Below are 553,930 nucleotides of genomic sequence, written 5' to 3' on the forward strand. Positions count from 1 at the left end.
CTACCAAGCACAGGACTCAGCCATAGGGATGCACGGAAAAACAGGAAACGCTTTTCCTGCCTCAGAGGAACTCCTGGCCCATGGTCTCCTCTGACGCATGAAGGCTTCTGGACTTGGATTTTCGTTTTGAGTTTTTGAACTTGTAGTACCCATGCATCCTTTTCAAGGAAGAACTTGACTTCCTTGCTAACGCAGAGCATAGATGTCTGCCAAATCCCTGTACTCAACCAGACTTCCAGTCCTGATTTCTCCTAGTCCTTCCTGTTCCGTTCCTGAAGCCCAGCACAACAGCCTGAAGTGTCCACTTGAGTTTGGAAGCTCTGTCTGCATGGTAAGGGTCATACACTAGAGCCTTTGGGCCTGAGGAGCCTCTAACACATGGCTTCCTTGGAGTCTCTGTCTTGTTTGTTTCCTCTTAGATCCACCCTAAGCATGACCACCACTGGACTACGATAGAATTCGAAGAGCCCAGTATACGCGGGAGCTCATCGGCAACAAATGAAAATGGGGGCCAAAAGGCAAGGTTTACTTGTCAGAGTGGTGTCTGGTGGCAGCAACCCTGCCAGGTCCCCTGGGAGCCCAGGTCTGCCCAGCACAAGTTCCTCAGCCACCCTTGCTGCTTTGCCTTCTGCCAGGCTGGGGAGAGGAAGGGGACGGTTACTGTGCTGTACAGAGAAAGGCAAGCGGGCATTGGCCATAGCCTGTCCTTAAGAGGCAGTCACACCTATCAAGTATTCCTGTCCAAAATGTTTAACCTGAATCAAATTGTGACAAGATAAAAAGATGTCCAAAAAAACCCCAATTGGCCTGAACTCTTCAAAAATGTTGATGTCAAGAAAGATTTTTCTTTCTTTTTAAGAAAAATCTTTTTTTTTTTTTTTTTTTTTTTTTGAGACGGAGTCTTGCTGTGTCGCCCAGGCTGGAGTGCAGTGGCCGGATCTCAGCTCATTGCAAGCTCCGCCTCCCGGGTTTTTACGCCATTCTCCTGCCTCAGCCTCCCGAGTAGCTGGGACTACAGGCGCCCACCACCTCGCCCAGCTAGTTTTTTGTATTTTTTAGTAGAGACGGGGTTTCACCGTGTTAGCCAGGATGGTCTTGAACTCCTGACGTCGTGATCCGCCCGTCTCGGCCTCCCAAAGTGCTGGGATTACAGGCTTGAGCCACCGCGCCCGGCCAAGAAAAATCTTTTTTTTTAAGACGGAGTCTCGCTCTGTCATCCAGGCTGGAGTACAGTGGCGCAGTCTCAGCTCACTGCAACCTCTGCCTCCCAGACTCAAGCAATTCTGTCTCAGCCTCCCGAGTAGGTGGAATTATAGGCAAGTGCCACTATGCCCAGCTAATTTTTGTGTTTTTAGTAGAGACGGGGTTTTGCCATGTTGGCCAGTCTGGTCTCGAACTCCAGAGCTCAGGTGATCTGCCCACTTCGGCTTCCCAAAGTTCTGGGATTACAGGCATGAGCCACCATGTCTGGCCAGGATTTTTTTTTTTTTTTTTTTTTTTTTTACAGGCAAGGGAACTGGGCCGGGTGCAGTGGCTCACACCTGTAATCCCAACACTTTAAGAGTCCAAGGCAGGTGGATCACTTGAGGCCAGCAGTTTGAGACCAGCCTGGCCAACATGGTGAAACCCTGTTTCTACTAAAAATACAGAAAAGTAGCCAGGTATGGTGGCACACGCCTGTAAGCCCAGCTACTCGGGAGGCTGAGGCAGGAGAATCACTTGAACCCAGGACGCGGGGGTTGCGGTGAGTGGAGATCATGCCATTGCACTCCAGCCTGGGCAACAGAGGGAGACTGTCTCAAAAACGAAACAAAAATAGCAAGAGGACTGCTCTACATTAAAGAAAACTAAAGAGACATGACTAAATGTCATGCATGATGCCTATTTAGATCAGGGATTGGAAAAAATATAGCCATAACAGACATTATGGGGACAGTTATGAGTGTGTGTGTGTGAAGAAGGAGAAAGAAAAATGTGGCAAAATGCTAAAAATTAGTAAATCTAAATGAAAGTATGTGACTATTCATTGTACTGTTTTCTCAACTTTGCTGCAGGCTTGGAATTTTTCAAAATAATAAGTTTAGAACTCAAGCATCCTCCAGTGGCAGGTAAAGGGGTAGTGAGATGGAAAAAATGGAGTGAGCAGATAGCAGGAGCCAGGTGGCAGCATGCTAGCCCCAGACAACTTCTGGGCTGGGGTCTAGTCCCAGTAAAAAGTCAGGAACCAGGCTAACACGCAGGCAGGCAGACAGGCACGAACACAGGGAAGCTGCAGCTTACTGTGCACCTGGAAGCCTCGGGCCAGCCCCACCATCTGGGGACCAGGTGTGAGGAGAGCAGGTAAATTCCAGATCCACAAACAAGCAAAGAACTCCCAATAATGCCACCTGTAGCCTTTGGAGGCTCAAGGCTTGGGAAAGTCCTGAGTGCTGAGTGATCAGGAGGCCAGACAGGACTGAAGCCAGCAGGAACTAACGCGTCTGCCTGTTGCCCAAGGATCCCAAAAGCTCAAGGCAGAGATGGGGACTCCTCAGGAGGTAGGAACCTTACTAGGCTCTGTTTGCTCTTAACTGGCTACATTCTGCATTGCCAGATTAAGTTACTGATTAAACCCACAGATGTCACTCTCATTTCCATCTTTTTCCATCATTTCTGCCTCCTACTCTCTATTTGCAATTCTTCCTAGCTGTCCTTGTTCATCTCCTAGTTTTATGCCATTATGATGTGTGGAAAATATTAGACAACCTCTCTACAGTGTCTTAAAACGCCTGAGGACAAAGATGCCAAAACAAAAGTTATCAAAGCTGGCTTTGGACTCAGTAGTGTGACATGTAGTTTCCAAAGGTCATAAAACTGAGTGCTAAAGTGACCAAGCTCCCAAGCTCCCTGGCTTTGTTATCCCTTAGCATTTTCCCAAGTTTTCTGGCCCTTAAAGGAATTACTGATTTCGCCTTCCTGACTCTCTTTTTAATCTCAGCTGTGCTGAGCAGAGCTTCTCAAATTCTGGCCAGGCCAGCAGCTTAGCCCTCTCCTCTCCAGGGCTCCTGAGCATTCCTCCTGTACATAGGGATGGACAGTGCAGGAGGTCAGCCAGGGGTTGGTGGGATGGATCCAGTCAAACTCAGCTCTGCTCGGTTTCCACCATGTGGCTCAGCAACAGAGCAGCCATGACATGTGTTGCCAAGAACATGTGTTGGGAGCCAGGAGTAGATGAATTCCCGGTGTGCATAGGGAAAACAGCAACTGAGTTTGCTACAACTGTGATTAACATGCAGGATTCATCCTGGAGATAGCTCCTCCTGAGAAAACATAAGATTTGCAGAAGGGGATTTAAAGAAAGCCCCAGTGGCTTTTCATCTCAGTCTTTCTCTCTCAATTTTTTAAAGCACCAAATCCCTATGTTCAAATATCAATTTTAGGCAAGAACCAATATACAGGCCAGGCATGGTGGCTCACAACTGTAATCCCAGCACTTTGGGAGACTGAGGCGGGCGGATCACCTGCGGTCAGAAGTTCGAGATCAGCCTGGCCAACATGGTAAAACCCCATCTCTACTAGAAATACAAAAAATTAGCTGGGTGTGGTGGCATGCACCTGTAATCCCATCTACTCGGGAGGCTGAGGCACAAGAATTGCTTGAGCCGGGGAGGCAGAGGTTGCAGTGAGCTGAGATGATGCCATTGCACTCCAGCCTGGGCAACACAGTGAGACTTCATCTCAAAAAAAAAAAAAAAAAAAAAAAAAGAAAAAAAAGAAAAGAAAAAAGAACCAATATACAAAAGAGATAACCTGGCTTGTCTGATTTTTGTGTCGGGGGGAGGGGGACCGCAGACCTATGTGGTCCTTCCCAGTAGCCCAGGATACTTTCAAAGTATTATTAGGGCTCTCACGGAATCCAGGGTTTGAGAACCATTACTCCCATCTTTCCTCCCCACATACAGAGGAGCTATGGCATCTTCACTGATGCCTTCTCTGATGTTTGTTGCTCGAGCTTTTTTTTTTTTTTTTTTTTTTTTTGAGATGGAGTTTCCCTCTGTTGCCCAAGTGGCAGTACAGTGGCACGATCTCAGCTCACTGCAACCTCCACCTCTGGGTTCAAGTGATTCTCCTGCCTCAGCCTCCCAAGTAGCTGGGATTATAGGCATGTACCACCATGCCTGGCTAATTTTTGTATTTTTAGTAGAGACAGGGTTTTACCATTTTGGCCAGGCTGGTCTTGAACTCCTGACCTCAGGTGATCTGCCCGCCTCAGTCTCCCAAAGTGCTGGGATTACAGGTGTGAGCCACCATGCCTGGCTTTTTTTTTCTTTTTCTTTTTCTTTTTCTTTTGACGGAGTCTCGCTCTGTCACCCAGGCTGGAGTGCTGTAGTATGATCTCAGCTCACTGCAGCCTCTGCCTCCCAAGTTTAAGTGATTCTTCTGCCTCAGCCTCCTGAGTAGCTGGGACTACGGGCATGTAGCACCATGCCTGGCTAATTTTTGTATTTTTAGTAGAGACAAGGTTTCATCATGTTGGCCAGGCTGGTCTTGAACTCCTGACCTCAGGTGATCCACCCACCTCATCCTCCCAAAGTACTGGGATTAGAGGCATGAGCCACCATGCCCACTTGAGCTATTTTTATGCTTCAGTGCATACCAGGACCTCTATCATATGAGATATTTTCTTTCTTTCCTACATGTCTAGAAAGTTCCTTTGATGGAAAATGAATAACTCATGATCTCTTCAAAAACCAACATTGTCCTGAAGTTAATATATTTCATTCTAATAAAAAATTAAGGCCGAGTGCAGTGGCTCATGCCTGTAATCCCAGCACTTTGAGAGGCCAAGGCAGGCAGATCACGAGGTCAGAAGTTCAAGACCAGCCTGACCAGCATGGTGAAACCCTATCTCTACTAAAAATACAAAAATTCGCCAGGCATGGTGGCATGCACCTGTAATTCCAACTACTCAGGAGGCTGAGGCAGGAGAATCTCTTGAACCCAGGAGGCAGAGGTTGCAGTGAGCTGATATCGCGCCACTGCACTCCAGCCTGCATGACAGAGCGAGACTCCATCTCAATAAAATAAAATAAAATAAAATAAAATAAAATAAAATAAAATAAAATAAAAGTGTGATCACAAAGTCTCATTTTCATGATGCTGAAAAGGCAAAGCTCATGAATCCTTCCCTCTCCTCCCTTATGTGATAGAAGAACCCCAGGGTGTGGCTCTTCTCACAGGTTCTGTTGCACTGACTTTCTGTGAACTCAACATCTTGGATTCAGTTGAACTTGCTTCATTTTTTTATTGTTACACACTACGTCATTCATTACTTTTCCTGCCATTGACTGCTAGTTACATTTTCATCTATAACCGCAAACATCATGGGATAGAAAACTGTGGGAATGTTAATCTCTAAAGCAATGGAAAGTTCCCAAATGTGAGAATAACAGGGCAACCCACGGTGGGAAAGGCTACTCAACAGCTTTATTTCATCACAATAACAATGACTCTTGAGATGGAAAAAATTTTTATTTTATGAGGCTACCATTCATCCCAAAATGAACAATGTGTATTTAATCATTCAATTCAAATTGGTGTGGCTCATTCCTCAGCTACTTAGTTATTTTTCATTAGATTTCATTAACGGTTAGACTGTATTTCCCTAGTCCACACCAGCCAGAGTGCTGTATACTATTAACGTACAAATGGGGATGTCTCCTGCTTTTATCATCACTTGGAGTCCCCATCAGTGTTCCACCTGGGAATCCCTAGGGAACCTCTCACCTGAACTCACCAAAAACTTTAGGACCACCATGGGCTTCTACCACTGTCTTCTGCTCAGTCCCTCTTCAGTGATATCAGCTTCCCAGGCCTCACCACCCACACAGCTAATGAAGGTGTTTCAAGGCTACCTCTAGCATCTTCAAATGACCCCCTTTACAGGCAGGCCCATTGTTACTGCCACCACCCCCTGATACATGGGTACATGTGGTGTACCAATATGGAGATGAATACTCTGAAGGTCATGGTGTTTGTTGCCCAAGGAGAAAAAGCATCTGTCTGTTTCATGTAATGTACACTTTGTATAATGTACATGAGGAATTACTGAGGCAGTCTTCCCTTGCATCCAAGGTCTTAGAGTTTTTAATGAAAATAGGGGCTGGACACAGTGGCTCATGCCTGTAATCCCAGCACTTTGGGAGGCCGAGGCAGGCAGATCACGATGTCAGGAGATTGAGACCAGCCTGGCCAACATGGTGAAACCCTGTCTCTACTAAAAATACAAAAATTAGCTTGGCATGGTGGCTTGTGCCTGTAATCCCAGCTACTCAGGAGGCTGAGGCTGGAGAATTGCTTGAACCAGGGAGTCAAAGGTTGCAGTGAGCCAAGGTCACGCCACTGCACTCCAGCCTGGCAAGAGAGCGAGACTCTGCCAAAAAATAAAAAAGAAGAAGATGAAGAAGAAAGAAACAGAAAGAAAGAAAACAGGGCCAGGGGCCAGGTGCGGTGGCTCACGCCTGTAATCCCAGCGCTTTGGGAGGCCAAGGCGGGTGGATCACCTAAGGTCAGGAGTTTGAGACCAGCCTGGCCAATATGGTGAAAACGGCTCTACTAAAAAAAATACAAAAATTAGCTGGGCATGGTGGCGCACGCCTATAGTCCCAGCTACTCAGGAGGCTGAGGTAGGAGAATCACTTGAACCCAGGAAGCAGAGGTTGCAGTGAGCCAAGATCAAGCCACTGAGTGAGCAACAAAGTAAAACTCTCTCTCAAAAAAAATTTAAAAAATGAAAAAAGAAAAGAAAAGAAAAAGAATTTTTAATGAAAATAAGGTTTTCAGATTTTAACATAGGCCTTTCTCTTCTGGGATTCAGTCCTGAGTTCATGGAGGCAGGACTAGGGTTGGGGAAGGGGGGCACAGTCGAGTATATTCAGAACTGGCCCCCCCCACCTTAACAAGCTTTTCTGGTTCAGTCTCTCTTCCCTTAAATGAGTTCTCTCTCCCCAGCCATCAGTTCCTCTTAAACATCGGCGTCTGGCAGCTCAGTCCACCAAACAGGTCTAGACACGTCTGAATTCCAGTGGGGGATGGCTTTGGCTTAAACTAAGGCTGTTGTCACATGACTTTCCTCTTAAAATTTACTCAGGCTCTTTTACCCATCAATATGCTTTAAAAAAGAGAGAACTTTGCTTACATCAAGCATTCATTCTGAAGTTACTAATTTTCTTTTGCCTTGTCCTTACGAGCTCTTGGATTTCAAATGGTAGATTGGTGAGGTTATTACTGACCATTTGACTCATACACGTTAACCACATGAATATTAAGTATATAATTTCTATTTCTCCATGTCAGCATTCTGTTTACCTAAAATAAATGTACTCAAATGAATCTTCAATAGGATGAGAAGAAATTGGAACCATCGTACAATGCTGGTGGGAATGTAAAATGGTACAGCCATTTTGGAAATCAGTTTGGCAGTTCCTCAAAATGTTAAACATAGAGTTACCATGTGACCCAGCATCCCCATTCCTAGGTATACCCAGAAAATTGAAAACATAATTAGGCCGGGCGCGATGGCTCAAGCCTGTAATCCCAGCACTTTGGGAGGCCGAGACGGGCGGATCACGAGGTCAGGAGATCGAGACCATCCTGGCTAACATGGTGAAACCCCGTCTCTACTAAAAAATACAAAAAAAAAAAAAAAAAAAAAAAAACTAGCCGGGCGAGGTGGCGGGCGCCTGTAGTCCCAGCTACTCGGGAGGCGGAGGCAGGAAAATGGCATAAACCCGGGAGGCGGAGCTTGCAGTGAGCCGAGATGGCGCCGCTGCACTCCAGCCCGGGCGACAGAGCGAGACTCCATCTCAAAAAAAAAAAAAAAAAAGAAAACATAATCATACAACAACTTGTACACAAATGTTCAGCATGATTCCCTTTAGATGAAGTGTTCAGAATAGATAAATCTGTAGAGACAGAAAACAGATTAGTGATTGCCAGGGACTGGGAGAAGAAGGGAATGGAGAGTGACTGCTAATGGACATGGGGTTTCTTTTCAGGATGATGAAGTTCTGAAATCAGATAAGTGATGATGGTTGAACAACCTTGTGACTACTCTAAAAGTAACTGAATTATATATTTAAAGAAGGTGAATTTTATGTGAATTATGTGTCAATTTTTTAAATGGATCTTTACTGTATATTAAACAATCAGCACCAAAAAGAGCCTGCTTATTTTTCCTTAATTTTTCTTAATTTTGTAAGAAAAATTACAGCCTTCTTGTAAAAGGCAAGATCCTTTGAAAGCCCAAGTAGAAAGAATAAATGCTTTGGCTGGGTGCAGTGGTTCATGCCTGTAATCCCAGCACTTCGCAAGGCCAAGGCAGGCAGATTACCTGAGGTCAGGATTTCCAGACCAGCCTGGCCAACGTGGCAAAACCCCATCTCTATTAAAAATACAAAAAATTCTCCGGGTATGGTGGTGCACGCCTGTAATCTCAGCTACTTGGAAGGCTGAGGCAGGAGAATCGCTCGAACCTGGGAGGCAGAAGTAGCAGTGAGACGAGATCACGCCACTGCACTCCAGCCTGGGCAACACAGCAAGAATCCATCTCAAAAAACAAACAAACAAACAAACAAACAAACACTTTTAAAATTCATTCATTCAGCAACTATTGAGCGTGTAGTATGGCAGTGTGCCAGCATTGCAGAGATAACGGTGACCAAAATAGATGCAGAGATACGGGCAGTCTCAAGACAGTCTGCAAAATAGCTATGCCCGGAAAAGCACAAGGCTTGGTGGGAGCATGTGAAAGGAACATTCAACTCACACGCGAGAGCTCAGGAAGATATTTCCATAGCCCCTGACTCCTATCAGAGCCCTGGAGTTGAGCCTGAGTCAAGGATGCAAAGAGAAGAGGGAGGAGTGTTGCAGGAGGAAGGAATGGGGTGTGCAAAGACCCTCAGGTGAAGAGAACGCGGACTATCCTGGGAACCCCAAACCGTTCGGAATGACTCTTGAGAAAAGATCCAATCTAAGTATTTGGTCTGAACTGAGTCTTGTTCAGACTTTATTCTGTGTGTCAATTAGAATGTTTTCAGCTGCAAGTAACAGAAAGTCTGACTTCCACAGAATTAAAGATTAAGGACATTTATTTTATTATTCCACCTAACAGGAAGACTAGAGGTTGACAGACTTCAGAGTTGGTAGATTCAGGGGCTTAACCATGAGGAACTGTCTTTAGGGACCCAGCTTCTTTCTTTTCTTTCTTTTTTTTTTTTTTCCCCTCTCTCCCTGTCTCCCTCTCCCTCTCCCCACCCCGATACACACACACACACACACACACACACACACACACACACACGCTGCCACCACCTTCTCACTGTCTCTCTGCTATCCTCCCGTTCAGCTTCTTTCTAAGACAAGTTCCCCTTGAGGCCACTTGACTTGGGACAACATGCTTTCCTATTCTCTTTCAGCAAGAAAGACACTTCTCTTTTCTGAAAGTCCCTAGCAACCCTCCCCTGACATCTCATTGGCACAAATTTCTGACCTGGCGAGAAAGGAGGAGTTATCGTAAGTGGCTTGGATTCATTATCTAGCAGTGGAATGAGTGCTGGGAGGTCAGCTTCAATGTGGCCACATTGGGCCCTAAACATAGTCCGCTGCCTTGGGCTGGCACTGCCTTCACCAGCCCCTGCCTTGGGGCCTGTCTCCCACTTTTTCATCAAAGAATGACCAAGTGGAACTTCAAAGCATGACATATAATGTGGTTTTCACTGCAAGTTTTTGAGAACCCACTATCATACTGATAAACTTCCCAAAAACTACCTTTAAACCTCTTTCTTTCCTCAAATTTCCACTCCTTACCACAGCCACCACATCTCTTTCCACCCCATCTGCCTCCCTAGGCCTGTTACAGCCACACTGGCTGTTACCTATTTTCCACTCCTTTTCTTTAAAACACTCAGCTTGCATTTTGCACCCAGCAGAAACCAGTCCTCTCAGCCCCCATGCCGAGGAACGGAGTTTCAGATCACCTTCTACATGCTCCCCACGGTCTCAGTTCTCACCATGCCTGGAATGCAACAGGAGATCTGCAAGCTGACTTCAGTGTTTCTACCAAAAAACCCCTGTATTCTGATTGCTTCGAACCTTTCAACCCAATAGTTTCATTAACCATCAATCATTATTAAAAGCTATGAAGACGTCACACAGAAATTGTTCTGTGTGGAAAAAAATGAACTTTAATATGGCTTAAAAATACCGCAAACCAAATCCAAAGACAAAAATTGAGGAGCAGTTGTAAAATACACAATAGTTTCTTTATATAAATCACTCAGAAATAAAAGGTCAGGGCAAAGGATATGAGCTATCTGTCAGTTTATGAGAGAGAGAGAACATTTATTTCAATGTTTTGCCTATCAGATTGATAAAGACTTAAAATCTTACTAATACCCAATGTTGGAGGGAATAAGGAGCAAAGGCATTTTTTTTTTTTTTTTTTTTTTTTTTTTTTGTGTGTCACCCAGGCTGAAGGGCAGTGGCATGATCTCAGCTCATTGCAACCTCTGCCTCCCAGTTCAAGCGATCTTCCTAACTTAGCCTCCCAAGTAACTAGGACTACAGGTGCACGCCACCACACCCAGCTAATTTTTGTATTTTTTAAAGTAGAGATGGGGTTTCACTATGTTGGCCAGGCTGGCCTCAAACTCCTGACCTCAAGTCATCTGCCCACCTCAGCCTCCCAAAGTGCTGGGATTACAGGCGTGAGCCACCATGCCTGAACAATAGACACTTTTAATGGGAACATCATATTGGAACAACTTTTCTGAAAGACAATGTGCATTTATATCAACATTTAAAATATATATTTACTTTTGATCAAATAATACTTCTAGGAATGTATTCAAAGGCTATATTCAGTCAAGAACACAACAATATAAGTACACATATTCGTCATAGATCTTTTCATAGTAGTCAAAACTACAGAGAGTTAATTAGTGAAGTATGGTAAATTTGTGTTTGCAAAGATTTGCTTACCTATGAGTACCTCCCCAGAATCTAGCTCAGTGGTTGGTCTATATATGAATATTTACTGAGTAAATGAACAAATAAATATAGTAGGAAATTCTACAGCTATTAAGAATGATGATGTATAGGCCAGGCACGGTAGCTTACACCTGTAATCCCAGCACTTAGGGAGGCCAAGGCAGGCGGATCACGAGGTCAGGAGTTCGAGACCAGCCTGGCCAACATGGCAAAACCCCGTCTCTACTAAAAACACAAAAGGAAAAAAATTAGCCAGGTGTGATGGCACACATCCATAATCCCAGCTACTTGGAAGGCTGAGGCAGGAGAATCACTTGAACCTGGGAGGCAGAGGTTGCAGTGAGCCAAGATGGAGCCATTGCACTCCAGCTTGGGCAACAAGAGCGAAACTCTGTCTCAAAAAAAAAAAAAGAATGATGATGTATAGATGTATTTCTATATGATGTATATGTATTTGTATATGATGATGTATAGATGTATTTCTATATATCATATATTTCCATAAATTTTCCATGTATTACAATGGAAAACTATCCATTGTATCTTACTAAAAGGAAAAGCAGATGACAAAACTGCATAGATAGAATCATCTCATTTTTGTATAAAAAGAAAGTGTGTGTGTGTGTGTGTGTGTGTATGTGTTTGTGTGTATCTATGGAAAAAAGTTTAGAAGGATATACACCAAAATATAAATTGTGGTTCTTTCTAAATGGTGAGATTATAGATGTTGTTTGCATTCTTATTTATACCTTTAAGTAATATCTGGATTTTTTACAATGAGCATATATTAACAGATGTGACTTCGATAATCACAAAAATTTCATTTTGAATAACAAAAATACTGCTCTCTATGAATATATGTGCTACAGAAACATACATATATGAAAGTAAGTATAAACTACTTTGTAGTTTTGTACATCTTTCCAGGATCGCCTGAAGATGACAATGTCCTTGTAGCAAGTTGCCACCAGGAAAAATCAACAAGTTGTCCACAACTCGTTCAAAAGAGGCCAGGCATAGTGGCTCATGCCTGTAATCCCAGTACTTTGGGAGGATCAGGAAGGAGGATCACTTGAGGCCAGGAGTTCAAGACCAGCCTGGGCAACACAGCAAGACCCTAGGAGGCTGAGACAGGAGGATCACTTGAACCCAGGATTTCAAGGTTAGAGTGAGCTATGATTGTGCCACTGTACTCCAGCCTAGACTACAGAGAGAGACACTGTCTCTTAAAAGTATTCAAAGAAAATGCAAACGAAAAGTCTCAGGAAGTTCTTCAGCAGCACACTGCATACTAATGCACTAGGTGGACAGGAAGTGGACTGGATCAAGACAGACCTTACCCAGGCCAGACACTATAAAGGGCTCAGCTGTGATCATCCTCCAGCTGTGGTCTTCCCCCCGAGGGCCAGGAATCCAAGGAGCCAAGCTCACTCCCTTCTAGATTGTGCTCCAAGTATCCTGGCACTAAAACAGCCCCCTGCCCCTGCTTCTTGCCCAGACCTTTTGCTGAAGTCTGACTTCCAGTGGGTCAACTGTGCCTCTGGTATACACTTTCCAAGCCGAAGAGTTGACCAAGGGGGGATTTATTTATGGGGGTATGAATGATTAGGGTATCCACACATGTGTGCAAGAGTCCCTGGAAGTGAGACGCAGGGTGTTCAGGGGAGGGAGGAGAATGGAGAGCAGGCCAGAAGCTGCTTTTTCCCCATGTTGCCACATTCCAGAGTGAAACTCTGATAATGCCAAATTTGAAGCCAGACTTCCTGCTCATTGTGAAGGTATGTTTGTAAATGTAGGAAGATTAAATATGCCATTTACAGCTATATTGGCTTGATTTATAACTTTTAAATATTTAGACACATGGTATGTAGGCCTTCATTTGTATTCTTGCCCTGCCTTCCACAAATGTTAGGGATAGAGCCTGGAGACCGAGAGCAAAACCAGTAGAGCAGTTTGCCCTGTAAGGAGTTCCAAATGTCAACTGAGAAGGTCTGCAGAAGAGTGTAGATGTGGCTTTCTAACCTCATGGACAACTTAGACCTAAACCAATCTTGGATGACATCTATGGCTTCCCAGTAGGTTCACTGGTATCATCTGGACTCTAGTGAATATGTAAAGCAGAAAACCAATGATGAAAGAGGCCTGGGATGCATCCAGTCCATCAGTGGAAGCAACGCTTATTAAAGGTTAACTCTGATAGGCTAAGCATTTGCTAAGAATGGACAATAGGATTCCCAAGCACTCAAGAGCCTGAAGCTGTACAGATAGCTTGGATTTATTTGGTAAAGAAAAACTGCTTCCCATACAGTTTTCTGGAAAAGTACTGCTTCCTGGGAGCCCTGACGTGGGACTCTGCCTGAGTTTGAAGCATAGTCAACTCAATAGAAAGGACAACTCAATAGAAAAGGAAAGGCAAATACATTTTGAATATATAAAAATATTTTCAACCTCACAATGTGAAGAAACAAATTTAAAGTATGCTTTTCACATGCACATTATCAAAGATTGAATGATTTGATTATATGAAGCATTAGTTTAGATGTAAGACAATAGGCAATCCTGTGCATTTTAGGTGGAAGTATAAAATGGTACATCCTCTCTGAAGTTACGTTTTGGCAGAATCCATCAAAATGCAAAATATTCAGGCAAGCAGGACACTTGGGGCCAAGAGCTCGAGACCAGCCTGGCCAACATGGCAAAATCCCATTTCTACTAAAAATAGAAAAGTTAGCTGGGCATGGTGGCACACACCTGTATCCCAGCTACTCAGGAGGCTGAGGCAGGAGAATCGCTTGAACCCAGGAGGGCAGAGGTTGCAGCGAGCTGAGATCACGCCACTGCTACTCCAGCCTGGGAGACAGAGGGAGACTCTGTCTCAAAAAAAAAAAAAGAAAGAAAAAAGCAATACATTTATACTCTGATACAACCACCTCACTGCAGGAAATGTATCAGACAGGTATATACCTCTTTGCATATGTACACAAAGAAATTTGCGTATTGCGTATTGTATGTAGTAGGGAAAGATTGGGAACAATTTGAAAGTTCATCGTGGCCGGGTGCAGTCACTCATGCCTGTAATCCCAGCACTTTGGGAGGTCAAGGCGGGTGGATCACAAGGTCGGAAGTTCGAGACTAGCCTGGCCAATATGGTGAAACCCCGCCACCACTAAAAATACAAAAAAATTAGCTGGGCTTGGTGGCATATGCCTGTAATCCCAGCTACTCGGGAGGCTGAGGCAGGAGAATTGCTTGAATCCAGGAGGCGGAGGTTGCAGTGAGCCGAGCACTGCACTCCAGCCTGGGTGACAGAGCGAAACTCCATCTCAAAAAAAAAAAAAAGTAAGTTCATCAATATGATACTGGTTAGGTAAATTATGCCTCATCCATTTAGTGGAATGCTATGTGGCTGTTGAAAAACAAATAGGATGATTTATGAACTGCTTGAAATGCTCTTCAAGATAGATTATTGAATAAAAGATTAGGGTACATGAAAAACAACTGGCCTGTAATCTTTGACAAACATCATGAAAGACAAAGGCGAAGTAAACGATATCACAGTGAAATTGACTAAAGTCTCATGACAGTCAAATGCAGTGGGTGATACTGGATTGGAGCTTGGTGTGAAGAAAAAAACAATTGCCACAAAGGGTAGTAATGGGACAACTGAAAAAATTTGTATTTCAAACTGTATATTAGGTAACAGTATTGTATCAATGCCAAATTTCCTGAATCTGATCATTGTATCATGGTTATGTAGGAGAATGTTCTTGTTGTTAGTATATTGATACTAACAAGTACTTACGGATAAAGATGTCTGTAACTCGCTCTGGAATGGTTCGGTAATAATAGTAATAATAATCAAAATCTATGTATGAATATAAAAAATACAATTGTGGCAAAATGTTAAAAGTTGATGAATCTAAGTAAAGGCATATGAGAGTTCATTTTACTATTTTTGTAACTTTTCTGAAGGTTTAAACTTTTTTTAATAAAAAGTTTTTTAAAAAGAAAAAGAGGTGGAGAAGAACCTCTATGTATTACTTTTTAGGAGAAATGCATAGTCTGGAAGGGAACAGAAGAAACTGGTATCAGTGGTTGCTTATGGGATATTAGAAATTGGCCTGAGGGAGCAGGTAGAAGGGAGATTTACTATATTGTGTACCTAACTGCAATGTTGGGACTAAAAAATTTTTTTAATCTTATTTATGCTTTTCCTATTCAAAATGAGAGAGGAAGCAGCAGGAGTGGGTGGGGGAGGGAACCAAGGCATTATTGTAAAAGTAACCACAGCTACTAACCAATAAACACAACTTGACTTTCATTGTGTGCATTTAGAGTAGCAATTACTTTTCCTAATTCGTTTTAGTCATCCCCGTGTACACTGATCAAAAGTAATCAGTATAGTTTTTTAAAATGAAAGGCAGAACCAAAAATGCCACTGCTCAGAGACAAGCACTCTTCAGATTTTCCTATGGCTCCTTGTAGTCTTTTCCCACATACTTTTTTGTTTGTTAACATAGTTGAGATCATAGTTAATATATAATGTTATGATGTACCTCCTTTTTGACTTAATATATCAAATCTATATCAATAGATATCTATATCTATTGGTAGATAGATTGATAGATACATAGATTTTTTTTTAAGACAGCGTCTTTCTCTGTTGCCCAGGCTGGAGTGCAGTAAGTGCAATCTAGGCTTACTGCAGCCTCTGCCTCCTGGGATCAAGCGATCCTCCTGCCTCACCCTCCCAAGTAGCTGAGACCACAGGCCTGCGCCAGCATGCCCAGCTAATTTTTGTATTTTTTGTAGAAGTGAGGTCTTGCCATGTTGCCCAGACTGGTCCTGGGCTCCTGAGATTAAGTGATCTGCCCGCCTCAGCCTTCCAAAGTGCAGGAATTACAGGCGTGAGCCACCTTGCCGGGCCTTCAAGTATTTTCTCAAGTCCTTAACAATTTGTTTTAAACAAAAACCTTAATAGCTGCATAATGTACTATCCTATGGATGTCTTACAATTTATTCAACCATTCCCTGTTGTTGGACATTCAGGTTGTTTGCAGTTTTCTAAGTAAATCTGCAGTGAACATAATAACTTATAATTCTCCATCTGCATTTCCGTTTCTTTTCTTTCTTTTTTTTGAGACGGAGTCTTACTCTGTTGCCCAGGCTAGAGTGCGGTGGCGTGACCTTGGCTTACTACAACCTCTGCCTTCTGGGTTCAAGCAATTCTCCTGCCTCAGCCTCTCAAGTAACTGGAACTACAGGCATGCACCACCATGCCCGGCTCATTTTTGTATTTTTAGTAGAGATGGGACTTCACCATGTTGGCCAATCTGGTCTTGAACTCCTGACCTCAGATGATCCCCCAACCTCAGCTTCCCAAAGTGCTGGGATTACAGGTATGAGCCACTGTGCTGGCCTATTTTCTTCAGGTAGATTCCTAGGGCTGTTCGTGGTAGCTCACGCCTGTAATCCCAACACTTTGGGAGGCTGAGGCAGGAGGATCACAAGGTCAGGAGTTCAAGACCATCCTGGCCAACATGGTAAAACCCTGTCTCTACTAAGAATATAAAAAATTAGCCGGGCGTGGTGGTGCATGCCTGTAGTTCCAGCTACTCAGGAGGCTGAGGCAGGAGAATCACTTGAACCCAAGAGGCGGCGGTTGCAGTGAGCAAAGATCGTGCCATGGCACTCCTGGGCAACAGAGCAAGACTCCGTCTCAGGTTAAAAAAAATAAAATAAGAAGATAGATTCCTAGCAGGGAAATTACTAGGTCATAGGATATTAACACATTTAAAGACTCTTGGGACATATTGTCAAATTCCTTTATCAAAAGATCATTCCAGCTACTTCTTGCAGTGCCAAGGGCCTTCTGAGTCTGCAGTGATGGCAGTCTCACTTGTTGTGGACTGGAGTAGAAGGCAGAGAGCTGTGTGGCAGTCCCTGCTCTGCCACAAATCAGCTACCTGGCCCTGAGAAAAGCAATTTTTACAAAACACCAATAATAATGATTTTCAAATATATGTAAACCTGAAATAACTTTTAAATCATTTTCTTTTTTTTTTTTTTTTTTTTGAGATGGAGTTTCTCTCTGTTGCCCAGGCTGGAGTGCAGTGGCGCGATCTTGGCTCACTGACATAGCCAAGTGATTCTCTTGCCTGGGTTCAAGTGATTCTCTTGCCTGAGCCTCCCAAGTAACTGGGATTACAGGCACGCGCCACCAAAAAATCAGCACACTCAGCTGATTTTGTTGTATTTTTAGTAGAGACAGGGTTTCACTGTGTTGGTCAGGCTGGTCTTGAACTCCTGACCTCAGGTTATCTGCCCACCTCAGCCTCTCAAAATGCTGGGATTACAGGCATAACCAATGTGCCTGGCCTTTAAGTCATTTTCATATGTTTGTTTGTTTGCTTGCTTATTTGTTTTGAACCTTGCAACTACCCCATGAAACAACAGGGAGGTATCATTCCTATTTGAAAGATCAGAAATACCCCTGGCAGCACAGCAAAACCCCGCCTCTACAAAAAAATTAAAAATTAGCCAGACATGGTGGCACACACCTGTAGTCCCTGCTACTCAGGAGGCTGAGGTGGGGAGGATCGCTTGAGCCCAGGAAGTCGAGCTGTGGTCATGCCACTGCACTCCGGCCTGGGTGACAGAGCAAGATCCTGTCTCAAAATAATAATAATTATTATTGTAATAATAATGATAATGATAAAGCTGGGTGTGGTGGCTCACACCTGTAATCCCAGCACTTTGGGAAGCTGGGGCGGGCAGATTTCTTGAGTTCATGAGTTTGAGACCAGCCTGGGCAACATGGCAAAACCCTGTCTCTACAAAAAATACACAAAATTAGCTGGGCATGGTGGCCTGCACCTGTAATCCCAGCTACTCGAGAGGCTGAGGTGGGAAACGGCTTCAGCCTGGGAGGCAGGAGATCATGCCACTGCACTGCAGCCTGGGCGACAGAGTAAGACCCTGTCTCAAAAAAGAAGAAAGAAAACAAGGTCCAGAATGGTTACGTGATTTTTTTTTCCAGAATTGCCAGCTGGTAAATAACATGAAACACACTACTTCTGGTGCATACTTCAGAATAATTTCCATTTAAGTCACACCGCCTCCTTTCCACCATGTCATGCAATCCCTTTAGATCTTGGTGGGGATTGTCTCAGTGCTTCTCACACTTTCCCGCACACACAAATCATCCAGGTGTCTTCTTATGATACAGAGTCTGATCAGCAGGTCAGGGATGGGCCCAAGATGTGACATTTCTAACAAACTCCCAGGTGATACAACACTGCCAGTCTGTGAACCCAACTTTGAATTGCCAGGTGGGAGAGAGTCACTTAAATTCCTTTCAGCAATACTACTCGATATTTCAGTATTTTCACCTAGGGCAAATCATTTAGTGTGTAGAAGCCATTTATCACATAGAACCCACCAGGTTCCAGAATGCATAGACAAGTGGATGACAATCAGTAACTCACCATAGCCTGGATTCCATAATTTTATACCAAAAATTCAAATAATACAGCTTAAAAAAAAAACACATATATATCTAAGAAGTTATTTGAAGCTAAAAACACAGATTGCAGAACCAGCCCAGTACAGAGTAGGATATTTGGCTGGGGAGGCAAGAGCTATATACAGAGAAGTGACCTAAGAACACCAGAGTGCATGACTAAGTAAGGGCAAAGGAGGGCATCTCAGCCAGGGACCAGAGCCCTGGAAAGGCAAAGGAGAGGAGGCATTAGTCAAATTTTTTAGGGTCAGTACTAATTTGGGAAGATAGAGATCTTCCCTATCTTCCCAGGGAGATAAGATGGGAAGTGCAACTCCAGGCCAGATTTTCATAGCCTGTGGATGCTTGGCTGAATTTAGACCTTTATCTGATGGCATACAGGAACATGCCACCAAAAGCTTTTGTTTTTGTTTTTGTTTTTGTTTTGAGACAGAGTCTTACTCTGTCACCCAGGCTGGAGTGCAGTGGCATGATCTCTGCTCACTGCAACCTCTGCCTCCTGGGTTCAAGCAATTTTCCTGCCTCAGCCTACCAAATAGCTGGGATTACAGGCATGTGCCGTTACACCTGGCTAATTTTTGTATATTTAGCAGAGATGGGGTTTCACCATTTTGGCCAGGCTGGTCTTGGACTCCTAATCTCAAGTGATCCACCCACCTCAGCCTCCCAAAGTGCTGGGATTACAGACGTGAGCCACCATGCCCAGCCCTACTGAAAGCTTTTGAGCAAAGGAATGACATGATGAATGGAGTTAGGCAGATGAATTTTCAGAGGGAAATAAGTGGAGTGCTAAAAGGCTAATGCTGTATTAGCCATGAGAGAAGTGCAATGGAAATGAAAATGGACAGGTACAGGTACAAGAGATATTGTGAGGGAAAAAAGTAGTAGGTTGACTGTACTGGCTAATTGTATGTGGTGGATGATAGAAGAGTTTAGGGTGAGTCTCTGAGGTTTCAAGGCTGGACAATAGGAAAGTGGTGGTACCATTAGCAAATACAGGAACATAGGAAACATGCTGATTTATAAAACAATTTCCTCCTGATAAGCAACCGCAACAATAGTCCCAACCAACTTTATATCCTGACATGGCCCAGGATACTACGATCACAATGGCAGAAGAAAGACAATTTGAGACAAAATTGCCTTAATTTTCTGATCACTAGTTAATATTCTGCCTTTTATCTATAAAAAAATCTGCCAGGCTTATGACTGGTTTTCCAGGAGTGATGGGTATACACAGATTTGTGCCTCCTTTCTACCCATCCTAACAACTGTCGCTGGTTACACAGCTGACTAGAAGTGCAGAGAGAAATGTGCATGCTGGGATCAGGGCCAAACTTACCTGCCTCTGTGGGGTTCAGACCAGAGACTGGCATCGTGAATTCGGGCTTTCTGTGCACTCTCAGTACATGCACCTTTAGAAAAGCATTGATCTAATTCTGATTTCATTCTGACTTAGCATGATCCACTGGAAACCTCTTTGCAGGAATCTGAAATTCTAAGTTCAACTCACAGATACACTGGCTTCATTGCCTTACAGTGGCCTTGATGTCCTTAGAATAGCATAGTTATTTGCAGCCAAGGGCAGACCTTTGTACACCATTGGCAGCCTCTTCTCGGCGGAGCTCGTGGGAGCCTGAAAGGAAGAAGTCCAGACATGCAGGCAATTTTCTCCTCTGTTCATCAATCCACTCCATTGTCTTTTTCAGTGGTTTGACCTCATGCCATAATTGTAAGGTATTTTGGAAAGTCCTGAGATATATTCATAGCTGTGGCTGTATAAACAAAAGATTTTAATTAAAATAAAAGCAATAATAGAAACATTTTCAAAAAGAAGTTTGGGTTTTTAAAAAGCCAAATGTCTTCATCAAATTCCACCTGGGATAGTTCCATGTGTGGATTCTTTTCTTTTCCTGTGACTTCTTATCACAGATAATTAACAAGAATTTGTGGAACACCCACTCTGTTCAGAGCACAATAGTAGTACTGCCATTGTTTAGGGTTTAAAACAAGTTGCTAATTCAATAAACCCAGTAAAGTTTTTTTTTTTTTTTTTTTTTTTTTTTTTTTTTTTTTTTTTACCCCTTTGTAACAACCATCTTTTATCTCTGAGATTGAATATATTTCAATGGTAGAATCATGTGGTAACATATATCATGATTTATCATAAATTTGCAGTTGACTATCAAGTGAGATTGAACTATGGTATGAAGCTACCATAGAAAAACTTTTTCTCTATTCCTTCCTCTCTTCAGGCTTCTAATGGAAGTATTGTTAGTTTGAGTGGTGAGAGAAATGTTCCAAGAACAGGCAGATGCAACATCAGCATCTGCCACAATAGAAATGAGTAATGAAGTCTCAGGATAACTTTCTGTTTTTGTTTTGGCAATAAAAAGCTGACCTGTGTTTTCTTCTCAATCATTTCTTGAGCCAGTAAACATGATATAGGCAAATAAATTAGTTCAGAAATGTCTTCAATAATGGGATACTCTTAGAGAATGGGCAAGTGACTTTGGGAGGCCCAGGTGGGAGGATCACTTGAGCTCAGGAGTTCAAGACCAGCCTGGGCAACATAGTGAGACCCCTCTCTATTTAAAAAAAAGGAGAGAGAAAACAGGCAAGTGATTCAAGCAACTCGTTATTTCAACTACAGTCACACAGCAGGAAGATATTCAAAACCAAATAAATGCCCCAGAATTTGCATAAAAACAAACCCACAGAAAGAAAAGATAAGACTGAAAACCAGCTAGATTTCATCTGTTACTTCAGCCTTTGGGCAAGATCTGTTTGATATATACTTTTGTAAAAGTTTCTTATCTATGGAACCAGCTAAATTCTTTGAAATGTCACTTCATCTTGATGTTCCTAATGATGATGAAAGATTTGTTTGCTGGGCTGTGTCCAAACACAAGCTGAAGTAGAGATTCTAGGTACATATCAAGATGATTTGGACCAAAAGGAGCTCTTTCAGTAATTTGGAGCCCATTTCACTATGTCTCACTTTTGTTGAGGTTTCCATAATGGAGTGATTATAAGGTTTACTGTACACTTATGTTTCATTTTCAGTAAATGGGATTAAATGGACAGAGACTAAACAGTTTGTGTTGTGTCTGGGCATGGTGGCTCACGCCTGTAACCCCAGCACTTTGGGAGGTTGAGGCCAGCCTGGGTAACATAGTGAGACCCTATCTCTACAAAAAATACAAAAATTAGTCAGACATGGTGGCATGTGCCTGTAGTACCATCTACTTGGAAAGCTGAGGTGGACTGATCACTTGAACCCAGCAGGTAAACGCTGCAGTGAGCTGTGAGCCATGACCACATGGCTGCCATCCAGTCTGGGTGACAGAGTGAGACCCCATTAAAAAAAAAAATTATGTTGCTTCAAGCTTTGCTTTTATGTTTCAGGATAGTTTTCCAAATCTTTCAAAATATTGGATTCATTAAGTTTTTTGTTGTTCGGGAAGTTTTTTTTTTGTTTGTAGAAACGTTACCATTTTCTATAACTATGGTATAATATCACAATCAGGCTGTTGATACAATCAGCAATCTCATTCAGATTTCCCCAGTTTGACTTGTACTGGGGTGTGTGTGTGTATTTACACAATATTATCACTTGTGTAGTTTTTGTCTATCCACCCTACAGTCAAAATGCAGACAGTTCCACCATCACCACAAGGATTCCTTGTGTTGCCTTTCTGGAACAACACACACACCCCACCCACCCCACAAACTGTGTGTGTGTGTGTGCTGGTTTTTTTTTTTTTTTTTTTTTTTTTTCTTGAAACAGAGTCTGACTCTGTCGCCCAGGCTGTAGTGCAGTGGCGTAATCTCAGCTCACTGCAACCTCTGCCTCCCGGGTTCAAGCAATTCTCTTGTCTCAGGCTCCCAAGTAGCTGGGACTGTAGGTTCGTGCCACCACACCAGGCTAATTCTTTGTATTTTTAAGTAGAAATGGGTTTTCAGCATGTTGGCCAGGCTGGTCTCAAACTCCTGACCTCAAGCAATCCACGCACCTTGGCCTCCCAAAGTGCTGGGATTATAGGCATGAGCCACTATGCCCAGTCCCTGTATTATATTTTGACCTATCAGTTAGTTCTCCATGTAGGTTAGAAAGTCAGATTATAGCGATGAAAAGCATGGGCTCTGAAGCATCACCGCCTGGGTTTGGATCCAGGATCTACCACCATGCTAAGTAATTTATATACCTTATCTTATTTAATGCTCACAAAAGCCCTGTGAAATAGGTATTCTTATCCTTCTTTTCTTTTCTTTTTTTTTCAAGACAGAGTCTTGCTCTGTTGCCCAAGCTGGAGTGAAGTGGTGCGATCTCTGCTCACTGCAACCTCCACCTCTAAGATTCAAGTGATTCTCCTGCCTCAGCATCTCGAGCAGCTGGGATTACAGTTCTGCACCACCACGCCTGGCTGATTTTTGTATTTGTAGTAGAGACAAGGTTACATCATGTTGACCAGGCTGGTTTCAAACTCCTGGCCTCAAGGATCCTCAAATGCCTCAGCCTCCCAAAGTGCTGGGATTACAGGCGTGAGCCACCACACCTAGCCTATCCCTATATTCATATGAGGAAACTGACCCTTAGAGAAATGAAATACAATGCAGTATTTGCTCAGAGTAACACACTAATGGACATTCCAACTAAGATAGAAAACCAGGATTGTCTGACCCCAGAGCCTATGTTTTTCCCCAATAGCAAACATTAACTTTATAAGAATAAATAAATGCACCTTTGTGCATTTATTTATTTTGGTACATTTATCTATTATTTAATAAAGGTGCACCAAAGATGCACTTTTGTACATGAAAATGATTTTTTTAGAGTAGAGTTGTAAATAATATCTGTTGGATAGAAAAGGGAATTCCAGGTCAGGCACAGTGGCTCACGCCTGTAGTCCTAGCACTTTAGGAAGCGGAAGTGGGTGGATCATTTGAGCCCAGGAGTTCGAGACCAGCCTGGGCAACATGGTGAAATCCTATCTCTACAAAAAAAAAAGCAAAAAAAAAAAAAAAAAAAAAAAAAAACTAGCCAGGCCTAGTGGTGTGTGCCTGTAGTTCCAGCTACTCAGTAGGCCAAGGTGGGAGGATCACTGGAGCCCGGGAGATTGAGGCTACAGTGATCCACTGTGATCTTGCCACTGCATTCTGTCCTATAACAGAGTGAGACCCTGTATTAAAAAAAAAAAAAAGAAAGAAAGAAAGAAAAGAAAAGAGAATTCCAAAGTGTATAGTTTTATTACCCTACAGGACATTAAACAAGTTTTTAAAAAAATTAATAGACCTTTCCTTTTTACCAGTTTTTAATTTGCTGATAAAATAAGCAGATTGTACAGACAGTTCCCATATAACCTCTCTTCCTCCACTCTTACCCCAACAGTTTCTCCTATTACTGTATTAACATCTTGCATTAGTGTGGTACATTTGTTATAATTGATGAACCAGTACTGACAAATTATTATTAACTAAATTTCACAGATTACATTTGGGTTCATTCTATGCGTTGTATAGTTTTACAGATCTTAACAAATACATAGTGTCATGCATCCACCATTACAATGCCATACAGAATATTTCACTACCCTAAAAATCTAATGTGCTTCACCTATTCATTCCTTCCCTAAACTCCTGGCAATCCCTGACCTTTTTATTGTGACTACAGTTTTGCCTTTTTCAGGATGTCATATAGTTAAATTAATAATATGTAGCCTTTGTGGATTGGCTTCTTTTACTTAGCAATATGCATTCAAGATTCCTTCATGTCTCTCTGTGGCTTGATAGTTCATTTCTTTTTAATGCTATATAATACTTCCTTAAATGGCCAATATTGCAGTTTGTTCACCTATTCAACTATTGAGGGCTGTTTTTGTTGCTGCCAGCTTTTGACACCTATAAATAAAGCTGCTATAAACTTTGGCATGCAGATTTTCGTGTAAACAGAAGTTCTGAACTCATTTGGGTAAATACCTAGGAGCATGACTGCTGGATTGTATGGTAGGAGTATGTTTGACTCTATAAGAAACTGTTGGCCGGGTGTGGTGGCTCACACCTGTAATCCCAGCACTTTGGGAGGCTGAGGCAGGCGGATCACCTGAGGTCAGGAGTTTGAGATCAGTCTAGCCAACATGGTGAAACCCCATCTCTACTAAAAATACAAAAATTAGCCCGGTGTGGTGGCACACACCTGTGGCACCAGCTACTCAGGAGGCTGAGGCAGGAGAATACCTTGAACTCAGGAGGTGAAGGTTACACTGAACTGAGATCGCACTGCTATGTTATATCCTGAGTGACAGAGCAAGACTCTGTCTCAAAAAAAAAAAAAAAGAAAGAAAGAAACTGCCAAGCTGTCTTCTAAAGTGACTGTACCATTTTGCATATCTATCAAGTTTTTAAAAAATCTAATTTAGGTGCAGTGGCTCCTAAAGTGACTGTACCATTGTGCATATATATTGAGTTTTTAAAGAATCTAATTTAGGCACAGGTGCAGTGGCTCACGCCCGTAATCCTAGCACTTTGGGGCGCCAAGGTGGGCAGATTGCCTGACCTCAGGAGTTCAAGACCAGCCTGGGCAATGTGGTGAAACCCCATCTCTACTAAAATACAAAAAAAATTAGCCAGGTGTGGTGGCAGGCACCTGTAGTCCCAGCTACTCGGGAGGCTGAGGCAGGAGAATTGCTTAAACTCAAGAGGCAGAGGTTGTAGTGAGCCAAGGTTGTGCCACTGTACTCCAGCCTGGGTGACAGAGCGAAAAAAAAAATTCTGATGTAGTAATCTTATTTCTAGATTATTTCTTTCATAAATTGCAGCTATTCCATCTCTTGAATTCTCCTGTGAACCAGTTTCACCATCTTGATGGCTCCCCAATTAACAAGGTAAATAAATATTTGACATGTGCTCACTTAAATATTTGTGTTAAGGGCCATGCTTTTTACTTTCTAAAAATTATACTTTGAAATGATAACCTACCATATTTCCCACATGAAACATATGACATACACTACAGAAAGAAAATCTTTTGTCATTTTTCTAGCCATAGTAATGACCTTCACAGTCACACTGAGATTTCCTAAGGGTAGACTCACATGTAAACTGGCTCAACAACCCTTTTCAAAGCTAATATTTTACAAGTGCAAAAGAGTACCCAGTGAACATTCCAGGGAACTGATCCATAAATTTATTTCCAAAATGTTTTAACTTGGGAACCAATTACTGGATAAATGCTAAGTTACCCTGGTATAAATCTGATAAAAATGAACTTTTCAAGTCACACAGTCTCCTCTGTTCAGTATATTTTTAATTTAGTGGTCTCTCTTAAGGGAGGAATTGAAATCAACCCTCTGCAACTGGGTCTTAGGCTTATCTCCAAGAAATAAAATCTCACAGAGTTTTGAAGCCTACAGTCTAAATTCCGACACTGCACAGAACTTGCACAGACAGGGTAGAGAGAGTAGAATTACAGGTCTGGTAGTCAGGGAGGCTAGGGTGCGTGGTTTGAATGTCAAGGGCATTCTTGGGCTTGCTGCAAACCTCATTCTGATTCTTCCATTTTTTGACTGTTGAACTGAAGCCTATTTCTCTGCAGGGTTAAGTTATTCCAGACCATGGAGAGAATGATTCGCTCTTGCCACCCTCCTCAGATGTGGAGCCACCGGGCAGATGGTTGGCACTGTGCACATGGAGCTCGTGTACACACACACACACGCGCGCACACACTCACACCCCTCAATTAAGGTAAAGGTCCCAACATAAACATTAGTTCTCACAAGTGCTCCAAGGATTTTAAAGCCTTCGGTGCTGCAAAAAAATATTTAGTCAGCTTGTGACAGCTACAATCCTGCTCCTGTTTCAGGTTTAAGAAAAAAAGAAAGAAAGAAAAAAAAGGAAACCATACTCATTTCTTCCTTCCACAGCTCAGTGAAATTCCAAAAAATTAGTAAGAATCCCTTAGCTTGCCTCATTGGTAGAAATGTCTGGTTGGGACATTCCTTTGGCCACTTTCGCTGAAAACTGCATACCTCTGGGACTAAAGCATCCCCACTCCAGTCTCCTGTCTCAAAACTGACTGAGAATTGTCTACAAAGATAGGAGGACTCTGTGCAAAAAAACCCCAGAGAAAACAACACAAAACCACACCTGACCCTGCATAGAGGCTGTATTTCCAGAGAGAAAACACAGTCTCTGAGATAGTATTAGGTTGGTGCAAAAGTAATTGCGTTTTTTATAATTACTTTTAATGGCAAATTAATATTTTTTAGCATCCCTCAGGGTCTCTTTTTATTTTCCCTGCGGAGCAGGTAACCACCTAAGGAGTGTTTGTCCCTGTTTCCATCATAGTCAAGGAAATGTGAGACATTCTTTTGCCTGTGAAATGGGAAAGTTGTCACTGCGATATAATGTGTTAACTTTCTCCGAGAGCCCATCTTTGCAAGTGAAGAGGCCTTCCTTGTAGGAAATAGAAATGCTGACCAGGCCTTTTCTATCTAGGACGCTTGTACTCCTGGTCATTTTACTACAGCAGTTTGTGTTTAATTAGTTGTTTTATTTGGCAATGAGCAAGCAAGGAAAACAAGGGTATTAATAATGATAATCATCATTTGAACTTCCTGGGTACAACATGTACTTGTACCCAAGTGCTGAATAAAACTTTTAAAAAAGGATTATTTATATGTGTGCACAAATGAGACTAAAAATTGCCATGAACTTAAATCATTCATTTTCCTTTGTCCCAGAAAAACACATTTTTGTCTCTGTGGCATTTGAATCAACTTTTCTTTCCTTTCCTAATTTTGGCATTTGGAAAGATTTTATGTCATGAAATGACTTTATTTATGTATTCTGCAACCCTTGCCACAAAGCCTTAGGGCATACCAATAAAAAACATGAGTTTTACCCAGCAAAGAACTGAAGACATTTGATGATTTTTCATCGATGAAACAGTTTCCATTAGCAAGCTCCTTGCAAAATGATAGTGCTATTTGGTAACTCAAATGGCATATATCTGGTTGTCTTTCTGGTTTTGCGGCAAATCCCGCCTGCCATGGCCTCTGTTGTTGATTTAGGATTTTGGCTTGGCGGCCCTTTGTTCTTTCCTCTCATCCCTCCTTTGTTAGAAAGGTGGAAAATCAGCAAAGGGTTGTGGGTGCCAAGAAAACAAGCCTCCTAGCAGGAGTCTCTTGAGTGTAGTTACCATTTATGGATTATGATCTAATAATTCAAATTCCAGGGCAACAGAAGACCATTGCAGAAGTTTTCTTGGCGTATTAAAATCTGCCCGCAAGAGAGTTTACCGGAAAAGGAATCTCTGAGGTGAGGACCTGATGTCCACATCTTTGCATTGGATGGCCAACATTTCTGAGAAACACTAAGCTGTGAGGTCTTCTGAGAAATAAGCTGATGTCACAGGGTTGGATGGACCTATTGCCACAAGATGCTAATGCTCTGGAAACCTGCCAAATGTATCGCCTGTTTAAAATGGACTCCATAGAACTACCATTTGATCCAGCATTCCCACTACTGGGTATCTACCCAGAGGAAAAGAAGTCATTATATGAAAAAGATACTTGCAGCCGGGTGTGGTGATTCATACCTGTAATTCATACCTCCCAGAAATTTGGGAGGCTGAGGTGGGCAGATCACCTGAGGTCAGGAGTTCGAGACCAGCCTGGCCAATATGGTGAAACCCTGTCTCTACTAAAAATACAAAAATTAGCTGGGTGTGGTGGCGGGCACCTGTAATCCCAGTTACTCGAGAGGCTGAGGCAGGAGAATCCCTTGAATCCAGGAAGCAGAGGTTGCAATGAGCTGAGATTGTGCCACTGTACTCCAGCTCTGGGCAACAGAGCAAGACTCTGTCTTGGAAAAAAAGAAAAAGGAAAAGATACTTACACATGCATATTTATAGCAGCAGTTTGCAATTGCAAAATTGTGGAATCAACCCAAATGCCCATCAATCAATGAGTGGATTATATATATATAATATATGTGTGTGTGTGTGTGTGTATATATATATATATATATATATAATCACAGTTTCTTTGTGATAGAGGCGGGTTTCATCATGTTAGCCAGGATGGTCTCGATCTCCTGACCTTGTGATCTGCCAGCCTCAGCTTCCCAAAGTGCTGGGATTACAGGCGTGAGCCACCACACCCGGCCAAGTCATTAGAACTTTACTAATCCTGCAAACAGTATACATGAGACACTTTTCCCTCACTGTTTTTAGCTGGTAAAACTAGTGGCTGTGTTAAGGCTACTAAACACTAGTGGCTTTAAACACATCCCGAATGAGACTCAATTTGGCTTAAAAATGTGTCTTGCTGGAGACAAATATCTAAGTGATTTTTAAATATTGCAAAATATTTGTAAAGATAGAAAAAAGATTAAAAAAGGTAAAAGTAGATGAGTCACATTCCATAATTTTACCAAGAAAATAAACCAATATTTCAAAGATGAAAAATTGTTTCTTGATAGCAAATTCAAATCACTGAAGCTGTATATTTCAGTGAAAAATATTTTTTAAAAAACGGCCATATCAGACCATCAGGAGGTTTCTGACTAAAATAGTTCATTAGCAGATCGGGAAACCACAGTGTTTTCTGATCACAATGTTTGCTAACATCGTTTCTCATTCCTTTGTTTATGCATACATTGTTCCTGGAGACATGTCTGATGACAGCTGTAAGACCATCATCATCAAAAAAACCTATAGTTAAAATGCAGACTAATGAGCCTGTTTCAACATGTCTCCAAGCTGCCTTAAATCACACCTTGATCCACTTCTGGCCTGGGCATGGTGGCTCAGCCTGTAATCCCAGCACTTTGGGAGGCCCAGGCGGGCGGATCACTTGAGACTGGAAGTTCGAAACCAGCCTGGTCAACAAGGAGAAACCCAGTCTCAAATAAAAAATACAAAAATTAGGCCAGGCACAGTGGCCTAAACCTGTAATCCCAGCATTTTGAGAGACCGAGGTGGGCGGATCACTTGAGGTCAGGAGTTCCAGACCAGCCTGGCCAATATGGTGAAACCCCGTCTCTACTAAAAATACAAAAAATAGGCTGGGCATGGTGGCTAATGCTTGTAATCCCAGCTACTCAGAGGCTGAGGTAGGAGAATCACTTGAACCCAGGAGGCGGAGGTTGCAGTGAGCCAAGATCATGCCATTGCACTCCAGCCTGGGCAACAAGAGCGAAATTCCATCTCAAAAAAATAAAAAATAAAAATTAGCTGGGTGTGGTGGCATGCATCTGTAATCCCAGCTACTCAGGAGGCTGAGGCTTGAGAATCACTTCAGCATGAGAGGCAGAGGTTGCAGTGAGTTGAGATCGTGCCACTGCACCTCAGCCTGGGCAACAGAGTAAGACTACATCTCACAGAAAAGAAAAGGAAAGGAAAGAAAAGAAAAAGAAAATAAAAGAAAAGAGAAGAAAAGAAAAGGAAAGAAAAGAAGAATCTGCTTCTGTCTAGGTGCAATGGCTCAGCCTGTAATCCTAGCACTTTAGGAGGCTGAGACGGGAGGATCACTTGAGTCCAGGAGTTCAAAACAAGCCTGGGTAACATAGCAAAATCCTGTGTTAATAAAAATAATTTTTTAAACATTAGCCTGGTGTGATGGCACGTGCCTGTAGTCCCAGCTATTTGGGAAGCTGACGCAGGAGGATTGCTTAAGCCCAGGAGGTTGAGGCTGCAGTGTGCCATGATTATGCCATTGCATTCCAGCCTGGATGACAGAGTGAAACCCTGTCTCAAAAACAACAACAACAACAACAACAACAACAAAATCTGCTTCCTAGAAACATCAAACATATTAGACCTTACAATTTTGGGAGGTTGTTTTTTGTTTGTTTTGTTTTTGTTTTTGTTTTTGAGATGGAGTTTTGCTTTGTGGCCCAGGTTGGAGTGCAATGGCACAATCTTGGCTCACTGCAACCTCTGCCTCTCAGGTTCAAGTGATTCTCCTGCCTCAGCCTCCCAAGTAGCTGGGATTACAGGCGTGTGTCACCATGCCCAGCTAATTTTGTATTTTTGGTAGAGATGGGGTTTCGCCATGTTGGTCAGGCTGGTCTCGAACTCCTGACCTCAGGTGATGCGCCCACCTCGGTCCCCCAAAGTGCTAGGATTACAGGTGTGAGCCACTGCGCCCAGCCCATGGAAGTTTTTATAAATTTGCTCTATGTAAGGCATTGCCCAGAATTCGGGATTGTAAAAATGAAAAAGTGGAACCCTTTATTCAAATAAAGTTGTATATAGAAACCTAATATGTAAAACACTAAGGAAAAATCTGCTTTGCTTCAAGCCAGATCAGGGCTCAGAGCCCCATTTCTTCAGCCCTATCTTTTCCTCAGTACAGATGCTCCTTGATTTATGATGGGTTTATGTTGCAATAAATCATAAATTGAAAATATCATACGTGGAAAATGTATTTAATACATTTAACCCACTGAACATCATAGCTTAGCCTGGGCTACCTTAAACGTGCTCAGAACACTTACATGAGCCTGTAGGCAAACTCATCTAACACAAAGCCTACTTTTTAATAAAGTGTTAAATATCTCATGTAATTTATTGAATACTGAGCTCAAAAAACAGAATGGTTATACATGGGCACTCACCATTAACATACATGCTGAAAGCATATGGAGCCTGAAGAATGTTTAAAGCATTGAACTAAAATGAATTGCTGCATAATGAAGATGCTGCAGTGGCAGGGTCATCAATTTATCTCTCTTCTGCTGAGGCTGGAAAATAGGCACTTGGGCATCCACACAGTACACTGTAGAGTTTGGGTTGTTTATCCTCCTGGTCTCATGGCTGACTGGGAGCTGCATCTCGCTGCAGCTGCCCACCCGTCTTGGGAGTATCATATCCCATGTTGCAGGGGGAGACTCCGTCACAAAAAAAAAAAAAAGAAAAAAAAGAAAAAAAAATAGATCATAGAGTAAGTCTCTTTTTGTTGTTTTTGTTTTATTTTATTTTTATTTATTTATTTATTTTGAGATGGAGTTTCGCTCTTGTTGTCCAGGCTGGAGCGCAATGGCGCGTTCTCAGCCACAGCAACCTCCGCCTCCCCAGTTCAAGCGATTATCTCACCTCAGCCTCCTGAGTAACTGGGATTACAGGTGCCTGCCACCACGCCCACCTAATTTTTGTATTTTTAGTAGAGATGGGGTTTCACCATATTGGTTTTCTGTTCCTGCATTAATTCACTTAGAATAATGGCTTCCAGCTTCATCCACGTTCCTGCAAAGGACATGATTTCATTCTTTTTACGGTTGCATAGTATTCCATGGTGTATATGTGCCACATTTTCTTTATCCAACCCACTGCTGAAGGGCAACTAGGTTGATTCCTGTCTTTGCTATCATGAATAGTGCTGTGATGAGCATATGAGAGTATACGTCTTTTTTGTTTGTTTTTTGTTTTTTGGTTTTTTGGTTTTTTGGTTTTTTTAGATGGAGTTTTGCTCTCGTTGCCCAGGCTGGAGTGCAATGGTGCAATCTTGGTTCACTGCAACCTCCACCTCCCAGCTTCAAGTGATTCCCCTACCTCAGCCTCCCGAGTAACTGGGATTACAGGCGCCCACCACCACGCCCAGCTAATTTTGTACTTTTAGTAGAGGTGGGGCTTCACCATATTGGCTAGGCTGGTCTCAAACTCCTAATCTTAGGTGATTCACCCGCCTCAGCCTCCCAAAGTGCTGAGATTACAGGTGTGAGCCAATGTGCCTGGCCGAGTGTATATGTCTTTTTGGTAGAATGATTTGTTTTCTTTTGGATACATACCCAGTAATGAGATTGCTGGATTGAATGGTAGTTCATTTAAAGTTCTTTAAGAAATCTCTGGTCAGGCGTGGTGGCTCATGCTTGTAATCTCAGCACTTTGGGAGGCCGAGGCGGGTGGATCACCTGAGGTTAGGAGTTCAAGACCAGCCTGACCAACATGGTGAAACCCTGTCTCTACTAAAAATGCAAAAATTAGCCAGGCGTGGTAGCGGGTGCCTGTAATCCCAGCTACTCGGGAGGCTGAGACAGGAGAATCACTTGAACCCAGGAGGCGGAGGTTGCAGTGAGCCGAGATCGCACCACTGTACTCCAGCCTGGGCAACAAAGAGTGAAACTCCGTCTCAAAAAAAAAAAAAAAAAGAAATCTCCAAACTGCTTTCCACAGTGGCTAAACTAATTTACACTTCCATCAACGGTATATAAGAGTTCCCTTTTCTCTGCAGCCTCACCGGCATCTGTTGTTTTCTGATTTTTTAATAATAGCCATTCTGACTGGTGTGAGATGGTATCTTACTGTGGTTTTGATTTTCTTTTCTCTGATAATTACTGATGTTGAGCATTCTTTTCATATGTTCATTGACCACTTGTATGTCTTCTTTTGGGAAATGTCTTTTGCCCACTTTTTAATGTGATTGTTTTTTCTTTCCACTTCTATAAATTTTATAATTAGAAAACTTAGAAAGGCCAGAAAAATGAAAATTTAATATATATTAAATAGAGAAAATCAGTAGCATACCTGTATGCTAGCAACAACTCGTTGGAAAATAGAAGTTTTTAAAAAAATATATAGTTCCAAATCCTATATATAAATAGGATATAAATAAGATTTGGAATTTCTCTGAGTATTCTTTTTTTGGTTTTTTGTTTTTGTTTTATTTTGTTTTGTTCTTTGAGACAGAGTCTAGCTCTGTCACCAGGCTGCAGTGCAGTGGCGCAATCTCGGCTCACTGCAACCTCCACCTCCCGGGTTCAAGTGATTCTCCTGCCTCAGCCTTCCGAGTAGCTGGGATTACAGGCATGTGCAGCCACGCCCAGCTAATTTTTTTATTTTTAGTAGAGATGGGGTTTCACCCTCTTGGCCAGAATGGTCAGCCTCCTGACCTTGTGATCTGCCCACCTCAGCCTCCCAAGGTGCTGGGATCACAGGTGTGAGCCACTGCACCTGCCCTTCTTTTTTTTTTTTTTTAAATTGTACTTTAAGTTGTGGGATGCATGTGCAGAATGTTTGGGTTTGCTACATAGGTATACACGTGCTGTGGTAGTTTGCTGCACCCATCAACCCATCATCTACATTAGATATTTCTTCTAATGCTATCCCTCCTTTAGCCCCCCGCCTCCTGACAGGTCCTGGTGTGTGACGTTCCCCTCCCTGTGTCCATGTGTTCTCATTGTTCAACTCCCACTTATGAGTGAGAACATGCAATGTTTGGTTTTCTGTTCCTGTGTTAGTTGCTGAGAATGATGGTTTCCAGCTTCATCCACGTCCCTGCAAAGGACATGAACTCATCCTTCTTTGTGGCTGCATAGTATTCCATGGTGTATATGTGCCACATTTTCTTTATCCAGTCTATCATTGATGGGCATTTGGGGTAGTTCCAAGTCTTTGCTGTTGTGAATACTGCTGCAATAAACATACATGTGCATGTGTCTTTCTAGTAGAAGGATTTATAATCCTTTGGGTATATACTCAGTAATGGGATTGCTGGGTCAAATGGTATTTCTGCTTCTAGATCTTTTTTGCTACACTGTCTTCCACAATGGTTGAAATAATTTACACTCCCACCAACAGTGTAAAAGTGTTCCTATTTCTCCACATCCTCTCCAGCATCTGTTGTTCCCTGACTTTTTAATGATCACCATTCTAACTGGGGTGAGATGGTATCTCACTGTGGTTTTGATTTACATTTCTCTAATGACAAATGATGAGCTTTTTTTTTTCATATGTTTGTTGGCTGCATAAATGTCTTCTTTTGAAAAGTGTCTGTTCATATCCTTTGGCCACTTTTTGATAGAGTTGTTTATTTTTTTGTTGTAAATTTGTTTAAGTTCCTTGTAGATTCTGGAAATTAGCCCTTTGTCAGATGGATAGATTGCAAAAATTTTCTCCCATTCTGTAGGTTGCCTGTTCACTCTGATGATAGTTTATTTTGCTGTGCAGAAGCTCTTTTGTTTAATTAGATGCTATTTGTAAATTTTGGCTTTTGTTGCCATTGCTTTTCATATTTTAGTCATAAAGTCTATGCACATACCTATGTCCTGAATGGTATTGCCTAGGTTTTCTTTTAGGGTTTTTATGGTTTAGGTCTTATGTTTAAGTCTTTAATCCATCTTGAGTTAATTTTTGTATAAGGTGTAAGGAAGGGGCCCAGTTTCAGTTTTCTGCATATGGCTAGCCAGTTTTCCCAACACCATTTACTAAATAGGGAATCCTTTCCCCATTGCTTGTTTTTGTCAACTTTATCAAAGATCAGATGGTTGTAGATGTGTGGCGTTACTTTTGAGGCCTCCATTCTGTTCCATTGGTGTATATATCTGTTTTGGTACCAGTACCATGCTGTTTTGGTTACTGTAGCCTTGTAGTATAGTTTGAAGTCAGGTAGGGTGATGCCTTCAGCTTTGTTCTTTTTGCTTAGGATTATCTTGGTTATATGAGCTCTTATTTGGTTCCATATAAAATTTAAAGTAGCTTTTTAAAATTCTGTAGAGAAAGTCAATGTTAGCTTGATAGGGATAGCATTGAATCCATAAATTACTTTTGGCAGTATGGCCATTTTCACGATATTGATTCTTCCTATTCATGAGCATGGAATGTTTTTTCTTTTGTTTGTGTCCTCTCTTATTTCCTTGAGCAGTGGTTTGTAGTTCTCCTTGAAGAGGTCCTTCACATCCCTTGTAAGTTGTATTCCTAGGTATTTTATTCTAAAAAAGAAAAATCCTCTAAGAAAAAGACAAACAACTAAATAGAAAAATGCACAAAACAGTTGAACAGATATTGCATAAAAGAGGCTATCTTAGTGGCTAATATAGTAAAAGATGCTCAGCTTCATTAGTTATTAGGGAAATGCAAACCAGAGCCATAATTAAATCCCTCTAAATATCCACCAGAATATCTATAGAGAAAAAGTACTAGTGACGATGTAGAGTAACTGCAATCCTCATACATTGCTGGTAGGAGTGGTACAAACACTTTAGAAAATTGTTTGGTAATATCCAGTAAAGCTGAACATATCCACACTTTATGACCCAGAAATACCACTTCCAAATGTAATGCAATAGAAATGTGTTCATATGTTCATCAAAAGACATGGACAACAATGTGTATAACAGTACAATGCATAATTGCCCCAAACTTGGAGACTATCCAAGTGTCCATAAAAAACAGAATGGGGCTGGGCACAGTGGCTCACACCTGTAATCCTAGCACTTTGGGAGGCCATGGTGGGAGGATTGCTTGAGTCCAGGAGTTTGAGACCAGCCTGGGAAACATGGAGAAATCTCATCTCTACAAAAAATACAAAAATTAGCTAATTGCATTAATGTGCACCTGTAGTCACGGCTGCTTGGGAGGCTGAGGTGGGAGGATCATGAGGCAGAGGTTGTAGTGAGCTGACATAGTCCCACTGTACTGCAGCCTGGGTGACAGAGCAAGACCCTGTCTCAAAAAACAAAACAAACCAAAAAAACGAAAATAGATGAATAAATTGTGGCATATTCATAATGAATATGAATTTACTCATTCATAATGAATAAATTGTGGCATATTTATTTTACTCATTCATAATGAATAAATTGTGGCATATTCATATAGAAAACTCTACAACAACGAGAATAAATAATTTACAGCCACATGCAACAAATCAATGGATCTCACAAAAGTGATGTTGAGCGAAAGAAGTACATACTATATAATTCTATTGATATTTAGACATTTCAGCTGAGCCTAGTGGCTCACACCTTAATCTCAGCACTTTGGGAGGCTGAGGCAGGAGGATCACTTGAGCCCAGGAGTTCGAGGTTATGGTGAGCTATGATTGTACCATTGCATCTCCAGCCTGGGCGACAGAGCAAGACCCTGTGTCTTAAAGAAAAAAAAATTAAAGACATTCCATCGATATTGAGTACGTAGTGTATAATTCCATTAGTAATTAGAGTTGTATATAAAATTGATTTATATGTTGTGCTTTACAGTGTTCTAATGGGCTTTCTAAACATTATGTTTAAATTTATATGGCTTATACGTCTATAACACCAGCAGTTAAGTAAGCATCAAATTTGTCATTGCATTTCCCTCTTCAAACAAACCTGTGGTAAGCAGAATAATGGTCCCCCAAAGACATCCATGTCCTAATGTCCTAATTACTAGAACCTGTGAATATGTTACTTTGTAAGGAAAGGGACTTTGCAGATGTGATTAAATTAAGGGCCCTGAGAAGGGGAAATTATGCTGGGATACCTGGGTGAGTCCTATTCAAAATCACATGCGTCCTTAAAATTGGAGAACCTCTCCCAATGTGGTAGGAGGGAGATGTGACTATGGAAGAATAGTTAGAGAAATGCCACATTGCTGGCTTTGAAGATGGAAGAGAGAATAATGAGCCATGGAATGAGGGCAGTCTTTGAAGTCAGAGAAGGCAAAGAAACAGATTCTCCCCTAGATCCTCCTAAAAGGAACGCAATCCTGCCAAGGCCTTGATTTAAGCCCAGTGAAAAACATATGGGATGTCTGATTTACAGCACTGTAAGATAATGAATTTGTATTTTTTTAGGCAGCAGGGAGGGCAGGATCTCACTCTGTCACCCAGGCTGAAGTACAGTGGCAAGATCATGGCAGCCTCAACCTTCTGCGCTCAGACAATTCTCCTGCCTCAGTATCCCAAGTAGCTGGAACCACAGGTACGTGCCACAGTGCTTGGCTATTTTTGTTTTATTATTGTTTGTACAGATGGGGTTTCCCTGTGTTGTCCAGGCTAGTCTTGAACTCCTAGGCTCAAGTGATACTCCCACCTTGGCCTCCTAGAGTGTTGGGATTTCGGGTATGAGCCAGCACACCCAGACACTTTGTATTGTTTTTGAAAAACCAAGTTGGTGGGGTAATTCGTTGTAGCAGCAATAGAACACTGATATACCTTTCTTCTCCTGATTTTTAGTTGGAAAGGCAACATTTTAAAAACTCTCATGCTTTCATCTCTTATGAGTTCCCACTGTCAGTAGCAGCAGCAATGATCCTGTAGTGCAGGAAGTGTGGCAAGATTGAGAGTTGTGAACTGTATTGAATAAATCAGATATGCAAGGAGAGAAGGACACAAAGGGCTTGTCTTCCGTTCAACCCCAGTTCACCTGTCGTTGGGGGTTCTGTCATGAAAACAAGTGCTGTTTCTGCAAGGTGCAGAGGCCAGGGCAGTACTCCTATCTGCTCTTGATTTAATAACAAAAATACCTTCGTAAATAAGGAAATCGTTCTAGTAAGTATTTGGCATGCCAATGATACTAAAAATCCATTAATGCATCTGAGAAGTGATTATTCCTCCCTGAATTAAGGTCAATAAGATGACTCTTTGAGGTCTCCAACAAGAGAATAATATAACCAAGCAGAGAACCTGGCTGTTTAATTAGCAAGCCTGAAAAGTAATGACTTGTGAGTGTGCCAACCAATGCTGACCTACTTTCTCCACCCACATTCTCTGATAGAGACCTTTGATGTTTTTCCCCCAAGAGTTCTTTAAAGTGTTATGAAAACACAGCTTCAATACAATTTTCCTAACCTATACCTACACCCTATACAGGAATTCTGGAACCATCACTCAAACTATCATTTCATATAGAGCATTGACGTGTCATTAATTTCTCTCCAGAAATCCAAAGTCAGTTTCACTGGGTTGAAATTAATGTGCTGGCAGGGCACTTTTTTCTGCTCTTCTGTTTGGAGTCAAATCTCCCTCTGCCTCCCACTTGTAAGGACACTTGTGATTGCAATTAGGGACTGCCCAGATAATCCAGGATAATCTTCCTATCCCAGGACCCTTCACTTGATCACATCTTCAACGACTCTTTTCCCATATAACAGTCACAGGTCTGAGAATTGGAATGTGGACATATCTGGGGGGCCTATTATCAGTCTACCATAATACATCAGCTATTCCACTCCTATTAAGTGCTCTGGAGATACCTCTGCCTAAGTGTACCAGGAAACATGTACAAGAATTTACATAGGTACATAGGTACATTTCTCAAAATGCAAAATAGCCTGGAAACCACCCAGATGCCTATTGATAGGTGAATGGATAAGTAAAGGGTGGTATATTCACATAACCAGAAATTTATCCACCAATGAAAATGATTTATCTATAGCAACAGACAACATGAATAAGCATTAGAAACAATGATGAGTGAAAAAGCAAATCCTCACTTACTGTGTATATGGTATGATACTGTTTTTATAAAGCTCAAAACATGTCAAATATTGACTAGGGATGAAAATGGAGCAAAACCACAATTTTCTTTTAAATGAAAGGCAATGAAAAAGACAAATTTCAGAATAGTGGTCACCCCTGGGTTGGTGGAAAATGGGGCAGGCTGGAGGTGTGGGATTAGAGAGGAGCACCCAGGTAACTTCAACAGAGTTGGAGATGCTTCAGATTTTATGTTGAGTGGTGGCTCCTTCTGTGTTTATTTTGTTATGCTTTACAAAGTACATATGTTACAAATGTTTCTTCATATGTATCAGATGTCGCATTTAAAAATTACCTAGGTGTTTAGCAGCATTATGTTAGGTCTCTTTCATAGCTAGGTATACAGACTCATTCACAATTGCTTGAAAATACAAAGGGATTGGCCAGGCGTGGTGGCTCAGGCCTGTAATCCCAGCACTGCGGGAGGAGGAGGCAGGCGGATCACTTGAAGACAAGCCTGGCCAACAGGGTGAAACCCCGTCTCTACTAAAAAATGCAAAATTTAGCCAGGCACGGTGGTAGGCACCTGTAATCCCAGCTACTTGGGAGGCTGAAGTAGGGAGAATTGCTTGAACCTGAGAGGCAGAGGTTGCAGTGAACTGAGATTGTGCCACTGCACTCCAGCCTGGGCGACAGAGTGAGACTCCATCTCAAAAAAAAAAAAAAAACGGGGGGGGGATTTATTGCAGGAATTCATATGGATTGGAAATGGAAAGCATTTGGGTTTTGAGGCAGCCTAGGTACTAACTACTTTCTCCTCTCCTCTTCCATAGTCTATGTAGTCTTTATTTCTGTTTTTTAACTCTTCACTTCAAATTCTCTGAGCAGGGAGGATCTTTTTGATTGGTCAGTTACCATCGGCTGTGGAGAGTCGCCAGTGGGTATACTGGTCCAATCATCTGTGGCCATGAGGGTAGCCAAATTCATTTCCTCTCCAAGCTTATGGGTGCTTCCCACCCCCTCCCCCAAATAAGCAGTAACGGAACAGTGGAACTAGCAAGTACTGTGAAAGGCTTTATGATTGTGCAGAACAGTCTATCGTTTCCTGGTCATGAAAGAAAACTCTCGGTCCCCTTCTAACATAAGCCAACTATTACATGCATAACAAACATACTCTGGTTTACCCTAACAGGGTTACAACCAAAGGCAAGCCCTGCTATGGCATCCCAAGGTTAAAAGCTGCATCTCAGGTTCAAAATAAACTGCTGATCATTTTTCCTCTGGCTCGGCTGTTACTTCTCATCATTCTGCCACTACGACTCGTAAAATGTAACCACTTGTGTTTAACCACTTGTGTATATTGGATGTGTAAAACACACCCTATATACAATATCTGGGAAAGGGGAAGAAAAACATGACATTTATGCACTAACAATAATAACTTTAACAACAACTAAGTACAGATGAAGGCAGTGGCTCTTATTTCCGTAGCTCGACACAGCTGGCATTTATTATTTCCTTCCTGTAAGCTCATTTTGTGTTTCCATTGCCTTTATAGCTACCAAGGGCTGTCAACTGCGACATCTTCCTATGTTTGTTGCTTTGATGGCAGAACGAGCAGTTTTAGGTTTCAATTCAACGGAAGAAGTTTCTAGGTGGAAGCATCCCTCTATTGGATACTAAGACTTCCAGACCAGCAGAGTCTTAAAGTCTGGGAGTAAACCTTTTGCAAGTGATTCCCACTTTGTTTGCTAAATGAATGAGAACACCTCTTCTTAGGAGGGGCCACTGGACTCCATCTTACCTCTCTTAGTCCCTTTGGGCTGCTAAAACTAAAGGTTATTAACTGGGTGGCTTGTAAATAACAGATATTTATTTCTCACTGTTCTGGAGACTGGGAAGTCCAAGATCAAGGTGCCAGTGGATTTGGTGTCTGGTGAGAGCCCATTTTCTGGGTCATAGATAACCATCTTCTTGCTAAGTCCTCTCATGGCAGAAGGAGCAAGGGGACTCTGGGATGTCTTTCACAAGCACACTAACCCCATTCATGAAGGCTCTATCCTTATGATCGAATCACCTCCCAAAGAAAAGTCTTACCTCCTAACACCATCACAATTCAGATTAGGGTTTCAACAGCTGAATTTTGGAGGAACACAAATATGGCCTCTATAGCATAACTTCACTAGCCAAATGGAAGAGAAAGCAGTAAAGAGAAAAAGAAAACCACTGAGAGATGGCTGGGAATTCTCCGGGCACTGCCCTGTCTTTACCTTACCCACTGTTTGGAAACACAAGGCAGAAAGGAGCCAATTAGTGAAGCAGAGATCAGCAGATGATGGGGCTCCCCACCAGGAAAAGCAGCCTGTGGTCCTGTTTCACCTCAATAGCCTGTTGGAGTAAAACATTTATCTACTCAAGAAAGCCTGACTCACTGCATGCTCTTGTATTTGACCCATCTATACCAGCAAACCTCATTTTGGAGGGTGAAGGTTGTTGAGGCAAATAAGGGAGGATGTGTACATTTCTCTTAGCCAAGAGATAGGTCTTTTGAGGTCCCTAAAACCACACTCATATATATATATATATTTTGCATATTAGATTTCCTTCCATGAAATTGTCCTAGATTGTAGCTTTCTGGTCTAAACTCTTCTGCCTCCAGCTCTTGGTTACCTGACATATGGCATGCTTTTATTTGTTTGTTCTTAAAAAAAAAAATGCTTGATATCTGCTTCGCTTGCTTCCACAATTCATTCTCTGCCCAGTAGTTTCTGCCACCCATTTCTTGTACCCTGGTATGATATGGCCACATAGATCAGGTTTTGAATCCTGGCTCCACTAACTACTTTGCTAGGTCATCTTTTTTTTTTTTTTTTTTTTTTTTGAGACGGAGTCTCGCTCTGTCACCCAGGCTGAAGTGCAGTGGCCGGATCTCAGCTTACTGCAAGCTCCGCCTCCCAGGTTTACGCCATTCTCCTGCCTCAGCCTCCCAAGTAGCTGGGACTACAGGCGCCCGCCACCTCGCCCTGCTAGTTTTTTTTGCGTGTGTTTTTTAGTAGAGACGGGGTTTCACCGTGTTCGCCAGGATGGTCTCGATTTCCTGACCTCGTGATCCGCCCGTCTCGGCCTCCCAAAGTGCTGGGATTACAGGCGAGAGGCACCGCGTCCGGCCTGCTAGGTCATCTTGAGCAAGCAAGTTAATTAACATCTCCAATCTATTATTCATCGAAGAGAATGGATGTAAGAAGCTTAACAGGGTTTCTGGCACAGAGTTCATAATTTATTTCTTGTTCTTCCTTCTTTAAATAAGTCATAATCTTTCCAGGCTTCATATTTCCCAACTGTCTGGACTACTAAATAACAACACATCCTTTTAATCATCCTGCCTCAGCCTCTCAAGTAGCTGGGACTACAGGCGCATGCCACCACGCCCAGCTAATTTTTAATCAATATCATCAATTGAATCAAAGAATTGTTTGAGTCCCTACTAAGGGTAAGACCTGTTTTACATTCTTTTGGGCACACAAATAACTGAAAAATAATTCTTGATTTTTCTGAGTTTTTTATCCTACATGGAGAATACTGGGGTCTGCTATATCATGACTGTAATATAGATCAGGTATGACAAGCACTGTAAGAAAAATACAAATTTGTATGCAAAGGAGGAAGAGGCTGCCACAGGAAGACTCTGTCAGCTATAGACTGATTATTTTTGAGAGTAGCGTTCCCTAAATACAAAGTCCTCACTTAACGTCATCAGTAGGTTCTTGGAAACTGACTTTAGGCAAAACGGCTTATAACAACACCAATTTCACATAGGTTAATTGATACAAACAAGAGTCAAGTTCTGATCATTTCTGGTCATAAAAACACCTTGAAACTTTTTTTTTTTTTTTTGAGATGGAGTTTCACTCCTGTTGCCCATGCTGGGGTGCAATGACACAATCTCGGCTCACCGCAACCTCCGCCTCCTGGGTTCGAGCAATTCTCTTGCCTCAGCCTCCAGAGCGTCTGGGATTACTAGCATATGCCACCATGCCCAGCTGTTTAATTAGCAAGCCTGAAAAGTAATGACTTGTGTGCCAACCAATGCTGACCTACTCTCTCCACCCACATTCTCTGATAAAGAACTTTGATGCTTTTCCCCCCAAGAGTTTTTTAAAGTGTTATGAAAACACAACTTCAATACAAGTTTCCTAACCTACACCTACACCCTATAGGAATTCTGGAACCATCACTTGAACTATCATTTCATATAGAGCATTAACATGTCATTAATTGTGAATACTTGCCAATTTTGGTTGTAAATTGTTTGGCATTATTTTGTAAAGCAGAACATATGCATATCCATATTCCTAAGGTTTCTGTAACAAAACACTACAGATTTGAAACGAGACATTTATTCTCTCACAGTTCTGGAGTCCAGAAATCCTAAGTCAGTTTCACTGGGCTGAAATTAATGTGCTGGCAGGGCACTCTGTTTTCTGCTCTTCTGTTTGGAGTCAAATCTCCCTCTGCCTCCCACTTATAATGACACTTGTGATTGCAGTTAGGGACTGCCCAGATAATCCAGGATAATCTTCCTATCCCAGGACCCTTCACTTGATCACATCTTCAAAGACTGTTTTCCCATACAACAGTCACAGGTTTGAGAATTGGAATGTGGACAAGACTAATATGCATGTGCTTCTTTTTTTTTTTTTTTATTTGGAGTCTCACTTTGTCCCCAGGCTGGAGTGCAGTGGCACAATCTTGGCTCACTGCAACATCCGCCTCCCAGGTTCCAGCGATTCTCTTGCCTCAGCCTCCTGAGTAGCTAGGATTACAGGCACCCGCCACCACACTTGGCTAATTTTTTTTGTATTTTTAGTAGAGATGGGGGTTTCACCGTATTGGCCAGGCTGGTCTCGAACTCCTGACCTCAGGTGATCCACCCGCCTCGGCCTCCCAAAGTGTGGGATTACAGGAATGAGCCACTGCACTTGGCCATACCTTTAAACTTCTAAATAAAGACCAAAATACTTCTAATATTAAACAATGAAATAAATGTGAGTTATGCATACATTTAAGAAAGATTCATAAAAACAAGACAATGATTTACCCAATTTTTGTTGTTTTTCAGACGGGGTCTCACTCTGTCCCCCAGGCTGAAGTGCAATGGTGCAATCACGGCTCACTACAGCCTTGACCTCTCTGGGCTCAGGTGATCCTCTCACCTCAGACTCCCCAGTAGCTGGGACTACAGGTGCACACCACCACACCTAGCTAATTTTTTGTATTGTTTTGTAGAGACCATGTTTTGCCATGTTGCCCAGGCTGGTCTAAAACTCCTGGGCTGAAGCGATCTGCCTGCCTTGGCCTCCCAAAGTGTCAGGATTACACTTTGAGCCACTAGGCCCAGCCTACCCAATTTTTGGTGAATCAGTGAGTGAAGGTGGTTGTAGTAGTGCTGGGTTAAATTAAGGAAGAAATGTTTGCAAAATGAAAAATGTAAGCAACGGCTCTTACCACATGCAGTTAAAACACACACACACACACACACACACAAATACAGTGGGTCTGCTGAGCGTTTTCAGATCATCTACTGTTGTATATTTGTATGATTATCATACACTCATCAGTTTTTATTTTATAATAATTTGTATTTATTTATTTTGATTTTCCAGCCCATTTATTCCAGTTCAGGGTTAATGCCTGTCTTGTCAGTTCAGGGTGTAAGGCAGGAACCAGCCCTGGACAGGATGGCATCCCATCACAGGGCACATTCATACACAAACTCACTCAGACCGGGACCATGTAGAGACATGCCCCTTCACCTCATGTGGACATTTTTGGGATATGGGAGGAAACTGGACCGCCGAGAGAAAACCCAGGCATATATGGGGAGAACGTGCAAACTCCACACAGGCAGTGGCCCCAGCTGGGTGTCAATTTTTTTTTCTCATCAACATTATAATGGAATGAGGTTCTTCAAGAATCTGCTGTATGAGACTAACCCAGAGTAATTTTTCAAATTGCTAGATTTAATGAATCAGAATTGCTAAGAAATATGCTGGATAATCTACATACTTAACAAGCCTCCCAGGTGATTCTTCTCATTAGGGAGATTTGGGAAATTTCTAGATGAGTGCTTCTCTAGAGTTAATGTGCATAGGAATCACTTGGGATCTTGTTTAAAATGCACTGTTAGGGCCGGGCGCGGTGGCTTACACCTGTAATCCTAGTATTTTGGGAGACAGAGGCGGGCGGATCACCTGAAGTCAGGATTTCCAGACCAGCCTGGTCAACATGGTGAAACCCAGTCTCTACTAACAATACAAAAATTAGCTGGGCGTGGTGGCGCATGCCTATAATCCCAGCTACTCGGGAGGCTGAAGCAGGAGAATCGCTTGAACCCGGGAGGCGCAGGTTGCAGTGAGCCGAGATCGCGCTACTGCACTCCGGCCTGGGCCACAAAAGCAAAACTCCGTCTCAAACAAACAAACAAACAAAAAAACAGCACAAGCGGAGGGTACTAGAGGTAGGGGACCTAGAAACAAAATTCCAGGGCTCCCTCCCGGGCCGCGGTCTGGGCTGCACGTTTGGCCGCCAAGCTCCTCGCGAAGGCTGTGGCTTCCAAACTCTTGCGCGCGGTCATCCTCGCGCCCCCGCACCCCCCACCGGCTCGGGCACGGGCACTGTGTGCCAGAGGATCGCCCAGAACTTTGGCTTCCAGGATCTCTCCAGCGGGCACTTCTTGCGGGAGAACATCAAGGCCAACACCGAAGTTGGTGAGATGGCAAAACAGTATATAGAAAAAAGTCTTTTGGTTCCAGACCATGTGATCACACGCCTAATGATGTCCGAGTTAGAGAATAGGCGTGGCCAGCACTGGCTCCTCCATGGGTTTCCTAGGACATTACGACAAGCCGAAGCGCTGGACAAGAATCTGTGACGTGGATCTAGTAATCAGTTTGAAGATTCCATTTGAAACACTTAAACATCGTCTCAGCTGCTGTTGGATTCACCCTCCTGGCGGAAGGGTATATAACATGGACTTCAATCCACCTCATATACATGGGATTGATGACGTCGCTGGTGAACCATTAGTCCAGTAGGAGGATGATAAACCTGAAGCAGTTGCTGCCAGGCTAAGACAGCAAGGATGTGGCAAAGCCAGTCATTGAATTATACAAGAGCCGAGGAGTTCTCCACCAATTTTCTGGGACAGAGACTAACAAAATCCGGCCTTAAGTTTACACACTTTTCTCAAACATGATCACACCTATTCAGTCCAAAGAAGCATATTAACCCTGCCCAATGGAAGAACCAGGAAGATGTGGTCATTCACTCAATTATGTGTGTAGTATTTGTGTTGTGTCCAAATTAGAAGTTAGCTAAGGAAGCTTGCAGCCTCTTTTCTAGTTGAAATGGTGAACTGATAGGAAAACAAATGAGTAGAAAGAGTTACCGAAGAGGCCCTCCTCTGCCTTTCAAAAGGAAGGTCACCTACACATGTTTAACGTGTCTCTGCAAGTCTCAAGCCCTTCACGGGAAAACAAGTACAGTGTGGATTTCAAACGGGGTGTAACTTCAGCTCCAGCTGATTTTTGACAGCTGTGTTGTTGCTGTGGCATCCTTTTTCCCACTTGATGGTGATGGCTTCTGGTTCTCCCCATTCCCACAAAGGCTGTTGAACCACAGCTCCCGGAAGCCTGAGTCCGCTAAGGGCTCTAGCCCAGATTTGTCCCATGCTTTCTGCTGTGTGCCTTCCTGGTGACAATGAAATTGAGGCTACTTACTCTCAGTGGTTGTTTCTCTGGTCTTGAGTGGCTGTGTCAACAGTTCATTTCTTTTTTTTCCAGTAGGAATAACTCCTTTTCTGCATTCATGCTCCATAGAGTGTCTCCTTTTCAGACATCCTGGGATGAAAGAATTTGACTTCTATTTCTTTTTAGACTGCATTTTTTTGACATTTGTTTTCACTTTTAGGCTATTAAACAAAACAGGTAGTTATTGTTCTTATCCCTCTCAAATTCTTCTAAGAACTGAGAGTGAGGGGACTGTATTGAATCTCCGTATGCACTGGGAACTGAGCTATGAAGAGGATCTTACTAAACTGCTGGTCTGACACTCATGGATTGACACTGTTCCTTTCTTTGTGAAAAAAATTAAACCCCTAAAAGTCGTTCAAGAACCCCCTAAAGTCTTTTGGGAATCCTCAAAAACCATGGGAACTGTAAGTATTTAGCTACATAAATGTTGTAAGATCACATCTTATGTATAAAAGTAGTAAGATCATTTGGAATTACTGGACTAATTGAATAGTTAAGGTTTCTATTCAGGAGAATACAATGTATTTTGAAAGTGCTGCTAACTATTAATGCTGACAGTGTTTCACTCCTATGAGTGACTCAAATATATTATAAATGGGTGGTAAAGGCCGGGCATGGTGACTGACGCCTGTAATCCCAGCACTTTGGGAGGCCAAGGCAGGCAGATCACGAGGTCAGGAGATTGAGACCATCCTGGCTAACATGGTGAAACCCCGTCTCTACTTAAAAAAAAAAAAAAATTAGCCAGGCGTGGTGGGGGGCGCTTGTAGTCCCAGCTACTCGGGAGGCTGAGGCAGGAGAATGGCGTGAACCCGGGAGGCGGAGCTTGTAGTAAGCCCAGACTGTGCTACTGCACTCCAGCCTGGTTGACAGAGTGAGACTCCGTCTCAAAGAAAAAAAATAAAATAAATAGGTGGTAAAGGGAACAGAGCCTGTGGGGTTAAGCAGAATGTTGTACTAGCTGTGCCTGGACTGAGTGTAACAGCTTTACCATTACGGGAAAACAAAATCTTTATTATTTTTTTTCTGTTCCAAAGATTCATCCTATGGGGTGGCCTTAAATTCTAGAATTAGATAGGAATATTTTGTCATTCATTATAACATAATATCAATAAACCATTTGTTAAAAGATTTGCCTGATTTCCAGACTTGGTGGCCACCTTGAATAATTCTTGCTGTTCTCTGGGAAGGACACTCCTCCATCTATCCTTCCCTCCCTCTTTCTTTCCAGCTAAGTAGACAATTCTAGCCAACACTGAGTCACTCAGTAAGTCTCCAGTGTGTGTGTGTTTGCTGAGATTGTCTAGCAGTTGAAGGTCCGTGCTGGTTTAGGTGAGACCTAAAAGAGATAAACACCTTTCCCATGGTCTTTGAAATGTAGTGCTTATTTCGTGGTCAATGGCCTTTAATAAAAAGAATCTATTTCTGGTTTTCTTCAACAAACTCACTAGTTTTCCCTTAAACAACTTTGTAAAAATTAAAGTTATCTTGAAAACGTTTTGACAAAAGTAAAATTAAAGGGACATCTTTTCTTGGTTTTCCTTCTGCTGCCACACATGACGGTTCTTTCACCTTTAAGCAAAGAGGGTAGTTTAGATGGTTTCTAAGATTCCAACCTGACCTCGCATTCTGTTATTCTACCCAGCTCTTAATTCAGTTTGCTTCCATTATCCTCACAGGCTTCTTACTTAGACCTTGGAAATGCTGCTGTGTTTAATACCCTCCAATACTAACGCAGACTTAAGATAGCTACTGTTTATTGAAAGCCTACTGAGTGAAACGTGCAGTTTTAGGACCTTTATAAACATCTCAATTAATCTTTCTTTTTTTTTTTTTTTTTTTTTTTTTTGAGACGGAGTCTCGCTCTGTCGCCCAGGCTGGAGTGCAGTGGCCGGATCTCAGCTCACTGCAAGCTCCGCCCCCCGGGTTTACGCCATTCTCCTGCCTCAGCCTCCCGAGTAGCTGGGACTACAGGCGCCCGCCACCGCGCCCGGCTAGTTTTTTGTATTTTTAGTAGAGACGGGGTTTCACCGTGTTAGCCAGGATGTTCTCGATCTCCTGACCTCGTGATCCGCCCGACTCGGCCTCCCAAAGTGCTGGGATTACAGGCTTGAGCCACCGCGCCCGGCCCTCAATTAATCTTTCTAGCATCCTATGAAATAGGCATGATTTCATGTTGATAAACAGCGAAGACAGGGGTCCCAGGGATATGCGGCATCTTGCCCAGGCTTCGGCTGCTGGTGACCAGTGTAGCCCAGGTTTTCCTAACTCAGAAGACTGAGCTTGTTCCTGGATGTTATTAATAGCAACTTGTGTCCAGGCAACCAAGGGTCTTGAGTTTGCTTGGTTCAGTTTGTGGCCTCACATCAGGAGTAACAGAGCTAGTCTAGGTATGGTGGAGCTAGTCCATGCCTGTCGTCCCATTGCTCTGGGAGGCCATGATGGGAGATTGCCAGAGGCCAGAAGTTGAAGACCAGCCTGGGCAACATCACAAGACTCCATCTCTACAGAAAAATAAAAAATTAGCCAAGCAACTAGGACTTGTGGTCCTAGTTACTCAGGAGACTGAGGCAGGAAGATTGCTTGATCCTAGGAGTTCGAGGCTGTAGTGAGCTATGATTGTACCTCTGTACCCCACCCTGGGCGACACAGCAAGACCCTGTCTCTTAAAAAAGAAAAAGAAAGAAAGAAAGAAAAAAGAAAAGAAAATAGCAGAGCTCACCAAAGTGATGTTTACCTTTTTATGATGTTCCTTTCTTTTTCCTTTTCCTTTGCTGAAGCAAAGGAGGCTGCTAGAGGAGAGCCTTAGTCTTCCGCCTAAGACCTCCTTTATGAATGGAATAAAAGACTGTCAAAGTAGGCTGGGCTTGGGTCCAGGCTAGTCTGTGAAGGAGGCTAGCTCATGTTCCTTACCTACCCTTTGGGTGTCCACTGGGTCATGCCCCTGAAGTGGCCTTTACCCTTGAGCCATCCCTAGCAATGGTGCTCACACATAGGCTTTTGAGCTACTCAGAGCTATCCAGACCCTGCTCACTTTTCTTTCCTGAGATCAGAACAAATCACTCCCCCACTCCTACTCCAAACAAGGTCTTATTGATAAACTAATCCTTCTCAAAGTGCTGGTAGGTAAACAGGCGATGATGGAGCATCAAACACAAGTTAACTCCTGACTTTTGTACCATTGTCTCTCTATTCCATTACATATTAACATGACTCTGAATACCTTTGCCCACCATCTGCTTCTCGTGCAACAGTTGAGGCAGTAACCAGGGGAGATTCACTTCCTGTCTTGTCCTTCTCCAGGCATCACTCCCCGGCTGCCCTCTAGCAGCCAAGCTCAGATGAGCTCCATCTTTACTCAAGGTGTGCCCCTCTCTTTGGTAGGGAAGGAGAAAGGTAAGAATAGCCATGAATGAGTAAGGATTCTTAAAGGGAGGTGCTACTGTGGCTTTCTCTGCTATTTAAGATGTTGAGACAGGATAACTTTAGAAAGATGCATGCACAGACCCATAAATAGTGCTTTTATAAAATTTAGTTCACTGGAACCTGAGTTCAGTATTTGAATTAGCTTTTCGTCCAAAGTGTTTAAGCCTGCTGGAGGTCTTTGCTCAAATAATAAATACCGCATATTTCCACATGTGTTAAGGTATAGGCAGTAGTTATTGTTTGTTTACTCCATATTAGGCACATTGCATGCATTGGCTAATCAAATCTTCATCAATTACCTATGTAATAACCTCAATTAACTTGCTTCCTTGTATTATAAATGGAAATAATTCTGTTTATTTAAATATGTTTTCATGTACCTATAGGGATTAATCAGGAAATTCAAAGGGTCTTTTTTGTACCTTTCCCTAATTTGAGCTCCCTGTTCTCATTAACAGATAAAACAACATATTTACTTCAGCCTGGAATCTTTGCTTTTGGTGCTTAGAGGCAGAGACAGGAAACAGGCACTCAGGGAGTCACACTGGTAGTTGCACACTGTATCTACAGAGGGCATGTCTCATCTGTACTCTGCTGGGTTACAGAATGTCAAGAGGTATTTGTGTCCACTTGAGAATTCCATTTATTACCTTCCATTTAACAGACAGTGTCTTTCCTTTCTGCAGTTGATTTTGCTAGAGAGGCAATTTATAAGGTGAAGTCCTGTTCATAGTATGACTTGTTTTCTCACTATCCCCTTCCATTTTTAGTAACTCCTTGGTCTATTTGGTGTCTTTAAAAAAAAGAACCTGGCAATGAAGACTTCTTTAAATATGGAAATGTGGTGCTCTTGTATGGCATAGATATGAAATCCCTTCCTGTGGTAATAATTAGGTTATTCCCAGAAGCACAGGGTCATTCTTTAAAAGCTTTTCCTGTTTAAAGCTTTTCAAAGGAGGAGACTGCCTTGAAGATTCCCCCTAGGGTTGATATGTGTCTAATTCATTTTATAAAATTATTACTGTCTTCATTTCAAAACTTTGGCTATAAAGTCAGAAATGTCCTAAATAACAAAATATTTTGTATTTAATTTAGAGAAGAGTAAACAGAAGAAAAATGAAAACTCAATCTTTATTTAAGCTCCAAGGATAATCAGGGCTTAGAGGACTTTTTTAGTTTTATGAGACTTTGTATTGCTGATTTTTATATTACATATTCTTGGGTTTTTGTTGTTGTTGTTGTTGTTGTTTTGTTTTTTGAGACAGAGTCTTACTCTGTTGCCCAGGCTGGAGTGCAGTGGTGCAATTTCGGCTCACTACAACCTCTGCCTCCTGGGTTCAAGCGATTCTCCTGCCTCAACCTCCCAAGTCACTGGGACTACAGATGCGCGCCACCATGCCTAGCTAACTTTTGTATTTTTAGTAGAGACAGGATTTCACTATGTTGGCCAGGATGGTCTCGATCTGCTAACGTCATGATCCGCCCACCTTGGCCTCCCAAAGTGGTGGGATTACAGGTGTGAGTCACCACGCCCGGCCCTGTATTCTTGTTTTTGAGATGAACAGATCTCTAGGGAAATTGTCAAGTTATAATGGCATTTTACTGTGATCGCTCTCAAGCTCAGATCATTTCTGTAACCCAGTGATGACCTGTCTCTTTGGTGTACTGTCCTGTGAAATGTCAGCTCAAGTTTCCCAGAAGTCATGTGTTTGCCATGAGTCAGAGTACTTTTCCTCAGTGGGACAGTTGATGGCCCTCTTAATTTTGGTGTATGTGCTTCAAAGTATCTAAACCTCTAGTCTGATCTGTATATGATATCCTGTTAATTGTATTATTATTTTGATTATCTTGCTTGAAGGTTCATACTTTTCAATTTGATAGAAAAAAAGTTTTTTTCTGCTTATAAAAAATAAAATGCACCATCCTGGCTAACACGGTGAAACCCTGTCTCTACTAAAAAATACAAAAAAAAAAAAAATAGCCGGGTGAGGTGGCGGGCGCCTGTAGTCCCAGCTACTCGGGAGGCTGAGGCAGGAGAATGGCGTAAACCTGGGAGGCGGAGCTTGCAGTGAGCGGAGATCGGGCCACTGCACTCCAGCCTGGGTGATAGAGCGAGACTCCGTCTCAAAAAAAAATAAAAAATAAAAAATAAAATAAAGTAAAATAAAATAAAATAAAATAAAATGCAGTTTTAGATTTAGTAGATTTGGAGTGGAATCTGAGAGTCTGCATTTCTCTTAATATTAGCCTCTGTTAATGCAGATGCTGCTAGTGCAGGGCACATTTTCAGGAGCAAACCTCTAGAGCTCAGTATGGTGTCAGAGACCCTGTTTGAGAATGTGGGAAGGGCTAGAGCCAGTTCATAGCAAAATACATAAACATGTAATTTATATGCAATTGCAAAGAATTTGCAGGGTCTCTGAACGCTATCTTTAGGCTCAAGGTTAATAGGACACAGTCATCAACCTGGTTTTCATGAGGAAGTGACAGGAATCTTTGAATAATAATGTGCAACATCTATTGAGCGCCTACTATATGCCTTGGCATTGTGCTGAGTGATCCTGACATATTATTAGCTCATTTAATCTTCACAACAAACCTATGAGGTAGGCACTATTATTATCATTCTCATTTTACCAATAACGGGCGGATCACTTGAGGCCAGGAGTTTGAGACCAACCTGGCCAACATAGTGAAACCCTATCTCTACCAAAAATACAAAAATTAGCTGGATGTGATGGCACACACCTGTAGTCCTAGCTACTGGGGAGATTGAGGCAGGAGAATCGCTTGAACCCAGGAAGTGGAGATTGCAGTGAGCCGAAATCTAGCCATTGCACTCTAGCCTGGGCAACAGAGTGAAACTCTGTCTCAAAAAGAAAATAAATACATAAATAAGGAAACTGGTGTACAGAAAGTTCTAAGCAATTTGTCCAACAGTATTCAGTGGAGTATTCAAGAGCTGGATTCCTGATCCCAGGTGTTTAATTACTATGTTTTGCTGCACCTATGTGTAGTAATTACTTTGAAGAAAGTGATTACTTTCTTCAAAGAGAATGAAAATGTGGGCTGACTATACTTCAAATTCTGATGGACATCAGAATCTCCTGAGGGAATTTGTTAAACATAATTACCAAACAATGCTTGGATTCCAGCCTAGCTTCTGAATCAGAATCTCTGGGGTGGGGCTGGGGGATTGTGTTTAACTAATGCCCAAAATGATTCTGATGTGCAAAATTTGAGCTTCATGGTCACAGACTTTTCAAAGGCAGAGTTTTAAGAGTCCAAAGGAAAGTTAAATGAAGTTTGTTATGTGAGAAACTCTGAAAGGGAAAGTGTGACTCTGAGGGTTAGGAGGCTCCCAGAAATGTATTTCTGACTCTGATCTTGATAAAGAAGAAAAGCGTGGTGGCCCTAGAAAATTCCTTTGTTGTCCCATCAGGACTATTCCTTAATACAGTCACTTAAAAGGAGAAAGGCCCACTTTTTTTTTTTTTTTTTTTTTTTTTTTTTTGAGACGGAGTCTCGCTCTGTCGCCCAGGCTGGAGTGCAGTGGCGCGATCTCGGCTCACTGCAAGCTCCGCCTCCCGGGTTCACGCCATTCTCCTGCCTCAGCCTCCCGAGTAGCTGGGACTACAGGCGCCCACAACCGCGCCCGGCTAATTTTTTGTATTTTTAGTAGAGACGGGGTTTCACCATGGTCTCGATCTCCTGACCTTGTGATCCGCCCGCCTCGGCCTCCCAAAGTGCTGGGATTACAGGCGTGAGCCACCGCGCCCGGCGAAAGGCCCACTTTTAAAAGAAGTTCACCTTATTGAGGACACAAAAAAGTACTTATAAAGAGGCGTCGTTGATCTGTAAGAATAATGCAGGAGAATTAACCCCACTCCCCACTTATTTTCTTTCTTTTTTTCTTTTTTGAGATTAGTTTTGCTCTTGTCACTCAGGCTGGAGTGCAGTGGCGTCATCTCAGCTCACTGCAACCTCCGCCTCCTGGTTCAAGCGATTCTCTTGCCTCAGCCTCCTGAGTAGCTGGGCTTACAGATGCCCACCACCAGGCCAGGCTAATTTTTTGTATTTTTAGTAGAGATGGGGTTTTACCGTATTGGGCAGGCTGGTCTCGAACTCCTGACCTCAGGTGATCCGCCTGCCTCGGCCTCCCAAAGTGCTGGGATTATAGGCATGAGCCACCATGCCTGGCCACCTCATTCCCCACTTCTAACTCCAGACAAACTTAAGTGCATGTGAGGGGAAAAGAGCTAATAACAACAAAAAGGAAGTAGGAGGGGGCACAGCTTGCCTCTTTCCTGATCTCTTGCTTTACTTTCCTTTTTCTCATTCATTCATTTATTCCAGCATTTTTTTTTTTTTTTTTTTTTTTTTTTTTTTTTTTTTTGAGACGGAGTCTGGCTCTGTCGCCCAGGCTGGAGTGCAGTGGCCGGATCTCAGCTCACTGCAAGCTCCACCTCCCGGGTTTACGCCATTCTCCTGCCTCAGCCTCCCGAGTAGCTGGGACCACAGGCGCCCGCCACTTCGCCCGGCTAGTTTTTTTTGTATTTTTTAGTAGAGATGGGGTTTCACCGTGTTAGCCAGGATGGTCTCGATCTCCTGACCTCGTGATCCGCCCGTCTCGGCCTCCCAAAGTGCTGGGATTACAGGCTTGAGCCACCGCGCCCGGCCCCGCATTTTTTTTTTTTTTAAACTGCATGTGCCTTCATTTTGCCAAGTACACTCTTGGAACTAGAAAGGCCTGCTCCCTTCACTTAAGAAGATCCATTAACCACAAAGATCAACCCAAGAATGAATGCTAGGAAAGGGGCAAGTGCAATGTCAGAAGAGCACAAAGGGGGTTGTAAGCAGAAGAGGAATCGCAGGATGAAAGAAGGGCAAATTTTATTATGATTTCTAAAACAGGTGGAGCAGGTGTATTCTGACTGGAGGCCAGTAACTACATGGCAATCCTACCTAAGATTTGTAATTTTAATTTTTAATTTTTATTTGAGACAGAGTCTCGCTCTGTCTCCCCGGCTGGAGGGCAGAGGTGCTATCATGGCTTACTGCAGCCTTATTTCCTGGGCTCAAGTGATTCTCCTACCTCAGTCTCCTGAGTAGCTGGGACTACAGTATGTGTCACTGTGCCCAGCGAATTTTTTTGAAAATTTTTTAGAGAAGGGGTCTTGCAGTGTTGCCAGGGCTGGTGTTGAACACCTGGGCTCAAGCAATCCACCCACCTTGACATCCAAAAATGCTGGGATTACAGGCGTGAGCCACTATGCCGAGCCTATTTTTATTTTTTAAGAGACAGAGTCTCACTATTTGCATAGGCTGGTCTTGAACTCCTGGGCTCAAGTGATCCTCCCACCTCAGCCTCCTGAGTAGCTGGGGCTACAAGTATATGCCACTGTACCCAGCCTGTCTAAGATTTAAAAAAAAAACAAAAAAAAAACCATGTGGTGTCTTTAAGATTATAGGCACTTTATAGGTAATTAATTTACATATTTCTGGTGATATATTTTTAAAGAGCTTGTTAAAGAGATATTTATGGGCCAGGCGCGGTGGCTCATGCCTGTAATCCCAGAACTTTGGGAGGCCAAGGTGGCGGATCACTAGGTCAGGAGTTCGAGACTAGCCTGGCTAATCTGGTGAAACCCCATCTCTACTAAAAATACAAAAATTAGCCAGGCTTGGCGGCAGGCAACTGTAGTTCCAGCTACTCGGGAGGCTGAGGCAAGAGAATCGCTTGAACCCGGGAGGCAGAGGTTGCAGTGAGCAGAGATCACACCACTGTACTCCAGCCTGGGCAACATAGTGAGACTCCGTCTCAAAAATAATAATAATAAAAAAAAAAGATAAAGAAAAAGAAAAAAAGAAGTATTTGTATATTTGTGAGCACCCTACAGAAAGGAAGTGGTGATCACCAGGGCCAGGTGTGCGTGGATTTATTAAGAACAAGTCATGACAAATCAACAGTTTCTTCGGTAGATTAGGGAACCATGGTAGGTAGTGGGTTGAGTGGGTGGTAGGGAAGCAGAAACAATGGGTATGGATCCACAGAAATCTTTGTTGTTGAAAAAAACATGCATTGTGTGTCAGTGTTATGCCCAGACCGTTTGTTCCCCAAAGAAGACCACCAGAGTCCAGAGTCAAAGCCAAGCGGCAATGATCTTTACTACAAGTTCGAACTTGGTCCCTCCATTCCACAGCATACAGGAGGGCCTCGAACAATGCGAGTGCTTGCTTTTTATAGCCCGATGTAAACAGGATATGTAAAGTTACAGGGAACAAGGTAATTCTCTCGGTTACAGCATTACAATTGGTTAACATTATACATTTAGCATTCCTTATCGGAGATCTCCCAGGTGATGTTTTTCTGAAGTTTGAAAGAAATATGGAGGAATGTGTTTGTGCTGGACTCAGGAAGTTGGGAGATATATGGGGGATGTGCCTCATTCCTTTCATCAGCAGATGTCAGATATTTGCTAGGCAATTGCACCTATGTCTTTTATTTGCTCATTACTGGAACCTTTTTTAGAAAACACTATCTTCCTAAAAAAAAACAACATAGAATCCAGGCCCTCCAACCTTGACACGGAAGGAGAGATTGGTGGAAGGAGAGTATCTTTCTGGAGCTGGGTTGCCCATCCAAAGGGCCCCAAATCAGATCCTAGACACACATTCACCTCCTTTTTATGGGTTTTCACTAAAGATTGTAACTAAACTCCTCACACTTGGGAATTGGCTCAAGTGTTAACAGAAGACTTTCCCCTTAATACTCTGTAGCAAAGCTGAAAAAGGACTGGAAGCCATAAACACCTTTAGGAAAGATAGGAAATAAAATGGAAAATACATAAAAAAAGGACCAGAATCTAGATAATCTGATTTGCAAGATAAAGTTTACTCACCTTTATTCAGAGTCCTTTCCAGAGACTATGACTTCTTTTCACTACCGGAGTACTTATTTTAAATGACTGTTGTTAGTATGTCTCTACCTATTTTGAGTGATTTTTCTTTACCCCAGTTGTACTTTTTAGTTACAAATTTTTATAACCTACCTTCTGGAACCAATCTTATCTTCCACTAACTCCCAATGTGTTCCTCCTTTCATAGCCTTTCCTACTCAAAGACTTGAGAAAAGCCGTTTGTTTTGCCTCCTCTACACTTTAACCATTGCTCAATCTTCAAAGTTTTTTCTTCCTCAGCACCCTTTTCTATTGACTCAAATTGTTTTATTTAGGGCTTTGAAGTTTCAAGGACCAGAAATTCAATTAAGTTAGTTCAAGTAAAAGGTTTTCTTAGAATAATGACATGAAATTTCTCAGAAATACCAATCAAAGTTCTCTTGAGCCTTGTATTTGTTCTGAATATTTTAGGCTTAAACATATTATTGTTATTATTTTCACACATAAGAAGAAATCTGGAGGCAACCAGTTGCTGGTTATTTTTAGTAGAGCTAAACATTATAAAGACCAGTGACGCTGCTTTTCTTGGTCTTTCCCTCATAATCAAAAGATGGCTGCTGTAGCTCTAGATATCAGGTCCATGTTCAACAAAGGTAGAAAGGAAGGGAAGGGAATTCAGCCTTTTGCTTTGGCCTGGAAAGCAAAAACGTTACAGAAACCTGCCAGTAAATATCTGCTTACATTACATTTACAAGAACTCTATCACACAGCTGCTAATAAAGGAAGTGAAATGACAAGTCACATACTCGGAGACAAAATTTACCACGCAAAGAATTATTATGAAGAATATATGAATAACTTCCACAATTAAATAAGAATAAGACACACAATAGAAAACAGAAAAATGAAAAAAATAAAAATGAAAACACAATAGAAAAATGGCAAAAGACACGAAGAGGCAGTTAATAGAAGAGGAAACATTTTTGGTGAATACATTTAGGGAAAGACATCCAAGCACATTAGTGACCAGGGAAATGAAAATTAAGACTACATTTAGATACATATTATACCTACTAAATTAGCAAAAATTAAGAAGTCTCAGAATATTGCATTAATGAGAATGTAGAGTTTCATCCACCACTAGTGGGGGTGTGGATGAAATGGTATAAACATTTAGTAATACAATCTGAGATTATCTCATAAAGTTGAATGTGGAAATACTACATAATGCAGCTGGTAATTCCACACTAGAGACTTGTACATAAATGCCTGCAGCAGCAGCATTTGCATAAATGAAAACCCAGATGACTATTGTCAGAAGAATGAATAAAGTGATGTATTCATATGACAGACCTACTATTGTAGCAGCATAAATGAATGTAAGAAATATGATTGAGTGAAAAAATATCAAGGGCAGAAGATTAAATCTATGGCATAGCCGGGCGCGGTGGCTCACGCCTGTAATCCCAGCGCTTTGGGAGGCCGAGGCGGGCGGATCACAAGGTCAGGAGATCGAGACCACGGTGAAACCCCGTCTCTACTAAAAATACAAAAAATTAGCCGGGCGCGGTTGTGGGCGCCTGTAGTCCCAGCTACTCGGGAGGCTGAGGCAGGAGAATGGCGTGAACCCGGGAGGCGGAGCTTGCAGTGAGCCGAGATCGCGCCACTGCACTCCAGCCTGGGCGACAGAGCGAGACTCCGTCTCAAAAAAAAAAAAAAAAAAAAAAAAAAATCTATGGCATAATATTTTTAAAAGGTAAAAAACAAGCAAGCGAAACAATGTATATTTTTAGAGATACATACACATGTGGTTAAACGATATGGAAAAAACAAAGCTAGGAAAAGGTAAATATAAACATAAAATTCAGGTGCATTCAAAGATTTGGCAATGATCAGGTGTTTATTGTAGATTCATAGTGGTCCATTTTATTATGCCTCATAACTTATTTTTATTTATTTATTTATTTTAGATGGAGTCTCGCTCTGTCACCCAGGCTGGAGTGCAGTGGCATGATCTTGGCTCATTGCTACCTCTGCCTCCTGGGTTCAAGCAATTCTCCTGCCTCAGCCTCCCCAGTAGCTGGGACTACAGGTATGTGCCACCATGCTGAGGTAATTTTTTTGTATTAGTAGAGACAGGGTTTCACCAGGTTGCTCAGGCTGCTCTTGAACTTCTGACCTCAAATGATCTGCCTGCCTCGGCCTCCCAAAGTGCTGGGATTACAGGCGTGAGCCACCATGCCTGGCCTTTCATAACTTATTTATATGTTATATATTTATGTATCAAATATTACATAATTAAAAGCTTTATTTTAATTTTATGTAATTATTTTTATTTTATGCATTTATTCTTTTGAGTTGGAGTCTCATTGTCGCCCAGGCTGGAGTGCAGTGGCACCATCTCGGGTCACTGCAACCTCCGCCTCCTGGGTTCAAGAGATTCTCCTCTGGAGTAGCTGGGATTACAGGCATGTGCCACCACACCACATCCACTAATTTTTGTATTTTTGGTAGAGACAGGGTTTCATCATCTTGGTCTGCCTCGGCCTCCCAAAGTGCTGGGATTACAGCCGTAAGCCACTGCACCCGCCGATTAAAAACTTTAATAAGGTATGAAGCAAATGGCTTTGACAAAAAGTGTAAAAATGATTAAAATACCCCATCCTGTGAAATTTTCTTTTTGGAGCACATGTACTGGGGAACCAGACATTGACATTTTTAGTTATTTTAGTTTTACAATGCTATTTGAGTATAATAGAAACTGTATTTGCTTTAGTCCATTTGGGGAGAAAGAACATAAACACATGGAAACACAAACATCCTAAAGGAATTGAGTCTTATTACTTTGCAGACAATTTTTGAAATAAGTTGCTGAGACAGTTCAGTGTTGTTAGAATGGAGAGAGGGAGACTTACTGATAATATTATGTTAAAGAGCAGTGCAAGTAGAGGAGTGGGGACAGAATTGAGCATGCAGAGGTATGGAAAGAGAAAGTGGAAATGCAGCATGTAAATTGCAGATTCCTTTTCAAGAAGTTTAGTAATCACAAAAGAGAGGAAATTAGCTTCTTTGTTCTTCAGGGAGCTTCAGGACTGTTCTTCGGAAGCCTACTTTGGCCCAAGGACAAACTTTGTTAAGCATTTATGCAAGCCTCTGAGGTTTCTTTCTTTCTTTCTTTTTTTAAAGTATTTTTTTCTGGGATGCACAGACTCCAGAGAAATGGAGTCAGTGCTCTCGCCTCTGAGGTTTCATGTTCAGTCCAGGGACACACTCATAGCTGCCCCCCTCCCCCGGGGGTATTAATGGTGTTACTATTTGATTCGTGTTTCCTTTTTAAATTATTTTCATCACCATTTCAAAGTTACTTAACTCATTCTCAATTCCAGTGATCACACCATAATCCAATTATGACAACAAACCAAAACAATCAAACAAAAAAATCCCCCCAAAAAGGAATGAACGCTCCCCATTCCAAAACAAGATGATGTGTCATAGTCACTCTTTCCACAAATGAGGGCTTATTAATTGCTTTTTTTTTTTTTTTTTTTTTTTTTTTTGAGACAGAGTCTCGCTGTGTCACCCAGGCTGGCATGACAGAGTCTCGCTCTGTCACCCAGTGGCGTGATCTTGGCTCACTGCAACCTCTGCCTCCCAGGTTCAAGCGATTCTCCTGCCTCAGTCTCCCGAGTAGCTGGGATTACAGGTGCCTGCCACCACGCCTGGCTAATCTTTTTGTATTTTTCTTTTCTTTTTTTTTTTTTGAGACTGAGTTTCACTCTTGTTGCCCAGGCTGGAGTGCAATGGCGCAATCTTGGCTCACCACAACTTCTGCCTCCCGGGTTCAACTGATTTTCCTGCCTCAGCCTCTCAAGTAGCTGGGATTACAGGCATGTGCCACCATGCCTGGCTAATTTTTATATTTTTATTAGAGACAGGGTTTCTCCATGTTGGTCAGGCTGGTCTCGAACTGCCACCTCAGGTGATCTGCCCACCTCGGCCTCCCAAAGTGCTGGGATTGCAGGCGTGAGCCACCGCGCCCAGCCTACTTTTTGGTATTTTTTGTAGAGACAGGGTTTCATCATGTTGGCCAGGCTGGTTTCAAACTCCGAACCTCAAGTGATCCAACCGCCTCAGCCTCCCAAATATTGCTAGGATTACAGGAGTGAGCCACATGCCTGGCCTTATTAATTGCTTATAATTAATTAATTATTTATTTATTTGAGACAGAGTCTAGCTCTGTTGCCAGGCTGGCTAGAGTGCTGATCCTGGCTCACTGCAACCTCTGCTTCCTGGGTTCAAGTGATTCTCTTGTCTCAGCTTCCATGTAGCTGGGACTACAGGCACATGCCACCATGCTCAGCTAATTTTTGTATTTTTAGTAGAGAAGGAGTTTCACCACGTTGGCCAGGATGGTCTTGATCTCTTGACCTCGTAATCCACCCACCTCAGCCTCCCAAAGTGCTGGAATTACAGGCGTGAGCCACCATGCCCAGCCTACTTTTTTTTCTTTTTTTTTTCTGCGTTGGAGTCTCATTCTTATTGCCCAGGGGCTGGAGGACAGTGGCTCAGGTTTTTTCACTGCAACCTCCACCTCCCGGGTTCAAGCTATTCTATTGCCTCAGCCTCCCCAGTAGCTGGGACTACAGGCACCCGCCACCACATCTGGTTAATTTTCTAATTTTTTTTGTATTTTTAGTAAAGATGGTGTTTCACCGTGGTAGCCAGGATGGTCTTGATCTCCTGACCTCATGATCCGCCCGCCTTGGCCTCCAAAAGTGCTGGGATTACAGGCTTGAGCCACCACACCTGGCCTTAATCACATGCTTTCTAAGTAGGCCTCAGGCTTCCGCTTGTGGGCAGAGAACTTCTCTTGTTTATTTTAGCTTCTTCACAGATGTGTACCAGGTATCCACTAGGGGCTCAATAAATGTCGAATTAATGAATGTGTGAATAAACAAAAAATCACTAATCAGTAATTTTTTTTGAATGCTTATTTTTGAAAATGCACTTTAAGAGTAAATGTTTATTTTTTTTAAATAGAAAGAATAAGATCTAGTACTTGATAGTACAACAGGGTCACTGTAGTCAATAATTAAATTGTACACTTTAAAATAACTAAAAGTATAGCCGGGCGCGGTGGCTCAAGCCTGTAATCCCAGCACTTTGGGAGGCCGAGACGGGCGGATCACGAGGTCAGGAGATCAAGACCATCCTGGCTAACACGGTGAAACCCCGTCTCTACTAAAAAATACAAAAAACTAGCCGGGTGAGGTGGCGGGCGCCTGTAGTCCCAGCTACTCGGGAGGCTGAGGCAGGAGAATGGTGTAAACCCAGGAGGCGGAGCTTGCAGTGAGCTGAGATCCGGCCACTGCACTCCAGCCTGGGCGACAGAGCTAGACTCCGTCTCAAAAAAAAAAAAATATTAATAATAATAATAATAACTAAAAGTATAATTGAATTGTTTGTAATACAAAGGATAAATGCTTGAGAGGATGGATATCTCATTTTCCATGATGTAATTATTACACATTGCATGCCTGTATCAAAACATCTCATGTACCCCAAAATATATACACCTATTATGTACCCACAAAAAGTAAAAATAAAAAATTTTTAAAAAATAAATGTTTTTAAAAATTACTTTTAAAAAGTAAACGTTTATTTCAAAAGCTCTTTAAGACACTGAGCCTAGACTGTAACAGAATAGGTGCTCAATAAATGTTTTTTGAATAAATACCTAATACTCAGACATGCAAGTACTTTCAATTTATTGTGACCTTGCAATCTGAGGCCCTTGTAACTCTAGAAGTAAAGAAAGCCACATGAATAATGCCGCAATAAACATACGTGTGCATGTGTCTTTATAGCAGCATGATTTATAATCCTTTGGGTATATACCCAGTAATGGGATGGCTGGGTCATATGGTACATCTAGTTCTAGATCCTTGAGGAATCGCCATACTGTTTTCCATAATGGTTGAACTAGTTTACAATCCCACCAACAGTGTAAAAGTGTTCCTATTTCTCCACATCCTCTCCAGCACCTGTTGTTTCCTGACTTTTTAATGATTGCCATTCTAACTGGTGTGAGATGGTATCTCATTGTGGTTTTGATTTGCATTTCTCTGATGGCCAGTGATGATGAGCATTTTTTCATGTGTCTGTTGGCTGTATGCATGTCTTCTTTTGAGAAATGTCTGTTCATATGCCTTGCCCACTTTTTGATGGGGTTGTTTGTTTTTTTCTTGTAAATTTGTTTGAGTTCTTTGTAGGTTCTGGATATTAGCCCTTTGTCAGATGAGTAGATTGCAAAAATTTTCTCCCATTCAGTAGATTGCCTGTTCACTCTGATGGTAGTTTCTTTTGCTGTGCAGAAGCTCTTTAGTTTAATTAGACCCCATTTGTCAATTTTGGCTTTTGCTGCCGTTGCTTTTGGTGTTTTAGACATGACTTGGAATCAACCCAAATGTCCATCAGTGACAGACTGGATTAAGAAAATGTGGCACATATACACCATGGAGTACTATGCAGCCATAAAAAAGGATGAGTTTGTGTCCTTTGTAGGGACATGGATGCAGCTGGAAACCATCATTCTTAGCAAACTATCACAAGAACAGAAAACCAAACACCACATGTTCTCACTCATAGGTGGGAACTGAACAATGAGATCACTTGGACTCGGGAAGGGGAACATCACACACCGGGGCCTATCATGGGGAGGGGGGAGGGGGGAGGGATTGCATTGGGAGTTATACCTGATGTAAATGACGAGTTGAGGGGTGCTGACGAGTTGATGGGTGCAGCACACCAACATGGCACAAGTATACATATGTAACAAACCTGCACGTTATGCACATGTACCCTAGAACTTAAAGTATAATAATAATAATAAATAAATAAATTAAAAAAAAAAAGAAAGCCACATGATAAACAAAGGCACATCTTTTTCAGGTGTAAATTGCTTAAAGTTTTTACAGCTATTTAAACGAGAGGCAAAATAAAACATTCATATTCGTTTTAAAGAAAAACATCTTTCTTCAAATGTATTTTTTGTTTTTAAGAGCTTACTTGGGGCTATATCTTCAGACTCTGTGTTTAATGTTATCTTTCCATTGGCTTTATGAGTGCTTTGCAGGAAAAGTCCAAGAAGTAGTAGGTACATTTGGTGATTTGTGTTTTACGTATTTAAGGGGAAAATATACCAATCATTAACATCTGTAGAGGGTTCGACTCTAGATAAAGCCACTTTCATATAATCTTTTCTGGGCTTCACTTCTTCCTCAAGACTGGACCACTGGGTAGCTTAAAGTTGTAAAAGCTTCAAGAAATTTACACCTGAGAAAGATGTGCCATTGTTTATCATGTGGCTTTCTTTACTTCCAGAGTTACAAGGGCCTCAGACTGTAACATCACAATAAATTGAAAGTACTTGTGATGTCTGAGTATTAGGTATTTATTCAAAGAACATCCCCATTTTACAGATTAGGAAACAGATTACCAAATGTGGGCTAGGGTCCTCCTGGGAATGGGCCAGGGGAATGCTTGCTGTTGTTAAAGAAAATTATCCCAGACACTTGTTAAACACAATGAATAATTTATTCAAGATTACTGCAATAAGGGTCATGACTATTGGAACAGGAGAGAGAAATTGAGCTCAACTCAGAATACAGCAAAGACAGCAAGGGATTTATAGCCAAGGAACAAGTACCGTGTCTGTGAGGGAGGTGACGGTGGATGGAAAATTACTAACAGGAGAGATCAAGGGTAGGGGGATTCTGGCTAAAGGCAGGTCAAGGGCTTCTACAACAAAGGTGTAATATAAAGAATCTAATCCATTATTAAATATCAAGAATTCAAGGGTGATCAGGTATCGAGGATGGATGATTTAGCACGCTTCTTGCTAACATTTGGGCCCAGCCAGGACACGGAGGTCAACGTTGAGGCCTAAGTGAGAAAGGGCTCAGAAGTACCAAGCTAAAGAAGAGCATCTCTGTTCCTGCCTACTCTGACCTCGTTTCCCCCCTTAAACTCAGTGGTAACAATCTGACCTCTTTATTACCAGATTCCCATGGAAGGGGTGGGGAGTGGCAGGCAGCCGGTGCTCCAGGATCGTTGGGTAGGGAGCCTAGCTCTCTGAAAGCAGCAATGCCTAGTGGGGGTACGGAGGCCGAGTTCGGAGACCACCTGAGTAATTGCGGTCCAGAGCAAAGCCCCCTGGATCGGAACGGGAGCTAGCCTCACGCCCCGCCCGGCTGCCGGCAGCCGCACTTCTGGGCGGATGCCGCAGGTCGGGAGGGACGAGGCTGACGGCGCTGATTGGCTGACCGCCGCGGCCTGGGGTTCCCCGGCCCCGCCCCTGCTGCGCTCCCCTTGCCCGCGAGGCCGCGCGCTGTCCGGTCCTGCGCTGCCCGGCGGGAGAGGCTGGACCCTGCGTTCCTCCTCCCTACCGGTCCGCATCCTTAAAGCGCGAGTCTGGACGCCCCGCCTGTGGGAGAGGGCGCCGGGATCCGGACGGGGAGTAACCGGGGCAGGCCGGGGCCGGCCGAGGAGGTCCTGAGGCTACCGAGCTGCAGCGGCTGGCACACGAGCGCCTCGGCACTAACCGAGTGTTCGCGGGGGCTGTGAGGGGAGGGCCCCGGGCGCCATTGCTGGCGGTGGGAGCGCCGCCCGGTCTCATCCCGCCCTCGGCTGCACTCCTCCTCCGGCTGGGAGGGGCCGTAGCTCGGGGCCGTCGCCAGCCCCGGGCCTGGGCTCGATAATCGAGGGCCTCGGCCGCTGTCCCGCAGCTCAGTCCATCGCCCTTGCTGGGCAGCCCGGGCAGAGACCATGTTTGACAAGACGCGGCTGCCGTACGTGGCCCTCGATGTGCTCTGCGTGTTGCTGGGTACGTACGCGCCGCCGGCCCGAGGGGCGTGTGCGCCCGGGCGGGGACGGCTGTCCCGGGAGGGCTTTAGCGCAGAGCTGCCACGGGCAGCTGGGGTGTGTTGCCTGACGCGTGCGCCGCTGCGGGGCGACACACGGGGGGCGGCTTCTGCAGCCGAGGGACCCCGCTTTGCAGCCTGCACCCCGGCTCCCGCGTGCCCGCTGCTGTCTGTAGCCCGCCGGTGCGCTGAGCCCACCCCTGCTTGGACGCTGTTCACGCCTTTGCGCTCCATGCCTTGCTCCTGTTCTCTGTTTTCAGTTCCACTCTAGCAGAGCAGGGTGGGCTCCTCCCCTCTGTACTGTAGAGAAGCCTGGTCACTGGCCCGTCTCAGTAACGAAACTGGAGATTTGATGCACAGGGGATTCTCAGTAGCAGGCGCCAGTGCCTGATATATCGTGAGAAGTTTAATATTTCGGCTATAACCTTCCTAATTAGAAGGTGTTGCTAGGTTGTAAATTGTCAGGTTGCAAGTAGGGATGAGCACACCAAGTTTTTGCGTATAGGTCTGAAGAGGCTTTGGGGGTGGGGGAGGGCGCGGTACCCCAGACCTACTGTTTCCTTGTCTGCACATACCTTGCCATGGTGTAGCTTTCCATCTCTTGTGACAGTCCCGCAAGGAGCAGTAGACATTCTTTGGCTGCAGCAGATTTCGCATTGTCTTACTGATTGGAAGAGTTCAGTTCTGAGGCTTCTGGTTGCCAGTTACTCCTTTGTTTTGAAGAGAAAGAATTGGAATTATTTGGATAAGGGATGGGCGTTGGAAGGAGTAGCTTTCACCTTTTGTGTATTGTATAAGGCACTTATGCTGTGAACTATTTATATGTGATGGAAAAAACAAAAACAAAGCAAGAGCTGCTGGAGGTTTAGATAGTCCTACTTATGTTGAAGTAATCAGAATAGTAGTAGTATTGGCAAGTTCTCAGGGTGGGAGATCTGTGGCTTTAGCCTCCTAGATGAAAGTCTGCATAATGGTTTCTCAGTGACAGGAGATTCCCTCGGTTTTAATCCAGTAGTCCCTGGTTATTACACTCTCCAGTTTCCAACCGGATTATTTAGGCCCTTGCAATCTTGTGGAATTCTTATAAATTCTGTTACCTGGTTTTGTTGTTGTAAGGAAAAATTCCATTTTGTGTGTGTGTGTGTGGGTTTTTTTTTTTTTTTTTTTTTTTTGAGACAATCTTGCTTTGTCATCCAGGCTGGAGTGCAGTGGCGCGATCTCGGCTCACTTGCAACCTCTGCCTCCTGGGTTCAAGTGATTATCCTGCCTTGGCCTCTCTAGTAGCTGGGATTGCAGGCACCCGCCACCACGCCCGGCTAATTTTTCTGTTTTTAGTAGAGACAGGGTTTTCTCCATGTTGGTCAGGCTGATCTCGAACTCCTGACCTCAGGTGATCCGCCTGCCTCAGCCTCCCAAAGTGTTGGGATTACAGGTGTGAGCCACCGCACTGGGCCCTAAAACTCTATTTTGTTACCTATTAATATGAAGCATCGTTGTTTACCAAGACGCTTCCTGTTTAGGTCCACAGTGAGTTTTAGGAATTAAGTTTAGGAAAGGGGAACAAAAGTTTGGAACACTGCCTTTTTTTTTTTTTTTTTTCCAACTCTGTTTGTCCCCCAGGCTGGAGTGCGGTGGCGGGATCTTGGCTCACTGCAACCTCCGCCTTCTGGGTTCAAGCAGTTCTCTGCCTCCTCCTGAGCAGCTGGGATTACAGACACCCACCACCATGCCTGGCTAACTTTTGTATTTTTAGTAGAGACGGGGTTTCACCATCTTGGCCAGGCTGGCCTTGAACTCCTGACCTCGTGATCCACGCGCCTCGGCCTCCCAAAGTGCTGGGGTTACAGGCGTGAACCACCGCCCTCAGCTGAACACTGTCTTTATAAAAACACAGTCCTTTCAGATGTCGGGACTTAATAATTAAATATATTCAAATTTATTTGCAACAGAAAATTACCTTTCATAGAAATGTTAAATTTAAAAATATATTTTAACTTATACTTGATGTCATTGGAACTTTGTTAAACTTTGTTTATATTTTAGTGAAAGGAGAGGAAAATGTTCGATCAGAAAAAATCAGTGTATTTCTAATGTATTGAATATTAGCCTATTATTGCCACATGTTGTGCAGTATCAGAATTACATATCATCTTCCTCTTTTCGATCAATTTGTAAAACAACATAATGTTTTGTTTCTATGGGTATCATTGCCACATATTGTGCACTATCAGAATTACATATCATCTTCCTCTTTTCCTACTGTGGGAGTTCGATCAATTTGTAAAATAACATAATGTTTTTTTCTATGGGTCAAACACTGATTAGGATGGGTGAAACATAATACTGCTCTGAGGTAGGTTAAGCTAATGGTATTAAACACAAAGCCATATAGTAGATCTGCAATTAAAAAAAAAATCACATATAACGGAGGAACTGACATGAAGTACAATTTTATAAATTATGGGTTGTTGTAGCCTGTAGTTTTAACATGATACAAACATCACATAATTATCCTATAAAGGTTAATTTCGTTGCTAAGTTGACCTGACAGTTGCAGGAGTAGGATGACTCTCAGTAAGATAAAATTGTGTTTTTGGTGGTTTTGGAAAGCTTGCTTTGAGGACTTATTTGTTTTAGGAAAAGGCATTTGATCTATTTACAACATTATGTTTTTGTATTACTGGCATTTCTTTTAAAGTAATTCAGTATATTACCAATATAAGCTCAGAATTCCCTTTTCCTAAATAGAAAGTGGCCTATTTTACTGACTTTTAAAAATGTAAGATTGCATTTAACAACATTAGCTGTCCATTACAAACAGCAGTGAAGGAGAACAGTGGTGCAGGAGATACAAAACTTTTTCACACTTACTTTTGGAAGACACATGTTATATAGCAAGTGCACCTTTCTGGTGGAGTCTGTTATATTAAATTTGATTTGGATTCATTTTACTGACAGCAGGAGATTGGTAGCCTAAAATCATGGTAGCTTGAAGAGGGGTTTCAACCTGGCATAAATTTCCTTTTTCTGTGGAGAATCTACAGGTAAGAATTGACTGTTAGAACAGAAAGATGATTAAGCACTTCGTAAGTACAGGGTTATGTGAAAGTGGTTCATAATTATAATGTGAATACATTCCAGATTCTGTTAATGACCACCTCAACATCATACAGTATAGCCATTTTAATATGATGATGTTACGTGAACCTGTTATACAACTACTTTATAATTTTACTAAGAGTGATGTGTTGAAGTGATCATTGAACATGCCTTGTGTGTGCGTGTGTGTGTGTATATATATGTTTCTGTCCCTATATCATCTTTATCATCAGTGTGAAACACGATTTCCTCTATATACATGTTCAAATTATTAGTTCCTTAAGTGGATCTGATAAATTCTTGGAAAAAGAATGAGAATTTTGAGAAGTAATGTGTGTTAGTTCCTCAAGTGGATCCGGTAAATTCTTGGAAAAAAGAATGAGAATTTTGAGAGATAATGTGTATGTGATTCCTTTCTGAAATGGAACATAGTCTTGCCATCTGTCTTTGTTTCTTTTTATGATGTGTTCTGTGACTGTAGAACAGGCCGTATACATTATCTGAGTGCATGAGAAAAGCTCTACAGAGAATGGTGGTAGGCTGGTATGAAAGGGGCGATGTTTTAGCCCAGTGTATTAAACCATATCATGAATACAACTTATTAGTGTTTAATTGCTAAGGGTCATTTCAGATTTTAGCCACTATGGCATTAGGCTGCCAGTTAGTGGACACTGAGTCCATTAATTTGTTCAGTGCATATTGATTGAAGGCTAGCTTTGTGGCCAGTACGATGTTAGGGTTCTAGGGATACAAAGATGAATAAGATAATCCCTGCCCTAAAGAGCTCAGAGTCCAATGAGGAAGAAATAAAAAAGAGGTTATAATACATCATGATAAGTATGATAATGGACGTTTGGAATATGTTCCCTTTGAGCAAAGAGAAGGGCCTTGTCTAACATCTGCTTCACTGTAAATAAATGACTTGTCTGTTTACTCTTAGAGATGCAGAAAGGTCAGAAGTTACCTGGAATTACTTGTAGCTTCTTTTTTTTTCCCTTTTCCAACTTGATACAGGGCGGTAGGAACCCAAGTAAGTACCAGTGTTTATGACTTATTTGCAGGCAGCCCCACAGTATCTAAATTTAGATGGAACTGACAAAACTTTGATTCCATGTACCTGTGTTTTGCTGTTTGACAATCATTTAGAGTATCTTTCTGTGCTGCGTGTGTTCCATTTGCCCTTCCAAATCTTTTCTCCACTCTGCTCTGTGGCTCTGGGAAATGAATTCCATGGACTACATCAACTGATCGCTTCCTTTTTGGTTTCAGATTAGCTTTGCCCAGTGTGCGGGACATCAGAAAGGATCTCCCTAAGAGCTAGTTCCCTCTTGCTGCATTTGGTGTTGCCAAAGCTGTTCACAACTCGTATTCAATAATGGCCCTCTGCCAGACACCTATAGTTACACATCTTTCTGGGTTCTGATAACCCTTCCCTAGCCCATTTAGACCTGGAGATGATAATGGCTTCCTGATGTGGCTAACCTGAAGATATACCACCATCTTTTGCTGTTTTCCCTAAACCCTACCTGTACCTTTTGAAATGGTTCCTTCATTAAGTTTTCTTGAATACTTCATTTGAGTATGCTGTTTTTCTTGCCAGGACCGTACTGATAATACCCATCTATGTCTAAAATGGATTTGAGGTAGCTTTCCTTTCTGCATTAAACACCAATTACAGTGTCCTTAATGGCAAATGCAAACAGGAGCCCATGGGCTGCTATGTTGGCTTTCTTGAGAGGGAAGGGGTTATGGTTCCCTCAGCATGCTCCAAATGTGGTATCATCATTATGCCAAATCAGAGTCAATGGGTGTAGAGTAAAATCTGGTGGCAAAAACATTTGCAACCAATGCTAGGTGGTTACAGGGTCCCTATTGCTTGTTTTACCCCAGTAATTATCTCAAATACTGATGTCATTTGTTATTACCATAAATGCTGACATCATTTTACCCCTTAAGGATACTCCTAAGGAGAGGTCCCTTTGTTAAGGCTCAATCTGGGTCCCTTCCTCAAAGGGGGAAAAACAAGTATTTTGGGAAGAGTCTCACTTGCTAAATAGTCTCCAGCATTTTGTGCCTTCCCTTTTCTTGTAACATTTATTTGTTCATTCACTCATATTCAGTACACATTTGTTAACTGTATCATAGGTGCTGGGCAGTGTGTTAGACACTGAAGATAAAAATAAGTAAACAAATAGGACATGGTGCCTGTCCTGACCACTTGCTGTTTTCTTCTGTTTAACTTCTATTAGGAAACTTATTTTGCTTCTGAGGAAAGTTTACTGGTTTTTCTGTTTTTTTTTTTTTTTCCTCCCTCTATTCTTCTAGTCACAGAGAGAGGGAAGGAATCTCAAATAATGAACAAATATTTGTCAAAATGGCATATTCTTGGGTCAGTCTAGAATCCTGTTGCAAAGCTTTTTCTTTCTTTAAATGGGTAGTTTGGAACAAAAGCAGAGGCCTGGAGGAAATTGCCGCTATTTGGCTGTCATTGGTTTTATTCAGCTGAGTTTTAACTTAAATTTACCTTACTTGGAATAAAGTATAGAAATGTTCAGAAAACTTTCCCTTTATAGATTTTATGAAATGTAAATTCTTCCTTTATATTCTCTTTGAGGTACATCCTTTGGAAACTCAAGAATGTACTATGGATCTTTGTCACTCTCTTTCTCATTTAGTCATTTTGGGCTGAGCTCTACCAAACTTTCCGATGTGTTACTCAGTTTGTGGAATTATTCTGATTCTTTTGGTTAAGAAATTTAAGGTTAAAATTGTCAATGTTTGCCATATTTAAAAAAAATAAAAAAAGAGAAGTTGGCTGCAAAAGTCACTAAACTCCCAGATTTTGAGTGAACTGATTAACATGTAATTTCAGTTTTTATGGAAAAAATTTGGAATGTTGTCTACTTCCTCCTAATTTAGGTGCCTTAATTCAACATTTGAAATGGAAATGTACAGTCTGTACAATCAGCTAATTAGGGATTATAGAGATACTGTCTTGTCTCTTTTCTTCTTTTCAAAAAAAAGCATTTGCCATCCAGAGATTATGAATGGTGGTTACAAGTAGCATTCTTATCTTTCTATCCTTCTTTTTTCTTTTACCTTCTTTTTCATTGTCACTCCTTCCCCGCGCACTGTACTTCCCTTCCTTCTGCTCATCTTCCCTTCAGTCTTCTTGCTGTTTAGGTTTAATGTGCAAATGGTTTAGGTAGGTTGCCTTTTTACTCAACTGAAACTAGTCTTAAAATTGGGGCCAGGCATAGTGGCTTATGCCTGTAATCCCAGCACTTTGTGGGACTGAGGTGGGAGGATATCTTGAGCCCCAGAGTTCGAGACCAGCCTGGGCAACATTGTGAGACCCCATCTCTATTTTTTTAAACAAAAATTATAAAATTGGGAATGTCTTGTTCCTTATAAACTATGAAAAACTAGTCTGTATTTTTCTTTAAAATGTTAGGTAGCATAGTCTAGTGATGGACTGTGGATTCAAATTTTTTTTTTTTTTTTGAGACGGAGTCTTGCTCTGTCGCCCAGGCTGGAGTGCAGTGTCCAGATCTCAGCTCACTGCAAGCTCCACCTCCCGGGTTTACGCCATTCTCCTGCCTCAGCCTCCTGAGTAGCTGGGACTACAGGCGCTCACCACCTCGCCCAGCTAGTTTTTTATATTTTTTAGTAGAGACGGGGTTTCACCGGGTTAGCCAGCATGGTCTCGATCTCCTGACCTCGTGATCCGCCCGTCTCGGCCTCCCACATGCTGGGATTACAGGCTTGAGCCACCGCGCCCGGCTCAAATTGTAGCTCCTCCATTGAACTGTTTGACCTTGGGAGAGTATTCTCTTTGTGCTGTGTTCTTTAGTTATATAATGAAAGTACCTATGGTTATCTTAAATGAGACTTAAATGAATCAATATGTAAAGTGCCTTGCACTTAATATGCATGATGTATGTTTGTCAGGTAAAATAATTCTCTATAATCCTACTACCTGTAACATAATAATTACATTAGTAGAAATAACATCAACTAGCTTCGTATTAGAGACAAAAACACAAACTTTAAAATGTTTCTCATGAGTGCTCATGGAATGCTTTTGAAACTTAGTGTTTTATTAGTCATATGTGAAAGCCACGTACATGATTTATAAGTAGTGGTAATTCCAGCCATGGTGAAAATTGATCTGTATAGGTCTGCGGTGGAGTGTAATTAAACAAATGGAAAAACTGTTATTTTATACAGTGATAAGTCCTGAATTTCAGCGTACTCCAGAAAGTGGAGTCAGCTACACTCTAGTCACCTTTTTATTGCCGAGGTCTTGGGAATGATTACTCCACTTTAAAAAAGTAGGGTTAATATTCCTAAAACTTTTTTTTTTTTTTGGGACGTAGTTTCACTCTTGTCACCCAGACTGGAGTGCAATGGCATGATCTCGGCTCACTGCAACCTCTGCCTCCTGGGTTCAAGTGATTCTCCTGCCTCGGCCTCCTGAGTAGCTGGGATTACAGGTGCCCACCACCACGTCGAGCTAATTCTACTAAAAAGAAATGGGGTTTCACCATGTTGGCCAGGCTAGTCTGAAACTCAGGTGATCCACCTGTCCTGGCTCTTAAAGTGCTGGGATTACAGGTGTGAGCCACCGCACCTGGCCCGATATTCTCAGAACTTTTGAATGACCTTAATTATACATTCTCATTTGTATAAATTCTATTATTTGAATTGCTCTTTGCAATTAAACAGGCAGCAAGGAAAAACTGTTGTGTAATACTTCTCTATATCCTCTCTCCCTCTAAACCAAGCTTGTCCGACCCATGGCCGGGCTGCATGCAGCCCAGGATGGCTTTGAATATGGTCCAACACAAACTCGTAAACTTTCTTAAAGCATTATGAGATTTTTTTGCAATTTTTTTAAAGCTCATTGGCTGTTGTTAGTGTTAGTGTGTTTTACGTGTGGCCCAGGACAATTCTTCTTCCAGTGTACTCCAGGGAAGCCAAAAGATTGGACACTGCTGCGTCTAAACTCTATTTTTCAAACATTGTGACATATGTTAAACTCAAATCATTTTTAAAGTTGTGTGAGCACAATGTAGTTTTAAAGTATTTGACATTGCATCTTTTATTTATTTATTAAGCACACATTATTTGCTGTAATACAATGCCAGGAGCTGGAAATACCACTGTAAAAAAGATAAGATCTCCATACCAGTGTATATAAGACAATTACAGATGTTTGTAAAGGCTATGACAGAATTAAAGCAAGATTATAAGAAAGTTAGACTTTTGGGTACAGCAGTCTCAATGAAGGCTCTCTGAAGAGGGAATATTTGAATTGAGAGGTATTGAACTTGAGATTTAAAGAAGAAAATGAGTCAGCCCTGGAGGAGCTGGGGGAAAATTCCAAGCATAGGGAGGAGCAGGTGTTGAGGGCAAAAGGAGAAAAGGGCATTTTGTCACAGAAAAGAGGACAGTGTGTCTGGAATATGGTATGTATCAATGGTATTTTTAATAGTGAATTTTGTAACTTTTATTTCTAAATGCCAGAATGGATAAAAATAACAACTGACATTTATTTAGTGCTCTCTAGGCTTGGTGCAGCCAGTGCAGTCTCTCAACTCTGTCAGGAGCTTGGTCATCTGCATTCTGTAGATGACGGAAGTGAGGGCTGGGGAAGTTGGGAAACTCACCCAGGGCAACCCAGCTAACAATGGTATAGTCAGGAATTGGGAAGTGCATTTTTGAGGATTATAACTTCTGAATGCAGAGTAACTAGTGCGTATTTGGGAAAGGTTGTAATAAATGGAGAGGGTGAAGTGGGGATGGTTGATGAGTACAAAAAAATAGGTAGAATGAATAAGATCTAGTATTTGATAGTACAGCAGAGTGATTACAGTCAATAATTAATTGTACATTTAAAAATAAACAGTATAATTGGATTGTTTGTAGCACAAAGAATAAATGATTCAGGTGATAGATACCGCATTTACCCTGATGTAATGATTATGAATTATATGCCTTTATCAAAATATCCCATGTACCCCATTTATACGTATATTTACTATGTACCCACAAAAATTAAAAGTAAAAAAAAAATTGAGAGGGTGAGAAAGGCAAGATTGTGAGAATTCGTTGTCTATAAAAACAATGATTATTGGGCCGGACGTGGTGGCTCACGCCTGTAATCCCAGCACTTTGGGAGGCCAAGGTGGGCGGATTATGAGGTCAGGAGATCGAGACCATCCTGGCTACTATGGTGAAACCCCGTCTCTCCTAAAAATACAAAAAATTAGCCGGGCATGGTGGCGGGTGCCTGTAGTGCCAGCTACTTGGGAGGCTGAGGCAGGAGAATGGCGAGAACCCGGTAGGCGGAGCTCGCAGTGAGCTGAGATTGCACCACTGCACTCCAGCCCTGGCGACAGAGTGAGACTCCGTCTCAAAAACAAAACAAAACAACATGATTATATTAGGTGGCTTAAATATTTTGTAACTATCTTAGTTTTATGTTTAGTTATGATATAGTTTCGAGTCAGTTTCTGCTTACCATCTTGAGTATATCTGCTGTGTAAAAGAGGCACTTTAAAGTTGGGACCAGTGGCTTCTACCTGTAATCCCAGCACATTGGGAGGCCGAGGCAGGAGTATTGCTTGAGGTCAGAAGTTGCGGGTTGCAGTGAGCTGTGATTGTGCCACTGAACTTCAGCCTGGGTGACAGAGCGAGATTCTGTATCTTTAAAAACAAAAAGAAGAGGCACTTCAATATTTCATATCTCAGTCTCCCAATAACTATTAAGCACTAGCAATGAGGTTATATCATACTGGAGGATGTAACTAATTTCCCCTATTCAGTAACATGCTCACAGAATTTTTCTTCAAATAGCATTGTTGTTGCAGGCATTCCTTTCAGGTTTTCACAGGAAAGGAAGATCTTTGTCTTTGCCTGTGTTTCAAATGAATCATGTATGGAGTTCAGAGTGACCTTTGGTAATGCATTCTAGCAGATATAGTTAGAACCTCGTGATTTAGTCCTCAGTTGTCACTGCTTGGAAATGTTTCCTGAGTCTTTTTCAGGGTGAGGTGTCCAGGAAAATGACATATAGGAAATGTGTAGCGGATGAGCCCTTCAGTTAATTGGCAGCTTATTACGCCAGGTTCTGCCTTGCCTTTTGGTTCATTTGCGTCAGTAGTAGGAGAGATGGGTTTGCTTCTGGGTGCTAGAGAGGTAAATGAATAGAGAAGAAAGCTGTTATCTATTGAATCCTTAGTATATGCCTTTGGTAAATGTTTCACATTAACTCATGTAATCATCACAGAACTCTGAGGTACATGGTATTAGCCTCATTTTATGCCCTACCTACCACTGGAGATACCAAAAATAAGTATGCATTTTTTGATCAAGGGAAAAATATAACCCATGGGTTTTTAATAGCTTATTACTTATGGTGGAAGACAGACTCAGGAAAAATGATAAAACTGTATAATGTTATTGAGTGCCTGTTAGCACTGAGATTACTACGAATGAGTGAGACAGGGTCTCTATCCTCAAAAGGTACATAGAGCTTTGGAAAGTGAGTTAGGCAGGTATTTTAATCAAGTCTTTTTTTTTTTTTTTTTGTGAGACAGAGTCTTACTCTGTTGCCCAGGCTGAGCACAGCGGCATGATCACAGCTCACTGCAGCCTTGACCTCCCAGACTCAAGTGATTTTCCCACCTCAGCCTCTGTGAGTTGCGAGGACTGCAGGTGTGCACCACTATGCCTGGCTAATTTTTTTTTCTTTTTCTTTTTTTTTTTGAGAGAGAGACTCGCTCTGTCACCCAGGCTGGAGTGCAGTGACTCAGTCTCAGCTCACTGCAACTTTGCCACCCGGGTTCAAGCGATCTTCCTGCCTCAGCCTCCTGAGTAGCTGGGATTACAGGTGTGCGCCACCATGGCTGGCTAATTTTTGTATTTTTAGTAGAGACAGAGTGTTCACCATGTTGGCCAGACTGGTCTTGAACTCCTGACCTCAAGTGATTTGCCCACCTCAGCCTCCCAGAGTGCTGGGATTACAGGTGTGAGCCACCGCCCCCGGCTCTGGCTAATTTTTGATTTTTCTGTAGAGACAAGGTCTCACTCTGTTACCCAAGTTGGTCTGGAACTCCTGGACTCAAGTGATCCTCCTGCATCAGCCTCCCAGAGTGCTGGGATTACAGTTGTGAGCCATTGTACTGGGCCGGGAGTCTATCTTTATTTCAAAACAATTTCCCCTGAAACCATTGCTGCTGTTGCTATACAGCAGAGATAATGTAAACCTTTGGGCACATTACTTTTGACTACTGCTAAATTCTGAAATAATTCCTGTAGATAGTTCAGAAGAATATGAATCTATCCACATTAATAGGTGAAAACACTCTAATATGGTTGCTTAGGAAGTGTGTCACCATTCAGATACTTGTTATATGAATGACCGGGCAATAGACCTGAGTCAGCCATTCTTCCAGGGTTTAAAGTCTAGCTCCATCTATTACTAATTGTGTGACATTGGGTAGGTCACCTCAACTCTTTGAGTTTCCTCATCTAATGAGGAAAGAGATGATGCTAATAGTGTCTTTCTCATAGTGCTGTGAAATTAGATGAGATAATGCATGAGACGATGTATGTGAAGTGTTTAACATAGTCCTGGCCTGCATAATGTTTTTGCTGCTGCTGTTATGATCATTATTAAGCTAATAAGCCAATTTGGTACCACTGACACAGTCTGCTATTTAAATGTGATTTCATGTGTTGGTGACTTTTTTTTTGTTTGTTTAGTTTGTCCTAGCTTCAGTTTAAACAGCATTGAAGTCAGAACCCGGTTTGTATTTCAGTTCGTAGTGCCCAGATCATGATGGGAAATGTTTTGATTACTTCTAACCTATTTCTTTCTGGAATCAGATACCTCAGATCTTCTAATTGTACTTCTAGGTGTACTTCTAGGTGAACAGTATTCCCTCAGCTCATAGGCAAGGTACCTAAATGAAGTTCTTGGTTGGAGAGAGAACAGCAAACTAGAAATACAAATAAATAAAGATGTGTGTGAGGTGGGAATGGCATGGTTTGGATAGTAATAACTTCTCTTAGTCCTCAGCTCCTAAAACGTGAAGATTTTATTTCTTGAATATAAACTTGTCAAGAACTAACTTAAAGTACAGGTTGAATGAGCTAAACATTGCCGCTTGTCATCATAACTTCTTTTGATGAATAATTTATTCCTTGTTTTTTCTGTAGAGTTTAAGAAATAGGTGTATGTAATGATTACAGTCATTTATGGTGTTCTGGGATTGTCCTAATTTTAGGTAACTGTCTTCAGAAAGGTAGCTTGTTAAATAGATGATTAAATGTAATTAAAATTCATACCTTTATACTTTTTTTTTTTTGAGACAGAGTTTTGCTCTTGTCCAGGCTGGAGTGCAATGGTGTGATCTTGGGTCACGGCGACTGCCGGCTCACTGGTTCCAGTGATTCTCCTGCCTCGGCCTCCTGGTAGCTGGTATTACAGGCACCCACCATCATGCCCAGCTAAATTTTTGGATTTTTAGTAGAGATGGGGTTTCACCATGTGGGCCAGGGTGGTCTCGAACTCCTGACCTCAGGTGATCTACCCACCTTGGCCTCCCAAAGTGCTGGGATTACAGGTGTGAGCCACCATGCCTGGCCACTTTTTTCTTAAAATTTTTAAAAAACACACTTTTAAGAGAGTATCTCTGTTTGATCTGGAAAGTATCACTAGCATAGTTATGCAGTGTAGCAGAGGCAAGTGACATTTGTTGTATTTTACTATTTGTCAAAGGGCATGGATAAGAGACAGGAGTTTTAAATGTGCTCCTTTCCAACTATTGTCTCTGCCTAACCCAGTAGCCACTTGGAGAAAAGGTTTCTTAAATTGTGATATTATCAAAACTTGTCAGGCAGGTTATGGATAACGCTCAACTTTATGGCTAGTGTGGATATCTATATTAAAATTTACTTTATGTCCCACAGTATGAATGAAATTCTCAGTGTTGCTGTTGAATATAGTCTAATTATTAACCAAATCTGAAAACCAGTAATTACCCTCTGTGAAGTTTTTTTTAATGGATTTCCCCCCTTTCCTCAGGATTTGACATTGTAAATGTTTTTTTAGTGAGTGGAATTTAGTTTGAACCCTTTATGTAAGAGTTCAAAGTGTGATCTACTAGTAAAAACAGTTGGTTTGGAAGTCAGAGTCCAGTCTTGCCTCTGCTATTCTCTGTGATCTCATGGACAAGATCCTATGGTTGCTTCATTTACTGATTGTAAATTATAATGAGAATGATGTATTCCTTGTTTATCTCTCAGGATCATAGTGGTAAATGAACCTCAGTTATTAAGGAGAGTCATCTTGCAGCAGTTGACACCAGTGGACTCAGGTAGTAAGACAAAGAGCACATGGTGTTTAAGGGGCTATTTTGAGCAACTGCAGTGGACTTGTGGGAGATCAATTATAAACTTAGCTTGGCTAAGAATGGGGTGAGTGTTACTGTCAGCAGAAAATAGGAAAAAGTTGAAGACTGAAGTGTTTAGAAAGTGGTAATATAGGAAAATGATCCCTGACACAAAGTAGTGTAGGCCTCCTGCCTGGCTTTGGTTACATATGTTTCTTCTGATAAAAAAGGAGGCAAAGATGAGAGTAGGAAAACGAAAATTAAAAAATGAAAAAAGGCCGGGTGCGGTGGCTCATGCCTGTAATCCCAGCACTTTGGGAGCCTGAGGCCCCAGCTGGGTGTCAATTTTTTTTTTCTCATCAACATTATAATGAAATGAGGTTTTTCAAGGACCTGCTGTATGAGACTAACCCAGGATAATTTTTCAAATTACCAGATTTAATGAATCAGAATTTCTAAGAAATATGCTGGCTAATCTAAATACTTAACAAGCTTCTCAGGTGATTCTTCTCATTAGGGAGATTTGGGAAATTTCTAGATGAGTGCTTCTCTAGAGTTAATGTGCATAGGAATCACCTGGGGTGTTGTTTAAAATGCAGTTTTAGGGCTGGTGTGGTGGCCCACGCCTGTAATCCCAGCACTCTGGGAGGCAGAGGCAGGTGCATCATGAGGTCAGGATTCTGACCAACATGGTGAAACCCCGTCTCTACTAAAACTACAGAATTAGCTGGGTGTGGTGGCTCATGCCTGTAATCCCAGCCTCCCAGCTGCTCGGGAGGTTGACGCAGGAGAATCGCTTGAATCGGGAGGCAGAGGTTGCAGTGAGCTGAGATTGTGCCACAGCACTCCAGCCTGGGCAACTAGAGCGAAACAACGTCTCAACAACAAAAAAGAAAAAAGTAAATACTGTCGGTAGCTCTGTTTTTGCCTTTCAGGAGCATTTCTGAAGAGGAGGAGGCTTTTTTGAGAGGAAAGAGGATTAATCATGAGGACATGCTTTGGAAGGCAGAGTTTGCTGTCCAGTTAAGAGATTGTGGTAGAGATTTTATTTTCAGTTGGAGTAAGTCTAGAATCACACTGATAGCAGTTTACGTTGCCTGAAGTAGGGAATTTGTTCTTTAGCTTGGTCAATTAATTAGGTCCATATTGTAGATTTGCTAGAAAAAGGAGCAACTCACTTGAAGAACTTTGTGGTGGTTGCTCTTGTTTCATATCCTCACATGTTTCATGATTAAGGATGAAAATTGGGCCTGGTGTTGTAGCTCACACCTGTATTCCCAGCACTTTGGGAGGCAGAGGTGGGCAGGTCGCTTGAGCCAGGAGTTCAAGACCAGCCTGGGCAAAATGGCAAAACCTCGTTTCTACCTAAACAAAACAAAACAAAACAAAATTAACTGGGCTTGGTGGTGCAGGCCTATAGTCCCCAGCTAACTTGGGGGTTGAGGTGGATCACCTGAGCCTGGGAAGGTCAAGGCTGCAATGAGCTGTGATTGTACCACTACACTCTGTCTAGCCTGGGTGACACAGTGAGATAAGGTCTTGAAAAAAGTAAAAAAAAAAAATTTGATTTGGAAGATAGTATAATTTGGTTGAATATTTTGTAAATTAAAGTTGTAGTAAAAGCAGAGGAGTTTGAAATTTTGAACTGTCAAATCAAATAGAATTGTAGCAGAAGTGTTGCTATGAGGCTAGCCATAGACATATTTTAGTGAATTATCTGACTTATAGTGAATTATAGGAGACTTCAGTGAACTATATGAGATAAAGACATATTAATACTTTCTGCAATGAAGAATGTAAATGGGTACTATTTGAGTGGGCTAGCATTATATTTATGTGAGCTATAATTACCCAAAATAACAGGGAAACAGTGTTGTACCTTTTTAAAGAGCTTAGAATGCTAGGGTGATTCTTACCTTGCAGTTTCAACAGAAGATTTTATATTTTATTAAGACATGAAACAAATTTCCATTCATTTTTACTAACATATAGATATTTTGCAGAATTCTTTTGTGTTCATGGGATGCATAAAGGTTGAGTATAGACGTTGGAAGCATACAGGTCTGAGTTTGAATCTCAGTTCTGTCACCTATTGCTTGAGTAACTCACCTGAGTTCACAGCTTAAGTTTCTTTATCTGAAAAGGACTGTGTCTTAATCTGTATGTTCTCCTTGGCATGTGGCCCACTTGGCATAGTGGGCTTTTGTTTATTCCACAAATATCTGTTGCTCATATACTGTGTGCCAAGCACTGTCTTAGGTAATAAGGATACAGGTAATCATACAAATAAATATGAAAGATGAACTGATAAGTGTTGTGAAGGAGAAATATGAGTGCTATGATAGTTTATAATGAGGGGTCTGAGGAAAAGGAGAATGAGGTAGCTTTTAAAAATGATTACTTTGGCTGCAGGGTAGAATCATAGATTAGAGCTAAGAAATAATGGATTTAGGGAGATCAGTTAGGAAGCTGCTGTAACAGTCCAAGTGAGGCAGGTAGTGAGACTAAAGAGGTGGTGGTGATGGTGGTGGAAATGGAGAATACATTTCAGAGGTGTTTGGGAAGTAAAGGATACCTGTCTTGGTGACATGTTGAAGGTGGAGGGTAGGAGAGAGAAATGTCAAGAATAGTTCTGAAGCTTCTGGCTTGTATAATTGAATAGATGTTGGTTCCTGCCAGTTACTGAGGTGGAGTGTGCCAGATGAGAACCTGGTTTGATAGGAAGGGGGATGGGGAGGAGATAGTTTGGTTTAGGGCATGTAAGTTGAAGATGCTTTTGAAATATTTAAGTGGAAGTGTCAAGTTCTTGTTTGCATAATGGTTCTAGAGCTCAGAGGAATGGTCAGACTTTTGAGAATCATTGGCATATTCATGGTAATTGAAGCCATGAGAATTGATGAAATTTCAGGAAGAAGTTATAAAATGAAAACGGAAGACGACTTTGTACTGAGCTTTGAGAAACTGACATTTCAGATTGGTTGGAGGGAATTAAGACCACCAGGACTGAGAAGCAATACCTTAAAAGCCAGGAGAGTGTTTCTGGAAAGCCAAGTGGAGAGAGTGGCAATGATCTACATTCTTCTGAAGGGTCAAACAAGATGAAGACTGGAGAGTGTCCATTGGGTTTAGTTACACAAGATCAGTTATAACCTTATGTAAAGCCATTTCAGTGGTGAGTTGGAAGCTGAAAGAGATGGATATTGCTGGGTATAGATTATTCTTTGAAAAAGTTGGATTGAGAAAGAAGGGAGAATGTGGTGGCTTAAGGGAGAAGACACTCAAATATTGGCTGAGTGAATACATGTGCAACATGAACCTCCTTTAGAAAATAACAAGCACAGGCTAGCAGGATCATCTCTGAGGAGGATGGGAGGAAGATCTGTTAGGGATATCAAATGAAACACGAATAGTCTGGAATCATAGTTTTTCGTGGCTTCCTATGATGTGCCAGATGAGGGAAGAATAATCTTGCCAGAAGGAGAAATGTCATTTTCAGAACAATGGTATAGGAATTGTTGACCGCCCTTACAGAACCCTCATTGCTGAGAATTTGATACATTGTTTTCCAACGATTACCAAGTATAGTGGAAAGAGTCGAGGATTTGGAGCCTGGTATTCAAAATTTCATAATCTGCTTTGCTATTTTCTTGTTTAGGTTGCACAGTTGATTATTTAGTCCTAAAAAGCTTCAATTTCTTCATTTTTATAATGGAGCAAATACTGTCTAGTTCATGGATTTGTTAGGATTAAATGAGAATCTGTGTATATAAAGCAGCAGGTATTTAGTAGACAGTCAATAAGCTGATGTCTACTTGTTTTCTTGCTTCTCATGGTAACAGTTGTTTATTGTGTATTTTCAGCATTATAAGTTTGCTCTTAGCCTCAAAGGAATAATTTGTGGGAATCCTTCCTTCAGCTTATCTTCTGTGTAAAATAACTTGAGTGATACAAGCATACATTTTTGGGGAAATGGAAATATGATTTGCCACTGTAATAATAACCAATAAATAAGTGTTTTGCCAGACATTTTTGGCAGGTATGTCTTATATTTGTGTGCCTTTAAAAAAAAGTGTGTGTGTTTTAAACAAAGTTTACTAATTTAGATATGCCAATTTGGTAACTTCCTGCCAGAGTAAGAGTTTTTATGTTTTCCTTCTGAGACACACCTTAGTGTAACTTTATTTTAGTTTCTGGACCGTTGCCATTTGGCATAACTTCAAACTAGATGTAATGGACCCACATAAATACTTTTAAGATTTAATTTTTTTTTTTTTATGGTGGGGGGGATATGAACTTTCAAAACCAGTTGAGGTGTCAGGTCTGGATTTTATTTGGTTGTTCAATTTTTTTTTTTTTTTTTGAGGCAAGGTCTTCCTCATTGTTCAGGATGGAGTGCAGTGGTGTAATCACAGCTAACTTGCAGCCTTGACCTCCGGGGCTCAATTTGATCCTCCCACCTCAGCCTCCTGAGTAGCTGGGATTACAGGTGCATGCCACCACACCTGACTAATTTTTGTACTTGTTTCTTTTGTAGAGATGGGGTTTTGTTATGTGCCTAGGCAAGTCTTGCACTCCTGGGCTCAAGCGATCTGCCTGTCTTGGCCTACCAAAGTGCTGGGATTATAGGCATGAGCCATTGTGCCTGGCCATTTAAAATTTTTTGTTTGTATTTTTGATTCTTGAATTTTTTTTCTACACGTATTTTGAACACTGAGATAACTAATTATATACCAAAATGACTTTGAAATGAAGTCAGTCTGATTTCTGTAAGTTTGATTGCTAAAGCAGTATCCTTGAAGGTGTTAAAATGTGCTCTCAATCCCACCCTATACAACTTCTGTCTCCCAGGCTGAAGTGCAGTGGCACAAACATGGCTCACTGTAGCCTTGACCTTGTATGCTTAAGCAATCCTCACATTTCAGCCTCCTGAGTAGCTGGAACCACAGATGTGCACTGCCATGTGTGGCTAATTTTTAAAATTTCTGTAGAGTCCTGGTCTCACTGTGTTGTCCAGGCTGGGCTCAGGAGATCCTCTCACCTCTGCCTCCCAAAGTGCTAGGATTACAGGCATTAGCCACCACTCCTAGCCTATGTATGAACCTTTACAGAAGTAGATTACCCTAGAATTTTTATAAGAACATTAGAATTTGCCAGCTTTATTCAAGAGTTAATACAAGCTGGGCGCAGTGGCTCATGCCTGTAATCCCAGCACTTTGGGAGGCCAAGGCGGGCGGACCACCTGGGGTCAAGAGTTCAAGACCAGCCTGGCCAACACGGTGAAACCCTGTCTCTACTAAAAAAAAAAAAAAAAAAATACAAAAATGAGCCAGGTGTGGTGGCACCTGCCTATAGTCCCAGATACTCTGGAGGCTGAGGCAGGAGAATCGCTTGAACCCTGGAGGTAGAGGTTGCAGTTAGCCAAGTTCACGCCACTGTACTCCAGCATGGGCGACAGAGCAAAACTGTCTCAAAAAAAAAAAAAAAAGTCAATATAGTAGTAATACTATAGTAAACACATACTTGTTATTCTATGGAATATGGGCCTTACTGTGGAATAGGAGAAATTATTTCTTTCCCAGTTACTAATAAGGAAGACTTCATTGGTTAAGGGAATTTTGTGGGTGGAATTGCTAAGACTAGAAATCTCATTGTTGGTTCAAAGAGAGAAATAAGTTAACCATGTGTTCTCACCTGAATATAGGATGCTTTGTTTTACAAGCTTAAATAATACCTGGACAAAACTCTACGGGTCACAAGTTCTTTGAAGACTTAATAAACTCTGTAGAAACTATACTTCAAAGAGGAACCTTCTTCTTGATTCACTATCCTGCCTTGTCTTCTGAAATTTATTGGTTTTTGACAAGCCTTTGAAGACAGACCACTAAAATACAGTGTTGTTAATATTTGATGAAATGTTCTTATACATCTGTTACAGATTTTCCAAGTTAAAAATTACTTTTCCATTAGAGGAGCTCCTCATACCTTGTTTTTTTCCCCAGAGGTGTGTGTGTGTGTGTGTGTGTGTGTGTGTGTGTGTGTAGTTTATAATGTATTTTACTCTTGACTTTGGAAATATATAGTATTTCATTGTATGGATTTGGCATAATCCACTTTTTAACTCTAATTTTTAGACATTTGAACCTTGGATGATATGGAATACTGTCTTTAGTAAGTTCTATGTTAGCTTTCTTTCTTTTTTTTTTTTTTGAGACAGAGTCTTGCTCTGTCGCCCAGACTAGAGTGCAATAGTGCGATCTCAGCTCACTACAATACAACCTCCACTTCCTGGGTTCAAGTGATTCCCCTGCCTCACCCTCCCAAATAGCTGAGATTACAGGCACCTGCCACAATGCCTGGCTAATTTTTGTATTTTTAGTAGAGACGGGATTTCGCCATGTTGGTCAGGCTGGTCTTGAACTCCTGACCACAGGTGATCCACCCACCTCAGCCTGCCAAATTGCTGGGATTACAGGCTTGAGCTGCCTCGTCCGGCCAGCTTGCTTTCTTCAAAAATATTCTAATTCCTGAAGTTTCTTTCTTTCTTTTTTCTTTTTTTGAGAAGGAGTTTCGCTCTTGTTGCCCAGGCTGGAGTGCAATGGCGCAATCTCAGCTCACTGCAACCTTCGCCTCCCAGATTCAAACACTTCTCCTGCCTCAGCCTCCTGAGTAGCTGGGATTACAGGCTGCCACCTGCCACAATGCCTAGCTACTTTTTGTATTTTTAGTAGAGTAGAGGTTTCACCATGTTGGTCAGGCTGGTCTCGAACTCCTGACCTCAGTTGATCCACCCGCCTTGGCCTACCAAAGTGCTAGGATTACAGGCGTGAGCCACTGCGCCTGGCCTCCTGATTTTCTAAAATTAACGTGTTAAATTGTTAAAGTCTAAAAAGCCCAGAAAAGAAAATAAGTATCATTAGTAATCTTCTCACCATCATCCAAAGATTACCCCTTTTAAGATTTTGGTTGCTTATCTTTCCAGTCCTTTTTAATGTCCATATACCCACATTTTTAAAAAAACACATGCTTTAAAAGAAAAAAAAAGTTATGATATTACTGCAAATATACATATATTTTGTAATTTTCAATGTAATTGTCTCTGAAATTTTAATGGTTATATGGTATTTCATTGTATGTATTTGGTATAAGTCACTTTGCCCCCATTTTTGGATATTTAGGTTATTTGCAATTGTTGTGCTATTATGCTGTGTACAACATCCTTGTGGAAACTTTGGCATTGTCCATCTTAGACTCTCTCAGTGTTCTCTGTCCTTTTCAGCCTGCTTTTCTCTCTTTTCCAGTAACTCCTTTAACAACATCAGATCAGGTAGACAGATTATTCTTCAAACAATTTACTGACTCTTAGGCATGAATATGCTGGTTTCTGTGAATTCTGGGATTAAAGAGACACATTTTATTTGCAGAAATAAAGAATTACAATAATAAATTAAGTGTTGTAATAGGTTTATATATGTATAAGGTCCTTGGAGGCTCAGAAAGAGAGCAGGGGTTGTGAGGGCAGTAGGCAGGGGAGAAAGATCAGGGAGTAAGCATTTATTAATCCTCTTAATGTGCCAGGCACTAAGTTAGGCACATGACTAGGTTCTTAGTTTGCAACAGTTCTGGGAGGTATTTATTCTTACCAGATGAGGAAACTGAGCTCAAGACAGGTAAGTAGTTTGCCCAAGCTCCCACAAGTAGTAACTGGGAGAAAGCCAGAAGTAAACCCAGCCAGATATACTTGACTACCCAACTCTGTCCAGTACTCCACCCTGGCACACCAAAGGATTGGTTCTACCAGTAGCTAAATAGAAGCTAGAATGGCAAGTAGGCATTAGCTAGGTTGAGGGGGTGGGGTCATTGCATAGAGCATGTCAAGAGGTTTGAAATAGGTATGAGGAGTAGGTGAGATGAGGCTTAAGCTAATATTTAATTGTTGTATTTTAAAAATTTATGTATAGTAATATTTACTCATTTAGTGTACAGTTCTGTGAATTCAGACAATATGGAATTTAGTCCTGTAACCAGATACAATCAAGATACAGAATTGGTCTGTTACCTCCCCACGTGCCCTCATTCTTCTCCTTTGTAGTCAACTCCTCCCACCAGCCTTGACTTCTGGCAAACAGCGATGTGTTCTCTATCCTATGTGTCATGTAAATGGAATGTCATATAAATGAAATCATGAAGGCTATATGGTATGTAGCCATTTGGGTCTAGTCTGTTTCACATAGCACAATGCATTTTTGATTATGCCAACTACTGTGATGTAAATGTTACTGTATAGTTTTGCTGTAGGTTTTTGTCCCTTTCTAAATGTGCTTATATCACTTCTAACCCTAGTTCCATGTAAACAGAATGTTTTTTGGCAGAGAAGTTACTAAGTTATAGCTTCAAATACCATGGAAGCCCTAAATAGTTTCCTGATAAGTGGCCAGGAGAAAGTACAATTGAAAAAAATCAGCTGTCTCTCCCATTACCCTTTACCTCAGTTATCTCCTTGCTTTTGGCATATAAAAAACCACGTGGACAGTTTACTATTGATTGTGACCTTTGCCATCTTAAAAGGAAAGAGAAAGAAAGGGAACAGCTGTATCATGAGGGAGTGGAAGGAATTAATGTTGTTCTTGGCCAGTTGGCACTGTTTTCTTGTGCCTTTCTGGGAAGGGAACAACAGGTGAGGTTTGCTTTTTGTTTTTGTTAGTGTATAAATAAATAGGTTAACTTGTTTTTTATTTGTGCAGAAATCTGAGAGTCCTTAGTGAAGTAACCTGCCCTAATAGCTCGTGATTTTTTTAAAGCTCATTAAATATACACAAATTTATTTTAAGTGTCTTAATGAACTAAGCTACTCCAAGGTTGAGGATATTGTAGGTAATTACTGATTTAAAACTACAAATGTAAAAACCATCTTGGGTAAGTGTTACTTATATCCTATATCCCAACTGCTTTTTCTCCCTTTTACCCTAATTTTAAGATAAAAAAGATAATGAAATACTTTTTATAATAAAACCATGTCAGCCACAGAGAGATGGTGACTGTAAGCTAAGTGACCAGAATGTTGGTGCCTCTAAAAGTTGAGGGTGCACTGTTCTTTGCATTCTTGCCTGTTAACACTTTTCATAACATCTCTGTGAATCACACTCAAATTTGAATCACACTGTGAATCACAGTATATTTGAGCTATCACTGATCCCTCTCACCTGCCACCAGGCTCTGCCCCTTCCCTACCAATACCTTGCACAGATTCATTGTCCTGAAGCACAGCTTTCTTGCTCAAGAACCAGTGTTGATTTTTCATTTATTGTTGAAACATACACAAATTGTTTACCTGAAATTGAAAACCTTCATGTAGTTTTGCTTTGCCCATTCATATTTATTTCTCTTTGTTACTCATTCCCCTCTACCTTACTTTAGTGAAATCATCCTGTTTTTAGTTGTCTAACAGCAGATTGAGTTCAGTTACCAATTTTTAAATTCAATTCTAATTCCATTTCCCATTGTAATTGTTTTGACTAGTTTTTTTCTACTCTATTAAAAGCTCTAGTTGTTCTCTGGTCTCCTCATTTATCTGACTCTAAAATCTTCTAAATAGTACCCACTTTATTTAGAACATTTTAGGTCAAATAAGTACAGATTGGAATCCTGAGTGCACCACTTAACTATTGAGGCTGACAGCCAGTGTATACCCGGATCTTCCCTTCCCCTACCCATGACTCTTCATTGTCTTGTCCCTCCTATGGACCTTCCCATGATTCCTCAACTAAAAGTTTGAAGCACAACCCAGCTCCTTTAGCACCAGCTAGTGTCTGTTCGGAGTGGCCAATGCTGGTACAAGTGTGAGTTATTAAGTATTTTTAATTTCACCCTGCTTATTATATGTATGATTTTAATTAAGTTACTTGTCCTCTCTGAGCCACTCCCTGATCTTTAAAACGGGGATAATAATACCTGTTTTGCAGGATGGCTATTCATTCATCAAATATTTGTTGAAGGCCTGCCTTGTTCTAGGCAATGACTTAAGTACTTGGGATATATTGTTGAACAAAACAGAAATGTCTGTGCCTTCTTGGAGCACGTGTTTTAGAATTATGAGGATTAAATGAAAATAAATATTCAGTATGGTGCCAGGCACATAGAGGTGCCCACAGTGTCTTATCTCACTTTCTTCCTGTTTGCCATACTATTTCCATCAGGGCCAAAGAGAACGGGTAGGAGGAAGAAATAAACTTCGTATTTGATTTGTATAGCTGTGTAGGGTAGCAGGCCCTGGGTCCTCTTTGGGGAGGTCATGAGAACTGGACATGGCCTTCTGTCAAGAATTATTAGACCAGGCATGGGGGCTCATGCCTGTAATCCTAGCACTTTGGGAGGCTGAGGCAGGAGGATTGCTTGAGGCCGAGAGTTTGAGACCAGCCGAGCCAACATGGCAAAACCCCGTCTCTACTAAAAATATAAAAATTAGCCAGGTATGGTGGCTCATGCCTGTAATCCCAGCTCTTCAGGAGGCTGAGGCATGAGAATTATTGAACCTGGGAGGTGGAGGTTGCAGTGAGTTGAAATTGTGCCATTGCACTGCATTCCAGCCTGGGCAACAGAGTAAGACTGTCTCAAAAAAAAAAAAAAAAAAAAAAAAAAGAGTTATCAGTGATCAGTGTGCAGATAGGTGGATTAAAAAAATCATAAGTGACCTTTTATCTGTACTTTGTTCTTTTACTCCTCAATGAGACTGAGGGCCTGCTGGGCTCACTAAGACCAGGTTAACCCAGAGGGCTCTCGGTCTCATTGACTTAATTGGGTTTGAATCTCAATTCTGCAACCTACGTGGCTTTGGGCAGGTTTCCTCATTTTCAAAATGATACAATAATAATATTTACCTTTTAAAGTTATTGAAGGATTAGAAAGCTGTAACACGTAGCATGCTGTCATGGCATAAGATGGGGGTTAAGTAAAAAGTAGCTACTATTAACATTTTTGAAAAGTGCTCCTTCATTTTCCCTGCTCCCTTTCATACTCTTCATCCTACTTTCCTGGTAGTTCATTTCTTCTTAGTTGGCTGTTGACTTTCTATTTTCTTTCCAAGATTATGGATCATGCCACTTTTTCCAAGTAATCTTAAAGTCTCATGGCTTCAGCTATTTCCTTTATAACTGATAATTCCAGATATTCATCTTCAGTCTGTATTCTTTTCTGGGTGCCAGATATGAATGTCTAGGTGTGTGCTAGACATGAAACATGTGCCAAACGATCAGGAATGATAATCAGTGTGGAGTCTGTGTGCTTGACCTACAGAGGAAACAAACTGTCTTATCTGGCAAACTTTTTAGTTTTGCTTATTGGTAAAATTTTGAATGACTTTCTTTACTCTTGGACATCTAATGATCTTTTGTAAAGAAGGGGAAGAGAACCGTTTCTGTTCAGAAATAACACACAACTTGATTAGTAGGAGAATTTTTCATGTGATTCTGGAAAGAATTTGCAACACCTGTTTCCAAAGAAAGCAAGAAATATATTGCATATTTTTCTTCCCAAAATGTATTTTGTCCAAACTGAATTGGACACAAAGAATATTCCTTAAATTTGGAATAAATAAACTTTCTGAAAACTGCTCAGGTAACAAAGTAGTAAAGAGTCAAAAAATTTTTTATTTACTTCTAACCTTTGACTACTAAAAGGAGAAAATGAAAGGGTTCATGGAAGCAAAATTCACAAAAGTAACTGTAGACTTTCTTGTCAGATCCATATATACATGTAGAAAAATGTACAAACGTGGTTAAATTTACATATGCCGGAATCTTGGGGGGAATGGAATGTGTTTCTTACATATTAGTTTTATTTATTACCTTTTTGGTAAAAAATCAACTCCTAGAAGCAACTCCCTCATTGTTTATTTTTCTTATAAATTTTGCTAAGGTTTCAACATTTCTCTTCCCTAGTTTGAAGCAGGATGGCTACTTAACCAAATTCTAGTAGCGTAAGATTTATTGTGTGTATCACATAGAGACCCTGGAAGTTAGATTCCTTTCCTAAGAGAGAGGCTGTATAATGTGGTGAAAAGAACAGAAACTTTTTGTTAAAGTTTTGGTTTCCCTGCTTACCAACTGTGTAATACTGATTATCTGCCTTAGTAGTGCTGTGCACTTGAGTGAGTTACTTAGTGTCTCTGAGTTTGATGAAATTTAGCCCAGAGATACAATTAGTGCCTTATTTTTTATTTTTATTTTTTTAGTAATTTGCTGTATTTGTGTCTTCTTTTATATTCTTAAGCTAAAGTAGGACTGACCATTTCATCATCCTGTTTAAAAAAAGGCATTTGGTTTTGTTGATAGTCTTTTCCTTTATTTTTCATTTCTTTGATTTCTGTTCTATATTGCCCTTAGTTTCTTGAACCTTTAAAAATAAGATTTTTGTTTTGTTTTGTTTTCCTTTTTTTTTTTTGAGGTCTTGCTCTGTTGCCTATACTGGAGTGCAGTGGCATGATCTCAGTTCACTGCAAGCTCTGCCTCCCGAGTTCAAGCGATTCTCCTGCCTCAGTCTCCCAAGTAGCTGTGGTTACAGGCGTGTACCACCACGCCTGGCTAATTTAAGTAGAGGTGGGGTTTCACCATGTTGACCAGGCTGGTCTCAAACTCCTGACCTCAAGTGATCTGCCCGCCGTAGTCTCCCAAAGTGCTGGGATTACAGCCACTGTGCCTGACTCCGCCTCCTGGGTTCAAGTGATTCTCCTGCCTCAGCTTCCAGAGTAGCTGGGAGTACAGGCACACGCCATCATGCCTGGCTAATTTTTGTAATTTTAGTAGAGATGGGGCTGTGTTGGCCAGGCTGGTCTTGAACTCCTAACCTCAAGTGATCCGGCCACCTCAGCCTCCCAAAGTGCTGGGATTACAGGCATGAGCCACTGCACCCAGCCAGTTTTATTAATTTCTAATGTAGGAATTTAAGGGTTTACAATTTTCATGTGTGGTATTTTAGCTGCCTCCTTTAAGTTTTGACTTGTAGTATTTTCCTTGTTCACTTTTAACTATTTTGTCATTTACCTTTTAACTTTTCTTGACCTGTGACTCATTGGCTTTTAAGTTTTCAAACATAGATATTTTGGGGAGACCTTCCATTACAGAATTGTTAAGATTAGAGATAATATGTATGCAAATATCAGGCAAATAATAGATACTCAATAAATGTTTTCATTTTTCCTTAAAGAAATAAACTTCTGGCCGGGTGCGGTGGCTCAAGCCTGTAATCCCAGCACTTTGGGAGGCCAAGGCGGGCGGATCACGAGGTCAGGAGATCGAGACCATCCTGGCTAACACGGTGAAACCCTGTCTCTACTAAAAATACAAGAAAATTAGCCGGGCGTGGTGGCAGGCATCTGTAGTCCCAGCTACTCGGGAAGCTGAGGCAGGAGAATGGCGTGAACCCAGGGGGCGAAGCTTGCAGTGAGCCGAGATCGCGCCAGTGCACTCCAGCCTGGGGCACAGAGCAAGACTCCGTCTCAAAAAAAAAAAAAGAAATAAACTTCTGCTATTTGTTTATTTTTTTGTGTGTAGTGTAGAGATGGGAGTCTCCCTATGTTGTTCAGGCTGGTCTCGAACTCCGGGCCTCAAGTGATCCTCCTGCCTTGACCTTCCAAAGTGTTGGGATTACAGGGCTTGAGCCACTGCTACTGGCCTAACGTCTGCTTTTCAAATGAGAATGGGAAATATACAATTGCCAGTAAGTGTAAATAATACTAAAAATGACTTTAGTTCTGCATTATAGCCAATTGAGTAGATGAAGTATAGAGAATATAGGGGGATGATAAGAAGAGGGTAAAATTGGGAGGAGGGAAGGGAGAGAAGGAAATTTAGCCCTCTAAATTCTTTCTCTAGAATTTAGAGAGGATGGCTCATGCCTGTAATTCTAGCACTTTGGGAGGCTAAGATGGATGCATCACTTGAGACCAGGAGTTTGAGACCAGCCTGGGCAACATGGCAAAATCCTGTCTCTACATAAAGTACAAAAATTAGCCGGCCATGGTGATGTGCACCTATAGTTCAAGCTATTCAGAAGGCTGTGGTGGGAGGACTGGATTACCTGAGCTTCAGAGGTTGAGGCTGTGGTGAGCTGTGTTGGTATCACTGCACTCAAGCCTGGGTGACAGAGTGAGACACTCTCAAAAAAAAAAAAAAAAAAAGGGAAAATGTGGAAATATCAAGTTAATTCTAGTCTTCTTTGAAGTCATATTCTGCTGAACAGTTTAGTCTGTGGCCTTCAACATACTAGTTATTTTAAATTATATTTCTTACACTTTAGTAAAAGAAGTGTGCTTAGATGACCTTTAGGGGGTGTGTGTGTGTGTTTGTGTGTATGTGTATGCAGGTGCATGTTGCCCTGCATGGCAAAAAAAATTTTGTTTTTGGGGAAAGGGTCCATAGTTTCATTAAAATCTTTCTTTTTTTTTTCTTTTTGAGACAGAGTCTTGCTATGTCTCCCAGGCTGGAGTGGAGTGGCACAGTCTTGGCTCACTGCAGCCTCCATCTCCTGTGTTCAAGCGATTCTCCTCCTGCCTCAGCATCCTGAGTAGCTGGGACAACAGGCGTGCACCACCATGCCCGGCTAATTTTTTTTTTTTTTTTTTAATACACAGTCACTCTGTCACCCAGGCTGGAGTGCAGCAGGGCAATGTTGGCTCACTGCAACCTCTGCCTCCTGGGTTCAAACAATTCTCTGCCTCAGCCTACCGAGTCGCTGAGATTACAGGCATCCGCCACCAGCTCGGCTAATTCTCGTATTTTTAGTAGAGATGGGGTTTCATCATCTTGGCCAGGCTGGTCTTAAACCCCTGACCTTGTGATCTACCCACCTTGGCCTCCCAAAGTGCTGGGATTATAGGTGTGAACCACCATGCCTGGCCTAATTTTTGTATTTTTAATACAAAATTGCCTGACCTCAGGCAATCCGCCCGCCTCTCAAAGTGCTGAGATTAAAGGTGTGAAACACCGCACCCGTTCCACTCTGCCTCGTGGGTTCAAGCGATTCTCCTGCCTCAGCCTCCTGAGTAGCTGGGACTACAGGTGCGCGCCACCATGCCTGGCTAATTTTTGTGTTTTTAGTAGAGACGGGGTTTCACCATGTTGGCCAGGATAATCTCGATCTCTTGACCTCGTGATCTTCCCACCTCGGCCTCCCTAAGTGCTGAGATTACAGGTGTGAACCACTACACCCAGCCTGGACATTTCTTTTATCACAGAAAATTTTATTGGCTAGCACTGCCCTAAATAAAATTATATATTTTCTTTCCTTTTTCTCCCATCAGACTAAAGCTACTTTATATTAATATGTAATTAACTTTGGTATTTCAAAGTAAAAAACTTGAAAGGCTTACTAGAGTAATATTCTTTTGTTTTTTACATAATTAAAAAGACATTGTCACTCTTTTATAATGATCTGCCTGAGTGCCGTTATTTTATAAGCTTTTTCAAGAAGTGGTGACTAAATCAAAGCACTGTTATGGCTTGTATTCATCCCCGTCTACTGAACTCTCGAGTCTCAAGGTTATTTCTCCTCTCTCTGTAAGCATGTCTGGAAGGGCCCAAAATGTTATAACAAAATTTCCAATTTAAAAAGTTAGCGACGGGGCACGGTGGCTCACGCCTGTAATCCCAGCACTTTGGGAGGCTGAGGTGGGTGGACCACCTGAGGTCAGGAGTTCCAGACCAGCCTGGCCAATATGGAGAAACTCTGTCTCTACTAAAAATACAAAATTAGCCAGGTGTGGTATAGTGCATGCTTGTAATCCCAGCTCCTCAGGAGGCTGAGGCAGGAGAATTGCTTGAACTCAGGAGGTGGAGGTTGCAGTGAGCCAAGATCATGCCATTGCACTCCAGCCTAAGCAACAAAAGCGAAACTCTGTCCCCCCCCCGCCCCCCCCAAAAAGAAAAAGTTATCTTTGTTTCATACATTTTTAAGGACATCGTCATAGATCTCTAAAGTTGCAAGAGATGGAAAATCCCCAAAAGTAATTATTTTGCTGTAGGGCTGCTGCTTTGAGAACCTATCAATTAGGCATAAAGGCTAAAGGTTAGTTTTTACTGCTTTGTGTTTTTTCGTTCGTTTGTTTGGTTTTTTTGAGATGAAGTCTTGCTCTTGTTGTCCAGGCTGGAGTGCAGTGGCGTGATCTCAGCTCACTGCAACCTCCGCCTCCTGGGTTCAAGCGATGCTCCTGTCTCAGCCTCCTGAGTAGCTGGGATTATAGGCGCCTGCCTCTGTGCCCAGCTAATTTTTGTATTTTTAGTAGAGACGGGGTTTTGCCATGTTGGCCAGGCTGGTCTCAAACTCCTGACCTTGTGATCTGCCCGCCTTGGCCTCCCAACGTGCTGGGATTACAGGGGTGAGCCACCATGCCCGGCTGGCCTGCTTTGTGTTTTAACAGAGTAAGAAAGTAGACTTTTCCTTTGCTCTAGTTTCAATCTTACTATAGGTAGGACTTTTTCAGATAAATTGTGTGATTAATTTCAGGAAAAGGATAGTATGGATGATTTCACGTAAGTTATAGGCATAATTTCAGGAAACAAAAAATGTTTTTATTGTGATAAACATCCCAAACACTTCCTAAACATCTTTAGAATCTACCTCTTTTTCCTGTTCACCTTGTTATTTCTTTGTTTCAGGCCCTTAACATCTCTCATATACACTAGTATTTCTTGCCTCTGGCCTTGCCCTCTCTTCTGTCTTCACAGTGTTTTTTTCTTTACACAGCTCTTTTTACAGCCCCCTCAATTAGAATACAGATTGGATTGTGTGTCTCCCTGTTACCCATAGAATAAAAATTCAAATGTAATGATTTTGGCCTTTTGTTTTGTTATAAAGTATTCAAACATGGAAGTATATACAGTAGAAAATATGTTTTCTGCCTGATTTGATTTGTATTAGTACCATCTCTGGTATGTAACCCCCCTGTTAAATTTGACTGAAAAAAAAATACCATCTCTGAAGGTAACTACTTATAAGTTAGTTATATGTTTTTCCAGACTTCACAATGTTTATATATAAACATAAATAATTTTAGGCCGGGGGTGGTGGCTCACACCTGTAATCCCAGCACTTTGGGAGGCCGACGTGGGTGGATCACGAGGTCAGGAGATCAAGGCCATCCTGGCTAACACAGTGAAACCCTGTCTGTACTAAAAATACAAAGAATTAGCCGGGCTTAGTGGCGGGCACCTGTAGTCCCAGCTACTCAGGAGGCTGAGGCAGGAGAAAGGCATGAACCTGGGAGGCGGAGCTTGCAGTGAGCCGAGATTGCACTACTGCACTCCAGCCTGGGTGACAGAGCGAGACTCCATCTCAAAAAAAAAAAAGAAATAAAAAATAAAAAAATAATTTTAGAGAAATCAAATTATACCATATATAATGTTTTTACTTATTTTGCCTGGTTTTATGATCTATACTCATTGATTTTTTTTGTTTTTAATTTTTTAATTTTTCCATATTTTATGGTAGGATAGCTGAAATATAAATATATTCTTACATCTCTTATATCTGAGATATAAATATATATGTGATATATAAATATATTCTACCAGATTTTATGGTAGGATATCTGAAATATAAATACTCTTATGATAGGATATCTGATATATAAATGTATTCCCAGATTTTATGTTAGGATATCTGAAATATAAATATAAATATATTCCTATAAGAATATATTTGTATTTCAGGTATATATGAAAGTACCTTAGCATGGTGGTGACTTATAATAGGTGCTCAGTCAATGTTTGTTTCCATTCTTCTTGGACATATATGAGAAAGGCCATGTAAGATTATTAACTTATTTATTTATTTATTTGTTATTTATTTATTTATTTTGAGTAGTGAAACTCTACTCATAGTCTGAGGACTCATGGAGTTGTTCACATCCATGAACAACCATGTTATGAATCTTTTAGTTATAAAGCAAACCTTTCTCTTGAGCATGTTTGTGTTTTCTCATTTAGGTTTATAAATTGCTCTGAGACTAGCAGGATTACTGTTTAAGTAAGAGTCTTGTGAGGTAGGCTGCCCGATTATTTTAGGTGCTTCCAGTAAGAGCAAATATTTTTTACTGGTGAATAAGAGACCACATTATAATTTGTCTTTTTTACTGAGGGTGCATAGTATATTGTATACTGTAAACTTGTATAGTATGTGAAAACTTTTTAAATAGGAATTCGAACAAAGTCACAGATGTCTAACTCGTTTACTAACTCTGAGGATGTGGAGGATGGATATGGACATAGGAAGTTCGACATGTGTATCATGGAGTGGGATATGTAGGTATGTAATCTGTGATACAATTTCAGATCTGAGAGTTTCTAGTGGTTCTAGAGAAGAGAATAGGATGGATCTGGAGCTGTTGTTAATTATTTGTAAAGTCCTACTTTGAAGTCTGATTGCTTTTTACTCTTCAGTGTCTCCTTTGGAAATCTTATTCTTCTACTTTCCTGCAGGGAATTTGTGGACCCCTGTTTTGGGTGGATCAGTAAAGAGGATGCCACTGGGGCCTCAACTTCTTTTCTCTTTGAGGAAAGAGTGAGGGGTGCTGCTGAGAGAAGTGCTTCTACAGTAGCCATATTTGAAGCTTTGCTTGGAGGTAGTGCTGGAGTGTACACAAATTGCCTTCAAGATTCCAGTAGTTTGTGATTTACAGATTTGTTTGAGCAGTTAACATGGGTATATTCAGTTTGTCTGTCTTTGTTAGCAGTTTGTGTTCCCAATGGAAAACAGCTTAAGAAAGAGTTGCTAGAGTATAGAATTGTAAGTGCTTCCCTAGCGTGTTCTTGGACTTCAGATTGTTCACCTTTTTTCTGAAGTCCAAGTTTTTGGACTTCAGATTGTCTCTTCTTGGTTTGTTTGAATTTGAGCCCTTCGGTGTGACAAATCACATACAGCTTTTCAGGATCTGACTTTATGGTTACATAAGATTATTGTTTATATGTTTCAGAAGCTTTACTCACTTATTTATTCATTCATTCCATAAATATTCCTTGAAATGCTTACTCTAAGCAAGATTATGCAGGGCATGTTATTGGGTGGTAATTAGGGAAAGGGAAAAATGGAAATTATATTTTGCAGATTCAACAAAGGCTGAAGAGGTGTGTGTGTGTGTGTGTGTTTTAGATACACACACATCAATATGTACACAGAGACACGATCCACAATTCTGTAGGAATAACTTCCTAAACATCTTTAGAATCTACCTCTTTTTCCTGTTCCCCTTGTTATTTCTTTGTGTCAGGCCCTTAACATCTCTCATATACACTAGTATTTCTTGCCTCTGGCCTTGCCCTCTCTTCTGTCTTGACACTGTTTTTTTCCTTTACACAACTCTTTTCACAGCCCCTCCATTAGGGCACATATTGGAATTGTGTCTCCTTGTTACCCACAGAATAAAACCCAATATTCTTAATATGTAGTCTTAATATAGACTCTGTAAATAACCGCTTTATTAATCTCTCTTGAGTTACTCACTTTTAGGTTTCAGCTCCCTACTGAGGCCCCAACTGGTTTTACCTTCTCTTCCCTCCTGGTTCTGCTTATCTTCCATTGCCCTTGTGGACCTGCTTTCTGTCATTGCCTTCCCTGCCCTCAGTCTCAAGAGCCTGAGACTGGCTTCTAGATGGGTTTGGACAATGGATAGCACTGGCAGGAGGAGAGTAGAGTTGCTGTGTTTATTTGCCTGGCTTCCTCCTACAATATTGTGTCATGTTGGCTCTCCCAGAGGCCATGGCTCATATCATAGGGCCCTCTTTGTCCTTTCAAGTCTGTAGATGATAGCAGCTTCAGGAGACTGCACTGTCTTTTGACTGTGCCCACATTTTTCACACCTTGTACATAGTGCCTTTCTTAAACTCTCCTTAAATTACCCAGTTTGAGGGTGCTATCTGTTTCCTGCTGGGATCCTGATGGCTGTGTTGCCCAAACCTAAATGTCAGTCATGCTTGCAGTTACAGCTATGCTGTTTTCCGGGTAGTACTGATTTCCGTCTTTCATTAAAAGTTCTGTGGTGGGTGGGTATGCTGGTTCATATGTGTAATCCCAGCACTTTGGGAGGCCGAGGCAGGAGGATTGCTTGAGTCCAGGAGTTTGAGCCAGCCTGGGAAACATAGTGAGACTCTGTCCCTACCAAAAAAAAAAAAAAAAAAATTAGCCAGGAATGGTGGCACATGACTGTAGTCACAGCTGCTTGGGAGGCTGAGGTGAGAGGATTGCCTGAGCCCAAGAGTTCAAGGTTACAGTGAACTATGATCATGCCAGTGGACCCCACCCTAGGTGACAGAGTAAGACCCAGTCTCTTAAAAAAAAATTATTTGAGGTCTTTTTCATTTTTCCCCTCTTTTAGTCTTTTTTCCTTTCTTCTTTCCTGGCATTGCAGCTGCCGTATTATGGCAATGGAAATGTTCGAATGAATAACTAGGGGATGGACATCTGAGTTTCCCTGTTGTGTGGCATAATATTCATTTAAATGTCTGAAATGAGATCTTTAGAGAAACTTGGGGAAGGGAGTGGGTACAGGAGTCAGTATAGTCACTTTAATAACTTGATTTTTATTTCATTCTTTTCAAAATAAATTTAGTACTTCTTTACCTTCTATATATTAGGGATTAACATTGATGTACTTTAGTCTTTCTCTTTGTAAAATACATTTTAGATTTATTCCATTGGAATATTTTGCAACAGCACATATTTGAGGAAGTATATATGATATATATTTAATAAAATGGAAGAGATTTCAACTATCACTGAACTAAGGAGAATATGGGAACATCTGTTTGCATCTATCCAGGTATTCATGTGTCTGTTTTCCTTGACATATCATAGAAGTAGTGCACTAAGAGCAGACATACATGCCTAACAGTTGTGTTTAGCAAGATCAAAATATGTATGTGGTACTGTCACCCATGGCCCTGATAAGAAACAGATGGCATACTCAAGCTGGATAATTTGAAGAGGATTAAATGAAGCAAGTATTCACAAATAGGTGGGCAGAGTTTAGAAAATCAACAAGAGATATTGTAGTATCCTGGGCTAGCAACAGAGAGGATGGGAATATTGCCCCTTAGACCTGAAGCACAAAGAGAAGAAGTGCTACCCCAAAAAGAGAGCTGTGTGGAGAAGGCTGCCTGATAGCAGCTGTGGTCCCAGGTAGAGGATGAGCCACCATGCCCGGCGGTTATTATAGAATTTAAAAGTGACTCCTCTTAAGGAAATTTTAATTAAGAGAAAAATATCCTAGACCTATGATTAGGGTCAAAACAGTATCTATGTTCTTTAGATATTAAGGAGAAAGTGTATCTGTCCTAAGAAAGTGTTTATAAGGAGAAGAATCTTCCTAGAACACTAACTTTAACACAGAACTCTCAGCACTACTCTAAAAAATTAACATTGGCCGGGCGCGGTGGCTCAAGCCTGTAATCCCAGCACTTTGGGAGGCCGAGACGGGCAGATCACAAGGTCAGGAGATCGAGACCATCCTGGCTAACACGGTGAAACCCCGTCTCTACTAAAAAAAATACAAAAAACTAGCCGGGCAAGGTGGCGGGCGCCTGTGGTCCCAGCTACTCGGGAGGCTGAGCCAGGAGAATGGCGTGAACCCAGGAGGCGGAGCTTGCAGTGAGCTGAGATCCGGCCACTGCACTCCAGCCTGGGCGACAGAGCGAAACTCCGTCTCAAAAAAAACCAAAAAAACAAAAAAATAAAAAATTAACATTAAAAATAATCTCGGTCGGGTATGGTGGCTCATGTCTGTAATCCCAGCAGTTTGGGAGGCCGAGACAGGTAGATCACTTGAGGGCAGGAGTTCAAGATGAGCCTGGTCAACATGGTGAAAACCCATCTTTACTGAAACTACAAAAATTAGCCGGGCTTGGTTGCATGTGCCTGTGGTCCCAGCTAATCAGGAGGCTGAAGTTGGAGAATCAGTTGAAACTGGGAGGCGGAGGTTGCAGTGAGCCAAGGTCGCACCTCTGCACTATCCAGCCTGGGCCACAGAGCAAGACTGTCTCAAAACAAAAACAAAAACAAAACAAAACAAAACAAAAAAACCATCTCAGTAGCAGATAAAGACTATTCCATTGTTTTTTGGAATAGAGGTATCTGTTTACTCTCGAGGGATGGACATGCCTCTCTGTGTGTGTGTGTAATACATATGAAGAGTAGGGGACATAATTTTGACATATTTAACTTGAAGAAAGGGATGCTTAGACAATAACAACCCAATATTGAACAACGCTCCACACTAAGTTTCTTTATGAAGATACCATTGTTGTATTAGTGGAGACGATATAATATAGTCTCAGTAAAGACCTCAGTCTTTACTCAGTTCTCATGCTCCTTGATGTCTTAGCATTTGACATATTAGATATACCATGTACTAGATACTCTGAGCTTTGGTTTTTGTATCACAACATTGTCCTACTTCTCTATTGTTCATTCATTCTTTTGTTTACAGAATGGCCAGATATGCTGCTGAACAAGACAGACACAGCCCTTGCCCCTTGGAGCCTGTTAGCATCCTTTCTTTCTCTCCACCTATAGCCTCTTTTCATGTTTTCTCTGTGGATATTCGTCCTTAGCTGATTGCTTTGTCTCTTTCAGTCTTGATTTGCCTTCTGTAAGAACTGTTTTATTCTCCTAGTTTAAGTTGCAACTTCTAATGCCAACAACTTATACATCTTTCTCTACTTCTGATCTTTACCCTGAATTTTATTCACTTAGCCATTTAATACAATTTTTTTTGTTTTTGAGACAGAGTTTTGCTCTTGTTGCCCAGGCTGGAGTGCAATGATGCCGTCTTGGCTCACCACAACCTCTGCCTCCCGGGTTCAAGCGATTCTCCTGCCTCAGCCTCCCGAGTAGCTGGGATTTTGGGCGCCTGCCACCACTCCTGGCTAATTTTTTATTTTGTATGTTTTTTAGTAGAGACGGGGTTTTGCCATATTGGCCAAGCTAGTCTTGAACTCCTGACCTTGTGATCCACCCACCTTTGCCTCCCAAAGTGCTGGGATTACAGGTGTGAGCCACCGCGCCTGGCCAATAAATATTTGTTCAGATCTGTGTGCCTGGTACAAAGGATACGAAAATGATAAAGATAGCCTTTGACCTCTGAGTTGCTGACACACACATAAAAAGTTAAAGTACAGTGTGTTAGACATATGTACATGGTGCCATGGGACAGATAAGAAGGGAGTACCTGGCTTGGACTTCAAGGAGAAATGAGAGAGCAACTATCCCCAGTAGAAGGCTGAGCATTTCAAATCCCTATGAAACCTAGGGTTTTGAAAACAGTTCGGCAACAGCAAGTGGTTCTTTGTGATTGGAGCCTTAAGGGGACAGTGGAGGATGAGGCTGAGCATTTAGGGAGGCATCAGATGGCCCCAAAGGCAGTATTCTCAATACTAAACTAACATTCTTCCACCATAAATGAGCTTCCCCTGGCAACTTCTCATTTCTATCAATGGAAGTTTCATTTTTCATATGTCCAAACCCTGAAGTGCCATCTCCAGGTCTGTCTCAGCATTTGTGATCAGTCCACAAGTTTTGTATCATTTCTGTGTTCAAAACATTCTTCTGTGCATCCTATTGTGTTTCCACTATCTACTCACTACTTATCACCTAATTAGTAGATTATTTCAAAACTGTAAATACTTGTGTTTCTTCTTGCTCTCTCTCTCTCTCTTTTTTTTTCCTGGAAGTTAATTTCTAAACTTCCTCATTTTACCATGTTGCTGACCCTGAGCAAAAGAGGACAGTGATATTTTATTTCCTACAAACTTATGTCATTTCAAGTGTTTTAAACCCATAATCCTTTTTCTTTCTTTGGAGTTGGGAGTCTTGCTGTCACCCATGTTGGAATACAGTGGCATAATCATGGCTCAATGTAGCCTCAAATTGTTGGGCTCAAGTGATTCTTCCACCTCAGCTTCCCAAATATCTGGGACTATTGGTGTGTACCACTATGCTCAGCTAGTTTTTTTTTTTTTTTTTTGAGATGGAGTCTCACTCTGTCGCCCAGGCTGGAGTACAGTGGCGCGATCTCAGCTCACTGCAACCTCCGCCTCTCAGGTTCAAGTGATTCTCCTGCCTCAGCCTTCCAAGTAACTGGGACTACAGGTGCATTCTACCACGCCCAGCTAAGTTTTTGTATTTTTAGTATAGACAGGGTTTCATCGTATTAGCCAAGATGGTCTTGATTGCCTGACCTTGTGATCCACCTGCCTCGGCTTCCCAAAGTGCTGGGATTACAAGCATGAGCCACCTCACCCGGCCTCCCAGCTAATTTTTAAAAATACTTTTTAGAGACAAAGTCTTGCTGTATTGCCCAGAATGGTCTTGAACTTCTGGCCTCAAGTGATCCTCTCGCCTCAGCCTCCTGAATCACTGGGATTACAGGTGTTAGTCACCGTGCCTGACTCCTATAATCTTTTTTTTTTTTTTTTTTTTTTTTGAGATGGAGTCTCGCTGTGTTGCCCGGGCTGGAGTGCAGTAGCCGGATCTCAGCTCACTGCAAGCTCCGCCTCCTGGGTTTTTACGCCATTCTCCTGCCTCAGCCTCCCGAGTAGCTGGGACTACAGGCGCCCGCCACCTCGCCCAGCTAGTTTTTTGTATTTTTAGTAGAGACGGGGTTTCACAGTGTTAGCCAGGGTGGTCTCGATCTCCTGACCTCGTGATCCGCCCGTCTTGGCCTCCCAAAGTGCTGGGATTACAGGCTTGAGCCACCGCGCCCGGCCTAATCTTTTAATAAACACAGAAATCTCAAGCACTGTTATTCCCATGAAAAACCGTAGAATTGCAGAATTCAGAGATAATCTGTAGCAAATAATACATTGTTCCATTAACTTTCAGTTTTTTTTTCCTCCTCCTCCATTTTTTTTTTGAGACAGGGTATTGTCCTGTTACCCAGGCTGGGGTGCAGTGGTGTGAACGTGGCTTACTGAAGCCTTTACCTCTCGGGCTCAAGATATCCTCCTCCCTCACCCTCCTGAGTAACTGGGACTACAGGCACATGCCACCATGCCCAGCCAATTAAAAAATTTCTTTTTTAGAGATGAGGTCTCAATATGTTGCCCAGACTAGTCTTGAACTCCTGAACTCAAGGGGTCCTTCTGCCTCAGCCTTTCAACATGTTGGGTTTATAGGTGTGACCCACTGTACTCAGCCTACTTTGAGTTCTTATCGTGAACATGGCATGTATTATACTAAGTGAGGTTTTTAAAGGACAGGTTCTCCTTCTCCCAATCATATCTTCCTTGCTGCAATTCTAACCTGTTAACCTAGCCAGATCACTTGTCTCCATGGGAGGCCATATATTCCCTAACTCTAGAAAGAGATAGCTTGTGTTGGAACCTTGGTTCCACCACTTTCTAGTTTCAGCAATGTTTCTCATTTCTCTAAGCTTCAACAATGTTATATGAAAAAAGCAAGTAGTGATAATACCTACTTCACAGAGGTGAGGTAAGGATTGAGTTAATCTATGTGGCCTAATTCCCAGCATGTGCAAGCGTGCAATACATGTTGGCTACAAAATGTATGTACCTTGAAAACTTCTTGCTCATTCCCTTTGTGCTCTTGTTGCAATTCTCATGCTTCCCTGCCTTCCTCTACCACTAAATGGTCTCCCCGTGCTCCTCCCTATTGCCTGTGTTTTACCTGTCATTTCAAGTTCAACTCAGTTGCCTCTTCTTTAATAGTGTTTTCTAACTCCTCCAGTTTATGTTGAGCTCTGAATTCCTATAGGTCCTTCTATGCCATTTTAGTAATTATATTCGTATTTTTATGGCATATTTCTGCCTTTTATGGTATTTCTTCTTAACTTTACATGTAATAAAAGAGTTGTGGAATTACTATCTCAATCAAGATACAGAACAGTTTCATCATTTTCCCCAAAAAATCTGCCTTGGGATTTCCTTTTAAACAATTTACTGGGTATACATTCTTTTTCTGCATATACAATTTAGGTTCTTGAATTTAGTATTTGTTTTATACAAATTTGTCTTCCCTAAGTATGGCTTAGTATTGCGCATACAGTGAGTGAGTAGATGCTTGAATGTTTGAATTGTATAAAACAAAGCCTAAAAGCATGGTAAATTTGAACATCTTTTTTTTTGTTTGTTTTTTTGAGACGGAGTCTAGCTCTGTCGCCCAGGCTGGAGTGCAGTGGCCGGATCTCGGCTCACTGCAAACTCCGCCTCCCAGATTTACACCATTCTCCTGCCTCAGCCTCCCGAGTAGCTGGGACTACAGGTGCCCGCCACCTCGCCCGGCTAGTTTTTTGTATTTTTTAGTAGAGACGGGGTTTCACCGTGTTAGCCAGGATGGTCTCCGATCTCCTGACCTCGTGATCCGCCCATCTCGGCCTCCCAAGTGCTGGGATTACAGGCTTGAGCCACCACGCACGGCCTTGAACATCTTAAGAAGCCACTAATTTAAGTTATTTAACTTTGATCTTTCAGGGTCATTTTATTTAGGTGCAAAATTTCAACTGAAAATTATTTCGGTATAACTTGTTAAAAGTGGTTTTGGAGCCTTGCCAGGGCTAATAAAACCAGGTGTTTGTTTGTCTTTGGAAAACAAAAGGCTTTTTCTTTCTATTTTTATTACTGAATATATACTTATGGTTCCTATCATTTTCTTTCTCTCTCTCTTTCTTTTTTTTTTTTTTTTCCTGAGATGGAGTCTTGCTCTGTCGACCAGGCTGCAGTGCAGTGGTGCAATCTCGACTCACTGCGACCTCTGCTCCCTGGGTTCAAGTGATTCTCCTGCTTCAGTCTGCCCAGTAGCTGGGACTACAGGCGTGCACCACCACGCCTGGCTAATTTTTGTGTTTTTAGTAGAAACGGGGCTTCACCATATTGGCCAGGCTCGTCTTGAACTCTTCATGTCAAGTGATCTGCCAGCCTTGGCCTCCCAAAGTGCTGGGATTACAGGCATGAGCCACCGTACTTGGCTTGGTTTCTATTGTTTTCTAACCCTATTAGTTTAAATTCTAATGTAGAAAAAAATTTAAAAATTCTAATATGAAGCAAAGTTCTACGTGTTTCTTCTCCTGGATGATATTTGGCTGTTATGATATTAATTACTGAATTTATTTATGGAATTTTGCCTTTTTTTTAAAACACAGTTCAATATAAAGCAATTCAATTAAAAACGAATTAACTACAGAATGCAAAATGGAAAACCTTCCTGTTTTCTCAGCTTTATTTTTCCATGGGCCAATTTTGCTCTCCTTGTATAAGTCTTTTTTATTGGTTATTTCTAAAATTGGAGGTCAATGCAAGTAATAGTATTTATACTTGGAAAAAGGTGGGGCTGATATGGACAAGCAAATGATGCTGCATGATTTTCTTAATCTTTGCCCTTGGGTATAATGGAGATCCATCTCCAGAGAGGGTAAAATATGGCTAGAATTTGCATCCCATTCAGTAGACTTTACTTCCTAATGAAGTGAATTGAATTTAATCATGTGTGTCTTTTTTTCCCTTCCCCAACAGCTTCCATGCCTATGGCTGTTCTAAAATTGGGCCAAATATATCCATTTCAGAGAGGCTTTTTCTGTAAAGACAACAGCATCAACTATCCGTACCATGACAGTACCGTCACATCCACTGTCCTCATCCTAGTAGGGGTTGGCTTGCCCATTTCCTCTGTAAGTAAATTAATAAGTAGGTAGTGATGGGTTTGTTGTGCTGGAGGTTGGATGAAGTATGGAGTTGGGGCGGGGGTAAATCCACAGTACAGTCTTCACCAGTGTTAATATGGTGAATGATTGCTTGAGGAATATACCTACTGTTTTAGTCCAGAGGCAGTGTTTTTCCAGTTAAAAGTGGATGTTACCCAGAACAACTTGATGTCATTCTGTAAGAATGATACAGTGATTATTTTTGAATAGGAGAGTCTTTTTGAGTCATTTGGACCAACTCCTCTCAGTAAACAAATGAAGAAACTTAGGTCCAGACACTTGTTAAAGCCAAGTAAGCTATTGGATGGCAGAGAAACTAAGATTATGCTTGCTTTATCATACTGTTAAGTGGAAATTGAGGCCATGAAAAATGAAAATGTTTGCATATTAAATTTGAGAAAACAAACTCAGCAGAAAGATCACAAATATATGCAGAATAAAATTATTAGAATACATTAAGATATGTCACTACTGGCTGGGTGTGGTGGCTCACGCCTGTAATCCCAGCACTTTGGGAGGCCGAGGCGGACGGATCACCTGAGGTCAGCAGTTCAAGACCAGCCTGACCAATATGGAGAAACCCCTTCTCTACTAAAAATACAGAATTAGCTGGGCGTGGTGGCGCATGCCTGTAACCCTAGCTACTCAGGAGGCTGAGGCAGGAGAATTGCTTGAACCCGGGAGGTGGAAATTGCAGTGAGCAGAGATCACGCCATTGAACTCTAGCCTGGGCAATAAGAGCGAAACTCTGTCTCAAAAAAAAAAAAAAAAAGAAGTCACCATTTCTTACTTTGTACTGTCCTTCAGATAGTTCATCAGTTTGTAGGATAATACTGGGTTTCACTGTTTTAAGTAATTAAAAACTGTCATTCTAAGTTAAGATTCACAAACTAGGTTAAGATTGCCACTTGGGATATTATGCCTACTTTCTTTACCCTTGGCTCTCATTCCTAAGTCTTGCCATTGTGATTTTATGTGACTTGGAAATAGAAGGGAAGGAGCAAGGTGAAGATTTACCTCCTTGAGTATCTTGGCAGTGAAGCATATCACACCATATTTCTCCTCTGGCCACCTGTCTTGTTACTTGGCTGTCCTAGACATATGACTTACAAAAATTTAGTGTCTCAGTAAACTCAGCAACCTTGTTCTGCTGTAGGACTGGCTGGCTTTTCTCTCTCTATTTTGCTCCCAAATTGGGTAAGAATAATAACCTAGTTGTTTGTTTTTCCAGTTTATGTATCTGAGTTCATTTTGTCTTTTTGTCTAGTAGATATTTTTCTAATGGCCATTAGCTCAGTATTTTGAAGGTGAAGGGGTCCAGTATTTTATTACGTTCTAAGAGATACAAGTATTAATATATTCTTATAATTCTAATTTGATTATAGCTACTTTTATGGGAGTAAAATGATAGAAAAATCTAGCATAAAATCTAGGATTTAGTTTAAGGAGATACTTCTTTTTCTAAAAAATAAATCCCACCATAACTGGTTACTTACATTTTAGCCATTCAGCTTAGGAGAAACTGTGTGCAGGGAAGTACTGCCACTTGGATGACAATAGACGGTGTTACTGTACTATATGAAGTACTAAGTAGTTGTGGTAGCCATGATTTTGAGCAACTATTGCCAGATAAAGTTTCTTTTTTTTAAAAAAAACTTGCCCCTGTATTTGAGGAGATAATTGCTTGAGAGTGAATAAATTAATTGTAATAATAATATATATATTTTTTTGAGATGGAGTTTTGCTCTTGTCGCCCAGGCTGGAGTGCAGTGGTGTCATATTGGCTCACTGCAATCTCTGCCTCCCAGGTTCAGGTGATTCTCCTGCCTAACTCTCCTGAGAAGCTGGGACTATAGGCATGTGCCACCATGCCCAGCTAATTTTTGTATTTTTTAGTAGAGATGGGGTTTCACCATATTGGCCAGGCTGGTCTTGAACTCCTGACCTCAAGCAATCTACCCTGCTTCAGCTCGGGTTCAAGCAATTCTCCTGCCTTAGCCTCTCAAGTAGCTGGAATTACAGGTGCTTGTCACCACGCCCAGCTAATTTTTGTATTTTTAGTAGAGATGGGGTTTCACTGTGTTGGCCACCTGGCAACATGCACCTGGCCCATAATCTTTTATTAATTAAAAAAAATGATTATAAAGTAGAAAGAGAAAATAAATAGCCCTTAGTTCTACTACCTGAAGACAACTACTGGTGGCATTTTGATGTTTCCTTTAGTTTGACAGTTTTTTTTTTGTTGTTGCTGCTGCTGTTTGTTTTTTATTTTTATTTTTTTTGAGATGGAGTCTTGCTCTGTTGTCCGGGCTGGAGTGCAGTGGCACAATCTCGACTCAGTGCAACCTCCACCTCCCAGGTTCAAGCAATTCTCCTACCTCGACCTCCCAAGTAGCTGGGACTACAGGCATGCACCACCACACCTGGCTAATTTTTGTAGTTTTAGTAGAGACGGTGTTTTACCATGTTGGCCAGGCTGGTCTCAAACTCCTGACCTCAGGTGATCCACCTGCTTTGTAATCCCAAAGTGCTGGGATTACAGGCGTGGGCCACCACACCCAACCTAGTTTGACAGTTTTTATGTCATTGTGAGCACACCACAGATTTAGTTTTGTGCTTTGTTTTTTTACTTATCTTTATAACAAATTTTTTTTTTTTTTTTTTTTTTTTTTTTAGTTATAGTATAATATCAAACAGCTTAAATAGCAATAAGGCTAAATTTTTTTATTTAAGGAGTGGAAAAAGAGTATCAATCTTTGAGTTCTTGGGTATTAATTCCTGTGAGTTTGCTGTTAGAATTGACCTGGAAAAATATTTTAATGCCAATGATTTATTTATTTGTTTGTTTTGAGATGGAGTCTTGTCCTGTTGCCCAGGCTGGAGTGCAGTGGCATGATCTTGGCTCACTGCAACTGCAACCTTCCCCTCCTTGGTTCAAGTAATTCTCCTGCCTCAGGTTCCTGAGTAGCTGGAACTACAGGCATGTACCACCATGCTCAGATAATTTTTTGTATTTTTTTTTTTTTTTTTTTTTGAGACGGAATCTCGCTCAGTTGCCCAGGCTGGAGTGCAGTGGCACGATCTTGGTTCACTGCAAGCTCCCCCTCCCGGGTTCACACCATTCTCCTGCCTCAGCCTCCCAAGTAGCTGGGACTACAGGCGCCCGCCGCCACGCCCAGCTAATTTTTTGCATTTTTAGTAGAGACGGGGTTTCACCATGTTAGCCAGGATGGTCTTGATCTCCTGCCCTCGTGATCCGCCCACCTCGGCCTCCCAAAGTGCTGGAATTACAGGTGTGAGCCAGCGCACCTGGCCAATGTTTTGTATGTTTAATAGAGGCAGGGTTTCACCATATTGGTCAGGCTGGTCTTGAACTTCTGACCTCAGGTGATCTGCCAGCCTTGACCTCCCAAAGTACTGGGATTACAGGCATAAGCCACCACTCCTGGCCTAATGCCAATTTTTTTTTTTTTTTTTTTTTTTTTGAGACGGAGTCTCGCGCTGTGTCACCCAGGCTGGAGTGCAGTGGCGCGATCTCGGCTCACTGCAAGCTCCGCCTCCCAGGTTCACGCCATTCTCCTGCCTCAGCCTCCGAGTAGCTGGGACTACAGGCGCCCGCCACCACGCCCGGCTAGTTTTTTGTGTTTTTAGTAGAGACGGGGTTTCACCATGTTAGCCAGGATGGTCTCGATCTCCTGACCTCGTGATCCACCCGCCTCGGCCTCCCAAAGTGCTGGGATTACAGGCTTGAGCCACCGCGCCCGGCCTGCCAATTTATTTTTAATTAAAGAAGTAGTATTTGGCCAGTTTCTGGGCCTTAAATGTGCTTGAATGTGCAGGAAGGGATTCTTGCAAATTCTTGGGGTAGATTTGTTTGTTTTAAGAGTTTGTGTATAACATCTGTTGTTATATATAGAAAATAACTTATTTTCTATAAAATGAATTATTTATGCTTAATGTAACTTTAATATAATATGCCTTATAATTTGATCAGAAATAAGATTTCGGGTGATAGAAAATCTGTATTTTAAAGCAGTGATTTATTTTTACAATGCGGGGTTCATAATCTTTTTAAAAAATATATTCTCTACTGTTTCTTCTTTAGCTATCCAAAAAGGTGCTACATTCAGAAAACTATAGATTTCTGCATTATTTGGCTTTTACATTTTTTTTTGTTGTTGTTTTTGGATTTTAATGATCCATATTAGATTCGACACCAGACTTTTTTTTTTTTTCCCCATCATTTTTGGCCTTGTGTAGTTCTACCTTCTCCCTTGGTAATTTGTTATATATTTTTATAAATTCTTATGTTTCTAGAAAAAGGTAAGACTTTTTGTTTGCAAACTTTCAGAGTAATGTTAGTAACAATAAAGTTAGTATTAAATCCATATGTTGCAATGAATAATATAGTTTGTCTAAATTTAAAAATTTATAGTTTCAGGATACAAAACTTGCCTATGTTTAATAGGCTATTTTAAATTGACTTGAGTACCGACTGTAAGTAGTTGCTTTTCTTAAGTCATGATTACTGTATGACATAACCTTTTAGCAAAAATATTTAGCCTAAAATAACAGTATAGCCAATGCTTGTGACCAACTTATAAAACTCTTTCTAAAGAGTGATTGTATTATTCATGGTAACCTAAAACTGGAAATGTACATGGATGTTTGTGAAAAGGGCTTAATCACTTTTTTTTTCAGGCGGAGTCTCGCTCTGTTGCCCAAGCTGGAGTGCAATGGTGCGATTTCGGCACGCTGCAACCTCCACCTCCCGAGTTCAAGCGATTCTCCTGCCTCAGCCTCCTGAGTAGCTGGGATTACAGGCGCATGCCACCAACGCCCGGCTAATGTTTGTATTTTTAATAGAGATGGGGTTTCACCATGTTAGTCAGGCTGGTCTTGAACTCCTGACCTCATGATCTGCCCACCTCAGCCTCCCAAAGTGTTGGGATTACAGGTGTGAGCCACCGCACCCGACCAAGGCTTAATCACTTTATATATTTTATTTTATTGTATTATATTTTTTGAGATGGAGTCTCACTCTTGCCCAGACTGGAGTGTAGTGGTGTGATCTCAGCTCACTGCAACCTCCGCCTCCCGGGTTCAAGTGCTTCTCCTACCTCAGCCCTCCGAGTAGCTGGGACTACAGGCCCATGCCACTATAACTGGCTGATTTTTTGTATTTTTAGTAGAGATGGGGTTTCACCATGTTGGCCAGGCTGGTCTTGAACTCCTGACCTCAAGCAATCCACCCACCTCGGCCTCCCAAAGTGCTGAGATTACAGGTGTGAGCCACCGCATCCAGCCACTTTATATATTTTATAACTTAGTGAAAAACAGATGACTACCTCAAAGAAAAATGGGGGAAGGGCATGACTAGAAAGCTGTCAGTAGAAGAAAATTGTCAAGAAATAGAAATAAATGCTTTAACATTTAACTTTTCTTAAGACTTAGTCTTAAGTTCATATTAAAGCAGCACTGAGAACACAGTTTGGCCTGTCACAGTAGCAAAGGTAAGAACTTTCCCAGCTTATCAAGCATAGAAAACAAGTGTTCTCATACACAAATCTGGCAGGGGTATAAATTGGCATTAGAAAGAGTGTATTGTTGGACCTATAAATTATACCGGAAGGAAGTTATCCTGGAAGTAAGTTTCATGTAGAGAATGAGTTACAAGACAGTTGATTACAGTACTTTTTATAGAAGAAAATTGGAAATAAATAATTTAGCTATAGGGGACTATTTTATGATTTATTCTAGTGATGAAATACTATATTCATTTCATAATTTTTGATAATATTGACATGGAAAGATTTTTGTAATAATTGAGAGTAAAGGGAGAAGAATAGTAATGGTTCCCTCTGAATAGTGGGATTATTAGTATATGATATATTTTCTTTTTTTTTTCATGTCATAAGTTTATTGACAAACATATGTAGTATGCCATGAGTTAGAGTTTGATCCATTTCCAGAGGCTGTATCTCTTAAAATGCTCTTCGTATCTGTTAAATGGATGAACTGAAACATCCTTATGATTTAAGCAGTTGGTGTCTTACTATAAGGAAGGGTGCAGCAAATGCAGATCCAAAGTACAAACACATCTTAACTAGTAACGCCCACTTGTTTTCCACTGAAAATGGCAAATTCTTCCCAGGGCCCTCCTCATAGTGGCTCCTACGGACCACAGAGGTTGTGAACCTCCGGATGCTGTGGCCCAACATAGCGCTGCTGGAAGCTCCGTGAAAGGCGCAGAGACTGAGGACGGATGAAATGGCGGCACCTCACCAAGACCGAGATATTTTCATTTTATCTCTTATATTTTCTGTTTTTTCCCCTCCCTTGAACATTGTTTTTTCAAATAAGGAAGCCTATTTTTATTTTTTAAAAACCCATTAGAAATTTTTCTGTTTTCATTTTCATATACCTGAAGTTTAAGTGCCTTAACTATATACCCATTTTTACATAGTATTGTGGAAGCTTATCTGTTATGTGTGTGGATTTTGTCTGTTTCTAAGAAAGTGCCAAAAGAAAAAAAAAAGATAAAAATAACTGTATTTTGAGAATTTGCAGTAAATCAAACTTCACTCCTTGTCCTGTGTCTCAGCAGCTTATGTAGCTGACTAGTCTTTTTGGAAGTGATTGGTTGTCTATGAACCTGAGTGTACCTACACAAACAAATGTAACTCCTTGAATGTGGAAAGTTTGTCTTGCGTGTTGCAGCATGCTATAATTCAATTCTGACATTAACTGCCTGGAGTTAACATGAGACTCCACGGATTTAAGGTCATTGTCCCCAGTAAGACTGCTCTCACTGTAGTTTTCAGGTGCAAATTTGAAGTTCCCCAGGTTGTAACTCTGGGGATTCCTGTGACCCTGTCAGGTTCGGTAATTGGCTAAAACAACTCATAGAACTCAGGAAATCATTTTACTTATGATTATAGTTTTATTATAAGGAATCAGAGTGAGCCAAATTAAGATACACAGTCAAGGTCTCAGGGTGGGGGACAGCCTGAATGTAGAGCTTTTCTGTCCTCTCCCAGTGGCATCAAGATGTGTCACTTTCCTGGCACATTGATGTGTTCACCAACCAGGCAGCTCCTGCAACCTTCAGTGTCCATTGTTTTTATTAGAGTTTTATTATGTAGTCATGATTGATTGAATCATTGGCCAACCAGTTGAACTTGATCTCTAGTTCCCCTCACCTCCTTGGAGGTTGAGTTGGTTTAAAGCCCTGTCCCTCTAATCACATGGTTAGTGTGACCAGCTCCCATCCTGAGTCATTCATTAGCCTAAACCCAACTGTGAACCAAGGGGCTTAAGAATAACAAAGACACCCCTATTACTCAGGAAATTCTAAGGTTTTAGAGTCTCTCTCCCAGGGACAAAGGCCAGATTCTTTGTTATAGACTCCAGTCTCTGTACTTTTTACTCTGTAGCCTTGGTACCTTGAAAGTGTTTAAAGCACTCAGGTGTTGGTTTGATACAATTTAAGATTTTTAAAAAAGTTTTCATTTTTTCCTTTCAATCTGCCAACCCAAGTTTACTTAGGAGTTGGAGACTTTCCATCTAATATGGGTTTCTATTATTGAATAAATTTATTCTGATACTTGTTAAAATGGTTAAGGAAAACTTTACTCAAGACTATTGCACCTGGGGTGGAGAACTCAACTCTGACTACAACAAGGAGAAGGGGGGATTTATGGGTGAGGGGAATCAGTGGATGGAAAATCATGAAGAGGAGACATCAAGGGTAGGAGATTCTTGTTGAGGCAGGCCAAAGATTTATATATCAAAGGTGGGGGATGAGGAATTTAATCATGTATCAAGGGTGTTCAGATATCAAGGATAAGGGGCTTCTTGCTAAGCTGACTTAGCAGGACTTTTGCTAAGACTGTGCCTGTCCTGTCCTTGCATACCACACAAGGACAGGCTGACATGAAAGGCCAAGGTTGAGGCCTAGTTGAGAAGAGGGTTCACAGCTGGTGTTTGGTCAACTGAAGAGCCTTTGTCACTATTAAAGATGAACTTTATCTTAAGTGTGCATTGCATAGTGAGTTAGTAGCTCATGGTAGAAAGACATCTATGTAAACATATCTTAATATGCAAAAAACCTTTGTCCTAGGTTAATTCAGAAATATGCATTATTTAAATCCTATTATGTCTCCATTTAATAGACCAAGTATTGGTCTATTAAAATTCCTTTAGGATGTGGATTGTTACAGTTTTTGGTTTGGGATTTTTGCAAAGTCATTCTAAGTGTAAAAAGTACAGAAATGGAAATAGCCTGTCAACCCAAAATTTCTAATAATGTTTTTTTTTTTTTTTTTTTGAGACAGAGTCTCCCTTTGTCACCCAGGCTGGAGTGCAGTGGTACATTCTTGGCTCACTGCAACCTCTGCCTCCTGGGTTTAAGCAATTCCTGTGCCTTAGCTGGGATTACAGGCACGTGCCACCATGCCTGGCTAATTTTTGTATTTTTGGTAGAGATGGGGTTTCACTGTGTTGGCCAGGCTGGTCTTGATCTCCTGGCCTCATGTGATCCGCCCACTTCGGCCTCCCCAAAGCGCTGGGAATACAGGCATGAGCCGCTGCACCTAGCCTCTAATAATGTACTTTGAATTATCCTTTTCAACTGATGTTGTTTGTGTGTTAGCATAACAAAAAATGTCTAGCTTTTGTATACCATTAAGCATGTGTATTTTTCTGGCGTTGATTACTCAGATTTTTACTATAAATATTGCTAGTGTAATAATATATGGACAATATCCACAATTTTAAAGGATAAAATATGACTTTTTAAGAAATATTAAGAAATATTTTTTATTATTTTTGGTAGTCTAATTGCTCCTAAGTTAATTTTAAAAAATCACTTTTACTCCCTTTATTAACACCTGAGGGGAAATAACACAGGATATATTTTTTGGGTTGAATTGTTGTGGAATACCACATTTGTAAAGTTTGGAATTTGATAATGTTTTGGAAGATGAGGGAGATTATTTACTATAGATATGTGGATTTTCTGAAGTTCTTTGTTTTTGGTACATTATTTGAAAAAATAATGTTTTTTTAGAGAGCCTGCCCACAAAGCAGGTAACCGAGGTATAATTTTTATTATTTTGAATAGCTTACTTAAATGGTAATAAGAAATTGATAGTCTTGAGGAAGAAAGAATGAATGGGTTAATATGTTTATTTTTATAAGGTATAAAGTAATATATAAGTAAAGTGTTCTTATGGCAAAGTGGCTTTAGAATTTTACCCTGCATGGCAGAGGAGATTGGAGTTGGTTAAGTTTTATGGCATGGCACATCTTTCTTGCTGTCCTTTTCCTGTACTGGTGCAGGAAGCTGGTATCCAAACAGTCTGTTGCTCACATTTGTTTGTCATTTCTCCCTTGTTTTCATGGAAACATAGGTGCTGTGCTGCCATTTCTTATTTTCACCTCTATAGGCAGTAAGATAATAATCTTCACTAGAGTAGGGATGGTCTGTATTGCTCACGATTGTAACCTTAGTGGCACATAATAGGTGTTTAATAAATTGAGGTAGAAAATTTTATGAAAAACTGCAAAATGTGAAATAGAATAAGATTGTTGTTTATGTTTCATAATGACTACTGCCATGAAAATTCAGCTTAACTCTGTGGAAACTGACCATATTTCCAAGTCATCTCTTACCTCATTAAAACAGTTTTTTGGGGAGTGAGGGGGGAAGGAGACTTATATTGAATGCGTATCCCGACTGGAGATATGTGTGTGTGTATGTGCGTATACTATACATATATATATGTGATATATATAAGATAGCACCCAAGGGGAAAATATAAATATATTTTTATAATATATATTTATATAGATATAAAATATATGTCCATATAAATATAAAATATTTATATAAATATATATTTAATATTTAAAAAATATATCTTAATATTTATATGTTTATATATTTATATAAATATAAATATATATTTATTTATATAAAAATATTTTTTATTTATATTTCCCCCTTTGGAGATATCTTATAATATAGGGGAAATGCCTATTAGAACTATAGAAATATAATACTGTGGAGATTGGTTTCCTAGGTTGGAAACAAGTTTTATTTTCTTGTTTACTTATTCTCATGTGTAGCTGCATTTCCTATCCACGCATTGTGGAAAGTACTGATTCTCAGTTCTTATGAGAAATTTTATTAACAAAATAGTAATAACTCCATTATTTGACAGTCTGGCCTATATGTCTGGGTTATTCAAGCGTCTAGCCTCCATCCACATTCTTCTCTCCTTGTTCAGGCATTAAGAGAAAAATGTATTTCCTGAAATATTTCACAAGTGGACACAATTCTTTCTATTACGTGGGTCTTTTGGTCTGCCTATGGGGTCTTTTCTTCTTCCAAACTATTGAGGTGGTACCTTATCTCACAGTAAATCCCAAGGTGCCTGTCATCTGTGTGTCAGGATTTCTCAGACTGTTGCCGCTGCTGTTATCCCTGAGGCAGTATGTCCCTTAGTGATTTGCTACTGTGGTCTGTAAAGTTGCATGCCACTCTCTCCTGGGCATCTGGTATGTTTTAGATTTGTAAAATGGAATACTGTTCAGCAACAAAAAGGAACAATATATCCATGGAACCAGTTTCCCAGTTTTGCTGGGTACTCCACCACCAATATTTCTTACTAAAACTGTTAGGATTGGTATTTTGGTTCCAAGATCCTGAGCATTTGTGCAAGAGGAAGTTAAAGAAGATGTGGTGTGACTATGTTCATATGTTGTCCTTTCCTGTCTCTAGTAAAGGATGGTGAAGTGTTCTTGTGATATTTGGTTTGTGGAAGCCATAAGTTCCCATATCACATACTCTCTCTTGAACCATTATAAATATTCGCTGTTAAAATATACAAAGTTGTGTTTATTTATAACTGAGTATGAGTTTACTATGCAGAGAACCTGAGTCATGAGCTGAGTAGTGAATGTATCAAAAAGCGGAATGTGGGAATGTAAAAGGGTGCAACCACTTTGGAAAACAGTTTAGCAATTTCTTAAAAAGTTAAGCATCAATTTACCATATGACCTGGCAATCCCACCCACTTTCATTAGAAATGAAAACATATCTACAAAAATACCTGTATGTGAATGTTCATAGGATTAGTCGTAATACCACAAAACTGGAAGCAATCTAAATGTCCATTAACTGGTGAGTGGATAAACCAAATGTGGTATATACATATAACTGAATATTCATTAATAAAAAGGAACAAAATGCATGCTGTAACACAGATGAACCTCAAAAACATTATGCTGAGTGATAAAAGCCACATATAAAATACTACATATTTTGTAATTCCATTTATATGAAATGTCTAGAAAAGGCAAATTTATGTAGAGACAGATAGCAGATGAGTGGTTGCCTGGGTTTGTTAGTGGGAGCAGGGATTGAATGCAAATAGGCTCAAGGGAATTTGGGGGGTAATGAAAATGTTCTAAAACTAGATTGTGGTGATGTTGCATCACAATATAAATTTACCAAAACCATTGAATTATATATATACTTAGACTGGATTAATTTTATGGTATGTAAATTATACCTCAATTTAAAAAAAGGGAGAGTGAAAATGAATTTTGCCAGCTCAAGTAATAAGAGAAACAGTGTTTGACGAGGGTAGTCATTTGAGAAGTGATGAAAGGGATTTAGAGATATAATCTTTCAGGTAAAAGGAAAAGGGTTTTTGACTGAATTGATAAACGAAGTTTTGCCTTGAAATCTTTAGTAAATATCAAAGTTAACATCAAGTATCTATTTAAATGTTTGCATTTCTGCTCACTTTTCTACACTGTCTGGTGAAGTAAGTTGGTGGTGTGCAGTAACCCTTTTGGAATAGTTTATCAAGGATTTAATGTTTGTATCTTTCAATTCCACTTACATATATATCTTAAGGAGATTAGAAATGCAAACAAGAATTTGTATTCGGAAATGTTAACTATGGCATCATATAGGGTAATCAAAAAATTAAAAATAACCTACATGCTCTCAAAGTAGGAGGAATGGTTAAATTATAATTGTTTTTACTTTGTCTCTCTTAGTTTCAAAGAGTAGAAATTCTTTCTAACTAGATTAAGTAAAATTGGGCTTTGTTGAAAAGGATACAAGGTGCTGTAATAACCCCAAGCAGCAAGATCACTGAGGCCTTTTGGCATTGGGGAACCACAGCTACCTTCCCATTTCACCCATTCAGGGACCAGGCTAGTCACTACTTCCTCCTCTGTAGACCTGCTTTGTTCTCAGCTTCTTCTTCAGCCAGTCTTCCTTGTACATGGCCTAGTGGTGTTTGCCACCTTGGACTTAATCAGTTTTTGTTACAATTCCCGTATTTCCAGAACAGGAATCTGAAAGAGCTGTTCTTTTTGAGCCTTAAGTGGGTGAGTGAACAACCCGTGGTTTGGTCTTTTTCTTCATCCCCTTTCAGGGGTCTGTGTTTAGATTTAGATAGTTAGTGAAAATGAAATGGCATTGGGTAATGGCGTTGATTCAGTACATCTTGACTGGGCATAGTGGCTCACGCCTATAATTCCAGCACTTTGGGAGACTGAGGCAGGTGGATCACCTGAGGTCAGGAGTTTGAGACTAGCCTGGCCAACATGGTGAAACCCCATCTCTACTAGTAATACAAAAAAATTAGCTGGGCATGGTGGTGCTCACCTGTAATCTCAGCTACTCTGGAGGCCAAGGCAGGAGAATCGCTTGAACCTGGAATGTGGAGGTTGCAGTGAACCGAGATCACACGATTTTACTCCAGCCTGGGCGACAAGAGCAAAACTCTGTCTCAAAAAAAAAAAAAAAATCTCATGGGCGTATTTGAGGAATAGCAAATATTGGCTATTATTTATTATCAATTTAAAAATATTTCTAAGGTCTTTGGTGTTGGCAACCTCTTTTCTTGATTCTCTCAACAGAATAGTGTGGGTAGATTCATGCTTATTTTCTCATATTTTCTTACCAAAACTTGCAGTCTGTATGTTACCCTTTCTTATTAAAACCTCTTTAACTAAGACTGGCAATTGAAATCCCATTGGACGCCATATTGGGCACTGTGGACCAATCTCCACCTCCTGAATGCCTCTCTTTCTAATGTGGCCACGATGAGGTCGCTGTCTCCTGACCTGCCCTTACCCCACTCAAGTCTGCCTTAGTGAATCTTCTTCCTCTCCTCTTCTTCCTCTGCTGTTGCTCTGTGCCTCACCCTCCACTTCTTTTCTCTTTATATACATCCTGTACAGTGTTTTGTACCTCTGTGACTTTAGAGACCCTTTATATCCCCAAATCTTTGTCTCTGTCCTAGACCCCTTCTGCTGAGATGGAGACTGTCACAACCACTGGCTTATCGAATATCATACTCAGAGGCATCACCAACTCTCCTTTTCTTTTGAACACTCAGAGTTCTTTGAACCTCAGTTTATTCTCTGCTATAATTACGTACTGTGCCTTATTCAATTTGTATTCCTGGTAGCACCTAGCGGAATTCCTTGCACAGTGGGTTTACTTAGTATTTGCCCACATGAATGTTTTTATTTTTTTAAATGGGCTATTATCCTTTGTATATGGTTTTATTTTGTTCCCCTAGTATCCTGAAAAATACCCACAAACTTTTTTTCTAAATCTAAGAATAATTTCTAACATGGTTTTTGTGGTTGGGGGGAAAAAACCCTTAATATTAATGGACATACATGGTAATAGCATTTCTAAATACATTTGGGCCTGTGTATTTGGGCCTATATGTTTTCTCTGAGAATAAGGACACACAGCCTAGTGAGTTTTGGACTCTAATCCTATTATATGTGAATTTAGTTTCTGTCTTTTTTTTTTTTTTTTTTTTTAGACAGAGTCTCGCTGTGTCACCCAGGTTGGAGTGCAGTAGCACAGTCTCGGCTCACTGCAACCTCCACCTCCTGGGTTCAAGTGATTCTCCTGCCTCAGCCTCCCAAGTAGCCAGGACTACAGGCGCATGCCACCATGTCCATGAATTTAATTTCTATACTAAATATACTATTCCAAAAGAAAGAAATGTTTATTGGAAAATGCAACCAATTCAGAAATATGCTTTGTAGACAGTAAAAGTTTCCATTATTTTGTGTAGACTGAATTGGATTATAGAGATAGTGGTTCTTTGGCTGGACACTATGGCTCATGCCTATAATCTCAACACTTTGGGAGGCTGAGCTGGGTGGATCACTTGAGGTCAAGAGTTTGAGACCAGCCCGGCCAACATGGCAGAACCCTTCTCTATTAAAAATACAAAAATTAGCCTGGCGTGGTGGCGGGTGCCTGTAGTCCTGGCTACTTGGGAGGCTAAGGCAGGATAATTGCTTGAGTCCTAGAAGTGGAGGGTGCAGTGAGCCGAGATTCTGTCACTGCACCCCAGCCTGAGCAACAAAGCAAGACACCATCTCAAAAAAAAGAAAAGAAAAAAGAAGTAGCGGTTATTTTTATGTACAAAATAAACTTGCTCATTGAGTTAGAGTATGGTTATTGATTAGGGGGCTAAGCATTTAGTTACTGTATGGGGCAACCAATAATAAAATCACAGTCCTGTGTATTTACCTCCACAGTGCTGATAAGTGCAAAAGGTTTGTGCAAATTCTTTTGAAGTTATATTGTAACCATGGTATATGTATTGAAAACTTGGCCATTTTATCCCATTCCTATGAATGAAAACTATTTGGTGAATCAGAGGATAGTCTGAATTGGGATATGAGGGCCAGTATAAGTGTCAGCAAGGTCAGCTCTAGTTTAGTTTTTTTTTTTTTTTTTTTCTCTTTTAAGGCATAGCATTACTAGGAGTATAGCTTTGGGAACCTTGTAGCATCGTAAAGACTTTTTAAAGGGGTGACAACTATTGGCAAATTGACTAATACAGAGAACTAAGCTTTGGTTCATGTATTCAGTGTCTGAATGAAAAATGGGAAGATCAATAAAAGAGCTAAGAGTGAAAGAAATGTGATTTCGTGTGCTTCTCCTTTTTAGCTCTTATAATAGATTGAACAGATTTGATATTTGTGGTAAATACACTCAGGCAGAGTGGCAGAGGCTTGGTTGTCATTTAGCCTTTAGGGCCTTAGTGGAGTTAATGAGAACTGCAAACGGTCATCAAGTCTTGGTGCTTCACAGAGAAGCAACACTTCTGCAGTGAGTGTGTTAGCTTAGCGGTTATGGTATTACTGCAGGGACATGGATCACTTAGGGAGAGAGCGGTTCAGGCCTGGGTCAGTCTTAAAGCAGATCTCACGTGGAGGGTTTCTGCTAACCTGCATCTCTTACAACACAATACTAATTAGTATGCTGTAGTATTAATCAGTAGGTCAAGTTCAGTGAAGTAAAGGATAATTGAATTCTTGAAGTTCACATTTAGGCAAAAAATTGGCATTTTAGGAGGTGAGTATAAGACATGATCTTTACAGAAAACACTGATGATAAAAACAGCGCTCTCTGTTAGGTGCCTTTGTGCTTGACTCCATCATCATCTTAAGAAACTAAGCTCAGGGCTGGGTGCAATGGCTCACATTTGTAATCCCAGCACTTTGGGAGGCTGAGGCCATAGGATCAGTTGAGCTCAGGAGTTCAAGACCAGCCTGGGCAACATAGCTGGACCTCATCTCTACTAAAAAATTAAAGCAAAACAAAACAAAAAACTAGCTTGGCATGGTGGTGCGTGCCTGTGGTCCCAGCTGCTCGAGAAGCTGAAGCAGGAGGATAGCTTGAGCCCAGAAGATTGAGGCTGCACTTAGCTATGATCGTGCCATGGCACTGTAGCCTGGGTAACAGAATGAGACCCTGTCTCAAAAAAAAAAAAAGAAAAAAAACTTTACGTTCAGATTCTTCTTTTTATAGCAGCTTTCAGGCTGCTATAGACAATACAGAAATGAGTGGATAAAGTTTTATTTAGATACTCTGATAGCTTAGCCAGTGACAATGACCTATCCAAATGTGGAATGCTAAAATGTTTTCTTTTTGGAAGTGAAGCCCATGAAAAATTGGTTTTGAAGTAGTGTTAGAAACCTGGCGATTAAATGACAACAAGGACATGAGAAGAGATTTTCCCAAAATCCGTTTAGTGTGTTTGGACAGAAACAAAGGAAAGATAATTCTTTATTAAATTGGTTAATAGAGGATTTGAATGCTTTGTTTGCTGTAGACAAAACATCTTTATCTTAAAACTGTAATCTTTCCAACTTCTGTTGCATGCATTGCTGCATTTCCTTTTTTACATGTGCTCTCACTTATTTTCATGGCAAATGCATTTTTAAACAGAGTCTCTGGGATAATTATTGACATTAATTAGTTTTGGTATTTCTTTTTTAATGATATTTTCATTTATTCCCTTTTGCTAGCTGGATTGCCTTTTGCAATTCTTACTTCAAGGCATACCCCCTTCCAACGAGGAGTATTCTGTAATGATGAGTCCATCAAGTACCCTTACAAAGAAGACACCATACCTTATGCGTTATTAGGTGGAATAATCATTCCATTCAGTATTATCGTTGTAAGTTAAATCCACTTTTCCAAGTTTGTAACTATTGGGCCTTGGCTTAATTTTCTGTTATTCTTTTAATGCTTAAATGTATAACCCTCCAAAAACAATGTGTGCTTTTTTAACCTTTAATTGATGGTTTATTTGATCAAGATAATCTCAGCTATTTTAAGTGGAGTCAAAAAATAACAGTGTGTAATTATAAGAGCCAGGCACGGTGACATGCTTGTAGTCCCAGCTACTCAAGAGGCTGAGGCTGGAGGATTGCTTGAGTCTCCCAGTTGAAGACTATAGTATGTGGTGATCACATCTGTGAATAGCCATTATACTCCAGCCCAGACAACACTTCAACATCCCATCTTAAAAAAAAACAGAAAAAAAACAATGAAAAGAACCTTGCTGGATATGTATAGATTTTATGCTAATCTTTTCCATGTCACTGTGATTGTTAGAACTCTAATTTGTTATTGTTTTAATAATCTTGTGATCAATAGTTGAATGTTATAGCAATATGATTCTAGCATACTTTATACATAGGATATCATTTTATAATTTATTGTATCTGTGTGTATGTACCTACTGTTTTTGACTCTCCCTCTGTACTGAGTTCTAGAAAAGAAAAATTGCTAAGTGATGTTAAAACTTTATATAATGCATGCTTACTTTAAATAATTTTTAGATAATATACACAGGAGAGAAAAGCTGTAGTTCTATATATGATTAGTAGTGAATATGAAAGAATTTTTACTGGTACTGAATGCAAGACTGAGTCTTAAACTAAAATAGTAACTGTTGTTTTCCAGTATTTCAGGTAGAAATGCTTAAAGAATGTGTCTAGGGATAAGACTATTGACTGGACTACATGATTTTTATAATCTCTTATAAATCTTCTGCTTTATAAGCAGAAGGCTGGGTGCAGTGACTCACGCCTGTAATGCTAGCACTTTGGGAGGCGAGGCGGGCAGATCACCTGAGGTCAGGAGTGTGAGACCAGCCTGGTCAACCTGGCAAAACCCCACCTCTACTAAAAATACAAAAATTAGCTGGGTGTGGTGACACACACCTGTAATCCCAGCTACTCAGGAGGCTGAGGCAGGAGAATCACTTGAACCTAGGAGGCGGAGGTTGCAGTGAGCCGAGATTGCACCATTGTACTCCAGCCTGGGTGACACGATGAGACTCCGTCTGGAAAAAAAAAACAACAAAAAACCAGAAAATATGCTGGATGTGGTGGCTTATGCTTTTAATCCCAGCATTTGGGAGGCCAAGTCAGGAGGCTCACTTGAGCCCCAAAGTATGAGACCAACCTGGGTAGCATAGCAAGACCGCTGCCTATATCCACCCCCCCACTCACCCCCGCTTCAAAAAAAAAGGCCAGGCACGGTGGGCAGGAGCCTGTAGTCCCAGCTACTCAAAAGGCTGAAGCAGGAGGATCCCTTGAGCTCAGGAAGTTGAGGCTGCAGTGAACCATGATTGCACCACGGCATTCCAGCTTGGTCAACAGAGTGAGACCCTCTCTCAAACACACACACACACACACAGATTTTTTTTTTTTAAATTAAAAAATATATATAGTTGTATCCAGGAGATAGGCCAAAGATGACAGCATGTATATCATGTCTGTTTTTGGAGTTTATTTTAAAAAAAGAAAAACTTCTTAATTTAGAAATGTCTTAAGAATGATCATAATACTTTATTAGCACTGAAAGTTAACTTGTAATTTGTGGTGCATAATTAATAAAAGAAAACCTTTGCTATACAGATACTTGTTTTATAAGACTGTGAGCTCCTTGAAAGCAGAGATGATATCTTGTTCATCTTCGTGTCCTCACCGCCTGGCATGGAGCCCAGCATGTCCTAGGTGCCTGAATGAAACTGTATGAAGGAACTATAGAGTAATTACACAGTAATGTTGGTGACTCTCCCGAAATACGGGGAAGTTTTAAGAAATCAGGTATTCTTTTAATCTAGACAATTTTTTACACTGAATTTTTACTGCTAAAAGAAAGCCAAGTCTATAATTCTTCCATTAAGGAGGAAGTAGGGTCTTTTTAAAAAAAGTATATATGTTTCTGAGTGATTGCTAAGCAATTAAATATGACATTTTTAGTAGGACTTTAGTTGCAAATAGCCAATTTCAGACAGGATTCAAATATTCAAATAAACAGTGCTAGAAATAGACTTGTCTTTCAATTCTGCCCTTTTTTTTGGTCTCAGTAAAAAGGATGCCATGCAAACAGAACTACAGGAATTTGCTCTAGCCTGGAGGGCTGCAGCAGAGCAGGCCACTGATTGCTGGGCGCTGTGTTGATGTGCACGGCCTATACAGGGCTTGACAAAATGCTTAGTTAGCAAAAACTCATGAATTATATTTCATTAACTTGGAATTCTTTGCTATTTCTTTTCTTTTCTTTCTTTATTTTGAGACAGAGTCTCGCTGTGTTGCCTGGGCTGGAGTGCAGTGGCGCAATCTTGGCTCACTGTAAACTCTGACTCCTGGGTTCAAGCGATTCTCTTGCTTCAGCCTCCCAAGTGGCTGGGATTACAGGCGCCCGCCACCACATCCAGCTGATTTTTGTATTTTTAGTAAAGATGGGGTTTCACTATGTTGGCCAGGATGGTCTTGAGCTCCTGACCTCATGATCCACCCGCCTCAGCCTCCCAAAGTGCTGGGATTACAGGTGTGAGCCACTGTGCCCGGCCTATTCTTTACTCTCTCAACATAACCTGTGAGAAAGTTATCTTTACATTTAATAAAATGGCAAGTAAATTAATAGATGAGTACAGACTGCTTTAAAAAGAACTGATTGTTTAAACGCACTGTTATTCATCTCTACAGTATCACTGAAAACAAACACTGCTTAGGGCAGTGGTTTTATATATGTATGTTTTGATTAATTGATTGACAGAGTCTTTCTCTGTCACCCAGGCTTGGAGTGCAGTGGTGTGATCAGAGCTCACTGCAGCCTCGACCTCCTGGGCTTAAGTGATCCTCCTGCTTCAGCCACCTGAGGAGCTGGGACCACAGGTGTGCACCACCACAACTGGCTAATTACATTTTTTTTTTTTAAGAGATACGATCTCTCTGAGTTGCGCAGGCTTGTGTCTCAAACTCCTGGGTTCAAGCAACCCTCCTGCCTCAACATCCCGAAGTGCTGGGATTATAGGTGTAAGCCATCATGCCCAGCCTTATGTGCTAAATTAACATAATTCTATTTTATTCATTAACTCAGCCTCTTTCAGGCAATGCTCAGTTAGACTTGTATACATTTAACTTTGTTTACTAGAAAGTAAATCATTTATTTAAAAAAATCGCCATGATTAAGATTGCACACCAGGGCCTTGACATGAGTTGCAAATGATTCATTAATAAATGAGTGATTGAGGGAACCTGGCCGGTAGAGAACCAGGATTATTATAGTTTCTCAGAAGACATGGGATAATTTCAATAAGGAGGAAGTGGTCAGTGAAGTCAAATGTACCGAGAAGTTAAAGTAAGTGAGAGTTGATAAAAATCTGTTTGATCTGGCTGGGTGCGGTGGCTCACTCCTGTAATCCCAGCACTTTGGGAGGCCGAGGTGGGTGGATCACAAAGTCAGGAGTTCAAGACCAGCCTGGTCAAGATGGTGAAACCTCTTTTCTACTAAAAAGACAAAAATTAGCTGGGCGCAGTGGTGGACATCTGTAATCCCAGCTACACAGGAGGCTGAAGCAGGAGAATCGCTTGAACCTGGGAGGCAGAGGTTGCAGTGAGCCAAGATTGTGCCACTGCACTCTAGCCTGGGCAACAGAGCAAGACTGTGTCTCAAAAAAAAAAAAAAAAAAAAAAAAAGAAAATCTGTTTGATCGGATGAGACAATTTTGACTTTTGTGAAAAAATCAGTAGAATAAAGGAAATGGAAGTGGTTAGAGATATTTAGGAGGGAGAAGAAGATGTGGAGATGTGCCATTGATTTTAGACTGTTCTTTTGGGAAGATGGGCCCTGAATGAAAGACACAAAATCATAGGGACAGTGTAGAAACATAAAACTATCTTGGTTGATGGAGATTTAAAGGGGATGGTAAGAGAATACTATGGGAGACAGGTTTAAAAAGGTTGAATCACTCTGATTTAGATAATTATTAGCTTTGAACTTCATAAGTATTGTTTTACTCCTCCAAACATCATTTTTATTTCTTTGATAATTTATCATATCCTAGAATCTGAGTAAATAATACATTATAAATAATCTCAGTTTTAGGATTAGGCCACACTTGGCTTAGCTGTTGACTTCATGAAAGGTTAAGAATTGGCATAAATGGCTCAAAGGTCAGGATAAGGAATTGAAATGAAACAAAACAATATGGCTATCTTGTGTGGATCAAATGGGCAGACACATCTCTGCATTTAATTCAGAAGAATTAATTTAGAACTCCTCTATTGTCTGCTTCTCTCAGTGATGTAAGTTAACCTAGCATTTGCTGGCGTTAGAGACTTCCCTGCATTCCCAGTATTAATGGCTAAGTTTCAGCTTACACTGCTTCTGAAGATCAGCTTTTAATCTGTGCCCAGTATTCTGAATATTCCTAGCAAACTCATTTTCTGTCATCACTGGCAAGAGCCAGGATTTGGGTGGCCATAAACTATGATGATTATGACTAGGAAGACTCACAAAACATACTACCTGCTTTTGGAAAATAGTCGAGTGCCAGCTGATAGCTGAGATGTGGAAGAACAGCTGATACCTGAGATGTGGAAGTTTCAACTGCTAAAACTGTGGTTGATTAATATACTTGATATGTTTTCAAGAATCAAAGATTAATTCCAAAATGAAATGTTAGATAAGTTCTTTCTGGCTACTAATCTGTGAGGAAATACTGGGACCCCTTCCTGGCGTAAGGAGGCAATGTATACTGAAATGGAAAGGGCTCTTCTGTTGGCAGTCAGGGATAACCCTAAGCAAAATTGTAAAGGAATGGCATTCCTGGAACCTCTCCTGTGACCTGTTCTCAGAAAAGAATCTGATTAATTCATTCACATTAAGGACTATAATTAGAACTGTATTTTTATGGGGCTTAACGTGTAAACTAAGGGCATTTGCTGTTTACCCAAGGCAGCACCTTCCACTAAAATTTATTGACCACTTACTTTGTTTAGGTCACTCTGGTGATAGGAGGTTTCTGTTCAGCAATTAAGAAATCCTCCTTACCTTGTAGAGTTCAGAGTCTCATTGTCAAAGTTATAACATTCTAATTATGGAACTCTAGGAGTCATTGAGCCAGAATAAGGAAAGGATTTTAGGTATCAGATTCTTGAAATCCCTTTCAGGAAGCAACCGTTTATTTTACTTATGGTAAGACTTACCCTGAAGACAGTTGATCCTCATTAAATGGAAATGTTTGAATGCTTTATAAAATTGTTTATACAAATTTAAGGTGAAGTAGAGAAACTAGTAATGTATTTCAAGTCAAGCTTTGCTACTTATATTCTCTCCACACAGATTAGCAAACCCACTGTTCAGACTATTCTGTGTTTAAGTGGTTTTTGTTGTTGTTGTTGTTGTTTTTAATTATTATTTTTTTGAGATGGAGTCTTGCTGTGTCGCGCCGAGGCTGGAGTGCAGTGGCGCCATCTTGGCTCACTGCAGCCTCCACCTCCCAGGTTCAAGCGATTCTTCCGCCTCAGTCTGCCAAGTAGCTGGGGATTATAGGCGCCTGCCACCACTCCTGGCTAATTTTTGGTATTTTTAGTAGATACGGGGTTTCACCATATTGGCCAGGCTGGTCTCGAACTCCTGACCTCAAATGATTCACCTGCCTCTGCCTCCCAAAGTGCTGGGATTACAGGAGTTGAGCCACAGTGCCTGGCCTTAGCTGTTTATTTTGGTCTCAGGTATCTAGAGTCTTACTGTCTTTTTTAATAGCAAATGTTACTATTTATAATGTTGCCATTCAGTATTCTTTGAATTCTCAGGATACTGGTTTGTTAACTTGTAAAGCATCAGAAACCTTTTTATACTTTTAAATTAGTGACTAAGAGTCCCATCCCACCCCTTGGGCCTCCAGCAGAGGTCACCTGGAAGGCAGGACTGGTATATCCTGTTAGCTAAATCCCTGCCCTCTGTATCCTCTAGCAATCCTCCCTGAAATGATTTTACCCTTTTTAATATGATGGATGTCTTTGATTCAAAGGAATATTTGAGAAAAATGAAGACTCTGTCAGGTAAAAGTACTTATACACAGGAGTTTCTGATTGGGGAAGTATGTATGTATGTATTTATCGAGATGGAGTCTTGCTCTTGTTGCCCAAGCTGGAGTGCAATGGCACAATCTCGGCTCGCTGCAACCTCCGCCTCCCAGGTTCAAGCGATTCTCTTGCCTTAGCCTCCCAAGTAGCTGGGATTACAGGCACCTTCTTCGATGCCTGGTTGTTTTTTTGTAATTTTTGTAGAGACAGGGTTTACCATGTTGGCCAGGCTGGTCTCGAACTCCTGACTTCGGGTGATCCACCCGCCTTGGGCTCCCAAAGTGCTGGGATTACAGGCATGAGCCACCACGCCCAGCCGGAAGTTTGTTTTTTGGACAAGCCATAGTTTTTGTCCTCCAGGATATATCTCTTTGTACTTTTTAAAACTCTGTTTATTTGAATACAAGAAAAAAAATACGATCTTGTTATTTTAGGTAAGCAATGATATGTTTTTGGCCCAGCCATGGCTTTGTGAGTAATGTTCACCATTGATAAGACACCTTTTTTGTGGTTTAGAATTGGATATCTGAAGTTGACTCCATTGTAAAGAAAAAAGGGGCTGGGACAGTTTTTAAAACAAAGATCTTTTTGTGATTTACCATTTCCTTCTTCCCCACTATGTTTTGTTTTGTTTAAAGTGCCTGCTTGCTACTTTAACATGTTATTTTTCTGTTTCTTTTTCAGATGATTCTTGGAGAAACCCTGTCTGTTTACTGTAACCTTTTGCACTCAAATTCCTTTATCAGGAATAACTACATAGCCACTATTTACAAAGCCATTGGAACCTTTTTATTTGGTGCAGCTGCTAGTCAGTCCCTGACTGACATTGCCAAGTATTCAATAGGCAGACTGCGGCCTCACTTCTTGGATGTTTGTGATCCAGATTGGTCAAAAATCAACTGCAGCGATGGTTACATTGAAAACTACATATGTCGAGGGAATGCAGAAAAAGTTAAGGAAGGCAGGTGAGTGTTAAATCGCTAATGCTTGTTTAATCTTGTATATTCTTGGAATAGAAGGTTTCAGTGACTGGAAGATAAGCCATGCACTGGCTTAAAAAGAGAAGTTAGTGTTATCACTGGGAGGTGAATTTTGATCTTGTTTGAATTGTTCTCTCTCCTCATGCCTTATTCCTTTTTTATTGCTGTCTTCCATTTAAGAGTGTTTTACTGCAGTTCTTTTTTTCATCGCCAGCATATAAGAATGTTAAATGAACCTTATAGATCGTTTAGGGTCAGCAAACTTTTTCTTAAGATGCCAGATAGCAAATATATATATATATATATAATTTTTTTTTAAAACATTTTTATATTATTATTTTGTAGAGACTAGGTCTCACTATGTTGCCCAGGCTAGTGTCAAACTCCTGGGCTCAAGTGGTCCTTCCACCTTGGCCTCCCAAAGTGCTGGGGTTGCAGGCATGAGCCACCACACCCAGCCAATAGTAAATATTTTAGGCTCTGTGGGCCATGTAGTCTCTTTCACAACTATGGAACTCTGCTGTTAATAGCAAGAAAGCAGCCATAGATAATACTTAAATGAATAATGTGGCTATCTTCCAATAAACTTTACAAAAACATACTGCCCCAGGGTTCATAGTTTGCTGAACCCTGATCTAGTCCCACCATTATTTATGAAGCTCTGCTAGATCTTAGTATTCTTAGATTATTATTATTTTTTAGATTTTTTTTTTTTAATAAGGTAACTTGGTTCAGATTGTGACAGGTCTGGCTCATCAGGTTGCCATCTTATAACATCCTTATTGGGCTCCTTTTGCATGCTGGGGCACCATTCGACATGAATGAAATAGAATGTTTAGAACTCAGAAGATCCAACTTTTTAAATTTATAGATGAGGTAAAAATAGAGGACTGAGAACACTAAGTAAAGCCACTAATTAGTAGCAGAGCCAATTCCTCATCTCAAGTTTCAAAATTGTCAGCCTTTTTATATATTAAGTTTAATTTCCTTTAATTGTTCAAAGTACTAATACTTTCTTGGGTAAAACATCCTTTGTTTGTTTGATTTTTTTTAGATACGATTTCCAGATAGTTCATTGTCTTTGTTGTTTTTCTTGTAAGCAACGTGGGCCTGCTAGTAGCTTCAATTTTTTTTTTTTTTTTTTTTTTTTTTTTTTTTTTGAGACGGAGTCTTGCTCTGTCACCCAAGATGGAGTGTAGTGGCACCATCTCGGCTCACTGCAGCCTCCGCCTCCCGGGTTCAAGTGATTGTCCTGCCTCAGCCTCCTGAGTGGCTGGGACTACAGGCACGCGCCACCATGCCCTGCTAATTTTTGTATTTTTAGTAGAGATGGGGTTTTACCATGTTTTCCAGGCTGGTCTCAAACTCCTGACCTTAGGTGATCTGCCTGCCTTGGGCTTCCAAAGTACAGAAATTACAGGCATGAGCCATGGTGCCCAGCCAGTAGCTTCAATTTTTTGTATTTAGTGGGGATGAAAAAAAAATCTTTTTTAACTAGAGTATATACTATGCTATTTGCTTGGGGGTTAGCAGTGAACCAGACATCTATGGTCCCCATCTTCATGGACCTTAGTCTGACAGGGAAGATTTACATTAAACAAATGATGAGAATGGAAGAGAACTTGCTTGATGATAATGAGGTCAAAGAAGAGAAAGATCAAGCTGTTAAATGGCAAGCTTTGAGGTGTTGAGGAGGACTGATAGGGGTGTAAAGTCTTAATGAAGGAGGGAAAAGTGACTGAAGAGATAGACAGTTGAGAAATAGTTGGTAGAAGGTGATATTGTTGATTTGAGCTCAGGTGAACAAGCATTTTTGTAAGAGGGGTAGAGGAAGCATGGTCCAGAAATGACTTTGATGAATGAAGAAAACACCAACATCAATACTGGACTTGTAAGGTATATGGGCTATGGAGATCTCATTCCCTGCAGGGGCGAGCAGTATCCTAGGGAAAGCTTCTTTGATTGAATGACTAGAAGGTACAGAGAGCCTTCAGGGAACAGTTTGGAGACACAGAGAAAGATAGAAGAATTTAAAAGTAGAGCCAGAATTCTAGAGTGTTCAGTGGAGGAGTAGGAACAAAGGGGATGAACAAATGCCTTGGGTGGAGGAGAGGAAGCCTATTGAAAATGAGACTGAAATTTAGAACAAATTATAAAGAAGAACAAATGGCTGGGTAAAAACATACCATGTAAAACAAAATCTGATACAAGCTTATCTGACCTGTGGCCCACATGTGACCCAGGATGGCTTTGAGATGGAGACACAAATTCATAAACTTTCTTAAAACATTATGATTTTTGTTTGTTTGTTTATCATCAGCTATTGTTAGTGCATTTTATGCTTGGCCGAAGACGGTTCTTCTTCCAGTATGCTGCAGGGAAGCCAAAAGATTGGACACCCTGATTTAATAGAATAAAATTATCATGATTTCTTCTTCCATCTATAGCTTAACCATATAGCCTTTAAAAAATGCCATACCTATTTATGAATGCAATGATAAAACCGGCTATAGGATTACGGCTGGCATGGTGGCTCATGCCTGCAATCCCAGCACTTTGGGAGGCAGAGGTGGGCAGATCACTTGACATCAAGAGTTCAAGACCAGTCTGGCCAACATGGTGAAACCCCGTCTCTACTAAAAATACAAAAAGTAGACAGGCATGGTGGCTGCATGCCTGTAATCCCAGCTACTCGGGAGGCTGAGGCAGGAGAATCGCTTGAACCCGGGAGAGGAAGTTGCAGTGAGCCAAGATAGTGCCACTGCACTCCATCCTGGGCAACAGAGCAAGAATCCGTCTCAAGAAAAAAAAAAAAATCTGTGCCTTCACAGATCTAGCTTTAGGGCTGAGGCAGGAGAATCGCTTGAAGCCGGGAGGCAGAGGTTGCAGTGAGCAGAGATTGCGCCACTACACTCCAGCCTGTGTGACAGGGTGAGACTCCATCTCAAAAAACAACAACAACAACAACAACAATAAAAAACCACCCCCCACACACAAAAAAACACTTATAGGATTTAAATCACAAAAGAAAAAATAGAATAGATACTAGTTGAACTACTCTTTTAAATAGCTTTTTTGAGGTATAATTCACATAACATAAAATTTGGCCATTTTAAGTGTACAATTGAATAAACCGAATAAATTGTATTTGTAAAGTTATTTACCGGTACAGTCAAGTTTTCAGATATTTGAAAAGCTTGTCCCTGAGTGTTTACAGTCAATTCACACTCCCATCTGCAAACCCAGGGTCAAGTTTCTGCCCCTATAGTTTTGTGTTTTCTAGAATATTATATAAAAGGAATCATACAGTGAGTACTTTGTTGTGTCTGCCTTCTTTCACTTAACATGTTAGTTTTGCAATTCATCCACTTTGTTCCTTTTTCTCCCCCTGAGGTATATTCGATTGTATGGATATAACACAGTTTACTTATCCATTCATACAAATATTGATGGACATTTGGGTTGCCTCCAAGTTTTGGCTTTTAAAAATAAAGCTGTTTTGGCCAGGTGTGGTGGCTCACGCCTGTAATGCCAGCACTTTGGGAGGCCAAGGCCGGGTGGATCACTTGAGGTCAGGATTTCAAGACCAGCCTGGCCAACATGGTGAAACCCTGTCTCTACTAAAAATACAGAAATTAGCCAGGTGTAATCCCAGCTACTCGGGAGGCTGAGAGGCTGAGGCACAAGAATCACTTGAACCTGTGAGGTGGACGTTGCAGTTAGCCTAGATTGTGCCAGCCTGGGCGACAGAACAAGAAGACTCTTTCTCAAAAAACAAAAAAAAGCAAAAAACAAAAAAGATGTTCTGAACATTGTGTACCAGTACAGTAATATATACTTTTATTTTTCTTGAACAAATATCTAGGAGTAGAAGTGCTGGACTATACAGCATGTGTGTAGTTACCGTTCTAAGAAACTGCCAGTCTTTTACACAGTGGTTGTACCATTTTGCATTCTCTCCAGCAATGCATGAGAATCCCAGTTAACTTCACATCCTTGCCATTATTTGTTAATGGCCAGTTTTGTTAATTTAGCCATTCTAGAGGTTTTTGTTACGGTATCTCAGTGTGGTTTTAATTTGTATTTCCTTAATGACCAGTGTTGCTGAACATCTTTTTGTGTGTTTGTCCATTCAGCTATTGTCATTTTTGAAATGTTAACTCTTTTACCCATTAAAAAAAAAAAAAATGAGTTGCTTGCCTGAGTTGTAAGAGTTCTTTATATATTCTGAAAAGAAGTCCTTTGTTAGATATATGTTTTGAAAATATTTTCTCTCAATCTGTGGCTTGCTATTTATTTTCTTATTTATTTATTTATTTGTTTGTTCGTTTGTTTGAGGGACAGGGTCTTGCTTTGTTTGTTGTCCAGGCTGTTTTTGAACTCCTGTGCTCAAGCGACCCTCTTGCCTCGGCCTTCCAAAGACAAAGTGCTGGGATTATAAGCATGAGCCACCATGCCTAATCAACTTTTTCTTTTCTTTCTTTCTTTTTTTTTTTTTTTTTTGAGATGGAGTCTCACTCTGTTACCTAGGCTGGAGTACAATGGCACAATCTTGACTCACTGCAACCTCATGCCTCAGCCTCTTGAGTAGCTGAGATTACAGGTGTGTGCCACCACGCCCAGCTACTTTTTGTATTTTTAGTAGAGATGAGTTTCACCATGTTGGCCAGGCTGGTCTTGAACTCCTGACCTCAAGTGATCTCACCTCACCCTCCCAAAGTGCTAGGATTACACGCGTCAGCCACTGCTCCTGGCCCAACTTTTTCTTTTTCTTTTTTATCTTACTTTAAGTTCTAGGATACAGGTGCAGAACGTGCAAGTTTGTTACATAGGTATATATGTGCCATGGTGGTTTGCTGCACCTATCAACCCGTTCATCTAGTTTTTAAGCCACACATGCATTAGGTGTTTGTCCTAATGCTCTCCCCCGACCTAACCCCGCACCCCCTGACAGGCCCCGGCATGTAATGTTCCCCTCCCTCTGTCCATGTGTTCTCATTGTACAACTCCCGCTTATGAATGAGAACATGTGGCGTTTGGTTTTCTATTCCCGTGTTAGTTTGCTGAGAATGATGGTTTCCAGCTTCATGCTTGTCCCTGGAAAAGACATGAACTCATTCTTTTTTATGGCTTTCTTTTCTTTTTTTTTTTTTTTTTTGAGACGGAGTCTCGCTCTGTCACCCAGGCTGGAGTGCAGTGGCGCGATCTCGGCTCACTGCAAGCTCCGCCTCCTGGGTTCACGCCATTCTCCTGCCTCAGCCTCCTGAGTAGCTGGGACTACAGGCGCCCGCCACCGCGCCCGGCTAATTTTTTGTATTTTTAGTAGAGACGGGGTTTCACCGTGGTCTCGATCTCCTGACCTTGTGATCCGCCCGCCTCGGCCTCCCAAAGTGCTGGGATTACAGGCGTGAGCCACCGCGCCCGGCAGGCTTTCTTTTCTTTATTTTTGTTTTTGTTTTTGTTTTGTTTTGTTTTTTGAGATAGAGTCTTGCTGTGTCCCCCAGGCTGGAGTGTAGTGGCGTGATCTCGGCTCACTGCAAGCTCCGCCTCCCAGGTTCATGCCATTCTCCTGCTTCAGCCTCCCGAGTAGCTGGTACTGCAGGTGCCCGTCGCCACGCCTGGCTAATTTTTTTGTATTTTTTTTTTAATAGAGACGGGGTTTCACCGTGTTAGCCAGGATGGTCTCGATCTCCTGACCTCGTGATCTGCCCGCCTGGCCTCCAAAAGTGCTGGGATTACAGGCATGAGCCACCGCGCCCGGCCAGCTGCTTTATTTTCTTAATGGTGGTTTTTGAAGCTTAGAAGTCTTAAATTTGATGGAATCTAATTTATCATTTTTTTTCTTTTATGGTTTGTGCTTTCTGTGTCCTAAGAAATCTTTACTTGCCTCAATGTTCCAGTAAGTTTTTTGTTTATTATTGTGATCCATTTGAATTATTTTTTTGTGTATAATGTGACAAAAAGGGTCAATATCTACTTTTTCTCCATTGAATATCTGGTTGTTCCAACATTATTGACCAAAAAAACCCATTTTCACATTGAATTACGTTGGCACTTTTGTTGAAAATGAATCGACCATATACATGTGCATCTATTTCTGGACACTTAATCTACTTCATTGCTCTGTATGCCTCTCATGTGAATACCATACTGCAACTTTGTAATAGGTTTTAAAATGAGGTGTATTGGGAAGGTTTTAACTTTGTCCTTCTTTTTAAAGCTTGCTTTGTCTATTGTAAGTTCTCTGTGTTTTCTTTGAAAGGGCAGAATTTTTATTGAGATTGCTTCAAATATATAGATCAATTTTTGAAGAATTGCCATCTTAATATTGGGGCTTCCAATCCATGAATATGTATCTCTCCATTAACTTAGGTTTTCTTTAGTTTCTCATGCCAGTATTTTTTAGTTTTTAGGGTCTGGGACTTGCATACGTTTTGTTAAGTATATTACTAATTTAATGCCATTGGGAGTTTTTTTTAAAATCAATTTCCAATTGTTTTGAGCATGTAGAAGTACAGTTGGTTTTTATATTAATCGTGTATCCTGCAATCTTGCTAATTTAATTTATTACTTGGAGTAATTTTATAGATTCCTGAAGGTTTTTTGCTTTCCCATTCATGTTGTGTGTGAATAAAGAGAGCTGTACTTCTTTTCTCTTCTATATTGCCTTTGATTTCTTTTCCTTCCCTTATTACACTGGCTAAGACCTCCAATACAAGGTTGAAAGAAGGGGTGAGAGCAGATTGCTTGTCTTCTTCCTGACCTTAGGAAAGAAGCACTTGGCCTTTCACAAATATGTTACTTGTGTGTTTTATTATTTTTTTTTGTAGATGCTTTTTGTTAGATTTTTATCATGAATGGGTATTGGATTTTGTGACATGCTTTTTCTGTTTGTTAAGATGGCTATATTGTTTTACCTCTTTATTCTCTAATGTAATATATTGTGTTAGTTTTTGAATATCAAAGCAACTTTTTATCCCTGGGGTATAACTTGGTCATGGAGTATTATACTTTTTATATTAATTGGTTTTGATTTGCTAATATTTTGTTAAGGATTTTTATATCTATGTTCATGAGTTATTGGTCTGTAGTTTTCTTGTAAAGTTTTTGTCTAGCTTTGGTGTCAAAAGTTTGGTATTAAATGTTAGTCAAATTCATCAGTGAAGCCATTTGGGCCTAGAAGTTTATTTGTGGGAAGGTTTTAAGTTTAATTTTATTTTTTTAAACTGAGACAGGGTCTCACTTTGTCACCTAGGCTGGAGTGCAGTGGTGTGATCTTGGCTCACTGAAACCTTGACCTCCTGGCTCAAGTGATCTTCCTATCTTAGCTTCCCGAGTAGCTGAGACTACAGGTGTGCGCCACCACGCCTAGCTAATTTTTGTTGTTGTTGTAGTATTTTTTGTAGAGACAGGGTTTCACCATGTTGCCCAGGCTGGTCTCGAACTCCTGGTCTCAACTGATCTACCCACCTTGGCCTCCCAAAGTGCTGGGACTACAGGCATGAACCACCACTCCCAGCCTATTTTTAAAATTTTAAAAAAAAATTTATATTCATTCATTCATTTATTTAATTAATTAGAGATGGGGTCTTGTTCTGTTGTCCAGGCTGGAGTGCAGTGGCCCAGTCATAGCTTATGGTAGCCTTGAACTCCTGAGCTCAAGTGATCCTCCAGCCTGAGGCTCCTTCTTAGCTGGGACTAAGGTACATGCCTTCAGGCTCGAATAATCTTTGTGGGAAGGTTTTAAATATGATTTCAAGTTTTTAAATAGATATAGAACTATTCAGGTTATCTGTGTTTTCTCTATGAGCTTTGGTTGTTTGTCTTTTAAGGGATTTGTCCATTTCATGTAAGTTGTCAAATTTATTGGCATCAAGTTGTTTGTCGTGTCATTATACTATCTTTGTATTGTTTGTAGGAACTGCAGAGATAGCCCCTCTTACATTCTTACTATTGATAATTTGTGTCTTATGTCTTTTTTTCTTGACTGATCTGGCTAGAAACTTACCAATTTTATTAACCTTTTGATTAGTTTCAAGGGTTTCTTTTGATGTTATTGATTTTTATCTATTTTTTTGTGTTCAGTTTCATTTATTTTTGCTTTGATTTTTATTTACTTTCTCCTTCCTGCTTTTAGTTTTCTTTTCTTTTTTCTAGTTTCATAAAGTAGATGCTTAGGTTATTAGCTGTGTCACAAATTTTTATATATTGGATCTTTATTTAACTGAAAATATAGTTGATCCTTAAACAATGCAGGGACTGGGGCGCTGACCCCCTGTGCAGTCAAAAATTCACATATAACTTTTGACTCCCCCATAACTTAACTACAAATAGCCTACTGTCGACTGGAAGCCTTAATAATGTAAACAGTCCATTAATGCATATTTTGTATGTCATATTTATTATATACTGTCTTCTTACAATGAAGTGTGGTAGAGAAAAGAAAATGAGAGAACCATAATGAAGACAAAATATTTATCTGCCAGTATGTGGAAATGGATCATCCTAAAGGTCTTCATCCTCATTTTCTTCACTGAGTAGGCTGAGGAGGAGGAGGAAGAGGAGAGGTTGGTCTTGCTGTCTCAGGTGTGACAGAGGTAGAAGGGAGGCAGGAAAGGCAGGCATGCTCAGCGTAGCTGTTATTGAAGAAAATCTGTATGTAAGTGGACCTGCACAGTTCAAACCTGTGTTGTGCAAGGACTAACAATACTTTCTAATTTCCCTTGCATCTTCCTCTTTGATCTATGGGTTGTGTAGGGGATTTTTCATTTATCTTTCTGTCATCGATTTCTAATTTAATTTCATTGTGTTTAGAGAACATACTTTATATGATTAGAATTCTTTCAAATTAGTTGATTCCCATCCCTCTGGGCCCCCACATTTTTCACATACAGTCTGTTCTGAAGAATGTTCCCTGTGCATTTGAAGATCTTGTGTATTTTGCTGTTTTCTGGGTGAAGTGTTCTATAGAAATCAATTTGGTCAAGTTGATTGATAGTTTACTCAAATCTTATATATCTTTACGGATTTTTTTTTAACCAACATGTTTTATGAGTTATTTTTTGGGGAGCTTGAAATCTCTAACTATAATTGTTGAATTGTCTTTTTGTCCTTTCATTTGTGTAAACTTTTGTTTTTTTATCTTGTGGCTGTGCTGTTCAATATGTAACACTTACAAGTGTTGGGGTTTTTTTTTTTTTTTTTTCCCTGCTGTATTGCTCCTTTTTCTGTATCAGTGTATTTCTTTGTGTTTAGAAACATTCTTTGTTTTAAAGTCTATTTTGCCTGATATTAATATATAGTCACTCTAGTTCTCTTATGCTTATTGTTTGGGTTATAAATTTTTCTGTAAGTAAAACTTTCAGCTTATTTGAATCTTTGAATTTAAAGTGTAACTTTTAGTAGTCATATCTTGCTTATTCTTTTGAATCCAGACTGAAAAATCTTTGCCCTTTGATCAAAAGTTTAATGTAATTACCAATATGGCTAGATTTTTCTGCCATTTTGCTATGTGGTTTTTTTTTTTTTTTTTTTTTTTGAGACAGGGTCTCCTCTGTTGCCCAGACTGGATTGCAGTAGAATGATCTTGGCTCACTGCAGCCTCTGCCTCCTGGGTTCAAGCAACTCTCCCACCTCAGCCTCCCGAGTAGCTGGGATTACAGGCATGCACCACCACGCCCAATTAATTTTTGCATTTTTAGTAGAGACGGGGTTTCACCATGTTGACCAGTCTGGTCCCGGACTCCTGACCTCAGGTGATCTACCCGCCTTGGCCTCCCTAAGTGCTGGGACTAAGGCATGAGCCACCACGCCCAGCCTTGCTATGTATTTTCTATGTTTCGTCTCTTTGTTACTGTTCTTCCTATACTGCTTTCCTTTGTATTAAACAATTTTTTTTTTAGTGTAGCAATTTAAGTATCCTACTGACACATAATCTGTTTTTTGGTGGTTTCTCTAGGGGTTACAATATACATCTTCATTTATTGTTTTTTTTTTTTAAAGGTTAATACATGACCAAGCTACAGGAAAAAAAGCATATATGTATTAGTTTATTATTTACTTATAACCAAATGAAGAAAGGTGTTTAATTTCAGTGATCATAGATTAACCTGGGAGTTAACGATCTCCTTATTTTCTGGCATAAATATCCAAGCTTTTGCATGCTGACCATTTGTTACTCATTTTCATCCTTTTAGCACTCTTGTAACATAGGCATGGACAATAATATTGTCCCACTTTTATGAATAAAGATCTTGAAGCACAATAAGGATTAGCATTTTGTTTTTGATTCTAGAAACTTAATAAAATGGAGGTGGGACTTCGGTCTCAGGGTGTTGGTTCTCTGTTTTGTACTATTCCACCAAATGCCATGCCTACGTCTCTAATATCTCTTGGATCAACCAACATGTTAATAAATTAGGCAGGAAAACTCTAATCTTTTCTCTCAACCAACGAATTTAAGAAAGTCATTGTGGTGGTAAGAGTGTACCTAAAGTCTAGACAGTGTAATGTAAATGAATTTTTTTTTTTTTTTTTTTTTTTTTTGAGATGGAGTCTCGCTCTGTCACCCAGGTTGGAGTGCAGTGGTACAATCTCGGCTCACTGCAACCTCCACCTCCTGGGTTCAACCGATTCTCCTGCCTTAGCATCCCAAGTAGCTGGGACTACAGGCACTTGCCACCACGTCCAGCTAATTTTTGCATTTTTAGTAGAGATGGGGTTTTACCATATTGACCAGGCTGGTCAGAACTCCTGACCTTGTGATCCACCTGCCTTGGCCTCCCAGAGTGCTGGGATTACAGGCATGAGCCCCCTTGCAAATTATTCACACATATATCATTTCTCTGGTTCAGGTACATAAATCTTATTTTGTTTTAGCTCAGAGTTTTCTTGTGATATTTCTTATTGATGATATTTTTCTTGTACAAGCCATTTTGACAAAATATGAAATACATTATTGATTTAAAATGGTATAAAAATATTTTGTGATATATACATGTCATACTCGTTCACTCTCTCTTCCTGATGTATATAAATTGGCTGCCATGTACTGTTACTTTGCACTTTTGACCTAAGTATACTTAGGCTTTTTACCTATTTAAAATTTCTACAACCATCCACATTGCAAATGTCCACTTACAGTCCTGTGTAAGGGTTGGGAAAGCACCCTCTTTAAAAGCAGAATTAATATTTGGATAACTGAAATTGTAGAGCTGTATATATTAAAAGTAATTATTTAGCTTTTTGTTGTTGTTGTTGTCGGAGATGGAGTCTCGCTTTGTCGCCCAGCCTGGAGTGCAGTGGCGTGATCTCTGCTCACCGCAAGCTCTGCTTCCTGAGTTCAAGCAGTACTCCTGCCTCAGCCTACAGAGTAGCTAGGATTACAGGCCTGCACCACCACGGCCAGCTAATTTTTGTATTTGTAGTAGACTGGGTTTCACCATGTTGGCCAGGCTGGTCTTGAACTCCTGACCTCATGATCTGCCCGCCTTAGCCTCCCAAAGTGCTGGGGTTACAGGCATGAGCCACTGCACCAGGCCTGTTTATAGCTTTTAATGATAAGCTCCCTTAGTAAGCTTTGGGGTTCTGAAGCAAGGAGCAAGGAAAATCAAATATAGAAATGAAGTTTTAGAAAGACTTTGTATCTTCCTAGAAAAATGTAATTTCCATCAGTCTTTCCAGAATGAGTCAGTTGTTGCCAGTTTCAGAGCTGTATAATATTGGCACATAACTGTGGGTATGCATTGCTGTTTTATTGTGGAGTATAGTTTGGCTGGATACATACTTTCCTATTATTTTTCTCTTGAATTTTAAAAGTCAGAAAGCTTAAAAATGCAAAAATATCCAGTCTAAATATTGTCTCTAGTTTTTTAGGATTATAGTGTAATCTGCTCTTTTAACTTATTTATCTCTACAGCCTGCCACCATATAAGCTTTTAATTATAAAATTATAATGCTTGACGTTGGGGAGAAAGGAACATAAGCACCCAAAATGAGTCATTTTTGTTGACTGTATAAATGAGTCAGAGTTACATGTAAGGATGAGAATATCCTCCTACAATTTTGGTTTTTGGTCTTGATTTTTTCCCATTGACTCTCTTTTCTGCCTGTCATCTTCTCTTCACTTTTGCACTCTGTCTGCTGTTACTGATATTATGAACCTTTTACTGGACTTCAGTTGTAGTGACCCTTAGGTCCTAAACATAGAACTAAGAGCATAAGTGGACTTTAATAGAATACTTATTAATTTTATTAACTAGAGTTCATAATTTAAAATTAATATACAAGAATTTACTATAAATTAAAAGATGCTGTATACTTGCAATATTAGAACATCCAGTTATTTAGGACTGCCATTACTAATGCCAGTCAGAATATCATTCCTTTAAGATTTTTTTGGGGAAAAAAAAAAAGCTAATGAGCCCAGGTAGTTCCCATCTGTAGCTCCCTTCCCAGGCCAAGATTCTCTTTAGGTCCATGGCTCTTAAATTTTAATGGTTCATTAGAGTTATCTGGAGGGTTTATTAAAACAGATTGCTGGGCCACAACCTCAAGTGCCTGATTGAGAAGATTCAGCATGGGGCCTGAGAATCTGTGTTTCTTCTAACAAGTTTCAGATGCTGTGGTTGATCTTGGCACCACAGCTTGAGAACTACTACTTTAGATTACCTGGATTATGAAAACATGACCTTGGATGACATCTACTTCAGGATACAAGGGTTTATATTTACCCTGTTAGGATAAATTTAAAGTCATACACAGCTAGCTAGTCTATTTGTTATTTTTAAAAAATTAAGACAGGGTCTTGCTCTGTAGCCTGGAGAGCAGTGGTACGATCACAGCGCACTACAGCCTTGACCTCCCGGGCGCAATCAATCTCCCATTTCAGCCTCCCGAGCAGCTGGGACTATAGGTGCTTGTTGGCATCTATAGGTGCTGTTGGTATAGCCACTATGCCTGGTTAATTTCTGTATTTTTTTTTTTTGTAGAGACAGGGTTTCACCATGTTTCCCAGGCTGGTCTCAAACACCTGGGCTCAAGCGATCTGCCTGCCTCGGTGTCCTAAAGTGCCGGGATTACAGGTGTGAGCCACCGTGCCCTGCCTAGCTGGTCTATTTGTGATAGTACAGTATAGAAACTATTGGCTGCTTGAAGAGATTTGCTTTTTTTTTTCTTTTCTTCTGGCTTTTATTTAAATTGTGTGTGTTTTAGCACAGGCCCAGTGTTTCTGATCCATTCTGAGTAACTGATCTCTGGCTGTATGAATCAGATTTAAATACAAGATTATTTTTGTTTGGATTATGGAAACCTTATATTGTTCAGATGCTTACTTGCAGTATGTATGATTGAATGTGAGAAATAAATTTCCTTTTTTAAATGCAACCCACATGCAGATAAATAAAGCTGAAGTTTGAGGAAATGCCTTTTGTCATAGGAAAACTCTATAACTAGACTGCCTGGCTGGCTCTGGTACTTATGTACCTAGTACAACCGGCTTTACATTTTGAGAGAATGGCTGAAGAAGAATATGATCTAATTGTAGACATTACTGGGTAAGCTTTTGTGACTCCAAAAGATTCATTTGTTAAGGCATATATTTCTCATGCATATGAATGTCAGTAACTAGACAGCCTTTTAAATCAGATACCTGTATAGTAATAGCAACATAATGGAATTAAGAAGGGGATCATTTAAAAAGATCCTTCGCTTTGTGAGAGGATATTAATTATTATTGTATTTAACCAGAATGTGACTTAAAGGTCAGTACCTCTTTCCAGCTCCCCTGTTCTGAATGTCAGTACCTGACAATTTAGGCTTGTAGGCAAAAAGCGTGCTACTTAGTCTCCAGGGAATATGTGAGTAAGAAAACCAATAGCAGCCCCTGAGGAGTACAGAAATTTGCTGTACCAGAATGGCACCAACTTTGCCTGGACCAGCTAATTTACTGACCAGTAACCTACTGACCTGTCTGGGTCTTGATTTCCTGTGATGTCATTTTCTATTGAACAGACAGACAGAAAAAGCTTTTGTTGATACAGAATTTCTAATGCCACTCTTTTGGGAGAATGAGGTTTGCAGAGACATTAGATAATATTATCTAATAACAGTACTGTTCATTTATATAATAAACTTGGAAGATACTACAGGAGGGAGATATAGGATTGGCTAACTTTTATGTTTGTATTATGTTAATTATTTTTTCTTACATAATATATTGCAACTCAGAAGCAATATTTTGCTTCTGGGCTAATGTTTATGAACTTTTGCATGCGAAGATGGGCAATTTGTAAGACTTTTGGTTTATGGAAGAACAGAAATATTCCTGTAAAAATTGAGAAAATCTTCACATAGGCATTGGGAAATAGAATTCAGACAGCCCCTAAACCCTTTCCTCTTATGGTTTGTGGTTTGTTATTGTGCTACTTACGTTTGTTTTGAGCACGTTTTTAAAAAAAGACTTGATTTTTTTTTTTTTTTTTTTTGAGACAGAGTCTTGCTTTGTTGGCCAGGGTAGAGTGCAGTGGCATGATGTCAGCTCACTGCAACTTCCACCTCCTGGGTTCAAGCGATTCTCCTGCCTCAGCCTCCCGAGAAGCTGGGATTACAGGTGCATGCCACTGCACCAGGCTAATTTTTGCATTTTTAGTAGAAGTGGGGTTTTACCATGTTGGACAGGTTGGTCTTGAACTCCTGAACTCAGGTGATCCTCCAGCCTCAGCCTCCCAAACTGCTAGGATTTCAGGTGGGAGCCATGGTGTCTGGCCTAAGACTTGAATTTAAAAAAATTTATAACAGGATACATCTGTACTTAATCATTATGAATATTATTTACTCAGTTAATCAATCTGACTGCCTGTGATCATAATGGAAAAAAGAATTTGAGGCATTTTGCACACACTATTCAAATACTTGCCAGATGTGTTGGGGGAAGATGCATTAAGTTCTGCTTGTTTAAGCTAATGTACTTTGACACTGCCCAAGATTTCTGACAAAAGAATGATGAGAGGGAAGTTAAACTGGACTTCCTAATGCTCCTCGGTTTTGATGAGGAAGTCCAAATTTCTAACCACTGAAAGGGGAAAATACATCAGGCAGTAAGGTGTCTAAATTAGATAACTTATGTGGCTTGATGTAATTTATTAGTATATAGCATTTAATTACATGATAAAGTATATTCCTTAGTTTTATTAATGTATTTTTATAACTGTCAAAACATAAGTTGTTAAAGTATACTTTGACTCAAGCCTGTAATCCCAGCACTTTGGGAGGCCGAGATGGGCGTATCACGAGGTCAGGAGATCGAGACCATCCTGGCTAACATGGTGAAACCCCGTCTCTACTAAAAAAATACAAAAAACTAGCCGGGCGCAGTGGCGGGTGCCTATAGTCCCAGCTACTCGGGAGGCTGAGGCAGGAGAATGGTGTAAACCTGGGAGGCGGAGCTTGCAGTGAGCTGAGATCCGGCCACTGCACTCCAGCCCGGGCGACAGAGCGAGACTCTGTCTCAAAAAAAAAAAAAAAAAAAAAAATAATAATAATGTATACTTCTTATGAAGCCATTTAAACTGATACTCTTGATGCATGTGGGTGGGGGAGAAGGTGAATTTGTTTATGACATTTAAATTTGAAAAGTATAAGGATTTTCTTGGATAATTAAATAAAACTTTATTATTCAATAGTTTAGATTCTACTTTAGCCAGAAAGGGAAAAAACCACGTTGAATACCTACTCTATGTTCGATAATGCTGCAGGGTGTTAAGAGTACAACATGAATTAAGATGTGATCTCAATCAGGGAGGATGGGAGTTTACCAGTAATTTTTCTTTTTTTTTTTTTTTGAGACGGAGTCTCGCTCTGTCACCCAGGCTGTAGTGCAGTGGCCGGATCTCAGCTCACTGCAAGCTCCGCCTCCCGGGTTCACGCCATTCTCCTGCCTCAGCCTCCCGAGTAGCTGGGACTACAGGCGCCTGCCACCTCGCCCGGCTAAGTTTTTTTTTTGTATTTTTAGTAGAGACGGGGTTTCACTGTGTTAGCCAGGATGGTCTCGATCTCCTGACCTCGTGATCCACCCGTCTCGGCCTCCCAAAGTGCTGGGATTACAGGCTTGAGCCACCGCGCCCGGCCAACCAGTAATTTTTCTTTTGTTTTGGTGTACCTTCTGATTTTTAAAAATAATTAACATATCTTATGCAACTAAAAATATACTGTCAAACCTATTTAAAACATCATATTCTACCCAGCCTGTCCAGCTTTTGATGTAATTGGGGAAGAAGGTTCAGTAACAGATGATTTTAACATAACAGGTTGGGCTATGATTGATATCTTCATTGAGTGCTCTTCAGAGAAAGGTGATCCATAAATCCAATCTAGATTTTTAGGAAAGGTTTCTTGGAGGAAACAGGGGCTGAATCGACTCTTAAGTAATAATTACCAAAGAAAGGTGTGGAGCTCATTTCAGGCAGAGGTGTTGAATAAACAGCATGAAACAGATACGTTGGGAACTGTAAGTAGTGTGTTAGGCTGTTTTGCATTGCTCTAAAGGAATATCTGAGACTGGGTAATTAATAAATGAGGTTTATTTTGGCTTGTGGTTCTGTAGGCTGTGTAGGCATGGCACCAACATCTGCTTGGCTTCTGGTGAGGGCCTCGGGAAGCTTACAGTCATGGTGGGAGGTGAAAGAGGAAGCAGGCGTATCACATGGCATGTGAGCAACAGGGAAAGAGAAGGTCCTAGATTGTTTGAAACAACCAGATCTCATGTGAACTGAGTGAGAACTAGAACTACTCATCACCAAGGGGATGGTGCTAAACCATTCATGAGGGATCCATTCCAGTGATCCAGTACCTCCCGGCTAGGCCCTACCTCCAACATTGGGGATCACATTTCAACATGAGATTTACAGGGGATACCCATCCAAACTGTATCAAGTATTTTGTTAACTAATGATGGTTCTGGAGCTGTTGGGGCTTAGGAAGAGTGTGTTTACTCTTTGCTTAACAGTTTGTTCTAGTGAAAGACTTGAAGCAGGAGAATAACAAGCTCATGTTTTTTTCCCTATACTTGTAAAAATTATTCAGCTTTTCACTCTTTAAATATACTAAAATGGGCACCTAAATGTTGTATGATATGAATTGGTTTCTTTTCTCTAACAGCAGAAGGACTTGGGATACTGAAGGAAATGTGACTTTTCTGCCTTTGTCTATTGGGTAGTGGCTCACGCCTGTAATCCCAGCACTTTGGGAGGCCAAGGCGGGCAGATCACGAGGTCAGGAGTTTGAGACCAGCCTGACCAACATGGTGAAACCCCATCTCTACTAAAAATACAGAAAATTAGCCAGGCATAGTGGTGTGCGCCTGTAATCCCAGCTACTCAGGAGGCTGAGGCAGGCGAATCACCTGAACCCAGAAGGCAGAGGTTGCAGTGAGCCGAGATCATGCCACTGCACTCCAGCCTGGGTGACGGAGCAAGACTCTTGTCTCAAAAAAAAAAAAAAAGGATTTCTCTAAGTGAATTACTGTGGCACTGTGTTAGTCCTCCTGGTAACATGAGCTGTAGTGACACTGTCTGGTTTTAATCTGAAAGGAATAGGAGGTGACCTGTCTGGCAGCCTCCTGTTGGGCTCTAATAATTTTACATCTGTGTGGGCTTTTGCCTTCTCTTGCCATTGGTGGTGTCTGCTTCAACTCAAATCTAAATTTCTGTATTGGCATAATACTAAAAACCCTTTTATTGATGTCTTGAGCCTTATCTTTCTGTTTTACTATCATGCCTGGCTAATTAAAACACGTTTTTTTTTGTAGGGACAGGGTCTCACTGTGTTGCCCAGGCTGATCTCGAACTCCTGGGCTCAAGTGGTCCTCATCCCTTGGCCTCCCTCAGCACTGGGATTACAGGCGTGAGCTACTGCACCAGCTAAGGCTTATCTTTCTTGACCCTAGTCACCAAGAGTGATGATTTCATTATCTGCAGGAGAGTCATAAGTGGAGCCTACTGCCAGGTTGTAGTAGATGTTCTTGGCCTTGGTGTTGTCTTTTGGGGTGAGGGCTTAAAGTAGAAGTCTCAGGGTGTCGTTTCTAGTTAGCAATCCTGCCTCTTAAAACAATAACAATGTGCACTTTAGAAAGTGATTTAAAACTGTCTCTTCCTTCTGTATTATTGTGAAAGAATTTACCTTTTAGCAAGGGAGTCGTCGTCTTCAGTGTTTTTACAAAGGGGGTGGGTGGTGGGCAAGGAAGGTATTATAGTTGCCTGCAAAGGAGTGACACACAGCATGTCCTTTGTTTCATCCACTGCTTGTCCCTTGTTTCCTTTTTAACTGTTGTTTTACTGTTAGGTAAAGTGGCTTTGGTGATTTGGAGTATTTTTGTATCAGGTCATGAATTTTCCTTAATAACCAAGGAAACTTACGATTTTTCCTTCCCCTGGTTAATAGTTGTGTGTGTTTTACCCGTTTTGTAAGCAGACTTTGTCACAGCCTAATGTCTCCTCATCTGTTACAGTAGTCACTAAGTTTCCCTGCTGAGAGTTTGGAAGCATTTCTTTCCCAGTCGTGTTATTTTCAACATATACCCAGTTCTGCTTTCCTTTATCTTAAGATTCTCAGCAACCTCCTATTTTCTAGATTCATTTTTTTTGCAATATTCTTCCAGAAACAGAAGACACACATTATAACAAGTTTGAAATACCCTACACACATACCTACTGTGTCCTACATTTTCCCCCTCTTTTTTCGTTGTCCATGTTCCTGCTAGTTTCTCTCCTTTAAGGTTCATGACCTAATATCTGTAGATATCAGTCACTCGGCATGTGATTCACAGATGTTAGTAGCTATGGAGTCATATATGAGGAATTAGTGACTAAAATAGAATAGTCACTTACCTCTGTCTTATTTCAGATAGGTATGTGTGTCTCTGTGTAATGTGGCTTGGTTAAAATTGACCCTATATAATAGAGTAGCTTTAAATGGAAATATATTAAAATAACTGTAAAAATAATTCAAGGAGATGTGACAGGATTTTTGCTGCAAATGAAATAATTTCTCACTTTCTAGGTGGTTCAAGGAAATAAGATGAGTCTATATAATTTGTTGTTATATTTTAGTTAATTTTGGTGGGGACCGTTTTATAGTCCTTTACCATTTATTACCTTCATCTTTGTACTCTTTGGGAGAGATGCCCTGTGTTTCTTGTAGTTCTAGACATTTCTAGAAATATGATTTCTTTAAAAAGCCTCCTTTTCCTAAACATTCAGTATTTAAGTATATTTATTAGCTCCATTAGTTATAAAAATGGCAGAGTTAATTTACTGAATTTCAAGGTGTCAGACATTTGAAGAAACAGTTGAAGAAAATGCCTCATGTTGTAATTTGACTTCCTTTTAAATTATATGTATATTGTATATTTTTATTGGAAACACAACATGTGGTATTTATGAATACATATATATGTTAAAACATTTTAACTGCAAGATGTGAGAACAGGGCCTGAGTCACTGCTGGGTTCTGGGCATGAGTTTGTAGGCAGGGAGCTTCATTTATATTCAGAGTAGTGGCACTTTTAGCCAAGAAACTCTTGGGGAAACTATTAGGAAGAGGAATGTAGACTCTGTGTGTGTATTTGGTGGGGAAGAGATTTGTAAGAAATCTGTAGCACGCATGTCAGATATTTTGACAACCATTACTTTAAAATATTTTCACATATATATTATCCTTGTTATATCAAGTTGTGTTTCCAGTATTATCACTGTGTAATGTGAAAGTTTAGTTTAACCCTGATTTGATACCTTTCCCCAGAGCTGCTAATAGTTTGTATTTCCTTTCAGTCATTTTGCTATGTATTTTTATATTGAATGTGAAATTGTATAGTTTGTGTGGATTAAATAAATAACATTTAAAATATGTCTTGGAGACACAGCTTGTATCAGTTCACATAGAGCTATTCATTTTAGTTAATACGTTGTACAGTCAGTCCTCCATACCTGTGGATTCAACTAACTGTGGATTGAAAATATTTGTGAAAAAAATTGCACCTGTACTGAACATATACAGACTTTTCTTCTTGCCATTATTCCCTAAACAATATAGTAGGACAACTATTTACATAGCATTTACATTGTATTAAGCATTAGAGGTAATCTAGAGATGATTTAAAGTATATGGGATAATGTGTGTAGGTTATATGCAAATACTGTGTCATTTTATATCAGGGAGTTGAGCATCCATGGATTTTGGTGTCCTTGGAAGGTCCAGGAACCAGTTCCCCACAGATACCATGGGACGACAGTATTCAGAATAGTGCTAGTAGAATCGGCCAGGTGTGGAGGCTCATGCCTGTAATCCCAACACTCTGGGAGGCTGAAGTGGGTGGATCACCTGAGGTCAGGAGTTTGAGACCAGCCTGGCCAACATTGTGAAACCCCATCTCTACAAAAAATACAAAAATTAGCTGGGTGTGGTGGCGCATGCCTGTAATCCTAGCTACTTGGGAGGCTGAGGCAGGAGAATCGCTTGAACCCAGGAGGCGGAGGTTGTGGTAAGCCAAGATTGTACCATGGCACTCCAGCCTGGGTGACAGAGCAAGACTCTGTCTCAAAAAAAAAAAAAAAAAAAAAAAATGGTGCTAGACTCTTCCTTGGGTCCTTGAGTTTCCGGCAGTGTTGCAGCACACGTTTGCATTTCCCTAGAAGACATACCTCAAAGTGGAATTACTGGGTCACATAATAAGTGTTTCACATGTTGATAGTTATATCCAAACCATCCTTCAGAAAGTGTGCAATATGAGAGTGCTCTTTTTCTCATTCATCACCTACTTGATTCCTCAAGTATCTTAGATGTGAGATTCTTGTAGACGATCATCTGATATCTCATTGCCAAATCATTTAGCACAGTTATCGATTGTCAAAATCTTCCTGAAATAAACTATGACTAATATACTTGGGAAAAGTTTATGTTCATTAAGAGGTCACTGCTCATGTATCCATTTGTAGCATTTGTATAGGACGTTTTAACTTTTTTATAGGATCAGTCCATGTTTAAAGATTATCACAGAGGGGAACCTATGATATACTTCAGGTTAATCTGCTGTTACATAAACTTTATAATCAGGTAATAACATTTGAGAAAATGCCTCATGGTATGGTTTGATTTCCTTTCTTTTTGCCTTTAGAGTGTACAAAAAAGACAAATTGGTATTCGCTTAAAATGATTATTTACTGCACTCTAGCCTGAGTGACAGAGCGAGACCCTGTCTCTAAAGAAGAAAAAGACAATTTTTACATTGGCAACATGTATTTCTTCATGGATTAAGTCAAATTTCTTCTTCGTATATTTACTTCACACATTTTGCCACATGTAAACTGTACTTTGTGATGGAACTCCCCTGCCTGGAGATGGCAGGATTAAAGTTCCTCCTGGGTCTGTCTACCATTGACAAGAGTGAAATCATGGCACAGAAAGGAAGAGTTGGGAAGACTCAGATTTGAACCATAAAGAAATGTGACTTTATGAGCAAGTTACTGAACCTGAGAATCATTGTCTCTGTGTAAGCATGAGAGTTTTTGTGAAAAGTAGAAACGCTGTGTATTAAGTACCTGAACATACTAAGTAACTTGTAACAATTATAAGTCTTTCAACAACCTTTCTGCCTTACAATGCTTTGGGAATCAATTTCAGGACGATTTTTAGGGGAAAAAGAAAATTCTATTCGTAGCAGAACCAACTTTGGCATACCTGGGGGAAGTGGTGGTATAGTAATAATTTGAAACATTTTTGAGCATTGGGCACTGTATAATTAAAAACAAACTGCTATTGCTGAACCATTGTGTCTCTTAGTAAAGTGATTGATTTTAGATAGCATTTCATTAGTTCTAAGTTTTCTTTTAAAAAAGCTTGCTTCTATTTCTGGCAACATGGAGGATTAGAAGTGCCTACTGATAATAGTTCAGCTAAACATGCTAGATGATACATTACACACACACTTGTGCATACTGTATCTTAAATTATATATACACATCTTGAAACACATATAAGTGTTTTTAGTAAATAGTTTAGTTGGTGGGAGAGTAAAGGGATTTTTCTAAGGCCTGCGTCAGTAGATCCAGTGTGGTCTTTGAAAGTATCTGCCGGTTCCTAGTGGCATAGACCCTGAGTTTTGATAGGCAGTGAACATGGGGCACAGATACAAAGGCTGAGGCCGGGGGAGAGGACAATAAGAGACATGTGGGTAGTGTAAGAACTCCCGAAGAGTGGCAGCATCCTCCCCGTGGGAGCTATTAAAAAGAATTCATAAACACAGGACCACACTCACACTGGTCTGGAGCTAGAATTCATACTATTTGGTTTAGGAAGGAAAAGGAAAAAAAAGCTTGAAATTTAAAGTGTATTGGTAGTGAACCCAGCGTAAGTGAACACATATCTTCTCTGGAAGAACTCTCCTTAAACCAAGGCTCAAAGATTCCCCTCAGATGGAGTGCCAGCGACATGACCTCATTCTAGTATAAATGGACTTATGTGGAAACAAGCTACCCTAAGTGACAGTCAGCAAATACAACAAATTACATAAACTCTCAGAGATTACAGATACTAGAATTACCAGGTGTAGACTAAAATAAGAGGAGATAGAAAATATGATGTGGGATGAAGAGAATCAAAGCTGGCCAAGCAGGTTTGGAACCAAAGGGATCTGTAAATGATACATATATGGTAATTTAAAATTTACAGTGTAACATATTAAGCAGATTAGATACAGCGAAGGGGATGACAAAGTGAAAGATACACCTAAAGAGACCTAGATGAAAAATAGAGAAGAAAGGGTAAGAGATGTGGAGGAATAGAATGCAAAGGTCTTACATGTTGAATCAGCATCCCATAGAAAGGTACTAGGATGGAGGTACTTTGCCCAGTATGCAAAGGTAATGGTTGAGGACTTCTACAAATTGGTGAGTCCTCAGATAGAAGAAGCCAACAGATACTAAACTAGAGCAATAAAAAGAAATCCTAGTACTAGACACAAGGCAGTAAAACTAGAATATTGATTGATGGGGGCAGAAGGAGAGGAAGCAGTTACAGAGAAGAGACAGATAACCCAGAAAGAACTGGCTGACAGGTGGCTTATATTTTAACAGCAAAAGCAGAAGCCAGAAGATAGTGCAATGATAGCCTCAAAGCGATGAGAAAAAAAGTCATCAATTTAGAATTCTGTACTCAGGAAAACCATCATTCAAGAATGAATGTAGGCCGGGCACGGTGGCTTATGTCTGTAATCCCAGCACTTTGGGAGGCTGAGGCAGGCAAGTCACTTGAGGTCAGAAGTTCGAGGCCACCCTGGGCAACATGGTGAAACCCTATCTCTACTAAAAATACAAAAATTAGCCAGGCGTGGTGGCGCATGCCTGTAATCCCTGCTACTTGGGAGGCTGCGGCAGGAGAATTGCTTGAATCCATGAGGCGGAGGTTGTAGTGAGCTGAGATTGGGCCACTGAACTCCAGCCTGGCTGACAGTGAGACTCTGTCTCAATTGAAAAAAAAAGAGTGAATGCAAAATAAAGATATTTCAAATGAAAACAGCTAAAGGTGTATCTGTTTTGTGCTTTTTAACTTTGGAGGGTAGGGAGGAGGAAAGGAAGAAAGTCAGAGATGATCAGCTGGGTTCTTTGTGATTTAACCTCCTTCTGAGCCCCAAAATACTAAATTAAGAAATGCTTTATATGAGTTGATTGCTTTTGACGCTGATGAAGGCTGGATTTGATTGTGTCTTTGTGATTTATGGTAGGCTGAACATGGATGTGGATGTTGGAGCACAGAGGTAGTAGAATGCTCAGTTGGGGAGGGAACTCACATGCATGGAGGCAGGCGGGTGCAGGCAGATGGCTATGAATGCTCTCAGTGCCATGATATTGGGGATCAGGCCAAGTTTAATCAGCTCTGAAAAAGGGGTGCCCTGGCTGACAAATGTGAGGAAAAAAACATCATAAAGTTGCCATTTGAAATAGAATCCCAGGCCAGGTGCTGTGGCTCACGCCTGTAATCCCAGCACTTTGGGAGGCCGAGGTGGGCAGATCACCTGAGGTCAGGAGTTCGAGACCAGCCTGGCCAACAGGGCAAAACCCCATCTCTACTAAAAATAGAAATATTAGCCGGGCATGGTGGCACACACCTGTAGTCCCAGCTACTCAGGAGGGTGAGACAGGAGAATCGCTTGAACCCAGAAGGCAGAGGTGGCCGTGAGCCAAATCATGCCATTGCACTCTAGCCTGGGCGACAGAGCGAGACTCCATCACACACACACACACACACACACACACATATACATGCACAAATATAATCCCATTCATAGTGAGTTATGTAGTCAAAATCAGTGTACTTAATAACTGAAGCTTGCTTATTGTTCAGCAGACTACCACTCAGAGTCAGTAAAAACAGCAGCATTTCAAAATACATTTTTCTCTCCATAAATTTTCTTCCTGAGATTTTCCTAAGATTTGGTTGGAAAGCTGGCTCACATTATTACTGTACTGTACTTGCCTTCATCAGAGAGGCTATAACGAAGTGAGATGGTAGTCTAGGATTGGTTAAAATCTAGAATTGGTTAAAATCTAAGGGCAGGGTTCTTAGGCCAGGGCCATAGTCTTAAACATTTCAGTGAAGTTACTATGATGAAAACAAACTGCATTTGGGGCCAGGCACGGTGGCTCACGCTTGTAATCCCAGCACTTTGGGAGGCTGAGGGCGACAGATCACATGAGGTTAGGAGTTCCAGACCAGCCTGGCCAATGTGGTGAAACCCCATCTCTACTAAAAGTACAAATATTAGCTGGCGTGGTGGTGTAAGCCTGTAATCCCTGCTGTTAGGGATGCTGAGGCAGGAGAATCGCTTGAACCCAGGAGGCGGAGGTTGCAGTGAGCCAAGATTGCGCCACTCCACTCCAGTCTGGGCAACACAGTGAGACTCCGTCTCAAAAAAAAAAAAAACAAACCATTTGGGCTACTCCTTGGGATTTATTAGATCACCCATACAGATATTTAGTCCATTTGTGAATTCTGGCCATAATAAGATATCTGTAAGAGTTGTATCTCCTAGAGACTCCAATAGAGTTAGATTTATATGGAATATGAATAATTTGAATTTCCATTTTTTTCATGCTTTATTCTGTTTGCTTAATAGAAATAAAAGAGCATATTATGATCTGTTTGGTAAATTACTATGGATAAAGACACAGACATTGAGATTGAATAGAATTACCCCTTTGTTTTTAATCCCTGTCGAAGTCATAGCCAGACTTCTTCACAAATTCTATACTGAATAAAATATGTTTTTGTATTCAGTGTAAAAAATGGAAACCAACGAATGAAATCACTCTATGGCTGATTCAGAGCTGTTTAAAACGATTACATTAGTTTGCCGTTTATGATTTTGTAGCACAGTGTAAAGGATTTAGTGAAACCTCACTTGCTTGGCTTTGAGAATATTTCTGTGATTATGGTTATGTTGGCTTGGTGGGCTTTGACAGTCCTTGAAATTGGCTTTTATTAACTTGCATGCTCGTCAATAAAACATTGAAACTATAAAATGTGCAGAGCTCTACTCTAATTATCTGATTTAAAATTACTATTCATATTGATCCATTTTGTGTGGTCAAATAGCAAGGTTAAAAAGTGATTTATTTTTTCCTCCTTTACATAGACTAAACCCAGAATAATTATTGGGTTTAATTATATAATCCCTGGTTGGCACAGGAAATTACAGAATTCTCTTTCTTAGGCATGTATCTGATTACAAAAAGACAATCAAAATTCTTGGTAGAATCATATATATATATGTATATGGGTGTGTATATGTGTGTGTGTATATGTGTCTATACATACACGTATGTGTGTGTGTGTATGTGTCTATATATACACGTATGTGTGTGTGTGTGTATATATATATATATATTTTTAAAGTAATCCTTTCTTTCCCACCCACCGGCAGCTGCCAGACATACACACGTGACTTTCTAGTATGTGTGTTAGGAGGTTTTTCTCCTGTCTGAATTCAGGGAACCAACATCTCCCTTAAATTCCTTTTGAACAAGGCAGAATGTAATAAGTAAATTACTTAAGAGCTTGTCCCTCTTGTTTTTGTTCTTATTCTTACGTAGGGAGAAGTGGTGGGGAGATGCATTCTAGTTATTTGCATGAGCATCTTTTCGTGGCATTACTTTCCCTGTGCCTGATATGCTTGCCTCTTCTGCATCAGTGGCTCATTCTGTATAAGCAAAACTTAGATCTTGAATGTTAGTGAGCTCTATTTTTCTTTTCTCGGAAGTGCCATAAAATTAAGTTTTGGAAGCATTCTGTCATTTTTAGGTGGGGAAGATGATGCTTAGATGTTTATAGACTCTAATATTGAAAGAAACAAAAGCACTGAATTTGGTGGGAAATGCAAGGCAAGATGTGTGCCCATTTAAAACACTAAATTTTTTTCTTCTTCTTTTTTTTTTTTTTGAGATGGCATCTCCCTCTGTCACCCAGGCTGGAGTGCAGTGGTGTGATCTCAGCTCACTGCAGCCTCCGCCTCCCGGGTTCAAGCAATTCTCCTGCTTCAGTCTCCCGAGTAGCTGGGACTATAGGCGTGCACCGCCACGCCTGGCTAATTTTTGTGTTTTTAGTAGAGATGGGGTTTCACCATGTTGGCCAGGATGGTCTTGATCTCCTGACCTTGTGATCCGCCTGCGTCGGCCTCCTGAAGTGCTGGGATTACAGGAGTGAGCCACTGCGCCAGGCCAAAATACTAAAATATTAATATGGATGGAAAAAAGCAATCAACTTCTGAGTGTTCCCAAGGAGGTATTACATTATTCAGGGACTAATCCTGCAAGTGGAAAATAAAACTTAAATCATGGTCACGTAAGTGTGTATGTAATAAAGTCAAGGCAATTTATGCCAGTTATGACTTGTCAAGTATCATTCTTCTAACATCTTAGAAACGCTTGGCAAGTTTATTCTCATGACACATTACCCATCCTGAAAGTTTCAATAAAGTGATACTGTATAGAAATCTGACCTCAGGTCCTTCTTGCACTCTTTAGTGTTCCTGTCCTAATTGTCCCCTTACCCTACCCTTCTAATTTCTCAAGCTGGAGGGAGGCAGTTGTGTACACTCTGAAGCTAAGGAGCAGATTTATGAAATCAAGAATACTTTTGGCTCCTAAGAGAGAAAAGTAACATTTGTCTTCTTTTTCTTCTAGGTTGTCCTTCTACTCAGGCCACTCTTCGTTCTCCATGTACTGCATGCTGTTTGTGGCAGTAAGTACTCTGTGTCTATTGACATTAGGTTATGTGCTGTGTGGAATTAATGTGCTTAGTATCAGTGTCCTCTCCTGTCCTAATAAATTAGCCAGTAGCAAAAAGTGAAACAGATAATCTGCAAATCTGTAAGTTTCATGCTAAGAATTAGTTGATATGTGCCCTTACTTTGGGACATTTCCTGAAGTGGTTTTCTGGAACACACAGCTTCTGTGTTAACATCACAGCGGATAACTAATCTGAAGGACTGGGCCAATGGGCTGCTGTTGCTTGTTAACCTCCTTCCTAACTGGGAGTCACTCTTCTCATCTCAGTGTGGGTGAACAGCAGCAGAGCTTCTTCCCTCCTGGGCTCTGCTGTGGTGAGGAGTTGGTTTTGATCATTGTAAGTGAAGGCAGCTGTCTTTGTTCCTATTTGAGCAGATTTTGTTTTCCTCCCATTTTCTAAAACATTCCCAGACTGCTCTGCAAGGGACCAGAAAGGTTTCAACTTCTGGGAAAGGCAGTTGCCACTTCTGGAGCCTGTCATCTATACAACTTCCAGGTCCAGTTCTGATGCCAGCCTATAAAGCAGCAGCATAGTGATTTGCACTTGCATCATACAAAGCTGGCAGTGAGGACTTAGGAAGATTTGCACCCACATTTTGCATATCAAACTAGAGATGAATATGTAGTTTTTTGAGAGTAACTAATGCAAGACCAGGCTTCAGGACACATTGAAGGGATTTTTAAAGGTCAATTTTAGTTGATTTTTTTAAATAATGTTCTCTTTACATATAAAGTATTAATAAAATACTGTATATTTGGGTGTATTAATATGTCCTGCATTATCAATATTTTGGGGGAAAGGAGAGGAGGGGGAGAAAATCTGTACCCTAACAGATCCGCTATAATTTTATCTCAATTTTCTTTATAAGTGGATTTTTATACAGTTATCTTCTGTGTAAATTTGTCATTTCCTGTGTTTTTCCCTTTGATCACATTAAGTGCTGTATGCTAATTTAATGCTTAGATTTAAAATGCACGATATGTAACGTTGAGGGTAAACTAATAGGAATTAGTGTCAGAGATAATTTAAAATGTTTTACTAGAATCTTGCTTTTATTTGAAAAACCAAATTCCAAACATTAAAAGAATATATAAATTGTAGATGTGTTATATGAAATTCAAATTCAGAACTTCAAGCCATTACAACAGCTGATTTTCAAAGCTTTCATCTTACATTAATTAAATTTTGTGAGGAAGCAGAGAGTATGATTCAGCAGAATTTAGGGCTTCCTTTTTAAGACATACACTCAAATGTTTCTGCAGATGGGGCATGGAAAATGTGACTTATCTGAAGGTAGTTAGCAGCAAATACTATTCTGATCTTTTATCTTCTGTTCATTTATGTTGCTAGAAAAAAATCAGCATTCTTCTTAAGCGAGACAACATATTTTTTTCTTTTTAATTAGAGCATGAGGACCAGGGCAGACCCGGAAGACTGGGCAATAGCTAGAGCCGCTACTATCCTGAGAGCTCTTCCCAGAACATGGGCCTGTGACTACACCGAAGGGCATATGAATGTGTGGGCATGCTTTGTATGCCCCGGTCTAGACCTCACTACGTCTAGCTTTTGTCTCACTAGCTTTTGTGGTTTTTCGTTCACCTGTGTGTGTTAGTGTCCAAGTGCTTCTTTATGAGAGACCTGGGAATCTGAGTTTTGATTGATCATGATGATTTGCATTTTACACTACTTTTATTTTTGACTAAATTTCCATGAAAAGATGAGGGATGATTGCCAGTGTTTTACAAGTGAGGGAATAGGCACCTTGGGAGGGGGCTGCTGAGTTCTGTGAGCTCTGTGGGGTCTCTTGATAGTCAGGATCCCATGCTGTATTGATTGATTGATTACTTGGTCTGAACCCTAGTCCATTTATTTTGAAGGTTAGTTGATGCAGATCTCTGGAAGTAAAATGGCATTCTGGAAGTGACTGACATACAACTTTGACCCACTGTTTGTAATTTTAAAGAAAATTCCCAGATATAACATATTCCATATTTTATCATTTTCTGCTCTTCTTCCTTCACCCTTCTCAGAACACCCGTTACGTGTGTATAATTGGTCAAATAGAAACTTGTATTGAGGGCTGTTTTGTGAAAGATTAAAATTACTATAGAGAAGATGACATTGATATATAGAGGGCCTCAGTGGTAGGCCTGCTCAGTGGACATGCAGCCACATATGAAGGATGTCAACTTGGGAAAATGACGTCAACCATAGTGTGGTAATTGGGTCAGTATGAACCAGCTGTGTTAAAAGAACAACTTTAGATAAATTTAAGGGTTTCATTGGGCAAGGAAGAAATGACTCTCAAGTTGGGCAGCCCTCAGAATCACAGCAGATTTAGAATGACTCTACTGCTTCTAAGTGGTCAGGGAGAATTTATGGACAGAAAAAGGAAAGTGAGTACAGAAAACGGAAGCGAGGTGCAGAAACTGCCAGATTGGTTACGGTTTGGCCTGGGAGCCTTATTTGAGCGTGGTTTGAATGGCTGTGAGTGGTTGAAATATGGCTGCCGGGACTGGCTGGGACTCAGCTATTGTTACAGAAGCACGTTCCTGAGTCAGGCTTGCAGGTTTACTTACCAAATTAAGCTGTTCTTTGTACAGAAGAACTCAAGTATGTGAGCAGGGGGTTTTCAGGCCAGATTTTAGTTTGATTTAACAGATGTAAAGTTATAATGTCAAAAAAGAAGCCTAGATAAATAGATTTGTTGTAGACCAAGACCTTTCTGGAGAAGCAAGCAGGTCACAGCAACCATGCACTGCATTTTACTGACTCTAGGTAGTGGAAATATTTGCTTGATGTGGATGTAGGCCCCAGCTTTTATTTCAGCCCTGAATATACAGATCCTTCTTTTCACATTTATGTACAACCTTTTTTTTTTTTTTTTTTTTAAATAAGACAGAGTCTTGCTCTGTCACCCTGGCTGGAGTGCAGAGGTGCGATCTTGGCTCACTGCAAGCTCTGGCTCCTGGGTTCACGCCATTCTCCTGCCTCAGCCTCCCGAGTAGCTGGGACTACAGGCACATGCCACCATGCCGGGCTAATTTTTTGTATTTTTAGTAGAGACGGGGTTTCACTGTGTTAGCCAGGATGGTCCCGATCTCCTGACCTCATGATCCACCCGCCTCGGGCTCCTAAAGTGCTGGCATAAGCCACCATGCCCGGCCTGTGTACAACATTTAACCTCTAAGGCCCACCCCCGAATTCCTTGGGCAATGACTCATCTTGTTTCTCTGGGCATCTTGGCATGAGTCAGTCTCAGATTTGGGTAGAGATATAGTCAATTTAAATCCTCTCCGAGGATAGTCTTTGATAGCCAAAACTTCCCTGTCAATTCCTGACACCCGGAAATTAACTTCTAGTTAAAAATGGCTCTTAAAACACCCTGACCATTGTTCTTCTCTAGCAGCCAGTGCAGCCCTGCACACTTAACTGTGCCGAGAGAGTCAGCATCAGTGAAAACCTCCCAGGCCTGCCGGAGCTTAGGGCAGGGCTGCTTTGCACATAGCCAGTTTATATGCTTAGTGACTCCCCGTGAACTTGGCTGAATGCCAGAGATTCCAAATTTATTTGATTATTCAGGAGAACAGCCATGGTATGAATCTGTATTTTCTTTCAATACAATGAGGAGTGCTAAAATACTTTTCCTGAGACCATTCTATTTAGGCTGTAACCCCAGATTGTTTATATCACTGCCTGTTAATGAAATTCCTGTATCTGTGCTTCAGCCAGACTCTCCTCCCTCCCACAAAATGCCTCTTATCTGGGCCTTGCCTCCTGCCCTGTGTTTAGACAGTGCTGCCCACCTATCTAAATCCACTCAGACTCTTTCCACTTTCCTTAAGATTCGTATAATCCCTCATTTAGCATTCACTGTATACTACCTAGCATTGTTGGTATTTTGTGATGTTTTCCAAACTTGATTATTGCTGAACACTGGGCAAATGATGAACAACTCATGGCCCATAGCCTACACAAATCTTGCCTGATTTTGAGGTGGGATTCAAGATTTAAATGTAGTGCCTCAGTGAACCCTAAAAATGGTGAAATAAAAACCCAAAGAAGACTAAACTGAGGCTTGCTTTCCAGTGTTCTTCTGGCCAGATCTGTCATCAAATGTAGGTGGAGCAATCAATCTGGCTTGCCTGGCTGGTCATAAAAGCACTATTTCAAAATAAGTAGACGAAGGTATATTTCTTTGTGTTGAGCCTGCTGTTGTTAGTCTAGTTCTGGCGTTGGCTTTTTTTTTTTTTTTTTTTAAGTAAAAGGTCAGATAATAAATATTTAGGCTTTGTAGGTCACATATTCTTTTTTGGAAAAAAAAACTCCTTAAAAGTGTTCTTAGCTTGCAAGCTGACCCCTTGACTCTAGTTTAAAATGGGGCGGGGAAAAACCCCTCTTTATTAACAATAGAATATTTAGAGGCTATGAGACAATAATAACATTTTACAGTTAAGAAGTGTTAACAAGATTAGTCAAGGAAAGGCAAAATCGAATAAAACAGCTTCAAAAAATATCTTGTTCAACGATTATTTATTTTAAAGGTGAGATATTCTAATTAGATCCTTTAATGGAAGTTAAATGTTTCAGAAATTTCAACCAAAAATGGTTATATCCTTCCTGTCTTAGTTTGGGCTGCTGTAACCAATTGCAGCAGACTGGGTGGTTTATAAAAAACAAGTTTCTCCGTCTGGAAGCTGGAAGTCTAAGATTAGGGTGCCAGCATGGTTGGGTAATGGTGGGGCCTTCTTCCAGGTTGGAGAATGTCCTCACACGTTGCAAGGGGCAAGGGAGCTCCCCTGTGTCTCTTACTAGTTCATTAATCCCTTTCATGAGGGTTAACCCCTTATGACCTAATCACCTACAGAAGTCCTATTTTCCTAATCCCATTGCCTCGTGGGGGTTAGGCGTTCAGTATACAGATTTTGGGGTAACACAAACATCTAGGCAATAGCACCACCCTTCAGTGATAGTGAAAGAATGAAAGAATGCTTTAGTAGTATCACAGATGTTGAATTTTCTATTTTTTTTTTTTTAATATTAACTTTTACACAAAAGAAAAAATGGGCCTACCCTGTAATTTGTTCCTGATGTGGCTCCGTGTAATGAAGAGTCTTCCGTTGTTTTGACCAGGTCTTCTTTGTGCACTGTATAAAACTATCCTGAGGCCCTTCACAGGCGGAGCCACACGTTTTGGAGTGTTGGTTTATTAGTCTGTTTTCATGCTGCTGATAAAGACATACCCAAGACTGGGCAATTTACACAAGAAAGAGGTTTAATTGGACTCCCGGTTCCACGTGGCTTAGGAGGCCTCACAATCACGGGCGGAAGGCAAGAAGGCGCAAGTTACATCTTACGTGGATGGCGGCAGGCAGAGAAAGCTTGTGCAGGGACACTCCACCTTATAAAGCCATCAGATCTCGTGAGATTTAATCACCGTCACAAGAACAGCATGGGAAAGACTTGCCCCCATGATTCAATTACCTCCCACTGGCTCCCTCCCACAACATGTAGGAATTCAAGATGAGATTTGGGTTGGGACACAGCCAACCCATATCATTTGGGATTAGGAGGAAGGCCTCTGCACTTCTCAGTGATATTACTGAAATCTTTCTAGATTTTTGATGTAGGCATTTATTGGTATTAATTTACCTCCTAGCATTGCTTTTGAGTTTCGGTATGTCCTGCCTCTATTTTCATTTGTTGCAAGAAATTTTTTATTTCCTTCTTAATTTCTTCCTTGACCCAGTGGTCACTCAGGAGCATGTTGTTTAATTTTCATGCATTTGAACAATTTCCGAAGTTCCTCATTATTGATTTATAGTTTTATTCCATCATGATCTGAGAATAGTCTTTGGCTGGTGGGCTTTATTTTTCTTTCAGCACATTTAGTACATCATCCCATTTTCTCCTAGCCTGTAAGGTGGCTGCTGAGAAATTCACTGTTAGTCTGATAGGTGTTCCCCTTCTAAGTGACTTGATACTTTTCTCTTGCTGTTTTATTCTCTTTTGACAGTTTGACTGTAATATGCCATGAATTTTTGAATTGCATCTGTTTGGGGTTCTCTAAGCTTCCTGTATCTGGGTGTCCAAATCTCTTGCTGGACTTGGGAAGTTTTCAGGTATTACTTATAGGTTTCCTATCCCTTTTATTTTTTCTTTGTTTTCTGAGACACCAGAAATTTGAATATTTGATCACTTTATGGTGTCACATATGTCACAAAGCTGTTGCTCATTCTTTCTTATTTTTATCTGTCTGGGTTCAAAAGACCTATTTTTAAGTTATAAAGTTCTGCTTGATACAGTCTATCATTGAAACTGTTGGATCTATTTTGCATTTCATTCAATGAATTCTTCAGTTTCAGAAAATTTTTTTTATATCTAGCTCTTTGGGAAGTTTTTCATATCCTAAATGGTTTTTCTGATTTCTTTGTATTATTTTTCTGATTTCTGTGTTTTCTTGTATCTCACTGAGCTTTTTCAATTTATTTTGAATCATTATTTTGAATTCTTTTTCTGAGATTTCACACATTTCTTCATTGGAATCTGTTGCTAGAAAATTACCATGTTCCTTTGGAAGTGTCGTATTTCCTTCTTCATGTTTCTTGAATCCATATTTCGTTATCTGTACATCTGCTTTAACAGTCACTTCTTCCAATTTTTTGAATTTGCCTTCATAGGGGAGGATATTTTCCGTAAGATATATCTATCTGTGGTGTTGGTTGGGTACATCACTTTGGCTTTGATTCCAGATGCATGCATTAGTGTAGTCTCAGTACAATTTCTTTGGCTGTAGACAGTATCAGTTGTGTGTGATTTCCTCAGCAGCTTAAGGTGCAGTTGTTAGTTGCTGCAAGGAAGCATTTGCTGGAGATGGGAACATCAGGTGGGCCCATCCTCCAGCCCCAAGAGTGGCAGCAGCAGGCTGAGCATGCCTGTCCTTGGGCCCCGGGGCAGTGTATGCTGGCAGTGATGTTAGAGGGTCCAGGTGGGCTGATTCTTGGGCCTCCAGGAAGCTTGCTTGGATGCCAGCAGTAGCATGGTGGGCAGGTCCTCGGGCTTGCTGCCCATAGACAGCAGGTGTGGTGCGGGCAGTGGCAGGACAACCCTCTGATTCCCAAGTGGTTTGCGCTGGTGTTGGTGGTGACTGTGACGGCTGGGTGGCTAGTCTCCAGGCCCATAGGTGGTACAGTGGGTGGTGGTAGCAGCAGGTTGGGTGGTCCCTTCCTGAGGTCCCTGGAAGGAGTGCTCAGGTGTTAATGATAGGTGCACCCTCCAACGCGTGATGGTTGTGCTTGGGCACAGGGGTAGGTGGAGCCAGGCTGGATAGGTCCCTCGGTGGTGTGTATAGGGCTTGGCCATGGTAGGTAGGGGTGTTTTTCTGTGGCAGCAGCCATAAACAGGTGGGTTGGGAGCATGCACTTTGGCCCCAGATGGTATCTGCGGGGCAGGGTAGCCTGTAATCAGGCTTGACAATGCACAGTAGTGGCTCTGCTGGCTCACTCCTAGTGGCTTGTATACTTTGGCCCTATGGCAGCACCCAGCTGTGGGTGGGGGACTTTAATGGGGTTTCAGAGATGTGGATATGCAGGGACTGTTGGGCCTCAGAGAAGGATGCAGTCTGCTGGGGCCTGGGCTCTCAAAATGGTGCCCTGCTGTAGCTGCTTAGGACTGGGGCAGGGGAGAGGGTGGGGATGAGCTCCCTCTCTGGAGCAGTGCCATCACGTAGTCCCCAGGCTCCCTGTTTGTGTGGGTTGAGGGTTTCTCCAATGGCTGGGATTGCAGGACTTCACAATGGGAATGTGGATGCTGTTGGAGGTCACTTACCCTTCTCCAGCATGGGAGAGCCTCCCCAACCAATCCCTGCCAAGCACCCTGCCTTGCTTCCCTCTCCTTACTTGCCTCAGATGTTTCCTGTCATTCTGTTGTTAAATTCCAGCAGTCTCTCTTAGGTGATCTATTCAAAGTGTGATTTATCTAGTACTGTTTTGGTGGTTCTTCAAGCAGAAAGCAAGTACCAGAGGCACTTTAGTCAGCCATCTTGAAACCCACTCCATTGTTTTCTACTAAATGGCTTGCTGTCCTCGACCATTTATGTACCCGTTAGGCATCTTCCTACTACTTTTGAAATTAGAGAACACCTTCATATTTCTGGTATAAATTCCAGAGACAAAATATAGCCCAGCAGATCTCTGGGTGACACCTGGTGTAAGTCATCTAGTCAGTGCAGGGAGATGTGGGTATGCAGGGAGAAGGCAGGGCTATGTGGTCCAAATAGGACTGACTGTGAATGGGCAATTCCATCTAGAAGGGGAATTTAAAAGTAATCATGTTGCTCCTGAGCCTGTCTGGTACCACACACTGTATTGGTCATAGAGCGCTGTAAGTTCTTACTCTTAAAACAGAAGTAACTGAATGCCTTACCTAGAATGGGTTTAATAGATAAGGTTGGCAAATGGCATGTATGGGGAGGAGAGAAGAGTGGAATCTGCTAAGGAAGGAACCTATACAGCCTTTTTGCTATTAGCCTTGGCACTGAAACATGAGCTATGTCCCCTCTATCTAGTTCTAATGGAACAGTACTGAGAAGCTTCAGACATTCAACTTTTCAGTGGCAGTTAGGGAAGCTAACGGAATGGACTTTCTTTTAAAGGAAGTCATGTCAAGTGTTTGCTTTGCTCACAATCAAAGTAGAGCCACCAGAAAGACACTACCTTTTACCTTTGTTGAACCTACTCATATAGGAAACTTTTGCTGGCAAGATGGGAGGGGAAAAGCCAGTCCGGATTTCTGGGCATGTCAGCTGTGGAACTCAAGTTGACCCAAGGTCTGAGAAATTCAGGGTGTCCACTTTCTTGAGCTCTGCAGAAATGGAAGTCTTCACAGAGCTACACCGAGTACCCTGACCCAGGGAAACACAGTGTGGGCACATAGGAAGCACACTCAGGCCATGACTATTTGTCACTAGAGAAGCCAAAGCCTAGAGCACAAGGTTAGGTACAGAACCACAACTGGGGAATCCCAGAACTCTCACGGTGAAATAATTTCTGGGTCTATGGTCAGAGTTTCACTGATGGGGGAAACCTCTATTCTTGGGTAGATGTTCAAGGAGAAAACCAGCTATTTATAGGGGGAAAGACTTCACTTCAAAGTGTTGGAGCATGCTGGGTGTGGAGGCTCATGCCTGTAATCCCAGCACTTTGGGAGGCTGAGGTGGGTGGATCGCCTGAGGTCAGGAGTTCGAGACCAGCCTGACCAACATAGTGAAACCCTGTCACTACTAAAAATACAGAAAATTACCTGGGCGTGGTGGCAGGTGCCTGTAATCCCAGCTACTCGGGAGGCTGAGGCAGGAGGATCACTTGAACCTGGGAGGCGGAGGTTGCAGTGAGCCAAGATTGCACCATTGCACTCCAGTCTGGGCAACAAGAGCAAAACTCTGTCCCCCCCCACCCCGCCCCCCTTCCCCACAAAAAGTGTTGGAGCTTAGTTGATTACTGATGATGTAAGTAAATGTTAATTCTTTTCACTGGCACGTTGGGGAAGCAATCTGGAGAAAATAATATTCAATATGAGTTTGCAGGCTACCTACAGTTAAAGTCAGGGTTCTTAGAATGAAAATATTGCTACAGGGATTTTAGAATCTTGAAAGAGGAAAGGCCTTGAAGTCCTGGCTCTGAGTTTCCTCCAGGTTGGAAGTAGCATGGGACTAGCTTAAGTCCATTTTATAGTTGATACTTTTGATTTTACAACTCACTTTTTTCACAGCTTGAACGACAAACAAAAATAACGATTCTGCAGAAAGCCAGTGGTACTTAAACTAGCTGATGAGTCAGACTCAGTTAAACAGCTGGTGTGTTCTTTTAGAACTAGATGGTTTATACTAAGTACTTGATAAAATTAGATAAGCCCTGGGTCTCTGCCAGCTTTTGGGAACTGAACACCCATGGCAGTGCCCAGAGAGCTGGGAGTTGATTTGTGTCATCTATTTTAAATAGGCAGTGTCCATGGGGAGAGCTATGTATATTGTTTTCTAAGGACTACATTTAATTAAGTCTACAAGTCATAAATTATTGAACAGAATTTTAAAGGGAATGTTAAAAATTATATTGTTATTGGACTCCCTAAAAAGAATCATTTCTGTATAAAATCTTTAGGGATGCACCCAAAGTCAAAGGCAGACTGACACGAGAAAGGGAAATTTCTTAGGTCTGATTAGTGTACAGAAAAGTCATAGAACTTAAAGGGAGTACAGGTACTACTGAAAGAATACACTTCTTTGCTGGATCATAACTAACCTACAACCTGTATTACTTGCAAATACAGATTATTTAGTCTCAGTTGCCTTGTTAAATAGTTTGAGGGTAGAAGAGCTCTCTTTGGTGAATTAATCAAATAGTCCCACAGGTTGCCCAGAGCAAGGGCAACCTGTGCCCAGAATGCTAGCACTTTATCCCAAGACTCAGAATTAATGACGATACTGGGTCAGGCGGTGGCGCATGTCTGTAATCCCAGCACTTTGAGAGGCCAATGCAGGCAGGTTGCTTGAGACGAGGAGTTTCAGACTAGCCTGCGCAACATAGTGAGACCCTCATCTCTACAAAAAATAAAAATGAAAACAATTAGCTGGGCTCAGTGGCATGTACCTATAGTCCCACCTACTTGGGAAGCTGAGATGGAAGGATTGCTTGAGCCCAGGAGTTTGAGGATGCCGTGAGCTATGACTACATCACTGCACTCCAGTCTGGGCAACAGAGCAAAGCCCCATTTCTTTAAGGAAAACAAACAAACAAAAAAACCAATGGCAGCACTCGTCTTGACTATCAGAATTATAACCCAAATTGCAAGGGGAGGAAGTGTCCCTGAAATCCTGTTTAGAAAACCATAAACAAGGAAACACTTGTTTGTATACAGTTTGAAGGGTGTTACAGCTAGACTGGCAATAGATTCTTCTGAACAAGTTAGTAGGGCAATAGTTTTGTTTCTTTAAAGGATTAACATTTAGGCATTAATGCGTACGTGAATGTTTGCCTAGAAGTCCTGTTCCCTATATAATAATACTTCGATAACCATTTTAAATGCCAACCCTTCCTTAATATAAAACTTTTGCGTTGTTATGTTAAATAAACTATGTTTTCTCTTTATTCTTTTCTTTTAGCTTTATCTTCAAGCCAGGATGAAGGGAGACTGGGCAAGACTCTTACGCCCCACACTGCAATTTGGTCTTGTTGCCGTATCCATTTATGTGGGCCTTTCTCGAGTTTCTGATTACAAACACCACTGGAGTGATGTGTTGACTGGACTCATTCAGGGAGCTCTGGTTGCAGTATTAGTTGTAAGTATACAGGTCAACAGCCTACATCTTGATATTGTTAAACATTTAGATAAGTAAATAGAAAAAAAAAAAATCCCCAGTGAGAAAACTGCAGTGGGCAAGAATCTTAGTGTTATTAAAAGTCACTTCAGGATACACAGCAGGTTAAAAACTAGGTTACTCTTTGTAAAACTTGGTATTTTTGTAAAATCTTAGTATTTTTATTGTAAAAAGCTCTGGCTAGAAATAGTTTTTTTAGGGGGGTATAAATTGAAAAAACTAATTCACATGTAGAAATAACTCTTTTATTAAGTATTGGCAAAATGAAGCTATTTGCTGAAGACATAACAAAGCAACTCTTACTTAATTTGGAATAATCTTTAAAAAATCCCAGTTAGTCTCTAATTTTTTATATGCTTTAATCTGTACACCCCCAAAGTATATCCTTTTGTTTACATTTATCTCAGGATGCTGTTGATCACAAGTTTTTAACTTGATCTAAATTAAATGTTTTGCACTGTAGGCTGTATATGTATCGGATTTCTTCAAAGAAAGAACTTCTTTTAAAGAAAGAAAAGAGGAGGACTCTCACACAACTCTGCATGAAACATCAACAACGGGGAATCACTATCAGAGCAATCACCAGCCTTGAAGGGCAGCGGGGTGCCCAGGTGAAGCTAGCCTGTTTTCTAAAGGAAAAGGATTGCCACATGGCAAGAGGATGCATCTTTCTTCCCAGTGTATAAGCCTTTAAAGACTGCTACTGCTGCTATGCCTCTTGGATGCCCACTTCGTGTGTACATAGTTACCTTTAACACAGTGGTTATCTAATAGCTCTAAATTCATTTAAAAAACTCCAAGCCTTCCACCAAAACAGTGCCCCACCTGTATACATTTTTATTAAAAAATGTAATGCTTATGTATAAACATGTATGTAATATGCTTTCTATGAATGATGTCTGATTTAAATACACATATTAAAATGTATGGGACAACCAAATCCACACTTGCAGGCATTTGTAGTCAACTGTAATCAAACAGGTGGTGAATAATTTAAAATCTCACATTCCTTTAGCTGACTCTACAAGTAGAGGCTGGCAGCAAACACAATATCTCTCTTGATTTTGGTGATTCCTAAGAGAAAAGAAAGTAAGGTTTAAACTTTCAAGACCACAAAACACCTAACTTGTCTCTACCGAAGTTTTAAAGCCAGTATACCAACCCCGATTCAACTGGTGAGAGAGCAGCCTGGAAAGTCAAACACCCTGCTGAACACCTAGAGGAATCTGCAGCTACCTCAGTGAGGTGGAAAACAGAAGCCAGACCCCCATTCTTTTGACTCTGAAATACTCCATGGGGGCTGGTCAGGAAGGCGGTATCTAGAACTGTTTAAAAAGATAAATTCTAGGTCGGGGGCGGTGACTCATGCCTGTAATCCCAGCACTTTGGGAGGCCGAGGCGGGAGGATCACCTGAGGTTGGGAGTTCAAGACCAGCCTGACCAACATGGAGAAACCCCGTCTCTACTAGAAATACAAAATTAGCCAGGCGTGCTCGTGCATGCCTATAGTCGCAGCTACTCGGGAGACTGAGGCAGGAGAATCACTTGAACCTGGGAGGCAGACGTTGCAGTGAGCTGAGATAGCACCACTGCACTCCAGCCTGGGCAACAAGAGCGAAATATATGTGAATACCACTCTGTCTCCACAAAAAAATAAAAATAATAAAAATTAAAAATTAAAAAAAAAATAAATTCTAGGAAGGACTAAACTGTCTAAAGAAATGTAAATCCAAAGACTTGGATTTTCAACCTGTATCAGAAGACACTTTTTTTCAGTTCCCATGTTAAAGTCTTTCTAGGCTTAGGAAGGACAAATACAAATTTTGATTACAAATTATTTTTTGACACCTACACTTCAACTCTGAGTCATTAAACAGGCCTGCATTTATCAACAATGTGGAAATATAAGCCAGCTTTTGCAAACCTCTTCTTAGGACACTAAGTTGTTAATAGAAATCACTAGCATTGACTGACTCAGCAACCATGTGGTTACTATTCTTTGATGCTTTAACTTAGTCCTTTTTCTTGGTCAAGATTCAGTAGACATGACAAAACTATTTACAGACATGCTTATGCCCCTTGTCCCCCCATACCACCCCATTACTACTACCTTGGTTTAGCCATCCTTTCTTGATCTGGTCTCCCCGCTTCTACTGTGCTACTCTACAGACTTGCCCTGAATGTAAGAGCAAGAATTACCTTGTAAAGTCCAAGTTAGGGCAGGTCACTCCCAAGCTCCACACCTCCAATCACTGCAGAGTTGAGAAGCCTGCGGCTAGGAACTATGGAATACTTTACTTTCTCACTTCAACCCCTACTACTTTACTCACCGCCCATTCTACTCCAGCCATACTGGCCTCTTGCTGGTGTTCTTGTATATTAAGCATACACCAAGGGGCTTAATTGCCACCTTCCCTGTGGAGGCCCTAGACCATTGTATCCATCTGCCAATTCTATTGTCTTTTCTGCTTACAGACTTTATCACCATCTGATAAATTTAATTGTTGACTTATTGTCTATCTCCCCACACTAGAATGTAAACTCCATGAAGGCAGGGGTGTCTTTCTGTTCACTGTATTCCCTAGTGCTTAAAACAATGCCTGGCATGTAGTGTACAATTAATATATGTAAATGGATGTATATGTAAAATCTCAACTTTTCCCCCAACACACTAAATTTTATAGAAACACTAGTAGATAGCTCTCCATGACAATGCAGTGAAGAACATCCCAAAATGTCCTCCTGGGTTGTGGTCCAGGGCTCAAGATTTGCTTCACAAAATTGGTCTAAATTAGAAACAGCTTATGCATTTGATACTGACCTTCTGCAAATTTATTTTCCAGCTCAGTGTTTCCAATGGCTTTTGCTGCTTGACACATTTGTCGAAGCAATTCTTCTAGGCGCCTCATACAACGAATTATGCTGCCTGGATAGAAAAGAAACAAAACACCGGTAAAATGGAAATAATCAGGAACAGCAGAATTTTTGTTAAGAGGCAAGGCAGGAGAACACAGGATAATACTCTGAGGGACTTCCCATGAAGTAAATCAGGTAGCAAACCTGTTAGGTACTGGGGAAGGCTACAAAGATGAAAGGCTTAACTCCCACCTTTGACTAATGGTAGAGAAATACCTGTTTACTACTAATGTGCTGACACCTGGTATTAAGCAGGAAAACAAAATGCCCTAGGAGGAGGGAGCAACTTTGGGTGAAGGCTGCAAGGACGACATAATCTGTGTAAGAACCAAGCAGTATCAACAAGGGAAGGACCACCATGACAATGCAGAAAAGCCTGGCAAACCGCAGCCATTCAAGGAGCCTGAGTGGCCCAGTGAGGCATCTGGACACCATACCATCTCATAGAATGCAACAGACTGTTTTTAGCAGGAGAGTAACAAGATAAAATTTGTCATTTTAAAGGTGCATTCATTTTTCTTGACCTTAGATTCTTTCATTAGTGCGTTCTTTACAGAGTGTTCTCAAGGAGCACAAGGAAAGAAGCCTTTTCCCATGGGTCTAGAATCTGTCTGAAAAAAGTGTATCAAAGCTGGAGCTATAAACATAGTTTCACTTTTGCTAGACTTGTGCAAAGAGGGGCAGAGATTGTGAGATCCTTTCTCTAAAATGCTTGTGACTTCATTTTTAATATATGAAATACATTAGGAATACCAGTTCTCAAAATGCAATCTGTAGGAACAATGAACTATTTACACTATTATTAAATTAATAATAATTATTTATTTGTTATTTCTATTCTCAGCTGCTAGGAATGCAGGCTCCAATACTGACTTGCAATGAAACAGGAAATCCAATTGCAGAAACTTCTGGGTGTCAAGAGAGAGGGTAGGAATTGGGATAGAGAGGGTAATGTCATATACTTATACAATCAGGTATTAAATGTTTATGCAAACAATTATATCCAAAGAGAATTAAATTAGGTAGTGGCTCAAAATATAACCAGATTTTTACCTGAGACGAGATTCTCACAGATCATTCAGGATTGAAATGAAATCCTTTACAAAGTCCTCTGCTGCATAGGACATTAAAGAGCCAGACACATTCTCAAACATTGTTTTGACTGACTTCAAATGTGTACCAAGAAACACAATGTGATACTGTATATTATTTCACAAATTTTAGTAACTCGTGTTAACCAGAATCTGCAAAAGTTATCAGAGACCAAGCCATTCAAAGTAAATTACTAAGATAAAAAGTAAGGCAAGTAAATGCACATTCAGGCCAGAGAGCACTGTCATGTCACATTTTGTAAACATTTCGATTCAATTTCTGGAAAATTTAGTTTTGACACAGTTTCAGGTAACAAGCAAATTAGGCCACTGGGCACAAGGTTGCATATACAATGGCTGTGGTTGTTGCCCACAGAGTCTCATCAACAAATCACTGGGTGTGTGCATAAACACCAACTGTCCACAGCTGCCTGAAACATAGAGGCTACCCGCCCAGGGATTAATGAAGACTAACGACTAAGTAGTGAATTGTCTAGCATCTCTCCTACCTACTATGGTTCTCTGTAATCCAAGGGCTCTCCTTACGCCCAGCTTTGGAAGTCATCCTGCCTCATCAGCCTGACTAGGTGCTAGACAAAAGTTTTAAAGCCATGACCCATCATAGGCTAAATGAAGCTGACCAAAACCGAAACAAAACCAAACTACATTAACCTACTGGTTTGTTACAATTTTTTTCTTTTGGTCCTGCCAGAGTAGAAAGAGAAATCCAATTCTTTCTAGTTATTGTCTTTAAAAAATTTTTCAAATAGTGGTAAAATATAAAACATAAAATCCACCTTTTTAACCATAAAGTATACAATTCAGTTACTGCCCTTTTTTATATTGAGGTTTACTACATTCTGGAAAAACTCACGTGGAGATAGAATTCACACACCATAAAATTATTTTAAATAAGTGTACAACTGAGTGGTTTTTAGTATATTCAGACTTGTGTAACCATCATCATTATCTAATTTTAGAGCATTTTTACCACCCCCAAAAAACCCTGTTCCCATTAAAGCAGTTACATGTCTTCTGGACAGCCCATGGCAACCACTAATATGCTCTGTCTCTATGAATCTGCCTATTCTGGACATCTCATATAAGTGAAATTATACACTATGTGGCCTTTGTGTCTGCCTTCTTTCAACTTAATGTATTCAAGGTTTGTCCATATTGTAGCATGAGTCAGTATGTCTTTTCTTTTTTATAACTGAAAGCTGTTCCATTTAATCTTTATTAAAATGGAACACCTTGCCATTTAGAATGGCAAAAACCAAATTTATTTTGCACCAACCTAATATATACCACACTTTATTCATCTATTGATGGACACTTGGAACTATATGCTTTTATTTAAGAGCAATTTTAATAAACATCACCATTACCCGGTTGATGAACAAAACAGCATCATTCTCATTAAGGACAGTAAGCAGCAGATTTTCCAGAACAGAATTTCTGCCTTCAGCTTTCTGGCATACCCTAAAGCAGTTTCCCACAGTTCATGCTCTGACCCTAATACTCCTGTCTAGCTTGGCCTGAGGTTAGAATCACACATGTATCTTGCAACTACTTACCGCTAAACCCCAGCTTAGGCTGAACCCTTTCTTGAGAGCAGAGACTGCTGCTCACACTGTAACTAGCACGGTGCCTGATTCCCACTAGGGTCTCAGCATTATTCATCAAATGAGTAAGTATCAGGTACTCAAATTGTGCCAAAATGTAAAGACAGAAACAATTACTAATAAATTGTTACTCTATTATTATTAGCAATAATACTTTTAAAAGACAAATCCACTGGAAAACCATTCATGACACTGATGATGCTAAGAAAGGGTTAAACTGCTACTTGAAAGGCATGTGAGAGAATGTGTGGTGGGGACAGAGTTGAGAAATGCACTTCACAGCATTTGCTTTCAAAACATGTGGCATACAGAGGGAGGAGAATTGAAAAAAAAAAGCGTATGGCAGGCAGAGGTACAGTAAATAGTTTCAAGAGATAATTCATCATAGAAGTTTTCCTAATGACACTTGCTCAGTGGAAAGCAAATCCTTTGTCATCCTTCACAGTTAAGAGTACAATGTTGTTTATGTAGAGTCGGAAATAAATAGTAACAGCCTCTGGATTGCTTGACTAAAACCCTAGGCATCAGCCCATACAAATATTTTCTTTAAACTATCATTCAAATTTAGTTTAATGGAAATAAAAAAACAGCTACATTCTATCATTTTTTTTCAGGGTGATAATAAATACTTAAATAGTCTTCAAAATTTCTCAACTGTATCACAGTATGAACTTTTCTTTTGCATTGGACACCCCCCAAAAACACGGTTTTAATCACTACAGCATTAACTGCCTCAGTTAATGTTTGAAGAATACTTAAAACTACTTCTGAGGCTCAGGATATGAAATGACCACTTTTATTTTCATATAAAAAGAAAATTAAGAATATTATTAGGAACAAATATGGTTTGCACACAGCACATTAGAAAGTTCCAATGCAATTATTATCTGCCTGTAAAAACAGACACACTGTACTGTGTGCTACAGCTTTGATTACCATATTTTTCCAATCATAAAACATGTATAGGCGGGGTGCAGTGGCTCATGCCTGTAATCTCAAACCTTGGGAGGCCGAAGCAGGTGGATCGTTTGATCCCAGGAGTTTGAGACCAGCCTATGCTTCATGGTAAAATCCTCTCTACAAAAATTAGCTGGGCACGGTGGTGCATGCTTGTAGTCCCAGCTACCTTGGAGGCTGAGGTGGGAGGATCGCTTAAGAGCCAAGATCATGCCACTGCACTCCAGCCTGGGTGACAGAGCCAGACCCTGTTGCAAAAAATAAACAAACCCACCACATACAATAACGAGATGAGGAGAGAATGGCTATTCTTGAAATGGAAGCACTATATAACACTATAAAAATAAAAGAGATAATCAGTATCCTAAGATGAAGGGGTGGCCTGCCCCTCCACACCTGTGGGCGTTTCTCCTTAGGTGGAATGAGAGACTTGAGAAAAGAAATGAGTTTCTTCACAGAATTGGAAAACACTACTTTAAAGTTCATATGGAACCAATAAAGAGCCCGCATCTCCAAGACAATCCTAAGTCAAAAGAACAAAGCTGGAGGCATCACGCTACCTGACTTCAAACTATACTACAAGGCTACAGTAACCAAAACAGCATGGTACTGGTACCAAAACAGAGATATAGACCAATGGAACAGAACAGAGTCCTCAGAAATAATACCACACATCTACAGCCATCTGATCTTTGACAAACCTGAGAGAAACAAGAAATGGGGAAAGGATTCCCTATTTAATAAATGGTGCTGGGAAAATTGGCTAGCCATAAGTAGAAAGCTGAAACTGGATCCTTTCCTTATTCCTTATACGAAAATTAATTCAAGATGGATTAGAGACTTAAATGTTAGACCTAATACCATAAAAATCCTAGAGGAAAACCTAGGTAGTACCATTCAGGACATAGGCATGGGCAAAGACTTCATGTCTAAAACACCAAAAGCAACGGCAGCAAAAGCCAAAATTGACAAATGGGATCTCATTAAACTAAAGAGCTTCTGCACAGCAAAAGAAACTACCATCAGAGTGAACAGGCAACCTACAGAATGGGAGAAAAATTTTGCAATCTACTCGTCTCACAAAGGGCTAATATCCAGAATCTACAAAGAACTCAAACAAATTTACAAGAAAAAAACAAACAACCCCATCAAAAAGTGGGCAAAGGATATGAACAGACATTTCTTAAAAGAAGACATTCATACAGCCAACAGACATATGAAAAAATGCTCATCATCACTGGCCATCAGAGAAATGCAAATCAAAACCACAATGAGATACCATCTCACACCAGTTAGAATGGCGATCATTAAAAAGTCAGGAAACAACAGGTGCTGGAGAGGATGTGGAGAAATAGGAACACTTTTACACTGTTGGTGGGATTGTAAACTAGTTCAACCATTATGGAAAACAGTATGGCGATTCCTCAAGGATCTAGAACTAGATGTACCATATGACTCAGCCATCCCATTACTGGGTATATACCCAAAGGATTATAAACCATGCTGCTATAAAGACACATGCACACGTATGTTTATTGCGGCACTATTCACAATAGCAAAGACTTGGAATCAACCCAAATGTCCATCAGTGACAGACTGGATTAAGAAAATGTGGCACATATACACCATGGAATACTATGCAGCCATAAAAAAGGATGAGTTTGTGTCCTTTGTAGGGACATGGATGCAGCTGGAAACCATCATTCTTAGCAAACTATCACAAGAACAGAAAACCAAACACCGCATGTTCTCACTCATAGGTGGGAACTGAACAATGAGATCACTTGGACTCAGGAAGGGGAACATCACACACCGGGGCCTATCATGGGGAGGGGGGAGGGGGGAGGGATTGCATTGGGAGTTATACCTGATGTAAATGACGAGTTGATGGGTGCAGCACACCAACATGGCACAAGTATACATATGTAACAAACCTGCACGTTATGCACATGTACCCTACAACTTAAAGTATAATAGTAATTAATAAATTGGCCGGGCGCGGTGGCTCAAGCCTGTAATCCCAGCACTTTGGGAGGCCGAGACGGGCGGATCACGAGGTCAGGAGATCGAGACCATCCTGGCTAACACAATGAAACCCCGTCTCCACTAAAAATACAAAAAAATTAGCCGGGCGTGGTGGCGGCGCCTGTAGTCCCAGCTACTCGGGAGGCTGAGGCAGGAGAATGGCGGGAACCCGGGAGGCGGAGCTTGCAGTGAGCCGAGATCGCGCCACTGCACTCCAGCCTGGGCGACAGAGCGAGACTCCGCCTCAAAAAAAAAAAAAAATAATAATAATAATAAATAAATTAAAAAAAAAAATAAGGCACAAGATACGGATTCAAGTTTATTTTCTTTTTTGGCATATGGGTATCCAATGATTCTAATATCACTTATTGAAAAAACTATCCTACCTCCATTAAACTGCATTTGACCCTTTGTCAAAAAAAAAAAAAAAAAAAAAAAAAAAAAGAAATGAGACACAGAGACAAAGCATAGAGAAAGAAAAAGTGGGCGCAGGGGACCAGCGCTCAGCATACAAAAGACCTGCCCCGGCACCGTTCTCTGAGTTCCCTCAGGATTTATTGATCATTATCTTTACCATCTTAGAAAAGGGAAGTGGCAGGATAACAGGATCATAGTAGGGAGAAGGTCAGCAGTAAGACATACGAATAAAGATCTCTGTGACATGAATAAGTTTAAGGAAAAGTGCTGTGCCTTGATATGCATATGCAAACATCTCCTTAAACCTTTTTAGTGCATGAAGAGCAGCACTGCTGCTAGCACACTCCACCTTCAGCCCTAAGGCGGTTTTCTCCTTTCTCAGTAAATAGAACATACAATTGGGTTTTATGTTCCATTGCCCAGGGACGGGCAGGAGACGATGCTTTTCTCTATCTCAACTGCCAAGAGGCCTTCTTTCCTCTTATACTAGTCCTCCTCAGCACAGACCCTTCATGGGTGTCAGACTGGGGGACGATCAGGCCTTTCCCTTCCCACGAGGTAATATTTCAGATTATCACATGGGGAGAAACCTTGGACAATACCTAGCTTTCCTAGGCAGAGAGGTCCCTGTGACCTTCCGCAGTGTATGTGTCCCTGGGTACTTGAGATTAAGAGAATGGTGATGACTTTTAACCAGCAAGCTGCCTTCAGGCACTTGTTTAACAAAGCACATCCTGCACAGCCCAAAATCCATTAAACCTTGAGTCACCACAGCACATGTCTCTTGCAAGGGCAGGGTTGGGGGCAGGGTTACAGATTAACACCATCTCAAATACAGAACAAAATGGAGTCTCTTATGTCTACTTCTTTCTATATAGACACAGTAACAGTCTGATCTCTCTTTTACCCACACTAAGAAAATGAAGGTTCTCATTTTTTGCTACTTATATCAAAAAATAGTTTTAAGGGTGAATACATAGTATATCCCAACTTTTAGAAAGGTTTAAGCTGATCTACTGGCTCACACACAAGAAAAATATAAAAATTATGCTGATGTTAGATCTAACTTCAAGTTAGAGCTAAAAAAATGAATTTCTCAAATTTTCAAACTGAGATTTCAAGCAAACTCTGATGTAGAAATAGCCCCTGAGTAACTGAAAGACTTCAGGAATGCCAGTATGTGTAAGGGTAAACTGAGGCTGGAGCCAAACCAGGAACGAAGACACAAAGCAAATGGCAGTGAGAACAGCTTTTATTAGGGCTTGCAGGTGAGGTTCCTCGGTCCAAAGGCGTGGGCCAAGGGAGTCGCGCTGAGGGAGGAGGGTACGGGCTTTTTAGAGGTAGGGAAGCTGGTTGTGCAAACAAGGCCTGGGGGGTCTTGAAGCTACTAGGGCAGGAGTTGAGTAAGGGTCATGGGGAAGGGGTCTTTGGAAACTGTTAACCGTAACTGCTGTTTACGAACTTGTGGAATGCAGGTGAGCTGCAGGTCATAGGGGAGTGTGGTTGCCCAGCCGGAATCTCTGACGTATGTTAAGTCTGAGGGTGTGTTCAAAGAGGAAGGGAAGTCTTTAACAAAAGGCCTGCTACGCCGGGTAACGCTGCCATGTTGGGTCTAGATTCCTGCCTAACATTCCAACCTCTTTCTAATAAGAAAATGGGGCGACGTGTTCATCTGGCTACTTCCAGCTGGTATGGGTCGTCGTGGGGTTCTTTGGAGGTCGGAACTCGGGTATGGGGTGGAGCAGCATCTGACTGAAAGTGACCTGGGAGACTTCTTTCATGCAGACCTGGATGAAGTGGAGGACACAGGGAGCTATGAGTAGCAAGAAGCCAGCGATTAGTAAGGGGCTTAGAAAGGGTAGGACTTAATCGGCCACAGACGACTGCCACCACCTAAGTGAGGGCCTTGATCCGAGGTTTTTCCCGAATCTTTTCTAGAGTGAGGAGATTGGTTTCTACTAGTCCTGACTCATTGATGTAGTGTTCGGCCGGGAAGGGGAAAGGAGGCGGTTAGGTTAGAGGAGTTAAAAGGTCTGGGTAAAGGTGCCGCAACCAGTGGGGGCTTATTCAAGGCTATACACAAGAAACGACGAGAGATGTTGTGTACCTCGGCCGTGTGTACCACTTGAGCCCCTTCCATGACTAAGGTTAGCCACGAAAAAGGGTTGCTGCTGTCCTGGGGCTTGCTGCCTGGGCTACAGCTGAGATGGCTTCCTCCTGTTGTCTGATGTCAGAGGCCAGGCTGACGAGGCTGCTTACGACCTTAATGTAGGCCTTAAAGATCCTGAGTTGGGCCACGGGATAAGACTCACTGTGCCCACCAGTCCTAGGAAGGACTCTTCCGCATCCTGAGGAGGCTGGAGAATTGCAATGAGGCTTATTCTATCTGCTGTGAGGCTTTTTGTAGTGGGTGTGAGGAGTATGCCTAGGTAGGTGACAGAAGGGCTGCAAAGTTGAGCCTTAGCTGGGGTAACCTGATAACCTCGGTCGCCTAGAAAATTTAAAAGTGCAGCAGTACCTGCAAGGGAGCTCTCCTAGGAAGGACTACATAGTAATAAGTCATCGACATACTGCAATAGTGTGCTGTGGGTCAGGGGACGGAGGACAACATCCTGTGCCAGTGCCTGTCCGAAAAAATGGGGGCTATCACAGAACCTTTGAGGCAAAACAGTCCAAGTCAGCTGGGAAGAAATATGAGTGTCTGGATCTTCCAATGTAAAAGCAAACAGAAAGTGGCAGTCTGGGTGTAGAGGGATGGTAAAGAAGGCATCCTTCAGGTCAAGGACAGTGAAATGGGTGGTGTCAGCGGCAACGCGCGAGAGGAGAGTATATGGATTAGGAATAACTGGAAAGGTAGGGACCACTGCCTCATTGATGAGGTGTAGGTCCTGCACGAGACGATAGGCCCCAGAGCTTTTCCGTACAGGGAGGATAGGAGTATTGCTTGGTGAGTTGGCTGGAACAGGCGTGTAATGATAGATTTTAATCCCTGTCGATGTTCAAAGGAGATAGGGAACTGGGGTCTAGAAGGGAACTTGGAAGGATCTTTTAGCCGGATGCGGACCGGAGCGTAGTGCTGGGCAATGATCGGGGTGGAGGTGTCCCACACCTTAGGGTTAATGGGGACTGGAAATGGGAGATGGGGGTCAGGCTGGCGGGGTTTGTCAGGTGAGAGAAGGGGGAAGAGGAACGCAAGGTGTGGGCAGGGGTTGGGTCGGAAGTGAACTGAGGCCCCTAGCTTGGAGAGGAGGTCTCATCCTAACAAGGGGACTGGGCACGAAGGAATGATAAGAAAGGAGTGCGAGAAGAGGGAGCCATCCAGGCGGCAAGACAGAGGAGGAGTCTGGCGGTAGGTGGAGGGAGTGCCATCAATTCCCATGACTGTGACAGTGGAGGGGTGGCTGGGGCCACTGAAGGAAGGCAAAACAGAGTAGGCAGCCTCCATGTCCATAAGGAAGGATATGGACTTACCCGCTACCTGGAGCATGACCCTGGGCTCGGCGAGAGTGAGAGGGGTCCCCGAGTCTGGGCCTCTTCAATCTTTGTCAGTGTCGAGGAGCTGGAAGGCGCCTCCAACACCTGGAGGAGGGTCGTCATGTGGAGGCGCAGCGACTGTCCTTAGGTTGGGGCAGTCTGACCTCCAGTGGCCCATCTGCCGACAGTTCGGACAGGGGCGAGCTGGCTCCTTTGGGTTAGGGCACTGCCTGGCCCAGTGGCTGTCATTGCCACTCTTGAAGCAGGCACCAGATGGCGCTCAGGTAGTACCTCCTTTCTGGGAGCTCCTGGAGCCGGCCGGCCTCAGGGCTGCTACCAAGGCCTGAGTTTGGAGTTGTACCTTCTGTTTTAGCCTGGCCTGTTGTTGGGCCTCAGCTGCTTCTTCCCTGGAGTTGTGGACCTTGAAGGCCAGTTTGACTAAATCCTGGATGGCAATTTAAGGGCCTTCCTTTGCCTTTTTAAACTTTTTTTGGATATTGGGGGCTGACTAAGAAATGAAATATGAGGCCAAGACGGTCCCCCCTGTGGGGGAGGCAGGGTCAAGGCAGGTGTACTGAATAAGAGCCTCAGTCAGCTGGTTAAGAAAAACAGCCGGATTTTCATCTGCGCCTTGGACTACCTCCTTTAGTTTGTTAAAGGTGACTGATTTGTTAGAGGCTGCCTGCATGCCGGCAAGAAGGCACTGAACCATCATGTCTCGGCGGCAGCGGCCTGCCTGCCCTACATGGTAGTCCCAGTCGGGCTCAGCTGAGGGCACTGCCTCGGTGCCGACTGGCCTGGCAGGGTCAGTTAAATGAACCTGGTTAGCATGTTGCCTGGCTGCCGCTAGGATGCGTTCCTGCTCCTCAGGAGACAGGGTTGAGGTCATAACGACATGAAGGTCATGCCAGGTGAGATCATATGCCTGGCATAGATACCTAAACTCTTTGATATAACGAGTAGGATTGGCCAAAAAGGAGCCTGCACGCTCCTCAACCTTAGACAAGTCTGCCAATGAAAACAGCACATGGACCCGGACTACTCCTTCAGGGTCCGCCACCTCTCGTAAGGGGCACAGGAGGTTGGTCCTGGACCGAGTATGGGCTGAGACAGGCGAGGAAGGGGAGGAGGTGGAGGTAGGGGAGACAGAATCTGTCCGGTTTGGCAAGGGCACAGGAGGGGGGAAAAGGTGGGGAGGCGTTGATGAGGATGGGGATAATGGTGGGTCAGGGTAAGGAGGAGGTTGGGCGGGAGACTGGAGGGGTGGTGGGGATAGTGTGTCAGGAGGCTCAGAAAAAGAGGAGGAATCATCCCTCTCCTTGCTCGCGGGAAGAGACTTTGCAAGCAGAACTTCAGCTAACGAGCATTGGGTGCAGAGATCTGGGTGAGAACGCAAGTCCTAAAAGGCCTGAACATAGGGTATCTCGGACCATTTGCCTAGTCTCTTGTAGAAGTTGGTCAGATCTGTGAGAATGTTAAAGTCTAGAGTGCCTTCTGCAGGCCACTGAGACTGATTATCCAATTTATATTGCGGCCATGCTATACAGAAGAAAATTAGCTGCTTTCGTTTTACGTCTTGGCTGAGACTTAAAGTCTGGAGATTTGCCAAGAGGCACCCCAGAGGGGATTTTCGGTTTGGTTTGAACTGGGTAGTTCCCATGGTCTCAAGGCGGGCGGTCCGGAGGCAATGGGAGTGTCCTCCCACTGCCACGCAGAGTGCGGGGTACGGTGGCTTCCGGGGAGGTTGGATGTCTCCTAGTCCACAGTGCCAAGGTCACAGCTGACCAGAGAGAGCCCCTGACGCAGCCGCGCGTTTCGGACAGGGACTCCCGGAGGGAGCCTTCAGGACGGGGGGGAAACTTACCCAGCAGTGATCGAATTGAGTCAAATTTGGTGAGACGGCTCCAGGCTTGAGGAGGGGATCCCGGCTCGGGGAGAGGACAGCCCGCCCGACGCGGCAGGGGTCCGGAGAGCGGGGTCTCCTCCCGGGTTTCGGCACCAAATGTAAGGGGAAACTGAGGCTGGAGCCGAACCAGGAACGAAGACACAAGGCAAATGGCAGTGAGAATAGCCTTTTATTAGGGCTTGTGGGCGAGGTTCCTCGGTCCAAAGGTGGGGGCCGAGGAAGTTGCGTTGAGGGAGGAGGGTACGGGCTTTTTATAGCCCGAGAGGTAGGGAAGCTGGTTGTGCAAACAGGGCCTGGGAGGTCTTGAAACTACTAGGGCAGGAGTTGAGTAAGGGTCACGGGGAAGGGGTCTTTGGAAACTGTTAACCGAAACTGCTATTTACGAACTTGTGGAATGCAGGTGAGCTGTAAGTCATGGGGGAGTGTGGTTGCTCAGTCAGAACCTCTGACTTATGTAAGTCTGAGGGTGTGTTCAAAGAGGAAGGGAAGTCTTTAACAAAAGGCCTGCTACGCTGGGTAACACCGCCATGTTAGGTCTAGATTCCTGCCTAACAGTATGCTGTGGAAAAAGTCAACTCATAGCTGGCAACTAGTACAAGCTACAAACCATCTTCAATTTGGCAGTTTAGGATTCATCTTCCATACTGTGGTAACTTCCACTTAGGCAGAAAGAACAGAAAAAATAATCCATTAAGACAATTTTATATTAATTCCTAGATTTTTAAAAAAATATACTCATCTGACAGGCCAGGTCTACTGCCCCTGCTTTTTACTTTTTTTTTTTGAGACAGTGTCTTGCTCTGTCGCCTAGGCTGGAGTGCAGTGGCGGTGATCTCGGCTCACTGCAAGCTCCACCTCCCGGGTTCACGCCATTCTCCTGCCTCAGCCTCCCGAGTAGCTGGGACTACAGGCGCCCGCCACCACGCCCAGCTAATTTTTTGTAGTTTTTAAAATAGAGACGGGGTTTCACCATGTTAGCCAGGATGGTCTCGATCTCCTGACCTCATGATATGCCCACCTCGGCCTCCCAAAGTGCTGGGATTACAGACGTGAGCCACCGGGCCTGGCCTGCTTTTTACTTTTCTAAAAAAAAAAAAAAAAAAGGCTACTCTTTGCCATGTACCACTATTGTTTTATGTCATTGTGTTTTGACTTTTCAGAGAAGCAGATATTATATAAATATGAGTATTGTATTACCAAGTCTTGGAATTATTTAGGCATTGAACAGTTACTAATTTCATTCTTATGTTCCAAAAAGATGTCAGACTGAAGATTGGTGGTGCTCTATGTGATGCCTGAGTGCTGCTGAAACATACAATTGTCATATACCAACCTGTGCTCCTGTTTTAAGCAATTTTCATCAGTAAGTACAAATCATCCCTCTTCTCACTGACTCAGCCAAACACCATTAACTATTAGAGATGTTGCTAAACATCATCCACTATTAGAGACCTACTTAGTATTGCTCCAAGCATGAATTTTCTGTGGATGGAGATGGTATAGTCTAGTGTAGGGTTTAAGAAATTTTCAGGTGATCCAAAATTTAAGGATAAGGTACTATGGTGCTTAAGTGAAGTTACATGTAGTTACAGAGACCAGAGTTTAAATCATCCTGCTGTCACATCACCTTGGCCAAACTGCTTACCATAGTCTCCTTGTGCAAAGTAGAGATAATATCTACCCTGAATTGCTATTTGGTGATTACATGTAAATTATACAGAGCTCTTAGCACAATATTCAGCATAAAATACCTACTTAATGAACAATGACTTTCCCAGTAACAGAATTCAAAGGATGCTTTGGGACTGTTTGACTAAATGATCATTTAGAGGAGACTTAGAAGTTTATAAACCCTAGAAAAAATATGTAAGATACAATAACGTAATTTTAAAAGGTGCTATAAACTTTAACATTAAAAACCTTAAAACCCATAAAGTTCAATATAGTCAATACAGTAAAGGTCCTCAGTTTTAAGTTTTTAATATTCTGTTGCAGAGCATTTTAACCTATACAGCATAAAAATAACTGATTCATAATATCAGTAATCTATTACTTCTTTAAGAATATCAGTTGAAAGTGTCAGGCCTCTGAGCCCAAGCCAAGCCATCGCATCCCCTGTGACTTGCACTTGCACTTCAGGCCCAGATGGCCTGAAGTAACTGAAGAATCACAAAAGAAGTGCAAATGCCCTGCCTCGCCTTAACCGATGACATTCCACCACAAACGAAGTGAAAATGGCCGGTCCTTGCCTTAAGCAATGATATTATCTTGTGAAATTCCTCTTCCTGGCTCATCCTGGCTCAAAAAGCTCCCCCACTGAGCACCTTGTGACCCCTACTCCAGCCCGCCAGAGAACAACCCCCCTTTGACTGTAATTTTCCTTTACCTACCCAAATCCTATAAAACAGCCCCACCCTTATCTCCCTTCGCTGACTCTCTTTTCGGACTCAGCCCGCCTGCACCCACGTGAAATAAACAGCCGTGTTGCTCACACAAAGCTTGTTTGGTGGTCTCTTCACACGGACACGCATGACAGAAAGGTCTATAATACTGGGCATGTTAAACATGTAATTTTTCTCAAACTAAATCTATAAGCAATAGTAGCCGTTCTTATTATAATCTCTATACAGAACTCATGTATTTTCATTTTTAAGAAAGTTCAATGTAAATTATCTCATTCAGTAAATACAACTGGCCATTTATAAACACATAAGCCAATCTTTTCCTACTGAATGCAGCATTTTAAAATATGGGTTTGTTTAAACAGTCTACTTATTTTTTTGCTTCTTATAATTCACTTATAATTTTTCCTTATATTTCTTTTGCCTTAGTTTTTTCATCTAAAATTTCTCTTCAGTTGAGTAACAATTATTCTTCAGTCTCTTAAAGTCCTGCTCATTAAATTTAATCTGATTCATGCTGTAATAACAGTCTGACTAAAGCCAAGTCAGTTATTACATAGGGAATGACTGATCATTTTCAGCTCTGCTATTTTTAGTGGAATTATATAGCTCACCAAGAGAACAAAAGTGAAAAGGAAAAATGCCCACATAAATATGACTTATTAGGGTCATCTGCTTGTGACTGTAGAAACTCATAGAATTATAACTGCACAGAATTATAAAGTTTAGATTCTAAAGGACTTCCTAATGAACAGACTATGCTTATTAAATAACACAAAGAATTTGTGGAGAATATTTTTTAATCTATATAATAGGGAGATTTCATTTAATTACCAAATATTAAAAATACATATTATTCTTGTTTAGTTAAAACAATACCATCCTAACTGTATTTCTTATACTGTAAATATATATATGTAAAATTTAACCATACCTTCAAAGACATCTGTCATTTTGCAGATATGGGCAAATGTAGCTCCAGTTGCCCAGGTATATACTACATCCATTAAGTGAGGTTTAAATGAGCTTAGATAAGTTTCCTCATCAATTTCCAATTTGGCTTCTGCTGAAACTTTTGCGATTCTTTTAGCACATTCCTTTAAAGATAAAAGAGTTAAAATTCCTTACTTATGATCTCCCATATCACCCTATTCTTTAGGTTTCCAAGCCAGTATTCCAGGAGGTCCCTTTTTCTTCCTAGGTATTATGTCTGCAATGTGGACATTCTGCTCCTAAGTAGGCACAGTGCCTGTTCCATTACTAAGTGATCAAACGGCCAATCTTTCCCATTATGTTGACGTAAATGTATCAAGAGCATGCTTTTCAGCCAGTGACACCTTTTCAACAAACAGAACTCTTCATTAAAAGTATTCAAGAGCAGCATTTAACTAATCTCTATTTCATTACAAAACAGATTTAGAGAAATACAAATCCTAGAGGAAAATAAATTTTCCCCCAACAATGGTTAAAAATGTACATATCTTCATATTGTTTTCCTCTAAGTTGAGAAACTTCATTCTTCTTTACTTGGCAATCTAAAAGACCAAAAACTCCTAGGCCTATGAACCTATGAAGACTTTGCTGGTTCTAGAAATTTAAATTTCTTAGTGATTTTAACGCATGTTACATGTTCCATTGAACCAGCCTTTTTATTTTAATCAGAATTTTTTGAATTATTATTTTTAAAATATTTTAACTTTTATTTTAGGCTCAGGGATATGCGTACAGGTTTCTTATCTAGGTAAACTTGTGACTCAGGGGTTTGGTGTATAGATTATTTAGTCAGCTGAGTACTAAGCATAATATGCCACAGGTTTTTTACATTTTTTCTTCCTCAACCTCTCCTTCCTCCCACTCTCCTCCCTCAACTAGGCACCAGTGTCTGTTGTTCTGAAGGGGCCTTTTTATGACACATTTTTTTGTTCTTCTCTTGTAATTCCTTAGCTCATCTTTCCTTGTCTTTGTCTAATGTTGAAAAGGCAGATAAAATCGGCTTATCCTATGACATTAATGAGATAAATTTATTACTAACTATAAACTACTGTGGCTTTGAGGACCCAGAGACAAACAATTTCTTATGATAAAACAGATTTTAAAACTTTATTATAGGCTGGGCACAGTGGCTCACATCTGTAATCCCAGCACTTTGAGAGGCCGAGGTTGGAGGATCACATGAGCTCAGGAGTTCGAGACCAGCCTGGTCAACATGGTGAAACCTCATCTCTACTAAAAATACAAAAATTAGCCGAGCGTGGTGGCAGGCCTGTAATCCCAGCTATTCAGGACATTGAGGCAGGAGAATCGCCTGAATGCAGGAGGTGGAGATTGCAGTGAGCCCAGATCACGCCACTGCACTCCAGGCCTCAGTAAGGGAGCGAGACTGTCTCAAAAACAAAACAACAAAATGAAACAACAAAACTTTGTTATAAACCAGAATGAAAAAATGTGCAAAGAATTAAAAATAAACTAAATCCTAATCCATCAAGATACCATTATTAGTACTGAGGAAGAAAATGACACATGTACTGAGCTGTCAGTACAGCCTATTTACATTATGAAGTTATTAATCTCCTTTCACAATAATGCTATACAGTTCATTACAATAATGGGAAAGAAATACTGTTTAATTATTAAAGTAAAAATCACAAGAGATGTTATCAGAGTAACATTAAGTTACATGACTGACATCAAGTGACATATTTAATCCTTATAGCTTATCTCTATGAAATGATAAACCACTATGATTAGATTATCAAAAAAGTTTATTTTACAATCTACTATTCATAAAATATGTAGTTCAAAAAAAAATTTTTTTTACCTGCATTTGACGAAGTGGTCCTGCTAATTGTTCTGTTAATTTGGGCATCTCACTAGACTATAAAAGAAAAGGAAAACAAGATATAAAAACCCACATTTAAAGTTCTTGGTTTTTCACACTACCTGTTTTAACAAATTAAACAAAGCTTGTAAGACAGTCACATATCAAATTATAAGACCTCAGTCATTAGCACTTAGAGTTTCTAATCAATTCAGTTTACACAGACAAAATCACTATTCCTCTCATCCTAAATTATAATATTCTGTTATTACATTTCAGAGGAAAACACACCGCTACATTTGCAGTGTGCTAACTAGCTGCTTTTTGTGATTATCCATGGAACTGTGGGAGGGTAAATACTGTAAACATATGCAGTAGTTCAGTTGCATCAACATTAAAGGGTTTTATCGTAGTTTATCTTTGATATAGTTTTAGTTTCTAGGCAACTTTCAATCTGTAGAAACTGAAAAGCTAGAAACTGAAAACTCAGGATAAAGTACGTTAAAAATAATGTCCCCAATTTTTATTTTACACAGATGTTCTAACTCTAATGAAGTGTAAGACAGCTAGAAGTTTAATCTGAGTTTCAGTATTCTTAGTATTGCTTTCCTACAGTTGAAAATTCTGTCAATTTCTGAATAATACAATGGAGTTTCAGGTCTATCACTAACCAGCCAAATTAAGTTGGACAAGCTGCTTAATTCTGTGTATTGGTTTTTTCCCTGTCAAAGAAAAATAAAACCAGATCCTCAAAATGAATAGGTTTATCATGAGAACAACAGACATTATTTGTGAAGAAATTTTTGACAAAGGTAGTTACTGTACAAAAATAAAATTACTATAAGAATGGTATGTATGTATGTGTGAAACAGGGTTTAAAGTAATTATAGCTAATTTTTTTTTTTTTTTTTGAGACAGAGTCTCACTCTGTTGCCCAGGCTGGAGTGCAATGGTGCAATTTCGGCTCACTGCAACCTCTACCTCCCAGGTTCAAGCGATTCCCCTGCCTCAGCATCCTTAGTAGCTGGGATTACAGGTGCGCGCCACCATGCCCAGCTAATTTTTGTATTTTTAGTAGAGACGGGGTTTCACAATGTCGGTCAGGCTGATGTTGACTCCTGACCTCATGATTTGCCTGCCTCAACCTCCCAAAGTGCTGGGATTACAGGCATGAGCCACCATGCCCGATCCCTAAAATTTTTTTTTTTTAAAGCAACTGTAGGTTAGTTGCGACATATCTGCCTTTATTTTAAGCACCTGTACTTACATAGGACTTGATTTTGATTTGCATCATGCATATATGTTTAATAAATCAAGAACCAGATTCTATATTATTGTTGCTAAAACCAGAAATTATTCATGAATGGCAAAAAAGCAAAATAGCCAGAATGACCTTAATATCTCAGTTTAATAAAGAACCCAAGACTGTGAAATGTGTTTGATATTGTGTCTATTCATGGTCAACAGTTACTCATCACATTCCTCTCTGCTGTTCACTATAGGTAGAAGGCACCAGTTCTGATATGAGGAGGTTAACTGTGATTTTAACAACGTTCTCCCACCAGGTATGTACAGTTTGTTCCCTCATCTCTCCTGTAGGCCTCAATGTAAATTTCACTTCATTAGTGAGGCCTTTTCTAATCATCTTATTTAAAATAGTAACCCCAACCCCCCAGTGATCTGACTCTTCTCACTTCTCTCCAAAAATCTTCACCCCCATTTGACAGAATGTATGTGTATTGTATTTCTTTATCTTCATCCACTAGCATGTAAGTATCAGGAAAGCAAACATTTCTGCTGCATCTCTGGTGCATAGATCTGTACACTGCCCTGATTGGGCGCTTAATAAATTTTTGTGTGCACTTGATCTTTATATTATGAAGATTTATGTAACCTTTTAAATATTACTTTTTAAATGTTGAGATAGTTTTATAAATACATTTAAAAATAGAAGTTATTATATTAAGCGAATTTCATCTTTACTTATAACAAGTATTTTACTATATTTACTAGAAGACAACATTCTTTTTGGCAGAAAACATTCTGTTAAAAGCATCAAGAAAAATCCACATGACAATTAGTACAATCTTTCATCTCAATGTTAAAAGGCGCCACCACAAGAATTGATGACACTGTATATAACAAAGTGTGGCTTCACTGAATAAATGTTAAATGCACATATTGACATCTTGCCCCAAGATTTAAGAGCTGTGGTTTGGCTTAACCAACTCCTTTGAAGAGGGAATATAATTGGCCTCTCAGAAAAAGGAACTACTGTAATAGTGCCACAGTATAAAACAACAAGAACACGCAAATAATGAAAAGTAAGACAAAATGTGACATGGGTAGAAGACCACCTATCCCCAAACTATTTACAAACCTAAATCCCTGAACCTTCCTATTCCAAGTTTGACAAATGTTCTTAATTATTTTTATCTTGGAAATTGATATAATAAAATTTTGAGCCTAAGGAAAAACACTTTTGTATGCATATTTCACAGGTGCATAGTAGGCAATCTCAGGAAAGCATAAACTGTTTTTGGATTATTGTCCTATTTGTTATCATTGCCACTAACAGCTGTGATTCTAATCAGTAATCAGGGACCTGAGAAAAGTACCTATCTACTTCAAGAAGTAATATATTTGATCTGATTAATAAATAGGGAAACAGTTAACAGGTAAACAGACCAATTGGGTGTGGTTTCAATGAATAAATCTAAACTCCTTATACTGACATCTTGCCCCAAGATTTAAGAGCTGTGGAACTTAAAAAAAAAACTCTACAATTTGTCCTACACAATTTACTTAAAAGTTAAACTAAGTATGTATAGTAAAAGGTCTTCCAAAAATTTAGAATATTAAATTATTTTTAGAAGGCAGATGTCCTTGTCTTATTCTCATTCTATCCACTTCATCTACAATAAATAAAGTCTTAAATTTTAAATGTAAAACAACACATCTTACTTTTAAAAATGAATCATACTGGTGTTTGGAATGCAGTACAAGGATAATCAGTGTTCTTATGTGTTCCATTCAGCACTCCATTTTTTGATTTCTTAAGAACTGTTGAAAGTGAACTAATTACTCATATAAAAAAAACTGCTGCCAAACCAACAAGGATCTTATAATCACTAACTCAAACCGTGCCCATGAAAACTAATGTTTCAGTTCCTAGCAGGACGGACTGCTTCATCATTATTCTTCAATACTGGGGAGTAGAGTTAATTCAACCTCACTCCCCACTTTCATTTTTATCAGACTTTCCTAGTTTTATTCTCATTCATCTTTTTATTTCTAGGACTGTCTAGGACTCGGCCAAATGTTCAATGAATTGGGTTACAGAACAAATTTAAAACTTAAAATCTAATTAATAGTGATTGTTAACAAATCTTATTTTATTCTTTCTAATAATATGTATTTAATCATTCAATTTTCTTAGTACATTTGTGTTAAAGTTGCTGTGATTTCCAATTAACATTAACCTGTAATATGTAAGTATTAGTAATATTTGATAATACAGCCATAACACTATTGGATGTGTGAATTAATAAGATGTGCTAAATCAATTAACTCACATTCTCTTGAAACACAAAGCAGCTTAATAATGCTGTTGCCTGTTCTGCAGAAAGGTCATTGAAAAGGCCATTAAACATCATCTCAGTTAGAAGGAGCTCATCAGCACTACAACGGCAAAACAAAAGAATAAATTTAAAATGTCAGAACACACATGCACACACACATATGCCTTTAACATGTAGTTTTTAATAAAACATATTATTTGACCTTAAGGAGTAATCAATGAGGAATGACAATGATTTAAGGACAAAGCAGATCTTTATAATTACTGATAGATTACATAATCAATGTAAAATGGGGATTTCACATAAAGATTTCAAATATCAAAATGCAAACATTCACTGAAATAAGAACAATTTCTTAACCTTTAGTACGCTAGGAAAAATCATCACTGTCATTTATTTTCTAGGGCCAAAGGACTCTTATAATTACTTTTCAGTTATTTTACAAATAATCTGTAGACTAAAAATAATGAAAAACAATTTTATTAGAAATCTTAATTAAAATGTACTCATAAGACGACCCACATTTTTTTATTTTTATGTTGTAATTTTTTAAAGTTTTCATATTATAGTAGAGATGGGGTCTTGCTATATTGTCCAGGTTGGTCTGGAACTCCTGAGCTCAAGCAGTCCTCCTGCCTCGGTCTCCCCAAATGCTGCGATTACAGGTGTGAGATGCCACGCCTGGCCAGAAGACTCACATTTTAATTCCTATTTTCTAAAGGCTGAAAGGTATATAACCAAGATGGGCAAGAGCCTTTGAATGCAACAAACTGCTGGTCACCAACTGTCATCCACGAATCTGAAAAATATCCATCTAGGAAATACAATTCTAGATTTCAAGTACATCTTTAATAGGTAGGTACTAGCTCATCACTACTTCTGTTTCTTCTCACACTTGCCCTGTCAAAATTACAATTCCAGATTTATATCTCTTTTAAGTCCTAGCTTACTACTTCTGAGTCCTTTTTGCATCATCAAAATACATTTTTTTAAACTGACAACTTGATTTTGTTGAGGAGAGGAAGGTCACCTTCTTTCCTCCATAACTGTAAAACATTTTCATGTACAGACTTAAAAGGACAATATATTTATTATTACAAAGATTAGAATGATCAACAGGTTTTAAAAAATTTCTTCATCATCTGTTTCTTTCCAATTTCCTTATATACACAACTGTGTATTTGACTACTTGTGGACCATATAAGGAAACTTTGGTGCACAAATCATAAAAGATGAGACTACTATTACAAGTCCTTTTAGCAAAATGAGATGGTCCAGGTTCTCATCATAGACATTACATAACTACGTCCTTTCTGTTGAATGATTAAATGAATAATCTCATAAATATATATATTTAAATATATATGTGTGTGTGTGTGTGTATATATATATTTGTCCCTAGAAATATATTGTTCAGCTGAGCACAGTGGCTCATGGCTGTAATCCCAGCGCTTTGGGAAGCTGAAACAGGTAGATCGCTTGAGCCCAGGAGTTTAAGACTAGCCTAGCAACATGGCAAAACCCTGTTTCTACAAAGCAATACAAAAATTAGCTGAGCGTGGTGGCACATGCCTGGAGTCCCAGCTACTCAGGAGGCTGATGTGGGAGGATCATTTAAGCCCAGGAGGTCAAGACTGCAGTGAGCCATGATCTTGCCACTGCATTCCAGCCTGGGTGACAGAGCTAGACCTTGTCTCAAAAAATAAAAATAAAAAAAAAAAGAAAAATATTGTTCATGCACTAGTTGTCTGAGAATTTACCTAGGGTCTGAGACTTTGCTTATATAATCAATCTCACCATTACCACTTTGACTACAGTACGTTTTGTCCTGTTGTGTTTATCTTCTGATTTGAGTAACAACTGCAAAATATCTTCACTTATTTTTCTCCTTGGGTGGAAAATGAAAAATTCTGAATTTGCAACTGTGTTCAAGCTAAAAAAGGAACACTACAAAGATGATGTTTCTAGACTTCTATAATCAGGGTTCAGTTGACCCATAAAATAATTGTACTGTATTGTTAAAAAAGTAAACTTTGCCTTTACTTTTTGGAAAGTCTTTAAAAAAAGAATAAAGTCATGAACTATTATAATCTTTACCAACAGTTAAAATATTTATAAATAAAAGTCAAAAACTAAATTTGGGTCTCTAGTGTTAAGCTAAGAGTTAAGTCAAGCAAAGAGGGCAACAATACAAATGAGGAAAGACTATTTCAAGAAGCTACAGTCTAACGTGGGGGGCAGACAAGCTGATAATCACAGAACAGTAATCTAACCGAGAGCTCTAATAGACTTATACAAGTGGCTATGAGGGGAAAAAAAGGGGAGGAGCCTAAAATCAGATTGAAGAAGTTCAGAGCAACTTTCGAAGTTCTTTGCAAAAATATGCAAGAATCGCAGGACATGGGGTAGAGGTTAAAGGTCATATGAAACAAAAGGAAAAGCAGTGTGGGATGTGGCAATAGACTGCTGGAGAGGGAGAGTAAGAATATACTAAATTATGGAATCTATTATAAAAGCAATAAGGAATCACTGAGGGACTTTTACCAAACAGAATGGCACAAAGGGGTGCTGGGTGAAGTGGCTCACACCTGTAATCCCAGCACTTTGGGTGGCTAAGGTGGGCGGACTGCTTAATCACAGGAGTTCAAGACCAGCTTGGGCAACATAACAAGACCCCGTCTCTACAGAAACCTAAAAAAAAAAAATAGCCAGCCGTGGTGGCACACACTTAACAGTCCCAGGTTCTTGGGAGACTGAGGCAGGAGGATCACTTGAGCCTGGCAAATCGAGGCTGCAGTGAGCCGAGATTGCACAAGTGCACTCCAGCCTGGGCAACAGAGCAAGATCCCATTTCAATAAGAAAAGAAGAACGACATACCAGATTTGTGCTTTGGGTTTTGAAAACTTAAGAAGGGAGGCAATGAATAATTAGAATGGCAACTGCAGTAATTGAGGCCAAAAATAATGAAGGATACACATTAGCCAGTGGCAATGTTTAAAAAGGCAAAAATGGGTGAGAGAAGGAGTCTAGGAAGATGCCCCAGTTTTTGCAAATTTTGGGGAAAGTTAACAAACTTTGATATAATATTGTTATCATTATAAATGAAAAATGTATCTTGGAATAAAATCAATTTCCATTCTTCTAACACAAAATCTAATTGTGGATATCTAAAGGAAATTTCTGTATTAATTGTAAAACAATAATTATTAGAAGGAAATAATCCCAATAACGTTAGCATATGAATCAGTAGACCAGTACTGCAGTTTAGATTTAATCCTGGATATGTTATTAATTAAAATTCAATAGCACATTATCCTGTGATAACAACTAACTAGGGCTGGGTAGTCACTGCCCCCTTTTGGTGGCTAAGAGTTGTCCTGTTCACCACAGTCTCCTGGTTCTATGCAGACATCTGAGTCTGTAACATCTGGACAGATGAACGATATAAATACATTTTTACTAAGAAAGTCTGAAATCATTTACAAGGCCTGTAGTTCTCTGGTCCTGTCCATCCTGGCCATGCTGAGTACATAAAAAAACTGTTTCAAAAGTGTCTTTTATATATTCACTGAAAATGATGATTATCACTATATAGACAAAACAAGATATATCTTCAGACTGGATATTGCCTGAACTACCAGCTTATGACTTTCCAGTTAAGGAGGACAGAGGCAAACTGGCTCCTAAGTCAGGAGACATTCCTCATGGTGGGAAATAACTAACACAGTTTTTAGAACAGTATCATAAATTGTATTTTCTAAAGATGGCCACAACAGCATCTCCTATACCACATGTTCTTCTAGATTTGCACTGATCTATAAAGACTGCCACGTGCACACGTGGAAATTTCAATTTTAATTAAAATGATATAAACTAAAAAGTCAGTTCCTCCGTCGAAGCACGTGTCAAATGCTAAATAGTGGCTACTGTACTGAACAGTGTAGATACAGAACAATTCCATTATCACAGAAAGTCATATTGAACAACAGCCACTTCCCCATTAAGAGGTGGAATCTAATTATCCCCCACTTGAATCCAGGAGGGTTAATAACTCATCTGTAATCAAGAGAATGTGGTGGAAATGATGCTTATGATAACAAAGCTAGGTTACAAAAGGTAAAGCTAGGTCAGAAAAGGCAACCTTAGCCAGCTAGAAGACTCACACTGGAGCCCTCAGCTACCATGTAAGCATCCTGAGGCTGCCATACTGTGAAGAAGCCCAAACTAGCCCACGTAGACAGACCACATGGACAAGCTCTAACAGAGAGAAAGAGGTCCTAACATTCCCCAGCTGCTCCGGACTCCTACTGTTACAGCTTAACCACCTGTCTGACAGCAATCCTGGGGGACACTGAGCCAGAATCATCCAAATGAGCTCTTCCTGAATTTCTGACCCATAAAAACAGTAAGAGCATAAAGTAACTGTTGATGTTGTAAATAATTTAGTTTTGATGTCATCTGTAATGTGACAGAAGATTACTGAAACAAAAAATAATATAAGTAGTTTTAAACTGTGGTTTATAATAAGTGCTGTTGTAAAATCCTATTATTAGTCCAAAATCTCATTGCAGTTTGCTACACATGTAACAAGATAATGGTTACTAGGTTAAGTTTCAAGGTGGGAAAATGTTAATAAATTTTAAAAAGTATACAAAATTATATATAAACTAAGATTATGTAAAAATCCCGCAAGGCATTAAAAAAAGTCAAAGGAAATACATACAAATACTAGGAGTGCTCGTGTTAATTACTGAGATCTAAGAGATTTTTCTAATTTCTCAATTTCACGGTTCAAAACTGTATTAAGTGTGGAAGGTACTGTACAAACTTTATATTTTAAGAAAGCTCTTTCTTCCTAAAGATAACAGTTATTTTAAAATCACTTAAACCTGCGAGGAAGAGTTGTAGTGAGCTGAGATTGTGCCAGTGCACTCCAGCCTGGGTAACACAGTGACACTCCATCTCAAAAAAATAAACAAAAATTAAAATTAAAAATTAAAAAAAAAAAAAATCAACTTTCTAGAACAACCAGATTTTACCTGCTTATCTCACAGGCCACTCGTCCTTTCATCTCTATTACATCAGAAGAAGTAGCAAATCCCAACCTTCTTAAAACACGTTTGCGACATTTGAGTTCATCCATTTGTAGGACTGTTCTCGCTTTCTTCAGTTCTCGCTTTGCAGATTTAATATCTATTGCAATCTATAGCACATAAAAGTATAAAGAAAGTTCAATAATAAAGTGAACAATGTACAAGGAGATTTATTCATGAAATCAAACAAAAAATATTTTTTAAGAACATCTTACAGTATACTTCTGGGTTAAAGCTTCAGTGCTGGGGAGACTGGGGAAAGTGGAGCTTAGATACGTTCCCAGAACATTACACAAGAGTAATGATTTATCTGAAAAGTTATTAAATACTACCTAAAATATTAAGTACAAAATGTCCATTGGAAAAATCTGAGGCAGAGCAGGCAGATATTAAAAAGTGTAAAAAGCATAAGAAGACAGAGAACAGAGGCCGGGCACAGTGGCTCATGCCTGTAATCCAGCACTTTGGGAGGCTGAGGTTGGTGGATCACAAGGTCAGGAGATCAAGACCATTCTGGCCAACATGGTGAAACCCCATCTCTACTAAAAATACAAAAAAAAAAAAAAAAAATTAGCTGGGTGTGGTGGCGGGCGCCTGTAGTCCCAGCTACTCAGGAAGATGAGGCAGAATTGCTTTAACCTGGGAGGGAGAGGTTGCAGTGAGCCCAGATTGTGCCACTGCACTCCATCCTGGTGACAAAGCGAGATTCTGTCTCACAAAAAAAGAAGACAGAGAACAGAGCATGGCTCTTGCTTAAATGAAGAGAGGTAAGGAGGAAGGCTAGAAGGAGGAGAGTGAGCTGGATATTGTGAGCTAGACAAGGTAGGCTGTAAGAGTAGAAAAAGTCAGTGGTGAATTTAGGATAGGCTCTCCCAAGACAGGATTCAATGTATAATTAATCACACTCCTGAAGTACCAATCCCAGCAGCTCTAGCTTTTCATCCTTAGGGCATCAGGTGATAGCTTAGAGAACAGGGAAAGAAAAATGAGGGTACAGAAATCTTTTCTCTTGACTATCTATAATTCCCCCATGATGTCCTGAAAACTATTCCTTCTTTTTGCCCTTAAGTTAAATCATGAATTTGCCTAAGCTGGAAATGGTTTTAGCAAAGAGAATAGGCCTTTATTCAAAACATAGATGAAACCTTAAAATGAAAATGTATCATCTTGATGTCATCCTTTAGAGTAGATAAGTTTTAAAATTTAGTTAATCAGTAAATATTACATATTTTCCAACGATGACAAGCATACAGTAGTACAAGAACAAAGAACAATGGTATCCTGAAGTGGTTGTTCAGAAAAACACTGACAGAAAAGTTTTGTTAAGTTGAAATTTTTTAGACTTTATTAAACTACTAAGGAGGAAAAATTATGAAGGTGGTCAGCAACTGATATTTATTCAGAGATTACCTATGTCCTCTATTTCTAGTGCTTTACATTATTTCATTCTTACAGCAATCCTAAAAGGTAGGGAAGTAATATTAAATCTGCATTTTACAGACGAGAAAACTGAGGCACAGAGTACTAAGTAAATTGGTTAAGAATACAGAGCTACTGAGTGATAAAGATGGAGTTCAAACCCAGGCTAGCAGACCCTAGAATCCAAGCTATTTTCAGTTATTTCTATTGCTGTGAACAGAGCTACTGAGTGATAAAGATGGGGTTCAAGCCCAGGCTATCAGACCCTAGATGCAAGCTCTTAGTGATTATTTATATTTCTATGAACAGATGTGTAGTCACAATGCCATGTCGTAGGAAGCAATGCTTTCCAAGCTAGATAATGAATGCTATGCTACCTAGCATGACTTATCAGGCCTATCAGAATAAAACAAACAAACCATTGTTTTTTAGGGTTTGACTGAAGTGACTGAGGATGCCTATGTGAGCAGAGCAAAGCATCGTGCTAATAACTGTGAGGCTTATAAAGCTTACAAGGTAGAAGAGAGTCCAACATTTAAGATTTTTTTTTTTCTTGAGTAATGTTTGTATTTTGAATATAAAAATGTTACAATATTTTAGATATAATGGGTTAAATAAAAATATTACTAAAGTTAATGCCACTGGTTTCTTCTTTTTTTAAATGTGGCCACTAAAAAATTTAAATGTGGCTGACACCAGACAATGCTGTACAAGATCTTTTCCAACACATTTATAAAACAACACAGACACACAGTTGGCCCTATCTGTGGGTTCCACATCCATGGATTCAACCAACCATGGATCAAAAATACTGGGAAAAAAACTGTCTGGACTGTACATGTATACTTTTTATTTTTATTTTTTTAAAGAGATGGGGTCTAACTCTATCACCCAAGCTGAAGTACAGTGGTGCAACCATGGCTCACTGTAGCCTCAACCTCCTTGGCTTAAGTGACCTTCCTACTTCAGCCTCCTGAGTACCTGGGATGACAGGTGCATGCTACCATGCCTGGCTAATTTTTAAAATTTTTTTGCAGTGATGGGGGTCTTGTCATCTTGCCCAGGCTGGTCTCAAACTTCTGGGCTTCAAGTGATCTTCCTGCCTTGGCCTCCCAAAGTGTTGGGTTTACAGGTGTAAGCCACTGTGCCCAGGCTGTATTTTTTTTCCATTAAAAAAGAAATTTTATATATATATATATATATATATGTATACACACACACACACACACACACACGATGTGCTTATATGTATATAAGCATGGGAAAAAAACTGGACTATACATGTACTTTTTTTTTTTTTTAAAGAGATGGGGTCTCACTCTGTCACCCTGGCTGGAGTACAGTGGTGCAACCATGGCTTATATGTATATAATGTGCTTATATGTATATAAGCACATTTTATATATATATATATATATAAGCACATTATAGACAACGGTGGGCAGGGGGCAGGAAAAGAAAAAAAAAGACCACTATACTCTTATTGCTGTAACACAACCACTTAAAGTTTTCCTTTCAGTCTTTTCTGGTGTATTTTATATTTCTGCTAAATAGTAATCATAGTCCACTTCAATTTCAGATCCTTTTTTCATGTAATGCTCATACATGAGCCTTCTTACATGTTATTGCAGAGTCTCCATAACAACTTTATTTAGCCAGTCCCTTCAGCCAGACAATGTCTTTTTCAGTATATTTGAGCAGCTCAGACAATGCCTTCAAACCACCTCCAAGGATGCTTTCCAGTCATCATTCAACCACGCTCAAGTCTACCTGTTCTTGTGTTATGGAAACATAATGCTGACCCTGGTGGCCATGGAGGGACTGACAGCAGGGAGAGAGCTGCTGCAATGGTCCTGGTAAGAGACGAACAGGTGAGAAGCACAACTGGATATCTGTGTAAGTAATGAAAGCTTGTTGTGTCCCAGTTTCCTCATCTTGAGAAGCACCTGGCAAGCTTCCTGCCTAGCAGCACTTCAAGGTGGGTCACAGCATGGATGTGTTCACTAAGCATGCAGCCAATATTGTCTATCTGCTACAGCACCATATGATGTAAGTTCACAAAAAGCTAGAAAGGGAGACGGCTTTAAAACTATGAACTGAATACATTATTAAAGGAGTTTCTACTCATGTATTTATCCAACAAATACTGGGCATTTACTTTATAAAAATAGACCATTATGAGAAAATGTAAATAAAATGAAACATCTGACTCTAAGGAGCTTAAAATCTAGTTTATGAGACACAAAGACAAATGTATTGATAAAATGGTATGTGATAAAAGTTGAAAAAGTACAACAGCAAGGAGTTTTAAGTTTCACGGAGGAAGGGAGATTTGTATAGTGTAATACATTCCAGTTGAAAAAAAGTAGGTAGTGGAAAGGATTGTGTTCACGTCAAAAAGCTTTTTCTAAATTCGCTATACAGAATGCTTATAATAATGCTTTTACTGGTTAGACATGAAAGCTAATTATCCTAAAAAGCTGAACTACTACCATTTGACGCTATTAAGATGGCTATAGCAAAAACAATAGACAATAACACGTGCTGACGAAGATGTAGAGAAAGCAGAAATCTCGTAAATTGCTAGTGAGAACATAAAGTGGTGTAGCCACTTTGGAAACAGTCTGGTAGTTTCTCATAAAGGTAAATATAGAGTTACCATAGGATCCAGCAATCCTACCTATTTCCACTCAAGATACTCAAAACATCCATACAAAAACTTGTATACAAATGTTCACAGCAGCATTATTCATCATAGCCAAAAAGTTAGAAAAAAACAAATGTCCTGTCCATCAACTGATGAACGGGTGAACAAAATATGGCATATCCACACAACAAAATATAATTTAGTTAGGCCAGGTATGGTGGCTCATGCCTGTAATCCCAGCACTCTGGGAGGCTGAGGTGGATGGGTAACCTGAGGTCAGGAGTTCAAGACCAGCCTGGCCAACATGGCGAAACCCTGTTTCTAATAAAAATTCAATAATTAGCGGGCATGGTGGTGTGTGTCTGTAATTCTAGCTACTAGGGAGGCTGAGGCAGGAGAATCGCTTGAACCCGGGAGGCAGAGGTTGTAGTGAGCCACAATCACGCCACTGGACTGAAGCCTGGGTGACACAGCAGGACTCTGTCACACATACATATAAAATTTGGCCATAAAAGGAATGAAGTACTGATTTATGCTACAACAGGCATAAAGCTTGCAGACACGCTAAGTGAAAGACAGCAGACATAAACATCATATATTACATGATTCTATTTTAAGAAATATCCAGAATAGGCAAAACCACACAGATAGAAAGTAGACTTGTGATTGCCAAGGGCTGGAGGATGGGATAAACAGAGAGTGGCTGCTAATGGGTATAAAGTTCCTTCAGAGGGTAAGAAGAATGTTCTGAAGTTACATAGTGGTGATGGTTGCAAGTATGTGTGAATACACTAAAAACCAGTGAGCTGGATATTTTAAATGGGTGAGTGCTATGCTGTGTAAATTATATCTCAATTTTAAAAAGGAAGAAAAAAACAGAACATCCTATGTGAAATATCAAACTACAGCAAAATAAACTTTATCTTGTCTTGCTGATGAGAGCTGACAGGTTCAGAGCTGACAGTTTATTTAAAAGATAGCTGATAGCTGGCCAGGCGCGGTGGCTCAAGCCTGTAATCCCAGCACTTTGGGAGGCCGAGATGGGCGGATCACGAGGTCAGGAGATCGAGACCATCCTGGCTAACACGGTGAAACCCCGTCTCTACTAAAAAATACAAAAAACTAGCCGGGCGAGGTGGCGGGCGTCTGTAGTCCCAGCTACTCGGGAGGCTGAGGCAGGAGAATGGTGTAAACCCGGGAGGCGGAGCTTGCAGTGAGCTGAGATCCGGCCGCTGCACTCCAGCCCGGGCGACAGAGCAAGACTCCGTCTCAACAACAACAACAAAAAAAAAAAAAAAAAAAAAAAAGATAGTTAACATTTTCCTGTTTTAGCCAATTAAACCAACAGGACAAGAAAATGACAAACACATATTTATTCAGTGAAACATATAAAATTCTACTATAAAAACCAAGTTTCTGCCATACCTGTGCTTTTTTTTCACAAAGCGTATACACAGTTTCCAAATTTGGATCATTGTGAAGTGGATGAGAATACATTCGATGCTCAAAAGCTTCTACTTTCTGAATGACTTTTTTCAGCCCTTGATCTTGAATGCCCATATCATCAATAGGGTCTAATAAGGGGATGCCGTCAGGAAAACGTTTCTGAACTTCCTGAAAAAAATATATAAAATTCATTTTCATCTTATAGTCAAAATTAGTAAGACCAAACCAAATCTGTGTTTCCTTTTTTTTCTATGCACATGGACATAAAAGGTATACTACATATATAATTTGGTCTTTTGCCAATTTAAATTGTAGGGCATTTTTCTTCTGCATTTATTTTTGAAAACTCTTTTTCAATGCTATCCTATGATTTACAGATGTATTATGATTTACTAATAAAACTACAAGTCATAATTCGATTATAGTCCTGAATGTGGCACAACTTACTGATAAATTCGTTACTGTATAACATTGTTGTAACTTCTTGCCATCACAAGTAATCTTGTATTAAACATCTATGTTTAAACTGCTTTCGGATTATTTCCTTTGTGTTGATGCCTAGGGAGGGCACTATTGACTTGGAAAGTACAGACTTTTTAAAAGCTCCTGAGACCTTTAGCTTAAAAAAAAACATGAATAATGGTTAAATGCAATAAACATATTCGTACACAGAAGAAATAGCTCACTGTAGGCTGGCATCCTATTGAGAAACTTTCAGGGTCTTGGATAAGCCTTAAAGATAAGATAGGATTTGGCTAGTTAGGAACTGGGAATTGGGGAGGAGAAACACATTAACAGTAAAAAACAAATGTAAAGGGTTCAAAGACATTTGCAGATTATTGTCCTAAATGAGCAGATAATGCTAGCTCTTTCAAAAGACTGGTATCTCCGGTAAGTGCATATGGTACAGTTTCAAGATATATGTCTGCCCTAATCAAAGGGGGCTAGCGTCAGCGCAAAAATCTTACACATGAGCCTGGCCAATTTTTATATATAAAGAAACTGAGTCACAGGTGTGAGGTTTCAGAACAGAGAAAACACTAAAACTGTAGTTCTGAAGTTTAAAAAGTATAATTAATGTAGCTAAAGGGAAATCTTTATACATTATGTGAAGGGTTCTGTTGGCAGGCTAATTTCCCCAATTTTTCCTCCTGTGGCTTCTCACCATGTGGTGACTATGTAAAGGACTATGAAGGACCAAGAAAAAAAACAGTCCAACTTTGTTTAAATCATGATGCAAAACTGAGACTCAGGTTATGGTGAAATTAATGTGAAAGCTGAAATATATCAACACGATATAGCACAGGGATGTTTAAAACAAATACAGACAAGCCTGAAATTTGCCAATAGACAAAGAAATTAATTTCAATTTTAACTTCAGCAAAATGAGAACTGACCTAACCCAGAAGTATAAAACAATTATTTTTTTCAAAATAATGGCATTACTTAATGCTAAATTAATAATGATTAATGTGTATTTCTGCTCAAAACTGTGCTATTCTGAAAATATTAGAAAAAACAATTTCAGTGGGACTTTACGCTTCAATGAACTTATAAGATATATTTATTTACTACCAGACCAACAGTGATAAAAACTTTCTAGAAGTGATTGTTTTGGAAAAGATATCCACATCTACATAAAAATTTTGTAAAACTGTCAGAGAATCATTCATTTCATGAAGCCCACCATCGGAACACAGCTTAAAAATTCCTACTCTACACTGAAAGCATCCTACTATCTTTGCTTTCTCAGATTTTAGTACAGAGCCTTCACTGCACAGTAAATGCTCTTCAAACTATTAACTAAATAACTTTGTTAAAATCACTTCCTTTTTTTTTTTTCTTAAAAGAGACAAGGTCTCCCTCTGTTGCACATGCTAGAGTGCAGTGATGTGATCACAGCTTACTGTAGCCTGGAACTCCTGGAATCAAGTGAACCTCCTGCCTTGGCCTCCTGAGTAGCTGGGATTACAGGTGCATACCACTGAGTCCTACTAATTTCTTTTTAAATTATTTTTTAAATTTTTTGTAGAGATGGGGGCCTCACTATGTTGCCCAGGTTGGTTTCAAATTCCTGGCCTCTGGTGATCCTTGTGCTGTGGCATCCCAAAGAGTTGGGATTACAGGCATGAGCCACTGCACCTTGTTTCTACTAGAAAATTAAATTTACTACAAAATCTTAATTTTCCCTATTGAAAATTAAACAATTTCATGTATTTATTAACTATATTAAAAAATGGTTAAAAGTCCTGTCAGTACATGATTTTATACATAAAACTTGTAATACAGTCTATAGTTTTCACTCAAAATGAATAAAGTAAAATGGTTTTCCTTCTGAGTCCTCCTTTACTAACTCACTTTGTTGGCAGATTCAAAGAGAGGACAAATCCACATGAAAATCTGCTGCCATTATTTTTATGAAAAATCATTGCCACTATTGGCAGTATTTATAGGTATTCTGAAAGAAAGCAATATATTTAAAAGCATTTCAGTTGCCTCTTTATAAACACTATCTGTATTTACATAAAATTTATATTTAGTTTATAAAATTAACACATACCTGTATTGATTTTAAAACACTCTGTCTATTGTCCACTGGCCGAAGGTCTTTAGGAATGTAAAGCCTAACACTGCTGATAGCAGACAGGAGATGCACCAAAACTGGGACAACCTATGACCAAAAGGTTATACAGTATTACAGTTAAGCTTGCACGTGTTCATATTCTACTATTTCCTAAACTTGCATCCTTACAGAGGAAGTTGCATTTACAGTATGTAACAGGTATAAGTACATAATAATTACTGGGAAGCATTCTCTCATCCTGAAGTTTTTATCGTAATAGAGACTGTATTTAAAAAGTAAAAACTAGTTCAAACCTCTAAATAACAGGTAAATAAATGGTACATAAAAATAAGAGCTCCCCTCAATACAGAAGCCACACTTTATTCATTTTTATGGTCTCAGATATTTGGCAGTTCAAAAATATTAATACATAAAGGTACTATAGTACTAAAAATGAAAGATTCTTGTTTAATAGGTTTAGGAGGTCAAGAAAGATTCATGTAAGTTCTGGATGGGCAGGAATGAAGAAGTATTTCAAAGAGAGAAAGCAGCATATTCCACTAGACATAATCTTGAAGAACACCTATGTGCAAACTTTCTTCCATGCTTTCTCTTGTCGAAATGGCAAATTATCAACATTAAATTTTGCTTCCTTTCAAGTGATCTTGAATCCAGAGAGCCTCCATAAACTGAGGCAAAGTTAATGTTTCCACAGGTCCAAATCTGTCTCCCACGGCTACTTTTACACTGATCACTGATGAAAACACAATTTCCACTGGCTCGCTGATAACAAATATATTCATAGTGCTTTAATGAACAAAAATGGTATAGCGGTTGAACATGTGAATGCAGTCTTCAGCTAATTGTGTGACCTTACACAAATTATCTAACCTTTCTAGATTTTCTAGTAAAGGTAGAAAGGTTCGATAATTTGCCAAACTTGCCAAAAAAGGTTTAGTTTGTCAAACCATTAACAGAAGTTTTTCTCTCTCTAGTTAAGTTTTTGGGGTGGGGTGTTTTTTCTTTCTTCCTGCCTGCCTTTTCCTCCTCTTTTTTAATCATTTGAAACTAACTTGCAGACAACAATCACTTCACTTGACCAGCAAATACATGTATATGTTAAGAACAAGCACATTCTCCTGCAAAGCTACAATATTGTAGGAATATTGTATATGATAAGGAAATATCATATACAATCCCTATGCAGATTTCCCCACGGACCCCCTAATGACCTTCATACATTACTACTACCATTATACTTTTGGATCCAGCCAAAGATCACAAACTGGATTTAGTGGTCATGTCTCCTTAGTCTTCTTTAATCTAAAAATATACCCCACCTTTCTTGCTCTTTTATGGTACTGACATTTTCACAGATTTCCAAATTTACAGAAAAGTTGTAAGAATGAAATAAATCCCACATACCCTTATTTCAATTCTCTAATTGGTTATATTTTGCCTATTTGCTTCATTGTTCGCTTTCTACACACATAAAGTACAAGTGTTAAATGAGGGAAATCTAATGTCAAGACAATGATATCATCTAATCTGTAGTCCATATTAAGATTTCACCCCTCTTTCACAATAATGTCTTTTATACCACTCTATCTTCCCCACCACCACTCCATGGAACCAAACTAGGATCACACACTGATGTCACATTTCTTTCTTCTTTAATCTAGAACAGTTCCCCAGTTTTTCTGTCTCTCTCAAGACCTTGATTTTTTTTTTTTTTTTTTTAATAAAGGTTATTTTATAGAATGACTCTCAGTTTGGGTTTCTCTAGTCATGAGGAATCATAAGATTCAGATAATGCATTTTTGGTAGAAGTCATGTTCTGTTCTACTCAGTCCACTAGTCAACATTATTAGAGATAATGTTGATCACTTTGATCATTTGATTAAGGTGCTATCTGCAGGATTCTTTATTATAGTATTATTTACTATTTTACTCTCTACAATTAAGAAATTGGTAGGGAGAGCCTTTAGAGACTTTGGAAATATCACTTCTTCATTAAACTTTCAGTTTACTAGTTTCAGCATCCATGGATGATTCTTGCCATAGTCAATTATTATTTGTGGTAGTTGCCTAATGGTGACTTTTCTAACTTTTATTTTATTTATTCTTTGAGATGAAGTCTCACTCTGTTGCCCAGGCTGGAGTGCAATGGCATGATCTCGGCTCAATGCAATCTCTACCTCCCGGGTTCAAGCAATTCTCCTGCCTCAGCCTCCTGAGTAGCTAGGATTATAGGCATGTGCACCATGCCCAACTAATTTTGTATTTTTAGTAGAGATGGCATTTCGCCATGTTGATCAGGCTGGTCTCGAAATCTAGACCTCAAGTGATCCGCCTACCTTGGCCTTTCACAGTGCTGAGATTAAAGGCGTGAGCCATCATGGCCGGCCATTTCTTTTATATTTTATATATTTCTTTCTGGATTCATGGATTATTTTATTTTCATATGGTTATAATCCTTTACTATCTTTTTTTTTTTGAGATGGAGTCTCACTCTGTCACCCAGGCTGGAGTGCAGCGGTGCGATCTCGGCTCACTGTAACCATCACCTCCGGTTCAAATGATTCAACTGCCTCAGCCTCCCAAGTAGCTGAGACTACAGACACCTGCCACCATGCCTGGCTAATTTTTGTATTTTTAGTAGAGATGGGGTTACACCATGTTAGACAGGCTGGTCTTAAACTCCTGACCTCAGGTGATCTGCCTGCCTCTGCCTCCCAAAGTGCTGGGATTACAGGTGTGAGCCACCATGCCCAGTCCTTTACTATCATTTTTATTTTTACTTCCAAACTCTCTAATTCAGGGGTCCCCAAGTCCCAGAATGGTACCAGTCTGTGGCTTGTTAGGAACCAGGCCATGCAGCAAGAGTGGTGGGGGAGCAAGCATTACCGCCTGAGCTCCCCCCTCTGTCAGATCAGCAGCAACATTAGATTCTCATAGCAGCGCAAACACAGCGCATGCAAGGGATCTAGGTTGCTTGGTCCTTATGAGAATCTAAGGTCTGATGATCGGAGGTGGGACAGTTTCATCCCCAAACCACCGCTGCTCCACATTGATCCATGGAAAAACTATCTTCCATGAAACCAGTTTCTTGTGCTAAAAAGACTGGGGACTGCTGGTCTAATTCATTTTAGAAACAACATTCTGTAAGCTGCACTGGGTTTTGGGCCACCAATTTGTGAACCAGCAGTTGATGCACTGTTTGGACAGAGAAGACTCAGGACATGAAAAATTATCAATACCACATAGCCAGCATCCAGAGTTAAAGATGCACAATTTGTATGCACTAAGGTACATCTAAAAAGGTAGAAAAATTAAAAATTGATTCACCTGGCTTTAGAAAGAGTATTTTTATATACCTGTAGTTGAATTCAATATGCACAGGTATCTGTGAATTTCCTTCAAAACAGAGTAAAACCATTTTGTGAAGACGAGATTCAGAAGGAAGACAAAAACTGTCCAATTTCAAAGGCTGCTTTCCATAATAAACTCCATCCAAGAAATGGTCAACTAACACTTTAATGACAGGAAACAGATTACAAAGGCCATTTATAAATGTCTCCTAAAGCACAGAAAAGGGAAATCCTAAGAGTTCCCTAACTAGAAACATGACATTTTATAAACAAGAAGCTAAATGTTTAAAAATTGAATGTATAGTTGTCATGAAATTATAAACATCAAATTTCAGATATTTTAAAACATCGTAATATTTGCATATGGCAGTTTATTCATTTTTCTAAACCCAATTACTTTCATGATATAACTCAGAATTCAGGTTCAACATGATGCGTCTTTATAAGTCCAAATAACCACGTGAGCAATCAGTGGAAACTTGCTAGAATACCAATAACAGGAAGTATTTTTATCCTTAGACCTTTTTGTTTTTTTTTTTTTTTTTTTTGAGACTGAGTCTGGCTCTGTTGCCCAGGCTGGAGTGCAGTGGCCGGATCTCAGCTCACTGCAAGCTCCGCCTCCCGGGTTTACGCCATTCTCCTGCCTCAGCCTCCCGAGTAGCTGGGACTACAGGCGCCGCCACCTCGCCCGGCTAGTTTTTTGTATTTTTTAGTAGAGACGGGGTTTCACCATGTTCACCAGGATGGTCTCGATCTCCTGACCTCGTGATCCACCCGTCTCGGCCTCCCAAAGTGCTGGGATTACAGGCTTGAGCCACCGCGCCCGGCCCTTAGACCTTTTAAATCTTTTAAATTTTCCCCTAAATAAGCAAATGTGGTAGATAATATAAGAAGTAAGTTTTAAGTCAATACATTTTAAATACATTTCAAGCTATATAATTTCTTCAAATCAAGACTATCAGCTGAAACATGGTTTTTGAATTTTTCATTCAAACAAGCAAGTTGTTTTTTGAACCAACTGAATTTTAATCAAGTCATGGCAGACACAGTTATTTTATCCAATGTGCTATTGATTAATTCACTATTAAAAAACTGGATGTATGTCAGTGAAAATGGTGGAGTAAGGACCTCCAAAAATCCTCTTCTCCATAAAAGCAATGCCAACACTGAGAAAACTTGTCAAAATCAACTTCTTCAGAATTCTGGAAATTAACCAAAGGCTTGTAGGAATTCAGTGATCATATATTCAAGAAAAATGCTGACTTTTGGTAAGAACAGCAAGCTTTGTGGCAAATTTAACTTATCCTACTCCATCTCCCACTCCTCAGCTTTCTAACAGCCTGAAAACCAAAGAGTAAATCCCACTGAAAACCAGTATTGTAGCCACTGGAGGGGAGAGAATAGGGTGGAACCTCTTCAAAGGCCTATTCCCAAAGAATTGTCATTATTCTTGTCTGGTGGTTCCCTGGAAGACTCCATTCACAAGGCTGTTTTTTATTTGACCTGACTGAGAGCTTACCAGTGCAAACCTTTTTCCTGGATGTGTTGTCAAAAGTAGTAAGAAGCAACTGCTTAACACCATGGCTGCCTGAGGTTGTGAATGACAGCTGGGACAAACAACAGGTTAACCAGAAAGCTTAAAAGGAAAAGCTGGGGAGTAAGACATTCATGGGGAATTAGAAAAGCTCCCACACATTTCTGGAAATCTAGAAGGCCATGACCAGGGCTGTGTGCATGCCCAAGAAAGCCCTGAAAAGACTCTAAGCTTTCACTTCTGTCTGACCATGAAATTGTACATCCAAGAAGCGGCTAAGGTAATGTTGTTAACTGTGTAGCTGAGGGTTGATGGCTTCCTGCAATATGTATACAAAGCCTCTAAATAAAGACTGGGGAACGTTTTTTATTTTTTAGACAGAGCCCTGCTCTGTCACCCAGGCTGGAGTGAAGTGGCACAATCTTGGCTCACTGCAACCTCCACCTCCTGGGTTCAAGTAAGTCTCCGGCCTCAGCCTCTTGAATAGCTGAAGCTACAGGCGCACACCATCATGTTGGCTAATTTTTGCATTTTTAGTACAGATGGGTTTTGGCCATGTTGGCCAGGCTGGTCTCGAACTCCTGACCTCAAGTCATCTACCCACCTCAGCCCCTCAAAGTGCTGGGATTACAGGCATGAGCCACCACGCCCAGCCAGACAGGAGAACTTAATGATTGCAGACATTTAAGGAAGTCTCTGCACAATTATGAGCTGACCATTAAACTAACCAAGCAGAGATCTTTGTGGCCACACGCAATTTAAAAATACAGACTTAAAACTTTTGAATTCAGAAATAACAAAACAAACCAATGACAACAAGTAACAAGAATAAACTCTGGGAGAGCAGGAAAACTCTTGCCAATTTCCTTAGCAGCATAGACTGAAATAAACATAATAAAAAACGCTACAGGAGCAGAGGAAAGGTCCTCACTTTGCCTTGGTTTCAGGACTGCCTATATAATTTTCTTGGAAGAATCTGAGCTTTCAGTGTGAGAGTGCTGTGCCTTACTATCAATGTCTGCCATGAGAAAGGGAGAATGTTGAGATGTGTGGCACACATTTGCTATTCCAACTTGCAATAACTCCTAAAGGCCCTTTGGGGACAATGAGTATATGCCGAACTGTGGGAGTTTTAGCCTCATTTATAGTTAGGCAGTCAGTCAGTAAAATAAATGTTAGAAAAAAATAAAAATCACACAAGTTTCACTTGGTGGTGGAATTCTAGAGGTGAACAAATTAGAAGACTAAGAAAAGGAGGCCAAAGTTTAGGTAATATTCAGAATTATAAATAAACATTTAAATCGTCATTTAAAAATGTTACAGTGAATTGTCTTTTTAAAAATACTGCCAACTCCAAAACCCGTAATTTATCGATCCAAAGAAGAAGTCTATGATACTACAGTGGTAGATTTTACTTTCTACAAACCAATCTCATAATAACAAATTTCATTGCAATGACTTTTTGTAAAAGACCTATCCAGTACGCCACATTTTACATTTAATAAAAGCACATGTAAATTAAATGATTTTAACTAAGGAAATTTGGGTAGAAATTTTTCATTGTTAAAATAATGCTTCAGTCATTACAGAGCCTCCTCCTTAAAACTGGGTTATGTTCTGATAAACTAGTTGTAAGTTGAAAATATTGTTAGGTCAAAAACGTATTTAATACATGAACACCTAATCTACCAAACGTAACTTGGTGCAGTTTACCTTAAATGTGCTAAGAACACTTACACTGGCTTACATTTGGGCAAAATCATCTAACACAAAGCCTATTAATCTCATTAATGTATTGATGTATTAATCATCTCATTAATGTATTAATGTTCTATAATACTTAATGATTATCGCTTTTGCACTGTTGTAAAGTCAAAAAATCCTAAATCAGGACTGCCTATATTTCCATGGGAATGGGAAATAAACAGCATGAATGGATTCAAACTGTAAAATCACTCAGTCACAAGCAAAGATAACGAAAAATCTTTACAGCCCTGGTAAAATCCAGCTTCATGTAAAATTTCAATGACTGAATACTTTTTCTTTCACTTTGTCACGATTTATCTTGTAACTTGATAAAAGAAAAATAAAACAAATCTCATTAATTATCCTACTGACACGTTAGATGGCTTTACCTTAAATATACCTTAAAATACCTTGAAAAATTCTGATTTAGAGATCATGATAGTATGTTCATTACCATCACATTGGAGAACTTTGGTGATTATAAGTAAGTTACAGAATATCTGAAATCTGAAGACAGAAAGTTATGCACAAACCTGCATCTCTCCTTTCTCATCAGGTTTAGCTGGTTTTGCAGCTTCTGTAGCTGAATTTTTCAAGCTCTCTTTGCTACAGCGAAGAAGTACTTCTACTACATACAAAGGATCCAGTTCACCAGAGTTAGGCTAAAAAACAAAACAGAAGATGTTCATTCATTCTTAAGAAACTGGCCCACAAATAGTTCCATCTGTACAGGAACTATTTTCTCAGCATTTAGCATTATGACTGACACAAACTGTGTAATACATATTTATTTTATGAAACGAAAACTGTCTCTCTGGATTCAACATGTTCCACTGGATGAGAAAACACAGAAATAACTTTGTATTTATAAATTTTCTATTTATAAATTCTAATTTAATAGTACAAGCACTGTCAAGTGTGTCACAGAATGTTTCTAATAATGTTAAGAAACTAAAATTTTCAGTGTCAGAAAATTAATTTGTATCTTCAAATCACTCTAAATAACATAAAAGATAGATTGAGAAGAGATTATTTTATTGCTTATTATGCTAGCATTTCTATAATGTGGTTCCAATTTTTATTGTCTTTTAGTCTTTAATATTCTGTAATAAAGCTATAATTCTGAAGATCTAACAACTACTAAGATCTCACCACTACTTCTGCACTGTGATAATGTATGTTTGAGTAGTATCTTTCAAGCAATAACAGAAGATATTTTTTCAGTACAGAATTCTTTTTAAAAATATTTAAATAATCTATTTTGCATAAAATACATAAAAGGAAAGTTATATGGCAATGACTTGACTATGTGGCCTCCACCCAGGACAGTTCCTACTAAAAAAATGAAAATCTGTCAATAGATGACAATGAATCCATTTCTACAATCTATTTCTGCAATAAACTACCAATAGTTTAACAAGAAAACGTATTTCCAAAGAAAAAAGAAATCACAATTATTTTAAATCAAGTTCAAATTTCCTCAAAGAAAGCATACGCTCTATTATTACAATATGAAAGAAAAACTAACTTTTTCTCAGCATACATTAGTTCAAAATGTGGTTAAAGGAAGTTGCAAAACATTCCTTAAACACAAAGCACAGATGAAGATAGTATTTTGATTAATTTTTATCTGCAAAGATTGTGTTCAGTCATTATGAAATGAGTTTTACAAACAATGAGCTAAACAAATAGCTATGATCAACTATCAAGTCTTCCTAAGGAGCCAATGATTATAAGAAGACTCAATGATTATCATATTAGCTTTACAGAGGAGGAAAAAAACCCTCTGAATAAGATGCATAACACAATTTGATAGATGAATTAGCTCCAAAGTGCTAGGAAGATGTGAGTATCTGAAAAAAAAACCCCACAGGCATATGAGCAATCTTTAATGTTTCTAGATAACTCTATTGTTGGATTTGGTCCCAATTTTGTAGATTTCATTAATAAATTTAATACTCGCTGTAAGATACAACAATCACAGAAGTGACTATTTTAACTCAAGTATATCATACATAATCATCTATTTATGCAGAGCTACTAAAACCAACTTATAGCATTATGGAAATATTCTCAAGTGTTACTATGGAAACACAATAGGAAACCATCTACACTGTAACATTAAATGAAAATTTGATGTTAAAGGTATTTCCTAAGATTATTAATTTTTTCTCAGCTAACTTGCTTTAGTTTTGCACTCTGTAAAGACGGATCAATGCCAACTTTCAGATAAAAAACTAGTTAAGTCTTCTATTATCTTAATTTAGATTTTTGTTTATAAGTCCTAATTTTTACTTCTTAACAGTATAACTGAACTTGTTTTTCCCAGCTTTTCTTTATTCCTTTTAAAGTGTGGCTAATTTCTGGCTATAAACTGAAATTACCTAATTAAAACACAATTTGGTAATCCCAAGCTTGTAGAACGCAAAGAAACAAGCAATTTAAAATAACAGTGACAAGTACAATTACATTTTTATTTATTTAAAATGCTTCTAAGTTTTCTTTGTTGGTTTGTATACACCCTCTGCCTCTGGCAAGCTCTACTGGCCACAAAAATCTTTGGATTTGTATTCTGACTTAGATCCCAAAATTAATAAAAATGTACTTCACATTTTTAGTGAACAAATTCAAGTAGTGAAATGGAAAAATTAGTTTCACCACCAATAGAAACAGAAAAAAATGAATGTGTTCCTCTCTAATCCTCATTTTATCTTTGCCTAAAAGAACTCTCATCGACTGATTCTACCTTTATAGTTAGACAGTTACATGAATGAATTTAGGATCAAAAGAGGCAAGTGATTTTTAAAAAATATGTCTTCTGTGTGTGTATGCGTACTTGTAATTATGTTAGCTATAATTTTTCTCTCCTGAACCTCAGACTACCAGAGCATGACAGTGTGATCCACAAGCCTGCTCCCCAGCAACTGGAAAAAATTATGAAAAACCAATCATTTAAAGTTTCTGGAAACATCATAAGGGAATATATCAAGTGAAGAAAGATCTAGTCCAAAAAAACCTCTAAAATTCATTCAAGTCTTCGATATCTGAACAAAGACCGCTCCCTCCCTCACTCTTCCCACTTCACTGAAACAGAAACTCCAGACTAGTGAAGCCAAAAATACAGAAGGGCTCAGTATCCCTGCAGCTCTTAGTTGAAGAGGGCTAACTTTTAGGAGGGGCAGGATGTGAACATTTCTCATCCTCCTCCCACCTACCTGTTGCTGCTGCTAAGTCCTCTGCAAGTAAGGCTGAAAGGTACAGGCTCCCCTTCATTCATGTAGCCAGAGGCTCTATCTTGGTGTGGTGCTGCTGAGAAAAAGGGCCCCAACAGCCCTTCCCCTGGTTCATAAGGCAATGGGTCCATGTTGGAAGAGGCAAGATGAAAATACCTGAGGCTTCCACCCCAACCCTCCGCCTATCCCCCAGCTTTTAAAGCGGGGATGTTACTCAGAGAAAAGTGTGCATTGTCCCTACCCCCAATTTTAGAATTTTGACTCTGAGATTTTGCCTGGGTGAAGAAATAGGCCTTAAAACAGACAACTCTTAATATCTTCCCAAAGGACCAGATTTTATTTGTAACAGAGCCTGAGGAAATTCAAGACTAAGATTAACTTTCAGAAACAGCAGAGGCTGTGGTGAAATACAATTGGTAGATCTGTATTCCTTGGAGATATAGGCTAAATTGTACAGCAGAGAGTTTGCAGAAGAGAACCTGGTTTTAAAAATGATAGTGGGAGGAGTCCTCCTGCTAATAGAGCTTAACAGTTGGGTATGCCCAGAGAAAGGTAAAGTCATAGAGACCCCTGTCCAAACCACTGTCATCTCAGGGTGACTGTGGGCATAACCAGGGCTGTGACCCCCAACTCTACCCCAGAAACAAACTAAAAGGCTAAACACTATAGGGGGTAAGACGTAGAGACTTCTATCAAATAATCCAGCCCAACACTAAATAAATAAACAAGGAAATAACAACAGTGGCCTGCAAGAGGTGGAGGCAGGGAAGGCAATACCTAGAGTTACTACAATATATTATCAAAAAAGAGACATGCAAAGAAACAGGAAAGTTATGACCCATAAAACAGGGAAAAAAGTAGGCAACAGAATCTGCTTATAATAGTGATCAGATGTTAGGGTAAACAGACTTAAAATTTGCCACTATAAATATATTCAAAGAATCAAGGGAAATCACAATCAATGAAGTAAAAGGTACAATAACAATGTTGTATCAAATAGAACATATCGATGACGAAATAGAAAATATAAAAAGAAACCAAAAGCAAATTTTAGAGTTTAAAAGTCTATTTACTGAAGTGAGGAAAATTACTAGAGGGGCCCAACAGTAGATCTGAACTGGCAGATAATATCACCAGTGAATTTGAAGATAGACTATTGATGGAGATTATGCAATCCAAAGCACAGAGAAAGAACAAACAAATAAAAATGAACCAAGCCTCAGAGGAATATAGGACACCATTAAGTGCAACATACCCATAATGGAAGTTCCAGAGGAGAGGTTTAGAGAAAGGAGCAGAAAAATATTCAAAGAAATAACGGCCTGGGCACGGTGGTTCACACCTGTAATCCCAGCACTCTGAGAGACCAAGGTGGGAGGATTGCTTGAGCCTAGGAGTTTGAAATCAGCCTGGGCAATATAATGAGACCTGGTCTCTACAAAAACTGTTTAAAGTTAGCCAGGCATGGTGCTGCACACCTGTAGTCCCAGCTACTCAGGAGGCTGAGGTGGGAGAATTGCTTGAGCCCAGGAGTTTGAGGCTGCAGGGAGCCATGACTGAACCACTGCACTCTAACCTGGGTGACAGAGTGAGACCCTGTCTCTAAAAATGACAAAACAAAACCAGAAATAGTGGCTGAAAACTTCTCAAAATCTACTGGAAAAAAAAAAAGAATTCATCTATATAGCCAGAAAATTCAATAAAGTTCAAGTAGGATAAAGGCAAAGAAGTTCAGTCACTTTCTATGCAGATACATTTATAATAAAAATGCAGAAAGCCAAACCAAAAAGAGAAAATCTTGAAAGCAGCAAGAGAAAAATAGATTAATCTCTTACAAGGTAACTTCAACAAGACTAACAGCGAAAATTTCTCAGCAGAAACAATGGAGGCCAGAAAGCAATGAGTTGACATATTCAAAGAAAAAACAACTGTTAACCAAGAATCCTATATCCAGCAAAGTTACCTTTCAAAAATGAAGGCAAAATAAAGACATTCTCAGATAGACTAAAAACTGAGAAAATCTGTTTCTAGTAGACCCACCTTATAAGAAATACAAAAAGAAGTTCTACAGGCTAACATCAAGTAATACTAGACATTTATTTGAAACTACGTAACAAAATAACACTGGTAAAGGTAATTATATAATTATAAAAGATAGAAATAAAAATATTTTTCTCTTCAATGATTTAAAAAGCAGTTGTATAAAACAATATGTCTACATTGTATTATTGAGCCTGTAACATATCAAAATGTAGTATCTTGGCAGTAACAGCATAATGGAGGTAGGTGGGAGCAAAACTGTATAAGACTAAGGCAGTAACTCCAGAGAGTAACTTGAATTCACAGGAACAAATAAAACCAAAAATGATAAATAAGAAGGTTAATATAACAAAAGCAATATATACACACGTGCTTTCCTTTCTTCTATAAGCTTTAAAAGTAATAAAAAGTGGCCGGGCATGGTGGCTCACACCTATAATCCCAGCACTTTGGGAGGCTGAGGTAGCTGGATCACCTGAGGTTAGGAGTTTGAGATCAGTCTGGCCAACACGGTGAAACACCATCTCTACTAAAAATACAAAAAATTAGCTGGGTGTGGTGGCGTGAGTCTGTAATCTCAGGTACTTGGAAGGCTGAGGTAGGAGAATCACCTGAACCTGGGAGGCGGAGGTTTCCCTGAGACACTGTGCCACTGCACACCAGCCTGCCTGGGCAACATAGTAGACTTCATTTCAAAAAATAAATAAATAAATAAATAAATAAATAAATAAATAATTTTTTAAAAGTACATAAAGTATTAACCATAATAATATATTGCTGGATTTGTAAAATTTATAGATGTAATATGTATAACCATGAAAAGAGAGAAAAAGGAATAGAGCTATACAGAAATAACACCTCTGTATCACACTGGAATTAAGTCAGTGTAAATCTAAAGCTTATTCTAATAATATGTATATGGAAAGCCCCAGCAAACACTAAGAAAATCTCTCTGTTGCTATATACATATACATATATACACATGTACACACATATACATACATGTATATGTATATGAAATCTTTAAAAAATTAAAATGCCACATTAGAAAAAATTCACGATGCAAAAGAAAGCAGTGAAAGAAGAGAAAACAAAGACACAAGACACAGAAAACAAAAATTAAAATGGCAGCTGCTAAACCAACTACATCTGTAATGAAACTCAATGTGAACAGATTAAGCAATCCATAAAAGGAATAGAATTTCAGATTGGATTAAAAAAAAAAAACAAAATCCAACTGCTGTGTATGCTGTGTACAGGACACACACTTTAAACTTACTGATATAAACAAGACTGAAAATTTAAAAATGGGAAAAAATATTATGCAAAGAAAAATCAAAAGAAAGCTCAAATAGCTATGCTGATACAAAACAAAATACATTTTAACACAGCTTGAAAACACATGAAGCAAAAACTGACAGAAATGAAGGGAAAAATAGACAATACAACAATAATAGTTACAAGACTTCAATACTCCACTTTCAAGAATAGATAATAATAGACCAACCAGACAGAACTGTCTGCAAAGAAAGAAGTTGAAGACCTGAACAACACTCTAAAAGAAGTTCTAAACCAACTACACCTAAAGGACATCTATAAAACATCTTCCACCTTAAAGCAGCAGAATATACATTCCTCTCAACTGCACATAGAACATTCTGCAGGACAGACCATGTCAGGCCATTAAACAAGCTTAGAACAATTCAAAACTACTGAAAGAATTCCAAGTACACTCTTGACAAAAACAAAATTAGAAATAATAAAGACAAAAATTTGGAAAATTAACAAATATGTGAACATTAACACTCTCCTAAATAACCAATGGGTTAAAGAAGAAATCAAAAGGGAAATTAGAAAATACTTTTGAGATTAATGAAAATGATAAAATATACTAAAATTTATGGAATACAGCTAAAGCACCTGTAGAGGGAAATTTATAATTGTAAAAGCTCTATTTAAAAAGAAGAGGTATCTCAAGTTAATAACCTAATCTTCTACCTTAACACATTGAAAAAAGAACAGCAAACTAAACCTATAGTCAGAAGAAAGGAAATTAAAAAGATGGGGCATAACCTAATGAAACAGAGACAGAAAAACAGAGGGAAAAAAATCAATAAAAACAAAAGCTCACTGAGAAGATTAACAAAATTGACAAACTTTACCCAGATGAAAGATTTAAACGACTAGGTCAGATATGAACGAGACACTACTAATGACCATACAAAAATAAAAAGGATTAAAAAACAATACTACGAATAACTGTATATCAATAAATCACAGAAAATTTGAAGAACATGCCATACCAAGTAGAGATGGACTTAGTAATCTCTAAGTAAACTACCCATAAAGAAGAGCACAAGCCAAAGTGGCCTCATTGCCAAGTTCTACCAAATATTTTAAAAGTTTTGAATGTCATGAAGATATTGGGGAAAAAAAATTTAATACCAGTTCTTCAAAAACTCTTCCAAAAAATGAAAGAAAAGGGGAACACTTCCTAACTCATCCTATGAGGCCTGCATTACCCTAATACCAAACCCAAACAAAGATGTCACCAAGAAAACAACAAACCAACATTTCCTATGAATAGTGGCATAAAAAATCCTCAAAAACATACTATCAACTGAATCCCGATACATAAAGAGAATAATATATCATGACAAACTGGGATTTATCTTGGAAATCCAGTCATATTAACATCTGAAAACCAGTTAATGTAATATATCATATCAGAATACAAAATAGAATAAAGAGCAAGAATCACATGATCATCTCAATGGGTACGTAAGAAATATTTGACAAAATATTTATCTTTCATGAGAAAACACTCAACACGCCGGGAACAGAGGAAATTTTCTCTACTTCTGGGGGATATGGAAGGATAGGTGAATGACATAGGTTTCTTTTTGAGATGATGAAAATGTTCTAGAATTGACTGTGGTGACTGATGGTTGCACATATCTGCGAATATACTAAATGTCACTGAGTCATATACCCTAACCGGGAAAATTGGACAGTGTGTGCATATCATCTTCATAGAACTGTTTAAAAAACAAAAAATGTAAAACCTAGCATGAAAGGAATCTATAGCACTTCAGTACAGGTTAAAATATTCTGCCCTAGCAAAATTCTCTTATAGACAAGTTATAGAATGAGTAAACTGGCAAAGGCATGCTAGCTGTTCCATCTTGGGTTACATAAATGTCCATGAAACCACTGTATTTAGCATTCAATGTCTCACTTCAACTCCACATAAAAAGAGAATTTAATAGCTGTCAGAGAGGCTTAAATAAAGACTACTCTGTCCAGTTAACCTCACCTCCTGCAAGGAAGATCATAGCTACATGAAAATAATGCATGTGTCTCTCTGAGTGTGTGTGTGTGTGTCAGGGGGATTTGGGGAGTGGAAGGAAAGCACTACCACCATTTAACAGTTTTCTCATGGTTGAGGCGATACACAGAAAACATAAAGGACTGGCTGGGCTCAATGGCTCACACTTGTAATCCCAGCACTTTTGGAGGCCGAGACGGGTGGATCACCTGAGGTTAGGAGTTCAAGACTAGCTTGACCAACATGGCGAAACCCCATCTCTACTAAAAATACAAAAATTAGCCGGGTGTATTCCAACAATTAATTCCTCATGGCAGAATTTATTACTGCTTCTCTTCAGGTAATATTATTTCTTCTTAGACCGATTTCATAAGCCTGAAAAAACATTTCACTAAAAACTGATATACAATTCTAGTTTAAAGACAACAGTTTACCTTAACATTTGACTTTTTTGAGAAATTCACCACTACTCCCCAGCCAAAGTCATCTCCTTCATTCTTTACCTAAAAAGAAAAGCAAGTAAGCAAGATCAAATGTATATATACAAGGCAATTTCAGTCTTTCGTACCCACATTCTAGACTAATAAAGCCTTCTGAATTTTCTGACAAAATATCTTTAGCAAAAGCATTGCTAAATTTAAGAAACAAGATATTAACCCTGCAGGAAAAAAAATCAATGACAAATTCCATTTTAGAAATTGCCCCTAGAACAGCAACAACAGGAATCTCTCAGTTGGCAAATGAATGCCAAAAATGACAGTATGTTTCAAGGATATAAATATTTTATATCTAATGAATTCATCCAGAACTTAAAATTACCTTATTTTTCATATAGTTATGTGAATAGTTACATGAATATAGTTATATGAAGTTATAGTTAGCATTTCATAACTAGAAATATTTTATATGTTAATCCCAAAACTATCTACTTCAATTTATAGTCCTCAAAATAAAAACCAGTGGTGATTAAAAGGCCTTTGCATAAGCCCCTAAGTTAGTGCCATGTGAAACAGGTAAAATAATATGATTAATATAGATCAATTATTGTAGCAGGAAGCATTTTATCAGGATAAAAAATAAATTAGAATCTTTAACAAAAATATGTTTAAATATTGAATTATTCAAGTATTTTATGAAGAAACAATGACATACCTTTACCAAACGACCTGGTTGTAGAAAAGGTAAGCAGTATTTTGGTTTGTGAATATATTCTTCAATTTCTTTACCCAATTTGGCAAGCTGCTGTCTAATCTTATAATAGATAACCACACTTTCTTCATTGGGAATTACTATTTTATTATACTGTTCTTCTGAATTCTTTACCTCTGTAAATAGAACACATGTACAAAATTAAAAAATTATATATCTTATTTAAATTATATCCAAGACATAGGATTTTTTCTATTAGGTTGGTGCCAATGTAGTTGTGGTTTTTGTTTACTTTCCACCTTCCTGTAAGTATCTATGTGTTCAGCTATCCAAAAGCTCCTCAAACCCTGTCCTCTTGTGCCCTTTATGGAGACTTTATTGGATAGACATGACTGACAACTGCGAAGAAATGTGGCTGGTCACAATCTATTACTAATAGACTGAGTGGGAAAACCCAGCCAGATCTGCCCATTACAAGTGTTTTTTTTTTTTTTTTTTTTTGTGCCTTTCTGTATAGCATTTCTTCCTCCAAGGTAGGAGGCAGGATCTCTTTTGAAATGGGTGTCTTGTGACCTAAATTCAGACAAGGTAGGTCAGAGAAATTTTTTAGGTCGGTCTCCAAACAGAAAAGCTGGAGATGATTCCTGCCTTGGGGAGAAAAAGAAGCAGGTGAAAGGAAGGCAGCAGCAGATCAGAGAGAAATTCTATCTTCTGGCACCTGCTTCTGACCCAGCATTATAACAAAAGACTATACAAAGGCTATGGGAGTTATAAATCAGGAACCATGGACAAAAACCAACCAATAAATCATAGGCCACACCCTGGTTTTTTGTTAATAGGGATCTCATATTAACAGGATATATCATTTCAAAGATATTGGTGTATTATTAGACGTGTATTTAGTCATTAATTAGATCAGTCTACCATTAAATGGTATGAATATGTCTCTTAGGCTGAGGCCATGCAGGTTTGTAGGCTTTTATTTGATCTTGTCTGGTTTTAAAAGTAGGAGACATCTTGGCAAATACATAGTTTTATATTTTTAGGCCTTTGGTATAATTGAACTAGGATATAATTTTTTTGTTTTGAGCTTCTTTAGAGGTATTAATATTGGATTTTTAAAATGTGTAATTCCATTTTTAAAATCAATAGCCTTTTTTTTCTTTTTTTTAGAGATGGAGTCTCCCTCTGTTGCCCAGATTAGAGTGCAGTGGTGCAATCTCGGCTCACGGCAAGCTCCGCCTCCTGGGTTCATGCTATTCTCCTGCCTCAGCCTCCCGAGTAGCTGGGACTACAGGCGCCCACTACCATGCCCAGCTAATTTTTGTATTTTTAGTAGAGACGGGGTTTCACCGCGTTAGCCAGGATGGTCTTGATCTCCTGACCTCATGATCTGCCCACCCTGGCCTCCCAAAGTGCTGGGATTACACATGTGAGCCACCGAGCCTGGCCTTTTGTTTGTGTTTTTTTTGAGACAGTCTTGGCTCACTGCAACCTCTGCCTCACAGGTTTAAGTGATTCTCCTGCCTCAGCCTCCTGAGTAGCTGGGATTATCGGCATGCGCCACTATGCCCAGCTAATTCCTGTATTTTTAGTAGAGACGGGGGTTTCACCATGTTGGCCAGGCTGGTCTTGAACTCCTGACCTCAAGTGATCCACCTGCCTTGGCCTCCCAAAGTGCTAGAATTACAGGTGCGAGTCACCACACCTGACCTATAAAATCTATAGTTTTTAAATACCCTTCCTTCTTTTTTTTTAAATCTATGGAAGGGACATTAGAATTGACCACAATGATGGTCTAAATTTTAGGCAGCAAGAGTAGCCTAGCACATATCTCCTCCACATTGTATCTCTGTTTAGATGTGATAAGGTTATACAGGTATAGAACTAGTGCCATTTTTATAATTAGGCAAATAGTAGTATTGATTTTCAGTCTATTTTGTCAGATGGGATGAAGGTACAATTCATCCTATATGGCTCTTAGGAATTTTGATAAAAGGGTTAAATATATAGTTGCAGTTTTCTGTTTAGGAATTATCTTTTTAGCATTTGTAGTTGTAGCCCTGGTGTTAGGACCATTCTATCAGGTAAAGAAAGAAAAAAAGTTGTTCTTTTGAGGTAATGTGTTTTAAGAAACACAAGTGTTTTTCCGGCTAGGCACAGTGGCTCACACCCATAAACCCAACACTCTTGGGAGGCCGAGGCAGGAGGAGGATAGCTTGAGCTCAGGAGGTCAAGACCAGCCTGGGAGAGACAGTGAGATTCCATCTCTACAAAAATAAAACATTAGGTTGGTGTGATGGTACACACCTGTAGTCCTAGCTACTTGGGAGGCTGACGTTGGAGGATTCCTTGAGCCCAGGAGGTTGAGGCTACAGTGAGCTATGATTGTGCCAATGCACTCCAGTCTAGGCAACAGAGACCCTGCCTCCAAAAAATAAGTGTTTTAAATATATTTTTTATATTTTTTTAAATGTTTCTTGAGACAGTCTTGCTCCATTGCCCAGGTTAGAGTTCAGTGGCACAATCTTGGCTCACTGCAACCTCTGTCTCCTGGGTTCATGCTATTCCCTACCTCAGCCTTCTGAGTAACTGGAATTACAGGTGTGCGCCACCACATACAGCTAATTTTTTGTATTTTTAGTAGAGACGGGGTTTTGCCATGTTGGCCAGGCTGGTCTTGAACTTCTGGCCTCAAGTGATCCACTCGCCTTGGTCTCCCAAAGTGCTGGGATTACAGGCATAAGCCACCATGCCCGGCATTTTTTGTATTTTTTATGTCACATAACAGTAAGTAACGCAGAAGAAGCCTTCTGTGACTCAATGTGTGAGGGTTTTTCTTCCCCACACACCAAGCAGTGGATGTCAGCTGGGTGTCCTCTAATTTAATTTTGACATTATCCACCTGGAGATAGCATCAGGTCTCACAGGTTGAGAGTTCAGTCCCCAAGACTGCCCCCACCCCTACCCCGACTAGTCACAAGTTAAGGCCTCCAAAATTTTAGACACTAGTCACAAGTTTAGACACCAGTCACCAGTTAGGCCTCCAAAAATTTTAACAAATTGAAATTTTTACAACTTCCTATTTAGGTCTGATTTGTGTGTGTGTGTGTGAGTAGCTCACGAAACTAAAAAAAAAAAAAAAAAAAAAAAAAAAAAAAAAAAACCCCACATTATCAGTTTATTACAAAAAATATTTTAAAAAATAGATAAAAAAATATAAGACAAAGCCTAAAAAGGTCCCAAACAACAAGAGCTTTTGTCCCCACAGAGATGGAGTACACCATCTTCCTCAACAAATAAATTTTTGTTTCCTTCCTATAAGTCTCTTCATATTTAGCTATCCAAAAGTTCCCCAAATCCTGTCCTCCTGGACCTTTTATAGCGACTTTTAATTAGATGGATATAATTCACAACTGTATATAATTAAACAAAAAATACATAATCTAATATTAAGAGAGTAAAAAAACCCAAGAAAGCCCATTTATTTAAAATTTTTGAATCTCTATAACATTTCTTCCTCCAAGACATAAGACAGAACCCTCTTTAAAATGGTAGTCTTATGAACTATAAGACAAAATAAGTCAAAAAAATTTATTATGAACAGATCTAAGACAAAAAGGCCAAAAAAAAAAAAAAAAAAGAAAGAAAAGAAAAAGAAACAACTCTGCCTTAAAATAAATAAGTAAATAACAAAACTAGGTTTAAAATAATCTAATTTCTAAGGCCTATTGTGCCCTAACATTTTAACAAGACTATAAATAACAAAGGGTATAAAAATTATAAGCCAAAAACCATAGACAAATACACCACACACACCCCCCACCCACAGTTTTAAATTCTGATAAAATCCAATTTATTTTTTTCTTCTGTTGTTCATGCTTTTGGTGTCACAGCTAAGAAATCACTGCCAAATCCAAAATTACGTAAATTCACACCTATGTTTTTTCCTAAAAGTTTTAAATTTTTAGCTCTTATATTGACAGCTTTATCTATTTTGAGTTACTTTCTGTATATGGCGTGAGGTAAGGGTGCAACTTTATTATGCATGTTGCAATTCTGTTGTTTCAGCACTACTTGCTGAAAAATCAACTGACAACAGATGTATGGGTTTACTTCTGGACTCACAATTCTACTCCATTGATCTGTATCAAACTCTATGTAACCTGTGTGCTTCAGTTTCTTAATCTGCAAAATGAGGATAACCATAGTGCACATAACTCCACAAAGCTTTCCCAGGGACTGACGAAAGACAAAGAATATACTTAGCTAACAGTATTGCTCATGGTAAACAGAAAGGATATTGCTCCTGTATTATTATGTTTATTATTATCATCAACCTTTTCACAGACTGTTCCTAGAGCTCTAAGTTCTAGTCTTTTGTACTGCCTTGGGCACACTGCATCATCCTGGTTCTTTTTAAATGAACTGCATCACTGCTTACAGGAGCTGTACTTCAGTCATTAAAGACTAGAATACCATCCGAAACAACATGCATTATGGCAGTAAACATTATCAGGAAAAAAAAATTAAACCCTATAAAAGAATATTTGACAGACTAAAGTCATTAAGAGTTATAAGAAAACGAAGACTGCACACTGAAATGATGATCCTGCTGCCCCACCCAGAGTTACATATAACATTATATTTGTAGGAATCAGGTGAGCACTAAAGGCAGCACAGACAGGAGGAATTTAAGAAAATGATATAAGGAAATTTCTATGGGGTTTTAACAGGGAAGCATCCAGAAGATTTTTTTTATATCACTCCAAATCACTTCAGTGCTCAGACTATTTAACTAGAGTCAAAAGTTTGAAAGATATTTTAAGAAGTCACATTTATTCTGTATCTAGGACTCTAACTACAGCCACATACCACTCCAGAAAATTATTAACTTTAGGTACAGTCTTTTTTCTCCAAATTAAACAAACAAAAATCAGTTTCTCTAATCTTTTCTCATGTTAAAAAAAAACTGGTTTTGTGTCTTTCAAAATTGATAATATACATGTAACAAATTAGAATAGAAAAACAAAGACATAAATTAATGAGACAACTTGCTTGTGAGACTGCCACTATGAAGCAAATTAACTTAAGGATAGTATCTCTTCCACCCCAGTCAGACAGTTGAGGAACTTTAGTATAAGAAGCTGGTTTAACTACAGTGCAAATGAGAAGACCCCATGGGTCATCGCCATAGGAAAGCCTCAGAATTTCAGAAGATAGCATGTAAAACATGCCCATAAACTCTTAAGACAGCTTGTAACCAATTTCTTCCTTTAGAGGAAGATGAGAGATGGTGGTTGCAAAGACATATTTATAGCATACAATATAGTGCATAATAGTGTGTACAACAGATAAGCCTGGGAGCGACTGGGAAATGAACTGCCATGCTCAGAACTAAGCAAATTTTACAAGTAAAAGCATAGATTGCTTTACTGCTCTATGGCAATACTATCAGTTTTTGCAACAAGCACTTACTGAGCATTTAACATAGATTATCTCATTTAGTTCTTATAACTTGGATGAACTGGATATTATCCCAACTTCATACACAAACTAAGGCCCAGGTAGCCTTGATTCAAACCCTCATCTAACTGCACAGCTCTTTCTATTACCACTGGCATTATTAATGAAACTAAATAAAAAGACTAAGATTAAGTATGCATTTTTCTTTTCAGTAAGGGTAGAGTACAATCCAAGGACCTCTACTCTTATGGCTCACTGAAAAATGTACTGTTGATTAGATAAATCAAAATGAAAAACATCTCACATATGTGAGCCATCTATTTGTTATAATCAATAAAACATTCTACCAATTCTACACTTCTAAAGACAACAGCCCACATTTTAATTTTGGTATATTTAAGGCGGTAAAATAATATCAGTGCCTTGAAAAGGCTCTAGCAGTATCTGCAACAAAAGAAGTATATTCCTGCAAGTAATGAGTGAAAATAGGAATGAACTGCATTCAGGACGTATTCTCTCATACTACATGCTCTGTTTGATCGCAGCACTCAGCTCTGCAAACTGTACTACAGGTGTTTCAATTCCCTTATTTCTCTTTCATCAATCAAGTTCCTACCTCTTCCATTAACAAGTATTTTAAATTTTGGACAGTATTTCTACTTACTGGTTTCAGGAGGTTAGAAAAACAGCTTGCCCCTTTAAAACCAGAGGTAGAGAAATGCAGGGCTAATTCAATTCCAAGTAGATACAAGTATCCAGAGGCAAGGCCAGAGAACAAAGATCATGTTACTCACAATCCTCTTAAAAAGTAAGTCAGAACCAAATTGAAAAAACAAAACAAAACACAAAAGCTGGGGACTGAGGAGACAGCGGACATGAGATGGAAATGTCTACCTAAATAGAAGAAACCGAGGCAAAATTAACAGTTTATGTGGGCCAAGGTTGATGACTGCAGCCAGAGATACACTTCTAAGTTCAGGAAGTGCTCTAGAGACAAAGGAGGGGCTCAAGTTTCTGAAGAAAAAGGGATGAATCAGGGACAGGTGCAGTGGCTCATGCCTGTAATCCCAGCACTTTGGGAGGCTGAAGTGGGTGGATCACCTGAGGTTGGGAGTTCGAGACCAGCCTGACCAACATGGAGAAACCCCATCTCTACTAAAAATACAAAATTAGCTGGGCGTGGTGGTGCATGCCTATAATCCCAGCTACTTGGGAGGCTGAGGCAGGAAAGCCACTTGAACCCGGGAGACGGAGATTGCGGTGAGCTGAGATCATGCCATTGTTGCCATTGCCTGGGCAACAGGAGTGAAACTCCATTTCAAAAAAATAAATAAAAAGAAAAAAGAAAAAGGGATGAATTAGAAGAGGGGCTAGATTACAGAAGGTGTCAGGAATTCATTGGTTAACAGAAATAACACCGGTTAGTGACTGGCTATACAGTGGCTTCAAAAGGTAATTATTTAGTTCCAAGGGTAGGAGACTTGAGACTTGACTTCGGCTATATTTTAAGTGACTTTCTCGGCCTAAAAACTGAAAGGGGGTCCCATTCCCCACGTAAAAGGTTTTCTTTTTAATTTCTCAGTGAAATGGTGGAATGTTTAAGTTCACTGAGTGAGTAGTAGAATCTTGTTCTAAGTCATATTGAACAATCTCTGGGTCCAGCCAGAAGTCAGAAAATAGGCTTTAAAAAAACAGGGTAATACTTGGGAGTTTCCCCTCTGTCCTCCACTGTACCAAGGATGCTTTTAAAAAGTAATTTACTGTTTATCAGAATGTAAAAAGAAAATGAAACAAAACAAAGGTAAGTGCACCAATACACACTTCTGTTTCACTTGGTTATTCAGTCTCCAAACCAGTCTAACTGCTAGCTGTGTGTGTATGTACAATTATCCTACTCATGCATGACTGTGCTAATTGCTTAGGAGGAATACTTTAATTTCCTTTTAAGTACTAAACTAGCTTGTAATCTTACACCTGTTTCAATGACAGCATCTGAAATTTCCATGATATAAGGTAAAATTAATACTGCTAATTTGATTTTAACATCTCCTTAATTCACATTCAAATCCAAAGTGTATTTAAACCTTGTTAATCTTTTTTATTATTAATTTTATTTTTAATAAAATAAAATAAAATTTATTATTAATACAATTTTTGGTGGGATAAGGGGATTTATAGCTCTTTTAAAAATACAGTTCTGAGACTAGAAACATATTTTTCTATCTCTTTGCTAAGACCATAGTTTATCGGCCAAACACGAGGGGTATTATTAATAACTTTTACAAAAAATTAATAAATGTAGTATGATTTGAAATTATACATTTGTCATGTTATAAGGTTTTAAAAAATATATTCAAAAATCTGCTTATGGAAGTTTACTAAAGGTGATTGTTGAGATCATCCAGCTCACATTTTAAGAAATTGTCTGTCATCTTTGATTTTTTTCTTAATCAATTAGAGAGGTTATTACATCTATTTTCATCACTTTATTAATGGTGAAACCCTGTATCTACAGAAAATACAAAAATTAGTCAGGCATGGCGGCACATGCCTATAGTCCAGCTGAGCGGGAAGGATCAACTGAGCCCGGGAAATTGAGGCTGCAGTGAGTTGTGATGGTACCACTGCATTCCAGTCTAGGTGACAGAGCAAGACCCCATCTAAAATAAAGTAAAATAAGAGTGGAATTGTCCTATATACTCATAAGAAAGGAATCTCAAATTTGTCTTGTTAAATAAATCATGATACAGTTATAAAATGGAAATATTATTCAGTCATTAAAAATCATACTTTCTTGAAATTAAAACTTTTTTTTTTTTTTTTGAGATGGAGTCTCACTCTGTCGCTCAGGCTGAAGTGCAGTGGTACAATCTTGGCTCACTGCAACCTCCATCTCCCGGGTTCAAGCAATTCTTCTGTCTCAGCCTCCCAAGTAGCTGGGATTACAGGTGCCCACCACTACACCCGGCTAATTTTTTTGTATTTTTAGTAGAGAGGGGGTTTCATCATGCTGGCCAGGCTGGCCTCGAACTTCTGACCTCAAGTATCTGCCCGCCCCGGCCTCGCAAAGTGCTAGGATTACAGGTGTGAACTACCACACCTGGCTGAAATTAAAACTTTAAAAGTCAGAATAAATGAGCTACTAAATACAAAGCATTTAATAAAAGGCTAGGCATAAGGTAAATATTTAACAAATGATATTAATTATAAGCATTATCATTACCAGTATAAGTATCATTATTACAAAAACCTCACATCTAATTTTGCCTTTAAAAAGCATACTTATTCGTAAAACAAAATAGAAAAACTACAAAGCGTTAACAGTGGTTGGGTAGCTATTTCTGTGTGAGATTACAAATGATTTTAACTTTCCTCTATCTTTGTCATATTTTCTTTTTCCTTTTTACAATGACTACACACAATATTTTTATAAGATTTACCCAAACCAGTGGTTTATTTTTTTTCATATTCAAGTGAAAACCAGTAGTTTAAATCATTGCCTTCATTTTAGCTTTTAATCAGCTCTTATGACCATTAGTCACGCTACCCTCTAAGGTAAGAATCAATGTACAACTCCACTTGAATATAATTACCATAGGACATTTACTTTTTGTGCTTTTGCAAGCATTACCTTAATATTAAGAACTGAAAATTCCAAAAAAGCTAAACTCTAATCCAAGTTAAAGCATTGCATTTCCCTAAACATTCACAGGCTTATGCCAGGGCACTCTTTTATAATGAGAAACAGTGAAAGAACAAGGCTAATATGCATGTGATTCTCTTTTTTTTTAATTTTCTTTTTGAGTCGGGAGTCTCGCTTTGTTGCCAGGTTGGAGTGCAGTGGCGCAAACTTGGCTCACTGCAACCTCCGCCTCCCATGTTCAAGTGATTCTCCTGCCTCAGCCTCCTGAGCAGCTGGGACTACAGGAGCCCGCCACCAAGCCTGCTAATTTTTTGTATTTTTAGTAGCGACAGGGTTTCACCATGTTGGCCAGGATGGTCTCGATCTCTTGACCTGGTGATCCACCCGCCTTGGCCTCCCAAAGTGCTGGGATTACAGTCGTGAGCCACCGCGCCCGGCTGCATGTGCTTCTTACAGGTCAAGTTTTAAAATACTAGGCTTTGTGTTATTTCATTATTCAGGACCATGAGTTATACGATACATATGCACAAGACAAGAATTATACTAAATTTGAGCCAACTATAGAAAAGTTCCCTGCCAGCGTTTTCTTTCCTTCATTTTGAAATGTTCTATTCAGTTACAATGATCAGACTACAGTTGTGCAGTCCATTACATATGAACCAAAATTTACCTTAAAAAAAAAAGCCAAAGCAGCCAATAATGTAGACATTTTGCTAGTCTCCTAGCTACATTAAGCTCTGTTACAGTATTTTATACTTACTCTCTACTACTCCTGGAATTGCTCGATAATGCTGAAACTGATAGAAGGATTTTTCCAACATGTACTCAGGATTAATTTCTTCTACACGTAGTAAGTTCAAAACCATGTTGTAGGTCAAATGGAAAGCACTATTTAGAGGATCAGCGGAGCCCTAAGAGAGAAAAAAAATGTCAATTTTGTAGTTTTCCAAATAAATTTACCCAAGTACCTTAAACCTACTATAATACATAATACATCACAGCAGAAGTGTATTAAGAAACTTTTATTTCTCAAACACATACCACACAGAAGTGTACTGGACATGTGTAAACTCTATTGTTTTCTAAAGATAAGGGTAAAAATGGAAAATACTGAGGCTCAGAACTGAATACCCAATTTAGCAATCAAGTTAATAAGCTTATGTCTCTCATCTGTTTAAGTATTCACACAAATCCTTTGTTTTAGCAAAACTAAGAACTCCAAATACATGTTAATTCTTGATTCTAAAGCCTCTCCTGTTTCCTAAAATATCATTCTTTCTTTTTAGCCATGAAAATTAAAATATAACCCCCACTCTGATTCCATTCCTTTGGAGCTTGCCCCACCTACATTCCTCCATAAAGCCTTAAACCACAACCATCTAGTCCAGAATCATCTCAAACTTCCCAGAACTAGAATTATCAGAACTTATATTCTAGCACTGGGCCATATATTGCTTCTTGCTTGCTTTGTATAAATGTAAATATATTCCTTAAGTTTAAAAATGATCACCATTTACTGAGGGCTTAGCATATGCCACTCACTGTACTAAATAAATACTAAATCTTCAATTCACAACATCCGTAACAGTATTTTGCCTCCATTTTAAACAAGAAACAGAGGCTCAGAGAAATGCAGGGACTTGCCAAGAGTAAAGCAGGAGCTAAAATCTAGGAGTATCTAGGCTTAAAGTCTTCATGGAGGGCAAGTCATATTGGAACTTATTTTATATACCTATCAATCCAACGCATACCTCACATTACTAAAAATACAGGAACCCTTTGAATGTTGATCAAGTACTCCACCTAAAATTTAACTGAAACAAGAAAGGTAACCAATGATAAAGATATTATGTAAACTTTGAAGGATTCCAGGCAAACTTTGAAGAATTCCTTTTTGCCAATTTGCTTACTAAAAAGATATTGAGAGAGCCAAACATACCACTTTTCTAGAACAGTTTTTGTAATATTTTATAAATACTAATATAATGATCTCTTACATTTTAGAATATATGGTTCATTTAGGCAAGTAGTTCTAAAAATTAACAGGCTAAATATTCTTGCATTATAAACCATAAAGGTGGAAGATGGAGAAATAAATAAATGTGAGCCTTCCCACTTCTTCAAAAAAGGCCTGTACATAGTTATCTTATGTACAGTTACAGAACCAACTTTAATAGAATAGGTATATGCTTCTTACATTTACAAATAATTTAAATAACCAGTAAGGTCAAAATTATTTTTCCTTCAATTCAGGAAAATTTGATTCATTGTTGAAAAGAACACACCACTGACTAGAAATATCATACTATTGAAATGAGCACTTTATGTACTCTAAGTAACTAGTATGTTTATTTAGTAATTTCAGAAAGTATAGAAATGGTTTTATTTTGATAAAACTAATAACATCTACTCAAAATACTGTGATATTTTTACATTCTTTGGAAAATATGGGCACCATATTGGAGCATGTATTTCTTCTAGTTATAGTGGAAAAATATAATACTTAACTGCTAACAAATAAAAGATGCATTCACCAGTCTTTCTGAAAAGCTGTTTAATAACACACTTTCTCATTTACTCAACTTTTCATTTGAACAAACATTATGAAAAATGATTTTTTTGTGACTCTTCTCAAGTAATCAAAAATGTATCAAAAGAACCGCTAACTTGGCTGGGTGTGGTGGCTCATGCATGTAATACTAGCACTTTGGGAAGCCAAGGTGGGCGGATCACCTGAGCTCAAGAGTTCAAGACCAGCCTGGCCAACATGGCGAAACCCCATCTCTACTAAAAATACAAAATTAGCCAGGCATAGTGGCACATGCCTGTAATCCCAGCTACTTGGGAGGCTGGGGCAGGAGAATCACTTGAACCCAGGAGGTGGAGGTTGCAGTGATCCAAGATCGCACCACTGTACTACAGTCTGGGTGATAGAGCGAGAAACCATCTCAAAAACAACAACAACAACAACAACAAAAAACCCCAAAAAACAAAAAAACTGCTGCCTTATGTCAAATTCTGTTTAAGCTAATAGCAGATACTTCAACAATAGCAATACTGGAAAAGTTGAACAGGTTTCTCTATTGCTCCTTTAAAAATTAGCCAAGTCAGCCAGCATGACGGTTCATGCCTGTGATCCCAGCACTTTGGGAGGCCAAGATGGGCAGATTGCTTGAGCCTGGGAGTTCAAGGCAAGCCTTAGCAACATGGCGAAACCTTGTCTCTACAAAAAATACCAAAAAAAAAAAAAAAAAATTACCCAGATTTGGTGGTGCATGCCTGTAGTCCCAGTTACTTGGGAGGCTGAGGTGGGAGGGCTGCTTGAGCCCTGCAGGTCAAAGCTGCAGTGAGCTGAGATTGCACCACTGCATTCCAGTCTGGGTAACAGAGCAAGGCCCTGTCTCCAAAAAAAAAAAAAAAAAAAAAAAAAAAAAAAAAAAAGCTGGGCATCGTGGCTCACGCCTATAATCCATAATCCTAGCACCTTGGGAGGCTGAGACAGGAGGAAGATCCCTTGAGCCTCAGGAGATCGAGATCAGCCTGGGCAACAAAGGGAGACCCTGTCTCTATTTTTAAAAAGGCTGGGTGCAGTGGCTCACGCCTGTAATCCCAGCACTTTGGGGGGCTGAGGTAGGCAGATCCCCTGAGGTCAGGAATTTGAGACCAGGCTGGTCAACATGGTAAAACCCCGTTTCTACCAAAAAAATACAAAAATTAGCTGGGCGTGGCCATAGGTGCCTATAATCCCAGCTACTTGGGAAGCTGAGGCAGGAGAATCGCTTGAACCCGGTAGGTGGAGGCTGCAGTGAGCAAGTTAAAAAATTACTCAAGCCATAAAAATGAAGGAAAAAAATTATTAAAATATTTCAAATTCACAATCATTAAATTATTTACATGCTCAAATATATAAATATGTGTGTGTATGAATGTACTGAGAGTTTGAAAGCTCTAGCAGGCAACAAACACATTTTGCCATGGTTCTAACACCAATAGGAAAAATAAATACATATGACAAATAGACTTGAATTATATACTAATGTATAAAGTAAACCTACTATTTCTACATATAAGGTAACTATGAAGAAGTTACGTATTTTAATTTTTGAGAAAATAACTTCAAGTACTCAGTATTTCTATTCAAGTTCTGAAATTACTTAAGAATGATCAATTATTTTTGCCTATAAGAAAACAAAATATACCTGACATGACTATTTTTTAGCCTATCTACTTTAAGTACATCAAAGAACAAACTGCTGTCTCATGTCAAATTGTGTTTAAACTACTAGTTGAAAAATCTATTTGCGAGAGGTACTGAGAAGCAGTACCATATGGTAGTTAGAAGCATAAACTCTGAAATCAGACTGCCAGAGTTCGAAAGCAGGATTTGCCATTTAACAACAATATAGCTCTGGACAAATTTTTAACCTCTGCATGCTGTATTTATAAAACGTAGATAATAACAGTAATTATTATAATTAGTATTTGGAACACACTGAACATTCAATAAGTATTAGTTGTTACATCCCAGCACTTTGGGAGGCCGAGACGGGTGGATCACGAGGTCAGGAGATCGAGACCATCCTGGCTAACACAGTGAAACCCCGTCTCTACTAAAAAATACAAAAAAACTAGCTGGGTGAGGTGGTGGGCGCCTGTAGTCCCAGGTACTCAGGAGGCTGAGGCAGGAGAATGGCCTGAACCCGGGAGGCGGAGCTTGCAGTGAGCTGAGATCCGGCCACTGCACTCCAGCCAGGGGGACAGAGTGAGACTCCGTCTCAAAAAAAAAAAAAGAAAAAGTATTAGTTGTTACAAATACTGAGTAAGTTAACTATAAATTCCTTAATGATAGTAAAACTACCTAGAAAAAAACCTAGAGGAAATAAGTTGTACGTCAGTCTTGATAAAAGAAATATGCCTAGAAATGCAGATACACAAACAGGTACTACATTCTTTCAATCAAACTAATATTCAAAGTGAAATGTTCTCCTTCATATCCCAAGGATGGCTATGAACCAAAAAGGCAGCTAACAAGTGCTGGCTAGAATGTAAAGAAATTAGAAGCCTCATACAATGCTGGTGGGAATGCAAAATGGTGCAACTACTTAAAACAGTCTGGCAGTTCCTCAAAAGGTTACACATAGAATTACTCTATGACCCAGCAATTCCTTTCCTAGGTGTACAGTCAGGAGAAAACAAAACACATATTCAAGTAAAAACTTGTTTAAAAAAAAAAAAAAGTTCATAGCAGCATTATTCACAGTAGCCAAAACATGGAAAAAATCCACATGTCCATTCACTGCTGAACAGATCAAGTGTAGCATACATGCTGAACAATGAAATACTATTCAGCAATGAAAAGGAATGAAGTTTTGATAGATGTTACAACATGGATAAAACTTGAAAACATTAGGCTAAGTGAAAAAAAGTCAGATACAAAAGGGTACACATTACATGAGCCTGTTTATATGAAATGTCCACAACAGACAAATCCATAAAGACAGAAAGTAAATTAGTTGTTGTCTAGGGCTTGGGGTAGGGGTGGTCTTCTGAAGAAAGAAGAGTAACTTAATAGGTATAGGGGTTTCTCTCTGGATTGATGAAAATGTTCTAAAATTGATTGTGGTGATGGTGACAAAACTCTATGAATATATTAAAAACCATGGAAATGAGTGACTTGCATGGTATGTGAATTATAGCTCAATAAGTCTATTAGAAAAGTAAATTTAAAAAATGCAATGAAAGGTGACACAATTTTACACATACAAGGTTAACAAATCCAGAAACGTCAAGTATATGGAATGAAAACTCCGCACTAAAGGAACCAGATGCTGTCATTAAAATATTACCTCCTATAATCTGGCAACCCGATTCTGTTCTTTCCACACACAGAGTACAAGGAAAGAAAAATAGCATGCGTTATATCCGGCACAATTAGAGAAAAGAATAAAAATTTTCAGTCTTGTTTAATTTTCCTTTCATGGAGCACTAAAGAGGTTTCCAAGTGTTAACCTCTAAAGTTGAAAATAAGACACCATACGATTATTATGAATATGTACAGACAAGCTTTGTCTTTACTTATGTAAAGACATATAAAGATATACACACCTTTATCTATTTTGCTTCAACATACCAAGCTTCATTATGACTATATCTCAAATTCTCCACAAAGTTCCCAAGTCTAAAAAGTTAGACACACAATCTGTTTCATAGATACTGACCTAAGTGTGTCTTAACATGTTTTGAAGTAGCTACTTTTAAGTAGCTAATGAGCTGGCAATTAATTTTGTTTTTAATTAAAGTTTCCTATCTTATTAACATTTTTCTCTATATGGATAAGAAGAAAAAAAGCAACCAGGCCAAACTTCCTTTAGAAGCTCTTCAAAACAAAAATAAAATTCTAGCCCATCTGAAGCACAAATACTAAGCAAGCAAAATAAAAGTCTAATCTGCAATAAAGCTTAAAATGTGTTCTTTATGATTGGGATATTTATAATCAATAGGGTAAACTGTAAAGGTAGATTGCTGAATTAACCTATTAAGCTATCTGGGCTTGCAAAGGCAGAGGAAGCTCACTGCCTGCCCCAAACACTTGATTATCAATCATGTGTCCCACTTCCTGTTCTGACAGGTAAAGAACAACTTGTGCAGTGGATCGGTCAAATAAAGAGATTTCTTAAATTTGGAGGAGAAAGTAAACATTTCTGCCCTCTCTGGAGATCTTCACACCCTATCCATTATATGAGTTGCTCTCCACCTATTAGGTGAAGTAGGATACAAGATGTTAGTATTTTGAGTAGTCACACCCTTCTATCTTCCCAAGCCCAGATAGTTTCAGTATATTAACTCATTTTAGTTAGGTATCTGACTGACAACCAATTCTGAAATGGTTTCTGAAGCATATTTCTGGAATTCTTGGTAAAGGTACAGAATCTTAATGTAGTTACCTTAAGTAATTGTTTTCCAATTGTTGGGCTCATCTTTTCATCTACCATAAGAATTACAATTCCTCTATCATCCATTCCTCTCCTTCCAGCACGACCAGACATCTGAATGTATTCACCAGAAGAAATCTGAATGAACACAGTTAAAATTCAGAGTTTAGGAGAAAAACTGGTAAAAAACGTATTCTTAAAATTTCTCTTATTGTAAAACTTGTAACAAGTTATAAACCCTAAGAAAGGAAACATGATTAAAAACATGAAGTTTTAGAAGAGTTAAAGTCAAAGCACAAAAATGCAAAACATGTGAGAATAATGTTTCAAACCCATATCACACCAACATAACAAAACTAAATTTTAGACTTATTGTCATTTTGGATCTAAAATTTATGCTTTTAATCTAAATTTAAAGCCTAAAATTTAGGCTTTTAAAAATTTTGGCTTTTCACAGTAAGCCAATTACTGTTAATTATGCTTTCAAATATATGACAGCTACTGGGAAATACTGGCTAATTCACTGGCATTTAAAAAATACCTTTGAGCTAGATATTCTGGAAAACGGCAAAATCTAAGAATGCAAACAATGACCCAAACTCAACCAAATATCAGTTCTGATTTGATCATAATTACCTTTCTGAATCTGCAAAATGAGATGACCATAATTCATGTTTTTTGAAAAAACAAATTCTCTCCTATTTTATTGGTATTTATGCCTGGAGTTTGGTAGAGTCCATTTGTCATCAGGAACAACCTGATAGAGGAAGGTCAGTAAGGCTCCTGTATACAGGCTTTCAGAGCACCATTGAACCACTTCAACACTGGGCAAAGTTTTTCTTTAAGTGCATGTGTACTTTTCTCCTGTGGAAAGGGTCCAGATTCTTTTTAAAAAATTGTAACTCAAAAAGAGTTAAAAACCACTACACGTCACAATGCTGATGCCTCAGGATGGTGGTGGCAGTCCCAGCTCAGACATGGTTAGCAGAGCTGCTGAGACACTGAAAGCCCACTGCCTGTATGAGGTATAGCTGGAACACTGCCTACAGAGCAGGTTCCACCAGCCTCACCGGAGAAGATGCCCTTATGTCCATGATGGGCTGAGAGAAAAGCAAGGTCCTTCTCAAGCCATCCAACAATATCCAGCTGGATCTGGTCAAGAAGGTGCAGCTGTTCAGTGGCACTCAGAACGGTATGTATAAGCACTTCATCATAGAGGCAGGCAGGTTTCCAGCAGCCAGTCAATAGGCATAGTGCTCCCAATACTGGCCACAAAGAGCCTCCCTTGTGACTACACAGCCAGGATGGCTAAATACAGGGCCAAGTTCGACCCATAAGTGACAGTTAACTTCGACATGAAGACCCCAATTGGCCAAAGGAGATTCTGCCAAGTGGTATGCATGGAGCACTGAGCCACTTGGCAGCATATGCCATCAAGATAATTGAGATCAAGTACCAGGAGGGGTAGGAGGTGTGGGAGCCAGAGCCATATGTGCTGCACCAGGTGCGTCACGCCAACATCATCCAGCCGGTGGAGGTGTTTGGGATGCGGGCGCATGTATACATTTTGATACAACTGGTCCCTGTTAGCAAGGAGCTGTTCAACCACATCATCACCAAGGGTTCCTTCACTGAGCATGACGCCATGTGAATGCTGCAGATGGTGCTAGATGGCATCCAGTATCTGCATGCACTGGGCATCACAAACCAAGACCTCAAGCCTCAGAATCTGCTATACCATCATCCAGGCACTGACTCCAAGATCATCATCACTGACTTCAATCTGGTCAGTGCCCACAAGAACAGTAACAACTACAAATGCCTCATGAAGATCACCTGTGACACACCAGCATCCCCTGCCCCAGAGGTTCTGGCCTGTATTACACAATTCAGTGCACGTGTGGGTCCCAGGCACCATTGTCTACATCCTGCTGAGTAGCATTATGCCCTTTGGGACAACAACCATACCTCAGGGGCAAGTATAGTTACTCGAATGAACGCTGGCTACCCAGTATGTCCAACCTGGCTAAGGATTTCACTGACTGCTGATAGTGGACCCTGGAGCTCCTATGACTACACTGTAGGCCCTAAGACACTCGTGGGTGATAAGCATGGCAGCGTCTTCATCCATCCACTGGTGCAGAATCTGCACCAGTTCATCTCCTAAAACCTCCTCAAATGTGCCTCCTCACACTGCCAGAGCACCAAATATGCCCGGTCCACATGTTAAAGCCACTTGACAGGCTCCAAGCTGACACACATGCAAGAGCATGAGCTGCAGAAACTCAAACCTGTGTTACTAGCAACAGTACAGTGGCTGATCCACCTGGCTGTGGTACAGACATAGCATGATCTCAGCCTGGCCATTCACTGTTGTGCCATCTAGGCCTGTTACCCTCTCTGGAAACAGGTCTATACAGCAAGCAAAAGGTGAAGAATGTCTGTGCCTTCTCTGTGCCATTTTCTTCTCTGTGCCTTCAGCAGCTCCACTCCTTGCCATGGGCCTGGGCCATGTGTGACAGAGTAGAGGTGGCACAGGGGGCTGTCCATGACTCCCTGAATGAGGTATCTGGCCTGGCAATGACACCCATTTTGGTGGGAAACTGCTCTGGTATGAGTTGGGGGAAGGACAGAACCTGGCCTTCACTGTCTCCCTAACCCTTTGACTCTTCCCCAGAACAGGGGGGCTGCAGTGCTGGCTGAAGAATGTTCTATAGCCTCAGGACTCTTTGGGACAGTTAATTCTAGCATCAACCCCCATTCCTCCACAGAGCCTTCTTCCCTGACTCTCTACATTCCAAGGCATCTTGATCCTTAAGATTATGCTCCAGTGGGAGGCCCAGGTAAACACAAAGCTTATGCTTTGACTGGACTCGTAGCCCCTGGCTAGATCCAAACAGTCCCCTACCTCCCAGTCAAGACCTTTCTTCCTTCATGGTGCCCCTGCAAAGACATCTCCTGACCCCAGGATTCGCCAAGACCTCTGGTGGTAGGGCAACAGCATGGACCTTAACCCTTCTAGATGATGTGGCCATGCTGGTGGCAGGGTTGCCCCAGGCTCCAACCTATCTCTGACTATGAGAGGGTCCCTGGCCCACCAGCCTACCACGCTCAGTGTCTTCTTTGCAGAGCCCACCTTTACCTCCCTTTCCCCTTTGGATGTCCATTCCATTCCCCAGGTACCTCCTTCCCAACAGTGGAGGGGTTAAAGGGAGTCCCACTGCTGCTACCTGGGGAATGGGGCCCTTAGGGGCCAAAGCAGAGGGCGGGGGGTTCACCATTAGGATTCCATTGTCAGCCTGGTTCAATCCTTTGATATGGCCCATAGCCCTTTCCCATCAGGCTCCACTGCTCCCTCTTCTACAGTGGCATGAAGGTGCTATCTGGCATCTGGCATAGTATAGACAGCCTGGGAGTAATCACTGCACATCCATCATACACACCCATTGTGCACACCCGCTGTGCTCCACAAGGAAGCAGGAAGGAAAGAATTGCTTTGTTAGGGAGGGTCCCAGGCTGCTTAACTCTCTCCTTCTCTTGAGCTTCTACACATCTCTCCCCCAAACTTAACCATATTGTGTGAAATGTCTCTGAACCCTGGGTGGCTGGGCACTGGCCTTCTCAGAGGTTCCCTTGCCCAATCCACCCTGTGCCTGCTTCCTCTAATGGCATTAGCCTTCCAGTCTGGACCCCGATGAGTCTCAGGCTAGAGGCAGCCCCCGTGGGATGTGGGTGGGGACAGCTGACTGCTTTCCCCTAGAAATCATCATCAAATCTGTCATGGTACCTTCCCCCACCACAAACCAGGCTGGAACCCAAATTCCCTCTCTCCACAGCTGCCTTATTGGGTAGGAAGGGGCTAGGGCCCAACCTTTGCCAGACTGCAGGGTCCCTGCTAGCATAGAGGGTTTGGCTCCCACTCAGCAGCTCCATTCAGCTTTTGCCAGGGGGCAGCCTTGGGCCAGGCCCTCCTGGTCCAAGAAGTCCTGGCCCAGAGATGTCACTGACTCACCATACTTACATTTCTCTTTTGTATAGCATCCAACATTTTAAAATACAACACATCATGAAAAACGTTTTGTCTTTATTTACAGTTTTAGTGAGGGTACTTTTCAGCATTTTGATGATTTGTAATTCCTTTCAGAAACTTCTCCAAGCAGAGAGAATCACCAATTCCAAAAATAAAAGGTTAAATAAAGGACTACTTACAATTTTCCCCAAAGCCAGGCTATGGGAATTCAAACGAGAAATCTTTGTTCCATCACTTTCTTTTCACCCCCGCCAATGTTCTACTGTCTGCTTAGCAAATTCTCATCTGCTGTTACTTATTTTAAGGATTGCCTTTCTATGAAGCATTCCCTGACCCCCAGCTGACTTTGTTTCTTATGCTATATCCCTGTACATACTTCTCACAGTGTTTACAGCATAACATTTTATTGTATATCTGTCAAAAGAAACAAGTCTGTATTGTCTTTTTGTTGTGTCTACTTCAGCATCCCAGTCATCTACCAGAGTTCTAAATTCATATTTTAAGTTTGGTAATTGCTTACTAAATGGGGTACCTGACTTTTAAATCTGAAGGGCAAAATAGATGCAACTACAGCCACTGTAGTGGTGCTTTAAAACCTTAAACCTTAAGAAATGAAAACTCTAGACATATTTAAAATGATTTAAAGCATTCATAAATCACTTGCACACTTAACCTCCTATCATCAAACTCCTTCACTTAAAGGAATCTCTTTTTTTTGGAGGAGAGGTGGGAGTGAAGGAGTCAGGATAAAAATTTAAGGGAACAGAGGTTTGTTCGATTAATTAATTTATTCAGAGTCAGGGTCTCACTGTCCTCAAGGCTGTAGAACAGTGGTGCAATCACAGCTTACTGGAGCCTTGACTTCCTGGGCTCAAGTGATTCTTCCACCTCAGCCTTTCAAGTAGCTGCGACTACAGGTGCACATCACCACTCCCAGATGATTTTTGCATTTTTTGTAGAGATGAGGTCTCGCTATGTTGCCCAGGCTGGTCTCAAACTCCTGGCCTTAAATCATCCTCCCACCTTGGCCTCCCAAAGTGCTGTGATCATAGGCATAAGCCACCACAAATGGCCAAGAACCAAGGTTTAATCTTGATGAAATTGTATTAGCTCAGATTCAAGTTCTTAAGTAGGTTGGACTTAAAATCTCAAAGACTATGTAAACCAGTTATCTGTAGTACAACAAAGATAAAAATTGTTTTGATGTATGAATTGCTTTACTTACCCACCGGAAATCCTTCCCATCAAATTTGCGGGCATTTGTAAATAAAACAGTTCTAGCTGGCATGTTAATTCCCATAGCAAAAGTCTCCGTGGCAAATAAGGCCTAAGTAAATAAGTAATTCTATAATTAAACATGTATTTTAAGCTGAAAACCTAGTTTTATAATTTTTAAGTGTTAAATAAATGTATTAATTTTTAAAATTAGTTAATGAGACCCTACAAAAATAAAAAACAATATGCTATTCTCAAACCTATTTCGTATTTTATATATAAAATTATTAATTAACATTTAATGTCTCTCATAGCCCAGAAATTTGGTAATTCAGAGAAAACAGACTTTCTGAAATTCTAACAGTGCCAACTAGAGAGAATGCACACTGGTCTTACGAACAAAGCTTTAGGTCATAGAATAGTTTCCTAAACACGAACACATTTCCTGGCCTTTGCAACTGATGACGCAGTGATTTTGAGGACCACTTCAGTATTAGAAGATCTCTCAAGGAAGACTAGAATCAGTGACTCTGTAATACACTTCTAAGACCAACAAAAATAGTGGTTTAGGTACAAAAAGATATACATATAAGTAAAGTCATTGAAGTACTACATTCTCCAGGAAAGAAGTAAAAAAATTTTAGTTCATCATCTCAATAGCATATTATTCATTCATTAAAAAGAATGAAGAATCTGACATATGATGAAATTATATAACAAGGGCAGTATTACTGACTTTTTTTTGTTGTTTACAAAATGACTAATTCATTATCTGTATGTATACTAGTAGGTATTTCTGGTAAGTGATGGGATGATCTTTCATTTTTTTACTTTACATACAACTGCTCTATTTGAATTTTACAACCAGCAAGTACTGCTTGTTTATGTTTTAAAAGATCCTTTAAAAGTGGGGCTCAGCAAAACATATAATCTAGAAGGGATATACCAGGATCTAGGTATAAATATTGGCCAATTCTTGATCTAAATGACTTCAAATATTTTCTTCAAGATAAGTAAATTTATCTTAAATATTCTACTTAGTGCTGAGGTTCTCACAATAAATCTCACATATGATTTTTTAAATGCTAACAATTTTTAAACATAAAATAATGTATGAGGCTGGGCATAGTAGCCTATAATCCCAGCACTTTGGGAGGCTGGGTGGGAGGATCACTTAAGGTCAGAAGTTCAAGACCACCCTGGCCAACATGGTGAAACCCCTTCTCTACAGAAAAAAAAAAAAAAAAAAAAAATTAGGTTGGGCGTGGTGGTATGCTACTGTAGGCCCAGCTACTTGGGAGGCTAAGGCAGAAGGATCACTTGAACCCAGAAGGCAGAGGTGCCACTGCACTCCAACCTAGGTGACAGAAAAAGATTCTGCTTCAAAATTAAAAAAAAAAAAGTATGACTCATATATAGACTTATGATTACATTATGATGTTGTTTCCCATTTTTAATATCCCATTTCTCGGAATAAATATCAGTATCATTAAAAAAAATGAAATCAGATGCTCTCTGGTTTAAATTAGAATATTCAAAAAACTCTCTTTCCTAAGTTTAACCAGCAATTTCCTTGTCTTCTCTAAACTAATCCTTTTATTCTGTATATAGAAAGAAGTTTACAACCCCAGGTTTAGTAATTAAATACACCTTCTGCAACATTCTGTGGTATCCAATAGTGTTACCACTACATTCTTTGTTTTTGTTCTTGTTTTTGAGACAGTTTTGCTCTTGCTGTCCAGGCTGGAGTACAATGGTGTGTCTCCACTCACTGCAACCTCCGCCTCCCGGGTTCAAATGATTCTCCTGCCTCAGCTTCCCTAGTAGCTGGGACTACAGGTGCCCACCACCACGCCTGGCTAATTTTGTATTTTTAGCAGAGACGGGGTTTCTCCACGTTGTCAGGCTGGTCTCAAACTCTCGACCTCAGGTAATCCGCCCACCTTGGCCTCCCAAAGTGCTGGGATTACAGGCGTGAGCCACTATACCCGGCCACCACTACATTCTTTAAGAAAGGAAACAAATGGTTTTTTTTAACCTACACTCCAAGATTTATTTAAGTATAACAGCATATATAAACATCAAGTTCACTATTTAAGTCATTTCATTAAGCCTTGTGAAACACACACACACAAAACTGCCTATAAACAATGTTCTCTAATTTTCAGACTCTTCATACAACACAATATGGGGGCATAAAAAATAAAAATAAAACCATACCTTTATCAATCCTTCAGAAAAGAGAATTTCTATAGTTTCTTTCAAAATAGGAAGTAAACCACCATGGTGAATACCAATTCCCCTCTTCAAAAGAGGAAGTACATGTTCTACCTGTGATTTTGGAATAACACTGATTTTACATGTGAGAAAATGGTTTTTAAAATGTTAAACTAACTCAATTAAGAAAAATGAGTAAATAATGCTTTCTCTTTAAAGAAACTTAGTAAAATCTTTCCAGAATAAAAGCAAAACACAAATCTATATTCTCACAGATTATTAAATTCAATATAATTCTGGCCTAGTTCATATGAAAGGCATATAGTAAATATACTTTACAAATGCTTTGCTGACTTAAACTTTCCAGCATCACTTCATCTCCTCAAAAAACATTACACGCTATGGGGGCAGTTTTTGCCTGTAGAAAATAAACTTAAAAGATACTGGCAACTCAAACCCCCCAAAAATAAATCACTGTAACACATATTTAACATGAATATGTACTTAATCTAAAAATAAATCAATTCTTGAAGAATTATTTTAACAATCTATCAAATGCCATTAAATACTTAATACTAGAAGTGCGCGATAACAAAGATGTATAAAAACATGGCTCAGCCCTCAGATACTACTAATTCACCCAGGAAGAAAAGCTACAAAAAAGTTTATACATCAAATACCCTTTTCAAACAGCAAGAAACATGTTACCACAGTCTTATGAAAAATCCCTTACAAATCAAGGCATTCATCTGTAAAGGAAAGTATGATGACTTCCCAAAGTTTCTTTTCACCCAACAGAACTTTCATACCAGTCTAACACACTATTTCTCAGCTCTGGATGCATAGTACAATCATCAGGGGAACCTTTAAAAGATTCTGATGTCCAGGTCGCACATCAGATCAATTAAATCAGAATCTCTGGAAGTGGCACAAAAGCATCAGCATATTTTGGAATTCCCAGGCAATTTCAACAGTCGAAGCAAAAATACACTGGATTAAGGCAAAGTAGGTGTGTTAAATTCCTCATTAAACACACGATTTTCAGTAAGGGTTCTCTCTTATTTTATGTGGTAGCCTTATGGATTAAAAAAGTTAATGACTTAAAACTAGCATTAAAAATTCTGTAATACTGAGAACACTAGTAATTTTCACACCATGCTAGCTCTCAAAGTTCCTTCAGGCAGCAAATCTTTCTTCCTATTGACTTTTTGAAGTTTAAAGTAAAAGTCAAAGTATCATTTAAGTGCATATCACAACATATATGCTGCAGTGTGTGAAAAGTGTAATAGAGTAATAAAACCAAGCAACATAAAGTGAATATAAGAAATCTATTAATATCTACACTTTTATCTACTGATACTGAAAACTCACCTGAGGGAGTTTTTTATCTTCATCGGATAAGCAATCAATTGCATTACTGAATACTTCTTCAACCATCTTCTTTTCTTCATCTAGGAGAAAATTCAAGGGTACAGAAAATTCAAGGGTACAGAAATATCAAAATGAGTCAGTGATACCACACTTCACACATAACAAAGAATAAGGATCTAAAGGCCAGGCGTGGTGTCTCAAGCTTGTAATCCCAGCACTTAGGGAGGCTGAGGCAGACGGCTGGCTTGAGGCCAGGAGTTTGAGAACAGCCTGGGCAACATGGCAAAGCCCCGTCTCTGCAAAAAACACAAAAAAATTAGCCAGGCATTGTGGCATGCACCTGTAGTCCCAGCTACTTGGGAGGCTGAGGCAGGAGGACCACCTGAGCCCAGGAGGCTGAGGCTGCAGTGAGCCATGATCGCACCACTACACTCCAGTCCTGGCAACAGAGTGAGACCCTGTCTCAGGAAGAAAAAAAAAAAAGAGTCTTTAAAGAGCAAAAGTAAAGAGGTGGCATTTAAAATGGTTAAGGAGAAAGTAGATAAAAATTATCCCATAATCAATATAATTCTCTGCCTTTCAAAACATATCTAGTAGACTTAATTCATGAAAAAAACACTGTCTTACAAAAATAATAACAATAACCACATCTAGTGCTTTACATATAACATGTAAGTCTAACAATTACAGGACACAGGAACTATTATTATCTACATTTTACTACTATGTAAAGTGAAGCTTACTTTTTAATAATTAGCACTACTATTAAATGTGAGAAAAACAATTCCAAAGCCCATGCTCTTTCTTAACCATTGCACTGCCTTCTTGTGCAGAGTCTACCAAACAATATGTACTGAATAAATATTTGTTAAACCAAATAAATATTTGTTAAATTAATTAGTATGCAACCCTGCCAACTTTAAGTTTATTTGGCACTTGTAGGTAAAACATTTATGGGCAGAACAATTCAGTCTTTAAAAAAACACAAACTATTATTGGCTTTAGGAGGCTATGATGGCTATCTGTCATTTGTTACTTTTACTCATGGAAAAGTAGGAATTAGCTTTAAAATGCACAGATAAAAAAAAAACCTGTCTTGATAAAGAAAACAATACAACTGAAATTAAAATTTGGACGCCTTAAGATATTATTTACTTTTCATTGTACTGGATTACATGTGTAAAAGGCAGAGTTGAAAGATAATCAGGTTGGTATTCAGTACACTGCAATTCTTGGCCAGTGGTATGGTTTGAATGTGTCCCCCTAAAGTTAATGTGCTGACCCCTTAATCCACAATACAACAGTGTTGAGAGGTAGGGCCTTTAAGAGACAGGGCCCTCATGAATGGATTAATGCCTTTATCAGAGGAGTGGCTTAGTTATCACTGGTATGGGTTCCTGATAAAAAGATGAGTTCAGCCCTCTTCTCCCACCTTTTGCTCTCTCTTGCATGCTCTCCTGCCCTACTGTCTTCAGCCATGGGATTCCACAACAAAAAAGGCCCTCACTAGATGTGCTGGGTCCCTCAAATTGGATTTCCAGCCTCTTGAACTATAAGAAATAAATTTCTACCTTTCATAAATTACCTAGTGATATGGTTTGGCTCTGTGTCCCCGCCCAAAACTCATCTTGTAGTTCCCATGGTTCCCATGTGTTGTGGGAGGGACCCAGTAGGAGATGACTGAATCATGGGGGTGTGTCTTTCCTATGCTGTTCTCATGATAGTGACTAAGTCTCATGAGATCTGATGGTTTTAAAAAATGGGAGTTTTCCTGTACAAGCTCCCTCACTTTGCCTGCTGCCACCCACGTAAGATGACTTGCTCCTCCTTGCCTTCCACCATGATTGTGAGGCATCCCCAGCCACATGGAACTGTGAGTCCACTAAACCTATTTCCTTTGAAAATTGCCCAGTCTTGAGTACGCCTTTATCAGCAGCGTAAAAACGGACTAGTCTCAGCTATTCTGTCACAGCAACACAAAATGGACTAAGATAGTCAGGTTGTGCTACTATCTTAACTGTGTGACTTTAAGTGAATTACTTTTGCAATTAATGTATAGAAACAATTTGCTGATTTGCTAAAAGTTATATCACTTTGACTGAGAATTACAAAATAGTTAAGCAAAGGGCAGGTCTTACTGGTTTACACTTCAGTGAGAATGAAGCATAGTATTTTCTATATAGAAGGTGGTCTAACCAAGCTACAAGACCTACCCTTAAGTGGTCAAATAGAGAACCATAATAACTGAGGAGTTTTATGATAACAAAGTGTAAGAAGGCATGATTCTAATATTTTTTATAGGGTTCTCCGAATTTTAAATAGAACAATGTACACATATCTTTCAATAAAAGGAGAAGAAAGGAAAGAAAGTATAAGTCAAGGCTCTTTAAAGCTTTTACAAATGTGCTGAGTACTGCTGTAAGTGTAAGGTGAATGGCATATCCTAGTAATACATAATAGATAAAAATATTACTAGAAATATATTTTACACTTGTTTTCACACAACATTAAAATGATACTGAAATGATGTAGTACCTGTGTTGAAATCTAATTTGGTCATTTGAAGTGCATAGGCTTCACAATCTTTCTTACTAAAACTGAAAATAATCACAGGTTGGAAATTTCTTTCCATAATCATCTTCACAATTTTGAAAACATTTGATGGTCCTGCAAAAAGAGTAAATAATACACCAAAATTAACTCAAAATAGATCACAGATCTAAATTTAAAAGCTAAAACTATAAAACTTTTAAAAGAAAAACATAGTAATAAATCTTCCTGATCTTGGGTTAGACAAAGCATTCTTAGATATGACAACAAAAGCATAAACAACGTGAGAAAAAAAAATGCATGAACTGGACTTCATCAAAGTGAAAAACTTCTGTGATTTCATGGACACCATCAATAAAGTAAAAAGACAACCTCAAACAGAATGGGGGGAAATATTTGCAAATCGTCTATCTGATAAGGGTCTAGTATCCAGAATATGTAAAGAACTATCATAATTCAACAACAACAATGTTCAACATCATTAGCCACCAGGGAAATGTAAACTGAAACTACATTAAGATACCACTTCACATCTAATAGGATGACTATAATCAGACATGCAATACTAAGTATCGTGGAAAAATTATATGTGAAAAAATTAGGTCCATCAGATTATACTACTATCTTCCCAAATGGGAAATCAGGGCAAAACACATAATCTGAGTTTCAATTACCCATTACCTAGCCCAGGGATGCTGTAATTACAGAAAGATGCCTCTGTTTCTATGGAGGAGGTGTACGGTGATACAAAGGATATAGAGAAAATGGAACCCTCATACATTCCTGATGAAAATGTAAAATGGTATAGCCACTTTGGAAAATACTTTGGCAGTTTCTCAAAAGGTTAAATATAGACTTTCCATATGGCGCAGCAATTCCACTCCTAGGCATATATCCAGAAGAAAACACCTAGTCACACAAAACTTGTATTAAATAGTACATTGCATCAACGTTAGCAGCATTCCTAACAGTCAAAAACTAGAAACAACCCAAAAGTCCATCCAATGATGAATGGAGAAACAAAATGTGTTATATTCATACAATGGAATGTTATTTAACCATGAAAAGGAATGAGTACTTATAGCATAAAATGAACAAACCAGCTGGGCACAGTGGCTCACACCTGTAATCCCATCACTTGGGAGGCCAACGTGGGCAAATCGCTTCAGGTCAGGAGTTCAAGACCTGCTTAGCCAACACGGTGAAACCCCGTCTCTACTAAAAATACAAAAATTATCCGGGTATGGTGGCAGGTGCCTATAATCCCCAGCTACTTGGCAGGCTGAGGCAGGAGAATCACTTGAACCCAGGAGGTTGCAGTGAGCCAAGATAGCACCAGTGTACTCCAGCCTGGGTGACAGAGCGAGACTCTGTCTCAAAAAAATAAATAAATTAAAATAAAATAAAATAAAATAAAATAAAATAAAATAAAATAAACAAACTTTGAAAACATTATGTTAAGAGAAAGAAGCCAGTTGCTCCAAACATATGAAATGTACAGACAAGGGAAAGCCACAGAGATCAAAAACAGGCTAATGATTAGCTAAGTCTGGGGGATGAGAAGGGAAAGGCTGGGGGAAAAGGGAGAATAACTGTTAATGTGTACTGGGTTTCTTTTTGGTACATGAAAATATTTTGGAACTAGACAGTGGTGATGGCTGTACAACTCTGTAAATATACTAAAGACTATTGAATTGTATACTTTAGATGAGTAAATTCTATAACATGTAAATTATACTTAATGTCATACAAAAAAGATAAATATTTATTCAATTTTATCATATCTCATCTAGATCTTTACATAGCTTCAGAAAAAAAACTAAGACAAAAAATGTCAGAGTAATTTGAATACACAATTTACATGTAAAATTCTCTCAAAGCAAAGTTCCAAATTACCTTTTGTTCCTCCTTTCCGCCCTTTCTGGTCTCCTTTGGCCAAATCACCTGCATCTCGAAGCACTTGCATTGCAGTATTAAAATTATCTTCTCTGAAGTCACCCTGGCATCACAAATTTTTTCTGTGTAACTTCACTAATATTTAATCATAATTCAAACATTTTTCATACATAAGGCTTCCTCAAATAAAATAATTTAGTATAATAATGAAAGCCACTAAAATAGTCCAAACATGATCTGTGGTAAGAGGTATTAAAAGGTGAAAAAGAAGTAATAAAAATGTAGAAAAGCAAAACATAAGATATCTGAAACATGTCCAGAACTCCTATTCTCTAGGCATTTTTAAATACTGGGAAGGAGGGAAATCTGATTCATGCATAAGAAAAATAAGTCTCAAATATAATGTTTGAAATAAACACACACACAAAAATCAAGACTGATTAAAACTAAGACACACGAATGTATCTCTGCCATTCTTCTCTAATTCCAAATTAAAAAAAAAAACCAAGATATTAACAATAAAGCATGACATTATAGATTTAAAAAGCACAATTACTCTTACATTTTCATCAACCACAAGATGCAGGCCATCTCCCCCTGCTGGAAAAATGTAGTGTTGCAATGGAGTGGGCCGATAATCTGTGTAAATTACATGACAAGGCTGTAAAAAGAAAGAAATAATTAAACATACAGAATTTTATTTCTTCAAAATAAAACCATACTTTAGTCCAATCTAAAAGCTCTTAAGAAAATCAAGTAATGAATTCAACATTTCAAAGAGAAAATACTTCAAAAAACTCACTAAAACCCAGGCAAGAGAAAAATGTAGAAAAATTAGGTCTATGAAATTATACTACCATCTTCCCAACTTACCAATTCCCTAACCAGGGCTAAATACATGACCTGAGCATCAATTACCCATTACCTAGCCCTGGGATGCTGTAATTATGGAAAGATGCTTATTTTTCTACAGAGGAGGAGTACGGTGATACAAAGGATCCGTGAGCTAAAACGGAACTTTTCTGCCCCACCCAGGCTTTTCAGAACCTTAGTATAAAGCAGCAGGTTGATCTAGCTTCTCCCTAAGATCCACTGGGTTTTTCTACCCTACAGAAGCAATATGGGAGAATGTCATAAAAACACGATCAGGGAGCTTATAAACAGGTAAGTTCATGAGAGTATCAGTATAAAGGAAAATTAAGGGCAGAAAAATAAAAGCAAGAATAAATTCAGTATACGTAAACAAATGCCTGTTACAAGCCTATACAGATGCTAAAGTCAGACTAGAAAGGCAAAACAGAAACAGTCAGTAAAAAGTCTGTGTTTACAGGACAAAAATCAAATCAAATGCTCAAGAGATGCCCAGCTTTTCCTGGCACCAAAGCATTAGGGGAAATTCTGTGTACTCATGGATACCTATCTAAGTAAATGAAGTAGTTTCTAAACCTGGCAGATCATCAGATCAACTTGGGAAATTTTGAAAATCGGAGCTCCCAAGGCACTATTCCCTGAGATTTAGACACAGTGGGTTTGCGATGGGGCTCAGAAATCAACATTTCTAAAAAGCTAGTCAGTTGATTTTGATAAGCTGCTTGATTTGAGAAGTAGTTTACCATTAAAATTTTATTATTCTGGACAACATCAGGAAAAAAGCATAGGGAGACTAGAGCAAGGCTAATCTGTAATATTTTGAAAATTGAAGACATCAAAAAAGGAAGGAAAAATACCTGTTTATGTAAATGGCAAATCCATTCAGCAAACTGCCGGGCATTTGGAATAGTAGCCGAAAGAAAGACATAGTGGACGTTATCAGGAAGCAAAATAATAGTTTCTTCCCATACTACACCACGTTCTGAAAAAAAAAATATAAACTTTGGACTATAGTTGGACTACAGTGTCACTCTGTGATAGCATCTAAAATTACATTATCTGAAGTTTTATAGTTAGAAATGCAGACTTTACCCAAGAATATTTTAAGCCATAGAACCTTACTGAAAACAATTTCTCACCATTAATCTATCCAGTAGAAAATCAGTAGACTAAACCACTATAAATACAATGTACTCTGACATAGCCTACAAAGAGCAATTCCAGGGTTAATCTTTCCAAACAACCTAACAAGAGCCTCAATGACAAGGCAGCGGAACAGTATTTCTATGGCACAGCATTGAAAAGTAATGGTTACTGACTTGTAGAAAGTTGTAGCAACAAATTTAGAAGATACTATTACTATTCCAGATGGCATCGTTCACCCAAATTATCCTTGTGATCATCTGGAGATGAAAGAAAGACTTGATGAACGATAAAACTGTAAGTCATTTTTATTAAAATGGAAAAGGTTTGACAGCTTCCCTCCTAAAATAAACAAATCAACAAAGGATTTCTGATTCTAAAACCAAAACAACTCTCTTAAGAGCTTAATTTTATAAATTTGGAAAGGGTGAAATATTCAAAGGGTAAATGATTTCTTAAATTCTATTACTTTCTCCATAAATACAGGTTGATTTAGTGAGCTAGTTTAAATAAAAACCAAATCTTAAGTGTGTACATATTAAACATTTAACTTTTCAATGTGTTTGTTAATGTTAACCCTGCCAGCACCCTAAAAATTCCAAGCATACTTACTTTTTCATTACGAGAGTGTAACAGCCTAAGTAAGGGGCATTTGTAAGTTTTTATTTTTGTTCATTTTTATTTCATAATCCTCACTTTTTTAAAAACCATAAACACGTATTTTATAGTTACTGAACTAAATAAAAATCAGGAAAGTTAACTTTGCAAGCTAGAAGTTTTAGAAATTCTACAACATTAGTTCTATTGGTGAGCTCTCTATTAGAAGCATGCCAGCTTTTAATTTATTTTGCTTTATTTGAATTTGCATTCCTCACCCAGCAAAAGTTACTATTAAGGAGCTGTACTTGAATGAAATCTTAATGGAAAAATAATATCATGTTGTCCACAATTTAAAGAAGCAAGGCCAGGTGTGGTTCATGCCTGTAATCCCAGCACTTTGGGAGGCCAAGGTGGAAGGATCACTTGAGTCCAGGAGTTCAAGACGTGCCTGCTCAACATTGTGAGACACCATCTCTACTAATAAAATAAATAAAAATTAGCCAGGCATGGTGGTACACGCCTGTTGTTTTAGCTACTTGGGGAACTGAGATGGGAGATCAAGTCTGCGGTGAACCATGACGCTAATACTGCACTTCAACCAGGGTAACATAGTGAAACTCTGTTTCAAAAATAAATACGTAAATAAATATAAAGAAGCAACAGTTTATTGAACCCGAGTCACACAAAAACTAGAAGCAAAATTTAACAATAACTTGCTCAAAATTCCTAATGTCATTCTAAAGGGAAACACATGACATATATTTCAACACTGAATATACCTGAATCTCTCATATAATGAATTTCATCAAATATAACCCAAGCAACTTCTCGCATAACTTCAGAACCTCTGTAAAGCATACTTCTCAAAATCTAAAGAAAAAAGTGAAAAATTTATTTAGTTGGATTCTGGCATAACAGCTAATAGTTAGACAAAAGTTGTTTTTTCCAAGGAGGAATTGTGGATGTTTTTTATTAAATGGAAATTTTAAAATAATTTTAAAGGGTTACAGAACTTACTATTTAACAAATATTAACAAAAGTAATATTATATTGTTGTATATTTATATATTATATATTCCTTTTCTCATAAAAAACAAAGTAAATGGCTTCTAAACAGTTACTAATCAGATACGATCCACAGAGAGAATGATCACCCCTACTCTCCATATGTCTAGAATATGACACAACTTCCTTCTATATATAGCACCATCCCAAGATTCACACTTTCTAAAATATTAGTACAACTTAAATTATCCTCTATTCAAAACACTGGATCATCCCTGAGTGTTTGCCCATTCTTTTCTGCCTCGTTTTCTTGCAACATGGATACTTCCTGGCAACTGTTATCCTAATTTTTGGAGTTGATGAAAACCTTCCACAGATGAAAGAAAGTTCTGAAAATGAAAAACAAACTTCCATGAGGCGACCAAATGAAAAGTGAGCAATGCTTTTGGCTGGTTCTCCAAACCAGAAGCTAATTTATGCTCACCGTTATACCATGTCCTTGGAAAATGCAAAGATATAACTAAAGTATGTACAAAAATACTTAGTAAAGATAGCTAATCATGTCCAAAACTTAAGATATTATAAGTATATGCAAAACTTAACTGCAATTATGGGAAGAAGGTAAACATAATACTGCACTCTTTAGAAAATCAGTTACTCGGCCAGGTGCAGTGGCTCACACCTGTAATCCCAGCACTTTGGGAGGCCGAGGCGGGTGGATCCTGAGGTCAGAAGATTGAGACCATCCTGGCTAACACGGTGAAATCCCGTCTCTACTAAAAATACAAAAAATTAGCTGGGCGTGGTGGTGAGGGCCTGTAGTCCCAGCTACTCGGGAGGCTGAGGCAGGAGAATGGCGAGAACCCAGGAGGCGGAGCTTGCAGTGAGCCAAGATCGTGCTACTGCACTCCAGCCTAGGTGACAGAGTGAGACTCCATCTCAAAAATAAATAAATAAATAAATAAATAAATAAATAAATATCAGTTACTCGTCTACCTGTATCAACACTCAGATATAGAAGGCAAAGTCACATGAAGAGTCACTATTTACATAAAACTACATATTCAAATCCTTAAAACTATGTATATAAAACCAATAAAATATTGTCATGTCACCGACAGTAATAAACTTTAAAAATACTTGAAGAAAAAATGTATCTATGAGACAAATAACAAAGTATGGTAATGTAGAAATTTAATATTATCAGAACATTTTAAGATAAATTTTATCCATTTTGCCTAAGTCTAATGAGAAAATAAAGTATTATACTTAAGTAGAGCAACCAATAAAACATCACGTTTTAACTGAATAGTCACATTAATTTAATTAAAAACGAAGTCAGATGAGGCACTATATGAATTACCTCTGTGGTCATAACAAGACAAGATGCCGTAGGATTAATAGTAACATCACCAGTCATCAAACCAACGTCTTGAAATTCTTCATACATTTCACGGTATTTTTGGTTACTCAGAGCCTTAATTGGGCTGGTAAATATTACACGCTGCTTTTCCCTTAAGGCCAATGCGATGGCATACCTACAAATGTGAAAACAAATAATCATAAAACTTTTCCTTTAAATTATGACTTTAAAAATTGTTAATATTTAAATTGTGTCCAAATTTTCCCTAATTACTTATCTTGAATGGACTTTGAAGAACAGTAACACCATATGTATTATACTAATAATTATAATAAATATGACATAGAGTGATCTAGAACCATTTTAACTCTAGTCACTTAATCACTAATACTAATAGATCACTAACATTTACCCTATTTCTTGCAAGGAAAACACCTATGGTTCTAAGATGGGTCTACAAAAGTTCAGAGCCTCTGTTCATACATACACAGATGATAAAGTGCTTATAGCCCCTGGAGAATGAAGTGTTTCCTCAAGTTTCACAAATAAGTTCATCTATATGTATTCTTTGCCCACACATAACAGTTAACAAGTCAGTCCTCTGAAAATTATGGTAGGTTCTGATTACCGAAAATTTTTTCCATAGCTATTAGCAGAACACAATAGAGCAGTTTTGTTGTTCTTTAAATATAGACAATGACATCATCATTAAATTTAACATTATAGTAGATCCTCCTTATTATTCAGCTCCTGCCCAGAATAGGCTTATTATAATGTATTTGGGGAAATAAAAATAACATTCATCCCAGTCATCCCCCAAAATAGTGAAATAAGCATTTTTTTAAAAATCGGGAAGTTGTCTAAACATCAAATATGAATTTTAAGAAATATACATGAAACAGAAATGCTACATACATTATCTAAACTTTTCAAGAAAAAAATTGCAAGGTATAAAAAGAAACAGATGATCCGCATGTAGGAAAAAAGAAGCAGTCACAAGAAATTGTCTCAAAAAGGAACCAAAACTATTAACAACATAATCAAATGGAAAGTCTATAGATTAGGCCGGGTGCAGCGGCTCACACCTATAATCTTAGTATTTAGGGAGGCTGAGGTGGGTGGATCACATGAGGCCAGGAGTTCGAGACCAGACTGGCCAACATGGGGAAACACTGTCTCTACTTAAAATACAAAAATTAGTCAGGTGTGGTGGGGTACATTTGTAATCTCAGCTACTTGGCAGGCTGAAGAAGGAGAACTGCTTGAATCCAGGAGGTGGAGGTTGCAGTGAGCCAACATCACGTCACTGTACTCCAGCCTGGGAAAAATTCACTAGATGGGCCCAAAAGCAGATCTGTGATGACTGTTATCAATGAACATGAAGATAAATTGAGATAAATTATCAAATCTGAAGAGAAAAAGAAATAGAAGAAAAAGAGACACTTAGAGATCTGCAAGACATCCTCAAGTATCCCAAAGGAAATTCCAAAATGAGACAGAGGTAGGAAAAAAAAGTAACAATAAAAAATTTCATTTGTTTAAAAGACATTACTCTAGAGATCCAAGAAGCTCAATTAACACAGGAGGAAAAAGCAAAAAAGAACCATACCTAGAAACATCATAAACTGCTAAATGACAAAGCCAAAGAGAGTCTTTGAAAAACTGCAACAGAAAAACTCGAACAACATAATTAAGGCTGACTTCTCACCAGAAACAATGGAGTAGAATGAAACAGTTATCAGTAGAATAATGTATCTGGAGTTGAAGGAGAAAAAAATCTGTTAACCAGGAACTCTATATCCAGTGACACTGTCTTTCAAAAATGAAAGCAAAATAAAACTACTCTGTAAGACATATTTGTTAAAAACCCTTCAAACTGAAAAGAAACAAAACCATAAAAACAGAACAATTAAGACTATTTATGTATATAAAAGCATATATAAAACTTTTATCATTTAATATTTTTAGAAAACACAATTTAAAGCAATGATTATATTGTATTACAGATACCGTATTACTAGATTTACAGCATATGTAGTTGAAATATGTAGGAGAGTATTAAATAGTATAAAAATGAGAAGAAAATATTAGGGCAAGTTTTCAGTATTTTCCATAAATTGTGATTGTGATTTAGTTAAACCTGAACACTGTAAGCCCCAAAATAACCACTAAAAACATAACTCAAAGAAAGCTAAAAAGTCAAAAGAGAAATTAAAATGGTACACTAAAAGATATTTGTTAAACGGAATAGAAGTAAAGGAGTAAAAATAAGGATTAAAAAAACCATGAGAAATATACCAAAAGACTCCCAAAACCAACAACAAAAGGCAAATATAAATCCAACCAAATCAATCATTAAGTTAAATTACTGAAATTTCATGAAGTATTTTCTCTAAGCACAAATTAAATTAGAAATAACAAATGGCTAAGTATATGGAAAATCATGTTTGAAAAGTAAACAACATACTAGGGAACCAAGAGAAATGAAAAAATGGAATGAAAATGAAACACAGTATTATCAGTTTACAGGATGCATTTTAAGCAGTACTAAGAGGGAAATTTTATAGTTTTATAGAAAAACTTATATTAAACATAAAGAATTATCTAAAACTTCAAGAAATTTCTACACCAGGCACAGTGGCTCACAGCTGTAATCCCAGCACTTTGGGAGGCAGGGACGGGGGAACTGCTGAGCCTAGGTGTTCAAGAGCAGCCTGGGCATCATGGCGAAATCCCATCTCTTAAAAAAAAAGTATATACTTGGCCATGTGTGGTGGCTCGCACCTGTAATCCTAGCACTTTGGGAGGCTGAGGCAGGAGGACTGCTTGAGCCCAGAAGTTCAAGACCAGTCTGGCCAACACAGACCCTGTTGTCTCTACAAAAAAAAAAAAAAAAAAAAAAATCAAAATCAAAATAAATAAATAAAATTTAAAAATTAGCTGGGTGTGGCAGCACATGTCTGTACTCCCAGCTACTAAGGAGGCTGAGGTGGGAGCATCAACTGAGCCTGGGAAGTTGAGGCTGTAGTGAGCCATAATCATGCCACTGCATTCCAACCTGGTTGAGACTCTGTCTCATAAAAGAAAAAAAGAAATTTCTGGATAGACACGGTATACCAAAATTGGCTTTAATAAACGGGAAATTAAATTAGGAACTAAAAATCTTCCCACAAAGAAATGCCTAGGCTTAAATGGCTTCACTAGTGAATTCTATCAAACATTTAAGAAGTATGCCAAATACACAAAGCCTTACAGAAAACAGACCAGGAGGGAACACTTCCAGCTTCCAGTTTACTTTAAGAGATCAATAATACTCTGACACCAATGCTAAAGACTTTATAAGAAAATGACATACCATTAATCCTCATGATGACACAAAAGTCTAGAATAAAAGAGTCAGCTCCCTACACATGCAGGTTCTGAGGACTGAAAATATACTACTGTATTTGCAAAATGAGGAACCCATGGATACGGAGAGACAACTATTCATATCTGAAGGTTCCACAGGGCCTACTGCAGAAATTTGAGCTTCTGTGGATTCTGCTATATGAGGGGGTCTGGGATAATGAGTGACAACCATACTGACAATACTGACAAACTGAAATTGGCAACATACACAAATGATCATCTGCCATAAACAACCAGATTTAGTCCAGGAATACAAGGTTGGTTTAAAAATCAGAAAATTTAATATAGTACTCTAAGAGAATAAAAAGCTAATACCACATGATTTCCTCAATAGATGTAAAAATTCATTTCACAAAATACAACATATTTTGATAAAAACTCTCAATTTTTTGTTTACTTTCATTTATTCCCTACTAAGACCAGAAAGAAACAACCTCATTCTCATAAAGAGCAACCAGCGAAAAACAGCTAATATCATAATTAATGTTGAAAGACTGAACGTTTTCTTCCTCATATCAGAAATAAGGCAAGGATGTCCACTCTCACTACTATCCAATATTGTACTAGATATTGCCAATGCAATAAAAAAGACACACATATTGAAAAAGAAGTAAAACTGTCTTTTTTCACAGGCAATGTTACCATCTATAGAAAAGTCATATGGAATGTACAAAAAAGTTAATAAAACTTAAGGAAACATAATGAGGTTGCTGGATAAAATATCAATATATAGGCCGGGCGCGGTGGCTCACGCCTGTAATCCCAGCACTTTGGGAGGCCAAGGCAGGTGGATCATGAGGTCAGGAGATGGCGGCCATCCAGGCTAACACTGTGAAATCCCGTCTTTACTAAAAAATACAAAAAAAATTAGCCAGGCGAGGTGGCAGACGCCTGTAGTCCCAGCTACTCGGGAGGCTGCTACAGGAGAATGGCATGAACCCAGGAGGCGGAGATTGCAGTGAGCCGATATCGTGCCACAGCACTCCAGCCTGGGCGACAGAGCAGGACTCCATCTCAAAAAAAAAAAACAACAAACTGTACTTCAATATACACGCTATTGGCAATCCAAATATAACCTTAAGGAAAAATGTGGAGGTGGCACCCAAGATGGCCAAATAAGAACAGCTCCAGCCTCCAGCTCCCCTGAGTGACACAGAAGACGGGTGATTTCTGCATTTTCAACCGAGGTACCGGGTTCATCTCACTGGGGCGTGTCAGACAGCCCATGCTGGTCAGTGGGTGCAGCCCGACCAGAGAGAGCTAAAGCAGGATGAGGCATCGCCTCACCTGGGAAGGGCAAGGGGGAAGGGAATTCCTTTTCCTACCAAGGGAAACTGAGACACACAACACCTGGAAAATCGGTTAACTCCCACCCTAATACTGTGCTTTACCAAGGGTCTTAGCAAACGGCACACCAGGAGATTATATCCCACACGTGGCCCAGAGGGTCCCACGCCCACGGAGCCTCCCTCATTGATAGCACAGCAGTCTGAGATCTAACTGCAAGGCGGCAGCCAGGCTGGGGGAGGGGCGCCTGCCATTGCTGAGGCTTAAGTAGGTAAACAAAGCCGCTGGGAAGCTCGAATTGGGTGGAGCCCACCACAGCTCAAGGAGGCCTGCCTGCCTCTGTAGACTCCTCCTCTGGGGACAGGGCATAGCTAAACAAAAGGCAGCAGAAACCTCTGCAGATGTAAATGTCCCTGTCTGACAGCTTTGAAGAGAGCAGTGGTTCTCCCAGCATGGAGGCTGAGATCTGAGAACAGACAGACTGCCTGCTCAAGTGGGTCTCTGACCCCTGAGTAGCCTAACTGGGAGACATCCCCCACTAGGTGCAGACCCACACCTCACACCTCACGCGGCTGGGTACACCTCTGAGACGAAGCTTCCACAGCAAGAATCAGACAGCAACACTTGCTGTTCAGCAATATTCTATCTTCTGCAGCCTCCACTGCTGATACCCAGGCAAACCGGGTCTGGAGTGGACCTCAAGCAAACTCCAACAGATCTGCAGCTGAGGGTCCTGTTAGAAGGAAAACTAACAAACAGAAAGGACACCCACAAAAAAATCCCATCAGTATGTCACCATCATCAAAGACCAAAGGCAGATAAAACCACGAAGATGGGGAAAAAGCAGTGCAGAAAAGCTGGAAATTCAAGAAATCAGAGCGCATCTCCCCCTCCTAAGGAACGCAGCTCATCACCAGCAATGGAACAAAGCTGGATGGAGAATGACTTTTACAAGTTGAGAGAAGAAGGCTTCAGTCGATCAAACTTCTCAGAGCTAAAGGAGGAACTACGTACCCAGTGCAAAGACACTAAAAACTTTGAAAAAAGAATGGAAGAATGGATAACTAGAATAATCAATGCAGAGAAGACCATAAACGAACTGATAGAGATTAAAACCATGACATGAGAACTACGTGACAAGTGCACAAGCTTCAGTAACCGACTTGATCAACCGGAAGAAAGAGTATCAGTGATTGAAGATCAAATGAATGAAATGAAGCGAGTAGAGAAGTGTAGAGAAAAAACAGGAAAAAGAAATGAACAAAGCCTCCAAGAAATATGGGATTATGTGAAAAGACCAAATCTACGTCTGATTGGTGTGCCTGAAAGTGATGGGGAAAATGTATTCAAGTTGGAAAACACTCTGCAGGATATCATCCAGGAGAACTTCCCCAACCTAGTAAGGCAGGCCAACATTCAAACTCAGGAAATACAGAGAATGCCACAAAGATAATCCTCGAGAAGAGCAACTCCAAGACACATAATGGTCAGAGTCACCAAAGTTGAAATGAAGGAAAACACATTAAGGGCAGCCAGAGAGAAAGGTGGGGTTACCCACAAAGGGAAGCCCATCAGAATAACAGCAGATCTCTCAGCAGAAACTCTACAAGCCAGAAGAGACTAGGGGCCAATATTCAACATTCTTAAAGAAAAGAATTTTCAACCCAGAATTTCATATCCAGCCAAACTAGGTTTCATAAGTGAAGGAGAAATAAAATCCTTTACAGACAAGCAAATGCTTAGAGATTTTGTCACCACCAGGCCTGCCCTACAAGAGATCCTGAAGGAAGCACTAAACATGAAAAGGAACAACAGGTACCAGCCATTGCAAAAACATGCCAAAATGTAAAGACCATCGATGCTAGGAAGAAACTGCATCAACTAACGAGCAAAATAACCAGCTAATATCATAATGACAGGATCAAGTTCACACATAACAGTATTAACCTTAAATGTAAATGAACTAAATGGCCCAATTAAGAGACACAGACTGACAAACTGGATAAAGAGTCAAGACCCATCAGTTTGCTGTATTCAGGAGACAAGTCTCACATGCAGAGACACACATAGGCTCAAAATAAAGGGATGGAGGAAGATCTACCAAGCAAATGGAAAACAAAAAAAAGCAGGGGTTGCAATCCTAGTCTCTGATAAAATAGACTTTAAACCATCAAAGATCAAAAGAGACAAAGAAGGCCATTACATAAGGGTAAAGGGATCAATTCATCAAGAAGAGCTAACTATCCTAAATATATATGCACCCAATATAGGAGCACCCAGATTCATAAAGCAAGTCCTTAGAGACATACAAAGAGACTTAAACTCCCATGCAATAATAATGGGAGACTTCAACACCCCACTGTCAATATTAGACAGATCAACGAGACAGAAAGTTAACAAGGATATCCAGGAATTGAACTTACCTCTGCACCAAGCGGACCTAATAGACATCTACAGAACTCTCCACCCCAAATCAACAGAATATACATTCTTCTCGGCACCACATCGCACTTATTCCAAAATTTGACCACATAGTTGGAAGTAAAGCACTCCTTAGCAAATGTAAAAGAACAGAAATTATAACAAACTATCTCTCAGACCACAGTGCAATCAAACTAGAACTCAGGAATAAAAAAATCAAAATCGCTCAACTACATGGAAACTGAACAACCTGCTCCTGAATGACTACTGGGTACACAATGAAATTAAGGCAGACATAAAGATGTTCTTTGAAACCAATGAGGACAAAGTTACAACATACCAGAATCTCTGGGACACATTTAAAGCAGTGTGTAGAGGGAAATTTATAGCACTAAATGCCCACAAGAGAAAGCAGGAAAGATCTAAAATCGACACCCTAACATCACAATTAAAAGAACTAGAGAAGCAAGAGCAAACACATTCAAAAGCTAGCAGTAGGCAAGAAATAACTAAGATCAGAGCAGAACTGAAGGAGATAGAGACACAAAAAACCCTCAAAACATCAATGAATCCAGGAGTTGGTTTTTTGAAAAGGTCAACAAAAATGATAGACCGCTAGCAAGACTAATAAAGAAGAAAAGAGAGAAGAATCAAATAGATGCAATAAAAAACAATAAAGGGGATATCACCACCAACCCCACAGAAATACAAACTACCATCAGAGAATACTATAAACACCTCTACGCAAATAAACTAGAAAACCTTGAAGAAATGGATAATTTCCTGGACACTTACACTCTCCCAAGACTAAACCAGGAAGAAGTTGAATCCCTGAATAGACCAATAGCAGGCTCTGAAATTGAGGCAATAATTAATAGCCTACCAACCAAAAAAAGGCCAGGACCAGATGGATTCACAGCCGTATTCTACCAGAGGTACAAGGAGGAGCTAGTACCATTCCTTCTGAAACTATTCCAATCAATAGAAAAAGAGGGAATCCTCCCTAACTCATTTTATGAGGCCAACATCATCCTGATACCAAAGCCTGGCAGAGACACAACAAAAACAGAGAATTTTAGACCAATATCCCTGATGAACATCGATGCAAAAATCCTCAATAAAATACTGGCAAACCGAATCCAGCAGCACATCAAAAAGCTTATCCACCATGATCAAGTGGGCTTCATCCTTGGGATGCAAGGCTGGTTCAACATACACAAATCAATAAATGTAATCCAGCATATAAACAGAACCAAAGACAAAAACCACATGATTATCTCAATACATGAAGAAAAGGCCTTTGACAAAATTCAACAGCCCTTCATGCTAAAAACTCTCAATATATTTGGTATTGATGGAACGTATCTCAAAATAATAAGGGCTATTTATGACAAACCCACAGCCAATATCATACTGAAAGGGCAAAAACTGGAAGTATTCCCTTTGAAAACTGGCACAAGACAGGGATGCCCTCTCTCACCACTCCTATTCAACATAGTGTTAGAAGTTCTGGCTAGGGCAATCAGGCAAGAGAAAGAAATCAAGGGTATTCAGTTAGGAAAAGAAGTCAAATTGTCCCTGTTTGCAGATGACATGATTGTATATTTAGAAAACCCCATCGTCTCAGCCCCAAATCTCCTTAAGCTGATAAGCAACTTCAGCAAAGTCTCAGGATACAAAATCAATGTGCAAAAATCACAAGCATTCTTATACACCAGTAACAGACAAACAGAGAGCCAAATCATGAATGAACTCCCATTCACAATTGCTTCAAAGAGAATAAAATACCTAGGAATCCAACTTTCAAGAGATGTAAAGGACCTCTTCAAGGAGAAGTACAAACCACTGCTCAGTGAAATAAGAGGACACAAACAAATGGAAGAACATACCATGCTCATGGATAGGAAGAATCAATATTGTGAAAATGGCCATACTGCCCAAGGTAATTGATAGATTCAATGCCATCCCCATTAAGCTACCAATGGCTTTCTTCACAGAATTGGAAAAAATTGCTTTAAAGTTTACATGGAACCAAAAAAGACCCCGCATTGCCAAGACCATCCTAAGCCAAAAGAACAAAGCTGGAGGCATCACGCTACCTGACTTCAAAATACACTACAAGGCTACAGTAACCAAAACAGCATGGTACTGGTACCAAAACAGAGATATAGACCAATGGAACAGAACAGAGTCCTCAGAAATAATACCACACATCTACAACCATCTGATCTTTGACAAACCTGACAAAAACAAGAAATGGGGAAAGGATTCCCTATTTAATAAATGGTGCTGGGAAAATTGGCTAGCCATAAGTAGAAAGCTGAAACTGGATCCTTTCCTTACTCCTTACACAAAAATCAATTCAAGATGGATTAGAGACTTAAATGTTAGACCTAAAACCATAAAAACTCTAGAAGAAAACCTAGGTAATACCATTCAGGATATAGGCATGGCCAAGGACTTCAGGTCTAAAACACCAAAAGCAATGGCAACAAAAGCCAAAATTGACAAACGGGATCTAATTAAACTAAAGAGCTTCTGCACAGCAAAAGAAACTACCATCAGAGTGAACAGGCAACCTACAGAATGGGAGAAAATTTTTGCAATCTACTCATCTGACAAAGGGCTAATATCCAGAATCTACAAAGAACTCAAACAAATTTACAAGAAAAAAATAAACAACCCCATCAAAAAGTGGGCAAAGGATAGGAACAGACACTTCGCAAAAGAAGACATTCATACAGCCAACAGACACATGAAAAAATGCTCATCATCACTGGCCATCAGAGAAATGCAAATCAAAACCACAATGAGATACCATCTCACACCAGTTAGAATGGCAATCATTAAGAAGTCAGGAAACAACAGGTGCTGGAGAGGATGTGGAGAAATAGAACACTTTTACACTGTTGGTGGGACTGTAAACTAGTTCAACCATTGTGGAAAACAGTATGGCGATTCCTCAAGGATCTAGAACTAGAAACACCATTTGACTCAGCCATCCCATTACTGGGTATATACTCAAAGGATTATAAATCATGCTGCTATAAAGACACATGCACACGTGAGTTTACTGCAGCACTATTCACAATAGCAAACACTTGGAATCAACCCAAATGTCCATCAGTGACAGACCGGATTAAGAAGATGTGGCACATATACTAATCATGGAATACTAAGGAGCCGTTTTAAAAAAGGATGAGTTTGTGTCCTTTGTAGGGACATGGATGCAGCTGGAAACCATCATTCTCAGCAAACTATCGCAAGAACAGAAAACCAAACACCGCATGTTCTCACTCATAGGTGGGAATTGAACAATGAGATCACTTGGACACAGGAAGGGGAGCATCACATACCGGGGCCTATTGTGGGGAGGGTGGAAGGAGGAGGGAGAGCATTAGGAGATATACCTAATGTAAATGACGAGTTAATGGGTGCAGCACACCAACATGGCACATGTATACTTATGTAACAAACTTGCACGTTGTGCATACGTACCCTAGAACTTAAAGTATTAAAAAAAAAAATACAAAAAAAAAAGAAAAAATGTGATTCACAATAGCATAAACAGAAATACTTGGGAACAGGTTTAAGAAAACATGTATAATACCTATACACTGAAAACTGCAAAATGTTGCTAACAGAAATTAAAGTTGACCTACATAATGGAGAAATATACCATTTTCATGGATTGAAAGAGTCAGTATTGTTAAAATGATAATTTTCCCCAAATTAATTTATAAGTTCAATAAAATCCCTATCAAAATGAAAATGGGCTTTCTGGTTGGAAATTCACAAGCTAATCTTAAAATGCTATTGGAAATACAAAAGACCTAGAAGTGCCCAGTTTTTAGAAAGAATGAAGTTATAAGATTCTCATTACCTAATATCAATACCTACTATAAAGCCACAGTAATCAAAATAGCGTACTAGTGTAAAGACATAACAGAAAGTCCAGAAATAATCCAACACAATTTACGGGTAATTTACTCAGAATTCAATTCAATGGGAAAAGATAGTACTTTCAATTGGAACAATTGTATATCCAAATACAAAAAGGTAAATTGAGACCCTTTCCTCACATCTTACAGGAAAACTAACTTGAGAAGAATCACAGATCTAAATGGAAGAGCTAATACTATGAAATTGCAAAAGGAAAATGAAGAAGAAAATATTTGTGATTTTGGGATAGGCAAAATCACAATTAGGTAATTCTTAGGTATACTAATTGTATGATCACTCTATAAAATATTAAGAAATTAAACATTTAAATTAAAATGCTTTCTCTACAAAAGATAGTCATCAAGAAAACTGAGACAAGTCACAGAATGAAAAACATACTTATAAATCACCTCTGCTTTTAAAAAAACTTGTATGCTAATAAAGAATTCTTACAATGCAATTAAGACCAACAACCCAATTTAATACATCAGCAAGACTGAAATAAACAATTCAAAGATATATAAAGCAATGATAAACATGAAATGATGCTTAACATCCTTAGTCATCACAGAAATGCACATTAAAACTACTCTGTGACATCACTGAAATGGGTATAATAAAAAAAGACAATACCAAGAGTAGGCAAGGATGCAGAGAAACTGGCACCCTCATACATTTCTGGTAGGAATATAAAATGGTACAGCCACATTAAAAAATAGTTCAGCAGTCTCAACAGTTAAATACATATTTTCCATAAAATACAGCAATTACATTCCTAGGTATCTACCTTACCTAAGAGAAATGAAAACATAGGTCCACTTAAAGACTTACACATGAATGTTTTTACATCAGTATTACAATGGCCAAAAGATGATCAGTGTTTGCCTGTGGCTAGAGATAGGAATGGGTTTGAATGCAAACACACACAAGAGAACTGAATAGATGTTTTTTAAAACTGGTAAGGGTGCACAATTGTACCGATTTACTAAAACTCACTCAACTACATATTTATGATAGACAAATTTAATGGTAAGTAAATTATATAATAAAGCTATTCACACAGAATAAAAAAATCAGCAGTGTCAGAAAAAGTATTTGGTTTACATACCTAAACAACCTGATACCAACATGTTAGTCCTAGTAGCAGGTTTATAAATAAAATGTTGTACCCTGCTACAGTTAAGAGCTGAAGTAGGAGTTTACCTAAAGTCCTTTAATTACTAGGGAAAATCTTTATGTGAGATCCACGAACCACTCCTTGAAATTGTAACATCTGGTGTGCATATACAATTATGTACCTAATCAGGTTTACTTTTTATTGAAGTGAAATTCACATAACATAAAATTAACCATTTTAAAGTGTATATTTCAGTGGCATTTAGTACATTCATAGTGTTACACAACCAGTACTTCCATCTAATTCCAGTACTTTAATCATCTCCCAAAACACTCTGTACTCACTAAGCAGTTATTCTTTACTCCCCTCCTCTCACCAGTCCCTGGCCCCCACCAATATGCTTTCTTTCTCTATGGATTTACCTATTCTGGATATTTCACATAAATGGAATCATACAATAAAGCAATTTTTTGACTCCAACTTCTTTTAGTAGGCATAATGTTTTTAAGCATGTATCAGCACTTCATTCCTTTTTATGGCTGAGTAATATTCCACTGTCTGGATATACCACAACTTATTTATCCATTCATCATTCACTGATGGACATCTGGATTGTTTCTCCCTTCTGGTTATTGTGAATAGTGCTGCTGTGAAGATTCGTTTAGGTACCTGTTATCAATTATTTGGGGGGTACAAATCTAGGAGTAGAATTGCTGGGTCATATGATAATTCTACATGTAACTTTTTGAAGAACTGCCAGACTGTTTTCCACAGCGAACCTCAATGGGTTTTCAAGTATCTACAATCCTGGTGAATTTCTTAAATTCTCTTTATGATTTCCTAGCCCAAGTTTTAGAGCAGGTTTCAGTATATCTATATGAAAACTTCCTCTTCAGAAAAATCTCTCCTCTTGTAGGAAAAATGAAAGCAAGGTTACACTAATGGCCAAAATTTGAATTAGTATACATATGCTGGCTTTAAATGCATAAAGCACCAAACATACTGCAATTAAATTAGTTTCTCTAAGTGAAAAAATAATTGAACTAAGAGTAGTCAAACCTCTTCTTCTATACCTGTGCCTTAGGAGGAAACTGGTTTGTGACTTAAGCACCTTCTGAACAGGAGTGGACTCTTAAGAAATTCCACGGAACATAACTAGGGTGATAGAGAACCATAATGTGTTTAAGGCCGAGAAACAGATAAAGACTACTCTGCAACTGGCTGATACTGCTGAGATGACAGTATAAGATACAAACTTCACTCCTCTAACTCAACAAAGAGAAAAACTGAGACTTACACAGCTAAGTCAAGGTCTGAAAGGAATGAATACAGTGACCAGATAAGCCCTGACCAGGAATACAAAATTATTCAGCACCCAACAAGGTAAAATTCACAGTGTTTTAGTATCAATAAAAAAGTGCAAGGTATGCAAAGAAGCAGGAAAATATAACCTGTAATGACAAGGTAAAAAAATCAATAAAAACAAATCTGAAAATGAGACAGATGACGGAATTAGGAATTAATAATACAATGATCTGATAAGCCAAGGTCTGGAAGGAACTAATAATAAATAAGATAACCAGATAAGGAAAAAAATATTCCAGGATTCATGAATTATTTTGACCACTGCTATGATTTAAATGGCCCCTACAAAATGTATGTAGAAATTTAATTGCCAAAGTAATGGTATTTGGAAGTAGGGCCTTTAAGAGGTGATGAGGTCACGAAAGCTCCATCTTCATGAATATACTAATTATATTATCTTGGGAGGGGATTATCAAGGGGATGGGCCCCAGTTAAAAGGACAAGTTCGGCCCGATTTCCTCTCCCTTTCTTGCCATGGGATGACTCTCGCCAGAGGCCTGTGTCATGCTCTTGGTTTTCTCAGCTTCCAGAACTATGAGCTAAATAAACTTCCTTTCTTTATAAATTACCCAGTCTGTGGTATTCTGTTATAGCAGAATATAGCAACAGAAAATAGACCAAGACAACCACCATGCCAAGGTGAAATGGCTGATGAACAGGATGATTGGTGCCATTTTTTATGTTTCTTTTCTCTATAGTCTTCTTTACTCTTTATCTCCTGTTAAGAGTACCTAATTCAGCTACTCCACTGGAAAAGTCATAGAGAAATATGTTATAAATTGTAAAAGTTAAACCAAAAGAGTCAATCTACAAGAGATTGCAAAATGCCATCCACATCAATGAGCACCATCCATCCACTTTTAGAATGGTCCAGTGCCTATCAAACATTAATATTCATCACCTGGTGATCTTATTAAAATGTAGATTCTGAAGCAGCAGTTACAGGGTGGGGCTAGAGATTCTGCCTAACAAGTTCCCAGGTATTATCAAGGACTATACTTTGAGTAGCAAGACTACACAATCTTGGTTATCAAATATATTTTAGAAGAACAGGAACCTACCAAAATACGTGAACTACTGTAGTAATACATAATGTACACTAAAAACAACACAGAAAACATCCACTTACACCAAGATGGAGTAATAGAAACTGGCTTTACCCACTCACCTGAAACAATGATAAACAGAACAAAATATATGAAACAGTGGTTTCATACACTGGATATAAGAACAGTACACCCCGAGAGACAGAAAACAAAGTAGGTAATCCAAAATTACTGCCTAGATTTTCCAAACTGCAGTTCTAAGATGGGGAACCAAGGTAAACCCTGGAAGTTTCCCTAAGTTGAACAGACCAAGATCGTAGTGTGTGAAGGAAAGGGAGCTGGAGTTTGCAGGGCAGAATACCAGAGAAGACAACTGCAAAGAGAAGGCTCTGAAAATCTGGTGAGCATCTGCAAGTCTCCAGGTAGTAATGATCTGTGAATAAGTCTTAAGAAATTATCTGAGGCCAGGGAAAAACCAATCAAGAGGAGAAAAGATAAAAATTATCAATTCTTATACATGACTGGCAGAAATGTGGTTTCCCACCAGCTAGAATGGAAAACCTCAGAATTCACAAGACACTGCATAGAATACTGAGAAAAATACTAAGTAGTGGGGAAAATCAGCCCTAGCTAAACACTATTCTAGTCACGCCTAAAAAAGTCATAAAAGTAAGCCTCAAAAGGATATTTTTTCCAAGCAACTTAATTATACCTCAGAACAAATCTCATAAATATGTACAAAAATGCAAAAGTATTCAGTACCCAACAAGGTAAAACTCACAACGTTTTGGCATGCAATAAAAAAGTATCAGGTATGTCAACATGCAGGAAAACACAGTCTATAATGAAATTTTTTAAAAAATCAATAAAATCAGATCCAAAAATGAGACAGATGATAGAATTAGTAAACAAGGATATTAAAAGTTACTATAACAATACTCTATATGCTCAAGAAAGTTGAGGAAAATTAAACAGCATGTTAAGTAAAAAAACGGAAAACACCAAAAGACCCAAATCAAAATTTTACAGATGAAAACTCTTAAGTGTCTGAGGTTAAAAAACACACTGGCTAGTATTAAAAGCAGATTAAGACATTGCAATTAAAAAAAAAACAGTGAATAAACCTGAAGTCACAGCAATAGAAACTATCCAAAATGAAACACAGAAACCAAAAATAAAATTATAATAAATAAGCACAGCTTCAGTGGGCTGTGAACAACTTAAAGGGGCCTGATGTAAGTATAACCGGAGTCCTCAAAGAAATAAAGGTAAGGGCAATATTTGCAGTAAAAAATGTCTGAAATTTCCCCCAATTTAATGAAAACTATAACAAATCCACACATCTAAGAAACCCTACAAACTCAAGTATAAGAAACATGAGGGAAAAAAAAAAAAACTATCTCAGTCACATTATAATCAAGAAGTCAGTGATTAAAAAAAAAAAAAAACCAAAGAAGCAGGAAAGTCAACCAATCAATGAGACCAGGAAATAACACAGATAAAAATAGTAACAAGGACATTTAAAGTTTTTGTAACTGTACCCTATCTGTTCAAGAAGATAGGATTGCATTTCTATAAACTAGAAATAGAAGAAAACATTAAGAAAAAAAGGAAGCTAAAAAAAGCTAAGACATGGAAGAAAACAAAAATAAACTGAACTTCTAGCAAAGAAAATATAATATCTGAGATGAAAAATGCATTCAGTTCATGCCTGTAAGCCCAGCACTTTGGGAGACCAAGGCAGGATAATCACCTGAGCCCAGGAGTTTGAGACCAGTGTAGGCAACATAGCAAGATTTCATCCCCACAAATTATCAAAAACTTAGCCAGTCATGGTGGCGCATGCCTGCGGTCCCAGCTACTCGGGAGGCTGAGTTGGACTGCCTGCGCCCAGAAGTTTGAGAATGCAAATGAGCTGTATTTGTGCCACTGCACTCCAGCCTGGGTGACAGAGCAAGACCCTGCCTCAAAAAAAAAAAAAAAAAAAAAAAAAAAAGCAGCACTCAATGAGATTAACAGCAGATTTGAAAATTTAGAAGCAAAGATTAATAAATTTAAAGACATTGCATCAAAAATGACCCAAAACTGAAACTCAAAAGAAAAAAAAATGAATATAGTATCAGTGAGTATTGAGACAACTTTAAGTGGCCCAATATAGAGTCCTTGAACAAGAGCACTGAGGACTGCAAAAACAAACCCTAAGACAAGAAAAAAAATGCAAAAATAACAACAAGGTACATAAAAAACAAACTGCTTAAAATCAATGATCAAAATAAATATTAAAAGCAGCCAGAGGAAAAAAGACACATTATGTACAGAGGATCAAAGGTATACTGGGATTTCTTGTCATAAACTATGCAAGTCAAAAGCCAGTCTTAAAAGAAAATTACAATTCTATACCAAAGGAAAATACCTCTCAAAAATAAAAAAGTAAAAGATTTTCTCATCAGTAGAACTGCACTATAATAAAATGCTAAAGGCATTTCTTCAGATAAAAGGGAAATGATGCTGTACAGAAAACAAGATCAAACGTCACTTATCAGACATGTCAAATTATTTAAGAAACATATTATTATTTAAGAAACATATCAAAAACATGGCCAGGCATAGTAGCTCATGCCTGTAATCCCAGCAATTTGGGAGGCCAAGGTGGGACGACTGCTTGACCCCAGGAGTTTGAGACCAGCCTGTTTGAGCGTGAGACCCTGTGTTGTCTCTCAACAAAAATAAAAAATTAGACAGGTGTGATGGTGCATGCTTTTAGTACCATCTACTAGGGAGGCTGAGGCAGGCAGATTGCCCGAGCCCAGAGGTCAAGGCTGCAGCGAGCCATGACTACACAGAAGAAAAAAAAAAAATCACGTCAATAGATGCAAAAAAAGCACTTGACAAAATCTAGTATCTAAATATTTTATACACACAGACATACATACGCAAACAAAATCTCTGCAAACTAGGAACAGAAGTTCCTCAAACTGATAAATAAAAAGCATCTGTGAAAAACCAACAGGTAATATCATGCTTAATAATGAAAGCCTGAGTGTTTTTCTCCTAATATGAGGAACAAGAAAAGAATGTCCTCTTTTATTACTTCAATTAAACACTATATTAAAGGTTCAATAAGACAAGACATTGTTCAAAAGGGACAAGTAAAACCATCTTTACTTGCAGAAATTAAACAAACAACAAAAAAGAAACTTCTAAAGAGTGAAATAAGACACAAAGTGATTTTAAAAAGAAAGCTACTCACTCGGCGCATACTGTTTTTCCCGCTGATGTATGTGCAGATACTAGAACAGACTGATTATTGTCAACACACTGAATGGCTTCTCTTTGAAAAGCATCAAGAATGAATGGGTATTCCTGTAAAAACAAAATATTAGTATCTGCATAAAAACATCTAGTCGTATCAGAGCATACTTAAAATCAAAACACAAGCAGGCTACCCCCCAAAGCATTCTGGGAGTATTCCTTTATAATTCTATTTAGAAAACATAATACTACACATTAGTGAAAATAAGGAACAGTAAACTACATTTTTGGCCAAACAACATAGAAGCTAATTCTGCTCTCTAATCTTTCGATTATTACATTATGTTGGTACGTATTATATTAATAACAAAATAATCATTACCATTTATCAAAAACAAGCTCTGTGGCCAGGCACTATGTAACACATTTTCCATATATTATTACTAATTTTCACAACAACCCCTATCATAGATATTATTTCCTTTCATAGGCAGGAACTCTGAGGCTCTAAAAAGTGAAGTCTCTCAGTAAAGTTCACTCTGTAGAGGCAGAATATTACATCTATTAGACTTTAAGAGTTTATGCATACTCTACCATACTGCCTTTTTTATTTACAGAAAATTACTTGGAAAATTAAACCTTAAAATTTCTTGGCCTTTTAAGGTCTATCAGGCCTTCAAAACCCGTCTAATAAAAGCAGAGTTCGGGTTTCATTAGAAGCCTGTTAAAACCCTAAAACTATAGGCAAAAACTAGTACGCATGTATTTTTTTCTGTAGAAAGGCTGATAACTTTCATTACATTCTTTTAAAAGGTTGAGAATCACAACTTTAATATTTTAAAATCTCATCACGTGATGGCTGGTTTCCAGCATAGCTGTTAACTGATTCCGTTCTCACTATATTTGTCTTTGGTTGGCTTGTTTTTGATACATACATATGTATGTTCTGGGAAATATAAAAATGTCATTTGAAACAAGAATTTTTTTTTTTTTTTTTTTTGAGACGGAGTCTCGCTCTGTCGCCCAGGCTGGAGTGCAGTGGCCGGATCTCAGCTCACTGCAAGCTCCGCCTCCCGGGTTCACGCCATTCTCCTGCCTCAGCCTCCCGAGTAGCTGGGACTACAGGCGCCCGCCACCTTGCCCGGCTAGTTTTTTGTATTTTTTTAGTAGAGACGGGGTTTCACCGTGTTAGCCAGGATGGTCTCGATCTCCCGACCTCGTGATCCGCCCATCTCGGCCTCCCAAAGTGCTGGGATTACAGGCTTGAGCCACCGCGCCCGGCCTGAAACAAGAATTTTAAGAAAAAGAGAGTCTCACAAAACTATATAAACTGTATCACCCAAAGTACAGACCTTAGCAGCTTTTCCAACTCGAGGTTTAAGTGGTAAATAATCTTCATCTGCAGGAAGCGCAACCTGATAACAAAGTAAAAAAGAAACAAAACAAAACAAAACACCTCACCAACTATTTGACAACTGATGTATTTAGCATTCCATAACGAATGATTGTTTGGAAAATAAAACTGATGAACTAGAATGATGAACTTCAACTGTCTCAGACACTGTAAATCAAATAACTGTCTTTAAGAACAAGGCAAAAAGCTAGTTTCGACACTCAAAAATTACATCTACTTGCTGTCTACAGGTAATAATTGAAAGCTGATGTTTATTTCCCTGAAGAAACTGTGTATTTATTAAAGTTGAAACTACTACAACACAGAAGAATAACAACACAGTGAGTAGAAAACAACATAGAACAAAAAGAGAAACTTTTGAATGCTCATATGCTGACAGGGAATGGCAATTAGAAAAAAGGAGACTCTAGAGATAGTTAAGGGAAAACGAAATTAATAAAGTCTTTGTGCAGTGTGGCGATTCCTCAAGGATCTAGAACTAGAAATACCATTTGACCCAGCAATCTCATTACTGGGTATATACCCAAAGGATTATAAATCATGCTACTACAAAAACACACGCATACGTATGTTTATTGCGGCACTATTCACAACAGCAAAGACTTGGAACCAAGCCAAATGTCCATCAATGACAGACTGAATAAAGAAAATGTGGCACATATACACCATGGAATACTATGCAGCCATAAAAGGTGATGAGTTCATGTCCTTTGCAGGGACATGAATGAAGCTGGAAACCGTCATTCTCAGCAAATTATCACAAGAACACAAAACCAAACACTGCATGTTCTCACTCCTAGGTGGGAGTTGAACAATGAGATCACATGGACACAGGGCAGGGAACATCACACACCGGGGCCTGTAGAGGGGTGGGGGGCTAGGGGAGGGATAGCATTAGGGGAAATACCTAACGAAGGTTGACAAGTTGATGGGTGCAGCAAACCACTGTGGCACGTGTATACCCATGTAACAAAATTGCACATTCTGCACATGTACCCCAGAACTTACAGTATAATAATTAAAAATAAATAAAGTCTTTGTGGAGATAGGATAAGATACAACCAACAACACTGGCAGAACAACCATCCTTAGTCTGGAAGGGGAATGTGACAGGTGCAAATAGCCTTGGTGATGGAGGTTATAATCAGAGGACATTTCAACTTGATATCCTCAAGCCTGTGAAGAGGAAAAGTCACCCTGCTGAGAAAGTAAGAAGTGACAAAACGGTGGGCTTAAAGATAATCATGGAGCACAGAAAGGGCTTTTGACCTCTTGAAAATAGAGTTTATTTATTTATTTATCTATTTATTTATTTATTTTTGAGACAGAGTCTTGCTCTGCTACCCAGGCTTGAGTACAGTGGTGCGATCTCAGCTCACTGCAACCTCCACCTCCCTGGTTCAACAATTTCCCTGCCTCAGCCTCCTGAGTAGCTGGGATTACAGGCACACACCACCACGCTCAGCTAATTTTTTTTGTATTTTTCATAGAGATGGGGTTTCACCATGCCGGCCAGACTGGTCTCAAACTCCTGACCTCAGGCAATCTGCCTGCCTCGCCCTCCCAAAGTGCTGGGATTACAGATGTGAACCACCGCGCCCAGTCATGTTTATGTTTTTCCATCTTTTATAAGCCCAGATAACTGAATAGGGTCTAACATATCTTGAATGATCAAATGGACATCGCATCTGTCAGACACTATGTACTATTTCTAAAACATAAGAGACTTTTGGTAGAAAAATAAATATTTTAAAAGATAAATTTCTAAAAATCATGTCCTTTGCAGTAATATGGATGCAGCTGGAGGCCATCATCCTAAGTGATTTAATGCAGAAACAGAAAATCAAATACTGCATAATTCTTGCTATGTTTAGTGAAAGCTAAACATAGGGTACACATGGACATAAACATAGGAACAATAGACACTGAGGACTCCAAAAGCAGGAAGTGAAAGTGGGAAAGGGTTGAAAAACTATTTAATACCTATTGGGTAGTATGTTCACTATTTGGGTGACAGGTTCAACTGAAGCCCAAACCTCAGCATCACACAATATACCCATGTAACAAACCTGCATATGGCTAGGCACAGTGCCTCACGCCTGTAATCCCAGCACTTTGGGAGGCCAAGACGGGTGGATCACCTGAAGTCAGGAGTTTGAGACCAGCCTGACCAACATGGTGAAACTCAGTCTCTACTAAAAATAAAAATAAAAACTAAAAAATAAAAAAAATTAGCCAGGCGTGGTGGCATGCACTTGTAATCCCAGCTGCTTGGGAGGCTGAGGCAGAAGGATTGCTTGAGTCTGGGATGCGGAGGTTGCAGTGAGCTGAGATCGCATCACTGCACTCCAGCCTGGACGACACAGTTAGACTCTTAAAAAAAAAAAAAAAAAAAATCAAACCTGCATATGTACCTCCTGAATCTAAAGTTTTTTTTAAAAAAAGATAAGGTTCTAAACCTACATCAAAAGCCTTTTTGTTAATTTGGATTACTCTGCTTATTCAATAGACTTTTAATGAGATTCTCCAATTACCTATAAAAATAACTTGCTATAATGTTTATACTATAATAAAAAGTTTTGAGAAGAAAACAGTGTTATAGTTCCATTATGTCCCTAATGTGTATAAATTCTCACTTCTAAATGGATACAAGCTATCACTGACCACCATCTTGTGGCAGAACAAAGAAACTGCAATTTACCAGTCAATGGCGCAAGACTTGAAATAGCATGGAACCTTCAAAAGTAGCACTGTTACTTAACTTTAGGAGTAGGAATGTTCTAAACACCTACTCTATGCTAGGTACTTTACCTAATTTACTTCTATAATCCTCACAACCACACCACTAGGTAGATCCCTTTATCACAAATTTAAAAACTTCAAAAAAACAATGTTTTTTAATAAACAAAGAAGTTAAGAAATTTACCCAAGATTGGCCTGGCATGGTGGCTCACGCCTGTAATCCCAGCACTTTAGGAGGCTGAGGCAGGTGGATCACGAGGTCAGGAGTCTGAGATCAGCCTGGCCAACAGAGTGAAACCCTGTCTCTACTAAAAATACAAAAATTTAGCCGGGCGTGGTGGTGCGTGCCTGTAATCCCAGCTACCCAGGAGGCTGAGGCAGGAGAATCGCTTGAACCCAAGAGGCAGAGGTTGCAGTGAGCCGAGATCGTGCCATTGCACTCCAGCCTGGGTGATAACAGCGAAATTCAGCCAAAAAAAAAAAAAAGGTTGTTAAAATAAGAAACTTACCCAAGATTATAGTTAGGAAAAATGCTGGGGGAGGATCTGAACCCAAGTTTAATTACAAAGCCCCAACTCTTCCACTAGGTACCCCATGGAAACTATTTATTGTTTCCAAGGCCCTCAAGGCTAAACTGTCTGCTGATCATCATACTAGATAGTCCAAAGAAAAATCCCATTTATAACACTAACCTTCTGTATGTTGTTTGTGCTTACCTCATGTGTACACCCTTCAACAGTTTCAACTGATTGTACCTTGACTCTGGGCATCAGGTCTGCCAAACTTAAAAAAAATATTGTTTAAAGTTACACAAAAATAAATTACTTTTCTATAATTTGATAATAAGCCTCACATCGCATTGTTAAGGAAAATGACAATGTCCAATCATCAGTATTCCACACAGGAAAAACTTTGGCTATTAAGAATACATAGAAATGTTTTCACATTATGCATATACACCCTGAAAATTAAAAATGACCAGTTAACATCCTTTATTACAGATACAGAACATAATGCCAAGGATTATTCAAATAATTATGTCAGCTTAGTTCTAATAACTCTTTTGAATAAAAAGTACCTCTACCAAGCACTGTCACCACTTCAAAACATAAGCTGGTTATAAACCATTGCACAATAGAAAGTATAAAATAAACTAGCCCAATTCATTTGTTGCTATTATTTATAGAGGTGTTCCTGGCCAGGCACAGTGGCTCACACCTGTTATCCCAACACTTTGGGAGGCTGAAGTGGGTGGGTTACTTGAGCCCAGGAGTTCAAGACCAGCCTGGGCAATACGGCAAAACCTCACTACAAAAAACTCAAAAATTAGCACATGTGGTGGCACACACCTGTAGTCCCAGCTACTCAAGAGGCTGAGGCAGGAGAATCACTTGACCCTGGGGAGGTTTAGACTGCAGTGAGCTATGATCACACCACTGCACTCCAGCCTGGGTGACAGAGTGAGACAATGCCTCAAAAAAAAAAAAAAGTTCCTTATTCTCATCAAAATCCTACATTATGCTCATCTGTTTAGACTCTGAAAAGGCAAAACTGAATAAACTGAAGAAAAATAGATGTATTTCTGTGCTAGATTCATTATCTTACTGTACTTCTGAGATTTAAGTCAATACTACTACTTTGGACAAACTCAAAAGTTACAAACAAGTAACAATGACTTTAAACTACAAAATATTATTTTGTAACTTATTATAGTAGCCTGGGAAAACGAAGCATCTTAAATATTCCAGTGACACATCTATCACCATTTATAGGAGATAATTTTACTAACTATAACGAACGTTAACTGGTTTAAAAAAAAAAAAAAACTACAGAAATTGTAAACTCTTCATGGTAGTGCCAAGTTCAAATATGGCACATTAGAAGGGAGAAGCAAAGTTGTAAGATCATTACCACAATAGAAAACAGGTCAGCCAAGGGTACTGGCATCAACATTTAGAAAGTTCCAGCTTCCAACATCAGATAAATACCAGCAATTCCAGCCACAGATGACCATAGCAGGAGTCTTGAGATGCACAGCCACTTTACATGCAACAATGAAAATCTAATTCCCTCTAATGTTCCTTCCCACTTATTCCTTCTACTGAGTTAGCTTTATTTTTTTCTTTTATTCCACTCTTCCAGTTATCCTCTTCCTGAGGCATTAACACATAAAGAAAATGTATTTCTTTAAAAAAAAAAAATCAGGTGTTAAGATTTTTTTCTCAAAACTGGATTCTAAAGTATTAAAAGATGAGTATTTTCTATATTGCTTTCCAATTCCCCAAACTTCAGTAAGTGTTCTATATTTACATGCCTGTATAAAAATAGAAAGAATACCTTCATTTCTTGAACACAGGCATATATCTAAGTAGCAACATGGAAACAAGTTTTAAAATCTCATGCAACCACCTGAATTATGAGTTATTAACATTTAGGACTTTGGAAATATTACCTTAAGTCTTCAGTTATTGACTCTTCTATCCTGGGCTTCTTTCCAAAAACGGGTTCATCTGTACCTTCGAAATCTACATCCCTCTTATTTTTTCCATTATTAGTTGATTCTGATTGTAATTTACCATCAAAACGTTTCCTGAAAAGTAAATAGTTTGGAATGAATTCTGCGATATCCACTTTTACTTTAAAGGCAACATGATAAAATACTGCTCTACACCGTTAACAGAAAGTCATGTTTTAAATAGATGAATATTACAAAAAACAACTGGCTAAAGCCCAGAATACCTTAACCTAGTAAAACTGAATACTACCGCATTTGTATTTCATTTTTCTTTGAAGGTTTAAAATTATTTTAAAATTCACATTAACATAACTATTAAATATATTTTCTTTAAAACTGTAAAGTAAAACACCATTAGACATTAACATGAGTTACTTTAACAAACATTTAATGCTTTCTCTAAAGCCATGATACTACTATTTGGAAGAAAATGTTTTTCTGTGATTAGATTTGCTGGTTAAAAGTAATGACAATAAATGATGTTTGGAGCCAGGCACGGTGGCTCATACCTGTAATCCAACCACTTTGGGAGGCTAAGATGGATGATCACTTGAGGTCAGGGGTCAGAGACCAGCCTGAACAACGTGGCAAAACCCCATCTCTACTAAAAATACAAAAATGAGCTGGGTATGATGGCGCACGCCTGTAGTCCCAGCTACTCGAGAGGCTGAGACAGGAGAACTGCTTGAACCCAGGAGGCAGAGGCTGCAATAAGCTGAGATCGTGCCACCACACTCCACCCTGGGAGACAGAGCAAGACTGTCTCAAAAAAATAAATAAATAAAAGGTTTGGTACACTGAATATCCATAGGGGAATTCAATCTGACCTTTACTTCATCATACACAAAAATCAATTCCATGTGAATTTTAGATCTAACTGTGAAAAGGCAAAAACAACAAAGAATCTAGAAGATAAAATGAGAAAATTATCTTCCGGACTTCTTAACCAGGACAGAAAATAAGGGGTGAGGACTATAAATCAATTATTAAAAGATAACCCAATTAAACAATGAGCAAAGGGCTTAGCGAGCACTTTAGAAAAGAGGATATTCAAATGGGCAACAAGCACATGAAAAGGAGCTCAACATCATTACTTATGACAGAATTGTAAATTAAATAATATTACGTCAGTGACTCAAACGTTTTGGTTCCAGAATCCTTTCTCAGTCTTAAAAGTTATGAGAAACTCTAATGAATTTTGTTTATGTGGTTATATCTATTGATATTTGCAATATTAGATATTAAAACTAAAAAATTTTTAAATACTTATTAATTTACTTTAAAATGGCAATAGTAAAACCACTACATATTAACATGAGTAACATTTTTGGTAAAAAAATAACTATTTTGTAAAAAAATTTTAATGAGAATGGCATAGTTTTTATATTTATATATTTCTCATGTCTGGCTTAACAGAAACAGCAGGACTCTCACCTGTTTCTGTATTCAACTTGTTAAGACACATTGTTTTGGTCAAAGCATATGAAGAAAAATCTAGCCTTATACAGATATGTAACTAAAAAAGGACAGGATATTTTAATAGACTTTTTGGAAAATTGTGAATTTGCCCCTCTTATCCCATAACAAAACAGTCACACTCTGAGAACTGCTACTCCATTTACAGTCATGAATTGTGCAAACAATTTTGAGCCAAAGCCAAACATAAAAATATATTTTGCATTATTCCACTTACATAACAGTCCCAAACAAAAAAAATTAACACATGTTGTTTTCAGGATAGTTATTTTTCTAAGAGGCACAGAGGGGTTTCTGTAATATTCTGTTTTTTTGCACAGAATGGTGGCTGCATGGATGTGTTCATATACTCTAGAAATCCATCCCATAATCTGCACACTTTTATGTTCTATTTAAAGAATTTTTAGGCCGGGCGCGGCGGCTCACACCTGTAATCCCAGCACTTTGGGAGGCCGAGGCTGGTGGATTACAAGGTCAGCAGATAGAGACCATCCTGGCTAACACGGTGAAACCCTGTCTCCACTAAAAATACAAAAAATTAGCCGGGTGTGGTGGTGGGTGCCGGTAGTCCCAGTTACTCGGGGGGCTGAGGCAGGAGAATGGCGTGAACCCGGGAGGTGCAGCCTGCAGTAAGCCGAGATCGCGCCACTGCACTCCAGCCTGGGCGACAGAACAAGATTCGTCTCAAAAAAAAAAAAAAAAAAAAAAAAAAGAATTTTTAATATAGGGTAACACAATAATGATTCATATGCTTGAACAACCTTTCCATAATGAAGTTCATTCTTTGATACTTAGCAAAACCTAAAATTTATAATTTCTGTCACCCCCAATTTTGCGAAAAAGCTATTCATTCTAGTCCCATTTTTGTTGCTACTTATGCGAACCTCTTCTGGACAGGCCATCAACATCCTTGGGCCTCAGTAAAATAAGACATTTGGACAATAACTAAGATCCTTTCTAAGGGTAACATTCTATTATTCTATCTCTGAGTAAGCAACAACTAAGCCACTGTATTTAAAACACTCTATCAGGAGCTGGTTCAAGTCTATAAAACAAAGAAACATGAAAGTTCCCAAACCTTTGAGAAACTGAAATTCATGGTAGAACACTCCTAGTCAGAAGTGTTAAAATTTAGAATATTTGAGTGAAGGTGTACAAGAATTTTGGTGCCATTCTTATATATTTTCTCTAAGTCTGAAATTATGTCAAATAAGAAGTTTTTTTTAAGTACTCACACTGTTAAGTGTGCACTGTTAAGTGTTAATAATAGTTAAGCAGTGACCGTTGTGCATAACCATTGTGTCTCGCCTAGAGAAGAACATGTGCCAAGCAGAAGTATTTGGTCTTTTTAAACTTTTATTTTAGGTTTGGGGGTACATGTGAAGGTTTGCTACGCAGTTAAACACATCATGGAGGTTTGCTGTACATATTATTTCATCACCTAGGTATTAAGGCCAGTGTCCAAGAGTTATGTTTTCTGCTCCTCTCCCTCCTTCCAACCCCCTACAAAGTAGACCCCAGTGTCTATTGTTTCCTTCTTTGTGTTCATAAGTTATCTTTTAGCTCCCATTTATAAGCAAGAACATGTGGTATTTGGTTTTCTGTTCCTGCATTAGTTTGCTAAGGACGATCTTATTCTTTTTCATGGCTACATAACATTTCACAGTGTATATGTACCACATTTTCTTTATTCAATCTGTCATTGATGGGCATTTGGGTTGATTCCATGTCTTTGATATTGTGAATGGTGCTGCAATGAACATTCACATGCATGTGTCTTTATGGCAGAATGCTTTATATTCCACTGGGTATATACCCAGTAATGGGATTGCTGGGTCTAACGGTGTATCTGTTTTTAGCTCTTTGATGAATTGCCTTACTGCTTTCCACAATGGTTAAACTGATTTACACTCCCACCAACGGTTTTAAGCGATCCCTTTTCTCAGCAACCTTGACAGCATCTCTTATTTTTTTAGTTCTTAGTAATAGCCATTCTGACTGGTGTTAGATGGTATCTCATTGTGGTTTTGATTTGCAATTCTCTAATGATCAGTGATATTGAGCTTTTTTTACGTTTGTTGGCCCCATGTATGTCTTCTTTCGAGAAATGTCTGTTTGTGTCCTTTGTCCACGTTTTAATAGGATTTTCTCCTGTAAATTTAAGCTCCTTATAAATGCTGCATATTAGACCTTTGTCAACGGTATAGTTTGCAAAAATTTTCTCCCATTCTGTGGGTTGTCTGTTTACTCTGTTGATAGTTTCTTTTGCTGTATGGAAGCTCTTTAAGTTTAATTAGGGCCCACTTGTCAATTTTTACTTTTGTTGCGATGGCTTTTAGGCTGGGCACGGTGGCTCAAGCCTGTAATCCCAGCACTTTGGGAGGCCGAGACGGGCGGATCACGAGGTCAGGAGATCGAGACCATCCTGGCTAACACGGTGAAACCCTGTCTCTACTAAAAAATACAAAAAACTAGCCGGGCGAGGTGGTGGGCGCCTGTAGTCCCAGCTACTCGGGAGGCTGAGGCAGGAGAATGGCGTAAACCCGGGAGGTGGAGCTTGCAGTGAGCTGAGATCCGGCCACTGCACTCCAGCCTGGGCGACAGAGTGAGACTCTGTCTCAAAAAAAAAGTTTAATTAGATCCCACTTGTCAATTTTTGCTTTTGTTGCGATGGCTTTTGGTATCTTCGTCATCAAATCTTTGCCCGTTCCTAGGTCCAGGATGATACTGCCTAGGTTGTCTTCCAGGGATTTTGTAGTTTTGGATTTTACATCTGTTTTTAATCCATCTTGAGTTGATTTTTGTACATGGTATAAAGAAGGAGTCCACCTTCAATTTTCCGCATATGGCTAGCCAGTTATCCCAGCACCATTTACTGAATAGCGAGTTTTTTTCCCATTGCTTCGTTTTGTTAGCTTTGTCAAAGATCAGATGGTTGTAGATACGTGGCCTTTATTTCTGGCTCTCTATTCTGTTCCATTGCTCAATGTGCTTGTTTTGTACCAGTATCATGCTGTTTGGTTACTGTAGCCTTGTAGTATAGTTTGAAGTAGGGTAACGTGATGCCTTCAGCTTTGTTCTTTTTGCTTAGGACTGCCTTGGCTATTTTTGGTTCCATATAAATTCTAAAATAGGTTTTTCTAGTTCTGTGAAAAATGTCATTGGTAGTCTGATAGGAATAGTATTGAATCTGTACATTGCTTTGGGCACTACAGCCATTTCCATGATACTGATTCTTCCTATTCATGAGCATGGGGTGTTTTTCTATTTGTTTGTGTCTTCTCTGATTTCTTTGAACAGTATTTTGTAATTCTCATTGCATATATCTTTCACCTCCCTGGTTAGCTGTATTTCTAGGGTGTGTGTGTGTGGGAGCGGGGAAGGTCTGTGGCAACTGTGAATGAGATTGCCTTTCTGATCTGGCTCTCGGTCTGGCTATTGTTGATGTATAAGAATACTAATCATTTTTGCACACTAATTTTTGTATCCTGCAGCTCTGCTGAAGTTGTCAGCTGAAAAGTGAGTGTCTGGGCCCAGACTATGGGGTTTCCTACATATAGAATCATGTTGTCTACAGATAGTTTGACTTTCTCTTTTCCTATTTGGATGCCCTTTCTTTCTTTCTTTTGCCTGACTGCTCTAGCTAGGACTTCCAATACTATGCTGAATAGAAGTGGTGAGAGAGGGTAGCCTTGTCTTGTGCCAGTTTTCAAGGGGAATGCTTCCAGCTTTCACCTGTGCACTATAATGTTGGTTGTGGATTTGTCAGAGATGGCTCTATTATATTGAGGTATGTTCCTTCAATACCTAGGTTACTGAGTTTTTAACATGGAGGGGTGTTGAATTTTATCGAAGGCCTTTTCTGCATCTACTGTGGTTTTTTGTCTTTAGTCTCTGTTCATGTGATGAATCACATTTATTGATATTTGTATGTTGAACCAATCTTGCATTCTGGGGATGAAGCCTACTTGACCATGGTGGATTAGCTTTTTGATGTGCTGCTGGATTTGGTTTGCAAGTATTCTGCTGAGGATTTCTGCATTGATGTTCATCAAGGATAGTGGCCTGAAGTTTTCCGTTGTTGTGTCTCTGCCCATTGTTGATATCAACATGATGCTGGCCTCATAGAGTAAGTTGGGGAGGAGTCTTCCCTCCTCAATTTTTATGAATAATATCTGTAGGAATGCTACCAGCGTTTCTTTGTACATCTGGTAGAATTCTGCTGTGAATCCATCAGGTCCTGGGCCTTTTTTGGTGGGTACGCTATTTATTACTGATCGAACTTTGGAGCTCACTACTGGTCTGTTTAGGGAATCAATTTCTTCCTGACTCAGTCTTGGGAGGGTGTATGTGTCTAAGAATTTATCCACCTCTTGTAGGTTTTCTAGTTTGTATGTGTAGAGGTGTTCATAATAGTTTCTGATGGTTATTTCTGTGAAGTCAGTAGTAACATTTCTGTTGTAACTTCTAACTGTGTTTATTTGATTTCTGCCGAGATAGAAAACAATGATGTAAGTGTTCCATAGGTTTTTTTTTTTAAGTTGGGTCCTGGCTGTATTATCCACGGTGGCCCCAGCCTCCCTAGTAGCTGGGACTACAGGCATGGGCCACTGCCCCCAGCTCCACAGTCTTGTACTTCTCTGTACAATTATATACAATCATAAATACAGACTATTTTAAAATGCTAGTGTAGAACAACAACCTTCTTAGTTGATGAAAACTGTATGAAGTACAAATATACTCAGAAATAGTTCTATTCTGAGAGCTACAAAGAAGTTAAACTGATAGTAATCCCCAATGGGTTAACTATTGCTCTATGCCACAATGGAATATGTGTTTTTTCTGTGGTTGTTGCCTCTGTCCCCCCAAAAATTTATAGAATAAAAATAATTACAAATATTTGTCAAAGTGATTTTAGACTGTCTGAGCAACCTGTTTAACACTATGAAAAGCACTGGTTTAAAATGGATCAGATGCGCATGTAAAAAACAAAACCATACAAGGATTTGAAGAAAACATGACAAAAAATCCAAGAGCAACAAGAATGACAAATGTGACTATATTAAAATTTTTCTGAATGACAAAACACTGGGGAAAATATTGCAATTTACGTTAGAGGAATAATATCCCTAGTCTATAAAGAAGTCCTAAAAATTAAGAAGGACCAACTATTCACTTTTTTCAAGATAAAAAAAAGGTATGAACAATTCTCAAATAAAATCAAATAGCCTCTGAACTTATGATGCTTTGCTTCATTCATACAAAAAGAAATATAAATTAACACGAATTGAAATACATTTAATCATCTATCTCATTGACAAAAATCCAAGTTCAATACACTGTGTGAAAAAGGCCATAAAATACTCTCCCACATTACTGTTTGTATCAACTTTTTATTGCTGCTGTAACAAATTACCATACACCCAGTGGCTTAAAATGGGCCCTCAACCCCTAGGCAGTCCATAGCCTGTTAGGAAAGCAGGCTGCATAGCAGGAGGTGAGCAGCGGGTGAGTGAACATTACTGCCTGAGCTCTGCCTCCAGTCAGATCAGCAGCAGCATTAGATTCTCATGGGAGCACAAACCCTACTGTGAACTGTACATGTGAAGAATCTAGGTTGTGCACTCTTTATTAGAATCTAATGCCTGATGATCTGGTGGAAGACTTTCATCCCGAAACCATCCCCCTACCCCTGGTCTGTGGAAAAATTATCTTCCATGAAACCAGCCCCTGGTGCTGAAAAGGTTGGGGACGGTTGGCTTAAAATAGGACAAATTTACTGTTTTATAGTTCAGTAAGAAAGAAGTGCAATATAGGTTTTATAAGACCAAAATTAGGGTACTGTGTTGGCAGGCCTGTGTTCTTACCTGAAGGCTCTGGGGGAAAATCCATTTCCTTGCCACTTCCACTTCTAGAGATCACCCACATTTTCTGGCTTATGACCCCGTTCCTCCACCTTTAAAGTCAGCCAGAGCCCCTCTATTGTTGCTGTCTTTCTGGTTCTCTCCCTTCAGCTTCCTTCTTTCACTTTAAGAGTCTTTGTTATCACTTTGGTCCCACCTGGATAATCCAGAATTCTCTCTCCACCTCAAGGTCAACTGATTAGCAGCATGAACTCCATCTGCAACTTTCTCCTTTGCCAAGTAACCTAACAATTTCAAATGTTCTAGGGATTGGGACATGAACATCACTGGGGGACTGTCATTGCTACCACACTGTTGAAAACACAAAATGGTATATCTCCTGTGGAGAGGAATTTGGCTGCACCTAGCAAAAATGCCTACTTAGTTACTCTCTTTGACCTAGTAATTCCACTTCTAAGAATCTATTCCAAAGATAAAACAGCAAACAACAACAACATGAAACAGACTTGTACAAAACAGACATTGTTGCATCATTTGTAACAGCAAAAGACTGAAAATAATACCATGTCCATTCAGAGAACATTGATTGAAGGATTGCAACTATGCAGCTGTTTAAAAAAAAAAAAAAAAAAGCTCTCTACATATTGATATAGGATGATCTCTTGGTCAAAATATCAAGTAAAAAAAGATGAACAGTTTTTAATGCTACCTTTTGCACAAGTAGTGAGAAATGAAGAAAACTGATAGACAAACATGTACATGCAATTCAGTATTTTCAAAAACAAATGAGACAAAGCAAAAACTAAAGGGGAGGGAGGAAATGGAAGAAGGGGCAAGGATGGAAGCAAGAATGTACTGTTTTAAACTTTGATTTCGGAACTATAAAATCTTTTACATAGTTTCTTAAAAAATAAATTTTTAGCAATTCTTAAAAACTGTAAATACACTGAAACAAATGAACACAATAAATATCAAATTAGTGGCATAAACATTTAGAGAAAAGAACTACTACAGAGTATTTTCACTGTTACCATGATATATTCTGAGGGCAAAAAGAACCACAACTGCATTCAATATCTTATTAATAGTAAAATTATTTTTAAACTATTATAAGTATATATAAGAAAATGTTTATGTAATTGTCAGCAGGAATGAGGATTTTCTTTTCTTTTTTTTTTTAAACATGTCTCTTTCTGTTACCCAGAAAAGAGTGCAGTGTCAAGATCACAGCTCCCTGCAGCCCCAACCTCCCAGGGCTAAAGCGATCCTCCCACCTCAGCCTCCTGACTAGGAGGGACTACAGATGCACGCCACAAGACCCAGCTAAATTTTTTTTTTTTTTGTAGAGACAGGGTTTTACCATGTTGCCCAAGCTGTTCCTGAACTCCCAGGCTCAGGCGATTCACCGGCCTCAGCCTCAGAAAGTGCTGGGATTACAGGCATGAGCCATGTGCCTGGCCTAGGAATGAGGATTTTTAACAGAAACCAGAAATGATACATTTATAAAATTCCAAAAAGTTAAATAAAAACCCTGTGATATTAATTGTATTGGAAATGTCAGTATGAATTCTATTTTTTTATAACAAAGATTCCCTAGTTCTTTGTACTGTAAAAACCTAAAAGCAATGAAATCCAGTAGCATTGTGTACCCTAAGCACAAAATAACACTTCTCATTACAAGAAACTAGAGACTCCTTAGAGATATGGCTGATTCCAAGTTTGGCACTGAAAGTGTAGTATGAGTCCAGAAAATCCAGAAAGCACATAAGCTATCAAAGACTGATGATGTATTGTCAAATAGACACAAGAGCCAACCTAAAGAGTGCTCACTGATCAAAACATTGGAAATCCAAGTTTCAAAAAACGTAACGGAAACAACTCAAATGTCCAGTAACAGAGGTATAAACAAATATGGTATATGTGTAAAACAAAATAATATTCAGCAATAAAAACAAACTATTGATATACACCACATGACTGAATCTCAGAAGCACTATGTTGAGTAAAAGAAGCCATGTAAAAGGAATACATAATGTATTTAAATAAAATTCTAGAAAATATAAGTTCTAAATAGGTGGCGATAGGGATGTATTAAAAAGGGGCACAAAAAAACTCCTGAGGGTGATGGAAATGTTTATCTTGATTGTGGTGGTTTACTGCACTTCAACTATACCCCAATAAGATTAAAAAAAAAAAAAAAGAAGAAGAAGAAATAAGTGCAAAGGAGTAAATATATAAAAATCCACTCATTCACCAAGAAACTAAACATAATCATACACCCATGTTGGTCACCACTGAAACTTCCTTAGGGCACAACTTATTTCCTTTAAAATTGTTAAACGATCAAGCATTTATCCTGCCTTTTATGAACTGTATTTCAAGGTAAACAAACAGCTGATGAGACAATGCCTTTTTAAATAGGTGAATTCCAGGCAATAAATGCAGAGAGAAATGATAAAAACAGAAAATCGCCACTGTGCAAGTACTAGTGAAGTAATGAACCTAGGCAATTATCACTAGGTGCTAAAGCCATCATGTGAAAGGTGGATGAGGGATCAGGTGATACTATTTTCACCAACTTGTCAATCTTAGAACAGTAGACTATTCAGACATTATGATGTAATGAAATAGGAAATAAATTGAACCTGAATCTACTCAAGCCACTAGATCAGAGCAGTCTAGTATATATACATACATATACAAGCTACAAGCTGCATATGTAATTTAAAATTTTCTAATACCCACATCTAAAAAGGTAAAAAGAAACTATTGAAATAAATTTTAATATCTTTCATTGAACCCAACATATGCAAATTATTATCATTTCAATTACAACTAAATTAAAATTAAGGAGATATTTTACAATTTTCATAACAACTTTTCCAATTCTGGTGTGCATTTTACACTCCCTGGACATCTCAATTCTGACAAGTCATATTTGAAGTGCTCAACAGCTATGTGAGGATAGTGGCTATTACGTCACAAAATGCAGCTCTAGGGATGAGGACAGTTTACAGAAAATACTTGAGGATACAGGAGCAAGTTAAATGACAGTTTAAGAAAACAAATCCAGGATGTGGGAAACTCCACAGGATAGATGACCTGGTTTCTCCCCTCACTCATCCCTCCAAAATAGAAATCAATAGCAGAAGGAAAAAAGAGGCAGGCTGTTGTAGCATAAAATACTTAAGGGCTATAACAATAAAAACAGTGTAGGGTTTTGTCTGAATCCTGATTCAAATATCAGTAATCAAAAAAACACCCAGGAGACAACTGGGGACATCTCACTGCAGATTCAGTATTCAATGATATTAAGGAATTATTGTTAGTCTTGTTGGATGACATAAATACTGAAATATTTAGGGAGAAAAAAACAACTTGCATTTGATTAAAAAAAAGATGTAGGAATAGACTGACCATGACTTGATATTGGTGAAGCTGAGTTATGGGTACATGAAGCTCTTCATACTATTTTATATACAATATACATAGTTTTATAATTCTCATAAAGTTATTTTTAAAAGTACTCACTGGCTGTGCACAGTGGCTCACACTTGTAATCCCAACACTTTGAGAGGCCAAGGTGGGAGCACTGCTTGAGGCCAGGAGTTTGAAACCAGCCTGGGCAACACAGTGAGACACCCGTCTCTACAAAACATTTTAAAAATTAGCAGGACATGGTGGTGTGCACCTGTACTCCTGGCTATTCAAGAGGCTGAGCCGGGAGGAATGCTTGAGGCCAAGAGTTCTAGATTACTGTAAGCTGCTAAGCACCAGTGCACTCCAGCCTGGATGAGAAAATGAGACCCCCATCTCTAAAAGATAAAGAAATAATTTTTTAAAAAAGCATCCACTTGGTCTAGAATACTAAACAAAGGGCAAGTTCCTCTGAAGTTCCATGATTTGCCCTCTATGTTACACAGATCACATGAGAATCACACTATGCATGTTAGTATGGTCACTGCAATCAAGCAAATAGGATTTTTTCTTTTCCTTTTTTGAGATGGAGTCTCGCTCTGTTGCCTAGGTTGGAGCGCAGTGGCACAATCTTGGCTTACTGCAACCTTCACTTCCCAGGTTCAAGCGATTCTCCTGCCTCAGCCTCCTGAGTAGCTGGGATTACAGGCGCCTGCCACCAGGCCTGGCTAAATTTTGTATTTTTAGTAGAGGCAGGGTTTCGCCATTTTGGCCAAGCTGGTCTCGAACTCCTGACCTCAGGTGATCTGCCCACCTCGGCCTCCCAAAGTGGGTAGAGGCATGAGCCACCGTGCCCGGCCAGGATTTTTTTTCTCACAAATACCTAGAAGACCTTGCTACAAGTGTTAGTAGTAAACAAAACCCTTTAAGCTACCAATGTTCTTCTGTTGTTTTCTTATTTCCCTTCTCTAATATTCATTTCCTAATGCAATTAAATGTAAATTAGATTTTTATTTCCTCTTTTCATTTTGAAGGTTGTTAAACAGCTTACCCCAACTACGATGCAAATCAAACTCATTTTACCCTAGCAAATTTGAGGTAAAGTATATACTAACATGGTAAATTACATATGTATTGTCTTCATAACATCATAGTTGCCCATTCAAACACTCTAGCAACTATTACTTCCTGTCTCGAAAAAAATAAAAATAATTGGTCTTCCTTTCTTATTTTCTCTGAAAAGCCTCCCCAAACTCTCCCAATCCAACTTAATGCGAGTAGACTATTTTTCCACTTTGTTCCACTCACTTATGTGACATATCACACTCCTGATAGAATTTTCTGTTATGCCTCTAATCTCTCATTTAGGCTATGTACCCTCTCCAGACGTTCTGTGTTGTGTCACTTACTTTCCCACAGGGATCTCCGCCTCAAGGAGACCAATTCAAATGATATTCAAATATATACCTCCAGTCCTGGTCACTCTCCAAAACTCTATTAAAACTACCCAGTAGACATTTTCCTATGGATATACTAGCATCCCTTCACACTGTCTTAAGCTAAATTAATTTTATCGCTATATCAAAACTTCTGAACGTCCCCCTTTTTTTCACCCTGCAATGCAAATTAAACATCTTTTGACTTCCTTTCCCTTGTTCTCCTTAATTAACGAAGGTCTGTCCATCTTTTCCTTAACATGTTCGTACCTTTTCATTCCTCCGACACTGCCCGAGCTGAGGTTCTTTTCTTTACAACCAGATAACTAACATAATTTCCTAATTTACTTTCTTATTATGAGGGTCCATTTTCTTTCTCTATACTATTATAGTACTCTGCCAACCACTGCCAAATTAATTTTCCTAAACTATCATTCTACTTATCCAATCACCTTGTTCAACAGGGTTTTAAAAATGAAATCAAGACTCCTCTGCTTGATATTCAAGGCCCCTCATGATCTCAAACCAATGTATATTTCCAGTCTTAACTCTTGTAGTCCCTAAGTTTAACAGTTCCTCTTGCCCAATTTGTGCTCCTAACAACAAAGAAACAAACTTGGCACCACCAACAATACAACTTCCTCAACTCAGAATATCCTCTTGTATGTAAGCCTTCCTGAAAGTCACAAATAGGTATCTCCCTTTCTTGTACTTTTATAACACTTAATTGTATATACCATTCATTTTAAGTTCATCACCTCATCTACACTGTAACTCTTTTATGTGTACCTATTCTCTTTCCCTCCACCGAAAATTCCTTGAGAGCAAAATCATGTCTAATTTAATTTCAAGCATCTATTGGGTATCTGGCCCCACTATGCCAAGAGTATATTTTGTTGATTGATAATTAATCACCTTACTTTGTTTAAGTAATAGCTTTTCCTTGTTCTACTATAAACAGATCTGTACACTTTCTGGTGGCTGTATGCACCAGTCTAAACATATGGGTAGGGTCCAGTAATTTTTAAATTTCTTCTCGATAAACTCACGGTAGCTAACATTCATTAGTGATAGCTAGCTGACCATGGTTAGGCACTTTACATGTATATCTCATTGAATCCTCACATCACCACCAGTGGTAGGCACTACTATCTCCATTTTACGGAAGAGAAAACTAGTACATTTTGGAGATTAAATGTCTCTCCCGTCTCATGTTATCATCTGCCTTTTCCCCTCCAAATCAATTCATATCATTTTTTTCTTAACTTTTTCACCCTTTACTCAATCATTCGTTTTGTTTATTAACGACTATGTGCCAGGTGTTGTGCTGGTGCTGTGGCTACAGAACCCAGAAGACAACCGCGAAGACGGGGATAGAAACAGTAACATCGACGTAAGGGAAGTGAAGCAGAAGCTCACGCTGCCTGCAGACACCACAAAACGCCAACACCCCGCTTCCTCGAAACAACATTCTTCCACCCTCTCCAACTTTTTTCTGGAACCCCTTAACTTCCCAACGCCCCTGAACGTACACTTCACTTTCTCGTGCTCCTTCCTAAGAGAGTAGTGTTTTCTTCCCCAGTACCGAGAAACAAAATAAAAGCAACAACTAGAACTTCTTCCTTACCCTGCCTTGTCTGCAGACCCTGGAGGCCCCTTCCATTTCCCCTTGTCCTTTTCCTTGTCTTTTTTGGTTCCCGCCTCATTGGTCGAGTCGCTCTCGAACACGCTGAACAGCTCATCTCCGAATGCGTCCGCCATCTTTCGGAGCTTTGAGAGCGAATCTCCCTCCTACCCACGATGCCCCGCGACCGAAGACGGTGACGTCTCGTGAAGGTTCAACAGTGGCCCGCAGGAGACAAAAGTAGTCGAGTCGCACGACCAACAAAAATGTTCTCGTGACGCCTTTTTTTCTCCCCCCCTGCTTTCCTTTCCTTTCCGACGAGAAGTGGATAAGCTGCTCAGTGGCTAAAGAGCGAGAGTGGCTCGCGGAGCCTGGCGTGTGGCAGGCAGCTGGCGACTCGAGGAGGCGGAGCCTGCTGAATTCGACCAATTGCGAGGCAGCGGTCGCCCCGGCCCGAGAAGCCCGGATCGAAGCTCAGGGTGGCGGCCCCGGGAGCCGGGGAATGTGAAGAGCTTTCGGCTGTGTAGTAGTAGCGCCCGGGCCTGGGCCGCGAAGGATCTTCTGCCGCAGCTGCAACATGGGCGGAAAAAACAAGAAACACAAGGCTCCAGCGGCCGCGGTGGTCCGAGCCGCCGTGTCTGCTTCCAGAGCCAAATCTGCAGAGGCTGGAATTGCCGGGGAGGCCCAAAGCAAAAAGCCGGTGTCGAGGCCGGCCCCCGCTGCCGCTGCCAGCGCCAGGGAGCCCCGTATCAAGCAAGGTACTAGGGGTCCCCCAGCCCCTGGCTGTCTGCCCTGAGACCCTGCTGGTTGTCCTGAGGAAAGGACCTTAGAACCCGGGAGGAGCTTCGGGCCCAACATTTCTATCTCCCAACACTCGGGCTGCTAGCTCCCCATGGGGTGGCCTTGTCTTAGATTAAAAGTCGAAGCTCTTTGGGCCTCCAAAATTCTGACAGTAACCCTGTTGCAGCCTGTCATCTCCCTTTTAATTCACACTTTTTCCCCTTCTAAAAACAAAATAATTCCATTAGCTTCTGTTTCAGCAGGGATCCATCCTGAGTACCATCTCAGCTAGCTACACTAATGCAAAGACGAGTACTGAGTGGAGTTCCTGACCTCCTGGTGCCAGCCAGCCCCATTTTCTGTCTGTCCTTCATATCATTTTCAGCAGCAATCTAGTCTCTCTATGCGTTCTGGAAAAATCAGTACTTAATAAAAATTACAGGACATACACACTGGTTACACATTGGTTACGTGTAACCTATTGTAAAATTGTCCGCGCTTGTTTCTGCCGCCATGTATTTTTGCTTACTGAACAAATTGATTTGACAACTCAACTTGTAGATGGCCGATTCCTGCTGCAGATGAGCAGGCCACTATTACGGTTGAGCTCAAAAGTTGAACAATTACATGCTGTTGTGTTCTTCTGGGGTTGTTTGCTTGTACTTATTGGAATATTCAAGAAATATTTGCTGAGCATTTATGTGTATATACGCAAATATTTAGTATGTATCTGATAAGATATGAGGAATGTGATGAGCAAAATAGAGACATCACCTCATGGAGCTTGCCAGTCTAATGTCAGAGATAGGCATTAACTGACAGATAACGCACACAGACATATTTATAGCCTTATAATAGATAAGTGCCACAAAGAAAAGCCTGGGAAGACAGTTTAACAGGGTAATCTGATTTTTCTGGGGATGAGCAGGTATCATGGATAGTGTCTGGAAATGTAACTGTTAAGCTGAGATCAGGAGGATGAAAAGGAGTTAACTCTGTGAAGCATGGCGAAATTAGTATTCCATGTGGGGATAGTGAACATCATGTGTAAAAATTTTGAGTCAGGAAAGAGCTTAGGGCTCTTGAGGAATTCATAGAACATAAAGCATTGCCAAAGGAGGAAAAGAGATGAGACTGAAAAAGTAGGCAGGTACCAGACCTTTACCTAGAACTGGTGGAAACAGTTATTTGCCTTGCAATTTATTGTAGTGTTTTAGCTACAGAGTTAGTATGCTTGTAATTACAAATACATAGAATTTCTCCCTGACAACTGTGGCAGTTTTACTGTATGGATCAGCCTCTTTTTTACTTTTCCTTTGTCTTTTACTGACATTCCTGTGAATTATTTGAACTGATAGTCATTTGTTGTATTCTTTGTCTTCCCTTTCCTCCAGCCCCAAAATGTGACCCTTTCTCAAGGTGTCAATCCTTGACAGTATAGTTCACTCCTAAAGTCCTTCTAGAAGTGTTCATCTATTTCCATTACTTCTATCTTTTCCTTTATAGATGGCCTGTCTTTCAAGCTCAAGTCGGCAATTTATACATTTTCCTAGATCCTCTGACCCTATTTTTTGCAAGCATCTCAAATTTAACAGGGCTAGTACTAAACTACTCTTCTTTCCCCAAACTAACTTTTCCTTCGACTTCCTTGTTTCTGTTTTTCCATATTTCGCTTTGCATTTGTGTAGTTCACACCCTAGTCTAGGTACCTGTGAATTCCTGGAGTACCAACAAAGTCTTTTAATAGGTCTCCATAGCTGTGCTCATTTTGCTTCCTCCAGTTGGTCTTGCGTATCAACATCAGACTGGTCTTTCAGAAATGCTGCTTTGGTCGTGTAACACTTCTTGTTTTCTTCCATGGCATCCTCACTGACTTTGCAATGAAGTCCAAATCATTTAGCTAGCTTCTAAAACCCTCTTTCTAGCCTTTTAATATTTCCTCTATTCAACCATAGCAAATCTGGTGTGTTTTCATTTCTCCAAATGGAGCTCTTGGCTTTCTTCTTCATATTTATTCTTGCCATGTTTTTCTTCATAGTGTGCAATCTGTCCCTAACATCATCTACCAAAACCTTAAAATATCCATTTCAGAAATGACAACTCCCTTTTGAATTCTTCCTGCTATTCACAACTGACGTATCATAGTTGTTTAAATCATTCTTTTTGATAGTTAGGTCTTGCCTTATGATATGTAAAGAATTGTACATTTTATATATCCTACAAAATTACAGGAGGTAGGAACTGTTTTATGGATATGTGTTAACATTTCCCCAGTATCTACTCCAGTGCTGTGCATATCGTCATGAAGAAAATTTCTTGGATAACTGGTAAGGAAAGTTCAAAGGAATTATTAAGACCAAGAAATCAAGAGAAAAAAACTAGAGGTTATCTACTAAATTTGCACATAACTTTTGGGTTTATTTTGGGGTGCTTTTAATATATAATATAACATATAATAAATCTATTTTGGAGAAAAAAAGTGGAAAAATGCTCAACTCTGTGTAGTTCCTAATGTAGATTTAATGGTTCTACTCTACTTCCATCCCTCCGTATCTTTCCAGTTTGAAGGATTGTACACAGCACAGCTGGTCAAAATTGTCCTCTATTGTAGAGGTACATAATTACCAAATGGCTTGCACAATTTGGGGTATTCTTACCACTCTTTTTTTTTTAATTTCATTTGTTCATCAAAGAATTTTTGAAGAGGCCAAATAGGGAGGAGGGTAGGGAGAGGTTCAGTATTAAGTAGGATGGTCACGGAAGGAAGGCATCATATAAGAAGGTGACGTTTGAGGAAAGGAGGCAGGTAAAGTAGTTACACAGATGACTGGGTAAAGAGCCTTCTGGGGAGAGGGAACAGAAGGGCCTTGAGATGCAAGCCTAGAGTGTTACAGGAATGGCAAGACCTTTCCCCATCTTTCTTTTACTGTCCTCCCCTTTGCCTTTTCTTTTCTTTCTTCTTTCCATTCCTGTGCTTTCGCTTTAGAAGTGCCACTTCATTAGCCTAATTATAATTAAGCTGCTTTATCATGTTATAACTGAGACCAAAATAAGAGGTTCAGTAATTTTTCTCTTCCAACCAAGAGGCTTGTGTTTCTGAAAATTCTTGAACCTAGTTGAGGCTTAAAATTTTAAGAGGGGAATAAGAATGAGGAATGGATGTCACAAATTTATAAAAGCCATTATAATTTTTTTTTGTAGGGTCACCAAAATAGGAAAAGTGCTATGAGGAACAGAAAATGGTGACTTGGTAAAGATTAAATAGAGAACAGAGGGTCTATTTTGGTTTGGAATAGGAATAGCTTCCCTTAGAAAACATTTAAACTGAGATGATCTGCAGAGTATTTGTGGCAGAGGGAGAAACAAGCCTAAAGACCCTAAGGTGGAAACAAGTTTGACATGTTGTAAGAAGATGGTGCTGTGTGGCTGGAGTGAAGGAAAAAAGAGTTAAAATGTGGCTGGAAGTCTGGGAAGGAGCCAGAGCAAGTGCAATGGGAAGTGGGGGCCGGTGTTGGTATTAAGTAAAGGAGAAACTTTAGCTGGTTTACATTTCAAAATGATTAGTCAGGCAGCCCTGGCGGTATGTACTTCCTCATAGGCCTTAATTGCTCAGACTACATCAGTTCACCCTCATCTATTCTCTTGGCACTCTGCACTTCCCCTTTATTATTCATTTGAGTAATTAGTTGCTTACTAATTATATTACTGTTCCAGATTATAAGCCCCATGAGGACAGGGACTGGATCTGTTTACCACCAGAGTCCCTGTTTTGGTCCCTTGCTTGATTAACCATTCTGCAGATGTACACACTGTTGATCAGAAGGGAATCAGAGTGCTAACAACTCAAAGTGAATGTCTTAGTCATAGTGGGTCATTAGCATTGTTTTTTCCTTTAAAATACAGTATAAAAAGAATATGTAGCAAAAGAAAAGAATATTGGGCAATAAGAAACTGATTCTAGTTGATTTTTTTTTAAAATTAGCTGAGTCATTTTGAGGAAATCAGTTTGTCTATGCTTCAACTTTAATGTAATAAATATTTTTGAGAGCCAGCTATATATGTTGCATCGTCCTATGACCTTTCATTTATAAATTTGGAATTCATAATACTTTGCCTTGGAGATACTGCATACTAACATCCTTACTTCCAGTCAGATTTCCAGTAACTTCCACCATCTTTAACACAAGATCAAAAATTGTAAAAGTCTCCAGGCAATAAGGAAAGTAGCTGTCATAAATCTTATGCACTTTACTTGGCAAAAGTGAATGTGGCCCAGTGAATGTTCCTTGATTTCTCTGATCATTTTTCAGAAATTCAGCTCTTTTATTTACCCTCTGGAAGTTTGCAGTATAAGCCCATTTCAAGGAAGTGATACAGTTGAAACTCTTAGGTGAATTGTTTGGAGGAGACAAATGAGAATTTACTTTAATCTTTTCAACTGGGTAAATTAAAAACCAACCAGTTTGTTTTTTTGTTTTTGTTTTTGTTTTTGTTTTTGAGATAGGGTCACTCTGTCGTCCAGTGGGTCACTACAACCTCTGCCTCCCAGGCTCAAGCAATCCTCCCATCTCAGCCTCCCAAGTAGCTGGGATTACAGGCACAAGCCACCACACCTAGCTAATTTTTTTGTATTTTTTGTGGAGATGGGGTTTCACCATGTTGCCCAGGCTGGCATTTTTAAAGGAATTTACAGTCTTACTCTTGTCAGTAACACATCAACTTTGAACTGTTTCTCCGTGTAATCTTCGTAACGGACTGCTCATCTATCTGTAACTTTTTAAAAGGGTTATAACTGGGGTCTCTTGATGCATTTGGGGACCTCTAAAACTGCATGGTAAATTTGTTCACAAGCTTACTATAATTGATAAGATCCCCTAGGAATAGTTAAAGACTACTAAATATATACTCTCCTTTATGACCGTTGGCATGAATTTATGAGAGAGATTGCTAGAATTAAGGTAAAGTTTGAGACTAGAAGATAAGGAAACTAACAATACTATACCAGAGTTGTTATTATCTTTTTACATATGCCAGGTAGCTTTGGGTACCTCCGACATAACTATAGCACAGCACTAATTCAGAGAACCACAAATGTTTCTCTCAGACTGCCCACATGTACAAGTTAATTTCAAGTAGTTATTCTCAAAAACTTTTATTCTTTTAAAATATCTAATTATATTAGCTACCATCTTAAAACGAAGAACTTAATGTAACCCAGCAGAGAGTAAAGTCTTTGACTTTAAAATCATAAGAACATTTAATGTTTAAATGTCTCAAAGTAGAAAAAATACTTTTTTTATTTTAAGGTGTATAAAAACCATGCAAGTAGATTTATGATTCTGGAATCATTATCTTTTTATTTATTTATTTATTTTTTGAAATGGAGTTTCATTCTTGTTGCCCAGGCTGGAGTGCAATGGCGCAATCTCGGCTCACTGCCACCTCCACCTTCTAAGTTCAAGCGATTCTCCTGCCTCAGCCTCCCGAGTAGCTGGGATTAGAGGCATGCGCCACCACGCCGGGCTGATTTTGTATTTTTAGTAGAGATGGGGTTTCTCCATGTTGGTCAGGCTGGTCTCGAACTCCCGATCTCAGGTGATCCACCCACCTTGGCTTCCCAAAGTGTTGGGATTACAGGCGTGAGCCACCACACCTGGCCTGGGATCATCCTTATACAGCAGTGGTTCTCCAAGTGTGCTCAGTAGGTCCTAAGGAACCTGAGACTTGTTTGCCAAGGGCTCCATGAAGTGAAAACTATTTTCATAATAATTCTGAGATGTTATTTGCCATTTTTCATGCTCATTTTCTCATGATGATGCAGTGAGGTTGTCCAGTGGCTACATGTTGTGTAATGTTACAGCAGATTGAATGCAGAAGCCAGATGTTATGAACTGAATGTCTGTGTCCTCCAGAAATTCGTGTGTTTTTCAACATACCCACAGTGTGGCTATAATTGAAGATAAGGACTGTAAGGAAGTACTAAGGTTAAATGAGATCATAGGGATGGGGCCCTGATCCAACAGGATTAGTGTCCTTATGAGATACCTAAAAGAGCTCAGTTTCTCTGAGTAAGCACAGAGAAAAAAAGCCATCTGAACATATAGCAAGATGGTGGCCACCTACATGCCAAGAGAAGAGGCCTTGGAATGAAACCTACCTTGCTGATACCTTAATCTTGGACTTCCCAACCTCCAAAACTATGAGAAATAAATTTCTGATGGTAAAGCCATCCAGCAGTCTGTAGTATTTTGTTGTGGCACTCTGAGCAGACTAAGATACCAGGTATTAAAGAGATTTGCAAAAATGGAAATTTTTTTTTGTCTTGAAAAATAGAGTCATTTCATCAAAAGCATCATTTATATTTACGTAACGGGTTTATTTTTATTAATATTATTGTTTTGTTGAGGTTCTTTTGTTTGTTTTTTTGAGACAGAGTCTCCCTCTGTCGCCCAGGCTGGAGTGCAGTGGTGCAGTCTCGGCTCACTGCAACCTCCGCTTCCTGGGTTAAAGCAGTTCTCCTGCCTCAGCTTCCCAAGTAGCTGGGATTACAGGCATGCATCACCAGGCCCAGCTAATTTTTGTATTTTTAGTAGAGATGGGGTTTTGCCATGTTGGCCAGGCTGGTCTCAAACTCCTGACCCCATGTGATCTGCCTGCCTCAGCCTCCCGAAGTGCTGGGATTACAGGCATGAGCCACCACACCTGGCCTATTTTTATTATTATTAGAGACAGGGTCTCACTCTGTCGCCCAGGCTGGAGTGCAGTGTTGCAGTCACAGCTTACTGCAGCCACTACTGTAGCCTTGAACTCCTGAGTTCAAGCAGTTTTCCTGCCTCAGCCTCTGGGACTTCAGACATGCTACCACGGCTGGATAACTTTTGTAGAGGCGAAGTCTCACTATGTTGCCCAGACTGGTCTCAAACTCCTGGGCTCACGGGATACTCCCACCTCAGCCTCCCAAAGTGCTGGGATTACAGGCAAGAGCCACTGCACCTGGCCAGATTTATTATTTTCAGTGAATGAATGAATATTTTTAAATTTCCCTTTTAATTTATAATATGCTAAGTATCAACAGACATAACCCACATAAACAAAAACTATTTGGATCCTCAGTAATTTTTAAGAGAGTAAGGGGTCATGAGACCAAAAGTTTGAAAATAATGTGTATTGCTTCCTGGTTACTCATTGTTAGAGGATTGAGACTAGACAGCATTTCTGTTCACTGGAACAGACTTGGCAACTGTAGTGGGTTGAGTGAGTAGTGTCCCCCCAAATATTCATGTCCACCTGGAACCTCAGAATGTGACCTTGTTTGGAAATAAGCTCTACATATCTATGGAGCTTGAGATGAAATTATACTAGATTTAGGATGATCCCTAAATCCAATGATGAGTGTCAAGAGAAAGGAGAGGGAAATTTGGACCCAGAGACAGGGAAGAAGGCCGTGTGAAGGAGGAGGCAGAGACTGGTGTTATGCTGCCACCAGAAGCTGGAAGAGGGAAGGAAGGATTCTTACCTAGAGCCTTCAGAGAGAGTATGGTCCTGCTCACACCATGATTTTGGACTTCTGGCTTCCAGAATTGTGAGAGAATAAATTTCTGTTGTATTTAGCCATCAAGTTTGTGGTAATTTGTTATGGCAGCCCTAGGAAACTATAGCAACCCTGGACTTCAAGGAGATAAGATGATAGAAACTCCCACCTCCCTTTTCACTTAGCATACCACCTTCAAGAAAGAGTGCTTTTTCTTTAAAATTGTCCATCTACTCTGCCAACCATCATATCTTCTGAGAAGTTTTGCCTCAGCTAAGTGCTAGGAAAAAAGCATCAGACTAAAAGATCGGAGGATAAAGATAGATTTAACCTAAAAGATATGTAGGCATTTGCATTTTATGAGAAACTGATTAACATGGAGGAATGCTAATTGGCAAAATGTTTAAAATTTAGAGAGGATATTGCTACCTACTAGATTGAGTTATTTGGTGAAGTATTGGGGGGGAAAAGCTGAAATCAAATATTTAATATTTAGCATTCTTTAGAGGAAAATTAAAATAATGTAATAGATATTAATCATTAAATTGCCTTGTCTATTTGTTTGTGTTATTTACAGGTCCAAAAATTTATAGTTTTAATTCTGCAAATGATTCTAGTGGTCCTGCAAATCTGGATAAATCTGTTTTGAAAGTAAGTAACCAAGGTTTTGAGTCATTTCCAGAAATGTTCCCCCCTTTTTTCCCCAAAAAAAGATGTATCCTTAAATGTAAGAAAATGATGGAGTGTTTTAAATTTTTGTAAATAGTACTCTAAGAGCTAATCTCTACTAAAAAGAAGTAAATCATACACATATGTTGAGAGACTGTAAGAAATGAAGGAAGGTCTGGTTAAGATCTAAACTTCTAAGCATGGCATATACATTTTTTCAGGTCTGTCTTAGAATACCTTTTCATCTTCCTCTCTACTACTCTGATCTTTATTTAATATTTTAGTTCATGGGACATCTCATGAATATCTCTTTTGTTCTTCTAAATCTGTGATTTTACAACTTCAAGCTTTTACCCATGTACTCTCTGCCTAGAGTGCCCTTATTTCCCGTTTTTATTTGTCAACCTCTGTGACCTCTATGAAGTCCTTTATAACTCATCAAGTTGATTTTCTTGGTGATTCTGCTATTACTTGATATATCATTTTTGAGAATTGGCATGCTGGGTTATAATTTTTCTCTTTATATATATTTTTTGGGCTAGACTGCGAATTTCTGAATTATATTTTTGGGCTGTTTATAGTAGGCATTTAGTTAAAAAAGTAATAAATGGAAGATATTTTTGTAAGTAGATGCTTGTGTACTTTTAGGTCAAAAATAACAAAAGAACAGAAAATAAAATGCCTAGTAGGAAAAAGTAGGAATCAAAGTCTAGAAGCCAAAAGAATTTGTGTAGCTTCTTATTATATATTTAGTTTTCAGTTTTACTTGTTATACCTCTTTTTAGTGTAGCATTCATTCTTTTAGGTTGTGTGCTTGCGCTGGTTTACATTAAGGCAGATTTCTGGGCTCCCTACAAGAATTCTGATTCAGTATGTTTGGGATAGAGCTGAGGAATCTGTCTTTGTGACAACAACCCAAGGGTAGTCCAAGGACAATGTCTTGTGACATTGCCCTTGAGAGGCTTTTCCTTGCCATGTGTTATCTTGTTGCTTTTTTCATGCCACATTTTTTCTTAAAGAAATGATAGGAATGTGGTCAAATGGGTGGTAGTCCAAAAAATGATAATTACTGTATCTGATTTTAGCTGAAATTTTGGGGTTGGTTGGCAGGAATATAGAAAACTGTATGATAAGCTTTTAATTTTTTAATAATTTAGCTTCTAAATGATATGACCTTTTTGGCCTTAACAGGTGGTAATTAATAACAAACTAGAGCAAAGAATTATTGGAGTGATCAATGAGCATAAAAAGCAAAATAATGACAAAGGAATGATTTCTGGAAGACTTACTGCCAAAAAATTGCAGGTATTTTGCAAACTTTTTTAACTTCCTTAGTTTTAGTGAAGCATTTTTAGACAGCTCCTCATGTGAGATAAAAAATGGCTTTACAACTTCCATTGAGATTTTATATAGATCATGTCCATCTCTTAGAGAAGGAATTGTGCACACATTAAATCAAGGAGGTGCAAGTGCACACATTAAAATGGTGATATGAAAATTAAGGTATATCCCCAGAATTATACTATTTAGCACCTACTATGTTAGATTCTGTGCTGGGCACTTTGTTTACATTTTCTCTGACACAACAGTCCTATGAGGTAGATGTATTTGGTTCCATTTTTTCAAGTGAAAGAATTGAGGCTTGCAAAGATGACATAAATGATACTGTAAGGTTACTAGTAAACAGGGTCTGGATTTGAACCCAGCTCTGCCTAACCATAATGATTATGCTTTAGAAAGTATGTTAAAATGCTTTATCTTTATGTATAAAGATATTCACTGAACCACAGCTTGTAATAAACAAAAAAAAATATCCTAAGTGTTCAGCCATAGAAAAATATAAAATTAAATTAGGATATGTCCACCCAGTGGAATGTTATGTAACTATTCAAAGCGATGATGCAGAGTTTCTACTAACTTTGGAAGGTGCTTATGTTATATTATAATGTTAAGTGAAATCTATTTTTACAAAATCATGGAAAAATGACTAAAAGAAATATACTACATTTAGTATCTTTGGACAGTGAAAATATGAATAATTTCTCGTGGTTCTCTTTTTTAAAGATCTCTGGTTTCCAAATTCTTAATAAACACATTTCATTTTTAACTGAGAAAAAAAAGATTGTTTTGAAATTATAATTTGTGTCAAAGTTTCTGGTTTAAAATGAATGGAATAGTTAGTAATATAGGAAGGGAACTGACAAATGTGACTTTTTTTATATTTGCTTGTCATAGGATTTATACATGGCTTTACAAGCATTTTCATTTAAGACAAAGGACATTGAAGATGCCATGACCAATACACTCTTATGTGGAGGTGACCTTCATTCTGCCTTGGATTGGCTCTGTTTAAACCTTTCAGATGGTAAACAGTATCATTAAATTCTTTCAGTTTCTAAAACCTTTGAAGTCGTTTTGGTATTTGTATCAACCTTTTGGCTCATACTCATATTTTTTCACTGTCATAATTATTTACTTTTAAAGTGTTCTTACTTCTGTTCTTTTCAGGATATTTTCCTTAGAGATTGTGACCTATGCAAGAAAATACTATGTTTTGTGTTCAGTTGTTGATTGATATTTTGCTATGTCCTTAATACAAGGTTTGCGTGTCTCCTGGTTTTTGGTTTAGAAATTAGGACTGTCGGCCCGGCACAGTGGCTTAAGCCTGTAATCCCAGCACTTTGGGAGGCCGAGGCAGGTGGATCACCTGAGGTCGGGAGTTCGAGACCAGCCTGACCAACATGGAGAAACCCCGTCTCTACTAAAAATACAAAATTAGCTGAGCGTGGTGACACATGCCTATAATCCCAGCTACTAGGGAGGCTGAGGCAGGAGAATTGCTTGAACCTGGGAGGTGGAGGTTGCAGTGAGCTGAGATCGTGCCATTGCACTCCAGCCTGGGTAACAAGAGTGAAACTCTGTCTCAAAAAAAAAAAGAAATTAGGACTGTCCTTGGATGTATAGTATTTTATTAAGCAGAAGATCATGATTGTAATCTTTGGCAACAATTTGGAGTGCAAATGGCTTGTGGTGACTGAGGATGCTACCACATGCTATGGCAGACAGCCAAAGAGTGGGAAGGATTAAGATCTTATGACAATTTAGGAGCCTAACTTTGAGGGTGAAATAATGACCAAATAGAAGAGGGTTAGCTATCATCTGATGAATATGTTCACTTCTAGTTTGACAAATAAAACCAGGTTCATCTTAGGATTTCTGTTCTTAGGAGATGAGGGAATAGAAGAAAATTAGGTGCTCTGAGTCTAGACAAGGTTTACAAATGCTTAACAAATATTTGTGTGTTTTATGTATCATATGCCTGTTTATTTTCAGCGTCGTTTCTTTTATTTTTAAGATGCACTTCCTGAAGGATTCAGTCAGGAATTTGAAGAGCAACAACCTAAAAGTAGGCCTAAATTTCAGTCTCCTGAAATACAAGCCACTATTTCACCTCCATTGCAACCTAAAACCAAAAAACATGAAGAAGACCCTAAGATTAAGGTAATTTAAGAATTAAGCATTTAAAGTTGTGTAAAATCAGAATGGAGCACATGTAACTGTTCAAAGAGTATAAATATTAGGTTTCTGTAACATTTTTACTTCTTACAAATAACTAATTGGTTTGCCAGACTTTTCTATCACTGTCTTAGTTATCATTATATAACAAACCACCCCAAAATGTAGTGGCTTAAACCAACTATTGTTTCTCATGATTCTGCAGTCTGTGCTGGGCTCAACAAGGTGGTTCTTCTGTTCCAGGAAGAATCTTCCAGGGCTGGGACATCCAAAGTGACTTCTTCACTCCCATGACTAAGCTGGAGGCTAGCCAGGCATCCCTCTGTCTACGTGTTTTTTCTACATGACTAGCTTGGGTTTCCTCACATATAGTGGTCTTAGGGTGGCTGGACTTCTTTTTTTTTTTTTTTTTTTTTTTTTTTGAGACGGAGTCTCGCTCTGTCGCCCAGGCTGGAGTGCAGTGGCCGGATCTCAGCTCACTGCAAGCTCCGCCTCCCGAGTTCATGCCATTCTCCTTTCTCAGCCTCCCGAGTAGCTGGGACTACAGGCGCCCGCCACCTTGCCCGGCTAGTTTTTTGTATTTTTTTAGTAGAGGCGGGGTTTCACCGTGTTAGCCAGGATGGTCTCGATCTCCTGACCTCATGATCCGCCCGTCTCGGCCTCCCAAAGTGCTGGGATTACAGGCTTGAGCCACCACGCCCGGCCTGGCTGGACTTCTTATGGCATCTGGCTTCCAAGAATATTTTAAGACAATAAGCCAAAATGTACAAATTCTTATTAAGCTCCTGCTTTATCATTCTTGCTAATGTCCCATTGACTGAAGCAAGTCACATGACCAAGCCCAGAGTCTGTGGAAGAAAATCACAGATGAATGTGAATAATGGGACTGTAATTCATTAAGGCATTACACTTAAATACTCTGCATATTGTAAAATGTCTATGGAAAAAATAATCCTCATAAAACCAGTGTTTTTAAGGAATAACAGTAGTTTTTAACAGTTCTCATTTCATTCTTTTTTACCACTTTATATAAATATATTCTTTGGATTTTGCAATTGTAAATTTCTTAATGTTGAGGTCAATTTGTCCTTCACTGAGCAATAAAGAATAACAGCTTATATATGTCTGCTGTTTTTGAGTGTGAGGAAATTGTAAAAGCAGTGACAAGATAGTTTTGACACCTTTTTCTAACTTTGGTTTTTCAGATATTTGTTTTCTCTTTCTAGCCAAAAAAGGAAGAAAAAAATACGGAAGTAAATATGAAAGAGTGGATTTTACGATATGCTGAACAACAAAATGAAGAAGAAAAGAATGAGAATTCTAAAAGTTTAGAAGAGGAGGAAAAATTTGACCCTGTGAGTAGAAATTTGTATTAGGCTTCTAACTGGATGTTCCTAAGTAAGATATATTTACTTTTCTGAGCCTTAGTTTGCTCATTTGTAAATTGGAAATGTACCTCTAAAGGGCTGATGTGAAGATTAAATAAAATAACACTTAGGTAAAAACTTAGCAGAAAGTTAACTGCTCAAAAGATGTTAATTACATTTCTCATGTTTAAAGAGATAATCATCAAATATTTTAAAATGATTTTTATGAGTAAGGAGCATGCTAAATTCTTTAGGTAATATTAAAAAGGCACATTCCTTTACAGAAGTTCATGGTTGAGAGAGAATAACATAGACATCATATGGTAAGATAGAAATATAAGGCAGAAAATATACTAAGTCAAAAAAGCAAGGTATGGGAAATACTGTAATATATATATCTGACAAAGGATTTCTATACATAATTATATAAAGAAGCTTTAAAAATAGACACCTCACAAAAGTAGATTAAATTAGAGAAATGAAAATGAAAACTTAAATGAGATACCACTATATATCCATCAGAATGGCTAAAACTAAAAAGATCAGTAATACTAAATGTTAGGAGGAATGTAGAGCAACTGGAATACTCATATTGCTAATGGGAATGTAAAGCTAATGGAAATGTAAAATGGTACAGCCACTTAGAAAAACTCATCCTTTCTCATAAAGTTAAACAAATACTTGTCATGTGACCCAACAATTTTATTTCCAGGTATTAAGAAAAATTAAAGGCCGGGCGCGGTGGCTCAAGCCTGTAATCCCAGCACTTTGGGAGGCCGAGACAGGCGGATCACGAGGTCAGGAGATCGAGACCAGCCTGGCTAACACGGTGAAACCCCGTCTCTACCAAAAAGATACAAAAAAAACTAGCCGGGCGAGGTGGCGGGCGCCTGTAGTCCCAGCTACTCGGGAGGCTGAGGCAGGAGAATGGTGTAGACCCGGGAGGCGGAGCTTGCAGTGAGCTGAGATATGGCCACTGCACTCCAGCCTGGGCGACAGAGCAAGACTCCGTCTCAAAAAAAAAAAAAAAAAAAAGTTAAAACATTTCTTCAGAGACTTGTACACAAATGTTCATAGCAGCTTTATTTGTATTAGGCAAACACTGCAAACAGCCCATATGTCTGTCAACAGGCAAATGGTGGATGTTGCAGAACAGCATGTGTAATCTGATGAATTCGTTTGTGTAAAAGAGAAAATACATATAGCTACGTATTTGCTTTTTTACATAAGCAAAGAAAACATCTGGGAAGAGACACAAGAAGCTGTTACTGGTGATTAGGACCAGGGTGGTATAGTGGGATGGAGAATTCTTCTTTATATTCTTCTGTATATCTACGTTTTTTAAAACCTTGTTCCTGGCCGGGCGCGGTGGCTCACGCCTGTAATCCCAGCACTTTGGGAGGCCGAGGCGGGTGGATCACAAGGTCAGGAGATCGAGACCACGGTGAAACCCCGTCTCTACTAAAAATACAAAAAAAAAAATTAGCCGGGCGCGGTTGTGGGCGCCTGTAGTCCCAGCTACTCGGGAGGCTGAGGCAGGAGAATGGCGTGAACCCGGGAGGCGGAGCTTGCAGTGAGCCGAGATCGCGCCACTGCACTCCAGCCTGGGCAACAGAGCGAGACTCCGTCTCAAAAAAAAAAAAAAAAACACCTTGTTCCTGTATTAAACTAATATAAGTGAAATATTTAGGGAAGTATAAGTCTACTTTGAGATTTGGAGAAAGAAGAGGTCTCTTCTGATTGGAGCATTAAGTCAAGACTTCAAAGAGATGGGACCTAAAGGATGCGCAGAGTTCAGACAGGCAAAGAAAGATGGGAAGATGGCCCACATGTGTGAAATACTGTGAACAAGGGTACAGATGTGGAATTGTACAAGGAGCCTTTCAGTAATAAAAAATGGATGAGCATATGTAGAGATAAGATGTACAGATGAGTACTGGTAGATAGGAGTAAACAGGTGAGTTCACCTGAGACTGGAAGATTTCGATGTCCAGAAGGTGATTTTGACACTTTTCCTTGAAAGTAAAGAGCCACTACAGATTTAGGGGCAGGTGACTGACAAGAAGAATGATATTTTAGGTCAAGCTTAGTAGTATTTGAGGTGGTTTGGAATACTGAGTGATGTTTAGGACAATTTGGAAAGTGTAGGGAGGCCATTATAGTACCTATTGCACTTGCTCAGGTATGAGATAATAAAGGCTCATATCGGTAATTGGAAAGGAAGAGAAACATTTATAAAGCAAGAATCAATAGAAATTGATGATTTACGGAATATAAAGGCTAAGGAAGATTTCTTCAGAGAAGATATACAAATCACCAGTAAGTATATGAAGAAATGCTCAACATTACTAATCATTAGGGAAATGCAAATCAAAACCACAGTGGCATACCACTTCACACCCGTTAGGATGTCAGCTATCAAAAAAACTGGAAATAATAAATGTTAACAGGAATGTAGCGAAATTGGAACCCTGTGTACTATTGGTGGGAATATAAAATGGTGCAGCCATTGTGGAAAACAGTTTGGTAGTTCTTCAAAAAATTAAAAATCGAATTACCATATGATCCATTAATTCCATTTCTGGGTATGTACTCAAAAGAATTGAGAGCAGAGTCTTGGAGGAGGTATTTGTACACTGTGTTCATAGCAGCATTATTCACAATAGCTAAAACGTGGAAGCAATCCAGTATCTACCAATAAAACAAATGAATAGGTAAAATGTGGCATGCACATAAAACTGAATAGTATTGAACCTTAAAAAATAAGGAAGTTCTGGTACATGCTACAACACGGCTGGACCTTGACCAACTATATGCTAAGTGAAATATGCCAATCACAAAAAGACAGATACCATATGATTTCACTTATATAACATCCCTAAGTCAAATTCATAGAGACAAAGTAGAATGGTGGTTGCCAGGGGCTGGTGGGGGATGGCAGAATGCGGAGTTAATGCTTAATGGGAATAGAGTTTCATGTTTGCCAGATAAAAATGTTCTGAAGATGGATGGTGGTGATGGTTGTACAACGTCATGAATGTATTTAATACCACTGAACTGTACACTTAAAAATGGTTAAGATGGCACATTTTATCGGGGAAAAATGTGCCAAAGATGGCAAGAGGTGCGTAAATGGAGGGATGGTGGTATCACTGCCAAGTACAGGAAAGATGGAAAGGATAAGTATTATATGAGTGAATTTGAGGTGGTAGCTAACCTTTCTGTCTGTTACACTGATATTTGTATTGATATTTGTCTCTACACAAAATGGTACCAAAATTCAGCTAGATATGCTTGCTTAATTGTCTCTTTTTCCTTCTTTATCAGTTATGTTTCCTTCTCCAGTCCATAGTTTTATGCTTCTAATCTGCTGTCACTTATTAACCTAAGGGGGAGAAAAACAGTAATTTGAGTTTAACTTTAAACTTCTTAGTTTTTGCTCAGGAGTCAAGTCATGTCCTTGAGGGTTATGACATCCATTTTCCTCAAAAGCCATTTTTTTCCTGTCTTCCATAAGATAGAGATTATGTGAAGTTAACTTTCAGATGAGTATTATTATTACTGCATGAATAATCCTTTAAACACACATACTTATGAAACGATTTTTTTTTTTTTTTAGGGACAGAGTCTTGCTCCATCACCCAGGCTGGAGTGCAGTGGTACTATCTCAGCTCACTGCAGCCTCTGCCTCCCAGGTTCCAGTGATTCTCTTGCCTCAGCCTTCTGGGTAGCTGGGATTATAGGCGCCCACCACCACGCCCGGCTAATTTTTGTATTTTCAGTAGAGGTGGGGTTTCACCATGTTGGCCAGGCTGGTCTCGAACTCCTGACCTCAGGTGATCCGCCCGCCTTGGCCTCCCAAAGTGCTGGGATTATAGGCGTGAGCCACACCACCTGGCTGAAACAATTTTTATAGAAATGAGCTCTACTTTTTATTCTGCACTTTGCTTTAGTTTACTAACACGTCAAGGAAGTTTCTCTATGTGGGTCACCCTCTTTCTTTTGCTAATCTTATTTTATTTTCTAATGACTAAATAGTCTTCTCTGTAGAGATGTTTCATATATGATTTCCAGTTTTTCTTTTACAGTCAGTGCCTCACCAAACATCTATGCACCTGCAAATCTGTGCATTTGTTTTATTTCTCTATGAAAAATTCCTAAAAGTAGATTTGCCAGATCAAAGGATAAGGTAAAAATATCACAGATTTTGATACAGTAAATTGACCATAGATATACTAATCTTGCTCTTCTTTTTTTGTTCCCCCTCCTATTGTTTTATTTGGAACAGAACGAAAGGTACTCACATCTTGCAGCAAAACTGCTGGATGCAAAAGAACAAGCAGCTACCTTTAAACTAGAAAAAAACAAGCAAGGCCAAAAAGAGGCTCAAGAAAAAATAAGGAAATTTCAAAGAGGTAAACACTTTCAAATACTTAGATGTATAAATGTAATTGTCTTCTATTTGTTGGCCTTCCTGGAATGGATGATGCTACCTTTTAATATGTCTGCCCTTTTCTAACAGTTTATACATGGGATTAGCAAACTTTTTAAATAATAAGGTAAGTAGTAAATACTGTGGACTTCATAGGCCATACAGCCTCTGTTACAACTATTCAAATTTGCTGTTACAGCACAAAAGCAGCCATAGACCATACAAAAATGAATGGCTATGTTCTAATCAGACTTTATTTATGGATACTATAAATTTCTAATCATTGTATCATGTCACCAAATGTTCTTATAACCACTTGAAAATGTAAACACCATTCTAGCTTGCAAGCCATCCAAAACAGGCAGTGGACTAGATTTGGCCTAGAAGACATTGTTTGCCAACCTATGATTTTTACACCATAAAATATCGTCGTCATTCAAGAAAGAAAGGTGAATACAATTCCATGAGTATTTGTAATGAAGATGTTTGTGTTTCCAGGCTTATTACACCTATTAAATAATTTATTTTAAAATTTTTGTATGTGTTGTGAAAATTAATAAATTGCCTCTGATTCCTGCACAGATTCCTAATAGGAATTATTAAGTAATTGGCTACAAGGAAAAAGAAGGAATGCAGTTTTTTTTAACCATTTTTAAAAACAAGGCGTGAAAACCATGTAACTCTTTGTGTATAAATACCAAAAAAGTAAACAAATAAAAGATAAATAACTGTTTTTTTAAAACTGTGAAAATAAACATTATATTTTTTCTGGTAGAAATGGAAACATTAGAAGACCATCCAGTATTTAACCCAGCCATAAAGATTTCACATCAACAAAATGAAAGGAAAAAGCCTCCTATAGCCACAGACAGAGAAAGTGCATTGAATTTTAATGTATTTGAAAAATCTGCAGCTGCTAGTGAAGAAGAGAAAGGTAAAATTAAGGGAAGATGGTCAGGGTGTAATTTATAAATAATACATGTCAAGGAATATATAATGGTAAAATTTGTTACTTTGCATTCTGGCAAAGTACATAAGATTGGCAGTGAAGTTACACTTCATAAGCTGTCTTGAAAAAGTATTAACAATTATGATAACATATATGTACAGCATTTTGTCATTACAAATAAATATCTTGCCTCAGTCTCATCTCTCTCTGATTTATCTCTAGACTGCTGCCAGAGTTATCTTTCTATAATACAGATCTAAATGTGAGTTTCCTGCCACAAACCTTTAATGGCTGCGAGCCTACTGACATCAGTAACAAGTCCAAATCTTTTAGCATGGCATTCTGGATCTTTTGCATTCTGCCACAATCTACTTTTCTACCTTATTCCCTTGGCTTATTACTCCAGCCACATTACTCTTTAAAACATTGGCTGTTTTATGGTTTCATTACTTTGCTCATCTTCTTATCCCCTACTTGGCCAACCTGTTCCCAGCTCAAGGCTTAGTGCAAACAGCTCCTCTTCCCCAAGCCCTCCCTAACTCCTTCCATACCACCAGACAAGTAATCATGTACTTCTTTGTGCTCCCAAGTTAATTATTTTTTTAAAAATTGTTTTGGGTTAATTATTGATATAGCAAGTACAGTATTTATCAGTTTGTATTTTAGTTTTTAGAAGACCATTCACTATAGTATCAAATAATATTTTAGTATTAATCATAATATTATAATTTCCATTATAGTTTTTAGAAGACCAGACTGGATGGTCTTCTAAAAACTATAGAAGTTTTTTAATTATTTTTTGAAATAATAGTATATAGCAAATAGTACAATATTATATACTATAGTTTAATAGTATACTATTTACTATTTACTATACACTATAGTTTAATATAAAACTATATTATGGTATTAGTATTTAGTTTTAATATAAAGCTAAATTATGGTATTATAAATACTATAAATATTATCTGATAAATACTATGCTTGGTCTTCTAAAAACTATAATGCAATGTGATAAATACTATATATTATAGTATTTACCATTAGTAAACAATATAGTATACTGTAAACAATATAGTAATATATTTACTAATATTACTATTAGTAAACAACATAGTATATTGTTTACATTGTATATTGTTTACTAATAGTAAATAGTATAATATATAGTATTTATCACATTGCATTATAGTTTTTAGAAGACCAAGCATAGTATTTATCAGATAATATTTATAGTATTTATCATAATACGATAATTTGCATTATAGCTTTTTGTTGTTGTTTTTTGTTTTTGAGACGGAGTTTTACTCTTGTTGCCCAGGCTGGAGTGCAGTGGCATTATCTTGGCTCACTGCAACTTCCACCTCCCGGGTTCAAGTGATCCTCTTGCCTCAGCCTCCTGAGTCGCTGGGATTACAGGCATGCACCATCATGCCCGGCTAATTTTTGCATTTTTAGTAGAGATGGGATTTCGCCATGTTGACCAGGCTAGCCTTGAAGTCCTGACCTCAGGTGATCCTCCCACCTTGGCCTCCCAAAGTGCTGGGATTACAGGCGTGAGCCACCACGCCTGACCTTTTTCTTGTTTTTTTTTTTTTCTTTTTTCCAGCTCAGACTGGAGTGCAGTAGCACAATCTCGGTTCACTGCAACCTCTGCCTCCTGAATTCAAGCAATTCTCCTGCCTCAGGCTCCCCAGTAGATGGGATTACAGGCGCGTGCCACCACGCCTGGCTAATTTTTGTATTTTTAGTAGAGATAGGGTTTTGCCACGTTGGCCAGGTTGGTCTCAAACTCCTGACTTCGGGTGATCTGCCCGCCTCGGCCTCCCAAAGTGCTGGGATTACAGGTGTGAGCCACTGCGTCTGGCCACACATTATAGTTTTTAGAAGACCAGAGTGGATGGACTAACTTCTACAGTCTAAAAACTGTAGAAGTTATTTAGTTAATTGTTTAAAAAAAAAATTCTGAGTTGATTATTGATATAGCAAGTATAGTATTTATCAGATTTCATTACAGTTAGTTTAGACCCACACTGAATTGTCAGTTTTTTAAATTATTCATTCTTTCATTAGTATTTATTGTTTTCGTGGGGCATGTTTTTTGAGACAGACTCTCTGTCACCCAGGCTGGAGAACAGTGGCACGATCTTGACTTACTGCAACCTCCGCCTCCCAGGTTCAAGCGGTTCTCCTGCTTCAGCCTCCCAAGTAGCTGGGATTACAGGTGCATGCCTACATGCTTGGCTAATTTTTGTATTTTTAGTAGAGACGGGGTTTCACCATGTTGGCCAGGCTGGTCTTGAACTCCTGACCTCAGGTGATCCACCCGCCTCGGCCTCCCAGAGTGTTGGGATTACGGGCGTGACCCATCACACCCGGCCTCAGTAGTATTTATTGTGTGTTCAGTAATGAGCAAAATAACCTAGTCTCTGCCTTCTTCAAGTGTACAGTAGAAAAGGTAAGCTTCAAACATATACAATACATAATTACAAATTATGATGTGTGCTATCAAAGGAAGTAGCTTCTAATAATATAGATAACAAAGGGGTCTAATTTGGACTGGGAAGACCTTGCTGTAATGACATTTACTCTGAGATTTGACAGATATTTAGGTGTTAGCCTGGTGACAAGTTGGTGGAACAATCCTTCCAAGAAGGAGAGGGTACATTAGAAATCTAAGGTAAAAAAGCAGCACTATTCAACAGAATTTTCAATGATGGAAATGTTCTGTATCTGTACTATCCAGTGTTGTAGCTGCTAGCCAAATAGGAGTATGAAGCATTTGAAATGTAACTGAGAAACTGAATAACTAATTTACATTTAACTAACCACATGTGGCTATGTCTACTGTTCTGAGACAGGCATACTTAGAGCATTGAAGAACTGACTGATGGCCATTGTGGTTATAGCATAATAAGCAAGCAAGAGGGAAGAGTGGCAACAGACAGGCAGAGAATAGTAAGGAATTTAGACTTTATCTGTAACAGGAAGCTATTGAGGATAGTGCTGGTGCTGGTGGCAGACAGCTGATAAACCTAGAAATGACATCTGATTTCTATTTTTTTAATGGTTTAACTACAGAGTAGCCTTCCAAACATTGTAATTTGTAGTATCCTTAGTTCATCACATGGATAGTATCATATTTTACAAGAATACATAAGTTCTTCAAGATAATTATTTTTAAAGAATTTTCCCAGGTTCTGTCCATTAAGAGGATTTCCTTATGTCACTTAGAGAAAATCAAGCTTCACCTATTATCTCTTTTTTTGGAGACAGAGTATCGCTCTGTCACCCAGGCTGAAGTGCAGTGGTGCGATTTTGGCTCACTGCAAGCTCTGCCTCCCGAGTTCACGGTCATTCTCCTGCCTCAGCCTCCCGAGTAGCTGGGACTACAGGCACCTGCCACCACGCCCGACTAATTTTTTTGTATTTTTAGTAGAGACGGGGTTTCACTGTGTTAGCCAAGATGGTCTCAATCTCCTCACTTCGTGATCCGCCCGCCTCGGCCTCCCAAAGTGCTGGGATTACAGGCATGAGCCACCGCACCTGGCCTCACCTATTATCTTCTAAAAGTGCTGTTCTCCAAAGCAAGAGAGGACTTTGATCTCTGAAAAGAGAATGCTTAGCCATTTTTAAAGAACCAATCTTTGTTTACCATTTTAGATAAAAAGAAAGAACCTCGTGATGTAAGAAATTTTGACTATACTGCTCGAAGTTGGACTGGAAAATCTCCCAAACAATTTCTGATTGATTGGGTCAGGAAGAATCTTCCCAAGAGTCCAAATCCTTCCTTTGAAAAAGTTGCAGTAGGTAGATACTGGAAATGTAGGTATGTTTTGTTTTTGTTTTTGTTTTTGTTTTTTTGATTAACTCAATGAACTTTAGAAAAATTTAAGGTGGAAATCTTTTTGTTTCCTGTGAGTTAAGCATACATTTAGGAAGCTCTCAATTCTACATGTCAGGTTTATTGTCTGATAGATTATCATTATCTAATACATGCCTTCCATGGAAATATTTAAACAATTAACAAATTTGAGTTTAATGTTAATGGAATTCTGAATTTTTTTAATCTGACTTTATCAACTGTATTTTTTAAAAATGTGTTTGCTTCTTTGTAGGGTTAGGGTAATCAAGTCTGAAGATGATGTCCTGGTAGTATGCCCTACAATCTTAACAGAGGATGGCATGCAAGCTCAGCACCTGGGAGCTACTTTAGCCCTTTATCGTTTAGTTAAAGGGCAGGTAAGACTTTTTAGGCCTAACTATATCTGTATGTGGAAGGCAGTATTTAATTATGGCTCAATTTTTCTCTTTAGTGACTGTTTTTCTGATTAATCCTTTCTCATTATTCCTAATTTGGCTTCCTTTCAACCCTAAACACAGTTTGATCTTTGTTTCCTCTTAGACCAGAAGTCTGAAAGAGAGAGTATGATGATCCGACTTTTGGAGATATGCTAATTTAGCTATGCTAAAAACAGTTGATAGTGTGGTTGAATTAAGGAGAATTTTTGTTTTGAGACAGCATCTCGTTATGTTGCCTAGGCTGGAGTTGTGTGGCAGAGTCATAGCTCACTGCAGCCTCAAGTGATCCTCCTACCTCAGCCTCCTGAATAGCTGGGACTACAGGCATGTGCCACCACGTCCAGCTAATTTTTTAAAAAAGATTTTATAGAGACAGGGTCTCACTATATTGCCCAGGCTGAAAATTTTTTGTTTGTTTTCCTTTAATGTTATATTGTCTCTCTTAACTTAAAAAAATTATATAGATATTGCTTCCATTTTTCAATTTTAGGTTATATTAACAATACACTTCCAGTTTCAGGAAGGATTAAAATAAAGTCCTACTGAAGGAAGCTCTTTAAGAGAACATAGTGCTCTTTTTTTAAATTTTGGATTGTCAGTATTTCCTTTTTACAGTAAATGTGTTTCTTTCTTCGTAGGAAATTAGAACCTTCGAAAATTTTAGACACTGATTAAGTGGAACCCTGGACAGTAGTTCTTTCCGTGTTTCTGCCAGTAAAAGTTATTAATGTCTTTATTTCCCTTATTTTGCAAAATAAGGCACTATGAACTATTTGCTTGATAAAAATGACTATCAATATCAGAGAGATAATTGTGGATTCTTTATAGCACAGAATTAAGATAACTTAGATTCCATCCAGTATAGTTCATTTAAAATACTTTGACCTGTAACATTATACAACTGCCAGAATCTCAAAAGAACTGCTTTATGGTTCATTAACATTTTATATAGTGCCACTGCAGGAATAAGTAATAGACATTTGTTCAGTAGTTTCACATGTTCCAAGAGTAAGCACCTCACATATCTTAACTAAACCTCAGAATATGCCTCCCTTTTCAGAATATGCCTATAAGGGAGGTACAATTACTGGCCCCATTTTAAAAATGCAGAAGCTGAGACACATAGAGGTTAAGTGAATTGTGCAACGTTAGTCAAGTCAAGAAGCCTGAATATGATGTGCTGTTTTTGAATTTGCATCATACACATACATATATTAAAGTAATAATAATTTGAGTCAAATTATATTTTAAGATGAATATATCCTTTTAAGTGCTAATCTATTGAATTTCAAGTGCTAATCTATTGTATTTCCATATTGAACAGTTAGTGAAAATAACATACTGCTGTTTTTACTTTAGTCAGTTCATCAGTTACTTCCTCCCACTTACCGAGATGTTTGGCTGGAGTGGAGTGATGCAGAAAAGAAAAAGGAAGAATTAAATAAAATGGAAACCAATAAACCACGTGATCTTTTTATTGCCAAACTTCTGAATAAATTGAAACAGCAGCAACAGCAGCAACAACAGCATTCTGAAAATAAGAGAGAAAACTCTGAAGATCCTGAGGAATCTTGGGAAAATTTGGTTTCGGATGAGGATTTTTCTGCAGTGTCCTTGGAATCAGCAAATGTGGAAGATTTGGAACCTGTTAGAAACCTCTTTAGAAAGTTGCAAAGCACACCTAAGTATCAGAAACTTCTAAAGGAAAGACAACAGTTACCTGTATTTAAACATCGGGACTCAATTGTTGAAACTCTTAAAAGGCACCGGGTAGTGGTTGTGGCAGGTGAAACAGGGAGTGGTAAAAGTACTCAGGTACCACATTTTCTATTGGAAGATTTGCTTCTAAATGAGTGGGAAGCAAGTAAATGTAACATTGTCTGTACTCAACCTCGAAGAATCTCAGCAGTGAGTTTAGCCACCAGAGTATGTGATGAATTGGGCTGTGAAAATGGACCTGGAGGAAGGGTAAGCTGTCATTCAGCTCCACCTCAGTGAATGGTGACATTATTCACCTTTGCTTTTGTGATCCAAATGGAATGTGTACCATATATGAGTTTTCACTGTTATTGGTTGATCAGTAGCACATTTCAGGCACTTTTCGTGTTTTCTTTGATAGATGTGATAGTATGCCACTGTCCTGTGAGAAGGATTATCAGTAGTTCTGTCATTAAAATTCTCTTAGAAAAAATATATTAACTATAATAATTGAATATTCAAATATGTTACCCACTAAATTGAACAGCCAAAGAATGTGGACAAACTCAAATTCTACTAAAATATATATCAAGTTTTTGCAAACCTTTTTCTGTGGAATGTATTCCTGAATGATTTTCATTCTTTTCAGTGAGCAGAAGAGAAAAACAGTATAAATTAAAATGCTAGTATTTTCCAACCCCATATTTTTTTAAAAAATGAGAAAAGTACTTAAATGTCTATTGTCATGCATTTTGCCATGCTAGTATATACAAAACTGGCCAGACCTTAACCAGAGTGACTGCAAAGTATACGAATTAATTAAACTAGTTAGAACTAAATATGATGAATTGCAATTTCATATAATTCTGATTATACTTTGAATTGTTCATTCTGGAGATGGCATATTATATTTTTATCTCTAAACTGGGTACCCCTTCATTAAAAGTTTTCTATTTAGCAAAATTGTCTGGGTTTCTGTCATGGAATAGAGGAGGAAAAAAAAGGCACAGTTTCTGCTCTTAGAGAGTGACAGACATATATACAAATAAGACAATGGAATGACTGAAGGAGTAAGAAAGAAAATGTGATGGGGGATGTTACGTTAAAATTCCACTAGGCACTACTAGTATGATACTAGCTGCTTTTTAATGACAGCAAATTTTATGAGATCTTAGTAGAAAAGTAGACCAAATTATAGAAGCTGCTTAAAATTTCATTCCTGAGTACCTCAATATTTTGCTTCATGATTATTTAGGAAGAAATTAATTCAACATTTATTAATGTTTTAATAATCATATTAATGGTATTTAAAGAAGGTGACCAGTTTTTTCCTTAACATCTTGAAAAGCGCAAAAATTTTGGGGCTGGGTATGGTGGCTCGTGCCTATAATCCCAGCACTTTGGGAGGCTGAGGTGGGGGGATCACCTGAGGTCAGGAGTTTGAGGCCAGCCTGGCCAACATGGTGAAACCCCATCTCTACTAAAAATACAAAAATTACCCGGGCGTAGCGGCATGCCCTTGTAATCCCAGCTAAGTGGGAGGCTGAGACAAGAGAATCATTTGAACCCAAGAGATGGAAGTTGCAGTGAGCCAAGATTGCGCCACTACACTCTGGCCTGGGCGACAAGAATGAAACTCCATTTGAAAAAAAAAAAAGTTTTTCTGTTCAAATTTGCCAAAATATAAAATATATTTTATAGCTTTATAGAATTGAAGACCATGGGAAAATGCTTTTAATAATAAATTGCACTGAATAGATTTGCTAATGTATTTATTAATAAACTAATAATTACTAATATATTATTAATAAATTGTACTAGATTACTTACAGCGCTTCATTTAGCAGCAAGATCAGCACCTCTGCTTCACTTTTTATAGCTTGTTTCCCATATTACTCATGAGAATCTAATCAAGGCCCTGTGTTCTCCCTTTAGAATTCTTTGTGTGGGTATCAGATCCGGATGGAATCTCGAGCTTGTGAATCTACTAGGTTACTCTATTGTACAACAGGGGTTTTGCTAAGGAAACTTCAAGAAGATGGTCTTCTAAGTAATGTGTCTCATGTTATTGTAGATGAGGTGAGTGGATTCTATAGTTGTATTCAAAAATTTGAAATATTTTTGTATTAAAAAGATGTTACTTCTAATACTAGATAACATTTTCTTTATACTTACTAAATTATTATATACTTTACATATAATAATTTCTTGTAACAAATGTATCTCCTGTTGGTTTAATAAATACTACGTAATATTTGCTATATGCTTAATGCTGTTCAAACTGTTATGTATAACATATGTGTGTGTAGGACAGTAGGCAGTGAATTCATTTAATTCTTATAGTAACCCAGTGAAGCAGATATCGTTATTTTAAACTGAGGTACAGAGAGGTCATACAGCCTGCTCAAGTGTTCATAGGCAGTAATTTCTGTAGCTGGAGGTTCAACCCCAAGAAATTTAGCTTCAGTCTGTATTATTAACAGTATACTGCCTCTCAACTACTACATTTAGTTGTTATAGAATCTGCTGTAATTCTTAAAAAAACAAGAAGTCTTCGTCACTATATCGCTTTATTGGTAGATATACCTCAACGTGAATCAAATTTGAATGCACACTCACACTGAAGTATGCTACAAGTTTCTCCTTATAATTATTTTAAATGCCATAGGAGCCTAGTATATATAAACTAATTTGCTTGTGTATAATTTTTCAAGAACAGATAAGATATATACCATTCGTGTTATTCAGAAAATGAAATTAAAAATCTCCCCAATATAAAGTTTTTGTAAATGTCGTTAATTCACTAAGTTTAGAAAGCAATAGTGAAAGTTCATTCATTCATTGATTTTTAATTAATAGACTATATATAGTTGGGTTATTTTCCTCCTTTTTGTTAGAAATTATTAGAAGCATAGAAAGGTAGAAAAATGAAAAGAAAAAGTATGATTTCATGATTCAGAAAAAAAAAAGTTAATCTTTAATTTGTATATTTATATGTGTATATTTAATATGTGTATTTATAATTCTTTCACATTAGTCAACAAAAACCTTTTTTTTTTTTTTTTTGAGACAGAGTCTCGCTCTGTCACCAGACTGGAGTGCAGTGGCGTGTTCTCGGCTCACTGCAACCTCCACCTCCTGGATTCAAGGAATTCTCCTGCCTCAGCCTCTTGAGTAAGCTGGGACTAGGCGTGTGCCACCACGTCCACCTAATTCTTGTATTTTTGGTAGACGGTGTTTCACCATGTTGGCCAGGCTGGTCTCAATCTCCTGACCTCATGATCCGCCCATCTCGGCCTCCCAACGTACTGCGATTACAGGCATGAGCCACCATGCCTGGCCCAAAAACATGATTTTTAAAAGTAGCTTTATACTAGTATATAATTTGAATGGTCCCATAATTTATTTAGCTATTTTCCGCTTGTCAGATAAGTTTGAGTGAAGACATTTTAAAATAACCTAATTAATATTTTGATAATAAATAAATTATAGGAATTTTTATCTAAGGAGTCTTTATTCCTTAACAAGAGAGAACACTGTACTGTTGTTACAGGAGCAACAGGTTTGTATGCTCACTGTGTAGTAACAGACTAATGCACTGAGACAGTAGAGTTTGCAGCAGAGAAAGTGTTTAATGGTTGCAGGGCACCAAGCAAGGAGATGAGGAGACCCTCAATCTATCTCCCAGAGGAGTTATGGGCTTTTAAGGGGATTTTGGAAGGCAAGGGATTGGAAAATTGGCATCGTTGATTGGTAAGGGTAAAGAGGATAAAAATCATCAGGATGTAGAAACTGCATTATTTGGGGAGTCAGCTCTTTGTGAGGTCCTTCATAACAGCTGGCATCAGTGGGGTCCTTCACATCAGCTTTGAGTCAGTAGTTTCACTGGTACATAGGACCTGAAGGAATTTCTCAAATGGAAAACGTACCATTTCATAATGTTCAAGTTATCTATAGAGCAGTTAAGGGGAACGATAATCTAGGGTCTATGTGATTCGAGGACAATAGGCAGTGAACTACTTTCTTCCTTGATTAATTTTATAAAGTTTATAGGGATGGTTTCACTCTTATCACTAAGATATCAAAGAGAAAGAGGCTGAATGGCTGCTTTTTTATCTGGCCCCAGGCTCCTGCGGGAAGGGAGTTGAGGTAAGGTGTCACAATTGTGGCTTTGTATGACCAAGATCTGGATTTAATCAGTATCATCAAAGGTCAACATGAGCCAAAATGCTGATTTTTTTTTTCGTATTACCATTCTTAAAATAAGCTACAATATATTTATAGTGAGAAATTCTTATTGTTAGGTAAGTTGAAATATCTGTAGCAGTTAATAAGTTCTGTTGAACCCCAAGTTATTACCAGAAAATTGCTTGGTAAATATAGATCAGGATGAACTCTAAAAACCAGACCAACTTCAGAAAGTTGTATTCTTTCATGGTTTTGTATTAGCCATTCGTAGACACAGTTAACTGAATTGAGCTCCAATGTGATCCCATCAACCTCTTAGACACTATAGCAAGTAAAAAAAACCTAGAAGTGAAATTCATCATCATGTTAAGTATTTATTGTAAGAGATGTCAGGACAAAGTCCATGACATTATACAGGAACCTCTTTATGAAGACAGTCAGAATAATGCTCCTTCTGGCCTTACTATTAGGAATTGTGTGATTTTAGTTTGTAGTCAGTGTGTGAATTGAGTAGATTTTCTTGATGGCTGATAGTGTGCTTACAGCCAAATTTTCTGCCCATCTATACCAAGTATACTTAATAGTATGCATTTTTATTTGCTCTATTTTATGTTCTATCCTTATTTTTTTCCTTTTAAAAAAAAATCTGGCCAGGTGCAGTGGCTTGCACCTATAATGCCAGCAATTTGGGAGGCTGAGGCGGGAGGATCACTTGAGCCCAGGAGTTTGAGACCAGCCTGGGCAATATAAGGGAGACCTCCTCTCTCCAAAAAAAAAAAAAAAATTAGCTAGGTTTGGTGGCTTTTGCCTATAGTCCTATCTACTCACTTATAGTCCCATCTGCTTGCAAGGCTGAGGTGGAGGATTGCTTGAGCCTGGGAGGTCAAGTCTGTAGTGAGCTGTGGTAGTGCCACTGTGCTCCAGCCTGGGCAACAGCGAGACCCTGTCTCAAAATAACAAAAGCCTTATTTGTATAAATTCGTATCTATTTGATGAAGTTTTCCAGATCTATGTCTTCCATCAGATTTCTTTCCTGAGCATCAGACTTAAATATCTAGCTACCATCTAGATACCTTCAGTCTCAGGAACTCCAAACTCAGCAGTTCCACTACTCAACATCTCTCTTCCCTGTTCATCTTGTATAACTTGCCCCTTCTCCTCTCTTCTAAATCTCTGAATGATCCCCAGTCACCTGGTCAAACCACCAAAGTAAAAATGTCTTTAAGATTTTTCCTTCTCCCACATCCCCTGAATCCAGTCAGCTAGTCCTTTTATTTTGCCTTTCTCAAGTACATCGACTTTTCTCCGTATTCACTGGTGTTACCCTTAAAGAGGTCACCATTATTTCTTTAATTACTACAAAAGTCTCTAATGAATTAAACTTCCTGCTTTGTTTTGCTGTCCTCCACCACATTTTCCACATTGTAGCCAGGATTATCCTTTTTAAAATAAAACTCAGACCACATGATTCCTCTGCTTTAAAATGCTTTAATCACTGCCCTTCCTGACTCATTAGGATAAAGTCACAACTCCTTAACCCAGTTTACAAGGCCTTACAGGGCAGTTTATTGAGTATCTTACCAGCTTTATTTATGACCCATCCCCTATCCCATGCCCAAGTCATTGTTTTTGTTTCTCCAGTTTCTGAAAGTTAGTATGATCCTTCTTTCTACCATGAATTCATACACACTGTGTACCTTAACATGAACGCTTTTTTCTCCTTTTTTCATCCCGTTTCTTCCTCCTCTTTTTCTTTTCATACTCATCCCTCAGTCCTCAGCATCAATGGCATTTGTCTTAGTAGCCTTCTTGACCATCGGGATTAGCTATCCTTCATATATAATTCAAACCATCCTATACAGCATCTTCTTACTGCACTGAAAACTCAAAGGAAGAGAACTCTCTTGGTTGCTTTTTAAACTCCAGCATCTGGCACAATGCTGAGTACTTACTGTTAGGCTCTGTTCTAAGGGCTTTGCATTCTCTCATTTGATTGTCACAACTCTATGAAATTTGCATTATTTGTATTCTCCTTTTATAGAAGAAATAGACCCAGAATATTTAAATGACTTTCCCTAAGTCATTTAAATTTCTCCAAGTCACACTGTAAGTGGCCAAGAATTGGACCCTAGCAATTGATTCCAGAGTCTGAACACTTAACCCCTACTGCCTCCCTTCCGAACGAATGATAAAACCTGTTTTGTTATCTTGATATACTTTATTGTTTTGTGCTACCTTAAATCTGTTATAAAATAGAGTAGAACTAAGTCACAGTACAGAAAGTTGGAAGATAGAATCAACAGATACTAAAGTTCTGACAGTATACCTCATCCATGCTCTTCCCTAAAATGCATGTGTTGGAAGAGCATAAAACCCTTTTTTCTGACAGTGATAGAGATTCTCTTGGATTCCTGCTAGTTAATGCCTCTTTTTCTACCTACTAGATAAACCATCTGTCTTGTAATGGTGACAGTATAGTTTTATATTAGTGGCAGAGATTTAGCAGTCACTCTTGCTTCTAAGTGAAATTTGGGATATACCCTACATCTTTTCTTTTTTCTTTGAGACAGAGTCTCACTCTGTCGCCCAGGCTGGAGTGCAGTGGTATGAGCTTGACTCACTGCAACCTCTGCCTCCTGGGTTCAAGATTCTCCTGCCTCAGCCTCCCAGGTAGCTGGGATTACAGGTGCACACCACCGTACCTGGCTAATACTTGTATTTTTAGTAGAGACAGGGTTTCACCATGTTGGCCAGGGTGGTCTCAAACTCCCGACGTCAGGTGATCCGCCCGTGTCAGCCTCCCAGAGTGCTCAAGTATGAGCTACTGGCAATAAGGTACTCCTTTTTCACGCATCCCTCAAACTTAGAGTTGTACCCGGCCTTATCAGCTACATCTGATCTGATTTGCGAACCATCTCCTAGGGTAGAGTCATGCTGTCATGGCTAATCTAGTTCATTATATGATTTTCAGTGAATTCAATTTTAGAGAATGACTTTATTTTCAGTTCTGAAGATCTGCCTTATTTAAAACATACAGCTTCTCCCTCCCTGCACATGTACTGACTGTACTTAGATATTGAATAACTTTTAGTAAATCTGGGTGTCTGATTGTTCAAGCTTCTTACTAGAATTTATACAATATATGATGAATTTTTTTATTCCCTTTTTAAAACTAGGTTCATGAAAGAAGTGTCCAGTCAGACTTCCTACTAATTATCTTGAAGGAAATTTTACAGAAACGTTCTGATCTACACTTGATTCTAATGAGTGCCACTGTGGACAGCGAAAAATTTTCTACGTATTTCACACACTGCCCTATTCTCAGAATTTCAGGAAGAAGTTATCCTGTTGAGGTAAGTTTTCTTTATAATGTGTGTATAAGCAGAAACTGCATTACCAACAGGTTCTTTCCCTAGGAGATGGGTGCTTGTAGTCTGAGGCCAGAACTATTCCTAGGTTCAGTGAGTCGACAGAGGAGCGGGACACAGCCTTAAGAATCAGATGGCTGTTACTGCCTTGCCTGAGGCTGGATAGGAGAGAAAGGAGGGTGTTGACTCAAGACAGCCCTAAGGGCTAAAGAACATAAAACTATTTTCACATGAAAATCATTATATTCAGATTAAGAGTTGCCGCCCTTCCCTGGTCATCTAATGGTCAGGGAGAAAAAAAAAAAAAGAGTGGCTACCTGGCAATAAGGAACTCCTTTTTCACCCACCCCTCAAATTTAGGGTTGTCTTTGAAGCTTCCTTTTTACATATTCTATTCTTGATTCTTACCTTTTCAGTTCAGCTAATATAATCTACTCTTAACTGTTTCACATTATATGTATATATATAAATATATCTCATAATGTAATTTGTCTTGAGGCTTTAGAGACAATCCCTCTTTGTCAACCAAGTCTTCATTCCCAAATAATACTAAACATTTTTTTCATAATATTCTAAATTAGCGTTTGGTGACATTCAAAAGGTGGTGTCCCCTTGTTCTCTTTAAAATGATATTTACTGAAATGAATTTGAATTCACCCATTTATATGCCTTATTCTATGCAGGTTTTTCATCTTGAAGATATAATAGAAGAAACAGGTTTTGTACTGGAGAAAGACTCAGAATATTGTCAGAAGTTTCTGGAAGAGGAAGAAGAAGTAACCATTAATGTTACAAGCAAAGCAGGGGGAATAAAAAAATATCAGGTAAAAAGAAAATATTTTGAAAGATATCAGATAATGATATCCAGGGCCTAACCTGCCACAAGAGTTTCAAAATCATATGGTTAACACAGTGAATTTGAGTATAATTTGATAGATGAGCAATAGATCTGAGAATGAACGAATCTTAAAGGTCGTTTCTTTAATCTCTATTTCATGACTGTAATCTTTGATTTGTGATACTTTGATTGTCCTCTTAAACTATTCTGGGCCATCTAGGTACACATACAAAATCAAGGACCATACAAGTTAGAAGCAACTTCTTACAACAATTTTGTAACAGTGATCAGTTATTGAGGAGTACATAGTAGTGATTTTTCTCTACTTCATCTCAACACCATAGGTGATCAGGATAGGGCAGGTCTCAAATCTAGATCCTTGCCATTGGTTTTCTTAGCCTCTGTCCTGGCAGGAGCAGGGCAGAGGCAAGATGGTGATAGGTAGATAGTGACAGATAGATAGATAGATACGTACGTACATACATACGTACATACATACATACATACTGAAGCTGTGTAGGGCATAGTTCTTTCTGGGAAGTTCAAATATCAAAAAAACAATGTTATCCTGCATTTTAGCCAGTGGTACTAGATCCAGCATTTTTGTCATATCCATGATATTTCATGCATGTTTCCAATTTGATGAAAACACAGAGTTAAAGTTATCTTTATATTTTTATTAAGCAGATAGACCAAGAAAGCAAAAAGTAAAATCTTCCCCTAAAACACCAGAGGTAAAAATTACTAACTAAAGAAAGACTTTAGAAAAGTATAATTATTTCAAAAGAGATGACTGGAATTCAGGAGCCAAAGTACAATGTAGAAGGAATGAGCCAGGTACAAACTACTTATTAAAGTTATGACCTCTCTTGGCCTGGCTGCTTTTTAGTTGCCACGGAATGATGCATACATGATTACAATATGCTTTTCTACAATTATTTTAGTATGTATATGCCAAGATAAAAAGGTTTTGCTATACCTAAGGGCTGGATGACATTAAATTATAGGAGAGAGATGATACTTTCTGATATTCTCGCCACTACTAAGTATATTCTTTCTGTATCTTAACAAAATAGTAATGGTGACCATGAGAAAAATATAGATTTGATGAATGCAAATACCGCCTTTTTTCCTTCTTTGTCTTACAAAAATACTTAATATTTTTATTCAGCTCCCTCTGGTTGGATTTCTTTTAGGAATACATCCCAGTTCAGACTGGAGCAAATGCTGATTTAAATCCATTTTACCAGAAGTACAGCAGCCGCACTCAGCATGCTATTCTATACATGAATCCTCATAAAATCAACCTGGATCTCATTTTGGAACTTCTTGCCTACTTAGGTATATTTCTATTTCTAATGGGTCTCCATTTTATTTGATAAAACATTTCTACTATCTTGAGATGTTTTGTTAATATTTTATATGCTGTTCCTTTTATCTTCTTATTTTGAATATTGTATCTTTTTAAAATTTCAGATAAAAGTCCCCAGTTCAGAAATATTGAAGGAGCAGTATTGATCTTTTTACCAGGTCTTGCTCATATTCAGCAGTTGTATGATCTTCTATCAAATGATAGAAGATTTTATTCTGAACGGTAACTACACATCTTCATTATATTCCTGGTTGTTTTAAAATAGGAAAATATTTGATACATTAAAACCCTTGATCAGAGTTTTCAAAGTTTTTTCACCAAAGGTTAAAATTGCCCATGGGGAAGTAAGATTTTTTTGTTTAAACATTTCCATTTTAACATGTTATCTACTAAAAATTTTTAGGTACTATGTTCTGCATTTGTTCCATTTTATTTTATTTTTGAGACAGATTCTATCTCTGTTGCCTAGGCTGTAGTGTAGTGGCGTGATTGCACCTTCAGCCTCAAACTCCTGGGCTCAAGCAGTCCTACCACCTCAGCCTCCTGAGCAGCTGGGACCACAGGCGTGCACTACTACGCCCAGCTAATTTAAAATTTTTTTTTCATAGAGACAGGGTCTCCCTCTGTTGCCCAGGCTGGCCTCAAACTCCTGGGCTCAAACGAACTTCTCACCTTGGCCTACCAAAGTGCTGGGATTACAGGTGTGAGCCACTGCCTGTAGCCTTCATCTTCTTTTTTTTTTTTTTTTAAGGCAGAGTCTTGCTCTGTTGGCCAGGCTGGAGTGCAGTGGCACAATCTCAGCTTACTGTAACCTCTACCTCCGGGTTCAAGTGATTCTCCTGCCTCAGCCTCCCCAAGTAGCTGGGACTACAGGTGCATGCTACCACGCCCAGCTAATTTTTATATTTTTAATAGAGATGGGGTTTCACCATGTTGACCAGGCTGGTCTCAAACTCCTGACCTTAGATGATCCACCCATCTCAGCCTCCCAAAGTGCTGGGATTACAGGCATGAGCCACCGCACTCGGCCAGGCTTCATCTTCTTAATAAGATTAAGCAGAGGGAATCCTGTGGTTTAAAAGTAAGATGGTGACTCCTGCCAACCTGCTAAATCGTGCAAAACTCCAACCAAACTGCAGTTTATCAGCCATATATATTTAATCAGCTGTTTACTATATGTTTCAATAGAGTTTATTACTACTGTAATAAACCATATAAGCCACTTCAACATTAGAAAGAACATTAAAAAAATTTAATCCTGTTTGCATAGTTTGTTTATATTCTCTGTGATGCGTGTATATGAGGTTTCATTGTACAATTCTGTAAACACTTGTGTATGTTTAAATTTTTTCATAGTAAAAAATCTTAAAGTTGCTTGCTATATGCAAATAAATTTTGTTGTTCTTTGCAGTGTCTTCTAAAGAGAAACCCTTGCTAAGAACTATGATTTTAACTTTCAGATATAAAGTGATAGCTCTGCATTCTATTCTTTCAACCCAAGATCAAGCTGCAGCATTCACACTTCCTCCTCCAGGAGTCAGGAAGGTAAAATTTAGTACAGCAAATTTATATGTGATACACCTGAGAGTATTTTATGAATGCAGTATAACTTTTTATCATCAAAGACAGTTGTTAACATTAAGTGCTTGATGTGCAGTGCCAACTCCAGGTGTTCTGCGCCTTACCATCATCAGAAGTGAACCCAATGTTACAATTCAAGCATTTGTATGTTTACATTATGTGCTATTTAAGGGAGAAGACTTCATTGAGAGAGTGCTAGTTGAAAAATATGGTATGGATGTTGCCTGTTGAGGGAAAAAAGTCACAACTTTTTCCCGAGAAGGCATCACAAAGGAGATTGGATATTAGGCATCACAAAGGAGACTGAATATTTAAATCCTGGGAGTATTCTTGTTGTTGTCTAGGCAGATCCTCTCTGATGATTTTTCCTGTACATAAACCATTAGGTAGGTCACAAAGCTAATAAGTAACAGAGCCAGGACAACAACCTAGTTCTTCTCATTAATGTGATTTTTTTTTTCCCTAATAATAGTGAAGGGCTGTGCTCAGCTGTCTTCAATCTCTACCCAGTTTCCCATTCTACTTATGTTTTTTTTGTTTTGAGACGGAGTTTCAAAACAACACTCCAGCCTTGTTGCCCAGGCTGGAGTGCAATGGCACAATCTCAGCTCACTGCAACCTCCTCCTCCCGGGTTCAAGTGATTCTCCTGCCTCAGCCTCCTGAGTAGCTGGGATTACAGGCACCTGCCACCAAGCCTGGCTAATTTTTGTATTTTTAGTAGAGACAGGGTTTTGCCAGGTTGGCCAGGCTGGTCTCAAACTCCTGACCACAGGTGATCCTCCCGCCTTGGCCTCCCAAAGTACTGGGATTACAGGTGTGAGGCACTGCACCCAGCCCTACTTATGTCGTTTTTAAGATGATTGACTAGAATTAGGGGAGTGGTATTTTTGTTGGACTAAAAAATCTGTATTTTAGATTTGGTCTAATTAGTAAGCTAAGCTGACAAAACCAGAGTAAATTAAAATTACATAGTAATAGCAAATAGATTGTAAATTTTTGTGACTGAAATTGAAATTCAGTTTTTAAATTTCATCAGCTCAAACTAATATAAATAATGATATATTAATGAAAGTAGTCTAAATGTTTTAAGCTTTTTGTTTTTTTTCAGATTGTTTTAGCAACAAATATTGCAGAGACGGGTATCACTATTCCAGATGTTGTATTTGTAATTGATACTGGAAGAACAAAAGAAAATAAGTAAGTTTAAATTTCCCAAATCAAAACATTTTTAACCTGGAAAGAGGCTGAGGCTCTTGAATTCTTGGGAGAAATCCTAAAATTATATAGCGAAAATCCTAAATGTCCTAGTTCTGTCCAAAGCAAAAGCCTTAGAGAAACTGTAAGAAACTTTAAAATATCTGAAAGTAAATGTCAGAATTTCATGTCATGGGTTTTCCCATAAGTAATGCCAGTATAGTGCGACTTTTAAAAAGTACTGAGAAAAATTTTTAAAACATAAATTTTTATAGATTTTTTATTTGTAAAATAAATTGTTTAACAAAAAACATTCTTTGTGTAATTTGGAAAAGAAACATGGCTTTTGGAGTAAGAGCTGAATTTAAATCCCTTGAGCAAGTAACATAACATATAACCTCTCTAATCATCAGTTTCCTCATTTGCAAATGGGTAAAATGAAAAATTTTTATTTTATTTTATTTTTTGAGATGGAGTCTTGCTCTGACACCCAGGCTGGAGTGCAGTGGCACAATCTCACTGCAGCCTCCACCTCCCTGTTTCAAGCAGTTCCCATCTCTGCCTTCTGAGTAGCTGGGATTACAGGCGCATGCCACCATACTCTGCTAATTTTTTTGTATTTTTAGTAGAGACAGGTTTCACCATGTTGGCCAGGCTGGTCTTGAACTCCTGACCTTAGGCAGTCTGCCCTCCTCGGCCTCCCAAAGTGCTGGTATTACAGGCGTGAGCCACCTCACCCAGTCAAAATGAAAATTTCATAACTGAAAGTGCCTAGTTCAGTAACTGGAACCTAATAGGTTACTGTAACTGAATCGTCAACAAAAAGATTACTACTGTATAAATAATGTTTATATTGCATAAATAGGACAGACCACCTTTAGTAGTCTACTATAACCTACATACACTATCCCCTGTTTTAGGAAACCATAGCAATATTTGCAAGAGAGTACCGCTATTCAATAAAAAGTAGATTCTTGATTCTTTGAATTGTACCTCTAGAGAAAATGTTTTCAGGGTTTAACTGTATCGTGAACAGTATGTTGAATTGTAATGTTCACAGTAACACTTCTCAAAATATGTCAAATAATTCTCGTTCCTTAATTAATAGATATTCTACTAACTTTTTAAAAGATTCTATGATCAGGTTAGTATGAGAAGGGATAAGTTAAAGAAGTTTTTTTTCTTTTCCCAGACTTTTAATTTGTAGTGTATTTAGTATGCAATGTTTACTAAATTATTTAAATATGAAGCATAATTTGAGAATTATTGGTCCAAATAATGGACTTTTTAAGCTTATATTTAACTTAGTTGTAACAGTCAAATCCAGCTTTTTCCAATTTTGACTTAAGTCAATTATCTGCATATTCTCTCCTAAAACATTTCTTCAGGTACCATGAAAGCAGTCAGATGAGTTCTTTGGTCGAGACGTTTGTCAGTAAAGCCAGTGCTTTGCAGCGCCAGGGAAGAGCTGGGCGGGTCAGAGATGGCTTCTGTTTCCGAATGTACACAAGAGAAAGGTATGGCATAGCACTGGAAATGTAAAACACATAAACCAGTACTGTGTGCCATTTCTGATAGTATGTATTTAGTATTTCTTTATTTTTCAGATTTGAAGGCTTTATGGAGTATTCTGTTCCTGAAATCTTACGTGTACCTTTGGAGGAATTATGCCTTCATATTATGGTAATCTCAAGGGAACTCAGATGAATTTTGTCCTTCACCCCTTTCTAGAAAAGAAAAAAATGAACACCTAAACTTACCTTATATTGCTTTAGATTTTCAACTTTTTTACTCTTATTTAATATATGCCCTTATCCATCTTATTATAAGTAAATCCACTGTGTTTTGGTTTTGCCAGACACTTACACTTTATAGATTATCAGCCTCATAACCTAGACTAGTAGTTCTCAACTGGGGGCACTGTTGCCTACCAGGGGACATTGGGCAATGTCAGGAGATATTTTTGGTTGTCATAATTGGACAGGGAGGGTAAATGGTATCTAGTAGGTAGAGATCTGGGATGCTCCTAAACATCTGACAGTTTACAGGGCAGCTCCCTAGAACAAAGAATTATCCAGCCCAAAATATCGGTAGTACTGAGATCAAGAAACCCTGACCTAAACAAAGGTCTTCTTTGACTGAAAGATCTATAATATCCTTCAGTTCTTAGATTTTTGACTCTATCAAAATCCGGAATTAAGAAACTAAAAATGTGGAGTGGAAAACCTAATCCTTATTCCCTCCCCACCCCCCCACACACAAACGCTTATATACTCTTCCCCCCAACTCCTCTGCCCCCATTATAAAAAAAAAATAACAGGATAGCCCTACTTACACATTTTACTCTCTTTGCTCAAAATTTTACTGAAGTCAAATTTAGTTCCAGTACCATCTCATTGGGTAGTGTTAATTCTTTGATTTCATACCAATTTTATTACTTTTTTAATCTGCAGAAATGTAATCTTGGTTCTCCTGAAGATTTCCTCTCCAAAGCCTTAGATCCTCCTCAGCTCCAAGTGATCAGCAATGCAATGAATTTGCTCCGAAAAATTGGAGCTTGTGAATTAAATGACCCTAAACTGACTCCGTTGGGCCAACACCTTGCAGCTTTACCTGTGAATGTCAAGATTGGCAAGATGCTTATTTTTGGTGCCATATTTGGCTGCCTTGACCCAGTGGTAAGTCAAACAGTGCTGCTGCTGCTTCACTTTAAATATCCTTTGACCAGGAAATTACAAGTTTGGAAACAATTGTTAATTAAAAATTTTTTTTTTTTTTTTTTTTTTGAGACCGAGTCTCGCTCTGTCACCCAGGCTGGAGTACAGTGGCCAGATCTCAGCTCACTGCAAGCTCCGCCTCCCGGGTTTAGCCATTCTCCTGGCTCAGCCTCCCGAGTAGCTGGGACTACAGGCGCCTGCCACTTCGCCCGGCTAGTTTTTTGTATTTTTTAGTAGAGACGGGGTTTCACCGTGTTAGCCAGGATGGTCTTGATCTCCTGACCTCGTGATCCGCCCGTCTCGGCCTCCCAAAGTGCTGGGATTACAGGCTTGAGCCACCGCGCCTGGCCAAAAATTTTTTTAAACTAAATAGAATGTCTGTACTAACAATAAAACCGAGAGGGCCTGAATGCTGATAAGAATTTTTTTTTTTTTTTTTGAGACAGGGTCTGGCACTGTCGCCCAGGCTGGAGAGCAGTGGTGCAATCTAGGCTGACTGCAATCTCTGCCTCCGGGGTTCAAGCAATTCATGCCTCAGCCTCCCAAGTAGCTGGGATTACAGGCACGTGCCACCACACCTGGCTAATTTTTGTATTTTTAGTAGAGATGGGGTTTCATCATGTTGGCCAGGTTTATATTAATATAAGAATATTTTAGGCCGGGCGCGGTGGCTCACGCCTGTAATCCCAGCACTTTGGGAGGCCGAGGCAGGCGGATCACAAGGTCAGGAGATCGAGACCACAGTGAAACCCCGTCTCTACTAAAAATACAAAAAATTAGCCGGGCGCGGTGGCGGGCGCCTGTAGTCCCAGCTACTCAGGAGGCTGAGGCAGGAGAATGGCGTAAACCCAGGAGGCGGAGCTTGCAGTGAGCCGAGATCGCGCCACTGCACTCCAGCCTGGGCGACAGAGCGAGACTCCGTCTCAAAAAAAAAAAAAAAAAAAAAAAAAAAAAAAAGAATATTTTAATATAATATTTAAGTTTTTATATTTATATACTTGAAAATCTGTTCATCCATTTACTTAAGTGTACTGTAGGTACTATTTTGTGAGTGATTTTGACTTGTCTAAACTTTTGTTTTCAACCTGCTTGAAATATTTAATGGAATATGTAGTGGATGATTCTTAGGAAGCTTTGAACACTAGCGACTGAAAGGTAAAATTAAAAACTTTTTTTCTTTCCTTTTTTGGGCTCTCTCTTTGAGCCAATAATTAGCAGAGTTCTCTTTTCTCAAATTATCTCAGAATTAACAAATTCAAATCTGTCTGAGTCTCTGGACGCATATGCTTACTGTGCCATTCCAACTTTCCAACTTTATCAAGCTATGGCCCTTTCTGGGATTACCAATAAAGGCTATTTAAAAACAGAATGGAAGCCTGGGCAACATAGTGAGACCCTGATTCTGCAAAAAAAATTAAGATTAAAAAAATTGGCCAGGCATGGTGGTGTACCCCTGTAGACCCAGCTATTCAGGAGGCTGAGGTGGGAGGATTGCTAGAGCCCCGGAGTAGGAGGGGGCAGTGAGCTGTGATTGGGCCACTGCACCCCAGGCTGGGCAACAGAACAAGACCCTGTCTGTAAAAAAATCCAGAAATAAAAACAAAATGAAGAAAATGTGACTTATTACTGTAGTCTCTCTCTGTTTAGTATTCGAAATAGATATTCACCAGAATTTTGTGAAGTTCAAAAAATAACCTCTTCCATGATAGTTTATCTGAAAACCTACAACAACAAATGGATTGTTATGTCCAAATTATTTTTAAAGATCATGGCAGACTAAGAGTGGAAATTTGGCAGTCTTGGAGACAAGATAACTGAGTTAGGATTCCCAGATTGCCTCTAACTGTATGACAGACTGTAAATCATTTATATAAATGTTCAGTTTTTTTTCTCTGATTGTGGTAATAATTGCCTCCTTACCTCACAGAAAGGGTATAAAAGTAAAGGGATGTATTTTTGAAATTCCTTAAAATGGAACAAAAAATAACTTTAAAATGAAAATAAAAATTAGCTATAGTAGAACATAATAAAAGTATTGAAAATAAACAGGCAACTTAAAGGGTGATTGTTTTATGATTTGCTTTCTTTTATAAGTTAACTTTCACTGTATAGCTCTTTAATGATAAATTGTTTTGTCATTTATGGATAGGCAACACTAGCTGCAGTTATGACAGAGAAGTCTCCTTTTACCACACCAATTGGTCGAAAAGATGAAGCAGATCTTGCAAAATCAGCTTTGGCCATGGCGGATTCAGACCACCTGACAATCTACAATGCTTATCTAGGGTAAAAACATAATCTGGCCGTTATCAATAAGCCAATTACGTGAGGTTATTTACTTAAAAAAATCACCTTTGACTCATTAAAATTGTACATCTGAGGTTTAAATTTATTTTTAGTTATTTCATCTGTCAAGGTATAATTATGTTAGAGAGTCATGTGTTTTATAATCCTTCTTAAAACTTAAGAATAATATATTTGGTATTATATGTATATTAACTCATTTAAAGTAACTTAATAATTTACTGTTAAACATAAACAGAAAATATCTGTTAATATTGTTAACATATCTGTTAATAAGTTAATATTCTTATATACAATTGGTAGCTGCTACAAGCAAGATCCCTCCCCTTTTTAAATTATAATTTAATTAAATCTTACTTTGGTTATTAGCTCTGAAAAAGAGTTTGGAAAGAGAACATGGTGACCTTTATTCATTAATTGACATTTTATTTATCTAGATGGAAGAAAGCACGACAAGAAGGAGGTTATCGTTCTGAAATCACATATTGCCGGAGGAACTTTCTCAATAGAACATCACTGTTAACCCTAGAGGTAATTCTTAATATGGATCTCTCACTCAGAGTCATGGGTAACTATAAGTTTATTTTGGAAAAAAGAATGCCTAGGAAAATACTTGTCACATAGTAAGGGCTTAATAAAACATTTGTTGAATTAGTACATGTGTGATTGTACTTGACTTCTTTCTTCCAGCAAGTAACTTGTATGTATTACACAGTGATTTAAAATAGTATTTAATAATCATAGTATGGCTGGGTGCAGTGGCTCACACCTGTAATCCCAGCACTTTGGGAGGCCGAGGCAGGCATATCACGAGGTCAGGAGATTGAGACCATCCTGGCTAACACGGTGAAACCCCGTCTCTAGTAAAATTACAAAAAAAAAAAAAAAAAAATTGGCGTGGTGGCAGGCACCTGTAGTCTCAGCTACTCAGGAGGCTGAGGCAGGAGAATGGGATGAACCGGGAGGCGGAGCTTGCAGTGAGCCCAGATCGCACCACTGCACTCTAGCCTGGGTGACAGAGCGAGATTCTGTCTCAAAAAAAAAACCAATAATAATAATAATCATAGTATGTTCAAGAAATGATCAAAAAGACTGGCTCATGCCTGTAATCCCAGTGCTTTGGGAGGCTGAAGCAGGAAGATGGCTTCAGGCCAGGAGTTTGAGACCAGCCTGAGCAACATAGTGAGAATGTGTCTCTACCAAAAATAAAAAAATGAAATGGGCATGGTAGCACATGCCTGTAGTCCCAGCTACTCAGGAGGCTGAGGTGGGAGGATTGCTTGAGCCCAGGAGTTCAAGGTTGCAGTGAGTTTCAATTGTACCACTGTACCCTGAGTAACAGAGTGAGATCCTATCTCTTTTAAAAAAGAAAAGAAAAGATGCAACACGATTTCATAAACACTATCTTGGGAATTAGAAGTCTCAGTTTTTCACTTAAAAAAAAAAAAAAAAAAAATGGGCTGGGCGTGGTAACTCACACCTGTAATCCCAGCACTTTGGGAGGTGGAGGTGGGTGAATCACCTGAGATTGGGAGTTCGAAACCAGCCTGACCAGCATGGAGTAACCCTGTCTCTACTAAAAATACAAAATTAGCCAGGTGTGGTGGCACATGCCTGTAATCCCAGTACTCCGGAAGCTGAGGCACAAGAATCACTTGAACCAAGGAGATGGAGGTTGCAGTGATCCAAGATCACACCATTGCACTCCAGCCTGGGCAACAAGAGCAAAACTCTGTCTGAAAAAAAAAAAACAAAAACAAAAAACACAAGGACTGGGCATAGTGGCTCATGCCTGTAATCTAGCACTTTGGGAGGCCGAGGGGGGTGGATCATGAGGTCAGGAGTTCAAGACCAGCCTGGCCAAGATGGTGAAACCCCATCTCTATTACAAATACAAAAATTAGCCAGGTGTGCTTGTGGGCGCCTGTAATCCCAGATACTTGGGAGGCTGAGGCAGAGAATTGCTTGCACCCAGGAGACAGAGGTTGCAATGAGCCGAGATCGTGCCACTGCACTCCAATCTGGGCGGCAGAGCGAGACTCTGTCTCCAAAAAAAGAAGAAAAAAAACACACGCAAGTTGAAAGGAGATTAATCTATATTTCTTCTCAACTCTGAAATGTGGTTATTTTTCTTTAATTACGGAAAATTTCAAACATACATCAAATTGTATGGACATAATGAACTTTCATATACCCATTTCCCACTTTCATAATTATCAACCTGTGGTCAATATACTTGTACTCCTTTTATTCTACTATCTGCCCTCTAGATTTTGAAGCATATCCAAGGTATCAGATTTTTTTTAAACATTATCACACCTAAAAACACCCAATTCCTTAATACCATCAGATATACAGACAGTGTTTAAATATCCTCAGTTACCTCATTACTGGCTTTTTTTTACAGCTAGTTCAAAGGATGATCCAAACAAGGCCCACACTTTAAATTTGGTTGATATGTTTTTTAATAAAGTCTCTTAACCTATCGTCACCCCTTTCTCAGTTTTTTCCTATTTGCCATTTATTTTTTGAAGAAACCAGATACATTGTCCTGTAGAGTTTCCTGCATTCTGGATATGGCTGATTGTATCCTTGTGGTATTATTTAACATATTCTTCTGTGTCCTGTATTTCCTATAAATGGGTGTTGAGAGTTTAATCCAATTCAGGTTCATCTTTGTTTTTTTTTCTTTTTTCTTTTTTTCGGAGCCATCTCCTTTTTGGTAACATTAAGATATATCAATGGGGCCAGCTAGATTCATCCATTACAAAATTCCCCACTGGCTTTTCATATAAGGCTTTTAGCAGCCATTGATAACACTCAGACCTATTGTTTCATTAGGGTCTGGATAAGGCTGATTATATCCTTGTGGTATTATTTAACATATTCTTCTGTGTCCTGTATTTCCTATAAATGGGTGTTATATCGAAAGAATTTAATCCAATTCAAGTTCATCTTTTTTTTTTTTTTCTTTTTTCTTTTTTTTCGGAGTCATCTCCCTTTTCGTAACATTAAGATATATCAATGGAGCCAGCTAGATTCATCCATTACAAAATTCCCCACTGGCTTTTCATGCAATGCTTTTAGAAGCCATTGATAACACTCAGACCTATTGTTTCATTAGGGTTGCAAATGATGGTATTATAGTTCTACTTGTTAGCTAGAATTATTTCATAAAGAACTACTTTTTCCTTAAATATTTGAATACCCTGAGGTACAGTTTATACAAGAAAATTAGGATAAATGCTTGTTTCCTTTTACCTAGCAGTTTTCATAATGAGTTGATTCCTAAGCATCTCCACAAGTAATCAGTGAATCTTGTTTTTTTAAAAAATTGTTACGAACTTCTTGATTTAAATATATTTGATGTGTTTCAGTTCTCTACAGTTAATTTTTTAATACTCAAATTGTCCCCTCTTTAGGAAGTGAGAGCCCCTTTGGGTTGGCTGCTGAGTCCTTTTCATATAATCTTAGCAATCTTTGATGGCTGCCTTGCTTTTGGTATGGAAAGCTTCTCTAGTGTATTTTACGCTCCAGGCTTGGAATCAGTCGTGTTTCCAAAGAGCCCTGATTCCTCTTCGTGAAATTCTATTATATGTCCCTAAATATTGGCCAGCTATTTAGCTACAGCCTGGGATGGCTAGTTATGAAAAGGCATTCAAAGCATCATACTTAGTGACTGGTTGTGATCAACTTTATCAGTCTGTTCTTAGGAAGGGAAACTGATGGTTTAGCCTATTAGGTTGCTATTCAGGAACAAATTTATTTCTGGGAGGAGAGAGAGTAGAAGTGTAGTCAAAATGTAAAGACAGGTGAATGTGAAAAGCAGGGCTCCCCCACAAATACTGTCTTTTTATTTTTATTGATACGTATGTAAAAGGAAATAATATTTAATACAGATAGGCTATAAAAGTTTTTGTTTTTGTTTTTAAATAGATGGGGTCTTGCTGTGTTGACCAGGCTGGTTTTGAATTCCTGGTCTCAAGCGATCCTCCCATCTCAGCCTCCCAAAGTGCTAGGAAGGATTACAGGTGTGAGCCACCTCGCTTGGCCCAGATATGCTATAAAAGTATTCAGACAATAATGTATCTCTCACATAATCCCCCTATTCTATACTCATATTTTAAAAAGTAAAGGTTTTTTCCCATATTTGACACACTATTTTTTGTGATTAAAAAAAAAAAACTGGCCGGGCGCGGTGGCTCAAGCCTGTAATCCCAGCACTTTGGGAGGCCGAGGCGGGCGGATCACAAGGTCAGGAGATGAGACCACAGTGAAACCCCCGTCTCTACTAAAAATACAAAAAATTAGCCGGGCGCGGTGGCGGGCGCCTGTAGTCCCAGCTACTCAGGAGGCTGAGGCAGGAGAATGGCGTGAACCCAGGAGGCGGAGCTTGCAGTGAGCCGAGATCACGCCACTGCACTCCAGCCTGGGCAACAGCGTGAGACTCCGTCTCAAAAAAAAAAAAAAAAAAAAAAAACTGCTAGGATGACAGCAGAGACTTCTCTAAGTGGAATGAACTTTGTCCTTCTCGAAGCACATGAAGCACGTCAAGAGCTAAATTGAAGAAATAGCCCCCTCTGGGCCACCTGACTGGGAACATGTAGAAATCCCAATCAGTTAGCCCAGAGGGGGCTATTTCTTCAGTTTAGCCCCTTTTCCTTTATCTCCTCTCTACTTCTCCCGACCTTCAAATTGCTTTCCATCCCCTTTCTTCTGTGAGCCTTTTCTTCACCTCCCTGGGACTACAAAGTTTTAGATGTCTTCACTAACCCTGTGGTGTTATGGCAGCTGTCTGTTTGGTCTTTTCTCCCCAAGAATGAAAGTCCCTTAAGCCCCAAACTTAAAAACATAAAGGATATCCTAAAGGTAAACATCACCTTTTAATTGCTTGTATCCTGTGTACTTTGAAAAAACTGCCCATCCTTCCTGTGCTAGTTTTGCTGATCAGCACATATTAAAGGTAGAAAAATATTTTAGGCAACAATTTTAGATTAAATGAAGTTGCCATTAATAAACTTTTTCAAAGTTCTTTGAGAAATTAAGATAGATTTCCGGAAACAAATGAAGAAGTACTTGCAATCTAGAATCAAGATTTCTGTCAGTTCTTTCTCAATGCTGACCATCCTCATTAAGTAAAAATCTCCAGAGAAAAAGGAGAGCTACTATGGAAGTAAATGTAGCGAATGAAAATGTGTTTAGACACATTTTTCTTGCTCTCAAATTTTATACATTTTTATGTTTTGAGACATCTAAAGTCTTAGGGTGAAGAGAATAGCTGTTTCTAGTTGACTTTCCAGTATCTTTTTTTCTTCCTTAAGGTAATTTGGGCTATAGTTAGCTAAATAATCATTAGCATCCTGTCAATTTTTATAGGAAGCAGTAATATAAATTACAATGTTGTTTGGAAATTTCTCTAATCAATTTATTTCTGTTTTTAACATAAACCAATCTAGGATGTAAAGCAGGAGTTAATAAAGCTGGTTAAGGCAGCAGGATTTTCATCTTCCACAACTTCTACCAGCTGGGAAGGAAACAGAGCCTCACAGACCCTCTCATTCCAAGAAATTGCCCTTCTTAAAGCTGTACTGGTGGCTGGACTGTATGACAATGTGGGGAAGATAATCTATACAAAGTCAGTGGATGTTACAGAAAAATTGGCTTGCATTGTGGAGACGGCCCAAGGCAAAGCACAAGTACACCCATCCTCAGTAAACAGAGATTTGCAAACTCATGGATGGCTCTTATACCAGGAGAAGGTGAAGTACTCATTCCTAAATTCCAGTATTCAGAGCATTATTCTACAAGTCATTCATAACAAGTTAGGATGCCCTAACAGGTATTTTATTTGGTTCTCAAATTGAGCTATTCATTTTTGTTAATATTTGAAATAAAGATGCACATAGCTTTTCAAACAAAAGAATGCTTATTTTCTCTTCAAAAAAAAATTAGTAAGGTTTCTACTCTGCCCATCATCTTTTCTACTTGGAATAAAGACAGTAATAGCAAATTGATGTTGGTTGATAATGTGTCAATCTCCTGAGTATTTCATTAAAAGGTGCTGTCTCAGAAGGGGATAAAAGACAAGTTGTATGCGCTGTTTCCAAATAAGGGGAATATTGAATGGTGTAGTAGAACTGTGGATGATTTGCAACAGTTTCGGTCAAGTATCACCTAAGATAATTTAATAACAAATATTTATAGATTACAACAAAAACAGCCTTTTAAATTGGAGCTGCATGACCACTCCATTTTCTTATTTTTTAACATATGGTGAAGGTTAAGATGGCATTTTCTCTTCATATTTTGGGTTTTTGTTACCTGTCTCATTTATACATTTTTAAGGCAGTATGAGAAGAAAAGAGAACATAAAAAATTGAAACATAATTCTTCTCCCTTTACAAAGAGTGCCTCCGTTTTGTTTCTTGACCTTTAAAATAACAAAGATCCATAATTTCAAGCACTGGCTTGAATAACTCTCAACATTTATCAAACTTAAATGTAAAACATGAGAAATTACTGATTGACGCCCGTAGCTGAATATTGGTCTAGAAACCAGAAACTGAAAGTTAATTATCATTTTAACATTAATTATTTAATATCATTAGCATTATAAAATTGCTTGTACCTAGTTTCCTTTATGTTCAACGTCTAACTCAGCCTTAGCAATAATATTTACAATGCCTTTTTATAGTATAAATGCACAGGTGGTAATAGTAATTACTATAAAATTGATAAATTATGCACATAATGAAAATGTAGCTTTACAGATACTCTTGGCTTAAAATGTAGAATAATAAATTGTAGAAAAATGCTTATTTGAAAAAGATAAATGACTTCCTTCTATTTTTATATTTTGAAATTATTTCCCCTCCTTTTTCCCATGTAGATAAGGTATGCCAGAGTGTATTTGAGAGAAACTACCCTAATAACCCCTTTTCCAGTTTTACTTTTTGGTGGTGATATAGAAGTTCAACACCGAGAACGTCTTCTTTCTATTGATGGCTGGATCTATTTTCAGGTACATAGTACAACTGATTTTATTGATTATTAAAAATGTTCAACTTCAGTACCATTGAGGTACATTTTTAAAATTTTATTGGAGTCTGCATAATGTCTTCTTATAATATGAGTTAAGTAGAATTGCTTATTTTATCTTGCCTCTGTGGTTTTAAATCTGTTAAATTTGAAAATCAAATTATATTGGTATATCAAATTCTATTTATTATTAATAACAATCCTAGCTTTCTATGTTGGGTACTTCAATAGTTAACTTTATATGGATTTTCCCAAATTAATAGCCTAACAGCCTTGTTAAGTAATTTCTATAGTTTCTTTTATATAGATAGAGACACTTAAACACAGTGAGAAATTAAATAATTTTCCCAAGATTTACATGGATTATTACTGAAAGAGCAAGATTCAAATCTAGGGCTATTTGATTCCCAAATTTATTCTCATTCCACTACATTGTGGAATAAAAAGGAATAAAAAGATCAAACAGATTTATAGTTTATTTCATACTGTTGAATTCTTCTCTGGAAAAATCAGACCAACCTATGCTTATTTCTAACAATAAGTTTATCTGTTTCTCTGTACTCCCATCAAGATTGACCAGCTTAAACTAAACAAACCTGTTACATTGTTAGGTTATTCTATGACAGCCGTTTGTCTAGGACTGGAGAGGTGAATTTTAAGTGCAGCTGTACAATTATATGCACTTTGTGCAAAGAAATTGGGGTGGTGAAAATGTTTTATAACTGGATTGTGATGGTTGCACAACTCTATTAATTTACTGAAAGCTATTGAAATTAGTGAAAATGAGTGAATTTTTAGGGTAAGTTATATCTCAATAAAGCTGTTTAAAAAAATTTCCCACCCCAGGCCAGGTGCCGTGGCTCATGCCTGTAATCCCAGCACTTTGGGAGGCAGAGGCAGGTGGATCATGAGGTCAGGAGTTAGAGACCAGCCTGACCAACATGGTGAAACCCTGTCTCTACTAAAAATACAAAAAATTAGCCAGTCATTATGGTGCGCACCTGTAATCCCAGCTACTTGGGAGGCTGAGGCAGGAGAATCGCTTGAACCTGGGAGGTGAAGGTTGCAGTGAGGCGAGATTGCGCCACTGCGCTTCAGCCTGGGCGACACAGACTCCATCTCAAAAAAAAAAAAAAAAAAAAAAAAGTTATCTCCCCAAAACTGTAGTCTTAACTTCCACAGAGTTGATATAAATAGAGAAGAAAACAATTATTGGAATAATAGTTGCCTTATTTTGGGAAGAGTTACCAGATTTAATAAGGAAATTGAGAGGTTTGCATGCCTAGCTAGCAGAAATAATTTGTATTTTTCCCACTGTGTTTTCCATTAAAAGCAAGACGTGCTAAGGCATTGTAATATATGCTTGCCTCGATTTACTTAAACACATTCACACTCCCCTGGATTGACTTTGTCCATTTTTTTCATCTCCTCTTAACAGGCCCCTGTAAAGATAGCTGTCATTTTCAAGCAGCTGAGAGTTCTCATTGATTCTGTTTTAAGAAAAAAGCTTGAAAATCCAAAGATGTCCCTTGAAAGTAAGTGTTTGCTTATAATGTAAGTGAAAGACAGTATACACAAAAGTGTATGTGTACCTATGTATGTATGTGTATACATAGGTACATATTTAATTATAATTGGTTTTGGAGATTATTTTCCCTTTTGGGTCTATAGGGTTTAAATTCTGCAGACATCAAGGACTGATAGAGGATGAGGCAGCTACACAGGGAATCACAACATTAAGCTACAGATACCACAGACATAGGCCTTGCCCTTAAAGCACACAACGATGAGCAAAACATGGATGTATGTATGTATGTATATACATAGGTACACATACCTAAGTATTAATGTGTGGAAAAACTTTCTTAAGAGGACAGGCATGGTGGCTCACGCCCATAATCCCAGCACTTTTGAGAGGCCAAGGCAGGTGGATCACCTGAAGTCAGGAGTTTGAGACCAGCCTGGCCAACATGGTGAAACCCTGTCTCTACTAAAAATACAAAATTAGCCGGGTATGGTGGCGGGTGCCTGTAATCCCAGCTACTTGGGAGGCTGAGGCACAAGAATCACTTGAACCTGAGAGGCATAGGTTGCAGTGAGCACCAAGATCATGCCATTGCACTCCAGCCTGGGCGACAAGAGCGAAACTCCATCTCAAAAAAAAAAAAAAAAAAAAAAACTTTCTAAGAGAAAATCTGAAATATTCTAGAAATTATTTTTTTGTAACATTGGAGTATACTAAAGCATACTGAAATTGTAAAAAATTCCATCTATTTTATGCCGAATTCCATCAAACTCAATTAGTGATTATTCACAACCTAATTATCCTCTTAAGGTTTAGTTTACTCCTGTCTCTTAAACTTCATTTCTAAACTTCTAGCCATTTCATAGAAAAAAAGGTTAATAAAACTGAGCATAGTAAACTTTGCTACTTATTAGCATTTTAGTAAACTGGTAACATAGCTACTATTTAAAAAAATAATAAGCCAAGCATGGTGTCATATGCCTGTAGTCCCAGCTACCCAGAAGGCTGAGGTGGGAAGATAGCTTGAGCTCAGGAGTTAAAGTCCAGCCTAGACAACATAGAGAGACTCTGTCTCTAAGAAATATATGTATGTATACACATACCCATATATGTATTTGTGTGTGTGTATATGATTTAGGGACTTTCTGTTAGGTTTGTTTCAGCATGATTTTTCCACCGTGTGTTTCTTTCAAATGCAGAGCTATTTCTCCGTATAAAATAAACACATTTTCCTTCAACAGAAATCTGAAATGAGTCAGGCATGGTGATGCCTGCCTGTAATCCCACCACTTTGGGAGGCTGAGGCAGGAGGATCACTTGAAGACCAGCCTGGGTAACATAGGGAGATGTCATCTGTACAAACAATTTTAAAAAAAATTAGCCAGGCCTAGTGGCATGTACCTGTTGTCTCAGCTACTTGGGAGACTGAGGCGAGTATCTGCACTCCAGTCTGGGTGACAGAGCAAGACCCCGTATCAAAAAATAAGAGAGAGATCTGCAATGGACATACCTGAGTTTGCAGTTTGCCCAGTGAAGTGTTTCTCAAACTTGCCAAATCATCAGAATCATCCTGGCAGTTGCAAAGAATACAAGGTCCAAAGACCTACCCTAGACATACTGATCTCTATGGGAGAGGTCTGTGGCTGTATTATTTTTAAAATCTTTTATTCTGTAACATTTCCCCTCTAAGGCTATCCCCTTTTTAAATGCAGTTAACTATTTTTAATAAACTGAGTTGTTTTTCTGGTAGCATGTCCCACATTTAATATTTGGTTAGTTACATACTCATGCTTTAACATGTTCCTGTATTTCCTATAAACTGGTAGTTATATTTGGAGGTATGATTAGAATAAGTTTTGAGAAAAATAATACTTTCTAGTTGGTGCTGTATTCTCCCCATTGCATCACATCAGGAAGCACTTAAATTTGGTTGTCCTTTTAATGTTAAGAATTGATCAATGACTTCAGTATGATTGTACTGAACAAAGTATCCCCAGTTTATTCTCAAAATTATCCCCAGTTTATTCTCAAGTCAGGCAAGTTGGGGGAGCTCCTGATCTAGTTCTGCTACCCTGAAACCTCATACTCTTGTGGGTTTTTTTGTATAACTAAATATGAATGCATAAGCATTAAAATGTATTAATTTTCCTATATTGCTGGAAGCAGATCAGGTCTTAACATATTAAGACATATGGGCTCTTTTCTCAGGGGGCTTTGTGCATCACAACTTTGGCAATAAGAAAGAATTACATTTTATAAAGTATAGGTTGAACCTCAGCTTTTAATTAAGCAAAATGATTTTTGAAATGATATCAGTGTTCCCTTTGCCATAAGAGAGAGAGCAGAACTTACCATTGGGTGTAGTGTATACCTTGACTTGCGAGGAAGGAAGAAGTATGTTAGTGCTCTCTCTTGGGTTTATAACAAAAAGTTGGTAGAATGCCAAACATTTGAAAAAGAAGTAACTGAACTTACTCTCATACTTTCTTTTACTGTCTCTTCCTCAATTTAAAAGTCGTGGTTCTTGGAGCCAGGTATGGTGGCTTGCACCTGTAATCCCAGTTACTCAGAGGGCTGAGATGGGAAGATTGCTTGAGCCCAGGAGTTCAGAGCTGCAGTGAGCTATGATCACACCACTGCACTACAGCCTAGGCGAGAGTGAGACTCCATCTCTTAAAAAATAAAAAAGAAAAATGTTCTTTCTAGACCTGCCATTGTTCCAACTTCAAACAAATGACCTGTCTTTTTCCTCTCCCTCCCACTTTTTTTGTTGTTGTTTTTAATGCCACTGTAACCATTGCAACCATTGAAAGCCACACCTTTTTCTGAGTATCTGATGTAAATGTAGAATTTCAGTTTTGCAGCCCTGATAATTGTAACTTTCTAAAGAGTGGTTATGAGGTCCTTAGGAAGTCACAATTTCAGAGTAACTATTAAGTAGAAGCAGTTGTTAACAAAACCCCTTTAGCAAATAATGCAGCCTTGGTTGCTCTGTTTGTCAAATTAATTGGTATTTGATTCCTTTGTTGTGTAGAGTGGTCTGTCACTTCCCCATTGACACCTCTCCAAGAGCACTTCCCTGTTAGAATTTTTTGTTTCCTTTGGACTAAACATGGAGAAACTGATAACAGTTATTTCTTCCTTCCTTGCTTATACTTTGGAAATTCTGCCATACTCTGAAGAACACTGAATAGTCAGTAGAGCCTTCAGTATATTTCAGCCAAGTGAAAAAGTTGAGAAACTTACTTTCTTCAAGGAATTTTTATAGAATAAAATTTATAATTCCTTATAAAGAAGTAACAGTTCACATCATATTATCTCTTTGGGGTTTAGCCTATACAAATGTTATCTTTTTTCAAAATGTTAACTTTTGTCAAAGTAGGTATGGCATAACCTACAGCAATAATTAAAATCTGTGTGGGGCAAAAAATATTTATAGGCGTCTCTAGATTTATTACTGGTGTTAATTCTGTATTCTAATGTAAAAAATATTAGTGATGTATACTTCTTATTTACATGTATATACATTGGAAAATCAGACAATGTTGCATTTATTCGTGGCATTTTTTTTTCTTCCACTCAGATGACAAGATTCTACAGATCATTACGGAATTGATAAAAACAGAGAATAATTGACGCTGAAATTCATGGTCAACTGCTTTAAAAATTAAGATGAAGATACAGTCATGAAATTATCTGAAAATTATCATCACATTAAGTATTTCATTACTTAAAATGTTGGTACTAGCCATTAACTTAAAGGTGGTGGGGAAAAAAGCACATACTTTAAATATGTGTAATTTTCTAGTTCCTTTTTAATGATGATTATTCTGAATGTATTTGCCACTACATTTACAATAAATTCTTTGGTATCGTCCATGTTTTGCTCATCGTTGTGTGCTTTAAGGGCAAGGCCTATGTCTGTGGTATCTGTAGCTTAATGTTGTGATTCCCTGTGTGGCTGCCTCCTCATCTATCAGTCCTTGATGTCTGCAGAATTTAAACCCTATAGACCCAGAAGGGAAAATAATCTCCAAAATCAATTATAATTAAATTTCCATGAAAAGGAACAACTTCAGAAGTCAGTTATTTAGTATTTGATACTAAATTTCAAAACCTAAATAAGTGCACTATTAATAGATTCCACCTATTTCAGTAACATTCAGAAAGCATAAACATGTAGTTCTGGAGGACAGGCAGGATTGACTAATACTCCTGTCAGCCTTGCATTGTTTTTCTCAAGCTACAGCTGTGATATCCCTGCCCCGAACCTTTTTTGTACACATGATTGAACTGGTAAGGTCAGTAACTTTGAGATAGTGAAGTATGCTTAGTTATTTTTCATTGGTCCTATTTGTTTTGCTTACTGACGATTTTTTGAAATTCCATTTTTATTACTTAGAGGGATTTCTCTTCATTTCTTATCAATAGATTGTTGATAAACTTCAAATATAGTCCCTTTTAGATCAAAAGGCAGAAATTGCATCTGAAACTCAAAAGATTAGAATTTAATAGGAACCTAGTATAACTGCTTGGCTCTCATAACAGGGATATAATTTTAATATTTTTTGATGAACAAATAAAACCGTAACTTGGAAGTAAAAACAATACTTAGTAGCAATCTCTAACTTGAGGTTTCTACTTGCAGTGTGGCAAGGGAATTGAGAGCAAGGAGTCAAATGTGACCGTGGTTTGGAATCTCTAGTGCCATTAATAAAAATGGGCATGTCAGGAGAAGGAGCTAGATTGGGTGTTGAAGGCAATTCCTCTTGGGACACATGGAGGCTAGTACCCCAAATTTGTCTATTAACTCATTTATAGACAACCTACGAGGTAGGTGCTGTATTAACCTACTATTTGTATTTTACAAGTGAGGAAACTGAGGCACAGATAAGTGAAATAACATGTGTGAGATCACACTGATAGTAAGTAACAGAAGCATTATGGCTCCAGTACTATTTAGATATCTGAAATGTAATCATTATTCCTTTGAAATGTGAAACAGTGACTCACATCAGGTAAGGTCATAGGGTTAGAGTCTTCTACACAGAGATGATAATTAAAGATGGGGGAGTTGAGGTAATCACCAAAGGGGTAAGAAAATCAAAGTCTCTTCTTTCATATTCTCAGCCGTCACTCAGACCCAGATCACCATTGTCTTTCACCTGCACCACTGCAGTATCTCCAAACTAGGCTTTCTCCTCCTTTTCATACCTCTAATCCAAAAAAGAATGATATTTTTAAAGGGTATCTGTGTCACTTGGCTTCCCATTGCTCTTAAAATTTAAAGTTCTAAACATGACCTCCAAAGCTCTCTAACTGATCTGGACCTTCCTATCCTCCAGTCTCATCTCCACTCTTTCGAAAATCTCATGGTGCTCCAGCCACACTAGGCTCCTTTTCAGTTGCTAGAAGATGCCAAGCAGTTTTTCTGAGCATTTACACATGGCGTTCTCTGCCATAATACATTGCTTCCGGTTATTTACCAAGCAGACTTTTCTGCTTTAAAGCCCTTCGCACAGGCCACCCTACTGAAGTGCATATCCCCTTTTACTCATAATACGGTATTTTTCTCAGCTTGTACCATTTGCTTTTCATCTTCTCACTAGAACATATGCTGCACCAGGACTGTTTCACTCGCTGATACGTCCCTAACACAATGCCTTGCATATATGGGCATTCAATAAATGCTGAATGAGTGAGGGATGAGGAGGGTTAAAGTAGGCTATCTTAATGCCAAGGAAGATTTTTGAAAGCAAAAGTATTGTCAACAGATGTTATGGAGTAGGGAAAGATTACTAAGGTTTAATGAATACATCAACCTTTTGAGATAGTTTGAATGGAGGGTGGCAAGGAAGGACTCTCAGAAGTCCCACAACCACATGCACATTCAATGATACACCAGAAGGACTTGCAGGACTCAGAGGCTAAAGTTGATTTTGTAGAGAAAGGATATACAATGGAATCAGCAAGGGAAAAAGACACATCACATGGAGTCTGGAGAAATCTATACACAGGCGTCCTATGTGCTATGCAGTTTCTGCCCAGGGAAACCTACTACAGAGTCATACTACAGAGTCAGTGCAAGGATTTTTATTAGGGGCAGGTCATACAAGCACAAAGACCAGGCATAACAAAATTCCAGGCTCCCAGAAGGAAAGCAGGCATTTAAGTGTTCCTAGCAGGCAAAACAGTGTTATCAAAAAGCAGAGGACTTTTCACAAGTCAAGTTCCCAGGCTCCAGCCAAAGGCCAGTCCCACAAGCAGTCTCTTCTAAAGACCTCTGGCTTGCTACGTTAACTCTTTTCTGCATGAGTACAAATCATAAGTTTAGGGAGTGAATAAAAATGAAAAGGTGACGCAGCAAATAGAGTATTCTTTATGGATGTGATAAAGGAACAGAAAGCATAATAGGTTGAATATGAATATATTCATAAAAGTTTGAAGACCCTCACTGATTTGCAGGCAAAAATAGAAATAACCAGCATAAAGTGAGGATAATATTAACATCAGAGTGGGCTCAACAAAGGACTAAAACAGAATAACGTAGGGATCAACTTGGAAAGGCTTTTTGGTTTTCCCCAGCAATGCTTACTGGCTTCAGATAAGCTGATAAAGTTGATAGTGGATAGGATATTTTAGTCTTTTGTGGGGTTTTTTGCATTCAAGTCACTATGGGATCTTAGAATGAAATAGACTGTGTCATTGAAATGGGTGACTGAAATCGCTTATTTAGAGGCAAATGAGGCCATATCAGAGGCCATGGACCAGGAAAATGCAGAGGTCAGACTCTAATCCCAAATTCATTATACCGTAAGTGAATGGTAGGGAGGCCAGTTAGAGGAGAGAATTTCAGAATTTAAAATCTTGAGATGTAACTGTTTCAATAATAAATAAACCTAAAGGGTTTCCCTGCTGATGGATAGCAAAATGGATGTGGGGAGAATTTAAAGTAGGGACAGGATGAACAGCATATTTGTTCATCAGTGTGGATGCAGGAAAAGGATGGAGAAGACCAGGCCAGGTGCTACAGTCACTAGGAAAAGGAGGTGGGTACCCTGGATCTTAACATACAGTGGCAAGAAAAATCAAGTGTCATATGAGAAAATCACACTCTTCAGATAAGAAGTTGTTTAGTCCTGGTGGTAGTTCTGGAATATGCCTGCCTCTTTTCATGAAATCCATTCTCATGCATGAGACATTTAGAAGTAGACAGAAAGTCGGCTAGGTGCAGTGGCTCACGCCTGTAATCCCAGCATTTTGGGAGGCCAAGAAGGGTGGATCACCTGAGGTCAGGAGTTCGAGACCAGCCTGGCCAATATGGTGAAATCCCGGTTCTACTAAAAATAAAAAAATTAGTCGGGCGTGGTGGCAGGCACCTGTAATCCCAGTTACTTGGGAGGCTGAAGCGAGAGAATCTCTTGAACCCAGGAGGTGGAGATTCGAGTGAGCCAAGACTGTGCCACTGCACTCCAGCTGGTGACAGAGCAAGGCTCCATCTAAAAGAAAAAAGTAGATGAAAAGTCTTCATTGGAGAGGATTAGTGGGAAGGAAAGGGAGTATTATCAAGGGAAAGTATATTTCCAGTTTTTAAATTGAGCATTATATGATAAGCACTTAACTAAAAGCTTTATTATATTCTTGTTTACTCCTCACAACAAGATGGTAATATATTTTCAATTTACAAATGAGAAAACCGATGCTAAGAAGCTAAATTTCTAATGGGGAAGAAATGAAAAGATCATGCAAAAATAACCTAAGCAGTCTACTGATGTAGGGGTGAAGGGAATTTTCTTCCCTCCACCTTCTGAAAGTTCAATAATCTCTCTATAAAATAAACTGACTATAGACAGATTAACAGTGAAAAAAGGCAAAAAAAAAAAAAAAGTATTAATGTGCATAAACATAGGAGCTATACAAAATATGAGGCTCAGAGGAGGGGCCAGATGAAGTTTATATAGTATAAAGGAATAGAGGCTTAGAATGCGGCAAGACAGGTTATGGGAGGGAGAGGAAAGGAAAAGCATGGGGAGCAAAGGCTCCATCCTGTATGTAGGTGAAGTCTCAAGGGTAGCAGCCCTCAGAAAGAATAGATGGTAGCCCATGGTAAAATTTTTGTCAGACCTTTAAAAGTGTCAGATTTTTAGTCTCTTTTTCCTGTGAGGTAATCGTTCCTAGATCTGGATAAGGCAGATAAGGAAGGGCCTCAGAGAGAGCCTGTTTGCATCTGGGGTTTACTTCACTAATGTAGATTTCCTCTACAGATGCAAATCTCCCGCACAAAATGACAGTTTTTCAGAGCAATTACCTGCAGTGTGCAGCCCTTCCAAATTGCCATCTTGAAATATGGCCAAAAAGTATTTGGGAGCTAGCATGGTGGCTCATGCCTACAATCCTAATACTTTGAGAGGCTGGAGTGGGAGGATCACTTGAACTCAGGAGTTCAAGACCAGCTTGAGCAACATGGCAAAACCCTGTCTCCACCAAAAATAGAAAAAAGTAACTGGGTGTGGTGGTGCAGGCCTGTGGTCCCATCTATTCAGGAGGCTGAGGTGGGAGGATCACTTGAGCCAGGGTGGCAGAGATTGCAATGAGCTGAGATCAGCTGCTCTGCACTCCAGTATGGGTGACAGTGAGACATCATCTCAAAAAAAAAAAAAAGTATTTGGGGGGTGTAAAATATTAATTGGCATAAGGATAGACATACACAGTCTCTGACTTAAGATGGTTTGACCTGAAATTTTTTGACTTCACAATGATGTGAAAGTGAAATGCATTCAGTAGAAACTGTACTTCAAATTTTGTTTTCATATTTTCCCAGGCTAGCGATATGCAGTATAATTACAGTATTTTCAATTGATGATACCTTTATCAGGATGTAACCCCACTGTAAATTGAGGAGCACTGGTATATAGAATTAAAAGTTCAGAAACAAACCCATGTGTCTATGGTTTGCTAATTTTCATCAAGGGTGTCAATGGTGAAATAATCTTTTCAATAAACGGTGCCGGAACCGCTGGATAGCTACATGCAAAAGAAAGAATTTGGGCCCTTACCTCATGCCATGTACAGAAATTAAAGTGGACGATAGAGCTAAGTGTAGACTGAGCATGGTGGCTCATGCCTGTAATCCCAGCACTTTGGGAGGCCAAGGTGGGTGGATAGCTTCAGCCCACAAGTTTGAGACCAGCCTGGGCAACATGATGAAACACCATCTCTACAAAAAAGTACAAAAAGTAGCAGGGTGTGGTACTGCACACCTGTAGTCCCAGCCACTTGAGGGGCTGAGGCGGGAGGATCACTTGACCCTGGGAAGTTGAGGTTGCAATGAGCAGAGATCGCGCCACTGCACTCCAGCCTGGGTGACAGAGTGAGACCTTATCTCAAACAAACAACCAACAACAACAACATCAAAAGCAAACAAAAAAGAGCTAAGTGTAAAAACTAAACTACAATACTCTTAGAAGGAAATACAGGAGTAAATCTTTAGGACCTTGGATTAAATAATGATTTCTTAGATGAGACACCAAAAGCACCAGAAACAAAAGGAAAAAAATATGGTACTTCATCAAAATTAAAAATAATTGTCCAATACTGAAGGATCCCATTTATATGTAGAATCTAAGAAAGTCAAACTCATACAGGCAGAGCTGAACAGTTTCCAGGAGGTAGAAGAAATAGGGAAATATTGGTCAAAAGGTACAAACTTTTAGTTATAAAATGAATAAGTTCTGGGGATCTAGCATACAGCATGGTGACTATAGTTAATAATACATTGTTTACTTGCAATTTGCTGAGAGAGCAGATCTTAAGTATCCTCATCTCACATACATGAAAGATGTTAACTGTGTGGTAAAGGATGAATTACTCTGATTGTAATCATTATATAGTGTAAACATAGATCATATCATCACTTTGTACACCTTGAGTAAATATAATTTTTATTTGTCAGTTATACCTCAGTAAAGCTGGAGACAATTTAATTATTAATACAATAAAAATACTTGTTCTTCAAAGGACACAATCAAGAAAGTGAAAAGAGGCCGGGTACGGTGGCTCACACCCGTAATTCCATTACAGGAAAGGGGTCCTGATCCAGACCCCCAAGAGAGGGTTCTTGGATCTCACGCAAAAAACAATTCAGGGCAGGTCCATAAAGTGAAAGCAAGTTTATTAGGAAAGTAAAGGAATAAAAGAATGGCTACTCCATAGACAGAGCGGCCCTGAGGGCTGCTGGCTGCCCATTTGTATGGTTATTTCTTGATGATATGCTAAACAAGGGATGAATTATTCATGCCTCCCCTTTTTAGACCATATAGGGTAACTTCCTGATGTTGCCATGGCATTTGTAAACTGTCATGGCACTGGTGGGAGTGTAGCAGTGAGAATGACCAGAGGTCACTCTCATTGCCATCTTTGTTTTGGTAGGTTTTAACCGGGTTCTTTACTGCTACCTGTTTTATCAACAAGGTCTTTATGACCTGCATCTTGTGCCAACCTCCTATTTCTCTCTGTGACTTAGAATGCCTTAACAATCTGGGAATGCAGCCCAGTAGGTTTCAGCCTCATTTTACCCATTCAATATGGAGTTGCTGTGGTTCACATGCCTCTGACAATCCCAGCACTTTGGGAGGCTGAGGCAGGTGGATCACTTGAGGTCAGGAGTTTGAGACCAGCCTGGGCAACATGCTGAAATCCCATCTCTACTAAAAATACAAAAATTAGCCAGGCATAGTAGTGTGCACCTGTAGTCCCAGCTACTTGGGAGGCTGAGGCATGAGAATCATCTGAACCCAGGAGGCAGAGGTTGTAGTGAGCCACAATTGCGCCACTGCACTGCAGCCTGGGCAACAGAGCAAGACTCTGTAAAAAGAAAGAAAGAAAGAGAGAAAGAGAGAAAGAGAGAGAGAGAGAAGACAACCCCACAAAACAGGAGAAAATACTTGCAAATCATATGCCTGATATAGGAGTTGTATACAGAAGATATAAAGAATTCTTACAACTCAATAATAAAAAGACAATCTGATTTTAAAATGGTAAACTAGGAATAGAAGGAAATTACATCAATATAATAAAATTAATATATGAAAATCCCACAGGTAGCATTATACTCATTGATAAAAAAACTAAAAACTTTTTTTGTAAAAATAGGACCAAGACAAGGATACCCACTCTTGCCATGCTATTCAACACAGTACTGGAGTACTAGCTAAAGCAATCAGGCAAGAAAAAGAAAAAAGGCATCTAAAAAAGGCATTTAAAAGGAAGAAGTAAAACTCTGTTCACAGATGACATGATCTTATATGTAGAAAACTTTAATGATTCTACAAAAACTGTTAGAAATAATACATTCAACAAAGTTGCAGCATACAAAACCAACATACAAAAATTAGTTGTTTGTACACACTAACAATCCAAAAAGGAAATTAAGAAAGCAATCCCATTTATAAGAGCATCAAAAAGAGTAAAATACTTGAGAATAAACTTAAACAAGGGAGGATAAAGAGTTATACATTGAAAACTGCAAAATATTGCTGAAAGAAATTAAAGAAGACACAAATAAATAGAAAGAGAGCCCATGTTCACAGATTAGAAGACTTAATATTGTCAATATGACCCAAAGCAGTCTATAGACTCTATGCAATCCCTATCCAAATGGCATTTTTTACAGAAATAGAAAAAATAATCTAAAATGTGTATGGAACCACAAAAGACTGATTGCCAAAATCATCTTGAGAAACAACAATAAAGCTAGTGACTTCACACTTTCTCATTTCATACATATTACAAATCTACATTAATCAAAACAGTATGGTATGGCATAAAGCAGACATATAGACCAACAGGACAGAATAGAGTTCTATAAATGGTTCATATGTATATTCTAGCAAGCTGATACAGAAACAGCAGATATGATAATAATATGGAAATACATACAGGTTAGGAATTTTTCAGTCACTCCAAAGGTACTGGGAAATATTTTTCCTGAAGGATATACCTTTAACATCCAGATCTTCCACAGGAAAAAAAAAAGCCTAGCCACTCCATCCATCCATTTATTTCAAATCTGTATAGTTGAACAAACTTAGAGACCAAATCCTACCTCTCAACAGAGCAGCCCAATCTGCCATACGCTGAGTGCTTTTGTTAACTGCAGGCCCTTGGTGTCTTTTCTCATAAACACTAAGCTGCATATGACTAGGCAGCCCTCAACAGCTGCTCTGTTTGATCTGTACCCTATGATTTGACATCCAAGTAGGCACATTACACATTGTGCCCTTCAGCCTTCCTTTTTATTGCTTTTCAATAGGACGGTTTTGCTTTACATTTGGAACAGGGGTTTATCTTACCATGGTCTGAAGATATTAATTGCTGCCCTCTTTGTTTTCTGTGTGGTAGAGAAAGAAAAGACAGGATAGATCTGCTTTGTCCGTAACAAAGAAGCCTGAGGTTATGTTAATATATGATGCCCCCCTGGGTATAAGGAGTTCTTTCTCCTTGAACATCTCTGGATGCTCATTATTTAAAATCATCACAAATATTATCAATAACAACAATACAGAGATGCATTAGCTTTAGCTTGCATTTAGTTGGGATATTCATTGTATATAGTAAGCCCACTTCCCACCACTACTCCTTTGCAGGTCACCTTGAAGTAACTATTTTTAGAGGATTTAACTATCAGTATCTAAATATTTGTAGGATTCCTGCCCACCAGAAAATGTTGCTACCCAAACAAAAACATTCTCAACATTATGAGAACTCTCACTTAGGGAATAGATTTGCCCAACATTACAAGAAAAAAACTGACATGTTGACTTGCAAACACTAGCAACACACAAGAATTCTCTTCAAAGAGGCATCCCTGGCTATGCAATTTAAAGTAGATACCCATTCACACTCTAGGCCACCACACTTTTAAATCTGTTTTAAGAATGTATTCCTGTTTGATGTGGCTCACTTTTTTATTTTCAGCCTATCCACTCCCGGCTCTACGCAAGCAGGGGCCTTGTGTGTCTTATCCACTGCTGCAAACCTAGAGTGATGCCTGGTACTTAGTAGGTACTCATTACATACTGGTTGTGGAGGAACAGGGATAGACAACTATACTGTCCAAGTATAGTTACATTCTAGTAACAGGAGATATTTTTAAGAGCTTCCTTTCATGGTATATCTTAGATCTGCTACTTCATGTAAAATATATGTTTGTACCAGGAATGGAAGGTGGAAAGATAAGCTGTATTTTTCAACAGGCTAATAGCCATGGCTCAAGAACAAAGGCACAAACTTCTGTCACTCCTCAGGCGAGCCTGGTTTTGGAGACCTTCTCTTCACTCCCAGCAAGACTGCCAGATATAAGAATGTGCATTCTTTGGCCAATTTAAACTCATCTATTCAGCACCAGTGCTCTTGCTGAAAAGTCAAGTAAACTGTCACTTCCTTATGTGATCACCACCTAAAAGGTGGCTGGTTCATGGAAATTAGATGGCCCTCTGTGGTCGTCACACTCCAGATAGCTTTATGCTTTCTTTGGCCTTAAAGCCTTGCTTCCTTTACTCTATTCCCCATTCTAGCTCAGTTTTTACCTGCCAGCGCGTACTTGGGCAAGGGGATTCTGCCTGTCTTGTTAAAACATATCTCAGAGCCTCCCAGATTTGTCACAAGAAAGTGCAACCAGCTCTGACCCTGCTGGCTTCTCCTTCCTCTGGGGGCTTTGTCCCTCAGCAAAGCTCTCCTTTCAAAGCAGTGGCCTGAGGACGGACTCAAAGCCTTTCCTTAGTTCTCCCTTCACATTTAATAAATACAGAACAGCACAGGGGTGAATGTCCAAACTGGAATCATACACTTGGATTTAAATACCGACTATTACACTTACTAGATGCATCTTCAAGGAAGCTCCTTAATCTGAACTTGTTCTCTCATCTGTAAATGAGGACAATAATAGTTGTACCTATCTCATATGGTTGAGGTAATGATTTAATGCTACAATAAAATATCACACAACTTTATAAGCTAAAGAACCCAGCAAATGTTAATGATAACAGCATCCTACATGATCTGCCCTATTGCCTCTCTGACTTCATCTCCTACTCTTTTCACTCCTACTCCAACCACACTGGCCACCTTGTTGGTCTTCCACACACTGGGCTCCCCATGGCTCAGAGCTTTTGGACTGGCTAGTTTCGCTGGCTAGAATACTATACCCACAGATGTCCACATGACCAACTCCTCCACTACTTAGGGGTCTCTGCTCAAGTGTTACCTTTCCAATGACTAGCCCATTTAATGCCACAACCTGCCCACTGGCATTCCCAATGCCCGAGAGCCTGTACTGGTTGTCTTTTCCTGCATCATCACCCCATATAGGCTCCACAAAGGCAGATGTTTGTCTGTTCTATTCACTCATATAATCCAAGTTCCAAAACAAAAAGGAAAACCAGCTTATATTAAACTATTCTTGCATTGCTATTTCAAAAATGCCTGAGACAGAATAATTTATAAAGAAATGAGATTTAATTGGCTCACAGTTCTGCAGGCTGTACAAGAAGCATGGTGCTGGCATCTGCTTGTCTTCTAGAGAGGCCTCAGGAAGCTTACAATCATGGCAGAAGGCAAAGGGGAGCAGGCACATCACATGGTGAAAGCAAGAGCAAGCGAGTGAGTGAGAGAGAAAGAGAGAGAGAGAGATGAGGGGGTAGGAGGGAGGGAGGTGCTGCATACTTTTAAAAGACCAGATCTCATGAGAACTCACTATCACAAAGACAGCACCCCAAGCCATTAAAAGATCTGTCCCCATGATCCAAACACCTCCTACCAGGCCCCAGCTCTATTATTGGGGATTAAAATTTAACATGATATTTGGGCAGGGACAAATATCCTAACTATAGCACAGTCTCACATACAAAGTCACACAATTTTGCTCCTGGGGTGCCCAGGTGTTGTTTTATTCCATCCACTCTTTTCTGATATCCATCTACAATAGCTATTGCCACTTTAAAGGCCTCATCTAGGGTCCCTGCTCTCTAACTTTCAGCCAGCTGCATACGAACAGCACCATTTTTTAAAACAAATGACATATCCATACAGCTCAAAATTAAAAAGGTAAATGAAGGTACACAGTAAAAAGTCCCTCTTCCTCTTATTTCTGTCTCCTAATCTGCCAAATCTTCTCTCCAAAGACAGCCAGTGTAACCAGTTACTTGTGTATCTGTCTAGAAAGATGCTATGCACATACAAGGATGTGTGCATATGTGTATGTACATGTACACATATATACATATATATCTTTTATACACGTGACAACATATTAGACATGCTATTTTGCACCTTACTTTATTTTAATCCTCTATTTTGAAAATCTGGGGCCAGCACGGTTGCTCACACCTGTAATCCCAGAATTTGGGAGGCTGAAGCAGGCAAATCATCTGAGGTCAGGAATTCGAGACCAGCCTGGCCAACATGACAAAACCCCAACTTGACTAAAAATACAAAAAGTAGCCAGCTATGGTGGTGCATGCCTGTAATCCCAGCTACTCAGGAGCCTAAGACAGGAGAACTGTTTGAAGTCAGGAGGCAGTGAGGCTGCAGTAAACTGTGATCACAACACTGCACTCCAGCCTGGGCAACAGGGCAAGACTTCATCTCAAAAAAACAAAACAAAACAACAACCAAAAGCCCCAGGAAAATCCTTCCACATCAGTACAAAAACATTTGCCTCATTCTTTTCAATGACTGCATAATATTCCATTCTTTGGATGTCCCTTATTGAGGACAATCAATGTTTTACTTCTAACAAGGATATTGCAATAAATATAGTTTTATAAAGTCATTTTACATTGATGTATACTAACTATCCAGAAGTAGAACTGCTAAGCTAAAGACTATGTGCATTTTAAATGTTTACAGATCTTGCCAAATTGTCTTCCAAATGGTTGTAATTTATATTGCAACCAACAACATATTGATAACCTACATCCTCTTATCAAATGTTTGGATTTTTAGTAATTATGATTAAAGTTTGGATTTTTCTGAGTTTCAGCATCTTTTCATATAAGGCATTTTTCTTGTAAACTATTCAAATATTTGTTCATTTTTCTGTTAGAGTGTCACTCTTTTTCATACTGATTTATAAGAGCTTTTTATATCTTAAGAAAATTATGCCAATTGCTTCTCGGCCTTTTGGCTAAGATCAAGGTAAAGAAAATTACGCCTATATCTGTGATATAAGTATTTTTCTAGTTTCAACATTTTTACTTTTCATAATCAAATTTATAAATCTTTTTTTTTTTTTTTTTTTTTTTGGAGACGGAGTCCTACCCTGTTGCCAGGCTGGAGTGCAGTGGCACGATCTCGGCTCACTGCAACCTCTGCCTCCTGGGTTCAAGTGATTCTCCTGCTTCAGCCTCCCGAGTAGCTGAGACTACAGGCATGCACTACCATGCCAAGCTAATTTTTGTATTTTTAGTAGAGATGGGGTTTCACCGTGTTGGCCAGGATGGTCTCAATCTCTTGACCTCGTGATCCACCCGCCTCTGCCTCCCAAAGTGCTGGAATTACAGGCGTGAGCCACTGTGCCCAGCTAAATCTTTTTTTTTTTTTTTTTTTACAGTCTCTTGGTTTTATGTCATACTTCCCTATTCTGGGAGTATCACAAAATCTGCAGCATATCACTTTCAAACTCACCATTGACAATGAAGAGCAAATCTCCTGGATACCCCAATACCAGGGTGAAGTAGGGGGATGCAGGGTAGTGGCAAATCCAAGAAAGAGATTTCTTTCCTGCAAATTACCAACATCTTTTCCTTTATTCTGACTTCTTTTCTAGAAAGCACACTTTTTCTCCAAGCAAATGACACCAAGAATGACCTCATTCTTCAGATGAGATTCTGCTCCCTATATCCTGGTATATGGTATAATGAAGCTACATAATACCCAAAACAAGTTTGATAGTATAACAAAGTCTTGACTATATCATAAGTAAATTGCAACACACTAAATGTTACACACACAGTATCAGGAAGGTTCGTTGCTCCTGACAGCCCTGAGTCCACATGGGCACCACCACCATCTAAAGGGAATCCAGCAGAGTAAGCATCAGGCTACCATCACAGTTTGAGGAAATGCTTGCAAGGGTCACTGAAACAAGTCACTTAGTATCCCATACCATAACAGAGTTGAGGCCTGGGCGGGCTTCAAGCATAATTATGCTGCAGTGCTTACTACCCTTTAGTTCTTGATGTGCTCTTCCAATCCAGACCCTGGAAGGACAGAGGTTGCTGGGGGAGACCTTTCCACACAGCAACAGAATATGGCAAAGAGACTTAACCTTTACAGAAGTAAAATTTCTTGGGCCAGGCACAGTGGCTCATGCCTGTAATCCCAGAACTTTGGGAGGCTGAGATGGGTGGATTACTTGAGCCCAGGAGTTTGAGACCAGCCTGGGCACCATGGCAAGACCCAGTCTACACAAAAAAAAATACTAAAATTAGCCGGGCATGGTGGCATGTGCCTGTAGTCCCCAGAGGCAGGAGGATTGCTTGAGCCCAGTTGGGGGGTGCAGGTGAGGAGGCTGCGGTGAAGCTTGATGGTGCCACTTTAGCCTAGGTGACAGAGTAAGACCCTGTCTCAAAAAAAAAAAAAAAAAAAAAAAAAAAAAAAAAAAAGAAGAAGAAGAAGTAAAACTTCTTAAATGTTACACCAGGTGATATTTATCTGGAGGGCTAGACCTTTAACTTGCCCAGGTTCACAGAACTAGTATACTGCAGACAGGATTGAACTCCAGAAGTCAAACTTCAGAGCCAAAGCTCTTAACCACTGCACAGTACTGCCAGTGCCAGGCAGATTGCCACAGATAGGAGGGAATCTGAGGAAAGTTGGGAGAAAAAGCACATCTATGCCTGAGGAGAGAAGCAGTGCACTTGAGCGTGTGTACTGAACTTTTAGTGAACTGGGGATTGGCAAAACTCCAGGAAGGCAGGTAACAAAGAGATAGCCTTTTTCCCAGGTGGACATTTAGACGTGTAAGTCAAACGTCTGGGTTTTTTAAATGTGCTAAAAATGCCGGCCCTTTGTGTACTAAATACCAGCAAAACTTGTCTGACTTCAAGTTATCTTAAATATGTCTCAATTTTGATGCTTAAATACATTAATAGAAATAGAGTCTTAAGTAAATATTAGAATTTTTAGTGACATCAAAACTGAGTTTAAGCATTATTTTAAGGCGCTAGCAAATGTTCACAGTTAGGCGGCAACCTACTTTGTTTGCTAAAACAAGGCACTGTCAGTAAATGTATTGTTCCTACTTCAGCCCCCATCATAGAGCTGGAATACGGTGAGGGTGGGGGCTTTTGTCTCAAGCTCAAGTGCCAAACTGGAATTTAAAAAAACCTCTGGTTCCATTATGTTAATACTCCCTTGCAGATTTCATAAACCACACCTGAAAACAAACAGGTCAAATCGTGGTTAAGCAGCTTTGGACGTAGAAGCCTGAGTTTAATTCAGTTTTACATTTTTAAAGTATTTTAGGTTTACCTAGTGCATTTAAGGAGCACTGGGCCCAGGTCCCAGAGAGATTAGTAAACAGAAATTAATTTTAAAGACTTTTCATGGGGAAAATAAAATGCTTTTAACTTGGACCATATTGTTCATACCAATCACAAATACTGAGGAGAGGAAAATGTGGCACTGATATCTCTGACAGTCTTGCTTTAAAATCTCTAGAAGGTGGGGCACAGGACCAAGAGATGTGCAGGAATATCACTTTATTATATGTCCTGTCTAAAACTACATTGAATTGGGTTTCAACAGTGCATTCTACGATAAGGCAGTGGAACATTCGAAAAACACTGTGGTGAGATGGAGAGAGACACAAAATTCGTTGTTTAATGTCAATTATGTTATTTACCCTTATTCATTGCTAACACCCAAATTCACATCCCAGACCTCACACCTGAACTCTCAATTTTTGTATTCAAATACCTGTTTTACATCCCCACATGGATGCCTGGCAGATGTCTCAAGCATAGCACACTCAAACTCCTTATCTTCTCCATAAAACCTTTTCCTTCCCTCAATCCTTTCCATCTCAGCTAATGACAATTTCATATTTTCAATTGTTCAGGTCAGACAGGGATCATCCTTGACTCTTTCTCTCATACCCTGTATCTTTCTCTTTTTTGAGATAGGGTGTCCATCTGTTACCTACGCTAGAGTACAGTAGCATGATTATGGCTCACTGAAGCCTCAACCTCCTAGGCTCAAGGAATCCTCCCCCACCTCAGCCTCCCAAGCAACTGGGATTATAGGCACCAGTTGCCACACCCAGCTAATTTTGTGAGTTTTGTATTTTTTGTAGAGGCAGTGTCTCGCAGGCAGGTCTTGAACTCTTGGCCTCAAGCAGCCCTCACACCTTGGCCTCCCAAAGTGCTGGGATTACAGATGTGAGCCCCTGTGCCCAGCCTCTATATCTTTATACCAAATTCTATTGGCCTATATTCAAAATATATCCAAAATCTAATCACTTCTCACCATCTCTACTACCTACTATCCTGGTTCAAGGCACCATCATCTCTCACCTGAATTATTTTAATAGTTTCGTAAGTGGTTTTCAGTTTAAGTGGTTTTCTGTTTCTGCCTGCATCCCCTCTTGCCACCCACATGTATTCTCAGCCTGATTAATTCTTCGAAAACAGTGTTGTACAACAGAAATACAATGTGAGCCACATATGTAATTTTTTAAATTTTTTGAGACAGGGTCTCATTCTGTCACCCAGGCTGGAGTATAGTTGCACGACCATAGCTCACTATAACCTCAAACTCCTGGGTTCAACTGATCCTCTCAAGTAGCTGGGACTACAGATGTGAGCCACCATGCCTCATTTTTTTCTAAATGTTTAGTAGAGATGGGATCTTACTATGTTGCTCAGGCTGTTTGTATGTAAATTTAAAATTTCCAGAAATCACTTTTTGTTTTTTTAAGAAAGAATTTTGTTCTGTCCCCCAGGCTGGAGTACAGTGGCACCATCTCAGCTCAGCGCAACCTTCGTCTCCTGGGTACAAGTGATTCTCATGCCTCAGCCGCCCTAGCTGGGGTTTATAGGCATACACCACCACACCTGGCTAATTTTTGTATTTTTAGCAGAGATGGGGTTTCACCATGTTGGCCGGGCTGGTCTCAAAGTCCTGTCCTCAAGGGATCCACCCACCTCAGCCTCCCAAAATGCTGGGATTACAGGCATGAGCCACTGTGCCACACCCAGAAATCACATTTTAAAAACCCCAAAAAATAGATGAAGTTAATTGTAATAATATATTTAATTTATACAATCTAGACACCCCTTTTCAGAATCTCTGTCTTCATCTCCCACTCTTCTGCTCCCTTACTCTAGGCACGCTCCTCTTTCAGGGCCTTTGCACATGGCTGTTCCTTTCGCCTGGAATGCGCTTTCCCCAGAATAAGCATGATTCACTCTCTCAACTCGTTCAGGTCTTTGCTCAAATGTCAACTGCTCAATTAGGCTTTTCCTGACCTCTTTATTTAAAATTCCTATACCCCCATGCCCTAAAGTTCCCCATTTCCCTTTCCTGCTTTATTTTCTTAGCTCTTTTCACCATCTAACATAAACATACATTTATTTGATTATTATGTCTCCTCGCACTAAAACATAAAGTTTATTAGGGCAGGAATTTTGGTCTATTTTATTCACTGTGATATTCTCAGCACCTAGAAAAGTGCCTAGTACATAGTAGGAACTTTAAAAATATTTGATGAATAAATTAATGAATGACTAAAAGTAAACACTGCTTTTAACAATAAGCACAAGCTGTAACATCAGACGGCAGAGGAAAGAGGTAAGGATGTCGTGATGACCATTTCCTTTCCTACTCTATCTAGACAGGAGAAATGACCAAGGGGAGATCAACTGTGCCTTTTCTTGGAAGCAGTGGACAGGAGTCCTAGATACAAAACCTAGCCCTGAGCTTTGAAGACAAGTTTAAGAAGGCTTTTTATACAAGTTAAATCAATTAAAATAAGGTTTTATCCAATATTAAGAGTTAGAAAAAAATGTAAAAACCATCCCCTGAATTAAAAGACTGCTTATGACTGAGATGCTATACTAAGAAAAGCTCCTTTCAAGGTTTTGCCAGATTCCATGATGCACAGTGGAGCCATACACAAGTTTATATTGAATATTTTCATTAATTCAGTCAAAATCTTGGGGATATTGTTTTAACTAAGCAACAATTGATAACAAAAGGTAACCACTGGTATTTACATATGTTCATTCATTATGTAAATATTGTCTTTTGGTACTTGCATCCTGATTAAGCTCTATCTTTACAGTGAAGACTTAATTGAATGGAAACATGGAACTTTCTCTTTGACCTTAAACAGAGTGACAGGTTACATTGTTTTACCTGCCAACCCACTTGCCTGAGTATATAAGCCAGACTCACAGAGCTCCTTGAATTCACCTAACCAACATGGAGCCCCCTTTGTAATCTATTTCCTAAATATTTAGAATCTAATATCCTTTCTCCATCCTCATTACCCACAATCCTCTCTTGTTTGAATTACTGCACCTAACAGGCCTTCAACCTTTTCTTCTCCAATCTATTTTCCACAAAGCAGCTAGAGTAATTTGAATTTTTTTTTTTTTTTTAGGCAAGATTTGGCTGTATTGCCTAGGCTGGAGTACAGTGATATGATCTTGGCTCACTGCAACCTCTGCCTCCCAGGCTCAAGTCACCATCCCACTTCAGCCTCCCAAGTAGCTGGAACTAGAGGCACATGCCACCATTCCCAGTGAATTTTTGTATTTCTGTAGAGATGGGTTTCACCATGTTGCCCAGGCTGGTCTCAAACTCATGAGCACAAGCGATCCGACTGCCTCGGCCTCCCAAAGTGCTGGGATTATAGGTGTGAGCCACGGCACCCAGCTTTAGAGTAATTTTTTAAACAAAAGATCTTCTCTCTCCTTTGGTCAGGCCTCTTCAGTGGCTTTAGGCTTCAGGTAAAGTCTAAACATCTAATGTAGCTTACAAAGCACTGTATGATCTTACTATTGAAGCATGGTGATTATGGAGCAAGGAGCTAGGCTAAGTTTGACCTGGTTCTGCCATTTACTAGCTTTGTGACTTTGGGGAAATTACTTCTCTGTGCCACAGTTTTCTCATCTATAAAATGGGGAAAATAATAGGAGCGATCTCACAGAGCTACTGGGAAGATGAAATGAATATAATATACATGAAGAGCATAATAAAGTTCCTGGCACCTAAGTTTTACTTAAGTATTAGCCATTTTTCCCCTACATCTCTTCCCTTTGACCCTGTGTTCCAATCATTCTGTATCAAGTAGGCCCTAAAACATTTCAGGAATCATGCTGCTTCCAGAACCTCCCACATCCTGCTAGTCTACTTAAAATGATTTCTCCCTCCTCTCTTCTTTCCACCCAACTCCTTCTCTCTTAGCTTAACTACCACTTGCTTTGGGAAGCCTTTCCAGGCCAGGCTAATTGCTCCTACTGTGGGTTTCTGTGACATCCAAGTAGGGCTGCCAGATGTCAGGATGCCCAGTTAAATTTGAATGTCAGATAAACAACAAATCATCTTTTAGTATAAGTATGTTCCCTGCAGTAAAATAACTAATGAATATTTTTTTCTTACAAATATGTCCCATGCAATATTTGGGACATACTCAATGCTAAACATTTGTTTTTTTGACATTTGAATTAACTCTGTGTCCTGTATTTTATCTGTCAACCCTAAATCCAGTAAATCCTCTATCAGTAATCCTTTACCACACAGTAATCATTTAAACAAGTGCAACAAGTGGCTCTTTGTTTCCCCCACAACTATGCAGCTCTGTGAGGGCAGGACCCGTGCAGTCTTACGGTTTTAGACCCAGCACCTGGCACAGCAGGCATTCCAGAAAACTGAGGAATACGTCCATCAAGCCAAAGCTCAGTCACTGCCTGTTGGGAGTTGACTCTAACTACAGGCAAACTCCCTGGGAGTGCAAAGCATTTTGAGCATGGTGCAAAGAGAGTCTCATCTCCACAGGTGGATCAAATGATGGTGCTTCTTTTCAGAATAGCTCCAGTGTGGCCGGGCGCAGTGGCTCACACCTGTAATTGCAGCATTTTGGGGGGCCAAGGCGGGCAGATCACCTGAAGTCGGGAGTTCAAGACCAGCCTGGCCAACATGGTGAAACCCCCATCTCTACAAAAATACAAAAATTAGCTGGGGATGATGGCGGGTGCCTGTAATCCCAGCTACTCAGGAGGCTGAGGCAGGAGAATGGCGTGAACCCGGGAAGCGGAGCTTACAGTGAGCTGCGATCGTGCCACTGCACTCCATCCAGCCTGGGCGACAGAGCGAGACTCCATCTCCAAAAAAAAAAAAAAAAACACAGATGAGGAAACGGAGACTCAGAGAGAGGGGGAAATGTCTTGCCTAAGACAACCAATAAGAGAACCAGAGTTTTGCCCTCAGGAGTTGACTTCACTAATTAGATTTTCAGAAAAAGAAAAAATAGGCTGGGCATGGTGGCTCACGCCTGTAATCCCAGTACTTTTGGAGGCTGAGGTGGGCAGATCACGAGGTCAAGAAATCAAGACCACCCTGGCCAACGTGGTGAAACCCGGTCTCTACTAAAAATACAAAAATTAGCTGGGCGTGGTAGTGCGCACCTGCTGTCCCAGCTACTCAGGGGGCTGAGGCAGGAGAATCACTTGAACCTGGGAGGCGGAGGTTGCAGTGAGCCATGATCTCCCCACTGCACTCCAGCCTAGCAACAGAGCGAGACTCTTTCCGTCTTAAAGAAAAAAACAGATGGCCGGGCACGGTGGCTCACGCCTGTAATCCCAGCACTTTGGGAGGCCAAGGCGGGAGGATCACCTGAGGCTGGGAGTTCAAGAGCAGCCTAACATAGAAAAACCCCCGTCTCTACTAAAAATACAAAATTAGCCAGGCGTGGTGGCACATGCCTGTAATCCCAGCTACTAGAGAGGCTGAGGCAGGAGAATCGCTTGAAACCAGGAGGCAGAGGTTGTGGTGAGCAGAGATCGTGCCATTGCACTCCAGCCTGGGCAACAAGAGTGAAACTCTGTCTCAAAAAGAAAAAAAAAAAAAAAAATAGATGAAAGCATAAAAAGAAAAAAAAAATAGATGAAAGCATAATTAGATTTTTAAAAGAAAAAAAAAAAGGAAAAAGGAGTTGACTTCCTGCTCTTTTTCACTTTACCACACTGGCCACTTGGGCCAATATGAAAAAATCAGAATTCCTGGATTCTTCCTCCTCACCCAGAAAGCTTCTCTAGGAATAAGTCTGATATCTGAGCCCCCTCCACAGGGTCAACTGCTCCTCCCATAATGTTCCCCAACAATAGTCTGAGAGGCGGTAAGGCCTCGTACTACTCCCAGTGTTTCTTAGCTCATCTCCCATGTTAGAGATGAGATTATTTATTTATTTACTTATTTTATTTATTTTTCTTTTGTAACAAGAGTCTTGCTGTGTTGCCCAGACTGGAGTGCAGTGGCATGATCTTGGCTCACTATAACCTCCACCTCCCAGGTTCAAGCGATTCTCGTGCCTCAGCCTCCCAAGTAGCTGGGATTACAGGTGTGTGCTATCACCTCCAGCTAATTTTTGTATTTTTAGTAGAGATGGGGTTTCACCATGTTGGCCAGGCTGGTCTCGAACTCCTGACCTCATGTGATCCACCTGCCCTGGCGTCCTAAAGTGTTGGAATTACAGTCGTAAGCCACCACACCCAGCCCAGATGACATTATTTAGGGCAGAAGAATAGAGAGCTTGCTCAGAGTTACGAGGAAATAGGAGGAACAGTGGTCAGAACCCAAAATCCATTCCTTTTCTTTCACCTGCATCTCTAGGAGACACCTTCCCACCATCTACTAAATTTTCATAGACAAACTTGCACTTTGGGTAGGCACATTTGTCAGCTTTCTTCTGTAATGAGGTTAGGTGGCTGAACCTGCTCTTGGTTTGGCACCCAGTAGCCTCGCCTCTTAGAGGGCCTCTGGAAAACACGGGCTGAGGGCACCTAGGCTTTCTGCCGTTGCTAAGTGCCTGTGAGGTTGATTATAGGTTACTTGTGCTCCTGGAGCCCCTTCTCCTATAGGGTCAGAGACCCTCAGGAAGATTCAGTCAGGCCAGAGAGGGGCTCCAGCTTCTACCGGGACAGGAGTCTGTGGACAAAACCCGAGGCGCCTTGAGGAAACTGCCCCGCCCGGTCGGGCTGGGCGTCCCCATTCCAGCTTTAATTTTCCTGAGTTTATCACCCTGAAGGAGCAGACGCAGGAAGCAGGGAAAAACCAAGAAAGGACTGGGCTGCTGGCGGGGTAGAAGGCCAGAAGCTAATGACCTAAAACGGAACAGGCTGTGAGCAATTCTATCAAACTCGAAATGCAACTTTCCAACGTTCTTAAACCGTTGCAGCCCCAGCTTACTTGGCTTGGGGTGAAAAGTGTGGGATAAAGTCTTCACGGCCTGCAGACTTGCTTGCCGACTGAAGTTCATCCGGCAGTTTTCCGTTTTGTTTTGAGCGCGAACGCCGTGGCTGGCTGGTGGAGCTCCAATCTAGCCGCAGCACAGACTGCCCTGCTGAGGCTCTGCTCCTCGAGGCCGGCGGAAGGAAGAGCACTGGCTACTACGGTAGCCACCGAAACAAAATCCACAAACGCAACTGAATTAACACTATTGCTTGTTTGGGTCACTGAAGAAAACTTTTCCTGTGTTGACAGAACTCTAGCCAGACTTTCGTTTGGAACTCAGGATCAGACCTTTACAAAATTACCGACCTGGGTTAGAGGTGCCCGCACGTGTCGAGACCATCTGGCCAAGGACAGGGAGATGCCACCTGGGAGAATCTTTTATCGGGCGCAGCGGAGCTACTTGGCCCGGCCCGCCGCAGCCCCACTCCCACTCAGCGTGCGGGCCTCCAGCAGCGACCCGAGTTCCGGTTGCCCGGGTAACGCGGGACGCAGGCGCGAAAGGCTGATGCCCGGCGCGCGCTGCAGCTCCCCCTCCCACTGGCGCGCCGCGGAGGCGACGCGCTGCCTGCGCCCTGAAGCGAGCGAGTGGTTCTCCAGCCGGAAAATCGCGGCTCCAGTGCCGCTCTGGGCTCAGCCAGTGAGAGGCCGGGGGTGTGGTAGGCAGAAGGAGCCGGCCGGGTACTTAGGGCCGCGCCAACCTCTGAGCCCGGCCTCCTTCGCACTTTCGCGGGCGCGTCTGCTGCCCGCCGCAGCCGGGGCGTTGAAAGTAGTAAAGCGGCCACCCGGCCGCATCATGGTGACCCCCTGTCCCACCAGCCCCTCAAGCCCCGCCGCCCGGGCGGGGAGGCGGGACAACGACCAGAACCTCCGCGCCCCCGTGAAGAAGAGCAGGCGTCCGCGCCTCCAGAGGAAGCAGCCGCTGCAGCCCCTGGACCCGTGCCCGCTCCCGGGAGACTCCGGCATTTGCGACCTGTTCGAGTCCCCCAGCTCCGGCTCAGACGGCACAGACAGCCCCTCTGCGGCGCGGGGCGGTAGCCCCCTGCCCGGCCCGGCCCAGCCTTTGGCGCAGCTAGATCTACAGACCTTCCGCGACTACGGCCAGAGCTGCTACGCCTTCCGCAAGGCGCAGGAGAGCCACTTCCACCCGCGGGAGGCGCTGGCGCGGCAGCCACAAGTGAGGTGCTGGTAGAGCCAGCTCCCCGCCGCCGCTCTTCCTCTCCTCCCAGGCTGTCTCCTCTCCTGCCGGGTCGGCCCTCCGAGCGCCTGGGCCCGCGACAGCCCAGCTCCCGCCCCCAGTTGAAGCAGAAAGGGCCGTGGAGGGGCGGGTCACCGGCCTCATTTTACAGATAGAAGGGGGGCGTAGACGGCTTGAGGGACTTGCCCCAAGTCCCAAGCTGGCTAGTGGGGCAAGGTAGAGAGCAATTCGTTTCTAGGTTGAGTCCGGACTCCTACCGAACTCAGGCAAGTTATTTAACACCCCTGAGCTTCTTTCTTCATCTGCAAAATGGAACCCCTCCCCTTCCTTTGAATTGCTGAGCGCATTACGCGAAGTAATGTGTACGACGCTCTCTGGGACAGGTCCCAATCCCGGTGTTCCGGCTCAGCACGGCCCACGCGTTTCCCAGTTTCCATTGCGTTTCTCTCCGAAATCTTATTGCCTCTCTCCGGGGAAGCTCCCCGATTCTTCTTGGCCCTTCCTTCCCTCCCACAGTCCCTCTCCACCCTAAGCCCAGCGGGCCGCCTCCCCTCTCCCTCCCGGCAGGTGACGGCGGAATCTCGCTGTAAGCTGCTCAGCTGGCTGATCCCGGTGCACCGCCAATTCGGCCTCTCCTTCGAGTCGCTGTGCCTGACGGTGAACACTCTGGACCGCTTCCTCACCACCACGCCGGTGGCTGCAGACTGCTTCCAGCTGCTCGGGGTCACCTCCTTGCTCATCGCTTGCAAACAGGTACCTGGGGCATCAAACAGGTACACGCGGCATCTGGGGACGCAGCCAAACTCCCCGCCACTCCCTGGCCGCCCGTCTTTCTAGCGCGCAAGATTCAGTGCTGGGTTCCCAGAACTCATTTTGTCAGATATTTGCGTATGCATATATCCCTTAGCCTTAACAATTCCTCCACAAACGAACAATCCTGTCACTCAGCCCCCAAAGAAATAGCCTAAAAGACTAATAGCTGTAATCTGTCCCAAACAGCTCTTTTGTCACCTCTAGTCTAGTCTCTGAAAAAGCCTTCAAAATTTCCCAAGCTTTTTTTTTAGTTGGACAGTAGTTAGATCAACTGCGCTGGAAGTACGCCCCAGGTCACTTACCTGGAAGCAATGGAGAGGCAGAGCCCCGGCTGTCTCTCTGGAAGGGATAGGGAAAGTCCTGGGCTTCATACTGGGGTGGGCCTCGGGCCCGGGAAGCCGCAAGGCGGGGTTGAGTGCGCCCTGTGTTGCAGGTGGAGGTGCACCCGCCGCGCGTGAAGCAGCTTCTGGCCCTGTGCTGCGGCGCCTTCTCCCGGCAGCAGCTCTGCAACCTCGAGTGCATCGTGCTGCACAAGCTGCACTTCAGACTGGGTGCGCCCACCATTAGCTTCTTCCTGGAGCATTTCACGCAGGCTCGCGTGGAGGCGGGGCAGGCTGAGGTCTCCGAAGCTCTGGAAGCGCAAGCCCTGGCGCGGGGGGTGGCAGAGCTGAGTCTGGCCGACTATGCCTTCACCAGCTACTCCCCTTCCCTCCTGGCGATCTGCTGCCTGGCGCTGGCGGACCGCATGCTGCGGGTCCCGCGGCCCGTGGACTTGCGCCTGGGAGACCACCCGGAGGTGGCGCTGGAGGACTGCCTGGGCAAGTTGCAGCTGCTGGTGGCCATAAACAGTACTTCCTTGACTCACATGCTGCCCCTTCAGATCTGCGAGAAGTGCAGCCTGCCCCCGAGCTCGAAATAAAACAGACCCTTGGTTTCCTTTTAGTACCTGGCCCGGCTGCTGGACCTCTCCCATAGCCTCAGAAGAGTGCAGTATGGGTCCACAGAGAAGGCTTCAGGACCTGCTTGGTCAACTGCAGGTTGTAAATAGTGTACGATAGTAGCATCTGGTATTTTATTTATTTTGCAGCGAGCACATGAGGGAGCTGAGTCTTTCCCCAATAAACAGTTGTGGTTTGTCTAAATCCTGTGAGTGTCTGTCTGCGGGGAGGAAAGGTGAATTCAGCTCAGGAATGGTGGTGGTTGGCAACGTTTGCGGGATTTTCCCTTCACTCTGTAATTGGGATCTCTGTGGAAACACCAGGTCAGGCGAGGTCCTAGATACTGAATTCCAGAGATTAGTGGAGTCAGGATCACCTGATGGCTTGGGTCCTGTGACCCTCAAAGAGAACCTCTATGCTGTCCAGAGGGTTGCACTTGCTGGTGAGGCAGATGTGGGGCTGGGAAACTTTTGGGGACCACACAGGCACACTAGCAGAGGTGGGGGAAAGCAAGCAATATCCAGGCATGGAGAATCCCGTGTTCAACTGGAGTTATGTTGGAAACCAAGGATTTGACTGTGGTCATGGCCATTGCAGGTCGAGCCCATTTACCCTGCAATCACATGGTCCAGCTGTTCATGCTGCTACATGTGAGCCCGAAGTAACTGGCATAATAGTCATAATGGCTATACTGAGCATTAACTATGTAGTAGCTACTGTGTTCAGCATTTGTTATTTCATTCTTCCAGCAACTCTGTGGAGCAGAGTCTATTATCCCATTTTTCAGAGGAGGAGGACACTGGAGCGCAGAACCTAAATTAAACAACAGTGGAGTAGCCAGGATCTGAGTCTAGGGTCCCACTCTTAGCCACACTGCTAAATGTCCCCCACTGACAGGTTTCCGGTAATTCTCAAAACACTCTCTTTCTGAGATAGGTGGCAGATTTACTCAGTGCACCCCATTCACTAGGGACTGTAGAGAACACATCTGGAGAGCCAGCACAGTCTACCACAGTCACGTTACAGGAATCGTCTTACAGATGTGAGAAAACCGAAATGAGACAGAGGCTTGCTGGAGTTTTGACTCCACCTGTCATATTGCCTTCAGTCTCACTGTCATGAATCTGATGCAGGCACTGAATCTCAGCTCTGTCACCTCTAGCAAATTTCATATCCTCTCTGAAGTGTACAATTGATATCGAGGTTGTTGTAACTCTAAATGAGATTGAGAAGCTTAAATGAGATTAAGTTTACTTGTTATAAGGTAGTATAGTGATTCACTAAGTGGGCTCTGTATCCAATTTGCCAGGTGACCTTAAGCAAGTCACATATCTATGCCTATGTCTCATCTATAAAAATGGGAATATCAATAGAGCCTATTTAGTAGGGTGGAAGTATAGCTCTAATGAGATGGTCCATACTGATCGCCCAGCACAGGTCCCCCAGCACATAGAAAACCCTTGAGAAATAAAGGCTAGTGGTAACATGCACAGTGATGGGAGGAGAGGAGTTCTGCAGAAAAACTTGGAGCAAAGAAACAGCAAATATGGGAAAATAACATTTGGGTGGGGTTGAACATATGGTTGTTCATTGTACTGTTCTTTCAAATTTTCTATATGGTTGAAAAAAGTGATAATTTTTTGGGGGGAAATCTGTCATGTTCCCCTGCACCTAGAATAAATCAGACAAACACAAATAAAAAGCAAACTCAAAACAAATTTAGAGAAACTTCTTTGCACTTCTCTCAAAGTGTGTCTTCCAGGCATTCTCAGAGCCAGGGGTGCCTTACTCTCCGTCCCTTGAATGCCTCTTCTGACATACTGCTATGCTAAACTCTCTAGGAATTTTCTCCTTCTTAGCTGTGGAAGAAGGAGGTGGTGATCGCCAAGCTATTTGTGTAAAAGCTGCTCTGTGATGGTGAAAAAGGAGGACGAAGATCATATCACCTGTTTCAAATCACAAATTATTAGGGCCCTGTGCTTGGTTGTAAGGGGTTGCAGTCTGGCTCCCAGGCAAAAGAGTGACTTTGAGGGGAGTTGTCTTCACCAGTATCTGCTCCATTAATCAGCCAAGATTGCTATGAGTTACTGGTTCCAGAATCATCCAGCCTAGGAGTCACATTATCATGCTATTCCAGTTCCTGTTAAAACAGATAATGTGCAATGCCCATATTTTTGTCTACTCCAACTTAGAACTCATTGAGGAATATTTGGAAAACGGGCCTATCCTGGAAATTTTGTGATGATCTGCATGTGTAGAGATCTCCCCAAAACTCAGCTAAGAGCTTCCCTACTCATTTTAAATGCTGGAAAGTGGGCGAGAATGGGGATGGAGATGGACTGGCTGGTGGTTGTGCTACTCAGGAACCAGAGGAAACAGGAGACAGGGCTAGGAACAAGTTGTGGGAAGCTGGAAATACAGCTGAAAAGCCTTTTTAAAAAATCGCTAATTTATCCATACTAAGCACCAGTCACTTTACACAAATAATCTCACTCATCTTCACAGCAACTCTATTGAGGCCAGTGTAACTTTTTTTTCCTAAAGACCTAGGGCTCATGGACCTGGTTCCTCAGGCACTCTGACCCTAAAGCCAGAGCTCCTCACCATCAGCCATACCACACCAACTCTAGCTGGCTGGCCTCACCTCAATTCAGTTTCTGCACCTACTTGTGGTCAGAGGGTCTCTCAGTCTATTCCAGCTCTACCATTGGATTACCTTCCACCGCTGTTAGGGCATCTTTCCTGCTAGAGGCTCTTTAACTACTACTACTAGGTATAAGGGGAAAACAAGGTGCCCAATATGGGGGGTACACAAAGATTCCAATTTCAGATGACTGTTCAAATTGGATGAATATGAGTGGTCCTGAGAAAGGTCCCTCGCCTAAGGATGCCCCTCCCTGGGAGATGCCTCCGACTCAGGAAAATGCCCATTCGTTGGAGAGGTGTCGGGTTGGGAATGGCAACTACAACAGCGAAGAGACCAGTCAAACGTTGCGATGGGCCGCTGAGGCCACTAGGAGAGGCAGGAACAGGGTTTTCGGGGATTCGGGACTGTCCACTGTGGCGTTTTCAGAAAGTGGAGGAGGGTTCGTAGTGTCACTTTTTCTTAACGGACGGTATTTTAAAGGCTGTGCTCACGCGCCACTGCCGAGAAGCGTGTGGGGCTTGGGGAACGGGGCGGGGCTCTTGGCCTCAGGCCAAAAGAGACCACGTGGAAATCCAGGAGTCAGGACCCAGGATAAGGTTCAGGTTTGAGGGAAGGGGCTTCTGTAATAAGGGGGCTGTTCCGGGGCGTCCCTGCCGGTATTCTACATCCTTACTAAATCCCGAGGGGAGCGCAAAGGCCGGAGTCTAGCACTGGCGGGTGTCACTCCATGTTTATTTCGTGCGCCTTGTGGCTGGAGTGGGAAGAAAAGGAAATAAGAATCGTGAACTTTGCCGTTCCCGCTGTCCGTAAGCGGGAAGACCGTACCCAGGGCGAGGGAGACTGGCGCTCGCCCACCCCTCCTTCTCCCTCTCTTCGCCTGGCGCGGCCGGGAGGCGGCGGCGCCAACGCTAGCCGAAACGGCGCTGGCGGGCCGGGGCCCCGCGCTGGCGGCTCCCGGGGGAAGCGCGGTTGCCAGGTTGGGTTTAACGCCTCCGCCCGCGCGCAGATTGTCCCGGGCTGAAGGCGCCACCTCTGGCGCTCAGGCGCGAGCCGCCCCTCCCGCGCGGCGGTCTTTCCCCTCCCCCGCCGTCTCTCCGCACCTCCTCCGCAACCTCTCGGCTACTCCTCCGCCACGCGCCTGCCCCAACCTCTGGCTGGCTTCGGAGCCTGCAGGCGCGGAAGGGAGTGCACGGTGTGGATCGCTGCCCCAGCCCGGGCCGCCGCCTCCGAGCAGTCGGCGCCGGGAGGCAGGAGGCAGGATGCAGGCGTGCGGAGGCGGCGCGGCCGGCCGCCGGGCCTTCGATAGCATCTGTCCCAACAGAATGCTGGCACTGCCGGGCCGGGCGCTGCTCTGCAAGCCGGGGAAGCCGGAGAGGAAGGTGGGGCGGTTGATTCGGGCCGGGCGGGGTCTGCGCGCTCCGTGCCCCGAGGGCTGACCCGCGATCACCGTTTGTGTGCCCGGCCAGTTCGCTCCTCCGCGGAAGTTCTTCCCCGGATGCACAGGCGGGAGCCCGGTGTCGGTGTACGAGGATCCTCCGGGGGCCCAGCCCACCGCGCTGCCAGGTGAGCCCCGTGGCACCCACGCTACCCCTCGGGTTCCCCGCGCCGGGAGGGTGCGGCGCGCGCGGCTCGGAGAAGCTTCTCTCCCCCGGGTTCTGACGTCCTAGCGGCGAACCTGGCGGAGAGGCTCAAGGTCCGCCCGGCGCGTGTCCCCGGGTCTCCCCGCACAGCCCTCACCACCATAGACCTGCAGGACCTCGCTGACTGCTCTTCGCTACTCGGGTCCGACGCGCCGCCTGGTGGTGACCTGGCCGCCTCGCAGGTACCTCCCCTTCTCGTGGAGCCTCCTGGTTTCACCAAGCCCAAACCCCCCTCGGGGTGGTGGTTTTAATTCCCCAAAAGCTCCACTCGGGTCAGGAGCGCAGGCACATTCAGCTGGTGAGGGGAAGCATCGGGCAGGTACCTGAGCCTCCCAGATCAGAACTTCTACTTCCATCCTAGTATGTTATGAAGGCCACATATCCACTGGAGCTGATTTGACCAACTTGGTACAGTCGGGCTCACCTGGAGGCCTCCACTCCCATTCTCCTCCCTATCTACTCATTGGAGCTGTGACAAGATTGCGCACAGAGAGACCAGGCGGGTGGGTGGGAGCAAAGTTGCGCACTGGGCACCTGTTGCATGTCCTATCAGTTCTCCCAACACCCCCTTCCTGCCCATTTTCATTCCGTGGGTATCTAAGAAGAGTGGAGGTTGATGGATAACTTCTCTATCAAAGACTGGAAAAGAGCAAGATAATTTGCAGTTGGAAGAAGCAGGAAGGACAAAGGACTCTGGAAGTAATCTTGCAGAAAATGTTCCTCTCTGCAGAGATGGTCCTTCAGCAATTGGGCACTTTTTCAAAGTCCTGTTCCGCCCTTCAAAAAGCTCTAGTCACTTGCCACGATGGGGCAAAAAGGCACTTGACTTTTTTCTTTCCCCCCAAACCTGTCTTCTCACTCCCATCCCACTTCCACACTTGCTGGTGCTGACGCTTCCCACGCAGAGAAGGGAGTCTCCCAGAATGGTGTCTGGGAGGCCAGAAGCCTGGCTCATGGGTAGGACATGAAGTGCCCAGATGGACAGGAGGTCTTAAACAGATGCAACCCCCAGGAAAAGTGCCAGTTCCAGCTTCTTGGCAATAGGTCTGGGGTCTGCAGACAGGCCCAGTACAGAACTCTACAAAGACCTGACCACTTCCCAGAACTGGGAGTGGTGGTGGAGCAAAACTTCTCAGCCCTCCTCCAAGAGCCTCCTAGAACCTTGGGATAGGGCCTAGAGAGACTCAGTTTAGGTGGCCGCTGAGAGCAGAGATTGTTAAGGCAAGAGTTGGGAGTGGGCATTGCACTGTAGAGGGCATTTAATTGTTCTTTTTAGATATGGATGATCAAATAAGGAAAGATAATGCCTGAGCATCTTCCGACTGACCCAGAGGCCTAGGTCACTCCCTTACCCCAACATGTTTATTGTGCAAGTAAGAAAGCCCAAGCAGCTCTCGTTGAATGTTTGTCTAAGTATACAGATTTTAAATTTGGCATCATGCTCTTTGTTAGTAATTTTTTTCTTGCTTTTGTAGTTGGAGAAATGCCAGATTTATCTAATTGGGGAGGTAGAATTCAAAGTTTCATTTTGTTTATTTTCTTTTTCTTTTTTTGAGACAAGATCTCACTCTGTCACCCAGGCTGGAGTGCAGTGACATGATCATGGCTCAGTGTAACCTGGACCTCCCAGGCTCAGGCGATCCTCCCACTTCAGCTTCCCAAGTAGCCAGGACTACAAGTGCACACCACCACAGCCAGCTAGTTTTTGGTTTGTTTGTTTGTACTTTTTGTACAGATGGGGATTCGCCATGTCACCCAAGCTGGTCTTGAACTCCTGTGCTCAAGCAATCTGCCTGCCTCAGCCTCCCAAAGTGCTGAGATTACAGGCGTGAGCCACTATGCCCAGCCTCGAAGTTTCAAGGACAGAGCTCACATCAGATGGACCAAAAAATCCAGGATTTTTCCAGGGAAAGACAGAGCTGGTTCAGAGGAAAGAGGCCCCTAAGGGAGGAACACTTGGGGAGACCCCTGGGACACTCAGATCACATTTCCCCATTCCTTTCCTGCTGGGGAAGGTGGACAGAGAGAGGAAGTGCTCTAGAAATGTTTGAGGTTCAGAATGGGCCAAAACCTGAATTGGTATAACAGGTAGCATTTCCAGGGCCCCAATTCCTGAGTTGGCCTCCAGTCTTCTCATGAGACTTTTCTCAAATCCCTACTGAGGAGGAGACCTTCCAGTTCTTGAAGAATGAGCCCCTTCAACCAGGGCGGAACTCATGCTCCAGGACTTGTTTGGGGCCCTCAGTCCTTCCTTTCTCATCTCCTTTCCCTTATAGTCTCAGCGTCTAACTAGTGGCAGAGGTGCTAGAGGCCTCCATGCTTAACACTTTTCTCCCAAGGGAAAACTGATACTTGTACATTTTTTGAAGTTAGGGACAAAGTAAGTTCCTTTTCCCAGAAGTATTTGAACAGTAAAGAAGGGCTTTTGGGACAACAGTATGATGAGCACAAAGGAATGAATCAACAGTGCATTCAGTATAACAAGTCTTTCTGGTAGGCTATTGGATGCATCTTCTCACACCATGGCCCTTGAGACTCCTGTCCCCTTCCCAGTGCTGTCTTCAGTGGAAGCCAGCTTTCCTGAAAAGAGAGAAAAGCTGAAGGAAATGAAGTATGGGGGCAGGAGGCCCCATTCCACTACTTCAGAGCTGGGTGACTGGATAACTCTCTGAGCTTCAGATTCTTCCTCAAAGAGGAATCAGTTCCCAGGCCCCGCCTGCTTCCCACACTGGTGTGAGGATGAACTGAGAGACTGTGTAAAAGCGTTTTTCATCAACTCTAAATGTCCATGAGTTAAGGGAACAAGAAAGCCCATGCCTCCAGCCCCTCACGCACCCTTTCCCCTCACACACCCAGACACCCTGCAGGAGGCCAGGAGAATATAGTTAAAGATGTTGGAGGTGCACCGGCTGTATGAGAAAAGTGTACTCCCAACTTTTTGGGAACTGAAAAGAGCAATGGAGGCCACACTGGCTGTGTGCGTAACAGAAGCATTTCCCATATGCCCCTGGCCCCTCGAATCACAGCTCACCTCCCGCTCGGTTGCAGGGGCGGGGCGGTTAGCTGAGGCCGAACCTTGGCGGGAAACGCGGCTTCAAATTACTGCTCTGGAAGCCCCTACACGCTGTCGGGTCTTGGGTGGAAAGATCCTGTGTTCAAGACGTGCTCTCTGCTCCTACAGCGGCGGCTCGGTGGCCGGTCGCTGTTGAGTGGGAGTTGAAATTTCGCGGGCTCATGGGGAACCGCCGGGCCTCACGGAGGCAGCTGCTTAGCTGGTTGGAGGGTGGCGGGCTACTCAGCTGCCCGGAGCGGGCGCTGGGCCCCCGCACCGCGCGCGGAAGGACCCATGCCCGCTACGCAGTCGCTCTGCAGGAGCTGCGAATTGCTGCCCCCTTCCCCGAGTCAGTGTCGCGCTCCTTGCCTACCTCTCCCCACTGTGGAGGTGCAAGCCTGCTGGGTTCCCTGTCTCGGATGGGGCTTGAATTTTCGGGTACCAGACTGGGCTGCCGACAGGAGTGCGCGCAGACCGCCGCCTAGCCCGGGAGGAGGTCTGTCGGTCTAGAAAGGGTTCCGGACCCGCCACAAAAAGTGTTTTATTTGGTGGGGATTTAGGGGTACAAGTGCAGTTGTGTTACATACATATATTGCATAGTGACTGCCAGATTTTTAATAGGGACGCCAATATTTATTGAAGGCTTTCTAACGCCAGACTCGTTAACTAGTGTACACGTCTTGTTTATTTCAGAACCATTCCCTCCAAACGGAAGTGGACTTCGATCTGCAGGATTTCAGAGACACGGTGGATGATCTCATTGCAGGCAAGTGCAGTCTCCTGGCAGTTAAGTAACAGCGGGGGTGTCCCCCAGTCCCAAATCAGACTAGTTCACATTTCGTGGTCGCCAAGGTGGTAAACCCAGCCAACTGTCAGCGACTCTCCAGCAACTCATCAAAAAGTCAGGCTTTTCCATATTTAGGACATTTCTCTCCCCCAGTTGAGAAGTCGAACCGCTGGATCTACATAGCGCTTTATCTGGGATCGGTGTGAGTTCTGGGAGAGGGAGCCCTATCCTGTAGTGTGGCAGGGGAGGTTGAGTGACGAGTGTGCAGGGGATCGAAGGCCTGTGTGTGCAGGCCCAGGGAAGTTTTCTTGATTGAATTCAGGTAAACTTAACAGGCATATGATGGATACCTACTGTGTATGTACAGGCCATCAGGAAGGGCCTCATAATCAGGCGTTTAGGAGTAAGGGGTGCTTAATTTAATAAAAAAAAATCTCTACATAAACCCTACACCCAGAGTGGCATTTTGCTCCTGTAACTAGCTGGGCATGAGTTTGAGGCTGCAAATCCAGCTCCTGCTCTTTTCCAGACTCATCCTCTATGATGTCGCCTACCCTGGCCGGCAGAGACTTCCCCTTCTCTCCTTGCGACATGTCGCCATTCGGGCCCTGCCTCTCCCCGCCACTGGACCCAGGGGCTCTGCAGTCACCACCGCTGCGCCCTCCAGACGTGCCCCCGCCTGAGCAGTACTGGAAGGAGGTGGCGGACCAGAACCAGAGAGCGCTGGGAGACGCGCTCGTTGAAAATAATCAAGTAGGGACACTGCCCTGGCGACCAGGAATCCTGCGGCAGGGGCAGGATATAGAGGGTGGAAGTGGGATTTGCAAGGGCAAGGATGAGGTCCTGTGAGTCGGAATCAGTGGACTGACTGGTGGTTCACGTAGCTGCCATTGCTCCAGTGGCTCCACCTGTTTCCAAATTCACTAAGTGGGAATAATTCTACCCCACTCGATTTTTATTTTATTTTTAATTAATATTTATTTATTCATTTAATTTTGAGACAGAGTCTCACTCGGTCACCCAGGCTGGAGCTCAGTGGCTCAATCTTAGCTCATTACAACCTCCGCCTCCCAGGCTCAAGCGATTCTCGTGCCTCAGCCTCCCAAGTAGCTGGATTACAGGCGCGTGTCCCCCACACTTGGCTAATTTTTGTATTTTTAATAGAGACAGGGTTTCACCATGTTGGCCACGCTTGTCTTGAACTCTTGACCTCAGGTGATCCATCCGCCTCAACCTCCCAAAGTGCTGAGATTATGGGCGTGAGTCACTGCACCTGGCCATTTTATTTATTTTTAAAAATTGTTTTATTTGGAGGGATTTAGGGGTACAAGGCAGTTGTGTTGCATACATGTATTGCACAGTGCCTGCCAGATTTTTAATAGGGACGCCAATATTTATTGAAGGCTTTTTCTATGTGCCTGGCCCTGGACTTACCAATTTATACTTCTTCTTCCCATTTAATGCTCACAATCATTGAACTAGATACTCTTACTAGCCGCGTTTTACAAGGATATCGAGACGTAGGATTGTTGAACCTCAGTAACAGAACCTAGATCTACCTGTTGCCCAAGTCAGTACTCTTTATCAGCACGCTACACTGAGGATTAATGGAGATAAATTTTGTCCAAGTGCTTTGTTTTAAAACAAATAACAAATGATGATTATTCTCACTAGCGTAAATGCCCGTGCGTCCCCAGTTTCTGATGAGACGTGAGGATCTGGGTATCTGGGTTTGATTCATGCCAGATATGCAGACGCGACCCAGCACAGTGCCTACCCCTGAATGTTTGGGTCTCATCCTGCAGCTGCACGTGACGCTGACCCAGAAACAGGAGGAGATCGCCTCGCTCAAGGAGCGGAACGTGCAGCTGAAGGAACTTGCCAGCCGAACCCGGCACCTGGCCTCGGTGCTGGATGTAAGTGGGGCGCGGGCGTGTGGGAACTGCAGCACGTCGGAACTGAACTGTTCAGTGCATCCCCGCCCCCAACCCTGCGCCCAGCATTGGGACCCGGTGGGGGCCCCGGAGAGGAGAGGACCGCTGGGTGCGTGGTGCGTAGCGTGCCCAGGTCACCTTTTGCACGCACCGAACCCGGGGGGTCCGGCAGGCCCCAGGGCGGCGCTCTTCCCCGTCTTTCGTAGAAGCTGATGATCACACAGTCCAGGGATTGTGGGGCGGCGGCCGAGCCCTTCCTGCTCAAGGCAAAGGCCAAAAGGAGCCTGGAGGAGTTGGTCAGCGCTGCAGGGCAGGATTGCGCGGAAGTGGACGCCATCCTGAGGGAGATTTCCGAGCGCTGCGATGAAGCCCTGCAGAGCCGCGATCACAAGCGGCCCCGACTGCAGCCAGAGCCCGCCAACACGGACACCAGGCCCGGGAACCTGCACGGCACCTTCCGGGGGCTGCACACCGACTGCAGCACGAGAGCGTTGAACCTGAGCCACAGTGAGCTGCAGGAGGGCGGCTCCTTCAGCACCCCCATCCGCAGCCACAGCACCATCCGAACCCTCGCCTTCCCCCAGGGCAATGCCTTCACCATCAGAACAGCCAACGGGGGTTACAAGTTCCGCTGGGTCCCCAGTTGAGCTGTGATGTGGTCCCCCAAAACACTGCCCTGTATTTCCACTGAAGTGCCTGGAGGCTTCCCAGAACTTTCCCTGCAGAGTGAATGCCACCCTGAAACATTTTTTTCAGGAACATAAGCGTCTTGATACCGATGCACTGTAAATGTCTGCTACAAAACATTGTATAGCCCTTCCCCTTGTCACAGTGAAACTCTGTATATATGTGTATGTCACATATGTCACAGCCAATTTTAAAAGTATTTATTTTTAGCAGCTTTGAATTATGTATTTTTAGAGCAGGGAGGGATTTAGAAACCATAGCTACTTTTATAATTATATAATGCGCTAATATTATAAGAAGGAAAAGAAGGCTCTAACAGGTTAAGTAATTTCCTGCAATGGGAAACACTGGAACCTTTCAATCACTTTCACTAGTCATTTAAGGACTCTAGGCCCAGAAGCCTGGTTTCTGGGTGAATGTTTTTATACATCACTCAACTTCCCTCAGTCCTGAAAGGACACCTAATTTTGTTACTATTGAAAACTTTTATTTTGGTGGCCAGAATACGAAATCGGGAGAGGTAACCTAAACAGTTGTCTTAGGAAAAGGCAGATTCTGAGAGGCAATGGGTTATCAACAAAATAGGTGCTAAGCACATTTGTTTATAATGATCATTCATATAATTTAGAAGATTTATGGTAAAGGTTTACATTAATTATCCATACAGTTCTATTTGTGCAAATAGAATAACCACCTAAAAAGCAAACAGTGTTCATGAGAAATATACATTGTTTTAAGAAAATGGCATATACCACATGAAAAAGGGTGTTCCCATTTTTTTTTTTTTTTTTTGCCAGAAATCAAGTGTGGAAATCTTGATCAAGGTAAAACTACCTATTTAAACTGCACAGATAAAACGGGTGCACAGTCATATTTTACATTTCTTGGCTTGATTTATATAACTTGTAAGAAAAACTTAACTATAAAAAGTCAGTGTGCCTTCACTTTGATTTGACTTCTATTCCCTTTTGTCTGGGGTTCTTTTTTCTACTCATTTCTGAAATTATGTGAGTGGCATATGTCAAGTAGTGATTTGTCCTGACCTTCACAGTTCTTAACAGGAGGGCTACTTCTTGCACTTGGGGGCCCAGCCTAGGTACGTTTCCAACTGTGTTACGCCACACTGCATTGCTGGTTCTGAGAGGAGATATCAGGTAACAGGTGATTTGGCAGTGTGGCAGAACCTGCCCTTCCAGTTTGTCATGTATGTACTGTTATCTGTATTTAAATAGCCATTTCGAAACCAAAAAAAAGTGACAAAATAGACCATATTTCCTCATATTTTGTCTAACAAATGGACTCTTAAAAAGTACAGTGGATGGTCCAGAATTTTTTTTCATCAGCTCATATATAAAGTGACCAGAGTTCGGGATAAGAAAAAACAAAAAAATCACTTCCCCCCAACGTCTTAACCTGTCCCCCAGAACAATCAGCTTGTCACGTCTTTTCCTCTCTCCTTAATGAGTATTCTTATAATGCTTTACCTACAATAACCAAAAAGTTTTAAATATATAGAGGTTTTTTTTTCTGTATGTCTTATGACTAGAGTTTTTAAAATTACCTTTCTTCCTGCCTTTAAGATTATATCCCTGTAATTGTTATGTTAGCCATTGGTAACTTGAACTGCTTAAGTATCTTTCACTTCTGAGGCAGGGGTTGAGGTGGGAGGGTGCAGGTGGGGGCATCATCTTGTGGACTAATGGCACAGATGACTAAATTAGTTAGCAGTAGTAGAGCTTACAAATTAGATTCATTTGTTTATTTAACAGATATTTATTGATTATTACTGAGAATCTTAGTAATACAGATACTAAGTAAACAGCAAAAGAACAAAACACAAAAATCTTGCCCTCATAGATCTTACTTTCTCCTGGGAAGACATTACTACCAAACAAATAAATATATACATGCTATGAAGAAGAGTAAGGATAGAGAATTCTGTGTGTCATAATAAGAAATACATACTTGGTCTTTGTCTCTGGTTCCTGGCTTGTGGCTTCTAAAATCCTTGGACTCTAACCAATGACGAGTGCAGTCTCACTATGTTTCCCAGGCTGGTCTTGAACTCCTAGCCTCAAGCAGTCCTCCCTTCCCGTCTCAGCCTCCCAAGTGGCTGGGGTTATGGGCTTGAGCCACTACACAGCTAAGTGTCTTGTATGTGCTGATGAGATGGCTGGTGTCTGAGAGCCCCTAGAGAGCTTCAGGATGGGGGCTAGTCTTTAGAAAGACCAAGCAATGGCTGGGTGTGGTGGCTCATGCCTGTAATCTCAGTACTTTGGGAGGCCAAGGTGGGCAGATCACCTGAGGTCAGGAGTTCGAGACTAGCCTGGCCAACATGGGGAATCACTGTCTCCACTAAAAAGACAAAAATTAGCAAGACAAAAATTAGCTGGGCATGGTGGTGAGTTCCTGTAGTCCCAGCTACTCAGGAGGCTGAGGCAGGAGAATCACTGAGGCTACTTGGGAGGCTGAGGCAGGAGAATCACTGAGGCTACGTGGGATGCTGAGGCAGGAGAATCACTTGAACCTGGGAGGCAGAGGTTGCGGTGAGCTGAGATCATGCCATTGCACACCAGCCACCTGAGTGACAGAGCAAGACTCCATCTAAAAAAAAAAAAAAGTCATGAATGGAGGGTTGGAACTTTCAGCCTTTCAGCCCCTGCTTCTTGCCCCCACCTCTGGGCAGAGGAGAGGGGCTAGAGATTGAGATACCCCAATGGCCAATGATTTATTTAATCAGTGTGAAACCTCCATAAAATCCCCTAAGTGATAAGGTTCAGAGAGCTTCCAAGTTGATAAAGATATTTAGGTGCTGGGAGGGTGGTGTGCCCAGAGAGGACATGGAAGCTGTGTCCCCCTCACCATACTTTGCCCAGTGCATTTCTCCTATTTGGCTGTTTATGAGTTGTGTCCTTTATAATAAACAAGTAATAGTAAGAAAATGAGTTCCTGAGTTCTGTGAGCACTCTAGCAAATTATTAAATCCAAGGGGGTATTATGGGAACCCTAGACTTTGTAGCCAAGTCAGAAGTGTGGGCACGCTGGGCACCTGTCTGGCATCTGAAGTGAAGGAAGTTTTGTGGACTAAGCCCTTAAACCTGTGGAATCTGACACTAACTCTAGGTAGTGTTAGAATTGAATTGAATTACAGGATTCCCAGTTGTATCTGGAGAATTAGAGAACTGGTTGTTGGTGTCAGAAAGTTGTGCATAAAAATAGGTCAGTGTGATAGTAGGTAGTCTTTGGGCCTATGTGGTCTACGCTAGTTCAGGAATATGTGATGTGTTAGCCTGAAATTACCTCAATAATCACTTCATTTCCCATAGGACAGGTACAGTTCTAATGTTGGGAAGACAACCAGGAACAAAAACCAAGTGCTTACCTCATGAAACATGCATTCTAGTGGGGGAAGACAGATACTAAACAGATAGATGATGTCTGATATTTAACACATTATAAAGAAAATAAAGCAAGGTATAGAGACAAGATGTGATAGGAGTTACTGTTTTAGCTAACACAGAGTATTTCTAGAAGTTTCTATGAAAGTAAAATTAGTTTAAAAAAGGAGGTACAGACCGGGCGCGGTGGCTCACGCCTGTAATCCCAGTACTTTGGGAGGCCGAGGAGGGTGGATCACAAGGTCAGGAGATCAAGACCATCCTGGCTAACATGGTGAAACCCCGTCTCTACTAAAAAATACAAAAAAATTAGTCGGGCGTGGCGGCAGGCACCTGCCCAGCTACTCGGGAGGCTGAGGCAGAAGAATGGCGTGAACCTGGGAGGCGGAGCTTGCAGGGAGACGGGGCTTGCAGTGAGCCCAGGATTGTGCCACTGCCCTCCAGCCTGGGTGACAGAGCAAGACTCCGTCTCAAAAAGAAAAAAAAAAAGGAGGTACAGTGGCCGGGCACGGTGGCTCACACCTGTAATCCCAGCACTTTGGGAGGCCGAGGCGGTGATCACCTGAGGGTCAGGAGTTCGAGACCAGCCTGGCCAACATGGTAAAACCCCGTCTCTACTAATAGTTCAAAAATTAGCTGGGCATGGTGGCGCATGCTAGTAATCCCAGATGCTCCGGAGGCTGAGGCAAGAGAATCGCTTGAATCCAGGAAGCGGAGGTTGCAGTGAGCCAAGATTGCTCCATTGCACTCCAGCCTGGGCGACAAGAGTGAAACCCTGTCTCAAAAAAAAAAAAAAAAAAAAAAAAAAAGAGGTACACACATTTTAACTGGATTATTGTTAATGACACGGCCTCATAATTGCAACAGTGAGATGTTATTGTAAAGTAGTGGCTCTCAAACTGCTGTGTGTATCAGAATCACCTGGAGAGCTTATTAAAACCCAGCTTTCTGGGCCCATCCCCAGATTTCCTGATTCAGTAATTCTGCAGTAAGGCCTAAGAATGTGAATTTCTCACAAGTTCCCAGGTGATACTGGGGTCTGGGACCACACCTTGAGACCCAGTGTTGTAGAGAAGCCTTTTAAAGATTACTTTTAAAAGGTTAAAGCAGGCCGGCCATGATCGCTCACGCCTGTAATCCCAGCACTTTGGGATGCCAAGGTGGGTGGGTCACCTGAGGTCAGGAGTTCGAGACCAGCCTGGCTAACATGGTGTAAACCTCATCTCTACTAAAAATACAAAAAAATTAGACATGATGGCGGGCACCTGTAATCCCAGCTGCTGGGGAGGCCGAGGCATGAGAATCACTTGAACCCGAGAGGTGGAGGTGGCAGTGAGCCAAGACTGCGTTACTGCACTCTAGCCTCGGTGACAGAGCAGGACTCCATCTCAAAACAAACAAAAAAAGGTTAAAGCAAAAACCAACTGACCTAATGTTCTGCAAAGATTCTTGTGATTTAGGATTAAGTTTTTAATGATAAACTCATATCCAGATCCAAAAAGGGCTATATTTCTTGTCTTTTTTTTCTTTTTTTTTTTTTGAGACAGAGTTTTGCTCTTGTCACCCAGGCTGGAGTGCAATGACGTGATCTTGGTTCACTGCAACCTCTGCCTTCTGGGTTCAGATGATTCTCTTGCTTCAGCCTCCTTAGTAGCCTGGATTACAGGTGCCCGCTACTATACCCGGCTAATTTTTGTATTTTTAGTAGAGATGGGGTTTCGCCATGTTGGCCAGGTAGGTCTCGAACTCCTGACCTTAGGTGATCAGAAAAAGGGCTATATTTCAAACATTTGAAAGTGACAATAATGTGCTTTGAAAATGATGTTAAATGACTCAGATAGGGGCTTCAATGATGATGAAAGTATTGATATTAAAGATGCATGTGAAAAGTCTGAGTAAAATTATTTATGGAATGTATTAAGGAAGCTCAATCCAACTGGCCTTTGCATGCGGCCAAAGAGATTAGGATCTAGTTCTAATTATTCTCATTAGCTGAAAGGTCATAGATAAGAATAAGGCCAGGGCGGTGGCTCATGCCTGTAATCCCAGCACTTTGGGAAGCCAAGGAGGGCGGATCACTTGAGGTCAGAGTTCGAGACTAGCCTGGCCAACATGGTGAAATGCTGTCTCTACTAAAAATACAAAAATTAGCCAGGGTAGCACGGCGTGGTGGTTGCCTGTAATCCTAATCCCAGCTACTCGGGAGGCTGAGGCACGAGAATTGTTTGAATCTGGGAGGCAGAGGTTGCAGTGAGCCAGATCATGCTGCTGCACTCCAGCCTGGGTGACAGAGTAAGACTCCTTGGAAGGAGGAGGAGAAGGAGGAGGAGGAGGAGGAGGAGGAGAGGAGGAGGAAGAAGAGAGAAGAAGAAGAAGAAGAAGAAGAAGAAGAAGAAGAAGAAGAAGAAGAAGAAGAAGAAGAAGAAGAAGAAGAAGAAGAAGAAGAAGAAGAAGGAAAGGAGGAGGAGGAGGAGGAGGAGAGGAGGAGGAGGAGGAGGAGGAGGAGAAGAGGAGAAGGAGGAGAGGAGGAGGAGAGAAGGAGGAGAAGAGGAGGAGAAGGAGGAGAAGGAGGAGGAGGAGGAGGAGGAGGAGGAGAAGGAGGAGGAGAAGGAGGAGGAGAAGGAGAAGAAGAAGAAGAAGAGGAAGAAGAAGAAAGAAGAGGAAGAAGAAGGAAGAAGAAGAAGGAAGAAGAGGAAGAGGAAGAAAGAAGAAGAAAGAAGAAGAAGAAGAAGAAGAGGAAGAGGAAGAAGAAGAAGGAGAAGGAGAAGGAGGAGAAGGAGAAAGAGAAGGAGGAGAAGGAGGAGAAGGAGAAGAAGTGGAAGAAGAGGAAGAAGAGGAAGAAGAAGGAAGAGGAAGAGGAAGAAAGAAGAAGAAAGAAGAAGAGGAGGAGGAGGAGGAGGAAGAAGAAGACTGTATACCTGACACTTTTGGTTGAAGAATTAGTTTACAATAATAACTAATGATACTTTTGTGCTGATGTTTTACCTAAATGAGAACTAAGACAGTAACATAATTGTTAATTAAAAGCTATTTGGAACAAAATGTAAGAAGCAGCATTTGGGGGATGCTGTAGGCCATATGATTGAATCTAACTGGTTAATCTTATTGTGTCCTTCTTGAAGTGCATGCTATGGACTGAAATCTGTGTATAAGTGATGATGTCTCAGCTTCAGCATAGAGCTTTATGGGACATGACAAAATTAGAGATGTGAAGGCATCTACCTGTGGAAAACACATGTAAACAGGTTTTCTCAAATACTTCTCTCTCCTCCTACCTCCCATGTTTTCCCTACTTCATCTCTGCATCTCACAGAAAGGAGCACCAGTACTCTGAAATTCTGTGCCAGAGAGTTGAGGTATGGATGGAGGCAATTGCATTTGCTTGAGTTTTAGAACAATAAGGGCTTTTTTTTCACACCTGTCTAACGGTAAACTGAGACACGAGTTGCTAACATTTGATTCAGCTGCTAATGATGCTGTCGGTGAACCAGCCTTCATCTTTCTGCTTTATCCCCTTACCTTGTTAGCCCTTTATCCTCATGCTTAATGGTTCATGATCACAAGATTAGTGCTGTGCCTTCAGACATCATGCCTGCATTCAAAGTAGGAAGAAAGAAGGGGAAAGGAGCTTTGAACACTATTTCTGTCAGGTTTTTTTGGTTTTGTTTTGTTTTGTTTTGTTTTGTTTTGTTTGAGACAGAGTCTTGCTCTGTCACCAGGCTGGAGTGCAGCGGTGTGATCTCGGCTTACAGCAACCTCTGCCTCCCAGGTTCAAGCGATTCCCCAGCCTCAGCCTCCCGAGTAGCTGGAACTACTGGCGCACGCCACCACGCCCAGCTACCTTTTTGTATTTTAGTAGAGACAGGGTTTTGCCACATTGGCCGGGCTGGTCTCAAACTCCTGACCTCGTGATCCACCCACCTCAGCCTCCCAAAGTGCTGGGATTACAGGCGTGAGCCACTGCACCTGGCCTTCTGTCACTTTTATTAGGGAAGCAAAATGTTTTCCCAGGAAGCCCCTGGTGGAATCTCACTCCAGTCTCATGAGTTACATATTTATCCCTACCTGCAAGGGAGGCAGGGAATCTTGTCTCACTTTTTTTGCCATTACCATAGGAGGCAGGCAAGAGAAAAGGGGATTGGGAAAAACTCTTGTGTTATTCAATTAACAGTGTCTGCCAGAGAGGTTTAGTTTGTTTCAATATGTGTGGAAGCCTGAATGGAAAAGACAAGAGGCCTTCCCTTAGAGCTTGGCCTCCTCAACAGGGAGTGAGGTGGGCTTTCATCCTCAGAGAGGTTCAGGGTAGGTTCTGGGCCTCCCTTGGGGACCTGGGAGATCGAGAGGGAGGAACAACTCACAGCCACGTGCTGCAGCCTGGAGCCAGAGGCCTGTGTATGTGATGAGAGTCTTTGAATGTGGGAGCTCCTGGGAATGAGACATAGAAATGGTCGGCACCCTAATTACATTCTCCTTGATACATGGTCATCTTGACCTTTTAATTTTAAAAGTGGAAATACATATTTTATGTAAGCAATACATGCTCATTATAAAAATCATTCAGAAAAACAGAGAAGTCTAACAAACTAACAATGTTTTTAAGCTATTATATATTTTTAAACTATCTGAAGATACCACTGTTAACATTTTGGTGTATTTTCTTTCATTATCTGGTACTCAATACATGTTATCTGTTTGTATCAGCTTCGTAGTACTGCTATAACAAATTATCATAAACTTTTTGGTATGAAATAACACAAATTTATTATCTCAGTTTTGTAGGTCAGAAGCCTAGGTTGGCTCAGCTGGTTTCTCTGCTCTGGGTTTCTTGGAAATCAAGGTGTGGCTGAGCTCTTATTGGGAAGCTCTGGGAAGACTCCATTTCCAAGCTCATTCATTGGTTGGTAGAATCCTGTTCCTTGTTGTTGTAGTACTGAGGTCTCCATCTCCTTGCTTATTGTAAGCCTAGGGCTTGTCTTTGCTCCCAGAGATATCATTCTGGTCTTTGACCATGGGCCTCTGTGTTCTGAAGCCAGCAGCGGTGTGGCAAATCTTACTCATGCCTGGAATCTGACTTCCTTTTCCTTGTGCTATATCTCCCTTTTGCCTCCAAGTGGAGAAAATCGCTCAAAACTAAAAATATAGGTATGAGTCTAATGTCAGAGGTATGGACATGGATTAGCTGGAGAGCAATAGTGATGTCCTTGCCCACAGCTTTATTCTGGAGCTTATTTGTCAGATGGAGGAAATCCAAAGAGTAGCTTCATTTATAAGTGCTAGAAGACATTTACAACAGTTTAACACTCTTAGGCAACTGTGGAGAGAAAACCCAGAAACAAGGAAGTAAATCCAGTTTTTGCTTCCCTGTGGAAATCCTTGCCTAAAGGTACCTCAGATTGTATTATGGAAGAAAAGAGGCCAGGGTCCTGGAGGCATCTTGGTCTTGATGCTGTGCAAAGCTTTCCCTTTGGAAAAGGTGCACTGAGCTGAGAAGAGAGTATTTTATGCACATCTCAATGTCTTGAACTCTGACCAAGACTAGAAACGCATTCTTTTTTTTTTTAAGTGGAGACCGGGTTTCACCATGTTGGTCAGGCTGGTCTCAAACTCCTGATCTCCAGTGATCCACCGGCCTTGGTCTCCCAAAGTGCTAGTATTTATGGGCATGAGCCACAGTGCCCAGTCTATAAATGCATTCTTTTTTCTTTTTTCTTTTTTTTTTGAGATGGAGTCTTGCTCTGTTGCCCAGGCTGGAGTGCAATGGTGAGATCTCGGCTTACTGCAACCTCTGCCTCCCAGGTTCAAGCGATTCTCTTGCCTCAGCCTCCCGAGTAGTTGGGATTACAGGTGCCTGTCACCACACCTGGCTAATTTTTGTATTTTTAGTAGAGACAGGTTTTTACCATGTAGGCCAGGCTGGTCTCGAACTGCTGACCTCAAGTGAACCACCCGCCTCGGCCTCCCAAAGTGCTGGGATTACAACAGGTATGAGCCACCATGCCCAGCCTGAAATGCATTCTTATAATATCACCACCAGCCTATTAATAAATGTTATTTAAAAGAGTTACATTTCTTTCTGGCTCATTTATTTAACAATTTTTTCTTTTATTGCCCTCTTAAGTACCTAACAGGTCTTGCTTTGAAAACTCCTTTCTCATATTAAGGAATGCCATTTTCATCCAGTGCCTCATTCTTGTCTGAAGTGAACTTGGATTCACTCATTTATTTATCAAGGCAATGTATATTATTTTCATCTAGTTGTTTACATTTTATTGCCACTTACATCCAAAATAATTCTGAAACCATTTGTAATAAAAATTTACATGAAACAAAACACTTAAAATGAGTACTATTGACTGTAAGAAAATCAGCATGGTTAGACAGGGTAGTAATTTGCTTTGATTCAATCATTCCTAAATTTAAAGATGTATAACCTTCCTTAGGAAAACACCTGTTCAAACTTGCATAGCTAACAGCTATTTTCAATATTTACTTTTAGCTGGTTAACAAAATACTAGGTAAATCAGACATGACAGTTATTTACATTTATTTGTATTGTACTGGGAAAAGAAACTCCACAGATTTACTTAGGATTTATATGGGCAGTCAAGTAATAATTAGAAATTACATTTAGTTATAGGATGTGGAAAATTCGATTATTTCTAAGCCATGCCATGGTTTAAAGCAAATACAGATGAATACCGTATTCTGTGGGTGATAATAATAGCTTTGAGCACTTGCATAAGGTTATGCCTAGCTCCTAAGGTTTCAAGATTTATATTGCATTTATTCCTTTAAAATGAAAGTTCCCAGTGTAAAAGATACCTCTTGGGGTTGCTTCCAAACTTATAGTGACTCCCCCATTTCTGGGTTGGGTTTGTTTGGTTTGGACTTGTCACCCCCCTTCCTCTTACCACCTCCCCATCGTCCCCATCACCACCAATAGCTGATTGAGACAGGAGATTACTTTTTTTTTTTGAGACGGAGTCTTGCTCTGTCACCCAGGCTGGAGTGCAGTGGCCAGATCTCAGCTCACTGCAAGCTCCGCCTCCCGGGTTCACGCCATTCTCCTGCCTCGGCCTCCTGAGTAGCTGGGACTACAGGCGCCCGCCACCTCTCCTGGCTAGTTTTTTGTATTTTTTAGTAGAGACGGGGTTTCACCGTGTTAGCCAGGATGGTCTCGATCTCCTGACCTCGTGATCCGCCCGTCTCGGCCTCCCAAAGTGCTGGGATTACAGGCGTGAGCAACCGCGCCTGGCCAGGAGATTACTTTTTAAAACAGATTTATTGAGATGTAATTCACATACTATATAATTTATCGATTTAAAGTGTACAATTCAATTTTTTTCTCTCTAAGAATTTTTAGTATTTGCACAGGGCTTTGTAACCATATCCACAATCTAATTTTAAGATTTTTTGTCCTCCCTAAAAAAACCCCTGGGCTGGTTGGGATGGAGTAAGCATGTAATCCCAGTGCTTTGGGAGGCTGAGGCAGGAGGATCCCTTGAAGCCAGGAGTTCAAGACCAGCTTGGGCAACATAGTGAAACTCCATTTCTACAAAAATAAAAAATACATTATCCAGACGTAGTCCTAGCTATTCGAGAGGCTGAGGTGGGAGGATCACTTGAGCCCAGGAGTTTGTGGTTACAGGAAGTTATGATCGTGCCACTGTACTCCAGCCTGGGTGACAGAGTAAGACCAAAAAATAAAATAAAAATGAGAGAGAGAGAGAGAGAGAGAGAGAGAGAGAGAGAGAGAGAGAGAGAGAGAGAGAGAGAGAGAGAGAAAGAAGAGAAGAGAAGAGAAGAGAAGAGAAGAGAAGAGAAGAGAAGAGAAGAGAAGAGAAGAGAAGAGGGAAATAAATTCCTGTACCCATTAGCAATCATTCTCATTCTCCTTCCCCATCCTCTAGCCCTAGGCAACTACTAATTTATTTTCTGTCTCTGTTGATTTGCCTACTCCAGACCTTTTATATAAATAAGCTCATGTGTTACCTTTTATAACTGGCTTCTTTCACTTGCCATGAAGTTTTCAAGGTTCATTCACGTTATGGAATGCTTCAGTACATTATTCCTTTTTATTGCCAAATAGTATTTCATCTATGGACGTTCCAGATTGTATTTACCAATTCACCCATTTATGGATGTTTGAGTTGTTTCCACTTATTGACTATTATGAATAATACTGCTATGAACATTTGGTATAAGTTTTCTTTGTCTGTGTGTGTGTGCATATATATATATATGTATTTACAACAACTATATATATATATATATATATATATTCTCCCCTGGTTAAGGATTTAGACATATTTTTCTCTTGGAATCAAAATACCTCTCCTAGGCCGGGCGCGGTGGCTCAAGCCTGTAATCCCAGCACTTTGGGAGGCCGAGACGGGCGGATCACGAGGTCAGGAGATCGAGACCATCCTGGGTAAACACAGTGAAACCCCGTCTCTACTAAAAATACAAAAACTTAGCCGGGCGAGGTGGCAGGCGCCTGTAGTCCCAGCTACTCGGGAGGCTGAGGCAGGAGAATGGCGTGAACCCGGGAGGCGGAGCTTGCAGTGAGCTGAGATCCGGCCACTGCACTCCAGCCTGGGTGACGGAGCGAGACTCCGTCTCAAAAAAAAAAAAAAAAAAAAAAAAAAAAATACCTCTCCTGCATACCTAGGAGTGGAATATCTGGATCATATAGTAACTCTATATTTCACATTTTAAGGAACTGCCAAATTATTTTTTAAAGCAGCTGCACCATTTTACATTCTCACCAGCAGTGTATGAGGGATTCAATTTCTCCAGATCCTTGACAACACTTGTTATTGTCTGTCTTTTTTATTAGATCCATGCTAGTGAGTGTGAAGTGGTATCTTACTGTGGTTTTCATTTCCATTTCCCTAATGGCTAAAGATTTTGAACATTTTTTCATGTACTTATTGGTCATTTGTATATCTTATTTGGATAAATGTCTTTTCAAATTCTTTGCCCATATAGAAATTAGTTTGTCTTTTCATTGTTGAATTGTTTTTTCTTTTTTTAAATTTTTTAAAAATTTCTTTTATTTTTCCTTTTTTCTTTTGTCTTTTTTCATTGTTGAATTAAGTGTTCTTTCTGCCTTTTTGTGGTTTGTCATTCATTTTCTTGAAGGTATCATTTACAGCAAAATGTTTATATTGATGTAGTCCAATTTATTTCTTTTGTTAATTGTGCCTTTCATCTCATAACTAAGAAATTATTGCCTCACTCAAAGTCATAAATATTTGTTCTTATGCTTTCATTTAAGAATGTTATAGTTTTATAGTTAATTTAGGTCTATGATACTTTTTTTTTTTTTTTTGAGACAGACTCTCACTCTGTCGCCCAGACTGGAGTGCAGTGGCATAATCTCAGCTTACTGCAACCTCTTTCTCCCAGGTTCAAGTGATTCTCCTGCCTCAGCCTCCCAAGTAGCTGGGATTATAGGCACCTGCCACCATGCCTCACGAATTTTTGTATATTTAGTAGAGACGGGGTTTCACCATGTTGGCCAGGCTGGTCTCGAACTCTTGACCTCAAGTGATCCACCCGCCTCGGCATCCCAAAGTGCTGGGATTACAGGCATGAGCTAGTGCACCCGGCCTATGATACACTTTGAATTAATTTTTGTTTATGGTATGGGAAGTCTGACTTCATCTTTTTGCATTGGATGATTTGTTGGAAAGACTATTCTTTCCACATGTTGTCTTGACACCCATTTTGAAAATCAATTGAACATAAATGTCAGAGTTTATTTTTGAGCTCTTAATACTACTCAATTAAGGCCGGGCGCGGTGGCTCAAGCCTGTAATCCCAGCACTTTGGGAGGCCGAGGCGGGCGGATCACAAGGTCAGGAGATCGAGACCACAGTGAAACCCCGTCTCTACTAAAAATACAAAAAATTAGCCGGGCGCGGTGGCGGGCGCCTGTAGTCCCAGCTACTCAGGAGGCTGAGGCAGGAGAATGGCATGAACCCAGGAGGCGGAGCTTGCAGTGAGCCGAGATCGCGCCACTGCACTCCAGCCTGGGCAACAGCGTGAGACTCCGTCTCAAAAAAAAAAAAAAAAAAAAAAAAAAAAAAAAAAAAAACTACTCAATTCATCTGTGTATCTATCCCTAAAGCAGTACTATGTTGTCTTGATTATTGCAGATTTATAGTAAAATTTGAAATTAGGAAGTGTGAATTCTCCAACTTCATTCTTTTTTTCAAGATTAATTCAGCAATTTTGGGTCCCTCATAGTGCCACATACATTTTAGGATTAACTTATCATTTTCTGCAAAAAAAAGCCACCTGTGGTTTTAGTAGGATTTGCATTGACTCTGTAGATCAATGTAGGGAATATTGCCTTCTTAACAATATTAAGTCCTCTGATACATGAATTTGGTATATTTTTCTCTTTATTTAGATTTTCTTTAATTTCTTTTAATCATGTTTTATAGTTTTCAGTGTAGAAGTCTTACACTTCTTTTGTTAAATTTATATCTAGGCATTTTATTTTTTGTGATGCTATTGTAAGTGGAATGGTTTTCTTAGTTTCATTTTCAGATTGTTCATTGTTAATGCATAGAAATACAACTGATTTTTGTATATTGATCTTGTATCCTTCAACCTTGTTAAATTAGTACATTAATCCTCATAGTATTTTAAATGCATTCCCTAGGATTTTTTGTATACAAAATGATTTTACTTCTTCCTTTCCAATCTAAATAGCTGCTGCTGCTCCTTCTTCTCTTTCTCCTTTCTTCTTCCTCTTCCTCTTCCTTCTTTTTCTTTTCCTTGTTTTCCTTCTCCTCCTTTTCCCCACCTCCTCCTCCTCCTTCATTCTTCTCTTTGCCTTATTGCCCATATGCATACCTACAGTGCAGTGTTGAGTAGCAAAGGGGTGAGCAGGCATCCTTGTCTTTTTTCTTATCTTGGGGGGAAAGAAAAAAGCTTTTCACCATCAAGTATGATGTTTGCTCTGGGTTTTTCATAGATACCCTTTATCAGGTTAAGGAAGTTCCCTTTTTTCCCTGGTTTATTAAGTGTTTTTAAACATGAAAGGGTGTTGGATTTTGCCAATTTTTTTTTGTTGTTGTTGCATTTATTGAGATAATCATGTTGCTTTTCTCCTTTAGGCTGTCATTACATTACACTGATTTTTGGATCTAGGAGATTCTTGTTGCAAGATAAATCAATTAGTAATTCCCTTTCCTGGGAAAACTCTGACTTGGAACTGAGGTTTAGTAACTTGTAGTCATTTTAATGTCAAAATTCTGGGAGATGATCCAAAACTTGAAAACATGATGAAAACTTTGCAGGTAAGCATCATTCAGGGTGGTGACTATGGAGGAGCGTTCCAGGGGGTGAGTGACCATCAGGGAAGTGAGCCCTGAACCTTGGAAGAGCTGCATGTGTGTAAGAGAAGCAACTAAAACTCTCCATGCAAAGGAACAGTCATTTTGTCAGGTGAGGAAGGGTATAGGGCAAAAGGACTCCAACAACAAAGGAGCATACAGTCGCTCTTCTTTTTCCCAGTACAAAGAGAAGGGAGATCTTTAGAAGAGAAGAGAAAGAGAAACAGCTCTCTCTGTGTAGAGGGGTCTCCCAGTGAAAAGGACCGACTGGTAGTGGACGCACTGGATTTCATTTGAGGGTCACGGAGAGTAAAGGAGGAAATTACGATAGAAAAGTTGGAGATCCTGTTGCCCACCCCATTGGGCGGTCAGAGGCTGAAGTCGGTCCAGAAGCCTTTGGATAACGCCATGGGGTAGCCCCGCCAGAAATCCTCAGTTGCCCCAGGACTACTTCCAGCCCCGCATGACGGCGAAGTCCTCCGTGAAAGGAAGCTATTTCAAACACGGCCAACACGGCCTGCAAGCCGTGGGTGCTGGGGATTCTCCATGTTCTCCCCAGCAAGCCTGTCCCCCAAGTCTTGCAAGGCTGGCAGCCATGCTAATCATTTTTAAATGTCTGAGGGGGGCCAGTATTTGGTTTGATCTGGTTCTAAAATGGAGGCCGAGAACCTTAAAATGAAAGGACAGAGTTGGAGTCCGCTGCTCTACTCACCGTTTGGATGAATGTTGTACCTTGGTGTCCTGGACAAGGGCCCAATATGAAGCGGCTACGTTGTCTGGGATGTATACCTTGGGGTTTGCCCTCTGGCGCCAGGAAAATTTAGGACACGGAGGCACACAGGGAGTTTAGGAGCGGAGGTTTCATAGGCGGAAGAGAAGAGAATGAGAAACAGCTCTCTCTATAGAGAGAGGTCTCTGAGCGGAAAGAACCCCCATATAATGTTATTAACTATGTTGTTTCTGTAACTTTTATTCCAAATTCCTTTTTGCTCAGTTATTTTGTGATTTGAAAAGTAGACTTTACATTTGAGTCATTTTTAGGTTCACAGTAAAATTGAGTGGAAGGTATAAAGGTTTCTCATATATTCCCTGACCCTACACATGTATAGCCTCCCCCATTATCAACATTCCTCACCAGAGTGGTACATTTATTACAGCTGATGAACCTATTGACACATCATTATCACCTGAAGTCCTTAGTTTACATTAGAGTTTACTTTTGGTAGTGAACATTTGATTGGTTTGGACAAAGGTGTCATGACATGTACCCACCATTATAGTATCATACAGAATATTTTCACTGTCCCCAAAATTTTCTGTACTCCACTTATCCAGCCTTCTTTCTCCCCTAACCGCTCGTAACCACTGATCTTTCTACTCTCTCCGTAATTGTGCCCTTTCCAGAATGTCAGGTAGTTGAAATCATACAGTGTATATAGCCTTTTCAGACTACTACTTCTTCTTCTTATTATTTTTGAGATGAAGTCTCACTCTTGTTCCCCAGGCTGGAGTGCAATGGCGTGATCTTGGCTCACTGCAACTTCTGCCTCCCGGGTTCAAGTGATTCTTCTGCCTCAGCCTCCCAAGTAACTGGGATTACAGGCGCCTGCCATCACCCCCGGCTAATTTGTATTTTTAGTAGACACGGGGTTTCACCGTGTTGGCCAGGATGGTCTTGATCTCTTGACCTCATGATCTGTCCGCTCCGGCCTCCCAAAATGCTGGGATTACAGGCATGAGCCACCGTGCTCGGTCTACTTCTTTCATTTAGTCATATGCATTTATGTTTCTTCCATGTCTTTTCATGACTTGATAGCTCATTTCCTTAGTGCTGAATAATATCCCATTATCCCATTAAGATGTACCACAGTTTGCTTATCAATTCACCAACTGAAGGATATCTTGGTTGCTTCTGAATGTGGCAATTTGATTTCGAATAAAGTTGATATAAACATATGTGTGCATGTTTCTGTGTGGACATAAGTGTTCAATTCTTTTGAATAAAACTAAGGAATGTGATTGCTGGATTGTTTAAGAGTATACTCAGTTTCCTAAGAAAATGCCGAGCTGTCTTCCACAATGACTCTACAATTTTGCATTCGTACTAGCAAAAGATGAGTGTTTCTGTTGTTCCTGTTGCTCCAAATCCTCTCCGGCATTTGGTATTGTCAGTGTTCTGGATTTTAGCCAATCTACTAGGTGTGTAGTTGTATCACATTATTGTTTCAATTTGTGTTTCCCTGATGACATATGAGGTGGAGCATCTTTTTATATGCTTATTTGTCATCTACGTTCTTTTTGCTGAGATGTCTGTTAAAGTCTTCTGCTAATTTTTAAATTGAGTTTTCTTTTTGTTCAGTTTTAAGAGTTCTTCCTATACTTTGGACAACAATTCTTTATCAGATATGTCCTTTGTAAACATTTTCTCCAAATCTGTGACTTGTATTTTTATTCTGTAGACAGTGTCTTTAACAGAGCAGAAATTTTAACTTTAATGTTTTTTTTTTTTTTGAACAGAGTATCACTCTGTTGCCCAGGCTGGAATGCAATGGCGTGGTCTCGGCTCACTGAAACCTCTGCCTCCCAGGTTCAAGTGATTCTCCTGCTTCAGCCTTCAGAATAGCTGCGATTACAGGTGCTTACCTAATTTTTGTATTTTTAGTAGAGACAGGGTTTCAGCATTTTGGCCAGGCCGGTCTCAAACTCCTGACTTCAGTGATCCACCTGCCTCAGCCTCCCAAAGTGTTGGGATTACAGGCGTGAGCCACTGCACCTGGCAGAAATTTTAATTTTAATGAAGTTTAGCCTACCAATTCTTTCTTTCATGGACCATGCCTTTGGTATTGTATCTAAGACATCACTGCCAAACTCAATATCATTTAGATTTTCTCCCACGCTATCTTCCAGGAATTTCATAGTTTTGTATTTTACTTTAGAATTATGAACCATTTTGAATTGATTCTGTAAAGCATATACAGTCTGTGTCTAGATTACTTTTTTTTTTTTAAATAGATGTCTAGTTGTGCTAGCACCATTCGTTGAAAAGACTATCTTTTCTCCATTGTATTGCCTTTGCTCCTTTGTCAAAGATCAGTTGACTATATTTCTGTGGATCTATTTTTAGGTTCTCTATTCTGTTCCATTGATCTATTCATCTATTTTTTAATCATTACCTCCAATGTCTTTTTTTTTTTTTAGATGGAGCCTCACTCTCTCACCCAGGCTGGAGTGCAGGGGCATGATCTTGGCTTACTGCAACCTCCACCTCCTGGGTTCAAGCGATTCTCCCATGTCAGCCTCTCAAGTAGCTGGGATTACAGGCATGCATGCCACCACGCCCGGTTAACTTTTGCATTTTTAGTAAAGATGGGGTTTCACCATGTTGCCCAAGCTGGTCTTGAACTCCTGGGCTCAGCTACCCACCACCTCTGCGTCCCAAAGTGCTGGGGTTATGGGCATGAGCCACCATGTTGGGCCTTTTTTTTTTTTTTTTTTTTTTAGACAGAGTCTCCCTGCCACCCAGGTTGGAGTGCAGTGGTGGAACCAGAGCTCACTGTAACCTCAAACTCCTGAGCTCAAAGGATCCTCTTACTTCAACCTCCTGAATAGCTGGGACTACAAGTGCAGGCCACTGCGCCCAGCTAAATTTTTTGTAGAGACAGTTCTTGCTTTGTTGCCCAGGCTTGTCTTGAACTCCTAGGCTAAGGCAATCCTCCAGCCTCGCCTCACAGAGTGTTAGGATTACTGGTGTGAGCCATTGCACCCAGCCCACATTGTGTTGATTACTGTAATATTATAGTAAGTCTTGAATATGGGTAGTGTTGGTCCTCCGACTTTATCTTCTTCAATATTGTGTTGCCTGTTGTGCATCTGTTGCATCCTTATAAACTTTATAATTAGTTTGTTGATATCTACAAAATAACTGTTGACATTTTGATTGAAATTGCATTGAATCTATAGATTAATAGTTGAATCTTCTCAGTACTTGGGAAGAACTGACATCTTGGCAATATTGAGTCTTCCTAACCTTAAACATAGGATATCTCTCTTTTTATTTAGTTCTTTATTGATTTCTTTCATCTGAGTATTGTAGTCTTCCTCTTGAAGATCTTGTACATTTTTGTTAGAGTTATACCTAAGTATTTTATTTTTGGATGCTAAAGTAATGATATTGTGTTATTAATTTCAAATTCCACTTGTTTATTGCATCTTGTTAATTGCTAGTATATTAGAAAGCAATTAACTTTTGAATATTAACCTTGTATCCTGCAACCTTACTACAATTGTTTATTAGTTGCAAGAGGGTTTTTTTGGTCAGTTCTTTCACATTTTCTACACAGATAATCATATCACCTGCAAACAAAGACAATTTTGTTTCCTCTTCCCTAATCTGTTCAACTTTCAAAGATTCCACATGTAAGTGAGATCATGAAGTATTTATTTGTCTTTCTGTGTCTGGCTTATTTCTTAGCATAATGTCCTCCAGATTTATCCATGTTGGCACAAATGGCAGGATGTTCTTCTTTTTTATGGCTGAATAATATTCCACTGTATATATGCATCACAATTTCTTTATCCATTCATTTGTCCATGAACACTTAGGTAGTTTCCATGCCTTGGGTATTGTGAATAATGTTGCAATGAACATGGGAGTGCAGATACCCTCTCGAGCTACTGGTTTCTTCTTTTTTTCTTTCTTTCTCTTTCTTTCTCCCCTTCCTTCCTTCCTTCTTTTTTTGAGACAGAGTCTAGCTCTGTCATCCAGGCTGGAGTGCAGTGGTGCAATCTTGGCTCACTGCGACCTCTGCCTCCCAGGTTCCAGCAATTCTGCCTCAGCCTCCTGAGTAGCTGGGATTACAGGTTCCCGCCACCACATCCAACTAATTTTTGTATTTTTAGTAGAGTTAGAGTTTCACTGTGTTGGCCAGGCTGGTCTCAAACTCCTGACCTTGTGATCTACCCTCACCCACTCAGCCTCTCAAAGTGCTGGGATTACAAGTGTGAGCCACCACGCCTGGCCCAAGCTACTGATTTCTTTTCCTTTAGATTATATATCCAGAAAAGGGGTTGCTGAATTACATGTAGTTCTAGTTTTTATTTATTTATTTAATTTTTGAGACGGAGTCTCACTGTTGCCCAGGCTGGAGTGTAGTGGCGCAATCTTGGCTCACTGCAACCTCTGCCTCCCGGGTTCATGCCATTCTCCTGCCTCAGCCTCCTGAGTAGTTGGGACTACAGGCGCCCGCCACAACGCCCAGATAATTTTTTGTATTTTTAGTAGAGACGGGGTTTCACCGCGTTAGCTAGGATGGTCTCGATCTCCTGACCTCGTGATCCGCCCACCTCGGCCTCCCAAAGTGCTGGGATTACAGGCGTGAGCCACCATGCCTGGCCTATTTTTAATTTTTTGAGGACCCCTCCACACTGTTTTCCATAATCACTGTACCAATTTACATTGCCACTGGCAGTGCACACGGGTTCCCTTTTCTTCACATCCTTACCAACATTTGTTATCTTTTCTCTTTTTGATAATAGCCAAGCTAACTAGTATTAGGTGATATCTCCCTGTGGTTTTGATTTGGTGATTAGTGATGTTGAGCATCTTTTCCTGTGCCTGTTGGCCAGGAAAAGGAGAAATGTCTTTTTAGATCCCTTGCCCACTTTAAAATCAGATTATTTGTGTTTTTGTTATTAAGTCGTATGAGTTCTTTACATATTTTGGATATTAATCCCTTATCAGATATACGGTTTGCAAAGATTTTCTCCCATTTCCATAGGTTGCTTTTTCATTTTGTTGATTGCTTCCTTTGCTGTGCCCAAGATTTTAGTCCCTGCTTATTTATTTTTGCTTTTGTTGCCTGTGCTTTTGGTGTTATATCCAAAAAGTGATTGCCAAGACCAATATCGAGGAGATTTTCCAATATTTTTTAAAGGAGCTTTAGACTTTCAGGCCTTACATTTAACTGTTTATCCATTTTGAGTTAATTTTTATGAGTGTTATAAGGTAAGGGTCCGATTTCATTCTTTTGCATATGGGTATCCAGTTTTCCCAGCACTAGTTATTGAAGAGGCTATTCTTTTCCACTGTGTATTTTTGGCATCCTTGTCAAATATTGGGTGACTATACTCTCCCTTTTGATTGTGGTAGCATGGTATATCTTTCTCCATCATGTCTTTATATTTAAAGTAGGTTTATGTAGACAACATATAGTTAGGTCTTGTTTTTTGATCCACTCTGATAATCTATATTTTAAATAGTGTATTTAGACCACTGATATTTAAAATGATTATCAATGTGGTTGGATTAATAGCTACTGTAATTATTACTGTTTTCTATTTGTTGCCCTTCTTCTTTGTTTCCACTTAAGTCTTCTGCTCTTTTCCTGCCTTTTGTGTTTTGTTTTGTTTTTTAGAGACAGGGTATCACTCTGTCACCCAGGCTGGAGTGCAGTGGTGTGATCATAGCTCACCGTAACCTCAAACCTCTGGGCTCAAGTGAGCCTCCACCTCAGCCTCTTGAGTAGCTGGGATCCTAGGCTACACCACCACCACCACCACCACCACCACCACCACCACCACCACCACCATATCCAACTAATTTTTTTATTTTTAAACTTTTTCATAGAATCAGGGTTTCACTTTATTGTCCAGGCTGGTCTTGAATTCCTAGCTTCAAGCAATTCTTCCACCTTGGCCTCCCAAAGTGTTGGGATTACATGGGTGAGCCACCACATCTGGGCCCAAGGTATAGTCATCTTTAAATGTCCATTAGATTAAGCTGGTTGATACTATTGTCCAAATTTTCTACATTCTTACTACTTTTTTGGTCTTATCAAATACTATTAAGATCCCCAACCATAACTGTGGAATTGTCTGTTTCTTTTGTTCTATAAATGTTTACTTCGTGTGTTGTAATAAAGTCTATTATTAGACACACATTTATTTATAAGTGTTATACATATTTTAAGACATTGGCCCTTTTATTATGAAGTCTATAGCAATACCTTTACCTTGAAGTTTATTTTGCCTGGTATTAATATAGTTATCTCTGCTTTCTTAACATATTGTATGTGAGGTATATCTTTTCTCTTGTTTTACTTTCAATTTATCTTTGTATTTAAAGTACTTCTATAGAGAACACATACTGAGTTCTTTTTTTTTTTTGAGACAGGATCTCATTTTGTTGCTGAAGTGCAGTGGTACAGTCACAGCTCACTGTGGCCTAAGCCTCCAAGTGATCCTCCTACCTTTGCCTCTGGAGTAGCAGTACAGGTGCGTTCCACCACACCTGGCTAATTTTGTTGTGGAGATGGGGTGTCCGCCTGTGTTGCCCAGGCTAGTCTCAAACTCCTGGGCCCAAGCTATCCTACTGGCTTGGCTTCCCAAAGTGCTGGGATTACAGGTGTGGTTCTTGCTTTTTAAATCCAGTCTGACAATCTCCGACTTTTAATTGTAGTGTTTAATTTATTTACATTTAATATAACTTGTTACAGATAGATTTAGGTCTGCCATTTTGCCATTTGCTTTCAATTAGTTTGTTTCTTTTTGTCTGCCCTTTTTTGTTTTAATAAAATGTTTTCTTAGTATTCCATTTTAATTTCTCTATTGCATATGCATATCTTTTAGCTATGTCTCTTTGCATCACTTTTTTAGTGGTTCCTGATGTAGGGATTAAAATCTACATCTTCAATTTCTCACAATCTACTTAGAGTTGATATTGAATGACTTCAGGCAAAATCTACAAAACTTTTAACACTATAATTCTATTGATCATCCCATCATCTTTCTGCTACTGTTGTCACATATATTTCATTATTGTAAGTTATAAACCCGACAATCCAGTGTATCTCCCCTATACAAATTCTCAGAAAACTATTTATAGAAGGGAACTTCCTCACTTTGATGAAGAGCATTTATAAAGAAAACTACAGCTAACACGGTAGCTAATGGTGAAAGGATACCCACTGTCACCATTTCTAGCCAACAGTGTACTGGAATTCTAGCCAGTTTAATAAGGCAAGGAAAATAAATAAAAGTCATAAAGATCAGAAAGGAAGAAGAAAGCAAACCAGTGAATGTGGTTTTATTCTTATTGCAACTGAGCTGAGCTAATTTCTCCAAACACAATATTAAATCTTTTGAAACCTTTTTTTGTTTGTTGTTTTTTAAGAGACAGTTGCCTTGCTATGTTGTCCCGGCTAGTCTCAATATTGTGGCCTCAAGCGGACCTCTCACCTCAGCCTTCTGAGTGGCTGGGATTACAGGAACAAGTCACTGTGCCTGGTTAAATCTTTTGAAAACTTTTAAAAGGAGCCAGTCATATAGATATTTAGTGCACATCCTGCATCTGTGACTGAGATGGTTAACTTAATAATCTTTTGCTTTACTTAATATTCTTTTACTTTACTTTGGTATCAACTACATACAGACATAAATGAGCTGAAGAGATGGACATTATCTGTAGAATTTGGACTATGACATTTTGACATAATTTAGTTTGGTTTGACACATATAAAATTTATATATACTTTAAACAGATTTTATTTTTCAGAGCAGTTTTAGAATAATGGAAAAATTGACAAAAAGTACAGAGAATTCCCACATACACCCCTGCACACAGTTTCCCATATTATTACATTGTATTAGTAATGTACTAGTATAACTACATATCTTACATTAGTGTGGTATAATTAATGAAACAATACTTATACATTATTATTAACAGAAGCCCATACTTTATTCAGATTTCCTCAGTTTTTACCTAATGTTCTTTTGTATTCTGGGTTTTCACCCAAGATCCAATTACATTCAGTTGTCACGTCTCCTTGGACCCTCTTGGTTGTGACAGTTTCTAACACTTTTTTTTGTTTTTGTGGTCCTTGAGAGTTTGAAAAGTACTGTTCAGGTATATTGTAGGCTTCCCCTCTGTTAAAATTTGTCTGATGTGTTTTCTCATAATTAGAGTGAGATTATGTATTTTTTGGAGAGCAATCATATTATATCAAGGTTATATCAACATGATTTATGACTATTGATGCTGACCTTGATCACCTGGCTGATGTAATATTTGTCAGATTTTCCACTGTAAAAATACTCCTCCCTATGCTCCATACTGTACTCTTTGGAAGGAGGTCACTATGTGCACCCTGCATTTGTGGGGAGCAGAATGTCCACATAAATGGTTTGGAATTCTGCAAGGGAAATTTGTGTCTTATACCCCATAACATTTATATTTTAATGCTGTCTATCTATGTACCTGTCATCTTTCTATATCTGCTCTTTTCTTTTTAGGTTAAATAAAGCAGTAAAAGTTATCTTGCTCTGTAAGGTTCAATATTATTTCTAAATCTAAAGTGATATATTTTTTCTTTATACCACAATTAAGTAAGCAGAATCATGTTCATTTTGTTTGCTTTCATTTTGACTAAATTTGGCTTTTACTTAAATTTCAAAATTCTCTATACTTCTTTATTAGTTATAAAGAAGTAGTTTAGCCTGTAGGCTAATGCCATTAGCCTTGTTTTACAGATGAAGGAACAAGGTAGTTAAGAGCCCTTACTAAGTTCTTATAGCAGATCAGTGGATGAGCTGCCTCTACGATTGATTCTTAGCTTTGATCCCACTTCACTGGGCCTTGTTACATTTAATTATCTCTTTGTAAATTGTAAGACTTTTAAGAAAAAATATTCCCCCTAGTTGTTTCTTGTTTTTGATCTCTAGCTTAAACTTTCCCCTGTCTTTGAATAATGAACATTTTACATACTTTAGACTGAAGGGGAGAAATAACAGCTAGGGTTTTCTGCAATGCTTAGGAAACCACCGAAGAGCAAAAACTACAAAGTAAAATTAGAATGTTACTTGGAAAGTAGGATGAACACCAGTATTGCACAAAGCAAATGGAAACTTCAAATCTGACGATAAAGAAAGAACGTACAGCTGTTACTACTTAGAGGAACTTTAGCTTTAAGTTCTCTCTGGATTGAAAACAAGACATGTTTGCAATTAAATTTGGAAAGTTTTGCTGATACCTAGTCTTAAAAGTAAACACTCCACATTAAGTGGCTTAACCATGATGGGTGTACACCAGGAATGGAGTATCTACTCTGCTACGTGGAGAGGAGGGAGAGAAAAGTGCAAGTCGCAGAGGAGCTGGGGGTAAAAAGGAAGGTTGAAGAAAAGGAGCTATGTGTTAAACTTACTACTGTTGGAATTTTTAAATGAATTAATTCAAAGTTGTTAAATTAATAATGAAAATACCTTTTTTTTTTCTTTTTTTCCTGAGATGGAGTCTTGCTCAGTTGCCTAGGCTGGAGTGCAATGGCCCGATCTTGATCTCAGCTCACTGCAACCTCCAACTCCCAGGTTCAAGTGATTCTCTGGCCTCCGCCCCCGGAGGAGCTGGGATTACAGGTCCGTGCCACCACACCTGGCCAATTTTTGTATTTTTAGTAGAGATGGGGTTTCACCATGTTGGCTAGGCTGGTCTTGAACTCCTGACCTCAAGTGATCCGCCTGCCTTGGCCTCCCAACGTGTTGGAATTACAGGCGTAAGCCACCGTGCCTGGCCTACATTTTTAAAAATTGTTTTATATAACTGTGATATGAAGAAATTTGAACATCTAAAGCCACATGTATAACAGGAGAATGACATTTGAATGACATTTGTATCTGAGGTTAGTGTAGAAAATTATTTACCCAATAAGCATTTTATCTTTTGAACAAATAATTTAAAGTACCCTAAAGCTAGATCTGTGAAGGCACAGTGTTTTTTTTTTTTTTTTTTTTGAGATGGAGTCTTGCTCTGTTGCCCAGGCTGGAGTGCAGTGGCACTATCTTGGCTCACTGCAACCTCCTCTCCTGGGTTCAAGCAATTCTCCTGCCTCTGCCTACCGAGTAACTGAGATTACAGGCCCGTGCACCATGCCAGGCTAATTTTTGTATATTTAGTACAGACAGGGTTTCACCATGTTGGTCAGGCTGGTCTCGAACTCCTGACCTCGTGATTCCCCTGCGTTGGCCTCCCAAAGTGCTGGAATTACAGGCATGAGGCACCATGCCCAGCCCAGAAAGATTTAATAGGGAAAAATTTTACAGCTAGATTGAAAAACCATCAACTAAATGGAACTAGATCAAAGAAGAATGACAAATTAAAACATCAGTATCACAGTGTCAAAATGTAAAAATGTGAACTAGTTTTTATTATATAAACAATAATGTCCTTATCCTAGTAAATGTATTATATTTGTTGGGTGCAGTGGCCCATGCCTATAATCCCAGCACTTTGGGAGGCCAAGGTGGCAGGATCGCTTGAACCTAGGAGTTTGAGACCAGCCTGGGCAACATAGTGAGGCCCTGTCTCTACAAAAAAATACAAAAATTAGTGGGGTGTAGTGGCACACACCTGTGGCCCCAGCTACTAGGAGTCTGAGATGGGAGGATTGCTTGAGCCCGAGAGGTTGAAGCTGCAGTGAGCCATGATCACCCCACTGCACTCCAGCCTTGGCAACAGAGGGAGATCCTGTCTCAAAAAACAAACAAAATGTATTATATTTACTGGTGTCACATTTTTATCAGAGCAGTTTATGAAATCTACTGTATTGCTGACAGGTGATTTTTAAATTGATTGGGTGACTAGTGGTTTATTAAGAGGTCTAACAGTCTCTCAGCGTAGGTTGATTGATTTTTGGAGGTACAGTTACAGTGGGAAGATTTTGACTGAACATAAGGTCTTGCCTAGGATAGTATCTACGAATATTTGTTGAGTCAACTCATTTCAAATGTGTCTCCTTAAAAATACCTGGAGAGATTATTTTACCTTGACAGATTATAAAGAAGGCTGATTGAATGGAAAACAACACCCTATAAAATAAATCATGTATAATTTACAAACAAGTCGATGCATGAATATAGCAGATGAAGGACCGATAGCCTCAGTGTGTGTTTGCAGTTATTTAACCAGTTATTTCCCATGAGGGTGATGACGAAGTCCTGGACCAGAACTGCTGAATATCACCTGCTCTTGATCCATCCTCTTCTTTAAAACATTTCTTTAGTTAATATCACTCCCTGACCCATTTCTATATTCTCTGATAGACCGTTTGAAATTGACTACTTATTTGTGTCTGAATTGATATGCCAATTGCTGGATTTTTGGTCTGTGGACAGTTGCTCTATGGTTCAGTCTTTCAAATACAGACTTTCCACCTCAACTAGGGAGACTCCATTAGTTATAATCTTGGTGTGGGCTGTTCCTGTTCTCACTTTCTATTATGTAAATTGGTATGATGCAGGACATTTAGATGATGTGATTCTCCTTTAATTAATTAATCAATTTTTTTTCAGAGACAGAGTCTTGCTCCATCACCCAGGCTGTAGTGCCGTGGTGCCATCATAACTCACTGCAGCCTTGAACTACTGGGCTTAGGCAATCCTCCCACCTCAGCGTTCCAATCCTTTAATTGTATTCTACCCGGAAGTACTATTAATATTTATGTATATCTTCTATAACACAGTCCTTAGTATATTATCACTGCTGCATGACAAGAAGTTTTATAAATTGTCCTGGCTTTAGTTCAGAAAAACAAAATCTTTCAGGCTCAACATTACCTGAAACATTCTTTTTTATTATTTAGGAGATCATGTACTTTAGTAAACTCCTTCTTTGGGTTTGTTCCCTCTGAAAGGACAAAGAGAGGCTGGGCCCTTCTGGGCTGACATCTTCCATGATCATAGACAAATTCATAGAAAATCCTTATGAATCTAAAAGAGGGTAGGGTCATTGGAAAGCAGAAAACATTTTCTTTTTCTTTCAAAGCAAACTAACGATCGCTGTAAGTAAGTAAGTAAGTAGAAAGACATTTGGAAATACGTTGTTATCTTGGTTTTATTTTAAGATTTTATTATTATTTTCAAAATAGGCAATTTTATTTTTGTGCGCTAGAACAACTGATGGAAGCAAGTGAGGCAGGAGGATCATCTGAGTCTGGGAGGTCGAGGGTTTAGTGAGCTGAGATCGCACCACTGCACTCTAACCTGGGTGACAGAGCAAGACCCTGTCGAAGAAAAAAAATTAAATGTAAAGTTGGACAGACTAGGGCTATTTATTTGCACGCAAAGTGAAATTGAGAATCGAGGCAATGTGTTTTCTGGATGTTTTCAGTTAAAGCAATTTTTGATGTCCAAAATTCTGAAAACTGCTTTAGTGATCCCTCTAACTTTCTATACAAAGAGAACGTCTAAAGTATTTTAAAATGGATTTTAACGTATTTATTCTAATTTTATATATATCTCTCTCTCTCTCTCCTTTTTTAGACGGAGTCTTGCTGTCACCCAGGCTAGAGTGCAGTGGGATGATCTCGGTTCACTACAACCTCTGCCTCCCGGCTTCAAGCAATTCTCCTGCCTTAGCCTTCCTAGTAGCTGGGATTACAGGCGTGCACCACCGTGCCCGGCTAATTTTTGTATTTTTAGTAGAGACCTGGTTTCCCCATGTAGGCCAGGCTGGTCTTGAACTCTTGACCTCACGTGATCTGCCCCGCTCAACCTCCCAAAGTGTAGGGATTAAAGGCGTGAGCCACCACGCCCAGCCCTAATTTTTTCTTTTAAATAAAAGTATAGGATATCTCTATTATTACTATAGCCCAGAGCATCTTCAACTTGTAAACTGAATTCATGTGCAGAAACAGATGGGCATTTTGGTCATTTTCAGATTCAGAAATGGAATTGGGCAAAGAACTGTAAAAAACAGGATTAGATTAGAAGAGCTGATGCAAGCCAGGGAAGTCTCCTGCCCTACTCCTATGTCTTTCCCTCAATTTTCTCATTTCACTTAGATACACGGTCTGACCTTCCTTTGATTAGAGAATAATTTGGGTTAATAAGTAGCTTCATTTGCAATATGTTTTTTTCCTATTATACCAGTTGTAAGTGTTCATTAACTAATACAGTTTTAGAAAATGAGAAATTACTTGTAGTTTTACCTTCCAAATATTCCATTGTTCATATTTTGGTGGATTTATTCTGTTTTTTTATAACCATTGGTTTAATTTTTCTCATCGTTATAATTATCCAGTCCACAGCATTTGACTCCTTTATTCCACTTATTCAACATGAACTCCCTCCCCATGAATAAGCAGCTTCTTCCATGATTTCTGGGATGAATATAGGACAGTGTAGCATTCAGGATTCAGTGCAGTTTTGATATGCTGGGTTGCTTTCCCGCCTCTACCTACCCAAGGTCATATGCATTTGTTTATTTATTTGATAGGCACATTAAACAACTTTGTGCCTAAAGTCAGGGAAAGTAGAGTCCCTGGCCCTGAGGAGCTCACAGTCTGCTTGGGAAAAACTGTATCACCAAAACAGAGTTTTGACTAAAGGGAAGGGAGATGGGGCACTTGGCCCCTGAAGTACTTTGGGAGACAGGACAAGTCGGGACAGAGCTGTGAAAAACATGGCAATTCCATCCTCCAAGATAACCACAGAAAGGGGTCCAGAAGCAGAGGTGGGAGGGTGGCAAAAATAAATGATATATAAAAAGTTTTCCCTGGGTTGTTGAGGTCAGAGTAGCGTGACATGGTGAGAGGTAGTGACTGGGGAAAGAGAATGAGGAAACCCTCTGGGGTGGTGGAAATGTTCTATGTCTTTATTTGGATGATGATTACACAGGTGTATTCATATGAAAAATTCACCAGGCTATACACTTAAGATTAGTTCACTTTATGTATTTTATGCATCAGTAAAAAAGTCAAAGTATTTCCCCCTAGGGTTGGCCCTTTGCCCAAGGTAGGAGAGGTTTGAAAAAGTTCTGCTTCTCCTACACTCTCTTATACTGCATGGCTCTGTTAATAGGATCTAGGACTCAGACTTGTGCTACTAATACCATGGCTCTGCTACATTATAGGTTAAAAAGGCTTTTGTGAATGAATTTCAGAAATACTACTTAAAAAGAACTGTGTGGGAAAGTGCAATTGACTTACAAAAGAACATCAGGAGTGTAATTCAACAAACATGGAATAACTAACTCTACTGTGTACAAATGGTGCTTTGTGCTGAGACTGTCTCCAAGATGAATGAGACCAGGATCCTAGTGTCAGGAACCTGATCTTTCCTAGGTTAAGGTCTTTCCCATATTATTATCAGTTCAAGCATTGTTTGCCATGTTTTGGAAATAACCAAAACATAGTGTCTTTGAAAAAGATGCTGTTTTCATTCATTTTAAGCTGCGTTAACAGAATACCACAAACTGGGTAATTTATAAAGAGCAGAAATTTATTCTCTCACAGTTCTGAGGCTGGGGAAGTTCAAGATCAAGGTGCTAACAGGTTCGGTCTCTGGCTCACAGTTGCTACTTTGGTTCTCTGTCTTTCAGAGAAGAAGAACATTGTGTCCTCACATGGCAGAAGAGAAGAGAGAGAGAGAGAGAGAGAGAGAGAGAGAGAGAGAGCTCACACCGCCCCCATAACCCCCTTTTAAAGCAACATTAATCCGTTCATGAGGGTGGAGCCCTCATGCCCTAAACACCTCCCAAAAGGCCCAGTCTGCCAATAACGTTGATTGAGGATTAAGTTTCTAGCACATGAATTTTGGGGACACACTTAAACCATAGCAGATGCTCAACATCATTAGCTATCAGGAAAATGCAAATCAAAGCCACAGCAAGATACCACTTCATACCCACTGGAATGGCTACAATAAAGAGATAATTACAAGTGCTGACAAGATACGGGGAAATTAGAATCCTCACATACTGCTGGTGGGAAGACAAAAAGGTGCCGCTACTTGGGAAAACAGCTTGGCAGTTCCATAACAGGTTGAGCAGAATCACCACATGACCCAGCAATTTTACTCCTAGGTATCTAGCGGAGAGAAATGAAAACATATGTCCACAAAAAAGCTTTTGCACAATATTCATAGGAAGATTATTCATACTAGCCAAAAGGTGGAAACAACTAAAATCTTCATCAACTGATGGATGAATAAAATGTAGTGTGTCCATACACTAGAATATTACTCAGCAATAAAAAGGAATGAAGTAGTGGGTGCAGCATGAATGAACTTTGGAAACATTATGTTGAATGAGTCAGTCACAGAAGACCACATATTGCATTTTTCTATTTATGTGAACTGTTGCAGAATAGACAAATTTATAGAGACAGAAAATAAATTAGTGGTTGCCTAGGGATAGGGAGAGGGGAGAATGGAGAGTGACTGCTAAAGGGTAAAAGGTTTCCTTTTAGGGTGATCAAAATACTCTAAAATTAATTGTGGTGGTGGTTGGATAACTATGAATGTACTACAAATAATTGAAATGTACACTTTAAATGTGTGAATTTTATGCTTTGTGAATTACATCTCAATAAAGCTGTTTAAAAAACCTAGTGCCTTTGAAGAAAGCGACAAGAAAACCTAGTTAACAGCAGCATTCAATAAAAAGTATCCGAGTGGTTAAGAGGTGCTCTGGTGCGGACCACTGGGTGTTCATGCCAGGTCCACCATCTATTAGCTGTGGAATGTGGGTATGTTATTAAGCCTCTCTGTGCCTCAGTTTCCTCTTTGGAAAATGAAGATACTGGCAGAACCTACTTCATTCATAGGCACATGTACATAGGCTTTATGCATAACTGCATTAGTGAATGAGCCCATGTACAGCATTCATGGGTAGAGTTTAATAAATGTTAGCTATTATTTGTAGAGCGCTCTAACATTTTTAAAGTACTCTTACACACATTTTCTCAGTTGATAACACAAGTACTTTGGAAATTTTCATTCCTTCTGCCTCTGTAAAGTTTTGAGCAGCTTGTTTTTGGCCCTTGAAACCCTCTCGTATTTATTACCCTCTCTACCTCTCCTCCACTCCATAATACCCAGGGTTTATCACTATTTGATTCTTGCTTTTACCTAATTTCTACTAAGATGCCAATAAATAACACTTAAAAATGGGACCCAGTCAAGAAAATTTCCATGTTAAAAGAGAAATCTTAAAAACCAAAAGGGTCTGTAGAATCCAGAGGACTGGCAAATCTCCAATCACACCATTCAGGAGACAGCCCGTCCTTCTTACTCCATAGACTAGGTTCTGATTTTTGTGATGATTAGCCTATGATTCAGCATGTACATTTTGTTTTTTCTAAAATCAGCTTAATAGTACTAAAAATGGGCCCGGTGCAGGGGCTCACGCCTGTAATCCCAGCATTTTGGGAGGCCAAGGCAGGCAGATCACGGGGTCAGGAGTTCGAGACCAGCCTGGCCAACATAGTGAAACCCCATCTCTACTAAAAATACAAAAATTAGCTGGGCATGGTGGCATGCACCTGTAGTCCCAGCTACTCAGGAGGCTGAGGCAGAAGTTGCAGTGAGCCAAGATTGCGCCATTGCACTCCAGCCTAGGCAACAAGAGTGAAACTCCATCTCAAAAGAAAAAAAAAGTCCTAAGAATATAAAAATATTCTCATATATACAATTTATACTTCATTTATTAGATGAAATCTCTTATGCTAATAAACTGAGATTCTAAAATTTGCTTTTATTTTGATAATTATATTACAAAGTGAAGCATCTTATTAATTTTTTTCTTGCTACAAAATCAGTAACTGCAAGCAAAAGTATACATAAAACACCCATATTTCTCCCACTTTGATGGGAACATCCAGGTTCTTTTGTGTATATATGTATATATATATATTCAGACAAATATATACTTAAAATAAGAATTATAACCTGATATGTGCCTCATTTTTCTTCTAATTAATAGTATTTATGATTCTTTTACGATTTTTATTTCTGAAACATTTTAACGACTTGATTTCATTATATAGACATGGAATAATTTATTTAACCAATACCTCGTGGTTAGATATTTAACAAATATGCACTGGATCATTAACTTTCCCTACAATTATTTAAAAAGTGAAGAAGATGCTAGGAAACTAAGGAAGTAAGGCATTGCTTCCCACATTCAGCTTTTGGGCCTTTATAATGGTGGTATAGTTTTGAGTTCTATAAACTAAGATAAATATTGAAAACTGAGGATTCAGAGGAGAACAATAAACAAAGCATTGGGAAATAGGAATTGAAATTATTTAACCTTAAGAAGAAGAAGAAAAAGCTTAAACATGGCTACATTTATGTTTATTTACATAGAAAGAATATCCTATAGGACCTTGTGTTTTCATGGTATCACTCTCACAGTCTGTCAGTATTAGAGTCATTATTGTATATGTCTCCTCTTCCCATCTAGCCTGAGAGCTCCCAGAGGAAGTTATCTAATTGATCTATTTCTCCAGTCGTGTGTGCTGTTTAAAGAATAAATGTTTTCTGAACTAAAGTTGAATATAATCACAACATTTCAAAGGAGGAGAGAGCAGACTGGGATCGTTTAGTTCTGCCTATAGTCACTATGCTCATTTTTACAAACTTCTAAAGGAATTATCAGCCACGTGACTCTATCCATTTTACTAGTATGCTACTGTTTGCTTCTTCTTCTTATAAAGAAGAATTTAAGGGCGTTTCCTCACTGTCTTACTCTAGTAAATCAGGTCCTTGTGTATCCTATTACTAAAATGTAAACATAATTGTGTTGAAATTATGTCCCACTGGCTAAGTTGAACTGTATGAAATGTTAGCTAAATGCTTCTGTATTTACACAGGTATGTTTGCTTACTGGGTAAGCACAGTTGGAAGTGTTTCATTTAAATATGATGAACTGACAATTTGGCGGTGCACCTGATGAGTAAGTTTTCCATAATCGTGATGTGATTCAAGTATTCTGTTTTGTTTTGTTTTGCTTTTTACTCAACATTTAGGCGATAAAGTTGTAGAATCTCCATAGGAAAGTTGAAAATGATAGCACAGTTTTGGCACACACCAAATTAATGTATTCAGAAATTCATGTATTCAAATTATGCGGTCTCAACCTTTGAGGGATGTTGTAAGATTTTAGCCTATTGAGCAGTAAGGTCACTGCAAAGTTTTTTGGGTTGTTTGAATCATAACTTCTCACAGTTGATGTCAAAATATTTTAGTTGGCTTGTGCCTTCCTATACTATTCTGGTCTGATTTTGGTGAGGGTTGGTGGTATGTGTTTGTTAACAAAAAAAAACACAACACACACACACACATACACACACAAAACAAACAGAAAATGTCCCAATTACATCTTCATTTCTTTCTTTCTCTTCTTCCTCCCCTCCTCCTCCTCCTTCTTCTTCTTCTTCTTCTTCTTCTTCTTCTTCTTCTTCTTCTTCTTCTTCTTCTTCTTCTTCTTCTTCTTCTTCTTCTTCTTCTTCTTCTAGCAGGTAACAAAATAAAAGCTCTTAGTCAAGTCTCTAGTTAATAAAGACAAACATAATGTCTTGTCTCCCTATATGCTGTCCCAGAAAAAAAGCAGAGAAACAAGTTTATAAACTCTAAAATTTCCTAGCAAAATCATGCCAGTTGGAGTTGTGGGAATTAACTACTCTTTTAAAATAGCTCCTGTCTTCATTTTGCCACTGAAGTACAAAAATGCTATAAAGTATTTAAAGTGCTTAGTATTGTGGTTGAAAACAGCATTCAATAAATTTTAGCTGTTAGGTTTTTTTTTTAAATAGAAAACAATATCTTAATATAAAAACTCACTCAAAAAGTCAATGGGCACAGTTAGTATAGACAATAAATTTGATCTCAAAAAGGAATGGAGAAGAATCAAAATGAAAGGAAAATAACAGTTTAAACTGTCAAGGGCATCGGAATAACTGAGATGTATATAATGTGGTTTTTTTCTTCTTTTGAGACAGGGTGGTGATCCTCTCACCTCAGCCTCCCAAGTAGCTGGGACTACAGGCATGTGCCACTGCACCTGGCTAATTTTTTCATTTTAATTTTTGGTAGACATGATGTCCCACTCTGTTGCCCAGGCTTGTCTTGAACTCCTGGCCTCAAACCATCCTCCTGCCTTGGCCTTTCAAAGTGCTGGGATTATAGATGTGAGCCACTGTGCTTGGCCTATTTTGCATTTTTTTTTTCAATCTGATAAAATAGTCCCCAAATCCTGGATAAACTAAGTGAAGAGAGCTAATTACTTTCCACGTTCATAGTGCCACCTTCAGGAAAGAAAGTGTTCATTTTAATTTAGTGCAAATGCATCTTTTAAAATTATTATTTATTATTATTATTATACTTTAAGTTCTAGGGTACATGTGCACAATGTGCAGGTTTGTTACATATGTATACATGTGCCATGTTGGTGTGCTGCACCCATTAACTCGTCATTTACATTAGGTATATCTCCTAATGCTATCCCTCCCCACTCCCCGCTCCCCACAACAGGCCCTGGTGTGTGATGTTCCCCTTCCTGTGTCCAGGTGATCTCATTGTTCAATTCCCACCTATGAGTGAGAACATGCGGTGTTTGGTTTTCTGTTCATGCGATAGTTTGCTGAGAATGATGGTTTCCAGCTGCATCCATGTCCCTACAAAGGACACGAACTCATCCTTTTTTATGGCTGCATAGTATTCCATGGTGTATATGTGCCACATTTTCTTAATCCAGTCTGTCACTGATGGACATTTGGGTTGATTCCAAGTCTTTGCTATTGTGAATAGTGCTGCAATAAACATGTGTGCATGTGTCTTTATAGCAGCAAGATTTATAATCCTTTGGGTATATACCCAGTAATGGGATGACTGGGTCAATTGGTATTTCTCTTTATTGGAGACGGTTAGGCTAAGTACCTAAATATCAGGTGTGATAATGACGATGTTTAAGTTTAATTGATTGTCATGAACATGTTTAGTCTCATTTCTGCCTGGTTGTGTTCAAAGCAGAAGACAAACTGCTACCCTTTAAATTTCGAAATGGGGCATTAAAATTTGATTAGAAATGAAATACACATAATTTCCTATTTATTCTGCTTTGGAACACCATACTTAGATCTTTATATGTAGATCATGGAATTTTTATATATCTCCAAGAGGTTTAACAATCTCCCTTGATAATTGATTCTGTTAACCAATCTTATAAGAAAATTATCCACTATATTGAATTAAAAATGGGACTAAACAATAAATTCTAGTACTTGAATAGTACCCAATGGATGAACAATTGGTATGGGAAGTCAGCATGGGTCAGATTAAACAACCTGGGGAAGAGGAGGGGAAGAGCTCCTAGAACTCTCTAGGACTACATTGTCTTAGGTAGCCACTAATTGCATGTGGCTATTGAGCACTTGAGATGCAGATAGTACAAATCAGGATTTGCTACAAATGTAGAACACATATAGGATTTTAAAGACCTAATGCCAAAAAATCATAGAATATCTCAATATTTTTATATTGATTATATGTGGAAATTATATTTCATATATGTTACATTAAATTAAATATATTATTTAAATCACTTTTACCTATTTATTTTTAATTTTCTTACTGTGGCTACTAGAAAGTTTAAAAGGTTATTTATGTGGCTTGCATTATACTTCTATTGGGAAGTATGCTCTAGGGCATACAAATTATAGTAGAAGCGGCCCCCATGATAATGATAGATTTACTAAGCACATACCAAGTGTCCGGTATTGTACTACGTGCTCATAAGAAAGCTTTGTGGCTAGATGCAGTGGCTCAAGCTTGTAATCCCAGCACTTTGGGAGGTAGAGGCTGGAGAATTGCTTGAGCCTAAGAGGTGGAGGCTGTAGTTAGTTATGATTACACCACTGTACTCCAGCTTGGATGGCACTAGAGGCCAAGATTTGGGAGGAAGGTTCAGTGTGGATAGAAGTTTGAGGTGCCTGGGAAGCCTACCGGTCTGGATTAGGTATGGATCACAAACACTATGCACCAGGTTGAGACTGCTTATGGAGTACAGTGTTAGAAGAAGCCCTCTAGTGGTGAGCTGGAGCTGGTTTGTAACGTTCCATGAGCCAATTTGGCTCTTTTCCCAACTCTGTTCAGTGATATCATGTTGGGAGCTTGAAATCAGCTACGGTAAGAGTATTTACACCACAAATTGTCAGTTGCTTCAAATCAGGTCTTCCTCCTCCTGCCTAACCTGGTGCCCCAAAGCTGTTTTACCAGCATACCACTTAAAACTTAAAACATTTCCAAAGCCTAGCAAGAAGGATAAACCAGTAATGATTACTGAGAAGGAGGAAAACCAGGAATGTGTAGTGTTGATTTAAAAAATAGAAAAAACTTTAAGCAGGAAGAAGCGGTGAATTCCTCCTTTGGAGGAAGCAATATTCCTTTTCATCAAGGAAGATGATGAATTCCTTTAATATACCTGTGATGTTTCTCTGGACGAGATTCTTGATATCCATTATGAAGTATGACACTGAAGTGTGATATGTACAGATACGGTCGGTCTAGTACAAAGGAAGAAAAATCATTTCTCTCCTGAGCAATATTCCTTTTTCATCAAGTAAGATGAAAAATGAGACCTTTTGGAGGTAACAATGGGGAAGTGATGGTAAATAGACTGAGGAGTGAGCTAAAGTTAGGAAATTGAGATTGTGCATGTAGACAAATCTTTTGAGAATCTTAGCTGTGGAAAGGATAGCCTGGAATAATAGTTGGAGATTTGAACGCATTTAAATACTTATTGGAAGAATCCAATAAAGAGGGAGAGCTTGCAGATGAGGAGAGATGGAGGGTACTACTATAGCATGGACCATAAAAAGATGGTAAAGTTCTTGAAGAAATTAACCTTAGGAGGTGGGGTATCTTCTCTATTGCAGAGGAGGAAGTGCAGAAGGATGGTGTTACAGGTTTGGCTGCCCAGAAATCAGACTTGGGTTTATTTTCTTCAGATTTGCTTTCTAGTCTATAGCCATACCACCCTGAATGTGCCCGATCTCATCTGATCTCAGAAGCTAAGCAGGGTTGGACCTGGTTAGTACTTGGATGGGAGATTTACTTTCTAGTTAATATGATGTTTTTCCTGGTTAATGTAATTTTTTTCTGACATGACCTTTAGATACTTTAATATACTTACGATATTTCTCTGGATGAGATTCTCAATATCCATTATAAAGTATGACACTCAAGTGTAATATCTACCGTTAGGGTCTGTCCAATACAAAGGAAGATAAATCATTTCTCTTTTGGGGACATTACATTGCTATTAATAAAGTCTAAAAGTTTTATGGTAGCTTTATCAACATCCTCCTATTGACTCATACTAGCTTGCAGTAAATTAAAATCCTCAATTCTTTATTTTATGATTTTTTTTTTTTTTTGACGGAGTCTAGCTCTGTTGCCATATTGAAGTGCAGTGGTACAATCTCGGTTCACTGCAACCTCCACCTCCCAGATTCAAGCGATTCTCTTGCCTTATCTCCTGAGTAGCTGGGACTACAGGCACGTGCCACCATGCCCGGCTAATTTTTGTATCTTTAGTAGAGATGGGGTTTCGCCCTATTGGCCAGAGTGGTCTCGATCTCTTGACCTCGTGATCCACCTGCCTCAGCCTCCCAAAGTGCTGGGATTACAGACATGAGCCACTGCGCCCAGCTGGTTGTCCTTTCTAATCATCACTTCTCCCCCTCCACCATAACCATCCTTTATTTGGAAGATATGATTTTTGTTAGTTTGTGAGTTTTTGCTTTTAGAGTATGTACAGATTTTACATGTAGTCTAATGAAGCATTATTTTGGTAATTGATGCATTGTTATAGTCTGTAGAGGTAATTTTGGATTTTGATACCATGGAATTAATGCTTACAGACATGTTGACTCTTTTTCAAATCTTTTGAGTATTTTAGATGATGGAAAGATATCTTAAAAGCAACTAATACAACTACAAAATACAAATGATAAGCCTATAATAGCTAATGGGCCAGTGAAGAAAGTCTTCAATAAGTGGATTCTCTGATAATACTGCCTTTACTTTTTCAAAGGTGAAGTTTGGGATATTGATTATCCCAATCAATAATTGTTATTTGTTCAAATAAACTCTTTAAAATTTCATTGTGTCTCAGTTTTCTTTTTAACAAACTGGAGTGTGGGAAGAGAATCATTCACATAAGTCAAAAATTCTTAATTGTACTGTATTTCTAGCAGCATTGAAATAAGTTACATTAGTGCCATGTTCTGAATGTTTAGATTCTCCCAAAATTCACATGTTGAAATCCTAACCCCCAAGGTGATGGTATTAGGAGGTGGGACCACTGAGAGATGATTAGGTCATGAGGGTGGAGCCCTCATGAATGGGATTAGTGCCCTTATAAAAGAGGCCTCTTGTCACTTCCACCATGTGAGGATGCAGCAAGAAGGCACCATCTAAGACCAAGAAATGCCCTCACCAGACACTGAATCTGCTGGCACCTTGATCTTGGGCTTTCTGGGCTCCAGACTGTTAGAAAGATATTTCTGTTGTTCATAAACTACCCCGTTTATGGTATTTTGTTATAGCAGCATAAACAGACTAATTAGGAAAAGATTCTTTGAGAGCAAAATAAATGTTAATATTAAACTGCAATGTGCCATTTTGACCCCTATGAATCTCTTTACTTTTGTTTTGGTATTTTAGTTATGGATGCAGAAGTGATTAATAAGTACCAAAAGAAGCAGAGTTTAAGTTTAAATTTATATGTATAGGCATTGCCCAATTTATTTAAATAATAAATTATCTGTCATCTCTTAAAATCAGAGCTAATTCCTAAGCTATTTTGAAAGTCACCCTTTTCATTGTAATATTAACACCAGCAACAGATGTTTATACATATGTGTGTTTGTATATATATGTCATATATGCCTCTGTACATATTTACTTATATCATTTTTTAACAGAGTTAAAAACCTGGAATCAACCAAAAAAGCAAAATATTTTCCCTATAGATATGAACAATACAGTATTTCCAATTTACCTATAAAACCTTATTTCTTCATATTAGTGGTGTACTGACACAAATACTTTCTACACTATTTGCAAGAAATGACACCACTTTCTTGTATAGAAGCTGCCACTGCTATTGTGTACTGGTCTATGGGAACCCCAAAAGGTCTAGCATCTTTTCTTTAAAGATTCAATTTGAAGAGGATTGAGAAGGGACTAAATAAAATAAAAGGACTAAAATATAATGAAGTAATAGTAGCCTCTTCTGTGCCTTAGAAAATCTGAACACCACTATTCAATCCTGACTTATTTCAACTCTTAAGATTCATGTTGGGATCCTTGGTTATTCCTCTTTCATGAACCTCTCATATGACAGAGTTAGTCTCAGAACTTCATAACTATATCGGCCATTTAATCCCTCCAGATGAGGAAACTTGCCTAAAGTCGTACAGGAAAAGTTAGGGCTTTAGCTGGCCTGTACTTGCTCCATTAAATTGCACTGAGCTGCTTCCTGCTGATGGGTCTAAACGAAAATAAATATAAAAGGTAAAAAATAAAAATAAAAAAGTCAATAATAAACTGCACTGAGTCGATAAGTCAGAAGTTAGATTATAAAGCTTTTATGTTTGGCACATTACTATGTACATTGTGGTCATTTAGCAAATATTCAATAATTAAGAAGACAATATGAAGAGTTAAAGAGAGAAAATTCATCCTTTGTTGCTAAATTTAAAAATCACAGGCTTGTGAGAATCTCTTGAGTATGTTTTTCTTTAAACAGTGTCCCATTTAAAAATAGCTAAAAGAACATCATGCACTGACTTTTTCGACTTAAGGGGAAATTGTAGAATCATGAGGAAATGAAGGCATCTGTCCAGGGCAGTGCTGAAGCTCGTAAGTCTACTTACTAGTGTAAATTTTTAAGTACCTGTGGGTTTATCTATTGTGGGCTATATACAGATCTGCTTCTCTTTTGATGCCTCCTGTCTAGTGTTTTGTTGTTCCTTGGTGCGTCCAAATAAATCATGAACAAGATGAACAAGGGAGGAGGTAAAGGCAAAATTAGACAAAAGATATCAACTGCATTTGGAATTCTGGCAAATGATGGTAGAATGATGACATGGCTGAAACTATTGCTTAAATGAGATTTCAGGATTGTTTCTATATAATATCTGAAGGAATTTTCCTCTATTAGCAGATAAGTGGGAACTGATTATATCATGGTATGTTGAATTGAATTTTCTCCCTACAATGTGTAATTTGGGTGTTGATGTGGTAAAAGGAGAGAATTACATAGAGCATAGTCTCTTGAAACATGGAGGGAACATCATCCACCAATGTACTCACTGGGGGCAATGGCCCTCTGTGATTGCATATAGAGTTCTATGGATAGTCTGTGTGTCTTTGGACTTTACAACATAGTTCTGGAATATGGCACCAGTAAGCAGTGTATAAGGCAAAGTTAGCATGGGCATTCTTACAGCAATTCAGCTGTTGTTTTCTTCTATCTTGACTCAAATATTTCATTCATTGGTCTTGAATACTGAAATAAAAATCAGAATACAGAACATGTGTGTAGAGTGTAAGAAGTTGCAGAAATACAAGAAATTTTGGTATGGTTCTTCCTTTTAAAAAACCATTTAAGAATAATGGTATAATTTACATAGAGTAAAATTTACTCGTTCTTAGTGAATAGTTTTGTGAGTGTAGAGTAATGCCTACAGTCCTATACCCACCCCACAATCAAGATATAGAACAGTTCCATCATTTAGAAAAATTCCCTGTGCTCCTTTGTAGTTAGCTCCTCCCTGGCAATCACTTATCTATTTCCTGTTCCCATAGTTTTGTCTATTCCAGATTGTCCTATAAATTGAGCCATATAATATGTAGCCTTTTGAGTCTGGTTCTTTCAATGAGCATATTACATTCCCAGTACATCCATGATGTTGTTTGTTTGAATAGTTTATTTTTTTGTATTGTTGAATCCATTGTGTGGATTTACTATAGTTTGCTTATTCATTCACCAGATGAAAGGCATTTTGGTGGATTTGGGTTGTTTCCAGTTTTTAATGATTGCTTCTTGCCTTTTACAAAGTTTTCTCTCGATTTCTTTTTCTTTTTTTTTTTTTTAAGTTGGAGCCTTGCTCTCACCTAGGATGGAGTGCAGTAGTGCAATCTCATCTCACTGCAACCTCCGCCTCCTGGGTTCAAATGATTCTTGTGCCTCAGCCTCCTGAGTAGCTGGGATTATAGTGCGCACCACCATGCCTGGCTAATTTTTGTGTTTTCAGCAGAGAAGGGATTTTGCCATGTTGGCCACGCTGGTTTCGAATTCCTGACCTCAGGTGATCCACCGGCTTTGGCCTCCCAAAGTACTGGGATTATAGGTGTGAGCCACCGCTCCTGGCCTCAAGTTTTTTTCATCTAGTCTTCACAGCAACATGTGAAATAGATATTATTACTATTTTGCAGATGAGAAAGCTGAGGCTCTGGAAGGGAGTGTTAATGACTTGGCCAATTTCACACAGCTAGTACATGGAAAAGCTAGGATTCCAACAGGTTCTGTGACTATAAAGCCTGTGTTCTTCCCACAGCTCTATGCTACAAAGAAGCAAAGGGGCAAGAGGGTGCATATTTTATGTCATTCTGAGTTTAGAGGAGATAAAAGTCACTAAAAGTAAAATTCACTAGGGGCAGCAGCCCTAACATTTGTTTTGGAAGCCACTCCTCCATGGTCTCTCATGCTCCTACATGTCTTGCTGGACATGCTAAGAATGTGAGATCTTGATGACTCTTTATCTGGGCTTGGAATTGGTTTGCAGCATGCCATTTTACAGGTTGAGGTAATCTGGGACAAAGAGCAACCTTGCTTTTGCTTACTATAAAAGCAGAAGATTCTTCAAGCTAAGCCTTTCTCTCCTCTAACGCAACCCATTACAGGTGCAGGGATCGATTTGGGCTCTCTATGTCACCCCACGAGATTTGGGGGCAAGGCGAATTGATGTAAATATGCCTATTCAGGTTGCTGTGTTGTGATGAAGTCCTTTGTCTGATCCAGGAGTCTTGTGTCTTCTGCTATTAATAGCATCCACAAAACAGTAATAGGCTAACTGATTAGATTGTGGATAGAATAAAATGAAATCCCAGATCCAAAAGTTTATATCTAAAGTATCAGTAGTCTCTGGAAAACTTGGAAAAAGAAGGCGTAAGAGCAATCATAAAATAAGTTAAAAAAGGACAAATACTGGTCTTTAAATTAGTCAACATTTTTGTGATCTAAACTGTTTCTTCAACATTTCACCCTCTGGAAAGGAGCCCTGGTTTTAGGGCTTAAAACTCCAAATTGCCCCTTGCTGTTGCTCTGCTTCACTGCATGTTAAGCTCTAGAAAACTAACTTCTCATGTGTTGGTGGGTACTGTTTCTGTGGGCTTTAGTGTTGCCATGATCAGACATCTTGAGAGGCTGATTGGCTGTGATTCCAGACAGCTTCCCAGTCGGGAAGTTTCGTGCTGAGGTCACTCTGGTTGGTAATTCATGGACTATAACGATACAGAGGTGGAAAGAATATTAGAGCTTCCTCTGTTTAATGTCTTCATTTTATAAGTAACCAGACTTCTGGGGAAGAGTAACTCGACCAAAATTATACTGCAAGTTAATGGCAGGGCAAGAATATCTGGTTCGGAGCGAATCCCATTGTTTAATTCACCACTTTGGTTCAAATCTACTTCTTCTGAACAAGACATAGCAATCATGGGATACTGACTTATATTAACCAAGCTCAAGTTTGGTAGGTAAGCCAGAATCCAATTCAGTTACAATTGGCGGTATGTAGCTATCTAGAATCAGGACCCTTCCCTTTCAGAAGCAAGTCTTCCCAGACTTAACCTTAAGTCATAAATCAAGTGGTTGCTTGGTGGGCACAGAATTGGAATACATTTAAATGCAAATGTCTATTCTCTGGCGACATAACCATGTAACTAGATTAGCTATATGGATTTCTCTTGATTTAGTATATTACTAGTTAAGGAACTGAGTTGGAGGTTTAGAATTCACTCATATTATATTTATTGACCACCTACTATGTGCCACGTACCTAGTACATGGCTCTGGACCTACGGATAGTGTCTTCTGGACAACTGCTTTATAAAGATATATTTATTATCCCAATACTCATTTTACTTAGTCATCTACGTACCACCACTTCATTCTCAAAGCAAGAAATGTATACTTTTCAAAGGTTTATATTTTCCCTCTTGATCCTCATCATAAATCTGTACAGTAGATAATAACTATCCTATTTTACAGTTGAGGAACCTGAGACTTAAAGGGGTAGAAAAACATGTTTCAAGTTACACAATTAGCAGGTATCAGGCCTAGGACCTGTATACTTTTTAACTCACATATTGCTTTTTTTTTTTTTTTTTTTTCCTGAGACGGAGTCTGGCTCTGTCGCCCAGGCTGGAGTGCAGTGGCCGGATCTCAGCTCACTGCAAGCTCTGCCTCCCGGGTTTACGCCATTCTCCTGCCTCAGCCTCCCCAGTAGCTGGGACTACAGGCGCCCGCTACCTCGCCCGTCTAGTTTTTTGTATGTTTTAGTAGAGGCGGGGTTTCACCATGTTAGCCAGGATGGTCTCGATCTCCTGACCTCGTGATCCGCCCGTCTCGGCCTCCCAAAGTGTTGGGATTACAGGCTTGAGCCACCGCGCCCGGCCAACTCACATATTTCTTAAAACTGAGTTTATTACATTCCAAATGTGGCATGTGAAAGTCTTTCTTTTGTAATTCTATATTGCCACTTCCATGATTTGGAAAAGGTTCTAATCTCATCTACAAATTGGTTCAGTGAACAAATTATTGATCACCAACCGAGTGCAAAGCTTATTATGTGCAAAGCACTGAGTCAATCTCTGAAGAGGAAACCAAGATGAAAAACACAAGATCCTTGTATTCTTGGAACTTACAATATAGTGGAGAATGTATATAACACACACACACACACACACACACAATCTGGAAGTAAGCAGACTAGAAGTACAAACAATATGGTATGGGAACAGAGGGAAGATAAAGAAATTCCAACTAGCATGATTTGATTTGAGAAGGCTCTTTGGAAAATGTAGCTGAAATTTGAGAGTAAGAATTTGCCAGGAAGAGAAAAGAAAAAAGACAATCCAAAAGTAAGGTACCTTCAACAAAGACCTGAAGGCAAGAGAGTACTAGTATCAAGTACATCTGAAGATAGGAGGTGTTGGTGGTGGTGTGGGAGATTATGAGAGAAAGGCAAAGAGAAGTCCTAAAGGGGTTTTATGTGAATTAGAGAACTTAGAACTTAATTCTATGTGTTAAGAAGGTCTTTCAAGGAACTTGGGGCAGGGGAGAAATATGATCAGCTTACGATAATGCTTATTGGCTTTAATTATTGGATCTCTACTTCTTTGCATAGTGCATGACACTTGCTGGGTGCAAAGACATATGTTAAATGAACCAACTGGAGAAGGAATAGATGGGGGTTATCAGGTTATCGTTATTGTTTAAGAAGAGGGCAGGTGTAATCAACACAGCAGAGGGGAAAATGACTGTCTTTGATAGCTGGATTTGGACATATGGAGAAGGGGAAGAGTTAAGGAAAGCTGACTTTACCTCTGCTCCACCAGGAAGATGGTGATGCTGGCAACAGGACACACAGAGGGAGGAATAGATAGATGGTCTGGCAGAATGAGAATAAGGAAAGATTCTCAATTCTGTTTGGGATTATGTTGCATTTGAAGTTCTGGAAGAATATCTAGTGAAAACTGATTTTCGGGTCTAGAGCATTCATGAACCAGCTTTTCTTTGAGAGGGGATCATTTTCATATGCCTGATTTCATCCATTGTTTTATACAGATTTGAATTAATTTAATTTTAAAATTTTCCTTGCATTGCCTTAAAATGGTGGGGAACTACCTTATTTGGGCAGTTACCCTGTGCAAGAACGACTCTAAGGAGGAAGTGAAAGGAAAAACGCCTTAAAGGAAATAAGTGGTTGGAGGTGATCTTAAGATTTTCATGCAGTGAAGCTGGGCAAACCTTTTCCTCTATCCTTGTTCATTGGGGTATGAATGGAGAAGTAATTTTAAAGGACAGACCCTGTACTGTACTTAGAAATCAGGCAGTAATAGAAAAATATGCATATACACGAACTACTTGTAATTGAAAAAATAATAAGCCATGTAACCAGAGGTGATGTGCTACTTTATTGACCACTCTTCTGATTGAGGCGTTTACACTGCTGGAACCTTTGCAATTTAAATTTTTGGAGCCCTGCTGATAGTCTGCATTATAAGGGCTTCATTCGTCCATCCATGCGCTATACTGAGCCACGTTACACCGGGGAGCAGAGAGTTTATCAGTCTTGGACGATGTTTTTCCTTCCCTTTCTTTTTCTCCGTGGCTGACTTCCTTGCGCCACCAGAGTGCGGTTATCCTAAGCTCTCCCCTTCTGCAGTCTAACGCCTGTCCCGCACAGACTGGAGCTGTAACAGCCCCTACCGGCGTGGCGCTTTACCTCACACTCCCAGCTCGCGCTCCCCAACCCCTGCTGGGCGGGAAACGCGTGCCCCAGGGACCGTTGGAGCAAACTCCTAACCGTCCCTTTGGCCCAGTAGGCGCGCAGGGGCTGCCGGGCGGCGCGCAGAAGCTAAGGGCGGGAGCGGGCGCGGGCGTAGCCCGGAGCCAGCAGGCGGAAGGCGCGGGACCAGCCAGGACCCGGGCGGGAGGAACCGCGGGCCGGAGCGGCGCGCAAACCTGCCGTTGGCGTTGGGGTTGGGGAGCTCTCCTGTTTGCATTGCTCGGAAATTAGTTGAATACAGTGAATTAGAGAAAACAAGTTGAAAAATGATAAGTATAATGAGATCTCATTTGTGGGGGAAGATCCATAGGGCCAGACTCTCTGTGTGCACGTGCAAATAGATTGAAAAGGGTCTGACGAAGCTAGGGGAAGGAGGAGGTTGGGAGAGCGGACTGAAGGGAGTGTACCTGCTATATTGCACATTCAGTGCATATGCCGCTGAAGCGGGCCCATGTATATGGCATATTTCTGAGATATTTAACATTCTTGATGTTTAGAATGAAAGTGTAATTGAAAAAAAAAAAAAAAAGAGATCGCATTTGGGAAGCTTGAATATCCTCTTGCTTCCCATTGTTAGGGACCTACTCAGATTCTAACAGCACCCGCGACTTTGAGAGTTAAGGGAAGCTTTTCCAAATACTTTCTCTCCCTTCCTCCACTGCTCCACCTCTGCTCGCTCCCGTCGCCTTTCTTTCCTCAAAATCCTTCGAATTGGCCTTTGTCAAGGAGTCTTCCTCACAGCCTTTCTCATTGTCACATCCTTCCTGCAAAACCCATTCTCAAAGAGGAAACATTTTAAAGATAGTAAAGCTACTCTCAGGCACATAAATATTTGAATTAGACATTGTTCCTAAACCGTACTTGATAACAATTAAGATAATATGTTTACAGGATATTTCTATTTTCCCCTACACAGTTTTACCAAAGTGCTTTTTATTAGAATGACCACACGATGTTAATTTTTTTTCATTTTGAAATAATTTCAGGCTTAGAAAAAAGTTTCAAAAATAGTACAAATAATTCCATTATATCCTTCACTCAGCATTCACAAATCTCAACATTTTTCATAACCCTAGTACAGTAATCATAACTAGGAAATCAACATTACTACTACTCTATTAACTAAAGTGCAGATATGGATTAATTCAAATTTCTACAGTTATCTAACCAATGTCTTCTTTTTTCTAGTCCAGGATTCAATTCAGAACCTTGCAATGCATTCAGTTGGCATGTCTTGTTTCTTTTAATCTGTGACAGTTTCTTAGTCTTTCTTTATTCATGACTATGATACTTTTGAAGAGTACTGGCCAATTTAGTGGAATGTCTTTTAATTTGGGTTTGTCTAGTATTTTCTCACTATTAAGCTTATGCATTTTGTGGGACAAGAATATCACAGAAGTGATGTGTCCTTCTCATGAGGCACAATATGTCATCATGTCTCATTAATGGTGATGTTAACTTTGATCACTTGGTTAAGGTGGTCCCTGCCAGTTTTGGCCAATGAAAAGTTGTGATTTTAATTTTTGTGTTTAATTATAGGGGGAAGTATTCTCATCATACGCAAGGTAATTTTAGTATTCTTGACAGTTATTACTGTAGTATTTGTCAAGTGGCGAGTTTCTATTTGCATCATTCTGATTTTAAATTTAATCTGAATATTCAACTGCATAATAACTTCCTAAAGATACTTGACTAATACTTTTCTAGTTTACACTAAGGGAAAAAAAGGCATTTGGAGGCTGTGTATATGTATGCTGTGGAATTAATGGCTAGAACGGAATTTATAAATGTATTTTTTTTTTTTACAGACAATTGCATTCTAAATGAATAATTCACTATTCTTAGTACTTGTAAGAAACTGGATTCTAAAAATCCCAATTTACATGCATTTATAAGCTTATTAATTGAATTGCTTTTATTCTGTGTTTATACAAAATGGTTAAATGTGAACTATATTTAAAAATAGAACAAAGATAAAATGTCCTTCATATTATTTCCAATATACTTTGAGTTTTTGTTGACATTTGCAAAACTGATCATTTAAATTAACAATGCATCTGACTCTCATCCAATAATAGGTTACTTCTATTTAGTCTTAATGTTTGCAGAAAGGATTTACCGGAATTTGGAATGAGTACTCCACTGCAAGGAAAATAGACTTCTTGTGGGTGAAACTTGGAGATCTTTTAATCCACTAGTTATTTGACTATCAAACATTTTGATATGTCATTTGAAGATTAAGTTACCCTATGCAGCATTATTCTCGTACATAGAAAACTGGTCTAAGATTGGGTCTTAGTTCTAATGCCACTTTTTCTTGCTTTCAGTATGAAGGAAAGCAGGGGAGTGAGTTTTAGCTTCTTTTTTGGGGGGCGGTCACTGGCCCATGTCAGTATCTGGTATCTATGAACTGTTTCACCAGAAAAACACACAAACTCACATTGACTTAAAGCAAAATACAATCCAATGTCAAAAATGGTTGGGGGGTTAGCAAGGGAGGAACAAACAGGCTGCCAGGCTTTCAGAGGCTTCCCAGACGCAGTGTCTCCTCTTGCCATATGGCACAACTCTCTTGGCAGCTCAGATGGGTAGCTAAGGCTGCACAGCCCATCTGGCTGCTTGTCATTTCCCGGCAGACCTCTTCCTCAACCCTCAATATCTTCCTCTCCCCCTTTATCACGGAGTTCCCAGTGTGCTCAGCTTTCTGACCCCTTCACGCCTTATGAGGTCCTGCCTGTCCTGGTTCTTTCACTACCTTTTCACCTCTCTCACCGACCTCCTACTTAGGAACGGGGCTCAGAAGCCCGAGTGAGAGGACCTGACCACTTCCCAATGTATAGAGCAGGGAGAATAATTTATTGCATAAATATGTCAACGCTCTCCGTTTTGATCGGCATAGAAATCTTGCCACGTTTTCTTGCCTGTCTGAAAACGCAGAGCTGACGAACACGCCTCACATCAATAGCTGACACAGCGATTACCAACGGACAGAGGCCAGAGAGCTGTACACCCTCCGATCCTGCAAAGGCAGGATGTGGTTGGACAAAGAGAAGTGAGAGCCGAGAAACAGGGATTAGGGCCGTTATAAGGAAACATTCTTGTTTCTGAAAATGGAAAGATTGTGAACTCCCAGAACCCGCTTCTTAGCCCGCCAACCCCTCTGCCTCCCACTGCGGTGGCAGCCCCCGGTGCCAGGCCCAGCCGCAGACCCGCCACGGCTCCCGGCAAAGCTTGGCGCCCGGGTGCGCGCCTAGTTCGGAGGCGGTGACTGGGCGGGGCGCAGAGAGGGCCGGCAGGGGCGGGGCCGCGGCGCGCGCCGGGGAATCCCTCCTGGGCTCTGACGTCACCGCGGCGCAGGCCAATAAGAAGGCGGCGAGGGGGATTCCCGCGCCAACTGCCGCGCCGCCTGGTTTTTAAATGGTACCCAGGGGAACACCTTGCAGCGGCGGTGGGAGGAGTGGGGGACCTGGAGGGAGGTGGTGAAATAGAATGGTCTTGGGGGACGGGACTCCAGGGGTTTGACGATTAGGCGTCAAGACTGACTTAGACCTGGAAAGAAAACCAGAGGCGGTCGAGGAGAGAGGCCAAACGCCAGGCAGGGCGAAGTCAGCCGGAGATGGAGTGGAAACTGGAGCGCACCGCGCCTCGGAGGGTCCGCACCGAAGAGGAGATGCTGTGGGTGAGTAATGCCCTGTTTTGCATTCTCCCCAAGTCTCTAATGCGGGGTCAAAGGCCCCGTTCGTAATACCTGTTTAGGACCAAGAGGTGTTACCAAACTCTAAGCCCGGGTCGTACATTTGAATGAAGTAATTTAGTTATATTCTGAAGGTGCCTAGTTGCCTTAAAAAAAAAAAAAAAGTGTAATCTGACAAGCACAGGATCTAGAAAAATTCCACACCTGAAATTATGATTTTGCTAAATAGTTTCTCTCTCAATATATTATCTGTGTTTTCAAAGGAAAGTATCATGCGGGTGCTCTCCAAAGAACTGAAGCAGAAGAAAAGTCAAAGCTCCACCAAGGTGAGTGTCCAGGGCTTGTTCTTGTTCTCTGTTTTAATTCTGATCTTGAACAAACGAATTCTTGGTAAAGAATGTATTTGTAGGAAGTATGAGCTGGTCTGAAAATATGAGAATTTAAGTACAGTATCTTATTACATACTAAAAAAATTTCTTTACGAAACTGAAGATCCCAGAAAAATAATGCAATCATTTGCATCTGAATCGTTCTTTCTAGTTTTTGCCTCCACAGCAAAGGATAAAGCTGGGATGTCAGGTAGGCAGTGTATTGCTAGCGGCTGTTAATACTTTTTTTTTTTTTTTGAGACGGAGTCTCGCTCTGTAGCCCAGGCTGGAGTGCAGTGGCCGGATCTCAGCTCACTGCAAGCTCCGCCTCCCGGGTCCACGCCATTCTCCCACCTCAGCCTCCCGAGTAGCTGGGACTCCGCCACCTCCCCCGGCTAGTTTTTTTTGTATTTTTTAGTAGAGACGGGGTTTCACCGTGTTAGCCAAGATGGTCTCGATCTCCTGACCTCGTGATCCACCCGTCTCGGCCTCCCAAAGTGCTGAGATTACAGGCTTGAGCCACGGGGCCCGGCCCCTGTTAATAATTTTAACAGTTGTTTGTTGTACTCCTCTCTGTTGCATTCAGAAGCACGGCCCCCAAAGAAATGGAAATGGTGCCATCTTGTGGACAATGTGGAGAAGTGGCATAAACCACGGTTTTTAACGTGAGCTGTTTAAAGTTGATCCGAAGTATTACCTGTTCTCTTTGAAAGACCAAACCCAAAGGTCTTTAGTGTCTCTTGTAATCAGTGTAAAAGGAAACAAATTTAAACGGTTTTAGAAACATGTTTCATAAACAGCCTTCATCTGCTTCAGATGTCGGTCACCATTTACCATGCTTCTCTCTAGGCTCAATAGTTCATCTTCCTTTGACCTGTACTCATAGATTCTAGTTCCAAATCCATCACCATTTTAATATATTTTTCTAGATCTTATGTAAATGTTTCAACTAGGCACCGTGGCTCATGCCTATAATCCCAGCACTTTGGGAGGCTGAGGCAGGAGGATCATTTGAGGCCAGGACTTCAAGACGAGCCTGGACAACACAGGGAGACCTTGTCTTTACAAAAAAACTGCAAAAATTAGCTGGGCATGGTGACTTGTGCTTGTAGTCCCAGCTACTTGGGAGCCTGAGGCAGGAAGATCGCTTGAGCCTAGGAGTTCAAGGCTGCAGTGAGCTATGATTGCACTACTGCACTCCAGCCTGGAGGACAGAGCCAGACCCCGCCTCTTAAAAAAAAATTTCTGTATTCAAGTGGTAACATCCTAAATTGAATACATAATTGCATTTGCAGAACTCGATTACTAATGTCATTTCTAGTAGGAGGAAACTAATCACATTTAAGCCCTTACATTTCTTAAATACTTTAATGTTGATTTCTTCCCCCCAAACACTGCTGCAGTTTTGTGTCATGCCCAGCTTATGTATTATCACGACTCCTAGATATTTTACCTTCTAATACAGGCAACTAATCTTTTGATCAGTAAATAGAAGTGATTTGAAAAGCTATAGTTAAGTAACTTTTTATTTATTTTTTTGAGACAGAGTCTTGCTTTGTTGCCCAGGTTGGAGTGCAGTGGTGCAATCTCGGCTCACTGCAAACTCCGGCTTCCGGGCTCAAGTGATTCTCATGCCTCAGACTCCTGAGTAGCTGGGATTACAGGCAGCACCATCATGCCGGGCTAATTTTTGTATTTTTAGTAGAGACAGGGTTTCACCATGTTGGCCAGGCTGGTCTCGAACTTGTGACCTCAGGGGATTAGCCAACCTTGGCCTCCCAAAGTGCTGGGATTACAAGCGTAAGCTGTCTACAGTTAAGGAACTTTTAAAATTCATTTGTACTGCAGTAACATATCTTCATTATCCAAGCATTTAATTTGGAAAACCTAAGTGTGAGTATTCTGAACATTTTAAAGTTTTTGTTTACCTTTTATGTTCTTGACTAGATTCAAGCAAATATTGATTTTATTTCTTATAGTCCTGAAGTAATACATTTTGTCTATAAGTTTTCTTTAATGTGACTATTAAGATTAGAGTTCTGCCACTGTGTTCATGTTACAAATTTAGCCTCGGTGACTTTCTGGGCCACGAGAATCAGCAGTGACCTGAATCAGGTAGGCAGTGTATTGTTAGCTGGCTGCTTGAGTCAAGTCAGCAGCCACAACTACCCTGCCACTTGCTTCTGGATAAATTCTTCTTGTCAATGAAGTGCTCTGGCTACCTGTGTGTGATGAGCTGGCAGTGTATTGTTAGCTGGTTGAAAATGTGAATGGCATCAGCTAACATGCAACTGCTGTCTTATTGCATATACAATGAAAATCAGAGTGTAACTGAATCTGTAATTAGTGTGTGTTTACGTGTACTTTCTGCTATGAAGCAAGGCACTATTTACCATAATATATTATTGCCATTAACTTACAATACAGTAATACTTATAATACAATGGACAGTTTTATAATGGTAAGGAAAGTACTACAATTACTTAAATTTTTTTCCTTTTAAGAAAAATTTACTTATGCCTGCTTTTCCATAACTAAAAGTTTTTAAGAAATATTTTTGGAGTCTTTGGAGTCTTTCGGAGTAGACAGTGTTTAAGTATTTGTGAAATTATATATTTTTACATGTAAGGTTTAGAATGTAATAACAATGTGGAATGGACCTACAATGTGTCCCCAGATTTTCAGTGAAGTCTTTGGGATTCTTTCTGCATCATTAGTTTCTGAATACAGCATTAGAATCGGTTTCCAAAACCGTGACTGTGTGTACCAGCTGGAGGGAAAGTTGAGGTAATTTTCCAGATGAGTCAGTCAACTAAAACATTTTTCACTTGAAATATCAAGAATATTGGGAATTTTTTTTGGATGGGGAATGGTTTAATTTTTTTTGGAAGATTTACCTCAATCCTTTCACTTCATTTTCTGTAAAAACACAGGTTCATGAAATATTTGGAAGGGAGCAAGAGATTTAACTTGTGAAGTGGGAAGAACTGATCATACATTATGACTTTAAATATTTTCTCATTCCCTGAGAGGCATTTTGGCCCATGAAGCAGTACAGATATGTGCTGGCTTCCAGACATGCAGTATTCTTGTGTGGACATTTGTAGCCAGTTAGTGGAACTGACTTTGGTGGTGCCATCAGTTAGTTAAGCCATAGATGAGATATAAGAAATATTTCACATTCTCTACTGTACTGGATTGTAAGTTATTGGTAAAATGATTTTTATGCTTTCCTTATTTAAATATAAACATATTTCTAGAACATGGGTTAAATAGATATCTCTAGTTTGATTCTTATGCATTTTACTACTTTCAAATCACATTCTCTTTTTGTTGTTGCCCAGTGTTATTCACTTTCAGGAGATTTATGTTTAAGTATATCTTCCATGTAAAAATTGTTTTCATCTTGTCTCTTTTTAAGGTTAAATTTCAACATGTTATTTTCTATACAGAGTCACTGACCTGGTGATAAAAATAAAACCTACTAAATTTAGAAGTCTTGGCTTTTGTGTTTTAGTTTTTTAAAATTAAACAGCAAGACATAAAATGCCAACTTTATTTTATTTTAGATCAAGGGGTACATGTGCAGGTTTGTTACGTGAATATATTGGGTGATGCTGGGGTTTGGGCTTCTAGTGAACCTGTCTCCCAAATAATGATCATTGTACCCAATAGGTAGTTTTTCGGTCCTTGTGTTCCTTTCTTCCTACCCCTTCTGGAGTCCCCAGTGTCTACTGTTTCCATCTTCATGTCCATGTGTACCCATTGTTTAGCTCCCACTTAGAAGTGAGAATATGCCATAATTGATTTTCTGTTTCTGAAAATGACAACTTAAATTTAAAAAAAAATTTTCTTTTTTAGAACTGTTGATTCTGTAGGGAAACCAACTTTATGTTCAATAAACAGAAGACATTTAAAGTTGTGGTTTAGTCTCATATTATTGAGATGATGAGAAAAGAGGGAAGGAATGGAATGAAATAAAAATATGTTAAAGAAATAAAAAATACGTTAAAGAGATGAATGGGTTAGGAGGCAAGTGAAGATACAAATTAAAAGAGAAAATGTTTCCATAGGTGGGAGAGGGAAAGAAAGGGATACACACTGGGATATCAAGGGTCAAACAGAGGGAAAAGGGATTGGAAAAAGAGGAGGGAGGCTCTGCTGATGGCCAAGTATTTTCTCCCAGGTGTTTTCTCTTGGGGCAGTCTCTTGGCTGTTCACTGATACTGGGAATGTCACTACCTCCCATCGCTGCCCTCTGAACCTCTCACTATTATAGTGATAGCCTCCTTCTTTCTCTCTCTCTGCTGTGTTTTATTTCCCTGCAAAGACACTATGCTGCTCTGCAAGAGACATACTTAACAGTTCAGCTGGAGGAGGGGAAGGGAAGAGTGGGAAGGAGTGTGATGGATTAGTTTCTAGGCATAACAATTATTAGAATTTTATTCTATGGGAAAGATAAAATCAAGCAGAGGACTAAATATAGACAGAGTGTCCTCATATCAGCTCCACCCAAACATGTCATTTTTCTTTCAAAGGAACACCACAAATCAATGTGGTGCAATCATGGCTCACTGCAGCCTCTACCTCCTGGGCTTAAGCAATCCTCTCACCTCAGCCTCCTGAGGAGATGGAACCACAGGTATGTGCTACCATACCTGGCTAATTAAATTTTTTTTTTTTTTTTTTTTTTTTTTTTTTTTTTTTTTTTTTTGCAGAGACAGGGTCGCTCTGTTGCCCAGGCTGGAGTTTAGTGGAGCCATCTCGGCTCACTGCAGCCTTGATCTCTTTGGGCTCAAGCAATCCTTCCACCTCAGCCTCCTATGTAGCTGGGACCTGAGGCATGTGCCACCACACCCAGCTAATTTTTTGATTTTTTTGTGGAGACGGGGTTTTGCCATGTTGCCCCAGGCTTGTCTCTAACTCCTGGGTTCAAGTGATCCTCCCTCCTCAGCTGCTTAAAGTGCTGGTATTACAGGCCTGTGCCATTATGCCCATCCCCAATTGTCATATTTTTAGAAATTTTGCATCCTAGTTACTAAACCATTGGTAGATTGAAATTGGCCATGAGGGAGCATGAGCATTTACACTGAACTGGCAAACGCTGTATGTCAGGATTCCTCCTCCAGAGTCTGCTATTAAACATGTACCAGCCACCATTATATATATGCTACATACACTGCAGTTATTAAGAATTATACATATGTACATGTATACATACTATTGATACAGTGTAATTGTTAAACATTTAAAAAAATGAAATACAACTTTCAGGGCACATTTCAGGCAAATTCATATTTATTCCAGTCTCTAACACTCTGTTGTTCCGTCTGCTGTAAGATGATCAGGAGTTAGTATGAAGTATTCTTCTCTACGCACCAAAGAAAACAAACAAAGCAAACTTCAAGTCAGTGAATTAGTTACCACAGTTAAAATGCATTTGATTTTGTCCTTTTCCTTTTTCACAAGGACAACAGCTGAATACTCTTTTATGTGATGCATGATATTTTTCTTTTTCTCTTTTTTTTTTTTTTTTGAGACAGAGTCTTTGAGATGGGGTCTTGCTCTGTCACCCAGGTTGGAGTGCAGTGGTGTGATCTTGGCTCATTGCAACCTCAGCCTCCTGTTTTCAAGTGATTCTTCTGCCTCAGCCTCCCAAGTAGCTGGGATTACAGGCACATGCCACCATGCCCAGCTAATTTTTGTATCTTTTACAAAAAATACAAATACAAAGATGGTCACCATGTTGGCCAGGATGGTCTCGAACTCCTGACCTCAAGTGATCCACCTGCCTCGGCCTCCCTAAGTGCTGGGATTACAGGAGTGAGTCACTGCGCCTGGCTCTGATGTTGATATTTTTCTGTTACAGTCCTTAGCCCAGGCATCCTGTAGCACTCCATGTCCCAGACTTTTTGATGCAGAAACAAGACTGAAGGAAGATTGTCCAATATAGGAAAGATTCAACTTTTCCTCTGTGTGTTTGTCCACTGGTATTCCTATGAGGCATTTGAGTTACAGGTAGCAGCACCTTAGCAAATGACTCCAATCCCTCTCTCAGCACACATAACCTAGTTGTTACGGAACCCCGAAGGGACACCTGAATGTCCTTTCTTTCAAGGCAATACGTATGACATGCTTTCAAATCTCCGCCTGCCTACTCTGCTTACCTAAAGGGCAAGGGGAGAAAATCCAGCACTGACATAGAATCTGTAGGTTGAATAAGGCAACCAAGATTAGAGATGTAAGTGAAGAAACCCACTTTATCTGGCTTTGAAGAGAACTAGTGACTTACGGCAGGACGTTCATCTGTATCATGTTGACTGGGACAGTCCTGGTTGTTCCCAGTTCAGCTCCATTATCATCCATCTGGCAGTGGGGAGTCTCTGCTGCCCATGTGGTGCTGGCATACGCAGTTCTGCTCAGGCCCCTAACGTGAACGCATAAAACACCCCTGCAGTGCCACAGCACTGCTATGAGCTCATGGAAGGCGTATGTGGGGATACAAGGCAAGAGTTCTCTGGCAGCAACACTTGGAGGGGCCGCCTGAACAAAAGTTTTCTTAGAGGCTCATAATTCAAATTGCTAATAGGCTCTTGGGGCAAAATTGCAAAGGACAGATAGACTTGTTGGGTGGCTTCTGTTTTTGTTCCAGCAATCCAGGTTAATTCTGATTTCCTTCCTGGTCACTTAAAACACCTTGCTAAGTGTGTTAATTGACTTTTAAAGTTGCAAAGGGCTTTTTTATTCCATTCAACCCCTGTTCAATTTACAGGTGAGGAAACTGAAATAAGGTACTTAAGTGACTTGCCTAAAGTCACGCAGCTGGCGAGCGGTAGGAGCAGGCTTGCTGACACACTCATCTGGCATTCGTGAGGCTATCCCTACAAATCCTCTTGACTTCTGGTAGAAACTCCACCTCCACCTCCACCAAATATCTTTCTAAATACCTTCATAGCTGGGTGGCTGGATATGTACTTTGAAGCAGAAGATGCTTCATGAAGTATTTTTGGTTTATCTAAGAACTTTGGTCCAAATACATATACAGAACTATTTACTGAGGTAGCATTACTGAATTCGCCATAAGAAACATCTTCACTTTCATCCATTAGGTCAGGATTTGGGAGTCAAGTCACAGACTACTTAAATCGGGTCTTTTTCTTCTTAGAAAACTTTATATGACTATTTTTACATTTTTGGCCATCTTCCTATTTATTTTATGCAGTGAATGTGTATTTCATGAGGCAATAATCAACCTTCACCAACTTGGCAGTTTGCTTTGTTAGCCAATTATAAGGCTAACAAAATATAAAGGCCATGACTTTGGGAGAAGAAGTGCCTTGTGACTCTACTAAGAGGTTCAGTGACTGCTGATCTACACTTTAGGACTTATATGATCACCCCATTTTTACACTAGAGTTTAGGCTGTTTGGAGTTGGTTTTTACTATTTCAGCCATCAGAATGATGCAGCATTGAATTCCTTCCAAGTGGCTAATCTAGAATGAATACATTAGCAACCCAAATCAACCTATAAGGAATCAAGCTAAATGATCTTGTACTCATGTCCTTTTTTCTACACTTGGGATTTTCACGCAAGAATAAAGACTGACTTATTTGGTAATATTATGATTACAGAATTTGAGTTGCTTCTAAAAAATAATGCAGAGAGAAATACTGAAAATGAAGACTTTTTCAAATGTTATAATATGGCCATTTATAAATGACTATTTATATATGTCAGTTGCATACATAGTGACAGTTATAGTAAAACACTAGGAACCTACACTTAAAGAGAAAAAGCAAACAAAATCCTGTACATAAAATAAGCACACATATATAAGGATTTGAATCTATGTATATATATTTTATACTTTTCAACATTTGTGTTTTATTACATTAACATAACCATTTACAGTTATTCCAGAAATTTCAGTCATACACAGTGCTCTTGAATCCAAAGAATGGTCTAGTGTGTTAGTATTTTCATCAAGTACAGTCCTAGAAAATGTCAAGTTGAACAATAAGATATTGAGGCACATTGGTCACTGAATTCTGAATTCTTTAGCACAGTCAGAGGAAGTAGTTAATATATTTCATGTTGATTCTTTGGCTACTCTTGATTTTGCTTTGGGTAACATCTTCATCCTGGGAACATTCATTACCACTTAATAGCAAGATAACATTAAAAAAAAAATCCTTCTTTGCCACATTTAATAGCATGTTTAAAGAGGCAGAGGTTGCAATGAGCTGAGGTTGCACCACTGCACTCCAGCCTGGGTGACAGAGTGAGACATTGTCTCCAAAAAAAGTGTTTAAAATGAGACCAAACCCTCATGGAGACATTTCTCTGTTCTATTAGAAATGCAATGGCATTCTCATAGATCCTCTTTCTTTTTTATGATCAGTTGTCTAACCAGAGCTGCTATGTCAGGCCTGATGACATCAATGGGCTCCTCTGGCCTCCAGAACTTCACAACTTGACCCTCAGGGTTGACAAGATACTTCCAAAAATTCCACCTTGGTTCCTTCTTTGAAGAATCTAAAATATCCAGAACATATTTTCATGAGCATAATTTTATTCTTTGTCAAGATTTTCACTTCTATTAGTATCTGCATAAATGACAACTTTAGTATCAAGTTCTAGGATTGTCATAATATCAAAAACAAAACACCCAAACAAAGTGAAACTCAAGGTTAGAGTAACCAGATTTCAATATACTTGATGACTTCACCTATGAGTCTACTCATCTAGGATGTGATCTTAGTATCATGAAATAAAACAAAGTAGGCCGGGAGTGGTAGCTTATGCCTGTAATCCCAGCACTTTGGGAGGCTGAGGTGGGTGGATCACCTAAGGTCAGGAGTTTGAGACCAGCCTGCCCAACATGGTGAAATCCTGTCTCTACTAAAAATACAAAAAATTAGCTGGGTGTGTTGGCATGTGCCTGTAATCCCCGCTACTTGGGAGGCTGAGACAGTAGGATCACTTGAACCCAGGAGGCGGAGGTTGCAGTGAGCTGAGATCACGCCATTGTCCTCCAGCCTGGGGGACAAGAGCGAAACTCTGTGTCAAGTAAAATAAAAGCAAAAAAAAAAAAAAAAAAAAAAAAAATTAAAGTTGTAATCCCAAATTGCTGGGATTACAGGTGTGTGCCACCACACTAGGTGAATTTTTGTATTTTGAGTGGAGATGGGGTTTTGGCCTCCCAAAGTGAATAATCACCTTATTTTGAAAAGCAATAACTTTTTTTTTGGCAGGGTCTCGCTGTATTGCCCAGGCTGCCCTTGAACTCCTGGGCACTCAAGTGATCCTCCTGTCTTGGCTTCCCAAAGTGCTGGGATTACAGGCATGAGCCACCATGCCCAGCCATGATATCCTTTTGATAAACCTTAATTTATGTAAGAAATGTAGATGTTTTTTCTATTTATACCACTCAAGATTTATGTTCATTTTATTGACTAACGTGAGAAAAAATATAATAATTATAACTAAAATTTATGAAGTGCTTACTATGTGCCTAGTAATGGATGCTGCGTGCTTCAAATTGATCCTCTCATTTAATCTTACAGGGACCCTATGAGGTGGGTATTATTATCATCCCCGTTTTGCAGATGAGATAAATGGAGGCCTAGACACAAGGTCACGTGGCCAGTGAGTGGTCGAGCCAGGATTGCTATACAGGCCTTTTTACTCCAGAGCCCATGCTCTTAACCTTTGGGCCCTATGATCCTATGTAAGTGGAATGAAACCTTAAATCACTGTTACCTTTTTGATTACACAGGCTAAGAGGGGTTTCAGAAGGTTTGTAGTGATAAAGAGAAATAACCTATGAGCTATTGCACCCACGTATCTGGCTGCTATAACTGAAGAATGATTAGTTCAATGGCATGTGCTTGGGCTTTTCTTTCCTCAGTGCACCCTCAAAATAAAAGGAATAAAGACCTCGCTGTGGTTGCCATTTATGGTGTTAGGCATTATATCAACTTTCCCTAGAAATTAAATATAATGTTTTTAGAAGATTGTGACTTCACATTTATGTGAAATATTATAGATCACGATTTGGTTTGTTGGATTAGAAGCTTGATTGCCTGAGTGAGGTCATAGTTTTATCAAAACCCAAGTTATCTACAGTGAAAATAGGACTGAAGATGTCATCAGAATAAGTTAGATGAGAGAATGTTAGCTAATGTCCTTTATTGATTGATTGATTGATTGATTTAAGATGGAGGCTTGCTCTGTCGCCCAGGCTGGAGTGCAGTGTCGCGATTTCAGCTCATTGCAACCTCTGCCTCTGGGTTCAAGCGAATCTCCTGCCTTAGCCTCCCGAATAGCTGGGATTACAGGTGCCCACCACCACGCCTGGCTAATTTTTGTATTATTAGTAGAGACAGGGTTTCACTACATTGGCCAGACTAGTCTCTAACTCCTGACCTCAAGTGATCTGCCTGCCTTGGCCTCCCAAAGTGCTGTGATTACAGGCGTGAGCCACCACGTCCGGCCTTTTTTTTTTTTTTTTTGACTAATGTCATTTAGAACAGTGTCTGGCACAGATCAAGCGGTGTATAAGTACTTTATTTTTACTATTAACACACTTAATTCCAAACAATCTTAAGAAGTCAGTACTATTGATAGCCCATTTAACAAATGAGAAACAGGCACAGAGAAGTTAAGAAGCCACACAGCAAAAACAAGAGAGCAGGGATTTGAACTCAGGTAGCCTGAGGCCAAAGCCTATATGCTGTCACTACGCCTTATGACCTTTGTGCTAAGTGACCTTGGCAAGTCTTTAAACAGATTTCTGTAGCTAGCTTAATTGGAGAGATAGCCTAACACTACTGCCCTCTAAAGAAAATCAAGTTATATGTTTTTGGATTTTAGCAAAAATCTGGTAAGCTGACATATTCATCCTTGAGAATATTGTTTCAGATAAGAAAGGCAACATAAAATTAGCCACAAACATATGTTAACTAATATTGCCCAGCACTATTCATGAGAGCTGGGTGGCTTTAATGATGGGAAGGGACATTTCCCCAGATGCTAGTTACACGAGAGGAGAATTAAGATATTTTGTGAAAATGGCCATGGGCACACTTTAAATAAATTCTTCAGGAAGATGGTCGTAAGGAATAAAATACATTGGAATAGAATTATTTTACCATCTGAGACGCTAAAACATTGGTTTCAGGGGAGCATAACTCCTAGAAGTTACAAAGGATGAGATTCTGGCTCTTTGATAGTTTTATGAAGCTTTCCTGATCCAAAGTTTCAAATGAGATAGGAGAGTATTGTCCTGATATAATTGTTTAAAAATGAAAAGCAATTTAAAACATTATACTGGTGAGGCAAGGCAGATATTTACCAACAAGAAATCTAAATGCAGGTTCTCCTTCTGATCCTAGAATCTTAATCTTGTGGAAGATGGGGAATGTTACTCCGTAGTTTTTTCTTGCAAAAGATTCTACCTCCTTGCTCGGGCGGGGCTCCGATTCTCCAAACTGATTGCAGGGAAAAGCCAACACGCTGAAGTGGGATGGTCCAAACTCTTTGTGCAGTTCCTTCAGTGCTAAGTAATTTCTGTCTGTGAGTTGGCAGTCACTAGCCACGTTTACAACTAGTGAAACCTCCCGGAAAAAGAAAAAAATCCAACCGGAAAGTGAAGCAAAAGATTTTAAAAAATTCTGCAAGTAGTTAAAATCCTAAACAATTTGGGGGGACTATAACCTCTGATTGATGTTTTTTTCATATTTTTGGACACACAACGTTCTATTGAAAACTGTAACCTAGATGCCTGGGTTAAGGCCCTGAAATAGTACTGCCATTAAACAAGCATTAGGTACTCATGAAAGTTTATTTTTAAATTAAAGATAAAACTATGATCCTTGATAAGTGCTTTTTAAAGTCATTAGATTATAGAACCAATACTTTTATTAATAAATGTCATCATGTTCACATTACTAACTATAAGTATTTTCCAAACAACTTTACATATCAATTCAGCACAAAATTAAAGCATTTTAAAGAAAACGAGATAATCGGAATTTATTATTTAGAAGCAAACTATCAGAACTCTAATAATGAAAGTGATGTACTAATACAATTACTCTGAAGACTAAATTCCAACTTATGACCATGTAACAGCAAAAAATGATTTTATTAAGAGGAATAAACAGAGACAAGGAGAAACGGTAACAATAAAAATCAGATGATGCAACTTACTTTGCCTTTATACTTTTCCAGAGAAACAGTTCTTCCTTTTGCATCCTTCACTTCAAAGGCATAAAAGCTGTTGATTTTAGGTTTGAGGAATTTTAGTTGTAGAAGAAATAGCGTTACTGTGCATAGAACCATAGACAGCAAAACTGCAAATACCTTTGCTCTGGGCCCGGAACATTTTAGCGGGTAAGCTGCAAGAGGCTCCATGTTGGAGGATTCTAGAGGGAAGTCTCAGCAGCCTGGAATTCAAGGAGGAGCTGAAACTTGAAACCGGCTTAGTTTAACGGAAAACCAGGAAGGACAGACTGCCTGCCTTCACTGCTAAGGAACAGAAAAACTCCTTCTCAGAGGGGGAATGAAGCGAAACTCCTGAATGAAGCAAGGAGCTCTGCAGAATTTCAAAGTATTTGTGATGTAATTATAATTTTTGCTAGAAAAATCAGTACATTTTTGGTAGGTCTTTGACTTTCTCCCTACAAAGAAAATATTTCGCCAGCAGATGGTGCTCTTGTAACTTGAAAGCTATGGAGGGCTCATCCCCATGCTAAGCGTCCTGTGTATTTATTTAACAACTGTTTGGATGCAGAGGATACAGTACAATGCTCAGCAATAGTTTAGAATGTAGATTAAATGACCATATACTCATATGACGTATAGCCTGAAGGACGTTACTATTACATGTATGGATTAAATATGCTATATGAGTTCAGGAAATTTGTAGTGGAAAGAGCAGTGAAATATCTGAAAAGGCTATTTACCCTGACTCATCTAGCTAAGGCAATCAAATACCAGGTGAATACAGTCAAAATAAATATGTTAAAAACAGAGAAGGTGTTAAAAAAGCCCTTCTTTATCATAAAGCAAACTATAGTCCAGTGTTTTTCAAATTTCTGATTATGACCCCCAGTCAGTAGTGCACTTTACAACGTAACTGGGTACAAACATACACAACTGAGAAACAACACTTCTTCTTTGAACTGTGATGCACCCCCACCTGTTGCATTTTTAAACAACTCAGTTCTGACCTATCAAAATGATTTCATCATTCACCAATGCACTGCAACCTATAGATAGAAAAAACTGAGGCCGGGCATGGTGGCTTGTGCCTGTAATCTCAGCATTTTGGGAGGCCTAGATGGGAGGATCACTTGAGCCCAGGAGTTCAAGACCAACTTGGGCAAGAAAGCGAGACCACTGTCTCTAAAAATTTTTTTTTTTTTTAAATTAGCTGGTTGTGGTGGGGCATGCCTGTGGTCCCAGTTATACAGGTGGCTAAGGTGGAAGGATCGCTTGATCCCAGGGGGCTGAGGCTGCATTGAGTCATGTTTGTAGCACTGCATTGCAGCCCGGGTGACAGAGTGAGACTGTCTTAAGATCAAAACAAAAGAAGAAGAGGGAAAAAAGAAAAAATTGAACTCCATAATAAAGTAGTAATTTAGCAGTTAAGTAAGGCAATTCTACCAAGAAAACCCTGAAAACAAACAAATCCTGCAAAACCCATCTCTACTTGGGTACATCAGCTAATTGCTTCATTTTTTTTCTCTTTATTTCCCCCCACTGGCTGTTGCCTGGCACAGGCAGCCTAACTTTGCTGTTGCTAACAGTCATGAATTTCAGGGGTGGGTATGGGGAGGCAATTGAAGGCTGCATATCTTAAAAGCCATTCACTTTCAATTCTGCTCTGTTTAAGACTCACAGCAAGATCTGGATGAAGGGGCATTATTCCATTTGATCACCATTTGTTTCCAGAAAGTGCAGGGAATGAGCTGAGATGCTTGTGGAGTGCCCTTCCTATCACTGTTAGCTTGCGGATCTTCAGAGAGGGTGCTCAGGGCGCTGCCTGCTCTTCAGGTGCCCGCTCTGTGGCATGTGTGTTTTTGGGTGGCTGAGCAAAACCCATAGCCTACTGTGTAAAACCTGTGAGAGAAACCACTCTACTCCTACTCTCATGGCCCAGTAAGAATGGATACAGTAGAAAAGGAAATGACTATGCAGAAAGTATTCCCTTTTAAACATAATTTCTAGTAAAGAACAAAAGTGTATCACTTCCTGATAATTTTACTTTGGTGTTCTCTGGCTGAATTGTTTAAAAAGTCAAAGTCCCTGTGTTTGTATGACATGAACACTGCCATGTTACTTAAGCTCTCTGGCCTTGCTCTCTAAGTGGGATCTGGGACCTTCCACAGTACCATCACCTGGGCATTTGGTAGAAACACAGCATCTTGGGCCCCACCCCAGACTTCTGGAGTCAGAATCTGTACTTTTACAGGATCTCCTCATGACACATACACAAGTTTAAGTTTGAGAACCTTTAGACCTCAGCCTTTTTTTGGTTTCAGAGCAACAAGAGTCAGTCTTTGATTTCTCTGTTTTCCATAGTGGATGTGTTTCACATCTCTATGAATACACGAGATATTTTAACTCCTCAGGCTGTACAAGCAAATGGCTCAGGAACATGCATTTTAAAATTAATTCATAGAATACCTGCTATAATTTGAGCCATGTAAACCCAACTCATTATAACTGTGTTTTGAGGTGGGAAGAGAGTGATTTATCTCTGGCAGGGATGTTGACTGACCGCTGCTTCAGCAGGGCCCCACAGGGTGATATTATTTTGATAAAATAACTGTGATATTTTGTAGTCCGTTGTTTTATAAGTACAGAAACTCTTATCAAGTGATCCAGAGATGAATGGATTTGAAAAGGCCAAAATTATGCTGTTACAAACTTGCATGTGATTGCTGAATAAGCCGGTTTTTACAACCAGAAATAAGACATTATGCAGGCCTAATGTTGAAGTTGGTTTGACCACAAAATTCCATATTACATGAATACAACTTTGAAAACTTATGTGTATGTCTCCTGTTAAGGATGAAATCAGAGCCAGTTTGTTAACTTAATGTTCCTAAGGCTTAAGAGCTTCAAATAATGAAGGCATGATATATAAATTTTCACATTGGCCCATTAACCAAACATTCAGACAGCACTTTGGAGAACTCATGTGCTGGACAGCATTGGATGAACACAGATTTTGACCCTGGCACACCTCTTCTTTGTTGTTTTGGCAGTCTTTCTTTGCATACATTTTGATGTCATCATCTCTCAGCCTTCTGGGGATCTGCCATCATTGTTTTCATGTTCTGTCTATACTAACTCTATTCTCAGACTATAGATATATCAAAATGGCACATTTCTCTGCGTAAGGGGTAATATGTTAGAAAAACCACCAGCACTCTTTCAGTAAATGAAGGAAGGCTTCTTACAGGAGGGGAAGAGATTGATGAGTTCATGGTGAAGGCAGGAGGAAGCTACCTGGTCAAGAATGGGATAAAGCAGTTGACTCAGTTATCAACCAACTCAGGCACTGGAAAGGATACAAATAAGGTGCAAGGGAAGGAGCCAGCCTCACGCAAATGTAAAATCAATTTTGGAAATATGAGAACACACATGAAACAGGGAAGGATTACAAGGCAGCAAATAACTGAGTGCTAAATAAGTGACTTGTTTTTTTTTTTTTTTTTTTTTGAGACAGAGTCTTGCTCTGTCAGCTAGGCTGGAGTGCAGTGGTGCAACCTCGGCTCACTGCAACCCCCACCTCCTGGGTTCTAGTGATTCTCCGGCCTCAGTCTCCTTAGTAGCTGGGACTACAGGCATGCGCCAAAACGCCCAGCTAATTTTTGTATTTTTAGTAGTGATGGGGTTTCACCATATTAGTCAGGCTGGTCATGAACTCCTGACCTCGTTAGCTGCCTGCCTCGGCCTCCAAAAGTGCTGGGATTACAGGTGCGAGCCACCACACCTGGCCAATGACTTATGTTTTTAGAGAGCTTTATACTGCACACAATCTTCTTTAGTATACACATTATTTTCTTCACAGTAATTCTTTGAAATAGGGAGCAGTTAACTCAGCCAAGATCACAGAATTAGTGAACGGAACAATGAAGAATAGAGTTTTGAACTTTTGACTTCATAACCAAAGTTATTTCAATTTCGTGAAACTGTTTCTGTGTAATAGGTAAATAAGTTTATTTAGAAGGAAACATGGTAGGTGAGGAGATGGCTGTAGTACTCTGGTGGAGAGGTCATAGAGTTTGGCTGTGTCCCCACCCAAATCTCACCTTGAATTGTAATAATCCCCACATGTGAAGGGTGGGGCCGGATGGAGATAACTAAATCATGGGGGTGGTTTCCCCTATACTGTTCTCGTGGTAGTGAATAAGTCTCACAAGATCTGATGGTTTTGTAAATGGGAGTTCTCCTGCACAAGCTTTTGCCTGCTGCCACGTAAGACATGACTTTGCTCCTCATTCACCTTCCACCATGATTGTGAGGACTCCTTAGCCATGTGGAACTGTGAGTCCATTAAATCTCTTTCCTTTGTAAATTACCCAGCCTCAGGTATGTCTTTATTAGCAGTGTGAGAACAGACTAATACAAGGGGTTTCATTCATCAGGAGGCATTTTGTTTTATAAGAAATCACTGTATAAGCGCCCAAAAAGGAGAGGGCATGGAGAACACCACCAAAAGGCTTGTCTGTGTGTACTGAAGTTATCTGGAAGGGGCCACAGGAAGTCTGCAGAACAGCAGGTCCAGATGATAGATAAAGAGTCTTAGTGAGGGTAGCCTTGGCCAGCACGATGGAAGGAAGGGGTGGGTGCTAAAGATGCTTTGTAGACCACGCTGGCAATGGAGATAAAGGATGACGTTTACCTGAAAATGACCTTGACAGTGTGTGGGTCATATTGCCCACTAGGATGGGAAGGCATTGAAGGTTCAAACATGAGAAGATGAACATTTTGGTCTTCATGACTAATTTGAAATAGCATTGAGACCCTACATTTGAAACGTCTTGTGGACAGAATGTTGCTGCGTTGGACTGGTGGTGGGTGGGAGGGGCACACACTCAGAGGTTAAGGAACGAGGTTAGGGTATGCTTCAGAGCTACCTGGGCTGTCTTTGCTACTTTTATCTTTGTCTTGAGGTTCTAGCAAGACTGGCATCACCAGCAGGTCTTTTCTGGCATGTCTAGGTTTTTCCCACCCACTGGATATTTGTGTGTCAAATTATTTGTCAGTAGACATATTTGTTTCTATTTTCTCAGTTGTTTCATTCTGCTACTTCCTGACTTTATTTTTAACCCCTCTGGGTTCTTTTCTAATTATTTTTGGCTCTGGCGCTCTGAATTCCTCCTGGTTTAATGTCACTGTGATGTGAACTCTACAGGTAAACAAGCTGAATTGATGTGGTTGGAGTACCAAGTCATTCATCCCTTTTCCCTTCTTTGTCTTACTTTTCTTATCTTCCTCTTCCTTTCTGTTAATAAATACTTGAGTCATTCAAAACTATGCGACAGGCATTTCCTCAGCAGGAGATAGATCCTGAAACAGAAGTTTAAAAATACTGAAGATGAAATAGCACAATCTGCAGCAGTGTTTCCTTCACTGCAGTCATTGAAGGAATACCACTGTGTGATTTGCCATATCTGTATATCATTTATTTGCTTAACATTTTAATATTCATACTAACAAATGAGTATTTAAATACAATTTATTTTTCTAAAATTAATTTTTTATAAGGAAAACTTTACATCAAAACTAAAAAATTATAAAATGACATTAAATACATAATTATTAATGTTCATCTATACCACTATGAACCATATGTCCCTAGTGCAGGGACTGACAGAATTTTACTTTATATTCAAACTGTGCTCTCTTTCAAAGTTCTCTGAATTGAATCTACCCCTTCATGGGTCCTGGTTGTATCATAAGGAGCAATATAAAGTATGTTTTTCTTTTATTCATAGATTGCATCCCTTTAAATATTTGAAAACAGTTCATTTTGGGTTTTCTCTTTTTTCTTTTTCTTTTTGTAATTTGAGACAGGGTCTCACTCTGTCACCGGTGGCATGATCATGGCTCACTGCATCCTCGACCTCCGGGGATCAAGCGATGCTCCCACCTTAGCCTCCCAAGTAGCTGGGACCACAGGTGCGTGCCACCATGCACAGCTAGTTTTTTGACTTTTTTTTTTTTTAGAGATGGGGTCTCACTTGCCCAGGCTGGTCTGGAACTCCTGGCCTCAAGTGATTTCCCCTCTGCATTGGCCCCCCAAAGTGCTTGGATTACAGGTGTGAGCCACTGCACCAGACCCTTTTGAGTCTTCTTTCTTCTAGACTAAGCACCCCAGGTTTCCACCATTGGATGTGCTGGGGTGTTGCCCCATTACTGTGTTTACCCTGACCCCTGTCACTGTGGTCTCTTTCCTCCAAATGAACTCAGGGTTTGAATCCTGACTCGTCCATCTCCCTTCTTGAAGAACAGTTCTGGGACTGGACGTGGTTCTCCAGATGCTATCTGAGCGGTGCAGAGACACAGGGTTTTGATTGCTCCTGTTCTGGACACTATTTTTCTGTCAATGGGACCTAAAATTGTACTGATTTTTTATAATCATTTCACTGTGCTGTTCACCCATATTCTAGCGGGGGCTGCCTAACACTGTCAATCTTTTTCACTGCATGTCAGTTCTCTTCCATCTTATGCCTGTGCAATGAAGAAAAAAAATCTAAATAAGAATATTGTTCATGCAACTTGATTGAATTAAATTTTGCTACTTTGGCCCTTGTCCCAGACTTTATTCTGAATTCTATTCTGTCCTTTAGTATTTTAATTATATTTTCAACTTAGAGTAATCAACAATTTTGATAAATAGATCTCCATTTAAGCTGCTGATAACGAGTTGAATAGCAGAAGGCCAGAGACTAAACCCTTTAGTCCACCACAGGGTGATTTATTCAGGCTAACGTGGATCTGCTCACTTGTGCTATCTAGGACACTGGCAGCAAATTTATTACTAGTTACTTGCTCCTCCTATTGGAAAACCATGAAAAATAATACATTTATCTATCAGGGGGGCATGTATTTTTCGTATTTGTCATGTTTTGCTCATAGATCACTAACACGTATCAGTTTTGAAAGTGCTGTCATTCCTCTGGGTTTTATTTATCTGGCCCTACAGACTTGAACTTGTTTTAAAAACCCAGATGCACTTTTGTTGTTTCATTTATCTCATTCTCTAATTTCTGCAGAAATGTTTGTTTTACTCTGTACAATTTGAGAATTGTTCTTTTTTTTTTTTTTTTTTTTTTTTTTAATGAGACAAGGTCTAGCTCTATTGCCCAGGCTGGAGTGCTGTGGCATGATCTTGGCTCACTGCAACCTCTGCCTTCTGGGCTCAAGCCATCCTCCCACCTCAGCCTCCTGAGCAGCTGGGACTATAGGCACACACCACCATGCTCGGCTAATTTTTGTATTTTTGTTCAGATGGGGTTTCACCACATTGTCGAGGCTAGTATCGAACTCCTGAGCTCAAGCAATCTGCCTGCCTTGGCCTCCCCAAGTGCTGGGATTATAGGCGTGAGCCACTGTGCCTGGCCTGAGAATTGTTCTCCTTAGTGGGAAAGGATAAAAACGTCTTATTTCCTTGCCTCTGGATTCTTTCTCAAATCCCTTGTCCCTTTTTAGTACTAATTGCCTCTAGGGGAAGAGATTCATCTATTTATTCATTACGGGGTTCCTAGATACCAATGTCCCAAGGATAGTAAGATAAAAGACAAAGTCCCTGGTCTTAAGGAGTATATGATATAGCAGGAGAGAAAGTAAAAAAGTGGAATATGAGCAGACCTGCTTTTTAGCATAGGGATTAGATTGATTTGTCAGAGTTCAAACCATGGCAGGGTTGCTCTGGTTGGTTGTGAAGGTTGTGCACTGCATATTCTAGAGGGTGCCATTCATAGAGAAAATGATCTATACAGCTGTATGCAGTATACAGCTGCCTATTAGCTCTATATCCTTGCTCAAATTACTTAATACCATTAAGATATTTCTTCCAACTCTGTAGAATGGGGGAAATAATACTAGTACCTATTTCATAGGGTTGTGATGAAACTAAAACAAACACTCCCTCTAAATCATATATCCCAGTGCTTGGCACGGATTAAGTGTTTGATAAATGTTATTAACACAGGGTGGTCATGCTGGAGCATGCACTGGGGGTGTGGAAGCACAGGGAGGGCTTAGTATTTGTTCCTAGGGCTGCTGCAGCAAATTACCACAAACTTGGTGGCTTAAACACACGTATTCTCTTCTAGTTACGGAGGCCAGAAGTCCAAACTCAGTTTCACTGGGCAGAAGCTGGGGGGTCAGCAGGGCCTGGCCTCCTCCAGAGGCTCTAGGGGAGAATCCATTCCTTTCCTCTTCCAGTTTCTGGTACCTGCCAGCATTTCTTGGCCTGTGGCCCTATCACTCTGGTCTCTGCCTTTGTGGTCACATTGCTTCTCCTCTTCTGTGTGCAGTCACATCTCCCTCTGCCTTCCTCTTACAAGGATACATGTGATTGCATTTAGGACTCATCCTGAAAATTCACGACAGTCTCCTTACCTCAACTTAACTTCATCCTGAACTTAAGTCTGCATAGCCCCTTTGGCATATGAAGTAACATTTGCAAGTTCCAGGGATTAGGATCTGGATATCTCTGGGGGCCATTATTTAGCTACCATTGGCTGCCTAACCTAGTTTGGAATAGGGAGGAAGGGAAAGTCAGAGACACCTTCCTGAAGGAGTTGGTAGCTGAACCCAGGTGTGAAGGTGGCTGGGAGTTCCCTGGCAGAGAACTGGGGATGAACATCCCACGTGGGAAACATTCAGCGTGGACAGAGTGATGGTAGATGAGTCACAGAAACTCAGACCTGCTAAGGCAGTAGGATATTGTCAATATGCAATTTCTCAATAGTTTTCACGGACATAGCTGACATAGCATCAAATTTTTATTCTTTAATTTCCTCTTTTAAACCCAGAATTTTTTAAATGTACATTTAAAGTTTGGAATTTCCTTGGAATTTTGCTCCAAGGAAACCTTTGAGCAAGTGTCTCTGTCCTCTGCCATGTTTTCTGCAAACTAAGTCTATCTTCCAATATGGTGTCTCCTCCCTTTCTTGGTACCTGTGAGGGTAAGGGCTACCTGGACATAGTGGAGCCATTGCAAACATAGCCTACTGAATGTGGCCCACAGACATGCTCTGTTCAGTCCTCCAGTCTTTTCTAAAAATTAGAATCAGTTGAACACTTTAAAAAGTGGGAAAATTCATATGAAAAGTCTAAATTTCTAACATCTTCTATGAAATGAGACAATGTGTCTCAATGTGTTCTTGCTGCGGCTAAAACACGAACATTAAAGTTTGAGAAATTCCCTCAGTTTCTGGGGCCAAGACCCCATAGCCTCTGAGCTGGTACTGTGGTTTTTTTCTTAGTGGAGAGAAATAAAAACAGTGGGGAAATGAAAGTCCAAGTGGCCCTGTGAAAGGGCTCATGCTTGTAATCCTAGCACCTTGGGGGGCTTAGGTAGGAGGATTGCTTGAGCCCAGGAGTTAAAGACCAGCCTGGGCAACATGGTGAAACCCCGTTTCTCCAAAAAATACAAAAATTAGCCAGGCATGGTGGTGCACACCTGTAGTCCCAGCTACTGGTGAGCCTGAGGCAGGAGGATCACTTGAGCTCTGGGACATCGAGGCTGCGGTGAGCCATGATCGTGCTGCTACACTCCAGCCTGGGTGACAGAGTGAGACTGCCTCAAAATAACAAAGCAAAACAAAAAAGAAGGCCAGAGTGGGTCATGCTTCTCATCCAAGCTGGCGTTACTCATCACCTTACCTGCTGCCCCCTAGTCTGGGCTTCTGAGATTGAGATGCCTGATTGACACGTGCAGCCTCTTTTCATCTTTCCCATTCCTACTCAAAAACAAACAACTGTAAGACAGAAAAACTGACCCCCAACAACACTCTTTACAACGGCCTGTCTCTTGCGAAAGACATTCTCTTCGGTCAGTTGGTGGGGAGAGCACAGAGCAGCAGTGGAGAGAGAGCCGGCCTTGCCCCCTGGGGGCTGCAGGCAGGATGGGCCAGTGCCCTCACATATGCTTAGTAAAAAACTCAAACTGAATCAAAACTTACTGCTTCAACATTCTAGCATATTCCTTTCCTATCTTTCATTTAGATCTAGGAAGTGGGACTGCATTGGAATTCTGTTTTATAGTCCCTGTTTTACAGCTAGCAATATATTGTGAGCATCTGCATGTTTCATTCACTATTATCCTGTGTTACCATTTAAAAAAAGATTTCTTTTATTGAAGTGAAATTCTCATATTAAAAATAACTTTTTTTTTTTTTTTTTTTTTTTTTTGAGACGGAGTTTTGCTCTTGTTGCCCAGGCTGGAGTGCAATGGTGCCATCTCGGCTCACTGCAACCTCTGCCTCCTGGGTTCAAGTGATTCTCTTGTCTCAGCCTCCCAAGTAGCTGGGATTACAGGTGCATGCCACCATGCCTGGCTAATTTTTGTGTTTTTAGCAGAGATTGGGTTTCATCATATTGGTTAGGCTGGTCTCGAACTCCTGAGCTCAGGTGATTTACCCGCCTCAGTCTCCCAAAGTGTTGGGATTACAGGTGTGAGCCACTGTATCCGGCCAAAAATAACCTTTTAAGACACCAATTCAGTGGTTTTAGTGTATTCCCAATGTTCTGGAACCACCACTTCTCTCTTGTTCCAAAACGTTTTCATCACCTCAAAAGAAAACTCCATACCCATTAAGCAGTTGCTCCCCATTTCCACCTCCCCTAATCTCTGACAATGACCAATCTGTGTTCTCTCCCTGTGGATTTTCTTATGCTGACTGTTTCCTATAGATGGAATCATACGATATGTGACCTTTCCTGTCTGGCTTCTTTCACTTAGCATAATGCTTTCAAGGCTTATGCACATTATGACATGTATCAGCAACTCATTCCTCTTGGGAGTGATATGTAGATCACTTGCATATGTAGATACGTCCTATGATTTGTCTACACCTTCATCTGTTGATGAGTATTTGGGCTGTCTGCACCTTCTTAGTGTGATTAGCGCTACTATGAACATATGTGCACATGAATTTGAGTACATATACCTACGAGTGGACTTGCTGGGTCATGTGGTAATTCTAGGTTTATCTTTTTGAGGGATCACCAAACTAATCTTCCACAGTGACTGCATCCTTTCACATTCTGTACACTTGCAATGTAAAAACCTTCCAGTTTCTTTGCATCCTTACCAATGCTTATTAGTTTCCATTAAAAAAATTCTAACCATCCTCTTGGGTGTGAAGTGGTGCTTTGGTGTGGTTTAGTTTACGTTTTCCTAATGTATGCCATTTCTGATGGCAGCAGAGCAGTCCCTCTTAGAGATGTCCTGTTAGTTTGCCTAGTCAGTTCTCCATTGGTAAATATTTAGTCTGTCTCACATCTTTTTGTACTTACAAACATGTAAAATGCAGTACACACCCTCATGTTCTCAGTTGAGAGCCTGGACTCTGGGGTCAGACAGGTGAGCCTCGGGTGTGGTATCTCCACTTACTGTGTAGTCTTGGGCAATTCACTTGACCTCTAAGCCTCAGTTTCTTCACTGATATAATGGGCATAAATAACATCTGCTTCACAGATGTTTCTTAGGATTAAATACAAACGTGTAAAACCCTTTACATATGGGTTCATACATAGTAAGCAGTCAGTAAATGCTGGATGTTTTCTCCATCTTGGTTCGTATCTTAGATTTTTTTTTTTTCTTTTCTTTTTTTTTTTTTTTTTACTTTGAGAGAGGGTCTCACTTTGTCGCCCAGGCTGGAGTGCAGTGGCGCCAATGTGGCTCACTGCAGCGAGCAATCCTCCTACCTCAGCCCCGTCAAGTAGCTGGCAATTCAAGTGCACGCCACCATGCTTGACTCATTCTTGTACTTTTTGTAGAGACAGGGTTTTGCCTTGTTGCCCAGGCTGGTCCCGAACACCTGGGCTCAAGCAATCTGCCTGCCTCAGCCTCACAAAGAGCTAGGATTACAGGCATGAGCCGCCATGGCCAGCTGATTTCTTTTTTAAATTCTTAGAGGTGATATTGCTGGGTCAGTAGAAGTTATGCACATATTTGAGGGCTTTTGAAAGGACATTGTCCAAAAGTCCTTTCCAGATACTAATTTAACCCCCACCAGCAGTGCATGCCAGTGTTTGTTTTTGGCACCTTCAACACCAGGGATTGTCACAAAAAAATTATTGCTAACATCTCATTGCTGTTTTAAATTTGCATTTCTTTGATTGCTAGTGAGATTAAATATCTTTTGGGCATTTATATATCTCTTTTATGAATTGCCTTTTTAATGTACTATGCCCCAGTTTTTCTATTGAGTTGGTAAACTTGTCAATTTCTATAAGAGCTCTTTATGACTAGGATTTTAATATAAGTTGTCTGTCATTTTGTTAAACGATAATTCATTTCTAGTTTGTCACTTACATTTTAATTTCACATGGCTACATGGGATGGTTCACTACTACAGGCTCTATAAATATCAAACTCCTAGTGTTTCTTAGAGAGGATGGACAGACGAGCAAATCACTTACTTTCTCTAGGCCTCAGCTTCCCCATCTGTGAAATGAAGGGTTTGGACTAGAAAATTGCTGTTTATATCCAGATTTGAAATTTTATTATTTCATACAAACATCTTGCATGTTCAGTACATAGTGTTGTATCATATGTCATATTTTACACTGATATGTGATGGTAATATTTATAAATGTAATTACTCCCTAAACTACTTTGGTATACCTACAGACCCTTCAGCAGAGGCTCTAAGTAAGTAGTAGCATTTTGTTGTTTTTTAGATAGAAAAAATGTATATCTATTTTACATATAAAATAATAAACATAAAAATATGACGTATTTTACACATAAATATATATAAAATGTAACAGTTTACACATAAGTATATAAAAATGTAACATGTTTATATATAAATACATGTAAAAATAACATGTTTTGTAAATATAAATATAAAATATAACTTTTATATATAAATATCAATATAAAAATATATAAAATATAACATATTTCATATATAAATATAAATATATACAAGATAACATATTTATGTTTATATAATATATAACTGTAAAATATAACATTTAATGTATAACTATATACAAAAATATATATAAATATATAAAATAACATCCAGGTTACAAAAATTAAAAAATCTCATTATATATATTTTATTGGTGTTGTACTAGATGAGTCATCTGAAGTCTCTTCTAGGGAATTTTTACTTTTGCATCACTGAGGCCAGTGGAGTTAGAGCTGTTTTTGTTGTTAAACAGGTATTTGATTCAGTTAATGCTACGTATTCTGACTTTAAGAGTCACTTTGCGAAGAGGTTGTCCGCGGAAGTTCCTGTTGCGAGTAGCCCCATTACCACAAGGTGGAGGCAAAGTCAAACTAGGGCTTTGTCCTCTGATTCCTTTGGGGAAGAGCAGTCAACCACCTACCTCCCAGAAGCTTCCGGATCAGTGCTGAAGACAACGCCTGAGAAAGAAACCTGGACTCCAGGTGAGGAGCCCCAAATGCCACAGCCCAGTTACACAACGTGAATAAAAGATACGTTCCTGAGAGATTCTTTGTCTTGTAGAACTAAGGAGTGCCACATTGAGTCAACTCTTTTCTCTTTTTCTCCCTTTGAATAAGAAATTTCCAAGGTGGGGAGAAATGACACAAAAACAAAGGAAAGGTACTGTATGTGTTAAAAAAAAAAACCCAAAACTTTAGACAAATTAAATTTAACAAAGTTAGTTGTGCAAAGAACCATTGGCCAATGGGCAACCAGAGAACCACTCCGCCATGTGGGGGCGAGCAGCATTTATGGACAGGAATTGGGAGTGAGTAGAAGCCGGCCTGATTGGCTACAGCTCAGTTTGCCTTATTTGCACGTGGTCTGATTAGTTGGCCACCTGTGATTGACTGAAGCTCAGCTTCTGTGATTGGCGGAGACTCAGCTAAGTTAAGCTTTCAGTTAGTTTACATCCCAAGTTAGGTTGCAATTTAAGATGTAGGGACTCATCCTACATCCTCAGGCCAAATTTAGCTTAATTTTAATATGTTTTCGAGACTTGCATTGGTTAGTTGATAACTTTTGAAAAGACTGTATGTATGAATGTGTATGTATATATGTATATGTATACACACACATATATATGTGCTTTTGTTTTGCAAAGTATAGAATTTTAATGACTGGTAAGGTTCCTGGTATACAGATTAAGAAAAAATTATGCGTTAGTAATGGAATAATCAGATGTGAAATAGAAGGAAAAGACACAAGCAGGAGAGAATGAGAGGAAGAGAAAGTAAGAGGAAGGAAGCAAGAGAGAGGGATGAGGGGATGGATGAGGGGAGAGAGATAAAAAGAGAGAAGAGAGGAGAAGGAGACAGAGGAGGAGGAGGAGGAAGAGGAGAAAGAAAGAAGAAAGAAGAGCCTCCAAAAGTAGTAGGGAAAGTGAAGAAAAGGGAAGGAAAGGAGAGTGAGAGACAGTCTATGATGCGGCAGAGATGGGGGAGTGGGCTCCAAACCACCAGTGTGATGGGCAGGATCCATGATCAACCTGCCAGAGCCCCGAAACACAAACTCTGTCTCTGAAATATGTAATTCTCATTTGGGCACAGCCATTTTCATTCCCATCCTTCAGAAGCAAAATTTGTCACCTATCATTAGCTGATGTAATGCCCATTCTCTCTTTTGAGAATCATAGGCAACATAATTCTTTTGACTATCAGCGTATTTATTAAGACAAATGTTGATAGAAGTGCCAGCTCTTTTCAATGACATCAGACACGATGATGCATTGCAGTCTGCCGATTGAAAGGGAGCCCAGATTTTTTTCAAACCAATGAAGTTCCCATGTGACGACAGGCATTAATACTGAAAGTATTTAATAATTGAAAATATTTAATAACCAAGGAGGGAAGCAGTAGGAGATAAGGGGTTGTGAAAAAGGTCATTGTTATGACTATCTTCTAAAAGAAATCTTTTGTATCTCAGTGCAATTGAGGGACAGTTTTGATGCTGATTGTTTTTGGAAGAATTTCTGGCTAAAATTAGGGGCTCCCTTTTTCTTTCGAGGCTCTAAATTAATTTATTGATTTTTTAAAAAAGTATGGCATTGTGTGAGAAATTCAGAAATCAGATATTAACCAAAAGGATTTTACAAGAAAGGCCATTTTATTTTTCTACTTAAGTTAATACTAGGGATTAATCAGATCTATTGGTTTCTCAGTGCTTTGCTAGTGGAGTTTCTTTCTTTTTGTTTTAGAAGAGCAGATACTGAAGATCCTCCCATTCCAAAGGGACATTTACAGAGAGGTTTATTTTCAGTCATGCTCTGTGGACAGAACCTGAGAGGTCCCTTCTTTCTTAGGCTGGTGGACCTGACTTCTTTGTTTATAACTGGGGTGATTGTCAGTACTAGCCTCTGACTGCAACTTTTTCTTTCTCATTTGAAGTTCTCAGAGCTGGCTTTTTCTTCCCTGTACTCTTTTACAAATACCACGAGAAAGCAAGCATGCATAATTTCTCAGGACAAAGAGCAAGATCTAAAACTTTGACCAACATTTCATATTTTTATCCTTCTTCTCCCTAAATGTAATCTATATTGCTTAAATTTTGAATGTCTCAGTACTTGAGGTACTAGGCTCTAGGAACGTTAGTGAGAGTTTATCAAGCCCATGGTTGTCCAAATGAAGAAGAGATTGTCACATAGCAAAAGGCCAAGATTTTCCAATGGTCCCTTGGCTCCTGTGATGAACAAGTGATATGGCAGATATTTAGTTTTAGAGAATGACTTGACAGGTTTCCAGTGCAGTTGAAAGTCTGGTAAAGGGCTTTCTCAATCTTGAGAAGAGAATAGGTAGGAATAATATTGATGCAAGAAACACTAACTCTTCTATTACTTTAACTTAGAAAGTATTTCACTGATGCCATCTTAAACTATCTTTAAAACATCTTTCTGCAATAGAAAGGGGGAGAGAGGCAGAGTGATTTGCTCATGATTATGCAGTGAATGTCAATGCTGGCAAAGCAAGCATCCCATAATGCTTTCCTTGCAGGATGACCATAGCTCAGGCAAACCGGATACTCTTTCCACTATCATTTAAAACTGTGGAACTGTTTCTATCCATTCTTCAAATGTGCAAATCTGTTTTTTTTTCCATACAGAGATAAAGCATTTACACTGCTGCCGCTGCAGATGAAGTCAGGTCTTTAATCTTGGCACCTCTTCCCTGCTCTAGAGACCACTGAGGCAGCTTTCTCATTGAGTGACAACCTTATGAAGTCAGCAGTCTGGATAAAATTCCGTTCTGCTCTCTGCAATGGACTTTGGAGCGATGAGAGCTTGGACTTTCTCACTCTGTCCTACTGTGAAAGATGCCATGGCCAGTCCTACAATCAAATTGATTATCTTGTTTTAAAAACCAAATTCAAAGATAAATGTCTTTCTTGTAGGATCCTGCAAAGAACCACCGAAAACCCCCAGCAAAGGAATTTCTGAAACAAGTAACTCTGCTCTCCATTTTTGCAAGGCACCTCATACAATGGACAGAGACTGGAAAGAAAATGTTGCCTCAAAAGGGCAGGTAGGTAAAGAGAAAAAAACTGAAGATCCCTCGTCTAGAGAAGCTGAGACAACTTAGTCGCAAATGTAAGGAAAAAGTTGCTTAGCTGCTCTTACCCATCAATGAGAAAATGATGCATTCCTGGTAAAAAAAATGAATAATTAAAGGATATGAATAGAGCCACTTTGTAAAAGAAAGAAGATACCCCCCAAATATATGAGAAACTGTTGAATTGGGATTAATTAAAAAAGTGAAAATGAGAATAACCATTTTATCTTTACAAACAGGTAAAAGTTAAAAATATAATGAAATTATACTTATTATGGTATGCTTCCTCTTAGCCTAAGGATCTCTTGCTGTCATCATTTCCATCTGTGTGATGATGTGATCTGTCCTTTGGGGTCTCTTAGGAAAAGTTGAATTATACCTCTATATGATGGTCTTTTAAATATTTACCTTAAGCCTTTCTTGTTGTTTTTTTCTTGGTTAAGTACATTTATTACATTTAGGTATCTCTTATTTATCATAGTTTTAAGATCTTAGGAGTCTGACATAAATCTTTTGAGCACATTAAATATCAATAACATGTTTTTGAATTTATCAAATCCAGTGAAGAATCTTTGAAGGAATCAATGTTTCAGTTCAAAAACTTTGAACTAGAAAAGTCATAAATTCTCAATGTAGGCAAAATTACTTATTCAGTGTATGCCTTTTTTCTGTGCTTGGCTATTTTGCTAGAATAATAATAAAATATTATAAATATAAATTTTAGTTATCTGAACTCATATGCAGTTGGAAGTCAATGTTTTAGAGCAGGTGTTTTGATGCGTGCTTTATTGTTGGATATGGGTTTGGAGGATAGGGAATGGCCGGGGAGTCCCACTGAGATAATTAGGGGGCACTGGTGGCCTCAAACCTGGACCAGGTTATTAACACTCCTTTCTTTTTCACCCCCTACTGCTGATTGGAGTTTTTGCTGTCCCACCCTTAGGATTTCCCTTTTCCTTCCTCTTATCCTTTCTGGTAACTGGTGGCAGCAAGGTTCGTGGCTCCATCTGTGGGCTCATGATGGTGTTGGCAAGATACTCCTTAGCAATTGTTATACCAGCTGGAACGTCACCCCAGCATCACTGAAGAACCTGGACAGGGGATAATGGAAGCTGATCTACGATGTTAAGGAGAGCATTTTTTGCCATGATTAGTTAGAAGTCAAATAGCTTAGAGAGTGGTGAAGACACGAAGTGAGGTCTTTCCCCTGTAGAGTAAACGTGTGTCTTCATGTGGTCCTCACTGATCATCTGGAGGGTGTTCCACAACAAGGGCCTGCATAGCCATGGAGACTTTCAGAATTCATCCTCCAGGAGCTCCATATTAAGTTGCTGATTAAAGTGGTAAGTAGATCTAATCTAGGAAAGAGCACCCCTGCACCCACAGAACAGAAGTGCCTGCTAAACCTTGCTGTGATCAGCTTTGTGGTAACTGTGGGATTCTGAAGAAGTGAGTCTGTGAAGAGGTCATTGAACTACTGATGAGCAGGCCATTTTAGGAATATTATTTTATACTAATGGTTCTCAATTTGGGGTGATTTTACTCATCAAGGGTCATTTGGCAATATCTAAAGACATTTGATTGTTACAACTCAGGGGGAGAGCATCTCGTGGGTGAAGGCCTGGGTTACTGCTAAACATCCTACAATGCACAGAACAGCTCCCACAACAATGAATTATCGGCTGCCAAATGCCCATAGTGCCAAGATTGGGAAACCCTGCTTTCCAGTTAGTTGTTCTACCTTGAGTAACTAAAAACCATGATTCATTGACAGCAATGCCAATTATGTGACATAACATCAAGGAAGAAAAACAAAATACCAAAACGTTGCCTGTCAGAGAAACTTCTTTCTGAACTGTGGGGACCCAGAGTGTAAGGAACATGGCTGTGCTTTGGTCAAGGATAGGCTGAGGTAGGATGTTCACATTCTTCATGACTCAGTGAGTCTAGAGCACAGGTGTATAACTCCACTTGTTGTCAGCCATGTAGACACAACATGGAGAAGCTCACCACTATAGCTGTAACACCTGCAAAGCCATCACTTGGCTCTAAGCGACTGTTGTCTGTAAAAGGTATAATTGCCCTGTTGACACTGTGCAGGAGCTGGCACCTGGAGAAAGAGAAAGCCAGAGCTGTCCGTCTTTGCAGATGGATGAGGGGAGCCAGAACACAGCTTGGCTTGCTCGTGCCCAGAGAAAGAAAGTGTTAAGCTGCTGACCCTGAAGGCAAGGGAGAGCCAGCCATGCAGCTGTATGTGGGGGTCACGGAATTAAGCAGCTGAGATAAAGGTGAACAGCGTAGAGAGCTAGTTAAGAAAGCTGTTGATGAGAGCTGCTGCTGAATAAAATCATTCACCTGCCTATGGCCACCCCCCCGAGTGTTCTTCCTGCTCATTCACCCTCTCACTCAGGACCTCAACATGACCTTTGGCGCAGTTGTGAACCTGACACAGTATTTGTCATATTTGGGAGAGGAAATATCTTGTTGTGAAGAAGCAAAACAGAATCTTCTCTGTTTTAACCATTTATCAGTATGTTTTTAGGAAATTTCATCAGTTATTTTTCTTTCCACTTATTACTAATTTTCCCAGGGGTTTTTGATTGAAGTTGGATGTAAGAATGTCAGAAGTGCTCTTTGTATATTGGCCCAAAGGGATAGGACCCAGATTTTTGTGCACATGGAATTTTAGTAAACTTACTTAAGAACTCTGTGAAGGTGTTAACAAAAAGGGACCTTAAGATGGCAGTTCAGTTGTGGCAGGCTTTGGAGATGTCACCAGCCTATGGTGTATAGGCTAAACGGATTTTTAGGCTAGAAGAATAAAAAAAGATTTTATTCTAGCCAAAAAATACCTGCTCTATGGAGTTGTTGAACTCCATAGTCTTTTATCACCAGTGTTCTATGATTTCATGATGATAAAGCTTGGCATTAAAAAAAAGACTCATTATAAATCAAAAGCCCATTGGTGGATATTTTCATTCTTGGAAATCCATATCCTATAGTTCTTGGAAAGTTGCTTGAATTATTTTTAATAATTTTTTTGACTATCATTTATTTTTTCTTTATGAAATATTTGGATTGACTCTCCAATTCTCTTATCTTTTATCTTCTATTTTTCATCTCACTTTTTTTTTTTTTTAACCTTTTGGGTGATTTCCTCAACTCTGTTCACCAACCTTCCTATAAAACTTTTTATTTTGGCTACCCTACTTTTAATTATGGAGTTGTTGAACTCCATAGAGCAGGAGAAATAATATATGTAAAATGCTCAGCACTGTTCGTTACATAGTGTTTAGTTAATAAATAATAGTGATTATTGTGGTGTTGGCTTTTACAATGTGGAATCTTTGAACTCCTTAGTGAATTACCAGTTGTAATTCTATATTATACATCACATTTTAGTTGTACATATATGTTTCTAAAGAAGTATTCTCCTTATGTGTGCTTATTTTCAGAAATGCCTAAAACAACTCTTTGTAACCCAGAAGGTGGTTCAGCAGGCTAATGGAAAAATGCAGCTCTGTGGGCAATCCCAATGTGTTTGGAAAGGTACAGGGTCAAGACATTGTCCTTCCTTCCTGCCCTCCTCTCTCTGCCTCCTTCATGTCTTCCTAATCTTAAAATATATTATTTTAAATATATTTTATAATATTAAAGATATATGATATAAATATATAATAATAAATAATAACAGACTAAATCAACCTAATTGTAAAATTTGAATAATTCTCATAAACCTCTGTTCTAACTACCCCTACCTCCAAGTCCCATTCTCTATAGGTGACCACCTTTAGCTCTTCCAGCTGTACTCCTGGTATTTACATCTACTTTCTAAATAATATTGGTAAACTGCTATTTCTTGCGATTTTAGACTTGATCATGACTTTTTTGTTTTTGGTGTTGCTCAGGCTGGAGTGCAGTGGTGCGATCTCGGCTCACTGCAACCTTTGCCTCCCAGGTTCAGAGGATTCTCATGCCTCAGCTTCCTGAGTAGCTGGGATTATAGGCATGCACCACCATGCCTGGTTAATTTTTTTTTGTATTTTTAGTAGAGTTGGGGTTCACCATGTTGGCTATGGCTGGTCTCGAACTCCTGGCCACAAGTGATCCTCTTGCCTCAGCCTCCCAAAGTGCTGGGATTACAGGCATAGTAGGTAAGAATTTAGTTATCTTTCTGCCTCATTCAGTTTCATCAGTTTCTTGACATGCTTATATCACACTTTAAAAAAGTAAAATTAGAAGTTAATGTTTACATATTACTACACAACTATTATTCACTATCAAGTCAAATAGTATAATTGTGCTTCTTTTCTAGTATAACTTTTGCTGAGTATTAAAAGTTGCCTTATTTTTCATTTACTAGATATCTATGACACTATTAATATTTCCTCTAAATGCTCCAATGTTTTGTTCCGTAGCTGTCAATAACAATTTCCATGTGCTCACTCATTCCAGTTTCTTCTTTTCCTTGATGACCTCCCACTGAGAGCCTGCTGAACAGGCTGCTTTCTTGGCCAGTTGCACGGTTGTCTTCCAGGACTTTTCATCAATATTAGATCCACTATTTTTGGGCAGCTATGTTATGCTATTTCTGGGTTTGCTGGTCTGAAAATGTCCTTATTCTTCTTTTATGCTTGATTCATAGTTTGGCTGGCTATAAATTCTAGTTTCACTCAGAATTTTGACAATATTGCTTTATTATTTTCTAGCATCCACTGTTGCTGTTGAGAAGTCCTGTGTTAATTTGACTTCAACTTTGCTTTTTCTCTTTTGATGCTCTTAGAAAAGCCTTTTATCACCAAGTGTTCTAAGATTTCATGATGATAAAGCTTGGCACTGAAAAAAAACCCAACTCATTGTAAATCAAAAGCCCATTGGTGGATATTTTCATTCTTGGAGATCCATATCCTATAGTTCTTGGAAAGTTGCTTCAATTATTTTTTAATATTTTTTTCACTATCGTTTATTTTTTCTTTCTTTATGAAATATTCTGGATTGACTCTCCAATTCTCTTATCTTTTATCTTCTATTTTTCATCTCACTTTTTTTTTTTTTTTTTTAACCTTTTGGGTGATTTCCTCAACTCTATTCACCAGCCTTCCTATGAAACTTTTTATTTTGGCTCTCCTACTTTTAATTTTTTAAAAGCAATTTCTGTACTTTGTTCCTTTTTTTTTTTTTTCTTTACAGCATCCTGTTGGTGCTTCATGGATATACCACCTTCTCCTATATCTCTGACAATATTATTTTGTAGAGTTTTGGAAATACTTCTGTGCTCTCTGCGTTGTTTTCCTTTGCTTTGGTTTTCTCTCCCTCCAACCCCTAATTTACTTTGGTTTCTCTCTTTCAGAGTAAAAACTTTCCCGAAAGCTGTGCATTTTAAAAATAGTACTAGGGTAAAGAGCTTAGTTCTTCTATCCTAGGTTAAAGAGCACCAGGGTAAATTCAGCATAAAGATTTTAGTACAGGCACGGTGGGTCAAGCCTGCAATCCTAGCACTTTCAGAGGCCGAGGCGGTGGATCACTTGAAGCCAGGAGTTTGAGACCAGCCTGGCCAACATGGTGAGACCCCATCTCTACTAAAACCACAAAAATTAGCTGAGCATAGTGGCTCACACCTGTAATCCTAGCTACTTGGGAGGTTGAGGCAGGAGAATCACTTGAACCTGGGAGGCGGAGGTTGTAGTAAGCTGAAATCACACCACTGCACTCCAGCCTGGGCGACAAAGTCAGACTGTCTTTTTTTTTTTTTTAACTCAAAATCTGTTTTTTTTGTTTCATACATCTCCATGGTGCCTGGTGCTATTGAATTAAAAAAATTGTCATTTTTATTTATCCAGAGAATAAACATCTGGTTTCTTCTGGTATATGCATATATGTGTGTATGTATTTACTTGGTTGGGCAGGGTGTGTGTGTATGTGTGGGAACTTGACAGTCTTTCAACTAACCCACCTCTCAGTCTTCTCTGTGCCTCTGAGCCCTTGTGGGATTTTGCAAGGCAAATCAGCTTGTTTCTCTTCACTGTCTCCCTCTTCACTGTCTCCCTTTGCAGGCACTTGAGGGGTAGTTTCTTATGCTCTTCTTGGTCAGTTATTAATCCTTTATTCACTTTCTAGAAAATTATTGCACTCTCTTGCCCACTGCTATATTCACTCTCATACTGTTTGTTCTTGTGTTTTCACCCCTTTAAAAAGTCATTTGCTGTACTTACGCTGAAAATAGGAGGCGGAGGAAATAAGCTTATATGGCCCTTCCACCGACTTGACTTGACTTACATCTGTCTCTCCCCTTCCCATAGATCACTTTAGTGGCAGCATGAAGAAATGATTTGAACAGGAGGATGTTGGAGGCAAAGACTAACTGAGAGGCCCTCTGAATGTTCTATGCAAGACTCTGTTATTGATTCTTTTAAGGAAATTTAAACTATGAAATAGATCCCACGTAAGCCAAGTAATTGCTCATCAGTGGATCATGGGGCAAATGTTATCCAGGTGCTGTGTATATAAAGCAATTCTTTATGCCTTGTCCATATCTGATGACTCTGAAACCTTACAGCAGGCAGCCCCTGTAAACTTTCAGGTGTACCTCTTTGCCCAAAGCTGGTAGGAAACTTCAGATGGTGGTGTTGTGAGTGTAACAGGGAAGCTCTGTAGCCATGCAGTGGGGAGATGATTGCCTGTGGCAATTTCTAGAAGGTCCTTGTTCCATGCTACATTTGGAGCTCTCAGTTATTTCTTTCTTTCTTTCTTTTTTTTTTTTTTGAGACAGAGTCTTGCTTTATTGCCCAAGCTGGAGTGCAGTGGCGTGATCTCAGTTCACTGCAGCCCTCTGTCTCCTGGGTTCAAGCGATTCTCCTGTCTTAGCTTGGGATTACAGGCACATACCACCATGCCCAGCTAATTTTTTATTTTTAGTAGAGAAGGGGTTTCACCATATTGGCCAGACTGGTCTCCAACTCCTGACCTCAAATGCTCCACCCGCCTCAGCTTTCCAAAGTGCTGAGATTATAGGCATGAGCCACTGTGCTTGGCCTCCCAAAGTCTTTTGACCCTGAGCCCCATGTGTTTTCATTCCTACTTTCTGTTGCCATCATGGAAGTTTTTGTGTTATTCATGAGATTACTGTCATGGTTGGAAAATAATTGTTTGGGAGCCAGAATTCTGTGTGGGAACCCTCTTGAGAGAACTAGTGTGGTTCATTTCATAAATGCTGAGGAAACTTGCCTGCTACATTTCCCTCTGGAATAAGTTCTGGTAAGCATATCCATGGGGTGCTTTGGCAAGGTCTCAAATATAAATGTGAACAAGGAGACAGAAATCCTCAATGCTAAAGTAGATGTCTGTTTTTATGGCTTGTCCTAATTTTTTTTTTTTTTTTGAGACGAAGTCTTGCTGTATCGCCCAGGCTAGAGTGCAGTAGTGTGATCTTGGCTCATGGCAACCTCCACCTCCTGGATTGGAGCAATTCTCCTGCCTCAGCCTCCCGAATAGTGGGGATTACAGGCCTGTGCTACCACACCTGGCTAATTTTTGTACTTTTAGTAGAGACGGGGTTTCACCATGTTGCCCAGGCTAGTCTTGAACTCCAGCCACAAGTGATCTGTCCACCCTTGGCCTCCCAAAGTGCTGGGATTACCGGTGTGAACCACGGCACCTGGCGTGTCCCAATTTTTTATTAAAAATATATTTTGGGGCTGGGCGCGGTGGCTCACGCCTATAATCCCGGCACTTTGGGAGGCCAAGGTGGGTGGATCACAAGGTCAGGAGTTCGAGACCAGCCTGGCCAACATAGTGAAACCCCCGTCTCTACTGAAAATACACACAAAAATTAGCCGGGCATGGTGGCGGGCGCCTGTAATCCCAGCTACTCGGGAGGCTGAGGCAGAAGAATTGCTTGAACCCAGGAGGCGGAGGTTGCAGTGAGCTGAGATTGAGCCACTGTACTCCAGCATGAGTGATAAAGTGAAACTCCTTCTCAAAAAAAAAATGTTTTTTTTTGGAAATTTTCTTTTCAAAATTATGTAGATAACACATAAATACACACTTTCAACTTCTAAATACAGGGGTGTCCAGTCTTTTGGCTTCCCTGGCCACATTAGAAGAAGGAGGATTGTCTTGGGCCACACATAAAATACACTAACAGTAAAGATAGCTGGTGAGCTAAAAAAAAAAAAAAAAAAAAAAAAAAAAAATCACAAAAAATCTCGTAATGTTTTAAAAAAGTTTACAAATTTGTGTTGGGCTGCATTCAAAGCCCTCCTGGGCTGCATGTGCCTTGTGGGCTGCAGATTGGACAAGCTTCTATCTAGAACTTTGTGCATATTTATTCTTCAAGTGTCTGTTTCCCAGCAGTAAAAAGGGGAAAAAATTGAGTTAGATGCATAAAAACAGGGACAAAATTTCAGGCCTTCTAAATGTTCTTTTGGGGGTTTGGGAAAGTATGGTTGGGATGGGAGTGTGAACCTTGTCTTTTCCTTAGAATGATATTTTCTTAAAAGCAAAATAAAATGTATGGGGACATGTCGTTCCTCAGCTCTCTCATCTTCTTTTGTCCTAAACAGCAACAAGTTTTTGTTTTTGTAAGGTGCTGAATATTTGACTTAGAATAAAAAATATATGTTCTATGAAGCCAGAGATAATGTACCTATATTATTCTGATATTTTAGGAGTCTCTCTCTCTCTCTCTCTCTATATATATATATACACACACACACACACACACACACACACACACACACAAACTGTATTATTTAGATTTGTTTTAGGTTCACAGCAAAATTAGGCAGAAGGTGCAGGTTCCCTTCTTGTTACCACACATGCACACATGCACAGCCTCCCCCATCATCAACATCTCCCACCAGAGTGGTACATTTGTTACAATCAATGAACCTACATTGACACATCATTGTCACCCAAAGTCCATAGTTTACATTAGAGTTAATTCTTGATGTTATGTATTCTATGGGTTTGACCGATGTATAATGACATGTATCACTGTTACAATATACAGAATAGTTTCATTTTCCTAAAAATGCTCACTACTTTGTCTATTCATCCGTCTCGCCCCTTCCCATAGAAACCTTTTTGCTGTATCTATAGTTTTTCATTTTCCAGAATGTCATATAGTTGGAATCATACAATATATAGTTTTTTCAGATTGTCTTCTTTCACTTAGTAATGTGTATTTAAGGTTTCTTCATGTCTTATTTTTTATTTTTTTTAGAGACAGAGCCTCACTCTGTCACCCAGGCCGATGTGCAGTGGTGCAGCCATGGTAGCACTGGCCTCCTGGCTCAAGCGATCCTCCCCCTTAAGCCTCCCAAGTAACTGGGACTACAGGTATGGGCCAGCAAGCCCGGCTAATTTCTGTATTTTTTGTAGAGACTGGGTTTCGCCATGTTGCCCAGGTAGGTCTCAAACTCCTGGGCTTAGGCAATCTGCCTGCCTCAGCTTCTAAAGTGCTGGGATTGCAGGCGTGAGCCACCGTGCCCAGCCCCAGGAGTTTTTTTGTTCATTCTTTGGGTATTGATTTTTTTTTTAAAACATTGGTGATACTTTATCAGCAAGCCTAAGTATTTTTAGTAATCTTGCAGTTTTGCCCTCAACTACAGGTTTTCATAGCTAACACGGAAGCAGGAATTTATGAGTAACAATTTGGTTTCTTGGTGTAGCATTGTGAAGCTCTCATGCTTTTATCAGAAGCCATCTGGTCATAGACACCACAAGTCACCTAGGTAGGTGGTCTTGTTTTCTTTTGATTTTATAATTCTCAGTTTGATCACAAGCTGAGTGGTTGGAGATGAAAAGACAGTGGCTTGTGGTTTGAACTTAGTATGGTCTTTTGATGAGAACTGAACAAAAGATAGAATACTGACCTTAGATAGACATGGGTAAAATTAACCAAAAGCAGTAAGTCTGTGTGCTCTGATACTGAAATATTGAGAGAAAGAGCTAAAATCAATGAATCAGTAAATATTTACTGATGAAGTCTCAGAGTAGGGCATGGGTGTACCAGGTAAGTCTTGATGTGGAAAAGCAAAATTCACTTTGGTTTTAAAATCCCAAATAACAGAAGAAATATTCAAAGCATGATGTAGTATCTCTGTGTACTCCCCACAAGATCTGTCTTCTTCATTCAGTGTATACATACATAAGAATAGACCATCATTAGTACAATTCTTTCTAATACAGTAACATAAAATGTATATTTCCCACACCATGCCAACATTAACAATACTCATCCCTGAATATGAAAGTTGCACCAGGAAAAGTCAAGTATATTAGCCATATTTGGATGTTACACTATTTGGATATGAGGCTTTTTATTAGAATGTGCTGTATGCATGTGCTTTTTATTAGAAAGTGTTGTTGAAAAAATTTTTAATATTCTTGTTTAAATTAATACTGAAGTACTCTTCATTTCCTTCCTTCCCTGGCTCTTTGTACTGTAGTTTTATCATGATGACTACTTATTTTCTATTTAATTAAGCTTTTCCACTTAATGTTATTTCTTAACACCCACAATAACAAATATTATATTTTCAGGATCATAGAGCTGTGTAGAAGTGTTTGTTTCTTGCAGGCTGCAAAGATGGAGTCAGAGATGAATCCTTCCATCTTAAAAGGTCCAGTGATAGAAACGATTCCATACTCCAGCCAGAGGTGAAGATTCATCTTACTGGTCTTCGAAATGACTACTGTAAGTTATCATTTACATTGGGAATTGAAAACTTGAAATGACAAAACGCATCCTGTGCTTGGTATAAACATGAAATTTGATTAAACCAGATGGCCTTTATGCCTCATATCCAAATAGTGTAACATCCAAATATGGCTAATATACTTGACTTTTCCTGGTGCAACTTTCATATTCAGGGATGGGTATTGTTAATGTTGGCATGGTGTGGGAAATATACATTTTATGTTACTGTATTAGAAAGAATTGTACTAATGATGGTCTATTCTTATGTATGTATTTTAAATATGGGTAAATTGAATCAGTCAAACAACTGCATTGGGTCTACTTGTTATATGCCCAGCTTGTAATCTAGTTTGGAGGACAGGACTAACTGACATGGAACTGATACCATATGCCAAGGTAGATTATAAATAATAAATCATGGGATATGAGGAGTTATAAAGACTAGAAAGAGCTTAGTGAGCTTCGGTGTTGTCTAGAAAGACGTTGTAGAGATATTTATACTTAAGTTGGATCTTGAAAGATTGTTAGAACTTGGAAAGGTATAGAGGAGAAGGACCAGTTTTGGTATTGTTAACAGCATGAAGAAGGCAGGATGTTGGTAATTAATGATATTTAATGGCAATGAAGAAGATACATTGGGGACTGGTGAATAGGTGGGTACAGATTATGGAGAAAAGTTTAGAAATTTAGATTTGTTTTGGGAGTTGTTGACTAAGAGAAACATCAAAGGAAAATTCATGGCAGAGTATGCAGAATGCACTTAGTAGGAAAGAGCTGCCAAAGAGTGAAGGCTTATTTTTCCTCCATGAAGAAAAGAAATGGGATGAGAAATGAATTCATGATTATTCCAAGTTTTTGAAGCAGAAGGGTGGTGTCACTGAGAAGACAGATTGGCAGAGGAGGTGATTTGGAGAGGAAAGACTATGCTTGAATATTATATTAAAGGAGACAATGAGACATAGAAGAAGCTTGGCAGATTATTTGAAACGAATGCTGGTAGTTGAAAGAGGATGGACTAGTCTATAGGTCAGATGATTATGATTGAAGCCAGGAGCCAGTGTAAGCTCCCTAGGTGAGGGAGAGAGGAGCAGAGGGAAGGGGCCTGGGCTCCATGGAATATCTACAAAGAGGCATGAGCTGGAAAAAGCAAAATCCCTAAAGGGAACAGTTTTGTATCTTCCTATTCTTTCAGCTCCTTCTCCAAAAGAATTTATTGTCATGACCAACTAAGAAGGATGCCTTTTCAAAAAATGTTAAAAAACTGTTACACTCATATTAAAAAGAAATGACTTTTGTTCCCATTTTTCCTTTAAGCCACAGCCCTTTTTCTTTCTTTCTTTTCCTTTTTTTTTGAAACAGAGTCTTGCTGTGTCACACAGGCTGGAGTGCAGTGGCTCACTGCAGCCTCCGCCTCCTGGGTTTAAGCGATTCTCATGCCTCAGCCTCTTGAGTAGCTGGGCGTGTAGCTACAGGCATTTGCCACCATGCCCGGCTAATTTTTGTATTTTTAGGAGAAACGGGGTTTCACCATATTGGCCAGGCTGGTCTCGAACTCCTGACCTCAAGTGATCCACCTGCCTTGGCCTCCCAAAGTGCTGGGATTACAGACGTGAGCCACCATACCCAGCTGCACAGCCCTCTTTCTTTCCTCCCTTTGACAGTAAAACTTTCAAAACATCTTTATACTTACAATTTTCTATTTCTCTCCCCATATTGTCTCAAATCCGCTCTAGTCAAGTTTTAAGTCTCATCATTCAATCGAAACTACTCTTCCAAACATTACCAAAGAACTCCTCGTTGTTAAATCCAAAAGTTACTTCTTAGACTTCATACTGAACCCTAACAACTATATTTGAGACAGGCAATCAATCCCTCCTTCTTGATATCCCACTCTTTTGGGTTTTGTCCAAGAGTGTCTTTTTGTTCACTCTTTCTCATCCTTTTTTACTGATTTGTGTTTCTCTTCCACTTCCCTGGCCTCTAAATGTTGGAGTACCCAAGGCCTATTCCTTGGACATCTTTTCTTCTTTTACTTCGGTTCTATTTAATTGATCTTAGCTTTTTGGCTCTATCTCTTTGTATTGTATTTTGTCGTCATTGTTCTAGGGATTACAATGTGATTTAAACTTTCTTAGTCTACATAGAGTTACTATTGTACACTTCACACAATATATAAACATCTTGCAATCATGTAGGTCTCTCAAACTCCCCAATGCTTTTTAGGTTACTGTAGTTGTCATGTGTGTTTGTTTGTTTGTTATTGTTTTTTGAGGGAGGATCTCACTCTGTCACCCAAGCTGGAGTGCAGTGGCTCAGGCTGGAGACTGTAGAGGCTTACTGTAGCCTCTACCTCCTGGGCTCAAGTGATCCTCCTGCCTTAGCCTCCCAAGTAGCTGGGACCACTGGCACATACCACCTTGTCCAGGTAATTTTTTGATTTTTTGTAGAGATGGGGTCTTACTTTGTTGCCCAGGCTGGTCTTGAACTCCTTGGGCTCAAGTGATCCTTCCACCTTGGCCTCTCGAAGTGCTGGGATTACAGGTGTGAGCCACTGTGTCTGGCCTGTCATGCATTTTGTATTTACATACACTGAAAACCGTCCAATTGTAAGCATTTTAAAATTGAAAAAATATTTAAATAGCTTAAGAGGAAAAAATGGCTCCTATGTTTACCCAAATATTTACCAATTTCAGTGTTCTCCTTCATTTCTGAAGATTCAAGTTTCTCTTTCATATAATGCCCCTTTCGCCTGAAGAGCTTCCTTTAGCGGTTCTTGCAGATTAGGTCTGTTGGCACAGACTTCTGTTAGATTTTCCATCTTCCAGTTTATGAGGTTTTTGCTGGATATAGAATTCTGAGTTGAAAGATTCATCACCACTCCCTACCCCCAGCATTTAAAAGATGTTGTTCCATTGACTGTGGCCTCCATGGTGTCTGGTGAGAACCCCATGGCCATCTGAAATCTTGTTATCCTGCTTCTAAGACCTGACTCTACTTACACATGTTAGATTTTTGGATATTATTCTACAATTCCCTGAGGCTTCATTCTTTAACAAATTTTTTTCTCCCCATTCTTTAGGTTGAATACTTTCTGTTATCTATATTCAAGTTTACTCTTTATCACCTCTATCCTGCTATTCAGCATATCCAAGGAATTTTTCAGATATTTTATTTTTCCATTTTAAAGTTTGTATTTTATGGTTTTTGTATATTTGATTTCCATTTTAGAGCTTTGTTTTATGATTTCTATTTTCTTTACTTAGAAAATACTTTTGGGTTTTCTGTTTATCTGCTAAAGCTTCATATGACTTTTCATTCATTTCATGTGTGGTTTTCTTCACTTCATGGAGAATATAATGGCTGCTTTAAAGTCTTTGTTTCATAATTTCTATACCTAGGTCACCTTGGAGTTTTCATTTATTGGTTGTTTTGCCTTTACATTTATCCAGTAATTTTGAATTTTGTCTGGATATTGTAGATGTTATGTTATAGTCACTGGATCCTGTGGAGAATGTTGATGTTTTCTTCTGGTTGATGTTTTTGTTCTAGTTAGGTTCATATTTTAAGTTTTGTCTTGCCATTTGTGGGTGGTGTTTCAAATCTTAGATCAGTTTCTTTAACTTTGACCATGCTGGTTTGGGTCTATATCTCATACATGTGGATCAGAGCCTAGACTGAGACTTGTATGGAGGTTTCAAATCTCAGTTCGTTTCTTAAAGCCTTTGCTAAGCTAATTTGAGTCTCTTCTGCATGTAAATGATTTAGGGGTAAGGCTGAGATGTGTGTGAATTAATATACTCACACTCAGAGGATCTCTTTCTTTTGGCTTTCTCATGTCTAGGACTTTCCCCTCATACTGGTATCAGTTCTATGCCTCAGGCTCTATTTCCATGGTTTCTCTGACCAGAAAGATGGTGTCCTTTTTATCAGAGTCTTCGCTGGCACTCTATGACTGGGGCCTGTCCTCGGGGCAAATGTGTGAAAGACAAAAGTGGGAAACTCACCCCCGGCCAGGTTGCTTCTCCAAAGTTTGACTCCCTTACTTAGTTTACTGCTTTTTCTTACTTTCCAGGGTCTCCAGGTGTTTGTTTTTTATACTTCATTCAGAGTTTAGATTTATCACGGGGAGGGAATGTATTGTAGAGGTTTAAACTACTGTAGGGAAACTGGTGTGCTACTTAGTTTTATACTGATACGTGTCAGTCAGGAGTTTCTGACTGATAAGAAATAAGATAGGGTATATTTTAATAAATTGTCATACAAATATGTTTTCTCTTAGCAGTCAAAGGTTTCTTATTAGTGTAAGCTATAGAATACTGTTGAGAACATGTAGGTATCATACATGAACCATCGCCTCTTCTAGCTGGGTGGTATTTTTGGTTAGAAATGATGGTGGCATCTCCCTTATAGATATCCTAGGTCCAAGGGTGTCTCCATAAGCATTATATGCTTTTAATTTTTAGTGATCTGTTAAATGAAGTCTGCATGTACTAATAATGGTAGATGAATCTGCCAAATTCTTTAAATGCCTCTAAATAAGTATATATCCGTGTAAATAATAAGCATTATTGCTTATTAGACTGTGAGTGTTGACACCAGATTCTATTCCAGTTTTCATTTTTGAACTTTTAAGGATTTTCTTGGTTCCATGTTTCTGTTTTCCAACTAACCATGGGATGGTATTAGTCTTTTCCCTATAAATAAAGTTGCTTATTTGAACATGTTTTCATTTGGCTGTGTAATTACCCTAATTTGAAGTGCTTTTCTTATAGATCTGAATATCCTAGACTGGAGTTTTCAGAATCTTGTTGCCATAGCCCTGGGCTCTGCTGTATACATCTGGAATGGGGAGAACTGCAATGGGATTGAAACCGTAGACTTAAGTCTCACTTGTAACTATATCTCTTCTGTGTCCTGGATAAAAGAGGGAACTTGCCTGGCAGTTGGCACCAGCGAGGGAGAAGTGCAAGTACTGGCCAGTTTTTTTTCTCATTAAGTTCTCTGTGTATTACTACACTATAATTGACTTTTAATAATAAGTTAATGTAAAGTAGAGAAACTAGTGTGGCTCTTAAAGTATGGGGAATAAAAGGAGATGACATTCTACTTTTTTTTTTTTTTTTTTTTACTGAATGGTTTTTAACGAAGACTTAAGGGTACTCTGGTTAGTTTCCACCACAATCTTTCTGTCATGTTTAAAAATATATTTTCTCTGAAACTAAAGTTGGGCTTGTAGAATCTCCAGTTCTGGAGCTTTGGAGAGAGGAAGATACTTTCAGTTCTCCTTTTCACCTGAAGCCATGATTAGGAGTCTGTACTAATTTTTTTTTTTTTTTCCTGACAGGCTCTTTGAAATGGGGATTTATTGAGCTTCCATCAGTCTATCTAATTTCTCATGTATCATTATTATTATTTTTTGTTACTAACAGAATAAACAACACCATTCATGTGCAAATGATTCAGGAGGGCCACAGATGGCTCTCTCACTGCTTTCTCATCTCTGCAATGATAATGAATGCTGTGAAGTCTATGTCATAATTTCTTCTTACACCAAAATTGTCATTCCCCATGGTGATCAGAATATTATCTGTAGCTGGCAGGAAAGGAGTCTCTTAGCAATAAGTGGAATTTCTGATTCTAGGAAGTGTCCGGGTACCCACATCTTATTAATACATTTGTTGGTAACTGTAGGTAGATTTCCAGATTTGTAATTCTCACAATTCAGAAGGAGCTAGAAATGTGGTAATGATTCTCAACCCTTGGCTACACATTGAATTCACCTGGGGAGCTTTAAAACAATTGCCATATCCCCAGGTTCTACTCCGCCAACTAAATCTGCATCCATAGTGGTACAGACTCCCCAGCTGATTCTAATACACAGTCAGAATTGAGAACTGCTGGCTAGAGGTGCTGGGTTTTCACTTAGTACAAAAACTAACAGTATCAACAGTAATTGGCTCTCAGGCCTTTGAGAAGACAGTGGGCTGTGAAAACTCCAATGCTACATAACTCTCCTTGTTCATTTTTTCAGTTATGGGATGTGGTAACTAAAAAGCGACTGAGAAATATGCTTGGTCATTTGTCAGTAGTTGGGGCTCTGAGCTGGAATCACTTTATCCTCAGCAGGTAAGAAGTGTCTTATTGGAGACAGTTGTGTTTGTATTAACAATTGATTATGGGGCCTGAGTAAACAATTATAATATTCAAAACCTAAACTGACAAAAAATACAACAAAATAGGCCATTGGACTTAATATCAGGTATGATCCCAGCCTCTCAGGTATTCTGATCTGCTGGCGATATAAGTGTCTTGGTGCCCACATGTACAATGTGTGCCTTCTGCATGGGATTCACTAAATTGTTCAGATAAAATGTGAAACTCCCTTCAAGCAAAAGGTTTCTCTGTGCTAAGTAATAGGTACTAAAGGGATATTGTGCTGAAATCAAGTATTTATTGCTATCAGTATCTATACTATGGAATATGTTGAGCTCTTTGGGGCACATTTCCAATTCACAGACCCACAGAAATTATGGCGGAAGGAACCTCGTAGATTATCCTGTTCAGTAGTTCTCAAACTTAAGCATGCATCACAATCACCTGGAGGGCTCCTCAAAACGCAGATTGCTGGCTTCACTTGGGGGGCTTCAGATCCATTAGGTCTTGAGGGGCTGGTAATTGCCATTTCTCATTTCCCAAGTGATGCTGATGATGTATCCCTTTGAGAACTAATGATTTAGTTTAACTGCTTCTTTTTTAACCAGAAAAATTAAGTGACTTCTTCCTGTGAGCCTACATAACTGGTCTAAATATATACTGCTTTTAATCATAGCCATTCATTTTCATATTGTAGTTCTTAAGATTAAGGTAGACTTAAGTTAGATAAATCCCAAAGACTTTTAAAATGTATTTAAATAATTTGATGTAAACTTGAGATTTGAATATCTTGTGATTTTGGCCATACTTAAAACAACTTAGTTATTGCAGTCTCCTTTGTATGTACTCAGACTCCTTCCTATGTACTCAAGCTCCTTTTCTAATCTACATTGTTAAAGTTTAGTTTCATTATCCACGAGGAAAATGAACAGATCTTTTCTTATAATAATAGCAGCTAACATTTTCAGACTACTCTGTGCCAGGCACTGTGCTGTACTTTTTAATGTGTGTAATTTCATTTTAATCACTGCAGTAACGTGATAAGGTGGTCTCTTATCCTCAATTTTGTTTTTTCAAATGAGTAAACTAAGACACTAGCCTGAAGTCACATGGTTAGTAAGTGACAGAGTTGGGATAACCCAGCTGGTCTGGCTCCAGAGCCCATATTGTTTATCAGAATGCTGTTCAGCATTGCATAGTTTTAAACAATGTGACACTGGACTTTGAGAAATGTCTGAAATAATTGTGGAACATCATTTACTTACTCCTTAGAGAAAATTAAATTAATCTAGAAAGAGTTCATTATCTTTGAAAAAGTGATGTGATCTTTAGTTGTTTAGTTTCACATCAGTGAGCATGAATAGAGACATTATCCACTGATTAGGAATCATATTGCAGTTTGCTGTGACATTCAATTGGTTTTAAACTTCTTTTACATATTAGTGCCTTTAGCAAAACTAAGAGTGGATCTATAGGTTAATAGGAATCTACCTGTTAGAAAATTATTTCCTTTTTCTATGTTTAACATTTTACTATAAATATATACTGAAACCATTTCATTGAGGCACGCTGAAATATTCAAAGTTGCAGAAAAGTATTAATATTTCCTAGGTCCAGTATATAAACTACCATTTGGGAAAATCTGGTAATCTCAGCTTAATTTTCCATGGCTGCCTACATCAGATTAAAGTCATTAGAAACATCTATTAAAGGATATTTTTAAATCCAGACTTCAAACTCTGCCAGACAAATCAATTTTACTTGTGAAAAGAATCCTCCAGGCAGAACACTCCATCCTTATTAACCCAAGGAATCTCCACCTGTGTTTTCAATCTGTCCTAGGGGTCTTTCAGAAGTTTTACTTTGAACTATGCTTTCCTCCATGTTTTCAAATGTTTATGTAGCAACAGGGCTTAATTTTTTTGTTATGTAAACTCACAGTGGGTCAAGATTGGGGCGTGTTTATCATCATGATGTTCGGGTAGCCCAGCATCATGTTGGAACACTTCGCCACAAGCAAGCTGTGTGTGCTCTGAAGTGGTCACCGGATGGCAGGCTGCTTTCCAGCGGCTGCAGTGATGGACTGCTGACAATATGGCCCCACGAGCCAGGTGCCAGTGCACAGGGCCAACCGCTGAAAGTCATACCCCAGTCTACAGCAGTCAAGGTAAGAAACTCAGTAGCTTTCTAGGTTTCCTGTTACTCAGAGACCACTGGGTATCCTTCACATATAAAAAGAAAATCATTAAGCCAATATTTTGAGATTTTTCTTTCTCTAGAATTTGCTTTGGAGTTTGTCATCACTCTCCTGAAAGACAACCCTATTTATGCTTCCCACTGGTCAGATTTTTTAGTTGTAGGTGACTGAAACCAAAGTCAAACTTATGCTTAAGCAAAAAAGTAAATCTATTTTTTCATGTAACTGTGGAGTCCTGGGTACATATGGCTGGTTTTAAATATCAGCTGGATCTAAGGCTTTGAGTAGTGTCATTTGGGCCCATCTTTTTAGCTCTTGGCTCTGCTTATCTCTGGTTTCATTCTTCCTTCAGACTTCATTTTCTGGGCAAGATGGCTCTTGGCAGCTTCAGCTTCAGATTCTTCCAGATGGGTGCTGGATAAGAAGCCATCTTTCCTTATAACTCTGGTGGAAATGTGCCAGGGAGGACCCTAGTCTGCCTTTGGTCACATTCTCATCTCTCAGTTAATAATTGTGGCTAGAGAGATGGGCACACTGACGGGCCTGGGTCACAAGCTCACATGTAAGGAAAGAGACCCATTGTCAGAAAATGGCAGGGTGCTGTGAAGTTAGATCAATGCTCCACCATGTTCTGCATAATTATTTATGTCTCTGACTGTTAAATTCTTATTTCTAGTAAAAAAATCCATACTTTCCTTCTTGAGGAGTTGGTGACACAGATGTATGTCTTGACCTCAACATAGTCCCAGAATATATGTCACTCGCAGAGCAAAGAAATGGTTCTACCTTATTAACAATAAGCAAATTGATTACAAGATGATTTAAAAGTTATTACAGGGCTTCCTAATATAGGATGATGTATGTAGTGACTACTGCCACTACATTGTGCTACCCCGAAATTCCTGGCTTGTGGTTTTTCATGTCTACAGGATATTGAGAATGATGATCAGTCCAAATTCCCACTATTCATTACTTGAAAAAAAGTAGGCAAAATGTATGTAAAATATTCTGTCTGAAAACAACATACAAAAACAAGACAAAAAAATAGTTGAAAACCCAAGCCAAGCAAGACAAGTTACCTTTTTAAATGTCTTGTTGTCAAAAATCTAATGCATTGAACTACTAAATGGGAGTCCTCTTCACTAAGAAAGAGTTTCTGGAAACCAGAGCAAGCCAAGCCTCCTGGCAGTCAGCACCTGGGGAATCACTGAACAGTCACCAGTCATGTCTCTTCAGTCACCAGCTAACCAACTGGTGAAGCAGGAGTAGACTTTGCAGGTTGACATCTTTGTGATTCCTCTCATGGTGTAGCTTCTAATTTTGCCAAAATATTTATTATAAAAGCTATCTAGAACAGTAGGGTATTTAAGAAAATGATTATTAATAAATATAAAAAATATTATCCATCATATGGTAAAACTGGGGTCCGTGGGTTCAGGGGAATTTCTGAGCCTCTTGAAATTGCAAAATTATGTTTTCTGTGAAATAGCCCACTTCTCCAGCCTAATCAGAGGTGGAGAATTGTTATTTGAAAAAGATAAAGCAGGGAACTTTAACTTATGATATATATTGTAGATATTTTATTTTGACTGAGAACATTACATTCACCAGATTTATTAAACTGTACATTCATTCACCATATGAGACGAAGGCCTTTACTTTGAGTGTAGGTAGGCTGATTAGAATTCCTCATTGTCTTTCTTGTATGAACTACAACCATATTTCATTGTTCAAGGTTTCTATTTATAGTATCTGTCTGATTATCTATTGCTGTGCAACAAATTACTCAAAAACTTAGAGGCTTAAAACAATAATAATTTCATTATCTTTTATGGTTTCCTGGGTAAGGATTCTGGGAAAATGTCATTGGAGCAGTTCTGGCTCAGGATCACTCACAAGGTTGCAGTCAGACAGCATCAGAAGCTAAACGTGCTGGGAGCTGCACCAGTTGTTTGCCAGCTGGCTGGGCATGCTCCTTCTTGCAATTTGCATCTTCATGTTGTGTGAGCTGATTTGGGTTTCCTTACAACGTGGTTGCCTCAAGCCAGTTGGAATTTGTGCTTCAGGGAAATAGGTCCAGTGCTTCAGAGAGCAAGGTGAAAGTGGTAATACCTTTTATTAATATAACCAATTTTGCAAGTCATGCAGTGTCACTTGTCACATTTATTGGTTCCAGGTTAGTCACAAGTCCCCCCAGATTCAAAGGTAGAGGAATTAGATTGTACCTATTGATGGAGGGAATGGGCAAGGCTTAGAAGGTCTTGTTGGAGGAAAGACAGTGTTGTAGCTATCTTTGGAAAATACAATCTGCTGCAGAATCTTTAAAGTAGAGTGAGGCCAGGTGCAGTGGCTCATGCCTGTAATCCCAGCACTTTGGGAGGCTAAGGAGGGTGGATGGCTTGAGCCCCAGGGAGATCGAGGCTTCAGTGACCCCTTGTGGTAACACTGCACTCCATCCTGGGCAACAGAGTGAGACTGTGTCTTAAAAAAAAAAAAAGCTTCCAAATTGTTTAATTGAGTTCATAGAAGTAACAATCATCTTTAGTCCAAATAAAGTAGGTGATTTAATTAAACATTTACATGTGATTTGATGAAATCACAGTTATAATAACAAGTTCACCTGTTATAAACAGGTTTGGCAAAACACAGTGGGTTCTATAAACCTACAGCTTAATTAGTGGGAGCAGAAGTGTGGAGCATTCTAGAGAACAGAAGATTAGTATGCTATGGGTAGAAATAAATATATTTTACAGAAGGAGAGGAGAACTTTGGTAAATTTAGCAAGTTGGTTAAATGAAGAATGAGAGGAACTATTGTATATTCAGATGTGTGTTTTTAAAAAATGGACTCAAACTTGTAAGAAAAGCATTAAGATGTAGGTGCTTAAATGGTAAAAAAATTTACATGGTGGGAAATGCTGGAGGAACATAAATACACAGAAAAAAGTTCATTCTTGCTAAGAAGAAAATAAATTACCCTTATAATCTGTTTTATAATTATTATAATTTCACTAGATGTAAAATAACATTTTTAACTTCATGTAACTTTTAGCCAGGGTGAAATTAGTATACCCATTGGATGCTGGTGCTGTAAAAAGTTATAACTGTTTGGAAAATTTTATGTCAACTCTTTTGAACCTTGGAATTTACTTAAAAAATTTGTCAGAAAAAAAAGACATGTAGAATATATTCATTACAGTGTACTTTATGAGAACAGACAACAAATAAAACACATGCAGAAAAACAAAAAAAATACTCCTTTCCAAAAAAAGCAACCCAACCCAATACAAATAAAACCACAATACAACAAAAACCAAAACAGGTCCGGCATTAGCAGAACAAAAATTAATCAGGATACAACAGCACGATGGAATATTATGGGATTGTTAAAAATTATAATTGTGAAAAGTATATTAAAATGTGGAAAAGTGTTTATATGATAGGTGAAAACAACAGAAAATAATCAAATAGTATAAACACTATGTTTGCTACTTTATGAAATATTTTTACATGTAGAAGAGAAGATGCAAAAATGAGGGTGGTTACCAAGATGATTGATAAGGATACATAGATACATACAATTGTAGTATTTATTAAAATGTCCTTTAAAGTGATTGTTATTAGTCATTTTAATTACCAATGTAAATGTGTGATACTAAATCCTATTTTTTAAATTAACTGTAATTATAAATAAATAGAAGGCAATTTTATTTTCTGAACTGCCTTAAGATTTGAAGTGCTTGAGACTTTTGAGTTGTGAGCAATCACATATAGTTCTCTTTTATCTGACCACTACCTGGAACATAAGGACACAGGTAGACAAATCAGAGAAAGCCTGCATTTTCAGAGCCAATTTGCAAGGGCACGTGTGAACTACTCCAGCAGCAGATTTTTGCCCCATAATGTGTATTGCATGTAGCTTTCCAACTGTTATTGCATAGTCTATGTTAAAAAAATCCACAATTGTTATCATAATTTGAGTCATGTTAGGTATCTTCCCTTCCAGAAGTGACTGCTAGTCCCTGAGGAGTAATCTCTAGAGGGTGCAGTTGCTCCTGCCTTTGGATAGCAGGCCCAGGAGAGCTGTGACAGGTGCAGACCTGGGGACTTGCTGCTTACTTAAGTGCATCACATTCATGAGTGCACCTTCTTTGAAGCTGACCTGTCTGTGCTATTATGTGAAACTTTAAAGGCTATGGATTGGTGTCCCTGGCAGTCTGGGGTCCTTGCCATTGGAGGAGGAATGAAGGATGGATGCTTACACATCTTGGATATAAATGCTGGGAAGAGCATACAGACCCCAAGCACAAACTCACAGGTTAATATCTCCTCTGGGCTTCATTTTCATTTCAATCTTCTGCATTCTTGTGAAAATAGTTTATGACAGAGCCTATGCCCACAACAAGCTCTCTTTCTCTATTGAGTCCATAAGGAATTTGAGTTCTCAAGAGTTTCTTTTTATTGTAAAAACCTCTTCATTTGTGAGTTCAAAGTTAATATAATTTGTATTTTCTATTTTTCATATTTCCTTTCTTTCCCATCACTGCTTTGACCATGAACTTTGAGGGTAGTCTGGCTCTTCCTGGCCAATGGTCACAGTTCACTTAAATTCTTCCATTTACTACACCTAAGCCTATTTGTATACTTGATCCTTTGTTGCCTTGGATAAACTTTCCTAGAATGGATGTAATTTCTTTAACATCCTACTCCAGCTGTACTGGAGGTTGGGTCATGGACAGTGCATACTGTCTATAACCAGTTTAAGTATATTCATAAGGAATCAGAAATTGTAATAATTCTGTATTTTTGATCATTATTTCAGATTTGTTCCTTAATCTGGCTACCTAAGACAAAGGAGATTGCAACTGGCCTAGGTACTCCCAAGAATGATGTGACTGTGTGGACTTGTCCCACTGTGTCCAGGTCTGGTGGGTTTTTTGGTAAGCAAATGGGTGAGTAAAATGCCATGCATCTATAGCAAAGTGAGCTGTTGTTGAGGGGAATGAAAGATTTTCTCCTTCCGGTTTTTCTCAGTACATATTTCATCAGAGGTAAAAGTCCTGCATCCACCCTACCTCAGAGAGTGTATAGTTGAATGTTTCTGAATTTGACTAAGGTGGTTCATCACTTTAAATTAAGTCATCTTCTCCTTGCATATGTATATGAATGATGGAGTGGTGATCTTGGGCAGTTTTTGAACTTGAGTTAGCATCACAAATCATTTTATTTTGAAGAAAAACTAATGGTGTAGAATGGGTGGAAGATAAGGCAATCTGAAAGGGCAAGACATTATTATGTGTCAGGAGGCCACTGATGACCATGAGGCTTCCTCTGTGAACATCTGCCCTTTCAAGGTAGACCACTATTCTTCTCAGCTTAGTTCTACCAACTTTTACTGGGTACTTCTTGAGAGAAAGACCCCATGATGGGGAGCAAGACCCAGGCCCTGTCCTCTGGGCCTTAAATCTTTTGTGCAATCTAGAATGTTAAAGGGGGCTCAAGGGTGAGTAGAATATCTCCTCTACCCAGCCCAGGGAAACATGAAGACAAAACTGGTGGTCGGTACAAGAACGGGGCATCCTGTAGAACTCTGATTATATATCCTGTCTTTTTCCTCTCTCCACTCACCCGGCTTCCTGGCCAATCCCTGGGATTTACTTACTCATTATTTATTTATGAAGCATCTATTATGTGGCAGGTACTTTCTAGGGTGCTGGGGATACACAGGTGAACAAGAGAGACAATGTCCTTGCCCTCAGGGAGCCCACACTTTTGTGAGAGGAGACATGCAGAAAACAAATATATACAATGTTAGGTGGTGATAATACCATAACTTTCTTTGGAGATTCTGAAAATGTTAACGGGCAACAACGAAACAGCCTTATCGGGTAGACTTCCTGCCTCTGTTGATGAGCCCGACTGGACCTCAGCCTCAGAATGACCTTTGTATTCTTCAGCTGTCACACTCTGTGGCCTGTATCAGAATACAGGCAACTCTTAGCAGAGCCATTTTGGTGATCAGGTGCAAGTGTAGGAAGAGCATGAGTCATATTTTTTTGCATATTTTAAATCAAAAGACATGCAATTCCCTGGACCTTTTCAGATTAGAGAATTATTGTAAATCAAGCCTTAAAACCTGGTTCTTTACAAAACTAATTCCAGCAGCTAGGCAGGGCCTTCATCTAGGTGGGGGCATGTGATAGGATATTCAAATCAATTTTCTGATGCTTGGAATAAAGAATGTACTTATCAGGTGTATTTCCTTGTTTCTCTGGCCCTTACAAGTGATAAGTACTTTAGTTTTAACTCCTTGTGAATTTTTTCACTAATATTAGACAGAATTTCCAAGAGTGCATTTTAACCTTTTCTCTTAAAATGCTTATAGTTGGAGACGAGGTTACTTTTGAGCTCTTAGACACTCATTTTCATCTCTAACCCATTAGTTCCTTCTACATACAGTATTTCTCAAAAGTGTTTAGCAGTTATACAAAACATGTATACAAAGTTGTTAATACAAAAACATGCCATGTGGTCAGTAAGTTTGGAAATTTGGGGTTAAGCTAGAACAGTTTTTTCTCTTTATTTTCTTTTTATTTAATTTTTTTTGAGGCAGAGTTTCACTCCGTCACCCCGGCTGAAGTTCAGTGGCACCATCTCAGCTCACTGCAACCTCCACCTCTCAAGTTGAAGTGATTCTTCTGCCTCAGCCTCCCTAGTAGCTGGGACTACAGGTGCCAACTACCACTCCTGGCTTATTTCTGTGTATTTTTAGTAGAGATGGGGTTTCACCATGTTGGCCAGGCTGGTCTCGAACTCCTGACCTTAGGTGATCCACCCACGTTGGCCTCTCAAAGTGCTGGGATTACAGATGTGAGCCACTGTGCCTGGCCTGTGTTTTCTTTCTTAAGGACCTTCCAAAGGCTTGGATAGATTATGTGTATTGTGCATCACCAAGAGAAGGTGATAGCATTCGTTGTTTCCCCAAACACACTTGGGAAATCTGTAGTGGGGGGCATCTTGAAGTACTTGTTCCATGAACACACTGAGGGAGCACTGCTGTGTCTCCTGATACTGCCTAGGTATTTAATTTTTATGGCTTTTGTTGTGAGGCTGTGTTTCCATTGTGGGTCAAGAACAGAGCCCTCGACATACACCTGATGATTGGGATCTGGATCAGTGTCTTCAAACTAGGGGTTATGATCATTGGATTATGAATGTAGTGAGTCAAGATCAGCAATAAAAAGTGAGATAGAATAGTATAGATGGGAAAATGGAAAATTAGGTAGTATTTTGTGAAACTTTTGTTATGGTTATGTAGTACATTTATGTGTCTATATATGGGGTTGCTACATAAAACGTAGTTTTGGCTGTGGGTTGTGGTCACAAAGTTTGGAACAAAACTATTCTAGATTCTGGTCACACCTTTACTAAGTTTTACCCTGTTAACCATAGTCATGACTTTTTTTGGGAGGGAAAATTTCAGTTAAAGAGACCTCATCCACCTGACCACAGAAGAAAGGTAACTTATGATTATTCCCACCTATTAAAGAGTTGTAATTTTTAAGCTTTAAAATCGGAGTAGGTAGCTCTTTAGCTTGTAGGGTGAGATCTGGCCTTTGGCTTGGTTTCACCATTCCGTGTATCAATATGTGGTCTCATTTATGACTATAGTTGCAGAAATAGACAACATTTTCATGCTTTCAGTGTCTGTATTCTTAGAACCTGGGAAAATAAACCCTAAAAAGGACCTTTGTCTGACATAAAGAAGACATTTCCCACTATCTGGTAAATTAAGATTGTCACTGATATGCAAGAAAAACTTCAAGAATGCCTTTGCATCCAATCCAAATGCCATTTTTCTAACAAATTCTAGAAGTACCTTTCCAATTTTTAAGTCAAGATAGTTTTCAGTACATGCTTTGGAAAAGATTGGGATTTCCCCCCACCGTTACTCCTTTTCCCTTTTTCTCTTCTTCATCACAACACAGAAGAGTGAAGACATATTTATTACCTATTATATTTATTGAATAGACTTTTCTTTCTTATTAATTTAAAAGCATTAGTGCAGCCTGGGCAACACAGACTCCATTTCTAGAAAAATTACAAAAATTAGCCGGACGTGGTGGCACACTCCCTATAGTCCCAGCTATTTGAGAGGCTGAGGTGGGAGGATCACTTGAGTCCAGGAGGTTGAGGCTGCAGTGAACTGTGTTTGCACCACTACACTCCAGTCTGGGTGACAGAGTGAGACCCTGTCTCAAAATAAATAAATAAATAAATAAATAAATAAAAGCATTAGAGTAATGTTTTATTATATATTTATCCTCTTCTTTTTAAGAGGCTGGATCTTGCTATGTTGCCCAGGCTGGAGTGCAGTGGCTATTCACAGGCTTGATCATAGTGCACTGTAGCCTCAAACACCTTGCTTCAAGTGACCCTCCTGAGTAGCTGGGACTGCAGGCGTGTGCCACTGTGTCCATTTCCTATATTTATCCTTTTAAAACAACTAAATCAAGTTGCTTTTCATTTATATGGTTTTATTATTTTTTAAATAATAGACAGTGGTCTTCCATAAAAAAAGAGATTCTTTGGTCAGGGTTTGGTGTGTGGTCTGAATAGTCAGAGCGTTGAATTGGATCCTAGTTCTGGCTCTGCCATTAATTAGCTGTGTGACCTTTGGCAACACATTTGGTATCCCCAAATCTTTTCCCTCACCTATAAAAGGGGCCTGCATTGTCTTTATAAATGTAAACTTGCTGCTTCAGTTTATCTGATTAGTTTATTGAAAGCTGGGGCCCAGTGGGATACTTCTTGGGGAGGCCTGGGGTATGTGGCAGGAGCATAGCACTGGCATTCGTAGGAATGGGTGGATTAGAGACGACAGAACTAACAACAGTATAGGGCATGAAGGGTGTGGTAGGCTGATAAATAGTCTCCTAAAGGATATCCATGCTAAATCTCTGGAACCTCAGAATGGGACCTATTTAGAAATATTGCATTTGGAGATGTCATTAAGGATCTTGACATAAAATCATCCTGGATTATCCAGGTGGCCCTAAATCCAATGACAAGTATCCTTGTGAGAGACACACAGAGGAGAACAGACACACAGAAGAAGAGGTGATGTGGCCACAGAGGCAGAGCCTGGAGTGATGTGGCCACAGAGCAATGATTGCCAATAGCCGCAAGGCACAGAATCACCTCGAGAGCATCCCTAGGGAGCACCGCCCCTGTGACCCCATGATTTCAGACTTCCCATCTCCAGAACTGTGAGAATCAATTTCTGTTGTTTTAAGCCACCCAGTGAGTGGTGATCTGTTATGGCAGCCACAGGACACTGATACAGGGGCAAGAGCACTGAGGGAGAAAACTGTCCCAGTCAGCCCTGACTGCTGTCTCCCAGCATGGCTCAGTTGGTGGCAGCTCTGAACCTGGTGGGTGTGGGAAAGCCCTTTATCCTGGGATGGGACTCATGACCCCACCTCACATTGCCTATAGTCCTGAGCAGCAGCCCATGTAACGTGGAGGAGTATGAACTGTCTTTCCCTTTTCCCCCAGGCCACAGGGGCAGAGTGCTGCACCTGGCTTTGAGTCCAGACCAGACCCGGGTGTTTTCTGCTGCAGCTGATGGGACGGCCTCTGTATGGAATTGCTACTAGCACCCAGCCCCTTTAGGTTTCAGTTTCCTTATTTCTAAGTGAAGATGATGATGTTGGCTATGTCTTCTCCATGGAGTTTTTATGAGTATCAAACAAGTTGAAATACTCTTCTTGATGTGAATGCCTGTTTTCCTGTTCTTTCTCAGATTGCTTTATTTGCTCTGCTTCCCAGAGATCGACTTCTTTCCTTCTCTGCTTTCCTCTTTCTGCCCCTCTTCCTCCCCCTTTTCTTCTTCCTCCCCTTCTTACCCCTTTCTAGAGATTCATTTTCACTACTTTATTCAGAATAACATCTACAGCAAAGATTTCTACTTCTTTCCCATCTGACTTTTCTCCCTAGCTCCAAACCTCATATTTCTGATTGCCTCGGGATAGTTCCCTTTCGAGATTCTTTCCTGTCTTTAGCTCAATCTCAACACATTGAAAACACGACCCATTCACTTGAAAAACATTTATTAAAATCTCACTATATGCTAGGCAGTATGTTAAGCATGCATATTACTTTCTCTAAAAATCAGTTCTGTAGGAATCTCTTCTCCTCCTGATGGTCTTATCCTTATCCTGGTCCCCTACTCAGGGAACCTCCTGGTTCTTCTCTGTGCTTCCTTGGTTCACCCTTTGCTCTCTTTTCTTTTGTTTCACTTAGTCACATCCTGCGTGCCTGACAGCCAGTCTGCCGTAGTTGCCTTATAACTGTTTCTCTTGACTCCACACCACTGCTAGGTTAAGCATCTAAAAGTCCCGTGCTGATCCTCTCAGTCTCCTGCTCGTAAACTCTCGAGGACACCCTATTACCAAGCGCCTTTGACCTCGGCCTCTGGAGTCCTGAGCCCAGGACTTGAAGTTAGATCTGTTCTTGCCTTGGCTCTGCCATAAATACACCCTGTAACCTTGGATGTGTTGCAACATCTGCAAGGATAGGAATTTGGATTTGATCACTGCTAAGGTTCCTTCAAACTTGATCAGTTCACTGTTCTGTCTTTTGAATGTTAATTCCCATTCATCTCCTATATTAAGACTTTGGTTAAGTCTTGTGATTTCCTGCCTTGTTGGAGCTTTTCTTCTAATCTGAATTCTTGCTTCTCTCTCCTTTTCCTTTACACACCCACACAAGTCCTAACCTCTCCAGGAAGTGTTTTGAAATGATGTTACCTGGGTTTGAGTTCTTGGCATTAGCCTGTATCATCTACCTGGTATTACTATACTATTACAGCTGTTTAAAAAAATCTTATTACTGTCTGAATCATTGGTTATTTTGGTTTTAACATCCTGAGGAGTTTAAATTGAAGGCTTGAGAGAGCATGCATTATATTTTTTGGTGCTCCTTAGTATGTTCTGCATATGACAGATAACAAATATTGGCTGATTATTATTTTTTTTGCTTCGACATGACTTGTTTTTACTAATACATACCCATTCCCTATGCCCCCAAAATCGATACAACATAACAAAAACTTTGAGAATTCAAAAGTAGAATGGTATATACCAGGGGAGTTTAGGACTCTTCTGTTAAATTAGTGTTAATTTGTCAATATATATATTTATTTTCCCTGTTTTTAAAATTTAAATCTGTTTGGTAATGTTAGTAATTCTTGCCTTAGAAAATTTTAGGCCCCTGAAAGCCACAGGTGTGATCGTTTTCTGCAATGCACACTCTTCTTTAATGGTTTTAATTTGATCTTCCTAATAAGCCAGGTATAAACTGTAAGAAAATGTTTAGAAGAAAATGAGCAAAATGATTAGACCATTTCCAGTGTCCCCTGCTATTCTGTTGTGGATACTTCTGTTTTAATACTCTGACGACACTATGTCATGACCAAAGGCCACTTCTCTCAATTAATACTGGCATGTGAACAACAGGCTCTCATTTAAGAAAAATATTAATATATCTGTTACTATGATTAGTTTTGTTGGGAAATTTGGAATATGATTTTCATAAAGAAAAAGGTAAGCTTTCATATAGCACACAAAAGCCTGGGCTACAACTTATTTTTAAATTTTGAAATTAAAAATTTTTCATGGAGTAATAATTCACATATAGTAAAGCACATAAGTCTTAAGTTTATAGCTTGATGAGTTTTAAATTTGTGAATAAACAACTGTGCAACCACCATCTAGATCAAGATATGAACATCTCTAGTACCCTAAAGGGATCCCTCGTGTCCACTCCTAGTTAGCACCTCCACATTTTTCTGACTCCTATCCCCGTGGATTAGTTTTCCCTTATGCCAACTTTTAGATAAATGGAATCTCATCATGTGTATTCTTTTTTATCTCACTTTTCCTCAACATTAAATTTGTGTTGCATAAAACTGAAGTTTGTTCTTTTCATTGCTGTGTAATATTTTATTGTATGACCGTATAACAGTTGTTTATCCATTTTATTGTGTGTGGATATTTGAGTTATTTCTAGTTTTGACTTCCAAGAATAAAGCTGCTATGTACATTCCAGAACACATCTTTGGTGGATAAAAGCACTCATGTCTGTTTGGGATCTACCCAGGAGTGGAATTGCTAGGTCATAGGTTTATATATATGTTGAGTTTTAGTAGACACTGCCAATTTTCCTATGACGTTGTACTAATTTATACTTCTACCAGCAGTTAACAAGGGTTCCATACAACCACTTTTTAAACAGAGTTCAAAATCTGCAGTACGTACTGACAGTAGGGAATATTCCATTCTCTTTTTGCAGTTAAAGTCCTAACTAGCAATGAGGGAATTGTAGCAAGTATTTAAAATATCATCGTAGTTACTCTCTCAGAGCCTCTCTTTTATATAGTAGCACCAGGCCTCCTTTTCTAGTATAAAGATTCATCCCTGGTTGCATATTACAATCACTGGGGAGCTCACATAAAGAATACTACATCCCGGGTCCCACCAAATACCAATTAAATCAAAATGTGTAGAGGTAGGACCTGGGCATTGGTAGTTTTAAAGAGCTTAGTGAGTCTAATGAACGACCATGGTTGAAAACCAATGTACTATTATTTTAGCCAGTCTTTAAGCTATGCTCCTTCCTTTGTTGTTGGTGTTTTATTTTTGCACCTTCCTTTGTTTTAAGAGCCTGTCTCTTAGTGTTGCTGTATGTTATTGGTTTGAATATGCATTATGCATGTATATGTGTGTGTATATGTGTATATATATGTGTGTATGTGTATGTATATACATATGTAGATAAACACATATATGTATATATTGAAATTTGTATTACATAATATATAATATACATATATAAAATTTATATTACTAAAGGGACTATAGAAATTGAAAGAATCTGTTCACATAATAACATCTTGAAGTGACTGCAGGCTGATGACTACCTACTAAATTCACTATGTTGAAAAAATATGATAAGGGCTTTTTCCAAAGAAAACTTTCTGGACACAAGTGAACACTCACTCTCTACTATGGGATGGCAGCCACTGTAACTCTCATGTTGGTTGGATCTACCCAGTCTCAAGAACAAAGAGAACTGAGAAATCACCTAGGTACTCCAAGGCTTAAATGCAAGGCACTGAGAAAGAAGGCTGACTTTCTACTGTATAATTTTCTTGGCTGCCCAAGTACTGTATTTGTATGCCCTAGAATTTGGAAAATACTGTAAGGCATTGCTTGTTTCTTTTTCTCCCATAGACCTAGATTCTTGTGTATAGCATGAAAAGCAGTTGTTAATGTGGAACAATGCCCTATATTTCCTTTTCCAGACTGGCTGCAGACTGGCTGTTCCAGACTGGCTGTTTCTGTTTCCTGTGGAATTGTGGAGCCCTTTACTGCATTTGTTGTTAGACTTGATCTTAGGGTCATTCTTGCTGGATTCTACTGAGACAGAGAGATGAATAATTCAGGAAGCATTCCCATGTCACTTGACGCATAAATGACTCTGGTGACATTGATCACATAATCCCTCCCCCTTGCATTATCTACAAGGCTGCCGTATAACTCTGCTTCACTTTGCTGGAGCAGATCTGCCCACTAAGTTTACAAGAGAGGAAACAGGTACAGTCATGCAAATTGATTTTATTTGTGAAAGCATTAAGAAGCCACAGAAAATGAAATGAAACAGTTATTTAAACTGCCCCCTTGATAGTCATAATTATCCAGCTGAGGTATTTCTTTGAGAGAAGAATATAGACACCAGGCCCACCAGGGTCTCCACATTTATTTTTACGGCCAAAGGAAGTGACCCCTCGGAAAACACCGTTACACAACAAAGGGCTTCCAGAATCTCCCTGGAGGAAAACAAGAGGGGTCAGTGTTCAGCATTACCACTAGTGAAATGGAAGAAATTCTGTAGCATTTAATATGAGTTAAGACCAACCTTGATCTCATTGAAGATAGTGCTTAAAAATTAAAACATTTGGAAATATTTTAGTATTTTTGAATTGGTTCACTTGGTTTATTTATGAGCCAGTGAAAATCAAAATGAAACTTGCACATGTTATCAGCTAATTTTGAGACTGTTGCTCTGCTTTTGGAAAGGAAAGTCTCCTGTTTATTTGTCATTTTCTCAAAATGCTTAATAACTCAAGCGGCAAAATAGTCAAATGCAGATGGTACATTGAAGCAAAGAATAAAAACTATGTTTTCTGGTTCTTCTAGCAGATAGTTGCCTTCCAAAAGAAACAAAACCAAATCAGTCCCTTTCAGGCAAAAGTGGGCCTTATAGAGATACGAAATAAAGAACCATGTTAGAACCCGGGATCCTCCCTGGACAGGTATAGTTCCCCTGCCTGTTACAGTAATGGCATTTGCAGAATTAGTCCTTTAGGTTTAATTCATCAATAGCCAATTTCGGGGTGTTGAGAGAACAGGGAAGGATTGCCAAGCTTCAGTGGTGGCGGGTGGCTGGTGGGATGGCAACTAACATCTTAGTATGCTGCCGTGGCCTTAGGATGCTGCATGTGGGTTCCAAAAGCTTGTGGTTTCCAAAAGCATGAAGGTTCTGGGTTCCTGGGAGCCCAGCGTGGTGGACGAGGGAGGGAATGGGGGAACTAGGGCAGAGAAGAGAAAGTGGACAGGTACTAAAGACAAATGTTTTCTTTTCCTGGGATTTGACTAGCTTTGGTTCTGAAGGCAAGACATAGATCTAGGGAAGGACAGAGACCTTTGGATTTCTCAATCTCTGGTAACTCCCAAACCATGCATACTGCATACCCTTCTTCAGGTAAGACTCTGTAAGGTCTTTGGGACAAATGAGAAATGCAAGCTAGTATTCAGTTTAAAAATCTGTAAAATGTTTCTTCTATTCTTGTCTTTAAGCATGGCCCTATCCCACCCCTTCTCAGGGGGTTTTAGGATGGAAGCTTACACATTTTCTGGTATGAGTCATGCTTTGAACATTGAACAGCATGTTTACTGGGGATTAAACTAAGCTCTGGGAAGCTATAGGGTCTGGCTGGAAATATTCAGCCAGGCTTGACAGACATTTCAGACACGCCGATGTTAAATGGCAGAGGAACGTAGTGGAGAAGGAGAGGGAATGTACTGAAATGGGGAAAGCGTACTGAATGGCCTTGAGGAACCTTAACTTCAACTCTTCTAAGTGTTGTATATCTTCAAGTTTAGATCTCTGTATGTTAATATGAAAAATGAGACCAAACATTGCTTCTTAGTAATTTTTGTAAGAAGTCAAAAATATGTAGTGCATGCACCCCATGCACTAGCAGCGAGCTTCTTATTTTTGATTAATGACTCACTTGAGCTGAGCACATTCATGTATTTGACTGGGGTTTTATTAAACTTATTTCAAGAAACTCTAGGATCCTGTAGAAGCCAGTGCCATGACAAAACAAAGCATGATGTTACATTTTCTCTGTCTGCATGACTTACTTCAATAGCTAAATGTGGGATCTTATTTTACTTACATCGCACGAGTCTTTTCCACCTCGGAGGCTTCCGGCACAAACCATATTCATTCCAATCACAGGGTTAAAATTATAGTGATTTGGATCATTGCAGATTTTTCTGTCTATGATGGTGATATTGACTTCTCTCAGCCTATCGGACTGAGATGCACTATTGTGAATCTTCCCCCACCCTGCAACTTGGCACATGGTTCCTGGTTTCACGTCATCCCCCTTTTTAGGCAGATGAAGGATAGTCACATATTTGTTAATTTTTGCTTTTTCTGTTAGCTGTTGGAAGAAAAACATAAAGTGTTAATGGGATAAGATATTTACATTTTAACTTAAATTATAGTCCAAATTTTCAGGATCCTCTTTATGTGAGTTTTTACAACAGGGGCACCAAGGAAATGTTTTCATGTTGGTGGCCAGATTGTAGAAGGTTCTATGACTTTTGAGAAGACAATCAAAGACACGTACCTGTAAAAGTTTAAGATCACCTTCATGTGTGGCTGGGTCATAGCATGGATAGGGAAACTCTTTCTTAACACGCATTATCTGTTTTTCTCGCTCTTTCCTGGTTATTGAGTGAGCCCCAAGAATGACCTGGGACCTTTTGTCCCTGAGAACAGATACAACATTATTTACTGGATTTATTCTTTGTATTAGCAATTGAGCATATATGCTGATCAGTTTCATTGTCCCATTTGTAAGTATGGAGGTGGGGAGACTTCTTTGTGGCTCAGAAAGAAAATGTGTGCTTTAAAAAATAAAATAATATTTATGAATAAAAGAATGTTTATGAATTCATCGTCATCATCATCACCAACTTGTTTATAAAAAGGTAAACTAGGTTCATTGAAAAACAAGAGAATTCCATGGCAGCAAAGCCAAGCCTTGTGCTTGTCTGCCCCTCTACCCCTGCCTTATTTAGCTGTGATGGAGAATTACTTATTAGCTGTGATGGGAAGCAAAGATCTCAGTAGTCCAGGGACGAAGCAAAAAGCAGCCAATAGTTGTAAAGTAATGTAATGAAGGGGTCTTTTTAAGAAAACAACAAACTCAAATGGGAAAACTTTCAGAAACAGATTGCCCCATGGAGGACCCTATTTGCATGGCATTGATGTTGAAGGGATGGTGGTCTGAAGGAGGGGTTCAGGAGTCTTTTTTTTCTCTTAAAGATTCATTTTGGTTATCAAAATCAAAATGCTTTCTGATGAACTGATGGTTAAGGCTATCATCATTCACAACCTAGTATAAACTACACCAACCAGATTATGCACACTGCCTCTTTTCCATTACATCAGCTGAGATTAGTCTCACTTAAACGATCACATGTACCCCCAACATATGTGCAACTATTATATGTCAATAAAAAGTAAATAATAAAAAATAAAAGAAAAAGACCTTAGAACAGTGCTTTCCAGTAGAGCATATTTTTATGATGAAATGTTCTATTTATCTGCACTAGCCACATGTGGCTACTGAGGACTTGAAATGTGGCTAGTGCGATTGAGGAACTAATTTGATATTTTATTTAACTTTAATTAATTGAAATTTACATAGCTACCTCTAACTAGTGGCTATCATATTGAATGGCCTAGGTTTACAGGCTTGATTTACAGAGTACGAAAAGACAAGGCCTGGGAAGAGGTTGAATGTAGCAGTTGACAGGAGTGAAGAGGTGGCCAAAGATGTGACAGGAATTCACCGAGGCATACAAGAAGGCATTGGACACAAGCTTTCTGTACTTGATGGTTGCACCCAGGGCTCTGAGGGGGCACTGAAAGTTTCACCCTTCCATGCTGAGGCTAATTCTACCTGGGCATGCAGTCATGACAGAAGCAAAGCTCTGCAGCACCTGTACCCAATGGCTTAGTGGAGATCTACAGAAAGAGCTTGTGGATGCTGCTTCCTCATTGCCTGATTCTTTGTGGCAAGTCTGGGCTTAACTTCCTTTTAGGCTTAAGCAAGTGCCTAAAGACTTAAGCGACACGAAGATACATGTGAACCTCCCATGGCTTTAGTGGGATCTACTATTTATTTTATTTTATTTTATTTATTTTATTTTATTTTGAGATGGAGTCTCACTCTTGTTGCCTAGGCTGGAGTGCAATGGCGCGATCTCGGCTCACTGCAACCTCCGTCTCCTAGGTTCAAGCAATTCTCCTGCCTCAGCCTCCAAAGTAGCTGGGATTACAGACATGCACCACCATGCCTGGCTAATTTTGTATTTTTAGTAGAGATGGGGTTTCACCATGTTGGCCAGGCTAGTCTCAAACTCCTGACCTCATGTGATCCACCTGCCTTGGCCTCCCAAAGTGCTGGGATTACAGGTGTGAGCCACTGTGCCTGGTCTGCTCTTTTTATTAATGTTTCCCCAAATTAGAGTATCTTTACAAACTTTTTTAAAAAAACCCAGGCACTTACAAGTTACAGTGAGCTGCAGTCAACACCCAGTCTTCTGCAATCAAAGCCCCAGCACAGATGGTTTTTCTGTCAAGACTAAGTAGGACCATGTAGGGTCTTGAATGAGGAGTTACTTCATTTCCTCCAATAATTTCTTCACAGACATCTGTTCAATGGAAAAAGACAAATCAGATTGGTGTTCAACCCCAAAGAGCTCTACACAAAGTCATGTTTCTAAGACCAGCCATACTTTTTGCACTCAGAGAGGAAGTCTGGTTGAGAGCATTTCTCCTTGTTTTTACTCTATGTAGACCTGCAGACATCTGATGCAAATCCTATTCCTGTTGGACTTTAGGGTCCTGCTCTTCCACACATAGAAGCCAGGCCATTGACTGTTCCAGGATCATTAGGCTAGATGTCACAAACCAGCAACCTCAGGCCCCAGGGCAGAAAGCTCTGCCTTGGTCTTTACCATCAACAGTTGCTGCAGGAGATGCCAGTGGTAGTGACAACCTCAAGTGCCTCCACCCTTTTTGGCTAAGTATTAATTTTGGGGAAATAGATAAGACTTTTAGAAGCCTCATAACTTCCCTTTTAACCCCAAGCCATTGCAAAAACACAGCTTATGAACCAATATTAGCATCATTTGGCTGTGACCCTCCCCCTCAGTCCTTTGGTCATTATGAGAGTTTTGGTTATTAAATTGCACTGTTCTCACTCATAAGTTAAGAAAATAACATCGATTACACCTCCCTTTCAATCTCTAGACCAAACCATGTGGTTTAATCTAAGGTATTTTCCACTGAGATATGGAAGAGAGGAGAGAAGATACTATATGCCGAGAATTCTGCCTAAGTGACATTTCCTTGATGATGATAGTGTAGAAGTAGAGACCCATTGTTAGGGAACAGTGAGAGCTAAACACAAGGCAAACCATACATGCTGATAGATAGAGCACCTTATGTCTTAGTGATACACTCTGAGCTCTCCACCTCCTGCACCAGATGTTCTTGGATTCTCCCAAAATACTTTTGCTGAGACTCATGGTTTCTTGAATAGGGCACAGTGCCTCTTGTTCCATAATTAGGACTAAGTCATTGCCAAATTCACAGGCAAGTATTAATGGCAGCTATAGAAGCCTTTCGTAAGATTTTATGAGGGTGAGAGCAAGGAGGAGAGTGACCACATGAAATGTGGCTAGTGTGATTTGAAAAAGCAGAGGTCTCTGCTTTTAAAAAGGGAACTGGGAGGAAGAAATTCTAGACTCTAGAAATAAAAGGGTAAAGAGCTTATAGAAACAAGAGAACTTCACCCAATCCCAATTTTCCTAGAATGATTCATGTATAGATAGATTTCAACCGTGCCTTGCTTTGCTGTGTCTGTTCCTTATATGGGTCCACACTGCCCTCTCTGAACACAGGAAACAAAGAGGAGCACAGCAGTTTGCTTTTGTTGTTTCCTTTGAAGAAAAGATATGGCTGGATTTATCTGCCCTGTTTTTTTCTGTATGGAGAATTTAACATGCCTGAATATAGTCATACTATGCCCTGCTTATAACATAGCCAACCTTTGTCTCAAATGTCCTGCAGTCTTGTTATTTTTATATTTCTTCCCTCTCTATCTTTTTTTTTTGGGCGGGGGGACAGAGTCCTGCTCTGTCGCCAGGCTGGAGTGCAGTGGTGCGATCTCAGCTCATTGCAACCTCTGACTCTCTGGTTCAAGCAATTCTCCTGCCTCAGCCTCCCGAGTAGCTGGGATTACAGGCACGCACCACCATGCCCAACTAATTTTTGTGTTTTTAGTGGAGACAAGGTTTCACCATGTTGGCCAAGATGGTCTCGATCTCTTGACCTTGTGAACCACCCGCCTCAGCCTCCCAAAGTCTTCTCATATTTAGGTGAATGATAAACCAGAGTTCTTTGGGAATTCCTGGCAAGGTAGGTTATTACATAAGTCCCTGCCTCCAAAAGCTGATGAATCATGGGAAAAACCATGGTTGGCTCCATATTGCTACAGCTCGAGTGTAGTCCTCACTTCCTAGTAGGTTCTTCAAGGGAAATCTGGAGCTCCCCAAGAGCTGTCACCCTTTCAGTGGTGATACCATGAATTATACAGCATTTTAACCCATGCATGCGCAGCTCATGCAAAAGCAGAAATATTGATTACCATTTGGTAGACAAAAAATTAGCTTAATAAAAAATATTATAGCACTCCCAAAGGGTTAATGAGGGAACTGGCCTAATGTCTTAATGTATTGCCAAAGAGTCTCTAGACCTGAGAAATAAGTATAAAAATTCTAATAATTCCTGATTCACTTTTGGTGTCTAGATCAGATTTGTCTTAGTTTTCTTTAAATGATCTATGCATTTTCTGCAGCAGGAAAGGCTGAGTTGACTAACTTGCCACTATTCCTTTCCTGGAAGGTACTATTTGTTTTACTAACACGAGGGTTTTGTTCACTCATTTTTACATTGTCTTTTTTGGCAGTTTTCAAGTTACAAATTGGCAGCAATAAGCATTGGTGGTTCTGCTACCTTTTGCAAAATAATCGTGAGAAGAAAAGATGTTTTTTTCTTCTAAAATACAGAAATATTTAAAATCCAAGAAAGAATGCTATTTAAAAAAAAATAGAGACAGGGTCTCACTATGTTGCCCTGCCTGGACTCAAACTCCTGCGCTCATGCAATCCTTCCACCTCAGCTTTCCTAGTAGCTGGGACTACAGGCATGTGCCATTGTGCCTGGCTAAACATTTTAAGGCTTGGGGGAAAACATCTTCTTTCAGTATAGGAAGGTAATATTACCAAAAGTTCATTGAAAGTCTGCTCCATTTTGCTTCGTGGTCATAATGGAAATGAGAAGAATCAGTCTTACCTTCAGGAATTAGCACAAGAAAAACGACAACTGAGAGAGAGGATGCCAGAAATCTGTAGGAGTTCCTCATTGTGACTGCTGTCCCACATCAATCAACCTGAAAATCTGTTTTCAGTTCTTAACTGCCTCCATCTATATACTGAGAGTAAAAAGGATGTGGTTTCCTTTCTTTTTTTTTTTTTTTTTTCAAATTTCATAGTTTAGCATTAGGAAACCAAATCCAAATAAGTGAGAATGGTGGATGATGGCTCACTGTCAGCAGGCATGTTTTCCTTTGCTAGGACTGTTGAGGGGGGCGCTGGAATTCTACAAGGTGGGAGGGGGGCAAGGGACCTTGTTGCCATCAGAGTACACCAGGGAAGACTGTAAAGTGTCTCAGCTAAGATTTTGAAGATGCTTTCATCATCTGCAATATTATCTACAGTATCCATGACTGGAAACTCTTGAAGACTTAAATTAGAGTTTTAATAAAAGTCCTCAAAATTGGTCACCAATCAAACTTCTTTCTAGCTATCTCCTTGGGTTATATAAGAATTAGCAGGCCAAGTGCAAGGGGAGGACAGGAGGGAGATTTATTTACATAGAGGCTCCTGCCTGGATTTTCCTTCCCCACTTTGTGGTGAGTGTTTATTGTGCTCCTGTCTGGTCTGTGGCAGGTGTGGGGACATGGGCTGGAGGGGGTAGGGGCTCTTGGCCCTTTCCAGCTCTCTGACTGTGCGTTCCTGATTGTCTAGTTTCACAACTTTAGATACTGAAAGTATCTCTTGAGTTTCCCTCCCACCCTCCCTTCCTGCCTTTCTTTCTTTCTTTCTTTCTTCTGAACAGGTTTAGCTGAGAAAAGAAGTGGGAGTCATTTTTGTTCCAATGTTGGGGAATGTCTCGCTCTAAGAAGAGTCAACTTCAGTCCCTGGAGGAACAGTATGCAGTGTACTTTCTATCAGAAATGAGTTCAGCTCTCTTTCTGAGCTGAGGATGTGGTCTCCAATACAATACAAATGGTCAGATGTGCTGTCAGGATGTTGGGTACTGAACCAACCATCCCCATAGTTAACACTCTGATGACTTCAAACCTAGTGGTTACTTCTTTAGAAATCAAGTGACTTTAGAAGGGAGCCCTGCTGAGACCCCTGTGTTTCTTTTTCTCAGATATTGCAAGTGTATCAAAGGTTCATCATTTTCAGTAATAGCAATAAGGTACCCTGCTACTGGGTGAGTAATTTTAGTGCAGACCTAAAAAAGTCAAATTGTAATTAACTACACCTACTGAAAAATTCTTAAAGAAAACATTGACAATTTTGTTTATTTTTATGTGAATGGTTGCTCTTCTTCCATTTATGTTGACTTCTAACAACTTTATGAGACATAATTCACACACCATAAAGGTCACCCATTAGAGCATATGAGTCAATGGATTTTAGTATATTTGCAGAGTCGTGCAGCCATCACCATAATCTAATTCTAGAACATCTTCATTATCCCCGAAGAAGCCTTGTATCCATTAGCAGTCACTCTCTTTAGGCAACCTGCAATCTATGTCTCTATGGAATTTGCCTATTCTGGACATTTCTTATAAATGAACCATACAGTATGTGGTCTTTTGTGACTGACTGTGTTCTCTTAGCATAATGCTTTTGAGTTTCATCTACAGCATAACATGTATCAGTACTTCATTCCTTTTTATTACCAAATAATCCGTCATATGGATATAGCACATTTTATTTGTCCATTCATTGGTTGATGGACATTTGGGTTGTTTCCCCTTTTTAGCTATTATGAATAATGCTTCTGTGAACATTTATGTACAAATCTTTATGTGGACATATGTTCTGATTTCTGTTGGGTCTATACCTAAGAGTGGAATTGCTTGGTCATGTGGTAACTGTATATTTAACATTTTGAGAAACTTCTAAACTGTTTTCCAAAGTGGCTGTATCAATTTATATTTCCACCAATAATGTACAAAGGTTCTAATTTCTCTACATCATTTCAATATATTTTTAAAAAATAATCACTATTTTAGTGGGTGTGAAATAGCATCTCATTGTGGTTTTGACTTGTATTTCCCTAATGATGAATGATGTTGAGTTTCTTTTCATGTGCCTACTTGCCACTCATATATCTTCTTTGGCAAAATGTCTATTCAAATTATTTGCTCTTTTAAAAATTGTGTTATTTGTCTTTTTATTATTGAGGTATAAGTGTCCTTTAAACATTCTGGATACGAATTTGTTATCAGACATATGATTTGCAAATATTTTCTCCAAGTCTGTGGGTTGTCTGTTTTTTCTTGATGATGTCTTTCGAAGCACAAAAGTTTCTAATTTTAATGACTTACAACTTAATCTTTTTAATCCCTTTTGCCTTTGGTGTGATGTCTAATAAATTATTAACTAATACAACATCATAAAGATTTACTCCTACATTTTCTTCTAAGATTGTTATAGTTCTATTTTGTTTTTACCTTTAGGCCTTTTTTTAAAGTTAAATTTCTCATATAGTTTGAGTTAATTTTTGTGTATGGCTGATGTGGGGTCCAACTTCATTCTTTTGCATGTGAATATTCAGCTGTCCAGCATTATCTTTTGAAAAGACTATTCTTTCCCTGTGGAATTGCCTTGGCCCCTTTGTTGAAAATTAAAGGTTAGAGTTTATTTCTGGCCTCTCAGTTCTATAATATATATGCATATGTCTATGCCAGTACCACACTGTCTTGATTACTGAAGCTTTGTAGAAACTTTTGAAATGGAACGGTTTGAGTCCACCAACTTTGTTCTAATAATTTTTTCCAAGATTGTTTTAGCTGTGAAATATGAATGTTAACAATTACGCATGCAGTGATTTCTTTACATTCTTGGGAAAAATTTTAATTTATTGTAATGTGAATGAGCCGTTGCAATGTCATAAGCCAGCAGTTCTCAAAGTATGGTCTGTGGACTCCTAGGGGGTCCTGAGACAAGTCGTGAGGTCAAAACTATTTTCATAACAACACCAAGATATTGCTTTCCCCCACCAAACCCCACCATGTGTCGACATTTACACCGATTGTACAAAGGCAATGAAGGGTAAAACTTTGGGTGCCTTAGTGGGAATCAGAGCAGTAACACCAAACTGTGCTAGTAGTCATTGTATTCTTCATTGTCAGGCACTTTCAAAAGAAAAAACCGGAACAAAACCCAGTTTTACGCAAGAATGTCCTTGATGAAGCAGTAAAAGCAGTCAAATAATTTAAATTTAATAATCTTGATCATGTTGTAAATGTCTTTTTAATATTCACTGTGGTATGGAAAGTATGCAAAGCATGCATAAGGCACTTTGGCTGTACAAGGGCTGTCTTGAGGAAAAGCACTAGAGCAATTGAGTCGTGAACTGATCTGTCTCTTTTCTTGGAATACTGTTTTTACTTGAAAGAATGCTGATGAGGAATGATTACTCGGACATGGACATTTGGTGGACATTTTCTCAAATGTGAATGAAATGAACTCGATACCTTAAATAAGTTAACTGATAATTTTTGTTGCTAATGATACAATTAGAACTTTCAAGAGAAATAATTTTGGGGAAACGTGTCTGTTGTCACAAGCTTGATCTCTTTCCAACACTTAAAGATTTTCCTGATGAGATGGTGGTAGTATTAACAAATATGACTTTTAAATATTGTGTAGTGAAATGTATCAACATTTGGAAAATCTGCATAATTCAGTGAATTGAGAGTTTCCGAAAGGGCAATGTGTGCTGTTACATGCATTTGGTTTTGAATTTGCTGTGCTCTTTCCAAGGCACCAGAGTAGTGAATCAGCTATTGAGAAAAATGGCTGGAATCATATTAATTAATTGATTAATTACACAGACATTTATTGAATGCCTATTAGATGCCTGGTGTAATGCTAGATGCCAAGGATAAGAAGCAAAGCGTATCCTTTGCTACTCTGGTAGTCATCTATTTCTTGATATAGCGGTAGTTAAGGAGGTGTGTTCACTGTGATAATTCATGGAAAAATAAAATGTGTGCAAGGGGGAGGGGAACTGCCTGCTTAAGGCATAGACTTTCAGAGCTGGTAGAGTTATGGGGGTTTATAATTTATTCATTCATTTTGTAAAAATATTTATTAAACACCTAGATACTGGGAATACATCAGTGAGCAAAACGGACAAAAATCTCTGCCCTTATGGAACTCACATTCTAGTGGGAGGAGATAGAATTAAGTAATAATTATCAATATGATAAATAAGATATATAATATATTAGAAAATGATATAAAAAAGTTGACGGTTAGAGGTAGGGAGTGTGAATTGGGTATGCATGCATTGTGAGAAGGTGGCACTTTAGCAAAGACTTGAAGGAGGGTGAGGGTGTTAGCCATGAAGATATCTGGAAAAGGGCTGGAAGACTAGCGTAGTTCGAGAGAAGTGAGTGAGGGAAGCACAGAAGGAAATGAGTTTAGAAAAATAGTGGGGGACAGAACTGTGAGGGCCTGTGGGTCACTGTATGGACTCTGCCCCTTACCTTAAGTGAGATAAGGAGTCATGTAGGTCATGAGAGGGGGAGTGACATGATCTGATGTGCTTAAATGGGATCACTTTGGCGACTGTGGGGAACAGATTGAACAGGAACCAGGATGGAAGTCGGAAGATTAGGAGGAAATTGCAGTGATTCAGGCTGGAGAGGATGGTGGCTTGGATCTGTGGGGCAGTGGGAGGTGGGTGAATTCTGATCTGTTTTGAAATTAAGACAGGTAGAAATCTCTCGCAAATTTGGTGTGCAGTATCCAAGAGAGGAGTCAAAGAAGACTTCAGAATTTTTGATCTGAGCTACTGGGAAGGTGGAGTTGCCATGAAATAAAATGGGGACATCTGGAGCTGAAGCAGGTGTGGAGGGGAAGATGGAGAGGATGGGTTGTGTCTGAGACGTCTGCTAGACATGTGAACAGAGCTATAGAGTAAGGTGGCTGGATTAGGGAGATGCCTGAGCTACAAACATGGATTGGGAATTACCAGCATGTAGATGGCGCACTGTCTATAGAGTCAGAGAGCCTAGCCCCCACTGAGAAAGGAGTGAGTGTGGATGGAGAAGAATTTCCCAGGACCTATTGGAGGGTCAACCTATCTTGAAAGTGGAGGAGAAGAGGAGCGACCAGCAATGACCACTGAGGAGGAGAGACCTGTGAGGTGGGAGTGAGGCCAGGAGACTGTGGTGTCTTAGAAACCAGCGAAGTCAGTGCCACCAAGAGGAGGAGAGTCCACTGGTGCCACATGCTGCTGAGAAGGTAAGTGAAAAGGGACGAGAATGGACCATCGGATTTCACAAGGCTAACAAGGTAACAAGGTGGAGGTCTTTGCAAGAGTCATTTCTTAGAGTGTGCGGCAAAAACCATATTAGAGTTGAAGAGAACAGGAGAGAAATTTGAGTGAAGACATCTCATTGGAGGAATTCTGCTGTAAAGAAAAGCAGAGAAATGGGGAAATGCCTGGAGAGAGAAATCTTTTTCTTTTTTAGATGAGAAGAAAAATGCATGTTTGTGTGTTTTGTCATTTACAAGTGTGTGGGATTGTACCTTGCGTACAAATGGTAGCCTGTCTGAAAAGAAATCATTAATGAGAGCTTCCACTCTACATGATTAGCTGAGACTGAATCACAACACTTCTTATCTACCCATGGCAAAAGATGTCTCTTGAGAAAAAGTTCTTTGATTCAGTGACCATTTGCTTTATTCAGAACTTGAAGATGGTTACTTTTGTGTTTCCTGTTAAAAGAAAGTCAATCCAGGAAAGGCCAGCATATCCTTTACTCTTCCAAACAGAGTTCCAAAATGTCTGTGGCCCTTAGAATTTAGAGTTCAGTGTTCTATTCATGTAGGAGTGTGGGGAGAGATGAAGGGGGATTTATACTTCTCACCATATACTTCTATATATTTTAATTTTTTACAAAAAATTCAATAATAAACATAATGAGAAAGGTCTAGTGTGTATTTTAGATATTTGGAAAATTTGAAGTTTGAGGCTAGGAATAGTTCAGGACAATTGCATCATTTATTAATTATAAGTGGACTAAAGTATCATATGCCAGCAGGCCTCAGTTCAGCCAGCATGTTGATGTGCATTTTGCCTTAGCTAGCCGATTTATACATCCAAGCCCTGAACTTAGTTCTGTTATTATTAATAAATTGTGATACATAACAAAGAAAAATGGCTTCTTTTACCAGCTACCATTTATGTCTCATCTTTTTCTCTGGAAGAGCTGAATTATAAAAAAGTCACTCTCTAACACATCTGACTGATTTATCCAATTTAATTCATCAAACATTACTTGAGGGCCCATGTGCCAGGCAGTGTGCCCAGCACTGTAAATACCGAGGGAACAAGGACATGATTGCTGCCCTTGAAGCATTTGAAGTCTAGCAGAAGACAAGAAGAACACCACAGATAATGAGGACACCTGCTTCAGATTCTGATAACATGGAGCAGAACAAGAATATACCACATTAAGAAAGTAATTGGAGAAAAGATAGATAATATTTCATACTCCCAGCAGCCATCACAATTAGCCCCTGAGATCAGCCCTATATTTAAACAAACTTATACACATTCTGGAGTTCTGACTAGAATGGCCACAGACTTCACAACAGCCTGGTAGAAAGATCACTGGTCTGCAAGGCAGTCACCGGCTCCATCACTAAAACATTTAAGATCTTGAGCAGGGAATTAGTTTGTGCCTCCATTTTCACACCTGTTAACTGAGAATAGTGACACATAGGGTGTAAAATGAAATGGTCTCAGAATTTCAAGTCAAGAATTGTCCATCCTCCAACTTCACACCTCCTAGGATGGGTATCATCAAAAAACAGAAAATAACAAGTGGTGGTGAGGATGTGGAGAAACTGAAACCCTCATCCACTACTGGTGGGGATGTGAAGTGGTGCAGCCACCGTGGACAACAGTGCACAATGGTTAAACATAGGGTTTCCATATGATCAAGCAATTTTAGCCTGCATTAGGCCATTCTTGCATTGCTATAAAGAAATACCTGAGACTGGGCAATTTATAAAGGAAAGAGACTTCACTGACTCACAGTTCTGCAGGCTGTACAAGCATGGCACCAGCATCAGCCAGGCTTCTGGAGAGGCCTCAGGGAGCTTTTACTCCTGGTGGAAGGTGAAGTGGGAGCAGGCACATCACATGGTGAGAGCGGGAGTGAGGTTGGGGGGAGGTGCCACACATTTGAATATGTAGTGTATATGCTATTCAGTTGTGAATTGGTGGGACGCATGTAACAGCTTATCAACGTGGAGACACTGGTACTTGATAGCCTCTTAAGGAAAATTTGCTTCCAAATTTTAAGCTGGAAAGTCACTGGAATAACTTTTACAATACATGGCCTTTTATATTTCTGGTATGTATGTTAAGAACTGTGTACAAATTGAAATGTCTGTATTGATCCTCGGCCAATAAAATCTCAATTATGAAAGAAAAATGTGAATTTACTTCTTCCCATGAATTATCTTCATCTTTTATTTTTTAATTATACATTTTTTTCAAAATTATTTTCATAGAATACATTTTCACATTAGAGATTCCCATAGTGTGAACATAACGATTTATTACTTATGGTTTTATATTTGTGGACGGATTGTTTTAGAACAAGTAGAACAAATTTGAGGATTAAGTCTCAGTTTATACTTTGTAATAGTTTGATACATCTACAAGGGGAACCTTGCCCTTAAATGGAACCTCTCTATATTCAGAAGCACTCCAAGCTATTTTTCTTAAGATTTAGAAATTGATAATGTGAGATATCAGCATTTCCTAATTTTAAAATTTCCCTAGTATATGCAACCATCAGTAGGTGGTATCTACTGAATAGAGAAGGAAGTTTTAAAAAATTAAACACTATCTAAGTTTCTGCAAAGTTTTTATTCATGAATTAACAGTATTTCCCTTTGTCCACTACTCCCAGGGCAAATACAGAAGTTTGATCATATATTAATAGTAATAAAGCTGGATTCTCTTTAAGAGATTGATAAATTAAAAGGCTCATATATCATGTTTTGTTATACTATGAGTCTTTTGAGAAGCTGGGAGGCAACCCCATTAACTCACCAGAATACAGAACTCAGTCTCACAACTTCTTAGACAAAATTCCTCTCAAACCTTTTCCTTAAAGATTAAATTCTGAAAATAATCTTGTGATTAAGAGAAGAAGGCTGTCCACCAATGGACTCATCTGCTATTTCTTCCTGATTGTGAGTTGAACGGCATGACAACACAGAGGAAAAGAAGCATACATCAATTCTTCAAAGTATTAAGTCAGAAAGGTCAGAGCTTCCACAGCATGGCAACAGTTTTGCAGATGTCCACATCGTGATGGTTGAAATAGCAAAGCCCAGCCAAGTTTAAAACTGAAATTGCCAAAAGCCCTGCCTTGGCAGCTTTCTGCCAAACGTCCCTATGAACATAGTAACAACTTGTTCAAAGCCCCAGTGACCATGAAGAGTGAGGGTTGCAGCCAGGGAGTAGTCCATCGCAGAGCAAGGATTCAAATAAGCAGCCAGAAGCCGACCCAGGAGCAAAACACTGACAACCCTTTCACTAGTCCAGTGGAGACATGCAGTCTTGGAACCAGAATGGTGGCTCAGTGACAAGTGAATGTGCTGCACTCCACACCAGTCTGGTGTAGGTCGGTCCTGAAGAAATGCTGAGATATGAGCAGGTCTGAACACTGGGGTTTGCAGCAACAGAGCTCGGCTTCCTTGGGCACTGCAAAGGGCACTCAGCCTCCAGAGAACCGCCATCTTATTCCTGAGGGCTCAAGGACACCCACCAACCCCTGTCTTCACTCTTTCCCTTCCTTCCTTCCTTCCTTCCTTCCTTCCTTCCTTCCTTCCTTCCTTCCTTCCTTCCTTCCTTCCTTCCTTCCTTCCTTCCTTCCTTCCTTCCTTCCTTTCTCTTTTTTCCTTCCTTCCTTCCTTCCTTCCTTCCTTCCTTCCTTCCTTCCTTCCTTCCTTCCTTCCTTCCTTCCTTTCTTTCTCTTTTTTCCTTCCTTCCTTCCTTCCTTCCTTCCTTCCTTCTTTTTTAATTATACTTTAAGACCTAGGGTACATGTGCACCATGTACAGGTTTGTTACATAGGTATACATGGGCCATGTTGGTTTGCTGTACCCATCAACTTGTCATCTACATTAGGTATTTCTCCTAATGCTATCCCTCCCCTAGCTCCCCACCCCATGACAGGCCCCGGTGTTTGATGATCCCCTCCCTGTGTCCATGTATTCTAATTGTTCAACTCTCACTTATGAGTGAGAACATGTGGTGTTTGGTTTTCTGTCCTTATGATATTTTGCTGAGAATGATGGTTTCCAGCTTCATCCATGTCCCTGCAAAGGACATGAAATTCTTTCTTAATGGCTGCATAGTATTCCATGGTGTATATGTGCCACATTTTCTTAATCCAGTCTATCATAGATGGACATTTGGGTTGGTTCCAAGTCTTTGCTATTGTGAATTTTGCCGCAGTAAACATACGTGTACATGTGTCTTTATAGTAGCACGATTTATAACCCTTTTGGTATATAATCCTTTTGGTAATCCAGTAATGGGATTGCTGGGTCAAATGGTATTTCTAGTTCTAGATCCTTGAGGAATCACCACACTGTCTTCCACAATGGTTGAACTAATTTACACTCCCACCAACAGTGTAAAAGCGTTCCTATTTCTCCAAATCCTCTCCAGCATCTGTTGTTTCCTGACTTTTTAATGATCGCCATTCTAAATGGTATGAGATGGTATCTCATTGTGGTTTTGATTTGCATTTCTCTGATGGCCAGTGATGATGAGCATTTTTTCATATGTCTGTTGGCTGCATAAATGTCTCCTTTTGAGAAGTGTCTGTTCATATCCTTTGCCCACTTTTTGATGGGGTTGTTTTTTTCTTGTAAATTTGTTTAAGTTCTTTGTAGATTCTGGATATTAGCCCTTTGTCAGATGAGTAGATTGCAAAAATTTTCTCCCATTCTGTAGTTTGCCTGTTCACTCTGTTGATAGTTTCTTTTACTGTGCAGAAGCTCTTTAGTTTAATTAGATCCCATTTGTCTATTTTGGCTTTTGTTGCCATTGCTTTTGGTGTTCTAGTCATGAAGTCTTTGCCCATGCTTATGTCCTGAATGGTATTGCCTAGGTTTTCTTCTAGGGTTTTAATGGTTGTAGGTCTCACATTGAAGTCTTTAATCCATCTTGAGTTAATTTTTCTATAAGGTGTAAGAAAAAGATCCCATTTCAGTTTTCTACATATGGCTAACCAGTTTTCCCAGTACCATTTATTAAATAGGGAATCTTTTCCCCATTTCTTGTTTTTGTCAGGTTTGTCAAAGATCAGATGGTTGTATATCTGTGGTGTTATTTCTGAGGGCTCTGTTCTGTTCCATTGGTCTATATCTCTGTTTTGGTACCAGTACCATGCTGTTTTGGTTACTGTAGCCTTGTAGTATAGTTTGAAGTCAGGTAGCGTGATGCCTCCAGCTTTGTTCTTTTGACTTAGGATTGTCTTGGTTACATGAGCTCTTTTTGGGTTCCATATGAACTTTAAAGTAGTTTTTTCCAATTCTGTGAAGAAAGTCATTGGTAACTTGATGGGGATGGCATTGAATCTATAAATTACCTTGGGCAGCATGGCCATTTTCCCGATACTGATTTTTCCTATCCATGAGCATGGAATGTTCTTCCATTTGTTTGTGTCCTCTTTTATTTCGTTGAGTAGTGGTTTGTCGTTCTCCTTGAAGAGGTCCTTCAAATCCTTTGTAAGTTGGATTCTTAGGTATTTTATTCTCTTTGTGGTAATTGTGAATGGAAGTTCACTCATGATTTGGCTCTCCATTTGTTATTGGTGTATAAGAATGCTTGTGATTTTTGCACATTGATTTTGTATCCTGAGACTTTGCTGAAGTTGCTTATCAGCTTAAGGAGATTTGGGGCTGAGATGATGGGGTTTTCTAAATATACAATCATGTCATCTGCAAACAGGGACAATTTGACTTCCTCTTTTCCTAACTGAATACCCTTTATTTCTTTCTCCTGCCTGATTGCCTTGGCCAGAACTTCCAACACTATGTTGAAAAGGAGTGGTGAGAGAGGGCATCCCTGTCTTGTGCCAGTTTTCAAAGGGAATGCTTCCAGTTTTTGCCCATTCAGTATGATATTGGCTGTGGGTTTGTCATAAATAGCTCTTATTATTTTGAGGTACGTTCCATCAATACCGAATTTATTGAGCGTTTTTAGCATGAAGCGCTGTTGAATTTTGTCAAAGGCCTTTTCTGCATCTATCGAGATAATCATGTGGTTTTTGTCTTTGGTTCTGTTTATATGCTGGATTACGTTTATTGATTTGCATATGTTGAACCAGCCTTGAATCCCAGGGATGAAGCCCACTTGATCATGGTGGATAAGCTTTTTGATGTGCTGCTGGATTCGGTTTGCCAGTATTTTATTGATGATTTTTGCATCGATATTCATCAGGGATATTGGTCTAAAATTGTCTTTTTTTGTTATGTCTCTGCCAGGCTTTGTTATTAGGATGATATTGGCCTCATAAAATGGGTTAGGGAGGATTCTCTCTTTTTCTATTGATTGGAATACTTTCAGAAAGAATGGTTCTTTTAATTGTGATGTTAGGGTGTTGATTTTAGATCTTTCCTGCTTTCTCTTGTGGGCATTGAATGCTATAAATGTCCCTCTACACACTGCTTTAAATGTGTTCCAGAGATTCTGGTACATTGTATCTTTGTTCTCATTGGTTTCAAAGAACATCTTTATTTCTGCCTTCATTTTGTTATGTACCCAGTAGTCATTCAGGAGCAGGTTGTTCAGTTTCCATGTAGTTGAGCAGTTTTGATTGAGTTTCTTAGTCCTGAGTTGTAGTTTGATTGCACTGTGGTCTGAGGGACAGTTTGTTATAATTTCTATTCTTTTACATTTGCTGAGGGGCGCTTTACTTCCAACTATGTGGTCAGTTTTGAAATAAGTACGATGTAGTGCTGAGAAGAATGTATATCCTATTGATTTGGGGTGGAGAGTTCTGTAGATGTCTATTAGGTCTGCTTGGTGCAGAGTTGAGTTCAATTCCTAGATATCCTTGTTAACTTTCTGTCTTGTTAATCTGTCTAATGTTGACAGTGGGGTGTTAAAGTATCCCATTATTATTGTGTGGGGGTCTAAGTCTCTTTGTAAGTCTCTAAGGACTTGCTTTATGAATCTGGGTGCTCCTGTATTGGGTGAATATATATTTAGGATAGTTAGCTCTTCCTGATGAATTGATCCCTTTACCATTATGTAATGGCCTTCTTTGTTTCTTTTGATCTTTGTTGGTTTAAAATCTGTTTTATCAGAGACTAGGATTGCAACCCTGCCTTTTTTTTTTTCCATTTGCTTGGTAGATCTTCCTCCATCCCTTTGTTTTGAGCCTATATGCATCTCTGTGCATGAGATGGGTCTCCTGAATATAGTAAACTGATGGGTCTTGACTCTTTTTCCAATTTGCCAGTCTGTGTCTTTTACTTGGAGCATTTGGCCCATTTACATTTAAGGTTAATATTTTTATGTGTGAACTAGATCCTGTCATTATGATGTTGGCCGATTATTTTGCTCGTTAGTTGATGCAGTTTCTTCCTAGCATTGATGGTCCTTACATTTTGGCTTGTTTTTGCAGTGACTGGTACCGGTTGTTTAAAGCTGGAGGCATCACGCCACCTGACTTCAAACTATACTACAAGGCTACAGTAACCAAAACAGCATGGTACTGGTACCAAAATAGAGATATAGACCAATGGAACAGAACAGAGCCCTCAGAAATAATACTACACATCTATAACCATCTGATCTTTGACAAACCTGACAAAAACAAGAAATGGGGAAAGGATTCCCTATTTAATAAATGGTGCTGGGATAACTGGCTGGCCATAAGTAGAAAGCTGAAACTGGATCCCTTCCTTACACCCTATACAAAAATTAATTCAAGATGGACTAGAGACTTAAATGTTAGACCTAAAACCATAAAAACCCTAGAAGAAAACCTAGGCAATATGATTCAGGACATAGGCATGGGCAAGGACTTCATGTCTAAAACACCAAAAGCAATGGCAACAAAAGCCAAAATAGAAAAATGGGATCTAATTAAACTAAAGAGCTTCTGCACAGCAAAAGAAACTACCATCAGAGTGAACAGGCAACCTACAGAGTGGGAGAGAATTTTTGCAATCTACTCATCTGACAAAGGGCTAATATCCAGAATCTACAAAGAACTCAAACAAATTTACAAGAAAAAAACAACCCCATCAAAAAGTGGGCAAAGGATATGAACAGACACTTCTCAAAAGAAGACATTCATACAGCCAACAGACACATGAAAAAATGCTCATTGTCACTAGCTAACAGAGAAATGCAAATCAAAATCACAATGAGATACCATCCCACACCAGTTAGAATGGCAATCATTAAAAAGTCAGGAAATAACAGGTACTGGAAAGAATGTGGAGAAATAGGAACGCTTTTACACTGTTGGTGGGACTGTAAACTAGTTCAACGATTGTGGAAGACAGTGTGGTAATTCCTCAAGGATCTAGAACTGGAAATACCATTTGACCCAGCCATCCTATTATTGGGTAAATACCCAAAGGATTATAAATCATGCTGCTCTAAAGGCACATGCACATGTATGTTTATTGTGGCACTATTCACAATATCAAAGACTTGTAACCAACCCAAATGTCCATCAGTCACAGACTGGATTAAGAAAATGTGGCACATATACACCATGGAATACTATGCAGCCATAAAAAAGGATGAGTTCCTGTCCTTTGCAGGGACATGGATGCAGCTGGAAACCATCATTCTCAGCAATCTATCGCAAGAACATAAAACCAAACCCTTCATGTTCTCACTCATAGGTGGGAATTGAACAATGAGAACACTTGGACACAGGAAGGGGAACATCACACACTGGGGCCTGTTGTCTGGTGGGGGGAGGGGGGAGTAATAGCATTAGGAGATATACCTAATGTAGATGACAAGTTAATGGGTACAGCACACCAACATGGCACATGTATATATATGTAACAAACCTGCACATTGTGCACTTGTACCCTAGAACATAAAGTATAATGTTAAAAAAAGGTGAGACTATAAAGTATATGTTGTAGCTAAAAAACAAATGTTGATGACTGTCTCCAACATGGAAGGAGAATTAGCAAATTCATTAACTGCACTTCTGCTTACACTTCTAATTCCAGGCTGAAATTACTATAGAATCTCTTTCCTAAAAAACTCATATATTCATTCAATTTTTTTCCATGCAAGTATCCCACAACTAGTTTTGAATAACTACTGTTATAATGGATGCACAGATGAATGAAACATTGTTCTTGCTGTTGAAGAGCTTTAGTAGTAGAAAGATAGAATGAAGCTATGGACAGATGCATAAATGATGACAATGGCCAACAGTGTGCTAAGCGCCTTGAGAGGGTATAAATAAGGAACAGTAGGAATTAAGAGACACAAGAAAATGCTGATGGCAGGGAGGTCGTGAAGTCTCATGTAGAAGGCATTTCTTTTTTTTCCTGAAAATGATTGAAGGGTGTGTAAGATTTCAACAGGTGAGGCTAGAGGAAATTTCAAGTTTAGGTATAAGTAAAAGCAACATGGTCAAGGGTTATGAGAATGAAACGGATCACCCACAGAGGAATATTAAATTGAGCTTAATGATTCATTATGTTTAAAGCTTTCAAAGTGCAGACTTCACATATAACTTACAGCCAGTTCATAACGTTTAACTGTTAGCAAAGTGATTTTTTTTAAGCTCCAACTTGACTTGCTGTCATTCTTTAATTGTTCAGATTAAGTTTATTCTAGCTTCTACAATTTTCCATAATCTCTGTGGATAATAGTATCTTGAATTTAAACGGTACTTCTCTTCCCTATGAGTTCAAAGCACCTTTAAGGTAATATATATCTCCTTCTTATCCTTTGGGAATTAGGGAATGTCAGGAAATTTCTTAAAGCTGAAGAAAGAAAAAGATTAGAGACCCACCATCACAGGGCATAGTGGGAAGGGACCCCTCCTCCTAACTCCTTGCCATTCACTTCCTACTTTAGACTGGATTGTCTCAGTCTCAATTGGATACTATGTTATGGGCCTTAAAAATCTTATAATATTTGTATTTTTAGTAGAGACGAGCATGGTTGTGTGTACCTGTAATCCCAGCTACTCGGGAGGCTGAGGTGGGAGAATAGCTCAAACCTGGGAGGCGGAGGTTGCAGTGAGCTGAGAGTGTGCCACTACACTCCACCCTGGCGACAGAGTGAGACTTCGTCTCAAAACAAACAAACAAACAAACAAACAAACAAACTCATAACATTTCAGGGCAAGAGTACTATGTGGGATGATAGTTTAGTAAGCTATATTAAAATCAAAGGAAAAAAATCAACAACTACAGGAACAACACTGATGAAAGCATTTATGACTTACCAGGCACCTGTTAGTGTCAGACACTGGCTCTAATAATTATTACAATGCAAGGTAGGTGTTATTATTTCCATGTAGAGATAAGGAAGATGAAGTTTAGACCAGGCAATTAACTTGTCCAAGTTCACACAGCTAATAAATGGCAAAGTGGTGTTCTAACCAGTTTCATATCAGGCGAAACCCCTACTGTTTCCATTATGAAGCACTGACTTCTAAAGTAGTAGCTCTTTACCTTTATTTTTTTTAAATTACAGAGTCATTTGAGAATCTGATGAAGTATAGATATACATGTGCATGTAAATATTTACATACAGTTTTGGGAGATTCACAGACTTCCTGATGCCTACCCATGGCTGTGAATTAGCTCGTGGATCTCAGGTGAAGAGCCCTGGCTCTGAAGGTATCATTGAATTATATCATAGTGTGTGGTTAAGAATATGAGCTCTGGGCTCAAATCCCAATCCTGCTACTTACTGGATATTAAACCTTATTACATTTACTTAACTTCTCTGTGTCTTGGTTTCCTCACATGTGAAATGGGGCGGGGCTGATAACAATGATACTTAAGAAGATTAAATGAATTAATATATACGAAGTACTTAGAATACTTCTATTTTAAGGTTTTATTAAGTGTTGGCAAATATATATAGGTATACAGTTAATATAGTTAATTAGATTATTTTACATTGATATTATTTTCTTTATCATATTTACTACTGGAAATAGTCAAAAACAAATTCTGAAACCAAATTTTTTTTTTTTTTTTTATAGACAGAATCTCTGTCACCCAGGCTGGAGTGCAGTGGTGTGATCTCGGCACACTCGCAACCTCTGTCTCCTGAGTTCAAGCGATTGTCCTGCCTCAGCCTCCCGAGCAGTTGGGATTACAGGTGTGTGCTACCATGCCTGGCTAACTTTTGTATTTTTAGTAGAGATGGGGTTTCACCATGTTGGCCACGCTGGTCTTGAACTCCTGGCCTCAAGTGATCCACCTTCCTCGGCCTCCCAAAGTACTGGGATTACAGGTGTGAACCATCACACCCAGCCATGAAACCAAAAGTTGAAAGATTTATAGAGGACTATGACCATTCAGTTGGATTTGTATAACTGGAAGGTCTAGTTAGTGAGTAATTTATACATCCCGGATTTAATGGCTTTGTCAGTTTTTCAGTTAAAGGTTTTGCTCTGTAGATCTGACATGAATATATGAGAGCCACTAGATACAGTTGATGCTTTCATATTTTTGCTGTAGACACATAGGGCATATTTTCTTCTTAAAAAGCCAATGTTCCTTTTAGAAAAACAAATGGTAACATTAAAAATGATTGGAAATTAAGTTATGATTACTTTTTCCTTTTTACATGATGTGAAACATTATTTAAGCCAATATAAAATTCTACTTTCTCATGAGCAACACTGAAGAGCTTATGAAAACATATCTTATCTCCAGCAATTAGAAGAAGCATGGTAGTAGGGAAAGAGAAGGGAAAAAGGATTTTCCTGGCTTCTGTGATCCGCATATGGAGACCTTTCGGTGTCAGGTATGACATTAGTAATGTATAATTAAACACAAAGGATGTGGGATTTTTCTTTCTCTGCTGGGCTGCTGAAGATTTGGGTGTTTTATTACTGGAAAATATAACTCTATTTTGTCTATGGTGTGGTTACTTGTTTCACAAGTGAGATCATTTCCTTAGGGGTTAGAGGTCTGCTACATAAACGTAAATGTGATGTTGTGAGACTGATAATCTAAAACATTAAAAAAATTTCTCTTCCTTGACAGCTTTTTTACTTTCAAGTAGGAGTTTATTTAAAAGCTGAGAATTCAAGTCTGTATCAATTTGTTTTGAAACATCATCTTCAAATCTATTATAGTGGAGAAAGGATAGACATTTGATGCATTCTTTATTGAGAGTGGTAATTATTGAGGAAAACCTGAAATTAGATTCTTAACTCACAACATTCAACCATAAAAGCACTAAATGAAGATACGGATGAGTATTTATACAAATGTAAAAATGAGAAAAGTACTTCTAAATGTGATATTAAAAGCAGAAATTATAAAGGAAAAGATTGATAGATTCGATTATAAAAAGTCAAAACTTCTGTATCTTAAAATATCAAACATTAAAATCAAATTGCCGCCATTTTCAATGTGTGACATAAATGGATAATTTTACAAAGCAGTAAGAAAAGATGAACACCTGAAAAGAAGATGAGTGGAGGATTTGAAATAATTTATAAAAGAAGAAATTAAAATGGGTGCTATGTGCCTGTTCTACAGAAGAATGCTTAAACATGTAGCACAAGCTTACCAGTAATGAAAATGCAATTCAAAACACTTAGGTACTATTTTTGCCTGTCAAATTGTTAAGAAAAAAACAAAACAAAACAAAAATGGATACTTTCTGTTGTTGGAAATTCTATGTGCTGATGGTATTTCAGACTGCTATTGTGTTTCTGGAAGGAAATACATATAAAAGGCTATTAAATTTTAGAGAGTCTTTGACCCAACAAGTTATATCTATGAACTAAGAAAAATTGTGGACATGCGAAAGAATTAAGCTATAAGAAGTTTCATTGTATTATTGTTCATAATGAGAAAAAAGTTGAAAATAATCAAAATGCCCCCAAACAAGGAATTGGTTAAGAGTATTAGTTTCCTATGGCTGCCGTTGTTAATCACCACAAACTTAGTGGCTTAAAACAACGCAAATTTATTATTTTACAGTTCAGTAGGTCAGGACTCTGACATGGGTGTCACTGGGCTAAAATGAAGGTCTTGGCAAGGCTGTGTTCCTTCCTAGGGGCTCTGGGGAGAATCCATTTCCTTGCCCTTTCCAGCTCCCAGAGGCTGTATACATTCCTTGGCTTGGAAACAATGCAGTGAATGCATCTGCAGGAGGAGTTTTCTTTTTGAAAGGCTCTGCCCTTGCCACCCCTATTGACTCAGACTGACAACTGGAGTCAAATTTCAGCATACCCTGAGTGGAGAATTATGGTTTTTGCTCTGGGAGAAAGTAGCTGATATGCCAAAGGAATCACAGAAACTGGAGGGTTTGTACCAGCCCAAACTGAGAGAACACATGTGCAATTGTGTCGTGAGGGTGCTAGCCTTGGGGACCAAGGTGCTCCAACCTCCCTCAGCCACTCATTCCTGTGGTCATATCCCAGACCTTGATAGCTCCAGCATTTGCGACCCCTCCCTCATCTCACTTTCATGGATCCTTCTATATTACTGTCCCTATTTCCAGTTCACTCTCTTTAGTAGCCTCGACTACTGATCCTTTGATCCCACCAGGACACCCAAACCATTGCTCATACCTCCCTTTCACTCTTTCTCACTCTCTCCTCTATTTACACAACTTAAAACTCCACTGTCCAATGTATGGACAGAGAAACTCATAAAGTGGGTATCATTCAGACTTTCCTTGGCATTCTGGTGCTGACACAATGAACCCATGACCAAAGTGACCATGTAGTAGGGCTGGAGGCCTCGAGAGAGAGATTGATCTATTGAAATGGTATTTACACAATCTGGCCTCAGACCAAGGTGCCTGGTATTAGGGGCTCCTTGTCACCAAAGCAATCCAGCTACCACCACTGCTGAGTGCCCCCTTACCAGCAGCAGAGATTCATGCTCAGCTCTTAGTATGGCACCATTTCAATTACACCCTGACAGGGGCAACAATTATTTTTTTCTAAAATTAAAAATTAAATATATATATATTTTAGAGATGGGGTCTTGCTCTGTAGCTCAGGCTGAGCTCCAGTGGTGTGATGATAGCTCACTGCAGCCTCCAACTCCTGGGCTCTGGCGATCCTCCCACCTCAGCCTCCTGAGTAGCTGGTACTACAGGCACGTGTCACTGTGCCCAGCTAATTTTTTAAAAATTTATTTTTTGTAGAGATAGAGTCTTACTATGTTGCCCTGTCTGGTCTCTAACTCCTGGCTGCAAGTGATCCTCCTGCCTCGGCCTCCCAAAGGGCTAGGATTACAGGCATGAGCCACCACACTAGGCCTCATTTCTTATAATTGATTTCTACTCCAGATGTGGATTTACCTTCCTTACTAGCAGTGCATCTAGGAACACATTGATTGATCCATTGGTATGATGTTTACACAACATAGCTTCAGACCAAGGGATATATTTTATCCCAGAGGAAGTGAAACCAGGGGCAATGACCATTGGGTCCATTATCCGAAAATAGCCAACCTAATGGAAGGGCAGAGTAGCCTAACAGAGGCTTAGGAAAGGTGGCAGTTGAGAAAAAACTTCTGGTAGTTTGAGATGTTGAAGCAATGGCCAATATTATGAGACTGTGTCTCCCGAAACCAGAATATGAGAATCTACAGGGGTGAAGGAGCAGGAATGGTCCCTCTTACAAAGATCCCCTGTGACTCTTTTGTACAATATGTCCTTTTCATCTCTGTAATGTTAGGTTCTGATGGGTACAGAGGCCTTGGTTCAGGATCAGGGAGGGTGGGGAACTGCTTCTTCCCAGGAGAAAGTAAGACAGTAAGAGCTCCATCCAACCGGAAGATGGGAATAATATGGCCAATTTAGATTCCTCATGTCAGTGGACCAGAAAGCAAAGAACAGACTTATTATACTGGGATGGGGTGATTATAACTGACCTTATTTACCAAAAGGAAAGCAGAGGATAGCTGGGGTGTTGTTATACAATGTGAACAGGGAGGAGTATATATGGAACCCAGAGGATTCACTGGGTATCGCCTGGACTTCCTGTGCCCAAGGACAATGGTAAATGAGCAGTCGCAGCAATCATGACCTGATAAAGGCAAGGCAGTGAGAGACTTGGGCTCCCTGGGGATGAAAGTATGGGTGACTGTACCAGGAGAGAAACCAAGAGCAGTCAAATTCCTGGCCAAAGTTGAGAAAATTCTGGAATGAGTGGCAGAGAAGGGAGATGACATATTTCCATGTGGGAATAACTGTGGCAGAAGAGACTGTAGCCTTTTTTCGTTCACTCTTTTGCCTTAAGCTTTTTTAGAAATTGTGCCTGGCCACCAACTTGGAGGTGATGCTGACTCCACCCCCAACCTAAGCTCTGTGGGGAATATGTGAGGACAGGGCTATTCTCATGAAAATGGAGATATCATATTTTACTATAGAGGCCAGTTGCAATGGGAGAGCACTAATGAATCTATGTCCCACATATTTCAGTATACCTCAGATGATCTCTGCCTCATTTGTTCTTAGGCCACTTAATCCTTGAGCTGCATGGGCTACAACCAACTTCGCATAGACACCACCCAATGTCGCCTTAGCTTATACCCTCACAACGTATCTCTCATATTCCACCTCTTCTCTTCCTCATGGCCACTGGAGTGTCAGATGCCAAAGGTCTTCCTAGTGCCCACACATAATTCAGAAGTGGAGATGGGACAGGGTAAAAGCTGACCAACGAGAGACAGAAGCTAGTGTAAACATTCTCCTTTGCCTGCCTGGGTGGACTAGACTGAGACATGGCAGTACAGTTCAGAGGGTGGTTCCATGAGTTCAGGCATCCACTGCACCTCATACCAGAGGCGGCCATCATGGCAGTGCACCCTTTAGAGACTTCTTCCCTGCCTCTCTCCTCCTTTCCCCTGCTTCTCTGGTATCATAGTGCTTAATAAAATAGTAGCATCTCAGCTTGTTCTGCAGACTTTGCTTTTCAGAAACAATTGCTAAAAAAAGCAGGTTATACAATATTATCATTTTGTTTATATTGTGTACATGCACATATACATTTAAACGCACAGGAAGAAGAATACTAGAACATATTTGTTTTCTTTTTTCAAAAAATCTGTTTTATTTTAAGTTCTGGGATACATGTGCAATGTGCAGGATGTACAGGTTTGTTACATAGGTAAACGCGTGCTATGGTGGTTTGCTGCACCTATCAACCCATCACCTAGGTACTAAGCCCAGCATGCATTAGCTATTTATCCTGATGCTCTCCCTCCCCTTGCCCCCGCCGACAGGCCCCAATGTGTTTTCTTCCCTTCCCTGTGTCCATGCTAGAACACATTTTAACACTAAATGTTAACAGGAGCTATTCCTGGTGATTGTTTATTTTCTTCCTTTTATTTAATTATAGTTCTATAGCTTTAACATTTTACAATGAATGTTAAAGGACAAAAATTATTAATAAAATAATAGAACTTTGTTTCTAAGAAATATGAATGATGAAACTTTTTCCTACATATGATCTATAATATACTTTATTTTGCCATTTTTTAAAGAATATTGGTACCCCTAAAGATAGGTGACAGTAGCAGTTATAATTTTTACATGTTGTTTCAGATGTGAAGACTTCTTTTAATGATGGAAACTTTTTTCTAGTTAGTAGAAATTTCTATATTTGGACTTTTTATATCTGAAACATGAGTTCACATAAGATAGTTAATCGAATGCTATATCTGTTAAATCAAGGTTTACAATTGAAATAATATGTATTTAATTCATGCAATTGCACATTCATGTATTCTTCTCATATTCGTTAATAACTTTTTGTGTTAGACTGTGTTTTGAGCATTGAAAATGCAAAGAATTAAGACATGTTCTCTGTACTCAAGAACTCACCATTGAGAGGGGAAGTTCTCTTAATGTTAGTTATCTTCTCTCACAGTTCTCCATCCATCCATCCATCCACCCACCCACCCACCCACTCACTCAGTCTTTAATGATGGTCTATTGTGTTCCAGAAACTGCAAAAGGCATGAAAAGTAGATGTTGCCTTATCAAAATGAATCTTGGGCACTTGAAGTTGATGTGGAATAATTTTCCTAACATATGGAGTTTGTATAGAATATGATTTCAGTAAGTGTATTCACTCAGTGTGTGTTTGCTCAGGTGCTTCCTATGTGCTGGTACGGTGCTGGATGAATAGATAAATCTGGGCCTAAGGACCTGGATTATATATAGGACCTGGGAACTATACCTAGCTCAGTGTTTGAGGAGCCTATGTGTGGAAGAAGTAACAGATGAGGTTAGAGAGAGAGGAACATTATGGAGAACTTTCAGCACTGTGGTAAATAAGGTAGATAGACTCTCACAGGACAATGGGGATCCAGAGAAGAGTTTGAAGCAGGTACAGGATTCTGTCTTCATTAGAGAGACCACTCCGGCACCAATGTGGAGGCAGTGGCAGCTCTGGAATGTCTGTATCTAGCAGGTTTAAGGAGCAGCAATCTGTTGGAAGGGGGAATTTGGAAATTATCTTGGAGCAGTGTTTTCATAGCAATACCCAATTCTAACCTATAGTGAATGCTTATTAGGGATGGAAGTGTTTAATGGGAGGGAATGACAGAAACTCATATTAGCAGGGGGAGGCTGAAAGCTTCCAGTGATGGAGGAGGAAGTGAGGCTAGAGCAGGGTGATTAGTTAGGAAATTATAGAACAGGTCTGAATTAACAGAGGCTGTAGAGATGGAAGGGAAGTAACAGATAAGAGGGGTTAAAATTAGTTTATTCAGTGATAATGAGTTTCCACAAAGAGACAAGAGGAATTTGGAGGCAGGGCCAGGAAAGAGTGGGCTGGATTGGAGTGTGGGGCTGGCAATGGGCTTCTCTACTTGTCTTGCTTCATGGTGCAGGAAGTGATTGGAAAGAAAAGTGAGGCCAAGGGAGGCTTTTTTTTTTTTTTTTGAGATGGAGTCTCGCTCTGTTGGCCAGGCTGGAGTGCAAGGGGAGGCTATTTTTAAGGTAAGAGGAATAACAGCATATTTGATGCTAGAGGGACTGATTCTGTAGAATGGGAAATTTGACTGAGGTAGGTTTACAAAAAGGAAGAATTGGTGGTATAATGTTCTTAAGTAAGTGAGGGGGATGGGTCTTGTGCAAAGTGGAGGAGTGGGTCCTGGATGGGAGTGCAGAGAGTCTGTCTACAGTTGTAGATGGGAGGTGGAGTGTGCAAGTGCAGATGTGGTAGGTGGGTGGATGTGGTGGAGGGAGTCTGCAAAAGTCCCATTCTGATTACTTCAATTTCCTCAGTGCATAGGGAGCCAGGTCATCAGCTCAAAGTGAGAATGTGGAGTGGGTATTGCAGGTTTGTGGAAAGAGAAGAAAGTATGAAATAGTCATTTAGGAGAACAGGGAAAATGAAAGAACTAAGGAAATGTAATACTGATTGCCAGGAGGCATTCAAGACCCATTTGAGGTTTATGGTCATGAATTAAGGACAAGGAGTTGTGTGATTTTTCTTAGATGCCTATGATGAGTTACAGGTGAAGACTTTATTTTAACTAGGGTGGTAGTTTTGCTGAGCAAACATAACCAAGTGATAAAGGGACACTGGAGTTGAAAGTGTAGGCACAGCAGTGATTGAAAATAAGTGATTATGTACAAAAATTAGCTGGGTGTGGTGCCAGGCGCCTGTAATCCCAGCTACTTGGGACACTGAGGCAGGAGAATTGCTTGAACCCAGAAGGTGGAGGTTGCGGTGCGCCAAGATTGCGCCACTGCACTCCAGCCTGGTTGACATCTCTAAATAAATAAATAAATAAATAAATAAATAAATAAGAAAATAAATGATTATGGAATTCAAGCTTGGTGAGTGGGGGGAAGTTAAGGCATGAAAAGACAAAGGAAGTGTGAAAAGGTGGTAGGGTCAAAGAATTGGAGTTCCTGCAGAGTTGAAGGATTTGTACTACAGGGTCTGGAGAGACGACTGAAATGGAGATTATGAAGGAGATGCCCCTAATGCTGATGACAGGTCTAGGGAATGACCACGGTGGGTGGAGGGGAGTAGGAGATGAGTGAAGTAGTGTGAAGGACAAACTATTGAGGTGAAGGAGAAGAGTTTAAGGAATTGAGAGGCTACAAGGATATTGAAATCACCAATTATTAAGACAAAAATAGTGAAACGTAACAATAAGCTAGGGTTTAAATTATCAAGAAATGAGAGTGTTCCTCAAAAAACTAAGCATAGAATTACCATATGACCCAGCAATTTCACTCCTAGGAACATACCCAAAGATATTGAAAGCCAGGACTAGAACAGACTCTTGTACAGCATTATCCTCAATAACCAAAGGGTGGATCCATACTACAATGTGACAAACCTTACACCACAATGTGATAAACCTTGAAGACATTGTGCTAAGTGAAATAAGCCAGATCAAATGACAAATATCGTATGATTTTAGTTACATAATATACCTAGAATAGGCAAATCCATGGAGACAGAAAGTAGATTAGAAGTTACCAGGGGCTAGAGAGAGAGGGGAATGAGGAGTTGTTGCTTAATGATTATAGAGTTTCTGTTGTGATTGCACAACATTGTGAATATAATTAATGCCACTGAATTATACAATTAAAAATGGTTAAAATGGCAAAGTTCGCTGCCTACATTTACAACAATTTTTCAAATTAATAATGCAATATACCCCAAATCATTGAACTGTACATTTTAAACGGTAAATTCTATGGTATGGAAATTATATCTCAATAAAGTGGTTAATAAAAAAGAAGTGAAATGAGGGGACTGTGCAAATGATCATGAGAGGCGCAGAACAGTGAGAGGCAGTGAGTGGCCTTGTGGGGTGACATGAGATGCAGACTTTCCATTGGGTTGGGGAGCAGGGGTGGGCAGAATGGTCTAGCAGCTTCATTATGTAGAAAACCTATCACATAGAAACCTCCAGCCCTAGACCACATCTAACGGACCAAATTGCAACCGGAAAGATTTGGTGGGAACCCCATAAAAGTCTGTTCTTATGACAAAGTTCATTCTAAGTCCACAGGTCAGAAAATCGAGCAAGTTGCAATTACCTTTCTCCTACCCACTCCACTTCGGGGAAATCCTGTTCCTACATGTCCTTTACCAGATGCAGGGGGTAGGTTTGCCCCTGTCCTGCACCAACAGAGTCAGACTCAGATATGACTCTGATGTTAGAATTATCAGAAAGAAAATTTAACTAGTAATGATTAATATATTAAAGTATCCAGTGGAAAAGGGGGATAGCATGGATGAACATATAAGGGTATTGGCAGAGAGATCGAGACCATAAAAAGGGAACAAAAGGAAATACTGGAGATGAAGAACACAATGAAAGACTAATAACTTTGTTATTCTCAGTAGTAGATGTGACTGTGCTGAGGAAATAGGGTTCTTGAACACAAGTCAGTAGAAATTGCCCCAACTGAAGCACAAAGGAAAAAAAAGTGAAAACCAAGACAAAACAAAAATAAACTCAGAGCATACTATCCAAGAGCTGTGGGACAATATCAAACTAATAGTTATATAATTGGAAGCCCAGTCAGAAAACAGGCAAGGAGACTGAAGAATATTTGAAGAGATGATGAATAGAGTGAACATTTTATCCCTAGTGAAGGAATGAAAGGCTTTGCACTTTTCTTTGTCAGCCTGGGCCTACATTTGCAGTCTGATTCTTTGTTTCATTAATCTGATCTACTTGGACAAACTTACCTTTCTAATTCAAGTTTTAGAATGTGATGTATTCATTTATTCCATTTAAAATACCTATGAAGTATCTACTATGGGCTGGAACTGGAAGTTACTTTCTGGATTGATTTTATGGTCTAAATGGAGACCAGAGTATCTAGTCTCTAGTTCTGTGGTCAGGGAAAAGAGCAGGACTTTGGAAAGAAGATAGCCATGGGTCTAAATTCTGGCCCTGCCATTTAATGTCCAGATCATATCTGAGCACAGCAGTACCTAGTTTACTAGGCTGTTGAGAGGATTACAGTAAAGTAATTGTTCTTACTGTGAAATACTTGGTTTGGAGTGGTCCCAGGCCTTCCCAGGTTTCCTTCCTATTTTTCAGGTGATGATGAACTGGTTGTCAGGGTAGAGAAGTACTAATGTAAAGTGTTGCATGGCACATAGTTGGCACTCAGCAAATGTCAGTGCACCTCCTATACCCTAACTAAACCTGGACTCACCCCCAAATCCTAATCATTGCCAGATGCATCCCCGAGGGCAAAGCTGATTTCCTCTTTGTTATGATTGATGTGGGGGATGGATGGAGTCAGAAGAGAGAAGGTCTCCAAGTGAGTCAGAACCTGGATGGGCTATGCTGCCTGTCTCATTTACCAGGATTACAGGGGGCCTGTCTCATTTACCAGGAATTACAGGGGCTTAAGACTTTGTCATCCTTCCTTCTAGCTTCTCTCAGCATCTAGAGACCCAGGGCTTTAGCCCAAGGCAACATACGAGGCAGTCCCTGCCCTGTCAGAGGGGATAGTGCTCTCTTCTAATTTCTCTGCCCCTAGACAGCCACATGTTTGTTGGATTTTTTGTGAACACACATACAAAAGATTATAGTATAAGACATTTATAAATTGACCTTTCAAAAGTAGTTGAATTGGCAAAATTTGATAGTTAACTGGTGATGGGGCTGATAGATACGGAAAGGTTTCTACATTATTCTCTGTACTTTTGGATGTTAAAAAACTGAGTCCTTGGTGGTTTACCTGTGCTGTCTATATTAATTGTACCTTTGACAGGAGAGTGACCTTGTAATATATTAATATATTCTTGGCATTCATATTTAGAGAGATGATTAAACTTGACCAGTTCAGCAAATATCCCATATCAATGTTCCCACAGGATTTGACTAATTACGGTGAATTACAATGCAAAAAGAAATCCAGCATAGAGGATTTTCAATGTTTATTCTGTATTTATTTGGACTTTTTGGGGTTATTTTATTGATAGTCTATGGGATAGGTGATTTTTTTTTTTTGGTCTGACTGAACTTGAGAAACATATAGGCATATTTGACTTCTTATAGTGTTTACAGAGAGCAATACAGTCACAGTGTGTGTGGTTATGTACTGAACCACTTGAAAGCACAGCTGTTGGGCAGAGTGGTAGCTGCCTAGCTATTTGAGTTAGATACACCACATATTACTACAATAAATAGTAAATATTTAGAGGATTAAAACCATATCTTACATTGTGGGATATGGTACTATCATATCCCACAATGTATGGGATAATAGAATAGAACTAATTATTGGGACTTCTGGGGGCATTTGTCAATTTGGGTTATAGTTTTTGCTTTGTCCACCAGATCACTTTATTTAAAAAGATGTAAGTACTTCTGAAGGAAGGTATTTAAGGGTAAGTGGATAATAAGAACTATTTATTTTCTTAATTGGCATCTAGAGAGGGATGCATTGGTGTCCAAGGGTGCCCTGGGCAGCAGGGTGTGGGCTGTGGTGGGATGTGGGGTGCGGTGTTGGGGAATGGGGTGGGTAAGAGCATGTGCGCGTGCATGTGTGCAGGATGCTGACCCAATGTGAAAGCGAAGGCTCGATTCAGATGTCTTCAGCTGAAATACAACATTTCAACTAAGCTGATAAAATCATGAATAAGGTAGTTCATGAGGGAATGTTAGTGTAGAAAAATCTCCAGAGTGGCACTATTTTAAAGAGTAAAGATGGAACAACTTTTATGATGTAGCTTGCCCGGCTGGTTTATGTTGGAGCTGGGACTAGGACCCAGGTAATTGGCACTTCTTGCCTGATGCCCCAAGACACTTCCCGATCAAGTTCATGGCATTGTACCAGGTATTAGGGGATGGTGGTGTAATTCCAGTCTCTTGCCCTCTGGGAGATTACAGTCATGTAACATGTGGCTAGACCAGTGTTTTTCAAATATCTTTTTTTTTTAGAGGGGAAACTTGCCCCCCTCATTGAATCTTCTGTGGAAAACTAAAATATAAAATAGACGAAAGTCAGAGATGCTCTGACTGAGCGTGTGTGTATACGTGTGGGGGTCCCAAGCCTTGCCACCCCAGCCTACTCCTCACAGCTCCTTCTCCTTCTTGGATGATAGGGCTCCAGGGAACAGCTGGGAAGTTTGTGGTCTATCCTCAGGCTCCCATGTTGGAAGGGACTGTGAGGCACAGGGATGGGAGTGTGCAGAGAGAGGGCTCTGTGGGTCTTATTGCCTGCCTGCTGTTTCCACCAGGCAGGGGTTTGATGAAGATGACATGTCCTCCCAGTGCAGCATCTATTTCCTTCAGTGATGGGGGAGCAGGGCATGACTGACTTCTGCAGGGGTACCTGAGTAACTAATGGTGGCACAGCTTTTTCCAGGCTTGCTGGACTTTTCTTGTAGAATTTCATTTATTCATTCATTGGTTTAATTATTTATACACTCATTTGTGAGATATTTACTGAGTTCTTGTTATGAGAAAGATGCTGAACTCACATACTCTGGGGGAGGGGACCAATAGATCAGCCTGAAAACTGCCTTCCTTGAGGGCTTCCTGAACAGACTTTGACAACCATTCTGAAGAGGGCAGGTGAACCAGCTCTCAACATAGACAACACTGGCCAACCCGTGTTGCCAACTCTTTCTGGACATTGAAGGCTCCTGGCTCCTCTTCACCAACACTAGAAACATACAGCTGCAAGTGAACTGTATCTTGGAGGAAGAGCTCAGGTCAAACTGTTGTATTTTTGGATCAAATGCTGGATTTATTCTAGCATGAGGAAGACTTTGGGTGTGAATGAATTTAGAGTAAGGACAGCAAAAACATCAGAGAGCCCCAGAATGGCTATTGCTATTTTCACAGGCTCTAGATGCTATTTCAAAAAGCGAAGTGTGTATAGCATGGCAGATATTGAGGAAATTAATGTATATCTTCTTTTTTACTTAAAAAACTTCATGTTGTGGCCTGTAATAGTTCATTTGCTTATTTTTATTTTTAAATTTTTTGCAGGATTCTTTATATTAAAGTAAGACATATACAACATGGAATTTACCATTTTAACCATTTTTAAGTGCACAGTTAATGGCATTAAGTCCATTTACATTGTTGGGTAACCATTGCTACCATCCATCTCCAGACCTTTTTTCATCTTCCAAAATTGAAACTCTATACTCATTAAACAATAAATCTCCATTCCCCACTCTCTCTGCCCCTGGCAACTACCCTTCTTCTTTCTGTCTCTATACATTTGACTACTCTAGGTATCTCATATAAGTAGAATCATACAGACAGTATTTGTTCTTTTGAGACTGGCTTATTTCACTTAGCATAATATCCTTAAGGCTCACCTATGTAATAGAATATGTCATATTTCCTTTTTATGGCTGAATAATATTCCATTGTATGTACATACCACACTTTATCCATTCATGCATTGATGGACATTTGGGTTGCTTCCATCTTTTGTTTACTGTGCATGAAGCTACTCTTAGCAGGGGAATACGAATATTTATTTGTTTAAGTCCCTGCTTTTAATTCTCTTGAGTACATACTCAATTCCACTCAAGGAGTGGAATTGCTGAATCATATGCTAATTCAATTTAAAATTTTTTGCTGAACTACCATACTGTTTTCCACAGTGGCTGCACAATTTATATTCCCACTCAACAATGGGAAAGCGTTCCGATTTGTCTACATCTTCCCCGATACTTGTCACTTTCTTTCTTTTCATTATAGCTATCTTAATGGGTGTAGAGTGAATGAACACCTTTTGAACAAAAACAATGCATTCATCTTTCTACAATGTTGACTATAAAATAATTTAACACATCTCTTAGGTACTTATTCTAAGTTTCATATGAGTGTTATACTAACTGACTTCTTTCTAAAACTTGGACAATTAAAGTCTGTTCTCAAAGCAAATAGAAAAACAGTAGTATAGTAATACGATGAAATACTATACAGTTATTTCACCTGATTCTCTTGTGCCATGACCACACAACCTCAGGACTTCCCATTCATATGCTTGCTATCCAGTCACTTCCAACTGTAAGCACCTGCAAATCTTTGCCAGTGAGCTTTCACTGAGTGCTGAAGCCCTCTGAGCCCCTTAGCAGGGCAGCCTTAAAGTGCTGAGGATTAACACCCCCTGGAAGCATCTCTCAGCCATTCGCCGATGAGAGTTAGTGAATAAATACCCCAGCTGCTTCACCCCTTGGTTGGGTTAACTCTAAGGTGTGTTCCACACTGTATCCCAGGGATCCCTGGTGGGGATTGAGCCCTGGTGACTCACAGTGGTAACTTGCTCAATAATGCATCCTTCACTGGTTTCCTCATTTTTCCAATTTTCTGCAAGTGTTTCTTGGAATTGCCTCCTAAAAGAGCTATTTGTACTCACATCCATGTCTCAGCACCTGCTTTTTGGAGGGACCCAACCCAAGACAGTTGTTATGATGATGACTATGTGGACTTTTTTATTACAAAGTAAGGAGTTTATAAAAGAATGCTAAATTTAAAAAAAGACTACATCTAGATTAAAATTACGGTTATGTGAAAATAAGCCTCAGAACGGACTCTACATTTATGTAAACTGGTTTTATTTTTAGTGGAGGCATTTTATGTGTGTTTTCCTGGTGAAGTTATTTACATATTATAACAGAAATGAGTTTCCTTGAGCATTTCAAGGCTTTGATCATCCTCATATATACATTTGAAAATGTTATGTCTCTGTTATCCTTAGAGTACAACCCATGTTCTTCCCAGATGGCCCAAATTACATGACATGTTTCTGGTTCATACAGTACCTTACTGTGGAAAGATGGCTTCCTGTTCGCTCCTGGGTTTATTATTATTTCCAGCTATGTTTAATTTTAAAAGCTAAATAGGGGTTGAAGTTCTACTCTCTTAGCTTTACAAATGTAGACAAATATTTATTTCCTTTTCCTTTTGTGCCAATAGATCTCATTTGCAAAATTTCAGGAAATCTCACCAATCAAATGTATGCCACTGTAACAGGCAATATTTTTAGTTTTCTTGTGATAGACCATTCTTTTGAATTTCCTATTACCAAATGTTACTTTCATTAGTGTCTGGAAGGAATGTAGTTTAATGATCCTATTCATGTTGCTTCTGGTTATGTGAGAACAGGACTCACCATATGTTGCATACTCTGTATCTCTTAAGTGAGGATTTATGTGGAATATGAAAAGTATGTGGGCAAGGAGAGTTGTTTTTGAGTTTTTAGTGTTGTTGGCAGTCTAAACATTTCACAGAAGATTCAATACAAATATTTACATCAGATGAAATGTATAGCCAGGAGCTTAGGGAAGGAGATCTTACTGAGGGAGAAATGTTAGACCCCAAAGAGGTAACTTCTGTTGGGAAAATACAGTTTCCCTCAAAACTTTGGGGTCAGGCACTGGGCAGCCTCAGTTGGTGGCCAACAATCCTATAAACCAACATGAAAGTTTCCTCAGAGAAACTAAACCCATCATAGGTGACACCATTATTTTTCTAAGGGAAACTGACCTCGCTGTCATTGTTCGCTTAGTTGTTACAAAATAGATGACAGCAAATTGATCTTCTCTAATAATTCAAGGCTGTTTAGAAGTGAGGTGTACAACTTAAATCTCCTTGTAAATCTTCCAACAGGACAAACATTCCTAACAGGCTCTTCCTTAGAACTCTGGGCAGGTGAGCTGAATTTTCTGAAAGGGTTAATTCATTTTGTTTAATAATCCCTTCTTTAGATAGGTCTTACTGCATTCGAGGACATTTAGCTTGCTTCTGAAGGTTGGGGGAACCAATAGTCAATAAATAAGGGCCTGATATCTATTGTGCATATACCAAATACCATGGTGGGCTCTGGGGACACCCTGATGAACAAAATCTTCAAGAGCAGGGATTATCTGTATCTTTGATCTTTAATGCTCAAGTGCATCCTGCTGATTTTCACCTATCCATTTGCTTCTTTGATCTTGGGGAGCAGTATTAAATGTAATATGAGTTTGTGGAGAGTGAAGTGGTGCTAAATCACCAATTTATCTTCTTCATCTTCAATCTTTCCCCGTCCACCCTCTGTCTCCCACTAAATTTATTTTTGAGAAGATACAACTATAAAAATGATACCTATTATATTTTATTACAGGGAAACTTGTAGAAGACTGAGTTAGGCCTTTAATATATTCTATAGAGGGGTGACTATACAAGAGAAGTTGCAATTCAGCAAATTATTAACACTGAAGACACCAATAGATGGCAAGTTTTGGTAAAAATTTGCAAACCTACACTGATATGGTGGAAGTGAAAAAGCCCTCTAAGATTGCTTTAAAACCTCTTTACTTTTTTGTGTTACCTCCTTGGATGACTTGCCCCTTTGTAAAAATCCCATTCCTTTGCTAGTTCACCTTTCAGTCAATAATTCTTCATAAAGTAAAACACTGGCTCAGAGGTATGCTGGAGCTGGCTTGTCCTAGCTCATAAGAGCCAACTGTTAAATTTTTAGGGATTTGAAAGCCAGTTGTTTACTTAGCCAATATTGAAAATTAAGTTAGATAAACTTACAATTAAATACATCATATAAAAACAACAGTTGACCCTTGAAAAACATGCATTTGAACTTTGCAGGTCCGGTTATACACATATTTTTGTCAATAAATATATTGGACAATTTTTTGGAGATTTGCAACAATTTGGAAAAAATCCAAAGATGAACTGCATAGCCTAGAAATGTTGAAAAGTTTTTAAAAAGTCAGGAATTCATAAAAGATATGTAGATACTACTTTATTTTATCACTCACTACTATAAAATATATTTTTACAAATATATTATAAAAGGTTAAAATTTATCAAAACGTATGCATGCAAATACAGAGTGTTTATGCTGCCATTTGCAGTTGACAGAAATTTCACCAAACATAAAGATGCAGTATTAAATAATAACTACATAAAATTGACTGTATTATACAGTGTACTGCTGTAATAATTTCGTAGTCACCACCTGTTGCAATTGCAGTGATTTCAATTGTTGTGAGTATCCATTTAAAATGCATGTGGTGGCTGGGTGTGGTGGCTCATGCCCGTAATCCCAGCACTTTGGGAGGCTGAGGTGAGCGGATCACTTGATGTCATGAGTTCAAGACCAGCCATGGCCCACACGGTGAAACCCTGTCTCTACTAAAAATACACAAATTAGCTTGGCGTGGTAGTGGGTGCCTGTAATCCCAGATACTTGGGAGGTTGAGGCAGGAGAATTGCTTGAACCAGGGAGGCAGAGGTTGCAGCGAGCCAAGATCGTGTCACTGCACTCCAAGCTGGGCAACAGAGTGAGACTCCATCTCAAAATAAATAAATAAATAAATAAATAAATAAATAATAAAATGCATATGCCACTCATCATCTTTTTGTGAGCAGTTCATCTCTCTAGTAAATTACAAATCGCAGTAAGAAGTGATCTTTTGTTGTTCTCTTGTATTTTTCAATGTGTTTAATGTCATACTGCAAACCTTGAATAACACCATGAGACCCATAGAAAGTGTCACCAACGATGGTGGAAGTGCCCCCAAGTAGCAAAGAAAAGTCATTTCATTACAAGAAAAAGTTAAATTGCTTAATATGTACCATAGATGAGATCTGTAGCTGTGTTTGCTCACCATTTCAGTTACATAATTCATCTTATAAGCAGACAACATAAACTTACAGTATTGAGAAATACCGTGCAGGGCTGTGTTTCTTTTCCCTTATGATTTTCTTTTTCTTTTTTTCTTTTTTTTTTTTTTATTATTTTTTTTTTTTTTTTTTTTTTTTTTAAATTTATTTATTATTATTATACTTTAAGTTGTAGGATACATGTGCATAACGTGCAGGTTTGTTACATATGTATACTTGTGCCATGTTGCTGTGCTGCACCCATCAACTCGTCATTTACATCAGGTATAACTCCCAATGCAATCCCTCCCCCCTCCCCCCTCCCCATGATAGGCCCCGGTGTGTGATGTTCCCCTTCCTGAGTCCGAGTGATCTCACTGTTCAGTTCCCACCTATGAGTGAGAACGTGCGGTGTTTGGTTTTCTGTTCTTGTGATAGTTTGCTAAGAATGATGGATTCCAGCTGCATCCAAGTCCCTACAAAGGACTCAAACTCATCCTTTTTTATGGCTGCATAGTATTCCATGGTGTATATGTGCCACATTTTCTTAATCCAATCTGTCACTGATGGACATTTGGGTTGATTCCAAGTCTTTGCTATTGTGAATAGTGCCGCAATAAACATACGTGTGCATGTGTTTTTATACCAGCATGATTTATAATCCTTTGGGTATATCCCCAGTAATGGGATGGCTGGGTCATATGGTACATCTAGTTCTAGATCCTTGAGGAATCGCCATACTGTTTTCCATAATGGTTGAACTAGTTTACAATCCCACCAACAGTGTAAAAGTGTTCCTATTTCTCCACATCCTCTCCAGCACCTGTTGTTTCCTGACTTTTTAATGATCGCCATTCTAACTGGTGTGAGATGGTATCTCATTGTGGTTTTGATTTGCATTTCTCTGATGGCCAGTGATGATGAGCATTTTTTCATGTGTCTGTTGGCTGTATGAATGTCTTCTTTTGAGAAATGTCTGTTCATATCCTTTGCCCACTTTTTGATGGGGTTGTTTGTTTTTTTCTTGTAAATTTGTTTGAGTTCTTTGTAGGTTCTGGATATTAGCCCTTTGTCAGATGAGTAGATTGCAAAAATTTTCTCCCATTCTGTAGGTTGCCTGTTCACTCTGATGGTAGTGTCTTTTGCTGTGCAGAAGCTCTTTAGTTTAATGAGATCCCATTTGTCAATTTTGGCTTTTGCTGCCATTGCTTTTGGTGTTTTAGACATGAAATCTTTGCCCATGCCTATGTCCTGAATGGTACTACCTAGGTTTTCCTCTAGGATTTTTATGGTATTAGGTCTAACATTTAAGTCTCTAATCCATCTTGAATTAATTTTCGTATAAGGAGTAAGGAAAGGATCCAGTTTCAGCTTTCTACTTATGGCTAGCCAATTTTCCCAGCACCATTTATTAAATAGGGAATCCTTTCCCCATTTCTTGTTTCTCTCAGGTTTGTCAAAGATCAAATGGCTGTAGATGTGTGGTATTATTTCTGAGGACTCTGTTCTACTCCATTGGTCTATATCTCTGTTTTGGTACCAGTACCATGCTGTTTTGGTTACTGTAGCCTTGTAGTATAGTTTCAAGTCAGGTAGCGTGATGCCTCCAGCTTTGTTCTTTTGACTTAGGATTGTCTTGGAGATGCGGGCTCTTTTTTGGTTCCATATGAACTTTAAAGCAGTTTTTTCCAATTCTGTGAAGAAAGTCATTGGTAGCTTGATGGGGATGGCATTGAATCTATAAATTACCTTGGGCAGTATGGCCATTTTCACAATATTGATTCTTCCTGTCCATGAGCATGATATGTTCTTCCATTTGTTTGTGTCCTCTTTTATTTAGCTGAGCAGTGATTTGTAGTTCTCCTTGAAGAGGTCCTTTACATCCCTTGTAAGTTGGATTCCTAGGTATTTGATTCTCTTTGAAGCAATTGTGAATGGAAGTTCATTCCTGATTTGGCTCTCTGTGTGTCTGTTACTGGTGTATAAGAATGCTTGTGATTTTTGCACATTGATTTTGTATCCTGAGACTTTGCTGAAGTTGCTTATCAGCTTAAGGAGATTTTGGGCTGAGACAATGGGGTTTTCTAAATATACAATCATGTCATCTGCAAACAGGGACAATTTGACTTCTTCTTTTCCTAACTGAATACCCTTGATTTCTTTCTCTTGCCTGATTGCCCTAGCCAGAACTTCCAACACTATGTTGAATAGGAGTGGTGAGAGAGGGCATCCCTGTCTTGTGCCAGTTTTCAAAGGGAATTTTTCCAGTTTTTGCCCATTCAGTATGATATTGGCTGTGGGTTTGTCATAAATAGCTCTTATTATTTTGAGGTACATTCCATCAATACCGAATTTATTGAGCGTTTTTAGCATGAAGGGCTGTTGAATTTTGTCAAAAGCCTTTTCTGCATCTATGGAGATAATCATGTGGTTCTTGTCTTTGGTTCTGTTTATATGCTGGATTATGTTTATTGATTTGCAAATGTTGAACCAGCCTTGCATCCCAGGGATGAAGCCCACTTGATCATGGTGGATAAGCTTTTTGATGTGTTGCTGAATCCGGTTTGCCAGTATTTTATTGAGGATTTTTGCATTGATGTTCATCAGGGATATTGGTCTAAAATTCTCTTTTTTTGTTGTGTCTCTGCCAGGCTTTGGTATCAGGATGATGTTGGCCTCATAAAATGAGTTAGGGAGGATTCCCTCTTTTCCTATTGATTGGAATAGTTTCAGAAGGAATGGTACCAACTCCTCCTTGTACCTCTGGTAGAATTCAGCTGTGAATCCATCTGGTCCTGGACTTTTTTTGGTTGGTAGGCTATTAATTATTGCCTCAATTTCAGAGCCTGCTATTGGTCTATTCAGGGATTCAACTTCTTCCTGGTTTAGTCTTGGGAGAGTGTAAGTGTCCAGGAAATTATCCATTTCTTCTAGATTTTCCAGTTTATTTGTGTAGAGGTGTTTATGGTATTCTCTGATGGTAGTTTGTATTTCTGTGGGGTCGGTGGTGATATCCCCTTTATCATTTTTAATTGCGTAGATTTGATTCTTCTCTCTTTTCTTCTTTATTAGTCTGGCTAGTGGTCTGTCAATTTTGTTGATCTTTTCAAAAAACCAACTCCTGGATTCATTGATTTTTTGGAGAGTTTTTTGTGTCTCTATCTCCTTCAGTTCTGCTCTGATCTTAGTTATTTCTTGCCTTCTGCTAGCTTTCGAATGTGTTTGCTCTTGCTTCTCTAGTTCTTTTAATTGCGATGTTAGAGTGTCAATTTTAGATCTTTCCTGCTTTCTCTTGTGGGCATTTAGTGCTATAAATTTCCCTCTACACACTGCTTTAAATGTGTCCCAGAGATTCTGGTAGGTTGTATCTTTGTTCTCATTGGTTTCAAAGAACATCTTTATTTCTGCCTTCATTTCGTTATGTACCCAGTAGTCATTCAGGAGCAGGTTGTTCAGTTTCCATGTAGTTGAGCGGTTTGGATTGAGTTTCTTAGTCCTGAGTTCTAGTTTGATTGCACTGTGGTCTGAGAGACAGTTTGTTATAATTTCTGTTCTTGCACATTTGCTGAGGAGTGCTTTACTTCCAATTACGTGGTCAATTTTGGAGTAAGTATGATGTGGTGCTGAGAAGAATGTATATTCTGTTGATTTGGGGTGGAGAGTTCTATAGATGTCTATTAGGTCTGCTTGCTGCAGAGATGAGTTCAATTCCTGGATATCCTTGTTAACTTTCTGTCTCGTTGATCTGTCTAATGTTGACAGTGGAGTGTTGAAGTCTCCCATTATTATTGTATGGGAGTCTAAGTCTCTTTGTAAGTCTCTAAGGACTTGCTTTATGAATCTGGGTGCTCCTGTATTGGGTGCATATATATTTAGGATAGTTAGCTCTTCCTGTTGAATTGATCCCTTTACCATTATGTAATGGCCTTCTTTGTCTCTTTTGATCTTTGATGGTTTAAAGTCTGTTTTATCAGAGACTAGGATTGCAACCCCTGCTTTTTTTTGTTCTCCATTTGCTTGGTAAATCTTCCTCCATCCCTTTATTTTGAGCCTATGTATGTCTCTGCATGTGAGATGGGTCTCCTGAATACAGCAGACTGATGGGTCTTGACTCTTTATCCAGTTTGCCAGTCTGTGTCTTTTAATTGGAGCATTTAGTCCATTTACATTTAAGGTTAATATTGTTATGTGTGAACTTGATCCTGCCATTATGATATTAACTGGTTATTTTGCTCGTTAGTTGATGCAGTTTCTTCCTAGCCTCGATGGTCTTTACATTTTGGCATGTTTTTGCAATGGCTGGTACCGCTTGTTCCTTTCCATGTTGAGTGCTTCCTTCAGGGTCTCTTGTAAGGCAGGCCTAGTGGTGACAAAATCTCTAAGCATTTGCTTATCTGTAAAGGATTTTATTTCTCCTTCACTTATGAAACTTAGTTTGGCTGGATATGAAATTCTGGGTTTAAAATTCTTTTCTTTAAGAACGTTGAATATTGGCCCCCACTCTCTTCTGGCTTGTAGAGTTTCTGCTGAGAGATCTGCTGTTAGTCTGATGGGCTTCCCTTTGTGGGTAACCCGACCTTTCTCTCTGGCTGCCCTTAAGATTTTTTCCTTCATTTCAACTTTGGTGAATCTGGCAATTATGTGTCTTGGAGTTGCTCTTCTCGAGGAGTATCTTTGTGGCGTTCTCTGTATTACCTGGATTTGAATGTTGGCCTGCCCTACTAGGTTGGGGAAGTTCTCCTGGATGATATCCTGAAGAGTGTTTTCCAACTTGATTCCATTTTCCCCCTCACTTTCAGGCACCCCAATCAGACGTAGATTTGGTCTTTTTACATAATCCCATACTTCTTGCAGGCTTTGTTCATTTCTTTTTCTTCTTTTTTCTTTTGGTTTCTCTTCTCGCTTCATTTCATTCATTTGATCCTCAATCGCTGATACTCTTTCTTCCAGTTGATCGAGTCGGTTACTGAAGCTTGTGCATTTGTCACGTATTTCTCGTGTCATGGTTTTCATCTCTTTCATTTCGTTTAGGACCTTCTCTGCATTAATTACTCTAGCCATCAATTCTTCCACTTTTTTTTCAAGATTTTTAGTTTCTTTGCGCTGGGTACGTAATTCCTCCTTTAGCTCTGAGAAATTTGATGGACTGAAGCCTTCTTCTCTCATCTCGTCAAAGTCATTCTCCATCCAGCTTTGATCCGTTGCTGGCGATGAGCTGCGCTCCTTTGCCGGGGGAGATGCGCTCTTATTTTTTGAATTTCCAGCTTTTCTGCCCTGCTTTTTCCTCATCTTTGTGGTTTTATCTGCCTCTGGTCTTTGATGATGGTGATGTACTGATGGGGTTTTGGTGTAGGTGTCCTTCCTGTTTGATAGTTTTCCTTCTAACAGTCAGGACCCTCAGCTGTAGGTCTGTTGGAGATTGCTTGAGGTCCACTCCAGACCCTGTTTGCCTGGGTATCAGCAGCAGAGGCTGCAGAAGATAGAATATTTCTGAACAGCGAGTGTACCTGTCTGATTCTTGCTTTGGAAGCTTCCTCTCAGGGGTGTACTCCTCCCTGTGAGGTGTGGGGTGTCAGACTGCCCCTAGTGGGGGATGTCTCCCAGTTAGGCTACTCAGGGGTCAGGGACCCACTTGAGCAGGGAGTCTGTCCCTTCTCAGATCTCAACCTCCGTGTTGGGAGATCCACTGCTCTCTTCAAAGCTGTCAGACAGAGTCGTTTGCATCTGCAGAGGTGTCTGCTGCGTTTGTTTAGTTTACTGCGCCCTGTCCCCAGAGGTGGAGTCTACAGAGACAGGCAGGTTTCCTTGAGCTGCTGTGAGCTCCACCCAGTTCGAGCTTCCCAGCAGCTTTGTTTACCTACTTAAGCCTCAGCAATGGCGGGCGCCCCTCCCCCAGCCTCGCTGCTGCCTTGCCGGTAGATCACAGACTGCTGCGCTAGCAATGAGGGAGGCTGCGTGGGTGTGGGACCCTCCCGGCCAGGTGTGGGATATGATCTCCTGGTGTGCCTGTTTGCTTAAAGCGCAGTATTGGGGTGGGAGTTACCCGATTTTCCAGGTGTTGTGTGTCTCAGTTCCCCTGGCTAGGAAAAGGGACTCCCTTCCCCCTTGCGCTTCCCAGGTGAGGCAATGCCTCGCCCTGCTTCAGCTCTCGCTGGTCGGGCTGCAGCAGCTGACCAGCACCGATCGTCCGGCACTCCCCAGTGAGATGAACCCAGTACCTCAGTTGAAAATGCAGAAATCACCGGTCTTCTGTGTCGCTCGCGCTGAGAGTTGGAGACTGGAGCTGCTCCTATTCGGCCATCTTGCTCCGCCCCTCTCCTTTTTCTTTTTTTCTTTCTTGCTTTTTCTTTTTGAGACGGAATCTCACTCTGTTGCCCAGGATGGAGTGCAATGACATGATGGCATGATCTCAGCTCACTGCAACCTCTACCTCCCAGGTTCAAGCAATTCTCCTGCCTCAGACTCCTAAGTAGCTGGAATTACAGGTACCCGCTACCACATCCAGCTAAATTTTTTGTACTTTTAGTAGAGATGGGGTACCATGTTGGCCAGGCTGATTTTGAACTCCTGACCTCAAGTGATTCACCCACCTCGGCCTTCCAAAGTGCTAGGATCACAGGCATGAGCCACCATGCCCGGCCTCCCTTATGATTTTCTTAGTAATATTTTCTCTTCTCAAGTTTACTTTATTGTAAGAATACAGTACATAATAAGTGTATTATACAAAATATGTGTTAATTGGCTGTTTGTGTTATCTGTGATGCTTCCCGTCAACAGTGGGCTATTAGTAGTTAAGGTTTTAGGGAGTTGAAATTTATACACAGATTTTTGACTCTGAAGAGGGTTGGTGTTATACTTCTTAATTATTTTATCACTTTTTCCTAATACCTATACTGTTGACATCACTTATGTCTGTTGTGTCTGCACTATATAGTGGTGTGTTACTGAGCATCTCTTCCCAGCATCACATTTAGTGATGTCACATTAGTAGCCTGAAACTGACTATGGTGGGAATATTTACACAACGGAAATTAGCAAACAATACAAATCAGAGCTTTTTCTTCCAAGAGCTGGTTGCTAACCATTTTACCAGCCCACCACTGACTGCTGTGCTTTCAAGGGCACTGCACTTCCATCTCACCTTCACTGAGATCTGGGGGTCATCGTGAAGGTCAAAGCAGCAAACCTCAGCATTCTGGGATCCCAGCACACTGGCAGCCAACCTCAGCATACTGGGATCTCAGGACACCAAGACACACAGAGGTTTTGCTTCTGGGTCACTGGCATAGTCTGTCTGGTGCTGACTGGCTGGCTCAGAGAGGTTTCCTCTCCACATTGAAGATGTGGTCAGGAATGACAAAAGGGCTGCAGTCATAACCAGTAGGTCAGACTGAGATCCTTGGCCATGGTGATTCTTGTGGGTCTACCTGCTTTGTGTGACCTCTCTGTGAGACAGGAGACTAGGGTCTGGAGGCAGGGAACCTAAGGCTGATTCATGCTGACTTCCTAGAACTAAATAACAGGAAAACCCCAGCTTTCCATGACCATGTGACAAAAGTACCAGAGGCTACTCCCTTTACAACACTCACGCCCCTTTTCTGGGTGGCAGATGAAAAATTGAAAGTACCTCTGATTGGTCCCCTCTTGCAACCAATCAGGCTGGTCAGGGCCAAGTCTTCATTTGCATAGGAGTATAACTTTGTAATTTCACTTCAGACTCCGATTGGTTGCTTTTCACAACCAATCAGACTGATTGAGGGCCTCTACTTAATTTACATAGGGTGTACACCAAGTAACCAATGGGAAATCTCTAGAGGGTATTTAAACCGCAGATAATTCTGTAACCAGTGCTCATGAGCCACTTGCTGAAGCCCAGTCCCGGTCTGTGGAGTATATTTTCGTTTCAATAAATTGTGCTTTTCTTGTCTTGCTTTGTGAGTTTTTTCCCAATTCTTTGTTTAAAATGCCAAGAATCTGGACACCCTCCACAGGTAACATCTGTACAGTGTGCTTTTCATTTTCTATGTTTTTCCTCTAACGTCATGAACTCTGCCTGCGTTCAATGGATGATGCCTAATAGACTATCATTGTTTTTGAAGCAACATACGTGACTTCATTCTGTAATCATAGGACTTAGCTCTGTCTGGATTGGTTGGCCATTCACTCCCTGGCTAGAAACATTTCTATCTCTTCTAATCTTCTTGGTCTCCAAGGCTTCTCCAGGCTTCTAGTGTCTTTTTCCTGGGTAGCATCATTAGAGTGTTCACTTTCTAAAGGTTCCTCTCATACTGTTCATAGAGTTTAATTAAATCTGCCTAGTCCTGCATGCATTTGTTTTTCAGAACTTCCCCTCTCCCTTAGTAAACACAGCATAGATTCTGAGGTCAGTCCAACTTGGTGCAAATGCCAGCTCTGTTATTTACTGGTTGCTATTACTGTTACCACCTGTGGGCTAATATTACTTGTCTACGTAATAGGTGTGAAGCAAATAGCCCTTAAGTCTCACTTATTTGAGTATATAAAGGGGATTACATTCTCACTTGTTTGAGTTTATAAAGGGGATTACATTAGCAGGTAAACTCAAAATCTGCTGCTGTGCAAATGTTCCCACTCAGTGACAGCAAGACCCCCTCCCGCTTTGCAAGGTTCTCCCCTATCCAGCTGTTCTGGGCGATGGTCTGGCAGATGTTGCCTCATCAGTTCCCACTGCATCTAAGCCTTTGAAGTCACTTAGATGTGGACTGCCTCTTCCTGCTCAGCCACAGGCCACTGTGTCTATAGCTCTGGATGCCCCTCCTTCCTCCCCCCACCAACTCCTCAGCTAATGCTTCCCCTTTCATTTCTCTAGCATGAGTGTATACATAGCCTTTCTTCTAACTTCCCTATAGAACTGTTCACCTGTGTTGTACCTTTTAATAACTCAGCGGTGGGGGTGGGGTGGCACCCAAGATGGCTGAAAAGGAACAGTTCCAGCCTCCAACTCCCAGTGTGAGCAAAACAGAAGATGGGTGATTTCTACATTTTCAACTGAGGTACTGGGTTCATCTCACTGGGGCATGTCAGACAGCCAGTGCTGGTCAGCGGGTGCAGCCCAATCAGTGAGAGCTGAAGCAGGGCGAGGCATCGTCTCACCTGGGAAGCACAAGGGGGAAGGGAATCCCTTTTCCTAGCCAAGGGAAACTGAGACACACAACACCTGGAAAATCGGGTAACTCCCACCCTAATACTGCGCTTTACCAAGGGTCTTAGCAAATGGCACGCCAAGAGATTATATCCCACACCTGGCCCAGAGGGTCCCACACCCACGGAGCCTCCCTCATTGCTAGCACAGCAGTCTGAGATCTAACTGCAAGGCAACAGTGAGGCTGGGGGAGGGGTGCCCACCATTGCTGAGGCTTAAGTAGGTAAACAAAGCCGCAGGGAAGCTCGAACTGGGTGGAGCCCACCGCAGCTCAAGGAGGCCTGCCTGTCTCTGTAGACTCCACCTCTAAGGACAAGGCATAGTTAACAAAAAGCAGCAGAAACCTCTGCAGATGTAAATGTCCCTGTCTGACAGCTTTGAAGAGAGCAGTGGTTCTCCCAGCATGAGGCTGAGATCTGAGAACAGACAGACTGCCTGCTCAAGTGGGTCCCTGACCCCTGAGTTGCCTAACTGGGAGACATCCCCCACTAGGTGTAGACTGACACCTCACAACTCACATGGCTGGGTACACCTCTGAGATGAAGCTTCCAGAGCAAGAATCAGACAGCAACACTTGTTGTTCAGCAATATTCTATCTTCTGCAGCCTCCACTGCTGATACCCAGGCAAACAGGGTCTGGAGTGGACCTCAAGCAAACTCCAACAGACCTGCAACTGAGGGTCCTGACTGTTAGAAGGAAAACTAACAAACAGAAAGGACACCCACACCCAAACCCCATCAGTATGTCACCATAACCAAAGACCAAAGGCAGATAAAACCACAAAGATGGTGAAAAAGCAGTGCAGAAAAGCTGGAAATTCAAAAAATCAGAGTGCATCTCCTCCAAAGGAACACAGCTCATTGCCAGCAATGGAACAAAGCTGGACAGAGAATGACTTTGACGAGATGAGAGAAGAAGGCTTCAGTCCATCAAACTTCTCAGAGCTAAAGGAGGAACTACATAACCAGCACAAAGAAACTAAAAACCTTGAAAAAAGAATGGATGAATGGATAACCAGAATAATCAATGCAGAGAAGACTATAAAAGAACCGATAGAGATGAAAACCGTGACACGAGAACTACGTGACAAATGCACAAGCTTCAGTAACTGACTTGATCAACTGGAAGAAAGAGTATGAGTGATTGAAGATCAAATGAATGAAATGAAGCGAGAAGGGAAGTGTAGAGAAAAAAGAGTAAAAAGAAATGAACAAAGCCTCCAAGAAATATGGGATTATGTGAAAAGACCAAATCTACGTCTGATTAGTGTGCTTGAAAGTGATGGGGAAAATGGAATCAAGTTGGAAAACTCTCTGCACGATATCATCCAGGAGAACTTCCCCAACCTAGTAAGGTAGGCCAACATTCAGATTCAGGAAATACAGAGAATGCCACAAAGATACTCCTCGAGAAGAGCAACTCCAAGACACATAATTGTCAGATTCACCAAAGTTGAAATGAAAGAAAAAATGTTAAGGGCAGCCAGAGAGAAAGGTCGGGTTACCCACAAAGGGAAGCCCATCAGACTAACAGAAGATCTCTTGGCAGAAACTCCACAAGCCAGAAGAGAGTGGGGGCCAATATTCAACATTCTTAAAGAAAAGAATTTTCAACTCAAAATTTCATATCCAGGCAAACTAAGTTTCAGAAGTGAATGAGAAATAAAATTCTTTACAGACAAGTAAATGCTTAGAGATTTTGTCACCACCAGGCCTCCCCTACAAGAGACCCTGAAGGAAGCACTCAACATGGAAAGGAACAACCAGTACCAGCCATTGCAAAAACATGCCAAAATGTAAAGACCATCAATGCTGGGAAGAAACTGCATCAACTAACAAGCAAAATAACCAGCTAATATCATAATGACAGGATCAAGTTCACACATAACAATATTAACCTTAAATGTAAATGGATTAAATGGTCCAATTAAAAGACACAGACTGGCAAATTGGATAAAGAGTCAAGACCCATCAGTTTGCTGTATTCAGGAGACCCTTCTCACATGCAGAGACACACATAGGGTCAAAATAAAGGGATGGAGGAAGATCTACCAAACAAATGGAAAACAAAAAAAAGCAGGGGTTGCAATCCTAGTCTCTGATAAAACAGACTTTAAACCATCAAAGATCAAAAGAGACAAAGAAGGCCATTACATAATGGTAAAGGGATCAATTCATCAGGAAGAGCTAACTATCCTAAATATATATGCACCCAATACAGGAGCACCCAGATTCATAAAGCAAGTCCTTAGAGATTTACAAAGAGACTTAGACTCCCATACAATAATAATGGGAGACTTTAACACCCCGCTGTCAACATTAGACAGATCAACGAGACAGAAAGTTAACAAGGATATCCAGGAGTTGAACTCAACTCTGCACCAAGCAGACCTAATAGACATCTACAGAACTCTCCACCCCAAATCAACAGAATATACATTCTTCTCAGCACCACATCACACTTATTCCAAAATTGACCATATAATTGGAAGTAAAGCACTCCTCAGCAAATGTAAAGAACAGAAATTATAACAAACTGTCTCTCAGACCACAGTGCAATCAAACTAGAACTCAGGACTAAGAAACTCAATCCAAACCGCTCAACTACATGGAAACTGAACAACCTGCTCCTGAATGACTACTGGGTACATAACGAAATGAAGGCAGAAATAAAGATGTTCTTTGAAACCAATGAGAACAAAGATACAATGTACCAGAATCTCTGGAACACATTTAAAGCAGTGTGTAGAGGGAAATTTATAGCATTCAATGCCCACAAGAGAAAGCAGGAAAGATCTAAAATCAACACCCTAGCATCACAATTAAAAGAACTAGAGAAGCAAGAGCAAACACATTCGAAAGCTAGCAGAAGGCAAGAAATGACTAAGATCAGAGCAGAACTGAAAGATAGAGACACAAAAAACCCTCAAAACATCAATGAATCCAGGAGCTGGTTTTTTGAATAGGTCAACAAAAATGATAGACCGCTAGCAAGACTAACAAAGTGGAAAAGAGAGAAGAATCAAATAGACGCAATAAAAAAAGATAAAGGGGATATCACCACCGACCTCACAGAAATACAAACTACCATCAGAGAATACTATAAACACCTCTATGCAAATAAACTAGAAAATCTAGAAGAAATGAATAATTTCCTGGACACTTACACTCTCCCAAGACTAAACCAGGAAGAAGTGGAATCCCTGAATTGACCAATATAGCAGGCTCTGAAATTGAGGCAATAATTAATAGTCTACAAACCAAAAAAAGTCCAGGACCAGATAGATTGACAGCCGAATTCTACCAAGGTATAAGGAGGAGCTGGTACCATTCCTTTTGAAAGTATTCCAATCAATAGAAAAAGAGAGAATCCTCCCTAACCCATTTTATGAGGCCAATATCATCCTAATACCAAAGCCTGGCAGAGACACAACAAAAAAAGAGAATTTTAGACCAATATCCCTGATGAACATCGATGCAAAAATCCTCAATAAAATACTGGCAAACCGAATCCAGCAGCACATCAAAAAGCTTATCCACCATGATCAAGTGGGCTTCATCCCTGGGATTCAAGGCTGGTTCAACATATGCAAATCAATAAACGTAATCCAGCATATAAACAGAACCAAAGACAAAAACCACATGATTATCTCGATAGATGCAGAAAAGGCCTTTGACAAAATTCAACAGCCCTTCATGCTAAAAACGCTCAATAAATTCGGTATTGATGGAACGTACCTCAAAATAATAAGAGCTATTTATGACAAACCCACAGCCAATATCATACTGAATGGGCAAAAACTGGAAAAATTCCCTTTGAAAACTGGCACAAGACAGGGATGCCCTCTCTCACCACTCCTTTTCAACATAGTGTTGGAAGTTCTGGCTCCAGCAATCAGGCAGGAGAAAGAAATAAAGGGTATTCAGTTAGGAAAAGAAGCGGTCAAATTGTCCCTGTTTGCAGATGACATGATTGTATATTTAGAAAACCCCATCATCTCAGCCCCAAATCTCCTTAAGCTGATAAGCAACTTCAGCAAAGTCTCAGGATACAAAATCAATGTGCAAAAATCACAAGCATTCTTATACACCAGTAACAGACACACAGAGAGCCAAATCATGAATGAACTCCCATTCACAATAGCTTCCAAGAGAATAAAATGCCTAGGAATCCAACTTACAAGGGATGTAAAGGACCTCTTCAAGGAGAACTACAAATCACTGCTCAGCTAAATAAAAGAGGACACAAACAAATGGAAGAACATATCATGCTCATGGACAGGAAGAATCAATATTGTGAAAATGGCCCTACTACCCAAGGTAATTTATAGATTCAATGCCATCCCCATTAAGCTATCAGTGACTTTCTTCACAGAATTGGAAAAAACTGCTTTAAAGTTCATATAGAACCAAAAAAGAGCCCGCATCTCCAAGACAATCCCAAGCCAAAAGAACAAAGCTGGAGGCATTAGGCTACCTAACTTCAAACTATACTACAAGGCTACAGTAACCAAAACAGCATGGTACTGGTACCAAAATAGAGATATAGACTAATGGAACAGAACAGAGCCCTCAGAAATAATACCACACATCTACAGCCATTTGATCTTTGACAAACCTGACAAAAACAAGAAATGGGGAAAGGATTCCCTATTTAATAAATGGTGCTGGGAAAATTGGCTAGCCGTAAGTAGAAAGCTGAAACTGGATCCTTTCCTTACTCCTTATACAAAAATTAATTCAAGATGGATTAGAGACTTAAATGTTAGACCTAAAACCATAAAATCCCTAGAAGTAAACCTAGGCAATACCATTCAGGACATAGGCATGGACAAGGACTTCATGTCTAAAACGCCAAAAGCAATGGCAACAAAAGCCAAAATTTACAAACAGGATGTAAATAAACTAAAGAGCTTCTGCACAGCAAAAGAAACTACCATCAGAGTGAACAGGCAACCTACAGAATGGGAGAAAATTTTTGCAATCTTCTCATCTGACAAAGGGCTAATATCCAGAACCTACAAAGAACTCAAACAAATTTACAAGAAAAAACAAACAATCCCATCAAAAAGTGGGCAAAGGATATGAACAGACACTTCTCAAAAGAAGACATCCATACAGCCAACAGATACATGAAAAAATGCTCGACATCACTGGCCATCGGAGAAATGCAAATCAAAACCACAATGAGATACCATCTCACACCAGTTAGAATGGTGATCATTAACAAGTCAGGAAATGACAGGTGCTGGAGAGGATGTGGAGAAATAGGAACACTTTTACACTGTTGGTGGGACCGTAAACTAGTTCAACCATTGTGGAAGACAGTGTGGCGATTCCTCAAGGATCTAGAACTAGAAATACTATTTGATCCGGCAATCCCATTACTGGATATATACCCAAAGGATTATAAATCATGCTACTATAAATTCACATGCACACATATGTTTATTGCGGCACTATTCACAATAGCAAAAACTTGGAACCAACCCAAATGTTATCAATGATAGACTGGATTAAGAAAATGTGGTACATATACACCATGTAATACTATGCAACCATAAAAAAGGATGAGTTCATGTCCTTTGTAGGGACATGGATGCAGCTGGAAACCATCATTCTCAGTAAACTATCACAAGAACAGAAAACCAAACACTGCATGTTCTCACTCCTAGGTGGGAATTGAACAATGGGAACACATGGACACAGGGCGGGGAACATCACATATCACACACCGGGACCTGTCGTGGGGTGTGGGGAGGGGGAGATAGCAATTAAGAGAAATACCTAATGTAAATGATGAGTTAATGGGTGCAGCACAACAACACGGCACATGTATACAAATGTAACAAACCTGCACGTTGTGCACATGTACCCTAGAACTTAAAGTATAACAATAATAATATAAAATAAATATCTTTGATTAAAGATTTTAAGTAGAAAAAAAATAACTCAGGGGTAAACAAAGGGAATTATATTATGAAGAGTGACTATCAACTGGCTACTGGACATGGCAGCCCTTGGGGCCCACAAGCCCAGGAGCCTCTATCTTGGTCCCTTGTCAGACCCAGCCTGCTGTTCTGGAGAAGAGCCAATGTCTCCTTCCCCACCAACTTATTTCTACTCCTCAGTTTCAGGTTCTTTGCAACCTGTGCCACCCATTCAACCTCAACAGAGAGGAAGAAGTTCTCTATTGCTATATTATCATTCATTTACTTTAAAATCGATCACTAACAATATTAACATTAATAATAATAACAACCACAGTTTATACTTCTATAGAGTTTACTATATAAAGCATTCCATATATTAACTCATTTAAGCCTTATAACAACCCTGTAAGATTAGTACTATCATCATACCAATTTTACAGAGGATGAAACTGAAATACAGAAAAGGTAGGTAACTGATTTAAGGCCAAACATTGACTAATGGGTGCATCTAGATTCAAAAGTAGGCTCTAGAAGCCATGTGATGCACAAGTGTATGTGCATGTGTATTTTTTTTGTGTGTGTGAGTGCATGCATGCATGTATGTACATGTATGTATATGTGTGCAATATTGTATATTTATGTGTGTGAATATGTGTGTGTGTGTGTGTACATGTGCATATGTATGTGTGTATGCATGTTTGCATTAACATTCATCCACATCCTGGTTAGGGATGATTCAC

At 39.8% G+C, this 553,930-nt stretch overlaps 9 protein-coding genes and 2 pseudogenes across 15 annotated transcripts; 6 read left to right on the forward strand and 5 right to left on the reverse strand.

Moving 5' to 3' along the window:
- Positions 1-202: 202 nt before the first annotated feature.
- LOC126956175 (adenylate kinase 4, mitochondrial-like) lies at positions 203-46,082 on the forward strand (annotated as a pseudogene).
- A 1,395-nt stretch (positions 46,083-47,477) lies between these two features.
- PLPP1 (phospholipid phosphatase 1) lies at positions 47,478-170,353 on the forward strand. 2 transcript variants are annotated; one of them, XM_050794688.1, is made up of 7 exons: positions 47,478-47,481; positions 65,609-65,750; positions 106,796-106,950; positions 130,411-130,691; positions 157,934-157,991; positions 169,198-169,374; positions 169,877-170,353. In XM_050794688.1, exons 2-7 carry the CDS (start codon positions 65,693-65,695, stop codon positions 170,003-170,005), a joined length of 858 nt encoding a protein of 285 aa, XP_050650645.1. In that variant the 5' UTR covers positions 47,478-47,481; positions 65,609-65,692; the 3' UTR covers positions 170,006-170,353. The 2 variants fall into 2 exon arrangements, with proteins under 2 accessions (XP_050650645.1, XP_050650646.1); XM_050794689.1 differs by lacking the exons at positions 47,478-47,481; positions 106,796-106,950 and adding an exon at positions 123,361-123,512 and having other exon boundaries at positions 64,952-65,750.
- LOC126957169 (cytochrome c oxidase subunit 7C, mitochondrial-like) lies at positions 112,850-113,285 on the reverse strand. Its single transcript, XM_050794695.1, has one exon. The coding sequence runs from the start codon at positions 113,202-113,204 to the stop codon at positions 113,013-113,015; it is 192 nt and encodes a 63-aa protein (XP_050650652.1). The 5' UTR covers positions 113,205-113,285; the 3' UTR covers positions 112,850-113,012.
- On the reverse strand, positions 170,217-295,225 carry MTREX (Mtr4 exosome RNA helicase). Its single transcript, XM_050794685.1, has 27 exons — positions 294,826-295,225; positions 280,943-281,080; positions 279,207-279,273; positions 275,687-275,749; positions 274,333-274,445; positions 256,497-256,671; positions 254,908-254,998; positions 253,243-253,367; positions 252,078-252,176; positions 251,516-251,618; positions 249,605-249,736; positions 247,070-247,149; positions 245,702-245,812; positions 243,492-243,593; positions 238,249-238,374; positions 232,065-232,215; positions 222,199-222,371; positions 221,481-221,549; positions 212,979-213,107; positions 205,792-205,902; positions 203,211-203,399; positions 197,666-197,829; positions 192,620-192,725; positions 189,045-189,101; positions 187,161-187,323; positions 172,235-172,339; positions 170,217-170,487 (listed from the first exon to the last, which is right to left on the reverse strand). Exons 1-27 carry the CDS (start codon positions 294,957-294,959, stop codon positions 170,435-170,437), a joined length of 3,129 nt encoding a protein of 1,042 aa, XP_050650642.1. The 5' UTR covers positions 294,960-295,225; the 3' UTR covers positions 170,217-170,434.
- On the forward strand, positions 295,194-350,065 carry DHX29 (DExH-box helicase 29). 3 transcript variants are annotated; one of them, XM_050794683.1, is made up of 27 exons: positions 295,194-295,580; positions 303,711-303,784; positions 304,994-305,107; positions 306,038-306,167; positions 307,158-307,303; positions 308,545-308,673; positions 312,974-313,100; positions 313,893-314,051; positions 317,730-317,895; positions 318,185-318,308; positions 319,728-320,336; positions 322,002-322,145; positions 327,431-327,607; positions 328,306-328,446; positions 329,657-329,801; positions 329,937-330,054; positions 331,293-331,377; positions 332,523-332,611; positions 333,997-334,125; positions 334,216-334,291; positions 335,062-335,286; positions 337,475-337,611; positions 338,067-338,160; positions 343,086-343,388; positions 344,519-344,650; positions 346,106-346,202; positions 349,776-350,065. In XM_050794683.1, the coding sequence occupies exons 1-27, from the start codon at positions 295,400-295,402 to the stop codon at positions 349,826-349,828; spliced, it is 4,104 nt and encodes a 1,367-aa protein (XP_050650640.1). In that variant the 5' UTR covers positions 295,194-295,399; the 3' UTR covers positions 349,829-350,065. The 3 variants fall into 3 exon arrangements, with proteins under 3 accessions (XP_050650640.1, XP_050650638.1, XP_050650641.1); XM_050794681.1 differs by having other exon boundaries at positions 312,974-313,099; positions 313,889-314,051; XM_050794684.1 differs by lacking the exons at positions 346,106-346,202; positions 349,776-350,065 and having other exon boundaries at positions 312,974-313,099; positions 313,889-314,051; positions 343,086-343,468; positions 344,519-344,595.
- Positions 350,066-372,236: 22,171 nt separating this feature from the next.
- On the forward strand, positions 372,237-374,857 carry CCNO (cyclin O). The gene is made up of 3 exons (XM_050794687.1): positions 372,237-372,881; positions 373,470-373,655; positions 374,149-374,857. Exons 1-3 carry the CDS (start codon positions 372,501-372,503, stop codon positions 374,632-374,634), a joined length of 1,053 nt encoding a protein of 350 aa, XP_050650644.1. The 5' UTR covers positions 372,237-372,500; the 3' UTR covers positions 374,635-374,857.
- A 3,525-nt stretch (positions 374,858-378,382) lies between these two features.
- On the forward strand, positions 378,383-386,163 carry MCIDAS (multiciliate differentiation and DNA synthesis associated cell cycle protein). The gene is made up of 7 exons (XM_050794686.1): positions 378,383-378,679; positions 378,767-378,863; positions 379,031-379,122; positions 382,686-382,758; positions 383,309-383,532; positions 384,585-384,695; positions 384,920-386,163. Exons 1-7 carry the CDS (start codon positions 378,560-378,562, stop codon positions 385,358-385,360), a joined length of 1,158 nt encoding a protein of 385 aa, XP_050650643.1. The 5' UTR covers positions 378,383-378,559; the 3' UTR covers positions 385,361-386,163.
- A 48,816-nt stretch (positions 386,164-434,979) lies between these two features.
- On the forward strand, positions 434,980-493,203 carry CDC20B (cell division cycle 20B). The gene is made up of 12 exons (XM_050794696.1): positions 434,980-435,243; positions 435,522-435,584; positions 461,063-461,291; positions 464,236-464,366; positions 467,849-467,942; positions 474,976-475,092; positions 479,868-480,064; positions 481,127-481,221; positions 483,190-483,415; positions 487,637-487,762; positions 488,267-488,384; positions 493,003-493,203. Exons 1-12 carry the CDS (start codon positions 435,181-435,183, stop codon positions 493,101-493,103), a joined length of 1,560 nt encoding a protein of 519 aa, XP_050650653.1. The 5' UTR covers positions 434,980-435,180; the 3' UTR covers positions 493,104-493,203.
- Positions 440,907-449,591, reverse strand: GPX8 (glutathione peroxidase 8 (putative)). 3 transcript variants are annotated; one of them, XM_050794693.1, is made up of 3 exons: positions 447,995-449,576; positions 446,985-447,246; positions 440,907-444,163 (listed from the first exon to the last, which is right to left on the reverse strand). In XM_050794693.1, exons 1-3 carry the CDS (start codon positions 448,043-448,045, stop codon positions 444,000-444,002), a joined length of 477 nt encoding a protein of 158 aa, XP_050650650.1. In that variant the 5' UTR covers positions 448,046-449,576; the 3' UTR covers positions 440,907-443,999. The 3 variants fall into 3 exon arrangements, with proteins under 3 accessions (XP_050650650.1, XP_050650651.1, XP_050650649.1); XM_050794692.1 differs by having other exon boundaries at positions 443,297-444,163; positions 447,842-449,570; XM_050794694.1 differs by lacking the exon at positions 446,985-447,246 and having other exon boundaries at positions 447,842-449,591.
- Positions 493,204-497,103: 3,900 nt separating the features above from the next.
- On the reverse strand, positions 497,104-504,747 carry GZMA (granzyme A). Its single transcript, XM_050794690.1, has 5 exons — positions 504,232-504,747; positions 501,380-501,524; positions 499,430-499,571; positions 498,971-499,240; positions 497,104-497,335 (listed from the first exon to the last, which is right to left on the reverse strand). Exons 1-5 carry the CDS (start codon positions 504,299-504,301, stop codon positions 497,174-497,176), a joined length of 789 nt encoding a protein of 262 aa, XP_050650647.1. The 5' UTR covers positions 504,302-504,747; the 3' UTR covers positions 497,104-497,173.
- A 7,794-nt stretch (positions 504,748-512,541) lies between these two features.
- On the reverse strand, positions 512,542-513,046 carry LOC126957171 (succinate dehydrogenase [ubiquinone] cytochrome b small subunit, mitochondrial-like; annotated as a pseudogene). The gene has a single exon (XR_007726678.1). The product of XR_007726678.1 is annotated as a succinate dehydrogenase [ubiquinone] cytochrome b small subunit, mitochondrial-like (transcript).
- Positions 513,047-553,930: the final 40,884 nt, after the last annotated feature.

This window comes from Macaca thibetana, chromosome 6 (genome assembly GCF_024542745.1).
Source record: "Macaca thibetana thibetana isolate TM-01 chromosome 6, ASM2454274v1, whole genome shotgun sequence".
NCBI classification, from domain to species: Eukaryota; Metazoa; Chordata; class Mammalia; order Primates; family Cercopithecidae; genus Macaca; species Macaca thibetana.

Bases quoted from the DNA above. Each gene is read 5' to 3' on its own strand.
- CDC20B (XM_050794696.1), top strand. From the start codon at position 435,181: ATGGAGTGGAAACTGGAGCGCACCGCGCCTCGGAGGGTCCGCACCGAA. The intron at 435,585-461,062 runs GTGAGTGTCCAG...GTTGTTAAACAG, and splicing joins AAAGTCAAAGCTCCACCAAG to GTATTTGATTCAGTTAATGC. The intron at 488,385-493,002 runs GTAAGCAAATGG...CTTTTCCCCCAG, and splicing joins CAGGTCTGGTGGGTTTTTTG to GCCACAGGGGCAGAGTGCTG.
- CCNO (XM_050794687.1), top strand. From the start codon at position 372,501: ATGGTGACCCCCTGTCCCACCAGCCCCTCAAGCCCCGCCGCCCGGGCG. The intron at 372,882-373,469 runs GTGAGGTGCTGG...CCCTCCCGGCAG, and splicing joins CGCTGGCGCGGCAGCCACAA to GTGACGGCGGAATCTCGCTG. The intron at 373,656-374,148 runs GTACCTGGGGCA...CCTGTGTTGCAG, and splicing joins TGCTCATCGCTTGCAAACAG to GTGGAGGTGCACCCGCCGCG.
- GZMA (XM_050794690.1), bottom strand. From the start codon at position 504,301: ATGAGGAACTCCTACAGATTTCTGGCATCCTCTCTCTCAGTTGTCGTT. The intron at 499,241-499,429 runs GTACGTGTCTTT...TTCTTCCAACAG, and splicing joins GTGATCTTAAACTTTTACAG to CTAACAGAAAAAGCAAAAAT. The intron at 497,336-498,970 runs GTAAGTAAAATA...GTTTTCCTCCAG, and splicing joins GTGGAAAAGACTCGTGCGAT to GGAGATTCTGGAAGCCCTTT.
- PLPP1 (XM_050794688.1), top strand. From the start codon at position 65,693: ATGTTTGACAAGACGCGGCTGCCGTACGTGGCCCTCGATGTGCTCTGC. The intron at 130,692-157,933 runs GTGAGTGTTAAA...TTTTTCTTCTAG, and splicing joins GAAAAAGTTAAGGAAGGCAG to GTTGTCCTTCTACTCAGGCC. The intron at 169,375-169,876 runs GTAAGTATACAG...TTTGCACTGTAG, and splicing joins CTCTGGTTGCAGTATTAGTT to GCTGTATATGTATCGGATTT.
- DHX29 (XM_050794681.1), top strand. From the start codon at position 295,400: ATGGGCGGAAAAAACAAGAAACACAAGGCTCCAGCGGCCGCGGTGGTC. The intron at 305,108-306,037 runs GTATTTTGCAAA...TGCTTGTCATAG, and splicing joins TTACTGCCAAAAAATTGCAG to GATTTATACATGGCTTTACA. The intron at 307,304-308,544 runs GTAATTTAAGAA...TTCTCTTTCTAG, and splicing joins AAGAAGACCCTAAGATTAAG to CCAAAAAAGGAAGAAAAAAA.
- MTREX (XM_050794685.1), bottom strand. From the start codon at position 294,959: ATGGCGGACGCATTCGGAGATGAGCTGTTCAGCGTGTTCGAGAGCGAC. The intron at 256,672-274,332 runs GTGAGTAGCTTT...TCACATTTGTAG, and splicing joins GGAAAAACAGTATGCGCCGA to GTATGCCATCGCATTGGCCT. The intron at 254,999-256,496 runs GTAATTCATATA...TTTTTTCTTTAG, and splicing joins GTCTTGTTATGACCACAGAG to ATTTTGAGAAGTATGCTTTA.
- MCIDAS (XM_050794686.1), top strand. From the start codon at position 378,560: ATGCAGGCGTGCGGAGGCGGCGCGGCCGGCCGCCGGGCCTTCGATAGC. The intron at 379,123-382,685 runs GTACCTCCCCTT...TGTTTATTTCAG, and splicing joins GTGACCTGGCCGCCTCGCAG to AACCATTCCCTCCAAACGGA. The intron at 383,533-384,584 runs GTAGGGACACTG...CTCATCCTGCAG, and splicing joins CGCTCGTTGAAAATAATCAA to CTGCACGTGACGCTGACCCA.
- LOC126957169 (XM_050794695.1), bottom strand. From the start codon at position 113,204: ATGTTGGGCCACAGCATCCGGAGGTTCACAACCTCTGTGGTCCGTAGG.
- GPX8 (XM_050794692.1), bottom strand. From the start codon at position 448,045: ATGGAGCCTCTTGCAGCTTACCCGCTAAAATGTTCCGGGCCCAGAGCA. The intron at 447,247-447,841 runs GTAAGTTGCATC...TTTTTCCGGGAG, and splicing joins TGGAAAAGTATAAAGGCAAA to GTTTCACTAGTTGTAAACGT. The intron at 444,164-446,984 runs GTAAATATCTGC...TGGATATTTTAG, and splicing joins TGCATTTAGATTTCTTGTTG to ATTCTTCAAAGAAGGAACCA.